Below are 479472 nucleotides of genomic sequence, written 5' to 3' on the forward strand. Positions count from 1 at the left end.
AGCACACAGTCAAAAGAAATACTCTTAGCATTGGGGACATAATGCAAACCTCGAGCAAAGCCAAAAACGTTCAGATCAGAAACCTGCAGAGATGCCCCAGCTTCAGATCTGAATTTCTACTAAACAGCTGTTGGTCCTGAGTATGAAGCAGAGGACTGGAGAAGAGAAAGGATGCGTTTTAATAATCAGTCTGTCTGTCTTGCAGTTGGCCAGAAGGGCCCACAGGGACTTGATGCTGTGCTGATCTCTTGTCAGACCAGGCATGGACATTTGTAAAACCTGTATGCAAAGTGTCCATGACATGATATTTAACCTTCAAAGTTGTCCCTTTGCAACTTAACCACGATGTGCTTTCACCCTCAACTTCAAATAAAATGTTTAAACAAGTATTAGTCATTCTTACAGAACATCATGGGTTTCTGTGGTTAGTGAAACTGAAGTGCTAAAAAAAAAAGACAGTTTCAATGTCAAAAGTTCAGATGTCATCATGATCAAGCCACAGCCTTAATGACTGGGGAAACTTCGTATAGACCTGAAAGCATAACATTGTTACAAACAATGCATTTCATGAGCAGGCTCAACTCTTATCAGGTCTTCAGTGTTTCATTACATCATTGGGCTAGCGAGGGTTTAGCAGGGGTGAAGAACCTCATGACATTGGCATGCTCTGTGTAATCGACGACCAGCATTAACCCTTACCTGTCTCTGTCCTGCACACTGCCTCAGAACATTTCCTTCACCTTCAGCCTGACCCTGCAAGGCACTGATGCAGAACTGCTCAAATGCTACCCTGTACCTGTACAGTAGCATCCATGCACACTTCCAGGTATCTCTAACACACTGACAGTGGGTGACATTACGCTAAGCTGACTATGACTACAGAATTAGGGGACCCGGTGACTGCTCCAAATATAAAATGGTGAATTTGGGTGGCACCAGTGTCCATGAAGTGAAGAGGTACTTGAGTTACCTCTTGGATATTGACACAGAGGCTTAAATGTCTGCACACTGTGGGGGCTGGCCAGTTTAAAGTCACATTTTTTTTGTTGCCAGAATGTGAAAAGCCAATGAAAGAGACAGAGGGGAAAATGCAGTAGCCAGCCTGTGCCACTGCCATCAGGGCAGGCGGCGCACTGCGCCACCAGGGTGGGTGGGGGTGGGGGCGCTAATCTCCAGTCTAAATGAGGAAACAGAACATGGCAGAGTACAGCAGGCCTTTCATGACCTCCGACTGCCACGGCGATACTTATCTCCCGGCAACTACCATGACAGGGCATTCAAAGGACACACACAACTACGCTGGCCTTTTTCACGGGCCGGCTTATGTGAAGTTAGCTGCATGTGTGTTTGTGAGTGTGTGTAAATTCTGCTGTATGACAACATCTCCTGGTGAAAATCTAAAAAGGTCACCCCTCTGCGTTTCTCTTCTCCCTGTCAAAGGTGAGAGTATGAACAGTAATGAGCTCTAGAACCATCTCTCGGATGACTGCTTCGCAGTCCACAGGAAGTGGGTCACTACAGTGGTACTCTGCCTCTCGAGAGACAGTCAATGCGAGGTCTGGCTGCAGCTCCACATTCTAAAATCCCAGGCAGGCATGGGGGTGAAGTGGGGACTCGTATTCACTTGACAGCAAGAAAACTGAACACAAAGAAGAAATGAGGAGCTGCACAGCAGTGTGTAAAAAAGGAAGGAACCTCAGTTTATTTAAAAAGCCCGTGGCAGAGATCTGAGATGCTCAATAGGTTGGGACCATGCCCTTTGCTATGGCAGTTACAGTGCACTTTCGTGTGACTACAGAGAAGAGAGAGAGAAGAAAGAAAAGAAAGTCAAACGACTACCTACCGCGGCCTTCTGCTGGCCGCAATAAGAAATTGTACATAATTCACAGATATTGCCTTTTTCCACCCATGCTTCCTCCTTTAACCCAATCCAGCCTGCTTTCACGTTGTAAATAGATGCACGATATTCTGGTCTCTCATGCCATTTCCCATATTTTAATGTAAATTCTACCAACAAGATGCACAAAGACAAAAAAAAACAAAGGAAAGCCGTCTTTATGTCCGTTACACGCACGCTATTTTTGGCTCTTTGTGCGTGTTTTTTTTTTCTGTTCACTGACCAATGAACTGTCTGTGACTGCAGGTCACCCCCTGCTGTCATTGGTTGGTAGTGTCCTCTGGGCCCTGTTTTGCTTTCAGATCAGTTTGCCATAAAAAAACAACAGCGATTTTGATTTGTGGAAAATACATGTGCAAAGACAACTGGTTTCGTAGAAAGGATTAAGGCTTCTGAGGTCGACAGTGGCATGTGGAGTCCTGAATTGTCCCTTACCTTCCCAATGTGTGCTCTGGCATCCAAAATCCATTCAGTTGAGGTAAAACTTGCGCCAGAATAGAAAAAAAAACGGAGGTGTGAAGAGTTACTGTGACCGGCTTTCCCTTTCTGAAAAGGTACCTCGACCGTTGGTGATGGCTTCCCATTTTTCTCTTAACTTAGTCCATTCCTTCCAGTGAATGGGGCAGGGTGGGGTTTGAGGAACACCGCGTTATCTCCGTACGAGCATTCTACTCTCTGCAAAAAAAAAAATAGATAAATATATAAATGAATGAATAAATCAACTCACCTTTTCCAGCAGGGCTGAGAAACTGCACAAAGTTCACATGTACGCGCACAGAGAATGCAAATGCTTTTTGGAGGAGTGTAATTAACTCCAAAATTACTCCATTTAGCCAGGTTCTCTTCTGTATGAGTCTTGCAAGCATTTTCGTTATCAGTGGCACACTGCAGCCACATTAAATTACTCCAATTAATTACCATAAATATGTTCCCTGTAGCATCGTTTTAAGTATGTACTTAAACATGGCTGTGAGTCACAGTCTTGCTCATTAGCATTGTTTTAGCAGGGTGAGTGCCTCAATTAGAAACCTTGCCTGACACAACGCATTAAGATCTGCATTGAGCCTTGACCAAAGATGGAAATTTCTAGAAATTAAGGAGAGTGGATTTTCAGGCCAAGCGAGGTCAGAAAGTCATCTTTTTAATTCATAAATTGTAACTGTAGGACTCATTAATCACTTCTATTGCCCTGTAACATGCCAATCACGGAAGTTGGATAGAACACATATTGAGAGAACTTGAATGGGATGTTGTTTTGAAGTTCAGTCATCACTTTACTGTTTGAAATGATGGCGGTGATCTGATGGGCAGACTTACTCTTGTTCGGGGGAGCTATCGCCTTCCTCCAGCTGCTCCACCTCCTGCTCCACGATCTGGTCCTCCTCCTGGGTCTGCGCTTCCTGCACCTCGGGGGCTACGGGAGCCTCAATCTCCTGCTCTGCTACCTCCTCTGAGTCTGCATGGTCCTCCTCACTCAAACCCACCTCCTCCTCCAGTGGAGCTGCCTGCTCCTCAATGACAGCTGCTGCTGCCGCCTCCTCCTCCTCAATGGGAGCTGCCTCCTCCTCGGCTGGAGCTACCTCCTCTTCTGCGACGGCTTCTGCAGGCTCCTGCTCGTTTAGAGGGATATCCTCTGCTTCAGCGGCCGCTGGCTCCTCCTCCTCTACCACCTGTTCCGACGGCACCTCCTCAGGGACAGGAGCCGCCGCCACCTCCTCCACTGCTACTGGCTCATCTGCTGCCACCTCCTCCACTGCTACTGGCTCATCTGCTGCCACCTCCTCAAAAACGGGGGCAGCTGGCTCCTCCTCCGCCGCCTGATCCAAGGGCACCTCCTCCGCTTCCTCGACGGGCAGATCCGATGCCGCTTCCTCTACGGCAGGGGCGGGCTGCTCCTCCTGCTGCTCGGCAGGGACCTCATCCAGGATGGAACCCTCCAGCTGGAAAACACAACGCCACCCAGGTGAGCCTGGCCACACATCACTCTGATAACACAAACACACACACACACACACACACACACACACACAATAACAGGGTCAACCGAACCCAGAGTGTAACCATGTCTGACTCCTGCCATGTCACGGCTTTTCACTAACAGCATCCGTGATATTGAAAAGAACAGTGTATTTATCACGTAAAATGTTATCCTCTTCAACCGGACTACCCCGCTACCTTGTCAGTTGACATTCTCGGATGGTATAGTTGGTCTATACCAATAAAGTTTGAGAAATACTCTCACCAACAAATGCCAATTCTAAATGCTGAACAGGAAACAATGGCTACAAATGGTGGACAATTACAGACTATGTGTGGGACATACACCTCACAAACTATAGGCAATGTTTAGCCATCGATTTTTGACCAACCATAATGTGTGTGCATCACCAGTTTAAGGTCCCTTGCATTTCTTGGATGTTGTCCTGCTAGAGGACTAACTGCGGTTTCTGCATCAGTCATGCAGTCCTCTGTCTTATAACACGTTCGATGCTGCATGAGTGTAATGTCATATTACTGCAAGGCAGGCAGTAATATGAATAAAGGCAGCATCAGCAAAAACCAGCTGCACTTTGCCCTACCACAGACACAATCCCACCTTCAGAATCAATTTCTGTCCACAAATTCCAGAAAGTCCACGGCACCCCCTCTGTCCCCTTACCTCCTAATGGTGTGACCTTTAGACTACATGCTCTTTCAGTCTCGCTGGTCGTGAAACTGAGCGTTTGTATGTGAAGTTACCAATTATCAAAAGCTCACCATTTTCACTCATTCCTCTGTCCCATTAACTCTGTTGCATGGTGCTTCTGTCAATGTGACTTGGCTTGAGTGGCACTGAGGATTGGTGTTAGGAGGTAATAAAAAGCCAGGGTAAGGGTTTGTTTGCATGTACTAAGCATGGCACAGCCAGCCAAGCTTACTCTGTGGTTCATATTCAAACACGTATGGATTTTTACAGAACACTCGCTGCCATTTTAAAGCTCCAGTCACAAGCATGTGTTTATGTTCAGCAAATATTTCAAGGTGAACTACAAATGATTTCAGAGGTCAGCTCTGGATGGCGCTAAAATGGAATCCCTCATTTCGACAAAGGGAAAAGACAAGCCAGTTTCCACATGCCTTCTCTGTCACACCAGGCTTTGCAAGCTTTGCAAGAGCCGATTACTTAGCTATGAAGCTACAAATGATGGGTAGTTGTCTTATGTGTCAGGGCATAACATACAACAATGGCTGCAGTTTAACTGCTCAGTTCACACTGTAACAATGGAGGCTGTTACTAGAACAAAAGCTCCAAGACTCAGGTTTGTCTTCATTAGTTTTTAAAAGAGCTGGTGGCTCATTTTTAGTGCATGGCATTAATGATTTGAGAGGAAAATGTTCCCCTATAGACTCTTTTGCAGCTGTCTCTCATCCACCATGCAGCCAGTTAGCTGACTTGCCTGCAAAAATAAGCCTGAGTCATACACTTTCCAAGACCTGATTACATTACATTATTGTCATTTACCAGATGCGCTTATCCTGAGCAATTTACAATGTGCACCAGATAAAGTGGCATGAAAAGCTGCATCCGTGTCAAACATTGTGCTGAGGGTGCAAGTGTATTCCTAGATCAACATGTACGTGCAACACAGTATACACAAAAGACTGTCCCATTCTAAACACAATGCTAACGTACCCTGAAGTAAATCCCCACATATATCATTACATATAACCCTGACGTACTCTTCCTAATATATAATTGTACATAAGGGGAACAAAAGATCACGTTTAGGTGAGGGGAATGAGATGTAGCCTTAAGAGGTGGGTCTTCAGTCTGTGACAGAAGATGACCAGTGCCTCCGCTGTTCTGACTGAAACAAGAAGCCTGTCCACCACACAAGGTACCAAGACAGACACAGAGTGAACACAGAGGGAACACCAGCGTTGTGAAAGGGGATGCAAGACACCACTGGTAAACAGAGAAGGGAGATCAGGATAGATGAGACATGAGATAATTTGAGGACACTGTGAACCAACCGAACCGCAGCATTCTGAATAAGCTGCAGGGCTTTGATTTCACACGCACCAAGAACAGCAAGGATGGAGCTGAATTAGTCTAGACAGTAGAGAACCAGGGCTTGAAGCAGGACTTAGAGTAGGTGGTAGAATAGGTGCTGAGGAAGGGGCAGATTATAAGGATGTTCTACAGAAAGAACCTGCAGGTCCTACTGACTGTCGCTATGTGGTCCACCTATGTCAGATCGCTGCCAAGCATCACCTCGAGGATCTTGACAGTCTGGGTGTCTGACATCATAGCATTTTTCAGGGTGATGAATAAGCATTTGAATAAAGAAAACATGGCTGGAAAACACAGAAGCTCAGTCTTTGCCAAATTATGCATAACACTGAATTTGTTATTTGTTTAAGTTTTAATTTTTAAAATTACAAGCACACACAAGTCTGCATAAAATCAACTTGAATTCAAATGTTACAACTGCAAGTACCTACTCTGTCTCACATCTTGTCATTCCATTCTCTTCTAACTTTTAAGTGACAATAAACTGACTAAATCCAGTGAGCAGAGATTAATAATATCCACTCCAAGGTAATAATCCCAGAGCAATTTTTAATAAGCATTTAAAAAGTGATATTTGCCCTTTATCATGCACAGTAAGTCGTAAAACCATTTCAGTTCCTGTTTAGGCTCCTTTCACAACCCAACAGCTGAAAGTCAAGTTCTGAGTGAACACTGCTGTATTACTCCTGGGCACAGTACTTAACCTACATTTTTTTAGGAAGTCCCCAGCTGTATACATGGGTGATACGCAAACTATGTGATTCACCCAGGATAAACATACTGGAAAAACAATAATTCAGTAGGTATACATTTTAGTAGATTAAGAGGCATGGAAGTGAATGAAGGTATAGGGGTACAATTCTTTGGCTTGGAGTCAAAGTAAGGAGTTGTGCCTTGCCAAGGTTGTTGACACCCCCCCCCCACCATATCACATATAGGAACAGAAATAAGGAGGAAATAGGGTGGAGGAGGGATGCCATGAACAACTGATATGCAAAGTAGTGAGTGGATTTTTTATACTTGTGGAAGGGTTGGGTTCGTCAATTGTGAAGGGACTGTCTGAAAACCACCCCCCCCCCCCCCACAAATCTTGATTTGGAACTTCAATACTCTTACTACAGCTACAAACAAAATAGTAATAGCAATAATAACCCTAATCCTGCTGTTGCCAATAAAAACAATAATGATAGTTTTTACAGGTACAAGAAGAAGGATTCCAGGAGTGTCTCTTTAAATGGTAATTTGGGTGTACTCCCACTGCTCCAGGTGAGGCCTCAAGGTGGGGTGCTTACCTGGCTGACCTGGCTCTGGATGGCCTTCAGCTGGGCCTTCAGCTCAGAGTGCAGGGTCTGAGCCACCGTGCTCTGCTCCTCCAGATTGTGCCGGACCGAGCTCAGCTGCTCCTCAACGGTCACCAGCTGGGCCTTCTGGGCCTCCTCCGCCTCCAGGAGCTCCCTGAAGGGCAAAGAGTAAGAATCAGGGTCAAAGGACAGCGGTCATATCCCAGCCACCACATGACTCAACAAGCAAAGCGTCTTCCGCATTGCCATGCAAATCAAGAACACATGGAGAAATGCCACGTACTCTCCCCGCTTTGGAATTCTATTCAGACATTCTGCACAGCAGCATTACTACTGTACTACTACAAAAAGGGGACATTCCTGCTACTTACTGGATATTCCCTAGTGAATTTACTGGAGACTTGAAGTTTGTGAATATTTTCACTGTTCCTCTGTATTCTGTATTAATACAGAATAATTAACACAACAGTACAAATTAACACAGCAGTATGTGAGGAACTGACATGTTAAAGTAGTAGTAAAAGTTTTTTTTTTTTAATCAATTGTTCACGTGGCCTAACTGTAGGCACTTTCATACCTTTTCTTTGTAAGAGGTTCTGGAGAAGTGCCTGCCTGACGAAGTGTAAAAGTAATACAGAGTGAAGGAATTACGGCCATTTTCTTTTTTGTTGCAGACACTTACTTTATGCTTGCAATGTCCTGTGTGCTGCTCTCAAGCTGAGCTTTGTGGACAGCCAAGGACTCCTTCAGCGCCAGGAGCTCGGTGACCTGTTCCTCCAGCTGTGAGGTCAGGGCCCCCACCCGGCTGGCCTGCTCCTCCAAACTGGACTGCGCCGTGGCCAGGCCCCCCGTCAGGCCCTCCACGGTCACAGTCAGATCGGCCTTGGCGCCCACCAGCGCGGCTACCTCCGCCTTGACCACCTCGAACTCCTCGCTCCTGCTCCTCAGCACCCCCTGGAGGAGAGCCAGCTGCTCGGTGGAGACGGCGGCCTGCTGCACCTCCGCCAGCCGCATCTTCATCTCCGTGTGGAGCGACAGCACCTGAGCGGGCAGGTCGGAGGTCTTCAGCTGCTCCGCCGTGGCCAGCGCCACACCCACCTGCTTCTGCGCCTGCACGTACGCCTCTTCCAGAGCGTGGAGCCGGTGTTCCAGGCCCTCTGAGCTGTGGAGCTGCACCAACACATGGCACAACACTTACACTACACTACTGACATTTAGCAAATGTTCTTATCCAAAATAACTTACATAGGCTACATTTTTTTTTACATATTATCCATTTATACAGCTGGATATTTACTGAGGCAATTCTGGGTAAAGTACCTTGCCCAAGGGTACAACAGCAGTACCCCAGTGGGGAATCAAACCAGCAAAATTTTGGTTATGAGTCCTACTACTTACCACTATGCTAGACTGCCCCCCAGTCTTAGAGCATGCAACTACCACTACCAGGTATTCAGTTCCTGTCCCTCCATACTTCCTTATCACGTAGGTGTTGGTGCCGTCTGCATTACTGAGCTAGTTATGGGTGTTCTGTTTTAGACCACATCCCTTCAAGAATGTTCATAATGAGCCAGTAAATCAGAATGCTTGCAGCTTTAACAATGGCCTAAACAGAATGTCTGTGGTATGGCCAAAATAGCCACACCGCTTTGCCAGGAGAAATAAAGCCTCAAACTAGTACAGCTACAATTTTAATGTTGCTATTCTAAAGTTTGAGGTTTTAGAGGAACAAGAGAATCCACATCGAATGTCATTCAAAACCACTCTGCTTTATCCTATTCATATCTTCAAAGCTGATCAGAGCCTACAGATACCTCCTTTGCAAAATGGTAAGTATATGATCTGTGTTATTTCTTTTCAGATGCTGTAGTACACTGTTATTAGACAATGTTTGGTGGTTTCAAATGGGTGGCCTAAACAAACAAAGCCACTTCCTGTCCTGTCAGGACCATAGCTTCTATCTCCACTGGGTGAACTAACACTGGGCCAGGTATCTCTAACCTTCTAAAAAATCTACACACTACAGAGAAAAGTACAAAAATTGTTATGAATACACCCATACATTATTCACTGTATTTCGATTTTTTTTTTTTGAAGAACTATGCTGAGGTCTATAGACTTTGTGAACTACACGGTGTTCCTTCACTGCCAGGCCCAAACCACTTAAGGAGGAGTTAAAATCCTGAAAAAGAGTGTTTTTTAGGTGGCTTACTACACAAACGTGAAATATACACACAGTATTTTCTGACTGGCAGATCTCATTTATACATCATAGCTGTATTCAACTAACAAATTTACACGTTTACAGAATCACAGCTGTGTGTTTGTATCATAATCAGCAATTGTTCTCTCTACCTTGCTTTGTCTTGGGACTCAGCTGTGATTTTCTTTTGTACACACTAAGCGTTTGGAAAGCAAATTCAGTGTCCCTATTTAAAACTCAAATGTCAACTCATTGAAAACATTTGGAAAACACTGTGGTCGCACTTGCAAACAACAAACTATCAAACTGGAAGGACTCACTGAAGAGGATAATTGCAAAGGCAACACGGTTTATATTGAACAACGAGACAACTGTGTTCAGTTCTAGTTTATATAGTTCTGGAACACATAATCCTCTGAATAACCTCGAGCTTGAACTGTCTGTCACAAACCGCAATTATGCAGCAAGAAAGATATGTTATTGTCTTGCTACAACCAACTGTACTTCATACATTGAGTATTGGATGCAAACGAATTAAAAAGTTGAGTGTACACTAAGTGTTGTATTATTGTTGTTCAGAACGTGCTGCCAGGTTTGAAACCAAATGTAATGGTGTGCGAGTGCAATCCTTCTGTGCAACAAAAATAATATGAGACCCAACAGCTGCGTGCCACTTCACCTTAACAAGTGGTTTAGAAATAGCATCATTTTGGACTCACTTCACTGTAGTGCGCGGCGGTTGGAAATGTGATATTGGTGTGCGACTGTCAGGCACAGTATGTACTTGCTACTACTGGCTACTGTGAATGTATGGGAAAGAAGCTTAAAAAACAGACATGAAAAGGGGTCCATCTGATTGATGCACAAACCATGTCATGACTGGAGAACAGAGGTATCAATGTTATCTGTCGTACTTTGTTTATATCAATCGGTCTTTTTTATCAATTTCATCTGTAGACTTCTGGTATTCTGGTAAAGACTGTATTGCCATCCAGTCCGGTTTGTTCTGGTAAACGTGGCAGGAGTTAAAATTGTAGGAACTAACTTTTGGTAACTAGAACATTGGAAAATGGCGGTAATAAGCCAGTTTGGATAGCTCTGTTCGCTCTGGCCTACGTGTGAACAGGAGTTCGTTTGCTATGTACTATACGTACGGTTTGGTTTGGTAACTAAATGGGTCGGCATGGTTACCTTTTCGTTTGTCTTTCGCATTTCCTCTTGGAACGTCTGAAGCTTCACCATTTTCATCTGAACCCCCATGAGGTTGTCGGCCAAGTAGGTTATGGTCTGGTGCTGCTGAAGACAGAACCAGGCGATAGTGGCCCCTCCGATCACAATCATGAGGAATAAAATAAACAACAAAGCATACTGATTTCCTCCCCGCGACTCTGCTTCCAAAGCTTCGTGTTTGAAAGAGTTCTCCTCGTGTCTATGGTTGCTTTTTCCTTTCCGATGCCGTGCTGTCATGTTTTTTTTTCTTTTTTTTTGTTTTAGTCGTGTAATCTGAAGGAAAAAAAACGGCTCAACGGAGCAGTGGGCTAAAAATATTAGCAAGGGCGCATATGGTATTTATTTAGCAACCTTTCTTTGATTACGCTACGCTCCTACGTTACTAAAGGTGTTCATTCATAGGGCACGAAAAGTATCGAAAAGAAGGTGCTTGAGTGGCGAGGGGGTGGTCTACGGGCAAATAAGGAAAAAGGCGTGGTGGCGAGACCCCGTTGCAGGAAGAGAAGCGAGCATGGAGGGGCGTTCCAAGACTGTGACTGGCCAGTCGCGCTGCACCATGTGTGCAGTTATCTAATGAAAAAGTCACACGTGCGCTTCTGAGGTACATCATGCAGAACACCCCGTAGGTTTTTTCTCCCCCTCACCCAGCTGAGAATATGCCACGCTCTCTCTTATTCCGGTTTGGAGTGATTTTCGATGAGGCTCCTCAAAAACAAACACGAAAAAAAAAAAAACTTTGCAACTAAATTTTGAAATCAGCTCGATTGGATGTGGATACAACGTGTACTATCTAAATTTTAATGTATTGTAAGAAATGCATTCGTGATAATAATCGCAACAAGATAAGAGCAGTGTTGATAGTACAATACAGGTAGGTTGTTGGCATCTGTCCAGCACTAATGAATGTACAAACCTGATTGTAGGTACGTGTATGCCGAAAGACAGAGCTAAGTCTGTCAGGTACCACTATTGTAGTATAAAGTACTACATGTTTTCTTCTGGAGTCATTTGATCTCTTACTTTAGTCATACCGACAGTTCTACTCATTCACTAATACCAATACAACATCTATTGTAATCTGCTGTAATATGTACTTCATAATTATAGTACAGTATGTAATAAAATTCAGTGTTTGTATAACTGTGGTTAACATGTGCCTACACCTCTTTGAGACAGGGCATGTGCTACCTTAACATGTATTGTGTATTGTATCAAATCACATTTGTCCTATGTATAAAGTAAACTTATACTCTGGATTTCACCATTGTTTTTCTGAGTCATATGTTTGTAGAAACAGGATTTCTGCGTGGTTAGGGATTTAATTCCTTGCCTTGCATGTTGGAGCAGGTATTTTGTGGGTAGGTGGATGTGTTTTACTTTGTTTAATTTGTTGTGCCTTTGTTACGTTTTTCATAGACTGTGGTCGTAATGAAGCATTTGAACTGTCATTACTATGAGTTTCATTGAAGTCATTTTTCAGTTTATTACTTTTTGTTGATCAGATACACTCAGATTCCAGCTTTCGTTTCAGATTAATTGCTCTGACCAAAGCCACCTCTGTGAAGTTTACATTTGGTGTCATTCAACCCAGACCATTCATGCTAATACAATTTCAGAATTAGCACAGGTAGAACAAGCACATTTCACTAGTTTATTGAAGCCATTTATGCTTTCCCATTCATTCAGGGTAAATACTGTGAGCGTGCTGCATTGACTGGCCCTAAACTTGGATACATAGCAGCTATGATTGTCTATATTCAGAAGGAGAACTGCTGAATTGCATCCATTCCATTAGGAGTAATCTTAGTTTAATTGGTACTTTGTTGTAATGCATCTCCTTTCAAAGCAAAACTTAAAAGAGCTCCCTCACTAGAGGGGTTTGCCCCAGACAAGTCATAAATCAGGTAACTATAGGAGGTCCCAGAAGTCTCTCTGCCCCAGGGTGCTGTAAACTGGCATGGAACTCTGTGGGGAGTCATGAAATAGCAAGTCTTTAAACAAAAACATGAACCAATACAGCAATTGGAAGATGCTTTTGTAGTGTCTTAAATGCAGTCACAAAGCTAACACGGTGTCACATTTCCTGTACAATAGAAAATACAGTGACAGCTACTCATGGTCTTGATTTTCATGGAAAAGGGTAATGATTATTAAAAACCAGCATATATTTCTATGACCATTTATTTGTGCTGCTCAGTATTAATGCGTATGAGTGTATGCAAATATGGGACACCCTGTACTTCCTTGTTAAGTTCAAACCCATGCAAGAGACTATCCAGTCCTTTTTTGCAATAGTTGTGCATCAGGCCTACCTTGCTCAGCCAGTCTAATCACATACCAGGCCTAACGTCTTCCAGTTTGTGATTTTCTTTTTCTGACACAATTCAAGCAAGTTTTATTTTTCATTACTCACAGAATATTTCTAGCTCAGTTTCCACCAAGATCTACAAATGTGTTATGTAAAGAACAAAACATTTGTGTAACATTTGTTTAAATATGTTAGTAAAAGTTACTAAGAGCAGGGAGTGTTTCCAGATATTTCCTAGACCCTTCATTTTTATTTTCTAAACACAGATCAAGCATAATTTTTTCATCATTTTGGCTGCTCGGCTATCCAGGTGCATGGATTAGGCTTTCTTATGAACACGTTATGTTTTATTAAACAATAACTAATCAATTCTCCTTAAAAAAATATACACAATAAGTTACTGCATAAGTCCACGTAAAAATATAGCGTGACAGAAATTCTGGGAAATTTTCGGTCCCAAGACTGATGTCATCCTGTCCTTGATTTTCTTTTATTCTGGAAAGAAAAAAAAATAAAGACAGAGAAAATTATAAACTCACTCATGCTCATGCCTTCATCTTACCAGACAGAAAGTGTGTCTTTGGCTGCATACATACTTGGACGCTGAATGTCAGAATTATTGAAATGGTTGCCTATTCACTTTCATTCAGTGTTCACACTCCTGGAGACATTGGATGTTAGACGCTGGATGTTAGATGTTGGGATAAGAGCATCTGCTAAATGGCAATAATGTAACGTAATGTATGTGGAAGAGATACACTGCCTCAGCTGATGCTCTTCAGTGAGGATCCAGCAGCATACTGAATACATAAAATGTAAGTGATATAAGCGTCTCTGAAAAGGGCCATCTGCTAGGCAAACAATTCAAGGCAGATAACATACACAGGACCACAGTGGCATTCCAGTTTAGGCACCGTTTTTTTTTTAAACAAAGGGGTGTTTTCGGGATACCTCGGACAGTGAGACTGGTGGAGCACTCGGCTCTGCCCAGCGTGTTCTCTGCCATGACCGTGTACTCCCCATGGTCCTTGGGCCCGACCCTGAGGATGAGCATGGAGCAGACCCCGCACGTATTGGAGATGTAGTAGTTGGTGTTGGTGTTGAGGCTGATGTTGTTGCGGTACCATGTGACGTGGGGCTTGGGGTTCCCCGAGACCGCGCAGCTCATGTAGCACTCGTACCCCGGGGGGGCCATGTGCAGCTTCAGTGGCACCAGGAACTTGGGCGCGCTCTGGAAGTTGAAGGGCCTGTACCGGGGCATGTTCACCGTGAATTTGTCTGCGGAGAGATTAAGCAAAGTCCTTGCTCAGTACGGCCTGGTTAAAACTCCATGTGTGAATTAGTCAGAAATCCTCAAGACTTAGAATATAAAATATGCTTAATCACTCTGGATCAGGCATGTGTTTGTTTGTTAACCAATATCATGAATCACAAGAAGTGAAACAATTTACTCTAAATACTGATCCTCAGCACTGGAGGTTATTTATTCATAATCTAATTATCAAGGGTCCATGCTGGTGATTGACTTCTGCAGTGTGATATCTGAATGGATAAAAATCTCCCCAAATCAACCTCACATGGTTTGATTTAGCACATGGGTGTCTGCCTCTCTAGTGTTTAGTTTTATTCCAGAGTGACGCTCCGCTTTCATTCTTTGTGATGCTAACGAGATTCACACTCAGTGGAAACAGATACCCAAAGGGGGCTGGGGCTGAGAACCACTCTCTATGCAGTGTTGATAAGGAGGGTGATTAACAGGGCATGGGGGGGGTGGGGTGGGGTGGGGTGGGGGGGGGGGGGGTGGTGACAAATAGTGCAAAGAAAAGGGACCAGTGAATGAATGGGACTGAGGAACAGGGGTTGTCAGACATTTATTTAAGCACACTAAGCCAATTGAAGAGAAAGTGATTTATTTCACTGTTTTAAAAGGATGCCATTCACACATTAAATGTATAGCTGTATATAAGCTGTGTGTGTGTGCGTGCGTGTGTGTGTGTGTGTGTATGTGTGTGCTTGTGTATGGCTTGCAATTTGTCCATCTATTTCCTAGTAGAAGCCAATTTGTTCATGAAATGCAGCTGAAATCAGATGCATTTAGCCAGGACAATGCATTATGGGCTACATATGACATGGTGTATTGGTGTATTGTAGTTTTTAAAGCTCTGATATTTGGATGTGGAGGGCAGGCTGTTATACCTTTAAGTAGGTTATCCAAATTGGTCCAGTAAAAGTATATTTAGAGAAACAAACTACAGCAGATATAAGTAATGCAGGGGTTGTAATTTTCCTGGAAGTGTGTTTAGTAATCACAAGCAATGCCACAATATAATGATTTTTGCCTTCTGTCTGTGAATGAATTTATGACATTGTGGGAGCATTCAAATAAAATATTTTATAGTCTATATTACAAAAGACAAAATAATTATGAGATCTAGGACGTTTTGTCACCTGTGTTTGTTTGTAGATTGTAAAAGTAGCCTTTTTTAAAAGACGTTGCTGTAGTATTTTGTTGTGGTTAATTTAGCACAATAAAGCCAGTAAACCTTGCCATTGTAAATCATGTAGACAATAAACTTGAGATAGACATTAGGTGTTAAGTTTGCATGCTGTAATTAGTACCCCACCCACTTAGTCATTCTTGAGTTATCTTACTTTATTTGGCCTTCAGGGCAAAACAACATTTACCAATGCCTGGATTCCTCCCACCCCAGCATTTGGCTGCATTGACTGTGGGACGGATTAACATGGAACAGGCACAGAGGAAGCCAAGCACAACTCCATAATGCTGAAAGCATGCTCAAGTAATCTGGCACCCAGTTTTAAGCATTAGAAGTTGAAGCCTAAAACTCCCAAGGGCACATCTTGCAGGTCTTTTTTTTCTCACTCAATTAAAGTTTTGTTCAAAGCCCTTGGCAGAAGTGTGTCCATATTCATACTAGAGATTTCGTGCCTCTATAATGTCGATGTACAAACTAGTCAGCACCTGAACTCACGTGACAGGATTTTTGGCAGCCACAGTGAGTAACATTGCTTGCAACTTTAACCACGGAGAGTGGCAGGGGTGCCTCTGGTGTCCTGGCCAAACCCACAGTGTGGCTCAGTTAATCACCCAGTTTTATTGGCTCAGCTGATTGCATGGAGGTGTCTGTGGGCCAAATGTCTGCTGTGCATCACCCAGATAGGCGCTACACATCTGTGGTGGATGAAATGAGTCAACCCCGACCACTACCATGCCCTGCTTCACTCCAGGTTTCAGTACCCTTAAAAATGCTATATAATTGCACGATGTTGCATTCATGATACTCCTTCACTTTTGTAAACTTATATAATGTCTATTTATGTACTGGGCAGCAGTGTAGCATAGTGGTAAGGAGCAGGACTTGTAACCAAGCAGTTTCTGTTTCGACTCCCCACTGGGGCACTGCTGTTCTCCCCCGGGCAAGGTACCAATCCAGAAATGCCTCAGTAAATATCTTTAAGAGCATCTGCTAGATGACAAAAATGTAATGTAATATGTTACATTTTTTCTGCAATGTAGGTGATAATTGCATCAGAACACACTGCAACAGAATGGCATTGTACCTCTCTTCCTGGTGGTTCCCCAGGTCGGCGACTCGGAGGGCTCGGAGAGGCCCATGTCGTTCTTGGCATAGACGCGGAAGTGGTACTCGCAACCAGGCATGATGTTGCAGGCAGTGAACTTATTGTTGAAGAGCCGGTCGGCCACCGTCTGCCAAGTCTGCTTGCTGGAGTCCCGCTTGGACACCATGTAGTGCAGGCGGTCGTCTCGTTTCTCGTCCGGCGACGGCTCCCAGACAACCGTCACTGTGCCGGGGACATTTTCCTCCAGCTCCACTGGACCTGGTGGCTTGGGATCGTCTAGAACCAGGTTGGAGACACGCTCAATTACATATATAAATAGGCTGACACAGCTACATCTGTTCATTTTTTTAAGTCTCACACCTACCTTGCCGTTCTGTGTTAAGCTAATACATATCGGTTTCAAAAATTACATTTAGTGTCTCTGGCTTTTGAATTGTTAGAATTGTCTGCAATAAGTAGTTTGCAGAAGCATACGTTGCTGGAAATGAGTTTGTGCTCATGTAAATAAAATGTGAAGGTTATTGTGTAGCTTACTTTGATAAATGATGTCCCTTTAACAAATTAGATGTACTGCTTGGAGCTCATCTCATCTCATAAATAGGAAACATTAAAGGTGAGAGTCCCTTATTTGACAAACACTGCCTGAAATTGCATATTCCTCCTCCTTCATTTGTAACACAACTTTTGCTTGGGGCAGGATCCGTCACTCTGGGAACCTCTGTTTGAACAGTGCCCCCTATTGCTTTACACCCCACTGTTAAACAGCTGTGTTTGAGACCTGCAGGGAACTTGGCATTCCGGTACCTGTGACTCTGATCTCAATGCTGAAAGTTTCCTGGCCGACCAGGTTCTTGACTATGATGGTATAAACCCCAGTGTCAGAGCGCTCCGAGGAGGGAATCAGGAGCTGTGACGTCCCCTCAGCGTTGGTAATGGTGACCCGCTTAGAGACAGGCATGTTGTCTTTCAGCCAGACCACATCTGGCCACGGGGAGGCCTTGAGACATTGGGAAATCATTGTCAACACACATTGGGAAATCACTGTCAACACACACAGAAATTAATGTAAAGAGCATCTCTTATTGCCTTTTAGATGATATGTATCTTAATCTCATTTGTTTATGGCCATAACCCACTTCTGAGTAGACTGCAGAACAGCAGCTAAATAATTTAGACAGACATTCATGATCAGATCAAAAGATCAAAAATGTATTTTTTTTTGAGTAATAAGTAAGTAAGTAATAAGTACATGTACATTACCTCATAGTTTACATTGACCCGTACTGAATTTCCTGCTCGCACAACCATGAAAGTCTTCATTTTGGTGTCTGTGAACTTTGGCCTCACTGTAAGGGAGAAATAGTTCATTTTGCAGCACACCAAGTACAGCTTCAGTACACTCTCATAACAGCTATTGAATCATGGACTATGCTGGTATTATTATTGTTTTCGATGCTGCTTCGCCTTAACCACAGTAAATGTTTCTGTGCTAAAATCAATACATTTTTTTCCCACAGCTATGGTGTTTAGTTCTTAAAGTATATTATCCATTTATGCTTATGGTGTCCCTTTGAGAGAGAAAAAACAAGGGAAAGTGTATGGTTGAACATGAAAACAAGATGAGATTTCAGTATATCAAATCAAACGCTTTCACTGGGGTTTATTTCCAGATACTTCAAGAGTTTTCACAGAAAAAAGTAATGAAGTTGAAAATAGATATTCATATTTAATGAGAATTTCAAGGTGCAAAATGTATCTCCCTGGTGGTGCCTTTTACATTATATGATGTGATTATGTTTAATATGGAATATGTCCGGCATACTTATATGACACACATGGAATGAGAGATGTGGACAGAAATACTTATTTTTTGCTCACCAGGAGGGGGCATGGCGATGATGTAATTGTCCAGATCTTGGGGCTCCCCCTCCCCGCCCTCATTGGTGGCAATCACCCTCACCCAGTACATGCCCATGGACTTCAGGCCCTTCACCATAAAGGAGGTCATGATGACAGGCATCGCATTGCAGCGGATCCAGTCCGTGCTCTCCGCTGGCCTGATCTCCACAAAGTACCCCTTGGCCTCATCTTGGACCCCTTCTTGCTCAGTTGGTTTAGTCCAAGACAGTGACAAGGTAGTGTAGGTGGAGTCTACCACCTTCAGGTCTATGACTTTTCCGGGGGCCTCTGGAATGACATAGCTGGAGTTAGGAAGCCTCCATCTGAGACTGCATTTGACTCTATCAGAAGAAGTCATGAGTGTCTTCATATGCCTTGTGACTTACAAAAATGCATTGCATTTCATGAACTGTTCCATCCCACCAAAGGACTTCGACATGCCGCCAATGTAACTTTGGACACCACATTTTCAAGGATCTCCAAAGATCATGCGTTGTAAACTCATAGAATTAAGGGTAAAAGTTTGTCTTTTCCTATTTCCTGTTTCCAACATCCAGGTTTAATCATATGGATGTCTGTGCTTTTGTCTGGACGGTACTTACTCTTGGGGTCTCTGGCAATCACAAAATCGGACGGTACACTTGGCTCGCCTGCACCAGAAATGTTTACTGCTGCCACACGGAATTCATATGACATCCCTGTTACAACATCTTTCACTGCATATTTCTTATCTGGGGGCACAAAGAGTAGAGAAGGATGAATCACTTTGGTGGTCAGTTGTATTGCAGCAATCATGTTAGAGTTAAGAATACGGCTACTTTTTTCAATGTGTAGTTTCAGAAGCAACTTCAACTAAAATCACAAACTTGAAGGTTTTCACTATGACACAGTGAGGAATCCCACACAGTCAACCAGTTAGAATGACAACAAAACATGAAGTTCTTCTTTGTGTTCAATGAATTCTAATTCAGTCTTGTTGACCGCTTTGATCTACTGTAAGGAAGAATTAGCTAAAGTAATCCCTGAAAGATATTATGTATATAGGAAGAGTGCAGTTCCCTGAGAGGCAGTGAAGTAGCACTGGTGCCCTTATGCTGCTGTTGGATGGTCCTGCTGTTTCCCCACAGCCTGGGAGACTTTCAGCACCATGGACAGCAACAAACTCCCAAACAGGCAGATACACCTGAAGTTCACCGGTAATCAGTTTATGTGTGCTTTACTGAATTAATCAGTTCTTGTATATAGTCGCTGCCCATGTGCCTTTGTTAGAGAGGCCAGAATGGACACAGCCACTGTGTGGGCTGCTTGATAAATCCCTCCATACAGTTGCCAGGTCATCCTCCCAGCTACTGAGGTAACACTCCCTTTAGTATGCCCGACCTGGGACATTCTTTTTAATCTATTAGCTAAAGACTTATTGTTGTTGTTCTTTTGTTTGGATCTGATATTTGTGTTACCCTCTCAAGGAAAATAAAAGAGCCACTGGCTAATTCACTCTTCTTTTGGCTCTTGCCCAATATCCACCCAACGCACTGCCACAGGAGGTTTACTTTTATCTCCCAACATCCCTGATTTTATTTTTTGTCTCACTGAGGAAATAATGTACATTTATGTAACCCGCAGTATGCACTAATAATTTTAGTTAGGTATTGGATCTGCTTAGTTCCCCTTAGTTTCCCTAATTTTACTGATATGGGATCAGTGTGTGAAGCACAGACCTTGAATGGGCTCGTTCACTGGGTTCACCGGACTCCAGAGGTTGCTGCCTTTCTTGCGTTTCTCCAGATGGTAGCCTAAAATACGCGAGCCTCCAGTGTTGGTGGGGGGAGTCCAGCTCAGATTGATGCAGTCCATGAAAGCGCTAACTATTTTGGGTGCAGCAGGTGGACCAGGGTATACTATGGCACAAGGAACATCATTCATTTTTTTAGTAACTTCCTCTCATATTTTTCAGACCCATATTTATATCTGATAAAAAGGAAAGTTAGAAACTATAAGGTGTTTTTGCTTGATCTCTGATACGTCCGGATAGCCACTTAAGGATAAAGGTTATATTGTAAAAGGAAGTATTGTAAATTATAATAAGAAGAATATAGTCTAAATAAAAATGGTGATTGATTTGTCATTACAAGGGCTAAAACACTCCAACTAACTGTTTGAAGACAGCCTTCTGTTGACCGTCACAACCATAATCAAAACTGAAAACAGTTCAAAATTTCCCTGTGGATTTAATGGGAAACCACTAACTCAATTTGAGGGGAAATAAAGTGGTATTTTAGCAAAAGCAAACCTTCTATCTTAATCAGATGCGGTGTTTTGACTAGCAGTGACTACTGTCCCTTAAGACCTGGCCATTTCAATTGAATACGAGGGTACCTATATTGTAGGATGGTCCTGATTTAATCCAAGCACAGTGCGGATTGGCTTACCCTTAGTGCCCGCCATGATGTCGTTGGTTTCCATCATCTCGCTAACTCCCTCCTCGGACACTGCCCTGATGCGGTAGCAGTACTTCCTGCCGTGGTCCACGTCGGTGTCCCTGTAGGCAGTGACGCTCGCTATCTCGCCCAGCTTGGTCCAGGTGTTACGTCCTGTCTGCTGGCGCTCCAGCGAGTAGCCCTTCACCGGGGAGCCCCCATCGTCCTTTGGGGGCCTCCACTTGATCTCGATGCACGAGGCCGAGCTCTCCGCCACCTCCACTGGGCCTTGGGGTGGGGTGGGCTTGTCTGCCAGGACACAGAAACCATAAGTCCTTAGCTTAGAGGAACCAACTTAAACGTGTTACATTTTTGTAAAAATATTCCTTTTGTGGGGACTACTAAACTAAATGTGTACCAAATAAAAAGGACAGTCACTAAAATGATTATTTTGCAATTAAAATTTAAGAACTATCTGGTCACTCCATCTGCAGTCCATAATTATGTTGGAAAGGCCTACTGTGAAACTGTAGAGCTAGATCTCAAATATTCTTTATGGTCTACAATGCTGGAAGATGCTTTAGATGTCACCACTGTTATTCTGAAAGATACACACATTAAATGTATTTGTATTGGTGTTTTGTTCATCACTCTCCACAACTCCCAGCCAATATGTATGCACTTAACATGATATAACTATTCACCTGTATTTCTTTACAGTATGTCAAAACAATAAAAATGTTCATAAAATTAAATAAATGAAGGACTGGTCTCACTGCAGTCTGAACAGGCTGACAGATTGAATAGATTGTTATGTTTCTCTGTGGCTGTGGCCCAGCACTCACCGAGGACAATGAGTCTGGAGAGGGCCTCGATGGTGCCGAAGTCGTTCTTGAGCTTGATCTTGATTTCCCCAGTGTCTTTGCGCTGGCAGCGGCTGAGGAGAAGCCGGCTGTGAGCGGGCGCCTTCTCCACCACCACGTTGGTGTCGTCCACCAGCTCCTCCCCTTCTTTGTACCACTGCACCTTCACTGGCTCCCGTCCAACAAATGGCATCTTGAAGGAAGCGTTTTGCCCCGCCTTCACGATGACGGGCTGGGAGAACTTGGCAAGGTCGTCGGGGTCAAGCCGCGGTGGGTCTGGAGAGAAAAAAAAGATTTCTGTTTGCATTTACGAAGCACTTTAGGGAGCTGCAGTCTTCTTTTACAATAAAGTAAAATGAGTGACAGCACTACAGAACAGCCTACCTACATGTAACACATGTTACGTGTATTTATACTGTATGTACTGTATGTTACATCTACATGTAACCCATATGTAAATGCACATTGTTCTGGCCTTCAGAAACCTTGTTTATTTTCTCAGTTTGTGCACCTGCATATGCTTAAAGAAAGATACTGGCTCAAATGAAAGCATTTTTGATACTATTGTCTTAAAGAACAATCAGGAAAAATAAAAGAATATCTGTATAAATTAATACATCAATAAATATTTATGTAAAGGGTATGAATGATAATGACCTTAAGACATGCAGGGTTGTTTTCTGGAAATGAATAATCAATAAATGATCTCATTATTACCATTTATCTTCTATGGGATATTGAAATGTAATGCTTATTTTAGGCCATCCATGAAAAGGATTTTTATTAAACCTAGGAAGGTGTTGCAGCATACCTCAACAGATTTAATAACTCTCGGGTTAGAATGTCTCGGGTGACAGACCAAACTCTTTCTCTCTGTTTGATAGAGACATTCAAGGAGCCCTTAAATGTTTAAATCAACATTCTCAGAGCACCTCCCTGCAGCTTGCTGAATCAGGGTATGAAAGAAACATAATGTGTTTTTTCTGTGGTGTGAAAATAATTGTGTTAAGCCTCTGCTGCAGTACACCCTCATTCATGTTATCAGTGCTGACCTTCTACAATGATCACTGCTTCTGTTTTACGTCCATCGGCCTCAAAACGGTATTTTCCTGTGTCCTCTTCTTGGCATTTTTTAATTATCAGCTTGTGGCATGGTCCATCTTTAGCAACGGTGACTCCATCTGTGGATGACAACTAACACATGAACAGCAGAGAGTTTAGCAAGGGAAGCCACTGCATCAAAGCAAATATCACTTAATCCACGCTGATACTCTCATCCATCATGAGTTGAGTGCTTGTCACAAGAGAAAATGAATCTCTCTCATATGGAATGTAGACAATAGAAGTATTATACCCCCTCCCCCTCAAAAAATAGATAATATGTAAAAGAAAAAATAAATGTCCTGAATTTAAGTTAATATATCAAAATCAATCAATCAATCTACAGGAAACTAATCAGATTTTCCGTGCTGCAGGATTTGGTTATCCCTTTCACATGAAGCTGCAAAACATTCTCACAGATATCTCTGTAACAGCTGGATGTCAAACTCACATGAACACTTGGAAAAAAAAAAAAAAAACACAAAGTCATATCATTCTCTGGGTGACCCTCATGCATCCGGCCTGGAAGCAGATCAGTATCAGAAACACCTTCAGGATTAAATAGAGATAAGAAGAATGAAGCATCACCAGTAGTCATCAAACAGAAAGGTAAAAAACGGTCACCTGCTTCCCGTCTTTGAACCAGGCTCCCTCGCACGACTCGCTGCTCAGCTTGCACATCAGCTCAGCTGGCTGGCCCACCACAGCATTCACGTCTGACAGCCCGCTGATGAACTGAACTCCGGGGTCTGGATTGCATATTAGGAGCAAGGTCAGCTCCATGTCTTGGTTTTTTGTACCTCAAAACAGCTCCTTGGTAAAGCATTCAGTTTTGTTGGTACTAAGTATCAGATGTATCTACCTATAGTCCTTACTTATTTATTTTTCAAAAAATAGATATGTATAGTGTAATGTGTTCAATAACAAAAGTTAAAATACATTTGAGATAAATTACAAAACTGAGGTAAATTACAATAACTTGTTGCTTGTTAATTATTAAATGTTTTGCTTGAAATCAGTTGCAATAAGGCTGTTTGCATACTGTGTCAAATATAACCATTCATCTTTATTTCCTACTTAGGTCAGTGTATGGCTGTTCTTGTATCCATAGTTGTTCAAAATTCTCCTTTGCCATCCTTCTCTCTCCTTTTGTGATTTCTTCCTCTTCATCTTCATCTTCTGCTTCATCAGTCCTTTTATCCATGTTTTAATTTCTCTGTGCACTGTGCTTTCTGGTGTTCAATTGTGCTCCACATTTGTTCAACTTGGCTATGCATCCCTAAATCTAAGTCCTCCACCAAAACAATTCCATTGAATGATTTTCTTCCCTTTATTATCTTTATTACCTTATTATTCTGTCATAAGGTTGTGTCATTTTATTGCTACTCTCTTTTATTGTAACTATTGTTATCACTTATAATAGGTTATTATATTTTTAATGTTCAATACTACTCACACTTACAACTTGGCAGTTATGGGTCTTCAGGCAATGTTCTCTGAAAATTAATTTGCAGTATGATGTCCACTGATTTCAGCATGGTGTTCTGTATCAGAATCACTTACAGGTTAATTGAGGATCATCCTCCATCTTCCAAACTTGGGTCTTCTGGCTTCACGGTGTGCTGAATACTCTTACTTGGAAAGTGCATCTTGTTTTATTTACATATTTATTTTAAGGAGGATCACAATTTTCATTTGCATTTGTTGGCAATGATTTTAGTGATGACACACATGATTTTAGTGAACACAAAGCACAACATAGATACATTATACACTTTTCATATACTTACAAACTGTTGTAGGTCTCCTTTCACCAATTCAACAATAAGGAATTAGAAACTGACCCTTTTTTGGCTCTGCACCAAGATAACAAATTGAGTTCTTCCATCATGACACTGAAGATAAACTAATCTCATTTTAGAATTTGTATTAAAAGCAATTATGATCTACAGCAGAATGGGTATGTAAAACAATGATAGTTTAATAAAAACCTGTCTTTAAATAAGATTACATAGGAAGATGGAAAAAAAAGTTAATAAAGGTTATATATTTCCAAGGTTATCATTGTAATAGGCCAGTTAATTTAGATGCCCTGTGGGAGTACATTTTCATGTCTGTGCCAGTATTACTGCAGGAGTGTGTCATTTTTGAAAAGATTGAATTACTTTCTAATTGCATTGCTCTCATGCAGTCAGTCTCTTACCAATGACCTTGTCCGAAAGCAGCGGGCCTTGTCTTGTGCGCTTGGTAGACCTTCCAGCTTCTCCAGAGCCTTCCTGGCCGTTTTCTTGTCTGTTTTCTCCCCCATCTTCTTGCCCCTTATCTCTTCCATTTCCTTGCACACTTTCTTTTCCCATCTGTTTCCCCTGTTCTTTCCCCTCTCCTTGCCCGCTTCCTTGCCCGTTTGCTTGCTGGTTTCCTTGCCCCTTCCCTTGCCGGTTTTCTTGCCCCTTTTGCAGGTTTGAATCTGTGGCTGCGCCTTCATTATTTGTTTCTCCTATCAGCAATTACCATAAGGACTGTCATTCGTTTGAAGAAGTGCTAACGGATAACACCGTTAGCCTAGGAACAGAAGTGACAATGGTAACAATGGAAATGACAACAAATTCAACATCAATGAACAATAAACACACCACAGTTTACAAAGAGATGAGTAATGGGCACATAATAAAACAGAAATTTACACAGAATGAACACAGACACACCTTGTATACAAAGACAAAAATATTAAATAGTATTTCTATGTGTTTTATCTAGTTAGTATATGCAGATACATGCTGAAACATGTATGTGCAGGTTATTCATTTTAATATTAAAATGATGTATCATTTAAAGACTATATTTGGAAGAGATTAATCTGAAATGTGGAAGTGAGTTTGTTGAGTGTTATTCAGTAATGCTGTTCAGTTAAGCCTAAAGGAAGGATGTGAAAGCTCAGACCACTGCTCTCATGATAGATGGACACATGGACGTTTCTACAGATTAGACAACACAAAATACAGCACACCCCTTGACACATTGCGCACATAAACACACAATTGGCTTACAAACAAAAAGGACATATTATTTGTGATTAGTATGATGAAGTAAACAGATATGAGCGTATATTTGTAGCAATAGCGAGTGGCATTCTGTTTCTGTTTCTTGAAGTCAGCACTGTTTATGCTTTGAAAGGCTATCAGGTAAAATACTACTTTTATTATTTTAAAATCTATTGTTTTTTATATTTTATATTTATCATAGCTATATTATATTTTTCTCCTCTTTTTGCATTTTTACACCCTTTTCACTCAACTTCTTGTAATTGCCAGTTGAACAATAGGCTTGTGTCACGCAAACAATTTCTGCACTCACACGGGAGTGCAGGGCATAGTGAATGCAGTCCCCCTATATGCACCTGAATGACAGGGTGCAAAGGAGGGAATCCAGGCCCACATACCCACCCCTACCCAGCAGAACACAGGCAATTTGTTCCATTGCTATGAACAGTAGGTCACTGTCGACAGGTGGTATGGTTGGAAACAAACCCAGTCTGTAGAGTTCAGCCTGCTGTTGGAGCGGATGCCTTTGCTACCTGAGCCAGGATTTATGAAAATGCGTGTTAAAATGGTTTTATTTTACAGAATCATGACAATTTGAAGACCTATGGTGTCATATGGTTGTGGGGAGTGGACAAGTTTAATTTTTTTTTTTAACTTTTTAACTGTAATGTTAGCACAGACCTGAGTCCATCAATAAACATAGTTTTCAGCCTCCTTGATACCAGCTCAAAATATTAATGATCTCCCTCAGAATGTATTATATCTCTATCAGCCTCTGTCTCAATCCTAATGTCACACCATTAAAGATGACTTTTCAACTACTCTCTCCCACAGAAATATCCTTGTGGACACCTTAAAATCTTATGTGATTCTTTTCAGGATAACTGTAATCGCCTTTCATTTTGTTTGCATGTATTTGTAAGTCCAAGCTTCTTCTGTACTTCTGTTGTTTTGGAATGAAGCAGCATTGTGAATGTGAGCAATTAAATCTGGCGGAGATACGCAGTTTCTCATGACTTTCGCCTATGCAGTGGTTAAAACGGCCTTACTCTCTTACCCATGGCCCTGTCTGGGTCCAGGGGGTCGTGTCATTTACGGTCTGCAAGCCCTCCGTCCCCAGCTTGCCCGTTTTGTACACTTGGATCTGTACCATCACAACTTTAATGTCACAAATGCCACCAAAGTCATTGAGGGTCTCATGACTTTCTGCCCATGCAGAAGTTAAAGCGGCCCTCCTCTCTTACCCACAGCCCTGTCTGGGTCCAGGGGATCATGCCTTTTATGGTCTGCAAGCCCTCTGTCCCCAGCTTGCCCGTTTTGTACACCTGGATCCGTACCATCACAATTTTAGTGTTATGAATGCCACCGAAGTCATTGAATTTCTCATGACTTTGTGCTCATGCAGCAGTTAAAACAGCCTTCCTCTCTTACCCATGGCCCTGTCTGGGTCCAGGGGGTCGTGTCGTTTACGGTCTGCAAGCCCTCCGTCCCCAGCTTGCCCGTTTTGTACACTTGGATCTGTACCATCACAATTTTAGTGTCACAAATGCCACCAAAGTCATTGAGGGTCTCATGACTTTCTGCCCATGTAGAAGTTAAAGCGGCCTTCCTCTCTTACCCACGACCCTGTCTGGGTCCAGGGGATCATGCCTTTTATGGTCTGCAAGCCCTCTGTCCCCAGCTTTCCCACTTTGTATATTTGGATCTGTACCATAAAGAATTTAATGTCATGAATGCCACCAAAGTCATTGAATTTCTCATGACTTTCTGCTCATGCAGCAGTTAAAACAGCCTTCCTCTCTTACCCATGGCCCTGTCTGGGTCCAGGGGGTCATGTCGTTTATGGTCTGCAAGCCCTCCGTCCCCAGCTTGCCCGTTTTGTACACTTGGATCTGTACCATCACAATTTTATTGTTCTATCAGCACCATGGTTACTCTTTTTTTCAAGTGCCATGTGATATCTTTTTATACATTTTTTAAGCACCAAGGATAAATATTTCCAAAAGGCTGCATTTGTATTTTACTAGTACCAACAGCTACTGTTGAGACATTGAAATGTGTAAAGATCAGATAATATAGTAATTGGTCACATTTGGGATGTGAGCAGACAGTAGATTATTCATTTGTTTGAGGACATTCGCATTCTAGCAAGCCTACTTTAAAAGGAGCAATTGCTGAGGAAAACAGCTTAGTGCAGTTCAAAAACAATTGAACAAATTTTCCTCATAAATGATTTGCTTACCTAGTATATACACATTATATATTGTACCAATATATTTAAAGTCCAACTTTTTGAACAACAAATTTAACAGTATGAATGTTCTCCAATTTACAATCTATGTGGAGATCAATGGCCTTTATTAAATTTGGACTTCGAAAAAAATGGTAATATGGTGTTAATTAATACAGCATATTGAGTACCAACATGCCCTGCAACAACGACAACAGGAAAAACCACAGTAGTTACTGCAGGCACAATGATGGCCATGGTTGTGAAGATAACAAAGACAATAATGATAATGACGATTATAACAAAGACATTTTGGATGATGTGATTGTGTTCTCTTCATTGAAAATTCAAGTGAGGGTTGTACTGCCTTACCTATGACTGTGTCTGGAACCAGTGGGCCTGTTCTGGTCCGCTTCTTGGTCTGGTCTTCTGCTCCATCATCTTGATCAACCACAGGGGGTGTTTTTGCTGGCACCTCCTTAACAGGCCCACTGTCTCTCACATCATCTGCAGGTATTTTCTGTACAGGACGATCCTCTTTTACAATGACTGGGGGTGGATGGCTTTCCAGCTTTGGGGGTGGACGGCTTTCTAGCTTTGGCCTGCTGTCTAATGCAGCTCCGTTTGACCCATTGACTAACCTGAGCCCATCATCCAGCTTGGGCTCATTGTCCAGGCCAGACCCCTCACCCAGCCCATCCCCACCATCCACCACGGGCTCCACGGGGGCCTCTGCTGCCTTGGCCACCTCCTTCTCCTCCTGGGCCTTTCTCACCACCTCCAGTTTCTCCTCCCTCTCCTTCTGCAGCTTCACCTGCTGCTCCTGGGCTACCTTCTCCAGGTTCACTGTAGCTCCGCCTGCCTGGGTTGTTTTGCGGGCCTTCTTCTTGCCGGGTGGAGCAGGGTCACTGTCCGCTGAATCAGAGAAGGAACACAGAGAGAACACAGGGAGAGACAGAAGAACACAGACCATGAATGCAGCCATCATTGGGAAAAAAGGATTCATGGTCCATGTCTGAACCAGGGTTATTCATCAATACACTGATAGAACTATGGTCCACATTTGTTCAATGAAAGCCATACAGGTCATTCAGAAATAGGAATCTGCATCATATAACTATGAGTATGAATTCAATTTTTTTTTGATTATAAGTATAAATGTCATTGTTGTTGCATTGATGTTTTTGTCTAGCAGACCTGTTGTTTTTTATTTAAATCTCAATATTACATCAGTCACTTTTTCAAGTAAATATCTTTCTTGTTGACAATTGGATTGTTGACAACTTGGTTTCAGATTCACTTAATCTGGCGTTTACCATCAAGCATGACACACATGAAAACAGGTGTGTTTTCAGCTCAGTCAATGGATTTGCCTACAGAGGAAATCATGCTGCTTTGATCCTTAGTTCAGCTTTTACATCGATCCCTTTGGGAAAAGAAAATTAGAGTAGATGTGATAGCCTCACCCTCGACTATAAGCCAGGCACTGCAAGTTTTGATGCCGGCCACAGCCGAATAGATGCCCTTATCCAGCTGCATGCAGTCTCGAACCCGAAGCCTGTGGATCAGCTTGTCCTCAGACACTGTGATCTGGTACTTTTCGCCATCTTCCAGCTGGGCGTTCTTGCCCATCCACAGTATTCTGGCAAAGGGATGGGACAGGACACACTCGAAAATGGCATCCTCCCTCTCCTTGGCTTTCACCTCCTGGATTTTGACAATGAAGTCGATGTTTGGAACTGAAAGGCAGAGAAAGGCTGAGTTAAGAAGCAAAGAATGAGATGCGTTCTCATTTACCAAGTGTCCTGAAGAAGATAACTGGGGCTAATGTATATGAAAATGTAGCCCAGGGAAAGTGAGTGGTTGGTGGAAAGTATTTGTAGCTATATTTATAGCATTCATTAGCCTCAAAACGATTACACTTGAAAGATGACTTGGACATGATGTGTTCATATATAGTACGTAATAGTACTCTGGGTATTTTTTTTTCCAAAAAATTGTTTTATTAATATTGTGGAGAGCAATTTGAATCATGATGTTTCTTTTTTGCTCACTCTTGAACTCAGTGGAGAAGACGTTGACCTCCTCAACGTCCACTTGGTACAGTCCTGCATCCTCAGGTAGAAGGTCCTTGATGGTAAAGACCAGCTTCTTGCCCACCTGTCTCAGGTTGTGCTTCATCTCCATGTCTTTGCTGTATGGAATCATTACACCATCCTGCAAGACACAGACAAAGCTCAACAGCAGCACTGACAAAAGGCTGCAGGTTCAAATCCACAGTGGGACACTGCTGTTGCAGTAGAGTATTGAATGGCCATGCTGTAAAAAAGTACATGAAATATCATGATTTATACAGACATTTTCCCCATCTGTGAAGTAATATCACAGTAAAATCATTTCATGAAAATCATCACAATTTATTTCTAATTTAATTTATTCATTTTCCTGTGCTTATGCCAACCAACATGACCTGTCATATGGTTTGCTATGTCACCATTCTTATCAATGTCAAAGTGAGATAACTAATGTCATTTTTGACATGGATTGTGATATGCACAGTCTGTCAGTGAATTTTTATTTAGTGATTACTTATGCCGAAGATCCTATACATTCATTTTTTACCTGACATAATTTTCTTTATTTACAGTAAAACAATTATTTACTTGGAAAAAAAATCCATTCAGTGAGCAAGAAGCAGACCACAACACCTCCTTACACAATGCAGTACACTCTAGTCGGACACCTCTCCTACGACCCTGAGGTCTGATCTGAGATCAGCGGCTTACTAAGTCGAATCTGTCTCACCTTGTAGAGGAAAATCCTGCTGCTTGGGTCTTTGAGCTCCAGGTCAAGTTCAAATGATGCAGAACCATCTGCCTTCACTTCAATATGTTTCAGATTACTGATTGCATCAATGTACTGAGGAGGCCAAAGAAGAGGCAGATGGAGGGATGGAGAGAGGGCGAGAAAGACATGAATTGGAGAAAAATGAATGGTTAGAAACCAAGATGGTGAGAATGCAGGGAAGGGGGGACACAGCTCGGGTTAAAGCAATGACTCATCATTACATGTGCCATTCTGTGTCAGTTTGTCATCTGTGGAGTTCAGACAAATAGAAAGCGTACCACTACGCAAGCACTTCTTTTCTTTTTCAACCATGTTATTTCCAGTTCAACAAACATACTTTGTCTGTTGAGCTTGTGAGGGAGTACCCATAACCTGGGATTATCTTCAGCAGCGTATATTACAGTGTTTGTTGCTTGTCTGAACTTGCCTAGATGGCACATAGTAATCGGTTGAGGGGTGGGGGCTGGGACAAGCTCAAATGATGTCGTACATTGAGGTCACAGGTCTAGTTGTCATACAGTGAAGAGGAAGTATGAGCAAATGTAGAATGAAATGGCAAAGCTAGTTTGGAAAATAAATTGCAACTACTATAGTTTTTTCTGTAACTTTGCCACATTAGTGTCTATTGAATATCTGACACTTTTATACTTTTATACTGCATATGTGTGTGTGTGTGTTTGTGTAATTATGTATATATATATATATATATATATATATATATATATATATATATATATATATATAGGTATGTATGTATATATACACACACATATATACACACACTGAAGAGCTGCCTTCTTACCATAGCTTGCTCCTCCTCTCTCTCCCTTTTCAACTCATTCAGCTTCTTGAGCATCCAGCGGAAGTCAGTGACACCAAACTCCTTGCAGATGCGTTCGTAGTCCTTCTTTTCGGCGCTGAGCAGAATTTCCCAGAACTTTTCATCGATCTCTCCATCCTTCTTCTCTTCCACTTTGCGTCCAGCACTATAAAAACAGCAGACATTCAAACTTCATCCAGGAGGAGGCCTCTTCCATGTCATCCCACCTGCCTTACCTTGTTGTTTCAGGACTCTGAATGATTTGCATTTGATATGTAAATAAGTGTGTATGTATTTTGCATTTGCATTTGATATGTAAATAATGTTTTTTTTTTCAATACATTGCTAATAATGGGCCTTTACCTTTTTCTAAGCAGTTTTCTGAACTCTGCTGGATCAGTTGTTGGACCTGAAAGGGGACAGATATTTAGATGGTTTACATATAGCTTTATGAGTGTATATATTCATTAAATAAAAATCAAGGTCTTCATACTCATCGTTAAACACACCTGGTTCTTCCATTGCTTTATTTTTCTTGAACCCAACTGAAAGAGGTAGAGAGAGTGAAATTATCAGGCACATACAAACAGTGTTCACTGGAGCATGAAAATGCAGTTACATTTGATGCCAAAGTCTACTGAATGTAATTGCCTGATTATCCACCGCAAGCTTACATCAGCACATTGCTGCTTTCTAGTGCCTCCTCTGACAACTGCCGATGGCTCATGCTAGTTTAGCAGTAGCCTGTACCTTTGTTGCAAACTAAGGGCTGTGGGCAGTCATGTGTCCGATTGGAAGGTGGGGGGGTGTACTCAGAGTCAGAAGAAGAATCCAGCCTACTCCCTCTCACAGGGCCTACAGTTTAGAGGCTGGAAACCTTACAGAGGTTGGGAAAGCTCCAGTCCTCAAAAACAGAAGTACTTGCACATATTTTTTTTTTTCCATCCATGCCCTAAATTGGCTGATTTCACTAATTAGTTCCCCTTCTGGAGATTATGCAACCCAGGGATTACCGTGTCTGTATACATTGTAAACTGCTTTGCAATCAAGCTCCAAACATAAAACTCACTTATGACTTTATGTGTGTTGACAGGATCAGTATCAAACCATATCAAATGTATCGGCTTTGTTTTTCTCTTTGGATTATTGGCTGAGAATGCAGATAGGCGGTCACTAACACTTGGGATAGCCGCTATCTACTTTAACCCAAATATACATGGCATGGCAAGTGGTTTTATCAGTAAGGTCAATTCAGCCTGTGATTCCCCTTCTTTCTTAGGGGAGTGGACAGCTGAGGAATAACGCTTCCGTTATCTGTTTTAGAGAAATAATGTTATGATTTATCACAATACCTTCATGTTCAGCCAAGCAAAAATAAGTTTTACCTCTTTGTGAATAGTCTGGTTGTTAATTTGGCCTCACACACAAGCTCTCCAAATGGAGTTCTATATCACATCAAATAATTAGCAATTTAAACTCTCAAGTATCCAATTCTTGTAATCTGATACCTACAATTTATAGCAAGCCACAATATTTAAAGAAACCACATTTTATGCAAAGGTAATTTAGAGATGAGAAAGAACTGTCTAGCCAGGGAGATGAATGAACATTTTGATACATCTATTAAGAAGGGAACAAGTAGTGAGCAACAGTGTTTTATGTAGCAGTAGGTACATTAATGGATTTATCTCCCTCATTGGATCTTACCTTCAATAACATTCAGAGTGGCAGTGCAGACTGCCTTCCCATACTCATTAATGGCAAAGCATTTGTAGGTATCCGCCTCTTCTCCAGACACTTTAGGGATCTATTAAATTGATATTGCATTGTAGTCATAATCCAAAGGAACGCAGTGTATGAAGAAATAGCATTACCTTCAGACTGTGTCTAAGCCTGACACCTGCATAAATGTGCTAATTTGTAAATAAAAAGATTCATTAAGGAATCAGAGGCTAATACAAATTATGAGCAGCTTACACTATTAAACACTGCAAAATGCTTACAAATATAATGAAGTAATATATAAAAAAAGAAGTTGATAAAATATGCAATAAGAGGTACATTAGGTAATTGGATGCTGTACTATTAATCTTGCATGCTAATTGTAACAAATGTTTTACATCATAGCAGATTGAATCAAATAGATGCATATAAAATAAAATAAAACATAGAGACAAGAGTAATGAAAATTATTAAAATGAAAATTATTGAATGAAATCTTTATGACCATCAATCATGTAATTGCATGATTTAGCAGCACAGATAAGCTCTTTTTAAGGGTAAACCTGTAATATAGCATGCCACAAGTGCAACACGACACTCATCATTGGTATTTTACAATAAGTGAGCTGTTTTCCACTTTGCAGGACAGTGCATTTTGCAATTGTGTTTTGTCATCTGGCAGATGCTGTTATCCAGAGTGACTTCCATTGTGCAAATACAAATGTTGTTAAAAAACGAAGATATGGACATGATTCAACACGTTAAGTGCAATATACTATCTCAAATATTATGAAAATTAAACAAATAAAAAAACACAAAACACAACCAGCAACAAATCTGAAACATATAAACATTACATAAAAGCAGAACAAGATCACACTATGGTAGGGGAAGCGGGCCACAGTTTGAAAAGTTTGAAGTGTCTCACAAGGATATACTTCAGAAAGCAGCCAAGGAGTCTGTACAAACTGTCTCTGGAGGTGCAAAACATGTTGACATTTACTGAAAAAACACAAGCTCAACAATCTCTACTGATGTATGTATGGGAAGACAAGTCCTTTGAACATGACATTACTGCCCTTTGTTGTTTCAATCTAATACGTCACACAGAATGCACTTGACAAACCTAAGCGGCCAAAGAAATGAAAATATGCACATACAGATATCAAGTATGTGCAGCGAAATGGACCTCCATGACCTAAATATAACCTTTCACTTGTAGGTGCACAGTGAAGGACAGCAGTAGCAAACACAATGAGTGAAGATGGCTGAGCCTCCCAGAGCCAGGTGGAGAATAGGTGGAGGTACAAGCCCTGCTGGAATAAACACCTTATATGCCCTCTATGCTGACTGACTCAGGAGCAGCTCAAAAAAAATCAAGACCCTACATATTGTTTTTCACTATCTACTACATTGTGTAAATGGAATAGATAAAATTAGCAGCCTTCTCCTGCCGGATAACTATTCATTAGTACTATGGTAGCTGAGAGGAAGAGCTTATTGTAGGCCAGCTTAGCTTCAGAGCAGTCGACTCACCTGCAGGGTGTATTCACCGGAGGATTCATCGTATTTAACCTGGAATTTCATCTGGTCAGCCATGTCTCCCTTGGCTCTTTTCCATGTTACCTCTGGCTTTGGAATCCCACTCACAACTGCTTTAAAAATGGCTAATTTACCTGTACGTGATGACACCAAACTGTGATGTTAAAGTAATCCAGATTTTGTAGTTTTCATGTCAGTGTTGAGAATGTTTGACTTAACCCTCATCAAAATGGCTAGCGGTACTGATTGGATTGTGGTCAGCTGGACATTTCTCCACCAGTTAACCAATGGATGTGAATGAAATAAAACATTACATTATAGTCATTTAGCAGGCACTCTTACTCAGAGCAACTTACATAGGTTACAATTTTTACATGTTATCCATTTATAAAGCTGGATATTTTACTGAGGCAATTTTTGGTTAAGTACCATGCAATAAAATGCAACAAACAGAAAATTAGAAACATAATAATTGCTGCTATCTGTACATATTATAAACCAGTTGTTTGCAGAAAACTGAATGCACGCACAGGAAACCAGAAGGGAGATGATATTACCCAGGTAGCATTAGCATTATATTTAGTTTTTATTGGAGGGATGCCTGTTCAAATTCCAGGTCTGGCATTGCTGTTTTGCCCTTAATGAGGACAGTTGACCTTAATTTCATCCTGTAGTTGGATGAAGGATCCATATTTACAATATAAGCTACTGTGTGTGTTCTGTTGAGGAGAAGGGTGCCTGCTGACCATAGGAGTAATACATGACCAGGCTTACCTTCCTGAATAGTTAAAGCGATGGGTTTGCGGAGAAAGTCGGGTGTGGTCTTTCCTTCAGGAAGCTCCTCCACATACTGTGTAATCATGACCCCTGGGACCTTGGATCGCTTTTTTATCCCTACTGAATATGTAAAAAAAAAGTTACATTAGCCAGTATTTCCTGATATGAATAGTGCATACAGAATAGCTGCACACCCATACATCAGTCAGTATTTGTCTTTACATTTGGCCTTGTGATACATGTAAGCGATAATTTTATTCTTCATAAATAGAGTTGATCCCCTGAGCGAATTGAATAAAAAGAACTGTACTAACAACAAATAATGTTTCCATTTAGTTTTGAGTCAAAGTCGAAAACAAAAGTGAATTGAATCCAGGCCAGTGTTCCTGACATTTGCTGAGTAACCATGTTTTATGCATAGAAATCCAAGGTGATGTTTAATATGCATATTCATACATCAAAATTCAAAATTCATATTTAATGTGAGGCTATTCCATTTTTTCCTCTGTTGTATTGCGATTTAATCAACTCAGAACAGTGGACAGCTTTTACAGCAGTGGGTTTTATCTGGTCTTCATAGTCTAGCTAATATTATTTCTACTGTAATTCCTAAATAGCTCTGCATGATTTTTCTTTTTGTATTTTTGTATTGATTTTTTTGTATTTTTGTATTGATTTTGTATCTGACCATAAACACAAAAAGAGCTTCACAACCACAAGTTGTGACCAGGCAGACCCAGGCGATGAGGCTTTATGAATGGCTTTCCCTGACCCCCCTCACAAATGACTGCCACCTGCTGGCTGTCATCTGACAGTATTGCTAATAATCCAAAAGTCACATGGTGGAAATAAGTGATTTGTGCCTTGTGGCGATGTGATAGTGCACATATGAATGCAACTGCTCACATTAGCCTTTCAGTTGATGTTTCCAGGAAATATTTAAAGAATAAACAGAGGTAATTTAAAAATGAAATAGTAATAATGATCACAATGATGAGGCTGTTTAGACTTATTGCTGTTTGCAAATGCCTCCTCTTAACCTCTTAATATACTCAGGTATATCCTGTAAGGTTCCATGGATTTTGCTATGCATCTATAGCAGTGCAGAGCGATAAGATTATCTGTTTAATAATATTACTGCCAGAAGGTGCCAATATTGAAAGGAGTCACTCAGGGGACTGGCTTTTGTCAGATCTCATTGTTGCTCATCTGAGGTCACCTACAGAGGAAGTGAATTTGAACTAATGCAATATTCAGTTTCATGATTCCAGCCACACAAAATCAAATCTGATGTCTTAATTTAATTTGGTAAATGATTACGTTGTTATCAATGGAGTGGATATGCGTAATAGAGTGGTGGTAATTACAGTTGTGAATTAATGTTAAATATTTGATTCCAATGATTAAATGAGCCCTTGACTGAAACTAATTTACAGAGCATTTGGTGGTACAGATAGATGCTGCAAAATTCCCTGTCCTGCTGGGTCCCAATTATACCATGTAGAGTCCTGGTGTAAGGATATTAATATCTTAACACATCTCTACAATTGCAAATCCAAAAAAAAACAAAACGATTTCATATATATACACACATTGGTATGATATATATATGAATTGTTGCATTCAAACTTATTCAGAACTTCTACAACATCACACACCGGTAATGCATGCATTTACATTCTAGTAGACACATCAGAATTAAAATGTGAAATGGCCCAACTCTAAACTGTAAACTGAAACCCATCATGCCTTGCTTAAAAGACATTTATGGGTGCTTCTGTGGCCATTTCACATTTCACATTCCTCTGCCTACCTTTTCTCTTGTAGTGTTTTCCTTGTTCAGGGCCTGGGAGTGTAAAAGCATGTAATCACATGGAAGAAAGTAGGACAGGAGAACATTAATCCTAACCAAAGCAGGGCTGAGACTGAACACTTGGCTGGGATTAAGGAAACTTACATGGGAACACACAGAACTGTACAAACATAAAGACAGGGAGATCCACACAAACAAAACCACTTGGATAGTACAAGACATGTATAAAAGCATAGGCTCAGACAATTGACAAAGAACAAATGCTGCCATAAATTGTGTGTGTGTGTGTGTGTGTGTGTGTGTGTGTGTGTGTGTGTGTGTGCGTGTGCGTGCTTGTGTACTTGTGTACTTGCAATGAAATGCAAATAGGAAATTATAATCTTCCTTCTTCATATCTAATGTGCAAATATTTCTGTCTTTGCTAAAAATTGCAATTAGAGCTGAATCCTACGCCACACCTACACTGTAGTCCTACAGTACAGTACTCCTGTTCAGATGCTGGCTGCTTTGTCCTCAACAGAAGGGGACTGAGGAAAGTACATTAGTGTAAAGAGTTGCAAGTTTCTTTGCTTGCTTTTCCTTTCCATGTCAGCTGAAGAAGATGCTGATGGTTCAGAATCCAGATATTCTTCAAGGTAACCTCCACTGATTCTGGTATCTTTGATGTAAAGTTCACTTAATGTATATTTTGGTATGTTTCTTTCAGTTGTTTTGTTGATGTTAACCATCTAAATTTCAGTCTGCCCATCCCATACTATTACCTGGTTGATGAAGCTTGAGCTTTTTCAAAGTTTTATTGTAGTTATTTCCATTTAAATGTTCTTTCACAAATGTCACACACAATCACTATATATGTAGGCTTGATTTGACTGAAAAAAGGTACTGTACTTTTTGTGGATATGAAGTGCACATCTAGTGAGATATTCTCTTTCCTTTAGTTGTGAGACCTAAGAAGAAGGATTACTGTTCTCTGTCTTTATATATCCCTGCTCTTTTCATACTTAAGGTTTTCTTTACCAGGAAGCCATTATATGTTTTTTACACACAAAAGCACTTATTTCTTCCTCTTTTTCTTCTTCGTCTTTGTTATGTATTCTTCAGATCTGCACTTAAGGCCTGTTCCATGTGCCCAATGTGCTGAGGTTCCTTTGGGACCCTTATTAGAAAAGAACTGTTGAACTTGATGAGCGGCTGCCATATAAACAAAATTGTAATCCCTGTTCTCCTGTTGAGCAAAACATGTCTCCCATTTGCCTGGCTAATACATAACGTGCCCAAAGAGATGTGTTTTGCCAGCTGCCCCTGAACCACTTCCTGTTCATTCTTCTGTATCTTCCCCATCTCTTCATACTTGTAGTATACAGCGCTTGCTTTGAATCCATGAGATGAAGGTCCGTTGTTAAAAGTGTTCAACACCATGCTCCTGTCTGATCTGAATTGTCCATGGGCTTGTGTTTTCCATGCTCAAATTTCTTTCAGTGTCATCCACAGAAAATTCAATGTTGTTGATTGGAGTCCATGCCTTTTTTCTCTGTTTCTTGGTCAGTATAAGTTTTGTGAAACCCTTTTTGGCTTCTGTGGTCACAGGTATTGTCCCAGGTGCTGCTGTAGCCCATCATTTTGGGGAGTGTCCCTGGTAGTGCTGGTAATTTCAGGTATGTGACTTCGGTCTTGTTGACTTATCACTTGAGAGGATATATCCTGTTTTTCCAAATTGCATCCCATGAAACACATTGCATAAGGTCAAGTCCATTCAGATTTTGGCAAGACTCACACAAAGTAGAGACGTTTACTAGTAACAGATGTGCTCCTTTGTCCATTTCTATGAGCGCATTCAGTTTACAACCACCACAGATAGGAGGAGGTGTTAGCAAACAGTAACATATAATTAAGGAAAGCTCCTAGAAGTTACTGAAGCTGGACACGCTTGCCCTTCATCAGAGGTATGGGAGACACGTCAGCTTTCTGTCTTCACATGCCCCTGCTGAAAAAGAAGAGATGTGGGGGGTCGGGGGAGTGTGCTTACCCTGCCCAGAGGCTGTCTGGTCTGTGATTTTAGCCCTCTTCCACATCTTGCTGTCGTTTGGTGCCTTCTAGAATCTGAAAGCTCTCTATAGTGGGGACAATGAAATAGAGAGTGTTAAGCGTGTAGGGCTGTGTCTATTTTGGAAGTAAGCTGCGTCAAAAGGCAGCATTTTAAGGCAACATGAGCCTGTCAGCCATTTTAAGTCAGGCCAGATTTTGGGGGTGTCTTAAAATGATGCCTCCAAAGGTGTCTTCTTCTTGGCAAATTTGAAGGACACAACCAAAGGCTCCTTGAAATAGATGGAACAATCCCAGAAGGCACTGCGACTCATGCAACATTCCAAAATATTTAAAAAAGGTGGCTGAGGTGATACCTGAGAGAGACAGGTGATACCTGAGAGAGACAGACCAACAGTGTGGGAAGCGATTTTGCGTTTTTTTCTTTTTTTTAATGTAGGTATGTTTTGAGAGCAATAATAAAAATTAATCTGATCATTATACTATTTAAATTTACTGTTTTTTCATCAAATCTGATCATACTGAATATGCAGACCAAGAACATAAAACATTGTGTTTGTGATGAAAATGAAATTTTGAATATTTCTGTTACCATTGCTGTGATCTTAGAAACGTCCACCATGAATGAGTCCAGTTTTTAGATGTCAGCTAATGTCATTTGGAAGGTTCTCTAATGCCACAAGTCTTTGATTTCTCTTGTATTCTGTGTAAAAGGACACTAAGAGCTTTCCTCTATAAAACTGTCACTGACTGTCAAATGGTTACTGTACAGTTTAACTGGAGCTTGAGGCTGATGATAAATCTTCTGGAAAAAGGTCAGTAAGTATTTGAAAATGGCAAGTACTTAGTTGGACTCACAAAACATGCATCAAATCTGTAGGCCTCACAAGTACGATTCATAAATGCTTGGCACATCCAGCCAAACACTATCCCTGTGATGTACGGTCTCAGAGAACCCATTTAAAGCACCTTCTGGTTCTGTGTAATGCACAATGCTTTACCGAATACTGTCTGTAGATGTCACTAAACACACACTTCAAGCTGAGACTGCAGTTTGGTACAATGAATCACATAAAATTTGAACATTTTTTTACCCTTTGATTCAAAGGTTTTAGGTATTTTGTAACTTTAGAAAGTGCATAAATTACACTGAAATTATAGTAGAAATTATAGTTTGACGGTGTCTCAGCTAATGAAGAGAATTGATCTGAGATCATGCATTAGAGTGAAAGTCATGAGAGATTAAAGGAAGGAAAAGATCAAATAACCACTCCAATTATTCCCATAAAAAATGTCTTTAAAATAAGATATTCATTCTCCATTTAAAAATATTCTTGTATGCAACTTAGCAGGTGTTAATAATTTACATTTATATGATTTATGAAATCAAATTAAAGAGTAAGTAAAATTTAATCTATCTGAGTATACCTCAGCAAAAGCAGATGCTTTAAGGACAAGATACAGGACCTTATGGGTAGACCATTGGTGTGAATGGATTACTATGAATTGGTCGAGTGGCACTGGACACACTGTATAATGAAAGCAAACCCCATGTGGCAGTAGAGTACTTTTAATAACACTGCTGGGCACTCCATATTCCTCAGCTGACCAGAACCAAGGATCTGTTATCTGCTGGCTCTTACCCCAACCTCTGGGTTTAGGCTACATATCCGACCATAGAATCTCAGGTTGATGTGTTCAGAGGTAAACGCTTGCTAAATTCTCCATTAGGAGTCAGGCAGTGTGGGAACCTAGCCACAAGTAGTGCTAAGATCAGATGCCATTTTCTAGGGTAAATCACCCTGCCCTGCTCACAGCTATACTTGACATCAACTATCCTTTATGCATCCAATAATTTTCCCTACACTATCTCAGGAACTATAGCAACTTGAATGAGGGGTGAATCCTAGAAAAGGCCACAAAGCTGAAGGATCTTGCAAGTTTCAAGGTTATAAAATAATCTGTGTTTTTTGTTCATTTATGTTTATTGTCAGAAAGGGACTCTAGTTGCACTTTGAGCTTGGTGTAGATATTAAGAGTGGGAAACTGCTGAAGGGATGATACATTTTGACAGGAGAAGTGCCTGTTAACCCATTCATGGCCAGTTATTTGATTAGTAAATCAACAGTATAATTTGAGTCGCTGAGAATTTGTGCTGTCTGGCTATAGGTACACCCTCCACTCTGCACTTTTTAATCAGAAAGCACTTCTCTCCTGCGATCAATATCTTTGTCTTGACATCCATTCTCTGCTAACCCAAAGTGTTCCTTTTTTGCAGGGAAAAGGAAGTGAGAGGAAGAAAGGTGAAAGTGAGAAGGTCGACTAATGTGTGTGTGTGTGTTGTATCTGAGAGGGACATACAAACATACATACAAACAAACCTCTGCAGAAATTAAATGTGTGGATTCACTGATGTGGTGGGTATAGCAGATAGGATAAGTCATGCAGATGGTGTAAAAGGAAGTGAACGAGGCTCTCAAATATAGCAGTAGGCACGCAAAGCATTAATGTTGCATGGTCCCCACGGACATGCGGGGACCCGGTGGACAAACAGGCTTTAAGTCTCTAAGTCTATTAAGTAGTTTAAATTTGTCCCTATAATGGAACGTTATTTTTGCAAGTAGGCTTGCCTGGAGTAGTATGTCCTCTACAGTGCACAGTACAATGCAGACATCATTAGCAGTAGCAGCCAGACAATGACAAACAAAACCTTGGAGACGACTTTTGCATCTGTGGACAAAACTGAAAGGCTGAAAGGTTTTGTTTGCTGGATCTGAAATCACGATTAGTAAGAAAGCTGCTATAAAAGAATCACAACAAACATCAGAAAATCAAATTAAATGAGGCATAAATACAAATACAGGGGGGAGAAAATGTGTGAGCACTGTTTAAAGAGATGTACCATCACACTGGCAAGATATCATTGTGTAACTATACACATCCTGTCCCCGTACTGTCGCTATACTTACTGTATGCACTTTTGTAAGTCGCTTTGGATAAAAGCATCTGCTAAATAAATAAATAAATGTAAATGTAAATGTCAGAGAAGAGAAGATAAAGATTGACATCTAGACATCAGAAGCACAAAAAAAAAAAAAATAGGGAAACTGATGGGAAAGTGATGAGAGACGATAAGACATTTATTAAAACTATTAACTACAGTGACGTTATAATTTTTAAGTCTTATATTATAGTTATATTAAATCATACCAGCCCCGCCCCCACACCACAAGTTTGATACAAGCTTTGATCACATCAAACATAAACAATAAACTGAATTCAAGAAAAGCAATGTAACTGGGAAAAGCCAATGTAACTTCATATCATATCATTTTATCCTAACACAGCTGTGCTGTCCATAAAACATGATGCGGCACGCATTTGAAAAGAGTCACGAGGACACACCCACTAAGCAGGTGTCCGGCCTATCAGAGAGATTGGGAGTTTTGTCATTGTTCCTATCTGATACAGCGAAGCTGTTCTCTCCTGAGATTGATTACGTGAGTTTGCCAGCTTTCCTTTAAACTCCTGCTGAAGCTTTTGACAAATTGGCATGCACGGTGACAAAGAGACAATCCACAGGCTCTCATTAGTCTCTTGATCTGTCCGCAACCCAGCTTTGGATCTTTGTTCCGGTATGTTATCATCTACGCCATCTTCTTCCAAATTAAAAAGAGTTGAACTTGAAGGTCACCCGGTAGACTGGAGGCACTTTCACTTCTCATGAACGGTGCTACTTCGATCTTTGTTTCAGGACAGGAGCTTTTTTTGATGGGAGAAAAATTATTAGTGATGGTCTATATTCTCCATTTATAAATATACAGACATATCTTTTCTTATGACTTCCCATTTTTTTCCAGAAAACAGTATCCCTTTTTCATTTAACTGACCGCTGATGTATGGAAGGTTCTTTTTCTGTTTTGAAACTGCAGCTGTTCTTAATGAAAACACAGATACCTGCCACAAGCAATCACAAGGGGAGAGGACAACACAAGACTTCAAAATAATTCAAACGTTAACTCAATAAATTCATAAAGAATGCGAGCTGTACCAAAGGCAACTGTTCGTGAAGCTTCAAAGCCACCCGGGTTTTTTAAAATTCCCTTCCCTTGGTTAAAGTTTACCTTCCTGCTCTAGTTTACCTCTGAGACAAAACTACCGCCATTAGGGAAACTATGGAGGCTGACCGCATCTGACACAGACACCTGAAAATGTGCATAAAAACAACCGGGCAAACAACCGAAAAAACAAACCACAATGACAGTAATGATCATTGGCTAACCTGCTCTGATGGCTGTTTAAAATTCAAATGATAGATGATATTCTTAGATCAGGAGGATAGTTGATTGCATTAGGTATATCACTGAAATGATGGCATAATGGCTACAAAATGATAAAATGGAAATACACTGTCCCACATTGGTAGATATGAAGACCCATATCTATGTGCTAATCTAAAAAAATGCCTTGATCCTCACTATATGGATCTGTATATTTGACCCTTGAATTATTTCAACCCCCTCACCACAAATCTATGTTAACCTACAGGTTGACATTATAGTGCATTGTAGTACACGTGCTAATTCCAAACAGTTATGAAAGGCACAGATATAGGGGATTTGGGAGATTTACAGCAAGGCCTCCTCCAGCCAAGGTATGCCACCTTTACTGTCTTTCCATGTTTCTTTTTGACATTTGAATCTTTGTTGTGTTCATGTTACAGTACAGTTGATATTTACATTTTAATCATTGAAGCATTTGAATGAGTATCCAGAACTTACGGATTGTCATGCATGTGGTCAGAAGGTCCTCTTTATACTACTGAACATCTGAATTCACCAGCACTAAAAGCAACTTTCCCAGAATGCAGTGTGAGATGTGTGTCCCACTTAAGCATTACCCTGATGTAAAGAAATGATAAAATATGATTTTATCATAAGCGATAAAATGGCCACTCTAACACCCAAGCAGACCAAAAATAAGAGAGCTGACAGGTCAATAAACATATTAATTGCAAGGAAGACAGGGCAATCTGTCACACACACAGATATCCTGAAAATTGAGAATAAATTGATTTGCTTCTTGTGGGTAAATTGATTTGCTCTTTTTGTTTTATTATTACTGAATATAAAGGAAATTCATAAATGAAATAAAAAAAATAATGGAAAGTGTCTTTGAAGTCTCATCAACCTGACAATGACAGTGAATTATGCTGAATGATGTCTAATGTATTATTTTAGCTGCATTTACAGTTTCAGAATATTTTTCTACTTAGTGAATCCACTGTTGTTTTGCACAAAAATAAGTAAGCAGCTGAACGTGGTGGATTTCAGATGCTTTTGGAGTTTGTATTTATTGATTTATTGATTTGCATGTGAACTTTTTATTACCATCAAATTCAAGGGTCTCGTCACTTGTCTTCTAACACTGTTTTGTATCACATATAAGTCTTGAAAATAATGCAGTGTAATTCAACAATGCTTTATGTCAGGATATATTCATAGCAAACATTTGCACAATTAAAAATTCATCTCCATCCCTTAGTTAGAATGGCCACAGAGGCTACTATTAAACAAGTTAAAACAAACAAAATAAATCACTGCTGACTAGATACATACTGTACAGGGGAAAAAAATGATTAGCATAGCCACTTTACGACTTTATGTATTCCTGCTGCATGCAATGCGGTGTTGTCTCTTGTGGCCCTCGTAAAATGCCTGATAGGCGTGGAGTGCATTCTGATCAGACGCTGTTTTCTATAGTTAGCCGTGACCCTGACACTCTATGGGATGACTTCATATCCCGTGATCTCTGCAGCCATGACATTCCAAGACCTGAAATTCAGATAAAAACTCACAGAAACCCCCCCCCCCCCCCCCCCCCCCCCCCCCGCCCCCGCGGTGATTTCATGCTGGGACCACAATATCACGGAAACCAGTTTGTGGAGTGCCATCAACATTTTGGCTACAGTATGAATCCATTACCCAATCGGAATATAAGGAATGAAGCAGGAATCATATAAGCAAAAAAGCTAATTAAGTTTATTGATAAAGGCATTTATTAGCTAATTGATTAATTAATATACTTAATTATTGTTAATTGCTGTCCAGTAAACTCATCTGGCAACACAATGTACAAAGAGGGCACATTCAAGATACCTGTTTGTGCATTAAGACTTGTGCTGAAGCTGAATTGTGCTGGTACCCAGATTCATTTTGCACAATTGTATAATCTTGTAATAAGCGGGGGATAATATGATCCACGTGGACATTATGAGTACAACATCCCTTTCCTTACTGCAACAAGTGCAGGGGATTAAGGATTACCGCTGGTAATTTGACTTTCTTCAACACATCTGGCATAATTCACTGTACTGCTCCCTTGCCACTCCACAGCCAGGACCAGGTTGGCTCATTTAGTTCAGTTTTTGGGTGTTTTTTCTTTTTTTTTCTTTTCTCATGTTGACCCAAGAGATCTAAACCCACTAGCTTTACTCTGGATGTATTGGGCAAGCTTCATAACTGCTCTGCATGTATTACTTTGGTGTCAGTGCTATAAATGAATACAGTAATTAAACTCAGACAGGAGAAAGGAGCCTGCTGCTATCATTGATCACAGCAAACAACCAGGAGTAGACAGAAGTAATACAGAGTCAATTTATCTATTTATTTTTAAATAAGAAAACTGGGACTGCAAGCAAAGTCTGGTAATTTGATCTGGGCAGATGCCGCTATTCAGCATGCCATGGTGCGCTCCTGCTCTGAATGCATGTAATGCAATGGACAAGCAGTCACACTGCACCAGGGCAGCTGAAATTTACGCTTGCCTGATTCCAGCTCAACAATGGGAATGAGAAACCTATGGTCTTTAGTGAAATGCATTCTACATTCCCAGCTCCACAACTGAAAAAATAACTATGGCCACCTGACAATGTAAGCCAGTATAAACAACTCCTTACCTGAGAACAGATAAACATACCGCTTAGTTACTGTTTAAAAGTAAGACAGTTTTATTATTTGACCATTACTAGCTTTACCACTTTCCAATAAAACTGAATAAGATTTTATCACTGGCTGTATAATTGTTTGAAGCAGCAAAGAAGTTGCAGACTTTTTTTTTTACTCACTTTCTCTTTTAGAAGATAAGAATATAAAAAGATATTAATTGCGGTTTAAATAAAGCAATAAATAAAATTCATTTCCAGAAGGTAACTGACAACAATTTGATAATACATTGGTTCATTGGTTCAATTTCAAAGGAAGCAATTGTGCAATTTGACCATTTCTAACGTGATGTAATTTTCGCAGCCCTTTTTCTACTTCCCTTTCAGAATGGCAGTCAATTCATCAGTCAGCAACAACCTCACAAAACTGCCAATGCACTCTACAACAAAAAAGGTTGCAGACTTTTATGGCTGCACTTACTGTTGATCAAAAAATGAAGGTACAGTCATGGCTTGTGGGTGAATACCTGTATTTGAACTCTATTTGAACTGTTATCATTAATATAATTACTTGGTAGGTGCTCTTTTCCATGGTGATTTCCATTACTTACATGGTACATTTTATGCATCTACACACTGGGATGTTTTTAGCAAAGCAACTCAGGCTTATTCAAGAGTACTATGGCAGTGCCCCAGCTGGGAATCAAGCCTGCAGCCTTATGGCTACCACACCAGTAATGTAACCACTACATCACAGGGAGGACAAGCACATCTCTTACCTGCTCACAGCTCAGCTCCTCTCAGGCAACGCTGGGTGATATGTCTTCTTTCTGAGCGCTGCCTTTGAAGTTCACTAGGTAATAAATTGTGGGAGGAACTTGTGTAATCCCTGCTGCGAGCCCACCGCGTGCTCAGACCTCAGACCCTCAAAATGCCAAACAGAGGGGCGTCCGTTTGTTTTTGGTGAGCCAGTCCCCCTGGGAGAGGGGTTTGAAGGAGCCAGATGGGAGACAGCTTCTAGCACCAGCACGTGACTTTATTTGGTTTTCTTGCAATGTCTAGTAGCTGGTGACAGCCTGGTCATTTTTTATCCTAGGACGTTGGCAGACTGGCACATGATCGTGGTGATCTTTATTTAAACTAAGGATGTGTGTGAGCAGGGTGGATCAGAGTTTGCTCACAGCAGTGGCTAGAGAGTGACACCTGCCAGAAGGTTTGTGTTTCTGTCTCTACTCCTTTTCACCAGCTATAAATGAGGAAATCACGTTTTACAATGTAGGTGAATGTTTACAGTATCGTCACAGGGCACCAGTTCTAAATTGTAACTTCTAGCATTAGGGGAAGGAGGGGAACCAAAAGATTCCCTGAGTGACAAAATGAAGAGCAATAAAACTGAAAATTTTCAAATGTACCTCTCATTATAAAATTAGTTTATTTGTATTGTGAGTATTATCTTTACATGTTTTAATCAGAGATGTATAATCAGAGATTATATTGAAGTTAAGTCTTGTGTCATACTGCAGACATACAAAAAATGTGACAGTCTAGCAGAAGAACAAATATCAACTGTTTATATCTTGTTGCATCAAAATTACAAGGAATTCATTTCAATTAATATTACCCATAAGAGATCCAAAGATAATGGCACAGAAACTATATTGCTGCAGTCGGGTTAACTCATCTATAACAGTGCCAAGCTTGCCACATTCACTGAAAGCCATATGTAGCACAGAAGGAACAAACCTTTACCCTACACACTGATACAATCAGAACCAGTACTGATTGTTTGAGAAGGTATAGTTACAAACTGTTTCCTGTCCAGTAAACCTCAGAAGTCAAGGTCCTCGAGTCAAGAGGCACTGCTGTCTCTGAGACTGCAGAGTTATGTAACGGGGGTTATGTAACAGAAGACAAAAGAATTGTTTGGAGAAGGGATGTACTCATCTTCATAGTGAGGCAGTTGTGCCCGCAGCTTTGTGGATCTTAGGTAACACGATAGCTTCTGCGAAAGGTCAAAAGGTTAATTGGATAGCAGGCTTAAAACATGCAGCTCAAGCACGGGATGTCAGAAGTTGAAGAATTTGATTTGAGCTCTGAGAACTCAATTCAATTCTCTCAGCTTTGATGGGCTGTTATCTCCTGGGCTGGATTCTCAGACAGTAACCTTCATGCTGCGCAGTGCCAGAAATGTCGCCTGTGCAAACAGACAGCATGAATAAAGCATGAATCCACGAGGCAAATCAAATGATATTCCTAAACTTTACATCTGTCCTTGAAGTTTCTGCATAATAGAGAAATTATATATGATCTACAAAAAAAAAGTCTTAGTTGTGACAATGGTCCCACTGCATGACAACATCACTGTCCCTCATCTACTCCTGGGTGGCTGCCACCAGCATCTTAAGGACGTTGTTATTGCAGTTGTCTGGGCTTTTCCATTGCAGATGCGGTAACTGAGGTAACCGTGGGAGTGGTCCGCAGTCCTCCCATTTCCTCTTCCTCCTCGCAGCTTAACCTTTCATGCTCAGAGAGCCCTTGAAGCCCATGTCCATCCAGATACAGCACCAGGGCTCTGACGCAATGCAAGGGATCTATTAAGCGCAGGAGATCAGAGTGCATGTGACAGTACTCATTGATAATGATGTCATCACATGGAGTTGGATGGGCTTGCTTATTCCTCATGTTCCAGGACAGGATCTTAGGCATTTTTCACTGGACTCATGGAAACATGCCAGTTAACTGATATGAATCACACTGAATGTGCACGTCCACAAAATAACATTGACTATAATGAGGATAACAATTTTGTAGAAACTGCTTTATTTTCTCATAAAGCACTAAAACACTCCTAACATTGTAGATGAGGGAGTAAAACACTAACATTGAGAACACGTAACACAATATTTCCAGATTTAATATTTTCTATCTTTATTTCCCTTGGTGAATGGGTTTTAATTTTAGCTGCGGATCTGAGATATGATAATCTTTTTGCCTAATCTCAGATGTTCAGTAGTATATCCATTGCTGTTTAATCACCAAGATTTACTTAATTTTATACAAATATTCTCGGTCCAATTCCTCCAAAATGAAAACATCTCTCTTTTTTTTGTTCATTTCAACAAGCAATTAATTTACGCTTATCATCTGTTTTGTCTAGGAACATGAAAGGAATGAAAAATTCATTTCCACAAAGACCACTTGGCGTGCTCAATATCTCGGGAAGAAGAAAACAACAACCGCATAACACTGATGCGTACAATGGCCCTGACACAAACGCAGTCTTTGCAAGAGTGATTGATTGAACGGCTGAGCAGATATTTTAGGCAATGTAATAAAAAGTAGACGTCTGACACCTTCTACCCCCGAGGCAGCGAAGGGAAGAGGCGAGCAGCGGTGTGTGGCGTAACCAGTGTTGTGTGTGACAAAGGTCCTCAGGGTCACTCTGTCACGTCCAACACAGTCAAAAAATGTTATAACACTGTCAGAGCAGCCTGTCACGCCGCTATGTCAAACTCCACCTGCCTTGTGCGAAGCGCTCAGGGTGGAGGAAGCAAAGTCACACCCCTCACGCGTACACACAAGCTACGCTTCTCCAGGTTTATAGCTATGTACACACAAGCTACGCTTCTCCAGGTTTATAGCTATGTACACACAAGCTATGATTCTCCAGATTACAACTGCGGTTAACACAAAAGAGGGGAATGTACTTGTTTGTGCTAACATCTGCAAAGCATGAATAGCAGGTCATGGCATGACAGTCTCATAAAACAAAGGTAAATTTAGCCTCCTCAACAATATATGTCATCCGACAAGTGTATATCACAGTTTAACAGACCCAGCATGTATACTTGACAGATTATGTGTATGAGATGGTAGTATGATGATAATGGGGATGGTGATGATGATGATTATGATGATGATACCCAACCAAAGATAAACACTAGAATAATGTTAACTTAGGCAAGAGAAGAGAACATACTTTTGATTCATGGCAAATTGCCTGTTCATACCAGTTCCATCAGGCCTAATTTTACTGTGACCTTTAAAACTTGCCATGGAGAAAAGAGTCAGGGGCAGGGCAGAGTGTTGCCCATGCAAAAATAAAATATATTGAGGAATATTTTCAGTCTGAGAACATATTGCAAATACAATAAAAATGCATTAAATATATTAACACAGAAAGTTAGAAAGTGTAGCGTAGCATAGTGGTTAAGGTTAAGGAGCAGGACTCGTAACCAAAAGGTTGCCGGTTAGATCCCCGCTGGGACACTGCTGCTGTTCCCTTGGGCTCGGTACTTAACCCACAATTGCCTCAGTAAATATCCAGCTGTATACATGGGTAACATTGTAAAGAACTGTAACCTATGTAAGTCGCTTTGGATAAAAGCGTCTGCTAAATAAATAAATGTAAATGTTAACCAAAACAGTGATCATTTATATAGTTTCAATATATTGATTGAGCTAAAACCTGTGTTATCCAGAAGGGTTTTTTTTTGTATATTTTATTATATATTTTTCATTAGTCCAAATGATTCTCCTGTAGTTTCTTAAAGGGTATTATCAAGAAAAAAGGGGCAAACTTGAACATGTTGTTCTTCAGCTTAAAGCTTAGTGGTTGCACATATTTCAAAGTAAGGAATTTATTTTATAGCAGGGGAATCTCCTTCTCTCCCCAAAAGTGTCACATATAGATGTCAGTGCATGTGATACATAAAGTAGTCTCTAACATCTATTCTGCATTGGGCATTTTAAATATTGGTTTGATTCTTTCACAACATGGCTTGGGTGGTCATGGAAAGAAACCAAAATGCACAAAAGCATTTTAACCACAGACTTACATCAAGGCAAAAGCACAAGGTGAAACATGTGATCCTTAACCTTGGTCAGAGGAGATCATCTTTATTTGGGTAGTATCAAACATTTAAAAAAGAGTGATGTAGCTGTATGTTTTAATGGGATGTTCATTTATCTTATGTACCAGCATCTACATATTAGAAGCAATGCAACAGTCAATCGAGCAAGCAAGCTGATAAATTGTCGACATCCAGACTGGTTTTCGGTTGACTGGTTTTCCCAGCCAACCACCTGGGATTTGGCCTGGCTTGTGACCTTCCCTCTGTTTTTACCCAACAGTTTCTTTTGAAACGGCAACGAATCCCTGCAGCTCAGTGTCACAACGTGTGTGACGGTTGACAAATAGGAGGCAAAACCCTTCGGGTCGCCGTTGGCGTCCGCGTGGCAGGCCGCGTGTCAGAGCCGGGAGAACGGCGCTGGACTCTAAGTGGTGCCAATCTCCCCCGCCGCCAATCGTCCTTCCTGCTCCGGCTCTATTACCGCCAAGCTGGGTCACGGGGCGGCAGAGCCAACATAAACCTGATGGATTATGGAGCAAAGCCCCTTCGCCTATCGTTTTCCATTTTCATAAAATGTCACCGCGCATAGCGATCATGCCCGCCGCCTGCTCGCGGAGTGAGGCCCTCCGCGCACTAACTAGACAGCCCGCCGGCTCCCTTCCCCGCTGTCTGCCGAGGAGTGGGGAGCAACAGAAGGAGAAAAACAGAGGCCAAACCTCTCTTGGTCGAATGACATTCATAGTGCCAGAGGCAAACCGGCTGCACCCGCTTCCAAGGACACAGGAGAAGACACATAAGCAGGAAGAGTTTAGAGAAGCTGTTTTTAAACTTTAATGATGGCTCTTGCCCCATATTACGTCATGATGTCTCATTGTTTTGGAAAAAAAACCTGTCTGAAATGTGATTTATTTTCACCCATTTGAGGTCATGCATTGTTGGACTATTTGGAATATTAAAACTACAACAACAAAAAAAAATCAATAGTGAAAAAAAGAACTAGTATCACTTTATTATGGTGAATATACCAGAGCCTATGGCTTCAAGGAGAAGCATACCAAGGAGTGAGCCTGAGGGACCATCTCTCAGTGAGCCCTGAAATAATGAAAATGAGGGAGGGTCTGAAATAAAAGCAATATTCTGATGGGCAAAGCGATTCCATGGAGCAAGGAATGGCCTTTAGGACTCACAGCGGCACAAAATATGCCGAACCTATGGTTCCTCCTGCTGTAGGGGTGCCTAGCTGAAATACACGCTTTTAGGACACGCTTCACTTCCAAAATTGCTCAAGTCTAAATCCAGATATGAAAGATTTTCTTAAAGTTAAGAGCAATGCAACGGATTACTTTTTTGTGCACTGACCTGCAAAATATCATACATAAAAAGCTTGCATCTTGATGGGACTCACTATGGCATTTGTGACCTTTCTATTGAATCTTGAATGGTTTCTTATGTATTTATATGTAGACATTTGAGCAAAACATACATTAATCACAGAGGCCTAAGAAGACATCTTACCTGGGCATGTAGTCACAATGTTCATAGGGCTGTGTTTGTGTTTTCAGTAAGAGAATTTAGCACAAAACACGACCTTGTGATAAGAGAGTGAAGAGTAAAAGAGTATAAACAGTTAAAATATCTTCTCTAAAATCAGGCATTGAGGAGGAAAACAGTAAACACAGTTGTTTTCGCCACTGGCATTGCCATCACCTCCACCAGGTTTTCCTACCTATGAGATGATAGGGCCATGGGTTAGCCTGTGAGGCTACCGAGTGGATTTCTCCTCTGCTAGGGCAGAAATCAACAAATGAAAATTTCACCAAGCTGGGTAATTGCTCAGAAGGGAAAAAAAGCCTTGTGGCTACAGAGGTGGTGGGCTAAAAGAAAACATTGACTGAAATGCAGTGTTATCACTTCAGGCTCCAAAGAGGGTGAACCCTACAGGGAAGGAAGTGACCAGTGAGAACGGGCAGCCGCTCATTGTGACAGCTCGCACATAGCCCGAGGCCGAATGGCTGGAAAAACGTGATGTGCTCCGCAGTGTCACCAGACACTAATGGCATGCAGGGCCTGACTCCCCTCTGCTCCTGCAAACGCTTGTAAAAGAGCGGAATCAGTCTGGCTTCAATAAATAATGTCACAGCAGGCAGGCCTGCGTGGCGGTTTATTGAGTCGTTGGGTAAACAGGTCCTCCTGTTCCTCTTTAGCGCTATGTAGATCATGAGATCCCCCCCCACCCCCACCCCACTCATGGAGAAATCTGATTTATCACTTTTTCAGGGTCAGCTATGCTGAGACTGCCACCTCAGAACACAGAGCAGGACAGGGGAGTAAATCTGCTGCTATTTTGGAACAGGAGGGGTCATTAAATAATTGGCTGCAGAGAGGTTACTGGAAGGTGAGAAGATGACGATTGCTTTGTGGCAGGTGTGAATAGATCGGCGGTCCATGTGATCTTTAATCTTTGTATTAATTAACTTAACTCAACGTATATATACAGGTATACAGTGCTAAGCGGCCTGTGATATATATATATATATATATATTCTCTACAGCCAGCAGTTTCTTTCTGTTTACTAATATGTGCCATGGCAATCCCATTACGGACCATCCCCAAGGCCACTGATCTTTTGTGTCACATGCAATGTTATTGACATGAATGCCATTGAAAATCCATTTATTATCCATCATTGTTTGGAAATGGTTACCATAGTACTGAGGTGAGTTATGAGATGTGTAATCAAGGCACTTATAAAGAGAAAGTAAATGCAATTCCAACACTTTGTGTAGGAGAAAAATATCTCAGAAACTAAATCCGACACATGCAATAATCCAGAAATACCTTTTGATATTCTCCTGAATTTTCCACATAATTGCGTAAATAATTGCTGATAAAAAGATTCCCTCCAACGAGAGCTCGTTTGATTTTGCAGTCACAGAAATCTCATTTTTCCCCCACCTGTTCTTTTCTTAACGAGCCCTGACTCACTCCACAGTCTTCTGAGACAAACTGGCGGGGCCCTAAATATCTTTCACGTGTGACAAATCTTTACAGGCCCACAAGTGGCAGTAAATCAGGTGAAAGCCGCAGAGAGCACTATAAGGCACATGATAGCCGTGCCTGCCGTAATTGTAATGTTATAACTATTATTATCACTCTTACTCAAATCCGCCTCATGGCGTCTCTTCCCTTCTTTGGTCGTTACTTGAGGGGAAAATCAAATTCGACATCTCTTCCTCCAGTTGAGGCAGAAGTGGATGCATCTCCCTAAGTCTAGCTTATTATCGGCTTTTATATTTGTAAACTGTTATTGCAGCAAAGATGCACTTGTGTTTTCACTGGAGGGAGTTGAAATACCATTTTGGAAAGTTATTATCTTCCAATTAGTCATTTAAAATGTGAAGACTAGTGTGGGTTTATATTATTCATCTAAGTTGCCTGTGGAATCCTAACAACCTGACACCGTCTAGATCTCAGCTAATAAATAGACTGGATAATAGTTTGTCCAAAGCTTCAAGGCCAATGACACGCAAGTTTAAACTCACTCAGTTTGTACATGTGAATATGCTATATTGTAATACATAGCAACCAAAACTCCTAATAATAGCATAGCATTTAACCTGATTTGAAAAAATAAACAGTTCATTCATTCACTAAGGAATGCCACCCAGCCACATCCAGCTCCATAACAGCATTTTGTAACCAATGAAAACCTTATTTTTTGCCATTTGTTTTGATGGCATTATTTTTAGTGGTGATGGGCAGCAGTTTGTGGGTATTAGGGAGAGAATTCTTTCTCAGTTAAATGTAACACAAGCCCCTGATGGACGCAGGCCGAACAATGACTGTCATTTTCAGACAGCCACAGGAGGTGATGAAATCACCTATCAGCCATTATAAAGCAGCACACAGGACCTGAATCTCATGTGGACCTTTTGCATCGTTATTATTCCATGAAAATACAGAATACCATTTTGCAAACAGACCCTCAGACAGGCTTGTGTCTCCCCTATACACCAGCAATCCATTACTCATGCAAACATGATAGAGAAGTGCGAACTCATGTTGGCCCCCACCTTTAGCTAATTGTCAGACAGCTGAAGCGCAGTTTCACCACCAGATGTAAGTTGTGCTAAGTGCTATTCATAGTGGCTAAAAATAAAGCCTTTCAGAGGCAACAGCTAGATTGTTTGTTGTGTTGTTTTATTTTCCTGACAATTCCAGATTTATCAGTATGTTTTATCAGCTGTGCACATTTACAAACACCTGTTTAGTGTGTGATTTCGCTGTGCCGCAGCGCAGATGATTGAATGGAAGCATGAGTCATACAAAGGGACACGGTATTCAGGCTACATTAACTATAGCATATTATCCTACCCCCATGCTAATAGATGTCAGCTTATAGCTGCTTATTTTAATGCTTACTTCAGTTACATGTTTGCTTTGCATAATAGAACATTAACGTCATACCACCAAGCAAGAGACTGATGAATAATAACTATTTACACATTCTTCATTTGAAAGAAGTTCAGTTACTCAAATCTTCCCTCCACATATATTTGTACACCAGCCTGGTGATAGAAAGGTTGTCTTACCTTTTAGATTTCATTTAAATTCAAAATTAAATTGTAAACTTTCATATCTGTATCTTGTACCTGTGAAATTATGGAATTCAGATACATATTGTTCATTGTGAATTTTTAAAAATAGCAACAGCAGAGCAATGCTAGTACTGACCTTAAGCATTACCATATTCATTACTCTAAACACAGAGAACAGCATTTTATTGTGACATCATAATGGATTTGACATTTCTTTTTGGCAGTGTTTAATGAAACAAGAAATACCATAATTCAAAGCTTTTTATGGTCTGTCACAAACATGTGAAGCAGCATTGATTCAAAGTCATCTTTTTTTTTTCAAAATAAGTCATGGTGGGAGGTTTATAGGCTCATTTCACAAGATCTAATTGGCTGTATAAATCCACGGGTTGTGCAACTGTGATAAGCTATTCGGTGAATTATAACAATTTTGCTGTATAGCACCAATGTTCAAGATTACTGTAATTTACGGCCCTAAAATCCAAATGATCTTGCCTGTTGAAGTGTCAGGCTCAATTTGTTTACATGGGGATCTACATTTGTACATTTTTTAAGGTACAGTTTTATTTGACTATTTTGTTTTTGAACTCATTCATGCCATTGAGGATACATGGTGAGTCTTAAATAAAATCCTATAACAATTTACCAAAAACATTTGTATATTAAATTTTATTCACAGGGTGAGACAAACAAACACCTCAAAAGGTATTCTTCTAAACTTTACATAGTCAGCTGAAGAACAAAAGTCTGTCAGTCCCTGCATGTGAGTTATGTGATCTCAAAATTAATCAAGAAATGAACAGATGGGAAGCTCTTATCAAGACACTTGATTTTAAAATGCACTGTCTCAAAGATAATAATTGCAGAAGTTGATAAAACAGTTTCGGAAGGCACAAGAAATTAATCACTGGATACAAAGGTATATCCAGCTCTGTACGTGCTGTCAATGATGTCTCGGGTTTGTGGGCAGTACAGTCGGAAAAGAGCCTGTGATGAAGATTCCTTTGTTGTGGTTTAGCTCAGAGTTTTGAGAGGTCCTCTATCAAGCTAGAAGTGAGATGAGAGGAGCAGGGAGTCTGGGTGGCCTCCCTGGTATTTTAATAACATTGTGTGTTCTGGCAGCAGGGCGAAAGAGAGATTGGAGATGATCTGGGATATCTCTATTTACAGACCACAACAAGAGAAGGCAGTACTCTTCCACAGTGTTACAGCTGTGTCCAGAAAACTTTCTCGCTTTCCCTTATTGCTAACATTTCTTCAGAGCGACTATGCAAGGTCCCCTGCTTACTGATATTTATCCTTTGAGCCACCATCTCTCACTCCCACAGTCCTCCGGACTGTTTACCACAGTAAACCCAAAAGCGCTTGTCCCACAGCTCAGAGAGCAGCCCGAGGTGGACAGCTGTCACTTGTAAATGCCTGGTCGCTTAAACCTGGATACCAGAAACAGGCCACTCCTTTGTGGCTTGACCTTTCTAATATGCATTTACTGGTGACATGTGTCCAATTAATGCCACTCATTGCTGCACTAACACAGGAATAACCACGCTGTAAAAGGTGAAACATTGCCAGGCGTGGCATGGCTGCTTTTCAGGATGGGATCAACACGGCGTCAAAGGAGCCCCTTGCGTCCTTAAAACCCCCAACACTCTCAACGATGTCCCTATTTTACCCACTACAGCACACACTAGTCATCTGCCCCCAACACTGATCATCTTCAAATGCATACACACCTGGGTGCCAGCAATCCATTACCTCTTGCTAAAGAACGACAATGATCCAGTGTTTTCCCTGGTGTCCTATTACTATGTAGGTGCCATGCCATATATATAGGCAGGCTGTGGCTTCATAAAAAGTGTGGCTTAGGCATATTTCTAATTCTGGAAAGATTAAATTATGTTCTTCCATTAGGCAATGGAATGGGATGAGCTGCCCTTTGTAGGAAGAAAACTGTCAACATGCCCAGCATAGGGTTCACCAGATCATCTAGGGTGACAGGGAACCCCAAGATTGCTTTACAAGCATGCCACCCGTCTTTCTAAACTTTTTTACTGGCTGACCCCAAGTGCATTGCTTGCAGCTGGTGTGAACGAGATGATTAGCACCGGGTTCCTTGGGGCGGTGGGGGGGGGGGGGGGGGGGGGGGTGAACAAGGCAATGTCGCACAAGGCAGGGAACAACAGAGTGTTCAAGGGCAGTAAAGGCAGACCAATGGAAGAATTAAGAAAACTTTGTGTGAATTGCGCAACAGCATTGCGATGTTTGGTAAGGGGCGTCTCTGGATGTACAGGTCCCTCATTCATAGATGTTTAGATCATGGTCTTGTACTTGCATGGGTGTTGAAGTGGTAGAGTGCTGGGAAGCAAGGTGCTTGAGGTGATTAAGATAAACATGTTCATTAACTGTAAATATGCATCTGAATAAATGGTGACCAGCTGGTGGTGTCCTGCACCGCGTTAATGAATACTCTTCTACCCTTTGTATATCTGCCATAGCTGACCTTTACCGAAGATTGGCAGGGAAGTTGACGAAAAATGATTGTAGCTCATAAGTAAACTAATGGCGTCACTAATGGCTTATAAAGTAGTAACTTATAGTAACAACCATGCAAACCTAGAGCATCTTCATGCTGATCTGTGCATCAGCTCCATTGACTGTAAATGCATTCTGACAATACCAATTAACCTTTACGTTTGTATGAATGAATTCATTACAGGAATGAATCCACATTTACATCAATACTCATCAGGGGTAACTTGTAGTATTGAATTTTTTTTTTTTTTTTTAGAATATGGGTTTGTTGTTTGTAATCAACAGGTGATGTAATGCATACGGAATTAGTGCATTAACATGCCTGCACTCCTCAATCTAGCAATGTATGAAAAGATAAGAGGGGTCTTTAAGTTCTGGGGGTACGGAATGGGATAGATGTAGGTTCACGGAGGTGTAGTGCTGGGCTGACATGGAGAGGTCATCACAATGTCCTATGGAGTGTACAGTATATACAGATCCAGGAGTCCATTTACAGCAGTGCTGGCTGGTCCTCGGCTCAGCCAATCATACCATTTCATTGCAATCAGGCCAGCTTCTCTCCTGATGCAGTCCTCCTGTTTCACCAATTCATTATTCCTGTTGACTCACCGCGCTCTCCTGTGATTGCTGATGCCTCCCTGCTGAGCATTTTGGGTCAATATCATTCGCTGTGACTCAGAACCACCAGGGTGTCTGGCAAGTAAAAAAAAAAGAATAAAACACAGAAAACAACCCTCTTCTAATAATGCTGTCTGTCGATTCACAAAGAAATACTGCTTTCTAACTCAGCAGAACAATGATATTGCATCTCTAGTACATGGCAGTGAGAAATGAATTCAAATCCTCAAATGTGAGAAACAACAGAATAGCATTTTGGCCAAGCAGCGGGACATGCCAGGGACTTCAGGCTACGCTGTCAGGCTCCAAAGACATGAGCATAATTTTTGTTTTCTCTACGAATGTCGCTAGAAGCAAAGATTAATGGTGCAGATGAACTACCGAGTTCAGCTCATATACCGACCGCAGTCCAGAAGTCTATGACACCATGGAACAGGGCTGATTTAAACTAATCTCACTCCAGCACAGTCTCCCTGTCCAGGGCCTGAGAAAGAGAAGGCCATAACTAATGTAAACTTTGTGTTTCTGCCTGGATCCTCAGGATGACCTAAATTATCAATGGCCTAATTATATCAAGAGATATTATTTGTGGCTCTCTTTGTCCTCACCACTGCTTAAGCTTATTATAAAGGGTTTCTCGTTAGATGGTCTTCATCTTCCTCATGCCATTTCATTGGCTTTAGCTCCATATGAAAAGAAACGCTCTGGCGCTAGATTACAATGCCACCAATGACATGGTTCCCTAAGAATGGTAAAACAAATGAAAATATTATATGGATGAACTCATAGCCCCACGTCCAGTTATGTACCTACACTACATCTCATTCACATTTTCACATTTGCAATTGGCACTAAAAGGGCTGGGTGGGCATCATTATCATCTCTGCAGTAACACATTGCTTTGTTTCACTCAAAAAAGCACAAAAATATCCTTTCAGATTAACGGGCGGCTCAGCCGGGGAGGCAGGGAGCGTGTCTGAATCCGGAAAACGCTCCTGTAATGTTCCCAGCAAAGCAGAATGACAGCTGCTTGGATTGGGTGTCGGAGGAGTCAACAAACCCACATTCGCATTTTGACATGTCCCGTCAGGCGTCTTCCTCTTCTCTGTGCTTTCAGACCCCGCGTTCCGCGGCGAAAAAAACACAAATAGCTCCTGCTGCGTAAGGCCATTACATGGTGTGAGGTAATTACACGGCCCATGCAGAGAGCCGAAGCCTTGCCCAAGGTCTGATGACAAGTCCCCTGGTCTGGGGAAAGTGCTGACGAGTCGAAGTGGAATATAATTCCAGATATTTCACTGACAACCAGGCAACAGGATTTTAATCAGAGGTGCTGTCGCTGACTGGCAATCAATCAGACAGATTAACAGCTCGGTTATTCTGCTTAGCGCACCAGCCTGGGACCTGAGGAGACCCAGGGACCGCTTTGATCTTACCAGCCATCCAGTAGAAAAGACCCCACTCAGAAACCTTGCTAGGTGAGCCTTTAAGGATCTATGTCTTTCTTTTTAGATCCTTCAAGGGTGTGTCCAGTCCAGGAATGCCAATGTCAATAACACCTGAGATCAGGTAAAGATAATAGTCTGCAGATTATTTCTGGTGAGCATGCAGCGCAAATGTTGTAATGCAATATGTTGTAGGTGTAAAAGCAAAAAGAATGTAATATTGGTTGGTGCACAATACAGTCTGCATATGGGCATATCATTGAAGTTCTCAGGAATCTTTGGTGTTCAGAGAGAATAGCTGCTGCTATTTTGATAAAGGACATACTCTGGAAAACAGATGACACATTTCAGCGTGGTTCTGTGAAATACTGTTTTGTCTTTCAAACAGGGTAATGAGTTTATGCCTGGGAAGCTAATGGTGTTGACCTATCTCCTGTTAATTACACATGCCTCCTCCTGCCCTTACAGTCATCTACATTGCAGTACCGTGAATAGGGGATGAGCTGCATGTGCGCTTTGGCTATCTCTGTCATTTCCAGCTCTCAGAATAATGACGAACCCGCCTTGGAGCACTTCGCATCCTCTTCTCAATAGTGGAATTCGTCATCTATTTTTGCCATTCCGGTGGGGGAAAAAAGCCTAGAACAAAGGTAACATACGCACATCGCAGGTGCTGGTCAGAAACGGGAATAACTGTGATGTCATTCGTTCAAGCGCCCTTTGAGGTGCAAAAGGGTTCACTTCCCCTCCCCTGCCATCCCCTAGACACCTCACTGGGTCCACTCACCCTTGGTGGAATAAAAGGTCACAAGATAACATGTTGGTCACATGCACAAAGGCGTATAGGTCTGACAGCCTTTTCAGTCAAGTGTGAATCCTAATGTCATGGCTTTTACATGTAAAATTGCCAGTGCTCAGAGGATAAAACAACATCAGCCCTTCCAGAGGCTACCCCACCATCTCTGTCCACAGTTATGGACACCTATCTGTCACATTTGAAATCATATATTTTTTTGCCTCCACTCACAAAATAGTGTCTTAGCTCTGTTTCTGTTTGTATGTGGAAAGCTGCAGTGGTATTATCTTGCAAAATTCCACGTTTTCAGGAGCCGCTGAAACAAAAGAGGAGCAAGATTTGCTATTTACAACAGATAGAGGAAGCCATGAAAAGACCAAGGTCCATAGCAACAGTAACTATTTACTTTCGGACAACGTCACATTGAAGCCGCACTACTTTTTCCCCTGAGTACCTTGAAAACTCAGGCAGTTCAGCGTATCGGTGCAAAGTGCTGCACTGTCTGTCTGCACACTATGAGACCATCCTTAAGATGGAGGACATCGTGTCACCTGATACCTGACCTCAGTGTAACCCGACACCGCTGAACAGGATCGGGAAAGGAAGGTTCCTCATCACAGAAGAGGTTGCTGATTTCCTTTAAGCATACGCCCTCTCCCCCATCCAGGCCCCATTTGAAGCGGAACAAATTTAAATGACAACAACATTTTTCAATTTGCACGCATTTTTCAGCCATTTCAGCTACTGTTGGACTCACGATGACGCATAAGTATGGGAAAGGAAAAAAAAAGCTTCCTTCAATTTCTCACTCAAAGAGGAGAAAGCACATTACGAGTAGCCTGAGTGATGCTTTACTGCAGAATAGTTACACGCACCAATAAACAGGTACCTCTGTCAGCTCCTAACTCAAATTCTGTGATTTTTTCAAATCTTTATACATCACATCACATCCACATTATGTTTGCAACCCTTTGTCCACAAACAAGAACTGACACAGACACCACCAGAACTTACAGACTGCATGGTTTATGTTAATCACGGCTATATAGTTGAACTGAAATAATTATTTCCATAAGTCCTTCTACTCTCTAAGTCCTGCTGATTTAGTGTTCCAGGTGTGTGTGAGTTACTAACTGAAAGGTAACTTAAAAAAATTCAGTACCCTCTAGAGTAAGCCTTGGAGAGCTGTTGGACATCAAGCTGGGGTAGTAAGGACACTGTTGGTCAATGTAATTGGTAGTTGTGTAGTAGGTAGATAACAGGTACATGTATTTCAATGATATTGCATCATTGTATTCTTGTCCAACATTCTTGAATCATTTCACAGGGGTCGTGAGGGTCATGTATGGGACATATATGTATATGTGTTGAGTGGGGAAGTGAGGTTTACTTGTGAAGGGGTTTACAATTCAAGAGGCAAAAAACACAAGTGTTGTAGTTAGGCTTAGTACTGTTTTGTGAGTAACACAAGACAGACATTCAGACTGCTGATAAGGAAAATGTCTGAAACCACAGGGTGACACGTCAGTGTTATGCAACATTATGTAAAAACAGTGGAACCTGTGGCGTATTTGACTACTTCTGTGTTTGTGCATATCCCTTACCACAAGGTGGTGCTGTGATACTTTGGTATTTGGGAGACAGCTTAGCTGAAAAGGACATGATGGCATTCAATTTGAGATCACAGATTTATTCCCAACTGGGTACCACTGGCTTTCCCCCAGCAGTCCTTACTCACCTCAACCACTAATGATGTTCTAAAAACTGATCAGGGATCAGTGTTTCTGAGGAGACACTGTAACACTGAATCAGGTGTTATTATCATGTGAAACTGTCATTGTCCCCTGATTATACTTATTAAGGAGTCCGGGCTGATTACTGTAAAATTACAGGCACACCATGTTCCAATGAATGTAGATTTGAAATTTGCATTTGAAGCCTTCGTTTGAATTTAGTTGCATAGGCATCCAACCCTCAACTTTGGCTGTGTATTTGCAAAAAAACATTCTTGCACAGTGGAAACCTGCAAAATCTATTTGCACTTTATTGCGCCTCTTTTTCCCCAAGCACCACACAGTCGCATTCTGGTTTCCGGTTGAACCGCACCTGTAGAAATGAGATGGTCTGCTCACTGATGCAGGCGCCGTCTTGACACAGTCAGCAGGTACCCAGTTATGTGGGGTTTTTTTTTGTCTGTTAGGGGGGCTGTGCTATAGACTGTGGTGATGGGTTTGTCGTGCAAGAATTCCGAAACACATGCACACGAGGCAGCCTCCACCAGTTTCAGCACTGATAAACACAGCAGCTTTGAAAGCGCAGGTATTTCGATACATACTGTATACTTTTTTTTCCCTCTTTTTTCGTCCCCCGAACAGGGCTTTGTTAAGGTGATAAAGAAACACCACAGATTGCAGAGGCCTCAGACAGTCCTCATCTTTCAATGCCTGAGAACGCTAATCTAAAGCCTCAACGGCATGACAGCATACTTGCAGTATGCAGCATTGTGTTTCACTCCCACATCCGTTGCTCAGGACTCCATTTTGGCTCAGTGTTTGACACTGTTTGATACTTTTCACTATGACGTGTATGTATGCTAAAATAGTGATTACTTAAATGCTAGAAAATACCTATATATCATGGTTTTGCATTCAGCACGCTTGGATATTGTCTCAGAAAAGGCATAAAGGTGGTTTTAAGGAGAAGGGCGATAACATTATGTTTGGATTCTGCAAAAATCTGTGCTTTGTTTCTGATCTTCTGCCTCAGCATCTGCTGGGAGCCCTCTATGACAGCTTGTGTGTGGAACTCCTGGGAGTAGCACAGTGCACCTGAGACCTCTCCGGAACATGTAGCTGGTGTTGTAATGCATTTCCAGCAAGTGTTTGTCCAGAGATCAAAGAGTTTTTTTGATGAGTACATAGAGAATCGCTTAAAGGATTCATTCGGGGAACACTGCAGTTTGTGGCTGGCCAGGTTGCTCCTTCGATTATGATTCTGCAGCTGCTGTATTTTGAATAAGTTAAGACCGCAGCAGTCTTCCGAGCAGGAAACCAGGGATGTACCTGCATTGCACGTCTGGGTACACTTTTTACCAGAGGCAGGTTGAGTGTTTGCACTAGCAGCAGTGCTATGACCTGGATCAATAAGATCAATCTTTTTCATCTGATACAGCTGGCGCAGGGAAACTTTAGGGGGGGGAGTTCTGAAGACATTATTCATTTTTTGGCCCATGGCCATTACCTGAAAAGAACAATGAGCCGCTTACAACTACCATTCAATTACCATGTGTATCTTCTTTGAGACTGACTTCATTTTCTTTACTTTTATTTATTTTTTTTTACATCAATAAGTACTTGAAAATGGACCCCAGAGAAAGTGATTAGTTGGACAAAGCATCAGCCAATCAATGGCAGTTAGAGGGTTGATTTATGAAAGCTCTGTACTTCAAACACTTTTTCCAAGCTTTAATCTGTCACAGGACCACCATCAGTGCCTTTTGACAGCTGTAATGAAAAAAGCAGGTGGCACACAACAGCAAAATATTGCGCGCAAACACTACTGTTTGGCCGCCAGGTAAAACAAACTGAAAAGGTACACTGTTAAGCACGGGGCAGATTAATCTCTTTTTTCCCAGAATGCCTCCGTTGATGAGTCCTCAGCCCGACGCCTCCCTGGAGACGCACAAACACAAACAGGCATGGCAATCGGATTGAAAGGAAGCAGAGAACATGAGCTTCCTCCAAAAATACTGGAGCCCGCTGATCAGCCACGACCGGACAGTGTCACGCGCTGGAATGGAGCTCTACTATTGCATGGAGTGTGTGGACTGAGAAAACTTGAACCCTTTTCACATTCTCATTTCCATTTTTGTGGGGTACAACAATGATTGATCCTGTTACTTCTTTTCAGCTTCCTGTCAAACAACACACTGGGAAAGAGCTAGTAACTGACTATGAATATCTCTCTTTCCAGCCCCCTCCCACAGCAAACCAAAACGTTGACCTTTCCTCCTAAGCAGTCAACACGTATGTATTGTGTCCATGTCAGTTCATACAGGTGCCTCCAGAGTTGGGAAATGATGTTGTGAATTAAGCAAAGCAATGGGATACCCTTTACTATTTAGACATTTGCTGATCTTTGAAGGAATGCATCCATAATATTATTCTTCTGTCATATGTGATTATCTCATCAGTCACCAATCCCCCGATGCAAACTCTGACCTTCAGCTACTGCAGCGTACCATTGGCGGTGTTATGCTGCAGTTTGAGCCTGAACACTGCCTCGTTACTGAGCAACTCCCAGTACAGTTCAGCTGAGTTCATCGCTCATGTCTGCTTTAGCATTCTCCAAGTCGTGCACATCTGGCAGCTTAACAGGCCAGTCTCCGCATCGATCTGCGGGCCTCTGTATTAACCCATTAATCAGTTAATGGCCTCATTAAATCTGTAGCTTGTAATCAGGATCACTTACTTAGCAAGCCAGCTCACAACAGACCTTTGCAATCTATGAATACTCTTGTGAGAGCAGGTGGCGCTGACCAGACTCGTCACCTTTGAATGGTGACACTTTAATGGTGACTACAGTCTGCGATGTCTGAGAATGGATGCAATACCAGCTGCAGGGCAAGTGCCCCTCAAAATGTAAGTTATCCTTCCCTAGCCTCCTTTTTAAGACATGCTTAAGCAGCCTCTGAAGCTTGCCATGTCAAAATAAAATGAGATACCCAAGAGAAAGCTGGTTATGGTTATCCTGTCACTGCTCTCCTGAGGGGAGAAGGTGTGGCTTCTCTGCTTCCATACTATGGCTTAGTGAATGCTTTTACCCAGAGAGATTTACATAGCTTTCAAATTTTACACTTTGGGTTAAGTACCTTTACCATGGATACAACAGCGGTGGCCTACCTGGGAATTGAACAAGCAAACTTGGTGCTGTTAACTTTTCCCCTTACCCCAACACCACACTGCCGATCTGCAAAAAGACATGCAAGAATCATGGAGACAGAGTCATGGGGCCTGGGATTGTATTTAGTCATTTATTTTTTCAAATAGTTAGTTAGCAATGCATAGCATTCTGGACTTTTGTTGCAATGTGGCAGCATTGTTTAGTAGCTTGTGCAGGCCGCCACTTTGGCTGGGTTTCATTTCACTTTTGTGTGAATGAACCTGGCAGCAGGCCTGGCTCAGCCTCTGGGCCTTGGTTTGGACACAAACCCACAGAGGGGCCTGCAGCTTGCTTTTAGAGCTATGATCCTCACACCCACACTCACTTCCTTTCTCTCACCTTCTCTGTCCTATCGCCATTTGACTCTTGTCAGGAAATAGAACTTTATTCTTAATTCTTTTTTGTTATCTTTTAACTCTTACTCTTTTACTTGCTTTGTGTTGTAGAGGTGTCCAGACTGTACTACATTCTATGCATTTCAGGTATAAGCCTTTTTTATCTCCAGCAGTTTTGATTTGATTTTTGTGTGGGGGGGAATTGAGTAATTCCTTGTTTCAGGCTGACCTGGCTGAGGTATAGAAAGCACTATCCACCTTTGTCAAAACTATCCACAATGTAGTATATAGACTTTTATCAGCACTTTCCCCTGAGCTGCCAATATTGCCATTCAGGGCTATTTCATTGGTCGGATTGAAGAACAGCACTTAGTGAGAGAAAAGGCAAGGCTATCTCTTTGGGAGAAAATGAAAAGCTCCTGTGGAGATATATGCCTGTCATTCGTTGATTGTCACCAAGCAACAGCAGCCTAAGCAAGAGCAGGAGCACCATCCCTGGCTTATTATCCTCGGCTGCAGGAGCGCTTGAATTGCGCGCTAAGTCTTTTCTCCATCACGGTGGCTTTTTCTCAGTCTCCTCAGCTTCAGCACAATCCTAATGGCATTTTCTGCTGCCGATTTCCTGTCTCCGGGAGCCCAGAGAGCATTTGGACGCATGTGAGTTGTCCGCCCCCCCCACCCCCCCCCCCCGCCCCCAGCTGGAGCCCACTGAAAACAATGGGAAGGACGAGGCTAAAAGATAAAGACAGGGTTGATTGTGATTAGCGACAGGCATATGTTTTCGAAGAAACTGTTCTCGTCATTACCGAGAACGCAACAGGAAGTATGCACATCAAAGTGTCTGACCTCCCCGGAGAATGCCGCCATCAAATCAGCACGCCGGCTAGCGCAGAGACAGGGGTTTAACGCGAAGTGAGGAGAATGAGCTCCATGCTCTCGACATGATGGCTGACACCGTTACCCAGACGCAAAAACATCTGGCTAGAGAGGAGGGGAAAAGTTTTCCTGCGAACGTGACGGAGCCCGAGGCAATTATGCTCTACTTCAGAGCAGATGGCTGCTGAGGAGGACACGCTAAGTGTTCCCCAATTAAGAATTTGGCAGAAAAAGTTACTTGGTATCAGAACGGCAGCATTCCTATCCTTATTTGGGAATGCATGGAGCTTTGGTCTGTGCCACTGCAGCCAAAACAAGCTCAGGCACGCTGTTAATTTGCCCATGTCAGTTTTGTGAACCACGTGTCTGTCGTTCCATCGTTCACACTTGGGTCACACTGCCGCAGTATGTTTGGGATCCGACCCCTTACGGTTTAGCCCGCACAGATTAAATGAAGACTGAACACAGAAAGCTATTGCTGCTTTTGGGTTGGATGGAGCTGCCCTCTCGGTGATCCGCCTGTGACATAATGTCTCAGCGAGGGCCACGCCACTGGCGGTGACGCATCGCGTCTGCTGGCCGGCGCGGCCAGACTGTTCTGGCACTGTGGAGTCAGAGCACGTTCCCGCCTCTGCCGGCATTCCACTCAGGCCCCTCCCACCAGGCCCATCCATCACTTTCACTGGCGAGGCGTTGAAGCCTGCACCCCCCAGGGATCTGCAGGGACTCTGAACAAGGCTCTGTTATGATGGAAAAGACGGGGGAGACTCTCTGAGCAAATGTCATCAACACAGGGGCGTCGCTGTGTGCGTCTGAGAAAGCCACACAACACAGACTCTGCACAGACTGGAGAGGAGTGCTATTCTTCTTTGACTATCCCTCTTACAATGTTTCTATAAAACTTTCATAACATACAGAGCTGATAAAATTCCCAAAAGCCCTTCATCAGTTTAACTGCATTTAATTTCCATATTACAATTTCTATGGTTACCTTCCTTTTGTGACGGAGGGAGGAAAAGGACAAGAATAAGGGATGGCTGGTATACATGTAGATACTTCCCTCCTTAAACGGATGGTTGTGGTGTAAGTTTTACAAGTCACTTATCATAGTAATGTATTACTTTCATATAAATGGCTAAATATGAAAAAAAACACGTTTGCTAGCATTTGCAAATTCTAGCATTTGCTAATTCTATATCTATATTTTGCTAAATCATTCAAATACATTATTTCTTGTACCTCGAAGCAATGTTTTAAATATTAAATATAAATCTAAATTATGCTGATATTGCCCAAAAATTATTAAACAGAAATGCATTAATACAGAAGTTCTGAAATTTCTTATATCAACATAAAATATTGCGTATATGACAGTGTATAATTAGACTCCACAGTACAGCATTGGCATGGCTGCACACACAGGAGAACTGTGGCCCATGTATTCTTCTTCTCGGATGTCTCTGTATCACATTCGGTCGGGCAGGCAGAGTGGGTGCCTGTGCTCAGAGCACGTGCGCTGTAGGTAGAAAGCCTCTGCTGACAGATTGGCCCACAAATCTACCTGATAAATCAGCGGATTGCTGTCTGGCCAAGCTCAGTCCCTTTCGGCAAAACTCAATCTTGTGCCCCTCTCACGCGGAGGGAGCCAAAAAAAAAAAAGTTGGAAAAAAAGGAAAACAATACGGACAGAGCCTGTTTTCGCCCTGCGCTGGGGACGGCCCAAATGAAAAGCATGTCACCTTTATGTCCTGTGCAATTAGTTTCCTCCGAGGGGGGACTGGTGGCTTTAAGCAGCTGCCTGCCTTGTCAGCAGACCTTTGGATCCCTACCTAGGGAAATAAGATGGATTTGTTTCTGCGGTGTTGCCTGCCCAGTGTGTGGGCTGTTAAAAATACTCTTGGATTGAGACACTGTGACTCACTTTATACGGGGGGGGGGGATCTGCTTTAATTCAGTAGTAATGTGTTATCTGTCAATAACAGCAGCTCTCCATTCTGTATTTGGCCTATGTCTTTGGACTACCCTGCAGGTGTTGACCTTTGACCTTTTGACTCGATATGTCTCTCTCCCAGGTACCTCATAAATAGATGTACAATTTTGCTAATAACCAGTATGTGAAATACCCTTTGGGTATTTAGGTAATCGGGGGGTCCCCCCTACCCATACCTGCCAACATTTAGGTTTCAAAATACGGGAGGTTTTTTCGGTGGGGTTGGGGGGGGGGTTGGGTATGGATAGTAAATAAATAATTAAATAAATGATTGTATGTAGTGTGTGGATTGTGTGTGTAGATTGTGTTTCATCGACGATCTGGCAACTTGGGTAACATCAGACAAACATACAAAACTTATGGATCCATGTATGACGATTATTCATAATAAAGTTTGCCATGCAAATTAAAAACCTGTGCACGTCTTTTGACTACAACTTTTGAATCATTGCAATGAAAAGCAAATACATTATTGTGTGTTTATTTTTCATACAAAGTGGGATGTAATGTCAGCCCTATGTTGGAGACAATGTAGAAATTTGCTGTGAATTCAAAACCGGATTACTTGACAATGCTTTGTTGCACAGAGAAACAAGTATCATCGGAAAGGGTAAGTTCTGCTGTTTATTTTGATATGCAGTATGTTGTGAAGCAATAGGGACTTTGTGACTTATTCAACCGAGAAGCAGGAGTGTGAAAAGTGGTGAAGAAATTAGTAAAGATATTACTTTGCAGATGTTTTATCTGTCTTCATAACGTGATTACTTCAGTATTCACAAATATATGACTATCATCATTACAAAGCTCCGGTTCCACTCTTCTTGTGATATGTGTTCCATATCTATGCAATGCCGAGTTCATGAGTAATTCAAACAAGAGTAATGGGTGTGGAGATGGACACAGAGCTGTATGCAGATTGTAACTATGATTAAATGTGATGTAAATTCAAAATTATTTTTCTCGCCAACACCTCATTGCATAGACAAGCAACTAGCATCGTTAGTGATGAATACTTTGTGAGCAATCCAGCGGAGAAGAAGGGATGTGAATTTGGATGCAGGCTGTGTCTGTCGGGCTTTAAGGATTAAAAGACATTTTTACTGACAAATAATTTTTTAAAGATTTTTCCAGAGGACCTAAAAATTTTGCTGTTGAGGCTTTCGGGGGGTCCGAAGTGTCAATCAAGGGGTTGAGACCCCCCGTATTTCGCACCCTGCTAATAACTGTTGAGGGAAACTAAAATTAAGGTGGGTACTTTTTAGAAATAGTCATAATGGTCTGGCCAAAAGTAGAGAGACAAAGTCATGGCCTGAAGATGTTTAAGATTTCTATGTTATAATTTGGGTCATAGATTTTTATGTTAGAACTTGGGCCAAATTACCTGGACTGGTGAACTAGAAAAAGCAGAGATTTGTTTAGGCTTACATAGCTTTCACAGAAATGCAAAAATAAATCACCATTTTTATTTTTTTTTTTTTTAAGATCTGCAATATTTTGTATATAATCAGTAACATGATAGGCACATGCTGGTGTAGACATTTTCATGGGGAAATGGTAACAGTATGAATACAGGGCAACATAGGAATTTAAAGAAGTCATGGGTTTATCTTTCAGGCTTGTTGTCAAATAGTATAGCTATGTTGATGATTTTCACTTTTATCTGAGCTACTGTTTGTGAAATTCCCCTGTCATTTCTCTGGAGCTCTAAGACAAGTTTGACAGAATAATTAAGTCCCCCACTCCTATCTTGCGTTTATTGTTTAAACATGGACAAAGTCTCATCTCTTTTGCCTTCTGCCAGAGCCATTTGTGTATGTTTAAGCATGCAATGGTGTTCCTAACCACGCCAGTACTCTCTTCATTTTTGCAGTCTGCACCATTCAAAAAGGAGTGACGTGCCTTCAGTTTGACAATTTACTGTTTCATTTCATTGTTCCACAGATGCAAACACATTTTTTTAATAACAAAAAATGTGCCTTAAGTGGAATTTAACACAGAGGGGTGGTGGCTCACCTCCAACTGCCTGTATCACTTGAATGCACATCTAGCATTTGCAATTAAAACAGGCTGATGGTAGCTTGGGCATCCAGAGAGAAGGAGAGGGTGGGGGTGGGGTGGCAGGGGGGTAGCTTGGATACCAAAGGATCCCCTGTGCCAGCCTGCCATGGCCCATGTTGTGCTTCCTCTGTCTACTGTCAACCTTCATTGTGCTCAGCTGGAGTATTTGCAGAGCTAAGACTCATGGTATGGCTCTTTTTCAGCGACAAGCTCCCATGTACCTATGTAGTACAAGATTTGAACTCCCTAGAGGAGATGGGAAGAAAAGGGTTTTTGTGTTATTTTTTTGGAGGGGGAGCAGGGTTAGAGGATGAAACAAATTGTGTACTGTGGGAGTCAAGAAGGAATTGTTTGTCAGTCCATTTAATGTCATGTTTGTGATGAGAGCAGAGTGTGGGAGAAATTGTGTTCAATAAGACCCACATAAAGTGCTGTCCGCATCACCTGTTCTTTGTGCTAAGGCCCGGATTGCAGGTATAAACCTTAAAAGCTCCATGATGCCCAGAGATATAGCAGTGGTGGACCTTTCAAGCCCTGGGGTTTCCAGGATATTTAGAAGTCCTGTCCTGGTTCTATCAGGGGAGGTTCAATAATTTTGCGATCCTTTTAAGTGCTTTACCTACACGGACATGAGCAGTCATCTCTTTCAGATCAAAATGACTTGACGTGCATTAGCCACAAGCTAATTTGTCTATCCTGTAATGCCCTTGTTTAAATGTTAGCAATGTTGCTCTTGCATTCTCCAGGATAGGGACCATTACAGGATATCTTCCTTTTGAAACACCATCTGCTCAGCACTGCCTCTGACAGAAAAATAATGGTGCTACCCAGCAACTAGATAATTGTTGAACTTCATCCATGTAATTGAGTGCATCATGTTTAAATCCCTTCCGGAAATTGATGCAGATGCATCTACTTCGCAGCGTTTTGGTAACTCATAGTATGAAATGCCATGAATAGCCCTGTAAATGTTTTATTATTACAATAAAGCAAAATCTTGACTGGAAAATTTTGAAGAGAAAGGAGAAAAGATGTTACACGCTTCTTACTGCACACTGAGATCATGAATGTGTTGATATGCAATTATATATATATATATCTATATATATATATATATATATATATATATATATATATATATATATATATATATATACACACACACACACATAATGTGTAGTACATACATGTGCAATGCAATATGTATTACCACATATATATGTATATAGACATATATAACATACATAGACACAACTTTTGCATATTGGGTTGTGGTGTCCTTAGTTTAAGTTAAATTTCACAGCAGAGTACACCAGTTTTGTCAATTAAATTTTTTTAAATTAAATAAAGTACATCTAGAAATGCAGGGGTCATGTTGCTACATTCCTTTTTCTGGGTTATTCTGGTCATGTGAGCAAATGGAATAGCGGTGTAAATAGCAAGTGTAATATACCGTGGGATATAGGAGGATATCACCTAGCTACTTCATCATCATCTAGCTACTTCGATTACGTGATGGGAACTCCCTTGCTGCACATCGATTATTGACAGCTCAGTGGGAAGTGAAAAAAACTGAGTTAGATGGAAATAAATTTTTTACTTAATCATTTCATGTCTTACTCATATGAACACTATATAGCTTTGTTAACTGGAAATTGCTATTCTGTGTTACATCATTTATTTACAGCTATGCCATTCATATAATCCATTCTATGGATGGGCTACCGAAAACAGCAATTGTCCCCTCATTTCAGTCTGTCTTCTATCCTTGACAAGAGGTGAGATATATATCACTAGACAAATTGCTGTTTAACAATTTGATGACAAATTATTTAGATGGCCAGATACTGACTGTTTCTTTGCATAAATCACAATACACCAGCATATTAGGTTGTTACTTCATGCTTTCAGTTCATATACAAAATATATTGCCTGCATGGATGATTTGTTGAACATTTAAAAGGCTGAATTAATCTAGTAGGGATTGCCATTTTATATGTGCAAGAATAATGCATCAATGTCACTTGTTAATGCATTTTGGCCCTTACTGACACAACATGGAGCTGGAAAATGAACAAATTACAAGACTGTCAGACGTAAAAACAAAACATGAATAACTTCTTTGGCGATCCAGGGAGATATGTCATCTTTAGCAAATGATGAGCAAATAATTTGTTTTGCCCCTCCACTTGCAGAGGTTTCATGTAACACTCACCAGTTGTGCAATAATGGGAGATATTGAACATCAGAGGGAAATGGAAATGGAACCTTGCGAATATCCGAGAGGCTGAACAAGCTGCTTCTGGGTGTGTACCAATGCTGATGTTTGTTTTTGCCAAAGATCCAGAAGGCAGACAGAGAGGGAGACATTACCAGAGAAATAAACTGGAAGAAACAGGCAAGGGGAAAAAAGTACTGTTTAGTTCCACATGATGCCATCCTACTGATGTGGCACTTAAAGATGCCATCAATTTGAATCATTTGGCTGCTGTTTGATGTCTAATTTTAATGGATATTAGTCAGACCAGTCAGATGTCTAAAGGTTCAGAAATGGAATTTCAAAGGTAGAGAGGCCTTTGTGTGGTGGAAATTCCTTCTGCTGCTGCAGCTCTTCCAGGTAAAGTGGCTCAGTCTCAAAAGCCTGTCTGCACCTAGGCTTGAAGAGCCTGGCTCTCGGACATCAGTGCATCTTCTCTGGGTTCATTAAGCTGGCCACACTGATTTACCAACACATTGTCCCACTCAATGGGGGAAGGCACGAATACCAGAAGACATATAACCAGTGGCTCTTTTCGGAAGGCCCAAATAACCAGCAATGACTTTCGGAGACCAGATGGGACTCTAAGTGATGCTCTGACTTTGTCCCCAAGAGACCAATTTGCAATAAAGACCATCGCTGTTATTCAAACCTGTTGATTTGCAGGTCCAAGAGACATACCACGGCCATCTATATTCATGCAAATTTAAAACAAATGTAGCGATGACATTAAGCACACTCAGTCACCTTGAGTACATGCAATTATTGGATTATTGGTTTTAATGAGCTATATATCTTTCAAATGGCTTTGTCTGTGTGCATACCATCTCTATGGTCATTTGTCTGTTTAGAAAGGCTCCTTTCAGTTCATGTAATATTCATTTCTGGACTGGGGGTGGGGTGGGGGTCTTCCATTCTAATAAAATGTGTGCTCGTGTGTACGTATGTGCAAAGTGTGCTAATGTGAATGTGGCTATATTGTAAGCCATTCAGCCTACCCAAACACGTATTAGAAGATGCCATTATGAAAACTAATGGAAACCAATTTCTAGTTTATCTTAGTGTCTGTGGAATGGAGTGGTTTGATATAAAACTACACACCCCAGGCAGGATGCCTAGGAACCAGAAACCGCAGTGGGAATAAATCAGTGTTGCCTTCCTGAGAAATCCATGTAATATGTCATATAGTTATAGTGGGGATGACCAACTAAGACACGGAAATTAAGAATGACACTTTAAGGCAATTAGCATATTCTCTCAAATGGATAAGTTCTTTTGAAATACTTTGGAAGTTTTAGGTTCAGCATTTGGTGCTAAGGCTTTAAGGACAGCATTATGCCCTTCCTAAAACTTCAATTAAATACTCTGGAAATGACTTTTTTTTTTCTTCTTTTCTTTATTTCCAATACTTCCTCAGTAGACTTGAAAGAGTCCAATTTTACCAGCTTCTTTGTCTTGGTTAAATAATTAGAAAGGGATTTGCTTTTCTGGGTAGTCATTTCCAGCGTGAAGGAAAAAAGCGCTCGGACACATTTTGAAAGCAGATTTCTTCCCCAGCGGGTGACAAGGGCATTAGGAGGCCCACGCTCCAGAAACACCACTTGCTGTTTGGCCTGCTCAAAGCGATCTCCCAATGAAAAAACACATTACAAAGAGGCAGGCAAGCTTGGATTTACCCCATAAAGCTGTATAGTAAAGACAGTGGGCGTATTATATTAAAGTCACTTGGCCAGAGGAAGAGGCTTCTGTCATCTGTAAAGAACACAGCTGCAGGAGAAAGGGAACGCGGATGTTATGACAACAGATAAATGAAGATTTATTCCCTCACTCTTTTATGACATTTTTGTCCTTAACAGCTTTCAACATCCCTGTGAAGGAAGAAGAAAATTGAGCAAAACAGTGTTTGTATGCATGGCAAGAATGAAAAGAAATGAAAAAAAAAATCCTGCTAGATGCCCTTTTGTGCAATTCCTTTTAAACGCTCATTCACTATACAAAATAGTGGGCTGTGCAAGTTATGACTGCTGGGCTCCTGCTGGACTAATTGCTGAGAGCAGTTCGGAGACCTTGCCATTCCCCCAACATCTAATAGAACTTTCCTCTTCAAGTTCAGTCAGTTCAATTTACAACCATAACTGAGGCTCTTTGGCAACTACTGAGCTGTTTGAGCCAAATATCAAAATGCACTTCGGGAGTGTGATGAATTCACTTGTAGGGTACTCGTGCAGTGGTATAGCCTGCTCAGCTCCGAGAGGGGATTACTTGTGAAATAACCTAGCTATAGGATTTATACTCTATATGGTCCCTGATACGTAATGCGCCGATGTGATCTTTTTTGTTGACACATGGCTGAGCTGCTCCTTTAAACCTTGGCTGCGGTTCTGTTGCTTTGCATGGAGTTTAAATTACAGCACCATGTTTTATACTTTCCACAGGAAAAGCTAATTTTGATGTGCATTCAGGTTTGCATAAATATTCAGGTGCAGGCGGTGCATGCGCTCCGTGTGACGGTTCGGCACTGACAGGGCATGGAGAACAGCCACATGCAAATCACAGGCTTTGGACAGGTGTTTATTACGGTGCGAGGGAGAAAGTGCACATGCTCGGAGGATAAAATAAATGAGTCTTCCTCAGCTCCCCCCTCACAAGTTTACTGAATGAGAACAAACAACAACAGGATGGAAGGATGAATGGAACCTTGATACATAAATCCTTTCTTTATAAAATAGAAAAACTGACTGAATCAGGCTATTTGATTTAACAAATTAATGGGCCAAATTAATCCATGTATAAATAGGAATTTCTACGCAATTAGTCTGATTCATGAATGATCTTCTCAGCTTTCAGTCACAGCAGAATTTTAAACTAACAATACAGTTGTGTGTGATGAATTTACAACACAAATTTGTATAATATTTAAAAGTATTTTTGATTTCTCTTGTGTACATTGCTACGGCATTTGGATGCAATTTCTGAAATGGGGGGCAAGGACAAGGTCTAACTAAGGAGAGGGAATTATAATGAGAGATGTGAGATGCTGCGTTAAATTTTTATAGAAGACTTTAATAAGAAAATAAATAAAACTTCAGGTTTCCCTGTCAGCAGAGCCACATCAAAGAGCTGTTAAAGTCAATGGGTTTTGCAGAATGGCATAATTTTTCATCAGCACTGTTTCTGTGAAGGATCATACCCCAGCCTCATTTTCAAGAGAGAGAAAAAAATCAGTTGATCTTATAGCTGTGATTAGCTGTGATGTTTATGTGCCTTCACTATAAATTCTTGATAGGCTTTGGCAATGGTATCCATGAATATTATATACAATGGAAAAATAACAGGAAGTATAGGTCTGTCTGGTCTCTGACACAATATACAAAAAAGCCCCTGAGATAAATTCAAAAACAAATATTCATGGGTTTTGTTTTGTCTATTTGATTCTTTCAGTCTTGCAGGCTGATGAGTTTCTTGAAGGTTAAAAGCAAACCTGGATCCCCACCAAATGCATAGCTTTGGTCTCGAAAGGAAATGAGACATTTGAAATAGTACACTTCCACATGATCACATTAGTCTTGTTTCTGAACTGAAAGGAAAGGAATCAGGAAAAAAATAAATACCACTGTGAGTCTGCTAATGTTTCAGAAGATGCCTTGTGCTAAGCAAGTCACACTAATGACATCTTTGTCCAATGACCCCTGTCGTCCTTACATCATGGCATTTTGCTAATTCTGTATGTCATATTAGGTTTAGAATTCGGGCAGTAGAATTGAGAATTGTTTCCCTTTATCACTGAATAATATAGTATGTGATTTTTGCTGATGTTAAATGCTAATTTAGAGATAGCATGAAATCAGAAAGAGAAGAAAAGGTAAGCATGTTCAGTTTCCCCTCCTTTATCTGAAATATGCATATTGTAAATGGAGAGGAAGATAATTTTCTTACCCATGTATGTATGCATTTATTTCTTTTAAACTAAATTCAGTCTTACTCTGAAGACATTAAGACATTTGCAGACTCAATGATGAATGCATTTATGTCATGCCTAATGCCATTTCTGAGCCAATAACATTATCAGCACAGGAACTGCATTCTGGCTGATTAGCCCTACAGGAGTTTGGTGTGGTGGTGTCGAGTAGGATTTGAAACCCAAAAGCTGCTTGTTTGATTCCCAGGTAGGGCATTTGCTGTTTTCCCCTCGGGCAAGGTAATTAACCCAAATTGCTTCAGTGAATATTCAGCAGTATGAAATCGATAGTATGTAATAAAACTGTAAGCTATGAAAGTCACTCTAGATCGGAGCAACTGCAGAGCAAATGTAATGTTGTTGAGCCAAATATTTCAAGACACCGGGATGAAAATACCATTATATGTGTTGCCGCGTCCTCACAAAACCTATTGAGTGCCTGAAACACTGAAGAAAAAGGGAGGCCCCACAAAGTTAAAGGAAACTGCAGAAATCCTTATCGTTCCCATCAGAACGTTGGCGCTTACAGTAGATGTGTAATTACTGCCCAGAGGCGCTTGAGCGAATCAGCCGGAGTAATAACAGCCTGCGGAGGGTCAGGGATAAGAACAGGGCAGTCACAGGCATGTGGGCTCCTGCAGCGAATTCTCATAATTAGCTATTTAGCTTATTGTTTGAATACTAACTCCAGCGGTGGCCTTTCCTGTAATTAACGTTGTTCAAATTAAATGCCAGTGAGTCCATTGTGGGGGAGTGTGCGGAGAGGTCGATAGGCCACTGTGGTGCTGGAAAGGGGAGGTGGATGGATATTCTCAAATGCTTTTCAAGACAATAGTGGGAAAGATGGTACCACGGGGACAAAAGATATATAGCTGTCTTGGTTTCCCCGGACTTATTTGTATTCGATATTGTATGATTTCACTGAATCAATTTGGATTTACAGTCCTGTTAGGAGTCTCTTTCTTGTTAAAATGTTTGAAAGGCACCCTGGGTGGTTCCATGAGGAAATAAAAGGCTGGCAAAAATGCTCAGTGGGGCATACAAAGAATGTATCAATCAGCCTTTTAATGGCCATTGACTCTGTCTGTGATTGGGACGTCACACTAAACACTCCCTGGGACCTTTTCAAATTGTCTCAGATATTTTGTTGGTTTTTTTTTTTGTTTTGCCTTCTGCAAAACTTAAAATTTATGTTATCATTAGACATTCCTCTCTAAAACATCAGGCTTACATGTGCACACAGATGTCTCAACCAGTACATGCTGACAGAACAGGCATTAGCCTCAAAGACAACACATTAGTGTGCGATCAACATGTTTCATCTAAAAGATTTGGATTCAATATTTCCCACTCGCTGATTATTCACCTCTGTGTTCAGTAAAAACTATGTCAGCCTTCTTGATAGGAGAATTTTTTTCCACACAGAATTAGTCCATGATTAGTTTAGCTTGCGATTAAGGTGGTTCTACTTTACCTTAAGTGTGTTGGGAACCCAACCGAATGTGCTTAACTCTCATAAAACGAGGAGTCTCCAGACAGTGCTGCAGTGGCAGTCTGTATGTTTGCATTGTGTGGAATTAAGACCCATTGTCTGTGAGCCGTTGTAATCTTCCTGCTGCATATTTGCATTTAGAAAATGCCTCCTGACCTTTACTTTATTCATGACCCATGGTATTGACATCATCTGAGCTCATGAGGAAGAGTGAAAACGTGGGTGGCCTGATGAGTTTTATAACATGATAACTGCATGGTGGAACCTGCTCACTGACACTAATGAGATTAGTCCGTCCTCCGTCTGTCTCCTTCCTAAGATGGCCTGACAAATGTGGCAGTTTCTTTCTTTAACTGTCAAACATTTAAGTGCAACTCGCTCATTCAGAGGAGTGTTGTCAGCAACACAGAGGCCACGCTCTTCTGAAAAGGTTTCCTTATATAATCACTCCCTCACTCCTAATGAACAAAAAATGCCAACTGACGTGTGAGCATGTGCAGACAACATGCAATTTTCCGTGTAATGAATTTGGCAGTGTGGCATTACTTTCAAGATGGATTTAAGCAAGTAGGTCCTAATTGCAAATACACTAAGGTAACACCTCGAGATCTGAATAAACAGGCTCAACTGAAAAGTTGAGAAATAATAGCCCTGTGCTATTGTGCCATGGCATCTGTCTACTTGTGTATGTGTGTGTGTGTGTGTGTGTGTGTGTCTGTGTGTCTGTGTGCATGTGTGTACATAAATAAAGGTTTGATTCTCAAGTTAACACAGATGAATGGAAATAATCATTTTTCTAGGTAGAGTGAAGAAATTATTATTTTTTAATTAATTATTTATCTTTAAGTAACAAAAATTAAATAATAGCTAAATGAATAGACTTGTGTGGCTGCATAAAATAAATACATCCTTTCTACTATCATATTGCATATTCTTATAGGTACGGATTCCTTTTTTTACCAGTATGCACCATTTATAGTTCCCAGAAAAGTGTGTGAAATTACTATTATTTTTGTATTATTATATGCTCACCAATCAAAGACCTCATTTCCATAGCAACCAGCCAAGTTCCTGATAAACTGATAAATAACATCCACCAGGACTATTGGAAAAACTGAGGACTTTTTTTAATAACAAAAAAGTGCCAATGGGAATATCTACTGTATGCTGTTAATTCTGTTAATTTAACTTTAATTTTTTCTGGTCTTTCATACAGTTGTGTTTGATTCATACTGGCCCTTGATCAAAAGAAGCTTCTCTTCCATCTGGAGTTTTGAAATGATGAACTGGATTTTTTTAGCATTTGGTACACAGCAAATATCCTGACTCATGTAGGTAAAGTCAGATATGAAACTCTTCACATAGAAATGTAGTCCTGCTACAATGTAGCTTGGGCAGGTTAGGCAGGTAGCCCTGCACCAAAGAGCTGGAAGGTCCAAATCTTGGCGAGTGCCCAGCTTTTGAACCCATGAGCAATTTGCTTATCTTTCAGCACTTTTGTTAACATCCCGATGTATTAATAGATGACATTTATGTTTCCCTCAGTATGGTCATCCGCTGAACATGCAGATAATGCATTTTGAAATCAAAAAGGCTGCTGCACTCTCAAGTGGCTTCATACTCCTGTTCATAGCTGGCTCCCGGGCCTTAACTTTCCTTTGCATAACAGCTGCTTGTGTGACATTCCCATGACCCCTTCCGGTGTCACTGATGTGCCATACTGCGTGAGATGAGTGTTGACTCCTCTGTTCATGACAAGTATGAACCTCAGGTACCCTGAGAGGTTGGTGAATATGCATTACTGGGAAACTTCTGTGCCTGCAGCTGGAGTCCTATGAACTTTGCACTAGACAGCTCAAGCCAGACACAGACATACGCATGCCATCCCTTTCATCCTGTCCCTTTCATTTAAGACACAATCATGACAGCCACACGTGAGAACAGAAAAGTAGTTTTTAATGCCCTGGCAGTATCTGAACCCAGCCTTTAGTTGGGTAAGAATTCAGATTGCATTTCTCTTTCTATCTCTCAGGTCTCACTACTTGACAGAAAAAGGTCAAGGATGTTTCCCTGGCAAAGTTCTTCTCGATCCGGTGCAATTAATCAGGTGCAATGATCAGAGGCAAATAAGGTAAAAGCAGATTATTTGATCCTCTGTAAAATAAGGCATGTGTTATGATTTACTAAATGCTCCACTTTTTGGTACCGGATTTGCTGTCTCCTTTTAAATTATCTGTATTGCTGTGTAATTTCATTATTTCAGACCACATTAACCATAATTATACTATGAGGATGTCATAAGAGGTTTTTTCCTTGTGAATGTGCAAACATTTTTGTTTCTGACATGTTTTTACTCTGTTAAAACATTAAATGTAAATCTAGGAAACAAATTGTTTTCCTAGCTGTTGAATGCAACTGACTATCAAGTGGGCGGCATTAATTGACCTAAAATTACAGAAATGTCAACATATCAGTTTCATTCAATGTTGGGTAGGACCCTTAACATTCAAAACATATTTTTTCTGCAAATTAAACATTCCTTACAGTATAGGCAGAAGTTAATTCTGTGAAGCAAAAAAAAAAATGTAACTTTCTCACTCATGTTGACTTTATTTCCCCTCAAGCCAACATCTTTGTGTATCCTTTACAGAATCTGTCAGTCTAATTAAAAATTTTCTGGATCACAGTTTTTTGTATCTCTAAAAGGGAAACCTCAGGTTAAAGTCAGCATTTTGGTACAGTAATCTGACGATTTGGCCGCTGGACTTCTTTGCAAAGCTCTGTCAGATGAGGCTAAACAGCTTTTTCTACTGACACAGCTTCATTTGTGAAACTGCAAATATCATACCAGCCAAATTTCACTGATTTAGAGATAGCATGGTGGCACGTTGGAGAGACTGCTGTTCTGTGTCTTACACAAATCAGCTATTTCCTTTTTAATCACTTCTGATTAAAGGTGATTTATTCAATGCATTGAAGACAATGTAACCACTAGTTAATGACTGTTGCTGTCACTGTAACTTAGAGGTTGGCCCAGGGGTTTTCAGGCCACCAAGACTCAAAGACTAGCTATGAATTGCAATCACTGCCTACAATCCCTGCAATTCGTCTTCATTATGACGTTCTTGTCCATGGATATAATGAATTACCTTTCATAACTGATATATGAATTTGAATTATTAATCCAAGAGAAGATAAATTTTTTGTCCCTTGATCATTTGCAAACATGACATTAACTTGTGAAATGTCTTGTGAAATGTCTTGTGAGATCTTACAAATAAACCAAGCCTTTCCCCTCCCCTTTTTCTGATGGCGAAATAGGAGGTTTCCAATTTTCCCAAGCACCCAAATTTTTAGAGACCTCCATTTCGGTCCCACCACAAGCAGGTACACCTCTGAGGGCTGATTCACATGCACGCTTATGCTCTGTAGTCCCCCGTAACGTCTGCATCGTGGCATCTGTGACAAATTAATCTTCGGCACAGCCGATCCACGGCAATCATGGAGAGTGCAAGCATATGCAAATTGCACTTAACGCTAATCGCCTACCCAGATCTGTGATTGGGTCGCCCCTGTTTGTCTGAACACCGGCGGCTGGCCGAAAGTGTTTGTTTTCCTCAGCCTCTCTCGCTCGGGGCTCCCGGGGTTGATTAACGAGCGGGAAAAGCATCGCTTCCCCGACCTCACACTGACGAGGTCTTGGATGCCATCCAGGCATCTGCCTCTTAGGAGTTCCTCCCGCAATACAGCTCCAGTTGTGCTGGAAGGTCCATAAGCAGCATCCACTTGTGTTCATTTTCTTTTATTCCATTCATCTGCTTTAGGGTGTGACCTGACAGTATATTATCTAAATAGTACTTGAAATGATATTATGTAAATAACACTTAATTCCACGAAACCCTGCATAGTCAGTGGGCTGTGGGGTGGAGTTATTAATTTTCCTACCACAAACTTACATCTCTGCCAGTGATCAGGGCACCACTGCTAACACCAGGGATCAAAATTAACTCCTGTTTCCTTCTCTTTTTTTCACATCATCAAAAAGGAGGAAACTGATGAGACAATAAAGCAAGCACAACAGAAGAGCTCTGAAATTCAAAGGGCTCCCTTTGAGGCTGAGTGGAAAACTCCCTTTGGATAATTCACTCACATGTTTCCATTCAACACTTGCTTTCAGAGGTCATTCCAGCTCAGTCACTAATCAGGACACTGCCAAATCCATGACCCTGTTTCATACCTGATTTTGAAAAACCACCAGCTCCTGTGTACATGTCATGGCTTTCCCAGGGAAAGCAATGGAATCACAGACACATTACTAGAACACCTGAATTCAACACTGATAAATATTCAAACAAGCACGTGCACACATTGCTTGAAAAAGGGCATAGCTCACTCTAAGACACCCAGCCCCTGTTTACATGTGCAGAGCAGTATTGGCTTGCACGTATCCCTGGGAAGGAAAGTGGGAATCATGGGTAACTATTGATTAATTTCTAGCAAAAGGCCTGGCTCTTTCCGGGTCACTCTTGGTGGTTGAGGGCCACGCATTGCAAATGTCTCTGGTTGGCCACCTGTGGCAGAATCCCACAGAGCACTGTAAATAAGCACTGCTTTCACATGTCTGAATGCAGCCTTGAAAATCAATGCTATGGACCATGAAAAGAGACATGCGCCCTGTTTTGAGTGTGCATATTAGTATGCTGGTTTCATTCCTGAGCTAAAATAGGACCACTGTGTCAGAGGATTGCCATGCTCTTTGTTAGCCTGTGTAACATGGTATGTGTCCTTATGAGGCAATGCGTCAATGTGTTTTTATCGTAGTCTGGTGATATAAAATATCTTCACATGAAGAAGCAACCTGCTTTAAATGGTCACATGAGTGTCAGAGGGGCACTTGGATAGATTCCATTTAAGGGGGTTTTAAAAAAAAATGTCAGATATTACCACCCCAGAGACTCAACGTAGATACAGTATGTTACTTACATATAACAGGTAAGGGCATGTCCTCGTATGCAGTTTACTGAAAGCACCAGGATTTTTAGAACAAAACCAAATCAACAGAATCTTGTTTCCATTTTCAATACCTGTATAAGAGTGTGTGGCAGATGAATAAATATAAATGTATTTTTTTTTGATTTTCGTGAAATCAAGCAAAGCAAAGCATGTTGACAAATATTACGCTATTAAACATTTTGACTTACAGACAACACAGCACTAAAACAAGCAGCATTATGATGAATACAGGGAGGCATATGCAGTCCAAAGTGTGGCTTCAGTTTTGGAATTATGCATTGATTGCAGACCATGTTACAGTTTTAATATCATAGTATGTTCTCAGAATGAATAAACCATCAAACTGTAAAAAAATGGAGATCAAAGGGTCACTCATGTTGCAGAATCCATTAAGGGTTCACACACTCCGGGCCAGCCTACCTTTTTAGGTTATTGTATATAAAACTTGTAGAGCATCTAACTGATATTCTAATCTCTGCCGCAACAGTTGACATAGTTTTGTGTTTACCTATAAATAAATATGTATCAATTTCATTGCATGTTTTCTGCTCAAATGATATAAATCAATTGTTCATGTCAAAGATTTTTTGCCTGTGAATTACCTTGTGGTAAATCTCTAATACATTTCACATCATAGTTCATTTTGAAGAACATTTAAGTCTTTACATTTAAATTCAGCCTTTTTTTACAAAACAACTTTGCTTTTTTCATGTTGAATAAAACATAGAACTGGATGCTGCTGAAGGTTTTTTTTTCCCTCCACAAGCCATTTGCTGTGTTGTGTGTTTCTGTGAGGTGTGGGGTCTTCTCTTTACTAGGCATCCCTAGTCTTCCATAACAAGACCTGTTTCAGCCAAGTGGAATGCAGATCAAATGCACACAGAGGTATCCCACTAGTCCCATGAAAACTAAAACTGCAAGACCTTTAACAGTATGTTTAATACATATTGCCTGACAACAGGAAACCTGATAAAAAACTTGACACCACTTCAGAAAACAGCACAGAGGGAGTGAAGAATCACAGAGTGTATGCTTGGCTGCATTGTTAAAATGTGCATTTTTAGTGTATTATTCAAAAAATACACGGTCATGTCCATCACCTGCATAGAAATCAACTATGCTATCAAAGGCACAATATGCAAAGTTGACCCCAACTGCGCTATGCATGCATGGCTTGGTTTCACAAACAGCTTCAATATTCATAAGATTTGATCCCACCAAGACAAAAACCTTTCTACTTTTGCTATGATTTAAAAAAAGCCTAAAATAAATAAATAATGCTGTCAGCGCGTGGCCATTGTAAAAGCTTGTCCCCTTTTATCCTCAAATTAACATTTCTTTTCTTTTTACCCTGCGCTGGAAAGTAATTATGGACGCTTTTGAAAAATTGCAGACTTGCTGACCACATGATCATTGCACTTAGTAAAAACATTCAAAGCTGTCTTCCAATTAATGTTGCTTTCATTACTATTATTTTTTTAATTAAAGGTTGGAACCACTGGGAAAAAAGCCATTTTGTCTTACAAAAAAAGAATGATCAAACTGGGGGTTTGCAGTCAGCTGTAACGGAAAAGGTAAAGAGGTTCCAGTTCACATTGAAGTGACAAACCTTACAGACACATAAACTACATTATATATGAGATCCAAGACCTGGATACACATTTAGAGTGATACTTTTTTGTGTTATTTTATTACACAGGTTCATATCCTGAGCATTTCATTTCTCTCTGTCTGTCTGAATTTGGCTCACAGACATTATTCCATATGGAAAAAATGAAAAGATGGTTACAGTTGTGGGGCTTATATGCCCATTGTTAATGGTGGCAGAAGCCTTTCAGTAGAAAACATGCCACATATAATTATGTTTATGCAAACAAGTGCATATGATTTCATGACTTGTAATAAGGAGGTACAGCAAGTCATGCTGTCATTATCTCAGTATGTGTAGCCAGGATATGGTGTACAGAGAGGCGTAAACAACAGAACAACACATAACTCTAAGAGGTTAATGTTTACTGGCTTGGCACATGCCACAATTTGTGGCATTTAAGTTGTCTGCCAGCTGTTTATGACAACATCAAACAAATTTTTCTACTCATTTTTCTCTGGTCGATGACTTCTGAAGTTGAAAGAAACAGTTGTATGGTATCCTCCCTCACTTATCTCATTGTAAATGTAGTTCTCCCTGTGGAGCCTCTGGCAAAGTGCTATCTTCAATTCACTTTGTACAGTAAGCCAAATTGATATGACACACTTCCTAAGGCAGATATCAGATGTTCGCTTCTTTGAACTGCACTGCAATTAGAAGATAGCATGAGTGCACTGCTAAAAAAGTGTGGGGAAAAGAATAAAAAAACAGACACATTCAGGTGAAATTATTTGCAGCAATTTAGATGGCAGTGTCTCCCGGTCTATCAAAAAAAAACCCATCACATTACATATGAGATCAAAGTGAAGAAACTCCCTACTGATGCTAAAATGGAAGGTTATCATGTAATGATGATGCTAAAAAAAAAAATAAAAAACAAGAGTGTGCAAAAAATAGAGCCCTGGAGAAGTGCATCCACCTTTAAAGACACCTAGAAAATGATGTACATGTGAGAAGCAAGCCTGGGGTGAGCAGTCTCTCAGTGCAACAAGAGTTCGCACGTTCCTGAGTCCCGTGAGATTCTTGAGATGCAAGGAACTGCCAAAATGGCCTAAAACTGAGAGGCATTTTGAAGAGGCCTCTGATGTCCAGCAGAACCCGGGAATGCACGGCCCTACCTGCAGGTTCAGACGAATACAACCCAAAGGAAACAGAGCAGCCTTTTTGCTGAAAAATTGACAAGGAAAAGGGGAAGTTTGAGACAAATATGCTATTTTTATCCTTGTCCCGATGTGCACTGGTGGCATGGGCTGCACTTTGAGTCAGGATCTGTCACTTCCATCACATTGGGGGCGTTATTGATGTCTGCCAGAAAGCAGAGAGGAAGAGAAGTATATTGAATATTAATTTCCTGATGCTGCTGTATTTCCAGTCAGTCAGGCATAACACTGTTCTTTTATCAGTATACTATAATGATACTATTATCCAATGTGATTTGACTGTTTTATTTATTTATTTATGATTTTTATTTTGATTGTGTTTTGTTTTGGTACCGGAATCATAAGCATTTGATACTAGTCTGTGCTGGTGTGTCCCAAAATACTTCTGATGAATATTAAATATGAATATTAAAATATTTTATCAGTATAATATTGGTGGGGTTCATGGACCTCTTGAAATGATTTTGATTTTTGTCTGAGCAGTGATCTAAAACTGAAGTCCATTTCTGACCAGAAAAGCCTCATTGTGGGAAGTGTGACATTAATCACAACTCTGGTGTAATTACCACACAGCGGAGCCACTCTGGACTGTCTACCCTACCGAGAACAAGTGACACTGGGAAATTTCCTGGCAATTTCATTAGAGAGCCAGACACTGTAATTAGTCACTTCTTTAATGGTACCACACAGCAGCTCCCCTCGCTGTAATGGTCCCTGAGCCAAAAGCAGCGGTCACTGGCAAGCCAACAAATTTTTCCCCATTTTTTCTGCACTGCCGTGGGTCATGTTGATAGTTTTAAATGATCTGTAGGCCTTAATCAGGTCCCACTAATGACCAGATAAAAAAAAATAAAAGTGAGTATAAATCAAGGTTTAGAACCAGACAGGTGTAACTGACATTTTCATATAAAAATACATATAAAAAACATTTTTACATGCAGAGTCTTGTAGAAGTCCCCGTGTGGTTGGTTTTCCTATTTGTGCAAAGTGAAAGTAAATCCCTCTTCTTCTCTGCAGTTCTGTCCCTTTAGCACAAAGGTTTGAGTCTTTTTATCTTCCTGTTATTCAAAACAGTTAAAGATTTCAGATCTCCTTTTACCAGCAGATAGATCTCAGAGCATTGATTTGATATACAATACTTGTTTTAGCCCAAATTGCCATTTACCCCCCCCCCATGAAATGCATATTCAGGTGTGGATGGTCTTCCAAGCATCATACATGCATGACAGCTCTGTGCAGTGTGGAGATGTAGGTGAATTTTAATAATCCTGCCGTTTAAAACGTGCGGGGGTGACAGGATTCGGAGAGCTTAATGTAAATGTTCAAATAAAACACATGTACAAATGTAAGCTTTCAAAACCATTTTTTTCTGTTCACAGCATGCTTTTTCGCAGCATACTAACTATTGCTGGGGCAATTACTGTTGACTCAGTGATGCAACATTGAAATTTTAATACATAATATAATATTTCCTTTGAAGAGGCAAGGGGGGGACCTCTAATTTTTCATCCCGGCTTTTCAAAACAAAGCAGGCTGCCAGTAGCCATTATTTAAATGGCATGGTTGTCCAAAGAGTACCTTTACTATTTTTTTTTCTTTGAGATGAGGGCATTGTTCTGTATTGAACAAAGGCAGCTTTGAGTCACAGTTTGGGTTTAGTGGGAATGCTCACAAGGCACCCTCCATATCGCGAACACATCCAAAACATTACAGAGTAGAAGGAGAACACCACACAAAAGAGAGGAGCAAAAAAAAAAACACACATCCAGGCTGCTTGTTGCTAACAATGAGAACAGAGGGAGAGAGAGTCATTCATCAGCCAGTATAGAGGCATCAGTGAATGTATGTGAGCTTTCGAGCAATAATTAAACAATGTACCACAAGTGAATTACCGCGTTGTTTGTTTCCGTGTAGAAGAGGCTGGTCCTGCATTATTTGCCTGTGACAACAAAAGATTTACTCCACACACAGCCGTAATTGCTTCTCTCATGCCTCCATTTATCCCGCATGTAACGAGAATTCACATGAGCCTCTCCTCAGTACAGCAGTCAACATTAACTGCAGTTTTCCTCAGTGTGAAGAGCCATGGACATTTGTAGACCGGACACTTGTTGTGTGGATTCCTGTCCATATTTGCTTTGAGTTGTGTTCATTTTTTTTTTTTTTTGCCTTTACCCATTTTGCTTTTTTGGCCTCTGAGCCTCAGGTTTGGTGATGTGGAACAGGGATTTGTGCACTGTGTGTTTGTTCATACATTAGTGTATGGCTGGATTGGGCAGAGGGATACCAGCAGGAGAAATGTATGCTCTTCTGCATTCCAATTGGCCCTCTGCGGAGGGGCACAGCCTATAAGATTAGGACAGCTTGTTCACCATTTGGTTTCAGCTCTAACAGACTGGAAGGTGTGGTTGCGCAGACCAGTAGGCCTTTCACTTTCATAACAAATGTAATTGACATATTATAATAACACAAATAGAACAGGTGCCTGAGACACTAATGTCCTTAATATTCTCTCTCAGTTCAATCCACAGAATAATCATACGAGGAAGCAAACACATAGATTGGTTTAATTTCTGTTTCTGTCAACCTCATTGAGAAGCACTTGGTTTTCTAATTATATGAATTTGAATACAAATGTGTACATAATGCCTTTCGAGGGCTCTCTGCAAGTTAATTTTTCATCAAGCTGCAAGCTGGCAGAGCATAACTGCTGCCTTAGGTCAAATCTGAATATACTAAGCAAAGGTCTCCCTCAGAACGCACAATGGTCTCTTTAAATTCTGATTGCAGCCTATGAATAATTGTCATGCTAATGATGAAAGATCTACCTCACACTTTATCTTTGAGGATTGTATTACATCCCCATAGTGGTCCACCTTCTGGCCTTCATCTTAATATACAGCTAAAAGGTTCTTAAAAATACATAAGCTACCGTAGTAATATATATTATTCAAATCTACTCTTCTCTGTGAGTCCTCACAAAATCACTCATGTCTGAAAATGTATAAGTGGATTGAGAGCAGACAGTTGCTATCTGAGCGATAGCCCCATGATCAATGTTTTGGGAGTTTCAATTGCATGACTCAGGCGGCAGGCCGAAATGGACGAGATTGTTAAAACACCAGTTGGTCGCAGGCAGACAGCACGTTCTAAGGTCGTGTCCCTGGCAGCATGATCCACTGGCAGCCCAAGGCACAGCCTGGCTTGGAACTCGTGCGCTCCAGTGTACAGTTCTGATGCTGCTGCCAAACGCAGGCTCATTACAGATAATCTACTCGGAGGAGCATCAACAGTGCCTTCTGTCATTCCTGGAAAAATTTTCATTCATGCTGTCGGATTTCAGGGGTGGCTCTTGAATTAGCATCCCGTCACCATCAAAAAGTAGAGCCCTTAAAAAGCCGGCTGACTTAGAATGCGAGAATACTTATCTGTGGCTCAGAATCTCTGTGAATCTTTGGGATGTTTAAATGAAGGGGTTGATATTCCTCAGCTTTGAAATGATCTTGTGTAATAGCTCTCTCCTAAGAGGCACAGCTCAGTGTTCACGGCACAGTGTCTCCAGTCAGTTCAATGGAAAACATCTTGAGCTGTAGGGACTGAAGCTGCTCAATAAACCAGCTGTTCTAAAAAGTGCTCACAACGTGGTGTGATGTAATTGCCGCCACAGGGATGGTGGTTGTACAACGTTTCTGTACAGCTTATTCTGAGCGGGAACCACAGCAGGCCAAGTTTGCCATATGCAACACTGCAGTATGAGTAGAGAGGGCTTTGGGTACTGCGGTTCTCTTCATACAGGATGCTGAGATGGCTGCTTATGGGCCTGGTGCAAGGCATTCCTCAGATACAATGAACCAATGATCTGAATCACTACGGGGAGAGGGTTGCTGAACAAATCATCCCTAGATGGTGCCAGTACAACAATGCTCTGATAAGTGTGCGGTTTAAAGTGTGACATGAACATATTACATACAGACATTACACACGGGCGTCTGAGCACTACATCTAGCAAACACAGATGTCTCTCCGTTGCCTGGGGGTTGGGGTGGGGGAGGGGGGTGTCTGATGGTAAACAATGTATACTAAAATGTTACATTCTGTTACACAATTGAGCAGTGAGAGACTGTTGTTGTCCTCTGCTGCTGATCCCTTTGCTGGGGCGGGAAGAAGGAGAGATAATGGTGTATATCTACATCAAGTGCTAGTCTGCTTCATCCTCTTCCCTCAGATGGGACCATCAAGCAGCTGTGCGTGTCAGCGCACCTCAAGCGCGTCTCTCTCTCCTCACTTTGAGCTCGTTTACAGTTTGCTCCAGCAAATTACCGCCACTAATTTATGTCCCTCTAACTTCAGACACGGACTGATTAATGCATAGATTTTTGCATTAAATGCATGTATAGTCAAGATGAGATAAAGCAGGACAGGGGCCCAGTGTTATTGATCCATGCCTTGATTTTTTCCCTCTTTTTCCTAACAAGGAAATCAACACAGAGTGCCCCAAAAAGAAACCAAAATTGTATTCTAATTAGCAATTAGCGATTGCCAGTCAGCCGGTTAATGCAGGCCCTTTTCTTCAAATCTACATTTCTTGCCCAAGCAACACAATGGTGCCACGTCACAAAAACTTCAGAGATCTGCATTATATACAGACTTGCATTCACTCTGGTTTCACAGTATCCAAACCTTTGACAGCCAAATGAGGAGTTGCCTCTTTGTGCCTTTGTGTCTTTTTCATGAACTGTAACTTGCTGGCGCAGGAATGATCCCTCCTCCTCCTCGATGGCTGTCTCTAAGCCCCTGATTTGCTCGTTGCTCTTCTGCACCTGGTCGGTTAACCACATCCAAGATAAGGTTGTGGAATGGTGAGGCAGCAGGGCTGGGGGCTTCCAGGTGGCGCTCTCTGATCTGAGATCAGTGGTGTTGGTGGGGGGAGTCATCCAGATTAATGGAACCTTGTCAGAGAGTCCCTATCTCAGTACAGCACCACGGTCATCCTGTCATGGCCCCATGACCAGTCCCCTCAGATTAGCCCCGATGGTGCACACAGATTACCTCCCTTGCTTCACCATGGAGATAAGGCAGTATATTGCAAAGCGGGTGTAAAAGCACCTAGCCAGTGTGTGCATCCCTCTCTGAACTGCACAACCTTCTGAGAAAAACCCCCCCAATCCGGTCCAAACTGGTTTGGTCCATTGTTGAGTTTCATTCGCAAGACGCCCCACAAACCCCTAATATGGCCTTAAGGAAACAGAAAATGAATTCATGAGCAGTGTTGAGATCCCTTCATACCTCTGTAATTCAGCTCGTCTGCCTCTGGATACATTTGATTCTGTGTCAACATAGAAGTATTTAGTAAACATGGTGACTAATGCGGGCCCTCAGACCTCACTATGATTAAAACTGTTCTCCTGTTGGAAAAACTGTAAGGTTGTCAAAAGTAAATTTCTCTTGAATTAAATAGTTCCTTGGGCTGTAGCCCCCTCCCTTAACCTCCCCAACGCGTAACATTAATTCATTGTAAATAATAATCATATTGATTATGCGCTGCATTCATTTAAAGACTGCTGAACAAAAAAAGTGGGGCTGAGGATAATTAAAAAGTAGTCCTCGCAGAAATGTAAAAGCTTTTTCTCTGAAATGTTACATATTCGTTTTAATCAGCAATGTGAACTGGGCTATGCACTTTATGAACATGAAATGGACCAGAGAAGGTTGCATAAAATTAATGAAGTTGATTTTGAATTGATTTGACTGGTTCCTGGACCTGGGGGGGGTGTTTGGGGGCACATTATTTGAAATTTCTCCCTAATTTCCACATTTTTTTCTCAACCCTCTCTGCCACAGCCTCCTCTTTGTCAGGTGTATGTCATTTGGGTCCCTAATGAATCTCGTGATGCTACACCATGCTTGATCCTATTGATTCAGCTTATGTAAAGACCCAAGAAGGAATTGATCGAAACAAATTACTCCTAGGTGGATGTGAAAGCGGCCAACATGGTGCATAAACAAATCCTCCGGCCCTGTCGACCTTCCCCCACCTGTCCCTCTTGGTCTGATTCCTGTGCTCTTTGGATTGATCTCCAGCTTTATGAGAGGGACGGCACACAACTGGAGACTGGAACGGCTCTCTATTAGAAGTACTCTGGCTCTCCAAAAGCTTCTGGAGCTTTTTAACTCTGCAAGACAATGGCAATGGTTCAGTTTTGTTTTGCTTTGTTAATGCTATAGTAGTATGACTATACGACTACAGTTCATCAGTAATTTGAGTATTATGTTTCCATTCTTATGTTGGCCCAAGCAATCGTCAAGCAAGGGCATATTTTTCTTTAAGAAAGATAGATGGAATTTACCAAGATACATATATATATATTTTTTTTTCCCCTTTGTATGCAAAGGTCGAGCATTTTTTGAGATATAGGGGGTAGGATCGCTCTTCATCCACAAGCTATCAAATACTATAGAAACATGGGATGTAGGGGACACATTTGACCTATGCCAGCACAGCAATATCAGCATTACAGGAGAAATCTGCTGCAGACAAAAAGTAAAACAGCTGTAGATATTTATACATATATATACTTTTGTTATACTAAATGTTTCATGCATGCTACAGCAAATATATATACGTATACGTATGTATAAAGGAGAAGGAGAATGATATTTTTGCTGTAGCATGCATGAAACATTTGGTATAACAAAAGTGTTACATATACAAATACACAAATCACAAACAATAGAAAAATAATTATTTTGAAAAAATGCATGTGGATGAAGGAGAGGTAGTGTTTATTCGGTGCTTGTGTGGGGCATTTATGTACAGACTACATAGGAGTTTGGGACAGTTAGAACAATAGGGTTAGGGTTGGAGATGGTGAGAGACACCAGGTGTTACAGCAATGATGTGACAGTAACGGATATGTGAGGTATTTATTCCAAAGGAATGTAAGAGGAAACTCCCAGCCATTTTCATAGAGATTTGGGGGGTTTTTTGCCAGCTGGGCTGAAAAATTATTAAAGGCAATGTATTCCAGATTAGACATTGAGCCACAATGTTAACAAATGGTTATTGAGCTTACTGTTGTTCCTGTTTCATCCTCTTATTCTATACAATTTTCTGCAACTCCTATAGCTTTTCAGCTAAATTTAGAAACTTGACCAATACCTTCAGCTAGTATGGTATTGTGTTGTTTGTGCTTTCTGTGTCAATGCACAAAATAATATATGTTTATATATACTACAACACCAAAAATATATACAGCGCCTCAGAAAAATATATGTTTTCTTTTGATATTTCAAATTTTAGGTAAATAAATTATCTATTGAATCATATGGATAGAATATTCAGAATATCAACATTCTAACGTGCAGCTGAAGTCACAGTAAGCTTTCTACATTGGCCACAGATTCAGCCCATCTCTTGAGAAAAGATTGCAGCTTTTGACAAGCTTGTCCTCGATCTTTCCTGTCTACTTTTTTCCTCCCTTTTTTCCAGCTCAGTAATAGGTTCTTTTTAAGTGTGAGGCACACAGAAAGGTTGCAGTGTTTGGGAGATCTTGGGGGAGGCTAAAATGTTGATAATGCATAATGCAGAAGAGAAGATTGCAAAGGTACAACTCAAGATTATGGATAATTAAAATGTTCTTTGTGCCGTGAACAGGTAGAGTGGAGGGCATTGCTGAGGTGCATAAGTGAAGTTACTTATTGTGTAGTGTCTACACTGATCACAGATATCTGTTTGCATTGGTCAGTTTTTATTGTAAATAATAATGTCTGCTGTACAGTTTGGTACAGTTTTAGGATTCCTGGATGAGGTCTGACGGGTGAGGTCTCAGGTCTACTTGTCATAAACATGACAAGTTTGTGTTTGAGGAAAGGAATTTTATCTGTGATAATTGAGAGTTTATAGATGTTAAAATATAGGAGTGAGATGTGGACAAGCTGATTGGATTTTTATTTTGTTATTGTTCAAAGCTTCTTGTGTTTGGATGTATTGTAGACAGGAGTCAGTACTTATCCTGACTTTCATTGCTGAATTTGTAAGTGGAAAGGTTCTTTCCATCATAAATATTTAAGCTTATGGATATCCTTGTCCTGCCAGTTTGAGATTAAAAATGGTTTGTTTTCCATTTACTGTGTCAAGGTTGTTCCACACTGAGGATAAAGTGTACATTTAGTAAAAGTAATTTGCTTTTTTCACTTGCCAACTACAAAAAAGAACACACCATACAGAATAAGTATAAAATTCAAGAGTTTGTGCATCACCTGCAATGAGGCCTCATGTGTATGTGACAAATGGTAAACTTTCCTGCCATATAAAACTTTAACCTCTCTGACATAGCACTGTATTTTACTGCATTGCCATTATACCAAACTGTTGGTATAACAGTGCCACAGTACCACACTCATGAAGTGAAGGAGTCAAGTCATGAAAGTTATTTCTGTGTTTTGGATGCTGTTATACAGCTGACAGGACCATGAACTAATGACATATCAGAAATGAGGCATTGTACTGGGAAATATTTTTGTCTCCCTGTTTCCTGATTGGCGTTCCTTTCATCCAATCATCACTCTAGGCTGTTTCTGGAGGCTGATCCAGTTTCTGACTTGACAGGCAAGCTTTTTTTTGTAAGTCAAGTTTGGAACTCACTTGAAGGAGTCCCACATTTTCTGAGCTCCCATCATTCAGGTAGTCTGTCAATGGCTGTCTGAAATGATTATAATGCTGGGCACTCCCAGACAATCCCTGGCCCCCTGCTAGGTTTGGTCATGTTTACATTTCTCCCTGAGAAACACTTTCAGCTGTATTACTCTAAATCCTTTTACCGGGTGAAGTTATGACCGCACAGCACAACCTGAAGGTTCTGATGAGCCAGCGGTCATGCATGAACTGAAATCTGAGCAGCTCAGTGGAGCTGAACATATTTTCATAATCTACAGTGACTTCGTCTTTGTTTTAGTCAGACAATAATGTTGCTTTAGAGAAACAGAAGATAAGGGTGCTTATCATTCCATGGTGGAGGAGTTTTCCTATGCCTGTTATTGTCGAGAGGAAACATAAAGGTTTTTTTAAGTTGTCTTGGTACTCTGCGTCTGTTTTTTATTTTCGTTTTCAGAGGTCAGCTAAGGCTTCTCCATGGAAAACAATTAACTTTTTTTTTTTTTTTTTTACCTTACAGTTGTCATTTAACATGTATTTCTAAATTAATTTGAAGTTTAATTTCAAATTTATTTGAAATTGCAGAGAAAGTATTGATATGTATATGTATACAAAAATATATACCTATATATGTTCCTCAGGGAAAATGCCATGCCATGGTTTATATGTTCAACAAAACATTTCCAAGAGTTTCACTCTATTCCTACAGACCAACTCTTTTTTTTGTTCAAATGCACCTTTTCCAGCATTTTATGTCATCATCGTTATGCATTGTGGGAAGACCTCCCTGGTGTCACGTAAATGATGACAGCAGTAATCAAAGTGTGAAACATTTACTAGCGTGTCAAAATAGCACCTGAATTTTCCAACAAGGTCAATATGCGCAGGTATTACATCACTGTAGAGAGGCAGAGTCACGTACCGACCTCAGCCTCCCAACCCTGCCTCTCAAACCCCACCCTCTTAAGCTCCCTGCACACCTGAGCAGCCCCTCTGTTCTTTTCCCCTCTATGTCCTGAGCCGTGAACAAACACTCCAGCTCTATATCCAATCATGCAGGTGCCCGCCGTCCCTCATTTATTCTTTGACTGCTTTAAGTAGCCATAAATAAGCGGCGGGCCGGGCGCCCGTTTGTCATGCGATGGCCCGGCCGCCATGTATCTCCCCTTTTAGGGCCCATAGCTTTTCTTTATGGCCCCTGTCCCGGGCGCAGCGGTGTGCAGAATGATGGCAACAAATAACTCTGGGATAATAACGGGCCCTCGCGCGCCCGCCAGTGATGATGGAGGAGCCCCTCTCGCGAAAATACCCTTTTTAAGCTTTCATTTTATTAAACAACAGCCTCTCCATTAGCCGTATGGAATCTACTCAGTAGCAGACCCCCCCGGAGGAATGCTGAAGTTAAAAAATGAAAGAAGAAAAAGGTAATTACATTTTAACCATCACGTAGATCCCTGGCGCCTGACCATAGACAGAAGAGGGGCACCATAATTCAGTGTTTTTTTTTTTTTTTTTTTTAAGCCACTCATTAATGATTCACTGAAGCTCCGCAGTGGGCATCAGGAGAGTGCGCCAGAGCAGCCATCTGCAGGCCTCTTCCCTTTCTCTTTGCCAGGTGGCCTCCGCCTCAGTGCCAGTCGACCCCCCGGAAAACCAAATTATCGCACGATCAGATGAATGGGCCTAGTGTCACAGAAGGAGAACACCCTCCGAGGGTATACTTCATATTTCATTCTCCTGGCCATTAAGAGGCATCTTCGATGTCTTTTATCTTGTATCATCTTATCTTATGGAATTCATCAATCTGAGCCATTATGAAGCATCTCTTAAGAACTCAGTGAGCAAGGTTGGTATCCCTCCCGGCTTTATTTGTGAGGTTGCTGCTCCTAAGCCTTGGGCTCCATTCGTGCGTGGTACCCAAGCGTCTGTCCCGCACTCTTGGCTGATCGCTGTTGCAAATCGCTCTCTTACTCATCTGTCGGTGAAAGTCATTGCTCTCCATTTTCTGACAAGTCCTGAATGATGTATGGCGAGCCGCGCGACGGCAAATCCCTGTCCCTTTCTTCATAACCATTTCCTCTTTCAAACGATCAGCCATCGCTCTCAGAAATGATCACCCATGGCCCAGGAAAATGACGGTCATTACTTAGGAGAATGCTCACACGAGCCGCACATCCCGAGCTTTAGCTGGGGCGGCGCCGAGGGTCATAAATCTCCTAGGGCCCTGATGAAGTGTCTCACTTGCCCTACGTTAATAGGCTTTTAGCCACTTCTCCCCCCTCGCGCAGATGGAAGGCACGGTAGGCGAATGCGGTTTGAATGCAGAGGGGAATTTCAGTGGACACTTGACGTGTGACCTCGTTAATCTGTTGAGACAACATGGTAAGGCTAAGATGGATCGTGAATGTGGACATGGCTCTTCCACTTGTTGCCTTGGTAAGGCCTCTCGGAAGAAAAGCCCACAGTGATTGATTGCTAGGGGGTTAACAGCCTAGCACTGAAGCACGGCCCCCTCCCCGGTAAGACTCCGCCTTAACAGTAACGGTTTCCTTGAACTGTCCATGAGCCTTGGCCTGCTGCTTTCACAGCTGTGGAAAACAAAAAACAAAGGTTTCAGTGTCAGTGACTGTGCTTTCAGACCATTTTTGCTGTATATCCAGTAAAGCTATAGGGCCAATGAGAGCATATTCTAGTATACAATATTGCAGTAGCTCTTTAAGGTGGAACAATTCATTTTCAGTCAGAAGTCTTCACAACTCACATATCAGCCATTCTCACTAAACACTTTTATGAATTTTAAATGTTGATTAATTAAAAGCTTGAAAGTTGGCGGACAAGCTATTAATTTGTATAGCTAGCAATTCTTAATATTAAACCGATTAGAAACAGGGCACTCAAAGGCAAATAACATCTCAAAAAAAACCTTGAAATGGCAGCCATTAGCCAACCAGTAGCTTGAAAAGCAGCAGTACAAGCCAGTCCAAATGTATGTTCCTTGTCGGTAAAATTTAACCAGCAGGCTAAGCAAACATGTATAGAATTGTTGCCGACCTTTTGCATCAATGATTTTTAATTAGAATTTCATGGAAATGACTTTCATTTGAAATAAACTATAGCTGTGTTAACCAAGTGTCATCCTGAAAGAATGGCTATGGAATTTATAGAGGGAACAGAAAAATGTCTCGTGTGATGTGTCAATTAACACCCACAGCCTTACAAGGGCATTTATTTTTCAGATACCTTTCAATTTTAAGGTTATTTCATATTGGCTATTATTCATATTCAGTGTGTTCGCTGAAGGTAAAATCTCCCAATTATTATTTTTTGGACTGCTTCCCAGCATTACCTGTCTCTTCTCTGCTTAAAAATGAAATTTCACACTGCAAAATGCAATCTTTTGGCAGAAATATTATATTTGTAATGTGTGCTCCGTAGCAAACCCAGTCATAAGCAAACCCTTGCTTGTAAATAAAGAAGTTTGGTAGAAAACTATGCTGACTCGCTCTCTCATCGATCCTACTTAAAGAGCCTTATGCTTTCAAAGCAATGGCCAAGCCTGAAATATCACTGAACCATAATGGAATAGGGTTTCTTCCCATATCATATCAGATAAATGAAGCAGAATTCATCTCAGTTAAATCCCATTTTTGTAATATTTAGTATTGATGGGACGAGAGCCATCCACTTTTTTCTTCTAATCACTCCCTTGTGGTTGTTTTGGCCTGTATGCCACAAGATAGGGCAGGGAAAAGGAGTCCCTTTTGACTGCCAACTCGCTTCAAAACAAGCAAGCGCGCCGGGGGGGGGGGGGGGGGGGGGGTTAAAAGCAGAGAGAACCACTGTTCACCTCCTTAAAAAGCAATTTATTTGTACAGGGAGTGCGCACAAATCTGACTCGAAGGTGTCGGCTGAGAGACAGAGACTGCAGAAGGGAGTGTCTCAGAGAGGGGAATTAGGCGCTAAACCGGTCGGCATCGGGAGTCTTAAGAGGACTGTCAGCGTTGAGGGGGGGAGGCGCAACCAGCCAAAGAGCCTTTTTAATTGAATTGAAGGAAGAGAAAGCGCCCTCCTGCTCACAGCCTGTCACTGCGGCCATCACAGCCGTCTGGGGAAATCTAGGGTTGACACCAGGGGCAGAGGCATGCAGGTGAGTTTCCAAATTGCTGCCAACCTGAAAAAAAATCATTCACTTTCTCCTTTTTTTGCTCATCGGGAACATGTTAAAATATCACGTTCAATTTTTAAGTTCCATAAATCCTGTAGTGCCAGCTGTCTAATAGATAAGGTTGTCCAGTAAAGAATGTGGGGAGAAACAGCTAGATTCCCGTATCTCCATCAGAATAAAAGGGGGGATTAGAAGGCTCATGTGGCTTTGACAGTCTCCCCTTTGGAGGCAAAACCCGGTAGCATTCGTAATGGGACGGAAAGGAACCTCTCGCACCCCTTTTGATGGGGCAGTCCGGACTACCCTGGAAACACAATCCATCAAAGGAGGATTTACATCAGTGCGGCACTCAATCTCAGCGAAGGCCCAGTGTCATTACTGCCTCCTGCTACTTTAATCGCCTTCAGGTCAGGGGAGCTCTCTTGGCCTAGTTTGCCACACTCCAGCGTGGGATTACTGAGCAATGATCAGCTCTTGCTGAGAACCTCTGTCAGCTCGTGTTGCCTCTCAGAGCCGAAGACGAACTGCCATTGATTTCTCATTCATCTCCTGATCAAAGCTCATTGGCGAAGACCCCAATACGTCAGGCTGGCTTGATGAAGGCCGCTGTAATTTGGGCTTCTGTCACAAACTCGAGACCGTTACTCAAAAGGGTGTGCTTTTCACTGGCTTAAACGACATTCAACTGTGAGAAGTGCTCAAGGCACAAGTGTGTCTGTGTTTGTGTGCACATGTGCACATGTGCACACATGCACGTGTTTTTGTGTAGATGTGTGTATGTGAGTGTGTGTGAGCATCGGCGTGTGTATGTGTGTGTGTGCATGTGTGTCTGCATGTATATGTGTGTGGGTGTGTGAGTGTGTGTTTGCGTGTATATCTGTCTATGTGTGAGTGTGCGTGTGCATGCGTATGAGTGTGTATGTGTATGTGTATGTGTGCATACATGCATGCCTGTGTGCATGTGTATGTTTGTGTGTGTGTGTGTGTTTCTTTATAAAAGCCATGACTATGACTGTCAATTGTACTCATCACACATGACACAAAAATTCTGAAAAAATAATGACATGTAATCATGGCATAAAAATATTGTATCTCTGCTTTCGCAAGGCATATGGATGTATGGGCATACAGGCTGTACCCCTCTTATTGTGTCCTCCTGATATAGTTCAAGAATGTATATAAGAAAAAAGCATATTCTGGCACAGAATGAACACAGGATCAGTCCATCAAAAGACCTCAAACGAGCTCCAAATATGACACAGATATCATTCCAGACATCATACTGAGAGAGGTGCTTCCGTAGGACTCCCAGGATGAGCCGACAGGAAGGGGAGGGCTGGATTTACTGCCGCTGTCTGCATTTCACGCATCGTCCAACAACCGCCAGTGTTTCAGAGACCCATCAGGAGGTTTAGGTGTCTTCATCTGAGAGCGGTGCTGTAAAACGTGCTGGGCTGATGAAAGATGCTGCTTTTCACTCTGTTTACAACTCCCATAATGCCCCTGCTCCCTCAGCCCCTCCTCCTGCATATCCGCACATCTCGTCTCTTGTGTTTCTGAATGCTTTTGGCAGTTAAAAGATTCTGCGATGTCACACATACACACACACACACACACACACACACACATGCAATACATATATGTATGTATAAGATTAATTATTCATCAAACCTATTCACTGAACACAACACAGAACAACTATAAAAAGAGCTCCAGTTAGCTAAAAAGTACAGTAGTCACCCATTAACAACACAGAATCTCACTACAATGACTATAATCCAGTCATCTCTTAACTCAAGCAAGCATAAATTATTACAAATTTGAATAAACACTATTGGAGGGGTCTTGATAATCTCTGGTTAACTGCATTCTTTCCTTCTGTAGAAAAGAAAGTAATTTTGAGTTCAGAAAAGGATCTAACTCTGTGGTAAGAAATTGGCTTTGCGGGTGAAAGAACAATGATTTTATAAAACTAAGAGACAGATATCTCAAAGTAGGAGCCTTTATGTAGGTTCAAAACAGCATCAATGAATTCTTCCTATCCTTATTGTACTGTACTCTTTACAACTTTTGTCATCGCCACTAAACCACTGCTTGCTGGGTCAGCATATTATGTCAATGGTGACACATTCTCAGGTGTGTTACAGCAAAATTGTGCAAAAATCTAAAAGATGGCAACCAGTTTTGAGCACAGAAATGGTCAGTGCTGGTTTGCTGTAGGAGTGAGAACAGTGTCCATTAATGTGGGTGGCTGGAAAATTGTGAGTGCTGGGAAAGGTTAGCATAGTGCGTTCCAACACCATCATTGAGATGTAATGGGGTCAGCGGTACAGTGTGTTTGCTTCGATGCAGTGGGTGAGAATTCTTTCAATTGCTGGCAAAGATCAGGGACAGAGGGGGCTAAACAATGGGTCGGCTGATGGGAAAAAATAACAGAGTGTGGGTGAGGCTGACCACCTCCTCAGCATTTTTTGACAGAGACGAACCACCACAGGGATTCTGGGAGAGAACTCAACAACACAAAGATGAATATATTTTGCAGATTTTTGCTTCATGGATTGAAATATTTTCTGAAACCTCCATCACAGAAACATTTTTAGGCGCGGTTTTCCCTCATTGCTGCCCCTCCATGTCTCTGTTTGCCAAAATAATGACTGTTGAAATTGATCGTACCCAAAAGCTGATCGCCCTTTGCACTTTGACCCCAAACTCCAATGAATCCTGAGCTATTGATGAGAGAGGGAGGGAAGCAATTACCAGTCTTTATTATTAATGATGGCTTCACTCTGTTCCGCACCAATAGTTTACAGCCGTCTCCTGAGGCCTGGTGTGATTTTCTACCTGAGATCTCAGGAACTCCCCAGAGGGCTCTGCCTCTATAATTAGCGAGTGCTCTTCTCTCTGCTTTTTAACGGGAATGCCATCATTTTACTTGTCACTGCGAATGCCATTTGGTTTAGCCGCAGCGAACAATCAATAGCCCTTAGAAAGACAGAGAGAGAGAGAGAGCGAGAGAGGGGGGGAAAGATATCCATATATTGTTGTCTCTTTGGGTTGAGCAGGAAAATGAAGGTATATTTCCTACTGTAAGACTTCCTTTGCATGTGCATGTGTGGTTGTGTGTGTGTGTGTGTGTGTGTGGGTGGGTGCATGGGTGTATGAGGGGTAATTAGTTAGGTCTAAGAATAATAACCTTCCATTTGTTCAAAGCTGCCACATATTTCAGAGGTGCAAGTATCTCTGGCTTCCTCCCCCCAACCCAGCATCCCCTATCAGCCCAAGTGTTTTTGGGGTGAATGTGTCAGACTCGCTTGAAGTATCTAGGTGATTTTCTACCTCTAGTCAGAAGAAGAAGCTCTTTTTTCTGAGACAAATAAGTCTCAGGGTTCTATCTGCAGCAATCTCCTGCCTCCTCAAGCTGAAGGAGTCTGTGTTCTGTAACCCTCTCGAGAGGGTTACGAGGAGCCAGCAAAGATGGAGAGGTGGCTCTGTGACTCAGCCCCATCCTCACCTACATTCAGTTTGTTCAATACAGTCTCACTCAAAGACATTTTATTCTCCCACAGAAAGCTTTCCATCTCAATTTCATTCTCAACTGATCTTTAATAAGATGGTGGTATATCACACAAAACTATGTGTCATTGTGATCTTTTTTTTTTTATAATAGAGATAAATATGACGCGGAATTGTGTCAAGACAATCCAGGGATTTAATGCCACAGAACATTGTGCTATTCTGAATTCACTGTGGACTTTTTTTTCAATTTTGTAATAAATTATAATTTATTGGCCAAGACTATTAGATAGTTTTGGTGCTCAAGTGTGCGTTTTTCCATTATAGTACATTGCAGAGCAAAATATCTCGACTGTTACAGAGCTCATGAGAACATTGTTGCAGCTTAAATGCTGAAAAATTATTAACATCCACTGAGGCTTCCACTCAATCTTTCCAAACATAGCAGATTGTTTTAGTTTTAAGTGTTCTAACTGTGCATTCAGCTCATATGGAACATTTTGCCTATGACTATAAGATCAGGCACTCAGAATCAGGGAGGACTGAGTCCTCATTGCCTAAACATAAAACCAGCTCCTCATCCACCATAACTGATATTCAGAATAGAACCAAATTGCACCTGCACCCGATGCCTGTAACTTACATTCACGGATGCGAAGGCTCAGTCAAGTGTTGTATCTAAACTATGCCCCTTGCTTTTTCAAGGGGTAGAAGTTACTCTTTTACAACTACAACCGGGAATCAAATGTTGACTGCACATATCAAGAGTGATGCTACATAATGTTATGCAAAAGGCCAGCAGGTGGGGAAGGAGGGGGACTTTAGAATGCCAAGGATAAAAGAAGAGGATTCATAAGTAGGATGGCAAACATACACATAAATATCAGCCCTTACATACAATTTGCATTTTGCATATACACTATATGGACAAAAGTATTTGGCCACACCTGTTTTTCAGGGATTGGGCTAGGCCCCTTATCTCCAGTGAAGGGCAATCTTAATGCTTCAGCATACCAAGACATTTTCGACAATGCTATGCTTCCAACTTTGTGGCAACAGTTTGGGGAAGGCCCTTTTCTATTCCAACATGACTGTGCCCCAGTGCACAAAGCAAGGACTATAAAGACATGGTTTGATGAGTTTGGTGTGGAAGAACTTGACTGGCCCGTACAGAGCCCTGACCTCAACCCAATCGAGCACCTTTGGGATGAACTGAACGGAGATTGCGAGCCAGGCCTTCTCGTCCAACCTCGTAAATGCTGTACTGAATGAATGGGCACAAATTCCCACAGAAACACTCCAAAATCTTGTGGAAAGCCTTCCAAGAAGAGTGGAAGCTGTTATAGCTGCAAAACTCCATATTAAAGTATATGTATTTGAATACGCCATTACAATGTAATGGTCAGGCGTCCGAATACTTTTGTCCATATAGTGTAGTTATCTGTAGCATATGGATCCAAATGTTTCATGATGAAAGGGATTTTTGTAGTTCTAACCAAGCGACCAATGTGAATAATTACCAGTCATTTCCCACAATTCATATGTTACTTTCCCTTTTCTATACATTAAAATATGCATAATATTAAATAGTCTTCAGAACCTGAACCACACTGTATCCTCATCTTAAGCCTTGCTGATGAGTAAATCTAGTTAAAATCGGTTTTCCTGAATCCCCTGACAGGGCTGGCACCTGTAGGATTAGCGTCTGTAATACTGCTGAGTATTCACCCTTTAGAGAAATGCTATCTTTTGCATAATGGTCATGTCATTTCAGTGCTGCAGTAGATACAGTACTAGCCTTGTCTGGCAACATTTCAGCTTCCTGCAACCTAAAATAGCCTGACTAATAAACTAGTGCATATGCTACGCTGAGCAAAATCAGGCACCATTACACATATAAAGATTTTAATGTGTCCTCATCTTCCTGCTTCATCACTGTGTCCTTAAAATTGCATTGTCATTAATGGTTATGCATTTGGTGCATCATCACAATGATCACAATGATCACAATGATGCGAGCACTGGAGCTTTTCCCAGTGGTTTCCAGATTACCAATCATTATTACTGTCCAGCCAAGAGCTGTCAGTCCTGTCAAATGTGTTTTTTAAAAACTTCTGTCACATAACCTCTTCTCACCAGCTGGAACAGTGCTCAAAGAAGGTGAACTTGAGTTAGTGACGTAATTGGATTAGCGGTCTGCACATGGCAAAACATTGTTGATTGCTCAACTATTCTGTGAACACATGTTGTAGAAGCAATATGTATTCACATGTCAGGTAACAGAAGAGACACCACGGTCACTTCACTTTCGTGCACTCAAGGAGTACATGATTTCAATTTGTAACAGATGAGTGAAATAGCCAATTCAAAATTGTGAGTATTCAAATTGTACATTAAATTATGCCCATTCAAACAGCAGATGTAGAAGAGGGAGCTCTGGGTAATGACTGCAATCCTTATTCCAAGGTATTCATTAAACCTAATGAAATTCTTTCTCAGGCCCCACATCTTGTAATTTTTTCCGACCCAGACAGAATAACAATGAGGAACTGTTTGTTTCTGAATTGTCAAATTTGGGGAAAAGTCAAGCACTCTCATTAATTCATAATAATGTATCTCGTCTACATTTACATAATGGCATTTGTATAGATATTAGATGGCTGCCTGTGGCAGTCTCTGGGCTTGGCGTCAGTTCACAGTAAAAGCAAGAGGTGAAACAGCCTCACAGAGATGACAGGTTGTAGAGCTACCTGATGAATGGCAATCGGAGGATAATTTGAAAAATGCCCCAGCAATCTCAGTCTTGTCAGAATCTAATCGGGACCTCCTGAAACATCCCACTGCCCTGATGGTTTCCCACCTCAGAAAGGGTAATAAAATGAGAAAACTAAATAAATGTGTCATACCTCATGTCCCATCATAAAGCTCACCTTTTAGCCCAAGCAATTCTTCACTTTTTCCCCTTTATAACATTGCTTTAAGCTCCAGAACTTGGAGGATTCAAAGTGTTAACATACCAAATGATTACAACAGTTGCATTTCTAAATGAGGCTATAATTTTGCCAATACATAAAAAAAACTAATGCAACAGAAAAAGGCCTTGTAAGCAACTTTATTCAACCTCAATGTTCATTTGAAAAACTCACGGCATGGGTCAATTTTGGTGGCTTTCCTCTGAGCAATGAAATGCACTGCAAACCAGAAACATTTTCCTCTGGCCCTTGGAAGCAGTAGGCTAAGAGATAATGATGATTGAACTGTAATTATCAAGGGAGTTTTTCCTCACCACTGTTGCCATGGGCTAGCTCATGGGGGTTCAGGCCTGGTATCTCGGTAAAGCTGCTTTGTGACAAATTGTCTTTGTAAAATGTACTATAGGCACAAAATTGGAATTGAATTAATTACCTGGTGGCGAGTTTTATTCAGAGTGTATTATCTGTTGTTTATTATGCTGTATGACCATAGCGCTCGAAGCAGTGTCGTCCATGTGGAAGGTGTGGCCGTAGGCCTGGAGTGGGACCCCATGTCATGCTAGGCTTGTGTGTCTCGGCATCGGCGGATGTGCACTTTGGAAACTGATGGCATGAGCTCAGCAGCCCCCCGCCTCGCACCGCCCAGGGGGAAAGGGGCCGACGAAATATCCCTCCCTGGGCACTCTCCCTGCAGAAGCTGCTGCGGCGCGATAAGTGAACACTCGCAAAGTGTTGACATAGCTCCCTGTGATAGCCGTCGTAATGATGTTTTCCCAGCCTTCAATGCCGGCTTTCAGGCCTTTAACATGATTTCAGTAAGACCGGCCCGGCCCACAATTTCTCGAGAGCGATAATTCACTCCGCTCATTTGAAACCGAAGACACGGTTTCCCTCTGCGCATCGGCCGGCGGAGCGGGAGAACGTTCTGGAGCGTAGTTAATGTGTTTAGCCTCATTGCAGCTTTTCTATTTGCCCATTGATGGTTTTCTACCATTGTGTCTGAGCCACCCCCTCCAAACGTATCAGGAGGACACAATAAAAGGGGTACAGCCTGTATACCCATACATCCATATGCCTTGCAAAAGCAGAGATGCATATTTTTCTGCCATGATTACATGTCATTATTTTTTCAGACCTTTTGTGTCATGTGTCATGAGTACAAGTGACAGTCATAATCATGGCTGCTATAAAGAAGCACACATACACGCATATGCACGTGCACACAGGCATGCATTCACACACACACACACACACACACACACACACACACACACACACACACACACACACACACACATATTTTCAGTGACAGAGAAACACAAACTTAGTAAGAGACGTGGACAGCAGGGAGAAAATGCAGGGTCTCTAATGATCGCAGGAAAGCATATTGGATTTTCTTTTATGAGGGGCTAATGGCTTCTTGACCTGTGTCTCTGGCTTGTGATTGTGCCTCTTTTGGCAAATTGAAGTCATAAAGGCAACAAAGTGTTCTGTTTAGTTTCCATGACCCATTAAAAATAGTGGCCCCACTTTATGCATTAATGCTTGACTAGTTACAGTCTACCTGCACAGTAACTCTCATGTATATATACGTTGTGCATTTTGCATAAGTGTAATTGCACAAGCCACATTGCACTTAGCAGTTACACTGTGCGGTGCAAATACACAGGTATTAGGGTCTTTCCATAATATGTGTCTGACAGCGCAGGTTTAAGGTTGGGGTGCTTTCAGTATTCCATCCATATTAATATTAGCTTCAAAAACCATGTTCAGGTTCTGTGCACAAAAAAAAAACAAACTGAAACACCAAAGACAAAATAAGAAATCAAACTAATGTTCTACAGTGGGGAAATGCTTTAATAGGGTGTCAGTTTTCTTTTAATCAAAATTGTTGCTTGCTGTTCATGCAACAAAAACTCCATCATAATGAAACTGTATTTTATATTTATGTAAATGCAATATAATTCTGTCCCTGCTTATTTATTATCTGAATCATCCAGATCGATATGAATGCAACTCTAAGAGATTAGATTATCCCTTTTTTCTTAAGTTATTTTAAATAAGCAAATGCAAATAAGTAAACCCATCTGTTGAACTTGAACTGCACCAAACTGTGCTTGTTATACAAAATCAATATAGTAGCATTACTTTTAAAAGTTAAGAGTTAATCCAGTTTGTCTGGGAAAAGTGAAGACCTCAGGTTGGATTCAGTGTCATTTTCATCTAAAGCCAGGTGACTTTAAGAAATGCAAGAAACTGCAAGAAAATAGATAAATTGGCTTGGCTAATAAAGCTGACATTCATTGAATATGACAGAATTAGCACAATGACACTGTTTTTCGTAATGATTGTTAACACAGAGGATATGTATTATAATTTTGGCTTGAATCCTCTTAAGGTGTGTCATGTTTTTTAGCACATGTTGATCCGGCGCACTCACTGGTACAGGCTGTCACTGGGGGAACGTGCAGAGGCTGTCCTTGATGGAGGAGAGGAGCGGAAACTGTTGCGATGGAGGGTGGGCAGGATTTCTGTGCTCCAGAGTGTAATTACTTCTTCAAAGTGAATCTTAACGGGCTTTACCGCCCATAGACACAAGGTCGGCTCAGCTAGGCACAAGGTCACTCCGCGGGATGCCTCTAATTCAAATGTTAATAATTCACTGGGGAAGAAAGGTCACGGCTGAACCTCTATAACCATGTGTTAATTGAGCATGCTTGCAGTGCACTGGATTCAGGAAATTCAGTTTATGACTGCTGCTGCTGCTGCTGTGTGTGTGTGTGTGTGTGTGAGTGTGTGTGTGTGTGTGTGTGTATGCGTGTATGCGTGTGGGCACAGGCATGTGTGTGTGCATGTGCTTATGTGCATTCAAGTAAGGTATTCAAGCATGTGAGTATGTTTTTTAATGTTATATTATAATGTAATATAATATAATATTACACTACAGTGTTTTCTCTGAAACACCATGAATGAAAAATATTTTTAAGTTATGTTTCTGTAAAGATTTCACATAAATTTGGCAATAGTGCTGACTCACAGAGACAGACATGGGGAGGACAGTTGTACAGGAAAAGACTGCATAATCCACTGATGGAATGAAATGCTGTTTTTTCGTGTTCTCCTCTACTGTAAATGGCAGTGCGGGTTGAACACACTTCTTTTATGTTGTGTCATTTGAAAAGTGTAGATTTAACCACCTCCAGGACGAATTCAAATCGCTGCCCACAGAACTCTCTCTTAAACAGAAAAAGAGAGCTCCACTCCACCCCTTTGCCCAAAAAAAATTACTTTTATCAGCTTATAGCCCAACCGGAGAAAATGGAACAATTCAACAAGCAAATTGGATTTCTGATGGTTTTCAACAGTTAGACCGTGAGTCATGTTTTTTTTTTTCCCCCCTACGATTCCTCAGCAACAATAACAACAGTAATGAACGCGTCGGCTTATTTTGTAGCTTTGGCGATATGCTGAAAAAAATAAAAAATAAAAACAGCATCCTTGGGCAACACTTAACTGGTGAATATGTGTGGTGGAGATCGCAAAATCCACGACAAGTGAACATAAATTGATGAAGATGAAAAAAGCAATGAGGACCAATCGACTAATCAATGTTCAAACTTGTGCTTGCACTCAAATACGTGACCAAGTAGATACCACATTTGTAAATGTTTTCATCACTATATAGTCCACCAGACTCTATGGAGGTGTTAATGGGACAAGCAAATTAGGCATGCTACCACACTGGTTGGGCAGTAAATTGTCTTTATCCTTTGCAGAAAAGTGTGTTCATTTTAGGGACTCCTAATGTCAAGTTGGCTTTGATTAAGGCAGAAACAATCCACTTGAGCCCAAAGCAGTCAAGAATGCAGTTTGTACAACAGCAATGAAGTGTACTGCTTCAGCAAATGACAGTAAAGAACTCTGATTCTTTTCTCTCTCTGAATAATAATATTCTCAGAATTGCATTTGCAAATAGAATTTTCCCAAGAACTGAAATTATAAGTTGGGGAACAGCTTATGGCCTCCTCAGTGATTTGATCAATTGTTGCATTTCTGAAGAAGCCGAATGTCACAGTATCACAGTCCTCTAAGAAGGACTATTTATACCTAGACCTTTCAAGCATTGCAGGTACCAAAAGGCATATACTGGAGGAAAAATAAATTGAGTTATTTTTCTCTATATAGCAATCCCAAGCCCAGCAGTGAAACACTTTAACTTGCATTGCACTTAATTCCTCTTTGCCACAAAAGGCATGACGTTTCAATCCTGAGTGTTTCTGGAACAGCAGACAGTTAAATCTGCAGGGATAATTTTGACTATTCAATCACGGAGGTTTGAATTGTTTGTTCCCTAACACTCACTTGCACTTTGCACGTGTATATCACTGCAGTCTTTTGCATTCCATCAATCTATACAGCATGGCTGTATGTAAATGTATGGAATGTACAGAAGGTAAAGATATATTATTTTGTGCTTGTTTGTAAAGCACAAACTCTGGACTATAGGGTGGAAAAACCTCAAGCAGGCAGATTTTTCCAGTTTCAAAGTCCATATGCAGTCAAGGTACAGTATATTGTTGTGCCAAACACAGCCAGTAATAGATTTCCAAATATACCATTAATGTCAAAGACACTAATGCACCCCAGACAAATCGGTCAAAACTTTTCCAGATTGGGTTCCTACTTTCTCTCTTCACGTCTAGGAAGTGGGAAAAGGTTTTTCCATGTTTAGAATGAAAAAAAGCACATCTGGGTATGCTCTATTTTAGAGATGTGTTAGAGTGTTATATTTTTAGTTTGCCACATCTTTCTCTGCCAGTGATGATACAGAGCAATCTCTATCATACTTTGAAAGCAACAAGAGAAAGGATATCATATTGCATAATTGCACAAGCAGGACTAATAGGAAAATACCATTAAGAACCTGGACACAAATGTCCTATACTGCTTTTGCCAAATTGGTTTAACTTCTTAAAAGAATATATGCAACCACACTGTGAGAACTAATCAGTCTGATAAGATGTCTGAATACGAGGTGCGTTCTGTATAACAGCTAACCTTTTCTCACATAGGTCATAGAGCTCCACTAAGCACCATGTTAAATGGGCCAGGGTTGCAGTACCGTGTGATTGACAGAAGTTGAGATGGTCATTAAGGGCGTCCGCTCCCGGGGGCAGCTTTATACGGGCCATTACCTGCTTGTAAAGCACTGGCTAATTAATTCAGAGAGATATGCGCTGTCCGCGTGCTCCCTCGCGCGTCAGTGCGGATGTGTGCGTTCTCATCTTTCCTTTGGAAGGAAGAGTTGCATTCAGACATACGGCTGAAGGACAGGCGGGTGACAGGTTGAGGGATCGGGCCACACCAGCGAGTAGGGCGATTGGTAGAAGATGGCGAAGCTGACGCACCATTTCAGATGCTTCTGATGCACGCGGTCCGGCATGCGATCAAGGTGACGTCTGTCGTAAATCCCATGCTGCCTCATTTCACAGACCAATATCGAGCTCCCGTGATTTAAGACCACCCCCCCCCGCTCTCTGGCGATTTGTCCTGCATCCAATCACCTTCCTCCTTTATCTTACCGCTTAATTCCCCACAATTCCCTTCATGGCTATGAACGGCAAAACACAGGTTTATCATTTGCAGGCCGCACTGGGCATAACGCTTGCATTTATGAATGCACATAACCATTTTTTTTTTTTAAGAAGACTGTTATGACTGTCTGTTATCGCCTCCATTATCACCTCAACGGTGGGCACATGAATGTCCTCAGATATAAGGGAGAGTAGCAGAGGACCCATTGGCAGTCTGGACCAGTGCTGCACCATGGTTACCGGAGATGGGTGAACAGATGCAGACGAGGCCGCCGCCATCTGTCCCCTCCGCACCTGCCATGTGCCTGGCCCTGCTCTGCTCCCTGTTCAGAAAGTTTGCCTGCACACACCAGTGGCGTGTGGGCCTGCAGGTCAACACACAGATCACATGATCCCATGTCATCCATTCTCTTTCTCATTGACAGCCTGGGAGCAAATCCATACAGCACATAGATGAGTTTTTTTTTTCATAGTATTTTTTGGGCGCTCAGCAATCAATTAACCAATCAGTCAATCATCAGCATCAATCCATCGCATTTAATTTAGTATTCTAGAATTGTACCTAATTGTACCTAATATTCTCTAAAATGCTTGGTATAATTGTTGCAGAGAACAATCATCCCAGAGAGGTCTTTTTTTCAAATCCTGTCCTTCCTTGTTTGTTGTATAACAGTTTGAATTGTAAATTGTTAAAATGAAGCCTTGCACTGGAAATGTCAGAGGATTAGAGTGTGTGTTAGGTAACACCTGCAAATGTGATGTCAGTGTTATTTTTATATGATAGCTTTTTAACTAGATTTATGACTGGCTCACCTTGCCCTACAGCCATAACATAAACAATAATTGAGCTTCCATAAAAAATTTTTATGATGTATCAAAAAAGTGAGGACCTAACTCATAAAAATGCATTTAATTTGCATGTAAAATGACTTATTAGATTTGTGTTCCTTATATTAATCAGAATTTGATTATTAGGTATGGGTGGCACCTTTCAAATTATCCTTATAACGGTATGTAAATATTTTGTTTGTTCATCAAAATTAATTTTGATTCAATGAAAGAAAAACAACTTAACTGTGGTGTCAAACTCTGCATGACTCATAAATGGTTCATGATATACCATCATATTCACTTTCAAATATTCATGAGGCTGATGTACTCATTTATTTTCATAAAAGGATTAAAAGTGGCTTTTACACATGGCGCTGGTGAGGATTTAATAATTCATAAGGCTGTTATAGTACTTTTAAGCTCTGAGAAGCAATAACATTAAATTCAGCATTGCAGAAAATTAACTAAAATGCACGCTTACACAAACAATCATTTCATAGAAACATTGCTTTAGAATAGAATAATGGATAGCAGCAGACCTGGTGGATTTTTTAAAAAGGAGTGTGTGCCCTACATGCAGAGTTTCTGGTACTTCAAATATTATTTCCTCACACAGTGATTCCTGAAATGTCAAAACCTATTTGGGGCCCCTGGCCAAGGCAGGGGTTTGCATGCTAAAGACGCAAAAGAAGGATACAGTGGCTTAAAAACCAGGGAAGATGTGAAACCGTGCTGAGCATAAGTGCACTATAATCCAAAACTACAAACCACACCAATCATTAACGGACTCATCAGCTCTTTCCCATCGATGAGGGCATTAATTACCTAATGAGAACTTAAGTCAATGAATGTGCAGCGAGACATGAAGATATGATAATCTATTCTTTGACCAACTTCTTGTTTTGATTATTAAACACTACTGAACACTAACAGGGTGGGGAGGTTCTCCAACATATCCCGTACCTTTCTCCTCTCCCTTCATCCACCTGTTGTCCAGCATGACACAATACCTGAGCACACTCCTCTACACCTGAGTGCCTGTGTTTTCTGTCAGTGAAATGTAATTATGCCATCAGGCCTGGCAACTCCTGCTTGAGTGGCAGACGGACCCAGTCCTGCTCTACTCAGTCTGGAGACCAATGCTTCATTTACACTGATTTCTTTTTTAATGAACCTACACGGCCTTGTGATTTGTGATTTAAATGGTGGCTGCTTCACTGCAGTGTGTCTTCTGTGGGTGCGTGTGTGTGTGTGTGTGTGTGTGTGTTTCTCTCAGATGAGAAATGAATATTCAGCTGCTCAAATATTGATGGCTGACAGTGTTGGTCAGTTCAAATTTAAATCACCTGCACTTTGCTTGTGTCTTGACTCTGTCTAGAGGAATATGTCATCCCAGAGCAGAAACCAGAACAGAAGTACATCTTGATCTTCTGAATCAAACTTGTTTACTCTTTTACACTGTCATCAGGCCATTTCTGGGAAACATTTTAATCCAGCAAACCCATGTCCTACACAGAAGGTGTGTATAGTGTCAGTGATTGATTAACTGCTTATGTTAAATGAAATGCCCCAGTTATTTTCATAAACAGTGTGTATCCAGAGCATGAAAAAGCTTGTTCGCACATAAAACTACATAATGGCAAGACAATCTATAAAATCTATGGTGGGCTGACTTGAAAAAAATGACATTGTGTGACCTTTCTGCATCAATCAGCTGTAACAATAATAATAATAATAATAATAATAATAATAATAACAAAACAAACATAGTCATGTATTTCCAAGACTGTAAAAATAAAAGAATGATACATACAAAAGCATGGTGCCTTGAGCTGTGAGACAAATTAACAGTGAAGGGCGTTGATTTGTCAGGACAGGTTAAGCAGTTCCCCTGGTAGAGGCAACAAGCCTCTTAACCTGCAGAAGACAAGGAACCACCATGGGTCCTCTTTAAATATGCATTACTCCTGTTCAGCCTTGGCCAGGGTCAGCAAGGTTCCCATACATAAACCACACTCTGGCACAGTCACAAATACACACAGCAACCGGGAAAAAAACTTTTTGTCAGAAAGGGTTGATTTAGAGGGGCTCACTCAGTAGGGTAGAGGCCATTTCATTTGATCTATTAACAGTTTTCCTTGCGGTTGTGGCGGTGCTGTACGAAAGTGAACAACAACAGCCCAAAGGTAGCACAGCTTTATTTTTGAGTTTGAAATTACAATGCGTTTCGGTTCCTTCTATTGTTTCGCTCTTCAGTATGGAACAGTGCTTTTCTCTTAATGTATAAGGGGAATGTTCAGAAAAAAAATTTAGGGACGTGTATATATATAAATTCATATTCCAATATGATATCTGCACACATATAATCAGGTCTAAAACTTTTTCCTTGTTTTCCTCTACTTTACATTCAATGGATCAGTCTCTCCATAGATTAGCATTTTGTGCCAGGTCCATATTTTATCTTGTGTGTGGCGTGTGAGTTCATCAATAACTCCGTGGCTGACGAGCAGGTAATGGGAATATAAATGGTGCTTACCTGATGGTGCCCCCCGCCACCAGCCTCTCGGGATTCGATCAGCCGGTCCCCCCTTTTTTTTGTCAGGGCCTCTGCCAACGTCTCGGCGTTATGAATGAGGTCTGGCCGACATCCGTCCGTGTCTGCGTCTTTGCATTTCACCCCCGGAGAGATCAATCTGCCAGCAACACTAACGGCAGGAAGCGGATTCCACCGCAATGATGAATGCGGGGAGGGGAAAATTCACCGAGCGCGGCTTGGCTCTAATTCACAGGGCCTTCCCACACTCCTGCTCCGCATTTAGAATCCTAATGGTGTGTTTGCTTTCCTTAAAAGGTGCCGGGACGGCCATTAGACACGTAATTTATCACTGGGCTTACGTTATGAGCGACTCGCTCCGGTTGAAAGCGACCTGAAGAAGTTATGCTACAGGTGATTTGAGCCAAAGCAAAATAAGAGAAGCAGTGAGGGAAGTGAGGCTTCATGCACTCTGAAATGGGTAGAGCCATCAGAGGGCCTCATGGATTTGAGCCTATTGAAGCATTTGTATGAAGAGTAAAGTATTTTACCTGGTTCGGGGAATGACAGCGCAGAACAGTACCGTATTATGAGGTTTGTGAAACTTAGCATTACAAAATTGCAACGTCATACATATAAATAATTATTACAATAATCCCTTATGTCTGTATATTATTTGTGAAAATGGGTGTTGCATTTGATTGTGCATCGGAAGGAAGCATTTTTAGCTAAAAATGTTTTATTGGTGCATACGAGATTTTGTAAAACTCTCCTGCCAAAGAGTTCAGTCAACACAGAAGGAAATGTACCAAATTTGAGTGTAATGCAGGATCCGGATTCTGGCCGGCTCCCCTGAAATTTCCTTGTCTGACTTGCAGGTGAGGCAGTCTCTACTCATTACCCCAGAAGCAGCTTGTAAAATCGACACCTTGGGCTCAGTCACAGTCTAAAGACATGTAACTTTAGGCAAGGCAGCAAGTAAGCCATCCCTCGTGCACACTGCAGAGAAAGTTGCACTGCACACTGAATCACTCTGCTGGCCAGAACACAATGACATCAATGCATCCCAGCCAACTATGTGCTCACCTTCATTGTCTCTTTATATACGCTGGTATAAATTCACAAAGGTAAATCCATTTTTGGGTATGCCTATGTGGAACTTCACCAGAGCGCCGTTGTTCAATGCTTTAGTCAGATCTCACTTCGAATATTGTGTGCAGTTCTGGGCACCGCACTATAAGAAAGATATTGAGGCTCTTGAAAAAGTTCAAAGAAGGGCAACTAAATTAGTTCCTGGCATGAAATATAAAAGCTACGAGGAAAGACTCAAGTTACTTAACCTATTTAGACTTAGCAAGAGGAGACTTAGGGGTGATCTAATAGAGGTTTTTAAATTTATAAAAGGACTCAATATGGTTAACTATAATAGATTTTTTTAGGGTGAGTTCAGTGTGTAGAACAAGGGGACATAAATGGAAACTAGTGAAGAGTAAGTTCCGCATTGATATAAGGAAGTACTATTTTACACAAAGAGTTATCAATACATGGAATACGTTGCCAGGTCATGTAATTGATGCAGAGACCCTTGCTGTGTTCAAGTCCAGACTTGATGCAGTTTTGGATTGTCTTTAATGTAATGGTGAGCTTAGTTGGGCCGAATGGCCTGTTCTCGTCATAATATGTTCTTATGTTCTTATGTTCCATCTGACAATAATGAAAAAAATGAGACCCTGTTTCAACTAATTTGCTTTTTTCAAGAATTTAACTCATATTTAGGTCTCAGTACAAGCTCATTACAGAATAACATTCACCTTGAAACACATACAAATCAAGGCAATTCACAAAAACAAAGCACTTTTCTAAAGTAAAAATCCTCAGTGAATACATAAATGAACAATGCTCAACAACAATTTCTTTTCAAGCGCATTCCTCTGTATTTTCACGCTTCTGAGCAGGAGTGAGTTTAGCGTTCCATCTGTTCTTATTGATCACGTCAAGTACCTCTGGCCAGATGACAACAGAACATTTTCACAGGTGAGACTGTGGGTACAATCGTTTCCTGTCCCTCTTACTGGAAATAAGGTTTGCCTCTCACACGTATCCTATGCCTGCTCAGCTTGCCTGAGCAGATCGATAGAATGCAGTTGGCACCCATCCAAGTCTCCCTGTGTGGCTTCCACCATGTGCGAGGTACCCTCTGTCTCTGTCTCTCTCGCTCTCTGTCTCACCAGCAAGTCAACTCCCACAGCTCCATCGCGGCATGACGCAGGAGAGACATTGAGGCTGTTAGACTCGGACCAGGGAGTGCTGCAGGGTTCCATGTTGTTGGTTACCTAACAGCTCACATCTGTGAAGAAACAGCTGGCTGGTCCTCTCCTTCGTGTGGTGTCTCGGCTCAGGTGGTTAAGGCAGGGCAATGGGGAAGCTAGGCTGGGGGGCGGGGGGAGGGGGGGGCACTGCTGTGGCATTCTTGAGCAAGGCACTTAACCTGAATTGCTTCAGTAAACAGCCAGCTGTAAGAATGGATAACAGGCAGAGTGTGTGCTACGTGAGTTGCCTTGCTAAGAGAGACTGAAAGACCAATAAATAACAGAATGAAGTCATTAAGGACCTAGCAGAATTTCTTTTCAGTCCTAGCTGATACCTCTCCTCCACACTGTAGCCTGGATATCCGGAAAGTACATCGAGAGGCAGTCTCTGCTGCAGTGTCCTGGCTTACTCTCTCTCTCTCACCTTCACAGGCACCAGGAAGCATCGAGTTTGCTTTATGGTCCTCACTGAGTCACTCTGAAATGCATTTTTTACTGCATGGGGATCCCGGCAGGTGATGGGATTCTCCATACAACGTCTGCTTTAATGCCCCACTTTAGCCTGACATGGAGAGCTGTCTTCAGAAGAAGAGGCGGAGATCTCTCCGAGGCGTATTAATGCACCGTGCGTGGCTGCAGGGCTGTTGAATTCTCCCGAAGATTCATTCATAATACAAGAAGAAATGACTGGAATGTTTACTTATTTATTCAAGGCTCCGCTTGGACTCGTATTCGCAGGGCCTGGTATCTGTCTCTCCTCCTGAGTGGCCTGGACTCCTTCTTATTTGTTTGTTTCAAAATGGCAACCTCCTCATGCACATTTTCTCATTGCCACGATTGAAACAAGACATCGAGTACTGGCTGGCTCACTTGTATATCAGCGTGCAGTTCCCTGCTCGAATACCCTCTCAGCTGGATGGGCCGGTTATCCACGCGTGGGTTGTGTTCAGTGAACACCGGGTGGCATTTGCACACAGTCATTATTTGTTACTGTAAAAGGGTATAATCTCCGCTTTGTTTCATCAGCGCTCCCTGAAAGGTTGCTAAGTCAAGTTAATTTCAACATAAATGTTTGCCGTCGAATGCATTTGGGAGCTTAATTTTCCGCTCCTCTGACATGTTTGTTCATTTTTCTGAGCTTAAGCGCTCCTCTGTGACAAAGTATTTCCCTTCAATGACAAAACGCTGTGACTGAGGATATTGAGTGATCCAGGGAAAAAAAAAAAAACAACTCATTTCCCTATGAAGTGCAACTGTTTCTCAACTGAGAACCAAGTAATATGATGATGATATGTATTCATTTGTGTAGATGGAATTAATTTTGTGTAATATCTGTTGGGTATTTCCAAGCTTTTAACAATGGTGCAAAGGAGCAGCCTATTTTTCTGTGCCTGGCTGCACTGATGCCGAGGAGTCTAATGGAAACAGATGTTTATTCTGTGTCTTGTCTATATTGTAATGCGGCAGGCTAATGCAGTAATTTTGTGTAATTAGGAATGCGCTTACGTTGCAGAATAGACCATGTTGCTTAAACCAGCATTTCCAAACCTGCCTCTCAGGGGCACGATGTGTGCACTTGTTTGTGTTATTGGTGTCGTTCAATTGCTTTTAATTAATTAATTTTGATCGAGCTGTTAGCTGAATGCTGACCTGTAGTTGACATCACTTGGTAGCTAATCTGCTGTAAGTCGCATGCGAAAAAATGTATTGATGTTGATGTGTTAGTGCTTAAAAAATACAGAGCAAGTACTGTAATGGATGTTCATTTTTTGTTGTCATGATATCTGCAGTGGATGCAGATCTGGGGCACCTATCACAACTAAGCTTAATTATCTGTTCACTAATTGCTCTGGGCGCCAAAAGAGTTAACCGAAACAAATGTAATTAACTTGATAATTGCTCATTTTTAAAACTAAATTGTTGTAGGGACACGATGAATAGAAACTAGAAAATATTATGTTGATCTATATCTTTCTGTTTGCACAAATGGACCCCAAACAACGCTTCAAAGCAAAAGAATGGACTTTGCAGATAATTGAGCAATATTCAATTAGCAACTTTGATCAAAACAAATTAATTAAGAGTTTGGCAGGAATTAAAGATGGTGTACGCATTTAACTGCCATGACCAGGGAGAAGAAACAGAAGCTTAAACCACAGATGTTCTGTTATGACCAGATGTTCAGCTCCTGCACTCCTTCCATACTTCACCCAGGTAACAGAGGTTCTGACGCGGTCTGCATTCCTATGCTGACTATGCATGTGTTGTTTTAGACCACACCCCTTCAGAAATGTTCATAACAAGCAAACAAATCAGAACACTTGTAGCTTCAACAATAGCAGAAATAGAGTTTTGAATGTGATACACCTCATTCCAACTATCTTGTCCGTTTATTAAAAAACTAAAAATGTACTTTAATGGTCCAGCTGTGCATTTGTGGCATGCTATTTCTACCACTGTTGACATTTACTGCACATCACAGTACACCTAAGGTACTTTCTTCCCTTTAAGGCTTTCCTCACGCAACAACCCCACAGTAGCCTGATCCTTGAATAGCTGGGCTTTATCATCACAGCATTATCTTTGCACTCATAGCCACTTCAAAGGGATCAGAAAAAATGTAAATACCAGCCTTAGAAGGATATAACTAATAATTCATCAAATTACTGGCTCCATACACTAAATGACTCTGTGATTTTGAAGCTGCTTTGAGTTGAGCGGCAGTGAGATTACGCGCAGAAAGGATTAGCGCATTAGCCATTGATCGTGTCATACCTTTTCACTGAGTGAGGCTTCCCGATGGCGGCCTGAGCAGCGAGGGATTAGCAGAGCCTTTCTCCTGGCTGTCGTCTCTCCGCTGTGTTTTTTGTCTTGTTTGATTCCCTCTCCTTTCAACGCATCTCCCCCACAGTTTCTCTGTAAGTGGGCACTGCGAAACAGAACGCCTGCCAAGATCACGGATTTGGAGTCCCTCAAATGCTGTGCCCGGTTCTCTGTGCGCACATGCATGTGTGTGTCCCTACCCACGTGTGACTGCGTGTGATTGTGTACGCAGGCGTGCACACATGCGTGTTTTAGCGTATGTTCACACGGTGGCTACAGATCAATTTGGGGCACCTTCAAACCGAGCACTGCAGAGGTGAGCTGTGGCGGCCTTGTTCACACAGAGGGTGAAGTGACAGCCTCGGCAATGGGCAGAGCTTCAAGTGACGGATGCCAACCAGCTACCCTCCCAGGAATGAATTTTTGTACATTCTTCTAGCTTGATCCCCGGCTTAGGTGATTCGTAGGGATAGATTCAGAGCGGAAGCAAGGATCAAGGCCTGCTTCAACACTGTGGCCATGTAGGGGGGCTATTTTAAAAGCCGTTGCAGCATCAAGGCAAAACCACATCGACAAGGGGCGAAATTCCACACAAGCTGCAGCCCCCCCACACTATTCAAATTATGCAACGAACAGACATTTTTCCTCTGTGACTACATTCTAAATTGGATTAACCTTTCATTTAAGGGGATGTGACTTTGATGGTTTTCAAGGGTATCTGAGGAGACAACTGGTGTACTGCTTCCACAAATCGCCGCCGTATGACTTAAAATTATCATTAGGCAAGTAATTAAGCATGCCCTTTGTTATTACAGCTCTAATTGATTTCCAGTAATTCAAATACATTGTTTAAAAACTGCTCTTCCATAAAAGATACGTAATGTGTGGCGATATGGGGGATGTCATTCTGAAATCAAAGGTATATGACATTTCCTAGTCTGAGCCCACAAGAGCAAGCGACATCAAGGCATACAAATCTCCAAATGCTTTTTTTGCAGTCTGGCATTAAAAGGTATGCTCTTTTTTTCTCCCCTCCATTCAAGACATCTAATTTCTCTTCAGCCCCAGGCATATTTAATCCTCAGCAGCAAATAGCATTCATCATTTCATAGAGAACATTTAACAAGAACAAAAATAACTATGAAGCACGGCACAGAGAAATTGCCAAAGGGCAACTGGAGATTCATATTGTGGTGTGAGATGGAATGCACAATAACATAATGCTTGGGTAAAATCCATAAGCATTATGGAATTTATATGGGCCAGCTTATGTGATCATTATCACATTTCTCATACAGTCCATGTACTCATTTTTTCATGTACCTTTTTTCTTAATCTCAGAGAAAACACTACAACACTCATCTTTACAACAGTATTGACCATTATTCCATTGACCTCATATTCTCTCCATGCTTTCCTGTAGTACTACACAGAAGTGTGATCGCCCCTCTTGGAGTGAGATTGGTGCATGGTGTGTAAACCCGCTCTGCTTCCATACTCATGTCATCAGTTATAGCGCAAACTTAAAATCCAGCATTGCCTTTCCACTACTGCATTCCCCAGTATGAAACCACAGCTAAATTTAAGGTTTAAGTTTCACTATATGCCCAAGACCACTATATATATAGTTTGTTTCAATATATGGACCCAAACAAACAATTTGGGTGGTTTACAGTATCAAATCCTTACTCCACTGTTGGAGTAAATCTCCCATAGTCTCATTCTCCCAGTCTTGAATTCAGCATTTAGAACATGGTTGTATGGTTTTGTTAGCCAGTGGAGATGTTAGGATCTCCAAAACCTCCAAAAATTACTCCACATCTCTCATTCCCTCCAATTCCAACCGAAAGACTGACCCATCGTATTTCAAGCACAACCTATTAGCGGGGATTGATCCCCATGAAGATTTACTTCAGTGGAAGGAAAATCCTTTGAATGCAAAAGCAGTCCCAAGAGAGCTGTATGGCTCCTTATTGTGGAACTGAAATGTTGAGATAGACACGCTTTTTGTCCATTTCATTGTGAATTTCACTCAGTCTCTAGAGTAATGATATATAATGCTATAAACCCTAAAGTTTCGTAAATCATAACATGCATGATCATATGCATTTACCCACCCAGTAGAAAACATGTTTGGGGGGGACAGTTTTAAACTCAGCACCTCAATCCAGGTGCAACATTCAGATTGTGCACATGGTCATTTTAATCTTCTGCTCTCACGCTTCCAAAACTCACCTTAGAGGATGCTCATTTTTCAAGCATATCTCACACCCATCAAAGGTGAGATGAGTGAGTAAATCAGAAGCAGAGTGAGGTTTAGGCTAATGCTCACCTAAAGGCTCATATTGACAGATTGCCCTCACAATCCACCAATAGCAGTGGGTTGTGGATAATAACATTCTTAGTCAAGGGATGGCAAGGAATGGCACCAAGCTACCAAATCATTTTAGCTGAGGATCATCGATCCAAAACTTATCATAGTTTTCTGTGGCTTATTTTTGAGTGAGTGACTCCGTAAATCTGTGCAGGGGAGTGTGTCAGAGACCGTAGGATCATGAGGTCACAGCTGAGCCACAACAGAACAGGACTGTTTAATTTCACTCTCTGTAAGTCAGCAGGCAGTGAGTATTTTGCAGTCTTTTCTTGGAACAAAAAGCAAAGGTACAAACATTGTCTGAGGGGGGGCTTTAAGAGAGAGAAGAAAGTGTCTCTGTATTTTGGATGTTTTTTTCATTAATAACTAAAGGATCCAGTTTGGTATTAAAGAGTTTTGAAGGAATATCTGTTAGGAAGCTCAGTGTGAGCTGTATATCCCCTGCAGATGAACCCATTACTCTCAGGAATCAGAGTTTAAGATCAAGTAGTATGCGGGTCTAAGCTTCGCTATAGTGTTCTTAATTTACTTTTAACCCATCTGGGTAGTGCAATTATTAATCTCTCTATGACTGTTTATTTTATTTTATTTATTTTATATTTATGTTTACCCAGCTGTGTTGGTTTATAGAATTTCCAATATTGGCTGGCAAATTAATTGTATTTGTAGCAGTCATTGTTTGCGTGATTGAAAACAGGCCACTCTGATTGGTTAATTCAATTGTTCCACACCTGATCTGGATATAATTAGTAACCACATAAAGCCCTTTGTGTAGTTTGAGAGTGCTCCCTGCCCACTGAGGAACATTACAGGGTACCAGGGTAGAGTGGTATAGCTATGGGTAGAGATTTGGCAAGCATTCTTTGCATGTCACATGAAACTCTGTGAGCCAGCTGACTAAAGCTAGTTTTTAGTTTATTTTTTCAGTGAAGCCCCTTTTTAATATTCTGAGTCTCAGGAAGTTTTGAAAAAAATGTTTCTGAGGAGCATGAGCTAGCTTTATCAAAGGAGTCCCTGGGTGTTTTGAGCAATGATGTAATCATGTTTCTTATTACTTAAGCTGTGCCATATCATAACAAAGACTATGAGGTCACTACCCGCTCTGAGTATATGGGAATGCATTTCTTGTCATCCGTTTTACCTTAGAAAGATCAGTCCAAAATATGCTAGATGTGGAGGCCATGCAAAGAACTCACCTAACTCCCAAATGTGTGTCTGTCACCTTTCCCTTTGCCCAGGCTTGCTCTGTCTTTCTTGTACCATTGCACTCATATCTCATGCCATCTGTAAATATGCAGTATGAAACTATTGTTTTTGAAACAATACACATGCACAGGAAATGTTTCTACATTTTGGAGCCATGTTGTCTTACATGGTATCTACATTCCTCACATTGTTAACGCTCCCATTTTTGAGTAAAATTTAAGGTGTGGTAGATAGGATATGCTAAGTTGGTAGCATGTATTTTGGACAGGACTCAGCACGGGGAATCGGTTTAGCACAGAGGCGTGATATAATGCATTACAGCCAATGGTGGAGCCGTTTCTCCAGGCCCTTTCCCTCTGTCTCAATGATTGATCGCTCATTTTCCTCTGAGCCAACCACCAGCTCCTCCAGCTGAATAAAAACCTACACGCCTCTAAACGGTGTCATTTAAACCAATGATTGCCCCTAGCCCCAGTTTTCCGCACATATTTGTAAACCAAGGCCATCTTGTCAGCCTAACCCTTAGGAATGGAGCCCTACTGTAACTGCCTGACCTTGTCATTGGCAAATGGCGCCTGCCTTTCGAGTCAAGGGTGTCCCAGCTGCTAAAGTAGGACCGAGGTCCCAGATACCTCAAGGCACGCTCCAGGCGGTTTTCGCTGCTTCATTAGGACCCTGAACCCGCAAAGGGGTTCCAGTGCCTCCCCTGGAGGCTCTGCGTCCGTTGATGGAAAGCTGATTGCACACTAATTTATTTCCGGTTCCTCTGGCCTCTGCCTAGCCACAGCCGCGGGCAAAATCTGCAGATGAAGATAATGGCTTTCATCTTGCACAGAGAAATCATGAAATAAAGCTGGGAAATGAAGTGAGAAATCAGTGGACCGGCACTCATTTCAGCTGTCAGTCAACAGGCTTCAGCGAATCCATGATCGGTATAACAAGCGGAGCCTGTTAAGCTGAGCTTGACGGAGAACTGGGACAGACCAAGAAACAGACACTGTGTGATGAGATCACCGACACAGAAACTACCTGCAGAGAGGTGAAATGACCGCCACAAACCCCATCCATGTCCCCAATTACAGCGCAGGGTCTTCTGAAAACGCAGGCTCCTTATACCGGAACAGCCCAGCTGTACTCGGTATTGAAGGCCCATCAAATTGAGTTGTCAAACTGAGCTGAATTGTCATAGCCGCAGACCTTGCATCCAAGTATTCCAGAAATGTTTGTGGAAGCCAGAAAAAAAAGGAATCAGGCAGACAGTGATGTCTCCAGCACTGTCTTTGGACTTTCATAGCTGTATTGTGATTAAATTTTTACACATCTTTTAATGTTTTGTTTTTTTCTCCACCACTCTTTATCAAATATTAACATGCCATTTCTCACTCCACTCTGTAGATTATATTGGTACAGTATGTTTTCAATTGCACCCCCTGGATCGTTTGTGTATTTGCATGCCTTTGACAGGTTGACATGACATTCATGGTGGGGTGTGGTCAGCTTGTGTCATTATGATGACTCCTAAAGGATTAGAAAAGTACTTCTCAGAACTCGTTAACTTCTGTTGTCCAACATGAGACCATTCTACATTGAATGCTTCTGATTTTTTTTTTTTTTGCTCTTGAGGGAGAACTTGCTCAAATCTCATTGTGCTCTAATAAAAGACACATAAAAGTTTCCCTGAAATCTCATTTTATCTCAGCAGCAGTGATTCAAAATGAGATCATTCAGATACCTTTGAATCAATGAAAATATCAATTAAGTTTCAATTTGAACACATAAGTGAATTTTTGTGGAATTATCGACCTGATTTCAGAGCAGGTCCTTTTGTTGAGATGTGACTGTATCTGAAGGCAAAGTACTGCAATATCCATAGTAAGTAATATCAATAATACAACCATATTACATTTTATTGAAAATGGGTTTTTGTCAATGTAATATTTGTACCTAAATATGGCAGATTTGTTGTTCCTGCACCCACCCATGGGCAGTGGTTGAATCACCCATTCACATTTAGGGCATGGGGATGGCTCAGTAAGAATACCAGAATTGATCATGGAAATGTTTGTGAATGCAAACTGATACTTTCAATAAAAAGCAATATCACATTGGGGGATAGACTTTTTTCTGTGGTATTACCATACCGTGTTACCATATTACCATACCGTTCCACTGATGCTGCAAGTCATCAGTGGAACGGTATGGTAATATGGTAACACTTCATAGAAAGTCATAGAAACTATTTTTAATTACATTTTGTCTGGTGATGTCTTGACTGAAGTCTGAAGACATACATCGTTTTATATTAATTTGATTATGATAGTTTGATTGTGCATAGAAAACCAGTATCTACAAAGCAGTACCAATACCCTCAGAAAATGGATCCACAAATTCCTTTCTACAGATGACTTTTATTGGTGCTTTGCTAGAGAATGCTCAAATACAAATTATATGTTTAAGTTTTCGATGTCAGACCTACTGACAGGATATTTGTTGTGTCCTTACATTTCCTGCTGGTTCTCGCCTCTACAACATGATCCACCTTAGAGAAAAGCTTTGCTGGTGTCCATTAATGGCCCATTTTGTAGAGCTGTACACAATAAATTCTCAGGAGGTCACTTCTCACAAACGACTAAAGTTTTTTGGGCTGCACTTCAATTACATTCCTGGAAGCAGCCCAGCAACCAGCTCTCATTTGGTGTGACTGTATAAGTCTGCTCTTCTGTAGCGGTTGCCAGGAAGCCTGGCAAACACCCCGGCTGTCTAATTAAAGACACAGTCCCGTCCCCCCCACCCCCTCCCAGCGAGAACACGCCACTCATAATGTAGAGCGCTAGATAAGAAGGTAGGACACAGACTGGCCACACCCTGATAAATTAGATGGCGGTATTTTCCTAGTAACATGCTGCCTCTGGGCAGGAGCCCGCCTGCCAGGTAAGGACCACACAGACCTGGCATGCCCATTCTCCACTGCCAGCGGTGATGTTAAGCCTATGTGGCAGGTTGCGTGTGCTCGTGAGGTAGGCCAGGCTTTTGAACACCCAGGAACGCGGCCAGGACCATCAAATCGGATGGTAGCCGCTTTATTGCTTTTCTGCCTCGTTACTTCCAGACAACCAGACTCTTCTACATGCTGTTTGTGGGGTAGCCCCATCTGCTGCAAAGGCACTCTTTGTTTGATCAGGATATTTAATAGATTAACATGATTAGGTAACTTTCAACATGTTCCAACCCAGGCGATCAATACACAGAGGTGGCATGCAACTTGTTGTCGTGAGGTTTCAATGTGTCGTTCCACTAGGAGATGTATATAGCACCATCTGCATGTTCTTACATTGCCTAGTGAGCTTGGCAGTAAATTATGGGAATACATTTCAAAAAATGACTGCTAATATTTAATATAAAGTCTGTTAAGCCACTACATCTGCAATATGGTTAGTTTAATAAAAACAACAGTTAAGTCCGTTTTACTTTTCCTGTCAAGGAACTTGACATGACATGAACAGCCATTACTGAAATGAACAAATAAAGTACAGATCCCTTCAGTTTGGTTTACAAGGATAGAATTAAATCTGACCCGTGTCTGGCCTGTCTTTGGATTTTTATTTTTTGAATGTGGACTTTCACCTACAGTCTGCAAAAGAATCTTTTAAGCTGTGATCTCGTGCTAAGCTGCTTTGCCCCAGCACTCCATGACGGATGTGTTGAGCCGGGCCCTGGCCTCGTTAGGACCGCGGGACACTGATAAACAATGGTTCTGCCTCGCCTCACGGCAACTCTGGTACATCCTAGACAGCACCAGCGCTTCACCCCCAGTCTGACATGTGCCAGAGGTTTGCACTCAGAAATACACCAAGAAGAGCCAATCCCTCCAGCTCTGCTATCGCCCTCCGCGTTGGGAGCTGCACTGATCCATCAGTGTCACTCAGCCGTGGTAAGCCAGGTCAAGAGATGTCAACCAAGCCCAGTGTTTTGGGACTTATCAGATTCTGTAAGCCTAAGCAGGCCTCTGCTGAGCATCAGCTGAGGGTTTAATATACACTAAAATGCATTTAAAAGCATAGAGGTCAATACCCCTCAAACTCTGCGGCTCAGCTGACATCGACTCCTGCCGTTTTAATTTCGGAGCAACGCAGCACTGCACAACAACTGTGGTCAAGCCTTTTTTCGCGCGCTAAATAAAATCGATGATCTCGGCTTTGTCAGGGGCATTCAGTTTTTTTCTCTCAGACTGAGGTTTAACGTGCCCTGCATGGCTGTCTGTGTCTCTTAATACCACAGATTTGAGAAGTTGTCGAAGTATGACAGGTCCAAAAACAGCGGTGGCTGTTGCCCCACTGGATGCAAAAAAAGAAAGCCTTCCTCTAGCGCTGTCCTTTCCTCGAGGTAGGTAAAACTATTTTTGCATTAATATTTGACTTACTGTTCTGGTTTAATAGACTCTCCTCCTGATAAGATTTTGAAATGATAATCACAATTTTCTCTCCATTACTCGACCACCCTGTCTGGATGTGTATCTGTTAGCAGTCTGGATTTATGACTAATGTACTAATACCGAATAAACAGCCTTGCAACCAGCATCTGCTGGGGAATTCTGAGAAAAAACTGATGCTATACAGAACAGAGCAGCCTATAGCATCTAAAAATCATGGACAACAGCAGGTAACAAGGGAAATGTAATAAGATGTCTGACAAGACATGGAAAGTGGAAATGTTAACAAACAGCATACAAAACGCATACAAATTTTGATAAGGTTATGAATGATTTTATTACATAAAATCTCTCTAAATCTAAATAACTTTCAAAATAGCTTGGTAATTGTATGGAAATTTATGTGTGAATGCAAAATAGTTTATTCTAACCAATGAGCACTCTTTTGTTTGATATGTTTATTAGCGTTGAACGTGAAACTAATAAAACTTTGCAGCAAGTGGTCTAACAAACATGCTAAAATTGGAAATTAATTCAAGGTTGATTGAACTGCAAATGAATTCAGATTTGAGTGAATTGATTGCTGTGAAACAAAGCAAACCTAGACTGAACAAAAAACTCAAACTCTTCTGAATGCACACCAAGGTGTAACTTACTTGCAGGTGAGCTTGGTGTGAAAAAGCTTTTTTGTTTATGTCATGTGGTTTCCACCTTCACATCCTTTAAATTTCACACCTTAAGCTTGAACACTCAGAGCATGCTAAATGACGGACCAATGAATTGTATACTGCTTACTCTGAGAGTTATATAAAGTGGATAGCTTATATCATAGGCATCATTTACACTGGGAACACTGAGGACATGTCCCCACCACTTGTATGTATGTTGGCTAGAATGAGCTGCTTTCAACCTCAGTTATGTTTGACTTTATATTAGATTAGAATATTTCTAAAACATTTAGTTTGATTCTGGTAATTTGTCTTTAACTTGAAATTAATTATATTTTATAACTTCTCTCAAGAAAGACTAAGGAATTATTATGACAAACAATGTATCCACATGCACATGATTCCATTTGCAAAAAAAAAATATATATGAGGCTTTATTTTGGAGACCTTTTACACACTCACTTGCTAATCCCAAATGACAGTTCAAATTGTGCATTCATTTGGGAATAAAACATACCAATTAGACAAGCATGCAAAGGATTGTATCAGTCGTGTAATTTGATGTTGATGTGAAGTTGATTTCATCTTTCTCTGAGCATTGCATTTTATCTCATTTGTCACTGTCAGAGGTTGTGTTCACCATGTAATCATTTTATACTATGTTATATACAACTACAAACACTACAAACACATTTTTAATATGCAGATATAGCTTCAGTTTTGAATTTGATTTGCATTTTTGGGTCAAAACATTCTTGTTTTGCAAGTTCCAATACATTTAGCCTTAAGTGATAAGCAAGATAAAAATAGCATTTACTTATCTTACACAGTGTCAACAACCATAACTCCTCCCAAGAGAGGAAAAACATGCCAGCTTGTGAGACTGCACACTCCACATCCCCTCAGACCCAGAGAAATGGAAAGATGAGTGTTTCCTATCAGAACGGATAAAAATCACCAGCAGAGAATGCAGAACACTCCAGGACTCATCACATCACATGGCAAGAGGGAGATTATAAGGACTTATTACCTATGTCTGCAGGCTGCAGGCCCAGAGGAGGTGCCAGAGCCAGCTATGTGCATCATGGGAGTCTGAGTGTTTGTGTATGAGATATATGCACAATACAGGTGGTCCCTGACTTACGATGGGGTTACGTCCCGATAAACCCATCGTAAGTTGAAAATATCGTAAATTGGAAACGCATTTAATACATATAACCTACCGAACATCATAGCTTAGCCTAGCTTACCTTAAACGTGCTCAGAACATTTACATTAGCCTACAGTTGGGCAAAACCATCTAACACAAAGCCTATTTTATAATAAAATGTTGAATATCCCATGTAATTTACTGAATACTCCACTGAAAGTGAAAAACAGAAACACAAAATTCAAAAAAACGCTGGCAACATAGTACACTGTAGTATCGGTCGTTTACCCTCGTGATTGTGTGGGATCTGCCCAGCATCGCAAGAGAGTATTGTACCGCATATCGCTGGCCTGATAAAAGATCAAAATTCAAAATTCAAAGTATGGTTTCTACTGAATGCGTATTGCTTTCACACCATCGTAAAGTAAAAAAAAATCATAACTCAAACCATTGTAAGTCGGGGACCACCTGTATATACTACTATGAGATACTCACTTGATGTTAACTGATACCATGGTGGAACCATAGCTATAGAATGCTGAAACATAACTATTATATATCTATGCATGTGCAGGAATTCATGTGCAGTGTGTCACATGGCTGAATGTCCTGTCTACTGCTGAAATGTGTCTCGGCTTCATTCCTGACGTCAGCTCACCTCATGGGCTGCCAGCATTAGTCATCTCCTTCAGAGCCATCCTATTGGCAATCTTGTGTTTGTTTGCAAAGTTTAAATCATTGAAACGAACTGCACTGTAGGGCAGCCATATCTCACCCCGAGGTAAGATCTCTATAGTCCACAGAGAATAATTTCACTACCTCCACACATTGATTGCCTATAGTTTAGCTTGAATGATAATCATTACAGGGAAAGTGGGTTTTTACTCCTAAATATCAAGAGCAAAATAAAGCTTAAATATATGAGCTGAAATCTCACATTTTCCATGTCAGTTATAGGTTTCATAATGATATAATGTGTTGGCTCTAAAATACTACTAATCTGCATTTCACTAAATACAGACAATTACATCAATAAACTCAGTTGCAAGTGCTTACCCAGATAGAACTGAGATTTTTCAGAAGTTATATGTAAAATAAGCAGCATATACAAAATGAACATTATTTCAGTAAAAGTATTTCAAGATGAAAGCTCTGAATTTGTTGCCACTCTGAAGCAGGGATTTAGCTTTGTTCTGCTAACTAAATGAAATGCAACAAAATGCCTTTAAACTCCTTCAAATATTAAAAAATATCCTTATGTCATAACAATATATTATATAATACACATTAGCTTTATATAATAGAATAGTATCTCAAATGTGCTTTTCTGTAGAATGTCCACTTACAAGCTGTTAATACCATAATGGTGCCAGACAAAAGTATCCTTTTAGATGTCAGGTTGTGATTCATCCCAAGAGAATCTTTTAAGAAAAAAAAGACAGGTTGAAATAGTTAGGTATAGTTGCTATTTTTAATTGGTTACATATTTTTAGGCATAAAAATGAGATGGGGAATGCTTAAATTCCAGACATGCTGTAATGAACACACTGCCCACCTGACTAATGGGATGCCATATTGAAAGCATTTTTCCTTGCCCTTTGTATCTACAAAAATGTGTCTTACGGCCATGAGAGGGCAGATACTACATTTTGTTACGGAGGGCCACACTCATTGCAGAGGCAATGTCTCGAACACGTCACGTGCCCTTTGAGGTGATGTGGCCCCTGGCGAGCTGTTCCACAGCAAGGCGCGCAGGGGACAGGGTTATTAATGACGGGAGTCCGAGACAAAGGTGCACAGCTGTTAGGAGGAGCATCCTGCTGATTCTGTGTTAAAAACAATGATGTCAACAGGCCCATTAGCTTGATCACTTGCAGCTTATTCAGCATTGCTGTGCTGGGCTATTAAATATCCCGAGGCAGGGAGATGTTATCAAAAATCTCCTTTAGGACTTGTCTTCCATTCAGCTCATTGTGGGCATGGTTTTGTGAGTGCATCTGAGGAGAAGAGAAGGCATCTGAATGAAGAGGATTTCACCTTCACTGTGAACAAGATGGACATTCTCCACGTTAAATGCACAGGGTGAATATAATGTGACCTGCTCTCCTCCTACAAAATCAGACATGTAATATGCTGATCGAGAATGTCATGTTAGAATGCACATCCTCTCAGAAAATACCAAAATATGCCACAATATATTTACAAAAACCGCAAAGAACTACTTTGCAAAAATGTATTAAAAGTTTAACAGTGAAGAACATGTATATACAGTTTCTTTTTGATCAGGGCTATCTACCGTTTTTGTTCAGATGAATTTTTAGTGCTGCAGAACTTGTCGCTCTGAGCAGTTGGTGTTTAAGTGGTTAATTGTTTGTGTTTTACTGTTTATTTCCCCTTAAATTTCATCATTTAAGACCCCTGGAAAGTAAGGTCTTGACTTCTCATCACAGACCACTGAGATGTGACCACGGAGTTACTTCTGGCACGTATCTCTGCATCGAGAAGGCATTACTGCTGGTCAAGAGGACTTTTGAATCATGTGATCTTATCAGTAGAAAAGCGGTGTTCATTTCCACAAAGACTAGGCCAGGCCCATCAGCTCTGTGGCAGCAAAGGTGATAGGTTTTGATTGTTAGCAGTGCTTTACAAAGGGGGTGAAAATGACTGCCAGTCAAAAGATGATTAAATCGTTTGCTATGCCCATTCACACCAAACAGACTGCTTCTGTTCACAATGCATTTAAGATGTGACACAGGCATTCACATGATATTTTGTTCATGCAGCATCAAGGTAGCAGATCACCACATTTGACCTTTTGGATGCACAAGATGTTCCATTTACAAGCTGCTTTGCCTTTAAGAAAACACACTATCAACACACTGGACCAAGATGGAGAGGGCTATGGACAATGCACAAAATCCAAACAACAGTGAACCATCAGATCCCTTAGAGCAAAGGTGCTGCCCTGCATCCACAACACGTCACATTGTTACAATTGCATGTTCATGCACTTTACCCTGCATGAAGGCATTGTGCAGACCTTGCCAAATGTCATGGCCTCAGCTTTGTATTTTTGCCACAAAGAAGGATTATAAAATGGTAGAATTCTGATCACTTTTTTAAGAGATAGAACTTTCTGGCATGACAAGTGCACCCAGCATCCAGGAAACCAACTTGTAAAAATGTGCATTATGTCATCAGAACACAGACCTTGCTCAGCAAATTGGTTCTTATCTCTGCTTATTCTGATGAAACAAAACAGTATGTTGGTGCTCATCTTCTAATTTAAGTAGACATAGATTTAACACCAACTTACATTAACACATGATTTGTGTAGCATTTTATGCCATTCAATCCTGTCCAAAAAGGTACATGATTTTTCTAATTCAATTTTCTAATTGCTGTAGATCCATGCAATATACTTTTTTCCATCTATAGCATCTACACATGCAGGCACCTGAACATCCACCTGCACACCGATTTATCCTTTGCAGAATAGGTTGTTTGTTTGAAAGTGCCACTGCACCCACCTCAGTCTGTTTGTGCTGGCAGTTCAGGCACTGAATAATTTTGTGCCTAAATCTTATGATAGATCAAGATTTGTAAAAGGCCTATACTTATTCATAACAGTAGCACATTCTTTTGATTGTTAATTAGACAACATCATTCAATTGCAGGATAGGCAACTAGTTCTTAAGTTTTGGGATAAAATTGCAAAAAAAGAGACAATTATGAAACTTAAATGGCTCATTCTTGAGTGACCGCTAACTAAAAATGGAGGTAACAAATGACACGATTCCTGCACCTATCATGACATCTTCAGCCTCCTGTCCCTCGAGAACTCAATCGAACATGACATTCCATTTGCTCGCTTGCAGGTGCAGGAAAACCTTTGGTTTTTTCCAGCTCTTTCTCCATCTCTTCTTCATTGTCACTGAGGCAGGTTAATGATTTTTCCACCACCTTCGGGATGCGGCGTACCTGCTAAGGCAGGAATGTTGTCACATTCTCCCTCACAGTGCTTTCACTTTTCTGCCACAGTGAATGAGATGGTTGTCTGGAGAAATCGATATCCCCCAGTTTCATCATCAGAGGAATACGTTTGCTAAATTTCTAAATTTGTCATAAAATATCCCATGACAGGAAGCCACTGCCACATACCTGCTGCAGATGGTAGATTTACATCCTTGAGAGAATTTAAGGCCTTGGCTACATCCTTCTCCTGATTTCATGTAGCAGTTATTGATTGTTTTAACTGATCAATTGGTAATCTGAACACCTGGCCAAATACGAATCTCAGAAGCATGGGACAATCATTTAGCATGGCTACCTAGCAACGTAAGTGGTCAGTTCACAATGTCATTGGTCTCTAATTGAACACTGAAGTCTTTTCTCTTCAAACCAGGATTCTGAAAGACATATTCTGCATGTACAAACTTGTGTGTTGCTTTCCTGTGAATTAAAATTCTTTAGACATAGGACTTTCAATGGTTGTCTTTGATGTTGTGAAGTTTGAATTTAACACATTGCATAGACTGTAATAAAGTGTCAGAAACAAAGAAAAACCACACGTGTAAGATCCAGGAGGTGCAGGTAATTTCAGTTAAGTGTGATTCAAATGCAAGAACAATGTGATGTGCATCCATGCAGTTACATTTACAAGTAGGTTCCTTCTTGTGTGTCAGAGATAATTGTGTTTGGTCCTTTTGAAACTCAAAGGCACAAATCAAATTTTAGGGGCTAGCTGGCATTGCATATCCTATATAGAAACACCTGTGCAAAGTACAGTACATCACTGTGACTGATGGTTATTTTGCCTGATTGCAATATATTAAAATTGTGATTATTAACATTCAGGGCAGGTTTGTGAAGGTGTTGGATAGCCATAGAGGGACCAGTTTCTTCTATATGTATTCGATTAGTACAGGGTTCAATGATTTTTGATCAGGGTTAGCATTACTCACACTGAATAAATCAGCTTTGCTAAAGGTGTTGTTGCCATGTGTTCTTCACTTTCCTTGGGTGTGATGCATAGGGCAAATATACAGCACAGTAAATCAATAGTGCTGAAAAATAATTTTTATATCATACTATCATACAACCAGAATAGGTAATAATCAACCACAAAACTATTTACAAAGCTGATGTAGTGATTTGTATACAGGTATAAAATCATTAAGTTACAATTAACCAGTAATCACATGTGATGTCAACTAAATCCGGCTTATTTTGGGTAGACGATGTCAGTAGCATATAAAAGTGCATATATATATATATATATATATAGCAAATGAAAATATGTTCTTTTCATGTATGAGATGGCATTCACAAAAGTACTTAGAGACTATCTGCATATTAGCTTGTTGGGGGGGATGGGGGGTGTCTTCTAATCAGCATTGGTGTCCACTGGCCCACAAGCACAAGGCAAGAGGGTGAGGCTGAAGGGTATCAATGGATCATCCCAAAAGCAGCCAAATGAGAGCTGCTGAGCGGGTCATGCCTTGCATTTAGACGTGGCCTCAATCAACAGATGAACCTGGACAAGGGCGAGAGAGAGGGGCCAGAGCAGACAGCGCGTGAGGAGACCCGGGGGACGTCACCCCTTTGGACGGAGCTGGCAGCCGAGCGCGATCCGCCCTGCGGTGATATAATTAGTCTTGCGCCTTCACGAGCAGCAGACGGCGAGGTCGTTCCGTCGATGTGAAGAGGTGCGAAGGGTTTCAGGTTAAAATAGGAAGTGATAAAAGTTTGTCAAACGGGAACTCACACTTCATTAAACAAATGGTGGTAATCGGCGGGCCTTTAGGCAAATGAAGATGTGAAATATCTTTTTTATTATTGTTAATATTCTTCAGGGAGAACCGGGAGAACAGGGAAGGGCTGAGAGTGTTTAATGCCCTGTGTCGAGTCGGAAGCACGGAAGGAATGCAATGATCTTCGCGCTTCGGCGGGCTTAGGTGACTGGCTTTTAAATAAATCAACTGCGTGACCTCTGTGGGTAAGGAGCACAGCTGTGGAATGATGACTTAACCCTTTAGACACCTTGAACTACTATACATAAACATAAGGGCTTTTTACCAAACAAGGAGTAAACACCCTGTGTTCCTGCTGCTCATTGAGTACAGCGGTGAACATAAGGAGTCATTAACAGCCAGCTGTATGAATTAATAACATGTCAAAACACTACAAATTTTTATGCAATGTGCACAGTGTATATGTAAAATGTATATGGTTGCTTGGATATACAGATCTGTCTAATAAACTCTATAAGCACATTATAGCTGGTGGTTATAGGAGTTAGAATGAGCAGTTCACGGATTTTCTGCTCTATATTTGGTTTTACAGTTGATGAATTGGTGGTGTGGAGGGTGCTGACGCGGTGTCAACATGCTCATTATTCTTAATGTGAAAGTTTAGGGAAAGTGTTGAAGTGGTCAATAAGCTAGCCGAGCATTTCATTGTAGCGAGGCAGCCGCCCATGGAGCTGTTTTGCTGTTTCCCTCCTGGACGTTCCTGTCTGTGAGGCTGCCGATCTCAGAGGAAACAGCAGTCTCCCGCTGGGCTCAGGGAGCCTGTGTCCATAGCTGTGTTGTAAATCATGCAGCCTGGACTTGTTGCCTGTTTATGCCACACTGTTGGCTGAGCAATGAAACACAGGTGAGCAGCATCCGCAAGGAAAAATGGCCGTGTTGCATTCTGTTATGGTGGACCTTGAGAGAGAGCATGAGATCGCCCCGCGGTGCAGAATGTGTCTCTGACAAACTCTTGTTTGTTTTCAGTACAGTATGACACTGATCAATCAGTAGAGCTGAAATCTCTATCTCTACTTAAACCGAGGAGGTTCTGTTCATGAGAGCACTCAGGTCACTTTGAAAGCAATCCACTGGCAGTCCAACAACAGCTGTGGCAAAGGAATGTGGGGACGTAAAGCAGAAGGATTTCTGAATGCTCAGTCATCTGCTCCAATAAACTGCACAATGCACTTAGTGTTGCTCACACATATTAGTAGCACCTCAGTAGAAAGAGGGAATTGAGCTTATATCCAGCAGTTTGTGAGGTAGAATGTTTTTATTTTTTTCTTCCCTTCTATAAAATGTTTTTTTTTTCCTTTTTTGATATTAAGTATTACAAATGGGTGACATTTAAAAGTTTCTGTAGATAAAGGGGTGTCACCTAGGTAATAGTATTCGTGACAACAACAATCAGATGATTCCTCGTATGTTTAATGGGGGAACAATGCACCTGGATCTTCTGTTTGCTTTTCTGTTTATTCTCTCCTGTCTGTTCAGTGTTCAGCTTTGAGGCATTACCGGAATGATCCACTGTGTGGTGTCGGAGCACAGACATTGGGCCGTCTAAGCGAACGCCTGCAGCGATCGCTACGTGAACTGGAAAGTGAACAGGTAGAGAGCATCTAAATGAGCGCTCCCCTCCCATCGGGGCATCATGAAATCTGTATCTGTGCTCTAACTATGCCAAGGTCTCAGAGATTTCCCATTGATAATTCACCCCGTATCGATCGCATTTTAAAATACCCAGTGAAACAGGAGGAGCTGTTCCGCTAAATGAAGACCTGGCTCACGTGGCCTGGTGAAGCCGGGCCTCATTGACTTTAAAGTGTATGACACACAGAGTTAATGGGCTAAGCTGCTAATCTTTTGTTCCCAAAAAAATCCTGATTAAACAATGGACCCCAGATACCTTTTCATTGGTAATGAACGCACCGCTGTGCAGGAGATTCAGCAGTAAGCACAGCACAGCATCTAGCGGTGCACTCCCGCTCCAACACACGCAGCACCGGCTGCTACTTTCTGGAGACGGAGGATTCCCACTGGGTCTGCAGAACGTCCAGTCTCCTGTCCTTATTGCACAGGACTTGATCTATTCTCCTGGCTGCACATGCTCTACTATGGCTAGAAAAGTAAAAAAAAACAAACAAGAAAAGAAATAAAAAAGAAACAAAAAGAAATAAATAATTGGCTGGATTTTCATTACTGTTTTTTTTTTTTTTTTTTGAGCATCCTACTCCACCTCGTTAGGAAGCAGCCTGTTTTTTCATCGTGCCTTGCTGCATGGGGAACCCTGGCGAGCTCGTAGTCGCTCAGCTTAATGAGGGCCATGATATACCTCGTCCAGTTTATTGGCAGGGCCGGACGCCTGGCCCGCTCACGAGGTCGTTTGTCACTCGGTAAGAGGGGCCCGTCCCCTCACAGATGCCGGGGCTGCGCCGTCTTCAGGGAGGGAGGAACACAAGGGTCTGGTAATATAGCTCATGTAGAAAACAGGTGTAAATTGTCCCTCCTTTGTCACCGGTAATGACTGGGTTACATGTCGGCGAGGTCCCAACTCACAAGCTGCTCATTTTATTCCAGATATGTTCTTCCCCCTCAGCACAGGTCAGGAACTGGCTATTCATGGTTATATTTATGCTGATTAATTAAATGCATGACTAGGGGCATTATAAATTAATGTATCTCCATGCTTTTCAGGCCAGAGGAAGAACCGCCATAGTCAAAATATGGAGTTTTCATTTCTATTGCGTGTTATTTTTTATTCCTTGGCACCTGTGGAAATTCATGTGCGTATCTTTTCATTTTATTCAGAGCAGTTTATGGCAGGTGTGTCGTACAGGATTGCATACTTTTTCCCTTTTGTTTAAAACTTTGTTGTAAGGGATATAAATGACCTTAATTTGCAAGCATGAAGCATATCCTGCTGGTTCTTTCATAGTGAATAAGCGTTTAGGAGTAGAGATTGATTTATGTGTTTGTTCACACCACAGTTCACAGTGCCAGGAGTACAATAAAGTCTCAACATGATGGCATGATTGATTTTTTATAACCTTTAAATGAAGTATTATATTCAAAGGATCAGGTAAATTATGCCTGCATCCTGGTAGCATAGCCCAAAAAAGCCGAAGAAGATCTAAGCTTGCAATCAGAGACTGAACTGGAATAATGTTGTTGCATCCAATCTGATGTTGTTCTTGGTATTTTTTTTAACACCAATTTAGGTTTGAGTAGTTCCAGTATGGCTTTTAGGGACTTGCTCTCACCAACTATTGAGATATGAGACCGGTGACTACAGATCCAGCCCATTGCAGAAACCTAACATTGAAAAATAAGCCAGTGTTCTCTGGACATTGATTAGCTAGTGAGGGAAAAGACAACCTTAACCATAACTAATAGAAGAAGTCCTACTATACTTGCTCTTACCAGTCAGAAAGGTGATTGCATGGGGCTCAGATACAACTGGAATAACTTGCAGGTTAGAAGTTGCAAGCAAATGTGGTAACAAGATTGCTCTCTAGCACAATGCTACACTAGCAGTCCAAGGTTTTCACTGTGTGAAAAACTGTAGCCTGACAAACAGGTTTGTGGGGGGGGTGGGGGGGAGTGGAGTTCTTGCAGTGGAAAGTCAGGACAGAACACTAGCCATAGCATCCTTTACCACAATTCTAATAGGGCTTTAGCACCACAACAGGACAGAATCTTGTGCAAACTTTCTACTGTCTCTTTGGACCAGTCTGTGGTTTCAGCATCATTGTTAACAAAAAACAGGTAACAATACAGGTGAAATGCAGAAATCCAACAGTGCTGTGGACGTTAAATGTTATTGTAATATGAGCCTTCTCAATGTACCAGCAATACAGTGTGACATAAGATTGTTAGACTCTAAATGAAAATAGTAAAGTAAAACACTCCACCCAGCTCTGTTCAGCATGTTATAGAACGAGTGGATTGGATGGTTGTGAGCTGCGTGAAGTATGCTTTGGCCTTGGAATACAGTTTTTAGGAATTTGCCAGCTGGCTGGCCAGAAATCGACTCTGCACGAAACGTGACTCCTCTCCCTGGAGTAATGGTTGAACCAGTTTCTGATGGCCGATTTTGAAATGTGCCTTTTTAAATTTTGCACTGCAGTGATTCTGCACAGCAGAATTTTAGCACAGTATTATGGAACAGTAGTAATGGGGAGGTAGAATTGGGTGGTTGGGGACTCGCCAGTCAGTCATTTACAGCTTGTTGTGGTGCTTGCTAGCTGCCTGTTTTTGTTTTTTACATTGGCAAGTACCACTGGAGCTTACATTGAAATGATAACAAATTTTAAAAAATTATGATCTGTGAACTAAAATTGTGAAGGGTTTTAAATCTGAAGACTTCACAAATCACAAATGTCACAATCATATTAACACTATGGTACTTGTCAGTACATGTTGACAATAAGGCAAAGACATATTCATTGTTCATTCAGAATATTCAACTTAATTCCTGTAAGAAATGCAGGATTATTACTAGCTAACTTGCTAACTTACTGAAATCACTTGGTCCTAGCTGTTAGCAATCTAGCTCTTGTGCTTCATATCATACTCACAGGATGTTTTCATTAAGCTCTGCAGAACATTCATTTACTGAGGTTACTGAAACATTATAACATGACCAACAACCCCCCAACAACACATGCACGCACACACACACATACACACATGTACACATGTGTTTCAGTTCCTTACAGAGTAATGAACGACTCAAAACAAACTTGATGTTATTATCACAGTTAAATATCCAGACTGGAAACAAATGATCCTGACTACAGTATATAACTGTGTTCTGTCTTTTTCATTAGCCAGTGAATATGCTCTGTGCTTTGCTCTGTGCTTTGAGAAGTAAGGGAAATGTGGGTTGATTGGGCCCACTAGCAGCCTGTGGCAGTGCTGACATCCACCTTCAGGACTTTCACACCTAGATTGATGATCATGATGTGTCTCCTGCTGTTGACAATGTCACCTTGTCAACCACTGAGTATATTCTTAAGAGACACAGTGCTCGAGTGAAACAGACCTACCTGTCACCTCCTGAAATGATCCATGGACGATGCTACAGTCACTGTTCATGCACCACGACTCACCCGATAGTAATGATGGGATGGATTGCAGCCAGTTCCATGAAAGTGGTGTGAAATATGCAGTTATTCCCTTTTCAAAACACCATGCTGGGTGTGTTGGGATTTTAATTATGTGAAATCTGTTCCACTTGTCTCAGGGTTCCTCCTAACTGCCACACTTGAACGAATTATCCATATTAAAGAAAATGACTGTGATTGTCGTAATTATGTCTCGACAATTTCCAAAAACATCCATCTGTCCTGGACTTTTTTCAGTAAAACAAAGTTTGTATTCTGAACACCCTGCTTATTTTAGTAATGAACAATTGTTCATCATGAGAAGAGTTATTACCGTAATATTGGCCCTTTATTAATCCTGCATAACTACAGTTTAAATTATAAGTCAAATAACTTGCTTTATTCTGTTTTTGACTATATTAGTTTTCCAGAACCATAGGCTTATATGTGTCCTATAACTTATAAATGACAGCCTATCTCTAGTCTTTATACTGACAGCTAATGAAGGAACACAGAAATGAAATAAGAAAATAGGAGTCATTAAACAGCATGCCTCAGTGAGGTGAGGCTCCCCTGTGCTGGTCTCTGTGGCAGATAGGGAATGTTATTCAGAATGTGCCGCTCTCAGCTCCCAGCAGTGCCAGCGTGTTGCCTTCTTGTGTTTGACGCTCGGTGTGAACTCCACTGGAAACCCACAACATAGATTGTCACCTGCTGTGCCCTTGTAACATTGTGAACCTTCACCTCTAAACAGGTAAAGATATGGAGCTCATACTTTCCCCTCAGAGGCTGGCTGCTGGACACCAGAGAGGTTGAGATGCAAAGGCTATGAAAGCCACACGAGCAGAGGCTGTCAATAATGACTCATCTGAGATAATGCGACCAAGTGCACGTTCAACATGGGATCACATACACTACACCCTTGGCTGTGTGCTGACCACAGCGGTTTGCCCGTGGCTCGAACACACATCTTCCGATCCATCTATCTTCATAAAGCTGGACTAATGGAGTTTTACAACAACATCTTGGGCTTCATTTATCCGGTATAATTGTGACTCTGTGGACAATGATTATTAGATCTCTGGAATGAACTTTGTCGTAGATTAATTAAGTGGTTTGCACCTGGGGCTAGTTTATAGGCCTTCCAGCATTGTTTGTTTTTTATCCCTCATTATAATTTTCGCATTGTTCAAATCAAGAGGTTATTTTGTATTGAGCATTAGGGACGCTTGGGAATGCAGGTTAATTGCATTCCCTTCTCATGTCCTGGTTTCCAGTGCAACGCAAAACCCTAATAAGGCATTTCATTTCCTTGCTCAGCCACATGCACAGAGCATGTATTGTTAATAAATCACTAGGATTTTCTAAGCAGCGAGTGTGGATCCCAAGAGGAGGCAGAGATTTTAACTGTGAGATGGAGCTGGTTGATACAGTGAGAGCTCATCAGAAGCATTACTGTTCACAAACCAAAGAGCAAAAAGATTGCACTTCTCCTGCCTCTGTATTTCTCTCTTCTCTGTGTTTCTCTTTCTATACTTGTCTCTCTATCTCTGTCTGTATCTGCCTCCATGCATCCACAGATTAATGTGCCTACACACATACACACACACACACACACACACACAGGCCTAACAACAGCTTCTCTCAGCCCGGTTTTTGCAATACGCTGACGTTTGTTCTCTGACATTAGCCTGAAATTTCTCTCATTTTCCGTATTTTTTCCAAAGCAACAAATTGGCCATCCGCAGATGAATGTTTGTACCGAAATTAAGCCAAAGTGGACTGCCCATCCCTAAATATAAACCCCTCATAGGGTACACAGGCTAATTGAGTCATTCTTGTACATTTGGTCTTTCGGCACTCTGTTGTTATTTTAAATACTCAGGGGAGTTCTGTTGCTGATGCTATTGCTAAATGTCAGGTGGAGAGAAATTCATTATGTGAGCCAAGCCAGACATTCAACCAAAAAAGCCCTGTTAGATATAATTGAGCGTTTTTTCACAGTAAACGGTCATGCTCCAGCATAAGAATTCATAATGACGATTGAGGTTAACCGAGGATACTGTTCTAACTCCTGGGGCAAAGATTTTGGCCGACCCTTTGAAAATTTGCATTACAAATGAAGTAAACCGGCTCAGATTTGACGACTTAGTGCGTAAACACCATTGCCTACATCAGCCTGTCCAATCACTTGTGGGAAAATGGACCTGACTTGGTTTCCATGGCAACACAGCTGTCCACAAACAAGGCTTTTTTGGTTTGTGACCTGCTGGGGTCCTGCTCCTCAACCCCTGTCATTCAGAGGCATATATTTCTGAGGGCAGCATCTCGGCCAATCAAACCCAAACTTTACCGCAATTCCACCATAAGACATATTAACCCCAGTCATGGAACTTGCTGATTAGCTGGACTCTGGCCACAGGGATAACAACGGGAAAACGGGTCTTTGGTCCCCATCTCAACTGTCTTGTTATTTGTTATAGCTTATACATACTACTATCTTCTTCCTACATTATTTTATTTAACAGCAATCAATGAAATCACTTTTATTTATTTATTTAATCATTTATTTTTATTATTCTTCAAATCTTGGAAGACAAAGAAGCAGTGGTACATAAAATTATAGGAAAAAGGAAATCAATTTCACTGAAGCAACTTCCCACCAAAAAGTTTTATACTTGCAAGGATTTTTTTTGCCAATTTGTGTTAACTATTTTAAATGTATGTACATTTTTTTCCATTATTGAGTTACTTATTTGCCATACTCAATAAAAGTGTGGTGAGGTGAATCACATTTTAATATAACAGCAATTCTAATTTATTCAAATTCATTTTATTGATGTTTTTATTTTTTTTAATTCCCATTTCCTCAAACAAAAAAACTGACTAAATGCTGCCAATAACAGGTATGTTCCAAAGCACTTTTTGAAAACAATATAGTCAATAGATATGCATGAAACATAAGTTGTAAAAGAAGGTTTTGAATAGCACATTTAAAACAATTATTTTAACAGTATTATGGAGAGCTGTTCGAGTAAAATACTACCAGTTGAAGAAATGTTTTCTTGTGTAACACATACAGTAGAGTTGGGAGAATGTTAGTGCACATTTTCAAGTGAAATTTGATTTTGAAGCTGCATTTATCCACCCTGTCTCAGCCTTTTAGGCTCTGTTTTGAGTTACTTGATACACCACTGCTCTGTTTGAAATGGATTGCTAGTGACAAGCTCATTATAAAATCTGTGTACACCTGATGTTGTTTAAAAATTGAAATGAGACCCGCAAACAGCCTGTAAAAGAGAAAGTGGCAGCACCTCTATGAAATACTTGTCACAGCACTCCTCAGTGTTTTTTTATGAATAAATAGTCAATCAAGCATTGGATTTGTGTATTACTGATAGCTCGTGCTGGATGGATCCCCTGCTGCGTAACCGCCATGTGTGTCTCTGGAACCTCACTGGTGGGAGAGATCATTTTCACTCTACACTTCCACATTCTATTACTGCAGGTAACATGACACCTCACCCACGAATGAAGTCAGACTGTTTAATGAATGCATTCGGATGCAGGGTTGCTGTTGGAAATTGTATTTGACTGCACATACGGAGCACACATATGGAAACACATCAGGGAAGACATAAACCCAAAACACTTCCTAGCGGATCTCATCCATAGTGAAATGCTTCTGTATTGTTGCAGGCTGGTGTGATGCTGTGAACACTCCCCTTGAAGCCGCAGAACACCGCAGCACCTCCGTAAAAAAAGAGTGCCTTTTCCGGAGCAGAAGGAGTCTGGGTAATTTACCTCAGAGCATGGAGCAGAGTCTGGATTTTCCCCGTAAGCGTGATAACCCCGCCGCACGCTCCTCTGTGCTTTGTGTCCGCAGTGGAGGCAGGTGAGATCTCCAGAAATGAAGGATCCCGGCTGCGGCAAATTGAAAACACCATCAAAAAAGCCCGCAGTGGAGATGAGAGATGGCAAACGCAATGTGACACGCAGAGCAATCACAGGAATGCATTCGACAGAAGAAAGGAGAAGAGCAGTGTGTGGTCGGACAGGGCTGGGGGATGAAGGGAGCCCATGCACAGAGCATCAGTGAGAGCTGTATATATCACCTACTCATTCCCTTACTGAGTAAGAAGTAAATGTTCAGATATGAAATACAAAGCTAAAACAAAATGTTCTGATTATGTTTTGTTTTGAAAATATCTTTGTTTCAACCCTGTTAGAGAAGGTATCTATCAATATCACTATCAAATACTGCCATTGTATTCATTCCTTGTAGAATGTTTGAATAAGTATACAAGTAGATAAGTACTGTGTAAAGTACTGTGTTATGTACTGTACTCTAGAGTATATGCAAAATTGCACACATAGCAATTAAGTTACTTAATGTATTCCATGTGTATTGATTAAATTGCATTAATCAAAGACAGAATTATTGCATGTATATATTTAAAAAATATACATGTAGCAAAAAAAAATCATATTTATACAATGCAATAAAATTAAAATTGTTTATAATTTATATTCAATTAATTGAATATAAAATTATTTCTTATTTTTTAACATAAAAAATAGCATATTATAAACATTATAAAGCACTGAGGCAGAAGAAAAACACTTCTTATTAGATGTAATATAGGTCTGTTTTTATATGGACTTCACAGAGCCATTCTAACACCTTTGGAAGTGATCCCATATCTGATAGCACCACTCTGTGTGCATATGAGTGAGAACATACAGATAGTGCTCTTATCTTTTTCTTTCATTTGTTTGCATTGCTTGAATCACAGAGGCTATGGAGGTGTCTCGGCTCTGAGGCTGCCCACAGACAGTTATTGCATTTCATCAAAAGGGCAAATATTCTCTTTTGATAGAATTCCTATTCACTCTGAGGGATTACACACACACAGATATCATGCACAGTGCTGGTGTTATCTCCAGACCTTAAAGAGTTTATTGAATTTAACATTCCATTGTGTAAAAACCATGTGATCAGACACAATCCCTCTTATGTGCACTGTGCTAGGATATTATTACCAGGTTCTTACTCAGAGGCTACAGGTCAGCAATCAACACGATTTGGGCCATCCTTCCAATGTGCTGTGCCGATTTAAAAGAGGGACAGTCGGGTTGCATTTTGGCAAGCTCAGCAACTCACAGTTGACCGAAAGCTCTTTTCTTCAGAGCAGCGCCGTCTTTTGAAATGAAATTGAAAGTATAGACTAATCTTTTCAAAATGCTGTGTCTTAATGACTTGGGATCTCGGCACAAAGCTCTGTTGCGCATAATAACGCAGACCGTGCCACTGGACATGCGCGAGCAGTGGATATTGTTCAGAGTTCCAAGGTTTCGAGGAAATTTTCAGGCGTCGTGATGAGTTGCTCATTGCGGGCAAAACGTGACAGAAAGTGCCAGTACTCAAACAGGAAAGTGTCCCGCACCTGAATGTGCTGGCTAGCACTTTTCCATGCTGGAGACTTTGTTTTTAGAGTGCTCACTGCACCTGGGGCTTACTTAATGTTTGTTGAACCAGGAAGGTCAACTGAGAACTCAATTCCCTTTTACAGCAATGACCTGGGGAATAAGCGTGCATTGAAAATGTGATGGTCGCACATAGCCAATCGGCCGTATTGACATGGCAAGGTATCGAAAGCTAGTCTGGGAATTTGACTCCAGGGTTAACATCCCAACTCTTTCGTTAAGTACCATGGGCCTAACACAAAACAAAGGAAATCTTTCTAATTGATTAGATTTGTTTTAGTTTTTTCTACTTGTACAGAAAATCATTAGCCATTTTAACTAACAAATTTTTGTTGCACCAGTTTAGGTGCAGAGTTAGAAACTGCTTTTAGCGTGTTTGGATTAGTTATCTTTGGAACAACATGCACGTACATAGATGTGTTCTTGAAGATTTTGTATGTACAATGTGTTGGTTATTTTAAAATAGTTTGACACATAAATGTCATACATCTTTCTGTGTGGTTTAAAGTCTATACTGCTTTGATTGTGTGGATGCTCGAGGATTGGACAGTTCAGGCCTCAAGAGACTATCTGTCTGTTCCCAGGTAGCCTGATCATAATATTTCATTAGTGTAAAGTACACTTTCTCAGACTGTGTTTGAGTGGGTGGTGGAGACCGAGCATTATTATCCAGGAGATCCAATGGGCAATGCAGTTAGATCAAACAGATCTGCACAGGATCCTTGTTCTCCAAATCACATCCCAAAATGCCTCAGCAAACAAGCCCTAGTTTGCACATTCAGTTGTATCAAGATTGTGCTAGCAGTAGCTTGTTCATGCATCTTGTCTTCATTTCGGCATATCTCCTTGTACAAATAAAGCTGGCTGGTGAGTGTGTATGGAATGTGTGTAGACGGAATGAAGCTTTAAACAAATAGTGGGAGACAGGTTGCATTAGTTAGAGCAGACAGGAGTGGAGGTGGGGAAGGGAAGTGCTCCACACTTTATTTCCTTGGGGCCAAACTGACAGTGCACGTACTTTTTGAAAAATCAAAGTCAATTTACCAAACACAGCCAAGAGCAGGAAAATACACACACACACACACACACACACATTATATATATTTGTTCCCTAAACATAAAAAAATTCTCTGACAAGCTGTTCATCCTAGTCTCTTGATAATACAGATGAATAATATTCTTTCAAATATAAAATAAATAATTAAGTAAAAGCAGAGGCAGTGAGTGAACTTTTGCACTTCTTATTTACTCATCCGTAGTTTCATTTGTAACGGACAATAGCCTCTTGGAACAAATGGAACTTTCCTTTCAGCTGGATTGGTGGTAAGTGCAAATGCAGTGGATGGCCATATGCTGAACCCATAGCACACATGCAGGTCATAGAAGGGATGGCATGATGTGTGTAAGCTCTGGGATAGACTGGGAGAGACTGAGAAGGAGAGATATCCATAGACAGGATTTACATGCTTTGCCCTGGTCTCTTCTGATATTCAAAGTGACTCTAAAATGACAGCCCATGGATAAGCACGGAGTCTGAGAATACGAATTTGCAGCATGTAAGTGCGTGGTGTTTGAACCGTATTTGAACCGTTTCAGTGAACATGTACCGTACGTATGGCAATCAATGAAATCCACACGGTGAACATTAAATTCTGTGGGTTGCTGAGAAGCATCCAAACTAGTAAAATAATCCCAAACAGACTGTGGAGTTTTCCCAGATCCTTAGAACTGCCTTTTAGCAAGTAGCCAAAAAAGAGTTTGAGTGACATCTCACAGGTTTCTGCATAGATAGAACAGTAACATGGTAAAATTTCATCCTGTCTCACTTTGCCATCAGCTGATTGGCTCTGATTAGCTCTGCTTCCGGTCTGGGACAGTGTCACTCACTGGCGTTTACCCTGCTTGAACTAAATTTTAACCTTTTTCTGGATACACAGCCCTTCTTAAAAACCATAAATCAGTCAAAAACAATTCTACGAAAAGCAGGGCTGCGGTCCGTCATGTTTGTCTCTGACCTCGGATCAACGTCATACCTCCCCTCTTCTATCCACCCTCCAGGCCCAAAAAACCCCATGTGGGCCGGGTCGGACTCGACCCCAAAGCAAGCCGCGAACCTTCACAGCTCCCCCTTCCACGAATCGGCATATCTCCCAAGGCTGTCATCGCCTTCTGCTGCTTTTGCAATCTATTACGCACCAGCTAGGAGCACCTCCTTTTGTATCCCGTCTCTGTCGGGAGTCCTTCATTCATTCACCACAATTCCTTTTCCCCGTGCCAACATTGCCCCGAGGGGTTCGCAGCAGGGAGGGGAGACGTGACAGCGCATCAGCGCTTTAATTTTGATGGATTTTACAGGGGCCACAATGCGGAATGGGGCGAAGACAGCTGGAGGTATTGTTCCCGTGACTTAATCCATCCATGATATAGACACCGCCGCCCTGCGCCGTAATCCTGGTGGTGTTTCGTTTCATACTCCGTGGAGCCTCACGGGCAGACAGTGACAAATTCAGTTTACACCTCAGTATCAATAATAAATTAAATACTGCCAAGCAACCCTGTTGCATTGTGGGTAGGACAGATTGATGTCTTTTGCAATGCAGTAATAAAAATGCACTCTGATGAAAATGTAAACCTTTTAGAGGTTTGAGGAAGATGCTTTAAAAGCACTGTAAGTAAGCATTTTTTGGGGGGTGGCATTCCTTTTTACAGCCATAAAAGACCTTGCTGATGTGGAAAAATGCCACGCTCATAATGTAACAGATTGATTCATTTAGGGCCTGTTTTATCAATGCCGCTCTTGTTTCATTTGAAGGCATCAAAATGTCATTGTGTGTCCTCTTTCACAGTCATTACCGCTGAAGTGTATTCCCACTTCTAAATGCTGTTTCTCTTTTAAGTCTTAATGTATTATTCAAGAACACTGCAAACCCCACAGTAACAATTCATTTGGTACAACGACTGAGGATATAGTTTCACTTAAATAGCCTGTTCATAAAAGGACTCCCTAAATCTGCAGCGATTGAGAATGGACTAAGGGTCAGCATCTGCTTCATTTGAAGGATTTATTTCATTGGATTGAATGGTCACTTACAATTTAGGAACTGGAACATAAATTGGATGCCTGACTGAGGCTGAGATTTAAGGGAGGGGGGGGGAATTTTGCCCAGGGAGGGACAACCACATTCATACATAGCTGAGCAGCTGAACAAACGGGCGGATTGTAAACCTGACAGAATGGACGTCCAAGCCCAGACACATGCATGAAGGTGGCAAACGGTGAGACAGGGCGGAATTCAGCAAACAATTAAGCTCTTTTTTCAAGGCTTGGATATTACTGCCACCTCACGTTTCTGACTCATACAGATTTCCAATCAGTTCCCTCCTGACAGCCTGTCCCCTGCGGTTTTCGGAAAGCACCGGAAGATTGTTATATCTCTTTCCCTGCTGGTGGAGCTTCGCCTAAGGACCGGGCCTGCCATTTGTGGATCTCTTTAATAAACAGGCAGATGATTGTTCAGGATGCAGTCCTGTCGAGTTCATCACGTGTGAGGGAACCTTAAGCGTAGGTTTTTGGCTGAGATTGGCAGCCGCGCCAATCCCTGGCAACCCCCGCCCTGTGGTGATAATTGTCCTTTTTGCCCAACTTTTGATGCTGCTCCAGATAGACATAATTGAATAGCGAATTCCATCCCGAGGCCAGCAGAGATGTTTGTTCATTTCCAAGGAGCCAGAAGTAGCAATTAATCCCCATCTGCTGCAGAAGAGTGGCTCCGTAGACCGTGACCATTACGAGAGAGGTGACAGGATGCACCAGCAAAGCGCTGAATGGCTCATAGGTGAACAGTGTGGAAGGGAGGGTAAATTATTGCATATAAACAAGTACCACCCAGTTGGCACATTTGCTCAGCACCCATCTTGACTTGCTAATATGGTACAGCTGTTGTTACTGGCCCGAGGTATAGCATGTGCCTATGTACAAACAAACCATTCGATTTCAGAGAAATAACCCATAAGTGCAGTGATTTTTTCTGCAACTACATTTCACAAACCTACTTACTTATAGCTTTTTTTGCTAGAAGGGGTGTATGTATAAGAATCTAAGAATGGCAAAGCAGCATACAATCCTCTATGGTTTCACTTAAAAGTTTGCATTGTTTCCAGGGTGAATATTCTGTATTAGATGTGCAACACATCCACTGTATTAGCGCTCTACAATCACAACCCCACAGAAATACAGTGTCCCCCTGACAGACAAAGCAGGGGCAGGAAATGGATGTATAGACAACATAAAAAGTAGATTAAAGGTTGCAAGTCTACATGGAGAGGAGTTAACATCATCAGCATCTGCATTAACTTTTGATGGACAGCCACTATTGAAAACCTTTACTCCGGTGTCAGTACCTTTCCAGTTAAGACTTGTTTTATGGTCAGTTTCCTTCGCCCTCTTCAGCTGAATTACCTATCTGTTCTGAGGATGGCTCCCCGCAAACTTCATGGAATAATTGCCAATGAGGTACTGTCTAGCAGACATGGCACTGTGACAGGCTGTGGTATTGGATATTAAGAGCTTCTGCATATTAATGCAGTCAAAACCGTCTCGGTGCGCTCTTCCCTTTTCCCTCACAGCCCCACTGACAGACTCCAGAGAGCTCAGGCTCTTATCTCCTGCAACTTCAGTAGCACAGCGTTTCCTCACTCAATGACTTGCTGCGGTCCATATCACCTTCAGTCTATAATCAGACCACAGCCTATCAAGACACTTGTAACGGTGGTAAACACCATTTTCCTTTGATGGTCATATTGATAGCATGTCCACCACCCGCTTTTGAGGGTTCGGATGAGTAGGCCGACCAGGTACTTTGAGGATTGTCAATGGGCCGCTCTTTCACGCCTGTTCCAATCAATACTAATCAGTGGCCAAGAGCTGAAGAAAATCAGTGGAACCATGATTGGACAGTTAGTATCTCTCAATTAAGACATACGTTATCTGATAATTAATGGCCTGACTTGAGAAGAGGTGGATGTTAACAGCTGTTTGCTGTTGATACATGGACAATATTGACTAAACCCTGTCCCAATCAATGGAACGAAGAGGCATTTCAAACACATGTTTGTGATTATGGACCATTCATCACCATGAGATTCTATGTTTAAACCCTAATGATGTTGATGTTGAATGAGGATTCATAAAACACATCTTACCTTATTGATTAAATCAATGAAACCTATCCCTGCTACTGACCATGTTTCTACATGTTTGGATCTTTCAGGATCAAATCAAGATAATGGTATCTCAAGGTACACAGGAAAGCCAGGCTAGTTTTCAATCCATTTTTAAAGATCCTGCATGTCTCTGCTTTAAGTGTCTTTTTTTATTATTAGTGATATGGTGATGGATAAAACAGCAGTGTATAAGCCCACCCTGAGAAGACTACAAATTACATTTCACGTATCTGTGACATCTTGTTGTTTACCATCTGGGAATTGGAAGGTGATGGCACAGTGTTGGCGAAGTCAGCTGGCAGGCAATCACAGCTGGGGTGGCAGAGTCTCATAAACCACCAGGACACATGTTAAATTCACTTTACCTTTCAGCGTTTGTAGGTGGCTGGGGGTGGGGGGGGGGCAACCTGTCATTCACTACACAGTGAACACCGGTGGCAGCTAATTTAATTACATTCTACGCTGGATGCCTCTCCACGTAATGTAGAACAGACATAAATTCATCTCAACTGAAACTACTTCAGCCCGGCGTTATCTCCCATGCTCAAGCCTCTGTGGCATTATCTGGCGAGCACCTCGCGTCTGATCGGAGGGCCTCTCCGTCTCAATGCTGCATTGTTCCAGGAGAAGCGTGTTTCCGGAGGGCATGTCATTATTCTCCAGCCGGCCGTTTTCTTCCCAGCCAGGCCTTCGCGACACGAGGCTTTTCAGAGAGAAAGCCGAGATAGTTTTGATCCGAAATTCCGCCCTCCAAGCCTTTGGAAACAAAAAAATAAACAACAACAACAACAACAAAAAAAAACTTCAGCCAGCTTCTGTGTGCTTTGAGCCTGCTGCTTGTTTTCAGAGGGTGTTGCGGGTAAGATCTCTGTGCTGTCACTTTCGCAAAGTGATGCCACTGGAGAGTACTCTCAGAGAACAGATTGATGCCAGCATGAGGTTAGCTCAAAACGCTGCTGCACTCCATTTTCTCTGTTTTAAGTATGTAGTAAGTGTATACACACACACACATCACACATATACACACACACACACACACACACACACATATATATATATATATATATATATATATATATATATATATATATAATGGGAAACATGCATTCAATCATTTGATAGGCATTTTGATCTAAACACTTATGCTTAAATGCTTAAATACAAATAGTACAAAAGTCGATGCCTACCTATGTGACTATATATCTATTTCTTTCCAAAAAAAAATATACTTTAAATTATTTAATTATTTAAAATATAAGATTTTAGCTTTTATTTAACACTTTTTTTGGTCACTGAATAATTCAAATAATAATTGTGTTATTTCATAGTTTTGATGGCTTTACTATTATTCTGAAATGTGGAAAATGGTAAAACTGAAGAGTAAAAGTTGTGTCCAAACCTTTGACTATATATACAGACTATAAGTTTTTTGCTCCCTTACATCTCCATATCCTACAGTACCCTATATAACCTACAATACCTATGACTATGAGAACACACAACACTGTAAATGCAAGACTCGCCTCTGATCACGGTGACTTTATTGGGAGAGACGTGGTGAAAAAGTGAGGTGCTTTCCTAAATTCCCCTGGCGGTGCGGTTGCAGAAAGACTCCTGCAGCCATCATCTGCCATTCCCCTGATGCTAATATGCCGTGACAACTGCACACAAAGTATTAATAACGAAACGGCGGTTCCCTAAGATTACATGCTGTGCGCAACTCTGAGGTTTGGAGAAGAAGCACAACCCTTCGGGCTGGACAAGTGACTTATCGCTGTCGATTTCATGAAAACACAAACCCTCTTGGCCAGAATCATACACTCTCCAGTACACTCTATCACTACATGTCAAAACTAAAAAAAAAACCTTAAAAAAGCTCAACTGTAATCACACCCATAAGATGCGCTTAAAACATGAGAAAGCTAATATGTTTGACATTCAAGTGAATTTAAATTTCTTGTGCATCCTGAAAGTCAATATATAATGTTAAGCTTTGTATTGTCAAAGATGCACCATAGCACATTTGCTGTAAAAATAGATTCCCATCTTTTCACCTGAAGTACTGCAGCACACTTGTGTACACCATATCAGATATAATTCTTATAACATTCTCTCTTTCTCACTAGAAAGAAAGCAGTCATTTATGGTACTCATCCATAAATTGCATAGACAATCATGTCTCATTTACTGTTTACTGTTTACACTTTAGCAGCTTTCGGTGGTTTCCAGTGGTGTGTGTTCTGATGCAGCTCAGGTTTTCACCAATAACAATGTCAGCTTTGGGCTCCCTGGAGGAATCGCTCATCTGTCAGTCCTGCCCAAGCTTCATGGACATGTGGCCTTTTCTGTCTCCTTGCTGTTTGCTTTTAGCATCAAGAACAAGCTGCATCGTATAACTAACTATGAAGCATACACAGAAGGTAGAACATTATTAGTATTTTCAGTTTAAACAGCATTTTCACCTTTTAGCATAAATCAACATTACACAGAAAGGGAATCATTTACAAGCATAATTAGCATGACGGCTTGATCTACTATAAGGAGACTCCCTGGTTACACAGGTGCTGCCCTCTTCATTCTCAATAGCATACGCAGTGCAAGATCCAGACCTTTGGGTTCAAGTCAAGAGTTGTGCTTTCTCTTTTTATATTCAGACACTATGTTTTTACTTTGTCTACCACTGAATTCACAACTTTGTGTGAGTATGGGTGAATGCTCAAGCTGTTTCTCTGAAGAAGATTCTTCCTTCTATTCCCTCCTTCTCTTCTTCTGCTTTCTCACATGGCAGCAGAATAGCAATTAGTGCCACGTTCAGTTTGCCCTGACAAATTAAGCAATAATAGATTTGTCTTGTTCCTTCATTAAATTTCCCATGCAGGTCACATCAGTGATAATAAGGCGAAGGCTTGGTAAGGCACCTCACTCATCTCCTCCATGCTGTTTGATGAATGGCACAGGTGCCATACAAACTCTTATCTCCCGCTCATTAAAATAGCAGCCGTCTCTCTCCTCCCTCTCGTTACAGCGGACTAAAAAGCTGAGTGCGGCTGCTTTGTTAATTAAAAAGGAAATTAGCATTCTGTTTCACTGAAATTTAATTTTCATTAAAACAAGCTCTCGTTTAATCCTCATGTTATAGAACCGAAATTCTGCTTTCCGCTCTTAAGCAAATTGTTGAACATTTAGAGAGTTGGGTTGGGGCAATAAAAATACAGATGAAACTGTATGAATTGCCAAAGCACTGTATGTAAGTGTCTCCGTGATATGAACTGGTGATTATTCCTGTAAGGCACCATTCTTCTATTGTAGAACCGTTTTCCTTCTGTTCTCTAGCTCTCTGGTGGAAGGATGAACTGTCTGACATTAGGACTGCACAATCTCTTATTATCATATATTTGTCCTGTAAAGAAACACCTCTTCAAACATGAATCCCACTTTTCTCTCTCACTGTTTAGTTTCTATCACTTGCACATTCAATTCTTTGTTTAACTTTACACCTCATTTATCTTTACACCTGCAGACCAATCTCTTGTAGTCTAAACTGTATTTAAAATGTATATTAATTTGTGTTTTCATGTGTGTGATGTTGTCTTCTGTATTCAGATGAGTTTAATTCGTGACTTTGTTCAACAGTGCATTCTGTTTGATTTATTAATTGTGCAGCTGTGAGTCACCTTGATAGGCTGACTCATATAATGCACAAAAAATATTGATTTTGTGGAATAAACAAAGGTGGAAGCAAAGTGTGATATGATTGCTTGTCAATGACAAAAATGATTAACATTCATGGTTCCTCCTCTCATGGATTTTTCTATACCAGTATGATGTCTGTATTGCATACATAATAAATGTAATTCAATATTGAACATACTGTACTTAACGTCAATCTAGAGCAAGACAACATAATAAGGCACCCAGTACAGCTTAGTATTCTCAAAATATCTATTAAACATATTGGGGTAATGAGGCCGGTGCTAGTTATGTGTTCTGATCAACATCTTGATCATGCAGGAATTTATCCCCATAACTCTTGTCTCTGACTTTGAAATTCAATATTTCTGTCCAAATGATCAAGATGACTGTAAAACAGGGTCTCCCTTAACGTAAACACAAAACCAGCAGGCTGTCATAGGATTCAGTCCTTTCCAAAGTTGGATTTTTCTGGGGACATAAACCTGATCATTGCTGGTGATGATGTTTGCATGATGGGTGGAGTGAGTTGAATACCATACGCTCTTGTGGAGTGGAAGATGTTTCTAAGCCAGTAGCGCTCCCTCAATGCCAATGCTAGGGGACCAATTGCAGACGTCCTGTGAGGCCTCCTAATTGCCGAAGCGGGGAGCGCAATCTGTTGTCTCTCCCCGCGCCCCCTCTTTCTCATTCGTGTCACGGTTCTTTTTTTTTTCCAAATCGCAGTTTGAGCACATGCTTCCCGCCTGTCTTTAATGAGAAACCATAGCAACCCCTGGGGTCTGTTTGGTTCTCTACCTTTCGCAGGTAGCCGTGTTTGGTACCACTGAACCACTTGAGAGCCATCTGGGAGTGTAGACTCTGAGCACTGTGATGTGAACATCAGAGTTAGACATTATCTAGCGCTTTCTGCAGATGTAAATTATATATCCTCATATGTATAATATCATTATATAAAATGTATTATTTGCAAATGTATGCATGCTGAACATACATAGATATTATATAATTACATGTAACTTAAATATTTGAACACTATACATGTGTAAATATGAATACATAAACATACTGTCATACTGAGAGAATGTGCCACTTACTATTCTATTTTACAGTTGATGGTAATAAACCTGAGACCTGAGGTTGAGGCTGTTGATGTCTAAAGTGCTGTTTCTCATTAAACTAATCCTTAATGTTTCATGTAAGTAAAATAAAATAAGTATGTAGTCTTAACCAGGCAGAAAAAAAAACAACAATAAAACTTTCCCCTCAGAGTGGTAGTGCATAATGTCGGTTCCTTTAAATAGTAGAAATTTGGCCCTGGGTAAACTTCCACTCGATAACTTATGCTGTGGCTGAATCCACATAAGTGCAGACTTTGCTAACTCTAGGTGTTGTGTTGCATTCCTAAAATCTTTGGAAGTGCTACATAATGTGTCATGACTGTTATAAAAAACCTTGTTATAGCCAGCTTAGTACCAAAAGTACCATTTGTCATGCTATCTTTACATCTGATCTTATGTCACTTGTGTTATTATGTCTCTCACTACACTGTCATAACATTAACATAACATTATGTCCGTTGTTATTAGCTGGTCATAATGTGCATGTATGCCTTTGACAAGGGTTTTGACCCTCTTCAAGTCAAGCGTTACCAAACAAGCTGTTGAAAACTGTATCTTGTTGTTTTCTGCTCTGACACTATGTTGAGCCAAAATCACATGCATCAAAATCATTATCTTGCAGTCACATTCTTTCAAATTCACTTTTTCACGACTCTGACACTTCTTGGTGTTTACAAGCTTTATCTTCAAGCCAGTCACACACGCTTCAGAATGATTTCTATGCCTCTGATTACTTGTCAACCTCGACTGTTTACTGTACTGTGAATACATCTTTTTCCAGGTTTTTTGAGTGAAACTGTCATTTGGGGATGTAACATGGAGAAATATATGGGAAATTGAAATGCTTCTGTCATGTATTTTATTGTAATACATCACAAACTAGACAGCCCAAGGAAGCTGATGTTTTCTAAGCTCCCACACAGAGAACAGAGCATTCACCCCACATGACAGTGTAAAAGTTAAATTACCACACCAACCTCTCCAAAAACCTGATAGCACTCATTCTTTAAACATAAGACATCTATTTCCCACACATAATCGATGATAAATTACATCAATCAATGAATGGTGATCATACATTTCATAGTACAATCCTGGTATAAAAATATTTATGGTTAGTTAGAGATTCTTGACTTAGCAAGAGTTATATTATGGACAGTTGATTAAAGGTCATAGAAGTTCCTTAAAGGCACTCTGAATCAGTGTAAGATTCAATGCATTGTGCAGATACAAAATGGATGAATTTCGATCAGTCTTCCACTTTGTATTCCTGTTGTCTGGCATAGTCCTCAAATTAGTTACTGATTGAACACCCTGTAAATTCATAGAGATTACAAAGAAAATTAATTCAAGTGCCTGGCAGCATTAAATTAAGAATTGAAAAGGTTCACCAAATGGTTGGCATTGCTGGGCAGCCACTCAAAAGATACAACAACAGTTACCATTAACCAATTACCCATTCATCTGTGCCACACTCAGACTATTGTAAAGGTCTGCCATTTCTTTAGAAAGTTTGAATGTTAATCGAAACGTAATGGTTTAAAATGGATTAAAATGATATTTGAATTACTCATTATAAAAAATCCCCAGAGTTTCTCTGGAAACTGTTGTTGCTGCATGTTACGCTTGCCACTGAAACTTCCAATGAAAGTTGTTTTATTACCTTGTAGCTGTCATTTTACATGTTTAGATATATTTATCTTGCCTACCGTTTGCTGTCCAAAATTCAGCCATCCTCACATTTACAGGTATATGCTTCCTTCCATAATTAAGAAAAAGTGAGTATTTACCTTAAAGACGAGGATTATACATTTGCTAATTTCAAAAAATTGCTGAACCTGTATATTATAACCTAATGGACTGAGAAACTAAGCTGTTGGCTGAAAACCAATTAAAAATCTGTCTTTGATACTTTTTAAAGTTAATATTTACAGGAGTTTGTGAAGAGTATTCATGGAAGTGTTTTAGATAAACCAAACATCAAAACAAAACTAATCAACAACATTCAGGATAACTGGTCTTTTAACAAGTTTCACTAGTGAGCATAATATAAACAGTTTTAACTCTTACAACAGCTGTGAGTGTTAGATGAAGACCCTCAATATAATGAAGCGATGAATGCATACAAGTGATGATTGGCCTTTTGTTGTAATATAAAGTATGATCAGTTTTGATCCCCAGTTTCATAACTGTTCACCTCCATCCATTGGGTATTATTGTTATTATATATATATATATATATATATATATATATATATATATATATATATATATATATACCCTAATTTTATTCATTCATTCATTCATTTATTCATTCATTTATTACACTGAACTGCACAGAAAGTAAAGGAGAAGAGAAGAGGAAGAATGATCTTTGGAGCACAGCGATTTTTCAAGGTCCCCACAGCCTAATGGTTATAAATTCTGATGGCACTGTTGTTTTCAGGTCAGTGTAATGGTTTGTCTCCAACCAAGTGGTTCCGCTTCAGCCTCATATTGATGCCTCTGCAGATTTGCAGAAACATCGGGACTTCCACAGTCTTGTAATTCACTTTTGTCTGTCGTGATGAAGAAAAACTAGGCAAGCTACAAGCGGGGTCTGGCAACCATTGCCAAGCAGCAGCTTGTTACAGATGGTCCGTGTTGAATTCTGTAGGCACCATTCAATTATTTTTTTTCTCTCTGCTTCTCTCAGTTTCTCTCTTTTTCTCTGTCACATTCATGCACACTCCCCTCCCCCAAGCACATTATACAAGGCTTTAAATCAATAGGAAATGTTCTTCACAGCCACGTGAACTAAATCTGGCACTCAGTAATCACCGTAGTTGGACCCACGGAGCTTTTCTGATATGGACATTGATGTGGCCTGTCTCATGCAGAGTGGAGTTTTCCACTAGTCTTTCTGTTGACAGGAGGCAGTACTTTTTACACTTATTGGACAAAGGTCAGACATGTCAGAGAATGATATTTGGGAACATTGTTCAAGGAGCTTTAGGGGCAGAACAAGTCCCCTGCGCCAGTTTTTTTTTTTTTTTTTTGGATGGGGGGGTGAAGGTCAAACTTTGGAGTGATAAGGTGCTTTGCGCTACAGAAACATGTCTGTGTCTCTGTGGCCTCGTCCTCATGTGTGGCTTTGTACTTGACCAAAGTCCTGTGTCCTTTTTCCTCCCTTTCTCTCACTGTCAGCGTTCAAGTGTGGGCCTGTCATTCGCTCAACATCTTTATTCAGGAGGCCCAATGAATTACAATGGCGTTTTGACAGGTGTTCCTCCATACCATTAGGAGAGACATCTGGTGGGACGGTTTGTGTTCTGGAGCCTTGGATCACTGGTAGCTAAAACAACAAAAACCTTCTGTTAGCCCTGTGCCTCCCCCTGCATACAGATTTCTTGAGATTAAATTAACACTATCATATATTCATATTTCGACAAACGTGTTTCATCCTTACGATGAACTTCTTAGTAGTTACAGCTTTGCCTTTGTACTTTTCAGAGATGTGACGCTTCCACACTCCTTCCTGTGACAACATTGCCATCAGATCGTTTATTAATGATTTCCAGCTTTGAGAGGATTGAGCAATCCTCTTGCTTTGCACTTGCTTATTTTCTCCTTTGAAGTAAAATCTTTATGATGCCTGGTCCAGGAAATATGGTCAAATCTAATAATTTAGCTATTCATTACATGTATCTTGCCATAAATGCTTAAAGTGACTCAGAACAGTTTTCTGCCACAACACAATACTACTACTAATACTCCTACTACTACTAATAATAATAATGACAATAATGCACAGTAATTTCCTGTAAGATTCAATAAAAAGATTAATCTGTTCCAGTGTAGGAGACAGCAAGATGTGCCTGCTCCAAATGAAGATGGATGCATGTGTTCGGAGAAACAGATGCTGTGGTCCTCCAGGGATGCGCGTCCTTGTAAAACGCATCAAAGACAGAGAAGACCAAAGCTTTCACGCTCTGTCTGGATGGGACCCGCTGGTGGCGGCAGCAGGCGGTGGGTGGGGGTGGGGGGGTTGAAACTGCAGTCGCTTCGTGACCGTGTTTCACGGGAGGCATTTCCTGGGCGGGCTCATATTCCCCTAATGGAGATGTCAGATTGACGGAGCTGGGATGGGGAGGAGGCGGGGAAGCAGAACGCCGGGCGCGTTACCTAGACAGAGGCTATGAGTCATGGGGATTCAGCCAGTGACACCACAGTACGAAAAACAGAACTTGGGGCGCGGAACAGGTGAAGAAAAAAGCTTCTGCGGAGTCCTTTTTAGCAGGGCCAGGGAGTTTTTAAATCAAAGTGCAAATTTCGCTGATGAAATCTCAGGCACACCCCCGGTTTGCTGGTAAGTAAATTACGATCCATAAAGACAAATGGCAAGCCTTCCGCAGCAGATGTTAAGCCTTGGACCTGCTCAATTCGCTGTTTATTGGAACACAAGAAAGAGGCAGTTCAGAGGGCTCTGAGCCTGGGAGCAGGTTTCTCATTTAATCTTCATTTAAAGGCAGTTCCCCTGGCCCCCAATGATCAATACCAAATTTTCTCTCCACAAACAGCTTCATACCGGACCACTGTTTAAAGAGCGCAACATCATAAAGCCATCAATGGTGGAATCCATTGATCCCGCAACACCTCTTCATGGAGGGAATAAATTGTATTTAATGCCGCCGTTAAGATAAAAGAGTTATACCTGGGAGAGGGAAAAATCCTGCTGGTCACGCTGCACCATGCACACAACCTGGAGTGAAGTTAATTACAAATGAAGACGAGCGGAAGACCATCACATTGGAAGGCAGGCTAGCACAATGGAATACCATGCAAGGAGTACTTTCAACAATCACATTAAAGACTCAAAATGCGTCTATTGCCATAAAGGATGTTTGATCCGGTATCTATGTTACAGGATCACACTTGAATGCCTGTTTTTGTGACATTTCGATTTTGATCATGTTAGCATGTGTGAACAATGCAAAAGCATTTTCCCTATCAACATGCACAGTGACAAAGACAAATGGCTGTTTTGTCTGGTAGATAAGGAGAGAACCGATTCTACTCCAAACCTTTTCCTTTAGCTTGAAATATTTTCAGCACATTCATCTGCTGACAAATATATCCAATTTCCTGGGTGGATAAAGCATGACAGCTAATTCAGACATGAGCTGACATAAATAAAACTACATGAATGGGTTTTTTTACAGAGGCAGTTAGACAGTTTAATCAATGAGAGATTGCCATTTTACCATTTTGTCCCGCACAAAAGGTCTAAAAAACCCCTTCCTCTTTCTGCTAATTCTTTTTTTTAATGCCACAGAAATGTATGCAGGGAAGAGGCAAGCATTTTTGAATGACAGTTCTGGATCAGGGCAGAACCCTCTTGTGGATCTGAATAAAATTCACATTTAAAATGTAGCACAAGTTCAGATCACTGAGTCTTCTTCTGCAGCCTACACGACTTAAATACATTCACGTAACTTAACCTAGATAACTTCAAAGTTAAGCAGAAACTGGATTGTGACCTGCATTACAATGGCAAAAAATATGCATCTATATATCAGGATATACAGTCAGTCACACTGTCACACATCTGGAAAACCCCATCTGAGCTTGTAATCAACATTGTGAAAATCACAATTTTTCATGCAAATCATTTGAATAACATGTTTTGAACAATAATTTTGCTTATTTGGTCACGGTATTATTTAAAATCATCTCCAAAGCTAGCCTTAATTATTTTCTAATCAGAGTCCCTTATAGAAGTCTACATAGCTTACATATATTTTTCATATATTCATTCACACAGTTGAGCATTTATTGAAGCAATACATATTAAAAACCTTGCTGCTGGGTACAGTGTGAGTACTCATACATTGGATTCACACCAGCAGTTCTCTAAACTCTATGCTAGACGGTAAAAACAAAAGGCCATGCCTCTGAGGGATTCTGCTGAGTTTGAAGTGAGCTGAAAGAACATGCTATTGATTTGTCATCATGATGCACACAGAGCAAAAGTCAATTTCCTCTGCCTTGTCTCTCACCTTTCCTATCTGCCGCTCAACCTTGCGGGCCCATCGCCCGTTAATTAATGTGCAGAGGAGCTGTGGAAGGAGGGGGTGGCTGGGAGGTGCAGAAAGAGGCAGAAAAGGGGCCCCCCATCCAGGAACTCCAGCTCTCCAGGGCTCATTAATATAAATGGAGGGGTTTTATAGGAGAGGCTGCTCGAGATGAATTATTCAGGGAGTACAGAGACACAGACCGGCGGATCGAGAAACCCTGTAAATATTTGGCATCAGCGTGGCGTGATAACGCAGCCCAGAGCGTGAGAGCGCCCCGCCACACACGCTGAGCGATGACACAGCCCGATGGCCCTCAATCACCGTGCTAAATCCCCCCCCCCCCCCCCCCCGGGGCTCAGGAAGAAAGGCAGACGGATGAGCTGTGCGTCCCAAAAAGACGTGCTTTATTGGCGGGATTGACTGCAGTTAAAAAAAGCTATCCTAAAGGGTTGAGTAGAACCTGGGATTTCATTGGCATATGCTTGGGCACACTATTATTTAGATATATGCATTTTGGAAAAGTCCACAGTAAGGTTACACCAAGCCAATGTGAACACATTAACTGTATGGTCTGATATCATATATTGTATCAGGAACCTTTTACGAAGATGCTCTTCATTATGACATTGCCATAGTTTCTCTGCTTTGCAGTGATCATATGTTATAATTATGTATTATTTATTTTGTATATCGTGTCATTGTCTTTTTTGATGTGATGATCCCCCCCCAAGCTAATGTGCTCATATGAAAATATGGAAAATTTGAATAAAAAGATGTTAACAAAAAAAAAAAAGATGAGCCGTGTGTCATTATGGAGTGCCATGCATCACATCTTTGTCTGTGCTGGAACGCAGCTGATGTTGCCGTGTGGCTGAGAGTCGAGAGGTTTCTAGCTCCTCTGTCCATACTGCCATTAATTTACACACACTGACATGCTTGTAAACCGTACCGTTTCAATAACGATTTCCAGGCAGATGGGAGCATGTGGCTTTGTCTACAGACCTGCCGTCCTTTAATCAATGCAGACAATAATTACTTGTTTCCAGTGGTGCTGTTAGTGATTCAGAGTGAAAAAGGCCTAAAGCCCACCCCTACTCCCCATCCTCCCACCACCTCCACACATTAACAAAAAACAGCAGCATTCTGCCTTTGCACTATATCATAGTACAAATCTACATTATCTAAAATACAATACAAATGATTGAATCAGAGTAAATTGTAGTACATGAAGCAGAGAGCAGGAAAATGCTACATGAACAATGAGCAAGTTCTGTGTGTCAGCCAGTTGTGAGATGCAGTGGGAGTGAGTGAGTGTGAGCGGCAGGGTGGTGCATCAATCAAGACCGAGGAAAAAAAGAGAGATAGGAATTCCATATGAGAAATGGATGTGTTGTCTTACCCCCTGGCTCCAGTCCTCACGTAACAGCCAAAAAAACGCAAAATGTTACGCTCTGCAGATAATACACTGGCAGGAAAACAAGGCAAATTAATTTCAGCTACATGTACAGAGACGACGCAGTGAATTCAGTAATGTGAGAGGCTGGGTAATTGTTTTTAAAGCCTCTGATCACTGTCTATTCTTGGGTGACTGTGTTTGGGCAATCAAAGTTGCTGCCAAGTACATGAACAACAAGCTACATTATTAATACTAAGCAAAGATACAAGGAAGTTCAGCTTGTGTATCCGAGGAGCATGTAGAATATAAGTTCTAACCTTGAAGCTGCAGAAAGTTCTGTCACTACAACATGTGTGGCCCTCCAGACGTTAGCAGCTATGTGTATGATGTCATTTTGAATGTGTTCATTCTTCACAGATGCACAGGTCCTGTTTTCCCTCTTTGGTCGTTCAGTTTGAACCAATGGACTAAAAACTAAGTGTGTTATAGTCTCCTGAAAAACAAAACCAAAAAGAGGCTGCCCGCATTTTCAATTCCTGAAGGGGCTCCAGAGGCAACGAGGGGGAGGGGGGGGGTAGGGGTTGATAGTAAAACCGATTACTGTTATCCTCTCCTTTCCACAATGGTCTGTGCTTCGGAATCCCTGCTGAGGAGCCCTGCTTGAGTGGTTAGACATATTACTTTCATGGTTAGCTGTTACATGCTTATGTGGTTTGCTGTTAGTTAACCTGATGTGAAAACAAAATGACAAATGTAAGAAAGGAAGAAGAAAGATCACTTGCCTTCTTACTAAATTTCATTATGACCTACATTTGTTAAAAAAAAACAAAAAAAAGAGATATTGCCAGGGAAATACATGACGGCCAAAAAAAAAAGTTTCAATAGCAAGCAATTTAACCGGCAGAAACTAAAGCACTACAGGGCAAAAATGGGGAGTGACAGGAGAATGTATTGTATGGTGGAATGGTACAAGGTTAAGTCACTAGATTTCTTCTGTGAAATTGTCTAAAATAAATTATCCATATTGTCCATTTCCCCCTGGGTCAGAAGTTGATTCATGGTGTGGGTTTCCAGGGATGACCACTCCAAATTCATCTTGACTACAAATGTCACAGTGTGGCCTGTAATGCTTCAAGCAGTTGCATCCTATAACAAATTTCCAACATCAAAAACACTAGCACTAAGGTCGTGAGTTGCCCATGTTTCAAAAAATTTTTAGATATGAAATAAGGTGGTACTATTGATTTCAGATTCTGATTTTGTTGTTGTTACTTCCTTGTTTTAAGTTGCCAGAAATGGAATAAATTATATTATATTTTCCTGTTTAGTTTCCCACTTGATATATAGTATTTGCTCTTGATTGACGTGTGAACCACGAACAAACCATAATGTCCTGTGTGTCTCTGTGCTCGAAGAAGAGACTGCCAGGGGGTGAGGAGATGTTTATACAATGTATACATAAGGTCACATTATTCTCCCAATCGGAGGTCAGATATAGAGGCTTTTATAATCTATAATGAACCTCAGCCCTTGCATTGCTTGTGGCATCAGTGGTTTTCACTCATTAAATTGCATGTTCAGGGGAATCTATCTTGCTCATTTCGACCATCTGATGGAGTGCTTATTTGAGAAAACAGTGTTAGCCAGACATTAACGAGGCAGATAGAGACGGTCACGCAATACACACACGCAGCGCTGCAAACCCACATCCTCGTGCACTAGGGATGGTAAGATTCTCCGATTCGCGTCGGCGCACTGGCTTAAAAGTTCACGATGCGATTGTCCTGATTAAAAAAGTGTGCACCGGACACAATCTGGGATGAACTCGGGATGCATCCTTTCTAACATCTTTGCATTGGTGAAATCCGATTTATTTATTTATATATCCGATTTATTAGTAGAGGCCATATGCCTTTATTATTTAGAAATGTGACCAATAATTTGTGACCCATAATTTTATATTTAGATTGATGCCTCCTGTATAAAGTGCGCTCTCTCATCTCCACTGCTGTCAGTGGCCAATTCTCAACAAGTCCCTTGGCCAAGTCTCGCGCGAGGCGTGTCCAGACGAGTCACAGATTATCATGGAGGAGGAAGAGCTACACATTCCACTGAATTGCTACAAATATTTGAAGTAAAAATGGCACTTTTTTAGTTAATTTATGATTTGTTGTCTGGTTAAGAAGAACCAAAGAAATAAAATCAAACTATCTGTACCATCTTGAATTGCTTAACATCATATGTTTTTGCATCACATCGTATAGCGTTGAAGCGCATTGTGTTGAATCAAATCGTGTCGAATCGGACCGCATCGCAATAGGGGTGAATCGTGTCATATTGCATTAGTAGTTGCTTCATATGTGTCTTTAATGTATCGGTTCGTTGGCAGTGCATAGAGATGTGTATCACATCAGCCTCAGTGATGGAGATGCACATCCCTATTGTGCACAGGTCCACGTGAGATGTGAAAAGAAGCTAATACTCATATTTCAACTCAATATTATGTAAAATTGATTACTTTCAGTTGAAAACCTATGTTTCTGTAACTGTTACATTTACATAAGCAGTGCTAGACATAAATGCTGTATAATTACTTTATAATCACTGCATTAGAGGGAAGATATTCAGTGGGAGCCTTTGACCATGACCATTTTGGGACCCCTAGCTTAAGTGATAGCATAATCACTTGATAATTCTGTATCTTGTTACAATTTTAAAGATGGGTGCAAAATATGAGTACCTGTACGCAGTAAGTGCATTAAAGTTCCATTGTCAGCAATTTCTGTGACACACTGATGAAGCAAGATTTTCTCCTCTCTTTGCAGAGACAAAGCAGCCTGGGTGCAAAACAAACCCAGGTCCCTAACGGAGGTTGCCAGTTGCCCCACCGACACGATGATGTTTTTTTTCTACATACCCGGCCTTGATAATCCCTTCCCTTCTGTTCCTCTCTCCCTCGATCATCTTCCTTGCTGAAACTGTATGATGGAGCCGCACTTCATTAATTAGTTGTGCTTGGTCTCTCGGTAACTCCAGGAGAGGATCGCTAAGTGCCCTGACATTTCATTGGCAGGCCAAAAATGGGTCTCAACATCATGGAGTTGAAGCTGATAAGGTCAGTTTCTTCTGTGAATAATGAATTCTGTGCATGTTCCTCACTGGCTGTAAATGGGAAGACAGTAAAGCAGATCTGTGACATATTCTGGGGGGGCTTGCTAATTTTGGCGTTGGAAGAGTAAAATCTACCCTTAAGCAGCTTAGGATTTCACATTGTGTGTATTGTTGATGTAGAGCTAGAATTTTGGGAATTATGCAACATGCTGCTGTTCACATTCTAAGAAGGTATTACCATTGTTCTGATTTTTAATAATGTTATGCTATTTTAATAGAATAATGATTTATGCTGATGAGAGATGCATAATTTTGATGATTGTTGAACTCATTGAGTTTGAGTTTAATTGTTATCCTAAAATAGATAATGATCAATAAATTCTCTTTTTATACACAACTTGAATGACTCTTAGCATTTCTGCCCCTTGTGACAGCTTGCGTTGAATTGCCAATCCTACCGCACAAGTTAGGCTTGGGTTTATATTGGACAAATCAACTTAAGGGGTAGCATCTGGAATTTATTAATGCGTAGTTAAAGTGTCATATAAACCTCCAACTCTGACCACTTTATGGGGTAGTGATTGATGAGCAAATAGCGCAGGAGGCAGCGCTGAATTACATAACGGAGGCCTCTTAGAATTCAAATCACCGCCTTGTTTATTTCCAAATCTACCTCACAACATTCATGTCTCCATGTGTTTTATACTGCACTCAATTCCCTTAACGGTCCTCAGGGCACGCGTGCCGCATTGAGAGGGTTGTGGGAATGTCTGCCAGATATTGCCTGATTGAGCAGTACGGTTTTTCTGCACGGTGTTGACGAATGGGAAAAGACCTGCCTCCCCGGCCCGGGCTCATCGTCGTCCTGCCGAGCACAGCGCCAATGAGAAATCTAATCTAAATAACAGTAAATAGCAGCCAGTCCCTTCCATCGTGGGAAGATGTCTGTAGTGTGTAAAGGCCTTAAGTGTAATTCTGTGTGGAGTAGAGGATTGAAGGGCGCAAAGCGTTCTTTATTAATTCAATAAAAGCCACACCAGAAACGTATTTACCAACAGGTGCAAATTTATCCCCAAAAGGCTCAACAGAAGAGCAGAAAAGTGCAGGTAAAGTGTTAAATCAACATAACTTTAAAGCGATGAAAACTTGGAAAAGTTGGAATATAATAAGCAGTTAGGGTGTATATGCCCCCCTCCCCCAGTGCAAACTTGGTTCCAAAATGATTTTTTTTTTCATCCTTTATGAGTATACTACCCTTCCCCACCCCACCTCCCTCCCAGATAAAAACAGACAAATGTGCCAATATAAAACATCATAAAAGCGAACCCCCTGGAGACAACTGTCCCATCAAAGCTAAAGAATACTTTTCTGTGATTGAAAAGCAATCTGCATTTTTAGAGGGGGATTTGCATTGGATTTTCCCCACCCTCATGGATGTTGTGAATGAATGTTTTTTTTTTTTTTTTTTTTGCCAGACTGAGCAATCGCCAACCTCAGTATTTATAGTCTACTGTAATTTTATGACGTGCGTGGTGCATTGCTGGAAGGCAGGTGAGTACTGTATTTCGAGTCCCAGCTGGTTGGCTTTGACTCATTTTCTTTCATCCAGCACTTGGAAGACACTCGTAAAAGGTCTATAAAGGAAACAGTGCATTAACGTCTACCCCTACCAATTTGGGAGGAGATAAAATGTATTCCACCTCCCGTTGTCATAGAAAGGGCAAGCTCTCACGGGCCGGCACCCATAATAAAATAGAGGACTGCCACTTACAATATCCACTACAATGAAAACGTGTTTGATGTTACCCCACACAGAGAACATGAGCTCTATTTCACCATACAGGTGCTTTTTGGAAAAAAGTAAATGGCTTTAAATGTGACATGCCTGTAATTCCATTTTGAGAATTGAATTATTTGAAAAGCAATCCTTGGGAAATTTTTTTGAGTGTCAATTTTGTGAGTGCTTTTAAATCTGTCTCTGGGTAGTTTTGGACTGCCAGGAACACTAATGTGGCTCCAAAATGAATGTAAGATACCTTTTCTAAAGAAAGGTCCCTTTTTTCAGAAGTCTTAAATCGAGTTAAGTTTAGTTATTCTGGTGGCATGCACACAAGTTGTACAAAAATCTAACACTTCATCTGTTACTGCTGTGTTTTACACTGTTGATGCATACAGAGGAACAAACACTGGATACTAGAGTAAAGGTAGGTACTCTGGCCACTTTCAACTTTATAGTAAACGTGATTCTGTTTCCACCCTGGTCACATCCACTATAAGTCAGATAACAGTTACCTCTGGCTCCAAGTCCCTCACATTTCAGTTTGATGTGGAAACCTGAATCCCACTTTCTCCATTGCAGTTGGTCTTGTAACTGAAGCACCCACAAGCCCCTTCATTAGCAATGTCAATGTGAGTAATTCATGTCAAAATACCAAAAGCGTAAAACAGATTTAATCAATGCATTGGGCAGAACTTACTTTTTACATTCATGTTTTGGATATTCTAGAATACGATACAAAAACGCCGTCAATGGGATCTATGTACTCCGTATTTACATTTTATTTACGACATAATCATAAACTGTCAACATATGGAACATCATATACCATGACAGAGTAATACTGTTTTTCTTTTTCAACAGAGAGTTCTTCTAGCAGTTTCTTCTTAAGACTTGTGTCTTGGTTTGTGCTTGATCAGGCTGACTGCAGTTTCCTCTCGGCATCTCTTTAAGCAAACGTCACGTCTGTTTACTCTGGAAGTGCCTTTCCGTGTCATTCACTGGAAGTTGCCCTAATGGGGTTCTGCTATATTTTCAGTCTCAGTTTACCTTAAGTCGTGTTAGTTCCTGTCAAACTTTAAATGCGCTTATTAAAAGGGCTAGCTAGAAAACGAAGCTTTTCCAGCACCCGAGGCAGTTTTGATGTTTCTGTACACTTTCTGCAGGCAACAGCAATCAATCATCATCAGCCCCACACATTAATTGTGCTATAAAGGTAAGTTATGCCCTGGCATTTTTTTTGTACCCGGAGTAATTCCGCAGCTTCCTCCTACGCCCAACCTTTAATCATTCTAACTTCAATTTCCTGCCGACGTCTCGACAGAAGTTACCGCCTCGGCTCCTGTTTACTCCGGAGGTTAGAGGCGGCATTGACCTTAAATTGAACAACTCAATTATGTCTGGTTCGAACAATGCCAGCTCTCAAAGGAGCCCTTTTATCACTTCACAAAAGGGAGATGAGACAGGTCTGGCCATGGATCTCTGGTGCCGAGTGTTTGTTTCTGCTGCGTGGCCAGCTCCAAGCTCGGCGTGACCGGGTCTTGAAGTGGCCCAGGACATGTTGAGAGGTCGGACATTAATGATATGCTGGGACTTCAGAGAATCTAATGAAGTTCCTTTTTTTGAATGTCACCTGCTTTGATGACCAGAGACACAGCCTGAAAGATGGAGACAGCTGCATGCTAATGAACACTCAGGGGACTCTTCAAACCCTTTTAGAAAAATGACACAGATCCCGCAGTTAGATCTTTAAATATACATTGATATTCTGCAATACTTCTCTTCCCTGCAGATTCTCTCTCTTACTGTACCTGATTTTCAAAGGCCGTGCTAGACCCCTGGGACCGCTGCATTCCTCAGATTGGGAATGAAAGGGGAACATTGCCCTGTGATATGACCCCCTCCCCCAAAAACAGCCCAGTGGCTTACAGTAGAGGCTGAACAGCTTGGGCTGGAGGCAGCAAAAGCAACACAGCTGTCAAATCCAGGCTGAGCTGAAAGTATCTTCTTTTTCCTTTCTCCCTTAGTGTATCAGTGAAATCACATGGGAGATTGTGGCAGTACATGGTATGAGCCTTCCGTAATGGTTATTTGTTAACAAATGCTAATTCTTGTCATTTATGCTATTGTGGAAAATTCACAAATGTTTGTAGTTACCATCTGGCATGTGAACCACATTTTGCTGGTCCATTGGCCTCATGTTACGTGGTATCCTTTCTGAGCTCTGTCAGAGGGATTATGGTAATGTTGTATGAAACATGCATATTTGCAACATGGGGTGTCGCAGGGTTAAATTCTACTCTCTTGATGTACCACTACACACAAATGGAGCCGTTAAAAGTGGAACAACTGCTTGTATGAAGAGGAGGTCAAAACAGCATCTCTTTATGGGATTGAGCGCCTTTTAGAGAGTGATTTCACTTGCAAAGACATATGCAAAGTGTTATCAGTGTGCTAACACTGCGATTCCTGTCTGCAGTATCTCATTAACAACATAAAAATAAAACATTAAAATAAAAGCTTGAGTTGCTTGAGCAACACAGGATTTTATTTTAAAAAGAGCTATGCAGTTTTATGATGTCAGTCAAACTATTAACAGTGGCTTAGTTTATATCTGTCCTAAATGATTTCCTTATACTTACAGTTCACAAAAATAAAGACAAAATTACATTCCATGCCTTTTTCAAAGGCTTTCTGACTTACATGTCTATTCATATTTTAAAAAGATGTTGTTCTAATATGTTCTAAGATGATGTGGCATGAATGATTTGCCACAAGCATTACCTTCCTCTACAGTAGCCTACAAACTGATACCAATAACAAGACATATTCTCGCAGAAAGAAATGAGAAACTGTAAACTGAGAAATGTAGCTCCAGAACTAAAATAACTTCCCTCTCAAGTGGCTTAAAACAGTACAAAATAAAAATATTTGATGAATGTTTCACATGCAACCCATGATTCAGTAATACCATACTACATTGTGCATGGCTGAGCACTGACTCCATTCATAGTGATGCTGTAAGTGTTCAGTGGGCTTTCTGCGCTACCTCTGCGCTGTACCATAACCCTCGGGAAAAGGGCTCCCGTGTACCGTGCCAACCGGCGGCAGAAGCAGGTAATGCAGCGGAGAGCATCTACAGACCGGGAATAAAGCCAAGGTGGTGAGACATGTCGCCGCGGCGCCCGGCCTGTCATCCTGCCCTAATTCTGTGATAAACTCCAGCCCCGCACCTCAACGCCGTGTTCCTTCCCGTCCCGGACTCTCCCAGGACGGCAGCACGCCCTCTCCGTGTTCCTGCGTGCTTCCGATGCCGGCCCCCATCTCCCCAAGGTGCAATTACGGAGCCCGGCTGCCACAGCGACGCTGACGCGGCACGCTCCCCTGCATTACCTGGTGGATCTATGCACTCTCAAATCGCTGAACAGTAGTTCCTGGAACAGCACTTATAAATAGCTCTTTTTAGGAAGCCAGGCTCAATTTTCGGTAAAAAGGGGTACAACTGAATGGTTCAGTATGTGGAGATACTTTATTTTCTGAAACCCGTGAAATTGAGACTCAATCAAAATCATTGGCCGAGGAAGGTCTAAGGATGGGATTAGTGGAGTTTGACCATTTGGAAACGATCTATGTTGCCATACTTGTAATTGAAAGTGCCATCACAACCAATGGGTGAACATCTTTAACCTACAAAGGAAGCTGTAGTGACCTTAAATAGATGAATGCACATCTAGCAATGCATGTAGCACTGCTATACAAAAAAACCCATGACTCTGTCTCACTTAATAAAAGGATTGCTCTTAAATGTGAAATCTGCAAAACACTATGGTATCCTGACTCTTTCATTTTCCTATCTCTGTTAAAAATGGTAAAATATAAAAAATATGTAATGGAAGTCATAACCATGCTTTATTCTCCATATTAAGATGTGACCATATGATATAGGAAAAGCCTGCCATATATGTTTTACTGCTGCTTTATACTATTTTATAAACTGCTATAAATGTGTAATAAAGTAATTGGGTCTTATAAATGGTGTAGCCCTGTAAAGCGTATGCTTACATCACTGCAGTTTATTCGGTTGATTAAGTGCATTCCCTTTTACACACTGTTGAAACATATCACAAAAATAATGTACTGTAAAAGAAAGACCAAACAGCTGCCCTGTACTCATCATGGCCCTCAGCCAGGCTACATTCCACCGGGGCAAACACCAATCAAATCATACAGAAGGCACGCTATCGGGACAACCAATAAGAATGAAGAGAACAATTCCCCCCAGTGAATGAAGAGTCACTGACTGGATCAAACTAGCAAGATCACTGACCTGAGGAACATTTTTAATTGAAACAATATGGCCAAATTTCTGCCACTGCTGACTGCCAAGACAAGTCCACCGCCGCACCCTTGACTGACTGCACTGATGTCTGCAGCCAAAAACTGTGGGAGGAAATTAAAGCAGAACACCCCTGACTGGGCAGCAAGAGTGGAAAACTAGGTAAGTCCTGTCACAGAAGTAATGTCCCCAGAACCAGCTAACTGCCACATTGAGCGATCAGCAGCTTACTGTGTACTGACTACAGCACGGAGGAAAAGCTCCCCGCCGTTTTTTCCACTTATTTTTATGGGAAGTGCTCAACAAGACTTAAATAGTGTGACCTGCAGTTCATTGAAAATTGCATGAAAATTAATTGAATTCACATTACTACGTAATATTTATTGCTATGAAATTATTGCTATCTAATTATTATCTAAAACTACTGTTAAGATTTGTGATTGCGTTAGTTTTTTGTTTTTTTTCCCCAATAGACAGTTTAATATCTAATTGAAATAAAATGCATTTCATTATTTCAAGAGAGGAAAAGTCAACCAAGTGTGGGTGTGTATGTGTGTGTCATTTGAGTATAGGTATGTTTAACAGCAACATATGATTTTAATTGGATTTTTTTCAAAACAGTTACTTTTGGAAGATAAATTCATGAAGACAGGTTTATTTCCCCAATGAGCATAGGGGCATTTGATTGTTCACTAAGAGTGAATTAGTGTTAGTGGCTTCTGTGTACGACTCAATGTGGGCACAGACAGGAGTGAGGTGAAAAAGTCAAGCGCAGAGAATAAACAAAAAAATGTGTAATCCCAGGGATTGCCTCCCATAGTCATCTATACACTGGGGAGTACAACCAGTGTATTGCATTAGTCATACAGTAGTGCTCCTACGCTGTGTGTGTGTGTGTGAGTCACTAGGTTTGCGTCACTGTGGCCCCCGGGGGAACTTTCAGGGGGAATCTCCTCTTTTTATCTATTTCAGACTTCTGCTTGCAGTTCCGAAACGCTGGCGCACAAACACGTCTCCTCGTTGCCTCAGATGGCAAGCGCATGGGTTCCTTACATGCTCAGGCTGTTATCAAATGCCTTCAGTTTGCTGATGGTGACAGCTGCAGTGTTGTGTTTACTTTATTCAAGCCCTTGTATAGATGTCCACTGAGTTCCCTCGGGTGAATTTAATGATAAGAAATTACTTCATTGATTTATCCGAGTAAGTCTAATCTATGAAATAAGGATGTATGCCCTGTAAACAGTACTATATCCTTATATAACCGGCTAATGTCTGGCAGTATGGAGGTATTTTTTCTGGGTCCATATGTTGCCACTGGAAATTATCTAGTAAATTATCAGCAAATTTGGCATTTAAATAAAAATTGCACAATTCAAACACATAATGAGCTTTATGAAATGAATGAAAATTGAATGAAATGAAATTTACTGTTCCATCATGCCACTCCAGATGAATTCTCTCACATTCTTATAATAAGATACACAAAACATTTAAATGTCATAATACAAAAAAAATGTGTGTGCATTCTTTACAGCATACTAAGACAAATAATTATAATACTGTATTATACAACAATATCGCTGTAAAAATATAGAGGACCTGTATTCTCCAATTGATGTATGAGACATTTCAGGGGCAATTACAAATACTGTTGATCCAAAGGAGCAAGGCTGTGTGTTTGAACCTTGCATGTTTTTTTTTTTCCTTTGAAGAATTGACTTTATTGACATATAAAGCAACTCCAAACCACATTGCCATTAAACACAACCTGGAAAAAGTGTCTCCTCTTCAGGCTGGAAAGAGTCCATCTGCTTAGCAATTAATGAAATGAAGTCAGAAATACATTTGAACATGAGCAAGAAAAGGTGTTTCCATCTTACTGACAAATACAACATTTTTTCAATAGCAGTCAAAACCTAGCCCCTCATCATTTTCACTCTATATGAAGAAAGAGTTAAATAATGTTACCAGTCAATCCCAAGTTTTCCTTCCACAATATCATGGTGACATCACCATGCCTCTCATCTGCACACAGAACTGGCAGCCGTTATAAGTTTAGCACGGATTCAGCACTTTGCAGGTACTAGGACAAATATGCCCATTATGTGGGATCCAGGGCGGCCTGGCTTGGAAGCGTTTCTCACCTGGGTTGGCATCTGCTCTCTCTATGAGCTTTAATGTGCTGTGGAGTTGCCCTGGGGGACATGGATATAAATCTAACAGTCGAGCGTTAATGCAGTACTGCAGGAGTCTGGCACTGCGCTCACACTGTGTGGCTCTGACGGAGAGCGCATGTCTCAGGCCTTTTTAGAGAATCCCCTCATGAAACGAGGGGTAATCACTGTCAGCATGTTTTCGTGTTCCACTAAGGGAAACGCTATCCAAACCTACATGTAGTTTCTCTTCATATTGATGCTGATGACGTGCAATGCAGCTTTTCTTTCTGTTTGCTATCATGTTGAAACTAAGAGTTTTTTTTTTTCCTTTTCAGTGCATGACAGCGCTCGTGGGATGATCTCTAAATTGGATAACAGTCCAACATGATTAGCAAGTGATCAGGGCCATTATGAAAAGGTATGTTTTACTCAGTAGGCCTGCCATTAGCTCCTATATTGCATTTGTTTTTAAGCAAGCACTTAGCTGTGGAGACTTTTGCAGCTTCGACTGTTTCTGTGCGACCTCCTACTGGAGAGCACTCAGATAGCACTCCTGAATCAGCCAGTGTTTCCTAGCAACATCTGAAATTTGCACTCTGTGTTCCTTTCCAGCACAAAGCAATGAGGGCCACATCAGTTAACTTCTCATACAGGGGAGAAGTTTTGTGACAGTAATGAATTCTGCACGATATTTAAAATTGGATGAAAAGAGGACGGAAGCAGTGGCAATTTTGACACTGCACATTTTATTTGGCTGCTTTGTAATTGAAACAGTTATAAGTATTACTTTAATTTGTTATTATTTATTTCTTTTATGGTGTGTGTGTGTGTGTGTGTGTGTGTGTGTGTGTGTGTGTGTGTGTGTGTTTCCTAAGGATGTACAACACAAGAAACTTCTGATATTTACTGATAACATGACGTTTCTTGAGCTAAGGAGTTGATATGACTCATGCTCAATTTAAATACGGATCTAGTATGATGGTAATTAAATGTTTATCTAGTTGTAAAAAAACTGAATCGCATGCCTGATTTCCATTGTGGCAACACAATACAAAAGGCCTTGTTTCCGTGGGTACCCTTCCCTAGTTAAGATCTGAATAGAAATGCAAAAGGAATTGCAGTTTATGAAAAAAGGAAATATCCCAAAGTCCAAAAAATCACAAATATCTTAAAATATTCACATTATTCTATGCAATTCATAAGTGCCAAATGATGACGAATGACTAACCCTTTTGCACGTAGATTGTAAAATATTTCCAGCTGCCCCCCAGGGTGACTTATTTCAGCTCCTGCACACCTGCTGCTCCAGAATTTGGTTATGACATCATAAAAATATTTTGAAATATAATTTTAAGAATACAAAATATGATATAAATTGAATATAGCAAGTATTTATATACTTTATTTTTGCTAACATTAGGTAGAATTTTTCCGATTTGGGAGTCAGAACTGTGTTATGCTGCTTATGTTGCAACTTATGTGAATCTTCATTCAAAAATAAATAATCATATTGCATTTGTGGAATGTTTTTATGTGAAAAAGTAGTGGGTTTAGAATGAATGTTGCTTTGTTGCGTTACTTGTAAATAGCCATTCTAGTCTACTGTTCTACTCACACCGGTTTGATCGTACGCTGTAGGGACCACTCTAGAATGATCACACCCGTCCCACCATACCTGCGAAGGGGCTAAAGTTACTTTCATCATTGACCCCTCAATGATGGGAAGACCCATCAACATCCAATCAGAATCACCAAAATATCCAGCTCCTCACATTGCGCTTGAGGTCATGATCTGTCCTGATGGATGAGGCGTTGTATTTTGAAAGCAACAAGCCTGCATATCAGCCAGGGGTCCCATGCACAGGTATCATAGTATTTTATTTACTGTAAATGTGAGAAGTAATGTGTTTTGCTTCTTACTTCATCTCCTCACTTTGTTCCTGTCATCCCCAACTCTCTGCCCCCTGGAAGCGGGAGCAGGCCGGTGCCGTCTGCAGTGCCGGTGACTGCCTCTAATGAAGACAAAGCCGCATGATCAGCCCCAGTTGAGCTGCACAGAGGTCAGTAAGCAGTACGGAGCAGGCAGCGAAATGGAGGACCTTTTTCAGAAACGTATTTGTGTTGTGAGGGAGGACTGAAAAGAGGAGGGGGAGGCCAGAGACCTGTACGTCCTCCTTCAAGAGGACAGTGGTTGCACTGGCAGTATGCTTCGTCCCTTTCTTTTCCAGCAAACACTTTGAACAGATGGCTCCAGGACACAGACAGGTCCAGGTGAGAAGTAGTGCTGGCAGAGTCCTGCGGGCAGGTGTTGCCTGCTAATCAGTGCAGCAGTCTTGGCGGTTTTCCAGGATCACTCATCCTTCAGCTGCTCTCCATATCATGTGGATAGACTAAGGTCCTGTGGGCCATGTCTTGGATAAAAGCCATAGTGTTACATGCAATAGTGTTACATACACTTATGTTCTATTTCTGTGGCCTATCAGATGCAGATCACAGAGAACTGCAGCTACCCACCCTTGGTGCATCTGTGTAGACAATTGATGGACAATTTACAGTTCTAGCCCTGTTTAATGCAGTGGACAACCTCCTTGTCTGGATTAGGCAGTTTACAATATCACAGCACATCAACTGCTCCTCCCCCAAAGACATTACAGTACAGCACACGCAAGAGTGCCTTGCAGTCCCCATCCCTGTCATCATTCACAATGTTATTATTCTTCCATATTAGACCATTTATTTCATGTAAGAGCCATTGAGCAAGTTAGCTCATACAAGTGAAAAGATACCTCTAAAAAGACAGACAACAGGAAGTAACAGCTTTCCTTTTTATTTAAAATCCTCATGTACTGAGGGAAGGAGAGTCTGGCAACAGATGTATGTATTGACCAGATATTGAGCATGATTTGCTTTACACTAAAAGCTCTGGCTCGTGCCATTGTTGAAGCTAAAAGCACTCTGATTTGCTTTCTCACTATTTCAACATTCTCAAAAGGGCATGGACTACAACACAATAACAACATGGGTATGCAGACAGCATTGGAAACTCCTGTTACCAACTGGAACATCCTATACGGAGGATGGATGGAATGCTGGAGCTAAATATCTGGTAATAATAAAATATCAGTGCTGTGTTGGTTGGAGACACAATAAGAGAAAATCAACATCCTGGTAACATCTGCCATGTTGCACCGCAGACTCCCACAATGCAGACTCCCTTGTCCTTTATTATTTACGAAGTAGAATCAAGAGAAGGACTAAGAGGGTCCATTATAAATATGCTGTCCTATAGATCCAGTGCAGCAACTCCTTATCCTCTTTTTCTCTCCTCTATATGCCACACCGGGCAGACAGAAATAACCCACCAACACCTGCCCACAATTACCAATATGCGGTGCACAGCAAGTAAACACAAGAGCCTGCACTTTGACCCAGTTACACTTCAACGCTTCACATTGCTACCCATACTCGTTTTGTTAAAAATCCTCTGTCGAAAAAAAAAAAAAAAACACAAAATTTATGTACATGTGTTTTGTGGGTCTGTCATAAGGTGGCATTAATGAGTTAGCCAGCTATGATAACCTCTGTAAAAATGACAAAGTTGTTATTATTTTTGTTTCAAAAAGCACGCTAAAATCTAACCAGGCTCATTCCCATGGTAACATGCCAAGGATTGATGAGCCTTGTCCAAAATATGCAAGCAAGCCTGACTCTGGGTCCAAGTTTACGTCTCACCAACCAATCAGAGAGAGGGTTCCCATATTGGAAGAAATGCCATCACTGGTTGTAAGACACTTGTGTTGCCACTGACATTGTAATTACAGCAAGGGAGAAGGGCCTTAAAAGGGCACTAATGGATATCTTGGCAAAACGTGGCTGTTCCCAGTTAAAGATGACTGGAATGTTTTAAAGTGCTTGGTCATCTACTTGGCTCACCTTAAGGTTACATTATTTTGAAACTGGTAGAGTGACACAGTTAACCAGCTAACCTGAGTCGGCCTGTGCCAAGCCAGAAAACTTAACCTCATCTTGATTTAATGAAGGCTGCTTTTTGAAATTCCACCCTGGTTTTGTGGAAGTAGGAGCTAATCTACAGGAAATAACCTGCCGTCTTTTCAGACACAAGGAAACTGAGCAAGAAAAGTACTGAGCAAAAGAAGAAGAATCTGATTTCTGAGAGGTGACTCTTTGCTGCATACCATCTCAGAGGCGATCGATAAAGCTGTGTACTGTATGATGTGGATGTTGGAATCTGTGCCTTTCTCAGAATGCAGTTAGAACTAGGTTACCAGCTTCCTGTCAAGAACGCGTTTTTGAACTACGAATCTCTTCAGATCTCGTGAAGCCGCCTGCTGCAAAGTCGAGCAAATACTCAGGATCTGTGACGGCTTCTCGCTGTTACTGCAAGCAAGTACATTCAAGCTCTTTCTGCAAAATGGGGGCGAGCCAGTCATATAAAAGACTCCTATCGCCCTCATCCGTATCTATTCATCAGCCTGTGAGCTCTGGCTGATGATGCTTTCATTCAGTTAAACTAGCTACATTTTCATTTCGCTGCACGTGAGGCACGGGTGTCTTATCCCAAAGGCTGCAGAGTACGTGTTTGTGAAGAGCACAGAGTCTTGTCAGTTTTGGCAGATTTGCACAAGCTATTAAAGCCGTAACGTGCCCTCAGACAGGCTATTACTGACTGTCACGCATCTGACAGAAGGGAAGACTGAGTGCCGCTGCCTTCCAATTAAATCAAGCAAAGCAGCCCTGATGTGCTATTGAAGGTTTGATATCTTGAGAGGGGTCATGCCGGAGGTAGACTGCATTCAGCACTGATAAAAGGGACATCTTTGTATGTAAGCTCTTTGAAAACACGTGCAATATCCACATGTAGAGCGGCTGAGCACAAACATGTGGTGTGTGGCGAAGGCAGTAACTGCCATTGTCCATTTAATTAATAGTTAAGAGTCAAAGGTATAATAAGCATTCAGGCTCATTCTTCTAAGACACACCCTTAGTGCAAAGTTGAGCTGAGGTTATTGTAGTGTTGCTCTCTTAAACATTGTTCACACACGCTAGGCCTTCTCTGTGGTGAGACATGAATTGGAACATGCATTGACATTTCCCTCTGGGGATTACACGCCATGACAGATGCTGAAGAGAGGTTGTTCGCTAACCCCTCTTAGACAAAATCCTATTGTAAGTAACTTCATTAGTCTTTCAAGGTTAATACACTGAGTTTTGTCTTCTTGCACTGATTAATAGTTAGAAGGTACTCGCAGAATGATAAGAGGATTTAGTTGTCATGGAGTGGATCCTACATGGTGAGTTGGTGATGAAGGAAAGTAAATTTAATAGTGCTAATAGCATCCAACATATTTATATGTTACTCATTTGGATAGGAGTATGATGTGTTTATGGATGTGCTTCTGTAATTAGCATGTGGCTAAGTAAAGAAACAGGATGTTAAGTAAAGAAAGTGGACATTAATTGCTGGCTGATAAAAGGATGGAGCTCTTTCTTGATATTAACATCTTTCAAAGCTGAATAGGCCACACAAGCTGGTATGTATTTTAGGCACAGCACTGTACAAAAATGGCTCTGACTTGAATCTTCTTCTTGATCTAGGATATTAACTTAGATTGTATTGTAAATGTATTGTTTATTTCAATACATACACACACACACACACACACACACACACACACACACACACACACACACACATACACACACACACCCAATACATCCTGTTTTCATATTAACACATAAGATCGGCATGTGAGCAAAATTTAAGCACACTAGGCTTTATGTTATGTTGAGTATTTCTGAGAGCAGACACACACACACCCACAGCAGACAAACACTACCGGTACAGCGTGTTACAGGACTGTTATATTACACACATCTCTTTAAGGAAATTGATTATCAATAAAAAAAATGATACAGTCAATCGTACTCTCTAATTCAGTCTCTCTTTCTCTCTCTCTCTCTCTCTCACACACACACACACACACACACACATTTGTATGCACACAGATACAGATGCACTACACTCTCATGTAGCCCCTCCTGGAGTCAGTCAGAAACTCTGAGGAAATTCAGTCGATTCCAGCCATCATAATAGGAATGGTGCCTTTCATTTGATTAGCATGACAGTATGTGTCAGATTGTGTCAGAACTAGACATTCTTAAAGGATGAGTCAGCATTTTGTACCGGCTGGATGACTCAGTCCATGTCATGATACACTCCAACAGAACCTAGCCAGCGATGGGACGACTCAGCTCAATTTGTATGAAGCAAATAAGCACACATGAGTACATGACCCGGTCAAGTCCCTCTCGCAGATGTGTTTACACGGAGCAGGTAAGAGATTATGCCCTTAGAAACTGATTCTGGTGTGATCTCATTTTCTACTGATTGTTTTCTACATATTTTTTCTTTTCATAAGAATCATTTAAAATTGCAGATGCAGAAGCAGCGACTTTGAAAGATAAACCAGATAAACCGTCTATGGACCTCTAGTACAGAATGAGCAGTTGTACACAGACTGCGCTTCCCTTGGCATGTGGACATTCTCAAAGCAGGAACTGAAGTTCGCTTTCACACAGCACCAAGGCCTCGTCTGGTTAATCCAACCTGTTTATCCACCACCCCCTGCCCCGCCCCCCACTTCCTTTTCGCTCAGAGATTAGACATCTGATGGTCTGTGCTGGCTGTGCAGGTTCCTTAGAGAAGGAGACCCAAACTGCCGGGATGCAGATTTTTGCCAGGGCAGAGACAGAGATAAGCATGAAAAGCTGGGGGGGCGCACAAAGTTGTGCGCGCGCTGGCAGCTCCGGCTCCGTCGGCCTGGCTGGATTTCTGAGTGCTCAGCATTTCTGTAGCACAAAGGAGAGTTTTCTCCACCATCAGGCCGTTGCTCTCATCACTAACAGGATTCCTGAGCTAATTCATCACTGCAAGGCAGATAAGTGCTGGGAACAAGCGGCAGACTTTCCCGAGTGTCACTGAAGATTCAGAAAGGGGGAATGCCTTGAATTGTTCTGTTTTCCTGCTTCTTCCTTCATCGACCCTGAAGGAGAATGAGTTTGACTGGTGCACATTTGTGAATGCATAAATCACTCCTTAGTTTAGCTGCTTTTGTTGGCTCTGGACCCTATTCGCAGACACATCAACAAATGGCCGAAAATGAGAGGAAAACAGCGTATAGCCAGCAATATTGAAAATTTATCCCATGGGATTTCTCATTGAGATTTGCTGTTCATGTCTGTTCAGGTCTTTCTCTGTCATTGTGTGTGTGTGTGTGTGTGTGTGTGTGTGCGTGTATGTGCGTGTGTGTGTGTGTGCGTGTGTGTGCGTGTGTGTGTGCGTGAGTGTGTGTGCGTGTGTGTGTGTGTGTGTGTGCGCTCTCCCAATTTATATTCAGTTTTCAGATTTAACTAGAGCAGACTCACTCCACTGGCTCTCCAATATATTTAACTCAGCAATAAAACTAGTGTGCCGCCAGACCAGCTTAAATGCAAAATTCCACTCAAACACAGAAAGAATAGATCTTCGAGATATTACACTGTGTCAGTTTATGAAAAAACAGAGGGTTTGCGGAGCAGATAAGACCCCAGAGAGCGAGCTGGGAAGTCACAGCTGAGACTGTAAACCGATTTTCTGGCTTGCCAGATTTTCTGGTGCATTGCCAGATTTTCCTACAGATGGAATAAATCACGGAAAAACAGAAAAAATGGAGATAAATGGAATGCATGGAAATTGTGTGGCCTTTGCAGATCAATATGCACAAGGAGCAGATGAGAGCACAGGGAAAGGGGGTAACCCCCTGCCTTCGTTCCCCACCCTCCTCTCCGGCTCTCCTCTCTGTCGTTCCTCCACCTGCCGACAGCTCCACGCTTATCTGACTCAGCAATCACATCCCTCACAGGGCCAAGATCAATTTTGAATCAGGTTTTCAAGAGCGAGGTCAGTTCCAATTTGAATGTGATCGAGTGTGGAGCTGGCACTTCAGACCAAAGTGACTAGCTTCCACTAACTTTTAAGCCTTCTAGTGAAGCAATTGCTTAGACACAGATTTTGTATTTTAGCGTATTTTTTGTATTATTTTTAAATGCTTATTGATACATTTATTGTTGATGATATTTTTGGAGTCACAGTGGATTGTTTGAAATACTATGATACTCCACAATTATGTGCATGCACATGATGCACTATAGTGCATCATATATGTATATTTATCACCATCATATATGTATATTGCATCATACATGTGCAACATTTCATTTGCTGAATGTCAAATATTTCAATGTGATGTAGTATGGCAGTGCAGGATGATCTGTAGGAATGTGATGATGTGTAGGAAAACAGAAGATTGTTGGTTAAATCTCAGGTAGGACACTGTTGTTGAAGCCTTGAGCAATATACTGTCCCTCACTAGGTACAGTACATATTCAGCTGTGTAAAAGGATAACATGGGAGGGGGCTCATTTATTAAACCTAAACCCTAAACCCCTGAAGCTGACATTGTTCACCTTACCCATGGCTGTCCTGTTCTGGTAACTGTGAGACACTATATGTGCAATAGACCCAATTCATCCTCTCTTTTTGTATTAACACACAAGTTAGGCCTGTGAGCAAAATTTATGCACCAAGCAGGCTCTCTCTCTCTCACACACACACACACACACACACACACACACACGTCATGAAAAAAGCAATAATATGCAACAACTCGATGAAAGGACTCCCCGCAGTGCTATCTGACAAACTTGATTTTAAAAGAAAGATGATATTTTAGGCACTTGAGATGTCCCAGCGTGATTGCTGAGATAGCGGTTAAAATCAGAATTTAGTGTTCCAAAATGACTTGCCTTTGACAAGCAAGAGTGTTGGAGTGAAGCCCCTGGCATCACGGATGACGGGCCGACTGTCGTTAGCAGGGGAGAGCTTCAACAAGGCCATGCTCACAGCCGAGATGTTTTAGTCTCCTTCCCAATGCTTCAGCTGCAGAAGTGAATCGTCATGTACAAGAGCACTCTCAGTGGCAGAATTGACAGGAGAGGAAAACATATCTGCTTGCAATGACCTGGGTATTTCTGGTTGGCAAATATATTTGTCGGCATAATTGATATTATAATGTTCCAGACAGCTCATCTCACAATCTATTTATGTATAAAATATTACTGTCATTTTTGCTTGCATTCTGTTTACGAGCAGTTCTCTGGCGCATGCTTTTGAGGTTGATTCAATAGAGTGTACTGTTTGTGATTAATGCAACTGTCATGAATCTGTTTAGAGTAAAATCTTCATTTGTTCTGGATTTCCATTTAACGTCATCAGTGCAGTACTTCCCTTTGGAGGAGCTGTAAAGGACTGCATGGAACAACCCGCCGGTGTTCACAGTTTAACCCGTTCTATTGGGAGATGACTGAGTTAATCAGCTACTGTTGTGCAAAAGCTTTTCAAGTCACATTTTAATCTTTGAAGATGTAATTTATCACAATGCAAACAGTCTCTCATTAGTCACTGTCTTCAGTACAACTGAACTGCTGCTTTTGTTTGTGCCTATGGAGTCTGCATAACTACCTGTTTAATCCGTGCTCTTTTTAAATCCATGGCTTTCCTGGGGACATTTCAGCTCTGAGAGTGGAACAGACTCCACACATTAACTGCTGTGAACATAAAGACACAGCGTTAGATAAGACACCTCTGATAGCTAAGATAAAACTACACAAGCAGGTACATGCCAGTCATGGCAAGACTCATCAACAGAGCACTCCAGAGGTCAGCCTCCATTCCACTGTCTGGGAAATCAATTAGATGACCTCGCTTTGAAGTGGGGGCAAATTGTGAAGCATGGGCATACAAGAGCAGCTCTCCATCATCCAGATCACACTAGTTAACCTGTAGGGGTTGGAACATACTCTGGCAGAATCCAGATCATTACTCTAACAACAATAAAACACGCAACCTGTTGTTTACCACATCTTGACCTGTATGTCGGCTTAGCAGAAAATGACCTGATCGGCTCTCAAAACACTCTTACAGAATATACAAGGTTGAGTCAAAACACAACCAGACTTCATAACCACTCTCAGACCAGATCTGGAGATGTTAGATTATGCATCACTGACTCTTTGTGTCCAGATTGTATATATAAGATTTTTATGAACTGGTAGAGGGTATTTTAAGGATAGTATTTCCAGTACATAATAGTATGCAGCACTCTGATCATAGGTTTTCTATTGTGTAATGTTGCATTCTGCTTGTGATACACTGGTGCTCAAGATCACCATAAGAGCCTTTTGTCCCATGTATGTAGAAACCATAACTGGGTCCATTTCCATTTATACTTATAGCAGCTGAATGTGCAAATGGTTATGCATGTGTGCTTTGAGGCCTGCTTTGATCCAGAACCTAGCATCATTTATCTGTTATCAGTTGGGTAAGTGTAATTGTTGGATGAAAGCATGATGAGCAGAAATGGCAGGAATCAGTTTTTCTGTATGATGACACATTATTTCTGTGCCTCTGATGTATTTTAGAAAATATGATCTCACACCCTGGACCAAGAGGGCACCAGAAACTCTCCTTAGCCAATGGTGCAAAGGCCTTCCCTTTCTAATAAGTCAGCTATGGACAGAAGGCTCCCAGTGGGGCTTCACACCTCAGAGCCAAAGTTAGGGGGGATGTCAAAGAGTTTAATATTGCAGATGTGAAAGATCAGACAGTTGGCGGCACCACACTGTTCGAGTTGTCACTATAGTTAGTGGCACCACGGTCACAGCTCCCGTTGTCCCTCAGAGGCAGGGGAATGTGATTTTAATTAGTCACGTAGATGTCATCGCACGTAAGCCAAGCCGGCTTTTTACAACCAGACTGTCAAATCACGTTTCATTCGTTGGCCAGCACAGGCCCACATCTCCTCCCCGCCTCCCAAAAAATGCTCCATTATGCCTTCAATTAGCCACTCCCACCAGATTTAATTCTTTTTTTCCTTCTTTCAAAACATCCACTGTATTAACTCGAACTGACATGCCTGCGTGCTGAAATTCCTCCAGAAACCCTTCCAAGAAAGTCACCGTACAAGCGCTGCTTGTAATATTCATATTTAATGCCCACTAATGCCATAATTCAAAGTGCTGCACAGAAAAATCCACTACATTTCCATTTCTTTCCTTGACTCTGAAGCAAGCAGGAGGCCCTTTTATTGTTCCCTGCTCTGGGATTCTGTGAGCGAGTCCGAGAACGCCCCCCAGACCCCCCCCCCCCCGCCCCCGGCTTTCTACCACTGCTCTCAGAGGTACCGCTGCTGTTGTTCTGGAAAGCCACACATGTCTGTTCCCCTGTGGCGTGGCGACGCTGCAGCGTGGTTGTTAAGCAGGGTCTCTCTGTTACAGCTCGTAGGGAAGGAGTCAAGCCAGTTCCCTCGAGCAGCATCAGTGTGTCGGGTTGCACCAACCTGCGTCCCCAATTCCCTTCCAAGTTTGGCACGCTGGAGGTGATATTGTTCCCATTTAGCGCTCTCGGCGGAGGACTTCCCACGGGAGCCTATGCCAGAAACTTCATTACAGTTGCTTGTTGGAGTATTCCGCTGTCTGCATATTAACCGTGCTCTCCACCAGGGCTCAGGGAGCCCTCGGTAATCAAACCATTCACTTGGCTTCACCAAGCCACTCTCGATGCTCGACACCGACAACTTCTTTGTGAGGGAGGTATTTAATGAATCACAGTACCCCCTCAACACCCTTATCCCCCCACTCTCTCCCCCCTCACCACCATTCACAAGCAATTATTCAAAAGTCACATTTCAGCTCAATTTCCTCTGAGGAACCTGAGGAACGGACCACTCAACATGGAGACCCACAGGGACGGCTGCACAATAAAACAACTTGAAGTCACGGGTCTGGAAATGGAGATTGAAAATTGAACCAGAAAACATAATCTGACTGCTAACAAATAATACATAAATGGGTCGTGCAAGCCCAGGCAAGGAGTATTAGCAGAGGCTTCAGTCCAGGTTAGAGTGGGGCATTAAGGGGAACACAGTGACTGTAATTGCTGGATTCAATTTTTCAAAGTAATTGTAACGTCGGTTAGGGTAAATTGATGCAAGAAATATGTTGTTGAACAAAGCACCGTGCTGTGCTGATTCAGGCTTTCCAGTCTGAGAAAAGCTGTTAATGGAACAACTGCTGAACTGAAGCAAAAACAACTGTTTATTATCCTTATTAATCACTGTGTTTAGACTTGTTTTGGCACGCTTGAAAATGGACGTGTTCTGGAGACTGTTTGGAGTACGTGTACTTTACAAACCTAATCAACCTGTCATAATAGGGACCACATTTCCACTCGAACCACACAAAGAAAGGCATTACACCCTTTTATAAAGCATTCTGGCCATGACAATAAACCGTGATAACTGTACTGTATAAAGGATCTGCTTCATCTTGTCTGGTTGTGTGTACTGTCAAAAGACATAACCAGAACAGGTTACAATACATGTCGCAAAATGGAGGATTCTCCAATTACATTTCATCTATTTGGCTCAATGGCTTTTAATGAATGGGTGGACAAAGATCCGCCTGGCAAAGCCCACAAGAGGAGGCAGCTACATAGGGGTACATGACAAATAAATTGACTCTCTGGATGAAAGCCATAATGAGGCAAACACAACCGAACAAACAGACTGTGGATTGTCTTAATGACTGGCTAGCGGAGAAAGAACTATCATTTGATTTTAAAAGAGCCACCCACATTCATCCGAGCAAAAAATCCTGAAGGAGTTTTAATGTCATCTTTGAAATGAGAAATGAAATAAGGAAAAGGGATATGATTGGTTGCTGTGCTGGGCTTTGTGCTGGTCTGAACAGATACATTAGCAAGCCTCCTGCTGCTAGGTCTGAACTGGCCTGGGCCTGCTGGGCGGTTTGATGAAGAACGTACAATTTGTGAAATGAAAATATGTGTTTGTGAGAAACGCTACACAGTTTACAAAAGAAAGCCTTGATGCAACCTGACATCATCTGGAGAAATAGGGGGAGGGAAAAGATCAGGAACACAAATTGCTCTAACACGCAAGTCAAGCCGTAAACACAGGTTTAATATAATGGTTGCATGGTAGGGAGAATGCATCTGAGAACAAATATGTTTGTAAGAGGAGGTTGTGAAAACAAGGGAAAAAACACAAAAGTTTCGTTCAATATGGAATTGGAAAACCACACAGATCCATATGAGAAAAAGAAGCTAGGTTGTCATAGCTCCATTTTTCACACTATGCAGGGATCGCTTGTACCCTGGGACATCTTGTGAGAAGCGCCTGACTCTTCTGCACACAAATCCACCTGCCTTCCTTCCCTACTCCCAAAATGATCCCCAATAAAGAAAACAGCAGGCTTTAGGGTTCATGGTGGAACCAGTAGGAATGCACCTCCTCATAACAATGTTGTTTTACAAAGCTTTCAGCCTATAGCTACAGAAAACTCATTCCTCTGCATTCTGTTTCAAAAACTGGCAAATGCCAGTCTGGTCTAAACAGATCTCTTAATGACCACAAACAGACTGGGAACCGAAAGTAGGAAACACTGTAGTGTTCTGACAATAGAGCAGAGCATGCCTCACATGAAGCGAACTAGGCGTAAAAACAGCTCCAGCTTCTAATGAAGTCAGATTATGGTTCAGACGTTCCACAGAAATAGAATAAACGAATGCTGTTGTTCAGATAAACAACATTTAGGGCCATAGGAAGCATGCTGTTGTCCAAAAGACATCCTACTGTCCCCCCAATAAGTTCATTACAGCAGTCACTTCATGTAGTGGAAATCTGTTGAATCAATGCATTCAAGATGTTTGTCAGCGTGCACAGATGTATGTAGTCCTGTTGTACCTAGTTCATTTGACGTGCATGTATAATCTGGGGATTTTATTCAAGAATCTCTAGAGTTTATCTAGTTTTTATTGATCATTGTGAAGTCCAATGTAAGAATAAGAATGTAGTAAGAATGATTTCTTTTTACAACATCTACAATATCTCTGGATAGGTCAGATCTTTAATGGTTTTGATATTGTTAATATTATTCCTAATACCACAATCATGGTCAGACCTTGAATGATTTTGATATTGTTAACATTTTTCCTTATCCCACAATCATGCAGTGGTGATTGTTCAGGAAAAAAAAAATGTCTTCAATGTATTAACTACACAATACAAATTTGCCACATTTACATTTATATCAACAGTTAGATAAGAAAAATAATGAAATAAAATAAATAATGAAATATGAACTTTAGTGCTATGTTTACAAATATGCACAGGTTTGGGTGACTTGTCTGGTTTGAGTAACCCCACTCCAGTCAGAGACGCGTTCTTTTTTACATTTGATTGCAATCTAAGGTCTTAAACCTGTGAAGCATATGGATTCAAAATATTAGGAAAATATACCGAGCAGACAGCATTCCCATTAAACTATTAACCATCCTGAACCTCAACTTGATCATTTTGTATGATTAAAAAGTATAAATTTAAATAGGTGTACCCAGCAGCTGATTTACATGCTTATTTGATTACACAGTATCTAATCTAATGCTTAAACTTTGTGTGCTTCAAATTAAATACATTAATAAAAAGAAAGCAGTTCAGTTACATAAATTTTTATCATAACACAGGGATCAGAGATCTTCTCAAAAAACAGCGGTTTCAGTTCTGTCTGGATATCTGAGAACTTTACTCAAATCTTTGAGTTTATAATGAAGATGTTCATATGAATTGCACAAAGGTTAGAAAATTAAAGCCACCACATTTCTATTGAAATAAAGGAATCAGCTACCAAAAAGTGGTCATTATTCAAACATTTTGTTCACAAGCTTCCATTTTTATGTTTCAGAACATACCAGACATGTTTGAAATGGTACTTCAGCACTCAAAATGTCTTTGTTCTGCAGTTGGCAGGTCAGTTTTGCACTTGCATTTCTAGGATTATGTTCTACAGATCTACAGCGAAAATCTCCTTTGTGTCCGTTCTCTGAAAGGTTAACGTCAAAGGTGACCTCCTTTTGACCATCTTGGCAGTGGAGAAATCATGACCATAAACAATTGCTCCCAACCGCCCCCCACCCCAACATCAGACTTTTCCCATTGCATGCTGGGAAGGGCAGATGCATTTCAGATTGATTGGTTGTTCCCTGAGCACTGTGATAAACAGGTTAGGATAGACACATTCAGCCATGATTGCACGTGGTAAATTATTCTGCATTGAAAGGAGTGGTTGAGTGCAATATTTTTCCTATGAGTGATTAAGCCCACAGCCAAGATTCTCCAAATGGTTCGCCAAGATCCCCAAACAGGATCTACAGACTGCCCTCTATTACTATGGGTAAGCCAGAACCAAAGTACATTTTCAAAGTGTTTAAATCATGTAAAGACAAAGACTACGCAGGATTTTTACTTTTTTGTTGGTATTACATTCTCTGGGCTGAGTGCAGACACAGGGAATGAGCCACCTACTTAATTTTCAGATCAGTGAATCTAGGCAGTTTTGTCTCCAGGTGACATAGGATGAGCTTGTTTTAGGATGTGAATAAGGTGTGCTTTATTTACAGAATATAGTCTGAAGAAGAAGTACTAAGAAGTAACTAAGAAGTTACTAAGTTACTAAGAACTAAAGGAAGGAGAACACTGGCTGCCTTAAAGGTAAGAACAAATTCAGTTGCTCTTTTTAACCAACCTTCCTATTTAATTAGGATAAGTAAAGAAGAAGAATCATTGTATGATATTAAAAAAAAATACTTGTAAAGCTGTATGCAAACGATATATGGAACAAATTCCCAGACAGCTAGACACATGGGAGGAAGGCCATTTTGAAATGGCTCTTCTCTGAGCTGTGCTCTGCATCATGTTTGATTCCAGTGCTGTAGTCAGGGAGCTGAAGTCATCCAATGAAAACTTTACAGTCCTGCAGCAGCTTTTCCCAATCTGTAACTGGAATAGAGACCTACAGGAGATTTCCGCTAATGGAGGATACCCATCGATCTGGGGGTAGCATCTGGTTCTGGGAGATGAAGGGAGATTTGTAGTGGACAGATGCTTTGCCAAATGCTGCATCTGAGGAGCCATGTGAACCTGAGACATCAAATAAATCTGACAGCTTTTGATGGGCGGAATTCAGCCTTTTTTTCCCTAGCCTGTAAAGACATGGAACATATTGATTGAGGCCTGCCTGATCTGAACAAAGGGGCTTAAGTCAGTGTTCTTTCTGTGTGTGTTCTACATCCCCTTCCGTCTTCTTCAGACTCTGACGCGCTTTGTTATTTTCTTAGATTGGTATTCATGCTTTACTGTTTTTGTCAGTCGGCGGTCAGAGTGCAACTCCGTGTGTGCTGCCTATTACAACAAAGCCTTGACCTTGTCTCTCTGTGAACGTCAGGGGGGATTTGCCGTGCAGCAAGCCCAGCAAAGCTCCAGTGTTATCCGAGACAGCCACTTTAGCCCACGCCTCTCTCCCTGAACCCGTGCACCCGTGAATAAAAACTCATTTGCTTTTTTCTCATTTGTATCACTGAATAGCGAAGGCCAAACTAACCTCGATGGCCTGTCCCGACCCAGATTAAGGGTAGGATAAAAAGCAAATAGCATCCCCCATTCCAAATGGGGCAGGGGCGCTAACCCAAAACATAAACTGTCAAATGTGTTAGCTTTGTGATTTTTATAACGCCAAAAGGTCTGGAAATTTGAATATGACAACTATGTTAGATATGTGCATGCATTGATCAAGAATTAAGATGTTAAAAAAGCAAATGAAAGATTAAAGATATTAAAATGGAATATTAAAGATTGTTTTCTTTCTTATTATACTGTTGGATTTGCTAACAAGCAGCTAAACATTTAGGATATAAAACAAATGAGAAGTGTTACGTTAGAGGAACACTCAGCATGGGACATGTGGATTTTAGGATGCAAAGGGTGTCCTTCAGGTAAACAGGATGTGAGAGATGCTACAATGTTGTCTGTCAGTTCCATCCGACTGTGTACTTCCATATTTTTTAAGATGTGCAGCATATCAGTAGGGGCTTCTCCCAACACACACACCATAAGAAAATCCTCTCAGTCAATACTGTACCAATAAATGACAGTTTATCTGTGCTGCTCTTAACTGGCTCTTGGGATTTTGACAGGTTTTTTTATCCTTATCTTTTATGAAGTTTTTTTTTTCATTTTGGTGCAGTGGAAAGTCGGCAAGAATGCACTGGAGAATGATGTTTACAGCACCGCGACAGAACGGGAGGTGCTGATTGGCAGAAGGGTAAACTAGTGGAAAACAAGCTTCTTTGAAAAATTCATAATGTGTGCACACTACCAGGACACTACCAGTATGTACATTACTATGAAAAGCATATGCTTTTATGTGTATCAAGTCTGTCATGACTTGGATGAATGGACATTCACAAGTTGTTGCTTCTATGTAGAAAGACTTTTTATTAATGGATAATTAGCTAAATGGCTTTTGTTATTTTTTATTGGTTATTGTTATTTTTTTAAAAACTTAACGAGAACCGTATAGGGAGGACCATAAACTATGACTCTCAGCAGATTGATATTTTCTTTATGGATATTATCTTTAATCGCTTATCTGTTTTCCATCTCTGTAGCAATATGCTCCTGCAATTAATGTCTGCTATTTTCTTAATTGTCTTAATTTTATCGTTGACTCAGATTGGTGTCCATGAAAAATTAGCAGGATGGGCTTCTTATCATATGTATATCATCTTAATTGACTTTTAATTCTTGTTTTGGATGTCTTCCACCAACTCAAGAAGAACAAGTCGTGAGTTTAATGTTGCTCACACTATGTCTGGATAATGTTTTGTTTTTACACAAAAAAAGAAAAAAAGGGGTTAGAGATAAGGGGCAATTTGGGAGGTGAAGCAATTTCTTTGCCATGTATAATTTCAGTGTGAAAATGGAAGGCTGTCTTTAGCTAAATGGAAGCTTTATTTGCCTGCACATTTGATCGAGAACCTTCCCCAGACACGAACATACACTTAGCCTCTGTGGACTTAGGCTGTTATTTCCCATGCCTTTACGCTCCAAATTAAGGGCTATCAACCCGTTCTGGGGTCTTTGAATGCAAAGTACTATTTAAGGTTGGATCAAGTCACAGCGGGGGAAGAGGGAATGAAGGATCACCCATTCTGTATATACTAATTTAAGATAATCTCACGCTTGCCAGACCTCATTCTTTCTGTCTCACATGCAATTATCAGGGACAATTACACAAGTATTACAATGTGAAACACAGAATTGGTGATCTATTAGTCAGACAGATAGTGCTACTTGCGTATTTATTTATTTATTTGTCTTTGTTATTCTCGTATGATTAATTAACTTCCCAGCTTGAACAAGAATCTGTATGAAAAGAGTGCATGCTGGAAAATAACTTTCTCTGCAACAGGTCACTGGATCTTGTTTCATTTTCTCTGTGTTGTAATCAAGATACTGGAAAAGTTGGTCATCGGAGCACACAGACTGATTGTGTTGTAAACCACTTGTGAGCCATTTATTGTTGTGATTGATTCCCGGTAGCACATTTACTTTCAGTTCAAGTTTTATGAATATTAACATTTGTGAATATTAACTTTCCCCCAGGTGGAGTGGAGCTGAACCAATTTCCACTGCTGTGCAGGATGAACAGGAAGGGTTCCCAATGATCCGTGTTATGAAGAATATGAATGCCCCACCCCACAAACACACACACACACACACACACACACACACACACACACACACGCACACAAACTCACACACAGGTAAAATGTATAACTGAAAAGAGGATGTAGCAACCCCAGGAACTAGGTTCAGGCATCCATTAAGGCCAAAAATACTAAACATATGGCTACAGGAGCATTTCAGTCACAGGTCTGGCCCTGTTTCAGGATGCCACAATCACTTGCCATTGAAAAGAAAGAAAAAACAAATCCATTTGCCTGAGCTATCTGCTTTGTCGTTTTCTGCCCTGTGGCTCAGCCAGGGTTTGTGTCAATCGCAGTGGGGGGTGTTTGTGTTCTGCAGTGCTCCAGGATGCTGCAGCCACATGGAGCTCTATCTGTCCCTTCCCAGGGGCCTCAGGTCCCTTAAACAGTGGTGGCTAAGCCCAACTGTTTACAAAAATCTGCTTTTTTTTTCATCTGCATTCATCCGTGCAGGAATGCATTGATCAATGCATGCATCGAGCCACTAGGATGGCAGTCACAGAGAATGGGTTAACAAAGAATCCTTCCAAAGCAATTAAACATATTATTTTTCTCTCTCTCAACCCATTTTCTTTTTTCCCACTCACTGTCAGAAAGATAAAGAGAGGGTTGAATGCCAATAGCCCCGGGGCCAGGGCATAGGCTGCTCGCTATCATGAAGCGTGCACACGATTCTTCGACATTTGTGGGCTGTGAATGACTTTCAGCAGGATCGGACCGCTCTCCTGTGCCCTGTGTGTTGTTGTCTTCCAGTTAGATAGCTTTTTGAGCACTGGGTTATGATGACAATCGCCATGGTTTCACCGGTTTTGTGTGTGTGTTTGTGAGGGGACGTGGGGGTGGCTGTCACCTGGGTCTGACAATAGGGTAAAAAAAGGAAAAAGAAAAACATATTTTTTTATTCATTTATTTCTTTGTACACAAAGTAAAAGAAAGACATGGCTCTTATTCAACAGGCAGTCAAACACATTTTACTGAATATCCACAGAGAATGCAGGAGCGCAGAGTAGAGAACAAAGCATATGGCGCTTTTGTGACATGTGACATTGTACAACACTATACAAGCCCTCATAATTATATATTAGAAAAATCATTTTAGAGTACTACAGAAACAATCTATAATATGTAATCTGTAGATAACAAGTTCCCTCTAAGTCTTGAAATATTTCATGTTTCATAACCAAACTGTATCATAACAACAGTTCATTTGTCATGTGGACTACTGATTACTAGGGCCAATGAAACCCACACTACCCTGGTGGAGGGAAACCAGTTGTGTTCTGATGCTACAAATGTCCGGTCATATTTGGGTAAGACTTGCATCCAGGAAAGAGTGTCTTCAATGACTGATCCAATGAGTTACAGTTTTTTCCTTTAATCACAAAGCAGTGATATTTGTAATATATTGTTATGACAGTATATGGCATGCCCACCAGTAAACATTATGTGTGCTGTGGATTTTGTGATATACTGTATAGTGACAATTTTCTAATTACTTAGAATGTTGGCTTGACTGCATATACTTCCAGCTGGGGATTTCCTTCTTTGAGTTTCTTTGTGTTTATTGATTTAATTGAATGTCTTTGCAAATAGCATTGGGTTGGGTTACCAGGGAAGCATCCAATGAATCATCTCATGCCTTTGACATCTCTTCCCAACACAGTGGTAAGTGCTGTTACAGAGAAGGTAGAAAGCTCTCACTGTATTTGTCAAATGGCGGGAATACCTTAAGTTCCAGTTTTACTGTGTCACATACATAATATGGTGAATAATGTTATGGCATAACTGAGTCTCGGCCTGTAGTTACATTTTGAAAAACACACAAAAAAGTTACATTTCAAAGCTGGCAGTTACTGATGCCAATGTCATTTGTCAAAAACTAGCATAAGCTGTCATGCATGGTTTTAATGGGTTTTCTGCCATTCTTATGACAGAATTATGTAGGCTTGTGGCATACAGTTGCAGCAAAATGTTACTAAAGTAATTTAAGGCCAAACCATATTGCATTAAATTCAGGCTTTAGTCAACAGTTGTTGTTTTTTTAGATTTGAATGAACAATGAAAAAGGTGATAGTATATTTTTTTCTTTGGCAAACAGGGTTTTTTAATAAATATTTTTGACTTTGCCGCCAGCTGGGGTGCTTTGATAAGCTCAACAGCTATAGTTTGTGTAACTCAAAAACGGTGAATGGTACTGAGAAACCATTAAAGAAACGCCAGGCCCTTGGGTTTTCACACATTTTCTTATATATGACACCCAAATTAATTTGTGAAAATTATTAAGATTAAGGAATATTTAATGAATACACTGCCTTAATCAAGAGTTTAGTTTTGGACACCATCCAAAGTTTAGTTTTGGTCACCATCCAAATTTTGGGAACAAATTTCAGTGAAAATGTATCAACTGGGTCATTTCTTTCCTGTAGCTGTGCGGTAAAAAGTGCACACTGTTATTTTTGTGTCTGATGAAACCCCTAGAAATGTATCTGAATAATATGTTGCTTTTCACACTAATGCATCTTCAGTCCAAGAGGATAGTTTTCTTTTATGTCTAGTTGAAAGAGGTGTATGCGCATAAAAAATAATGAATTCATAAGCAACCTATATTCTCTTACCTTTTTTTATTTTCTAAGACAAGGCAAAAAGGTTCAAACGTTTCAATTGTTTTAATCTTTTGGCCTCATTGTTATAGACAAAAAAGATCTGTCATGAATTACTAGATGCACAAGCACCAAAAGAATAAAACCAGGTCCTGTAAGTCTATTCTGAAACAGTTTTGATTATATATTTTGAATGTAACATAATTACGGTGAACTCCTTATAATTATATGATGAGTAATTGCATATTTCTTTTCATTGTTTAGCATGCAGCTGGTCCTGTGATAAAATGCATCATTTGCTATGGCAACATACTTTCATGAAACCGATATAATTTATATGCCTGATATGGTCTGTGTGCCATTTGGTCCAAGTCAGTTTTATAGAGTTTTACATGACATAATTGTCAAAATGTAATATGTATTTGCTAAGAATATCAGAATTGTATTCATTCAGAACTGTCATCATTTTTTCTGTCATCTGCTTCTTGCATCATATGAATCTTAAACTCATTATAATACCATTCAGGTTATTATTTTTTTTCCCACTGCCTTTACTGTTCTATAGATTGTTCCTTTTACTTCTGCATACAGGACATTGTTCTCGGTTCACCTTTAAACCAGGTAACCCTTGCCTGTGCAATATGACAGTCTCCAACCTGAAAAATAGCAATAACTGTGCACAAGTTTAGGTGTTGTCATTGATGTATACTGTGATGTTATGCAAGAGAAGTGTCCAAACACATTTTTAATTAAGGCTATTATTTTGTCTAGTTTATGTCCTGAATGTGAGTAAAAGTAGATTTTTAAGACAGTGTGTCATACTGAAGACTTGTGTATGATCTTAAGCATTTGTGAATAGACATTGTAAGACATTGTTACATCTCATATATTTTCATTAGGCTTAGATAGCTGTTGGTCACACATAGCTAAATTAGTGATGAGAGGTTTGGGTAGGAGAGAATGTCTTATGTTTCCTTTGAACTCTTCATTTGAGCCATTTCTTTGGTTTTTTTAATCATCAATTGGCTCATTTCACTGTGACAACCCCTGCACTCCTTCAGCAGCTGTGAAATCCTCCCATACACATACATGCTGACTGCAACTATTTTTCACAGTACAATTCCCACAGTGCGTCAGAGAGCAGGTGCCAAATGGCCCATCTCCCTGAAATCATCTGAGCAACTGTAGGTGCCCGATCATAATTGCAGTGTGCTGAGAGAAGTGTAACAACAGAACCCTGGCCAATGTGCACTCCCTGTCTCCAGCAGAAAGAAGACAATTTGCCACAGCACCTTAGGTCCTGATTATGATAGGTAGAATTTTCATAGGTGAATCATTCCTCATTTAAGTGCATGATGCTAGACCAAGCTCAAGTCTAGTCGGTTAGAAAATTCTGTTTTTTTCTGGTATTACAGGGCAGCATTTTGTTCTTTAACCACCCATTATGTGTGCGTAACTATAAAACACTGTCGTCACTTTCCAAGTATCTGTAGAGGAGAGGTGACTTTCCAATGTTATTTAACTGCACAAACAGTGGTAATGTAACCATTTCTGCAGAGAACATTGATATTGAGTTGGTGTATTGCTACCTTCAATCAAAGTGTTGTCCCACCACTAACGGAATATGCCTTTCACAGTTGCCACTTGAAAACACCACTTTAAAAAATTGCCTGTCATACATCTGCTTACAACCTCAAAAATGCGCGATGCGCTTTGATTGGCAATTCATAAACATCCGATCGGAGTCGGCGTTACCTTCTCTGCTTATCGGTGCCTTTGAAAGAAGTTGATTCAACCCCGTCAGTGTCCTTGTGTCTTAGGCGTCCTGCTGCGAGACCCTTTCAGTAACAGTCGGAAACATTTCGGTTTTTTTTTTTCCCCCCTCCTCTCTCCTTTCAGATGAACCCCTTTGAATGTGAGTCATTCCAGAGTTCAATAGATTACTCAGAGCTCTGGCTGGATAAAGAGGCGCAGATTTGCTGCAGCGTGCACCTCCGCAGCGCAACCGCCGCCTCGCTCCACGCTCCCCTCCCGGCGGATCGTATGTCTCTATTAGATCCTGACTGACATCACACACGGAACACAGCGACGTGGTGATGTGTCACGGCAGGAAGCGGAGCCTGAAAGGACGCGCGTTGCGTTTTAAATAGACTTTAAAGGCGCTTACACTTGCAGAGAGGCCATGCCGGAAAAAAATATTCTACAATATTGCAATTACTTGAATAGGTCTCTCAACTTGGTCAGAATGAGCACTTAAGCATTCTCACCCTTGGGTATGTAGCTGTGCCACACTGTGGGTCACTTCGTAGTTGGCTGTTTGAAACTGAGAGATGTGTCCATGTTTGTAGCTGCTGAGACCAGGTTAGAGTGGAGCTGGCCTATTTGTTTCAGTTGTCTTTGGTGTAGGCAACCAGGCTCTGCTCTAACACCTTCCGGAGTCATGGCTCTGATTGAGATTACCCTCATCCATCGATGTGTGGGAGCTTTAGAGGGAGCCAGCGGTGTGTGGCCTCTGCAGCTACCTAGCAGGCCCATCCTGCGGTCACAAAGAGGCAGAAATCTCACTTTGCTGGCTTTGGGCCCAGCTGATCTGTGTGATCAAACGGCAGTACCTCTATCCCATTGACACTAGTGTTCTCACAAGTTTAATCACAGCAGTGGAACCATTCTTGGGGAGGCTTAGGCTGAAGTGTGTTGGTGTTTTTAACCAGAAAAGATTGTTTCATCCAACAAGAGGTCCCTGAGCACTGCTGAATTTTATGGTGAGCTACAGATTGTGTTTGTTAGTTTGTGTACCTCAGTGAGCCAGTGAGGTTGCACCCAAACTGTTTCCAGAATGTGTCAGACTTCGAAGCGAGCAATGCAGATTACACCTCTGTACTGTAACAGTACGGGTTCAATATGACATGTCTCTTTTTTTGATAACTAAGTCCTTTCTCAATCACCTCTTTCTGGAATATGGCGCAATATTTTTGGCCTGAACACCATGACTGATCTCTACACACAACCACACCCCATGGGGGGAGAGTGAAAAACTGGGGACTGGTGTGGGCAAGCAGTTATGGAGCACACCAGCTACTTCTAATATGACTAACAGAGGGGCCTATAAGGTGATTCTCACTGAAGTGGCCCATCTTTTGGTTTCTCTATAAAACCTTGCTCAGTCAACCTAATGTATTAGAGACAGCTGTGTGTTTATATGAGATAAGTATGCACATGCTGCAGGGAGGATCATTTCTTGTTACCCATGTGACGTGTCCCTTTTGTTTTGAGAAACTTGAATGCTGATTGAGCAGGAGGCAGACCCGGTGTCAGGCTACCTAACGCTGGTGCACCAAGCTCTAAAGACGAGCTGAGGAAATGGGGATGAACGGATCAGAACCAGGCTTTTCACACAGGGCATATGGTTTCCACACGGTCCTTCTGCTCCCTCAGGACGAGAGCCGGGGACTGTGACAGCACAGCGCTGGGGACCCGATGAGGGAACAGTAGCCGCGTGTGACGTCGCTGCCATGACCTGCTGAGCGTCAATAGAACTCGGGCTCTGACGAGGGGCCAGCCTGCGGTGTCTAAATGCAAATCCGAACTGATGAGAACCGGGGGCCAAATTATTTCTGAATATGCTCGGCGCAAGGATATGGGAGCCAAAGGTGTGACATTTCTCTCTTCTGTTGACATGCTGCATGGCTGGGAGTGATTGAACTGGATAGCAAGTTCCTGCCCTCAGACAAATAACGCAATTACCGCAGATATGAGATATGGGCCACCGCTCTTTTATGTGAAATAATACCCCCTGCTGATAAAATCATATGCAGGTCATTCCCTCAAGATTTATATCCTTTAAAGAAAAATATTCTTTAAAAAAATGAGCAGTCCCTAAATTCTTAGTCGGCGCTGACGGCTGAAAGGCAGACAGACAGATAAAACAATTGCTGATCTCATAGACTGTATGAAATAAAGGATCAATTATATCGACTGTGCGCTGCTGGTGGCTACCATTCAAAGCGAGTAGGCTCTATATTTAATGACAGTGGTTTTCTGTGCTCACTAAAGAGTGAAATTAAAGAAGATTGGATACAGACATTGCTCAAATAAACAAAGTACAATCTGAGGAAAGCAGAGTAGTGATTGTTGTTGTCGAAGGATGTTGAGTTATACATTCAATTAGCGTGGCAGCGCACGCTGCACTGATTTGCAGCGAATGGCTCCTTCACATTGTGTTACATCTTGTACTTTTTTTTATTCGTTCTCAGCTATTCACTGTTTAAGGGGTAGCCACAGGGGAATAAAAAAAAAAACCAAGCCTGCTACTCATTATCTTAAACTGTCTGGATATCTGTCTTCCTGTTTCTGGCCACAGTGATATTTGATAGGTGTCCAATGTGTAACAAAGCAAGATAAAAGGACTGAGAAATCTGGTCGGGACATAAAACTATGAGATGCCCTTTGTCACAGATTGCTGATGAAGACCTTGTTTGAAATGGTGAAGTGCTCAAGGATGATGAGTGATGCACCTTTAAGAGTAACTTCCTCCCAGTCATCCTCTTGGCCGAACCATCTGGGAAATAAAGTATTACTCAGAGATGACAGCAGCCTGACAATCACCTGTGAATTGATGTCTCGAGAATTCCCATTCGAGACCATGAGGAGCTACTGTCTCATCTAGCCATAAAAGACAATGGATAACTCAGCAGCTGAAGGGTGGATGTGGAAGCATTTATATTTGTTTGTTTTAACGTTGACGTACTGATATTGCTGAGGGAATTTATGTGCCGTGTCTGTTACGCTTCCACGCCATGAATCAAGAAACAAAATCCGGTGACATAAATGCAGCTTGTAACTGTGTCAGTATCCAGATATTTAAGACAACATTCCCGAGAAGAATAATGACCAGCCCACAACCTTCTCTGCTTTTCCCAGCATGCAATGCTTGATGCAAATTCAAGGGAATTCACACAGGACTGCTCCACAGTTGCCAAAATAAGCAAGCTTCTGCCTCTCAGTTCTCCTTCACTTCTGTGACAACATAGTTACCAAGATGTCCCCATGAAAGCCATACCCTGATGATATCTTTGAGTGAAATTTGTGACTCTTTGCAGGCACCCCCTCAACTGACTGGCAAGCTGTCATTCCCCCACATCCTCTCACTAACCGCAGTGCTCTCCGAAGGCCTCTGCAGTGAAAGTCTGCTCCCGGGTCACCGTGTTTGGCTGTCCCTTATCAGGGCTCAGCGGGGTGCTTCCCTCAGCACAATCTGAGATACAGCACCCTGCTGGGACAGTCGGCCTCCACAGGGGATGGAGATGGGGGGGTCAGGCTCAGTGCATGAATAGGGGGAGGCTCGCCCTGCTAAAACATGGTAGTGGTGGCTAAGCAGGCAAAGTTCAGTTCTGTGTCTGCTGCTGTGCCTTTCAGTCTGCACTTGACGAGAAGTGCATAACCCTTTTCCCTGTGTACATTAAGTCAGCTTGACAAAATGCAATCAATACTAAGCATTCAAAAAACATCTATTGCTTAAGATACACAAATGTTTTTCATTATCTGCTCTGGGTAATGTACTATCTTCTACTGAGTTAGACTTAGACAAACAAGCCAAAAAAAAACAAATAATTGCAGGTTTGAGGAAAGTTCGGCTCACAGTAATGTTTTCCTTCCATTATCTGCATACCTGCTCAGCAGCTCATATTTGAAGTGCTGTTCAAATCTACCATGACCTTTTCTCAGAAAGCTGCAAATTATTGTTTTGGAGAGGAACAGAACTTAATGTCTATTCTGTAATAAAGGAAACACTGCTGTCAGGACAAGGGTACCTTTCTAGTGGGAGTTAAGCTGCGACAGCATCTCAGTGAACTTTTTTTTTTTTTACCAAAAATATGGGGGGGATAGGGGGGGACCACTGCTCCAGTAAGCGTGAGTCTCTAATGTAATCAGGTCTTTGGTTTCCTTCGGATGATTAATGACCAGACTTCCCTCTGCAGACCTGATTTACAGCTTGGAAGAGGGGTTCCGTGTATGACCCGCTGCACAGACCTCTCTGAATTATGCATTAGGTGTGTTGCTGATGAATTATTAACTTCAGCATCATCCTAAGGAAAGGAAGCACTCGAAGAGGGTGCTTAATCCTGGAGGAGGATTGTGTAGAGGGAGCCCACTGCTTCCATTCCCGAGGGCTCCTCCAGTCTCTCGGGCCCCCTAGAACTGTCCTCGTTCAGAGGAGCCTGAAGTATCTCCTCACTTCTCTCCAAAGTCCTCGAATCGCAAACAAATCACAGATTGAAAGCCTTGCCCGGCTCTGGCCTTGCTCTCACTCTGAATTTAATCATTGAAAATGTATAGGAAAGGGGCGACTGAGGCTCTTACAGTTGAAGGTGCTCAGACATCCACAGAGTGATGTCCCATTGTGTCAAAGCTGCACTGTCAGGTTATCACTGATTTCATTATCATTTTGGGTTGACACAGGTTGGGGGTGATTTTCGCAGACAGATAAAAAAACAGATGAGATTGTTTGACATTCCTGTTATTTTATATTCCTGTTAAATCCGCAGACATGCCAAACAGCGCAGCTGATCTTGTCATCTTTAGCGCGATAATGCTATTTTTGATGCTCGCCTGGGAAACCGTGTTTAAGGAGAGCAATACAAGATGACTGGCTTTCTGTCATTTTGGATATGCTCTGTTCTCCTCTGCTACAGTATACAGAGAGGATTTATTATTAATCTTGGCTCTGAGACACTTTTTTACATCCTTTGTCACATATCAGTTGCATGTCTTTTTTTTTTTTTGGCTTTTCATTGCTGGCATTGGTTATTGTTTGTTACAGGGGGCAGTGGGCATTTATTTGAACATATCTGGGTCCATTACAGAAGACCTGACCAAGACAAGATGGCTCCTTAGAGGGTCACAGACCCCAGCTGAATCCCGGATGTGTTGTGATGAGTGTATAACCAGCACTAACACGTTCCTATTCCCCCCAGCAGACATTTCACTGCACATGGCTTCTGAGAGCATGAAACGGCTGTCTCAGTGTTTCCTTAACAGAGAGTGTCTATAAGACAAGGAGCAGCACCAAACAACTGCAAACTAGATATCCTCGTCAGTTCAGTGTCTTTTCTGCCCCCTCCGTGGCTCCCACAAGCCCTCTCCCTCACTTATCGGCGGCTAGCTGTGCCAGAGCTTCACACAGAGCGTCACGGTGGACAAGCCAGGGGCACCTCACTCTCCTCTGTCGCTGTCTGAAGGTTTCCCCCGCTAATGACCAAAAACGCACTCCCCTATTGTATGCACATGCTCCCTCTATACATTCTTTTCCGGCTCTACGAGGAGACCGAGAATCCCTCGAAGGCAGCTGAATTACCCGGTTATTCCACACCCTCCTCTCCACTGGTTTTAATAAAAATGTCTGCCTCCGGCCTGTGCCTCCACACAGGATCATGCAGGGAGCTAAGATGAATTATTAGAATAGCGGGGTACATGTTATTTAGGAGGCTCTTCCAGGGAGACGAGATGAGGGACGCACGCATCTAATTTGAAGGTCACAGCCAGATTCGGTGCGAGTTTATTGGTTGGTTACAGCCAGTTCAAAGAGTTCATTAAAACAAATAAATAAATAATCGACTCTGTGCACGACACTACACTGTGCCTGGCAGCGCCTTCAGTTTTCTTAATCACACTGATGGAAATGCATGTCAGGCTCAGCGTGCCTGTGAGAGAAAGTCAGCTTCTCTTAAGATTTAAGATGAATGATAAAGATGAAGGAAAAAAGGTGAACGCTGACACGCTTCCCTTTTTCCCCCATTATTTGCTGTGGTTAAAATTCTTGACCATGCCCATTTCTCTCTCGCGTCTGCTTTTTGATATCGCTGTGATTACGGCTGTGTTTTTCCCCCTTTGGTCCTGTTGCGGTCCTGACGCAAGACTCTGCAAGCCTTCAATCTCTTCACCCCATCTGGCAATACTGTACTCTCACTCATTACCGCTGTCCCCTCCTCGGCATCAATGATTCATTCATTTCACCGCCTTTCCACGAAAACCTCCCATTGATCTTCCGCTCTACCTCCATTCTCACTGAAAACACACACCAACAGTGTACTTTTATTAAAGAAAGACAAAAACTTTGTATTTGCAAAACAGTATTTTATTAGAAATATCTTTTTTTTTTGTATAAAAATGAACATGCTCTACACCTTTCCATACGTTTTCTATAGATAAGTCATAAATATCCAGGCACTGTATTTTTCTTTTTTGTTTTCTTTTTTTTTAATAGGTCAGTACATAAAGCAGACATGATCAATCCATTTTTTTAAATAACATACATTAACTTGCCATTTAATTTGGTCAGCACTTACATACTCTATTTTGCAACACAGACAACGTGTTGAAAAAAATCAGGTGGGGGTGGGGTGGAGGAGAGGAACGAAAAGCAGAAACTCATTGTATACACAATCACAAACAATCCCACAATATTTCATCAACGAAAGAGAAACGACGGCTCTGTTTTCCTGGAGCCTCTGTGCTTTTGGCAAAGCGAGGACCTCAGGATTGTAAAATAAAAGGAAAAGTAGATTTGTCCTTCATGGTGGTTTTTTATTTATAAACCACCTCTTCAGCAAGTTTTCCTTCTGGAGCTTATAAAAAACCACTGGCCCAGATGGTTTCCAGTGATTTTACCTAACATTGCATTAACGTCTGAATAACATTTTTTCTTTTTTTTCCTTGTTTTTTGCAAAGCCAACCTTAAAGATAGAGCATCACCACTTGGTCAGGAAAGTTTATGAATGACACATGAGTGCTAACTCATGGCTGGTTCTCCTTGAGTTCCTCTAGTCCTGGAACCCTGTGGAAATGCCGTGAAGAGGTCAGCTATCGGTTTTGTCGTTAACTGTACACAGCTGGTGGTTCCTCCAATCAGACTGGAGGGCCAGGGTTAGCCCTAAAGATACTGTAGTCACCTCGACACACAGAACAGAACCCAAATGAAAAAGCACCTGGAGAAAGCGTTAATATACAGCCGTGACTGCGGGTCTTTCACATTCGCATGCAGAAAAACGACTTGATCTTAAAACCCTTCAAAGTTGTAAACTTCCCTCTGGTCTGGTTTTGTATGTTTGATTTTTGTGCAATACCCCCCCTTGCCCATGTCCCCCATTCTTCAATAAATATACGTACCTGTAAGAAAAAAAAAAAAATCAAAAAACAAGAATGCTTCGGCTCAACTGAAAAACAATGGTGCACTGGACTGTATCTCCCCACATCCCATAATATGTTAGCCAGTGACATGTGCTAGGGTGGAACCCTGGTGGCAGTGAGCCAGCCTTACTATCAATGACATCTGGTTTGTGGGCTTGCCTGACACCTGAATTAGGTAGTAGGATGATGGACTACCACAGTGATGCAGATTCTCTGCAGATTGTAGTTTCATCACAAAGCTATTTCTTTCTGTAGGGTTCATACTGGTAATATATAGAAATATAAGCACACACAAATAAAAGGGTAATCACTAGACCTTGACAGGTTTGGGTTCCCCGACGTAGTGTGAACCCCAAACAGTGACACCACTGTAACAGAATTTTTTACCACAGTCCTCACAAGTTTGCATTCCAACTTTGACAACACAGTATACACAGTATGTTCCTACAGGCATGCTTTATATCTGAACACAAGGACCACTCAGACAGTGTCAAATGGCTTCGTCATCTTTCCATCTTACAGGGATGGGGGAGCAGCCCGTGTGCTGCAATAGCTTAGGTTTGCGGATCTGTGCGCAAATGTGTATGTTATGACCAGAAGCTGTCATATATGTTTCCGATATGTTTTCTTAACGATTAGTTTTTGCATAAAAAACTGAAAACAGTACTTTCTTTTGAACAGCAGCTTAAATAGAAATGATTAAAAGTAAATGTAACACAGGCTGAATGGCTCCTACATTCTGTGAATGCATCAACCAATACTGAGTAATTCTTTTTTTTTTTGTTCAAAGTGAAAACTTTCAAATCACAGCATTTAAGCTGCGCTTCAGAATTGAGAATGACAAACAAAAGTGACAGAAACTCATATCGGCCCGTTGGCAAATTAGCTGTTCTCCTCTCCAAGAACAGAGAACAGTGCTAGTTACTTCACACGACTGGCAAAAATACAACACGGCACATGAAAAAAAAACAAAACATTTTTTTTTTTTTTAATTTCACAAGTTGGTCTTATAGAGTAGCTCGAGTCAACTTCAGAAAACAGACATCTTGAAAATGAAAGCAAGCCGTGATATAAACTCCAGAAGGAAAACCCCCGCCCTGGTCCTGAAGCCATCCACTCTCCGGTTACCATGGAAATGTGACAGCCTGTTGCCTCTGACAGTCACCGGGATGTCAATGTTGCATCCACCACGGCCCCCAAGGAACCTTCCCAGCAGCCTTTGCTTTGCCATTTGTTTGCCTGTTCCTCAGAAAAGACCCTTTCTGTTTTTAAATGATGTGTTTGTTGTTGTTGTTGTTATTGTAGTTGTGGTTGTCACGGTTATATGTGTCATCATTTCCATGTTTTCAACCGGTTCCTCGTGATGGTGTTCTAGTATCTGCCCGGCGTGAGGTCACATCCAGGCATTGGAGGGCCACGTCTCTTCTTAGATTGCATGGTTACTGTAGCTGATGTAGGTTTGCTTGGAAGCCAATGCTACGGAGATGGAAGATAAGAAGAAGAGTGAGATACAAAATACTTCAAAAAGCTGAAAAACTGATTTCAGTTGGCCGCCATTCCCGCCACTCACCGGTTTATGGCCGAAAGCAGCGTACCTTTTATTTATGCATGAGATCATTTCATCAAAACGTCACATCTCTCATGTGCACAGATAGAGCAGATGGCAGTAAAAAGGTTATTGATATAAATAGCTGGGAAGGAAAAGCATTTTTTCACGTTTTGCCATTCCTATTGCAAGAATAATCTGTCTTGCTGGAAAATATATTGCGCTGTCTCATCTGCATCCAAATGCAAATACTGTTGTTCAGACAGGTGTAACAAGTGGAGAGAAATGTGGGCCAATCTGACAGTAAAATAAGTGCTTTTCACACCGTTTTTTTTTTTTCCTCAATGGACATCAAGGCCCCTTTCATTCTACCTGCAGTACATTTTGTCCTTAACTTTGAGAAACAAACACAAGTGATGCAAGTCATTTATTTTGTTTCGCTTTTATGAGCGGCAGTGGGCCCATATTCATCATGGTCTGTAAAAACTGAACAAAGGAACATAAAGTTTAAGACAAAAGCAAGTCGCACTGAATGGTGCCATTGATGTTACCTTGAATTCTCCCCAGACTCCACCTTCAATAGGTTGGATTTTAGCAATAGATCTGTACATATGCATGAGATCAGAACGTTTCTATTCATTATTTACAAAAGCCTTGCTTAATGTGTGCCCGCTTCACACTTTGACGTGAAGCTGTGTGCTGTGCGCTGGCAGACGTGCAGATCAGTGTGAGGTCAATGACTTCCTTATTCACAACACTGAAAACTCAGCATGCAGACCTGGGGATCTTTGAAAGGACTCTCCTCCTCTATTTACCATGCAACTCATGCACCAGTATTTCCACTGTGGACAAGAACACATACTGTATGTGTAAGTCAGGCCTTTCCAGACCCTCTCCAACAGGATATTCATAGTGTAAACTGAAACGTGCCAAATGTATACTATTTTTCCACAAATTAATTTTCAGTATGTTTGGAATCTAACCCAATTTGGCAAGCATAGGAATTTTAATTGTTAAATTCAATCAAACAAATAAACACAACACTATTTCTCATTGTCTAAATATTAAGCAAGGAGAACAGTTGTGCATATTTAGTGTACTTTTCCTTTATAGTCTGTAAATGGATCTTTTATAAAATACATATTAAAATAATTTCAACCAGCTACATCCTGTATGCTGCTGTTGCTGCACTATATTCTCCAAATGTATCTGTATTGTTTAAGGTAGGAGACAGATAGGAGGGTCATTCACTTTTTATAAGTGAGTCATCCGTTTTTTTTTAATGTGTGTCAGTATGAGTGCAGTAAGCAACATTCGCCACGGCAATTTCAAAATAGAACTGTGAAAAGCTTTTGTGAGGCGTTGTTCAGTTTGCATTCCCAAAAAAAAAAAAGTCTCCGTATATGAAAGTATTGAATGCTTCATAAATATGGCAAATGCACTTTGGACATTGTTGTTATACTTCCATGTCCTGTTCCAGACTTCATGCCTCTTGTTTGCATGCACAACACATAGACACCTCAGATGTTCTTCAGATGTTTTTCCTGAGGGGATTCACTTCACCTCAGCCCCATGACTCACTCTTTGGCTGAATATATTGCCATGGTCCTGCTATGACCAGAGAATGCAAAGAAACACCCACTTATTTGTTAACATTCGTCATTAATGTCTGCTGCAGAAAGTTGAGGAAGTGTGATACTTCTGATATAATGGTATCTGTTTTGAGCCTCATTAAAAGTGCACAGGGAAAAACAGCAACTCTTCCATTTTGATTTCCGTGTCGCCTCAACAACAAGGTGGAGTAAAGTAAAGCCAGTTTGGCATGATGATAAATACAGGACATATGACATATGGCAGGTGTGTCAGGTGTGTCAGACTTTGAAATATGATGCAACTTTGTCAGGTTGACTGGACTTTTTATTTGGTCATTCTTCATGAATAAAAAAGAAACCCCATCTCCATTTTTAAACACGTCTAGCTTGTGTCGTTTAATAAACACAGATCTCCTGGAATAGCCAAATGAGTGCGAGAAAATTTGAAGGAATCATTGCCCATAAGCATTTTGCTCAGTCATAAATCTCCAAAAATGCACAAATTCTATAATATGCCTAACTACAGAGCGCTGCAGCAAGACTCTGTCCGAAAAGCATGGAAACTTTTATTTTTATGTCAGGTTCATTCCATGAAACGAAAAATTAATTTAGCTAAACAACTCATACGTTCTCCGGCAGTGTGCCCCCCTTTAACAGCATATTTCATATTTGTGTTAAAAAATGTAGTGAAGTTCTATCTGGCTTTACAAGGCAGAGAAAAGAGGCTTTTGAAAAAGGTAACTACATGTCATTCAAAATCATTTTATCAATAAATAGAGACGACTCTCTGGTATCATACCAGCCTGGTTGGAGTCAATTCGAATATTGATACCACAATTAAAATGTCAACAATTAACATTATGAGGAGCATCTCCATGTGGTAATGTTGTAGGTGTCGATTTTCTTTGCCTAGAAACAGAAGGATCCCGTTCAGAGCTTTAGGTGCCACGTCACACTGATCAGAATGGCAAAGCCCTCTTTTCATCCTGCTGGCTTCACCCTTTTCAGAGCATGACCGAAAACAGGAGCTATGTGGGTACAAGAAGGAGCCCTTGCATGGGTTAAACGCAGTGGCCCAGTTGTGAGTTAAACGGCACAGCGGGCACTAATTCAGGACATATGGGAGCGTTTACAGTGAGTGAGTGGGGGCTCTTTTGTTTTAGGAGGGCACTGGCATGATGGAGTGTCCTGGGGCAGACCCAGCAGGGGGATAGAGGGCTTGCTAATGAGAGGCCGAGGGGAGCGGCTCTGGGCTGGCACGGGGTCAGCTGATCCCAGAGCAGCTCAGATTGAGCCCATGGTGTCGGTGCGGTGCACCACTGCGAGGAAAAACGCTTTATGAAGCCGGAGCCGAGCACGCTCAGGGTGGGTGGGGACGGTGGGCCGCGTTTGTGTGTTCTCTTTCAATAAAACCGTCATCAGCTCATCTGCTCTTCTGTGTAATCACTGCAAAACTCCGCCAATCTTGTCCAGACCTGTGTTTGCTGATTGGCCAAGTCAGAGTGGATAAATCTGATCGGGAGGCTGCTGACAGCTGAGAGAGGATGGTGTGTGTGTGTGTGTGTATGTGTTTGTGTGTGTGTGTGTGTGTGTGTGTGTGTGTGTTGGGGTGGGTGGGTGGGGGGGTAACCCCCCCCCCCCCCCCACCCCCCAAGCGGCAGTGATAAATGAACCTTATTTAAATATTTATGCGCTGCGAGCTCCAGATAAAAAATAGATGGTCCAGAAAGAATTGGAGCTGGCAGTCCCATCTGTCTTCCCTTCTCCCCTCTCATTGTTGTTGTGTGCCCTATTACAGCAAATTCCTCAGTTTGTCAATGCGGGGAAACAAATTATGGGGGAAGCACGGTTATCGGTTGCCCCCCCACCCCCTCCCCCCCCCACCGCCAGATTAATGTCATCACCCCCCATCAGCGCCCACCCCGCAAGAGTGTAGATGCCACCACAGCCCCCAAATCAAACCCATCCCAAGTGACATGGACAGGGGTGCACGTAGGTGACCTGGAGTCATGGTGCCATTCCTGTGCAGTGGTGTGGCCTGTGAGGCAGCTCGTGGGGGCGCTTGCGGGGACCGTGACAAGCAAGCCAGCATGTTTTAACCCTCCAGCTACATAAGGTGACCACGACACACAGGTGGACCTGAATTCATGGAAGGTGTGAAGTGCTCAAAGAGTAGGCAGCCAAGGCCCTCTCTTTCCTCCATTACCTGGGTCTCTACAGTCCCTCACTGTCCTCCCCTCCCTCCTCGTACGCTGTCACAGGCACAGAAGGGGGCGGTTAGTCACAGGTGGCCCGGGTCTCCCCCGGGTGAGGGCAGGGCTCAGAGATGGAGGAGGTCGTGCACACAACCCCTCCCTGCAGACAGCAGTCACTTCCCGTTTCCCCACTTGTCCTGAGACCCCCTCACACGTGACCAGTCACGCCTCGCCCCGCGGAGGGGAAGAGTTTACTCTGGAGCTCAGCAAACTGACATGTGATTGCAGTAATCCTCCCCGAGCGCTCAGCCGAAGTGGGCCGGATCTCCACTAACTCCGTTAACCCAATCAAGGGGGGGGGGGGGGTCGAGCTTCACTTTGTTTGCAGACGTGCCACGACAAGCTACGCGCCCGCTCCCGATAAAGGGGAAACGGCACGGCCGCCTGAGGACCACCTCGCGAGCAACTTTCTGCTGAGTAAAAAGATCCTGAAGCTCTTATTTATCACCGGGGCTCAGAATGCCCAGGCCGCCCTAGCTGCAGGCAGGCATGCTTTATTGGTGCTGGAAAACGGAGGCGAAGCGCGCTCCGGAATATGTCCGGCTGTTTCAAAGGTAATTACACAGCACACTGTAAATAACCGAGGGGGAGGCCTTCAATGTCACTGATTATATATTGTACAGTGAATGATGCATCTGCTGCGAGCGGGGGCACGTACAGGAAATGGCAGTGTTGGAGGTTCCTGCTGTTTGGTTTGGCTCTAATTGTACTGAGAATGAAGAAATCTCCAGGGAATTTTATCACACAATGTATGATTACCCTGAAATGGAGATGAAGCAAAAAGGTAGGATGCCACTTTCTTGCAGCTGGGAGGTCAAGGCACATGGATTTGCCTTGAAAAGCATGTTAAGTAAAATATGACTACTAGCTGATTCAATGTACATGGTAGTTCATAGCCCTGCATGCAACTACTGGGTATCAGCTACAGAGTTCCACAGAAACAAATGTGTGGTCTAGTCAATTACTGGTTGTAGAACCTTGAGAGTAGATTGAGTGGACTGAGCAGTGGGTAGGATGATACTCCTATCTGTTTATGTGCATCTCACACCATAGAAGATGTTGACTGAGGAGCGGGAGCCATTGCATAGGGGACAACAGAGGCTGGTGTCCACAGGGCGGTTGAGGGCCTCAGAGTAAATCAGCATAGCTGCACATAACGGCCATCTGAAATCCAGCCCATCGATCCCCTTCCATACTCACGGAAGTAATCTATGGCCTGCCTTCTGTGGCGCATTTTAAAGTATCAGGTGATGTTTAATTCTCTCCAGTTGGCTCTTAAAATATCTCATCAGCTCATTTCCCAGAGCCGTTGTAGTGTAAAATAACAATGGCGTTAATTTCGCTTACATAATAGCAGGGGTTATTGTATTTAATTATTTATTTTAGTCATTTACCATTTACCACAGTGACTGCGAGACAGGAAGTAGAAATTGGGGAAGTGACTGCGGTGCTGCCTCTCGGCCCGAAAAAACTGTCAGCCCACATTTTGCCCGACCTTGCCCTCCAACCCCACATTCCACTCCATTCCACCACATCCTGGCCCACTCCAGCCCTGCCCCTCCCCGACCCCGCCCCTGACCCCACCCCCGAAACCTCCCCCAGTCCCCAGGCTCACCTTGCGTCTCCAGACTCTCGCACAGCTCGGACTTGGCCTCCCCATTGGGCCGCAGGCTGCCCTTGGGGGTGAACTTGTTGGACATGGTGGCAGCGGTGACCACGGCCTTCAGGCTGCGCTTGCGCTTGGGCACGTTCTGCTCCGGATGGAAGAGAACGATGTACACCTTGGGCATGTAGAGCATCCCCAGCGACACAGACGCGCTCAGACTCACCGAGATGGTCAGGGTGGTCGTCTGAATGTACATCTGGAGGAGATGGAGAGAGAGAGAGAGAGAGAGAGAGAGAAAGATGGAGGGTCAGAGAGAGACAGAGACAGAGAGGTAGATAGAAACAGAGAAAGGTTGCAGAAAGAGGGAGAAAGAGAGAGGTATGGAAACAGAAAACAGAAAAAGTGAGAGGGAGACAGAGAGATTGAGAAAGGGACAGAAACAGAGAAAGACAGAGAGAGGGGCAGAAACAGAGAGAGAGAAAGAGAGGAACGAAGGGGGAGAAAGAAAGGAAGACAGACCACTCATTACTATGAGATTCACAGGCCTCTGTGGGACCAATCTCTATGGGATTGAGAAAGCCAGGGGTCAAGCACTCAGATAGCTCTGTGTGATGTTCCTGCAGAGATACGGCCATGTAATGACAGCATGCAGCACAGACTCAGGCTGTGCCTAACGGAGTCGCAGACGATTAAGCCGGTGAATGCGTTGCTAAAAAGGTCATCCTTGTTTTATCGTGGGTGTTTGTTAGTCCACAGGCGTGGCTGACACACCACGCGATGATGTGAGAGGCACAAGCTGTACACAACATCTCTGTGCTCTGTGACCCACGGGCAGAATGTCTCTCTCTCAAATAGTTTGAGGTCTGAGCACCCCATTTTCACTGGCCAGGGCAAAGGCGGGACGTCGAGTTCTGAGTTTCATAGAATTCTGAGTTTTGAGTTTGAGAGCATTCTGAGGTCTGAGTTTAACAGAATTATGAGTTCTGAGTTGTTGAGCATTCTGAGTTTTGAGTTTGAGAGCATTCTGCCGCAAGGGCATGAGGACAGGAGTCTGATCCACCTACGGTTTGGCTTTTAATTCCTGTTAAACCGGACTGCATCAGCACCGTATAATCAGCCCGGCATTTCCCTCCTCCTGCCTCCTCCATCAGCTGTGTAGCCGGACCGCTGTGCCCACCTCTTGTTTGTTAATTTTCTGCAAAGCTGCCTTTAATATCGCTGCTTTATCAACCTTAAACCACTTTCCTTGTGTCAGTCGATTATCCCCTCCCTCGCTCCAGACTCACGCACTGTGTCGCGCCGACCAGCCCCCTGTTCCGCCCCCCCTCAGGAAACAAATAACCTTACAAAAGTTCCATGTGTTACAAGAACATTTGGAGGCTCGGGGGGCCATAGAGAGAGTTCCGGCATGGCACTGAGCGACTGTCCCCTTCGTCCCGTTGATGGCGTTCACACCACAAAGACACATTAATTAGACACTTTATGAGGACAGGCCGAGAGGAGCCGAGGTGGGGAGGGGTTAGAGCGTGACATGCGTTGGCAGCCTGTCCCGCTGTCGAGGCTGACCGACGCTCTCCGTGCTCAGACGTCGGAAAAGGGTAGCGCGGCGTTCAGAGACCTGTCACACGCCAACACCACCCCATGTCCTTCAGTCTTACCTCCCCTCCGTGCTTATTGCTCAGGTGGGGAAAGCCTTCTGTAATTGTGTGATGGGCTGAGAGAATAGCATTGTATGATGATGGCAGCTTTCCAAGCGTGGGTCTTGGCATCCTTATCAAGGGGGTACTCAACATTGCAAAGAGATACAAAGCGTTTTAAAGATAAATGCAATGCAGCTTTTCCACTCTCACTTAGGCCTGGATTTAATCCTAATCATACTGCCATTTGTGTTCAATTCAAAACAACTTGCTTAATCATAAGGACTTTTTAAGATATATATATAAATATATATATTTATATATATAAACTTTCAGATACCCAGATACCCTGAAATATTCTTTCAGGAACATAAAAAACAGACTTACTTAAATACGCTGTTCAAAGTTCATTCAAAGACAAAGTACAACACAGTTAGCCTGAATTAAAAGTTTGTGAAAGTCAAAACCAAAAGTCAGACAACCACCAGAAAAGGGGATCAGCTGTAGCTGGCAGTAAAGCCTAGACCACCATCTCAAATCAAGCTATTTGTATTCTCCCCCATTGAGCCCAGGCATTGATGAACTGGTAAGCTGTCACTTGTTAAAGAGACATGTGATGCTGTATTGACATTGATGTGATTCCTCTGAACCAGGAGGGAAAGTCAGCGCCGGGGTCAATGCCTTTCTCCAGTTTGATTCTCATCAAATTCACCGGTCAGCTGTAATAACCGTCCAACAGGAGCTCACCTGCCTAACCCACCGCTGAAGCTGAGGAGAAACGGATGGCCCTGCTGAAACCCATCCGATCAATCTGGAAGTGGGGTGTGAAGGAAAGCATGTCTACGCTTACACCAGGGCACCTAATTTCAGAGTGGAGTGGAAGCGTTATGCCACACAAGTACACCTTTCCACAACTGTCAGATGCCATTAGAAGAGAACTCTGACCCCAGTGCTGAGAGTGTGGGCGTCGCCCCCCACCGCCATCCAGATCATTTCCTGAGCGCTCTGTTAAGCTTTCAGGTTGTGAATGTTGGTGTGTTCGCCTGTGTGATGTGTAGCTAACTCTGCACCTGTGCAGTGCTGGGGATTCAAGGAGCTGCATCTTATAGCGGCTGAGAGAAGCTTCAGGCTGTGAGAATGCAGTAGCACATGGAAATATTAATATTGAAGTTATCGATTTGATAAATCTACTAAAAATAAAAGATAGTAGGTGATGCCAACCGTGAATTTAAAGGCAAACTCCCAGGGCACAATTGCTCAAACTACTGAAAAGTTGTTGCCAAAAAAAAAAAACATCAATAAACCAAGGCCCGAATTTGACAGTGCATGATTTCATTTGTTTGGCGTTGTAGAAATCATGTAGGATAATGCTGCTCTCATGCATACAATATTTCAGGTGGGATTAAAGAGGTAAATCTCCCCTGAATTTTTCAACAACAGCATATGACACACACAAACATGCCCTCACAGTAAGGGAACTGTACTGGGTTCAGTCATGTTCACTTTCAGTGAGCCTCCCCTGACAAGTAAACACGCTCCTCAACCTGCCAGTAAGACTGCGTGTCAGCACAGGAACTGATCCCAGTACAGCATCCCAGGCTGTTAACAGTGCTCTCAACTCATTACGCAAACCCAAATCTCAGCTCCCAGCATTGAATGGCACTGTTGTGCTGTTCTGAATGGTAAATGAGGCCAGGTAGGTACACCTCTCTCCTCTGCCTCATCGACAGCAGCACCAGGGGCGACCATGGAGCCTGCACTGGCTCCACCTTTCTCAAGCCTAATGAGCCAATGAGCGGCATGGATAGGGTAGGGATTATACAATCAGAGAGGAGTGCGGGGGATAATGTCGCAAGTACCTCTGTATGCCCTGAGAGGTAACTCGTGTCAGCAGTTGTGACATCTGTTTAATGTAAGTTTATGCAACAATTATGTTTGTTTGCTTGCTTCACAGATGGCTGATATTTCCAGACAGCTGTTTTAGACTGACCCTGGCGAAGTTAATTAAATGTGTGCTGCTGCGTTCAAGTCTGTGCAATAAAAGCATTTTCAGTTAACTTCCTTAATGCTGGGCATTACGGGGTTTGTGTAGGGGTGTGTGTATACTCAACTTTAGCAGATGAATATTTGAAATGTAGCATTCAAATATATACTTTCAAAAAGCTCCAATTTTTCTTTTTTTGACATTTTATCAATATCTTTGAGGGAAAAGACCTGGTTGATCTAATTATTTCTCCATTTCCCCACTTTCACTTGATACCAATACCAAAACCAAACATCTGCGTTCCACATGTTCAAGGTAATCACTGTAATTGACAGGAAGTGGGAAAGTGATGAGAGTTGTGAGCCACAGCTAATCACCTGGGAGACGGACACAAGCGGTGCGATTGAGCATTCAAAAGCTTGAAAGGAGATGAAAGTCACTTTGGGGAAACAAGAAGCCAGCTGGGAGTGCGTGATCGCTCTGCGAACGTGATCGCACTGATAGACAAGCTCCCTGGGACACGGGAGAGTGTGTAATCTACAGAGAAGATTATGCAGCAGCCCCGGGGGCTGCGTCTGCCACAATATTGCTCTCCTTGTGGAGTGCGAGAGTGTAGGCAGTCAGCGGGAGGTCGGGACCCTCGATGGGCACTGAGGGTCCTCGCTGCTGCTATTGTGTGGTCTTGCCTGCAGATAAACCCTCTGTGAAAGGCTGATATGATCGGCTATCGGACTCATCAGCCTGGCTGAATCACTCTCGGGAGAAACTGGGGCGGCAAACCCATCATTACCTCCCACTGAAGGAGCAGGGGGACCCTCCCTCTGGCACGATTGTGCCTCCAGTCCGTGTTTGAGACATTCACCGTTTCCGTCAGCCCCCACCTGAATTCGACGGCCTCTACCCGAGAGTCAGCTTTACTGCAAAGCCCGAGGCCTGATTATGGTATCCGCTCGAAATTACAGTCATCTGCTAAATTTACGCTGCATTTTGCTTCTTTTATCCAAGCTTCTGTTATTCAAAGAGGCCACTTGGTGGCTTCTGATGCATAGCCAATCGGATGCCTTGGTATATATTCTAGTTTTATACAGCATAAAATGTGCATTAATTCTCACACAGTATAACTAATCTGTTTTAAAGCTGGGTGTCAATAGTCTCATCTTGTCACTAACTGCCTTGGACCACAGGCCAAAACCATTTTTTTAATGATAATGTTAATCATTCCTGCCACCTGCTCCTGTATCTACCTCTTTTTCACAACATTTGTTAACGAATACAGTCGCAGAACCATTAACTGGAAATGTCTGGAAATTTCTTCCCACTGAATCGTTATGAGTCGTGTCACGTGACATTATTATGATCCATATTTTCGCAACATCAGCCCCTGCTCCTGCATACTAATGTTTCAGTGGGGCTGCCTTGTCCAACACTTTAGAGACACTGAACCCTACTGCTGAGCTTCCAAACCAGCTTTGCTCAATGCTCTACATCAACTAAGCCCTGGATAATGGATTTTTGCCCTTAACTTACACATTAGGAATAAAAGAAAGCCCTCTAACACAGTTTGGCAAATTCAGCGTTCATCTTAACAAATTAAAAAACATCAGTATTTGTAATGAATAAATAAAACTTAAATCAAAAACTTACTTTGAACCTCAAAGTTAACAACGAATGCTGACTGGCAGATTAGTGGACTGGATGAAACATAACTGCTCTGTGCACAGTCCCTGCTCCACTGGGGGAGGACTGGGTTTGAACGGGGTCCAAAGAAGAGGAGGTACGACCGTGGCCATAGCCTTATTATTAAATCCATCTCCTCCTACCTATCAACCACGGCTATATAACTGTCTGATCTATATCATCTCTCTGGGTGGGTACGTGTCAGATGGACTGAGGGCTGAACTATTAAACCATGCGATTATACACTGAAGATGGGCTGAATGTCCCTGTGTAAGTGATATAGAAAGCGTGTGCGATCATCCATCACAACTATCCTCGCATCGGCTGACGCATAAATAACCGCATGCGTGTGCTGAACCCGTGGTTTACAGCATACCAGAGAAGAACATGCAGGAACAGCAGGAGAGCACAGAATGCAGTCAGGTTTATTGGGACTGCAGAATGAATCTGGCTGTGTTAATGCAGCTCTGTCTTTCAATGCCCCTTTCAATTAGTTCAATTACGTTAGGCTTTATATATGTATAAGTATATACAGTACCAGTGAAAACTTTCCTTTATTTTACTGTTTTCCTCATTTTGGAATAACAGTAAGGACATCAAAACTATGAAATAACACAAACTAAATTATGCAGTGACCAGAAAAGTGTTATATAAGTATATATAAGTATACATATATATTTTTTTTTTCTCTCTTTAGAAAACGTGCCGCTCTACCTGATAAAATATCTCAACTTACTGAAATCCACATTGCCATTTCGCACAGAAATAGTCTTATTACTTATCCAGCCTACAGTCTGACATTTATTCCATCGAGAAAGACTAATATTGATCAACACGGTGACCTTGAGGCTTGGCATCAAACTTTGCAGAAGTTTCCACCAGAGATACAGCAGTTCATGGCAGTGCCAGCTGCAGAGAGGCTAATTTATTCTTCAATTTCTCATCCGCTCGGTCTTTGAATTTTCTACATACTCAATGGCAGCCGTCGTAAAACATTTACCGCCACATCAATTTTCAATTTTCATTTCGTAGATGAAATCGATCGGGAAGAGGAATGAGACGGGGCAAGGCGGTCAAACGTCGTGCAGGTCTCACGGGAGCCTGGTCCACTGCGTACGCGCAGGCGCTTACAGGGTGTCAAAACAGGTCCCCAGTAGTCCGTCTGGACCTCCGGGAGACAGAAGACGCCAGACATGCGCTGGTGAGTGATGTGGGGCTGTCACCAGCACGGATCAGTTGGAGCAGCCTGGGGATTTGGTGAGTCATCTGGCCGACTTCCGCATGGCAGGTGGATTAGGTGTACCTGTCCTCTCTCTGCTGTCACGTTCGGGACCATCCGCCACATGTCCCACCCAGCTTCTCCTACCCACGTGGATGGGCCTTTAAAGCAGACAGCCGCTGCCTCCGCCAGTCATGAGCAAGATGGCGGGGTGTCGATGCCTCACGCCGTAACCCCTTATCTCCGAGCCACTCCAATTACACACCTGTCAATCCCAGCCCTTGGCTCTGATGAGACCCTGCCAAAGGCCCCGAAGGCATCTGTGACAGCTTTCACCAAGACATAATATCACACTGATGCACCAGGTGAGGAGACCGCAGGGCGAGCCTAGCGGCTTCGCGGAAAGATAACACCAAAATATTAATGCAATTATAAGATTAGCTTCTCTCAGCCCGAGTACCGCCCCCCCCCCCCCCCCCATTTGTATGTATTTTAAATCCTGAGTACACCCGTCTGTTTTATGATGGCTTTCATTCTTCAGCAATATCAAAGGAGCTGCAGTCGTGATCGGATTACCTGCCGCTAGCATTGGTGGTGTTTTTTGTTTTGTTAGCGCTGAAGATGTCCATGGTTACTCATACTCTGTTCTGATTTGCGTGTTTGTGAATACACGTAAGCTTCCCTTTGAAGTACGGCTGATAAGGGATGTGCATTAAGACCGCTATGTATGAGACGCTGGTGTATCACACTCTATTGTACCTACCTGCTTGGTGGCTTATTCGGCAATAATGCGGAAATTAACAGACAAAAATGAGGGTGAAAAACAGCAATTACATCAAAATGAGACTGGCAGAGACACAGAGTTTCAGAGAAACTTCCTCTATCTCTTTTAATTAGAACTTTTCTGAGCAGCTGCTCTTTGAGTTATCTTAACCACAAGGGAGGGACGTCTTGATACACATGATGCTATATCTCAGATCAAAAGAGATTTGTGTGAAAACAGTATTTGAAAACCAAAAAAGAACACCAATCACTGGAAACAGAAACCTACTCTAAAAAGGTATGTGTGTTTGTGTGTGTGCGTGTGTGTGTGTGTATGCCTTTCTGTGCATACGTAATGGTCTCATTCAGAAATAATTCAGGTAAGACGCTGTTTTCCATTGCTTGAGAGAAGGATATATTTTCACTTCATTTTGCATTCTTGACACGATTGTCAGAACAGAATGAAATGTTTAACTGTAATTGATGATATATGTGCATGGCACATGTTTACAGAGTGAAACTGCAATATCATGAATACATTTATTATTTGTTTGTTAAGCATTGGTAGATGGCTCGTAAATATGGAATAACCATCATGGTGCACAATGAAGCTGTCATCAACAGTAAAACCCAAGTTGGTTTCCAAGAGTATGTTAACAGTCATATTCTGAGCCCGAAATCCACTGAGCAACACAGTGCTCATAGCACCTCGCATGCAGAATTCAAATGAGGGAGATTGCTTTATGAGCAATTACACATCCTACATGAGACAGAAATGAAAACAGTCTATCAGATACTGCTGCTATTACGCTAATGTTCAGATTAGCAATTAAGACAAAATCAAGTCATAAATGAGAGGATGCATTATGCTGTCTTCATCTGTACTGTCTATGCATTCACGTCTGTGTGTGTATTTGTGTGTGTGTGTGTGTGTGTGTGTGTGTGTGTGGGTGGGTAGATGTGTGTGGGGGGGGGGGGGGGGGGGGGTATGAAGAGAAGGTATAAGGGAAGTATAAGGGAAGTAAGGGAAGTATTCCTCAAAACACATTTCTTCAGTGTCTCTTCAAACCATTCCTGTCAATTGTAAGGAGCTGGAATTAAACCTTGTTGTGACTCAGTTTAAAATCCGGACAATAATATTTTTCTCTCTGGTTGCTGCTGCCTTTGTGGCTCGATGTTTGTGTGGTGGCTGGCACCTGCAGACAACACTTATTTTTCTCCTTGTCCCTGACACCAAGAATGCGGACCACCTGGTCCCTTATTACTTTCCCCGCCACAGCAGGAAGTGGTACAATTAAAGTAGGAAGTGGCACAACTGAAGGAGCAAATGGAACAGTTAAACAAGTAAATTGTGCAAATAAAAATTAAAGAGGAAATGGTGGAATTAGGGCTGGGCGATACAGCTTCTTGCGGCAAATATTGATATATGCAATCAATTTAGATTAATTAATCACAAAACATGTAATTAATTACATTATCTACTCTTTATCTTTGTAGCCATGTGTTTCTATCTACCACATGGAAGCAGCATAGTGCTGTTGCTGTGATATCAACATTGAATAGATACGAGTAGCGTTTTTTTTTCCCCGGAAGCATTTCACATGGCCTCGGAAAACTGGAGGTGTGCTCCCACATCAGGTATGACTAACGGGAAAAAAATACGGGGAAAAAAGAAACCAACGCCACATACCAGGTATAGCTGTTATTGCGCTAAAAATAGCTATTCGATATATCGCGACCGCCAAATCACCCAGCCCTAGGTGGAATTAATGGAGGAAATGGAGCAATTAAAGGAGAAAACGGCACTAATCTGCACTGCACTGGCACCCATTGAGCCCACTGTCTCTGGTACAGATCAGTGCTGGATGTCAAGCTTCCCAATAACACCACTCAGGGTACGTCCTGGTCCCCTCAGTCACAGCACTTTGGTCCCTGGCACAGCATCGGCCCCTGGCAAAGCGCTCAAGCGTGAGGAATGGAGTGGGGGAGAGCTGTCGGACAGTGTGGGTGTTCCCAGACCCCGCTTATGTTCACCCAAGTCATTGTCATTCTGCGCACTGCAGCCTAGCACAGGGTATTTGGAAGGCACCGGAACTCTCAAAAACATACAGCAGGGAAGACAGGTCATTTGGGAGATGTGTATCGATCCAATGCCTCAACGTGAATAGATCTGAATCCATTCCATAAAAAAAGAGTTACCCTATCACCATCCACTATGCAAATGTGGTATACTGATACAAGAGCTATGCAGTACATCTATATTGATTGCTTGGAGCAGGCCGTTGCCAATAGTGAAGACGCCGTCGTATTGCAACTTGTATTATAAATAAATCCTGAGATCCTAAACAGATCAAAGTGAAGGATTCTCACGCGTCTAATTTTAAGTTTCGAATTGCAGACGGTGGTGTCTGTCTTGTTTAATTAACACTCACGCGGAGCAGGATATTGGTGCGATTTACCTGTTTGCACCACAGCACTGGAGGGGGCTGCATCCCGGATCCACCTCGCAGGAACAACAGAACAAGGCGAGACAAACGCTCCCCGTAAAAGAGTTTGCTGGGAGAATTAGGCCTTCATCCTGGCCCCGCAGGTGTCCCCTTGTTTAACGGACGAGGCCGCTCCCGGGAAGGACGTGCGGAATGGGGGTGAGCTGAAAAATGAGAGCTCACGGGGCTGATTAATAAAGAGGAAGCAGGTGCTGCTGAGTCCCATTAAGCGCTCTTAAATTCAAATGAGGGATGACACAAATGCTTGCGGCGGCCGCCGCCGCCGGCGCGGGCCCACTCCACCGCCGCTGACCAGAGAGTCTCGCATCCTCAGTGCTCCGCAGGCAAACACTGCCTGTTTGTGCCACACTGTACATGTGAATGCATGTATTTGCATTTATTAAAACTGTATAATGATAATGAATTACAGCTTCTTCCCATTGGCGACATGGTCCAGCTGTTGGGATAAGCGCTGCCAGAATATTCAGTAGCTCACGGGAATACCTTGCGGCATTTTGAACAATGACGATCATGCCGATTTCCTTCCTGGTACTGACATTCAGTGTGGGCTTTCGGGGTAGTTCTGGGCTCCAGCTCTAGGTTTCCATAGTGCTTGAAGAATCCATAGGGCCGAATCTTATGGCATGTGCTTTGATGCATGGTTTCCTATCCTTTGAGCTCAGTCATAGTAAAGACGATGGCTTCATACTCACTAGTAAAGCACATAACTGTTAATTATTCCTACCCATGTAAATATTACATTCAGAATCCTTAGCTAATCAACGTTCAAGTATCTGACAAGCAAAGGTGATGGATGAAACCTAACAACTTTTATAAAGACAGCAACACATAAAATGAATGCTCCTGAATGCATATATGGTATCAATTGTTGTTAAAGACATGGTGTAAGACATGGGATTGATATACTTACAATATGACTGATATTTGGGGGGAAAAAGTAGATTGATTTGTATGATTTGTTCAAGCCATTACTTCTTCCAAGAGTGTGAGACTTGAAAATACCTATCTGCTTGTGAGTTTTTATGTAATAAAAAGTGGGAATTTAAACAACATATTTGCTATACATATTCTGAATATACATATGCAGAACTCTCAAATGTTCAGATTATTTCCTACAAGTAAAAGTGGGGATAGCAGGTATTGGACCACTGTTAATTAACCACAATAGGTTAATTGTCTAATACTTGTTTACACAATTAATAGCACTTAAATAAAGATGTGCTTAGAGTCAGCAGGGGAACTCTAATCTGTGTTTATACTTTAATTATAAATTGGATTTAAAGAACGTTTGTCCAAAAGTTTGCCTACTTATACATCCATACATCTGTACATACATACATATATTTTACCAGCAATTGTTGTTGTCCTTTGTTTTCTTCCATTATATATTTTTAATGATTTTTTAAATATATGTTCTTGTTTCAAAGAGGCATTTTAAAACCCCTTTAAAGTGGAAAATGCCACATTCTGCACAAGCCCTGATGAGTTTGTTTAGACAAATGAATGGTGGGCGATGCTCTGTGCTAGTGACACCCCCTACCCAGACAGCAGTCCAATGATGACTATACACAGTGTGAAAAAAGTAATTTGACAATGACTTTTTTGGCTATGATTCAAAATGCCTTTTGCTCAACTTGCTCAATTAAGGATAAAATAGTCTCTAATGGCATTTGGACAGTCTTCAGCAGTTATGCTTAATGTTAGATCATTACAAAGTCATGAGGTCAAGGCTGAAGCCTGAAGTTTTTTGAAGTACGGAGAAAATCTAGGGGCCTCCAAAGTGGTTCCATCTGGCGGTTTTGCCAAATGTCTCCAGAAAATGAATCCACTGCATAATCATTACAAAAACAGTGTGAGGAAATTTCAATGAGGCTGCTTAACAAAGTAATGAACTCTGAAGCAAGTCTTTAAATCCTCTGAACTCCAACAAGAACACAAATGATGCCCTTTGAAAGAAGCCCAAAGGTAACATTAAATGAAATGAAAAATTAAATGATAATCACTGGAACTGTTTTTCAGTTAAAATGTTTAGGCCTCCATGGCTGCACGGCTCTCAGCATGCATGCTTGCACACACACACACACACAAACACACTATACTGTCCAGCTATTTAAAGGATTCACAAGAAAGTTCAATAGTCTTCAGGAACACGCATGAGTTCCACTTCGATTACAAACAGAAGACTTAGAACTGTAGAGAATTTCCCACATCAACGGATGTGTTGCCAAATTTGGCACTTTTGCTGAAAAGTCATTGGATTGCATACGCTTTTCAGACTGACTCACATGCCAGTATGTGTGCGTTCTTCACCAAGAGCTCTCTTTCACTCAAACTGAATCAAACAGAAGTTGGCATTGGATGCAATTATGGAAAACAAGCAACCAAACTCGAGCGTGGTTGAACGCTGAGAGGAAGTGAACTCTTGACGCCTGGCAATTCAGCGAGTGGAACAGGAAACACAGCTCTCTGATAATGAATAGACAAGGCATCCATGAACATAAGAGACTGATGTTGTACAACAAGAAAAATTTGAGTGGACCATTTTTCGTTTAATGAACTGAGCTACACGCACAAATTCAAATGCAGAAACTGTCAGTGAATTGTCTGTAATCAGAGGAGCGTTTAATTAGCTTGTTCGAATGTCTCAGACCCCTTAGGTAGCAGTTAACGGATTCTCTTTGTGTCCTCAATTAGCAATCTTTGAAAAATTCCCCTCTACAAGTAAGATCATGATTAATGTGTCTCAAGAATAACAAAACAACCTCTCAAGTGATGGCTGGGCTATTCTCAAGATTTAATTTCCTGAAAGACATCATTAAAAAAAGATCCTTTAAATTCCCGCTTTAGCGGTAGCAGCACATGAAGAGGTCTCTATAAAGTGTTTTAAACTAAATTGAAAATTCAGGCTTTCCACCACCCTAAAAATGATAATGTCAAGCTTAGTCAAATTTAATTGTTTTCAAGTTAATGAATCAGAGGCCTATGCAAATATGAATTGTTTTTGCAGTCCATAGGGATGGAATAAATCCAGGATACATACATACAGCATACAGAATGGAGGTGGCAGATCTGGTGGCTTGGTGTGAAGATAACAACATAACCCCGAAAGCCGAGAAGACCAAAGAGCTGATCATCGACCCAAGGAGAAGGGGAGAGGCACACACACCACTACACATTCGTGAGACAGAGGTGGAGAGGGTGAAAACCTTCAAATTCCTCGGCACCTACATCAACGAGGATTTGACCTGGACCCACAACACGCAACAAATCATCAGGAAGTCCCAACAGCGACTGTACTTCCTAAGAAGGCTGAAGAAATTTGGCATGGCGTCAACAATCCTCAGCAGCTTCTACAGGAGTGCAATAGAGAGTGTCCTCACCAGTTCCATCATAGTGTGGTATGGTAGCTGCACTGCTCAAGAAAGGAAGGCCCTGCGGCGTGTGATAAAGACAGCACAACGTATCTTGGGAGTGGGCTTTCCCTCACTCCAGGACATTTATCACACCAGGATCATCAGAAGGGCATGCAGCATCATCAAGGACAGCACGCACCCCCCAACACAGTCTCTTTACACTCCTGCCATCAGGCAGACACTACAAAAGTGTGAAGTCTAGGACTACAAGACTAACAAACAGCTTCTTTCCACAGGCGAACAGGCTTGTGAACGCACACTGCATTTTCCAATCAACCTAACTCTGAACACCGGTGAACTCCCTTACAGCGATAGTTGCAATATCATATAAAACACATATGCACAATGCACTCTATGTCCACTTTGCACAATAGTGCACAACTATATGTTTACATATTTATAACACACTGGTGTACATATTTTTTTTACATTCTAGTGTTCTTTGTGTGTGTAGATCTTTTTATATTTTATTTTCTACTAAAAAAAAAAATCTTTATGGTAGTGTGCCAAAGGAGGACCAGCAAAGTAAGAATTTCATTGTATGGTGTAACAACACGTTGCACACTGTGCATATGACAATAAAAAGACTCTTGACTTTTGACTCTTGATACATTTCCAGATTGAGGATATTATCTGTCATTATTTGATGGATCATATTTGGTTGAATACTCAGGTTATGGTCAGCGGAGCTAAAATCTTACACCTCTGCACTGAAGCATGCAGACTGACATGTTGAAAAGTGTAATGGATGTTTAATAATGCCTATTTTCTGATCTGTCTAAAACAGTGAACATAGTCATCATTGTGGAACAAGAAAAAAATGGATAAAACAAGTCCAGCGAGCACATAGATCTCAAAGAACGAGACTGATTCAGGAGTAATCTCAGGGTAGTGAAAAGGAGAAATGGTACAAAACATCGTTGGAGCAATCTCTGAGGTATAACATTTGTAATTCTGGGGGAAGGCCTGCTAAAATGATCGATAGTACAGGCAATAATTTTGCTGACCTTGCCACATAAATGCCACAGCAGTCTCAGACACAAAAATGAAACGGAACTCAAAACAACTGTGTTGGACTTATTGCAGCCTCAAAGCAGCGGCACTTTTCAGACATCCCTCAGGCCAAACAGACTCACACAGCTATTGGCTATAAAGCAGTTATGCTGCTAATGGATATGCAGTCTCACTCAGTTGTGTGGGATGCCTGATTAAACACAGCTGCTTGAACTAAAGAACTAAATCCTGTCACAAAAAATGACTGCATTTTTTAAAAAAACTTGATACTATATATATATATATATATATATATATATATATATATATAGTATCTATATATGTTTTTTTTCCATACATATTCCAGTGTTCCAGATGGCAATGACAATGATGCTTAAGTACACTGCATGTCATGGCTATCTAGAGGAGATATATGTATGGAAAGCGTGAAGCATATGGAGGTGGAGGTGTCATTTTTTTGCAAATGTGTCTTAGATAAACCTTTTTTGGAACCAAAATATATTGCACAGTCCCTTTGTAGGACACAGAATATAAACAGATCTGGTTTTATCCTTGAATTGGGGAAGACTTCAGGACAGGTCCTCCGCACCAGAAACACAGACAATTTGTACTCTGAGCTTGTGAGAATATGCGATAAGCACGCATCATGAAAAACTGTTCAGTACAGAGGAGGCACTGGCCATACGCTGATATATTTCCTCAGAGGGGTGCAGCTTGAGTCAGTTTCAGACAGACAGCCAGTCATGAAAACTGGGAGGCTTACGGGTGCTTAAGGCATGTGAGTGAGAGTAAGACAAGTGGAGCAAAAGTATGGCATCACAAAGATTAGCTTACCCAGGAACTTTACAAATTCAGGACTGTTTTGGTTAGGTATGAATAAACAAAATTAAACTTTTAAAAACATACCATTACAGATGTTTTTAATCAAGACCTTATTTTAGTCTGATCTTCTCAAATGAGGATGCTAAAAGATAATTCACATGATAAACCTTCAGTAAACCAATGAAATACTCGGTATCTCTGTATCTGAGTAGTTAATATGCACTTCAGTGATTCAGAACTTCACTGAATTTAAATATTTCCATTTCAATCAGTTTTAGACCACACTGTTCTACCACTACAGCACTAGTAAACACCAAATTATTTGATTCCTCAGTGTATCAGAGCAAAATCAAAGCTGCAGTTCTTATTGATCTGACAAAAGCGTTTGACCTAGTTGGTTGGACTCTTTTTCCGATATAAAAAGCTTCTTTGTTGTGTTCTTTTGTTTTCAGAATGCATTGATATGGTTAAAGTATTACTATTGGAGGGGAAAACAGTGTCTTATGATAGGAAGTGAGGGTTTAAACCACTCATTTGTATATCTTGTGAGGGCTCTCCCGAGCAGCCAGTGCTTACCTTTTCCGTTGACTGCGAGGTCCCGAAGAAGATGGGGATGAAGGCCAGCCAGACGATGCAGGTGGTGTACATGGTGAAGCCGATGGGCTTGGCCTCGTTGAAGGTCTCGGGGACACCGCGCGTCTTGATAGCGTAGACGGTGCACGTCACCATCAGCAGCATGCTGTAGCCCAGCAGACAGATGAGCGACAGGTCCGAGATGTCGCACTTGAGCACGCCGCGGGCGAAGTCCGGGTTGGACGTGCGCTGGTCCTCGTAGTCGATGATGGCCTGCGAGGGGTCCACGCCGAACCAGACGCACACGCCCAGCAGCTGCACGGAGATGAGGCTGAAGGTGATGACCAGCTGGGAGGCGGGGCTGATGAAGCGCGGGGCGCTGACCGACTTCTTGCCCTGCTCGAAGATGCGGTAGATGCGGTTGGTCTTGGTCAGAAGGGCGGCATAGCTGATGCTCATGCCCAGGCCCAGGAAGATGCGCCGCAGCGAGCAGATGCCCACGTCGGGCGTGGAGATCATCAGGAAGGTGGTGGCGTAGCACAGGAAGATGCCCGTGAGCAGCACGTAGCTCAGCTCGCGGCCCGACGCCTTGACGATGGGCGTGTCGTTGTAGCGGATGAAGGTGACCACCACGAACAGGGTGGCCAGGATGCCCACCACGGCAATGAAGACGGGGATGACGGCCCAGGGCGAGCTCCACTCCAGCTTGACGATGGGGATGGGCTGGCAGCCCGTGTGGTTCTCGTTGGGCCGCAGGTCGAAGCGGCACATCTTGCAGTTGTAGGTGTCGGCCTGGTACTGGTAGCCGTCGCAGCGCTCGCAGTGCCAGCAGCAGGGCATGCCCTTCACCGTCTTCTTGCGCTCGCCCGGGCGGCACGGCTGGCTGCAGATAGAGGCGGGCACCTGGCGGACCCCGCCGGGCCACTGCATCGCTTTAATCTGGAGAGCAGGAGAGACAGAGAGAGCAGAGAGACGAGAGACGTGAGCCCTTAGTGAGCAGGAGCTGCCATGGTGACATGGTTATGATTATTTTCATCGTACGCGTTCACAGCCTGGAAGCTGGCGAATCTGAATTTCATCACGTTAACACGAAAGTGAAAGTCCTGATGAGCGAAATTCATTTGGTCTCTAAAAATATTCCGCAAACGTGCGTTCTATAACGCAGAGGCCATGTTAATTCTCAGTCAACATCAAAAGTACACCCACTCCCACCGTACCTCACTGTTTACACAAAACACACCTGAGGGGATTTCCTAATCAAAAGAGGATTACAGACCATATTTACAAAGTTGGCTTCCGCCATGTAACTAGAGCTGATCTGCTTCTGCTGCGATTTTTCTGTGTGCTGAGCAGCCATTTACATTCTCCCTGAATGTGACCTAAATACGTCACATTGGTTAATTAAAAAGCCGTCTTTGTGCAGCGTTAGATACTGCCATCAGGTTCATCGTGTAAGCCAGATAACTGATGGCTTGGCCTGTAAACGGAGTGCTGCATATTGTCATATTATGAAGCCAAGATGCGGATTAATTTCCATCGGCGGGATGCACCTAATCCCGGAGTATCTCGTTGACTAGGGAGATCCCACACATTTAAAACTGTTCCATTTGTGGACATTGTGAGCACCGTGAATGAAGTGGAATTTACTGCTGGGGAAAGTGTAAAATGCTCTCATTTATTACTCACTAAGGACCATCCTAGGAAGAGTGGTTTCATTATTCATTCATTTCATTCAGCTTATCACCCATGAAAACTTCCTCAGTTGAACTTTGCATATATCTATATGCAAAAAAAAACTACCATAAAACTACCACGACCATATGGCATATAAATGAATTCAAACACTGACTGATACAATTTGGATAAGCACAATATACTCTGAATTTACTTTCAATTCAGTTTGAAAGTTGTATCTTCATTGCATATATAAAACAATGAATCGCAACGTCTGGCCCCTCCAAGAATCGTGTTTGAAGAGTTGCATAATAGAAGAACATTGCATATGCATGAGGGCACAATTCAATTAACTTTTAGTGGATTCAAATAAATTCAAACAGTCTCAAAAGCAAACAAAAGAGACAAAGTACCAGAATCAAAGGCAATATCTGTGTAGAAGACTCACAGTACACCATTTGTCAAGAATATACATATTTTTTAATTCCACTTTGAAGTAGAAAAAAGTTATCTCGGAACTTGAAATTACTGTAATTGAATTCACAATACCACTTGGAGGTGAATCGGCTTTGTTGTGAGGTTTTGTTCCCTCTCCGCACAATGGTGTTATGAAAGCTATGTTGACAAAGTTTTCATCTAGTTAAACTATCATTTATTTCCAGGGCAAATGAGGATTAAATATGAGCAGTGAAAAGCGGGACAAAACAATAGAAGAATACTTTGCCGCAGTAAAGTACTTGTGCCGCCATCCCACTGGCTCAGGTGATTTGAGGTTAACGACAGCAGCCCCAGCAAAACAGCGTCTCCAGCCAAGCAAACAGTCATTACAGCTCCACCGTGGTCTCTTTGTCCTGGATATTGCTTCCCCAAACCTGTATGCCTGCCCCGATCTTGCAGTGCACCTTCCCAGGCTTGGGGTAACTCCATATAAAAAGGTTAAATGGATCCAGTTGGCTGGCGTAACTCACAGCAAGCTTTTGAAACCTAGCCACCTCATTGTGTGTCAGATAAAAACCGAATCTATCGAGGCTCCAGCTCCACCAAGGTGGCCTCTGAATAATACAAGACCCAATCTGTCAGAATGCAGACACCACACCACACAATTTACTTTTTTTAAGTTGCTTTGGAACTTCAAAGAGCAATTAGGGACAAGTGCTGAAATGCACTTCTGGGAGCTATATAAATGAATACCCACATTGTGACGCTGAGGGTACTTAGCAAGCATTGCGTCACTAACAGCCTGAAAGGTAGCTACAAAACAGCCATTATGGTACATGAGATTTAAGGGAAAGCCTTACGTCTAAATGGAGCTGATCAGTCCAGTGTCCGATGACCTTGTACTCTGCAGTGTTGTTCTTGATCTGGTATTGAAAAATCTCATAGCGACCAGGGGCATCTCCATTCACGTTGAAAAGCACTGGGTTCCCGGCAATGCCTGCAAGGAAAAGGTTCAGAGAATGCATGGCTATTGGATAAAATGTCTGGTTTCGAAGCAGATATGTTCAAACATATTTCTCCAACAACATTATCAGACAGAAACACAGGATGAAACCCTTAATATCTGCCATCAACATGACCACTCTTATACTCTATACAATCCAACTGAAAAAAAGGAATATTTAATGATGCCTGGTATTGTCTTGGCCTCAGGTCCTTCATTTTTAGTCTTGGTCCAAGAAGCAGAAAATAATTTTGGCCTGGATATCATATGCAGTGCTTTGTGCACATACATGGTACATTGGCCATAATAGGTACGTAGGTGTTAGCCTTAGCCTGTGTGATGTTCTAACACCTCCTGTTCCCGATTCTGACCTTAAAACCATCTGGGCTCTGCTACATCAATAGTATTATCCTTCAGCCTTGACAATACAGCAGTTATATTCCTATCAATGAAATCCTCCATCCTGCAAGGTAGTCTCCCATTGTCCTTGAGCTTAATGCTGTTGGAGGCAAGCCTTGGTTGATACAATGTATCCATCAATTTCCATGTGTTATCCCCAAGCCTATTAACGAAAGCCTTGACTGTGGTACTTTTCTCATCATTCAGGGCTTATAATTAAGTCCTGTGATTCACAAGAGGCTCTCATATGGAAAAAAGCAAATACGGAGCCTGAATGATCAGCGCCCGTTGATTCTGATAGGGAAAGATCCAGCTGCAGACCCTAATCTCCCCTCTCTGTGAGTCAGCACCTCTGTTCCAATCCACAGAGCCATCCCTCACCAGGAAAGCAGCCCACATCTCAAAGCGCAAACAAATGAAGGGGATTAGCAACTGCTATTTTATGAAGAAGCTGCCTGTGTTTATCCAAAGACCCTTGCATGTGGCGGATGCACATCTGTTATAATTGTAATCTCTGTCTTATATTCCAGTGGCGTTTTTACTAGTGTTTACAGTAACTCCGTGAAACCGTTCAGCACGGTACCTGGCCTCACGTGTTGAATGAGGCTACGTGAACGGCTGAGGTCCATGGGATTAGCAGGGTGCTAAGCTGGTAATGAGAGGATCGAGGGGAATCTGACATCAAGGTGGGCTGCGCTTCCTTGCCGAAGCCAGCGGTGCTGTCAGCCATGGCTCTGATTTAATTTCACAGCCGTTAGCTCTGCTTGTTGTTCTAATACAGGTCGCCCCATGGAAGTCCTCTTCCTGGGAGCCAGATAACAAGAGCATGCTGCATAATTACAGGAGGCAGGCCTCCCCCGGCAGTGCCGGCTGGCTTTGTTCCACCTCCTCTACCTCCTCAACGCACATCTCCAATATGTTGGATGGAAAAGGGAGGGGGGGAGCGGTTGAGAGTTAGGCGTCTGACTGGAATATGGGAGAAGAATAGCGGTTCTCTGAGCGCGTCTCCCTCACTTCATTGCCAGATGCCTCCCCTGAGCCTTATGATAAATGACAAAGGTTTGCTTTGGCGGTGCTTGACATGAAACATCCTGGCAAATGTCAAAGCCCTGTGCACAGGCGCGTCTGTGGGCATGCGCTCACATCTTCCCCAATCAGGATGCACGGGAACTGAAGCCGCCACCCCCACCTAAACGCCCCCACGTAATAAATAAATTAATAAATAAAATTGCTAAACTTTTTTTGGAGGCAGATAGATAGAATCTATCAGAGACATCTGGGTATGGTAATTAGACCTTTTTAAACTTGTGATCCATTTCAGTGGCTGTGACCAAGCCCATACGGGCTTCTGTGCCGTTGTTACTACATCTTACAGTTCTGAGAATGAAGCTCTAAAATATGCTCCATTTCAACATTCCCTTCTGTGCCATGGAGAGATCAAGATAATTTGTTTTAAATTAAGGGATCTGTTATCTCATTCAGTGTGAAAACTGTTCAACCTTCTAGCTCAGTGTATATACATATATTTTTAACCACTTGCTCTTTGGGGCAAAAAAATGTCTTCAGTTGAAAGCAAAACCGCATCAGAGCTGGAAAGTATAAAGGCAGATGAAAGGAAAGACTACAGAAATCGATATTTCAGTTAACAAATTTATGTTATTATCTGTCATGAGATATGTGAACGCCTTCCAGCCCCCAGTGTGCATTTCACATGAATATAAAATCGGTCATACCACCCTTATATGCGCAACCTTCCATATCATTTTGATAAAGTACTGTATAAGTAATTGAAAAGATATGACAGTGAATTATAAGAAGTTTCTCACTCCCAAAGAGAAATAACAACCTTTAGATATCATTCATTAAAGACAACGATGGAAATATACCTAGCGCTGGCTGTCTGTGCTTCTTCAAGAGCTACACAGAGGTATTTGATGAATCAAAGGATTGGTATACCTTCTGTATCAACACGCTTCATCATTTTGTGAAAACTCTAAACGTCTTCAAAGGCAGATGGAATGGGATGGTATTGTTTGCCTGCGAGTATTAGACTAGCTTATTTTCACACAATTGTTCATAGCGCATTGGTAAACTGGTGGCTTTTGTTTGCATGTTTGGGTGTGTTTGTTTGGGTGCTTGAGAAAGATTTATTTTTCTGATTTGATGACTATGCAGGTGTTACTCAACCAGGAAGTACTAGGAAATAAAGGATACTATTGGTTCCCCCCATGTCAGTCGTTGGCCAACAGTCTCCAATGAACAGCAGTGGTGCAGATTACCAGGGTATAAACCGGGAGGGAAATCTGTCAAATGCACCCCAAAACATGCTGTTCTGTCAGCTCTGCTGCAAAGGGAAGAGTAAAGTGCGTCTTGGCATTTTTTTCTCCATTTTTTTTATTTTATTATTTTTACCAAATGAAGAGGGGGGCAGGGGGATGTGCGGCACAGTGTTTGATGTGACCCATTTTTCAAATTCCAGCCTGCTTAATAGTTTTTCATACAGAAGCAAACTCTTTATGAATAATTCTGTATGATTGGCACAGCATTTTTTTCCCTGATTTAGGGCCTGATAATTTTCAGACTAAATTTGACCAGCAAATGCTACACTATGTACAACCCTAATGATAAAATAAATATGTAGACAAATATATAAATATAGTACACATATAAAACATACCATACCAATTTCCAAATAAATCTTCGTAATCATCACCATTATTCATCATTGATCATTATCATCATAACTGACTTCATGTGTTATTTTTTCGCTGAGGACTACATATCATTTCCTTACCATACGGATTAAAATATTTAAATAATAGAATGTTGCACCATTAAAGTAAATATATTACTTCATCATGGGGCACGTGTTATGGTACATGTGACTTATGAAAGAATTTTCTCATTCAACATGTGTGTTTGTGTGTGTGTGACTTATGGTATTAATCAACCATGAACCGCAGCATTTAATCTTGGGCAACAGGATTGAAGGTAATCGCAGCAGGCACAACAGCGTATATATATATATAACTCCAGGGCCTGAAGTCTGCTGAACATAAGACATTAAATCCGCAATCGTGTCAGGGATTCAATCAGCCATTCACAGAATGTGGCCAGGATGGAGCCATTTGTTAAACTGCTAATCAGCTGGAATCCAGCAAGACTTTTCCATTTGTCTTGAAGGCTTCCTTTGAGAGCACCTGTCGACCAGGTGCTGCTTGGTGCAGCTCTCTCGTGCGCACACGTACCCGTGAACGTTCACGCCAAGATACTACCGAGTTCGCTCCACAAAAAGAAGGTGTATGGCCCCGCTCACTGATGCACCATTACACACACACAGGTGAATAGTGATGCCAATAGCACAGCTATGTTACTAACCACTTCTACCTCTACATCTGCTACTGTTACAATGCTTTCTGCTGTGATGGAAGCATTCCCAGCACTGACAAGTGGATGCAATCTTCCCAATCCCATAAATTAGACCATGGGTTGTGATTATAGGATTTAAACAGCTGCACACTATAATTTTAAAAAAGTGTTTCTGAATGGATGCACAGCCTCCATCATATTAGTCATCCTGTTTAATAGCCTGAAGGAGGGCACGTTCGCACTGTCATCTGATCCCTGTAGTTTCCTGCTGTCGAATCGCCCTCAAAGGCCACTCCATTGTAAACTCCCGAACCGTGTTCCTGTTCTGTTGTCATGGCACATAATTTTGTTAGCTATTTGGCAGCAAGGAAGGCACTTAGCATTTCCACCCCCCCCCCCCCCCCCCCCGCAGTCATTAAACTTTCACAGGCAGACAGGTGCAACAATTTACAAGCTTTACAAATCGGTGCGTTTTGCTGTCGGATCATCCTGTGAATCTCAAGGAGGGAGCTGTGCAAGTCTCGGGGTGTGCGCGTGAATCTCTACCAGCTCACAGAGGTGCCATCACCTCTGCCTGGTCTATTTATCCAGCATTCACATTCAAAGACTAAGCAGGATAAAGCAATGACACCAGTACACATTACAGGACCTGCGTGCATCTAGGCTATTCTCAGTAACAATAAGAGTCAGTTTCCACAAGGAATAAGGCTCTTACTATTTGTTGCATGAATTTTAAATGCTCTACCCTTCACAAGCACACCCCGCTAGCTCTGCCTCTATTTAAACTATTGTTTTGGTTAAATAGGGTTTCAACGGCGTTTATCCAACACACATGTATAAATCTGGATAAATTAGAGAAGCAGTTCAGATTAAGTACTTTGATCAACAGCATTGCCCCACCCAGAATTCAAAACCATAACCTTCTGAACACTAGGCCAGTACATTAACCTCCCACACTGTGATTCTTCCATAGAGAGAGAAGAAAAGTTTGAAGCCAAACCTTGGCTGAGGCAGGTCTAGTTCATGCACTGTTTGAACCTGGAACCCGATATTATTTGGATACATAGCAGTCCTATAAAAATCAAACAGTCTGAGTGGGTTTGAATAGCTCTTACTCTACACAGGGGTAAATAAAGTAACAGTTCCCAGAATACCAGCGATTTTATTACAGTATTATATTGTTTTCCTAAAACTTCCAAAAAAAAATCCATCCATCCCATATACTGGGGAATATTGATCTCAGTGCATCTTAACTGTAACTGTAATACTCTCCAAGTTCCTTCATGAGTTGCCTTCCAGTAATGTAGTTCAAAAGTAAAGGAAATCCATGGGATTGAAGCCATTCTTGGGGAGATGGAGTTGTTTTGCTAGGGTAAAATGGGGGGGGGGGGGGGGGGGCTAATAGGGTGTTAAAATTTGGTGCTGACAGACTGGGGAGGAAATTGAACCGCTCCACTGAGTTCCTGCTGTCTCCTGTCAAGAGCGCAGAGGTGCCACCACCAGAGGGTGTCCTCAGAGAGCTGGAATTCCAGCCACTCTCATCAACCACCACACCGCGGCTCGTCCACTCTGAGCAAACAACTGGAGCATGTAAAGTCAAATAAAAATAAATAATTTAATAAAAACACACTCTGTATGAACTCATCATCCAATTTGTTGACTGCTAGGAGGCGCTTTTCATCAGACAACAAGGCCAATGTTGTTTTGTTTGTTGATTTTTTTCCAAAGTAAACTGATTTTTTTGTGGTTTGGCAGACTACATATTTCATTTCTATGCACAAGAGGAGACAGGAAATGGATCACACTAATATACAGTGATAGTACAGATATGAGGCAGTCTACACGTAATTCAATTCAAACTTAATTATATGTGTTGTACATGTGTAATTTATTCTCGCTGTCTATTAATTCTGACATTTGAACAAATATAAATTGATTGCACAATAATGCTGAGAGGATAACAGGCTGCCACCCATTGGAATAATTGATTAAAATGTACTCAGTTTAAATGAATGTGTAACAGGGCTTTCTGAAAGGGCAAATTAATTTAATTGCATTTAAAGCCTTCAAATGAAGAGCTGCTGCTTCCTCAAAGCGACTGTTTATGAAACAACCAGGAGGCTGAAATGTGTTGCTGGCAAAAATATAAAGCACAGGCCTGGGGAGGACTCCGCTCACCTGAGTTATTCCAGAGAACAGGAATGGATCCCTGCCAGGAACCACCTCTTTCATTCTAATAAACATGCATGGTGGTGCATCGGACGCCTCACTTTGGAACAGGATCCAGCTTTATCTCACTTGGGAATGAAGTGGTTCAGTCAATTCCAAGCCCATATTCTGGGAAATGGGTATTAAAATGGAGGAACAGATTACAGTGGCTGCAATCTGAGTCGATTGTTCAGGGTGAAGCCACTGCCCGATTAAATCTGATTATGTGGGATTGGATATGGAAGTCTGTTACTGCGTACCTGTGAAATGCACAGCTATGCACCTCAGTTTTGTGTGTTGGTGATTTTTTTTTTTCTGAATTGAATATGGCATAATATAGGAATATAGGAGCGCTACAACTAATTTTTGTATTCATCTGCCTACTGCATTTTTCTCTAGTATTCATTCCAATTACACATGTATCCTATACAGGTAACATAAGGTATAAATTTAATGTAAAATGAACAAAGCCGATTACTGAACACTGCAAAGATTAAGTAGGTAATTATTTTATTTTGTGTTCTGCGTAAGATAAATTTTGCAAACTTGTCACAAAGTCTTGTTGGCATGCTCATTTTCTACAATCATCATATTTCCAAGTTAATTGAAAAATCAGGCACTATGAGTACCAGTTAACATTACATATCATTGAATTTTAAACTGAATTAGAATGGATCTGTTAGTATGTATCCAGCCAGAAACTGAGCAAGAACTGCTTTTAGAGAAAAAATACGGACTTCTTACTTGCATGTTTTGTACATATTAACATAATATAAAAAGAAAATGTGCACCAAAACACTAAGCTACTCACATATAGAAATCATATATTCACCGTATTTTCAGCATGTGCACATTCGTGAAGATAGGTTTGCCACTCAAAAGTACTGAAATGTCTATAATGCCAATTTACAATTTAGGCCAGAGGTGAGATGTGGTCTTAGGGGTGCCGGAGTATTTGCAATGATATAAGAAGCAGGGAACCAAAGTAAGAAGATAAGGAAGAAAGTGCAGAAGCATTGAAGTATTATGTGGCTTTATTAAGAGGCCCCTCACTTCTGTGTGTTTTAATGAGGTTAGATGGTACAGATGTAAATGCTTGCATGAGCTCCAACCTCAGGGTCACTGTGGTTATTACTGCAAGCCTACCTCTTGCTGCTGTCTAGGCATGTCCTTCCTACCTGTAACTTTGCAGTTGGCATATTTGCATTTCCAATACCTCCAGCACAGGAATGGATGTGATCAAACTACATATAGCAACATACAGAAGAGCTTAGCATTTTGAGCACATGCACTTTGAAAACATCTAACTAAATACAATTCAAAAGTTCCCCCCGCATGCACACACATACACACAAACACACACACACACACACAAATATTCCTTCCATAAGACTTCTGGTTTATTAATCAAATTTGCCTGAACTGATACATGTTTGAAGGATATGGTGAATTACAGTAATGGTATTAAAAAAACTCAAGGTAAGCTTTAAGCTGACAGCATGTGGTTTTGTCAGCACTGACACCATCTCTCTGCTAGACCCTCTCTAGTATATAAATCAACCCAATCTTGCGCCAAGCTGTGCTCTCAAATTAGAAACCTCCAGCAATCATTCACAAATTACCATAAGCAATTACAACTGTGGCTTCAAATAGATCTGTGCTCCTTGATGCAGTTAAACTTTTTTAATGTGTGCAAACAAACACAAATGAGGCTATGTTGACCCGGATACATGATAATCATTATTTGGGGAAATATATAAATTAATGCCTTGACTTTGAACTCCTCTGTACGGTTATTTCTGTATGCCAATGGCTGCCCACCCTTCCTTCTATTTAAGAACATATCCAATGGGGCATCCATTATCATTTTCCCTCTCCGCTTTGACAAGTTCCATGGTATAATCAGGCAAGCCTGTTTATAACTTTATTACGGAATCAGCAAGCGTAATGAGGAGCTTTCCCAAATGCCTCAAAAGTAATTGAGAGTTGGCGGCACCACAAACGCAACCAGATGTGGCACTTGCAAAAGTATGGAGAAAGGTAACTTTAAACAACTAAAAAAACTTTGACTGACGGAGTGACCTATTTCTACTCTCATGTTGTTCCCCAATTTCCTGGGGTTTTGAGTGCTCTCAATTCAGCACCTGTTCTAGGAATAACAGGAGCGTGGTAATGTACTACCCGTACTTCTGAAACTTATTACAAGCTTCACTTTCTGTCTCTCACTGCACGCTTTCATTTTTGCATTCAGTTTGCACAAATTATGTATTTAAATATAAAATAATGTATTTGCACGCCCCTAAAACCATTCTGAGCCTCTCTCCAGTCATTAAAGAGTCAGCATCATTTGTATTAGCTCTGGCCAAGGTGACATTAGTGGTTTATGCAGAGGTAATGATGGAAATTAGAGTGAGCATACATTATTGTAGGAACGTGGTGGGAAAATTAACGGTAATGGTTAAGATTAGGTGTTGAATTATGTATACGTAATTGTTGCCATAATGTGTCCGCGCTGTTTCTGAATACCAAATTGGATAGGCTTTCAAATGGCAAACAAATTAACTCTCATTGTTCACTCATGGAAATTAACTCGGCGAATGTTCCCATCAGAATTTGACTGGAAATCTCAAGGATTAAACAGAAAGGATACACGTCTCAACATCAAAACCAAAACTGTGAGCCTGCACTCGCTGGAAGTACTGGATCTCTGGTAAGGGATGGCAAAAAAAAAAAAAAAATGAAAGGAGGCTGTTATCTGAAATGTAAAGTTTTCCCTTGCTGAAACAGCTCAGACAGTCCATCTATTATGTTTTATTCCCTTGAATAAAAGAATTGGAGGACAAGATGTACCGTACGAATCAGGCAACTGACTCACAAGTTTGCTAAATTGCTTAGTAATACAATGTGACAAGCTGTGGAGGATGAGAGGGGGGTCGCTTTGAGGAAAACATGTCTCATTTAGCGCTGCACAATTAAAGACAACATATCCCCATTTGGCATAACAGCGAGAGCACGTTACTCATGCTGGCAATGGTGAGGGCTAGCATGTGTTTCCTGTCAGCAGATTTAAGCATGTCCAGTGCTGGTGGGTGATGTCAAACCCGGGTGACCTGCGGGCGGGGATACCGTGCTGGACTTTTTGGACCGTGCTCATTTCCTGCTGTGCGCTGGGCCTCGCTGGCTCAGCCAGGCTAGTCAATGACTGCCCCATGAGATTAAGGATCGAGCTGTCAGCTGGCATGCTTCCCCTCTCTGCCTGACAGCCCTCGCTTCATCTGCTGTGCAATGAGTGCACTCCTGACTGTTTAGCCCTGACAAAGGACGGGCAGCAGAGTGCCGATTATGGTCTCCCAGTGCGAGCTGCAGGGGCCCTGCAATGCCCTGCTCTGTGCTGTCCCCTGGCAGGTTAATACTATAAGAGTAAGTGCGATTAGGTGGCCCCATGCTCAGAAGATAGGCTTCCCGCTCTCCTGGCTGGCTCGCCAGAGAGGCCCTGACGGAAACTGGCACAGGGCCCCCGCCACCCACTCTTCATGCTCGTTAGTGCGTAATTAGCTCAGGCAGGAGGGGCTGGGCCGGGCCGGGCGTGGGGGTGAGACACGCTGCTAACTCACCCAGTGTTCTCTGCTGTTACTAATTCCGTAAACTAACCAGCAAGGACCCCTTCTTCCTTCCCGAGACCTCTCAAGCAGGGTATAATTAGTCAGTCTTTTCAAAACAGAGGCGGCCAGCATATGAGCAGAAGACCCCTTCTAATAGCACTAAGCCACCGTAAACCCACGATGACACTTGCCTGATGGCTGGTATAATGAGTCACACGATGCATGGTTTAAGCATTATAGTGCAGTGAACACACTGTACCGTACTGGAAAAAATCGAAACATTTCACATAGCCTCATAATATTTTACCACAGAGGGTTTTCTTTCAAATGGGACACACAGATCCTTGTCTCTTCAAAAGATCCAATTAGGGTCCATATTTGGAGAAAAAGAAAATGCACCTAATCAAGTAAGAATACCATTATCAAGGAGTAGTTTTGCTTTCTCGTTTGCTATACAAAATATGCAAATGAGATTATTAAGTTCCTAAGTAATGGCTCCCTCTTACAATCGCAGCTGATTAAAACCAATAACCATCACCATTTGATGCAATCAGAGCTAAAAGACTGAGAAAATGAACAATGAGCTACACATTAACCCACTCCTCATTCCTAGCGAAGGGTCTTTAACAGCACAGCTGAAGAGAGAAAGCTCCTCTCTATTCACTATTGAACTGCTTGTAATCAGGGTGTAAATGGCAGCTGTGCAAGCCAGCTGAGGTATCAGGGGGACACTCTAATCCTTGTCACCTCTGTCCTGTTTCCGTCATGCCAGCCTCCATCTCACCCTGACCTGCAATCCAATTAACCGGGTGGAGCTGGAGTAGCCTGAGTGGCCCACACAGATCTCAGCTGGAAATTTTGTGGCTGCACTGTGAGCCAGAAATCAAATGGAAATTAATCCACAATAATAGTAATAATAATAATAATAATGATCATCATCATCAGCAGCAGCAGTAGCAGCAGCAAACAATCATCATCACCATCATATTTACCGTCATCATCATCATCATAAAAGTACAGCTGGGCTCGAACACTAGGCAAAACACCAATTCTCTAATCAAAGAGCTGCTTCAAGGTCCAATGAGTAACTCTTTGGACCTTGAAGAGGTATCCAGAAGAAGGGAGATGTTTATCAGATTTGCAGAGGGGGTTCATAGTTTGGCCTCTGAAGTGTTTACCATCATCTTTACTACCTTTCCTTCTTTGCTGCATTGCATTCCATGCTTTGAAGATGAAAGCTTTCACGGTTCCCACGGTTCACATATATATACTCTCCATGCCATATCTCACTGAAGCTATTCTGCGCTTAGCCACATAGGTGTTCCTTTGGTGTGAGTGGTGAATGAGAATGGTGTGTAATTCATAAACCTGTCCAGCTTTTCTCCAGAATTTGGTCATTTTCATACACTGCCGCTAACAGGAGCCCTAGCTTAAAGCACGCTCAGAGCAAAAGAAGACTAAAACAAAGCAAAAGAAAAAACGCTGCATTGCTTTTCTCTGAGCTCCTCCAGCCAGCGGAGCAGCAGGCGAGATTGACATTTTAAAGGCCATAGCGCTCCTCGTGATCTGAAGCAAAGCGCACATTTTCCAGCAGCGACGGGGAGCGGAGATGGGAAAACTGATGGGGCACTGAATTCCATCTCAGCCCATTGAAGTCTCTTAACTGACCTCAACTGCATCGGGATCAAAAGGAGGCCCAGCGAGGTGGGGGGCTGGGGGGGGGGTCTCAGAATTACCTGAGGGTATAGATCAACGACTTTAAGATTGCTTCACATCATTCTCTACACAGATGTACACACTTTTGGTCCATCTCAAAAAATATGAGAGAGTTAAGGGGAAAAGAAAAAAGCCACTTTCAGTAGGGTTTCAGAGTCTCCAGACTATTTAACACTTTTAAATCCTTGAAAAAAATCACAACTCCCATTATAAAATAGTATCGAACGGTAAAATTTCTATTTAAGGCCTGTTTATGCAATGATGGCTTTGCAACTGTGTATGCAGTAAATGCTTTTAATCAGAAGAGATACTGTTTTTCTATTAAGATTTCTCTTGTAGATAATGTTTATGGTACTGAAAATGACCTTCAAAGTATCATCATTGTTTTTTTTCTTCAGCACCAGACATTCAGAACATTAGATCTAATATTTCAGATAAAACACAGTACACCGCTTTCCTGTGCAGGGTCTATGTTTTACTTCCTGTAAACAATTCCAGTATACTTCCAAAAAGAGACCTGGCACAAATATATGTTCACATTTTCATTTAACAGTACATGAACTATTTAGTTCAACAAGTTGAAGGAAAATTGAATTTAGAAAGTAGTATTTTTAAAGAGAACAGTTTATCAATGATTCGATGCAATTTCCACTGTGGGCTGACTTACAGAACTGTAGCTAGATAAATATGCGAAGGCAAATTTCTCCACTCAGTTGCTGCTCAGACACTGTGCCAAAATAGTAAGAGGGAGAGAGAACTTTCTTAAAGGTGGCGCATTAATGTATTTTTAAATGGGGGGAAAAACACACACATACCATGGTTTTCCCAGGTAGCTTTGATGAATTGTACAGGGTTGGTAAGAAACAGAACATGGGTATTCCCGAGATCTCTGCCCCTAGGCCTTTAAGCCATTCCCGCAGCAGCTGAGGATTGACGTGCAGAGGGGTCTGACTTCATAAAGATGATGTTTGCCTTGTGTAAGGCACTTTTTCCTATCATGCTTAACATCTCTGGAGGAGAGAAGGCAACCAGATCTGTATTAAATTCTGTCTTCAGGGCAGGAGAAGGTGAAGGTCATCCTTCCATCACATTGGTTTCCATGACTGACAGGAACATTGCATCCTGTTTACTCTCACCTCTGTACTCTTGCCCTGGAAAACAGCCATGAAGCTGACGGTGTCACCAAGGCAAGTTCAGAGACTTACACAGCAGCAATGAAATTAAGGTAAAAAAAAACTTGCCTGTGAAATATCCCCTCAGCTAAGATGTGATTAAACATATTTTATGTTTGTCATGTATTAACACCTCAGAGGTTTCCAGATATGAAAACCCAAAGAGACGGTGGCTGCCCAGTCAGATCTGGTGAATAACGATGCCGGCAGAGGGAAAAAGCTCGGAAGAAAAACCACCAGTCAGAACCACTGCCCTCGTCTGGACACAGATGGCATTGCACCCCTCTCTCTGAGAGAACGGGTGGGTTTAATGCCGCATGTTGTTTCATTCAGCCCCTCATGTCAGACCTATGGACGCGTGAAACGGCTGGTGGAGTCCCTGGGAAAGCCTCTCGAGCATGGCGCGCGTGTCTGTGGGCAGGGAGGCCGAGCCGCCCAGTGCACCAGCAGCAGCTGGAGCTCAGCTCCACTGTGACCTGACGGAGCTGCAGGAGACTGCAGCTGCTTAGCAAGGCATCCAAATGTAGGCCAGTGTGATAACAGCCCTGCTTCTGCGCACTCACACACACACACGCACACGCGCACACACAGACACACACAGGCAGTTAACACCACAACCACACACATACACAGACAGACAGACACATACACACACACACACACACACACATTCAGCATCACACACACAAACACACACAACCACACACTCTTTCCTCATGCTTGATCTGAAACGCTGAATGCATGGAATGACCAACTGAAGTTTGGGGGCGTTCTCATTGCAACCTCAGTGTTGGGCCATTCTGACTGGTGATCAGGACACCTTCCAGCCAGAGTGCGGGCTTTTTAATGAATCCCGTGCGGAGGATCTAACCCGACAGCTGCACTCGCCATCCAGCACACAACCGCACAAACATGGCCGCTTGCTTGAACAACAGAGACAGTGTGAGACCACATCACTCCTCGCACAGCAGCTCGACTCAAAATGCTGCCGTCAAGAAACAAAGACGCAGAACTGAATCACAGCGGGCCCTAATTCCTCCAGTGCACGTTTCATGTGAAAGGATTCATTTGAATGTCTCCCCCCTCCCCCCCAAAACTTTGATGCATTAATACAGGTCTTAGCTGTGCTTGTTTAGTGTGCCACAACTTCAAATACTCCCTTGGCAACATGACTCCCCATTCAAATGCAGATGAGTTTTTTGGGCCCGAGGAACCGTGAGTTTGTGGCATTTGTTTGCGTGTGAGCGGAGCTGTCTGTCTCAGCTTTAATGCTTTTTGGCACCTTGTGTGGGAAGTCATTTCTGTTGTTGTTCTCTGTAAAATTAATGGATCTTTCTTTTTACTGGTTAAGCCCGTGTTTCTTATAGTACAATGTATGTATTTATTTATTTATTTTAATAATGCCTTTATTTTACAGCTTAAAGACTGTGGCTTTGCTTGATGGTTGTAATGCAGGGCTTCGGTTTTTACTTTCTAGCCTCTTTGCTGGTGGAAACCATTTTAATCCTGTGTGTAACAGCATTATTTTACTCTGCAGGAGAGTGGCTGCTCACTATTATTCATTTTGGGGTTTAGGCCTGAAGCTGCTGTATGTAGGCTTATAATTGAGTGCGAGAGTGTACATGTGCAAGTACGCATTTGTATACACTGTAGATGCCTTCGAATGAACACAGTGGGAGTGCGTCTGCACACATGTGAGTGTGTGTGTGTGTGTGTGTGTGTGTGTGTGTGTGTGTGTGTGCAAGTGTGTGTGCAGGTGTGTTTAAGAGTGTTTTGGTGTATGTATTTGACTGTGTGTTTGTGTCGTATGTGTGTGTGTGTGCCTGCCTGCCTACATGTATCTCTGTGTGTTTGTGTATCTGTGTGTGCGTGTGTGTGTGTGTGTGCGTGTGTGTATGTATGCATGTGTGTGTGTGCGTGTGTGTGTGTGTGTGTGTGTGTGTGTGTGTGTGTGTGTGTGTGTGTGTGTGTGTGCACGCATGCCTTCATCCCCGGAGGACTCACCTGTGAAGTTGACGTTGCGGATGAACTTGAGCAGCATGGTGCCGTTGATGGGGTCCATCCTGGAGCAGAGGCCCACCTTGCCCGGGCACAGCTCCTTGTGCATGTTGTGCAGGGCATGCGCCATGGCGTAGACGGCGTCGATGACAAACTGCACCTTCCCCTCCTGCTCGTAGGACGAGTCCTTCCCGATCCGCTCATGATCTGCGGGGTGCAAGCAGACAACGCTCACGTCAGCCCCCTCCTCACATGACAGGAGTGACACTATCATGACGGGTCTGACAGCGACAAGGGCAGATAGACGGCCCTCGCTGCTATTACATCACTATCAGCAGTGGTGTCTGTCAACCGCTCGCCATTGTGCATGTCTGTATAGTAGTGTAACATAGCAGGAAGAAGCAGGACTCGTAACTGTAAGGTTGCCGGTTCGATTCCCCGCTGGGGCACTGCTGCTGTACCCTTGGGCAAGGTACTTAACCAAGACTTGCCTCAGTACATATCCAGCTGTACAAATAGATAACATGTAAAAACTGTAACCTATGAAAGTTGCTCTGCATAAAAGCATCTGCTAAATGCCAATAATGTAATGTAATGTCAGGATATTTATGCAGCAGTAATGCTGTCATCCTCTTTGGAGCGCGCGCGTATGGCACTTGTGACATCGTGAGGCAAATGTACCAAAATGCGCTGCACCAATTTCATATGCGCTCGTCCAAGCGACGCTGCACACCAGCTTTCCGTCGGCGCACAGACCGGAGCGCTGCCGTTGTCAACAACTTCACGAGCCGTTCATGAACTGAGTCACGAGAAACCACGTCACCCGCGCAAATGACGCTGAGGCGGCAGGTCTGAGCTTTGGTGCTTTCCTTCCCAGAGAGGCTGGGGGAAGAGGACAGACTGCGGGCCTCCACCATCTGAAGGACCAGATGCTGCGGCGTGATTGCACGACACACAGAATCAAGCAACTGACAACCCACGCCGGCCTGCAAGGTGCTCCATTGTCAGCCACGTTTATGAATTACCCCAAGTTTTTGCACAAATGAGAATCACCAATTAAGGCGTATCTGATTAAACTCCATTCAGGGAACCTGTTTTTTTTTATTAAAATCACATTGAATTCATCTATTTTTTTTCCATTTTGAAGTGTCATTGAAACCCTCATCATGGCTCCAATGGGTCCCTGATTGGGGACGAGGGTCCTTGTTGGTCATCATTACCTGTCACTCTCTCTGGAGAGGGGCCTGGAGGTAGAGGGCCATCTTATATGGTGCTAATCAGATCTTCCTTAGTATTCATTCTCTGTACTTCCCAGCTTTAGTGAAGGCAGCTCCATTTCTGGATGCATGGTCGGACTGACGCTGCACTAGAACTGTCATAAACAGACTTTGTTTTCTATTGGTTGCTAACAGGCACGTTTAGCCTGCCAAGTTATTCACCTCCCACCTCCTTTTCTCTTGCCTCAATCTGTAAAAAACATCCTGCTGCTTCCTGCCACCTGATCCTGATCCAAAAGCTATTTGAGGTGCAGTGGACAGGTAGCAGCAGCCAGGTGGTTAATGCTGTATGTTCCTCTGTTGTACACAGATGAACAGAAGGAGCTTCAAGCATGCAATCACCTCACCAAGCTGAACCAGATGTGTGTGGATACATTACTTTCTTCTATTGACTAGTCATGCACATAATGATGCACTTGAATACATTTGAACCCACCAATATGGAATCCCGCTAATCCATTATATGCGTATTCTTTTACATAGTATCTTCCTGGAAAGGTTAGACATCCTTTCGAAAATGAGGTTAATGCAACATTCTTATATTCTCCACCTTCCTTCCATTAGAGATAGTATGACTGCATTATTATCATTGCACAATCTCTCTCACACACACATACACACATACACACATACATGGCCACATTTACACACATGGGTGCAGGTACGCACACACGCACACAGATATTTGTATTCACACCAGTGCCGGGTGGAGAGTGAAGAGCATTAAGGCAGAGGAGAGTGATAGAGTGGCGGTGGGGGACGGAAGACAGGAGTAATCATTCCTCGGTATTAATATAATTTGTTATGACAGGTGTATATTAATCATGGCAGAGGTTGTTCTAATGCTTTTAAAACATGTTAATTACCAAGCGAGGTTTCAATTAACACCCCGCTCCGGCGATTAAGCCATGCCTTGTCAAGCCAGCCCTGGGGGAGAGTGACAGAGGGCTGTTCCGGGCCCTGTTTTTCCCTCCTCGGGCCTCTGAGGTCCCGGTGCCGTTCGTGGATCAGCGCGTGCGGTTGGTCGGCGGGAGCAGGATCGTTTCATACGGAAAGCACCGGCGCAGGTTTGAAATTCTGCGCGACGCGTTGCCCTGCCATTAGCATGCCGACCCGAGACCAGGGGGAGAAAGCAGCCGTTGGGACCGGCCTGATGAGAAAGATACCCAGATTAGGGCTGCTTCACCACTTGAATTATGTATGTTTTTTAAACACCTGACGGTTTGATTTAAACAGCAGGATCCGAATCCCGCAAAACCCCAGCTCTCGCCAGCAAGGCCGGTGAGTCAGACCGAGAGGGTGGGAAGATTTTTACACCCAGGTTCAGTTGGCTGCCTGAACATTTTAACAAATGTAGGGCACTTCTTGGCTTGGAAATGGCCTTTACACAGAGGCCTTAGGAGGAATCCCTGCTCCTGAACAGTGATGGTGGTTTAAATTCCTGTCACGCTTAAATGCAGAGCTAACACCACACACACTCCACAGGTTGAGTAAATTTGCCTGCCTAATTTTAAAGCAGAACTGCTGCCTCACCTATACACCTATACGTGCCTCAGACAGGCGGATGAGCACAGATACCTTGTTTTACCCCACACACAGGAGCAGACAGTGGGCGGACAGAAAAGGAACAGTGCTGGAGGGCGCTGGTGGCTGATCCGCGCCGGTCTCTAAAGTAACAGATATCAGCTGCCGCAGTCTTATTGGCTGTGACACCACCTCTGCTCGCTTTGAGCGTTAAAATCAACATGATAGATGTGCTCTGAGAGGCAGCGCAAACACTCGGACTCAATGAAAAGCCCCTCTCTGCCGGAGGGTCTCTTGGCCTAACCGACGGTCACGCTTATCGATTTAAATGACACCGGGTGCAGTTTAACACCGGGTGCAGGTAAAATTTACATTTGCATTATGTTACATTACATTGCAATTACTGTTTAACATGTATATCTAATTATATCTTGAAACTTATTTCAAGTTTTTTGATAAAAGTCTCGAACTGTCTCAAATATGAAAAGATTTCACTGGACAGACCTTGCACACAGTCAATGGATGTTACAAGAATGTATAAACACTGGGTACGTCCAGTCAAACATTCTTCCTGGGTTTTATTTTCTACTAGTTTGACCAAAGGCCTTTTAAAAGAACATACTGAAGACGATTTAACACACAAGGAACAACACAAGTACTGGGAGAGAAAATAGCATTTTGCAATTAATTAATATTTCAAGTTAACAAAGTTAATAAAAAGTTTCTCCCCCTTTCACTGCACTAGAAGACAAAGCACTGGCCACAGAGATGCATAAAACTAATTACCTAATAAAACTAGACTCACACTGGACTCATACTCTTACACAATAGCATCAGTATTTAAGGACATTTTGACCAGTCCTCTGATAGATGAGGACTAGCTATATATAGTCATGAAGGGCAGCCTATCTAGAAACAGATGGCAGAAATGACTGATCTCTTCCTTCACTATTTTAGTGAACAGGTTCCAAGGCATAATATCCATTCACCTGTATTCATCATAGTGATTCAGAATCCTCTATTTATGTATTTCCTATCCATGCATTTCTGTCTTGGCAGTAAATACATGAGTTGACACAAACTGACATGAATGTGAAAGCATCTAACATGTGTGGTTTTCTTTAGTTTCTGTGACCTTCAAAAGAGAGACTTTATATATTGATTTGTCATTAGATGACATTAGATGTCATTAAGAGACACATGAATGAGTCACTCACTTAGAAGAGATATGTACTGTGCGCACAGTCGGGCCCTAGTCATTAAATGTTCCGACCTTGAGCAGACAAATTGACTTAGCCTCAGATTTGATATACAGACTGCATTTTGTGACCTTTTCAATGTAATAAGCATCAAAGGTTTTCTTCCTACAACAATTGTTCTGGGCAATGTACAATTCTAAAATAAATGGGGCTAGTGCTTTACAGCCCCACAGTAAATTCACTTGATTGAATTTACTGAATTTACTGAATGAAACTTTTACATAGCAGCTGTCCTTCATTAAAGAATGCCCTTTCGTTCGTTTGTGGGTAGAATCCAGTGCTTTATATTTGCTCAGCAAATGCTCTTATCCAAAACAACTGATGTGTCTTGCGTTTTCACAAGTTACACATTTCACAGCTGGATATTTACTGAGGCGATTCAGGTTGAGCGCCTTGCCCGAGGGTAGAGCCGTGGCGATGCAACTGGGAATCAAACTTGCAATCTCTTGGTTACGAGCCCTGCTCATTACCACAACGCCTTACTGCTGCGTGTGCAGTGTTGCTTGTATGAAACACATTTAGGTTAGAAAAGCCAACTGGCAGTGCCATCTAGGGGACTCTCAGTACAACTAGGCCTATCTCTCTAGCTTGCCAGTTTTCTTTGAGAACCCTGATGCCCATAGGCCAGAGGGACCTGTGGCATTGCTTCACAGCATTCTACCTTCCATCCACGACCTCTTCTTCCCTGGATACGCCATTTTTCCAAATGTAAACAATATAGGGGATTTACATGAAAAGACAGAGGAGGATGGGGATGTGCTCTGGTTTGTCCACGCAGCTGCTTTTGTGAGATGTCTATGAGGATATTCCTTATCAAAATGGAGCCGCTTAAGGTTAACAGATGTCGAATGGATGGCATTTGTTTGTCTTTGTCATCCCGCCTTTATCTACAGTGTATAACAGTATTTGTCCTGGGAGAGGAGACACAAGCTCCCAGTGCATGTGGGAAGCTGTGGTCCTGTAATTACACGCTACAGGCACAAAGAAGCACAAATGCTGTCGCTGTGGGGCGGATGGAGCCAGGACTGCAGGGCTGCTGGATGGGAGGACTGGGAGCAAGAAAGACATCTCCCTTTTCAGCCCACACACTGCTCTGCACCACCATGCACATTCATGCACACACATGCGCGCATGCACACACACACACACACATACAAACGCTCACACACATACACACACACACACATGCACGCACACACGCACACACAGACACACACACACTCATGCACATACACACTCACACAGAAGCGCGCGCACGCACATACACACATACAATCGCTCACACACACACACAGATGCTCAAATACGCATACACACACACACAAACACACACGCACACACACATAAACGCACACATACACATACACATACACACATATACACATGCGTGCGCTCACTCCCAGATTAGAACCAGCCCACACACTCCAGTGTCTTTAGAGAAACCCATTCAGACTAAGCACATTTGGGAGGAGACCTCGCACGTTCAAGGCAGCAGAAAACACATAGGGTGTGACCGAGTGCAGTAAATCTGATCCCTTTAACATCTCATTCCCCATTGGCTGCCGAGAAACCAAAGTTCCCGCCTCCCCTGAAGGTCAGAGGCTGAAATGTCAGAGCCTTCAGCCTCTGACATTTGCCGGGATTACTTGCTTTCTGTTTCTGTGGTTAAAGGAGGGGAAAAAAAAGAAAAAAACCCTGGAAATAACAGCGTACAGTAGCACTCCAGAAAAATGCAGACAAAGCACAAACAGGGCACTGTCTTAGAGCTTTTCAAATTACAGGAGGACCGTCAGACCTCCATGGAGATGAATAAATGAAGCTTATGGAAATGTCTGGCAGGAAGTAGCTTACGCGCAGAACTGTCTGCGGTGTTCCCGGAGCAGAGAGAAACCCATTACAAAGTTCTGAACGGAGAACAGCCCCTGAAAGTAATATAGAAGTCCGTATGAGGAGAGCTTGTAATAGGCTTGTCTGTTTAACCCGCCATGGCTTGAAGACGGCTTGACTGCAAAAGCGACTTTCGCATGCAACACAGGCCTTTCAGCAAACGGGAGGCCACTTAACCAAGCGAGACATGGCGCACATTAATAACCTCATTGACAACTGAATTTTAATCCTCAATAATTTATCAATTTAATAATGTATTTCATTAATCTTTAATTGAACAAATTTTCAATCCTTGATAAATTTTGATTTTTATACTTTTTTTGTCACGGCGACTCATGAGAGTCATATTGGTAGGGAAATGAGTGGGATGTTTCTAGGTTCCTGGGACCCTCGACCTGATGGTGTCAGACACATTTTCTTTCTTGCCATGCATCAGTGTAGCTTGGTGGTTGAAGAGCTGGGCATTCGATCAGATGGTTAGAGGTTAAACTCTTGGACACAGCATTGCATCAGCGAGTATGTTTAAATAGATAATATGTAGAAATCAGAGCGGTGAGTGTCATTCCGGATAAGGCCGTGGAGCAGATAAATAATGCATCGGAATGGTTGACTGGAACACAGCCAAGAGGCTTGGGTAATACGCTGCATTTGTGTTCCGTTGCTTGCCGAGAACTGTCAGTGCTAATCTTCCCCCGAAAGATCGCCTGCTCCTGATTTTATTTATATTATTCAAAGCCCGGGTGCGTTTTTCCCGCTCCCGCGTTACCAAAATGGCAGCTCCGATACGTGTGAGGAAGACTCGCACCGCAGGGCTCCTGTCGTCCTTCCATCAAAGACACCCACGTGCCAGGCTTCGGAGCAACATTCACACACCCTGCTTACACACAATTAGCATTTCCGCACAGTTGGCCGGCAACGGCGTCAGGTTCTGTGGCACGTTCAGGGGTCTGACTCCCCTGAACCCCCCCCACCACCTATGCCCACCTATGCCCACCTATGCTGACTGTCAAAGGAACTGTGGGCAAAGTTTCAGTACAATTTAGAGTTTGACAAAGAGGTCGTCTTCACAAGCCAGATTGAGCATTTATTCGTTTTTGTATTTTTCCCGTGAATAATGGGCAGGCATTCAGGGAAGATGCCTCAGGGCAGTGTTCAGGGACATGCCGCTTGCACTGCCAGACGCTAATAGATTTTGTCTTTTTTGTCCAACGGATAACAACCGACAGAGGATAGCGGTTCTTTCTCACTGCAGTCCCGATGACTCGCATCTCAATTGTGGCTTGTCAAGGTCTTTTTTTTCCATGGGCTCATCATTGATTTTCACCCTACCTCTTAAGACTAGGAACTCAACTAGGAATCAAGTGCTGCACCTTTTCATTTTCTGACAGAAATGTTTTTTTGTTTTTTTTTAGCAAAATAGCAAAATTGTTCTCGATCTTGTGTTTTGAAATGTCATCAAAATAAAACCCTGCCCCTAAGGACTTAAACGGATAATTTCACCTGCGTCATACAATGTCCGAGCTCAGAACTGATGGCCCTCATTCAAGAAGGCTTCTGACGACAGGTATAAAATCTTTCATCTATTTCACTTCTTTTTTTTCTGAAATAACTTTGCCATTATCTCCAGTGACGCAAGTAGATTTCTTCCTGGTTCTTTTCTTCCTTGCCCCTGCCTCCACAGGACCTGGCACTTAAAATGCTGTTCACCACAGTGTTTGCACTGTAAATTACACATGTAAAGATTTCAGAGGAAGTAGACATTATTATATGCTAACGCTAGATGAGCAACATACAACAATGTCTAACAATGGTAGACGTATGTTGCCCGTCATCTCAACACATTGAACACGGAGGAATGAAAGCAACACAAAAGCATGAAATAAAAGAATGAAAGAAGAATAAATCTCTACTGTACAGTACACAACTGACCTATACACTGGGGTTTACTTAATAAATGTATTTTAAAACAAATACACATGTGCAAACAAAGGGTACATGCTTGTCTGAGTAATACCTCCTTGCATTAATTATGCCATAAGTAAAAAAAATATTGTGCAGACATGCACATACAGATCATTTCAGTTGATCTAATATACCCTGTGGGCATGCTAGCCTATCTGAAGGATTCAATGAGCAGTCTTATAGGCATGCTTTCGAGGGCAGAGGAGCTGAAATGAGATGTGAAAGAACACAAAATGAGCCAATCTCACAGTTTCGTGTCACTTTAACTTTGACATGGTAGTGTTCCCGTCTTCGGCTCTCCACAATTCTATTTTCTGTTGTAAGGATCCCAGCACTGGTTTCTTGGTACACAAGTAATATGTCAGCTTGCCGCCCCCCAAAAAAAAAGCTTAACATCTTTAAGTCCACGTCTTTTAAAGTCACCTGCATTGCAATCAAATACTGTGTGTCCTTTACTGCAGTCTCCTTGTACATTACCTCGCTCATCCCCAGTAATCTCTTCACTCATCTCTGATGATTTTTATACATTAAATTGAAGAAGAATGAATTATCTGCTTTTCCCTTATTGAGATCCTCTTACTGACCTTAAATTCTGTCTGTAATGCTCAAATGGCTTCACTGCCTAATCCACTCTCCATTTGTCTCACGCAGCTGTGTCCTGCCCATAGCTTCAACTGCATACATTTATGTCTTACAACTTTGTACTACTGCTCCTTAGATGAGCTGAAGTGAGTTAGTCTAAAATGAGTGCTTCAATATTCCTCAGACAAAACAGACACCGACTTCCTCCCCGTTTCACTCAAGCTTTCCACAGTACGTGCTCCTGTTTGGATTGCACATGTCTAAGGGGGATAAAAGACTCCATGATCTGTTTGATTTGTAGCCTGAATTAGCACCCTGTTGCAAAATACATGTTACAGATAGATATGAAGTCATTCAATCCACTTGGGTTCAGTGGATGCTCTGCACCTATTGATCACAAGGCAGGCCCAGCTGGCTTAAATAAGAAAAGGAAGACAGTCTGAGGTGTCTGGGCTGTGTATTCTGACACCTACAGAATCACTGTGAGTGAATAGTAGCTTCTGATTTCACCTGTTGCTGTAAAACCCCTTCTTTTCCCCTTCAATTTACCATTGATCTGAGGGGCATTCTTCTCAACGTCTGTCTCTGCTACTCTCAGTTCTTTTGCAGTACAATTTTACTACGTTACACTAGATATACATCACGCCTCATAATGGTGGGTAGCGAAAGGGTATTCTAAACGGGAGCTAAGAAAGTGTTTCAGGCTGTGATTCCTGAGGGTACTATTCATGGACGCTTCTGCTTGCTCGGCATGTGGCCCTGTGTGAACAACTGCGGTTATTCCGCAAGTAAACTGCTGTTGTTGTAGGTTTCCATTAAATAACCAGTCAAAGAGTCAAAGATAATGACACCACACACAGGCTAATGTACGTAAGTCCATACAGAAGCACAGAAGCTTGCATAGACACACGCGCACAGGCACACACACACTCACACATACACACACACACACACACACACACACACACACACATACACACATACACACATTGCAGCATCAGCCATCTAGCCTGTCCAAGTTTGAAGTCCTATTAAATTAGATTTTAAGATATGAATATATTAAGATAAATTCCATCATTAAACATACAGTTTCAAAGAGAGTACACTGACAACATGGAAAGCTGAGGGATCAAATGTCTGTTGTGTCATCTGCTAATCAATTCCCCATCTCTGAGTGATCAACCAATCAATGGCATCAGTGTAGCCCTGCAATGACTGCACTGTAAACTCACAAAGTATGTGTGAGTGGATCAATGCAGTGTCACAGCTTTGGAGTGGTAGTGTGCCTGAGACACAAGGTAAGATCGATGTTTTCAATATTGTACTGTACAAAAATGCTTCACTCTTTTAATAGCTTCATGGAATATGTATTAGCTGGAATGAACCATTGTTGACATTGTTCTTGATAGCACCCTTTAGCTCCATGTACCATCACTTATTATTGCCATTTATGTGAACCATGAGGGAGTCCCTTCTCCCTGTGTCCAGAATGGTTTGCAATGTAAATTGGTGTCTATCTGAACGACCGACTTGACACTTGACCCATCTAGACTTGTGCTTGACCCAGAACATTGATACTAAGTAACAACATGCCACAGCAGTGGCGCAAATGCTCATTTAAAGGTAATGTGGCAGGCATCCTGACTGCTCAGTGAGGTCACGCCTTCGTCACACCTACATCCTGGTTCAATCCCAGGCTGTGCCACAGCTGAGAATGCCAAGGAGTCTGCAGCAGCAGAATCTACAGTAATTAAATCCTTACTGGGGTAGGGCAGGTTAAGCTGGTCAGAGCCCCCATGTAATGCCTAATTAGCTCCCTCAGTAACTCCTCAGCCATGTTGCTCAGGTGATGTTAAGGATTTGCTCCTATACTCCATTCAGCATTTGCTGTTCTGGTGCACCGTGGGACTTGTAGTGAGAAAACTAACTATTGGGTGCATGTGTGCAGTACAGAAGACTGCATTCGTTGAGCTTTTAGTACTGCTGTATGGGTGAGGAGGAAGCTACAGTGAGGACAGCTCAATGTACAGTTGGCATTTCCAAAGTTATAGGTGATAAAGGATTAAAATGCATAGACAGTAAGTAAAATAAATTATTCAAAAATGGGATCAGCTCTGGTGTGTCTGTATGTGGCAACTGTGTGTGTCCACGATGTAGATAGGACCCAATGTGTACTTGCATAGGACTGACATGTGTTTACCATGGTACAGGACCACTGTAATTTAACAGTTCTTAACAATAGTCAAATTTCTTTTGTAAATTTGATGGGGCAGGGTACCCGTGTTCACACAGACAAGGAATGATTAGCTCACTGAGCTAGATAGCAAGGCTACCAGGAAAAGGAACAGACTTGCTATGGTGTGCAGGGGTGATATCACCAGCAGAACACATCTATGCATTCACCCATAACCACATAAACAGCATTTTACATCTTTTAAGAGTCATGAGAATAAGAAAACCTGCCTGTGTTGCCACTTAACCAGCCAAGACATTGATGTCAGTTCAGAAATGGTGTCTATGCTGGAAAATGCCCTGAAGGGTTAAGGTATGGTGTACAACGCAAGCAGGAGAAAAATTGTAGCTTAAAAAAAACCTGGCCACCTCATTACTGATTAAATCCACACCCCCACTCTGCGCCTCTACCCCCACCGACGTACCACCCATTAATTTCTCTGAGGTCACAGTGAGGACACGGGGACCTGCCCTTTAGCTCGACTGTAAAATGACGCAAAACAAATCTTCCATTGTGTCCAATCAGGAAGGCCCCGTGGGCTCGTAAAAGGCCGAGCAGTTTTACATTGTTTTTGGGTGCTCAGCAGAGGGTCGCATTGACCGCTGAAGAGGTGCTTTAAGTGAAGGGAGGGGTCATAAATATTCGGAACAGACAGCCCCGTGTGAAGTCACTCAGTGCGCCGGGCAGCTCCAATAAGCCCCCGCTGGACATTAAAGGCAGTTTCAAAGAGGCAATGCTATTTGGCAGCTCCTGTAAAGAACAGCGAGGATTTAGGACTGCACTAAACTGCCACACACAAACTATGCAATTCCAAGGCTGTCAGTCAGATTTGATGAGTGCTGAATATGCCAGTGCAGGGGAGAAGGAGAGAGAGAGAGAAAGAGAGAGAGAGAGAGAGAGAGAGAGAGAGAGAGAGAGTAAAAATTCAAAATCATTTGAAGTTTTACCTCTGTGGCCAAAAGCTAATGGAATTGCTTAATAAAGTGGATTTATCTGTTTGTCAGTAATCACTAATGGCAGAAGACTGGTACATTGAAAGCAAAGAAAAATGTAAGCCACACTCCTCTGTGCCCCCCTTTGCCATTTCAGTCTTATAATGAGGCAGGACTTTTGTCCCAGCAGGGGAGGGGAAAAGCACCCCCACCAGAAATCAGACGCTGTCTGATAAAATAGTTTTCTTTATGGATCATAAATAAGCGTGTGTTTCACCAGCTGGGGGAATTGACTTTCAAATGGATGGGTCACCGGTGTTCGCAGCCATGTGGCAGGTGGAGGTATATATCACATTAAAAGGACATTTCTCAAAAAGCAAGGGGAAACCTGGTCTCCCGCCGTCTTTGGCAATGTGACCGCGGCGGGTGGATTTGCGGCGGTGCCCGCCGTGCACCTACACCGCGTCGCCAGGCTGGCCGGCGGAGAGGACATGAAAAGCCGTCACGTCTGAGCAGGTCCGCCGGGTGACCCGCCGCTGCCACAGTGATGGCTTTGATCAGGGACTCCACTGGATGGGACTCTCCTCTCTGGGAAGTAATTAAAACAGATGTGCCCCCCCCCCCCCAACTCCCACCCACCCGCCCACCAGCCCCCAAACAGAGGATCATGCATGACCCTCTTCCGCTCCTCCCTTTTATGAATCAATATCAATTACGCCTCCCTTTCATTCCCTGTCAGGCCCCGCCTGTCTCTGTCCTGCTCGAGTTGAACACTGCAGACACGCAGAGGCCACCCCCCCCCTCCCCAGCACCTGCTCCTCTGCTTCTCTCCAGCCTGCCGAATCAATGGCGGCTGCGCTCTGGCGTGGAGGGAGGCTGAGACGTGGGGAGGGTCTCTGAATAGCGCGCGTGGCGGCAGTGGCGGCTCGGCTTTGAACAGAGAGCAGCGGGGTCTGCCGCCGGCCTCCCGGGGCTCCTTTTCTCTCGGCCCGCGAGCGCTCGCCGGTGACTCAGGTCTGCCGGGGCGGGTGAATGAGTCAGCCACGCTCTCCCCGACTCCTCGCTCGGGAGGAGGGCTTGCGTCAGAGGCTGTCGCGCCCGCCGAATCCCCGCGCCGCTTCCGTGTCATCCCCGCTAAAGCCGTCGCGCGAGAAAGAGGGCGCTTTATCAGCGGAGAGAGGAAGGCGAGCGGAGGCCGAAATGATCCAACACCAACTCTGTCGCTTTGTTGCTGAGCCATTGAAAATAATGAAAAAAAATTTAATCGACCCTGACAAATAAATGCCGCCGCGTAGTTCCGCATTCTTAAGGTTGAGGTTTTATTTCTGTCATAGACTCACTGACAAGAGCCCAAATCAAGCTGTGTGAATTGCTGTATTCAGAAATAAGTACTGGCTGTTTGAGGAACTATAGATAATGATGCGCAGTGTGTCTTGAGGCCGATAATTTGAGCTGGACAGAAAAAAAAGAATCCCACATAAATTCAAAGAACTGCCTAGCGCCCCCTAAGTAGCTCTATTCCCTACGAAAATGACAAAATTTTTCCGGGGGCCAACGGAATGATCACACTGTGGTCTTGGGGCAACAAGCCCAGCTTCATAGAGCTGTCCGATCCGTGGGAAAGCACACCGACAGCCGAGAAATGTTCATTAGCAGCCATGCAGAAATGGTCTGAGTGAAACCGCATGGCAGGTTCCTTAGCCTGATTTATCTTCCTTCCAACATATGTCTGCGGCTTTCACTCGTCTGTGTCGGCTGTCCGCAACATGTACAGTCACCTTCACACTCGACCTCGCTGTCCATGTGCCTGTTTCTCAGTGGCCGTGCTTGCTGCCCTCGGGAGCTCGGTCACCTACAGACCGAGGAGCTCAGTAGAGGAGCTGACGGAGGGCCGCACTGCCATATTAATGCTCCTGAGTCCGTGGCTGCCACTGTGCGGAATCTGCCTGTTCTCTCTGTGTCCATATGGGCTTCCTCCAGGGGCTCCAGTTTCACCACACAGTTCTTGGACGCACTGGCTAGGCTAAGCAGAATCTCTGAACAGTTTGATTGCACCCTGCAGTGGACTGTCATCTAATTCAGGGAATGCTTTTGCCCTGCGATCCTGCATCTGCCAGATTAGTTTCAGATTGCGGCAATCTTCTAAAGAGTGATGTTATTACTGCCAATGGGGGAAATGGACTGTTTAAATGGGACTTCCGTTGTTGTTATATAAGGAGTGGTACTTCCTAAATAAGAATATATCTTGTTTACAGTGTGAAATTTGAACAATATATTTAAATTTCAGTCTGTACAATTTTAAAAAGTGAACAGTGGTTCAGTGATCCTATTTCTAGAGGTATAGTATCGCTGCCTTTGACTACCAGGTGATGTAGTGAACTTCAAAGCTGTTCAACTCACTGGGTGTGACAATCAAAACCGGCCTCAAACCGGACAAACAGCAGTGGCTATGTGTTTTTCTTTAAATGGTTTTGGAGCTCAGATTGATATCCTGGGTTTATCTGTACATCAGCCATTTCTGTTCTCTAAGGCCTTTCTCCCTTCCTTGAGGCCTTTAACAGGTCTGCCGGTCTGCTTCGTCAGAAAAACCCTCGGTTCCCTCTCATGTGGTTACTCAACAATGGTGGCCTGATCCCTTATGCAAGTATTATTTCCTAATCAACCAATCAATCCACAAATAAATCAGTCAATCAATCAACCAATCAATCAATCAATCAACTCGTTAGTCAAACAAATTTTACATCCTATACAGCCTTTTCTGTCTAAATCCCCATGGATCACTTTACAGAGAGAGAATGAAAATTGCAACTGCAACTATACAATATGATACATTAATGGAAAAAGGGGAAACGTAGAATGTAGAATGACTGAAGAGATGGACACACCCAGGATAATTTTCATACTGAGGTCAATTGCAAGAGATAACAGATAACAACTATACACCGAAGTCCTAGTACCTTTTCACAATGGTCATTCACAAGGCCATTAAAACATAGACCTAAATTTGAGGTGAAACAAGTATCTGGATTTTTGTAATGAATAATTTCATCCCTTAATTGCTTGTTTCCCCCATTTCATTACAGTGGAGACAATGGCAGCATGCAGCGTCTTCTTAAGGTGCCATGGGTTCCTAATTACTGGCCCAGTACTGGAATGTAATTGCCTGTGATTTCTTTAATCAACATAATGAACAGAGAGCAATTTCCCCTAATCTACTGTAATGACACGAGTTAGTGGTCCCGGTCAGATGGGAGTGGCTCAGTGAGAGTCAGTCCTGGTGGTGCATTTTCCTCCATAATTAATGCACAGGATTAAATAAGCTTAGTGGCTAAGGACCTGTCTGTTGCTCCATTGATTGGACTCAGCTAAGAGCTGGACTTGAAGATTTGGAAACAAAAAGCTTAGCGATCTAGAACTTAGGTTGTCCCTCGATACTGCAAACTGAGACCCTTGGCCAAAAGCCACAAGCCGTCATTATATTTGGAATGAGTCACCCTGCTTCAGCAAGATGGACCACATTTCTCAGTTCAGACTTATGAAACACAGGTAATGGAAGATCTCAATGAATCAAAATTGTGATTTACTATTTTGTGTCTTGAACTAAAATACACAGCCCGTGTGTACTATTCAGACAATGAAAAAATATAGACCCAATAAGTATGCAGGGTCACATTTTCAAATGTTTTTTTTTTACTCTTGGTGTTGCACTGTAGTCAGGCTGTTGAGTTTAGAAAGGTATTGACATCGCAATTCTTTCCTAGGACGACTTACACAGTGGAAATGTCCACACAAGCTTTCTTCAGTTTAACTGTAAAAAGGAGCTCTGTGCTCTGCTGTGTGTTTTTAATTAATTAATTAATAATTTTTAATTTAAGATCAACAGAACAAAGCATGCTGAAGCTCATCTATGCCAGACAGTGATCAAGTCCAAACAGATGCGGACCTTTCCCCTTTTGTGAGCTTTCCAGGTTTCAAACCTTATCAAAAAACACAACTCTGCTTTCCCACAGTCACTGGGGCCAGCTCTGGCCTGGCAGTTGTGGTGCATGCACTAGGGCAGTCATTTACAACCAATATCTATTGTTGAACACTCTTGAGTCCCTTTACTGAGAAGAGCATGCAATTAAAAAGCAATCTGGGATGAGTTACATGGGAGCAGCGAAACTCCCACTGCTTTTTTCCCATTTTTCCCTCTCATTTTGAAATTAGATGAGTGCATTACACCCCAGCCTTCGGAGTTAAGTGTTTACAACAGCAGTTAGCCAATATCATAGCAGGAGGCAGGTCTATGAAGATTTCTACCATGAAGATCACAAGAGAATACTTGTCTCTCTCTCTTAATGTGGTTGATGGTTGATGCGAAAGCAGGCATTTGAGATGTTCATTTGAATTACTCTTGTTATCAATGCTGGTCTCACACTTGTTTAAAGAGTTTAGGTTCATGTCACTGACAGATGCCAAGATGAGTACGAGCCTTTTCAGTTTTCCTTACAAGAGTATACAGCTCCAGAGGCCTTCATCTATGAGCCAAAACATCCCGTGTCCACTTACCTCAAGAGCAACTGCCCTGACAACCAGGGGGAAATGTGCTTGCAAGGGGTCATCACCTGCTGTGTTATTGGGACAGTTCATTACATTACATTACGTTATTGCCATTTATCAGAGTGACTTACAGAGGATACAATTTTACCTATTTATACAGCTGGATATTTACTGAGGCAATTCTGGGTTAAGTAGCTTGCCCAAGGGTACAGCAGCAATGCCCCAGCAGGGAACCGAACCAGCAACCTTTCGGTTACAAGCCTTGCTCCTTACCACTATACTACACTGCTGCCCCAGTGTGTGATGACGTGTGTGATGCATCACTTTGCCAAACTTTGTCAAGGAGGGCTTTATTTTCCTAAAACACAGTCAATGCTTTGGGTGCTGGAGAGCTTGTCAGTGCCCCTTTCCATTAACTGACTGTCACTGCGTTAGCCGAAGCAAAGTCCCCAAAACTATGTTGCTCCGCGAATCAGATAATGAATTGCAATGCCTTTCGGTGTTAACTGCTACTTTCATTAGACCACATTACACACTTTGGTGGAGTTAAAGTGCCCGGTGTACTCAGAGTGACAAATGCTGTCAAGACATGGAGCCATTGTGCTGTGCTGCTATGTCTTAAAGTAAATGGGGTGCAGGATAGCACCTTTTTCATCAATACGAGAAAAGTAATCAGCATTGATTTGAATTGTAAATTAAATCCACTGGCTTTAAGGTGCAGCGGGTGTGCCTGAGTTTTGGGTGTTTGGGTGTTTCTGTGTGTTGGGGATTGGGGGTGTTTGTGTTTGCTGGGGGTCGGGGGTGTTTGTGTATGTTGAGAGTCAGAGCTGTTTGTCCGGGATATTTGTGTGTGTTGGGAGTCAGGGGTGTGGGTGTGCATACAGTGGGTCGGGGGTCTTTGTGTGTTGGGGATAGAGGTTGTTTGTGTGTGTTGGGGCTGAACCCAATATGTCTTCCAATGATGATGAAGGCTTCTGCCAAGGGCAGGGGGGGGGGGGGTTCTTATCCGAGATTAGACGTGGCTATGCCTTCCAGAATACCGCACACACTGCCTCAGTGGCCTGACCTGTAGTGATGTTGGGCAGCTTCTTGACATGGACACCATGTGCCACAGCCTATCTCACTGCACCACTCCAAAGCCCACACACAGATTCTCATCCCAGACAATCCTGCAAATTGCACTCAGCATGTCACATATCCAGCGCTATCATTTGCAGGTGCCTCCTCAAGGTTATCTGCAAACTGCAAGTCTTAGATAATGCCCCTGTACTGTACTACGAAGGTGTCAGTGTGTACAAATATCTGATGCCTACTTCTGTGTACTCTCCAGGAAGTCTCCAGGTCTGGAAGCAGCTGCAATAATAAGAGAACATTAAGGTTCAGAGACTAAAACCTGAATACAGTGCCTGATGGTGCATTTCTGGTCCTCTCTTTCATCTTGTGTAACCCGAAGGAGACCACCCAGAAACAAAATTGAAATAATTACACACTGTGCTTTGTTTAGGGGAAATAAGGCATTCCTTTTAAGATACAGTTTCATTGAACCTTGGCGGCAAAAAGGAAAACTAAAGTGAAGGTGCATTAAAGGAAATAGCTCTAAAAAGCCTCTTGATTTAGCCTGAAATAATTCCAAAGAACATATTACACAGTAGGCACATATTCCTTGAAAATCATTCTTAAAACGTCTCTTGCTGCTCGGCTCCTGTACCTGGTGAACCACCATTCTTTTAACGTCTTTTAAAAATGCTTGGAGTGGAATATAATAAGGCAGACAGACATTTCTACTTAAATTATGAAAATTTCGCTTGACAGTTCATTATTATTATTATTATTATTATTATAATTATTATAACATCACAGCATTTTATTGGGCTACAACACTGTAAAATGAGCAGCGATCTCTCAAATAGTTTTTTAATCACTGATTATCAAATGGATGTTGCAGTACGGTCCAGAAATGGAAAGGCATAAACAGAATGGCACAACAGCTTTTTTAAGCTACTAACAGATACTAAAAGTCTATGTGTTCAATCATATCGCCTGGAGCAAGTAGCTCAGATCAATGCCTTTCCTTTCATTGTTTGCTGTTTATTGTACATGGCTGTTTCTCTCAAGATAGGGTCAAGCGACAACTGCCATTCCATAATGAGAAAACATTTCACACAAAAAAGTATTCTGAAAGGTATGACAATTAACAATGGCATTGTTATACATGTTGTACATGTGGATGAGGGCAAGCAGGACCACTGAGAAATAAAGTATACCTAATAAAGTAGACTTTCCTCTTGCAATTGGTGTACCTCCTTCCAAATGTCTGTGCTCTATACTGAAAATGTCACATAAATTGTTTGCCATCTCTTGTTCTTCTATCAGGCACGCTGGCTGAGCATTTCGCCCTAATGTGTGTGTGTGTGTGTGTGTGTGTTTGTGTGTGGAGCGGCTGACTCTGGAGGCCTTCTGCTAGTGTGATATCAGCCAAATTTCCCTGCTTGCTTGGCATGTTGAGGGCTGGTCAGGACACAGACACCTTGGGCATAGCCCCCAGGCACTCTGTCGCTCGAGTTACATTTCACTTGGTTTGGGAGAGATGCTGGCGGCAGGAGGCCCATGACTACAGCATGAGTCAAAACCTCACTGTCTAACACAACAAATGCATTTTTAGTGTCAGTATCACAAACTGTGTTATTCCTGTCCGGAATACACAAATGCATTTCAGTTTCGACTTTTCTCTTCTTGACAGATTACTCACATTACGATACTGAAGTCATCTCTGACCCTCACAATCATGTGGGACTTCACTGCTGCAGCCGGGATCTGCCATTGGATGGCTTCCCCCTGCTGCCTCTTGGTGAGGCGAGCGGGAGGCAGATTTCCCAGAATTCCTCAGCCCCTTGGTCAATGGCAAATTAAAGATTTACTTGGGGATCGGGTCTGAGGTGAGTGGCTGTTGAGCAGAATTGCCCCAAACATTTGCTGGCGAAGAGCACTGATGTGATTCTGGAGTAGTTGTGCAGCTTTACCACGACCGAACCGCACAGCTGGGGACGGGGCACTTAACCTCTTCCATCAAGGCGCATTAAACCCTGCAGACAAACGCCCTGATAAGACATCTGCTTCTGAGCTGAGTTCCTGTATTTCTTTTTATTTTTTCTTCCTCTCCCCTCAATAAATTAGGCAAATTATAGGTGATATTTTCATGGCTTCTAACATCTCTGTTCCAGCGTGAGTCATACACACAGTGGGCTGCCATCTTATAATGGGTGCAAATTCAGGAACCACACCTAGCTAAGTTATTTTTTGTTTTGCCGGAAAAAGAAGAGAAGTTTACAAGTAAAAATCACAGCACTGTTCTCCTAATCTAACCGTCACAAGACAAGCACTGTAAAATCTGACGCTGATTGCACAAGGGCCTCATAATCGACCGAGTGCACATGAGTGAGGGGAGCACAACAGCCCGGGCTTCGACACTCTTGTTTTACATAATAAACCAGAGGGTATGAAATTCATACCAACAATCAATCGCCCTTGTCAAGGCAGTGCGTTGCGTCTCATCTCCGAGCTGGGAAATAAAAGACAAGCGGGCTGGGAGTGCCTATTGATTTTAATGGCTGCGAAGCTTGTCTCTAACGCACTGATTGGATTTGCTGTTAATTATGTTTTCGGCGGGGCTAATGGCTGTGCGGGGCTGATTGCCATTGTGAGGGAGACACGGGCCGAACTCTGGGAGGTCGGCGGGAAGGACTTGCGTGGACACTTAATCACGTTTGAAGGAGCTGCTGGAAATTGTCATCTCAAGAAATAATTAAAAAAAAAGGCTTCTGGCTCACGGGCAGAATATCTGCTTCTCCGTATGTGGATAACTAAATAACTTATGTGACCAGGCTGTTGGTTGCAGTATTGTCTAGAGGCCCATCTGTGTTTGCTTTTATAATGAAACCAATTCATTTTGCTCGTCATTCCTTGCTGGAATGTGTGCTCCAGCTCATTCGGTCGAGTGGTGCCTCGTAATGCTTCTCCGCGACGCTGAAACGTACGACTGTATTCACAATGAAATTCAAACAGAGGGAGCTGCTCATTTTGAGCACGGATGCCTTGCAGGCTGTGAAAAAGCCTGAGTTAATAGACAACAGTTTGGTACAACGGTGACTGTACTGGAAGACTCAAGTTTGGAGTGTTTAGTCCTATCGTCGTTTCCACAGGCAGGGAGTAATGCTCAATCCCCCCCTGCACTGAGAGGAAAATAGCCTCTGAGTGAGCAGAACCAAATATAGAGAGAACTATCTAGGATTATAAATCACCCTCTAAGTTTACAAGGGGTTCTCGCTTTCACATAGCATCCCTCAACCACAAATTACACTGTTAGATGCATCTTACTGTTTTCTGGTGCAATTCAAAACCTTTGCTTCAAGTTAATAATATAATAGTTATAAACTTCACTGTTGCAGCGCATTTTATGCAAGGTGCTCCAAGTCCTTGCCAACGGAGGACAATAAAAAGAATTGTTAAAAAATAATTTAAAAAAAAATACTAAAAAAATCAAAGCAAGCACTGTACATGCACTGCATGAAGGTGCAAGACAGAAAGTAATATAATAAGAAAGGAAAGAAGAAGAAATAAAATATATTTTAAAAGAGTTAAAAGCAATTTTGTAGGGACGTTTTTTAGGGTCTGTGCAGCCCTGGTGTTCTCTGGCAAACAGGGCTGGACTGACAGGGTGAGGTCACCCTTTGTTTTTAGGTGGGTTTTAGGCACATAGAGAAAACTCTTATCTAATCATCTGAGAACGTGTTTAGGGACATAGGGGTACAATAACTTTAAAATGTAACCAGGCACTAGACCATTTGAAGCCTTAAAAGTAATCAATAAAATCTTAAAATCAAGGCCTGGCCATTTAGAATCACAGCATTACAGCAATGAAAGGATATGAATGTGTGGTTGATTTTCTCAGTGCCCTTAACAGATAAGAAAGCTCTTATTCTGTATTGAATATTTCTTAACTGATAATAGCATGCCAGGGACATGTTGTTCAAAGCTCAAAGTTGAGTCAAAAGTAACATCTATGTTCTTTGCCTCAGATTTTAAATTGGAGATTAAATTACCCATTTTAGAATTAAGTAGATCTGACCTGGGACCTAGTCACAGAACATCTGTTTTGTGAAATACATGTATCTGATTCTTTTCCCTTATGCAATTCAAACAGTTGCTTCAAGTTAAGAGCCCTTCTTCCGAAGCACAGAAAGGCTGTGTGTGAGGAGCATCAGCAGGACTCTTACTTGTGCACTTTTTGATGCCCGATCCTTTCTTGAGGGCATGCCGGCTGAGCTTGCAGTGGAAGTTGTCCTCCCAGAACTCGGCGAACCAGATATTCCTCCTGTTGTTGTCCAGGGTACGGCTGATGAAGTAGCGGTCGAACCCTGCGGAGAGCGATGACAGGTACTCATCGGATCGTGAACCACCCACTGCAAAGCCTGCTATTAAACACAGGGGCAGACTTATGGCTTTTTTCCAAGAGGAAATTTCCAGTAAAGCTGCCAAACATTAACCATTCCGCTGTGTAACCAGACCTGTAGTCCACAGCTTTGTGAGAGAACACAGGTGTTTCAATCACGTACCAATGCGTGCAATAACAGCCTCCATGAGAGATCATTCTGAGTGTGTTTAGATGGTGGTGTTCATTTATTAACTACCATAACTTGTATCTTATAAATTCACACACTCACATACAAAGTCACTGGATTATGTCACGGTCAGTCATAAAAAATCAACCTGACAGCAAAACTATAATTACTCTGTAAAGTCTAAATACTGTTAAATTACTATTAACTCTTGAAATCTGTGTATTTTATTTTAAAAGAAATCATATATGTTATTTGTTTCTTGACACTTAATGTTGAGAATATCTACAATCGCAAATAGAAGTAAATAAGAAAAAGTTGTCAGTCATCTGACATACCTCTGACTGACATGCGCTTTGGCAGGATGGTGACCGCCCCTTCTGCCATCTCCTCTTGATGCAAAACAGGAGCAATCTTGGACCCCCAGCTGTCTGACCCCACCCACAGGAAGTGACCAGTCTGGTTGGCCTTTTTAGCTGCTTGTAAAAGCCGTCTGCAAGAGGAAGGGAAGAAACAGTGGCGATGAGGTGAGGTATAAAAAGCCTGTTCGATGACATATGGGTGGAATGGATGCAGAAAGTTTCCACAATACTAAATGCAGCAGTGAAATTGAATTGTTATGTACTTCTACTCTGTCCCAATGTTAACATAGCAGGTAATTTAACACAGAGATAGATAGTGTGTCTTCTTTGGGTACAGTCTATCCTGGACCCCACTGTGAGAAGTTGGTCTGATCTGTCTCAAAGTTCTCCCTGGCTGGGCTCTACCACCTGTTGCCCATGTGGGGGGCTCACCCAGGCTCGGAGCTGCTCTGACAGGTGTGCGGCTGCATTAGCATGAGGCCCGTCCCTCCCAGGTAATTGCGCTAATTAAGGAACGACGGGGGGAGACTGATGAGCCAGCCGGCCTCCCTGCTGTTTTCCCAGGCCCTGCGCCTAATTACTCCTCCTGCTCCCGCCGCCACTCTGACCAGACACTGGCTCCAGTGCAGAGCACAGGAAATCGGGCGCCTCTCCCTCTGCTGGTTACTGTGGCAATTCACCACCTCCTTTAAAAACGCAGACGAGACCCAGTCATTTCAGTCATCCTGTTTACTCCTCTCTCTGTGGTATAAGCTTGGAATGTATTTGAGCGGAAGCCTCGGGAGTTTCATGGCCCCATTTTGTATTTAAAGGACAGTAATTTGGGCAAACTGACTGACTAACCGAGCCACTGCAGCTCTTTTTACCCCAATCCATCATCTGAGCATAACGTCGAAATACATCTTGCATTTATACAGCTCCATACTGCCTCCCCAGGCGAGCATACAAAAGCGTATGCCAGTCTTCAAAATAGAATAAATCAAAATCACATTCCTGGAGCCGGCCTGATGTACTGCGCCGGTGTTTTGTGTTGTAACCTTCTCTCTACTCTCAATGGGAGTTTTCTTTGTTGACAGTCAATTCCAATTCTCCCTCAAAGCCATTTTACAAGGTAATTTGTGCTGGAAATTTTCACTGGACACCGGTGCCTGTAAGGTTGCACTGCATGTTTAATGAGAATTTTGGTTGAAGGTTACGAAGCGATAAGTTAATACAGAAATAGATTCTCTGAGAGAACTGCTTTTCGGTAAACTTACAGAAAAGTGTTCCATGACATTAGGAAATATGACAGTGTGACAATGACAATGTGATAAAAAAATTAAATATGAAGGTCAGAAGCAAAGTTGTCTGGAAGTCTGCTTTACAAGAAAATCTGCCTGGGCAGATCAAATTGTAGAGTAAATAAAGGACATCCATGGTACTTACAATTTGACAGAGAGAGACAAGTTTTAAATAAAAGGAAATATGTTTAATGAAGGAGGGGTTATTCATACTAGGTACACTTTACAAACCCAATCCAATACAAAAAAAAATTTAATAAATCTCATTATTATTAATACATTATCTACTCCTAACTAATGCATATGCATGGCATCAAAAGCAAATACCATTTCATTTGACCTAAATTAAGACTGAGCCATATGATGTATATATTTTTTTTCTCTATAATTGGTGCCAGTCACGGATGGCGTGTAGAAACAGCAGTAGTGTGGAGCTGTGGAACTCTGGGTAAATTGTGCATTGTGGAAGGTGACATCCGAGAGTGGAGTGACTTTTGGTGACTAATAGGTGCCCGGCAGTACAGCGGGTGCTCAGTGCCAGAGGGGAGGAGGAGGATGCCTTGTAGACATGTCCTGTAGCTCCTAGTAATTGCACTACACCGCCACCTATTACTCCTTATTTAAAAGGAATGTCAAACTCCATTGTACCCATCATGCTATATCCAGGTGGTCTCTTGAAGTCCACTGAGATAAATTTGTGCTTTGAAAAACACATTAAATCCCAACAAATTGGGATTTAACATTATCCGTGAGTCTGTGTGTGTGTGTATATGTGAATGTGTATTTGTGTGTAACTATGTGTACTGTATGTGTATGTGTGTGCATGGATGTGTGTGTGCACACATGTAAGTGTGTATGTACACATGTGGGTATAGGTGTGCCTGTGCATATATGTGTGCTCGTGTGTATGTGTACATGATCTTATGCGTGAGTGTGTGCATGTGTGTGTGTGTGTGTGTGTGTGTGTGTGTGTGTGTGTATGTGTGAACGTGCTTCTGTGTGTTGTTTTCCCTTCTTGTTATTTTGAAGGCAATGTAAGCAGTGTATTGACTTGATGGCTCTGATTTATTCATGAATGCACTGAGGCAGCAGTTCCTGGGTGTTGTTTTTTTTTAAAAATAGCACACTCTGGCTGGATGGGGGTCTGCTGCTCCTGGTACTGCTGGGGAAAGGGGCAGTGCAGGGGGGTGCGATGGGGGTCCCTGCCCCAAAAAACAATTTGTCAGCCACTGATAAAGAAGGCTGCCTTCACACCACCAGGAAGGCCTGGCTGGTAGAGAGGATTAGCTTATCTCTCTGGGTGAAGCCACGCACTGATTTTACACAGGATTCTGGAGTGTCCTCTTTGCATGAGACTGTAGAGAAGCTGGCCGACACTTCTCTCATAAATGAGTAGAAAAGAGCAAAAGCTTAAAAGAAACCGATAATTTATTTTAAAGTACAAACCAAAGACGAAGAAACCAGCCTATGCACAGCACCAGCAAGTGAGCCTTCCCTGCGCCCCAGCCACACCTGCATTTAATCACCTTTCAATTAGTCAGGTGTGACACGTTACTTAATAGGCTGGCTCCCCAAACAAATTGCAACATGTGCACATAATTACAAATGATTGACACACAATTGACAATTTGCAATTAGTTTTAGTCCAAGGAAGAGGTGGTGAAGGGTCTCCTTCACAGAGAAGGACCACTGATCCGACACAAACATTGGGACAGATTCCCAAAGGCCGTGGGATAGGGGGGTGGTGGTGGTGGTGGTGGTGGTGGCGGTGGTGGGGGTAACACAACAACCTGAAAATAATACCCCCAACAGTAGGGAAATGTTACCCCATTACTCAATTTGTGTTTTTCGACTTCGCAAACACGTTTTGTATTCTAATCGCATTACCAGGCACCACTACTCTGAGACTTAAAGTACCAGCAATGCGGCGCCTTTTGGGTTGCAGACACATTAATCTGCTTTCCTGAGTCACTGCATTAAGTTTTGCACGCAACTTTAAGATGACTTACAGTATTGGAACAGGGCAGTGCGAGTTTGGCGTGCTCATAACCAGTGAGTTATCAGTTCTGAATATTAAAAGTTGGAACTCGTCGCTTGTAACATACAGTGCAAAGAGGAGATGGCATTTTGGAGACGGAACTTAGATTAACAGTGGTTCTCCTTGCTCTCAACTCCTGCCCCCCCCCCATATTGCGGTGAGTGTTGCAGTTTTGCACACTCACACTTGTGCTGTTTATAATGCTGCAGGCGACGTGCGACAGATGCAGCCGGGGCCTGCAGCACCCGAAATCATCCAGTGGAGTACAGTGTTTGGGAACCTGTCCCTGTAATCGTTACAAGATGAGCAAATATCCATACATCATGTTCCCGGCGCCGTTCCCCCCTCCTCCACGCGTTCTAGCAATCCAGGCTGTTTGAATACATAATGAAACTTCCTGATTTGTGGGTCTTGGCAGCCCGCACGGGAACAGGCGTACAGGGGACAGAGAGGGGCAGGCGATGGGACAACGAAAGGTGCGAAAGTTTTAAGGGACACTGGAGAAGTTAAACAAACAAACAAGAAAGCAAACAGAAGACTGCTAATGCAATAGCCTGAGACTGGTTTATTATCATTGGTTGGTTTATTTATTCCCTGTAGGAAGATGATATTCAGTTGGGGATTTGTAATTATGCACCATGCTGTAGGTTTGGCATGGACTCCAAGGCCACATCCTCTGAAACTCTGCGTGAATCTCCCTAAGCTAGCGGTGCAGTGTACATCTCGGCCTCCTTAATTCACCGTGAATGGAGGTTTTCTAGCTGTGTTCTTCCACGCAGGAGAGCTATTGAGGTTAGCATTAGTCATGCAAAGCCGGCTACATAGCGACGCGTGGCTTTGAATACTCTCACGAAACACGGGGGTACATGATAAAGATTAGCCTCAAATTAATCCTGTTAGCACAGGCAAATGAACAGGATGGAGCAGCGGAGAGGGGGAAGCACACATGGAGCTAAGACAATACGGGACACGTTCAGGTTGCTGGGGAGGGCAGTTTCTCACCAGCAGTCAAATGACCTCACTGTGACAGAGGCAGTTGATTAAAATTACAGCGGACCTTAAAAGTGACGCAGCATAGTAATTACATCGCCCTGAATGACACGGAGCACTACAGTCAATGTCTCTGTCAATGGCAAGGCTAAGAGGGAGACCGCAGATGAAATAAAGTGCTTGAGGCTGTGGCAACACTGAGTGGGAGTGCGAAGCCTCAGCAATTTCAAGTTTCAAGGTCTCTTGAAATTGAAATATCAAAATCTATTATCTGCAAAATTTTCAAGGGAGAGACGATTTCTGCAGCTGTTGTGTGTGTGTGTGTGTGTGTGTGTGTGTGTGTGTGTGTGTTTTTTGGTGGCCAGTCCCTGCCCTCATCCCCAGGGAGGATCCACTCGCCTGATGTCGTCCTCGTTGGCGAATAGGATGACCACCCGGGCATTGGGGTTGTCCCTAAGCCGGCGGATGATCTTGTCGAACTCCCCGGGCTTGGGCTCGCGGGGAATCTTCACAGACTGGGCGATGCACACACCCCCTGAGAGAGAGAGAGAGAAAGGGGAAAAGAGGGAGAGAGAAGGGGAGAGAGGGGGGGAGGGAGAGAGAGAGCTCATGTGAGCATTCTGACACATGGGGGAGAAGTTTGCTGATAGAGTGAAAAGAAAGACATTGGGCCAACAAATAACAGAGAGGAGACCTGCAAAACCAGTGATACAAGGAGGTGGAAGAGATGGGGCCTGCAAATGTCCTGATATATGGAGGAAACAGAGGTTTGGACCTACAAGCCTGTCAATATAGACAGGAGGTAAAAACTTCTGATAAAGGGAGGAGGATGGGCTGGGGCCAGCAGCCCGGCGGATCATTATCAGAAAAAGAGAAGGGACATGGAAAATGGGGATAGAAGGATTTGAAAGAGGTGGGAGCCGTAAGCGTGTTGACTCTGTGAAGGGAAAGAGAAGCCTCCTGCAGCCATAAACCTCAGTTTGAACTCCAGACATCCCAAAGCAAGGCTTGCCGTTACATCCCTGCAATCAGCCAATCTCACCAGCACCAGAGGAGAAGAAGCCTGAGAAGAAGGGAGGTTATTTTCCCTAAACCAACACTAATCCCACCCTATCTCTCCTTTTTTTTATAGCAGTCTGGATGTAAGATTAAAATTGTGCAGGTGTAGTATTTCGCAGTGCAGGAAATGCAAGGTGCTTAGAAAATGTCCAGAGTCCACAGGGAGAAGATTTGAGACTCACGGGCCCATACAGGAATTGTGTGGCAATTTGAAGCGTGCTGAACTGGTAATTGGAAACGTAAGGGTTAGCACAGGTTGGTAGAGGAAACGTGCCATTTTTTTGTCACTCAGCTCATTTTTTCCTTCCACATGTGTATTTAGCAGATCCACGAATTTCTGCAAACTTCAATGTGTTTTTACAAACTCTGCCTTTTCAGCTTTCCCATATTTTTCTCTTAGTGTGTAAATAATTTTACTGCTTTTTTTGTGAAATCGGTCCCCTCGTTAGATTAAAAGAGGTGTTTTTTCCACCCAGTCCACAGTCATTTGTAAACTATAAACCAAACAAAAAATAACTGAAGGTGTGGAACAGTCTGGCAACAAGTACTGTACCACAGGAATGGACTGTACAAATGGGACAGAGGTGGAGGTGTGGAGGAGGAAGCATCTGCATTAATTCAACTCCATTCATTACTTTAGGCGCTGGAGTTTAATGTGTTTGTGTGTCGCATCTGCATATAATCAGTGCCAGTGTGAGCTGCAAATCAAATTGAAATGAAGCCATATAAGTGCACACCTAAAAAGAAATCTTAAATTCTCTGTCAAGAACATCTGCTGCCACCTCCCTGATGTAATCTCTCAGAAGAATCTAGAACTATGGTAATATGATGTAGTCCATTATTTTGGCTGTCACTGCCACACAATGTGACTACCAAATACAAAAGCCAAGGATGTACCTGGGATTTCAGACCAGCAGGCTGTGTACAACACACTGTAGATAGATGAACAAGCGAGGGATTCAAACCCACAACCCACTGGTCACAGTCCCTAGCAACAAGCCTTGCTTCAGGTCCATGCCGGGCTGCAGCTGTAAAATGTGAGCCACCTGTATCTATGAGGCACGTTGTTATCGATTTTTCAACAATGCATGACGTCAGCGCAGGTCTTTTGGGCCTAATAAAAGACAGCTGCATTCAGTGGAACGACACTTTGGATCGTAATAATTCTGAGTACCATTAAAAGACGATGGGGGTGTTTAGAGGGTCATCCATTAACCTCTGTAAGATGGTGATTATGAGGAGAATGCTGTCAAAGATGCACCCCTGGGGATCCAGGTGCATGCTGGGAAGGTTTTGTGAATGTCCACAAGAAACTGGGCATACATATTTTACCAATGGGTCCTGGATACTTTATTGTGCTGCCTCTGTTGTAGCTATGAAACGCATTTGTCTGAAACATTGTTTGCCTGAGTTATGTGTGTTTACTGAGAGCCGCATAAAGAGGTTTGAAAGCCCATATATTGTGGAATCGTTATTTATTCAGGCAAATGACGTCTGGTGAGAAACTACAAACAGCGCAATGAGATGAGGTGCAAAAGACTGATTTGATTTGCTGGCAAGCATGTCTGCCAGTTTGGGAGGGTGTTCAAGGCAATGAGATTTCTTGATTGCACTCCAGAGGAGAACTGAGATTTTGTCTCATTGACCATTTGCAATCATCAGCCTTTTAGCAACAAAGAGAGATGCATGCATATATGTATGTCCTGTGATTGAGGCTATGCATAAAAGGAAATTGCCTCACATCGCCATGGTATTACCATTAAGAAAGGGCTACTCTGATCTTAAGCAGGTGGAGAATAGTAGCAATGAAAGATAATCTGGCACATTTAAATGCAAAATGTTTATACTGATTGTAGATTTTCAAGATTTGTCACTTGAAATAATAATGCTACTGCTGTGTATTCTCAAGGTAACAGTGACCATTGCCACTGTAGTAAACCAAAGAGCATGTGGATGTTAGAGAATGGAGCATTGAGTCTTCATGTAGCCCCAGTGGCTGTTTGAACAAAAACATGGGCCTCCTTTGACTATCATTCATTAATTTATGGATTCATTAACTGATTGATTGATTGATTCATTGATTCATTCATTCATTCATTCATTCAATCAATCATTCAGTCATTATCAGTTTTTTTACTGGTTTTCTGAACAGACTAGCGAGATCTGCTGATCCGACCACACCGGTCTGGTCCCTGCTGTACATTTATATACTTTGCTCAGTTAAGTGGGAGTAGGTAAGGGTTAAGACAGTGGCTAGATAGCAGACAGTTCCACACACCTCCCCACTGTGTACTCCCTCGAGCATGGCTACAGATTGTACTTTCCCCTGCAGTGAAGCATAGCCTGGCCCAGAGGGTTTATGGGTACTTCAGGGACACTGAGAGGATGCACAGCGAGCATGCAAACAAACAGCGCGCAAAGAGCCAGAGACCCACGGGCATGAAACACCTGCCAGCAGCCCTTCACAGGGGCCCCACACCGCACCTGAGGCGTCCCATCCAACACCAACTGCCTGCAAAAATCTTTCCCATTGAATCATTACAGGGTGATTGTTTTTCCTTCTTCTTCTCCTTTTTTTCTTCCTCCCCACCCACCTTCTTGCTAAAATGTCACTGAGCTTATGTGCATGCTGATGAACTCGTTCTCCCTTTCCTATGCCAGCACAGAGCCAGCCTTCCGCGCGATCGCTGCTAAAATAATACCTGGCAGAGTAGTTCACGTCCCTCTCTCTGGATCCAGCAGCAACACACCGACGCGGCTCTCAAATGATTAGGCCGGGGAGCGAGCCCAGCTTTTACCTTCTTCCTTTAAATGCTTGCTGATATCGTAAGGTGAAAAAAAAATCAATCTGATGAAGGACTCCAGGGCTCCGTGAGCTCTTCAAGGGCTCGCAGTAACGGCAAGCACACGCACAGAGCGGAGCCCGCAGACATCCACCTACATGCAAGCACCCGGAGCCCTGAGGGGTTTCCAGTCTGGTCAGGTGAGCTGTAGGCTGCTCCACTGTTCCGTGTAAGAGGACGTTACTCATATCAGACAGGGGGTTACAGACACAGGTAGGAGGAGGATGACATGGCTGGCCTGAGATAAGTGATTAGAGATATGTCAGACCGTAATAATGCACCTGTTTCCCCCCCTGCAGCACCTTCTTTCCAAATCAAAGTGGGCAGCCATTTTGTCAAGAGGAAAAGGACTGGGATGAGGGCACAAAAGAGTTTCCTTCTGGCAGCATAGTGTGTGTGTCATCACAATGTAGGTTTTTATCAAAAGGCGGCTTTTTCCATCCAGGCTGTCCGGAGGAGGACAGCGCGGCGGTATCTCTGTCATGTTGCGGAAGCGTGCTGTGGCTCAGGCACCCTCATCGGGTCTGAGCGCCTTTCATCAGATGCGTTAATTATCCCGTCAGCCCTCGTCACCTCGCGACAGACTTGTCAAATCCGATCTCGTACGATGAGGGAGAGTCTCTCGCAGCGCATGAGAGTTGTCAGCGAGCTAACTTGTTGCGGCCATTAAGCAAGGGATTAATGACTCGCAGCGAGGCATCGGGACAGTGACAAAAGGGAATCGTCAGCGCGTTCACCAGCTGAGGGACATGGGACTGGCGCATCAGTCTGAAGCGTTGGAATGTGCAACGCCATGTACCTCGCTTGTTTCTTTTTTTTTGTTTTTTTTTCCATGGGAAGGCTGCAGCTGACAGAGTGGACAGCAGCTAATGAGAACTGATATTCTTCGGTGACAGGGTTGCGTTAACCTTCACTGTTTCTGTCAGTTGTGTTTCCTGTGGCTGAAAGAAGAACTGAACGGCACCGCATCGAGCAGCGAGAGAGGGAGAGAGAGAGAGAGAGAGAGAGGATGGGAGAAGCACCCAGGACAATGGCCCGTCATGGGGAATAATCTTAGTCTGAGGCTCTGGCCACGGACAGGGGAGCACTGTGTGACGGCCGGCTACATTGTTAGCCGACGTTCTTTGGAAGATACAGAAGTTTTACTTTGCAGGAACGAGACAACACTTCATGCGGAGGGACTCCCTGAGGAAATGACTTGCCAGGGATGAAAGCAATCTCTTTACATTTCTCACGGAGAGCTCAGAGAGCTAACCGAGAGGCAGACTTTCCAGAACTCACTTAAGCGTGCCAAAGCACTATACCGCATTCTATACACTGCTGCTGAGTGAGGGACTGTACATGCCGTACCTCTCAGGTGGGGGGCATTGATCATGTGTGACATCTCCAGAATTCCTCCTGTGTCAAGGCTTACTGAGGAGATCATGACACAGCTCTGAAAGACCAAAGAGCCTACCCATAATGCATAGCTTTCACCTGCACTTTTTTCCCCCTAATGGGAAATATCAATGCCAAGCATTGCAGGAGTCTCCTGGGAGGCCCATATGACAAACCGACAGTGGAGACAGTGTGTTCGTCTTTGGAGGATGTGGAGACTCAAGCAGTTTTGGCCTTACTTTCAGCATTGTACTCAATCGCATGTGAAACGTTTTAGCCATCTGTAGATTGGTAGATGATAGGCAGATGGCAGGAGAACACTTCAGAAAGAAAATATTGTTCCATATGATCACAGACAACAGTGGTGGTTTGTTTGTTCCGTGGTATAAGGCAGTAATGACTTCAAGAGGCAACAGACATACACTCAAAAATAGTGTGCAATGACCTGTTTTTTTGATTATTTTTTACCATGCCCTAAAAAGAGCTCTGTTAAAAAATATGCATTTTGATTAACAATGTCTTTAGTTTTATTGTGAAGTTTATTGTGGAGTGAAAACTAGTTTAATAGTTTTATAAAAGAAATTTTACTTAGGAAGGACCTTGTGGAAATTTTATTAAACAGCAGCTGAGCAGTTCACAGTACCTCATATTACTATCTAATCTAATGGGAGTTTCAGATTAAATGTACATTTTTCAGTATTACACAATAAGCGTTTCAAAATGAACTCCAGGGAAATTGTCTAATTAGATGTATCAGGAACAGCCCTTACAAGACAACCTTTTAAATGCCTGATTCATTCTACCAAAAATGTGGATTTTCTTTATAAGCACCAGAGGTACCCGTTAATGGATCTGTTGCATTAATGACATGATCTTGTACACAATTGTAGGGCTCCCAATAGGTCCATTGAGTCTATATTCTATAGGTACTCTGTGTTCCCAACAGAAACTCATTTAACACAGATGATATAAGAACCCTTTGTGAGTAACAGTTTGTACTGGCATTATGCTGCTCACAATAATTTAGCATGTAAAGAGCCAGTAATATCTAGCAGAATTCCATATATATATATATATATATATGTATATATATATACATATATATATGTACACACACACACACACATAGGCACAGACTTGACTTTTCAGGCTTGATCTCTACTGGATCCCACAGCATTCAGCATTTTGCAGAATTGCAATATGATGATTGGATCTAGACCAATACGGTTAACTCCCCACAACCCCAGTGACACAGGTCTTTGGAGGGGAGGGAGCTAGTGATGTGAGTATCCATGGAAACAGTCTCATCATGTATTAGGAGCAGAGAAAGCGTTCCCTTTCCAGCCAAATAGACAATATTGTCCATAAAATATGGATGATGTTAGACTTAAGAGCTCTATAGGGTTGAGTTTTTTTTTTTTTTTTTGTAATTTGTGAAAGCTCCAGAGCGCACTTTGTCTCTGAAGCCCAAGCTGTCTCCTCAGCATTTTGCTGCCGTGGCCCCTGAGGCTGCAACCAATTCAAGCTAAGAACACTAAACAATATCTTGGATTAAGTGTCATATTCAGCCGAGCTAAAACCGTTCACTCGAGTGGCAGGATAGTGAGGACTGATTTTTTTTTTTTTTTTTTGCTCACTGTTCAGTGATTCAGAATTTAGAACTTCTTTCTCCAAAACAATTTTCTTGAATGCTGTCAGCGCCTCTGTCATTCTCTTTCAGATGGCACTGTGTCGGGAGTTTTCGACTGCCTGCTCACACCATTGTGTGAATAAACACAACATTCACATCATTCGCGCCAAAGCCTCTGTTCTGCAGGGTATTGTTCCTGATAAATGGGAAAACGCATAATGAAGACCTTAAATGACTTTTGCCTCCTAAGGAGCATCAGGTTTTTATTTCCACAATACAACAGTGTAAGCAAAGTACTGCATCACTATTCTCTATATGATACATCCTGCATGTTAGAGTGCATGCCACATTGTATGACCATTCTTGAAAGGAAAAGTGTAAAGATGTGCATGATTATTACTGTGCAGGGCTTGAGATGTTTATCCACTGTGTGTTGAACATAAAAGAGAAAACCTACTTGGAATGATTTATATGCCCCCACAATGACTACAGATGTTACATCCAGCAGGTGATGGAAGTTTTTCCTCATTAAAGGCCCTGTTCAATTCAGAACCACTCTCCAGAACAGAGTCCTGCTGGTGTTCACTTCCAGGGATGGGATTAAACAGCAACAGTAACACTGCCCTCTGCCTCCTGATTCGGAATAAGAGATCGACCACGATGTGCCTGCACAACAAAGCCCTCCCTTCCCTCTGCTTGACAACTCTGTATCTCTCCACCTCACAATCTGTCTCCATCGCAAGTGCTTTTACTGATTTATTCAAAAAAAAAAAATTTTTTTGACACTTTGTTGAAATCTGTATGTTTCCAAAATATATTTTTAGGTTTCATATAGCATTTTTGTCGGTGCCACGTTTCTTGCTTCTAATCTTCAGTCATAAAGACCACCGTGTGGCACCATATGGTGTTGTCACTTCACCCTGCTGCTGACTGCATTTTTTACCGCTGTTTTTCCTCAGTCCAAATGCAGCATCACACAGGCTCCGTGCAGTGGAATGCAGCAGTAAGCAGCCTGTGGAGCTGTAAGACGCCCGGTTGGCCCGCCCCGCTCCCAGAGCCGGGAGCTGGCTGAGGCGCTGATTAGCCTGGAGAGAGAGAGACGGCCATCGTAGAGTGCACCCTACTGCCACGCTCCTCCGGCAGGTCAATCACGCTCTTACTCAGCTCCTGGCAAATGCCACTTAACTTCACTCATCAAGCCTCTTTCGCCGCGCGGCAGGAGCCTCCCGTGGCGGCGCCGCTCGAGTGCCTGCCCCGGCTTTCAACAGGGACCTGCCCCTCGCGGGCAATCATGGCTGCTTATTCCTCCCGGCCCTCGAAGCGCCTGTCGGAACACTGCGCTTCCCCTGTCTCCGCGGGACTTCATTACCGGGACATTGTGGCACGCGCGCGAGTGTGTGGTGGTGTTGTTGTTCTCTCAAACAGCCGCTGAGCTGAGCTGAGCTGAGCAGAGCAGAGTGTGTGTTTCTGCCTCGCTGCCGACCCCCGGGACGAGCGGGGAGAACGGGTTCTGTTCCGTGACCGGACGCACTCGGTGCAAATGAGCGGCCCATTGTTATTTGCATGAACACCCAATTTGCGGTCTTCCTGCACCGCTAAATTTCCCATTTTTGTTTCCCTTGTCCCCCCTGCTGCTGCGACCGTGCGTGACAAAGAGGACATGGCTGTACTTATTCCACGCTGCCACTGGGGCAGTTAATTGGTTTTTCAGCTGCAAAAATGGGGGCCCCAGTCCATTTAGAGGCTTTTTTCCGTTCTGAGGCCCATTCCGATCTCCCTATTGGCACCATCAGGGACCTGCCCACTTGGCTCCTAAATCTGACCCTGCTCCCTTGATGCTGTTTTGGCTCACACCTCAAGGCCCATGTATTTAACAAGCTGATTGCTAAGCAGCAGGACACAGCATCCAAAGGCCTGCTTCTCACTGCCTGTGTGCGTGTAGGATGAAGAAGATGATCAAGTGTGCATGTTCACTGCAGTTTGTTAAAATGCAAGCGCAAAAACCCAAACAGTAAATACTACAAAGGAGGAATCTTTATTTGACAGAAAGGCATTATGAAGAAGAATGTCTTGGCTATTTGGAGTGTGCCATTATTTTTCTTCTTCTTTGTGTATTTCACCATTTTCAAGTGCGAGGTAAACTGCTACTGATTTTTCATTAAACTTTGAGGCAACAGCACTGGAGTATTCCTGCACTAAAATGAAATCCAATTGAACAAAAAAAAGAAATGAAACGATCACAGACTCATTTTGCCCCCCAGGATCCGATCAGATCTAACATGTAACTATAGACATAACAGTGTTGCTATGGGGCTTTGCTCTCCACAGCAGGAGTCTAGAGGCTGAGGGAACCCAACCAGAAAGAAATGCCACATGACAGTGATACATGGAGGAAGCTCCATTTGGGCATTGGCTGACAATGACCACTGCACTGTTCTCAGATCAGAGAACCCCAGAAGAAAAAAGGAAGAGAAAGAGATTTATTTTATCAGCAAGAATTATAATTTACTTATTTATAAATCTGCTGAATGTATAAAAAGGTTGTATTTTTGTGTTAAAACACATCTGAGAGTGGTGAATATTTAGCAGTTGAGAGGTGCTTCAGGAATCCCATGATTGTTAATATCTTAAGTACCAGAAAAAGTTGGCCATGGGCATAATGAGGAGATTCTCCAGTCATAATCCAGAGCTTCCAGACGACACTAAACTAAATTCAACAGAAGATCATGAATAGGGCATGGTGAATCAAGTATTGTTTTACATAATTCTTCATAACACTGAATTACCTCTCAAGACACTACTGAAATACACATAAATTGTTTTATATTACCGAGACAAATGCAGCATTGTTTAAATTCCTTGGAGTATATGCACTCATTTTGAAACTTGTGCTGAGACAAGAGTTCTTCAGTAACATATGAAAGAGCATATTGGTAAACCATTTTAAACAACGTGTTCATTATTAAGTCTTGTGAGGAATTTGAAAAGCATGTACAGATACATCTATTATGACATCATACTGAATACATTGTGATAAAGTATTAATTAACACCACTGATAAAGAGCATGACAACGCACACCTTCTGCTGCACCATTAACTGAGCATGTACTGCTCATTTGTATGCAGTAATGTGCTAATAAAGCACATATTGCAGGGAAGCTGTAATAAAAAAAGTTTCCTCTGTGCCCTCCTACCCCCACCTTTATTCTGGCTGAGTTAGAAGCTGTGCGAAAACTGTGTGCCTTTTATCAGCTGACATTTCACAGGCGTATCAGTGGCTCTGCCACCAAGCCCACATCCATCTTCTGGTGTCAGGAGCACACGCCTCGCTCGGCTCCCTCTCCCTCGATCCCCCGGCATCTGCTCCTGAGAGGAGAGGGGCGGCTCTCCGTCACCCTGGTGACGAGGCGGCGGCGGCCGTCGCCGTGACCCACGGCGCTGACCCGTGGCGGCTGAAACCGTTATTTACTGGGTCACGGGCTGAGTGTTCCCCGGCCAGACCGAGACGGAAAACTTCCTCTCCGAAGCTTTACAGGCAGAACTTTTTTTATCCATCCTGGCAGCCCCATCAGTCCTCTGGATATGAGAGTGTGCTTGCCGTGTCCAGACTCTGACTCAACTCTTTATCTCCCTGCAGCCACTCAGCTTTGATAGCTACAAACACGAAGCCCTGTGTGATATTCTACCTGGCTCTTTCTTTCTAAATGATCCAGTTTTTGCCCCTCTTAAATATGCATGTATTTGTAGGTTACTGTGTGGTGGTAATCCACCACTAACGAAGGCCTTCCAGGAATGTGTTTTCTGCGAAAGCCATGTCTAGATTACACTTAGCTGCGGGATGGGTTTTAATTGGGCAGAACAGCAGGAGATAACGTGATGCCTTGTTGTCTGCTCACCCTCACATGGAATCCTCCTCGCTTTGAACACCAGAAGTTCTGATCTACAGACGGCTACATGCAGACGAGCCGTCCATCATTGATCAAGATAAACACGACGACATCAAACGGTCAACGCAGAGAGAGACACGGCCCTTTCAGCTCACAGGAGAAAATTCTATTTGTGGAAGATAATAATTAGCCATCTAGCGCTTAATCACAGCATTACCTCTGCAATACGGCGGTGAAATTCTCAGACTCCTGGGAAGGCCCAGGGTTTACACACATAAAGACATGCACATACTTCAACCTACATATGAAAGTGTGTGTGTGTATGCATATGTGTGCATACGTGTGAGAGAGAGAGAATGCGTATGCATGTTTTTGTGTGTTTCAGAGAGAGAGACAGCAAGAGAGAAAGGGGGGGGGGGGGGGTTTAAGAACGAAAACTCTTCACAGGATCCACTGCTGTCACCCTGGTACTGGATGCTGTCTTTCAGAACCCATTACATTCCTCCATCCTCTTTACCAGATCCTCTCCTTTCAAACAGGGCTAAATGCACATCACGGACACTGATACCGTGACGCTTCCTTCTGCTGAAATCTGTCTCCGCTTGACCCGGGGTCGGACATGTTGCATGCACGCTTTCAGAGGCGACGGGTACGTGAGCACACGAGGCCGGCACCTGCACACGCAAGGCAGCGCTGCACCTCAGTTTCACAGGAGTGACATATGTTCGGCCCTTCAGCGAAAACACCTGGGCTCTCCATCAAGTGCTCAGAAGGCCTACTGAAAGGTCACCGGCTCTCTTTAACGCTCTCCTCCAGTCAGTTCACACAATACACAGATGCGTGCTGGTTTATCGACTCACGTCTCAGTACGGGTGCTCTGGTAAACGCGCACCGGCGGCCATGTTGGAGTGTCTGCCTTTGTTGTGCCGGGACGGAATGACATTTCACCACGGGAGGTTAATTGTGGTGAGGAACAGAAACGGCAGCTGTGAAGGGGGATCAAATCGCGGGCGTATGCACACCGCGCCCGCGTCCGATTAAAAACATCCTCAGGTCTGCCGAGCAGGGAAACGGATAAATCAGATGTCCTCGTGAGATACTGTCGGCACACTCAGGCCTGATAACAGATGAGATCAAATGAACTCCACCGGACCCCCCCCAAGGTGTAACATTCTCCAGAAATAGCCCTCTGTGCAGAGACTGGAGCTGATCTTCTCCCACAGTCCCATGCACAAGCAGTGCACAGAGTGAATGCCTGTACCAGCCTAGAGCATGCTGCAGTGGGACTTTTCAATAACAGGCAGTTCCCAAAGGATCATGGGAAGGAATAGTACATTACATTACATTATTGGCATTTAGCAGACACTCTTATCCAGAGTGACTTAGATAGGTTAATTTTTTTTTTAACATGTTACCCATTTATACGGCAGGGTTTTTACTGAGGCAATTATGAGTTAAGTACCTTGCCCAAGGGCACAACAGCTGTGCCTCAGTTGGGAACTACGGACACTATGAGTCCCGTTCCTTACAACTATACCACACTGCCACCCCGTAATGTCACAAAGATATAGATATGCTTTACTCAAAATGGCTAACTTCTGTCTGGCATTACAGTGCACAATTAAAGGGCTTTGATATCAATTTACAGCAAAACTGGAAGCAAAGGCAACGAGCAATGTTTGGTTATGACATGGCAACAGCTCAAACGCAGACCTCAGGTCTAATTTTCCCAGCAAAGAAGTCCAGGAAAAGCACAGCAGCATCAGCAGAGAGCGGCTCGGCAGGTATTCACGTTGCTCTGCCTCATTTATTTGCGTGGACGTCACTAAACAAGCCACCGTGAATATGGCAAAAAGGGCTGGAATTATAATAGCCTGATCAGAGGCATAGCAGAGGAGAGCAGGAGGCTCTGGAAGGAAACAGATTACCCGAACCTAAAAGCGGAGTGTATTCCAATCACAGAAGTGTCTCTGTGGAGATGAGATTACATTTGTAAGCGCAAATACAGGGCCCATGGGCTGAGGCCTTTCATTGTCTCGCAAACTACTGAGGAAAATGAAGAGGCACGGTGTGTATTATACACTGAAGTAATTAATGTCGCCCGCAGTGTCTCAGCTGCTGGCATTTCAGGAATCTTCGCGGCTCAGAACACTGCTAACCTGCCCACTGACTCCATATACATGTAGGTTTTGGCAGCGATTGTGCATCATTTTTAATTATCCCCCCAATCACAAATGACAGTTCAATCCTGTCGCCAATAAAAGCTTTGTAACACGGCAGGGAGGGCACTGGCTTTGGCCCTCACAAACTGGCATTAGCCTCGGATTAGTGATATGAGATGGGAGATCTTGAGTGTCTGGATCTTCATTAATCTGGCACTGCCTGCACATCTGCAGTGCTACGTGTGCCACCACAGGCAAAGGATTTGAGGTGAACCTGGGACTGGCTCTGTGTGTTTGCTCTGTCTATACACACCATTTCTGACTCGTTTTTCCTAACCTGAGGATTTACACACAATGCCTCATTGTGTGTGCGTGCGCACCTGTGAGTATGTGTGTGTGTGTGTGTGTGTGTGTGTGTGTATGGGGAGTATCAGGTATGACTAAAGGGAAAAAAAATACGGGAAGAAACCTAACGCCACATACCAGGGATAGCTGTTATTGCACTAAAAATAGCTATTTGATATATCGCGACGGGTATACCGCCCAGTCCTACTGGGGAGTGTCTACATGCTGTGTTTTACAGGGCCAGCAGCATGCTGTTCTCTCCATGCCTATCTGTCAGGTGTGACTTCAGGGTCTGCTTTGCATGAGAGTCCTCTGCGTTATGCATGACTGAGACTGATCACCACGCCCACCTGTCTGTGCTGGTAGCCCTGGGTCCTCTCTCACACTGTCACCTTTCAGGCATAAACAATCTCAAAAAGCAGCACTAGAAAAGGGTACACTCCGTCCCAAGTGAGAACGCTGTGGTTGACGTGCCGGGGCGAGTGTTTCTGTGGGTGGAGTCTGAGCTGACACGGGCCCGTTCCTCCGCCCGCGGCTTCCTGTTCCCCCGCTCCTGCTGTTCGTCCCATTACTCCGTCCCCGGTGGGCCCCGCGGTCCGTCACAAAACGTTACACTTTGGCGACGAAATGGCTCCCGTCCTGATGTTGCGAGGTTCCGCCTCTGCGTTCTGGTTCAGCCGGATGGCTGTGGCGGTGTTATGTGAAAGCGGGGCGCGAAGCCGAAACGAGCCAGGCTCCCGAGGGGACCGCGCTTTAGCAGCGGGGGGCCGGGTACAAACGACAGGGGGACGCCGCAAATGGCAGATGTTTCATAAAAACAAGGGAAGGAGTAGTACAGAGGGGGGCAGAGGAGTGTAGTGAAAGACGGAGAAAGAGAGAGATACTGATAGATACAGACAGTGAGAAAGATCATAAGACAGGGAGGGAAAGAGAGAGGAAGAGTGAGAAACAGAGGAATATGGAAAGAAAGAGAGAAAGATAATGATAGAGATGAACCGATAGCGAGAAAGGTAGAGGTAGAGATAGAGAAAGAAGGGTGAGTGACAGACGTAGAGAGAGAGAGAGGTAAAGAGAGAGGGAGAGACAGAGAGAGGCAGAGAAAGAGAGTGAGAGAAAAAGAAATAAAGAGAGAGGCAGAGAAAGAGAGTGAGAGAGAGGAAGGGAGAGAGGCAGTGATGTGAATGCGGGGGATGTGGTGCATGGCGAGGTGATGTGTTTTCCCTCTGGGGTACAGAGAGCTCTGCTGCAGCTCCACAGAGACAGATCTGTACCATGCCTCAGAGCCTTACGCACACAAACACACACACACACACACACACACACACACACACACACACACACACACACACACTCAAAGACATAAATACACACACACGCACATGCATACACTCACACACACAGACATAAACACACATACACACACACATGCACACACTGACACATAAACACAGACTCACACATGCGGGCTCACACACACCTGCTTACACAGGCATGCACACGCAGACTCACACACATATGCACATGAACACAAATCTGAGCTAACATCTGAGCATCAGACACATGTGGGAAAACACATACCTCAGCGCAACCAGCACAATAATTATATTTGTTGGCTTTCTGAAGTATAGGCTATATCAATGTTATAATAGGTAATGACACTGGAGTATGTGTTCAGGCAAAATAAATGGGCATTGCATTAATTACTTCCCAGCAGAGGCCTTTACTCAGGTCAAATTACTACGCCAATTAGGCTGCATCCTACATATTCAACAACCTGTTAATTCGGGTTTGCACTTGACTGATTTCAGTGGCATAATCGTTTCCCGAGTTCCAAAACTGCTCCTGCTTCCGCTAATTGTGGCAGGCTATGCATATGCTCTGATCAGTAGGAATATTTGTCCATCAGATGTTAACTGCGACAAACAAGGCAACGAATCCTAATTTGCGATACCATCCATTTATATTTTAAGTGCTTCTGATTTACCCTGAGGGTCAAGCCTTCCTTAGCGCTGCTCACTAATTGAACTCATTACACAGAAAAAATAAAACGAATAAAAAAAATATGTGAAGCAACGTCAAAATGTAGCAATGAGCGAATGGAAAATCCAAATTAATATCCCGTGCAATCTGGTAACGGCTAGCTAATATTCTTCATAATTAAATATTACAAAATGCAATTATAGAACAGATCTCAAATGACTTCAGAACTATTCTGAACAAAAGTGTGGCCAGATGTCTGTGAGGGTAATTAGCTGTGTCACTCTGTGTTCTCTGTAGTATGACAGAGAGCAATGGCCCCTCCCTCAAGAGTACCCATTGACATTGTTCACTTTCCTGTATTCGTAGCTGTGCAAGGGATTTCCTTCAGGCTTATCTCACGATACCTCAGCCATTAATAGCCTGCTCCTCTGAGCTACCTGTGTAAGCTTGGATACATACTGCTACAACAGTGCATTTACATTTTGATCCCATGGTCTCTTTGAAGTGCCCCTGTTCCGCTGGGTCCGCTGAGAAGTTTTTTGAAGGCTAAGCTTCAAAACCAGCCTTGTCCTGGTTTGTGAGGGTTGTACTTTCCTTTGTTTCACAAGCTCCACTGAAGAGAGGATACAGGCGTGTATTTCAAAAAAAAAAAAAAACAGCCACCTATCATCATGAGTAGTCCCTGTCCTGCACTATCACCAGCCTGTGCCACAGCACAACCATATCATAAACAGATGCCCACCTGTGATAAAAATGGTCTCCTAGTACAGGTAGTAATAGACCACTTGTATTACGTTTGTATTAAAGTATATGCACTGCACATGCACTGGATACTGTCTAGAACAGGTGGTGTTCATATTTGTCAGTAGATAACACTATACAATATACCTGCAGCTACTAGTACCAACTGTGTTACTATTGCACAACCATTTCAATGTAATACCCACTTTATCCTTGGAGGCCTTCCAACTACACATTCCTATTGAATTAATATTTTCCTTTCAGTGTACTGAAGACCAAAGCAGTGATTGTCATCTGTAAGAACTCACATGAGAGGGAGAAATTCCATTGTTCCATCATAAATTTCCAACTTTGCAGGTCTTTGTTGGGTTGTGTATTAGACACGCGCCAGCGTTTAAAAAGACTACCAGCAGAATTTAAACGGGATTTCATCATTTGTCAGTAGGGCAGTCATTGTAATGATGCACTGCTTTGCTTCAGTGGCAGAGAGAGAAATATCAGTCATGGGAATCAGACTGACAAATAAACATAAAAATGGTTTTGTGTTTGTTCAGTCTGCAGAGGGATTTCAGTTAATGAGAAAGCCTTGTGATGTGACTCCAGTCACAACTTACAGACCAGCTATGAAATGCCTGTTTGAAGCGAGTGAGCCCAAAGTGATGAGACATGTAGTCAACCCAACTTCCTCTATACATATTTTTTATAAACAGTACCGGTCAAAAGTTTGGACATACCTGATTAAGATAATGGGAAACATGCATTCAAACACATTTTCATCTTAAGACATGCATAAATGCTCTAAATTTGTGTCTTGGACAAATGTAAATAGTGATGCCTATGTATTTAATTTTAGAAAGTATTTTTTACTATTGTGAAGAATCTAAAATGTAAGGTAGTTATTTGTGTTATATTATTTGTGTTTTGACATCTTTACTATTATTCTAAATAAAAATAGTAAAAAAATATACTGTTAACACAGCAAGGGGGGAAAGCCTGCAGTTAGTTATGCACACACAGAATGCACAGCAGAAGTAAATTCAGATTCCATGGGAGATGCATATTTAACACAGAGGAAGAGGGTGAAGAGAGTGGCCTCTCTGGCTCAGAGCGCCGCTGGGAGACTTTGACATTTGTAACATGCAAACTGTTGGACCTGTTTGTGAAATGAGTGTGCCGTGCAGCATAGAGCAGGATCGTGGGGTGACCGCCGTGGCCCATTTCAACACAGTGAGCAGTGGGTGACGCACTGAGCCAGCCGGGATGACAGCAGTAATCTCGTAGACATGTTTGCTCCTACTTAACATGGGCATGTGTCCAGCGAGCTGTGGAAGCCTGGGGACAAGGGGGGTGACACCCCAATTGCTGAGGGCAACGCGACGGGCGCGCTGGAGAGATGTTTTGGGCTGGGTCCAAGTTGGCGCTGTGGGCCTCCCTATGGCAGTACACAGAGGCAGAGAGGAGGAGAACACTGTCCGCTGTGTGTGACTGTGCTGTGGGGGACGGGCGAGCCGCAGCTGAGTGACCCCTGGGTGACCATTAGCAGTGCAGGCAGGGGGGGGGAGGGGTTTGTGGGTGCGGAGTGCTGTAGGATCACCTCCGGCGAAGGGACAGTGGGCGGGATGAGCACGCCGCGGGCCTCACTGCTGTCAGAAGGAAGAACGTAGCGTGAAGCTATCCCATTATTCAACAGGACACAGACTTCTCAGAGCTCAGCAGAGTAAAGATGGAGAAAGGGCAGGGACGACACAGCATGATGATGTCTGATTGTAGAGACAGCTGTAATTGGTGGGTTTGTGAGATTTATAACTGTGTTCCAACAGAAAGAGCCTGTGAGGAGACTGGGACTCGTCAGGCTGGTTTAAGTCGATCCCTCCCAAAGCGAACGCTTTTCACAGATTTGACCTTCCCTCTGCTGACGGAGGATGCTGCTCCCCTTTCAAAAGGTGTTAATTAAAAAGAGCGGAGAAATCCGAAAAACACCATATGGCAGAGCCGGGGAGACTCCGGGACGGGAACCGCGTCCGCTCAGCATTTCCTGGCAAGCGCGCGTCGCCACGGCGAGCGGGGGTCATCCGGAATGACCGGACGCCTCCGGTCGGGCGGCGATCTCCGGCAGTCGGCCGGCCGCAACGGCCCTGTCAGCGCTCCGGCTCATCTCTCTCTCCAGGCGCGAGGCCCCGACACGCTCCCCTAACGCAAACAAACTAAAGATGCTCTATTTGTATTAATCAAATATTTAAGCTGGCTTCCCTCTTCGCCACTGTGCATTTGGATCGTCCGCCGCTGCCTCCTTCATTTCCTGCACAGGGTTTGAGGGTGAATTTTGAAGGAAAAATTGCAAGAGACGTGAGAACCGGAGCCCAGATTTTAGGCCGCATTTGCAATTCTTACAGCAGAGGCGAGGAATCGTGTAAACATATTGGGATATTATGACTATATAAACACAGCAGACGTGATGACAGGGAAATATAAAAGATTAATAGAACAGCAGGAGGCCCAGCTGATATTTGTCAGTCACTGCGTGCTCAGCCAACTGTCTGTTTGCGTAGCCATTCTCTGAGGCCTCTCCTACACCACCTGCCCCGGCCCGCGCCTCTCCCCTTCACTTGAAGTGCTACTGATACCATCGCTCACCGATGGCATTATCCTGTCTATTACAGCCACAGCCTCGAAAACGCTCTGTGCCAACTTCAGGATCTCTGTTATGCGGGGTTTCTTCTTTCTGAAAAGCCCACCTGCTCCTCCTCCTGTTTGGATCATGTTCGCAGGTGTATAATCACACAGGGCTATATAAAGTGGGAGAACTTGCTATTTGCGGAAGAAAGGATAGAGAGAAAATAATATAAATTCTATGTATAATATGTACCTTGTATATTCACTCAGCCTATCACTGCTGCAGATATGCTAATGGCCGACATGTAAAGAATGCAAAGGTTTAGTCACTGGTCTGAACGCATCTGCTTAATTAGATATCACCTCTGTTCTCAGCCTAACCTTTTTGTACGCACTTTCGCAAGTTGACTAAAATGTATATGAATGTATATGGCTTGAACACTGTTTGGAAGGTGTCTTCTGGCCATAAGTAAAGTGGAGACGCATCTGTGAAAATGACAGCATCAATACTTAAAGGAGTTGTGATTTTAGACCTCTGTATTTAATTGTGTGAGGATGTACGTGATCTGTACCATTGGGATGAGGAGGTCACAGTGGCCAGAGTTGTTCTAACTAGCCCCATAAGGACTTTCAGGCGGGGAAGGGTCGAGGGTCACTTGTCCCAACCGTAGGAGTTCAAGTGCCAGTTCAATTATAAAACCTTCCCCGACTGCTACAGGATGTCTCGCTGCTTCCAGCCTGTCAGCACATTCACGGTGCGCGTTTCCTCCAGCATTACAGATCTAACCACCAGGAGTCACACGGCGGATATAAAAAAGCCCCTCGTCTGTTCCTTAATTAGCACAACATGCGTGAGCCGTTCCCAGCTCTGATGCGCGAAGGGACATGCTGACGGCTGGCAGAGGGCGGGCGCCCGGTAACGCTGAATCCGCGTGAACGCATGTCAGAGCGGAGAATGGAAAAGTTTGCAAAACAACAGCAGAAGGACGGAAAACGGTGCATTTAATTGTGGATACGGCAAGGCCGTGGTAATCTAGCTGTAGGCTGTTCTGTGCCTTTCACTGTGTGTCTGCAGGAAGCCAAGCCTGAAAAGATGTGCTACGGGGATGGGAACGCTCTGCTGGCAGATGTGGCGTGTGTGTGTGGGCACTCCCGCTGAAGCAGCAGGAGGCAGAGCGCTGCCGTCAGGAGCGAAAGGTTTCTGTGTCCGTGCGTCGTGCCGACGCAGAGGAGAGGGGTATCAGCTGTGCGCTGTCCCAACAGCGGGGCCCCCAGCGTCGCTGCTCCGGGGATAAACACGTTGCACGCGAGGAGACACGTCCCAGGACGTGATTCACGGCCCGACGTCCGGGGCGGCCTGCCGGAGAAGGTCGCGTAAAAAGGGCATCGCAGGGCCCCTGCTCTGATTCAGCAGGGAGGGGCGTCCCTGAACCCCCCCCCCAACCCCCTCCCCGGAACGAAACACTTTTCAGGGCGAAACCGAATCAGCTGTCAGTCGTCGATGGAGACAGTCTTTTTTAACTCCCAATCCACACTGTGCGTGTCGCTTCCTGGAATTAGCTGAGCTAGTTCCCAGGAAAACCGACGACATCACCAAGTGAAAAACACATATTAATGCTGCGTATGGCTCATAGTAGAGACATGGAGGCACATGTGAGCTGATGGAAATTACTGTTTAATTACTGCAACAGGACAAAAGTCACGCATGATCAGAACAGGGCGGTGAAGATGCAAATCCAGGATTCAGTGACCTGTAATGGATTTCTGGTGGTCAACGAGAAACACATAACACAAGGTTAAACTAAAATGATCAATGTTAAAATGAGCATAAGAAATTTGTTCCGGTATGTTCTAAGAAATTGTTCTTTTAAGCATGTTTCTATGACACTGAAAACAATTCCCAAAAGCTGGCCCCTCATGCTGTTATTTAAGTAATTAAAAAAGTAGATTTTATGTATTTCCTTTGCATTATTACATTTACTGTTTTGATTCAGATAAATAAATGCACCCAGGTCATACCTTCTTTATTCAGCTGCTGATATTCTTGGTCTTCCATTTATCATGTGCAGCAGCAATTTTCTGTGCTTTGCCACTGGCCTATAAACACCACAAACTCTGCTTTCCTCACTGCTATTGGCATTTTAAAAAACTATCCAGAAAACACAGTGCACAGTCCAGAAGGCTGATCCAGGGCCGGGCATCTTCACCAGTCAAACTCAAATCTCTGTCGGTAAAACAACAAAATAAGGCAGGCATCTCAAAATTGTCTCACCCTGCCCTGACACACTTTGCATGAATTTGCTTTATGGGAGCAAAAAAGCACAGGGACACAGGGAGTATCTGTGCACCACTTCTGCAGTACATCCCAGCATTGTGAATTCAGAGGGATTTCTCAGCAGGAAACTTTTGAGGGTGATACGTGACCATGCCAGCTTATCCCAAAGCTGCTCAGCTTCTAGCTCCTCAGAAGGGCTTAAAACCACAGCCTGGTCCATCCAGTCCCCTTCTGCACCCCCCTGAGAGAGGCCGATAAAGAGGAACTGGAGTCTGGACCCTTACAACTCTTCATGGGCCTGTTCTCGGCCAGGAGGTGTACATGGTGCCTGCGCCGGTTTAAGGGGACATCTTGTGTCCTAAGCCATCAAACACTTAAAACACTTCACAAACAGAGCCAAACAAGGCCATTGTCATTTATTTACAGTCTAGCTTCCCATGCCCAAGACCTGGAATTCAAGTGGTGAGCAAAGAGATGTATCACAATCCAAAGCTGTTAAACGAAGCACTGGGGCACGATCCATTCAGTATCAAAGAGCAGTGTGATTAAAAGAAATCAAAGGCAACAACTTCATGGCTCCTTCTGCTGCTTTTTGCAACCAGTTTCAATCTACCTAAATGCTGAGTGAGCCTCACGGCGTTCGGGTTCTCAGTAGTGAGAACCTGAGACTAGGCCATTATCATCTTGACCTGTACGTGATCACATCTTTAAAAGAATACTTCAGTATTGTGACTGTAGTAATTTGGCTTTGAGTTGGATGTTCACATTTATAATAAATTTAATCTGAATGGATATATTTTTCAGCAGTGTCAAAGGCACTATTTTCAGTTTCAGAAAAGATGGTGCTTTATCTATACCCTAACTCACACAGCTAAAAGATGGAATAAAGTACTACATATCTTGGGTCCTCCTGTGTGTGCTCCATTTTAACAGAATTAATAGCAATTGAAAACTTGGAAGGATCTGAGATCTAGAGATTGAATTGTGGGCAACTGTGAACACAGTGTACAAAATAATGTAGAATATATGTACAGGCTATATGAGGACAAAAACACTTTTTAGCATTTGTCTCACCACAACGGTTGTGAAATTATTGTTTATTTACTCCCTGAATTATTAATGAAAGTACAAACAGCTGCAAAATTCATCACCCGCATAAAAAAGCTACTTTGCTTTGTATTTCTAGAGAATATTATTCATTCACTAGTATTCATTTATTATACAGCATTATTATTCATTTATGATGTCATTTGTTTATGGTGCCTTTTTGTGATGACCCACGGTGCTGCCACTGTCCCTCCTGTGTCAGTGTCGTGCATGTGAGCTGTGCTGTGCAGAAGAACCGTAACCTGCCTATGTTTTATCCTGAGGGGAGGGGTAAGGAATAGATAAGTACTTCCGTCAATTTAGCTCCTGTTTCATTTTAAGTTGAATCCTAGTCACAAGGTGGAACATTTATTATGTGTGAAATTTTCTGGTGAGGCACCAAGGATAGATGATGATAGAGATACTGTACACTGGCCAGCTCAGCCGATGCCTATGGAAGAGCATGGAATTCTCTTCCACAGTATAGTCAAGGTTGGAAATAAATGACAGCTGTTCTTCGTGTGATATACCGAGCTCCGAAGCGAATAACCATCCAAACGCATCATTGCAGCGAACAAGTCCATTGCATTAAGACACAAGTGTTAATCAAAAGAGTGCTGTTCCAGGGATTTTACAGTAATGGTGACAGCATCAAATTACATACCACTGCTTCCTACTGTCACTGGCTGAGCACTGCTATCAGGCAACACAGTGCATAATGAACTGATTTTCATTACGCCTTTACATTAAAGCAGTCATGCCTTAAATACCATGTTGCTATATACTGCTCCATGCTCTAGATGTTTATTTCAGCAGGAGACTTCTTGTATGCCTAATCTGCCCATCTTCATTGTTTACCATAAACAATGAAGATGGGCTTTCACCATCTATACAGCCTATTACAGTTCTATGCTATATGGATATGATACACTGTAGGCTATTGAATTGTCCCAAAGTCAAAAGTCACGTCATCATTCATAATTGCAACACATGCATTTGCAGGTGCTTGAAAGCTTTTGATGGCTTACCGTGTATGCTACTTCATCCCGTTGGTAAACATGCATCAAAAGCAGCAGTATGCATTAAAATATCAGTGAGGAATAAATAAATATACAGCTATCTAAGACAGCCTTTGTGTGTGTGAAAATAGTTGGTAACTTTAACAGCCCTCTGGAAGCAGTAATGGAACACTGAATACAGGAGAGAAAAATGCTAAAACTTGGACCAATGAACCAAAAGACAAAGAATAACATTACCAAAACAAGTAAAGTAATGAGTGGAAATGTTTCACTTCATCTGAATGGCTGTTCCACTTAAAATGGTCGTATCATAAAACGTGAGAAGGAGCAATACTCCTTCAGAGACCCACGACTGAACAAGTCTTTATTTATTGATTTTTTTTTTCTTTTTTTTTTTTCCCTCAGCAAAAGAACATGGGCAAATGATTGACATGACACCAGTGATGATGTCACTGCAGTAACGTGAGCCACACCGTGCAACAGGAATGCATCACACAGCACCCACAGGAGCATTACCATCCAATCCTAAATTAGCTGGATCGCTTGTTTACCCAAACATGAGCACGGTGCATTGTGCCCTTTTCCGAGGAAGGCCCTCAATTAAGGTACATTTTTGAAAGCAAACCTATTGTCTCACAGTCATCAAAGGAGAAGCAGGAAAACAAATATATTTAATTGTCTGTCTGTTTTTAATTGTCTCTCTGGTTTTAGTCATTCTCTTTTAAGGCCTGGCCAAATTTTGGTGCATTCATCAGGAAAAAAGAAAGCAACAACACTTTCCCGAGAGGGAAATGGGAGCCAGTTCTACATGTCCTCACAGTTTCCTCACACCTAATGAGCATTTGCCTGCATTTGTTTGTAGTGTAACAATAATTAGTTTTGGAGGTGTTTAAATGAACTTTTTTTTCGGTGAATTACAGTATTCAAAATGTGATTGGCAATAAGTGCAGCTCTGGAATAATATTATTTAAAAAACATTCTACTCTGTGCTTATAATAGCCTGTTTCTGTTGTCTTTAGAAATAGGGAATCTAAATGAGAAACATCACTACCAATAGGAGAATGTGCTAAATGAGAATAACATGCAAAATTCTCAAAATGGCATTAGCTGGAAAATGATGGTTAGAACTCCATGATATGAATGATGCTTAATATGAATTTGGCCAAATGTTTAACAATACTGAAATGTTCACTATCACGATTCCATCATAGAGGGTGAGCCAACATGATTGTTAATGGGTGGTTTCGGAAGCACAGCTTGTGTCTGAGACGCACTACCACCTTGTCGTGTTTGTGCATTGAGATTCTTAGGATGATCCTAACCATCCTCCAGCCGCAACAGGCCAGCACAGGCCTTCCTCAAGCACCATCAGTGACCGCTCGGCTGAGAGCGCCCTTTAAATCGCAGGGGGGGGGGGAGAGAAGCTGATGTTCTGTTTTCCCCCCCGAGCGCATGACGAGCGTCTCTGGAACCCGGGATGACAGGGCGTGTTATTTACCCGTGGTAATTTCGCCCGGTTCTCCGCCCCAGAGGAGCGAGCCAGACACCGCTGATCCGCGCTGATGAAATTACACGAGCGCGGAAGAACGGGGATGCGCCGCGGTGACATTTAAAGATGGCAGCCGCAGAGAGGGCCGAGGCGGGAGGGGGGCGGGGGGAGCAGGGGCGGTGACCAGGGACCGGAGGAAAAACGCAGGCTGAATTGACAGAGGCGACGCTCGTTCGTTTGGAAAAGAGAAGGGTGGCACGTGAAACACGACCCCGTTCTCGAAGCTGGAGTTTTGGGCCCCAAGGGAGGGGGAGTAATGGTCCAAACATAACTACTGACCGTATGGCAAACCCCACATGAGTGGGTGTGACACATGCGTCAGGAGGTGCGGCGAGAACAGACGGCGGGGGTTCCGCGTCCCGGACACGTTAGTGCCCCATCTGAGCCGAATTCATCTTAAAAGGACTCGGGTAAAGCTGCCCGAGCCCTTGTGAGGATGTCAAGACCCACAGCGTGCATTACGCAACAGCCACAGAGTTACTTCATGAAAGCATCAAAAAAAGGAAGCGCCTTTATAATTTGCCTCTCCCCGCAGGCCAAAACACAGCGGAGAGCCTCGCTTAATAGGCAGTCGTGTGACTCACTGACCTCGGACGACTGCTGGTGGCGGGTCGAAATTCAAGGGGAGAGGACTTTGCTGACTTCTTCTCCTGGGCTAAGTCCAGCCAGAGCTCGCTTTGTCTGTACACTCTCACTGGCTTAATGGCAGGAAGAAGTGCTGCCAGTTCATGAGCATGAAAGCGGCAGACACAATGGTCCACGGGAGAGTTTTTTGGCAGCACCGGGAAGCGATTGCAGTCATTTGTGCTGATGCTTCCCTAGTATTTTAATCGTGCTGAAGGATTCATTATAATTGCCTCTGTTTTCATGCCTACAGTTCCATATATGGATCTTGTTAAAACAGTAGGAAAAAAACAGTTTGGCTGTTTATGTCCAGTGACTAACAGGCAAAGCTGATAACCACTTAAATTTTGATTGCATTTGGTTGGATAGCATTTTGTCAGCAGGGCTAGCAAGGAAGCCTTAACTAAATGGCTTAGTTTACTTTTCACATGGGTCCACAAGTTAGTCCAGATAAGTCTTTTTTGTTATTGAAAATTTCTAACCCGAGCTGACACTGGCATAAGAAACTGAACTCCGCCAAATCACATTATTCCATTTGACTAGTTTTATACGGCTCTGAGACATATGGAAGCATGGTGACATTCGACACATTGAAGCGGTCTTTATACATCTCTCAGTTTTGTCTGCAGTAAAGTAGTGACTTTCCCCGAGTCCCGGCAGATGACGGCTTCTTGGGGGAATTCACTGTCTCTCCAGCTCGCGAGCCTTAAATAAATAAAAAGTACATGACAGCAGAGTCCAGGGCCACCATAAATTAGATAAAAAATGACTAAATGACAATTTTTTTGCTATGGCTGAATGATTTATAAGCAGTACGGCCAGCCTCTGCACATTGTGAAATGAGCTGGCCAGCCCGGCGTTGTAATGACTTGCCTGACAGCTATTTGGGTTTTGTTGTTCCCTGGGAACGTTGGTACAAGGCTAGACCTTCTTGGGATAGAGAACAAAAAGCTCTGCTTAGAAGATAAGTCTACCCCCTTCGCCTTCTTTCGCTGGGCAATCCGAAACGTTACATTATTGTCCAAGGATTTGGTTAAATCAGGAGGCCCTGAGGTGGTACAAGTGTGCATGAAAAGGCTTGGCTGTGCTACACGCTTGCTGCGGCTGGCTGTGGAGGTTTCTCTTTTTTTCTTTTTTTCCTCCCTCTGTTGTCTTGCTTTTCCAAAAGTGACAGAGCAGGGCTTAGGACAGAGCGCGGGGGGGGTTGAGGGGGTGCTGTTTGTGACACTCGTCACGTCCGGTTCCTCTGTTAGTCCGGAGCAAACGGAAGAAAACACAATAAAGCGAGGATCATTGGAGCGGGCTGCAGACAGCGGCTCAGGCCGGGCTGGGCGTGTATGTGTCTCTCTCGGGAGATTGAGGGGAGAGGGACAGATCAAGGAGACAGGAACATGTGGAGGGGCTAGGCGAGGGGTCGTGTGCTGTTTAAAAAGATACTGCATGATCCACCCCCTTCAGCCAGCCTTATTACCCCTATGCTGACCAAAGATCTCCCATGACAGGAGGCTGGTAGGTCCCTTAAGGTCTGCGACAGTTAAGCCTCTGTCATGCCTTGGGAAACACACCTGCCCACATGTACACTGCCAAACACACACACACACATACATACAAGCATTCACACACTCTGTCACACATACACACACCATCTACTGTAAGATTTTCAGAGTGAATAAATCGGACACAGATATGCGGATAGAAAGGGATCTGAGACAGTATGAAGCATCAATCAGGAAACATGGCTCCCGTTCTCCCTTTCTACTGCAACACAGCACCTCACAGAGTGACGGATTTGCCGGAAACACACCAGCCCTAATCAAGCTGCAGCGTTACATTGATCTGTACCCAGGGAGGAGTTTGGTGAGCAATCATCAGCTGCCACACTAATTGGCAGCAGTAACTCAGAGCTGCAGAACCCCACCACAGAATATATATTTACATTTCCTCCGCCATGCAAATCGAACACTAAGCCTTGTTGGGGAAAAAAAATAGTATTGGTCCTTCACTGGAGGGAACATTATTTGTCCTGGATTGATTTTCGCTACAGATCATTCACTAAAGAGTGAGCAGTGTTACAGTGTTGCAAGTATAGTATTGCAAATTGGGTCACAAGTCTAAAACTTTGGTTTTCTGTGAATGCAAAAAATACAGCAGGCCACTATAAACACATCACTTGCACTCACATTATTCCAAGGGTGATGTTTGCAAACATTCAGTGCCGCATAAGAATTTTAAATGAATTCATTCTTCATTTTAAATATCGTTGATTCCCTGAAATGGGCTCTTACGCAGAAGAAACTGCATTAAGTTCAAGCAAATGGAAAATCGTTGCAATTTTACAAAAGTCATCTTGTTTGCATTTCTAATGCTGTGCTTTGTATAACACTGGTGTACAGTCTGCACTGTTATCCTTATCCCAGTGATGGTGCTTCTTATACAAGTGAATTCCAAATTAATTTCAAGTCTGTCTGTTTGAATAATGTTTTAAGAGCTGTTTAAGGAGACAAACCATAAGACCACAGCAAAGTATTTTTGGTCCTGGAGTACGTTTCATGGTTAACTGAATCCATGAAGATCAGAGTATGCAAAGGTTTAGTGGGATTAGCTTGGAAACGGATACATGCCACCCAAAAAACTGAGATTTTTAGGTTTTTCAGATTGTCCATGACTTTTCACGGGCAATGGGATATTTCCCCATCATACGCAAAAAGTAAATATCACCTGCCCACTTGATGTCACAACAAATGACATTCCATTGACTGTATCATTGACATTTCTCTTGAATCAAGAATGGCTTCTTGTCAATCTGGAGTGAGTAAGAGGAATTTGAGGAGAGAAGATTCTTCATATTAAAAATAGATGGACAGCATTGACACAACACATAATAGTGGTGGAAATGGGGTAGATTATACGAGCTGAAAGACTCTGAGACGAGAGTGGCCATTAGTTGGTCGCATTGCCTGTGGCACTACTGTGGCCTTTATTGATACCAGAGGCACTGAAAGCTTTAATAATTACATCCAAAGACTGGCACATCTCAGATGATTTGCTTTCTAAAGAGATTCAGCTCATGCAATAAGTCAGGTAGGAATGGATGTTACTTCCAATTCTCTAAGTCTCACTTCCCCATGGCTGGGAAAGTGAAGAACTGCAGTCAGGCCCATAATGCATTCTGTCGATCTCAGGGTTTCCGTTGAGACTCCACCATTTAAGCTGCTCTGCCTCGGCAATGCCTGCTTACCCCGTGGCAGTTTTTTTGCAATATTTGATCTATAACCCCTTAGTCCTGCGCCAGCCACTTTGCAATTATACAGGCCTATCGACATAAGAGGTGAGATGGAATGTGTGTTCGCTTTAACTCCTGGCCCCGCCCGGGCCAAGAGTTTGACCCGAAGTGGATCATTTGTATTTTCTGGCAGGCTTGACACCCGGTTGATTTCATTCATTAATTGATTGGATTTTTGTTTGTTTGTTTGATATCAATCATTGCTAAAAATTTATAGAGACCCTTTCCTGAGTAATCAATAGACCCGTGTCCCAGCTGAGCAGCAGAGTTGTCTAAATACAAGCCAATATTATTCCCCCTACAAGCTTGGGGCCAAGTCATTAATAAACCCCGCAAATGATAATGGTTCTTATATTGATTCTAGCATTGGGCACCCTGGCTGACTGACAATGGCTCCAATGTTTTGTTTTGCCTTGCTAAAACTCCACAGCTGAAATTGCAGACCTCCTAATCGTTTCAACCAACAGATGTTCAGACGTGTTAATGGAGTTCAACTTTCCCACAGATCAACTTGGGCTCCTGAGCTTGTTTACAACTGAACTGGGAAATTTGACAATTCCTCTTTTTTCAAATAATTTCAGCCCTGGACATGAAGGACAATAATTGAATGAATGAGTAATCTCTACAAAACAATACAATAAGCAAAATCCATGTGACAATTGTGCTTTGACGATATACAGCATTGCGAAAAAATATATACACATTTAAAAAAATTGATCTGTAAGCCCACGATTGAATCAATTTTATAAGGTTTGTTACATATGAAAGAAGTTTTCCACATCTGTCTGAATGCAAAGATGTTGCAAGATATTGATATGAACAATACAGACATTTAACTGTAAAATGTTCAGACAATGTACTGTATGATCAAAGTGAGATATCAGTATCAAAGTCCTTACTTACAACAGGGCCTGCAACCAGTCAGTGGCGATGCAAAGTGATACACAATGCTCCTTGACAGACAGTACTCTGGTCTGTAATGTCAGAAGCTCAAATAAATTGTCTACATGATCACAGAACAAGCCATGAATAGATCTGATGAATGAAAGAAGTTCCTCATTCATCTAAACATCTACCCCTCACATATTTATACACGTATAAATTTGCTCGCTTACCAGACTACCATCTTAGACAGCATTTCTTTTTTATTATCTGCAGTTGTCTTTTTCTGGAAGAACTACCAGGAACTGGGGAAATACACCGGTTGCCTTACAGCAGAAATGGCTCTCGCTTTGAAGTTTTACCCCCTTTATCACAGTAACTATATGTACCAGCCAATATTTCAATAGTATGGATCATTATACAAACCCTCTGCTGAGTACAAATCCAGTGGGCGGTGCTTTCAACTTATATCACACCATCGCAACTGGGATGCTGAGGCAAAACCAGCATGCAGTCCTGACATACCACACCCAGAGTGCATGGAAGGACACGTCTTGCCTGGTTGAATTAATTGCAGCATATCAAATATTAAAGGACAACTCAGATCAAAAAATGTATCATATGTATCAAGCACTTACATAATTGATTGAGCAAACCAACCAACTTAGATCAAGGCCCTCCACCTACAGTATGAAACCAGCCGGGTACCAGCTACTTAGCTTTTCATGATGTTAAGATTGGGTCTGAGGTTCTCAGCAGAATGGTCAAACTCTTGCAGAAGAAACAAATTATTTTTCAGTGAACAGCCATAAGACCAATCAAAGCCACAATGGATCATGCAGAAAAACTTCCCATATGTATACGAGCATGCAGTTTGTACATGTCAAAAGTTTCATTGTACAAAAACCGCTCAAACATGCGAACTAGAGATAGCACTTTCCACTTCCTTAAATGGAGGATGACTTGCTGAAAGAGCAAGTTTTGCTGTTCACTGAACGTTTAAATAATGATACTGAGCCTCCTCTGAATCCAAACTTCAGGAGCCGTCAGCATTGCTGATTTCAAACAGAATGACCAGAGAGGAATTAAACCAGCCCAGTTTTTCTGCATGCATATTTTATTTTATCAGTGCAGTGCTTCTCTGGTATTAAATACTTGCAAACACTAGCTACCACAGGTCATAATAACCACAGTTTTGAAACTGCGGAACGAATCATCAACCCAAGAGTGGGGGGTTATCTTCTTTAATTTGAAGAAAAAAAGTTTGAAATCTACTCAGGTCAGTCACATAAAACCGAATGTCATTAAGTCTGTATTTAAAAAGAATTTTTCAATCTACAGCACAAAAGAGAATGACTCAATACAGTTAAGAGGACTACAAGTGTCCTATCATTAAACCACAAAGCAGGTCTATGGAGTAGCAAGAAAAAAAAGAGTTATTAGATGGCCTGACTAAGGACCGTGTTACTGTTAATGGAAACGATGCACTCTGAGCCAAAGTGACACAATGTCAGACATTTTCTTGTGATTTCTGTCACAGTCAATTATACTTCCCAGACACCCTTGTGAAAGAAAATAAAATTGTTATAGGCTGTCTATAAATTCAAGCGGTTCATCAAAATGTCCTCAACGACACTGAGTATTTTGAAGTTAGTCACTTAAGAGATACGTGGAAATATGAGTCAACGCAGGCGGGTACATTCAGATGAGCGATGTCTTGACCTTCTGGAGTATTACTTCACTTTAATGTGTGAGGACAATGAAACCAAAGTGCTCGGCATCAAGCAAACAAATTAGAGACCTTTGTTATTCACAGCCAAGTTATTTATTTTGTCAGGTTGTGCAGAATCACGGCCTCGGCAAAGCAATGACCTAGATTAAAAGATTTTTCTGGACCACAGTAGGTACTCTCCGAGCCATTTTTCTAAAGCAAACATGGCTGTCAAAAACAATAAGGCCTTGGTGAAAGCAGCCCACATACCGTAGGTGCATGTAGATATTGCAGTTGATAAGCATTATTGTATACACACTGGAGTTACTCACGCATTACAAGCACTCCTTCTTTTCCTCAGATCCCTCCAGCCCACCTGCAGCCACCTAGCACTAGCAGGCCTATCCATGAATAATGCAAGGAAACAGCAGGCCTGGTGCTGGAAAACAGCTGAAGTGGCAGGGCACAGAGAGTCATTTCATCTGACATAGCTCCTAACCCATAATGCCCCCCCCCCCCCCCCCCCCCCCCAACGCCTTTGCGCCTCTCTTCTTTCCCTGCTATTAAGATGGCCAGGCTTTATTTCATACGTGCAGGAAGGGCAACTCTCCCCACACACTCAAATACACACATGTACGCATGCACACGCACACACACACCTGCAACCACACACACACACACACACACACACACACACACCTGTACCCGCAGGCACACACACACACACGCACACATAGACATCAGAAATGCAAGAAGTGCAACTCTTTGCACTGTGTGTGTGTGTGTGTGTGTGTGTGTGTGTGTGTGTGTGTGTTTGTGTGTATGTTTGTGTGTGTCTGGGGTGGGGGGCATACTCAATGCTTTCATGTGAAAGAAAAAACCACTGTGGATCTAACAGGGTGAGCAACTACAAGACCAACACACAAAAGATAAAAGAGAAGCACCACAGGAGCCAACCATACTAAGGGAAAGCATGAGGTGCTGTAAGACCAACAAACAGCAGATAGCACCAGCCATGCTAAGACAGAGGTAGGCCGGGGGAAGCCACATTCTCTGCTCTGATATAATGGTAAAAAGCTCTTTATGCCACAAAGTGAGATGGGTCTGAAAGGGACTAGGACTAGAGCAGGTTATTTGTAATTACAGTGGCTCTATCTGCCATTTGCGGTGCAGGGGGCGAAAGGCTGTGTGTGTTCTCCTCCCTCACCCCTGTACCATCCTCCTCCTTCTCACGGCCCGCACCTTTATCTCCCGTGTTTGCACAGTAAAATTCTGGATTATTCTCTGTCCTCTGCAGTTGGCCCTGGCAATGACCCGTCTGTCAGTCAGAGAATAATTCCCGTTAATTCTGGCACTCTAAATTACCTTCCTCCCTCCGGGGCATTGCTGTCTTATAACGCAGTCTATTAGACAATTACATTAGAACATTCATCAGGAGATCCAGGTACTCAAAATGAACTCTGAAATATTGATGCGGATCAATCCTGTGGGCGAAAGTGTCTGTTTATCATGCGTCGCACACAGAAGAGTTGCTGAGACTCTCCACAAGTGACAATTAAAAAATATGAAATATGAATCTGGACAGGACTCATTCATGGACAGAGGCTCCATCTGGAATGCTGATCTGGAGTCCTAGTGAATGTGGTGGCTGTGTCACATGATCAACCAGCTTCTCTTTGAGCCTATTAAAGACAAATGATCCTGAAATTAAATCAAAGGTAGCAAGTTTGAAGGAAAAAAACAAACAAACACACCTAAGGCACAGCAACCCCTGGATTCAATCAATACAACTTAGATTTCTTAAGGGACCAAGCCCTTTGCAATAATGAGATGATCATTGATATATGTGATATCATATAACATAAGACAGTAATAATACTGTGATGAAGTCTAGATGAGCTAGGGGTTGGCATGAAACAAAAACCATGAGCAAAAACCCTAGATGCATCACCACACCTCATCGAAGACCTCCCAAAAGCATCCCAATCTGACAGCCCCAATGCAATCTTGTTTCTCCTGCCTATTAATTTAGAGACTTTATCCATAAATTAACATTACATGCCAAACATGGAGAGGAGGTATTTGCTGCCATTGCATTCACAGTGTTATGAGGTCACCTCCCTTGCTCCACGTGCTAGGAACCGGTGGAGGACGAGGGCTGGTCGGCTGCTGCTTCCAAAGTGCCAAACCAAAGCCAAACGCACCTGTATTAAACACTGTGGATCCTTTAATAAAGACCCTCAGGACAGTGAAAATGCTGCTGCTCACAGAAAGCTCGAACAATCCCTCACAGCACATCCCCAATAATAGAATTACTAAACGAGTTAGCGGAGAGGTCAGTTTTCACTGCTCCGGAGAGCCTCTAATAAGACCCGAGAACAGGGTAGCTCCTGACAGTAACGGTCATTTGCACCGGAAATTAATTCCCACTCAGGGAAGGCCGTAATCTACACATTCAGGCCGGGCCTTTCTCTGGGGGCATGTGCGCACTGTAACAGCAAATCCATCCTGTGTTGCAGTCTGCAAGAGCACACCTTATTGAACGGGTGCCTCTTCTGACACCTTGCGACACTGCACGCGCATATAACCAGAGCTGGAGTCAGCTGTGCAGCGCAGTCATATGAAAACCATGGCTTACTGTGTGCAGCATGTGAGTAAGGCCTGGAGCGACATCCCACCAGCTGAGATAAGGAAAGCATCAGAAGCGAGGTGAAGACTATGGTTGGTGCCGCGTTCCCTTACCGTCATTAGGCTTTCATGTCACACGTGCCGGTACAGATGGTTGAGACTGCGCCTCTGTGCCCGCCTCGCATGACGAGTTGTGTCGCTTCACCCACTGAGCGGCCCTGCCTCGGCCCGTCAGACGGGGGGGTGGGGGGGTGGTTGTGGAGCTGGTACCCTGGCGCTCAGCGAAGCCATGAGGTAATTAATAATTATTCATAGCAGCAGCATTCAGCTCTGCAACCTGCTGTCTCACCAGCGGTGAGGATGGGAGGAAGCTGACACACCAGGGCTAAATTTAGACCTCTGCTTCACAGGTGAAAAACTGGCAAATTCTTCCTTTATTTATTTATTTTTTAAAGTTACCACCCAGAGAACTTTCACTGTATCCACAGTAATGTTTGTGTTCTGTGCGTTAATATGTTCATTATTTTAAAAAGGTTTAACTTAGTCACCTAAAATGGGGTCAGGGGAACCATTTGCCTGTTTTTTCTCATATTGTTATTATTACAATCCACAGATGTTTAATGCCACTTGACTAAATGAAATCTGATTTATGGAAATGCAGTGTGAACTGGAATGGTAGACTAGAATGTTACCGTGGTCCATTGCAGAATTTTAGTACCTGTATCCTGGCCAGAATCCAGTACTCCCCTGGCACTACAGGTGTGAGTTAAATAGCCGCCAATTGAATGCTACATGGACCAAGATTGTGGGGGTGCTCTGTGCCTGACTATAATGGTTTCAACTGAAACACAGCAGTCAAATAGCATATTTTGGGTGGGGGAGGGGCAGTTTCAAGTGGCTGTGGGGAAAAGGAGATAATTTTCCTCTCAACCAAAATGGAGCTAAATGGCTGTCGTGAAAGATAGATATCTGTAGGAATGACGATAAGAGGTTTTTTCATATCAGAGACTGGAGGGCCGTTATTATTTACGGGCATTCTGAGATACCTGTTGTTAGCAGTCCCTTGCTGAACATAAATGTATGAATTACAGTCCACAGCTTCACATTAGCAAGGGTCTGAATTCCAGTTTAGTGGAAGAATATACTTATATTTGGCTGACATTTCCTAAATTGAATAACTGGTGTTTTAATTCAAAGCATGTATGCGTGAATGTGTTGACACTCTATTTCCATTTCCTAACTCCTGACCGTAAAATGATTGCTGTATTATCTTTCCACGCTGCAGGTAAGATGTACTGAGTACATGTAGATACCATTACAATGTCACCGAATTAAAAAAGGAGGCATCATTATTCACCATCCCAGGGCGGCTTTGTTAAAGAGGACTTAAATAGCCCCCTGAGCTCAGTAATTCTCACACTTGACACAGCATGGCAATTAAGAGTTAGCAAAGGTCCCTTGCTTGTGCTAAACTGCCATAGTGCTAGGTTAGACCATTCGAGGCTTGCCACTCACTCTAGACACAGCAGGAGTAAAATCACATGTTGAGAGCTTGTGGTACAGCAGTGGTTTCCAACCGATTCCTCTGAGACCCATTGGAACCTTTGACTAACATGGCAGCAGTCCTCAGAAGAAGAAAAATAATGATAAACTGTGATGTGATTAAAACAAAATTTTTCAATAATACAAAATTGTCAGCCATGTCTATGACTGCTTTGCATGTTGATATTTACACAAATAATGGCAGAAATGGCATGTTGTGCATCCCCACAATTCAGTGCTCCCTTCCATTAACAGTTAACATTGCATTCAACACAACAGCGAGAGCACCATTTCACTGCATGTCTTGAATGGTGCGAAGAGGTCATGAAAACACTGAAATCTCTCACAGTGGCTAATGCAAAAATCAGTGCGGACGACGGGAGTAGCTAAGGAATTCTCACCGGTACACCACTCCCACTCCATTAGTTCCCCTTTATACATTCAAACAAACTGTATCATCCCATGGTTCCTTTCTGATGGTAATCTCTGACTCTCATACAAATCAGTTCATCCTACTCATCCTACCCCAGCCAGGTAAATCAGACTGACTGCAGGTGAGTACCAAGAGCAGTTCGACAGTATCAATATGCAAAGATACAATAATTCCTGAATTTAGAAACAGAATCCATACACTTGTTAACAGACCTAAAAAGAAATGATGGTATGTACTGTAAAAAAACTACAAAATATTCACATTCAGACATCACTTCTTTAGCCATTTTCTAAATTCAATATTAAGCACAATGTGTGCATTTACATAGCACTAAGCAATAGCACTAAGTAAAAGATCATTTTTTCATCTTCTTCAAAGTGAGTCAACAGTATTAGCGTGCTTCATCTTCTGAGTACAGAGAAAGAGTCACCTTTCAAGATGTTTTCATCTATATTCCCCCCACCCCTCAACCCATATGACCCTCTTCTATACAAAGATAACAGCGACAGTATTACCACAGGTAAGACAGATCTCTCCCCGCCGCTGAAACATTCATGTTCACTCAAATGGGTTTTAAGTGACCTTGATGCCTCTCTACAATACCCAACATGATGAGGGCATAAGAGAAGGTATGTCGGAGATAAAAAGTCATGTATTCCATGATGCTACACTTCACATTACACTTCCTCCTGGTCACAGGGTGAGGAAAGGATCATTTTTTTAACCCAATCATTGCAAGAGAAGCATTCAGGGCGAATAAAGCAGCCAGGCTGGACTATGAGAGGGGCTGTATTTACTTAATCTGCAGGGATTAATTTAGAAGGTTTTGAACCCTAGTAATTAGCATCAAGGCAGTACAGGACAGAAGATGAATTAACCTGGACCAAGGCACTGCTCTCTCCTCTTAGTTGATCTGTCCTCTTCCCCTTCCAACTCTCACCCCTCCAAAAAAAAAAAAAAAAAAATCTGTGAATCTGTGCTTCAAATCCCCCCCTCCATCCAGGACAGATCGACTGCCAGATAGTGCCCCAGTCCTGTGAGAGGCACAGGGAGGGGCGCAGAAGGAAGAAGCATCCCTAGTGCTGAAATAGGTCCCAAACAGACTGCATTAAAGGGGCAATTATCATAATCTTCTTATGATGTCACTTCAAGAGGAGGAAATCTTTTTCCTTCGATGGGCTGCGTTTGCTGTCTCAGATGTTGCAATCAAAAGGCTGTGGTTTATCTTGACATTATTATTTTTTTCTTATCCTTCTTCTTTTTTTTCGTATTTGCTTTCAAGGCAGAAGGACCAATAGCACTCCAGTAGTGTCTCTCCCTATCAAACAAAGGCCATCAATAGCGGGCATTAAACTCACCGACCTGTCAGAACTTGCCGAACGTCAGGATTTGTGTCCTTAAAAATCCCATTAGGAGGAGAGAGTAATGAGTGAATTATGTGGGTGCAAATCAACTGCAGGCCGCATCTGCAATGCGGGCTAATTTATATGATCAAGTGACAAATCACGGCGAGTACCAGTTCCTCAAACGGCAATCTCTGAGAGTGCTGCACAAAACTAAGCAAGAATGATGTCGAAGAGCTCCTGTGATTTAAAGGAGGCCAGACATAATGGCTGATGGTTTGGCCACTTTGTCTTACATAGTAGCAGTAAACAATGTGCTTCCCATTTCTCAAAGAATGGAGACATTAAGGTATATTACCCACACATCAACGGGTATAACTCTTCCCTCTTCAGGTGTGGTTTGTCAGTTATTTTGCACACTGCCATAGCCTGAGTGCACGAACCGAGTTCATTCACACTGCAAATAATCAAAGGTTTCTCCCATCGACTAAACCCATGCTCACAAACCCTTTCAGAACACACGAATTGGAATGCGTGGAAAATCTTTGCTTCTTTAGAAAACATCTGGTTAATTTTAAGATTTATTGTGAATAGCTGCTGCACTTATCAAACTAACGTTTAACGCAATTCAAGTGCCAGACCTGGGAAGGGAAGAGGGTGCTTTGAGGTCGCCAGTCCAATTTTCAAACAAATACTCCCATATTTTAACACATTATCAGTTTATGTAATAGGATATGCCTGAAGAGGCAATTCAGGTCATCAACCCTGCTCAAGATTCACAAAAAATACAACACCCAAGATCTTACATTGCCAGTTCCTACTATCATGCTGCATTTACATATGCAGAGAGATATTACACATACATATTATCACTGCTACAGCTGGTTATTCACCGAGATATCATTTCCTGAACATTAATGATTAACGCCAATCTTCTGGTTGACAAGTCACTGTCACATTTCCTGCGTGACCATAAACGGGAACATACAGTGCCATATACAGGAGGTCAAGCAGAAGTGCCTCATAGCCTATTTATAACGCGGATTTCACGGCTGTCGCCAGTGCTGGCTGCAGAGCATGTGAGCTCTGATATCTCCTCCGTCCTCTAAGGCAAGGCAGTCACCATGCCCGATTCCATTCCTCTGTGCCATCATTAGCGATCTCTCCCAACAAACGAGTTCATGCACTGGAAAACATAGCAAGGGCCACGCACAGCTAAATTTAACTTGCCCAGTCTCCCTGCCTCTCTGTCTTGGGGAGTTAAACGGGAATTTCGTATTATCTTGTTCAAAGAGAAAAGCAGGATCACATTGAACTATGCCTGATCCATAAGGAAACCTGTGACAATCACTCAGCACACTCACATAACTACAGACCTCCAAACACAAGGCTGAAAAACAAAACAAAAAGAAATGAGCGTTACACTACTGAGGACACACAGAGCCACAGGTAGCACACAAGATCTTGTGAACGTTCTAGTCTTGTCTTCATATAGCCAGTTCTTCAGCATCAATATGTATTTGTTTTTTCGTTTGTTTTTCTTCTTGGCAAATTAAAATTGGATGCATCCTTTGCTTTTAAATCGTCACAATGTTGTATGAAAATATCTTCCTTTGATTGTAGCTCTGTACATCTGAGAGAGGGAATTATCTAAAGACACATCAGAAATGCACGGAAAGGAGAAGCATTATGCATATGATTACCCACGTTTGATCTGAGTTTACACTGCAATCCTGTGCTGAAACGAATGTTTCTCAGCATAATAGAGTATGAGGAATATAATTCACACAGCACCAACCAGAGCCGCATATCAGTTCATAAACATGCTGCATCTTCATCCTGCAGCCTGTTTATTATACACCTGTTCATTATTTTATTCATGAGAAATTCAAGGTTTACTTCAAGGTTTGCTTTGCTTAAGGATCCAGCAGCAGCAGCATCTTTCCTTGGACTTGATCCATAAACTGGTGGGGCGATAACACTCTTAATATGATAAGGTACATTTCTGTATGTCCCTCTTTCCTGTCTCTGTCTCCAACACCTTACCTAATTTCTCACCACCATTTTTAACCTATTTCAGGTCAACCCAATTCAGGTCAGCTCATATCATTCCCAAGTCATGTCCCTCAGAAGAGACCAGATGAAGTTTCCATGCCTGAATTTGGAAAGTTCCTGGAAACAGATTCAGGACTGACCCCATCTGGAATAGGAACACTTGATCTGCTCTACATGCTCCGGTATGACTACGATTGGACAGAGACATGTTGAAATCAAATTACTAAGGTCTTTTTAAAGCATCTTCTTCGAAAATATATCTTTTGGGTTTCAAATAACCAGAAATGAAGAAAAAAATGAGAAAGAGTTCAGAGTTCTTTGTTGTAAGGTTTTCTAGGTCAGTGATGTTGGACATAGACCAAAGAAAACAATGAAACAGTTTCTTTCTCCTGGACGTGTGCATGCAGTATATATTAATATATGCAACTCTACATGTTTTCCCACATGACTCATATTTAAAGGGATTAAATACTAATAATAGGATATTTCTTTCTCCTGTAAATGTAGGTAATATTTAGTGCATCTGCTTTAATTTCATGCATTCCTTGTGACTCAATGCATTCTTTTCAGTTAAAAACCATAATGTTATACTTCTAATATGATATACATGTGATACCATATAAATAAATGATGATCTTCAGCTATACTAGTATTAAAATGCAGACCCCAAAGATTTTTCTTGTTTCTTTTTTTGCTTTAAACTATGAATGCAATAACAAGACCACTGAATAAATTACATTTTCTCTCTCTCTCTCTCTCTCTCTCTCTCTCTCTCTCACACACACACACACACACACACACACATACGTGCACATGCAGACAAACACAATGACATATGCAGTGCAGTGGATGCTGTGGATTGAAATATTGTGTTGATTACACTCGGAGTATGGTGCAGTTATTAATATGTTTAGTTTTGGAAGTGGATTAAGCGTTTCCAATCAGTGTTTGGTACACCATGGAAAGCAAACGGCTGTGCAGTCAAGGCTAGAGATGTTCCCATTAGGTAAAGTGATTATATTTTCATTATGCAGCCAGTGTTTTCACACTGCCAGTGATGACGAGGGATTAGAGCGAAGCATGGCTATACATCCTCTTAAAACCAATGTTTTCTTTCCATTTATCGACTCGTTTCTCATAATATAGTTTATCATTGTGCAAATCCAGTAACTTCATTCCAGCTTCTTTTTAATCACTTTGTGAAGTGGAAACATCTCAGCTGTGTTGGAGCAGGAATCACTTTTCTAGTCTTACAATAACATCCGGCATACATTCTGTTGGACCTTTAACCCATGATAAAGACTTGCCAGAAAACCTAGTGCATATCTCCAAGTCATATTCCTGGAGCCAAGAATATTACATCTTACTTTACCGTGTGTGACATGGATTAACGTATAGCTGTGTCGTTTTTTCAGATATTATTTCCTAATGTTTTATGGGGGGCATAAGGGAGAGTAAATGTCCAGCACCCTATCTTTTCCTCCAGAGCTGTGACATGAAAGAAAAATGCAGCTACCGGGAGCACCTTAATAAAGTATTTATTAAATGCATTGTATAACGTAAAACTGGAATTGAATAATTCAATTACGAGGTTCATATGAAGGTCACAGAACGAAAGTGAAAACATTTCCATGGCTGGTAAATTTTAGAGTTTGGTTATACTCAGGGGGGACAAAAAAAATGACTGGGTGGGATGAAAAGCCTTTCAAGCTCAATCATATTTTACAGAGGCAACTTTATTGCCACCGGAGATATAAAATATGATGATGCCATCAAGCCTTAGCAAAACACAGTAAATATCTCCAGATCAAACAGAAGTTAGCCTATGTAGACCGCGTGTCATGAATTATTCCCACTCTCATTCATTCTTTTTCCTTCAGCATTTTCTGCCAGCAAGTGACTCCCTGAGAGATAACCTTGTCCCTTGTCCCGGATCTTCCTTGTCGTTTTCACATTTCATTTGAAAAAAAAAAAAAGTTGGCTGCGTATTTTGCTGGGAGCGGTACCTCACTCTGGCAGGACCCAGTTCCTCTAGATGAAGCCGCAGTGGCAGGAAAGATCCATTCTATACACCAGGGTTAGCCTGAAATGAAGCAGCTTTCTCAAATACGGCAGGAAATAAGTTTGCTTCGGGCTCCTGTGGAAATCCTCACACTGTAGCCTGACCAATACACCCCCGGGGTCTCGCAGGAAAGGCTGTAATTGCAAACAGCAATGGAAAACAATGGGCTTCTGGTCTTTAGTGGAGACATGATCCACACTGCAGTTGCTGTGACAGGGAAGATTAGTTCACCAAAGAAAAAGGGGAAAAAAATCAGCCCAAGTCAGCAACATAAGGTCTGGAGAGATGGATTGACCGAAACACAAGAGGCAAAATGATTCCATTTTTTTTTTTGTTTAGTTTCCTTTTTACAGTGAATGATGTTAATCAAAGCTGAACATTCATCCTACAGCTGTTTTTTTTTTTCTTTTCAACATGATTATATCATCTGGCGCTAATACTTGTAAATGCAGTCAGCATAGTTAATGAGATGATTTAAATAGGAACAGAACCGAGCAGATAAATGGGCAACACTCAATCAGAATCGTGTTTGCCTTCAACACTCTCCGTTTCTCTTCCTGTGATTATGCAAAAGAAATGACAATGTTTTAAGTTTTTTATCTGATTTTGGAAAGGGCCAAAAATAACCATTTTAAATTGCTTCTATGTTGTCTCTGCTGTTTGGAACACAGCAGGGCTTTCTTCAAGATTTGTTCCTTGTGCAGCTGCCAATTTTATCTGTTGTGTATAACAGGATGTTACCCTGAGATGATAAAACCACACGCATTAGTTTTACTTGTCTTGAGCTGGCTTGTTTATTCTCCAGTGCGATCCATCCTTATCTGAATGAGCTTTTGATTGGAGGAGGCACTGAAGCAGGGAGCCCTTTTCCTGTGCTGAACCTTCGCGTTGGTCATCATCCAATCGAAATGTCCTTCAGGACCTCTCAGAAGACAACAGGCTGGACACGCTTCGCCAAAACTGTTGCGGCCTGCCAGATAGACCTGAACCCTCGTCCCAGCTCGGAGGCCGGTGTCACCGATGGTACCAAAAATTTGGCCGAAGCACATATCCGACAACACAGCTTCTGTGATCGCCAGCCCTGAGATTAAACGATAAAAACTTCAGCGATCAAGAGCTTGATTTCCCTCCCATCCCCGCTGCAGACTAATTAAGCTGCAAAATTGAATTACATAAACAAATCGCTACAAGATAGGTTGAATCATTCAGCGGGATGTTTGAGTGATCCGGGATAATTAATAAAGCGCCATAAATAAATGATGGGCTGGGTGAGTGGCTGCAGTTAAAAGGCCATATGGAACATGTAATGCGGAGCCGCAGAACACGCCACGCTGGCTGGTGCAGGAACTGGGACACGGTTACGGAGCCGAGCCGGTACGCCCGACAGAAGATGTCACACAAATGAGTGCACGTGGATTCTGCTCCCTGGAATGATTCTGAAATGAAACTCTTCCATGTGACAGATCCCTCGCCCGTGTGTCTGAATGTGCCGCATACCGCATTCTAAATATGCATGGAATGCATATGCACTGAGGAGCCTGACATACATCAAGCTGTGTTGTCTGTTATCTATTAAGCATGTGGTCCCCTGAGTATATAGGATCCAGTCACCTGCTGTTTAATAACTCTTTCACACTCTTTCCTATTTTATGATGCTGCTGCTGGTACTGACGATGATGATGATGATGATGATGATTGTAATAACAATAATGATTATGATAATAATAACTGATTTGTTATTTTTATTACTATTAATAGCAGTTGTAGGAATAGTACTAGTAGTTCTAGCAGAAGCAGTAGTAGTAGTAGTATTGCTATTGTTAATGCAATAATTTAAGCATAATAATAACACTGGTTACTTACTTACTCATATCACATTCTCAGGACGACAGCATAAATGAATCCCACAACACTGATATCTCTAAGACAGGGAAATAGAAAAAGTGATATTTAATCAGGAGAGCAAACAGCAGCGTATGTGTGTGGGTGAGAGGACGACAGCGCTGGCTGTCCATCAGTGGGGGGGGGAGGCTCTCTCCTGCTTGGGGCTGAATCCGATTCTTGTGGACATTTTGAGGAATGAAATGTGAATTGGGATAATTAAGACACCGGATATGGGTGCTCGCCCAAAGTAAAGGTTAATGTCGCCTGCTCCTGGCTGTACCGTGACCGGGCCTCCTTCAAGCTCCATCTGATTAGGTCACGTCGTTTTGGGCCGGGGCGAACCTGACGTCCAACTGGCGGGCAGAGCTGGGCAAGAAGGCTATTCCTCCACTGGACAATCTCTCAGGCTGGCCGGACAGGAAGTTAACCTGGTGGCCTGGCTCAGAATGAATACACAGACTGAAGCCGCAGTGCCATTTAAATATGTTGATGCTGGACACGGTGACAAGGCAACGCCCCTGTTGAGGGTTCCTTTCGATGAATCTGAACCTGAGTACCTCTGTTGGGGAAACACTGATGTTATCCATAACAATTCTCACGTCTTAATCTTTGAAGAACGGGGGTAAGTGAGCAAATATTATCTTATGCTAACTGCATCCTTCCTGCAGACTTCTACATCAAAGGGAAACCTGAGAGTTCAGAGCAAATACATCAAAGATAAAGAAACAGAAACCATGCAAGTATTTCAGTTGATATGTTTTAAGGTTCATGTTTGGTGATCTCATTAATGTGTAACAACTATATTATAGATATGTTTAAGTAAAATATGACAGAGATACTAAAGCCTTGGAAGGAGTATTTTTTGACCAACAAGAAGCTGCCAAGGTCAAAGAAAAGCAGACTTAACTGGAAGGTGCACTTTTTGGGGCTAAGGGATTTGAGGATATAGAGATCATCTAATATAATGTAAAGCATAAGCTCCCTGTTCTTATTTGCACCTTACTGATCCCAGCTTATATGTACTATACAGACAAGGACATCAGAAACCTCTACATTAAGGAGCTCCATAAAACTGTGTCTGCCAGAATCTCTGCATTTACTTCTTATCCTTGGAAAGGTTACTGTCCAACAGACTTTTTGCCGAGGGGAAAAATCCTTTTCGAACAGTAAGTTACAGAGCTCCCGCAATTGAACTAATCCAAAGGGACAGAAACCTTCCACTCTAAAAATATTACCGCCACACTTATAATCCAAAAATACTCAAATGAGCATGCACTACTCCTTTGAATACCTTTTCATATCCTTTTGTGTTCTTATTCTACAGCCAAGCAAAACATTCATAGAAATAAACTATTTTGGACAAAACAGTTCAGATTCAGCACTCCTTAACGAGCAGTAATTTCACTTCCTTTTGAAGGAGGGCAAGCTATTCTGGAAGTGAGGCCAATCACAGACAGCTAGACGAGACCTCATTATCATTGTTATTGAGAACGCATTCATCACACTGATAAATGGGTGGTCACTATGGCATGCACCATTGTGATTTTCAGCTTCATTATACCTGCGTCTCCCCAGACAGAAAGAATATGAGGGATGGTATAGTGATCTTTGCTGTTGAGGTCACACACAACACAGTTCAGTACTGTCTTCCTGACATCATGGCCACCTCCTACCCTCTTCTTATCCCTTTGTGTCTCATACTTCATGCTTTTGTTATTGTGTGCATATGTGTGTGCATACATGTACATTGATGTGTGTGTGTGTGTCTGTGTGTGTGTGTGTGTGTGTGTATGTGTGTGAGTGTGCCTGCATTCATGTGTGTGAGTGTGCGTTTGCATGTGTGTGTGCATGTGTCAGTATTATGAAAATGGGATCTCTCCAAACCGTGGAGCAATTCATTGCAGATGATTTGAATTCAATGCAGTTTCATTTAGCAAATGGAATGAGTGGTGCTGGGAGGGGGCAGTGCTGGTTGCAGAGAGAGCTGCTTCTGGCCGCTGTCAGATGTTTCTGCAATTTCCTGAAGCCTGTGGGGCTTCCAGAACCTTGGACAGAGGCAGCCTCCCATAGAGGCGCAGGCGCAGCTGAGTTTGATCGGTTATCAGCCCAGGTGCTGCTCGTCACCGGGGCGTTCTGTGGAGGCCCCGGCCCGCTGTGGGAGAGACCGTCGTGGGCACAGCTGCTGTGTGGGCGGTCGCCCCAAAAACCCCTCCGCTTACGCCTGTCATGGAGAGACTCGTCCTCCTAGCCCCTGTGGGAGAACCACCTCGGGACAGGGGGACATTGTTCCATTCTGTTCTGTTTTGGACTTCCTTTTGTTTTGCTTTTTGTTTTATTCCTTTGAGAGAAAATGGCTGGATGGTTCTTTTATTATAGAGCTCTATTCTGTGCCTCACACAGGATGGCACAGCAGCCGCTCCCAGTATTGTGACACAACATGCTACTGATAGAAACACAGATATATGGATAGACATACAGACAGACAGACTGACAGACAGATGCATAGATAGATAGATAGATAGATAGAATATGATGCATACACATATACATAAGTTTCCCATTCCTTGCTTAAAGAAGTGGATGAACTTCTTTAGAAGAATGTTTTTATCTATTATGGAATTAACATCAAATGTTCCTTAGAAATGAAATGCACACATGTTTACCAGATGCATATTGAACATGCATTAATTATTCGGATTAACACTGACATTTCACACAGACTACTGTAATTGCAGCTGCCTTAAGCTTGATCTGTCAACTGTCTGTGACTGACTGAAGCTGGCATGCTCCACCAAAGGTTTCACCTCTTCTGCTTGATCTAAAATGGGTTTCAATGTTGACCTTACTAACTCAGACAAACCCCTCACTTTCCATTTCTTCCCCTTCTACCCTGCTAATGATCTGTGTATCAGTACCTAGAGAGGATGCATCCAGGAGGGTCATTCTCTGTTGCCTTTAGGATATAATAGTAGTTACTTAGTCATTGCCATTTCTCAGCACAATAAAATAGTCAAAAATAAAAAAGCGAGACAGGTTAAAAGGTTTAACAGATTTAACAGACAAACTCACAAACCACTTGGCCTTTGGCAATGCAAACAAATCACATTAGGTTAGGACTGTGCTGGAGACAACAAGGGTCTTTGCTATTTTGTTTTGTCGTCGTTGTTGATTTCCTCTGTTCCATGCACTCCAGCTCACTGATACTTACTGAATACTGAGTAGTTTGCTCGGCAGTAATTTTTCAGTAACCTTTTTCTTACGGAGGGCAATTAAATCCATTACACTGCATCAAAAGTATGAATCAACATAGGTACAGTAGATAACTGTTAATGAGCGCAACGGGCTAGGAGGCCACACTCAGTTCCTCATTCATTCGGATGATTAGTGTTGCAAAGGGAAGAGCCGGTGCGATACTTGCATATGAGGCTCGGCCTGCGTGGCCCCTCGTTGACTGCCGATTGAGTTGCATTGTTTACAGGCGTTTTTATCCACAGGTTGCACTTGAGCCCAGTGAATAATTGTTCCCCCTCAAATGCCGCACAGGAGCTTCAACAACCGTTTCGATGAGCAGTGAGCTGGGACAAAATGGCAGATTCAGCACAGTGTATGATTACAATTTGTTTTCAATTTCTCAGCTTTGCTCGGTTTACATTCTCATTGAGATATAATACTTCTTCAGCTCTACACCTATGAAATTATGTATTTGTTTGTAATTGTAGCTATTTTACGGAAGGCTGAATACTGGGCTCTTTTTTTTTTTTTTTTTTAGAAAGAGTTGCTATGTAAAGCCCTACTCAGAGCCACATAGTTATAAAAAGATTATTACACATATTCTGAATAGGAGCTCAATAAGAATGCACAGGGGTCAGTGAATCCTGCCATCTCAGTTTGGCCTCATTAAAATACACTGTATAACAGCTTACCAGCTGGCTTCTGGAATGCACAGACCTTTCGGAAATTTAGCTCACAAATGGAAAAGTCAGCACTTGTGGTCGGGTGAGCAGGACTCTAATTGGACATGTCATGCTTTATTGGATATTAACGGAAGTGTTGGATTGCTTCCGCCCTCTGTGCTGAACGTTACGCAAAAGCAGTAATAGACATTTAAGTTCCTTTTGTTTTTTGTGGTCTTTCTAAATGCCACAATGTCGCCGCATTGCTCTCCGTAAAAGTATTTTGCTGAACTGACGGGCATACTAATTGTATCTCGAAAAGGGGCTTCCAACGATGGCGATAAGTCAATATTGTGTATTTTGCTCAGTGTGCTTGGCCAGGAACAGAGTCTTCAAGCTCTACCGAGTAAATTTAGCATTCCGTTCCACCAGCCACCAGACTACAAAAACTATGAAATTTGTTTGAACTTTTCTGCCATTGAGGGGCAGCCTGAGGGCCTGACCCACAACAAAGAGGTTTAACTTCTAAACTCCCCTCATGCGGAGACCACAGCTCTGTTCCCTGGGTGTGGGTCCTCTCTGCTCCTTGCTTGGCGGATGTGTGAGCAGGTGCTGGGGAAGGGCTCAGTGTAGGAACAGTCAGTCACAACAAAAACGTGGCTGGACTATGGCTTCTACAGATTATCACAATGTAAAAGAATGTGTATAGCTTGGCAGATGTTTATGCTTGACAGGAGCTGATGAAGGAACAAATCCCTCACTGGCATTGTTGGGACTGCTCTCTGTAGCACCTGTGTGCCCATGTATGCCTGTATGTCCATATTCCTTTTCCGTGTGTGTGTCCGTGTGCGTGTGTGCGCGTGTGTTCATCTACCCATGTCTGCATGTTCATCAGTGTGTCTGCTTCTCTCTCTTTCCTTGGCATTCCTCGTCCCTCTCCCCTTTCTTCCCTCTGTCTATCTTTGGCATTCCTCATCTCTCTCCCCTTCCTTCTCTCTCTCTTTCTCTATGCCATTCTCCTTCTGACTCTGTCTGTCCTTATCTCTCCTCTTCCAGCTTTAAGCCATTGAGCCCCCCTCGTCAACTCCTCCAATTTGCAACGTGTATTTACTTTCCCTGTGCTGACCGGCAAACTCTCCGCTAAAACAAACAGTGCCTGCAATCTGCCTGGGTTTCCAAAGCTGGCCCCTTGATTTAATAGAGTGTGCCACTTCCTGGAGCAGCAATGTCATTTCTGCCATGAGTGCAATTGGATTTCCCCCTTCAGCCTGGCTGCTGCCCATCTGCTGCGTGGGAGCTCCACTCCCGGTTCTGGTTATTAACCCAGCTGGGCAGTGGGAAAGGGGGACTGACCCATGACCTGTGTCCATGTGCTCGCTGGCCGCCGCTCCGCTGCCGCTCTCTAATCGGCAAAGTCGAGCAGCACGCCGCCTGCCTTACCTGCGAGAGCTCAGAGACACACTGTACCCAGAGCCTGGAGACAGCTACCCTCTCAGAATAGCGATATTCTGATTCTTTTTATGTGAACTGAGCTGCAGTATTAAAAAGGCATAGATATAGTTATGAAAAACATATGACCCCTCAATATATCTGCGAGAGAGTGAGATTGATATAGTCTTTCCATACAAATGATTAAAATAGGTGTCATCAACATTACCTTTCCGACAGACACTGTGCAACGTGTGAAGGGCTCAGGAGAATGACAAGCATCTGATGTATGGCAGCAACTTCCTGCTTCTTTTTTAAATTTGGGGTAGCACCCTGCTTGGTTATAGCCCCCTGGTTATTTTCTACTTTACATAACATTCGATGGTCCTGGATGAAAAGGTGAATTTGGCAACAAAGGTTTCCAAGCTAACGGTATTGGCCAAGCAAGGGAAGATAGGTGAGCTGTCTGGCTGTGATTGGTCACACACAGAACAATGCCACAGCAGCGAGGGAGGAGGGAAGGCCACGGAGGTTCAAGGAGACAGATGTCTTTCTTCAACAAAAAAAGACTGCAGAATAAAGGCTCTGAATAGCTATGATTCACTGGCACACACATACCACCATCACCAGCTCCCACTGTAATTAATAACAAATCAAGAGCTTGACAGCTCTACAGCAGCGCTTACAATACAGACACTAAAACAAGCACTAATGCAAGTGTGCACACACGCACACACACACACAAACACACCTACATGCACACACACGCACGCACACACACACAAACACACCTACATGCACACACACGCAGGCACACACACACAAACACACATACATGCACACACACGCACGCACGCACACACAAACACACATACATGCACACAACCGCACGCACGCACGCACGCACGCACACACGCACGCACACAGGCACAAAGATACAGACATACACACAGACACACACAAAACTAGCCATAGTCCTCTCAACCACACATGCGCAGACACACACTCACACTCACACATGCATGTACTCAAGCAAACAGTATCACAACAGTGACATGTACCAGGTGTGCGCTGCCTTCAAATGATTCTCTTCTTGTCACAGATAAAATATGAATATTAATTCATTCATGCATTACTCCCATCAATACATTATTCAATAAAAGAAGTTTTTTTTTGTAATTAATTTATTTTTCCCCTACGGTGTAGACCAATATCCACTTGTTTCTCAGCTGACGTTGCCAAAATGATTTCAGCTCGTCAATCTAAACCACGTTTGAGGCGAGAGGTGACAGAGATAAATAGCCCTGAGGGCTTCGCCAGCAAACAACAAGGAACCAAATCAATCATTTTCCACAATATCCTTGTAACGGGCGCCACAACGCAAAAGCATTTTTGAACGGGAAAACAAGAAATATGTTCATACGCCACAGAAATGTGGTCGCTATTAATTCCCATAGCCATTTAGAGGGGGGGGGGATTTTTGGCTTCAAATAGGTTCATTTTCCCCAGCCATTCTGGCAGCTTTGATTGTCTGTTTAAGTGGGCTGAATTGCACCAGCGGGTTTCTGTTTAGCTCGCTATAGCAAGGAGAAGGGATCATTCGGATTTGCAAATGGCCTCCCGCCAAGGAACCGAGATGGGTGGACCGCCGTGTTTGTTTGCGAGATCTAGCAGAGTGTAATAAAACACCCATGCTTCCCTTTTTTGGGCTTTTTTGGGCTTTTTGTGACAATGACTGCAGCAGGAGCAGAGTTTCACCACAATTAGAGACGGAGGCCGCAGGATCAGTTTGAATAGGCCGCACAGGACCCTTCTATCAGACTGGCGGCTTCTAATCCCCGCTGTCACTTCCCTTTGGTGGCTTGGCAAGCACAATGGAGCCACATTAGCTGCCCTTTCCATCGTGTTTTACAGCATGTTAGGGGCGACCAGGGATGCCAGGATCTCCCCGCTCCCTCGCTGCGGCAGGGCGCCCCAGCTTCTGTGCGCAAACGGACACATTGTGTCCAATAGGAAGAAAGATCATACCCCTGCTCTCCAATAGGAATAGAGACCTTGTCTCACCACTCCAAAAGGAAGAAAGATCATGTCTGCATTCTCCAAGAAGAAGAGACATCTCTCTACTCAGATAGGAAGCAAGACCATGCTTCCCCACTGTATTAGGAAGACCGACACACCTCACACCCTGTAACTTCACAAAAAACTATCTGCCACCTCAAGCAACAGCCTTTTTGATAACAGTTGATGACAAAGAGCAGTTTTACTGGACAGTTCACACATTATTCCACACCAGCATGCCTTTTTAAGTTTAGCTTTGGAATCCTTCTCTAGAACTAAAACCTGGTGAGGCAAAATGTCATTTATGCTAAAAGAGGTTTTGGGTATGCCCTCAGAATTGAAGTATTCCCTGAGCACATAGCACCTGTTAAATTAGATTAAAAAATCTTGGATCTCTGATAGCTCAGACCACAGGAATGCTATGTGAACTATTCCAGGTTCAAACACAGCCTATCTAATGCAGAAAAAGCGCACACCAGAGAAAATTACTACATACAGCGGAATTATGGGACCGCGGTTCATACAAAGGCGAGGGCGAGGCTTTCAAAGACTGCTATTCTTATCCGCCAATTTTTCCTTGGGCCACGAACAATCCAAATCAACAGTGAAAGGGCCCGTTATATTTCAAGGGCCCTTTCATGAGTGGTATGAAAGGATAAGAGGCGTACTTCATCACATGGTATCTGCATCTCTGGAGCCTGGCATATTGAGGGCTCCCCATCGGGAGAGCACACGGCTCCTCTGCTGCTATGACAAGTTCTGTCTTCCCATGAAACGCTTGACAGGGACTCATTCATGCAGCTCAACATCCCAGCACGCTTTAATATTGATTGAGAAATTGACTTTGAGCGGGTGCGTATTTGTGTTTGGACGGATGGAAAGCGCCAAGAAAAATGCATGGGTCGAAATGTGGGGCGGGGAGCGACGGATTCTCACGGATCTCCTGTTCAAAAGCGCAACTTGGCTCTCCTGGAAGTCTTTCCGCTGCCCCGCCCCTCACACAAAGTGCCGCATGAAGCAAAGGTGGACAGTTTGGACTCACCATCCTCCCGGGACTTCTGGATGAAGGCGTCCACGCCGCTCTCGCCGTAGTTGCCCTCAGAGGCCACCGTGGAGACGTAGTTCCAGCGCATGGCCTTGACAATGTCCACCATGGCCTGGGCCTGGTAGGTGTCGGGCGGCACCACGCGGGAGAAGAAGTCGTAGCGGGTGTTGTCACTCAGCTCGGGGGCTGTGGAGGCGTAGCTCACCTGCGGGATCTGCGGGGAGTTAGAGAGAGAGAGGGTGAGGGAAGGAGTGAGAGACAGAGAGGGGGGCGGTCCGGTTCTCAGGTATCGGTATTAATAGCAGCCAGAGTCTCTGCAGCGCTGCTCATGACCGACGGGCCTCTACCACCAGCTGGGTTCTCGCTCGCTTCTCTCTGCGTGCAGTCCCATTCATACCGCGGGGGACAGACAGACCCATCCACAGACACGACATGCGACTCTAACGGTGACACAACCACTGTGAAACCAGGCTCCATTCCCCCAGAAAAAAGAAGAAAACTCTTACAGAGCAGTGAGTAGGATTTCACGGAGAGAAGTTACAGCTAAAGAGTTTCTGAAGGCTTTCAATGTCCCTCAATGACAGGGATGACCCATGGAGGCGACATATGAGTCTAACAGTGACACAGCCAATGAGAAACCGGGCTCCATTCTCCCCTGCAAAAACAGCGTGAAGAAACCCATCTGGCAGAGCAGTGAGCAGAATTACACCAAGGGAAGACAGAGCTAGATAGAGTCAGAGAGTTTAGTTAGGAGTCTGAAGTCTCACAATGTCCCTTAATAATGGGGGGGCTCAGAACGAGGCAAGAAAAAACAGTTAATTTAAAACTCTTTACTTAACAAATTAGTTTGCAAAATATAAAATGCTATGATATACCAAACGCACAGAGATGTGTAATGTTAGCTTGCTCTTCTCTGTGAGGCCCCAACAGGGAAAAATAAGTGTTAAGCATGTGATGCTTTGCAAAGCATGGTGCCTTCCCTTCACTCGCACTTTATGCTTTTCCAATGTCATGGCGCTAAGCCAAGCCAAGCCAAGCCAAGCTTTCACTGTAATGCTTTCAGTTACTAAATTCTCTAAGGTGTTGGATCAACTTCGATCAATTAGATCAATAACCAAAAAATAATGGATTTGCCTTTTTCATGATGATGCTGTCGCAATATTCCTATATATATATATCCATATACAGGAAGACAGAGAAAGAGACAGAGACATACACAATGGGACAGACATGTATTTCATATAATGTTAAGCAAGTATACCTCCAGAGTTAGCATATGTTTCAGACCCTGAGAAACTGTCTCTAGGAAAGTGATTTTGATTTGTTATAGCAGTGACAAATTGTATGTGAAATTTCTTTATTTCCCACTCTCCTCTGGGACAGGCATGTAGAGGAGTGTTGAAGTACTTTATTTTTAGAGATCCAGAAACCAGAAATTCCAGAGAGTATTAAATTGTGCACTTTACAGTAGTCTCTTAATGTGATTGCATGTGTATTTGCTAGCAGAGAGAATTTCAGCAAATGTCACAGTTGGCTTTGATACACTTAACTGTTACTTATGACAAGTGTCACATAATATTGCTTATTTACAGGACCAGCTGAGACACACCATGGAAGAAGCGTTCCATTTCTGCAGCTGGGCTCATTCTAACGAAGCCAGAAACAGAGCTGAAAGTTGAAGTTAAAATGTATTTTAGATGACAGAACACAGTTAGATTACTGTGGAATTATATTACGAAATAACCCCAATAAATGGAGTATGCAAGTGCTATTTCTGAATGAAAACTGTGATGTTGTACATGATTTATAGAGATTTATAACTGGCTTTTCACAGCTTAACACAATTCATCTGGGGCAGAAATGTGTTTATAGGTAGCAGTCTGATGACAGTGGGGACTTGCTTCAAGTAGTCTGACAGGGTCTTTGTATGTGGCCAACGCTATTTGAGTATTAAGGCACCGAGAATGGCACAGAAAGTATTCTGTTTAGAATAAACACGACTATTCAGTTATGGTTATATCAAGTGCTCTCTCCTTGTGTCCTTATGCTTTAGGAGTGAGAGATCATGTTTACCTTTTTCATGCTTTCCGGTAGAAACTGTGTGTGTATGCGTGTGTGCATGCATGCGTGTGTGTGCACGCACAGCAACACAATGGCAATAACAGGCAGCGGGTAACTGTCAAAATAGCATAGGAGTACAGTGAGGAGGTAATCCATCCCGAGTCTTGAAACAGGTTTCATCCCAAATTGTTTTTCATATCTCAGGAGAATTGAAAACCTTTATCATTCATTTCAGTTCTTGCTTGCACAAGTTATTTTGGATTTATGCAGGCCAATGCACTTGCTGAGAGTCACCTGCAGTATCTCTTCCGTCACGCACATTAGAGTTAGCTGAGTAGATTTTATGATGTTCAATAATGTGTTTCATGCTAAAATATAAAATATGAAGAGCCTTTTTTATGCTGATGCATATTTTATTGGCATCAGTCTCCCACGGATCATAAGTCAAACTTGTGGACATGTAAAGGACAGAACGTCAGACCTGGTCTTAACAGAGATCGCTCCAGAGACTTCAATGAATCACCTATGGGGCATGCGAGTTTAAGTTTGAAAAAAGCGTAATTGTACATTATGACTTAGATGCATGATGCAGGCTCAGATTCCTTATACGATGCATTAATACGTCAAGAGGACACATTATGTTGCATTAGATACTGTTAGGTCTCAGCAAAGTAGGAGGTTGCGTGGAGGTGTGGTACAGAAAGTGAATAAATACAATATCAGCTAATGTCTATATACAGGACAAGGCATATTTTTACCCAACAGTAAACATGCTTACACAGTTGATTATCTGCAGCTAGCTACTGTGATTAGTATGTGAATTGCTACACATTAGTAATTTGCGTTAAAAATGGTTTTAACTGTGCCGTGTTGCCTTGGGTTTTTTCAGTACTTGTTTATTGGGCTATCGGTTATATTTGCGCTTACTAATTTGCTGTTTGTATTCTGTGCTTGCATTGTCTAATGGTCTGTTAGTCGCCCTGGATAAGTAATGAATAAATAATATCACAGATAGTATAAATTGTCTGTGAAGGACCTAGAGGAAATACAGGCTCAAAAAAATCCTGTAAAACAACAGTAAGCCTCAGAACAAAAAAATCCATTGGCACATAGTTTTAATTTGAAATAATACTTTCAAGTCTGATGGAAACAGACTGCAGTGTGTGAAATGCCGTTCGAGCAAACTGAAGTAGCCAGAATTTTTCAAACAATGTTATGCAGTTCGCAGCTGTGTGGTGAAATGAGGCTAACCGCTGAATAATGAGGCTGTGAGATCAGAGGCTCTCTGTACTCGATGCCAAGCCTCAGTGACCACAGCCATTCATGCTGCATGCGCACAGTGCTGCCTTTAAATGGGGAAACCGGAGTTCAGGTGAAGAAATATTTCAGCAAAGATACTAGTCAGAATCAAGATAGTACAATACCTCTGGTTTTAGAGATGCCAAGGGAGGTTTTTTAGCCTCTATTCACATGGTGGTTGTGGTTGCATGGGAACAGTCACCTGCTGTCAGGCTGCTCACTGAAAAGCAGCTCCATATCTGTAAGATGCATGAATGTAGTTCTCTAGAAATAGAAGTCTATGGAGGCCCATTAATGTCTAGACCATAAATACAGCGAGAGGGATGCAGTGCCATCAAGGCCCTCCACATTATTTGGTCTGTGACCTGCGGAGCAGCTGAGGGCCTCTCCATTGTCCAATGGGCTTTTAAAATAATCAATGGCCCTTCAAGAATCCACAAACCGGGGGTTTTGCTAAAAGGAGGGTCAGAGGGGTGACCCCTGCCAGAAGGTGAGGTTTAATGACACCGACACGCACATAACCCCCTGACGCTGCACCCACCCACACCTAACCCACACACAACCCATGCCCCCAACAACTGATCTGAGATCTGCTTAATCACAACTAAGTCTAATCCAAGCCACGTAAGATGGACGCTGATCTGGGATCGGTGCTTTGGGGCAGACACCCTCATTTTGCAGTCTTTCCCTCGTTTGAGGTACAGAGCATCTTCCCATCAATTGTCCTGTGGGTCCTGTGGGCCCACTTCAGTCACCATCCACTCACACATCAGATAAATTATGGACACAGGCAGCGAGCATAACTCTAATTTCAAAATACTGGCACCATGTTAAGACTGTATGTTAATGCCGCTCATTGACTTAAAAATAATGTTAAAGGAAACTGACATCTTGCATGGACAATGCATATCCCCATCCTAAACATTCCCAGCATACACAGGTTTTAAGCTGGAAGGAACAGGAGAGATGCCACTGACCTGTGTTTAACCTGTGTTTATTTTTTCATTAACTATGGATACCACACATTATTTACTAAAAAGAATAGCAGTATGACAATCTTACAAAACTCCAACCAAGGATTTTAGCAACAGTAATCATGGCCCCCTTACAGATAAGCCACTATGCATATAAAAGTAGGCCGAGGTATGACTGCTAATCCTTGTTTTCCAGTTATGTCATCATTATTATTACTATTTTTAATGAACATTCAAAGCTGGAGATGGGAAAAAGGGGCTGTCAGTCAAAGTGCACAATGAGCTCTTTGAACAAAATGGGCTGTTACATGACTGGAATGCAACATTTCCAATTCCATATGCTTGTAAGGCTGCAATTTATCGTGCATCTTTATGGAACAACATATCCACAGTACATCTATAAAATCCAATTGATCTAAACCTGGGAAGGTTCGCTGAACCTCTGAAACTATTGTGTTTTGTAGCGTAATGTATTTCGAAGGGCTTTATTTAATAATACACTCAAGGCCACACACTGTGTGCTACAGAACTGGGTGCGCATTGTGAAGCAGAAAAGGAGCAGGCTATCTAAAATGGCCACAGAATAACATGTACAATTCGCAACTAAGAACCATTCTTTGGGGGATAATGTCGCCATGGGCCATTGCCCTTGATATATGTGCAATTTTTACATGAAAAAATGTATCACTGGCATGAACATGGCATGAACACAAATCTGGGAGGGAATTAGGTAAATTGGATCATGTTTGCATGGAAATATTCTGACCTCTGAAAGGCTGGCGTCGTGCATTTTGAGTACAACATATACATCCTTGTATAAATGGAGGACCACTAAGAGGTTCAATAAAACTTCAGTTTGCAATTGATACATTGCTGTTGTGTGCAACAACTGAAAATGCATTTTAGATCAATTCATACACAGTCAGACAGACAGACATGCATAGACTGATTTCATTGCTCTTATATACAGTATATATGAGTGCTCATGATTCATGCCAGACAACATGCTGTTCATCTTGTTTTCTGGTGTGTGTGTGTGTGTGTGTGTGTGTGTGTGTGTGTGTGTGTGCATGCCTGTGTGTGAAATAATATTTGTGTCTAGAGTGATTGTATAATTACCTGCTTTCCATAGCTAGTCTTAGTAAATTGGTCATTTGACTCCACGTTGACTGTGACCACATTGAACCCGCAAATTTAGAATTGCACCTGTCGCCTTAGAGAATCTGGCCTTCGGTGCCCTGCGTCTGTTTCTGTGACACAGTACAGACAAACTGTAAAGATGTTAATCAGTGTGCCATGGCAACCAGCTCCTACTGCACATAACACCACTTCACAGATGCTGCCAACCTTATTAACATTACCATCAAAAGAATATGTAAGCAATACAATGTAAGAAATGCCATCAAAAGAATATGTAAGCAATCAAGGCACATGGAATCCACAATGCCATACATTTATAGCACGTAACCTTGAAGGCCCTTCCTGTATCTGCACCCCAACATGCGTTTCTCAGAAGCTCAGAGCAATGCGTGTCATGACTGTAGATACGGCAGAGGGCCTGATTGAGGCCACGCTCTTTAAGAGTGGCCCCTGTATGCTTTGTCCCCTATAGTTGTTGGGCCCCTTGGAACTGTTTGGCCCCTCCTCAGGTCCCAGCACTTCCTCTGTGGGCATAATAAGCCGGCTACTCATCAGGACGAAGCTCTGGAGATCGCCAGAATGTGGCGCGTGTTTCCTGGACGCTCCCTCGGGGTAGCGGTGGCAGTTGGCGGAGCCGGCAGAGTCATTCATTAAACATGAGGCTGCGGCGAGGAGCGCGGACAGCCCAGGAGCACTCTGGGAGACGGGGTGCTGGGCCCCGCGCTCTAGTTTCTCCCGCTTCCAGGTTAAACAAAACTCTGCTTTCTTCAGCGGTCTGCGGAGGCCTGTTGGCAGGCCCTCTTTGAAGTCACAGGAAGCAATCTATCTGCATGCAGCCTCTTTACAAGAGTTAATTAAAAGGCTACTTGTTATCATTATCATTATCATTTATTTATTTGGAACATGCCCTTGCTCTGAAGAACAGATTTGCAAATATGAATTGCGAGTGCAAAACAGCTCATGGCATGCAACTACCTCAAGGGGAGCAAACAGCCATCTTATCCAATTAAAACTCAAATCCCTAGGTGTGACTCCAGTACAAAGCATAATCATAATTACCAGGTGCTGGCTGTCAGTAAAACTGTGCTTATCTGTATGAATTGTGCCCCACATTTTAGGCATCTTTGTAGAAGTGATGCCGAAAACTGTATGCGAGGTGACTTTCCCCAAAAAAGAATTTTTTTTTTGAATTTGCTTTTCCATTTGTATTGGTTCTGTTGACATTGGCTTTTACCACAGCTGCTTTTACTTGATGTGCTGTGTTAAATACAGAAATCCTGGACGAGGGGAGAAAAATGAACCGACAAGTATCCAGAGCCATTGTGGCCAGCCCCTTTCCCGTTTCACCTGCAACGACCAATCAGACTCTGCTTTCAGGAAAGCTTGTCTGGACAAGTCTTTCCGAGGGGAGACAATCAGTCGACACCCAGAGCGTTTGCTGTGGCGTCACATGGTGTGACTTGATTCCATGTTCACCATCTCACGATCATCAGCTGGACAGTTCCATCTGTCCCAACAGGAACCTGACGATTCCCACAATGCAACACAGCATGGAAGGGCCCACTGCAGCATGGGAGGGCCCAGTGCAGTTTATTTTGGGCGACATAACTGACCCAGTGCAGCTCCCTTTGCGCCTGGTCTTGGAAATGGCCTCATGAATCAGTGACAGATGGGAGGCTGAATTGCAAATGAAAATCAATATTAATAAGTTTAGCAGACAGAGGGCACAAGACGGGCTGAAACTTGTTCATAAACTTGATTGACGTTTGGATGCCCTGCTCCAGAAAATCAAAAGACAAATTCCCACAGTCCTCACTGAATGAAGCACTTTTTGTAAAATCCCAATTTGAGATGGTTTCGAAATTATGGATTCCTATATTTCCTGAAGCAAGAAAACAAATATCAAAAAGGTCACATGGGCTGTAGGTTGAGACACTGAAAGTTATTCATATTTGACTAAATATCCATATCTTATTTCATCACACTTTGCTTCTTAAAAAGGTTTTATGAGAAAATCAAACCCAAGGAACAGGTTTAGCTAGGTGTACCAAGCATTTATTAGTTTGCCTTCTAGGTGTGTTCCAGTGCTGTAGGTTTCTGCTTGGTAGTGTGTTCATAAATAAAGTAGACTTTAAAAAACAGCGCGAAACAAAATGACATTGTGAGATGAACATTCATACTAGCTCTATAATGTTTTACAGTGTTTATCCTAAGGCCTTTCAAAGTTTTCATTACACCCACAGAATTTCACTGTCGTGACAGCCTGAGTGTCGGGACCAGGGAGCTTATCTGAGTTTTCCGTTTGTATTACTTCCCCCCTCGGGGAAGTGAGATTGTGCTGAGCAGCGGAGCTCTGTGACAGGACACAGTCACGTCTCCTTTGGCTGCGAAAACCTAATATCCCCCCAGTCGAGCACGGTTTTGGCCTGAGCAAGATCCGAAAGAGCACCCGCGGGGTGGGGGTCGGAGACGGCGCGGCTCATATCGGCCATTCTACGGCGGCTGTTTTGAGCCAGGTAAACACCTGGCAGAACAAAGCCAGGACCCGCTCTACTGAGGAGAGATGAGCGATTTAGTAATGACCAATCTCCAAGGTCCAGAGTCCTGCAGGTTCTGCATTTAAATTCAAATTAGCGACTGGCTTGTTCTCGGAGCACTACGAGACTCGCCTCCCCATCCAGATAAATGCTTCAATTAAGCACTTCAAGCCAACAAAACACCAGCTATGACAGCCTCCATTGACTGGAAGCACATCATTTAAGTGAAATGAGATTGGCAAGGCTGTTGGTGGAGGGGTGCATTTCAACGGCCAAATCAATTAAAATGTCTATGTCCCTGATTAACGACTATTAGAAGGCAGATTGCATTGATATGTTCAGTTTGGTGTAGAACCAGCTGTTTTCTGACAAGAGTGTGACTAGGTCCATTTTTTAATTCAGTTCCAGGCCTTGGTTTTATTGGAATCTGCTGCCATGTCGAGCCTGGCGAATCACTGGATGCTCTAGCAGTGGAAGCATGGTAGGATATTTCAGCACTCGCGCATGCTGAGATAAGATTAAAATCAAACATGTTTCCCACCTGCAGATCGATCATTACAAAACCCAAGACTATTATATGCAGGTCATTGATGCAGTGTGGTGTTTATAGCACTATGCCTCCCTACAGGAGCTGTCATTCCTCATCAGACAGCACAAAACAGGAGAAATGAGGGGAAATATGAAAAGAATTAGAGCGATTGGGGATTCTTTTAGGAAGGTAATGGGGTTTCATAAATCCAGCCCAAGTTTATTTAAGTGCGTTTGATTTCTAATGGGTTTGAAAGTTATGCTTAATTACAGCTGCGGAATTTCAAGCAGATTTTTTATGCAGATTTAATTTTCACACCGGTGGCTTTAAATAACTGCAGCTTTTTAAAAATGCACTGAGTTCATTTGGCACAACATCAATGCAGAATTAATGATACTCATTAGAAGTGTACAGAAATACTATGCATCTGCACTGCAAGTTGGGAAAAAAAATCTTTGGCTGTTGAGCGTATCTTTGGGTAATAAATATTTCAGTCAAGTTTACACATTTCCAGAGTGATAAGGGAGAAGGGCAGAGATGGGTGTTTTTCAGCGTGTGATGGATTGTAAACACGCTGAACGCCTTTGGTGATCGGTTCGATTGAGGGACTGTCAGGCAGAGCAGTGATGTTGGCCACTTGTTGTGCTATGGTAGACTGTGGCTTCCTCTTTCCCTTAGCCTGTCCCACCTGCCAACATGAGAAGAATGGGAGCCCACCACTTGTACTAAAAGCCAGCGGGCATATGTCAGCCCGCCACCTACTCTGTGTACACGGGGGCTCTGCCAACTGCCTACGAGATGTAATGCGTCAATCCCAATCTGTTCTGCGGACCTAAGCAAATTGCAGTCACCGCATACTGTAGATCACGAAAGGTCCCACACCTGTCTGTCAGCTCCTGTTATTGGCAAACAGCATTAGAGTGGCCAGCCCCCAAACCCTCCCCCGCCATCCAAGGAATCCCCGCAGTGCTGAGTGGAGCTCTTTGGAGGTGCACAGCTCAGCCACGTCGGAGGTTGGAAGGTCTGAGTGGTAACATTAAACCTAGAGCTTGGCATGCTCGAGAGTTCATCGGCTCCGGATAAAAGCATGTAAGGAGGCAGGAGACAGGCTGGATGCGCCTGTCTGACGGATGGCTTGCCAAGGTGAACCTCTGGACATTTTTGCTTAGTTCCTAATCAAGGTTTCTGTTCTCCCTAACAGCTCTTGGTTGGCATGTTTTAGCGCTAGGCAGCACTGCTCAGGGTGATAACATCAATGTTTAAAGTCCCTGTGGGCTGTGTGCACTGAGATGATCTCACTCCTGGACAGTAGAGGCTTGCCTTCATTAGCTCATGCACAGGTTACATACAAAGACTCAGCCATACCCCACCATTAGACAGATTCACTGTCTGGAACAGACTATTAGCAGGCATATTAATGCACTAATGCGTCCTCCAGCTCCCATTGAAAAGCACTCCTCTGCCTGAATTAAGTTACATTGCAGAGTGTTTTGCCTGGGATAGAAGGGAAGCAAGATGTGATTTATAAACACCACACCCCTTTCTGTGAGCTTTACGTCCTGTCATCTGCGGTGCTAGAACTTGACAGCATTCGATAGGCAGAGAGCCACAAATCGCTTCACGGAGTGCATGACGGGGACTGAAGGTCGGAGCTTGTTTGAGCAGCTCTGGACACCACTTCCCATCAGCCACTTTGCGAAACATTCAACCGCACTCAGCCAATTGAATTCTATTCTGTATTGCCACAGTCAGCTGGGTTGATGAGGTGGCCTTTTCTGATCTGTGACACCTTACGGGGTGGGAACTAGACCCACCTCCTGTAAAATGAAGCCATCAAACTTTGTACAGGTCATTAAAGGGTCAGTCCTGAGCTGAGTGACAAGCAAGAGAGGCTGATGTGGCATGACGGAGCAAAGGTGACATCAGTCAAAGACAAAGATGGTTCCTCAGATCTAACCTATGATCAATCAAAGAAGGACTACAGAGGAAGATAAACACCACCAAGAATACATCCCCCAGACACAGGAGTGGGGACTGCTGGGATATTGAAGTCCCGACCAAATGATTGTTTATTATTACACTCACACGAACCATTCACAGACTATTGATTGATTCTGCATACCTGTACTCTATAAGAAGCAGAGTGACACACCGCCAGTCAGACTTCTGACCTGACCCGATCAGGCAGGGTCCCCTGAGGACTGTAATTGCTGGTACAAATTGATGAATAAAGATTCTGAACCTGCGTAAAAGCATTCCGCCCTTCCTTCCCATCAGGGTTCCCGGGCCATCCCACAACAAGGCTCCCTGTTTTTAAAAAGGCCGTTGGTATGACTCAGGTGTGGTGCCAGCCTGTGACCTTCTTGGTGACACAGGCGCGCTCTGTGACCGCGGGGCCCCGGGAGCCGGCCGTGTCACCGGAAACAGTGTGGGCCCCTGGCATTCGATCTGGAGGGAGAATTGTCTTTAACCGTGGTGAATGAGAAGCAGAGAGGAACAATGAGCGCTGCACAGCGGACAGGGCTTTTTCACAGAATCGTTTGCGACTTTAATTTGCCACTTTAATTAATAGGCACTCCACAGAGAGAGAGAGAGAGAGAGAGAAAGAGAAAGAAAGGAGACAGGCACCGTGGCGATGCATAAAAAAGGGACATTTTATGAACCCTCCCATTACACTTATTAGGCTGCGAAAATGTCAGAGGCTCGGGCGCGCTGGGAGTTTCCGGTTCTCCAAGTTGGCGCGGGGCACTTTTAATGCTGCCGCCTGTCCAGTAGCGCTATGATCGAGAGCGCGAATTCTGGGTGGCCACAAGGCCAGAGCAGAGAGGGCTGACCGGGGGTCGAGCGCCGACATCCCTCTGCGTGAGCTCATGAAACAGGGTTATGGGGTTACCATGGTTACAGCTATGTGTGCCGTGTTTGCATTCAAGCTGAATGTGAAAAGTGAAGAGCTGTCGATAATTTTACATTTTTGCCGCTGCTTCTTTGCGAGATTAAAAGAAGAAGGAGCGGGGTATTACCTAAAGCATAAGGTACTGTAGCACGAGATAACGAATGCTGAATTTGGATGTTGGGGAGAGTGTCCTTGGAAGGCGAAATAGACCGTTTATGAGATACAGTCTGTTTGGGTTTGAACAACTTTATGTATTCATAGTGCAATCTGTAGAACATGTGCTGTGGGTATGCCAGATCCAATTTAAAGTGCACTTGACAGCAGTTAATAATTATATTTTATACCATTGGTGATGCATAGAAATGGAAATTTGTGCCCACACTGATTATTTTGAAGATGAGAACACTCAAGTTATGGAAATCACAGCTACCATTGGCAGTGGCTAAATAGCCCAAGCTGGATGTCTGCTCTGAACTCGCCAAATGATATTTTCCAGCGTGGGGAGAGCAAACACATTTGCACTCGACAGCACGTAATTACACATCCTGTGCCAAACAGTGTGTTTGTGTGATCACGTCATCACACAAGTGTGTGTCAAAGATAATGAGATATGTTTAAAAAAAAAAAAAGTCTGTTTCCTCATCAAAGTTGGCTCACTGACACCAACAGCGCTCTGCTTCAAGGAAGTAACAGTGATGTTCCCTGAATATAGGAAATGACAGATGTTAAAGCATCTGCTAGCAAAGAGGCTTTTCACCTGCTGCTCATGCTCAAGTGTAGCTGTTCAACTGCATCTAGCACTTTCGCTTAGATTGCACAGACTTTAACCAAGCATACGGCTTTGGGTCATCAGTTTCAAGTGATATCAAGGAATGCCTGCGAAACCTGAAAAAAAGTCCTGAAAATGAGCATAAACAGTGAGCAGGGAAAGCGGAGATTGCTGGTTTCATTGAAAATGGACAGTTTAAAAGAAAAGGAAAAAAAAACAGGCCTTTTTTGTATGTGTTGGGAAGTCTACTGTGAGCGGCATGCTTTGAGCTGCTGGAGTTAAAAAATGCAGGCACTTAGTGGCTAACAGTACTGAGAGGCGCGCTTGCCAAAAAACTCAAAGGGAACATTTCATGAAAGTGGCAGGTTGATGTTTTATACAGCATGTAATGTCCCTACGGATTACAAGCTAAAAGTAAGCTGCAAAAATACACAGAAAGTGCTTTTTGGAGATGCCTTGCATGAATTAGGACAATGTGACTTTTTTTTTTAATCCCAATGATGACTCGATAACAGACAGACATACGCTGTGAGGTTGTCAGATTACACTGAGCAACAAGGGGATTACGAGCAATACAAATCCTACAGAGCGCATCGACTAACCCTCAAAATTAGCAGAGAGAATGGCTGGAGACACAGATCAATCCCATTTGTGCAATCACAGGGAGTGAAAGCCATGGCACTCCTTTTATTCCCTGCCATGAAAGCCGGTCTCTACAAAAGTTTCATTTCACTGACAGAATGTAGACGTTTCCTCTTTTTTTTTTTCCCTTCTCAAAACTAATGATATCATCCAGGATCGATTGCTGTGTACCCAAAGACTATCTTGAAACAGTCAACCTTTACTATTTTTCATGTCTAGTGCTTCTAAATATTGATTTAGAACTAAAAGACGAAAGACAGCGTAAACAAAAGGAAAGGGGGGTATGCACAGTATCGATTGTCTAAAAAGGCAGTGTTCCATTTGCAGGGGGACTCGGGAGAATTTTTTTTTTTTTTTTTTTTTTTCTAAATGGATGTTGGATTTGCTCCAGCATGTCACGCTCGTGATGTCAGCACACAAAGAGGCAGCTGGGAATAGCGAGCAGGAACAAAGTGTGATGGGATGACACCTTTTTGATGATATCCGCGGAACGCTCCGCCGGCGGAGGCCCCGGACATGCCTCCCTCTCCCTTTCCTCTGCTCCGACACGTCCGCTTTGCGGCCGCTGTCCCTGCTCGGCGGTCGTGTTTCGCACCCAGAGGGCGATCGACCTGTTGAAAGTGGCCAGAGACTGTCCAGAGAGCGGAAGGCCCAGCGGCATGAACGCTTCGTGAATTCCGCAGCAGCTAAATTCACGAAGGTATGCTGCAACTGTCACAGGCACGAGTAGGCAGCAACTCATGAAAATATTTCACAGTTAATGTTATAAGTCAGCGAAATTACATTTGACAGCAATGCAAAGTTATACTTGTTGTACTTGTTTTGTTTCTTTTTGTTGTTGTTGTTTTTTGGATTAGCCACAAAACTCCTTACAGCATAAACAGTACTATTGACATTATTGTATGAGTTATTCATTTTAAATGTCGTGTTCCAACCGAGCCATTCACTAAAACAGACCTGTTGAGAGGAACTGAAAACATTACATGTTCAGTGGAGGACGTGACTACTTGGGGCATATTGCTGTGATACAGAAAACAGCATTTTGTTTGAACCTACATGTCATCAATGGTCACATATGCACAGCAACGAAAGAAATTAACCTCCCGGAGACAACCTTACCACAAACCACAACCCTAGCTGCATAACTATTAGACTCCCTACTAGCCTACTTCAACATTCCAGTCCATATGCAGTTAATGTGCAGATAGGTGCTGACATTACACACAGAACCTTCTCTAGGGTTCTGTCTCAGGCCCAGATTCAGTTTGACCTAACACACAGAAAGCGTTACATTTTCCCCTTCATTCAAAAATGGCAGACCCCTTGTCATGTTAAAAATGGAAAAAAAAAAAAAAAACTTACTGGTTGAATGTTGTATCTCAGAGTTAAGAACAGGCTGGTGCAGAAGGATTGGATCAGGGTCCCACTCTCTCGGTCTGTGTGTGCGGCCATCACCCAAGCATGTGGACAGACCATACTGTAGCTGGCAGTGTGAGGCGCCGGTTTAAGCAGCTTGGCTTACAGCACAAAGGTTGCTGGTTTGATTCCTAGCCAGGACACTGCTGTTGTACCCAGTAAGGTTATCCTGAATTGCTACCATCAATATCCAGCTGTATAGATGGAAGATACATAATTTTCTCTCGATAAGGGCATCTGTTGAATACATAAATAATGACTAACAAACAATAAATAACATTACGGTCTGTGCTGAGGACTTTTTAGTTTAGCTCATGTTCAATTTTTCACACAATGGCAAAGATATATAGACTGAGATATAAAGAGATTTCCTTGCCATTTGTGCAATTCCTGTATGCGAAGCAGGCTCCTCCTCATGCCCACACAGTCCCGTTCTGCATTTATTAGGGAACAGCAATCATTAATTTGAGCACTGTCAACTGTGATTAATTATCTCATTACAGATTGAATTATTACTTGTGTTACACATGCAAATTATCACAAATAATGGTTGAAGACATTCTGAGATTCAGACAAATGTCACTTGTGATTAATGTATCACTCTTGAAACAATGATACACTTGTTTATTGCAAAAGTATAATAGGAGGCATATAAAAGTGCAATTAGTGTTAAAAAATGAGTTCACCTCCTGCCCTTGGCAATTCTAAATTAGAGTCCCTAATTAAATTATGATCAGGACACTTCCTTTGAGTTGATTCTTCTGCATAATGGTCATGCAGCAGCAACCTGGATTTGAGTCTGACTCCAATTAAGTCTTTGGAGAATGATACACTCCATAATCGTCAGTGTAATTCCAATGGGGCTCGCCACATAATCCTGGTCTGAAAGCAATTCCGGTTTCAAATGTTTTAATTTGCCATTCAAATCTCCTCGTACTGCATAATGTCCTTTAATCTGTGTTTGAATTATAGCATATGATTGAATCTAAAGCCAAATGAAGTTCTGAAACACTGGCGCTGGCGTAAATAAGAATGGCTTCTTTTGTATTCCGTAGGCCCCTCTGGTTTCTTCTTCTCCTGTTACTCCCAAGGCAATAGACATTTTCTACCAGGCCGCTTCAAAAACAGCCCTTCAGGGAGCGAACACCATTCAGAAACCATGTTTTGAAACGTGAAAGTGTTTCAAATTCACAGGTAAGCAAAAATATTTCTCTTGCTCATGTTAGTGTTTATGCATCCAAAGGTAGGCGCACTTCATGACATCATACCTGCAGCCGCAGGCTGGCCTGTTGAAAGGACAGTCTGCTCATTGCTCACACATCGAGGGGAGCTGCCTGTATGCATTTCTCCCTGGTAATTGCTAATCCAACATGTGGTAAAAGTCAAGGTTGCAAGATGATGGCAGCTTCAATATCTACAGCATGCATGTTTTGGCTGAGGGTGAAGGTCTGGGCGTGCATATGTTTGCATAAGTGTGCGCGCTTAATGAGATACAGAGTGCTGGGTAATCCCAATGCCTCATGTTGAGTATGGTCATCCTTTATAACTTGTTCGCTGCCCTGTCTCACTGTGAAACAGGCACTGCACTGGATAAACTACCTGCACTCATGTCACAAACTGCATGCTGTATAATACCAAACAGCCATTTTGTTTAGTGCTCAGCTCTCAGTGTCTCTTGGTTATGCTCTCGTTAAATGCTATTATTCCAATCCTAAATCGTGCTTTATTAAATTGTGCTTTATAAAGTGCTTTATTCAGATCAGCAGTATACCCACGCACACCCACACATACGCTCACCCACACACACACACGCATACACACAGACTCGCATATGCGTGCATACGCACACACACACACGCATACACGCGCATGCAAATACACATACCCGCACCCACGTTCACACACGCTCACACATACACAAAACACTCACACGTTGACACACACAAACATACACATGGTCACCCACACCCACACTCTCAGACACTCTCATACACACACACACACACACACGTGTCAGAGCAACCCTTGCATGCAAGGTCCAGGTATCCCCGAGGAACGTGCGAGTACATGATGCAGTTTCAGCAGACCCCAGGCTGGCGCTGACACTCTTTCTCTACCAAAGCAGCATTGTAAACGTCAGAAGCGAGACATATAGTATCTCCAAAAAGCCTGAATTGAACTCAGTGAAAGGGAAGAAGCAGCTTGCTCTTTATCTGGTCACAACAATGGCTTGTCTCAGCTTGTACCACAGACATACGATGATGGCCACGTATTCAGCACCATCATTCCTTGCATCCTCCGTGTAGGATGTTTTGGTTGCTAACAGGAAGTTCTTGTGCTGCCAGTGTTGAGCATTCTTCTGTTATTTTTCTATATTCTGTTTAAGACCATGTCCTTTAAGAGTGCTCATAATGAGCCAGCCAATCAGAGCAACGGCAGCTTCAGCAAAGGCATGGACAGAATTTTGAATGGGGAATGTATCAAGCTGATTAAGAAGTCCATATAGAGAAAATATGTGCTCCTAATGCAACTTTAATTTTTACAGTGGAAGAGTGTTTCTTATTCCACTTGGCCAGCTAATTCTAATTAACAGGGGGTCCAAGGAGGAGAAATGATAATACTAAAAAACATTTAATTTCTTAAAATGTGTGGCTGCCCAACCTTATTTACACGAAAAAATGAGATGGTGAATTAGTTTGTAACTACTTTAAGTTAATGAGGTACAGCAGCTTAATGAGATTTACCCTCAGCCGTAGTTATACCAGGCCGTCTGGCCCTCCCGCCAAACAATAAACCTCTTAAAATAGCACATTTATATAGTTTATGCCTTTAACAAATGACTTAATAAATTCTAATGCAAGTTCTTAACAGGTAATGAATTGAAATATTTTAAATTAATCAATCACTTTAATATTCAAAACAATTCAATTGGCCAGGTTTATCTTAAACATAATTTAATAGTTTAAATATACAGTATAATAACTATAATCATAATAATACAATATTTTAAAATTCTATTAACTTTTAATATAATAATGTAAAAATACTAAAATGTTCAATTAATGTGTAATTATTTGTATATTATCTACAATGAGCCAATATTATGACTGATTATATCTGACTCTGTAACAGCTGCAAAGATAGAGGGAATAATAAAGATTCTACCTTTAATGTAGCATGTGTTATATACTAAGGGTCCAGGTGACTGCAACATGTTTCAGCCTTAGTCATGAATTGATTACTAGAGCTAATCCAGCTGGGATCTTAACACTGTTTGGAAGCACGTTTCCAATTACCATCCATTTAGACCCATCGAGATGCACTCCTAAATACATGGCAGAGGTATTAAAGTACATGATCCATACAATTTGGGAGTGAGGAAGCGCTTTACGAGCTTCCTAATTGAACTTGTGAGAGTCATCGTAGTAACATTTATTGCCTTGATAAACAGAGTACAGAGGTATGACTGTTCACAGCGTCAGAATATTCGCCATGCCGGATGTTACAGGCGTAAAGTTGCAGATGTGTCTTTGTTCTGTGGGAGAGCAGTGAGCAGGGGGAGGGAAAGAGAACTAGGCCAGGGACACCACCTCAACATTAGTACTGTATGCATCGTGCAACAATGTCCACAGGAAGCAGCACCTACAGCCAAGAATGTGCTCTGTACAAAAAGTCTGCATCCAAAGTACACAGATTTCATTAGCCATGCCAGGATAAACACATTCTAAAAAGGATGTCTCATAGTCTGCCCTGTGTCTTCAATGAATAATTCTCAGGAGCAGTGAAACACTTCACAGCTTATTACAGTGAGAAACACATATTGAAAAAAAAAATTGTACACTGACAAAGACAAGATGTATATGCAAAACAGGGGCCTGGGAGCTAAAATGGAGTCTCCTTCAGAGTTTCCTTTTCTTCCATCTCTCCTTAAATTCTGTGGGGTGTTCTTCAATTCAGGGAGAAGGGAAGCACAACACAAAGAGAGGGCTATCGGATGATGTTGGTTTTGGGACTGATGAGGTTGCCTCACCCCAGCCTCCCATAGTGAACTTTTGATCCATGTTCTGTGGAGGGATCACAGGGATATTAACAAGCTAACAGCTGTACAAATCGTTAAATTAAAACAAAAAACAGTAGCAGATCCGAAGACCCTCCGAGGAAAATTTAAATAATCCACACAGAGGGAAGCGTACGCAGAGAAGACATTAGGGGAACAATGTAATGCAAAGTGTATTGATCCATCCCAAAAATAATGTCTTATTTACAGTTCTCACCACAGCTACTAGGTTTCTTCTCCCATCATCCTCCGCTCTCACTAGAGACGCCAATCAGGTACATATGTGCGAAGGGAAACGTGCTCTGGAAAAAAAACATCACTCGTTCACTCTGTCTCACACATGGTTAACAGTAAACAGAGCGGAGTTTCGTCTGCTGTCCATCTTCTGAAGGAGAGTTCACAAGGTGAACATTCTACTAAACCAAGCTATTTGATCAAAACCATCTTTATTCTGGCCCCACTCCGTTCTTGACAGCAACATGATGCAATTACTGTTGAACACAGACTTAGATAGCAGGCGTCAAGGGAAAGTATGTGTGAAACTGCTTTTCAGATTCAGAGGACTAGCTGGGGAGATTAAAAACTGCAAGCAGATGCATCAAAAGATGAGAGAAATATCCGCGACTGAATTGGTTTTGTCTGTGGATCGACCTCCCTCCTGAAGAAATGACTGCGAGTACCACTCAAAGCAAAGGCCACGCTCCAGGAAGGGCTGGAAAAAAAGCATTCCTTCCGCTCTGAACAAAATCTTCCACACCCCCCAAAAAAAAGAGAATATATTCAATATATCACCCCAGAGAGATGACAGGCTGCTCCCACCAAACTGAGACTGGTGTTTTATTGAACCGCTCAAAAAAAAATTTAAAGCAAAGCGTACAAGTGTTGACAAAATAGTGCACTGAGGACAAAGCCATTTGTCTGTGTTACCGTTAGTCTACATTGTCTCCATCCTCATACAACATTAACTTGGAACACATTTGTTCCTTGCAGAGGCTGAAATCCAATCGTGTATAAAATAATCACTGTGTTGGCTTTGACGTCAGTGCTATTTTTAAAGCGTCACTGTATGTTGCTGAGTGTTTTCTTAACTGTTGCGACCGACAAACTGCAAACGGAAGCAACACAGACATAACCGTGGAGTGTTGGGCCCTCAAGAAATGAGGACGAACATTATAAATTTATGCTGTTGTTCATTGGTGCTTCTTATTCACTTGTTTACAAATGCAAGTATTCTCCTGAGGCAAGGTAGGATTTTGTAAATACCTCTTGAAAATTGGGCAAAAAGAAGCTCAGAAATGTCCCACCACTGTTGCAGAAGCCTCTGTCTGGAAGGATTTTGAGAAAAGAGGTATTCAACACTTTCGAAAAACCTGGAGTCTTTGACTCAAAATGACTATTAATCTTGCTCTCCATTTCCAAGGAAATTTAGAGCATAAACGTTTTTCATTTTAAACCTATTGGTATTATCTAAAACAAAGTAGGTATTAGTGTTTTAAGGGGCTGCACAGAAACAGTACACTAACACAGTCCACAAAGGCATAACAGCAGACTGTGATGCAAACCTAACTGCCCTCACACTTCATTATACTGATCAAAGACCTGAAAAATGTTTATTCCCCATATAATCATTATGCCAAATTCTTACTGTGGGTTTTCCCAGAATGGTTTCCTTTTTTTAACCGCCCTTTCCCGCCTTTACTGTTTTTTTTTGCATACGCTACCCTTGCCAGGACGAGAGTGCTCGAGCACTGGGAATCACATTCCTCCAAGCTCAAATGCATCCAAACCTCAGTGCAGCTGACACTTAGTGAACGCGAGAGCTTCGCACCCTCCTTGGATGCTACAGTCTGAGAAAATCGCAGCTGCTAACTGCTGGCTCACCAGAACAGCAACGCTGAAACGCTGCATAGTAATCGTGCGACAGAATGGGCCGTTATTGCCTCTGATCTGGGAGGCGACAGAAACTGAGTGATTGTTGCTATCGGGGAGATGAGCAGATAAGCAACAGAGCATTTGTAATCTCCGTCACGCATCCGACACAATGCTTGCGGAGCCATTTTCATAAAACATGCCCCCGCGTCCAAAAAGGGGCACAATTTGTTCAAGTCCAAACAAAGCAATTAAATAGCATGGGAGTTTTGAGGACAACTCTTGAGGAGGGTATTTTTTTACAGTTATCTTCTTGTAGAGGAGAGAGCTCTTAGAAGGGCATTTTTTACAGTTATCTCCTTGTGGAGAGGGTATCCTTTACAGTTATCTCCTTGTGGAGCAGATCACAGCTAGTTTGTTATTACAGAGGAGGTCCACGGAGCCACAAGCTTGATGTTTGTACTAATCTGTGAGGAAAAGCAATTTTAGGTAAGTATGAGTGAATATTCCATCCATCACAAGGGGATATGGCCTGTGGTGAGGAATGAGAACCACATTCACAGCTAGCCCTAATGTAAATAATTACCGACAGTTGTTTTCTAACAACATATAATCCCCACAGATGACAATATCTCTTGCTCCTTGTAACTCCCCTAACACTCACCGTGTTTCAAAGTAAATCGTTTTCACATATTACCGTGATGTTCTTTCCCAACGAGGCAAAACACGCTTATGATACAGCGACGTGACAACGGCTTTTAATAGTCTATCTTGAAAACGCGCTGGTGTATGATGAAGACAGATTGAGGAATACATAATTGATCCAAATGACTGTACGCCGGCCTAGAGGAAGCATGACATTGACGCGCAAATTCCTCTCTGTTTTGCTGACATTATTCTAATGGAAGATGATCGCGCAGCTTGTTACTGTTAAGGTTTTTGTGATGTATGAGTCGCAGATGAGATTAAGATGTATGTGTGGTGGGGGGGGAGGGGGGGGGGGGGTGTAGCTGTTGTGGGAAACAACCCAAGAGATGAGACGGCGAGCGTGGGGGGAGGGGGGGAATGGGGGGTGGGGTGCAGTGCATCTCTGCCACGGAGTAATTGATGGCTGTGTAATCCCGGATTACCTGTCACTCTCCACCGCTGAAGAGGGATTATCATCTGCATGATAAATGCCCTAATAAACCGGCGGAAGCGCTCAGCCGGTAAACAAACCAGAACAGCACCATGCATTCACATATTGAGGTGATCCATTAAGTCTGAGTGACACCCGACGCGAAGCAGCCAGGGCAAACCAGAAATTCCCGCCAGCGGAGTGAGTCACAGCGGGATGCCACAGTGTGCAAAGCTGGAAACCCTGCAGGCAGAGAAGGGGACTGCAGCAGTACAGATAGGGCTGGTAGGCCCGATGTAACACCCTGACAGAGACCACAGCAAAACAGCCGCAGACAGAAGACCGCGTCCGACTGCATCCACTTCCACTCGGTCTTGGGTATTTCTGTTGAGTATTATTGCACCTGCTGTTGAAATTTATTACAGCACTTCTGTATTCAAGATGGCACCAGTTACAGCGGCGCCGCGAGACGGATTGACACGCTTTCCAATGCGGTGTGTCATTTCCTGTACGTGCCGCTGCTCTTGAGATTTTATTAGATGCACCTTGGTACCCTCGCTTTGGAAGCCGTTCTGGATAACAGCGTCTGCCATGTGACTACATTTAATGTATAACATTGGCTTGTGGTCCAGACTGACAGCAGCTCTTGACAGACCGTGACAATCCAATTCTTCCTCGGCGCATCTTGAACCTCCCTGTTCACACCTTTGAGGAGGACCTCAGCCATTACAAAGAGGGACTGTGAAAAGCAGTACATGCAGCAGGGGGCTGTTTTAGTTTACAAAGAAAAGGCACATAGTGCATTTAGTAGGGCCACATGAGCAACTGTACCATATCCAAACGTGTGAATAGTTGTGCAGTGCTATCATAACCACTGCCATACTAAACACAGACAGACTACAGGCATGTACGTGATGGAGAAGTGCCCTCATACAAATCACTTCAGGAGGAGCAGTTCCCGCCTCTGCCAGAACACGCACAGGAAAGCTGCTTGAAGTGCAGGGCCATGCGGACAAGAAGCCCATCAGGTGGCAAATTGAGATGAAAATAAATAAGTTCTCTCCGTAATGTCTGGAATTAGAGCTTATTAAAATACAAAAAAAGCCAATTTACGGGTCTCCCGTGTGAAAGGAATTTAAAGCAGGATGTGTGTGGAGTTTGTCATTGCGAGTGCCGCTTCTTTAACACGGCGGTGAGAGAGTCATCAGCCACGGGAGGACTTAATAAGCCCCTGCCACAAATGAGAGTGGGCTCCCATTCCCCTCAGCCCTGAGCCCGAGCACACAGGCAGAGAGAGCTCCAGCACCAAGAACAGGCTCCCCAGATCTGTCTATAAAGGCAAGCTTAATTTGCTCGTTTTTCTCGAGGAACGTGTTTGTCATTTGTAAGCACTTTGTACAGCGCCGGCCCTATCTGCGTGCGGGCAGAGATCCCACGTTCTGCACTCTTTCTTTGGGGTTGCCAAAGCAACTCAGCCCCCCGCCCCACCAAAACAAAGGAAAAAAAGGAAAAGAAACCTCCCACTATTATTTGGACACACACGGGATGTGGGGTTGTGTCAAACACAATCAAGAATAGAGAATATACAGGGTCCATCCATCCCAATCACTTTCAGCATTTCAGCATGCTGCTGCTCCCAAAAACTCCACCTTATAGAAAACATAGAATCATTTTAGCTCCACCTTCGAGTTAAAAGAAGTCACTTCCTCCAAGATATCAATCACTCTGTCTATCTCACAGGCACAACTGGCCCTGGGTCTCTCTGAGCTTTCTAATCACAGAACAAACAGCCGTACAAGGTGTTTCTACCACTGGCTCTGAGGTTTAAAAAGCTGCATTTGTGAATATCTGAGCTACAAGGTAGAAAGTGAAAGGTAGCATCGTCTAACAGTTTTAAATTGACATCAAAAAGAAAAGGTGAGAAGATTCTGAGAGAAGTCATTGTTTTTTCGTTTTGTAATCAGAGGTGATGCCAGAGGGCAGATGTAATCCATGTTCCTACAGCATCAAGGAAGAAAAAGAATGCTTCTCACACAGCTGTGAAGATCCCAGGAAGAGATTTATCAGCTGGTTCTCAAACAGAAAACATTCTTACCATTCACGAGGTCCTGACAAAAACCCAAGTGGCTAAAAGGGATGACTATTTGTCTGCTCACTAATAACTGACTTATAAAGCGCTAATAACTTCTAAGAACTCTATGTATGTGATTGTTTTATTTCAGTGTTTCTTGACTGCATTATAGTTTTTAAAAAAACAACCTGGATCTATAAATGATGTGGATATATGCATTTCTGAACTTCAGCTATGTGAGCTATAAGAAACACACCTTTTTTAGTGTAAGGTTGCTAACACGTCTGACCGGATTGCTGGATGCATATACAGGAGGCTCTAACAGTCAGGTGTAATATTAAAGATATTAAAGTGTCGTATATTCAGTATATACAATCAAGGTATATTCAGCTTTGGCCCGGTCAGCCTTCATCAGTAAAGAAGCAGCACAGAAATAAAAATAGAGGTGATGGAACACCTAATGTTTAAGAAGAGCGCTGCTTCTGAGTGCTTTGCAAGCACAATATTGTAATGCATTATGAAACCTGTTTAACAAGGATATTTCACAGGGATTGTGTGATATACAGTAGCTGCATTCAGGAGAGCATTGTGTGGTTTTATGCACCTAAAAATCCATAATAATTTAACAATTAAATTTATTTGCTTTACAGTGCTGGCCTTCCCACTTCTTCACAGCTTTTGTGGGGCAATAAGGTGATACATGAATGCTAAATCACATTATTAAAAAGAATAACCTTTTCTGCAGGAAAAATGACCAGTTTCAAAGAAATGAACTTGCTTGGCTCACTGCATATTGAAACTGCACAGCACTCTGATCTCTTGTGAAAAGAAGAGAGGAAGCCTTGATGGAGATTTAATAAGTACTGCACTTAGCGGTGTCCATTTGTGACACACATAATGCAATTGTCAAAATACTTGCTTCAAGGGATACACATATCACAGGTAGCTGGCACTAATGTGCCTTCTTCCCATCACAGTAATTTATTCTGGGTAAGGCAAACACGTGTGAGAGTGTAGGCTCACTCACTTACACACACACACACACACGCACGCACAGAAGAGAATGGGCATAGAGAGGCGGGTCTCTTTGGGAGGCTTTCTGAAAAACTATGTATCAAAAAAGACTCTTTTCAGGCCCGCAAATGGCCCCTGCTCTGACACTTCATTGGCACTTCCTGTCTGCGGGCAACAGCTGAGACCTCAATCAAACATCTTCATGTTTTCCGGTTTCTGTGACCCCTTGCAAGGGAGCCAAGCTTAATATATCCGAAAGTGGAAGCCTGTAAGGTCAACTCCAGCGCTATCCCCAGAGTTAAACACTGCGTTTCAGAAGCGGGGGGAACGTGTGTGAGCAGGTTTGCAGTTTTATACGTTAGTGCACACTAAGCTCCAGAAGTGAGGGAAATTATTTGGGGGAAGGCTGCCGCTGCAAGACAGGGGGGGCTGACAGTGCTGTGCAAATGCCAAGACACCGCCACCGCCGCCACAGATGAATTATAAAATCTGCATCAGACCTTTTTTATATTTCTTCATTCAAAGTTGACCTTTAAAGTTTTAGTACTCCATTCTCCTAGTGGAAATAGTCACGTCAATAATATTTAATTTATTGTTCTCTCAAGCTGATGTCAGACTTCTTCTCTAGACAAAGAATTGCAGCCAGATAAGTCGGGCATTCTTAAAATGAGAGAGGGAAATCGCTGCTGTTGACTTCCGCCTTACCTGCACGGGATGACGTTGGGGTACAGTTTTATTGGTTGGGCAATGAGAGCAATTTGATTGGTGTTGATAAAGATGAAGCACAATTCAATTGGTGGATACCATGTGAGGGACCAAGCTCTATCTCAGAGTTCAACTCAGCAGTAAAATGAGTGCGTCTTGAGAGACAAACCAGCAAAGATATCCATTTTGTCATACCGGCTACTTGGGTATGTCGCATGCAGCCCATCCCAGCTCTCAGGTAAAGGCCACCGGATCAGCTCTCCCAACAGGTGCACTGATACGGATCAACAAGAGAAGGAGGGTCTGGACATCTGCCTGAGCGCGACGTGCCTGTTAAATACGCGTCCCCGAGCTCAAGAGAGGTTTCATCTCATCTCGCGGAAATATAGCCCATCTCAGCAGGAATAGGAATAAGAAGCAGGGCCGAAACGGCCATAAATAAGAGCGGTCTGCGGCGGACGGGCCGGGGCAGGGAGAGATAGGGAGGGTGATGGCCATCTGAGTGTCAGTTCATTAACCGCGGCCCACAAAGGGGTCGCGGCGCAGCCAGAATCCAGATCAAAGGCGTAATCTGATGGGGGTCAGGGTTCAAACCGGGGGTCCGATGATAAACTCGGAGACGAGTGAACCGAGAAAACGGGCAGGGCATGAACGCGTGCAAGGGGTCATCGAGAGAATATTGATTGAAATATGAAATATTGAATATTGATAGAAGATTGTATTATTATTATCAGCAGGTTTTTTATTATTATTTCATCTCTATTTTCAGGTCGCATCGGCGGCCTTTTGTAGTGCATTCGAGCCGTATTTCAAAGTGTTTCTTAAAGGCTGATCGGGGAACATAAAAGCCTTTGAAGACTTCTGCATGGAGCTTGACTTGTGCCATTGTAATTCTCCTTTGTCCAATTAATGTCCCTCAAACGCATACAGCCAGAAAGATGGAGCGTGCACAGAGATCGAGTGTTATTGATCCTCAGAAGTGGAGTGAGTGAAGGGTTTGGAGAGCAGACCCAAAAAGTGATTTCATGAAAAAAGGGATGCGCCTGAAATTAGCATTAGCATTGGCACTGGAGGAGGAGCAGAGAGTGTCTCCAAACTAGCGGACTGCCGGTGCTGACACTGTGTCTCCATTGAGCATACTGCAGAGACAAATGTAAATGAGTGGTCTCCCTCGTGGATTCGGATAGAGTGCAGGGAGGTCCAAGAATAGAGCTGTGGAAGGAGGAATGGGAACCTGGAGACTGTGGGATGTCAACCTGCTCCTCTCTGGTCAGAACACGCCTTGCATGTACCAACTCACCATGAATGACAAGGCAGAACATATGGCTTTGTGGACCTTTGCTTTACCTCCAACCCCCAGGTGACCAGTAGTCACCTGATCACACACGCCCTTCTGACACAACGGTAAAGGTCATCACTCTTAGAATTTGCACTTTACCTTTTAGATTCTCTGTCTGGGTCACTTTGCTCCTCAAAGAACAGAATTCATTGGGCGTGGCTCCAACGAGGAAGATATGCCAGTTTTCACTGTCAGATGTGTTTTTCATAATCAAGGCTTTATGTGTGACACCTACAGCTTTATTCAAACTCCCTCTGGCAACATTATGCACATGTCAATCTGACATGTTTAGTGCCCTTTCCAGCATATTGCATACATAGAAAGTGCTATGCAAGATCCCAAACAGAGCTCGTGAAAGAGTTTTGTGTCAACAGTTATGTCACTGCAACTCTTGTCTTCTTAAAGCTTAAATGACCTGACTCAGGTTTGCCTCAGCCAACGGCTGTTCCACTTCAAAAAAAGTAATGATGAACTCATGATTAATTCAACACTTTGTAATTTATTTATGTACTGTAAGTGACAATATCTGGCACATTATCCTGGACGTATTCCACAGGAGGGCTTGGTCTTTATTCCCTATAGTAATCATTATATTCCATATGACCTATTGTATCTGTGATCACTAGTGAGTACAGCCACATCAGTGAACCACTGGCCCAATTATCCTCTTATCTGCTAGCTGGAAATGTGACGAAACAGTAGGAATTTATTAGGAGAGCAGGTGATATAGCTATTCATTTAATACTACAACCTGTGCAACAGCTAAAAATACAAATGGATGTTAAAAAGCCTACATCTGTTCCTAGTCTGATTTTTTTTTTTCTTTTCTTCCTCAGGAAAAAAATTATATTCTGAAAAAGAAAGATACAGACCATGCAATATCCAGTGGCTGAAAAAGAAGGTTTTACAAAAAGCAGCTGTTGTGGGTAGACTTCAGGGTAGATGTGGTTAATGGAAAACAGAAAGGAATAGCCTCTGTACCACTCTGAAACCAAGCGGGCAAGAAGAGGCTCGAGTGTCCCTGAAGTAAGGTTATCCTCTCTGTCTTTTCATTCCCCCCTTTGAATTAGTGATCTTCCGATGCTCTGAGAGCCTCTTCACCAAACACAACGACGCAGTGTTTCTCCTGGTGAGTCACCGAATGCTTTCTCTCCCTAAAATGTTAATTAAACGGTGGTCTTTGGGGACCAATTAAGCTAAGTAACAGATGAAGGTGGGATACAGCCTTAATCAGATATTATAGCACTCTGAGGCAAAAGGCCTGGCTGCAGTCATTGTAGTCTTTAGAGAAATACATTTTACCTTCATTCCAATTTGTAATGAATGTATGTGTGTGTGTCTGTGTGTGTGTGTGTGTGTGTGTGTGTGTGTGTGTGTGTGTGTGTGTGTGTGTGTGTGTGTGTGTGTGAGCATGTGTGTGTGTGTGTACATCCATGCATGTTAATTTGCTTGTTTGTCTGTGTATTTGAGGCTGCTGCCAGACACTACAGAGGTAGGGCCAGAGGTACCCGCACATGCTAGAGTTGCCTTTACAAATATACAATAATATGGAAATTCATTGTCTACAAATTCTTTGTGCTGTAAATATAATTGTATGACTGTCACAAAATCAGCTGGGGACTCTGAAATGCTAAGTAGCTGACAGAGAGAGAAGAAAGCTTCATCAAGCTTCAAGTTGGCTTCATCCTGGCAGATGCTCATGTACTGATATACAGTTATCCCTTTACCTTGAAAGTTACGAATGAAACACCTGATGCAATTTAGCTTTCCACTAAAAAGATTCCCCTACACAAACTGATGGCACCCTCCCAATCGGTGAGGGAAGACCACCGCAATGCACCCAAACAAATATGTAACAGACTGGCAAACACCACTGCAAAAAGAAATTGCACCTCAAAAGTCGATTTGTTAACTCTGCTACTAGTCTCTCACTTTCATCATTTGATGGATTAAACCTGTGAATAATTAGTGCTGGGCCTCGTCACAATGTGCGTTCTGTGGTCAAAGGCAATGTGGTAGCTGAGGGTGGTGATTTGCTAGAATTATCACCTTCCTCATTATGGTGCCATGGCTATTGCAACTCTTGTACTCTGGAGCCTCATGTGTTGTTGCACAGATATTCTATAACAGGACCAGATATTCAACTCCTGCATTCTTTTCATCTGCCTTACTTCTTTATATAGGATGTTCTGGGTTGGTATCAAGGGGTTCTGGTGCTGTCTGTGTTGCTATGTCGGCTGTGGATGTTCTGTTCTTGACCAAGTCCTCTCCCAGACAATCAGACAATGTATAGATTTAGCAATGGAGGCAACAGAACTTTTAGTGTGAAGCACAGGGATGGGAATATCTGGGCCATATATAGAACGTCTGTGGCTTATCAGGGAAATATGGGTCAGCATGACAAGGCCTCTCTGGTCTCCTCAATTTAAGAGATGGCCCCAATAAATGTATTTTACCAGAGGACCCCATGGCGCAGTGCTTCAGGCAATTTATCTGTAAATGAGTGTCAGTCCGACCTGGGTCCCGCTGCAGGTAGCACAGTGGAGTACAAGTCAAGAAGTCAATGGGGACACACTCAGGCCGAATAGCGCGCATAGCGATTGTAATTGCCTCGCCAGCACAAATAAACGCCATAATGGAGTCAGTTAGAGAGGAGAGAGCCAGTGATTGATTGTAAGCATTAGCTGTCATTTAGCTCACTTCTTGCCGTTTACAGACTAAATGGGACTTTTTTTTTCTAGGGGGATGAAGCTATTCATTATTTCATCACATTATTTGTGGCTCGGTAATTGCGTTGTAAGAGTACAATTTATTGCCTTTTTTGTCATGGATAACTATCTCAGAGTATTCTGAAATAAACAGAAGGCAGACAATGAAGGAGCTTTGAGGAGGCCCTGGGATTCTTTGTGCCCTCGCGCCCTGAGCGAGAGCCAACGGTGTCTGTGGAATAAACAACTGGATATGTTTTTTGTGTTTTGGGGGGTATCATTCACAGTTTCATGCCTCTCCATCAGGGTTGAATGAAATGGTGGTCAAGACTCCTGATTTTTTTTTTTCCCCCTTGGACAGCAAAGGGGGCTGGGTAAGGGGGAGGGGGGTCATTTCTGCCATTCAACCCTTATACGTGATACTTCTTGAACATACTTTAAATACATTCTTCTCCACAGAAAATGGACTTTGGAGAAGTATGGATGTAATGTTCTACAACTGTAACCTACTGCTGCGATGAAAAACAGCCTTTGCATTTTGAGAGGATTTGTCTTAACTTTAAATTGAGCGGCGCTGGCATGAAGTACTTGTAAGTGATTAAACGTGACCTTTCTTTCAAATTGAAATCAATCCCCCTCAAAGTCTATGAAGACGCAGCTCCTGAAGATGGAGCAGCTGTCAGTGTAAGAACTGGGCCGGGACTGTGCCTGCGGGCTCCCTTGAGTCAGGACCCAGCTGCCCCAGAAGGGGGCAAGTGTACCCGGAGGCAGGAAAGAGGTCTCGTCTTCTCAGGGACATCCAGAGGTCACTACTACCCCCATCCTGGAACCTACAGCTGCAGCTACACCATATGAGATCATGAACCTGGTACATTTCACTGAGCAGAAGTCCCTCACATAAGCATGGCTGTTTGTAATTGTGAGGTGCAGTGCAGTAGTGCTTGGGGAAGCTGTAACCAGTTAGTTGTGAGTTCACATCTCAGGTTTGACAATGCTGTTGTACCTGTGAGAAAGGTATCTGAACTGTACTCCACTTCAGCAGCATCCAGCCATATAACTGGATGATATGTCAAATTTAATCCACTTTATGTTATCCCGGATAAGCATATACTAAGCATATACATGACATATTCAGTGTCAGTCCTGCATTTACAGCAAAATGTAACTCTGGCTTGCCTGATGTTTAATATCATTTTTACTTACTGGAAGTGTGGAACATACTGTTTTCTCTTGGGGCTAATAAAACTTATTTAAAAAAGCCTGGAAACAATGCCTAACCATGATGGACTTTAAGATCAGCGGGTGAACATTTTCTGCATAGCTAAGACAGACTGGTCCGAAAATACTGCTAGGTTTAAATAATGTCCTTTTGTGATACAATCAGTCAAAATATGTTTCTTTATTAAAAGCTGATGACGCAGCATTGGTCACTGCATTGGGAATGCCCCGTGGACACAAGCCAGGCTGTCTGACTCGGTGGACTCCGAAATCCAATATGGACAACACGTACAAATGCAGTCCCAGTCAAATTTATGACAGCCAGTTATAAATGCTCCGTATTGTCAGAGAGCAACCAGCCCAAAAGGGCACTTGCAAAGAGCAATGTTTCAAAAGTTTCGAGAAACTCCTTTTGCAATGAAAAACTCTGCAGACTGTTTATTACCGCCGGTTTCGGGGGAGAGAATTATTACTGCAGCCAACCCCTGGAACCCTCGGAAATCGACACTAATAATCCAGCCTTGCCTTTATTGCTCATTGCAGCGCCGTGCATATTAGAAACGCCAACCTTTCAGTGAACTTCCGCGATTTCACTTCCATTCACCGTCAGAAACTGCGTTCCAACCGGGTAAGACTCCCTCACATATGGTAATTGACCATCGGCAAACATTAGCTATCAACAGCCGCACGCGGAAATTGTGGCTTATCGTTAACGCTCTCGTTTGGTAATGACGTGTCACATTTGCATGACAATGAGGGTAAACTCAAGTTTACGGTGAAGTGCGTTCCCAGGTCCCCGAGGAGCCGTTTACGGAAGAACAAAGGCCTCCTCCACATGTTCCTCTCCTCTACAGTAGTTGCGATGCCGTTTTTCCTCAAACCCCCTCTGACAGATTCAGGAGACTTTGATTTCTCATGAATAAGTAAAACAAATCTTGATTTTTAAAACCGCGCTGGAAGTCTGAATGAGAACTCCCCTCCCCAAGCAGGTAAGATGAAGACAGGTAAGCCCATGTGAGCAAAGAGGAGCCATCGGTGGTGTTTTTGTGCTGCCGGGTTTGTGATGTTCTCCCTACAGCTTCCATGGCCAGAAGCACACAGAAATAAAAAGGGGATCTGAGAGGCAGAGGCAAACAAACAGACGGCGATTCCACCAAATAGAAAAGGCAGAAAAAAAGAAGAGCATTTGAATCCAGGCTCATTAATAACAGAAATAATTAAAAAGGCAAGTTTGAAAATTCTGTACTGTGCAAGAAACATCGCAGATCATTTAAAATTGTTTCTGATGCAAACACGTCCTCTTTTTTGCTCTCTGTGGCAGACATTTTCACTAGCCAGTGAAGTCAAAATCAGGTCCCAAGCAGGACGCACTCCAGTTGCGAAAACCCTTGTTGTCTCCCCACACTGTGGTTTGCTTTAAGTTCAAACGGGTCAAGGTCTGGAGGTTGCGTTTTGTGCATGGTGGTCATTTATCTGTGTCAGCAGCGCGCTTGCAGGGGGCAGAGGTTGAGGTCAGACCGGAAAGCGCAAGGCCGACGAGGTAACCCCGCGGAGGAGGGCGTCACGTGGCCACAGGAGCCGAGTCTCATTGTGAGATTTCCATTCTAATGAGGGAGAGGCATTACCGCAACACATGGACCGTGCCAAGCAGCGAAAGACAATTAAATACCAGGTCCGGCTCAGTCACAATCATATTCTTATGCACGTCTATGCACAAGATTACGGGGGCCCTAATTAAAAGATGGGGTCAGCCAGTCTTTCATCCGGCAACACTCTCTCTCACCACTCCATTAATTTCATTTCTTTTTTTCTCCCCCCCCTCCTCCCCCTTCCTATGAATTTGTACATTTCACCTCCCCCCATTTAAACCTCTCGCACGGCTCTTACGCAGCCAGAGGGCATTCAGTTCTCATCAGCGAGCCAGCCCCTCATCGCTGGCGCTCGGCCCAATAATAAAACAAAAGGGCCCGATCGATGGGTCGACCCACAGAGTCGATAGCTCTCTCTCCTAGGGGGGACGGGAGATGGGGGGGAGCGTCGGCCTGCCGAAACGGGGGGCTCTCCACAGTGCACTCGTCCACGTCAACTCGCCTCTGTTCCCCCTGTGGAGCTGTACCGTGCCCCGTCCCACTCCCACGCTCGGAGCAGCGTGCGGACAGTGGCCGGGCTCGGGGTTTCCTCTCGGAAAATCTATACTTGTTCAGGCCCACAGATGAAAGAAGAGAGAGAATCGGGGATGACCTCTGCAAGGCAGAGGCAGGGATGGCGGGAGGAATCGATCAGGCCGATATGAAGAGTATAAGTTAGGTCCGGAGAGAGGGAGCGAGCGAGAGAGACAGAGAGGGACAGAGACAGAGAGAGGGCAGATAAAATACTGTATCTCGAATGACAGACAGTTGGACAGAGTGGTTTTAGCATTTCTGTTTAGCATTTATGTTTTCTGTGTATGAATATTTTGTACTGCTATGGCCACAGAAACATATATTTGTCATGCCAATAAAGCTAACTGAATTGAACTGAATTGAGTTTAACTGAACTTAATTGAACTGAAATAGAGTGAACACTGGCTGGAGAGAAATGCAGACACAGGGAGGCTAACATCTCTGCACTTGGCACCCCCTCAGCTGCGCTACAAGAATCTGTAAGAATCTGGTTACCTCAGAGGCCTCTGACTTCATTAATAACCCTGTCTGTGCTTGTACTGTTCCTGCCCCTGTCACTGTCTTTGTTGCCAATATTGTCAAACCTTTGCCCAAGGCCACGCACAAAGCAAGGCACAACAATTACAGTATGTAATCACAAGCAAAATCTAAAACAGAAAAAACACACATAGAATATTAGCATATATACGTTCCTACACCTATAGATTGACAAGACCAAACTAAATTACTGGAGAGTATACTGTAACTGAGGGATGGCTTCCTTAAGCCATTTACGGTAACTGACTACAGTTTAAAGTTGTCCATTTAGGTGCTGATTATGGGTATATGTCAAATTTTGCAAGCCTCAAAAGAAAATTGCCTATTTGTTTTGGTCTGCATCCTTATGACATTAGTGGCGCAGGTTGGGATTAGGAGGAATAATGAATTTAGTCAGATGAAAATCTTGGCTGCACTGACTTGTGTCATATAACGGCTTTATAATTATCTAGTTTTTTGCACAACCAACACAATTTTGCTAATTCAGTTTACCACTCTAGATGTGGTGTATTATTTATCATATCCAACTCCTCTGTTAAGGATGATATCTGAAATTACAGAGGCTTTTATCAGGTCTTCCTGCAAGAGCTCTGCATCCGGCCATCGATCCTTGTGGATTCATTACTTAATGATCCTATTAAGAGTTGTAAATTATCCAACGAAATTTATAAACCTCCTATAAAACCAATATGTTGTACTGCCATGTTACAAATAGGGGATTTTCAGTTCTACCGGGGATTAAAAGACAGTACATAGCACAGAAGTGGCTCTGTTGAATAACACTTAAGAACACCAGCATGAATACATAGCTAATTTACTTATGAAAATGAACGCATTGGCTGAAAAGATTTCCTCATATGGGTCTTTCCCATACTCATTACAGCAATTCTGTAACTACTCTGAGATTCTGAATGAAAGTGCAGAACTGTGTTCAAGAAAAATGTGCTCATCAGCTAAAATACTAACTCAAGAGTAGTGCAGCTAGCTTCGGGTTTATTGCATAATGGTGAACAACACAACTCAAGCATCCCACCTCTGGTAATGTAGCAGCGGGCCTATACATTATTCTGATTGGAACCCTGAGGGCTTCCTTTCGCAAGGCACAGCATTTTCTCCATTCTGGAAAGTTTTGCATGGTTGAAATGTTCGCTACATTTGAACATATTGCCTTTTCATGTACAGGGCTCCGAGCTCCAATTAAAAAGTATTAGAGGGACTGTGCTCTCAAGCTGGTAGAGGAAGGGAGTTGGAAAGAGGCCGGATGACAAAAGCTTCATTCATCTTCATCAATTAATAAGGCCTTTACCACTTCAATACATTTCTCTCTGTGTGGTATGCACAGTCATGTAGAAAATCAGTTTTTAATGTGCTCTCTCGTTTTCTCTCCCTCTCCCCCTCTCCCTCTCTCTCTCCCTCTCCCCCTGCCTCTCTCTCTTCTCCTCTTCCTCCTTTCCTCTCTGTCCTTCTCTCTCTTTCAACACGTTAGTCCTGGACACACTTATCCCGTGATCCTCCTTAGCTCTGCTGCATTCACTGAGTATGGCATGAATAGGAAGGGCTCTCTATTTCTCTCATTACCTTTGCCTCCTTTTTACTCTCTCTCTCCCTCACCTCTCCCATCAGTGTCACAGCCCATTGGTCAAACATTGTTATTGACAGGTGGCGATATGAACACTTCATGACCACATAGCCCCCCCCCCCCCCCCCCCCCCCCCACCACCACCAACCCATACCTCTTCATACGGGCCCCTCCATCATCTAACACAAACAGCGTAGTTGTGTGCATGTGTTTGTGTGTAATTGTAAATATATATATCTGCTCCATAGAGGGGATCCAGATCCACACACACACACACACAACCACACAGACACAGACACACACACATACACACACACACACACACACACACACACACACACACACACAGTACAGTTTGGATGTGGGAGGCAGCAGCCTGCTCTAGATTAACTCTATTAGAGCCCTGGACCATAACACCAGAGATAGGCATCCCAAAGTGCTATGAAAAAGCAATGACTTGTTTGATTACATTTTGTTTTATTGGATTTTAGGGCCCCTCAGCAAGCATAGAGAAAATGAGATTCCTCAAAAACTGTTTCCCCAGTCCACCCATCCAGGGCTTGTACCTCCAGTTTGACTGACTACAGTTTCAGGACGTCCATTAGACGCCAGTGCAACGATGCGTTTTTCCTCACCTCATTTTACACACTGCCTGCCTTCTGACAAACCCGACAGTCAATGGAGTCAGCATCCACAGGAACACTGCAAAAGAATAGCCCAAAGTAGTGTGACATGGTGGTTTAGGAGCAGGGCCTGTAACCCAAAGGTTTGATACTCTGGTGAGGCATTGCAGTATTCCCCTTGGACAAGGCACTTAACCTGAATTGCCAGCTGTGTTAATGGAAAACGTGTTGAAATTGTAAGCAGTGTAAGTCACTCTGGATAAGAGTGTCTGCCAAGAAAAAGGTAAGGTAATGTAAGGGAACTGTGAATGGCATTACCTGATAGTACAAGTAAACCCGACGGACTCGGCACAAAACAAAAACATCCGCTTTTGAATCTAAGCCCACTAAGCAGCGTGTCAAAGCGCGGCGTGTCACCCGCTCTGCGCGGCGTTCCTCCTTTGCTTCATCTGTGAGGAGCAGAAATTGCATCCGCCGCACAGCCGCCGTTATGAATACAATGCGATGATGTTGCGTGACAATATATCACAGTTGATATGCAGCCGGCTATACCTGGCAAATGGCACCAAATGTCATACGCCACACGTTTAACTGTCAGCCATTTGCTACGAGCAGTCGGGGGGGAAAAACCAAGAAAGAGCAAGAAAACAAAACAAAAAATCCCCCTGAACTTTCCATCTGTCACATTGTTTATGGCGATATCTGACATGGCTCTCCGGAGTTGGGTGGGGGAAAAAAAAAACGCCTTTGCTTTGATTGCATCAGCCTTTATGGTGTGTGTACTCTCAATCTGTCAATCTCGACACCTCTGTCTGGGAGACGCTTTGCCATCTCTATTTCCACCCCTATTTATCTTCACGGAACACCAGATCGGGATTTTATGAGGCCAGGGAAGACGGCCGCACCACGTCCAGAATCCAGAAAACGAATGGTGGCGAGCACAGGAAGGGGAGCTGACGTAGAGGAGGCTCATATCTGCTGGACAGCATGCTCCAGGTTCAGCTGCCTCTCTCTCTCTCTCTCTCTCGCTCTCTCTCTCTCTCTCTCTCTCTCTCTCTCTCTCTCTCTCCCTCCCATAAAAAGTGTTCTTGTTTGCCTTCACATGAAGGACATGATATGAAAAAAATGCAGACTGTTTGTCTTGTGCTGTACCAGTCCTTTCAGACAATGCTGTAAGGTAGGTTCTCTCTTGCTACATTAAACAGGACACGACTCCAGAGGAGAAAAACACACTGTGATATAGAACCTGTACTGTGATAACAGAAGCTATCTGGTAGGTTCTGTTGCTGAATCCCAGGACCCTGTGTGAGTTTGAGAGCACAACCTTGTGTTGAATCCATGATGAGGCTTATTAAAACACAGATCATAAACTCATAGACTCATTGTTTCTAGTTATGACCATTTTAAGGTAAAGGATTTACCCCAATTCATATCATCACCACAGTTCTTACCAAAATAAATGTACTATGAAGGATGGTGAGTGCAGGCTGGACACGTTTTAAAAAGTAACGCATTCCCCTACTTCAATGGGTGTGTTACAGAAATGTACCACAGACACCATTACATTGATAGCAACATCCTTACTGCTGTTCTCAGCATTGTCCTCTTAGAAATCATTCCACTAAATCTACAACATGTATGAAGCAATATCATCCAAATGACATCAGTGTGATTAATCCATGTCAAAAATAAAATGGAGGCAAAGAAGACAGATGGCAGTGGTAGGGGAGAACCTGAGGAGGGAAAGCAGGAGGTATGTTACAGGGAGATAAGGTGAAATTCAATAAGCAGCAGACAGCCAAGAGCCCTAGTAATCCAATCTCAAACCTTTGCACTCTCTCACGGGCAAGACGCACCTTATTGGCCTGTTGGTAAACAGACTTCCCACCCTTTCCAATTGGTTCACCTTCCAGGTTCTGCTGTAGGTTCACCAGGCAAATTTCTGCTCAATGATCTGGACCAGTGCTGATGGGAGATGAAGTGCAGTGTGTTTCAGTTAGCTGTGAACTGCATTTCCCATCAGCCTCTCTGTGAAATGTTGTATAATAGTTTATCTGCGGAGCTCTCAACTTTTTCTTGAGCATTTTTAATTCGCCATGTCACACATTACAATGACAATTACAATTACAGTTGTAACAGAGTGTTTTACAGACCAACGTTTACAGGAAAAGAAGCAAAAAAAAGGGAGACCGAACTGGTAAACCTGGAAAAAAAAAATCACTGACCCTTGCGAAATGTGATCAAGATAAACTCCTGGAAGTATGTGAGAACAGATAATGAGTGACGGTCCACCTGAGTGACAGGATCAGATGCAGGGACTCCATCTGTATCCTCACAACCATGAGCGGAAGGTGGAAGGCAATAGGGCCAGATAGCAGACTGGAATCCAGGTCCCCTTTGCTGCTTGTTGGCATCGGTTAGGTGTGATCCTTGGCGCTGTGTGCACCGCCTGCTCATAGGGACCAGGCAAACAAATGAGCAGACTGAAAGAGATTTATCAGCAGGGGGGGACGCTTCCCCTCCAATGCATTTACAAAGGCCTGGTCTCCCAGGTGTGCCTGTTAACTGCGGCGCTCAGCTGTGTCAAAACCTGCCACAGGTGTCGCTAAGTAGTGCCCCTGGGCTCTGTCCTTGGATCAGTTTGAGATTAAGATCAGGGTAGGCTTAGCTGATCCTGGAACATTTCCTCTGGGCACTATCTTCCCACAGCTCTCCCTTATCGCAGAGCCTCAAAAAATAATAATAAATAGGACAATCATCCTTGCGCAAATTTTCTCCTTGAGAGTGTCTTTTCTTTTTCTGTTTCTGGGCCAGGTATCTGTAATGTAGACCTCATCTCAGCAACATCAATAGCTGTCAGGTTTCAATTACTGACAGGGCTCGACTTTGCCAGGTCCCTGAGCAGCACTTTTAAAACTTTGATCACGTCTCTATGGAAGCTCCTCCGCTCACAGCGAGGGGAGCTCGCAGCTCTCGGGCCTGTCAGTTAAAGCCCCCTATAAACCCCAGGGCCGGGATTAGCCTCGTTGCTCTTGCGTGTCAAACTTCCGTGTGTGACATGAAGATGGCAAGAGGGACATCAGAGGGTACGAGCCCCGGTTGCCCCAGAAAAGGTCCCTCCCCCAGAAACACTCCCATCCCCACTCTAATCTCTCCAAAGGCCAGGCATCACCAAAAGCCCCATCTAAACTGTCTATTAATCACTGCTCCCATGGGCTTTGGATGTCATGGATACCCCAGTTCTCCAGTGGACCTTGACCAGCTTATGAAGATGATATCAGCAGTTTGCCGTATCAGGTAATGTGTCCAAGTGGAGCATGAAATTCGTTTTTCACTCTCCTATAATACATATATGTTGTCTGAATGTCTTCACAATTGAAAACCCAGAGAAAGTGTCTGGTTTGCAGAATAGGCCCAGCCTCAGTGCCAGACAGCTCTCCGTGAGAGGTTGTCTTAATGAATAATTTTCCCAACCAAAGATCTAACAGAGCTTAATTTGCAAGTAGTCATAATATTCCTACACATATTTGTGTTTATGATCTGTTAAATTACTAACCGTCAAGTTATTTTCAATAACTTTTATGGCGTACCGTGTTTCAGCTGAAGTTTCACTTTCAGCTGAAGTGACACACGGGGGGGGGGGTATGGCGGGCACCTTAAGCCCCCCACGAGGCACCGCGCGACCAGGTAAACAAAAGAGTGGACTGGATGTGATTAATCGGACAGGGGGTACCTCCCAAACTCCCAAGCTGTCGGGCCCAAATGACAGCTATTAATCAGGCAAAGATCACATTAAAGGAAGGCCCCTCGCAGAACGGAGGGAGCGCAGCAGTGTCTATATGGCCTCTATTAATTACAGCGAGCTCACAGGGCGCTGGCACGGCACGCCACCGCCTGAGTGCTTTTACGACACACCGGTGGAAATTAGATAAAGGTGTGTTTGGCAAAGCTCGCAAAACAGGGACAGCTGGCTACATTAAAGCCCAACGCAATGAAAGTTATGCGGAATGATGACGGGCATTATCATAATTATTATTTATAGGCTTGACAGACGTCCTTGTCCGGGGCAACGTATGTTACAATTATTACTCCTTTATGCAGTCAGATGTTTACCGGAGTCATTTTGCTCAAGGATGCAACAGCCTACTTGTATCTGGGAATCAAACCTGCAACGTTGTGGCGATTGGCCTAAGCCCTGTTACTTCCCTAAGCACTGCACCACATTACTGTCATGGACTGTCTATCATGAATCTGTTGACGGATAGACAGGCAGGTAGATGGATTCATGCCGAAATTATTTATCGATCTGTTTCAGATGTACAGCTGTCTTGTTTGTATTTCTCTCAGCTGTGAGTTGTAATCAAAGAATGCTCCAGCACTCAAAAGTGAAGGAGACAAAGTGTAATGTCTTCACATTAGAGTTGTTGCAAAGCAGTACACTGCAGCTGAGTAACAGTAGCTGGAATGATGTTATTATATAACTTGAGGCATGCCATCACGGCACATCAAAGTGAGAGGGAGTTCTCCTCATTGCATTTCTGGGTTTCATACTGCGCAGTGAGGTCAATTTGTTCTATAAGGAGTCTATTAGGAGCCATAATACAAAACTGGCATCATACTGAACTCAATGGATATACAAATACTGCATGTTAAATGGAAACATCACTTGTGTTGCATGAAAATTTAGATCATAAGCACTTCTAAATGGTTTCCATCAATCAAATTTGCCTCTTGCAACAAGCCACCACAGAGCACGCTCGCATGTTTCCTGTTATCCCAGTCGCAATAGTTTTCCCCCCTGTGGCCCCCACCCAGCCAGGGGCACTGACTGAATCTTTCTTTACATTACATCACATTCCATTCCATTCCATTACATTACATTAAATCCCATGCATTTAGAAGGTGCTGACTTCCAGCACAACAGGACATAAGTGTATCCATTCAAGTTAAATGAGCAACAGTGTCAAACCAGGCTAGCAACACTCCCATACCAGTGAGTGTGGGCGTAACACCATAGGAGCCCTACCACAACTTGTGCGACCTGACTCGGCAACGGAAGCACTACGATACATCAGTCTCTAGAACACAGAATCCAAAATACTTCACAACACTAAACATAAAATAAACATCAAATCCTAGAGGGAGCAGGTGTTAGTGGACGGGGGTTGAGGCGGACCTGAGGTGGGTCTTCAGTCTGTGTTGGAAGATGGCCAGTGATTCCGCTGTCCTAACCTCCGTGGGGAGTTCATTCCACCAGAGGGACCAGTATAGAGAGCGACTGTGTCTGAGAGGAGCTTTCTTGACTGTTTACATCATGAATTATCGCCTCAATTACGGGGATGAGCCAGAGACAGTCCTGGTGCTGCCGCTGTTTTGGGGGATCGGAGACCGTCCCAATGCCTCTACCATTTCGGGGAAAGACTTTTTCCACAGTCTGCAGAAAGTTTGCAGCCTTTCGCACGACCCACTTTCTTCCCAGCTCACCCTCGCAAAGTGTTCTCCCGAAGCTCTGCGGTTCATTAACATGTTCTCATCAGGAGTAGGATCGCATTTCTGAGGTGCAAAACAGATGCAGAAAATAACCTCCCCGTCATTAGCCAGGCTGTCACCTCGTGGACAGGCGACAGAAATATCGAACGGGTGTCACTGTCAAGCAGCATTCAGTTTAAATTTTATTTTATCTTAAGGCGCGTTTTTCGTGCCTCTCTCTTTTTATTTTTTCATTTAGATCATTTGGTTTAATTATGGTATCTATATTTGTCATGTCTGCTCTTTTTGTGAAACACACTCACTTAAGGAAGTGGCTGTTTAAAGTAGGGCAGCTCTCATTACAAGCAATAGAGAAACTTCATGCCAATTTTGCACCTTATTAATCTTTTTTTTCCTCCTCATTCACACATAACTTGATGGCTTTCCACCCTGAGCTTCAAATACACCAATGAATCTAACCACGGGTTTTTCATAGTTCATTTATCCCTTTTTTTGTTAATACTGCTGTGAAGCACATTAGGACTTGTGGAATCCACACTAGCGTCAACACCATGTGTGGGTATGAATCACAATTTATATTTTACATCTGACCTGATTAAATGAAGCCTAGCGTGTTGACAGGTTATGAATGAAGCTTAATGATAGATCATTAGAAATACGTTGTCTGAAGTTGGTGGTTAGTTATTGCCTGGTGTCCTTAAATGAGTAGACACAAGGCTCACCCATATTCAGCACTGTGAGAAAACAGCTACAGTTTTGGACATTTGTTACACTTAGTGAATAAAACCATAATGTAATGGAGCAGCTTTGCGGTCAAGGATAAAACAGAGCAAAAAAAGAGGGAAGAGGAGTGGGGGTGGAAATGAAGCAGGAGAGATGGAGGGAAAGAGAGAGAGACAGAGAGAGAGAAGGAGAGAGAGAATGTGAGGGAGAAAGAGAGAGATGTAGGGGAGAGAGAATGAGAGAGAGAGAGAAAGAGAGAGAGAGGAACTGGTACTCCACTTTGAACAGACTGACGAGGGGCCTCTCGTCGTAGCGTGGGAGTGACAGTTTGCAGGCTTGCCGCAGGGGTAAGTGCAGGAGCTAAGCGGCCTCTTTTACACAGCCTCTGATTGGACAGGAGATACAACTCCCCGCGGAACACCCAATCAACTCACAGTACATGGCGCAAAGGAGCTAATGGGCAGCTCCAGTCAGAGCGTGGTGGCAGAAAATCGCCACTCTGCCTCATTGACCCGACATCTCAGACCTACCACAGTTATCAGCGAAATCTTGACTGCACAGCCAATCATGAACAAGAGGCACCACTGACAGGGCCTTCATATGCTTATCTGAACTCTGGTAATCCACACAGACCAAGCCAAAAGCACTAAATGCATCATCGTTTCCGTCATCATACATTATAAATGCCCCCACAGCAGATTTTTGGATAGGGAAATCTCAAAGATACTGTGAAGAGAGAAATGGGTGTTTTCTTTTGATATCATATCAGTATTGCTTACAAAAAGTGCACAACAAAACCACTCCTTTGTGCTTTTGGAGGCCGAATACTCCTAACTGGGACTTTGTACAATGGCGTACTGCGTATATCATGTACATATCACAACAAGATTTCAGCTGAGATAAAATGCATGAAAAGATATCAGCTACCGTGTGCCCTTATTTGACAATAAATTTTTTTTCCACATAGAGAGGATTAATGGAAACCCGGACTGATTGGTCAAGGATTCAGCCTTTATGATATATATATAACGGAATGGAAGAAAGATGCAGTTTGCCCCTGGCACTCGCAGTTCGACAACAAGCTACAAGAGTGAAGGCACAAACCTGGCCATTCTGGTCCAGTGTCCAGGCATGGTTGGCAATGAAATTATTCTCTGTTTCGCCTGAGGTAAATGATATCAGATTAGATTACATTAGACTAGACTACATTAAATTACATTGATGTCTTCACATAAGGAGTCTCCCTCCACAGCCCAGAGAGAAAGACAGTAAATGTAAAGAGGTTATAAACAGGTTGTGACATAGAGGAGGTGTGTGACCCGTTAGCAGAGTCAATTGCACAGTGTTTACAAACAACCCATTTACACTAAACCACGTAGAGATGAGGAAGACGCGGGAGGTTTCCGTGATAAATTTAAGGGCTGCTTTGCCGGTAAACCATCTGATATTTAAAAAGGCCAGAGCTGAATTTTAAATGCAGGTGAATTAATGGAGTGTGGAGAAGTAAGACGGGTATGAAGAGAGCTATGTCAGAGTCGGTTATGGGCTATAGCATAGACTTGTTTGCGCTACACCACCGCTGCCCCAGACATGATCAAACTCCCATAATGGAACCCGACACCCTGTGGGTGTGAATCATAACAGGTGCGAAGCAGCCGATTAGGACTGCCGTGCAGGTGCTTCTGGGACTCTGCTGTGACTTGGTCTTTCTAACCCTCCAGGAACAGCAGCTTCCTGCCTGTGAGAGGATCTTGGCTGTTGGCAGACATGATTTTAAATCCCTCCATGTGATCACTGTCAGGTCAGATACAAACACCTTGCACATGACTCGTCTCAGGATTTTCCAGACCCACCAAATCCTCCCAGTCTACAATGCAAGTGGGATGCTTTAGGTAACTCAGAGTATTCTACCCCATTCTACTCTAGAATGTAGAATCTGATGTATGGTAGTGTACTCGCCTTACACTGCCTAGTCAGATTACCCAAGTTAACCTGTGGTAGAGCTTAAATAGTGTTATGCTCACACTCACTGGTATGGGAGTGTTGTTAGCCGGGTCTGGCGCTGTTGTTTATTCAATTTGAATGGATTCTATTGTGCTGTAAGTTACTCTAGATAAGAGCAACTTCTAAATGATTGTAGTGTAATGCAATGCAACGTTATCTTTGATGAATGTCAAAGAAACACCCTCTAACTGTTGAGCCAATCAGAGTGCAGGTGGGGTGCCACTAGTGGACTATTTTTGCTTATTAAAAATGAAAGTTTCAGGGATTTAAATTCAGCACTGTTTGCTGTTCCACTTAAAGCCTTTTAAACGGACGGAAACCTCCCTCGTAAACACTGTCCGCCGGACGGATAAATTCGAGCGACCTCCACCCCTTCGGTTATTTCCTCCCCACCGAAAACACTTAGAATGCGATTATGACCGTTTGCCACGCCGCGCCGCGGCAGCTGATTAATTGAGTTTGTTCGGGGAGGTTTACCTCGCTTTGCGACGGTAAAAATGGCGCACGGGGGAGAGAGGGGGGAAAGGAAGACAAACCTGGGCTCGCCTGACATTTCCTGCGGAAGGAGCGAGAATAAATTAATCCTCCGATCCAGGATGCATGACTGCGCATTTATTCCAGATCATAATTTAACACTGCTTACATTTGTAAAATGCTGGCGATACTTTCATCACCGGCGCTCGGAGCAACGTTAGCTTATGAAAATGTACAGATGATTGGTGTGCGTGAAAGCAATTACTGTACAGAAAAGTCAGATAACGGAAATTGATGCGGCTTTACGCATCCCTCCTCCTTAATTAAAGAGGAAGTAGAGGAGGGCCACCAGTACGAGAGTCAAGCTCCCGTAGACAATCTAATTACTTTGTTTGTTTTCGCGTGATAATAAGAAAAAAAAACTATTCATATTCATGAGTAATAACATTGTACTTAGCCAAGTCTCAAAGTATCCTTTCCAAGAAATTATGAATAAATCATATTAACAGCATTCATGCTTGCTACTGTCTGCATCCAAATAGATGCTAAAGGGATACCAGGGGTTATTTCTGTGTTTATTTTTCACCATAGGGCAGCAGTGTCTGAATAGTTGGGCACACTGTATGCTGAGGAACAAAGTATTAAAATCTCCACCTTCAAGGTGTCATTATCTTTTGACACAACCTGTGTTCCCAGAGGCCAGTATGTGTTCAATTAAATCGGCTAACACAGCCACCTTTGGTGTTGCACACAAACTATCAATTTCACAGCATCTACCAGCCATGGGTTTCCACACTGCAGTGCTGTTGATCTGTCAGAACAGTAAACGATTCCAGTTTTATTCAAGCACTTAAAACCCTGCCAGTATCTCTTACCTCTATACTGAAGGTGTGAGGAAGAGATAGCCTTCCAGCCCTTAGCAATATTACCATGACTCACAGTCTACCCTTGTTGTGTGAATACGTGTTTGGGTTTCTGTCTTGAAAATATGATACAGAATATATTGGATTCTATGCCAAGTCATTCATTTTTCATTGTCACACGTTTGATAAGTTTTATTTTAAACGTCTTTGCGGGGGACACGCAGCATTAGAACCCCCAGGTCTTTTTCATTGAGGCAGACACCTGTTTGTACCTCTGGGACTGCCTGGGCGGGTTGAGAAGGTGTGCAGACTGATTCTGTCATGCCCCGGAGGCAAGGCTCAGTGTAATTGCTCCTTCAGCCGAGGTACTCCTCTCCCACAACGGCAGCACCACCATAGACCCACAGGGGGATCCACTTCCTGCAGCTGAACGTGAAGTGCCACAAAGCTCACTAAGCTGTTCTCAGATAAGGGGGATCCAGAGAGAGTCCCAGCACAGGTAATACCCTCACCTATGTGTCATGGTGCACAGTGAATCTCACTACTACCCCCTGGCCCTCACAGACACACACACACACGCGCACGAGCACACACACCCATCCAGCATCTCACGTCCGTTTGCCACAGACAGCCATTTTGACAGATATCAGTGGAGAGCAGAGAGTGGGTGGACGTAATCAATCACCTTCCAGCTTTTCCCCCCTGTCCCCCATTGGTTACGCTTCCCAGAGCACAAGCGTACGCCCCAAACCCACTCATGGAGGCATCTATCAGCATCCGCACGTTCCCACCTAACACCCGGGTCTGGCCAGTGCATCCATCTCTTTCACAAGCAGGCCCAGCATTACCCACAGGCTTCTCCAATCCCGTCTCCACCCGCCATACCCCCCCCCATTCCCACCCCGACCTGCCACTCTCCACCTCTCCCCTCTCACCGGCTGAAATCTAATTAAGTGCTTCAGAGACGTGAAGCTCTCAAGGTGAAGCCCACAGAGAGCACGACTCTCCCTCTGATTTTCGCAAGACCGCTGTAATAAGCCCGCGTTCCTTCTCATTACTGTCATTAAGAGTGTCTCCAGCTCATAGCCGCGCACTGCTTTTCACCATTCGCGCCAATCCCAACCCGTTCGCCAGTTGACAAGCTCCTCCGAGGTGCCCTTTTCCCGTAATGATGTCCTAAAGGACATGTGCGATGGAGAGATACACATAGATGCGGGGAATGAATGAAGCCAACTTTTCCAGCATCCTCATGATTATTGCCCTCCAATCAGGTCGCACAATTACTCCGTAAAGCCAACAGTTGTATTATCGCCCAGTCATCAATATACCTACAGGCAAAAATGATTATGAAGCTGGAAATTTAACTTAATGAGCTGCCAATTATCACTTGCAGACTTCATTGCCACCTGACATTATTATCTGCCGTGAAGTTTATGAAGAGGGAATTATTCCTGGATATTTCATAAGCCGCCCAAATTGCGTTTCCTGAGACACTGCCCAGCATCAATGTCCAACCAGTTAGGGAAACAGGCACTATCGTGTCGCAGTCTGTCAGTCACATGGTGGAGCGAGCAGTAAACTTGGAGCTTCCCTCGCTAAAAGGGCAACACAGTGGAATTTCTATTCCACAGGTTTACACATTTGAGCCTGGCTGACACAACGGAAGCAGGTGTAAAGACAAAACATGCTTGTTTGTCTGGCTACAGCAACCACAGTCCATAGGCTCAGATGGATCTCAAAGCCTACAACTAGCTAGCAAGATAACCTTAGCTAAATCTCAATTACTCTAAGTTTTATAAAAGGTAAAATTGACTTTGGAAATTGAATTTAGAAAACTGCAAAACAAATAGTTTCCTCTTGTCTACATTTGTGTGTTATTTAGTACAACTTAGGTTGTGGAAGGTAATGCATAATTTTTTCAGGTTTTTTTGCAGTTTTAATGTGATAACATATTACACAGTTCATGTATTACACAAACTGATTTAAAAATATTTAAAAAATCACTACACATTTCTCAAGCATTGCTAATATGTTTTACGCCATGATAATTTGACAGACAGCTGGTATCACAAAATTGCTAATGCAATCTGACAGAGCTAGTTGCATCTCTGCACATAACAGGTGTTTTTCTTTTGACAGGGTGGTGTAAGGTTAGTGTGGTCTGGGTATCATTTTTAAATTATTCACAAAACTCAGAGAAGCCTTAAAAAGGCATCAAGTGCCAGATTCATGCAGTGGGTGTCATTTTACAGCTTTCTGTGAGCTGTGTGAGTGTTTTAGTGAGTGTTTTAATGAACCATCCATAACATGAACTGAATCCTTCATGAACAGCGGCCTGCAAGCCATATCCTGTTGGTTCTTCTGTCTCTCTGCTTCCACCACCACTTTGTGGAAACTGGATACCTTAATGCAGGACCTTTTTTCCAGTAAATCCTTGTAAAGACTGTTAAGAATAGCAAGGTATTAACTTTTTGCTTAGACCTCCATTGGTCTCTGTCCTCTACGCCCCAACCCCACACCCCGCTAAGCCCATGTGTGCCGCTCACCCCCAACCCGCTCCTCTTGTGTGAACCAATCTCGGTCTGCGGCTCAGCCTTAATTGAATCATTTGTTTTGTTTCCTGCGAGGGGCTCAGATTGCCCCTACAGCGAGACGCCCCCACAAATGCCGTAAAGGGCACTGGCCGTGCTGTCCCGGGATCCCATCAATCTGAGCTGAGGAAGCATAGGAACCTCACTGCATAAAAAAACACCCCCCTTCCCCGCCCCAGTCCTCCACTGAGAGGAGCTGTCAGGGCTCCGCCCTCCTAGCTGTGGTGTTTTTGTTTTTCCCTGTCCATGTGCTTTTTGTTTTTCCTTGTGTTCCAGCCCCGCCCCGCTCCCCCGCCTGGTCCCCGCCCACCTGATTGCCCCATTACCTTCACCTGCCTGCCTGCCCACCTGCATCCCATCTCCTCATCAGCCCAGCCCTATTTCTACCCTGCTTGTTCCTGTCTTGTTTGCCAGTTCGTCTCAGCGTTGTCATACCTGTTTCGTTCCCGCAGTTTTTTGGATGTCTGATATCTCCGTGTTTGACTCTGCCTGCACTTCGTCTTCGTTTTCTGCCTGCCGATTTGTCCCGTTGCCTGATTGTTTGCCTGCCCGGTTCCTGACCCTGCCTGCTTCTGTTACCAACCCCGCTTTTGTCCACGGACTGCCTTCCGGTTTTCGACTTTGCCTGCTTTTGTTTCGTTACTTGCCCGCCTTCATAAATAAGCCCGCCTGGAACCTGAAGCTCTCTTGGTCTGCAACTGAGTCCTTGCCTGAGCCCTTACAGGAGCGTATAACCCAAAGGTTCAACCCCTAGGTGGGACACAGCAGATTGCACTCCAGCAAGGTCTGCGACCATAATCATTTTGGTAAATATCCAGCTGTACACAGTAAATGGATAACATAAAAATGCAAGCTGCGTAATTTGCTCTTGACAAGAGCGTCTTCTAAGGAAGACTGTATAACGTAATGAGTCCTAAGTCACAAGTGACTTGTCTCGCCTGCTGTCCTTTTTGTTTCTGTTGTTTCACGCATACATATTTTGTTGTTTTGGTTCGCTCTGAAGTTTTGAGAAGGAAGAAAAATGGAAAGTGTTGACAGTGCTTCCGAGATAACTGTGGGTACCCCCTGCAGGGGAGACCTAATTGAATTCAGAACTTGAAAATGACTAAATCCCAGTGGGTGAGATTTACTCTGATGCTAACACATGATAAAGTACGACCAGCATTGATCTGCTGGTGCGTTGTGTGAAAGTATTCACTTCACAGAAATGAAGAGACGAATTGAGAACAAATTCTCTTCACGCAGAACATGGAGCCTTTTGGTTTATAAAAGTTCAACGGAGTTCAGTACTGAGGGTTTTTGTGAATGAAAAAAATGAAAAGTCATGTAAGCATCCTTAATTTCTCCTTAAGGAGAAATTTAAGATCAGAGTTTACTGTCAAAAATGTTGTTTATGAGACTAAATTGCAAGTATGAGTAGATCAAAGGAGATATATAGATAATAAATTCAAATATTATACCGAAATAAAACATGACATATTTATTTATGCATATTTAGGATGGCGTTTGGATGGAGTTTTCATCATTTCTGTATTATTATAAATCAGACTTTGGCTCAAGCCCCAGGTTTGAGGTGCATTTGGTATGTGTACCTCAACTCTTTCCCTCGGGCTCACTTTGTAATACTTATCTCCTTTATTTCCAGAGAACTTTCAAAATTAAAGCTCCAGCAAGATAACTATTTTAAAATTATAATTGAAGGTAAATTGCTGATAATGCTGCCGAAAACGCCCCCAGGTGACCTTTAAATTGTGTGGTCTCCAAGATAAGATGTTTCCAGTTGGGTCTGGCTGGTTTTACGGCTCTTGTGGAGCGCACAACAGAGCCTGCGGAGGGAGAGACAGCCACAAGGTTGTCTTTGTCTTTATCTGCTGTTGGATCGAGGCTCCACGCGTGGCAGGGTTCCCGGATTATCAAGTGAAAGCCATTTGTTTTTTCTTCTGCCACTGCAGAAAAGGTACAGCCTCCCATAATACCACTGCCCGTTTTCTCACCCCAGGCGCTGTAATTTGATGGTGTCCGTTTTTCAAAAAAACAAAAAAGAGCAAATTTGAGAAACACAAATTTCGCAGATTTAACACTTCAAGAGGTATATTTCTGTACAGTAAGCATAGGAGAGCTTCGAATCCATTAACTTCTCAGGTTGATAAAAACTCATTTCCAAAAATTCTCAACTCATGCAGTAAACAAAGTATGCTTCGTTTTGATTGGATGCAATCATTTTACATTTTGATTGCCGACAATGCAAGTCAAACCCTCCCTGTTTTGTTCTCAGACTGTACCAATGCATCTGAGGATTCAAAGTCATCTCTTGTTTAAAATCATTCATTTCAGAGGTTCATATTTTATTAACTCTAAATTGAGCGTGCCGCAATTGATTTTTTTGACATACAAAAGAGCGAATAGAAAAAAATAAATATTTTGATGCTCAGCAAAAATGCACTTGCAGCCCACGCTGTGTTCACAGAGATGATGTTGACTATCAATTATTCGCCCTTTAGCCAGCTCGTGCAACTCATGTTTCATTGAGGATTTAACCTATGTAAACCCAACCCCCTGGTAGCAATTTCTCATTAGATTACACTTACTATTGCTCAAGGGCAAATGCATCACTTCTGGCATGAACCTTGGAAAAGAGAGGAGGAGGATCAATCCGCAGCGTGAGATTATCAGAGAGCTGCGAAACCTAATAATTACACCGGAGCCTGAATGGGAAACCACCGCAGACTGTGAAAGTCAAGCTCTTTCACCCTAATGCGTCTGGGCTCAGTATCGGGTGTCGTCATAAGGAACCAAATGTCGGTTTCCACACAACAGCGGCCCGGCTGTCTGACACAGACGGTCGCCCCGCGGGCCCCAGCTCTGTCGCCCCTCCGTAACGGGCAGCCGCGTTCCGCGACAAAACTTTTGCTGCAGCCTCCCGAAACCCGCATCGCCCACCACGGTCTCCCCATTAAGGAGCCTATATTGAGCTGCGAAAAGGGCCATTGAATTTATGCAGCTTCTGAAACACTCCATAAAGGAGGCAGAGAATAGCGGGGCGACGGCCGCATGGAAATCCCCGTTTAATGTGCCTCTAATGCTTCCAGAGGAAAGTGATGAGTCACAGGCAGGGCCACTCAAATTCCATTATCCCACAGGCTTCGGCTGTTAAATGGAAAAGGTGACAGTCACCGCCAAACAGAATCTCATCACTATTAGTTTCATTTACTCCACACACACACCCATGCGCACACACACACACACACACGCACACACACACAAAAAAAACACACAACGACTGCTCTCTAAAAATACAGCCAGTTACATTACAGTGGGCTGCAGAAACGCAAAATAAAACAAACGTGAAAAAGCATTGCTTCAGTGTTTGGTTTAAAAACGGAGGGGTGGGAGTCAGGGTCAGGAGGCATTAGACCCAGAATGAGAGAAAATAGAATTAAAAATGCTAACACTGGGGAAGTGGCAGCCATGTGCATGAGCTACCATCTCTGTCTGAGCCGCAAAACGGTTCTAATACCTGATGACGCCGCGTGCGCCGTCTCATGCTCCCAGCTCACATTCTAACATTTAAGCCTCACTCGAACGATGAGATGTCTTGTTGGCTCGAAAACAGAGCGCTGACTGACAGACAAAAGCTGATTGCGCAGGTATGGAGTCATCTGGGGCTTAATACACAGAAACAGTGATGAAAGCCCCCCCCCGCCAATGTTTCGATAAGAAGTGTGGAGGCCACTATAGATAACAATGTTTATGGTAATGCCGAGACCGAGGGGAAACCGTGCTCATTCACCTGTGCAGGCATCAGGGAGCGCGCAGGGATAAACTCTGACTGCCGAGGTGAATAACAGGCTCCTTCCACGCTGCTTCCAGCCCCGCAGGCACAGCTGTAATCACTGTCAGCCCAAAAGCACTCGGCAGCCGACTCCGCGGCCGGCGGGCAAAACGGAGCGTGTCAATTGGCTCTGGGCAAAACTGGCCAACATGAGGCCGTGACGCGGTTCCCAGGCCCCCTGTCGGGCCACGACAGCGCTGGGTCCTCTGCCCGGCCGAACGTCGGCCAGCGCGCTTCTGCTGTGATTGATGAACGCCGTGCTGTAAACATCACGGGCAAACACGGATCCATTTTGTATTCATTAAACTAATGAGTAGGTGCTTGGTTTGTGAAGGTGCACGCTCGGGAATCCTATGGAAGAACAGGATTAATACACTGCGTAATTCCAGTATGATACTGGCTAATTACTGCAGACTGGCTCATTCTTCAGGAGGCTGGGGTTCTGTAGACTGACTGCTGAGAAACGTCTAGTTCCAACGGCTCCATCTCTGTGAAAGAATTATGAAAAGACTTGGTCTAGTTTATGAAGGTTGAATGCATTACGGTAAAAACAACCTCCGCGGACGGAACTATAAATATGTTTATAAGTGCATTTTAGTGAGACACAAAGTAAATATGCATGTCGAGCACAGGGGACTGCAGCCTATACATCAATGGTTATGTACGGCTTCATGAACCTATAAAACGTGTTACATTTTGCTGATTAACATTGTACCAGACCTGTCTTTTCAAACACAGGGAGCGAAAGGAAAGCGGCGGCCGTGTTTTTACATTTTGTTTCATGTTACCCTTGCAAGATTAAAACCCTGTTCGTTTCACGTTAGCGTCTGCTGACACGGCCCGTGGGTCACATGACACGAGATGCACAGCCGCAGCTTTAAAGTGCCTGCTACCGGATGGCTGTAAAAGTCAGCTCTAATTCGGAGCACAGGGGCCTCTCTGGGGCTTTCGCTTCGCTTTAGCCTGACACACGATCAGACGCCGATGCCCACGCACTTAGGGGAACACTCGGGCAAATCCCCGGCACGCGCCCGTGGCATGAGGACACGGCACCCCCGGCAGCATTGCGCCCCACCGTCACTTCCTGCCAAATAAGTATTCATGAGGAGTGAGACTACCTCCCTCCCCCACCCCACCGCTCCGCGTCTCACCAGCCGCGCTCACGATCTGGAATCTTCTGAGCCGGCCGGGCCCCCACCGTGCCAAGCCGCTCCCAAGGATACGCGGGGGAGGAGGTTCTCTGAAGGATTTCCAGCCGCCCGCCCGCCCCATTGGGCGCACCCCGCGCTGCGTTCCCGAGGTCTCTCTGCTTGCCAGCGGATAAAAGCGCGGCTGGCCCCTTGTCAGAGCACCACGAGATGAATGGCCGCGCACGATAACAGAGGGGCCTGTTAAAGTAGGCCAGATTCATTAAAGAGGCACATAAACCACACACTCCCCTTTGCAAACAGTAGTCGGAGGGGTCTGATGGATTGTGTGTAATGAGCATCTCCCATGAGTCAGAGATCAGACTCCTCCCCCCGGAGGGCTCGCCTGAGCACTCTTTGTTGTTTTTGTTGTTTGGATGTAGGTACTGTCCTTCAGAGGACGAGGCTTCAAAAAAAAAAAACATTTTTGACCAAATTCACCATCAAGCCGCGTCTGAGTAAAAAAAAATAACTGCTTCTAAATGTACTTTGTGGAATGCATCAAAGCAACAAAAAGCCATTACTCCAGTAGGTTTCCTGCACACCTGTCCACTTTCCGAAATAAAAGAAAGAGCAAGACAGAGCAGATGGTCTCCCCCTCTCCTGTATGAGAGCTCAGTGCCTGAACATCCTGTGTGGGTTATTTAAGTGCCTGATAAGACGGATCGAAGCCACGACGACAGGGCGCAGCGGGCGTTACGTTATCCACAGTCCGCGAGCGCAGCCTGGGCTTGCTGCAGGCCCATCGATCCCCGCCAGCGTGGAGGTAGCGATGGGATCCTGGCTCCTCCCCCTCCAGCCCCCACCCCCCCCTCACCCCAGAGCGCAGCTCTGAGACACGGGGGTGACGGAGATAACGACTCTCCTCTCCATTATCTTGCCCCGCCGAAGACAAAGACAAATAAGAGGGCCCTGATATCAACGAGCAAACGCGGGCCCGGGGGGACAGGATGTGAGGCATTTCCAATCTCTGCATTTCCTTAAAGTGCACACCTGTTGCCTGCGTGACAAAAGATTTAGGGCACTGAATGCAGAAAAGACACTTGCGGCAAAACCCATATGGAAATATCTCTGCCAGGCATGTTTTTTTTTTCACGGTCTAATTAATCAATCTCAAATGGGGAGTAAGACTCCACTTAATGGTGGCAACAGTTGGCAAGCACAAATTGGTCAGATTAGATGAATGGGACCAAATGCCTTGGTTATCTAATGTAATTCCATAGGTCAATGTTTACTCTTATCGGCTAGCTTGTTAATCACGCAGCATTTTATTCCTATTTGCCGCTTGTTAATCATGATTTCTGCTGATAAACTGTTGGATATATTACATGATAGTGTGGACAATGTTGCACAAACAGGTTTGGATTTTACATAAGTCAGTCATTAATAGTGTAAATTCAAAGGCCCTGTGTAACACCTGTATTGTCAGAGAAATTCCCCATTGCTCAGAATCTACAAACTGCTCTAATCCTAGCCTCCTAACACTGACATTAGCTTCATTCTCCGCATGTAAACTATCATCAGGCATATTTACCTAGCTCTGCACAACAGGTACTGTATTATGGAATAGCAATTTTCAGTATTGCAGAAAGCCATCTCATGACAAACAACTTGCTCATTAGTCTTGTCCCCATGTGTAAACTGCATATAAATGGGACTAGAGACAGCTGATAGATAGCTGCTTTTTTTCTTCAAAAATCTGAAATTTCCTCCAAAATCAAACATGTTGTAGAATCTTACCTATACCATCACCTAAGAGGAGGTAACCCAAAACAACAAAATGTAGAGATGTTCTTTCAGAAGAGAACATTTTACAGTCAGTGGAAAAAGTACAGCACATCACTGACAACTCTCAGCTCACTGAAAAGTAAAAATCTTAATTGCTGTCTTTTTTTCTGCAATTTCTCACACCCCAGAAGAAAACATGGCACGGATGTATAATTGGTGCCGCAGATCATGTCACGAGTGCAGTTTCATTAGTGATTTTGGATCTCGCTGACCCGCCATGGAATGCGCGCGCCTCTGTGAACCCCCCCTTTCCTCGGCTCCGCGGCTCTGCTTTCGGAGCCTTGAGAGCCTGAGTGTGACAGATAGCTCGCCCACACCGGATCATCCACGCTAATGGGAATGTCAGTGGGCACGCTACGCTAGGCCTCGGAACAGGGGCCAGCGGACCCCAGAAAAACCCGATGCTCTTTTCCGACTGTGATATTACTGCGTCTGCAGTTCAGACACCAGCGTCAAGGGAATCTGTGAGGGATGATAAACACGCCTGGGAAACAAAGCCCCCACCCCCCCGCCCGATGTTTGGCCAGCGTTCCTACTTTCCTTTGCACCCTGAGTTTCGGGAGGATGTGGCTCTGAGTGGCGTTGTGTGGCCGCATCCATGTCAGGCGCTCTCTCTTGTCCAACCCCGTCGATACCACAGAGGTCCACAGAGCCACCCTCAATCAAGATTCCTCTTCAGTTTCCGAGGAGACGGCCGCTACTCCTCTCTTCGGCTGGCGCTACTGCACTCTGCCAGAAATCAAAGCACTGTACAGCTCCCTCAAGGGCTCCCTCCACTGCAAACAATTATTCGCCCCTCTCGTTGCCTAAGCAACTCGCTATATCATCGGCGCTCAATTGGTCAAGAGGCATTGTCCCAAAATCCAATCAAAATGGGAAGTTGATGATAAATTTCACTTCCCAGCTTTGCGCTCCCAGCTCGCGTTCTGTGCAGGCAGGTATTCACGTTCAAATATTCAGCAGGAACAGCAGTCTGAGTGGGCATCAGGCCGACAAGCACAGTGTGTAAAAACTAATTAGATTTAGCTTCTTTTCAGTTTCATTAAAAGCCCCCGTTTGACTGATTGTTTTGACAATCACATCCAGTGGAAAAATGAGAGGAGACGCTGGTGACTGTAGGACATAACGTGGCGTCATTCTTGCTTCACTTAATGCACTCTTAACCTACTTTTTCTGGCTGTTTGTCAGCCGCGACTGCAGCGCTTGTGTTCGCGCTACTGCGGACCTCGACAGTCTGGTGGAAGAACAGCGGGCTGCATGATTCCTGCAGTCCTTTAAGAGCATGCCATGCCATCGTTTCGTGTTATTTCTGGCCCACCGCAGTTCGTCCAGCCACTCTCTGTGTGGCGTTTCTTTGAAAAGGCACTGGCGCGATGGAGAGTTACATACGTTGTGATTAAAACACTGAAAAGAACAGAAAGCCCCTATGCTGCTTCAATGCTTCCTGACAACGGGAGTAAAAGTAGGAGGGGTGCAGCACGACAGCGGAACAAACTCGTACAAATGAAAGGAGAACAAGTGCACCTTCATTAATCTTCACAGGTGTCAGGCAGAACACGTAATTGGGAATAGAAAAGACTATACACCTGCACACTGGGACCATTTCAGCAGTTTAATACCCATTGTACTTTCATACAGAGCAATTCAGTAGCAGGTTCCTTTTCTTTTCTGCATCACATTGTTGGTGTTTGTTGGTGCTTATGAATATTAATAGATGTTTCGAATATTTTGGTTTTGCTAAAAATGGTGTACATGCAATGAGGGTTTTACAACTGACTTCACTGTTGACCATCTCACTAACCGTCCATCCCATCCTTTCTTTTCCCTGTTTACAATGTCCACATGTGAGGATGAACCACCTCAACCTCGACCATGTGGCCAAGTGCAATCCCTTCATCAGACTCAAAACCAGATACAGGTCCTCCTGTCTCCACATCAATAGCAACCTTCACACTTCCACACTTGGCCGCATTGCAAAGATACATTGCAAAAATACATTGGACACGTTTGATTTCAAGTCGGCAGCAGAGGACTTCACCGCAATGAAAAAAAGGAGAAAATAAAATGTCACCTGGTAGCCTATAGGCTACATTTGATGCAATGTAGGCCTAGCCATTTTTTTAAACAGGCTACAGATGTTACAGGTTACAGGTGTTTCATAATAGCCTACATTTTAGCAGCTAATGTTGAGGTTTTGCTCAATGGTTACTGTTCTTTTTTCTTAATCGTTACTATTCATTAAATAGTCAAACTGATTTGAGGTCGCTGTCATTCTTTCATCAACCTAGGTGTACATTATATTTGCGTTTGTAACATAGACTGTTATTGAAACGTGACCGGTAAATTTCACATTTGTCCAGTAAAATAAATTCTTTCTGGACACCGGACCGGCAAGAAAAAATCTTGGCAGAAACCCTGATCTATAGATATGACTGTCCTACTGTACTACTAACTGTACCATGATGTGATGCAATGCAAATGGAAATGGAAAATGCCATGCCTTTCGCATCATGAACTCTCAAACACAGATCCTTTTTTAGTGTTAGCAGTTAAAACAGATAAACTCCACTATTGTCAGACTAAATAAACTGCTTGCAGAAATGCAGCATACACCTATGCACTACAGACTTATTCATTCCCAATGCCTTTGTGAGTGCAATTGAGAATAATTAGGTAATAAAAGGTACACAGTGACTTTTTACTTACCATTCACTATTTCTGGGACAGACCTGGGCAGAGGCCCTCTAAAGGGGAACATTCTGACTGACATCACACAGACAGGGCTCATCTCCAAACCTACAAGCTTCAACAAAGCTGCAAACAGGAGCCACACTGCGCGGTTCTGCAGCACCTCTCATGTACGGTCATTAAAAGGAAGCAGAGCGTACATCCTTGACATTTCAGATTGCCATGTCCCTGATAACAGTCAGATGTGTCAAGAAGCTCCTTTCCTTTGAAAAGAAGTGCTATGTGAAATCACACAAGCTATGTGAAATCCCTGTTCTAGCACTTCCTGTGAGGTTTGATGTTCTTCAATATTCATGCAAGTGCAAAAATTGTATTATACCATTTGCTAACACTGATAATTGTGAAAACTCATAATATGCTCTTGCTATGATACCTTTAGCATGCTATTTAGATCACAGATATTCATTTGTTCATGTTCATGTTCCAATTTGTAGGTACGTATTGAGTCAAGTGTGGCAACCTATATGCGATGAAGGATGTGCAAAAGGCTTTGACTTATGATACACTCACAACAGGCAGCTGACGCTGAAACGTTTGCGTTCCTGCAAAACAAAGCATAGTGGCTTATGTTGTTGTTTTGCAACAGAGTACGCACATTTTTCCTGCTTGCTATTTATTAATCAGCTCAAAACACCTGTGGCACATTGAACTTTGAGCCACAGTGTCATTGTTGAGCCCCATCATCTGTAAAGTGAGAACACAAAAGGAAGAACATGAAAAAAAAGCATTAAACTGAACATGACCAATTGCACTTCCACAATTCAAGTGCAGCCATGCAATAGAGAGCTGTACATCTCCCACCCATTAGAGTGTGTGGAGAGTGCCGAGGTGAATTAATGTTGTTTGATTCTAGGTTTTGAGTTATATCTGCTTAGAGAGGCAATGCAGGGCCTGCTGGAGGGAGGTTCAGGAGTGGTCTTTGAGAGTGTATTCATCACCTAGAAAGCACTCTGTGAGTATGTGTGTGTGTGTGTGTGTGTGTGTGTGTGTGTGTGTGTGTGTGTGTGGCTGTGTGTGTGCATGCATATGTGTGCATGTCTATGTGTATGTGTGTGTGTGTACGTGTATGTTTATACATGTATAACCGTGAACGTGTGTGTCTAAATGTTTATGTCTATATGTAGTGTGTGTGTGTGTGTGTGTGTCTTTGTGTGCATGTGTGTATATCTACGTGTAAGTGTGTGTTTGTGTGTGGAAATGTGTGTATACGTCTGTGAGTGTGTCCGTGTGAATGTCTGTGTGTGTAACTATGAATGTCTATGTGTAAGAAGGTGTGGGTGTGTTTATGTTTGTATATGTCTGTATATGTCTATGTGTGCCTAAGTGTGAATGTGTGTGTGTGTGTGTGTGTGTGTGTGTGTGTGTGTGTGTGTGTATGCGTGTGTGTGTGTGTGTGTGTGTGTGTGTGTGTGTGTGTGTGTGTGTGTGTGTGAGAGAGAGAGAGAGAGAGAGAGAGAGAGACTTTTTCTGTTCATACTCCTTAATTTACATACATTTGCTTGTTTTAGGTCTTCTTTTAACACTTTTTAAGGGTGACAAATATTAACAGTATCTATCCGCTAAATTCTGAATATCAGCATATTTTCCCTAGTTTTCCTCTCCACAATGGTGTGGCCATGATGAAAAGCAACTGGAAACTTGCAGATGTACCTCCTTACAGAGACTAATCACTGCATGCTGTTGAGAAAATGTGAACTGAGTGCAAACAATCTGCCACTCTGAATGCCCTGTTCAAGCATTTATTCTTTGCACACTAAGGTAAGTGTGAAGATGTGATCTACTGTACATTTTAAAACTGTTTGTTTAATGTGTTAAAATGACTAGAATGACACAGGTACAGCACTGTTTACAGTAAACTAGTGGTGACATACAGTATAATGTGCTGCATGCAAATGAGAGATTTATCACCATTTACATGCAAATTTATAAGGTAGTTTATGATCATTATATCCATCATCTTTTAAGTGATATTCTGAGCACATTCACACAGTAACAAAGTTCAATAATGCTATACTTTCTCACACATCTACGTTAGCACAATGAACACTCAATAGCTGGGACTGTATACAACGGTTTGCTTACATCTCCAGACATAATCATAAATTAAAATGACTCTCTGAAAAGTGCAAATCAAAGACACAAAATCAATTGTCTGTGCACAAGGCTCCTGAAGAAAATTGTAACAATAATTAGACATTTCATTTCAACAACGGGCATCACGTTTCTTTGAATGAACTGTGGCATGACAGATATACTTGAAGCCTGAAAGAAGTTTAGGTCGTATGTGAAGGAACAGATTGTTAATAGGCCTGTGATAGACTGACAGGCTGTATAATTTAATTACATTGCATCTGTTGGCAATGTAATTAGCTGCGGCTTAAATACAGGTGCGTATGTGTATGCCCCCCCCCCCGACCCACACACACACACTGCAGAGAAAAACAGTTGTAGAGAGAGTCTGCTTTACAAATGGGAATTCTGTTATTTAGCTCTTTTACTGTTATTATATTCAGATTTTTATTTATCTGTGAGCTTGTGTGCATTTATTTCATTTTATGTTTATATTGTATCACATAGTTTATTAGTTATATAAATGCTGTGTAAATCCTTTTGTTCCTAATGGCTTTCAGAGCTTTTAGCACACACACCAATAGCAGTCACAAAAGAGGGTGCTGAACTGTCTATTCCCTTTGCTTTCCCTTGACATATACTGTACATCAGATCCAAAAAAAAGGCCCAGGACAGTAATTATGAGTGAGCTGGAACAGATTTCTCATATCATCTATAGAGAGGCCACTTTGAAACTGTGCTTCGGGTTAAGCTGCAGCGTGGAAATGTCAAAGCATTTGCCGTGAAGGCTGTCTGGACTGTGATGTGCAGGCTGCCTTGTTGTCCTCTGCTGATTTCAGATCAGTGCAGGGCAGGGAAGGGGGGGTTGAGGATTGCTGAGGAATGCACTGTAACATTAGATAATTCCATGCACTTTCTCAGGCTACTCAGTTGCTCCACTTTAAAAGCTTCTGACTATGTTATTGATCTGTGTGCTTTGGCTGGCCCGAACGAGATACATTTAGAATCCCCTGGAAGAGACAATTGAATTGGAGAGAGAGCCGGATACAGGTCTGCTGTTATTATTTCCATCCCTTTGACATATATTGCATACTCTGTTCCTTTCATCCACTCTTTCTTATTTGTGTCCAGGGGACGGTTCCGTAATTCAGCTTGGTCTGAAATCTGTGATTTTCTGTGATATGAAACTGGAATGGTCCTATGAATCAAAGCAGTCTCGTTTGAAAACGGGGAGACTACAGAAAAAAAAGTCATGTAACGAATCTGCACGTTTAAATTTATGTCCTTTAGGGTTGTGAACTGCCTGTTCACACCATTGAGCACAAACCACTTTTTCAATGATGTTCAGGCATCAGTTGCCATATAGGTGTTATTATTTTTAAACACTGTATGGATTGTAATTTGCTTCAGGATGACTGATTGCCATCCTTTAATTATCTATTGAAAAACTATTGGATGGCTTTTTGGTGGAATACACACGATTTTTAAATGAGCGAATGCAAGGATGAGTCATTGCAAGTAAAAAATGTGTTGCTACAAAGACACATTAACCCTGCTGCCATCTCACATCAGTTTAGCAAAACGCAAAACAGCCCATGACTGAAGATAACTGCACACAAATATTCCAAATAAGAATATTCCACCCAAACAGAGCCATTTCAACCAGACCAATCATTGCAAAATATACAATTCTTTTTTTCAAATAAGGTGAAAACCATAAAATCGTTGCAGCTTCCAACCCCATCGATCACAGTCATCAATCTGGTTTAACTAACCAATGATTCATCTGAAGCCATTGTAATATGCTGTAATCACTGGATGACTGTAACAACTGTGAAGAGGTTTAAAAGTCCGATCGTTTCTCAGCCACATGAAACCGAAAGCTGCAACACAGACATTACCGGCTGACTGCGGATGGGATCGATACATTCAGGGAGCACAAATTGGTAGCACTTAAAGATGCATCCGGACAGTTTAACATGACTTCAGAGGCTGCAGGCATGAGGGGGTATTATGACAATTCATTTCTGAGGTTATGCACGTTTACACCACTATCCCACGCACAGTCAAATTATGCAGGCGACAGCTGAATGGAGCTCTGGCACGTAACAAAAAGGCATACGCAAACGCACGAACAAGCTTCTGCTGAACAAATAAACAGAGTTTTATGGGGCAATATGTAATCTTCTTTCCCCAGAATGAATGGATATTTAATGTGAAGGTGAACTGACCGCTGATTTAAGTACTGCCCCTCAAGTCCTTTCCCAAAGGTTTTACCCACAAACACCCATCAAACAAGCATCTGTTCTCACAATTGGACTGGGCCAAATTACATTCTCTTTCTGGTTCTGAAAGGCCTATGGAGCGTAGGCCCACGTCCCTCCAGGGTAAAATTTTGAAGAACAGCACCAAGCTAGGGAAAAATCCATCACAACAGGAATTTGCGGGCCCCTGGACTGGAGGAAAATGGGGAATGGGGAAGGCTCCCAAAAAGATCCGGGGCCTGCAAGGTCAGAGCGGCAAAGACGCAAACTCGCCGGCCGCACGCACGCATGTCCTTACATCAAACACGGCAAGCCTCCATCCAGAGTCAAGCTGCCTGGGCCGCTCACCCCTGGCGAAGGCGAGACGGGGGAGGCAGGAAGGCACTCTGACAAACTCCCCCGCGGGCGATGGTTTAATATTTCATACTCTTTTCAGCTTAACTTGCAGAAACAAGGAACGGCTACAGAGGGAGACGTTAACGGCACGTCGCCGGGTTTGACATTTGAGGGCCGAGAGCGGCTGACAGGGGAAGTCTCTCAGTCTCTGCAACACCTCCCCCCCACCCCTACCTCCACCCCCCCCCCACCATCACACTGAGCAAGCTAACGTTTCAAAGCCAAACAGGCAAATTGCTTCTTTCTTTTCCTCCATGCGCATTTCATGCCGACGTATACGCAGACTGCTTACTCCACAGTCTTTAAGTAACCAGTTGGCGTTAAGGTGGAAGGATCTTTGAAGTTGAAAAGCTGTTTATCAGAACAGGAGTTGGAAAAGTACAGACAGGGTTCCTCATCCTTACAGCCTTTCATCACTATTCTCATTTATAATAGATACACACACTTTTGCAGACCTCATCCAATGGCAAAATGTAACATTCCCTATCTGCTTAAGCTACGCTAAAAACCTGAGAGTTCTGTATCACATGAGGAGACAAAGATATTTTTCTTTTGTAATAACTCCCCAACATTTCTGAATATCAGCATATTTTGCAAAATCAAGGCAAAACTCTCCAGAAAGTTTGTGACAGGCATTGCAGTACAGAAACTGGTAATGCCGGTTTTTTTTATTATTTTGTTTTGCCTTGTTTTTTTCCAAATGACCAAACTGACAAATGAAAATGCAACACGCTAAAGTGGTTAAGGGTAAGTACAGAGACGTGTTTAGAATAGATATCACACAGAATAATTTGCACTCCCGGTTTCATACAGTACATTTTCAGTTTTTTACCACTGTCATGGCACTCTCTGATTCATCTCTTACCAGAATTTGGAGAATTTTCCCTTCAAGCAAACTACACTGACAATGGTAACAAAATACATCCCTGATTTAAAAAAAAACGCCCAAATTTGGATTTTCTGTACGCAGAGAAATACAATGTTTATCGGAGAAGCACGACCCGTGTTTGGATACATTCTGCAGTAACATCTCAAAACAGTCTGTAATGCCAATGAAACAAAAGCACATTTAAAAGACGTCCATTACTGCTGCTTTAAGGACGGCTTATCAAGTGAGTGCCCCGAAGAGCAGTGACACGTGTCACATTGCATTAGCGCTCCTTGTGCTGTATATTCCACAAAGAAAGAAGCACATGACATCGCTCAGTCAAATTAATTTCGGCAGGACACCATTTTTACATATTTCTGTCTTATTTGTGATTGGTCTTGAACCGATGCGCACAAGCTATATACATACATAAGTGGATACCTTTCGACCTTTGGGATTTGAGTTCATAAGCTCATACATACAAAAACTAGGTCCTTTGGAGCCATGGGAATATCTAATGCATGACATCTGTGTCTATTTTAATCCCATACACATATAAATAAAACAATCACACTCTTTCAGAGGAGTGACATACTGGCATTTGTTGTGTGGCACTTTCAGTCAAAGAATAAGAGTATATCTTTGCCAGCCTTGTTGGCTAAACCCATTTGCTACATTGTAGAAGTACTTATAGTTCCCCAGTGCTCCCAGAACACACAGTGAAATCTACCCCAGCTCAGCTGACATTGACTCAATATGGTCAGCTGTTCGTAGCGGGCTCAGTCCGGTACAACCCCAGTAATCCGATGTGTTGCCAAGCAAAAGAGCACTCAATACACACTAAAACCTAATTAGGCTGACATATAGCAGGTCTGATGACCAATCAATCAATCAGACTGCATTGAGTGACTATGGCGACAGCGCTCGCAAATCCAACTGCCACATGTCAGCAAAGCAAGACAGCATCTATCCAGGAAGTAACTAGCAGTGAAGACTTGTGATCAAAAGTGAGGAGGTTTGACCAGCAGTTGTAACACCACAACATTAGACAATTTATTTGGTGTGGAGAAGACAATTTATTTGGTGTGGAAAAGACAACCAACTTTTGAAGCATTGGAGCTATTCAAAGATGTTAAAAGGTGTTTCTTCCACCCTAGAGGATGTATGACCATCTATATAAACAGCTAAAAAAACACAGAGGTCTAAGTTTGCTCAGGGGTAACCAGCACATGCAATGAGTTAAAATGAAAAAAAAGGCAAATTAAGGAATACACAGTGAAGACCTGTTCTAATGTTCTTTCCGGTTTCTCCATTGTGTGGCATGGTGAAGCAACATAACTAAACAGCTCTTCTGTCTCACTATGAAAACAAAAAGAAATCAACAACCTAATCAACAGCACCATCCAGCTGACAATCTCCATCTCTAAGATTACATTCAGTCATTTTTAATCAGACAAATCACTCAACCAACAAAGAAGGGCCATGCACCGACACCCACAGAATGGAGAAAGAGCTATCAATCTGTCAATCCTTTCTGTATCGAGGTGAGGCTTCCCGAGCTGAGTCAAGCTAAATTCAACTAAATGAGACCCAAATGCTGCAAAAATGCTCTTTCTGATGCATGGGATGTGCATGGCATACAGCAAGAACCTGAAACAATTTGTTCTCCTATTGGCATGGAGTTCAGGACCAGAGATTACGGTTGTCAACCATGAAAAACGTTCTGTATGATTTTCAATAATTGGCTCAAGGCGAGAGGGGCACTGATGACGAATCGGTCTGGATTCATCCTTTTGTGTTTTGTAAATCCAATACACAGCATGTCCTTTGTACAGGTAAACTGCATTAACAATCATTATCAACTGACAATTGGGAAATAGAGACAGCTCATCTGTTCCTGTTTTGCACAACGAGAAAAAAAAAACAGGTACATTCTTTCCCTTGAAATGAGGTGACAGAAATTGCTAAAATTGCTATAACCTTGTTTTGCAGGTGGCAAAGTCCTGAGCAAGAAAGGTGCACTGTTTCAGCTCCCACCTGTTCTCCTGTTCTGACACAATAAAGCAGAAAAAAAAGAAGAGTTTTCCTCTCCGCTGGCAGAGGAAAAGTTGAAGGATGTGTACACATCATTATAGCTCTGGATGGATCTGAGCTGTCAAAATAATTTAATAACATTTTAAATTAAGACTTATGCACTTATTATTTGTAATCAGGTCCATTGTTTTACTCGTACACCCAATATTCCAAGACTTTATGACTGAATATAGTGCACATCAGTCTATTTGCTGAAATTAGACGGGAGTATTTATTGAGGCTTTCATTTAAGAACCGTATGAAATATAGTTACAATGTGACAGCTCCGAAAATGGATATTGGATCTGAGATCAGACACAAATCAATTCAGAATAACATTTTTGGAGGGGCCAATAAAAGGCAAAGGGATAGCCTCACGGAAGACCACATGCAGGGGTTGAAATGACCTCTGAAGCGACCTCACCCCCCAGACATGCTGAGACTTCATCTTCCCCAGTGCCTCTTCCAAAGACCCATGGTTCAGGCATATTGTGTCTGATATTAATTTGCTGAAGGGTTGAAGTCTGAATCGATGGAGATGTCAGAGGACTTGGCTGTGGATGAGGGTTGGGGATGGGGAGAGCTGCAGGGAGGGGGACCGCCCCGCCCCGAGCTCACGCAGGGGTTTTGTATTCACTCCGTCTGCCCGCCATGTTGAAGGCATCATTGTCAGCATCTGATGGCTCCACTTAGACTCAGTAATTGATTAGCTGTGAAGACAGTACACAGGCAGGTAATGTATTCAGTGAGTCAATACCAGTGCCCCTTGCACAGGCAAACTCTGATTGTAATTAGTTTTAGAAGGGCATGGGCTGATGATCTCAAACAAGCGGCGGGCAGTTGTTAAGATCTGTCTTGTTAAGAGAGGCGTCTGGGTGACGCAGCAAGGCAAAAGATGCCAATCCAATTTATAAACACACAGCTTCTGCCAAGAACTTTGCATATTTCACTGGGTTTCACTAAGACTTTTAATGTAATTCCATATTCTGCTTTTTTTTGTCCACAACCAAGGTAGCAACATCTCAAACACAGCAGAAACTTTGGCAGTTTTACAGCAAGTCCACAAGAAAGGAAGTGCGGGCAACAGCAAGGGGTCACAGCCTCATGACCTTAATAATGCTGTGCATTAACTTTCAATGTGTAATTAATGACTTTACTGCCCCCATAAAACTGTTTACTTTGCAACGGATTATACCTTAACTTTAATGTGTTCAACATTCAAGCATAAATGCATTCAGTACTTTCAGACCTGCATGCCAGAGTAATTCCCTTTCTTGTTTCAGGTACAAAATTAAATACATTAGACATATTCATTGGAAAACTTTTTCACTGCAAGTGGAGTGGGGGTTACAATGTGACAAGATAAAAATAAGGAGCCACTACAGTACTAAAACCGTGTGCCAGCAACCGGCATATCTTGTAGCAGTATCCTGCTGAAGGCTACTGTGGAGATGGCCTTAAGGAAATGAGAAGGACCTTGGTAGTTCAATTTACTTCTTGTACTTGAAGAAAAGGAAATGTGTTGTCGACTCCATTTTGTGTCTATGCCTTGCACAAAGGCTGTGCAACGTGCCCAAGAAAAAAGCAACAAAACTGGCTTGGCTTTGTTTGCAGAATTCCAGGGGTACATCTCTCTTCAGAGGGGAGAAAAGAAAGAAATGCAAGACCAGCGCAACAGTAAGAGGCTTTTGAGAAGACAGAGGTACAGAACAGGCAGAGAGAAGCTGACAGTCTCTGGACATACAGTCCCTGGAACAAATAGGACGCCATTAATGAGAGTGACTCCACGAGAGAAAATGGAACAGGAGAGGACTCTTCAACTTCAACATAAAAAATTCAAGATTCATTTGATAAATATTTATTCTTTGTGCAAGCAGATTTTGTAGCATTGCTGAGCACATTGCTCAGTGATTTACAGATGACCTCAAAAACAGAGAAAAGAGGATTCATCCCGAAAAGAACCATTTATTAATTATTTGTTTTGCGTTTTGGAACAATTTTAGATTTACATGTCCTTATTTGAATGTCAAATCCACATTTTTTTCCTCAAGCACACATTTATCAACTGAATTAGCTATATGATCTGCCTCACTGTTTAAACTGGTCATTAACCATGATTGCAAACTTGGGTAAAGGACTGGGATTTAATCCAACACCCTATGTCAAGTTTGTTACCGTAAATTATAGTTTTGTAGGCATTTTGTAGATTGAGCTCTCAAGATGGTTTGCTGCTAGTTTGCAGTTCACATAACCATTTTTTTTTTTTTAAATATGCAGCAATATGATCAAAATCTGTTTCCTTCATAGCTGGGCTATAAGGGCACTTCTGACTGCCACAAATTGGATCATATGCCTCGCTCTCACACTGGCCCCATTATCACAATCGCCGCCAGATGTTTCTCGTTCACCTACACGTGCAGGAAAAAAACAACACTGGGACCGGAGAAATTCCACTCAATGCAGTACCAGTCAAAAGTTTGGACACACGTGATAGTGGGAAACATTCAGAGACATGCTGATCTAAAGACTTATGCTTAAATGCTTGAAATTTGTTTCTTAGACAAATATAAATAATTACATCAATGCCTATGCATGCATTTCTCCACGAAAACGTTTTTAAAAATTTTTGCTACTTTAAAGAATCTAAAATACAAGATGGCTTTGATTTGTTTAACACTTTTTTGGTCTCTGCCTAATTCCATTTGTCTTGTTTCATGGTTTCATGTCTTTACTATTATTTTAAAATGTGGAAAATCGTAAAAATATAGAAAAAAAGTCTTGCATCAGTAGGTGTGTCCAAACTTTTGACTGGTACTGTATACACACAGGGCCAGCGTGCATCGAGACAGTAACGGACTATTGTGGAGGCAAACTGCTGAGTGCCTCTACTGTGGACGTGGTCCAGAGGATTTCACAATCCATGTGCAGATGTCCCCAGCACAGGCTGTGGCCCTTTCTCGCTCACACACTGGTTTTGGCTCTCCTTAGCGGTCCATTCCAGCCTCATCTACCTTCAGCTACTCATGCGCTTCCTTTGTAGCATACACAAAGAAACCCAAAGAGAAATCTACATCAGACGAGTCAGTACAGCAGGACCCGGCGCAGTGAAATGGTGAGGAGTAGAGCTTGTGACCCAAAGATTCTCAGTTCAATTCCCAAATGGGGCACCGCCACCACACCCTGGAGCAAGAGCACTAATCTCAAGTGCATCAGTAAATATTTATCTGTATATATGCAAGGCATGTATTACATGATTATCATTTAGCAGATACTGTTACCCAGAGTAACTTACAAAGGTTACAATATTTACATGTTATCCACTTGTACAGCTGGATATTTACTGAGGCAATTACGGGTTAGGAACAACATCAGCGCCGCAGTGGGGAATCAAACTAGCAACCTTTATCTTACAAGCCCTGCACCATACCACTATACTACACTGCCGCCCCCATAACACACATACGTTATGTAACAGTATCTATAGATAAAAGTATCTACTAAGCAAATATTAGAATGGAACCCCACTCTAAATTGGACTCACTTTTGCTCCATCTCTCTTTAAAGCGAAGCCAGAACGCTGAGCTATGCCACTGACTGGCTGTACAATTCACTGGCACAGCATCAAAGAACTCCATCTGATTCTTGAGAGAACGTCAATTCTGTGTGAATATGAATGCAAACCGAGGGAAGAACTTAAACTGAGATGTTAAGACTACTACAGAGTTCTTCCTGACCATCTGATAGCAAAGTGATCCGATCAAAGAGCAGAGAGATTTTTTCTGTTGTTCCTCTTCTCATCTAGTTCCTGTTGGAACATTGTTTTTATCTACAGAAAATTAGTCATGCAAAATTAATGCCTACTCCGGCAACAACAATAAAATAGGTTGACAGTCAGCAATGAATGATACAGAGCACAGAGTATTACTCACCCTCTCACCCTATGCCAACGGGCTAGGGTGTATCACACAGAGACCTTTAAAAAACTGCCTTCGCCTTTAGCATAAACTCAAGGGGTTTGGATAAGCTGTTTAAAGGCCAATCTGGTTGAGTGTAATGTGCTATAAAAAGTGCTTTCGTTTGACTTTGAAAGCAATGTAGGGTGTAATAAAAGCGTGATCCCATTAAAGGTGTCTTCAGTGTTCTTCACTCCTGGGCATACAAGGACTAAATTTATGGGTCATAACCTGACGGAGGTCAACGTGGGCAGGTGGCTTGGTCCACAATGCAACGGACTATATGGCATGCGTTATGAGCAGGTGAGTAAATATGGGGTCTGGAAATTGTCGAGTGAAAGGTCTGTTACAGCAACCAAAAGCTCAATCTTGAAAACAATTTCAGAAATCTTTGCTGAAAACAATCATTTGACCCATGTCTCTGTAATTTAACAGATCTTTACGTGACATTTCAATTTTAACGCGCAGGCTTTTGTCGGGGCCCGCTGCCAAAATACACAAAAAAAAAAAAAACAAACAAGCATGCATTGTGTACCGGAGCCTTTGAAGCATGCTTAAGCTATTTTAGGGAGAGACAAGAGTTGGAGGGATATCGAAAAAAAGCCCTTAAGCGTATGCAACAGTGAGCCACTGAATCTCTAAAAGCAGACCTGAGTGTCCTTGAATTGAAACCCAGGACTCCAGGGCTGAGGCGTTCAGTGAACCACACTACACTTTCTGTGGCTTTGTGGAGATACTGGACCCTTTAAAAGAGGGTCTCGGGGTGGACCCAAGGGTGAAAGCATCCAAATAAGGATGAAATCCATCTCTTGCGAGGCAGGACTACTTAGTTTGCCTTTCAGAAGGAAAGTGCTGCCTTTCCTTTGAAGCTCCTCTTTAATGCTCAGGTGACAGCAAGGCTGAAAGTAGGGACAGTAGAGGCAAGCGGGGTGTCCAGGGAGGTAGAGCGCCCTCTTTAGGTTGATGTCAAACAGAAACACTCCAACTCCCCTACATTGGGAAGCGGGGCGATAAGGATGAGTCATCCTCCAAAATTACAGGTGTTGCTAGGCAGATCCTCAGCACCCAGAAAGATTAGTATTCCCATGACATGACACACTGCGAGTCCAAAAGTCAGAAGAGCAGCAGGAAGGAAACGAGGGAGATCTTCAACCGTGACCTGGTTTTGCGGCCATATTTTTTAATGCCGGCCATTTCAAGTCCAGCGGAACAGGCAATAATGCGGTCGAACACGGTTCCCCCAAGCAGAACCGGGGGCATCTTGCCATTGTGCCTGTGTAATGACCATAGCCGGCCTCCCAGCAGGATGTCAAAGTGATCGCTTTGTTCAGACGCGATGAAGGGAGCCGCACTTCCTGGCTGCTGGCAACTGACCACGTCACGATGCTCAGTCCAGAGGAGCTTGTGTCACCCTGGGTAACACTGTGGCGCTAACATTCAGCCCTGCAGCTCAGAGCCCCAGGTCAGAAAGATGGGATTGTTTTAATGTAAGCCACAGCAAGGCCATATTTGTGCACCCGCCACAGAAACAGAGAGCCCTGCTCCCACTTGTTCTTTGTGAAAGTAAATGGCTGCAAAAATAATACAGACAGCGCAAGCCGGAGTGTCAACAGCGTGCTGCCTTGGAATTTGTCCATTTTCCATATTTGATAAAGTAAAGAGATTTGCCATCCTATTCAGCTACTGCCTCGGAGTAACAGGATTTGAAGAGAAATAGGCGTCCGGGCACCATAAGCAGATATTGCGTAGGAGTGTTTATCTTGATTCAGCTGTCACTTCCTCAATGATGTGTTAAATCAATACAAATATGGCTCGCCATCCCATCTTGTAATTTACAAGAGTGCCTCTCGGGCTGGGGAAGAGAAAAGGAATCAGGCAGAATGGGAAAAAAGCCCATCGAGCTGTGTTTGTAGTCGCAATGTCGACGAGCATTCGGGGTCAATAACAGAGCCCCCTGGCCCGTGAGGCGGCGGCCTTCTAACCTTGATTGTTTAATGATTGCCAGCAGGGCAGAGAGAGACAGAGGAGCGTGAGACGGGTGCGCCATCCGCACACGCTCCCAGTATTTACTCACATGTTAGCGGCCGCTGCTGCGTGGCTAACTGAAAAAGACCTGGAGAAGGTAATTAACAGAAAAATGAGAATTGATCTTCCTCCGTCTGCTGGAGTTAAGGTTTCTTTTTGTGTGTGGGGGACTTCGTTCATTTTTCTGTGTCATTTCGTGGGTTTTTTGTTGTTTGTTTGTTGTTTGTTTTTTCTTCTCCTTTTTTCTTTTTCCTTTATTCTTTTTTCTTTTTCATCTCTTCACATGGAGGTAAGTATTAATAACAATTGAATATGAAATATTCAATAGCTGAGCACTGTTATGAATGTGCAGTAAAAATGCCCATGGATTAATAGAATTCAATCATTCATATTACTGTTCATTTCATTTTGTTTTCTGTCTCTGTACTGTATTATACATGCCCGATTTCCATTTCGAATGATCAAGTATTTTGATCATTTGACACTATTTTATGCTACACCTGTCACAGAGCAGTATCTGAGAACCCAGAATGAAATGCCTCAATGTATTCCAAGAGAATGGCAGGTGGTGGCCATGACCACCACTGAAAACAGGAAGTGAACCTCGCTTCCCATTCAGCCCTGAACAATTCTAATTTGCTGCCTGCTACATTGGAATTGAAGGTGAAGGTTTGAAGGAACTCTCAGATATGAGATCTTAGATATGAACACCGCCTCTACTATTATAATCAAGTTGCAAGACATTTATCTATTAACGTAATATTTGACATCAAAGTAGTTTCAGCTGCAAGCATACAGTATATGGTTATGGAAAATCAAAGACATATACAACAGCCAATTTGTCATATCAGTCATGCACTTTTGGGAGAGGGGGATGTACTTAAAATATTGAAATTCATAATTCACCCATAAATCACCTGCTAGCCCCAGCTCAATATGTTTGCCTTCAAAGATCTGAACTAAGTAGTATATATGATTTCAAGAAGACCTGGAAAATAGCTGGCAGGTAGTGCCTCTCCACTAGTCATTCTTTGTACTTAAAAGCATGTGTGTATAGAATACAAATTCCTGAAAGTGAAATTCTTTGGTGAAAAAGATGCGCACCCCAGGGATCCGTAGGAGAGTTCGTTTTCACAAGATTGTTAGCGAACCACGGCAGGTCAATATTATCTGAAGAAACTCTGGCAGGTTCGAAGACAGGAGGGCTACAGACTTGACCTAGACAAACAGATATACACACACACAGGCACGCATGAGCAAGAGCAAAAACTCTGATGTGGAACAATATGACATTATATGACTATTATTACAATTGTTCCTGTCAGGTCAAGGTCCACAAGCTGATCAACACTGCTAACCTGCTGCTGTTCATCCAAATGGGCAACTGTGCCCACATTGCTGCCACAAGACAGAGCAGCTCCTCTAAAATTTCTGCTTCAACAAATATGACCAAAATCCCGGCACTACCTCCAAATCAAATCAACAGAGATATGAACATGACTCATCTTATTGAGTGTTGAACTGTTGAAAAAAAAAACATTGATGGTTTTATTAAAAAATAAGAAAGAGCTCCTTTTTAATTACCTCAAGTAACATTTTAACAAATGAAAGAAATCTATTTGAGTCTATTAAACTGAGATACGGCCAAAAAATAATGAAATAAAGAACATCAGAAAGTTGTAATTATTAAAGCAGAGAAAGCGGAGAACCTGCCTCCCCCCCCCCGGAGGCTGCTGGTGAGATTTTCTAGGTACTCCTTCTGAACAAATATCTTCTGGGATTAATAAAAATAAACTGCAGCAGCAGTGGTGCAGACATTAAAAGTGCGTGCACAGAATACCAATCACAACAACAAACTTCATAACGATGATGACGGCAGTAATTCTGCCATCATTCGCAGGTACGGTACGTTGGCGTTTACTCCAAAACGATTCTCTTGTCACTTAGTGAGGCTCATGAAGGAAAATGAGACACATTATTGTACATTATTAATTTTGTCTGCAGAGGAGTCTGCGGAATTTTACTTGAGGGGGCTTGTGAGGGGAAAACGTGATCAAATTAAACACAGTGACAACCGCGGCATTAGTGAAGCTTCCGCAGAAAGGACCACAGCGGCAGTGTGGTCGCTACAGCTGGCGGCGTATTGCATGAGCGTTTCTGTTCACTGGGCAAAGCCATGCGGATGGTATTTAATCTCATATGAGTGCTCCTGGAGCACTTTGATCACATCCCCATAAAGCAATACACCCGGCGAGATTTCATGTCCAGGTTTTTTTTTTTTTTATATATCTTGCTCCACCCCTCCAGCAGGCCTGCGGGCAAGCATTAATTATTGGAGGGGTTTCGTTTGACCGGACCCTCGCGGCTCCGCGGGTTAAGCCCCACACGCGTTGGGCGAGCGCAGCCTCCCAGCTAGACAGCACAGCGGAGGACGCTTATGAACAGGTGCCGGGCGTGTCCTGTGGCGGGATTTGCGCATAACATGGGGAGAAGCAAGTCTGTTTCCCGCTCCCCCTCTCCCTCGGCTGCGTGAGGGATCGGCCGCGGCGGTCGAGGGTCGGTGGAGCGGCGCGAGTCGGAACTAATCCCAGCCTACAGAACGATGGGCGCCACGTCGAGTGGAGCCGCGCCAGAGCGCAAAGACTAGAGAGTGACTCAGCCACAGCAGAGAGCCAGGAAAAGGCCAGAGTGAGGGCTGGGCACACTGTCCTACCCGAGTGATGATTTCAAAGAGCTCCACAGAGCAACAGCAACAGGCTGAATAAAGAGTAGGCAGTTTGTTTTATTGCTTTTTTTTCCCCCGTGTGGCCTTTGAGAACCAAAGGCACATCAACATCTCTATGAGAGTAGACTGATACATACTGTACCAAGATGCCAGTGAGGTGCTAGTTCAAGGAGAGGGTATTCATGGCTTCACGCGGCACAGCTTAGCATTGGCGGTAGCAAACTCAGAGTGCCCATTCCCTCAACTCATAGCAGAGGACCCACGGAAGTGACAAAGCACACCTTCAGAAGCCATTTGACTGCAGGCGATAGTCTGCACATAGGGTGCATAACTGGAGACCTTTCAGACCTTTCCCAGAACAGTCACACGCTAGTCATCTAATCCCACTTTAACCTCCCCAATGGGGTTTCAACATCCTCAGTATGTCCATTGCACCGAAACACTGTACAGCCAACTGCTTTGTCTACTGGGACAGGCTGTAATTAATCACATTCTTGAAGACAGCGTGCTCTGATGGCGTTCAGCAAAGCAAGGGCTCAGAAGGACCCAAATGTCGCCTCTGTCTTTTTTTCCCCTCATCGCAGTGTGCTGATATCCGCAGAGATCGATTGGAGGAGAAAAACGGTGGTGAGATCAAAGCGTCATCGGGCTGCCAAGCGAGAGCTGCTGTCACATTGATGGGTTGATGGAGTAACCCCAGCGCTTTCCAATGTCTCCAGTACTTTCATTAAGCCGGGCAGCACAGCAGCCATGAGGCTGACTGCTGGGAGACGATTGCCAGGGAGGGATTACATTGTAATAAAAATCACGACAACCACATGCGCAAATATCTGCTGCCTGTGAACGCGAGAGATGTTTTTTTTTGCAACAGACAAGGCTAACAGCTCATTCAATGCTACTACATATTTTTGTAATTGTACTGAAAGAGGCAAAAACTCATTCATGACATACTTTCCCACAGGCACACAGTGGGAGTGATCTCAGGCATTTATTCAAATTAAAAAAGGCACTGCATTGAAATAAAAAATAAAAAAAACACAATGAAGATGACATGATCAGCAACATCCATGCAAGCTACGCACATGACAGGGAAAAGCAGTCTGTTCAAAGATCTGCCTCCTTTTAAACAAGGGAAAGGAAGGACATGTTTGATCACTACCGGAAGCACAAGAAACGCAGAGCCAGGATCCAGTCATTTTAGCTAGAGACGGCCATGTACCTGCCCTGGAGATAAAGCTTCTGCTGGGTGATGTGAAGAAAGGAGTGTCTGAGCGTCTGCCAGGCAGACTGCAGCAGAACCGAGTTTCCTCATTGTTAATGAGGGGACAGGGAGGAGACTGCAGGCTCTCTGGGTTTTGTGAGGAGCGCTGCAGAGAGCTTGTTAACCTAACTCCCACCTCCATGTTCTGCCCCTGCCTGTACCCAATTTGCCCGCACCGCCCCAGGAATCTGTCCCAGGAACCTGCCAAAGGAACCTTAAAAACATGCATTGTGAAGGAGCGGAATTCGTCCTCCTCCAAGATCCTCATGCATCTGCGTTAGAAACTCCGGGAAAAGCTTACGTCATCTCTCAAAAACTCTCTCGCGGGGGGGCGCTTTGGCAAAAGTGGCACCCGCTGCTCGATCCCAGGTGAGCGCCGCCCCTGGGGTGTACAAAAAGAAAAGGAGCATGGGGGCAAGAGCACCCCCACCAGTGTCGCGTTTTAACTACAAGCAGGGCTCCGCCCAGCAGGTAATCAGAGCAGCAGCGGGCTGGCGTCACAGCCTTCAAGGCTAATTAGCCTTTGTGCTCCTGCCGTTTGCGAGCGGCGAGCCCTGGCAGGGGATTCGCGGCATGAGAGCGGGGCAGTGGGGCTTTAGCTGGAGCGTTTCAAGTCTAAACCCCCAGCCACCGTTGCATAATTCCTCCGTAAAATATTCATCAGGCCGACTGGGACCGGATTCCGCATGCAGGGGAGTGCTGAGCAGACAGTTTTCCTTTAGCCATCTACGGCTGCGAGTGTGGGAAGCACCCGAGGGGAGAGAGAAGCGGGGGGGGAGTGAGTGAGGGCGGGGGGGGGTTGTCCACGGTCTCCTGGATGGGGCCATTCTCAGCGGGCATCCCCTCTGGAGAAACCCCCATTATCTCCTGACGGGCTGACTCCCTGCCAACGGTGATGCCAGCATCTGGTGACATGGCACCTTGTGTGGCCTTGACCGTCCAGTGCTGAGTGCGTTAAATCCCTCTGACCCACTGGTGACCCCTCAGCTTGCAGCCACTTTTCACCTCATATGTCAAAACACCGCCATCTTCTCTATAATTCCCATGCGGTACATCACACATATTCCGTCAAACTGCTTCTACAGCATATATACTGTGCAGCAGTAAGAAGTGTCTTCCTCTTGCTGGGCAGCATGGAGAGGAAAAGGCAGGTAAAAGAGGGCGGCTTAAGGATCAGCAGAAACCCAGCAGATCATTATGTGGAAATGGAAAAATCCACAGGAGCCCTGCCTTTAAGCTGCGGTAAAGAGGAGATCAGCACGGCGCTAACGAAGGGGGGAAACCCAGAGGCCGGGCAGCGCGGTGTGAAGGATCCTCATTACAGGCCACTCTCCGGATCCCGCGCTCCACAGGAGACGCCCACGCAGTCACGGGAAACTTCAAAGTTCCTCGCGTCTCCTCGCCATTATTCAGATTTTATTTGCGGAGGGCTTAAGGCTCACTTATCGTGGCTGCGTCGGTCTTACCGCTGTCACCTCCTCGGCTATCTCCGCGGCCGGGCTCTCTCTTTGATGATGGTCCTGCTTTCCCGGTTGAATGGTGTTACAATCGCAGCGCTTTGTGCGGTAAGAGATTACATTTACATGAAAGGGCTGACCCGACCGCCACGAATTTCAGGCCCAGAACCGCGCGACGGCTTAAAGCCACCGGCGTATGCGGCGTGGGATCGATGTTCGGGCCCCGTCGCCCGCTGCAAACGGAGGAGTGGAACGCCGTCACGGCCAGAGGACAGCACAAACGTACAAACATACTCAACTTCTCAATCCATAATGCACTATTTCTATAACTGTTGTTACCCTCCAATGCCAAGTTCCTCAAATATTTGTCAAACATTTGAGGGTTTTTATGGTCTATCAAAGGCCATATAAACAATTGATATTCTGAAATTAATATTCTAAAAATAAGACTTTTTAAAAAGCACTCATAAATATCTCCAGTAAGAAGTTTATTTATGGTGTAATAATAAGGTCGTATTACACTTCTATCTATTATCTTGACAGTGGCATCTTGAACATTTTAACTGAAAGGTTTCAATGCACCAATGTTATCAATGCATTATTTATATAAGATATATTGGGTTCAGCATGTTCTGAGCATTAATTTAAATTTAACACCACAGCTGTTAATCAGAACCCAGTATTAATCCAAGCCCTCTATACGAAACTCACAGATTGAGACCATTAAAAATGGTTGAGAATAACTGCCTATGATTTTTCAGATAACTGCTGAGCGAGTCCACATGGCTGTCCCAGCAGGGACACACACTGCATGACTTCCTAATTTTAATTGCAAGGGGTGTACACCGAATTAAACGCCATTAGTCTGAGAAGCCTATAATGATGAGACTGGGCTCACTGACCTGACACTGAGCTGATAAAGGAAAAACCGTGTCCTTAAAAAATGCTCAGAAGACAGAGACAAAACCTATACGGAGAGAAAAAGACTGAATATACGTTTCTAAAAAATCATGTCCTTTACGACCTGGAGGACCTGGAAAACAAAACCGCATGGGGGTCAAGACAGATGATATTCGTGCTGTATCATAAATCATAGTACCTGTTTGGACGAGCAAATATATGTGCAAATTTTTGTGCTTCAATCTGCAGCTCAACCACACACACTTAAGAAGGCTACACCACAGCTATGCTGCCAGATGGCTAGCACCTGATAGCTTCTTGAGACAACAGGAAGATAACATAATATATATGAACTCACACGTTTGGAAAACGTGGTGTGTCCACACACCTTTCTTCAAGTGAAAAGAAGGAGATATTTATTAGGCTCAGAGTGCTCTCCACCTGAAGCTGGAGCAAGTACACATTGGGAAGCCAATGAGGTTGTCTGTGCAGTAAGGGACACAATGTGGCTGTTTTTTGCACCCGCGTGGTGCAGAATTTAAAACGTTGCCGAATGTCCTCCTCATGAAGCATTGTTGCAGTACTCTGGGGAAATCCGAAAACGCTAATGCAGCTCCGAGGGAAAAATAAAAGATCCACGATATAAATGAGTTTGAAGGCTTTCGCACACAAGGTGCAGAATTTAAAATGTTGCACGGAGACTATTTCACAATGCACTGCTTAAGTGTTCTGGGGAAATCGGAGGGACTAATTGTGTTCGGAGAAAAAGATGCATGGTATAAATGAATTTAAAGTCCTTTTTGTGCTGGAATCCTTCCCATCAGAGCTGCAGGGACGGATAAAATACACCAACAGCCTATTAATAGCCCCTCACAACAGAGGGTCCGTAGAGGGTATACATAATTTACATGCAGAGAAAATGCAGAAACAAAGCCAATGGCACACAATGGCAGTACACAGTCCAATCACTCTAAACCAATAGCACAACAGAGGTCAATCCGCCTCAGACAGCAGCCCAATCACTCTTACCCAATGGCAAAGCAGAACGCAGCGCAACTCGCCCACTCGGAGGAAAAGAGGAAGGAGGGAGGGAGGCGCGTACCTTGAAGAGGCGGAGGATGTTGGCCACCATGATGGAGACGGAGCTGGCCGAGGCGCCGATGACCCCCACCACCCTCTCGGGCTTGGTGATGATGGGCGGCCCGCCGCTGAGGCACTTGACGTCGGTGCCGTCCTTCTCGATGAGCGCCTGCACGAAGGTGAGCGACTGCTCCAGGGCGTGGGTGTCCCGCGAGCAGGTGTCCAGGATGCGCGCGCCCAGCGTGATGTTGGGCAGCAGCTCGTTGTCGTTGTTGATGCGGTCCAGGGCGAAGAGCATGGCCTCCAGCCGGTGGATGCCCTTCTCCTTTTTCAGCTCCCCGCAGGCCTTGCCGTCGTTCCCCCGCGCGTGCACGGGGAAGAGGCCGCCCAGGGAGATGTCCCCGTCGATGCGGATGGAGTTCAGGTGCGTGTGGCCCGGGGGGCGGGGCCTGGCCGCCAGCACGGCCAGGAAGCAGCAGAAGAGAACCAGCGCCGAGCCGTGGCCGCCTCTCCGGCAGCCAATCAAATCCCTCCAGGAGCCTGTGGAAGGAGTCATGGTGGCAGGCCAAACCCACATCCAAGCGCGTATCCCCTTTGCAACAAAAAAAAATAAAAAATTAAGAGGACTGGAAGGTTAATTTAAATATCCCTTTGGAGCAATGGCTCTTCAAAAGTCTCTTCTCATGTCTCTCTGCTCTTATATATTCTCAAAAAGATTAATTGTTTTTTTTCTTTTTCTTTTTTTTTTTTGCTTAGATTTTTTGGTCGGGCCTATCGGTGCGTAGAATTCTTTCCCCTCTGTCAGAAGGAATCATGGGTATTTATTAAACAGTCTGGCAGGAAGCGGCGGCCAGCCCATGGAGATCCCTCTCATGAGGCATTAAGAAGAACAAAGGTAAATGATAAGCTCCTCTCCTCTTCTTCTCTGGCCCCTGGCAGGGGTGTTTAATCTCTCCTCTCCCGAAAGGAAGGAGGCGATCCCTGTCAGTCTGCGAGGCCCCTCAGGTGCACAGACATTTCCTCCCAAGGCCACTGAGCAAATTCCTGAAAGATAAAAGAATAAACAAGTGAGTCACATGGAAAAAGTGTATGTGTGTGTGTGTGTGTGTGTGTGTGTGTGAGAGAGAGACTGGATTCTTCCCTTTGTCTGCACTGCTTCTGTGCAGACACTCCGTGTGTTTTGCATTCGTACAGTTGCTAAGGACTCCCAGGGTCGAGCGGAATTAAAGTCAACTCCCACACAGCGCTTTTCAATGTAATGAATGTGGAGTCCGCTTTCCAGGTGTTCGGAACCTCACAAAGGGGTATGTCTCAGCCCTGACGCTTTCCTTCCAACCTAGCACTTCAGCTTCGACACAGTGCTCACATCAAAGCGTCTGAGTCACGATCAGACGGCCACTCGAGGCACCAAAGCAGCAGAATGTGGCCACATATGCGTCGCTCCAAAACAGAGAGACCTGGACCAGCGCACCGTAGGCCCCTCCTTTAAACCGACCCCTCCACCGCTGATGCTTTCATGGGACGGTAATGAACTATTCCACAGACATTGATAATTACTGATTCAGGGCTACACAGCATGACTGGCGTATAACGGCGGCTCGTTCCCTTCATGTGAGTCTCCCCGGGGTCTTTTACTACGGGATTACAAAACCGTCGTCTCCCAATTAGGAGCATAAGGTAAATCATCAGAGATTCGCGGGATTAATGAAACCGTCTGCTCTGTGTCCACACACCCGTCAGGCGGAGCGGCAGCGGTCTTCATCTTGGACTGGGGGGGGGGGGGGCTTGCAGCAGCGGTAAAGGGGGTGATGGGTCGGCGTGATCCCACACAGCGGGTGCTCCCCCTTAGGCTCGCCGGGGTAATGGCAGCATGGATGTGTGACCGGTGCCCCATGCTCCCGCCCCCTGCCCAGTCCCGTGCCTCCGTACCCTCACACTACCTTAATGCCCCCCCCCAATGTCAACGGAGAGGTCCCCCCTTTCCCTTCTCTGCGCTGTCGGCGCTGGGCAGGAGGTGTCTGCGGCGGCGCGCAAGCACCTTTGTGAAAGTAGGGCAAGATCAAAGCCGATGAGGGAGGAACCCCGGGGGTGGGGCGTCCCGCCTGGCTTTGATGCAGCTGATTAGAGGAACCCAAGAAACAGGGGGAGAGGAGCGAGAGAGACTGGAGGAGGTGGGGAACAAGCGGCGGACATCTCTTTGTGGGAAACGAGGTTCCTCCTCTACCCCTCTTTCTCTGCTCTCCTCTTCTGTAATCGACCGTCTGCCTGTATTCCACCCCTCTACCTCCCTATCAGTACTGCACACCTTCCTCCCAGCTCTGACAGAGTCACACAGCAGGGCATTGTGGGAAGAGCAGAGAGCGCTCGCAGGTGCCATCAGTGACTATGATGGGGTAAATGCGTGGGGACAGAGGAACATTTTCTCGTATCAGAAAAGGGGGGCCAGCCTAGCCCCAGGTCTTTTGGAAAGCCCTGTCAGACCTTACAGTGGTCCGCTAACCTCGACAGGGTTTGGAACTTCGCAACATGTACCCGTAGCTGTTTAAGGGGGGACCAGCTGGCGGACACAATGAACACACTCCCCCTCACCATGGCAGCATCACCGCTGCTTATTTATTCATCTAAATGATGTAACGGGTCGAAACATCATGGCAGAAATAAGAGCGGATGACTGCCTTTCCATGGAAGGCTTTCTGCCGCGGGTGAAGCCTTGTTGGTGGGCCATGTGCCTGGATCCTTTGAGCGAGCTGCTTTGAGCCATGGCTTTTTAACTATTCTAACTGCACTACTCGACAAAATATTCACACACATTTGGTTTTGCTCAAATGAAAAAAAGCCTTCCATGACACCAACATTTATGGAATCGTTTGGTCCTAAACCAGTTGGTGGCATGTGCAAATACAATGTAACTACATAAATGTGACTATATCAAAATCCACTGGTGACAAGGGCTGCTTTTGGATATAGATTTGCAGATATCTCTTGCTGAAGATGTCCCCAGCTGTGTAACCATGCTCATGAATAATACACAGCACTTCAGGCAGATATACAGCTGAGCTTTTTTATTTATTAATTTATTTTTTTCTACTTTCGTTCCCTCCACCAAGTCAAATAATGAAGAACCCCAGTGCTGGTAACTTTATGGAGCCTTGTTTCATGCTGTAGTCTCATGTTCCTCTGGGTAAAGGGGAAAAAAAGAAAGATATTTATATCACCACGCTCAGATCGTCCCCCCTAAAATACATCGTCAATAATAGATGAAGGCTTCCCAGCTGAAATACTGCATGGCTCTGGACGCGGGCTGGGAATCTCTCCACGGCCGGGTGGGCGAGTGAACGGGGGAGGCACGGCTGAATTGCCTCTGGGTCTGGGAGGCAAAGAGAGAGAGAGACGGACAGGATCCACTGAGGATGAGTGGGGCCTGGCAGAACGTGCCAGGGGGTCACTTCTCCTCACAGACGTATTGGGCCGTTTATCTCCTGCTCAAATCGAATCAGACGGGGGGCTCGCGTGAGCTCCAGTTTTGTTTCCATACGACATGTTCTGGTCTTCCGATTCAGTGTTCAGCAGTATTGTGATCTCTGCCACAGAGTATATTCTGTTACTGGTTAACATTTAAAAAGCTCATTGCACACAGCGCACCGCATGTATCTTGTACAATACGTTTTCCCTCGGAAAGAAAAGCTTCCCCCTTCTACAATTTCTTTAATTTTCTACCTACAAGAATCCTTTCTGTAGATATGATTGTTGAGATTCAATATGATATCTATGCTTATTGATTTGAATAATACATGTGGCAGTGTGCATGTTGTTATCGGCTTTATATTTCAAATCCCTTTCCCCCCGTGTTCTTTCTGATTACAGTGCTAATAAAGTAACAATGATGGTAATTACAGCTCCATGCCTTACAGAATCGGCAAATAAATTGCCTCAGCATCTGACAGCTCTCTAGTGGAACAACAGGAAACTGGCTGAGTGCAAGCAATGATGAATCCCGGTGTTCCTGTGTAAATGAATGCAAAGCAGTCAGGTATACTCTGCGTGAGTTTCCCCACCCTCGGTCTATGACTTGGGAATACCAAGCAATGGGAATACACAGTATCTCAGGCCGTCCCTGGCTAGGCTCAGTGCAGGACCTAGAGACTGGAGATTTCTCCACCAGATGTGTATGTACAGAAGCCAGATGGGCGAGAGATAAACATCAGATGTTTTAAAGGGGGTGGGGAGGGAATATCAAATGGAGATTACCGACTCTATACCGCACCGCCCGCCAAATGTGTCCCTCAGGCTGGAGGAGCTGCAACACGGAGGAACTTCCCCCTGTGGTGCTCCACCTTTTTGAGCTTCTCATTCGCCCGCCCCGGCACAGCAGGGGTTATCTCCGCCACATTGATGTGAGGCGGGATTGACTCTTGAAGGAATAATCTCGCTCCCTGTTTCTCCCGAACACCGATGGGAGTCATGAATACAAAAGAAGGGTGTGCGCTTGTCAGGGCGACGGAGGAGGAAGCAACTGGAGGGGTTGAGATTCATTGTGCATGTAGTAGATGTGACAAGGTCTCGGAACAGACTCCCCTTTCCCCATCTCTCTGAATGGGAATCACTCCCTACAGTTCAATAATGATGCAACAGTAATTATGAGGGGTGGTGACCCTTCCAAGAGAGTGCCCCCCCCCCCCCCCAACCCCCAAAAAAAATGCATTTCTGTGGAAGTGTTCCACTGTTCATACATATAGGATAACAGATAACAGACCAGAGACGGAAAAGTCTGTCACTGTCTGTGCCATTAAGGCAGTGCTAAAACTGACTGCGTGCAGGTGTAGAAATGGAACAAGCAAGTCGCAAATAGAGAGAGGATGGATGGAATAGTTAGCTCAGCTCTACGTAGGATCAACCAAACGCCATGTTTCCATGTATGACGGCCTCTGCTAAGGCAAAAGTCAGAGTGAGCAAGGTCATCCAGGGTTCCTGCAGCGGTGCAAACAATCACAGAGGGGGCTATCGACCACTGGCGGTTCTTCATCAACAGCCCATCAGCTCCACCAAACCACTGACAGGACCATAATGGAGAGACGAATTCAGCTCTTACTCTGCATGCTGAAATAAAACTGTCACCATCAGCGTTTCTCTTCACCTCAAATATACTGCCTGCATAACCCTACATGGCATATCCATTTTATGAAATGCCTTCATACAGGCCTGGTCCATAATACACCCGGTGACAAATACAGAGGTGAGCCTTATTCCAGTAGACGCTGAGGGAGTACTCTTACACTGTCACTCTCAATTCATAATTCTTCTAAAGATGCGCAGAGGTGGCGCATTTCCTTGCAAGACTAGCCACCAAGTTTGTATTTATTCCACCCATATACAACGTCATGACAACCCCTCAATCCCCTGGAAATCTCTGGAAGACATCTCCGACCCTTAATACACAGCTCTGTGGATGTCCAATAACATGATCCCCTCCCCTGTAATAACCTTCCTCTGGATCAGTCAAGAGCAGAGAAGAATCCTTGGTGGCCGCAAAAGACCTTCATTATAAATCCCCTCTTGTAAAAAAAAAAAAAGGAAAAAAAAAAACAAGAAACAGCAAAGGGAACAAAAGCAACTAACCGCCATTATAAAAAGACATGAATGACAAGAGTGGCAATGGGAGGCTGACAGAAAGGGGGGGGGGGGGGGGTGGTTTAATGCAGGAGTTCCCTATCAAAGCCAAGCCCTGCAGATTGTTAGCTTTAGTGCCCCTGGGACAGTGAATAAAGTGAGATTGCAGCAGTTGTAGTCAGATTCCTGTTACCTAACAGCTGATCTATTATGAATGAAGTATTCTTTCGGGGACAGGGGTTAGCCGAAGGGGAGGTGCTCAAATCTGAAAAGACCTTTTGTTTTTTGTTTTAATATTACTGGACTAATTTCTAAGTGGACGTAAGGGTACATCTGCTCAAAGCTACGACGCATCTGTAACCTCCTTGGCTTTCCATAAATGTTTTTTTTTTTTCTTTGTGGGAATACGTAGCAGACAAAACAGGATCCTGAAGTACAGGATGCTGGAGAGGATAAAAAACAACAAACAAAAAAAAACAAAAAAAAACAGAGGAACCCCATTGTGCCAGCACACAGGCAAAGTACAGTTAGAGGCAAGAGAACAAAGGAAGAAAACTGCAGTCAGAGAGAGCCCAAGAGAGGGAGAGAGAGACTCTGTGGGTCCACATGCAGACACGCACAGATCTTACTGCGCCTCCATATCCTTTTTGGCTATTACTGAGACAAGAGTGTCCTGAATTTATAGGAACCCCCAAGCAGAGAGGGTGCAGTGTATGCCCTTGTCTTGAACGAGGTGTACTGTAGAGTGGAGGGTGCTTGTGTTTGCACAGTGCTCCACCATCCCTTTGTTGTCCTGTGACACCTGGGCCTCAAACTTCTTCCTCACGTCAGACACTCCACCCCAAACCTGGTCCTCACTTAAACCCCTCCCCAACCAACTTCTTCTTCACTTCAGTGCCACCCACCCCCCCCCCCCATAGATTCTCACAGTAGAAGCATTTCATAAAGACTGCATACAAGAGACGGGGAAACCGCTGACTGAGTCATTAGGGGTTTGTTAATGTAAAAACGCTATTTTCATTAGCAAACAAAGGCCAGCTCTCCACCTCAGGCTAAACAAGATGAAACAACCGGTTGCAGATGGACGAAAAACGCTGTTCTGACGTTGCCACCACTGTTTCTGTCATTGCCACCTTCTCTTGGCATGTCTATGACAAATCTTCCACCCTAGCACATTACTATGATTATGGTTATGATTTGGACTATGGCAGACATGAGTAAGCATTAATAATGTCCATGTAGCTGATTTCTTTTTTGTCTGCAAAAGTGTGTGGTGATGTCACAAGTACTGGGTACATGTAAGCGTACACAGTTATGATATAAACTCTTTTTCTGCAGTGGCTTTGTTAATTTGATTAGGCAATGAAATTAAGTGGATTTTACAAAAACACAAAATGACAACTGTAAACAGTTACTTCAGTATGATTTAATGCACAGAAAAATAGGTCAGATATTCTGTGGGGGATTAATGCTGCCATTTTGCCATGTACTCATATACAAGCATTTACCATACATATGACTTACACTACAGGGAACTTCTAGTGGGTGCTGGACCGGCTAATGTAAAGAGCATAATTTAATACTGAGTTCATGCTAACCTTAAGGCATGTTTGCACATATACTTGCTGTTCATATTACTACATAACTCAAGGCAAAGTGTTCATGACCATTCTGCCACGACTGTATGTCTTTTGCCTCTAGCTACCTCCAAAATCTCTCATTATGAAGATCAATGCAAAGTCTGTGTCATTCCTGGCATGGCTCAAACCTGAAATAAGATGTATGATATACTCCTAAGGTTTATACAAAAATAGGTTACATGACACACAGCAGTAAAGGAAATGGCTACATGTAAATAAGACCATTGTCTGCAAGTTCTGAAGAAGTCAATGTAAAAGAAAAGCAGAGAACCTACTGCTGTGCGCCATTTTCCAGGCCTCCGAATCCCTTGACGGATCCGTTCCATTGTGTCTCCGCGCAACACATCTATTATTCGCTGCATAATTACACCCTGCACATGACGGGAACAGTGCGGCGTCAGACATTAATTAAAAGCCTGTTTATACCCCCTCCCAAACAGGCCAGTAACACTTACCCTGTCGGCTTTTAATATCTGCTCAATATTGCTCCTGTCTTCTCCAACCGCCGTAGATGTAAAGTGAATTATTTATTGCGCAACTTTAAAGGGAGACGTCGGCGATGCGTGCACACAGCACATAGGTAGTCAGAGCGGGAGGAGACCTCAATCTTAGCAGAGTAAATTGCTATGTAGGTTACTTTTATCGCTGAGGCTTTTCCCAGGACTTGAGGGAGAAAGGGGAGAAAAAAGGGATGAGCTCTCGGGTTCTTTGAGTAGACTCTTTATCTGTGGCCCACTTTGCGGACAGCAGGGATAATTTTTCATGTCGGCGTGCAGTTTACAACATCAACGCGGAAAAAACGCTCTCTAGGCCAGACTGCTATACCCATGCATTGCGATTTCTTAAGTGCTTGAGGAAATGCATACAGAAAATGCTGCAGGGAGGAGTGGGCGTACAGAGCCAGTATTTGGCCATCTCTCTGCTGATACACGTCGCCATTAACGATTAACGATGGCTTCAAATTCTCCGGGCCTAAGCAATATGTATCCTTTGATGAAACTACAAAGGATACTTCCTGGACATCAAACGGCCTACGCCAAGTAACACCTAACAAGCTGTCATCTTAACAAAGTCTGATGTGTTGTTGCTGTAATGTAAACAGATTGACATTGAGAGGGCAAAAAATACACAAAAGACAGTGTGGGATGAGAACACACACGAAGAGCGGCAGTGTCTTGACACACGTTTTTGTGTTTGCCAGGCAGAGCTTCTCCGCTGCTGAGAACAAAAAAGCACCCGGCTTGCATTTTTCAAATGGGTGTCACGCCGACAGACGGGTGGATTGTTCCGACTCATGCGCCAGCCAGACGGAGGCGCATGTCGCGGCTAGCGAGGCGCTCCTGCAGATCAATACACGGCGAAAACATGCCCCCCACGGCTCACAGGGAGGGCCATGGCGAAACAGGAGGCGTACAAAGAGCCGGTGTGCCTCTATAGCCGGCCCGTGAGCTCAGTGGCTCTTTCTTCTCTCTCAGGGTGCACGCTCCACTGCGTTCATATGTCATAATATTCGGCACGTAATTTCCCCACTTATGTAAGACGGCCCCGCATGGGAACAACCGTTTCTGTTTACTATGCACCGCCGGTCCTCCTATTAGCAATCTGTTATCCAATCTGACACAGCAATAATAGGAGAATCCCGCTTTCCCTCCTGAGTCAGTCTGAGGACCTTGGCAGTATTGAAAAAATTGAGCGCAAAACTAATGATGTTTGGAAAAGAAGCTACAGCGTCCCACAGAGACAGGTGTCCACACAACAGAAACACACGTGTGCGCTGGTTACTAAAAGACCAAAATGAAATCGGAGCCGGGGGGTGGGAAAGTTTCTCCATCAGTGATTAAATTAAAAGGAGACTGGTATTCACAACTGAGGGGTTGTTGTGGCTGCAGAAAGAGAATTGGGACTGATGAGTGATGGCAGTGGCCATCCTGAGGCTATTACCTGAGATGCACCTACCAGACAGGGTTTTTTTTCCCCCCACAATTCCTCAGTGCAGCTGAGAACCAGTAGCACACCCATTATGAAACGGCAGCTGGGCTGTGAGCTAGAAGACACAGGCCTGGCGGAGGGGACGCTGGCAAAGACGACACTCGCGGTGGGGGGGGTTGCTGGTGAAGGGGGAGCCTGTGAGGGAGGCACTGAAGGAGGGCCGGTGGAGGGGGGGCGAGGGTGGCCCCAGTTAATGACATCTGCCCTTCCGAGCGCAATCTAGCAACGTCGCGGACCACAGCGCAGCTAATCCTCGCCACTGAGCACGTGCCGCCACAGGGTCCTCCTTCCTGCCAGGGATTCCGGGGGGAATCTGTGAGGATTGCACGGGGTCCCGGACTCGCACGGCAGGCGCTCCAAATATAGCAGCGTTTTATTTACGGCCCTGAAAACAGAGGCCATGAATATTGTATCCCTCCGCTGCTCAACAGCCATCTTAGAGGGGTTTTTAGCAGCGCAGCATGCCTGAGTGAACGAGGTGTTCAGAGCAAGGGCCAGCAAGCTGTAGGAGAAGAGGGGTTATTCATGAGGGCTCCATCAAAATCTTGTGGATATGTTGAATGTGGAAGCCTCACATGGATTTAGTCTGACCCAGACAGATATGTCAAAGCAGTGGTCTTTCTAAACTAAGGAGTAGCCCCTCTGCTAAAGGTACTTTCCTGGAGCATAGGATAAGCCCTATGACCTTGGCAAACACAAGTTTGAGCCTGGACTATGTCATTAGCTGAGTATGACGGGAGTCCACAGCAGCAGAGCACAACTATCTCCATCCTGCCGGGGTAGAGTCATCTTAAATTAGCCCATGTTCTTTGGGTCACTGCTGTACCAGAGCTGCCTAGCAACTAAGCAGGCACCTACAGGTTACTGGGCATCGTTAGCGAGAGGTGTGTTGCACCTCCAATCAAGTTCTGCTGTAGCACACTGGCCGGCTCGTGGTGTGAGAAATAGCCACTGGTGTCGTAGGTGAGTGTGAGAGGACTGAGAATGAGCCTTGCTCAGTGCTGCCTGTGCATGGGGCAAAGGAGCATGGAGGCATCTCAGCAGGACTTTCAGGCAATTCCTCAAAAATTTTTATAATAAAAAAGGGCAACAGGGGGCAAGGAGATGGGGGTGTATAAAGCAATCCTAAAAATGGAACCACTTCCGACATTAGAAGGAGAATGCCTTAGCAAATGTAAATTTGACATGTTGATGTTTACCTTTTAACACAATTGTCATTCATATTCCCGCCTTCTCCTACGTCTCAGACCGAAATCCCATGCCGACACATACTCAATGAGACTGTGTCAATGGGAGACAAAGCTGCTCAGATTCACTGACCTTTAAATCATCCGGATGGCTCATTTCATGCTCCATGCCTGCTCTCCGCCCGTGGAGATAACATAAGGATCAGTAGATGTGCACTGTTCCCTGCACAGGCTTTGTCTCTGAGTGACAAATACCCAGAACTTCCCTGCTGAAAGGTTCAATCCAGGACGAAATAAGGAGCCTGCCAACCATTTCAAAGCCGTACAGATATAGCAAATACACCAAATATAAAACAATGCGGCAAAGCAATTGTGACGAAGCGGTGCTGATCTGACGTTAAGGGTTAGCTTTGATGGCGAAGCTCGCGATCGCAGGGCGTCTGAGCCGTCGTTATGAAAGCACGGGGCGCATTGAATTAGGCAGCAGGCTGAGCAAGCTCCAGCAATCTGCCAACGCTAGTGTAACCCTCCCTCTCCTATTTATCTCCTCTCTTTGAAGGATCTACCCGGCTTCAAAGTGAACTCTGCCAGCTTTTGGTAGTATGACACGGAATTTAAGCCCTGTCTGGGGGGTGTGCTGGTGAAGTTTGCTGAGCTGAAACATACGAGACGTACTGTGAGAGCACCACTTGACCCAGAGTCATGGCAGCACATACGCTGGTCATTAAACAGTCCTCTCAGGTCCTCGGCTGTAATCACCGCAATAATTAAGGGACAAGCAGGAAAATATGTTCTGTCACAATAACCTTTTACAAAACAAACCTCTTGGAACATCTGAACAAGTGAATACATCTTTTTTATGCAGCCATTTGCATCCTGGTGCAATGAAAATGTATCATGTTTGATGAATGGGAAAACTTGCGATAACATAATCGTTGGCTATGACAATCCCCAGGATAAATCATTTTAAATTTTAAGTATCTACGTAGAAATAGAAAGAAATGTGAAAGGGGTGAAAGGGGGTGAAAGGGGAGTGAGGTTTCACTCAGGCACTCAGGCATTATTATCAGCCAACATAAGTTTCAAGTTAAAGGTATTTATAGACAGCATTATTTTTTGATACTGTGTCTCGGAGGAAGGCACATGCTTGTCCACGCTCTCCCGGATTGACAGTGGGGGTTGTGCAATGGGACCGAACATCGATAATGACAAATTGGACATTGCAGAATTCGGGGAATTGGCCATTCCAAATTGGGGAGAAAATGGAAAAAGGAAAAAAAAAGACTGCATGGATAATGAAAAGCACTCTGGTCATGATTTCGGCGAATGTTTACTACACCCTGCCACATTACTACAATGATGGAGCATTAGGCACATAGGACAATAGCTCTACACTTGTAAATATTGCCAATGACCTCCCTGTCCACCAGCACTGCTCATGACACATGGTCATTATGAAGTCTGGATTTAGCACATTACGTAGGCGTTTTTCCAAAAAGGCCGTATGCACAGAGTTACTTACCCCAGAGAACATACGGGAAAAAACACTCTCTGCAATGTCAGCAACTGTGGGTGCTCAAACTGTCCCTCCAGATGGAAACTTTTGCACATCTTTCCTCTGTCTGGCATAGCATGATTTTATTGTGGTTGTCAGCAGATAGCAGGGAATGGAGGGGCGACGTTTAGGCAGGTAGACAAGCAAGCGTCCATCCAGCTGTCCCCCGATAACCGCTGACAGCTAACATGAAATCGTAAGCCAGAGAAGTAACTTTGTCAGCTGCAAGAAAAGTTTCCATCAGGTGGTACTGTATCAACTAATTGAGTCCTCCTGCATGCGCATAAAACATATAAAATAATACCTTTAGATTCTACATTACATTTTAAATTACAAAAATTTCAGTATATACTCATGCTCAGTCTGTACAGTATGTGCAATTATGACGTAGGCTACTGCACATATAAGTATGTTTCAACCCACAGGACCCCAGTGGAGAGAATAAAGCTAAACACACACACACACACAGATACAGCATGGACCTTCTCGCTTCAGGTGATGTCTGAAAACCAGTGGTAACCACACGCTACCAACAGTGTACAGGTGCTATTTATTTTACCCTTTTTTTCTACCAGGCACCTGTGACTCCTGAGTATGTGCACATTTAGCCCTGTTCGGTTGCTAAAATCTGGAATATAAACTGCTCAGCAGTTCAGATGCGGCGGGAATGTCATCAGGTGCTTCTGCTGCAGTGATATCAGAGGGCTCACGGCTGGGGGGCCCTCCGCAGGGTACGATGTCATTGATCTAACCGTAACAGGAAGTTTCACAGCAGAAACACAACTCTGCATCCCAGAATCAAGAAAGGCAGAAATCCACTGGCAGAGGGGAACACAGTTTCAAACAGTCTCCCAAAAATGACCGGCACAGCAAAACAGAAGCAGTTTGAAGTTAACCACTCTGCAGGCCCAGAAGCAGTTAGCCCGCCGCCCAACACCCACGAAACACAAAGCGGCCAGGTCCTTCCGTTATGCGCCTCTTTCTAGTGCTAGAACAGCATTTTATCTTCACCTGTCTCAGGGATCCTCCGTGTTTGTTTCCCACTTTGAATCAGTAATTCAGAGAGCAGGGGAATTCGCGCACCGAAAGGCAAGAGGCCCGGGCAAATCTACCTCGTGTTCGTCTCAACCTGGTCACGCTTGCCTGGTTTCCGACAAGAAACAAAGCATTTTTTGAAAAAAAAAAAGAAGGGGAAAAAAAAATAAATAAATAAATAAAATCCTCCTGCTGTCCCGTGGAGAGCAATTCTATTAGGGGTTCTGCCCAAGCCCTGACAGGAAGCCGGGTGTCCAGCCTCACAACCTCTTATCTGTTCTTCATGCTGTCCTGACTCTCTGACAGCTCATCATCGAATGGGAGAGCGTGCGGCGGGCTCTCACGCAGGCTTTAGGAGGCCTCCCGCCTTCCCACTGCGCAGAAACGGATACACCTGGAGGAGTGCCGGGGCGATGATGGATCCCCAGGAATGGTCTCTTGACCCGCCCCCCCACCCCTCGTCTTCCAGGAACATTATCCGGAGGCTTTTGTGCAGCGGCATGTTTTCTGCTGTGTGCAAGTTCACAACAAATTGCAACCTATTAATTATTCAGTAGGCTCTCTGTCTCTCCGTTTATCTCTCTTTCTCTCTCTCTCTCTCTCTCTCTCTCTCATTTTCAATTCAATATGCTGTATTGGCTTGACAAATATACATTTTTGTTGTCAAAGCAAAACAAATATTCATTTTTTGAATACATAAATGCTGTACAGAAATTATGAAATGTTTAACTCCCTATTACCCACTAAACCACAATCCATCTCTCTTGTTCTTTAACCTCCTTTGTCATTTGGTCCCTAGCACAGATGATAATACAAAGAACACACTGCAAAAGAAAAGACTACAAAAAAAGGACAGTTCTGATAAGCTGAACTATTCTCACATCCTCCCCCCATGCAACACACTCTCTTTCCTTTCTGAAAATCCCTCTCTCTCTCTCCTCCCCTTTCTCTCCTTCCCTCTCCGTCTCCCTGTCCCACCATCACCCTCTCTCCTTCCCTCTCCTTGTCTCCTTCTCTCTTTATCCCTCTTTCCCTCTCTTCCTTCCGCCGTCTGTTTCTCTCCTGCTCTCCTCCCTCCTTTTCTCTCTCTCGCTCTCTCTCTCCCCTTCATCTATCTTTCCCTTCATCTTTAGTTCCTGAACTCTGTCCACAGGGCTGGTTGTTTTGATGTGGTGTCAGCAATGCAGTTACAGTTAATGCATGAGAATTGCTTTACATGCATCCTCCAGGATGAATCTAGGATCAAACAGAAGGAGGTAAAACATGAATGGGATTCTGTAATGTGCAGCAGCTAATAGCTAAACATTTTAGTAATTCCACTTGCCATCTGTCCAACGTATACCCTGAGCAGTCACAAACCGGGGAATCTTCATTAGTGCGATACCTGGTGCGGCTGTGTGGGTGTGCATGTACATAACTCCTCAAAAATATGAAGATTAATATGAGGCATTCACATTTGTTATGATAGTCAATAAAAGAAAACTGTCTTCATCAAGCAGGTTTTTTTCTACAGTTTCACAGCTGCTCAGAAGATGGAATGTGAAGGAATGTGAAGGAATACTTCACAAATGATGTCTTCTTTTTAAAAGATTTCATACATTTTATATTTTTTATTTATTTATAGTTGATGTTGAACAAGAAATAAACTTTGGTACACAAAATTTCTTTCAACATCATGGTAAATATGAAATACAAATATTTAATTCATCGTACTGAATTAATTAAAACATTAATACAAATCATATATTAAATATGTACTATATAACCTTACATCCACTTTTTCACAGCACGCTGTTAGCCACAGGGCTTACGAGAGGGACATCTCCCACAAAAAAACACAAGCAACAGGCACTGTAATTGATAGTCATGAATATTGTACAGTGTCACAATAGTAATCACGCATCAATAAATTCTCCTCAAAGAGCAGAAAACAACAAACAGGTCTTTTCACGGTGAATGCTTGTTTTAGAGCCTTTTTGGGTTTGGGTGCACCCTTACAATGAATGTAAGTGTGGATGTCTATGTTCCGTGTGGATATAGTTCTACCACACCACTGTATGAATGGCAGATTCAGCAGATTCCCTCCAGCAGATGATGCTTCTGCTTTCTGCATGCAATTCTTTATGAATGAATGAATTCTTTAACACTGGACTCTTCCAATCATCACAATCTCAGGATTACAAACTCTGGGTTTCCAAAAGACCTGACCTGTATTATAGAACAGGCTTACAGTGTTCTGTAGTGTTAAACTGGTGCAATAACATTAAAGGCCCTTCATCTGTTATACCATAAATCTATAATCTGTTTCAATAATCTCAAGTATCAACTCAATGAAATATCAGTTTTATGTGTACAGTATAGAATTCAACTATTAAATGAATTAGCGATTCATTTTACCAACTACGATAAACTTAATTCAATTATAGCATATTTGGCGATAATAAGTGCTTCACATCAAGTTTCACTGACTTAGATGTTAGTTACCAACATTAAACATGTATATAGTTCAGCAGAATAAATGCTGTGCCATCCCTTTTTACAGTGCAGCGTTCACTTAGTATAGTTATCAAAACCCAGTGAAAATTAACATGGATATGCTAGTATCAGTATATCTTAAAATCGTCACAAAACTATGAATAGCTCTGTTAATTCACCCAGAATGAACAACTTGTAAACAACACATGTTCCACTGAATGAACTGAATTTATGCTGCTGTAGCTCATTACTTTTATTGATGCATTCCATGAATTTAACATGAATTTATCTTAACAGAGCTAATTAGGGCTAGCCCTCGCTCACTCACCAATGGGTTTGCATGCGGATTAAAAATCAATTAGACGCAGGACCTCCCTATTTTTGCACTTCTGATAGGCTCACAGAGTTAAAAAATTTTCTCTTCAAAATATATATATTTCCTATTAGGTCACATGTGGATACAACAGTTAGGCCGCACTGTAATTACTACGCATTACTCCAGCCTGCAGTTCCAGCTCTACATAGCACATTTGAAATATTCTGTTCTGAACACTGTCTTCAATAATATATGCAACTTATTAAAATACAATCTCCTACTTGTATTCATCACACTCTGACAGGCCATTCAGAAGATAAAGTGTTCAGGTCTCCCAGCCCAAAAAAAGGAAGGAGTCAAACCCAAAATAAGGTCATTTACTTCTGCACCTCCCTAAACTGTCAATCCCATGAACTGCATGCTTTAAATAACTATCCAAACATACAGAGCCCCATATAAATGCGGTTGCTACATTCCCCATCTGCCCTAGGGAGTACATACGGCACAAACACAGCAACGGCAGCTCCAAATGAAGAAGAATGGCTGGGAGACTTCATTCTGCTATTAGCCTTAACCCAAATTTTTCAGAATGCCCAGTGGTCTGATTAGATAATAATCTGAACAGGTCTGTGAGTAAGCTTTGACGCACGAGAGGCATGGGTTGAGTGGGAGGCATTTTGTTCGCAGGGAAGAGAAAATGAGCTCCTGTTTCTGGCTCCATTTCTGCTGGCCTCTTGACCCCCCCTCTTTCCTCCAGTCGGCTCTGGCCCTTCATGTGGCCCAGGGGCTCATGGGTACCAGGGAGGCAGGGGACGGCCAAGGCGCCTGATGAAAGATGACCCCGAGATGACCAATGGCAGCGCAGGAGCCAGGAGATAAGGGAGGAAAAAGGCCTCTGCAGAGAGCTCCTCACACAGCTTCACGTGGCAGTTATAACTGCCTGCTTCTCCTACCGCACCTCAAAGTTCAGAGCACCACCAACAGAGTATGGAGCAGTACTGAGACAGACTCACACTGCTGCGTCTTGGAAAAACCAACACATATGAGCTGATGGAAATATGCAATATCAAAGAACACATCATTAATGCATGTCAGAATGCACTGCCAGTACTGCACAATGCATCAATCATTGTCACTGTTCATGAATGTAATTGTATGCATATATTTTAAAATACACTTCAATGTATTTTAAAATGTGTACGCTTGAAATGCAATGAATGTAATTTTATAATGTCGCCCCACCATATATGCATAAACTGACATATATGAAAGTGACACTAATTTATACATTTTGTAAAGTGTGCTGTACAGTTTGATACACATTCCCTCAATCTTACACATACATATTAGCCCATTTTCCATTTCCTAAGAGACTGCCTGCTTCTGCCTTTTAAACGGAGGCACTGACTCATTGCGGTCATTAGAGATCCCATGGCACTTATCACATAGAGTAGGTGGCTCCCTGGTGTCCTGTTTGAATTCCCATTCAATCACTTTCAATCTGGCCATCTAGCAATCTCTGAGTTTAACTGGTTAAATAACTCCCTTCTTCTCTACCTCATTTTAAGTGTTGCAAGTTTTCTGGTGTAAAATGGCTGCAGCGCTTCACCCAGCTGGCTTCTGCTCATTGTTGTTAGCTGAGGCGAGTTACCCTCCATTCAACGTACAGCACTTGGGGATCCTTGAATAGCGCGATATGACTGCAATTCATCATCACCATCATCATTGCCTTCAGCTGCATTTCACCGACAGCAGCTATATCTGCTCGTATGGCCTTCAAGCTTTGTTCACTACATTTTCCACACCATTGCTGTCCATGGAGAGCATTGGCATTGGCAAGATACCAGACAGTACTCCAGAATTCTGAAACTGCATGATTCAAGCACTGTGTTTGGGCCAGTGAAGGACAATACAGACAATGTAGCTAGCAGGATAAAAGAATTTACATTGCAGCATCAAATAATTAACCTCCAAGCACTTCTGTCTTTGTTTGTAAGTGAAACTATTAATCCAGATACTCAAGACTACATCAACCTCATGAAAGCGTTCTACTATCACCTGTGCTTAAGTGTTTAATAATGAAGTGAAGTTGTAGCTTAAAGCACTAAAATGACATTAGTGGCACAGAGATTTCAGGTTCTCGCTCAGCCTAAGTCTCCATGTCTTATATCTTATTATCTCCAGTTTCCTTTAAAAGGAGGACAGCCCCTAGATTTCTATCACCTTTTCCAGTTATGTCACCTTTATCGCAGTCAATTTTGCGGTGGTATCAGAGGGAGGCTGCGTTCAGCGCTCCCCTCTGAGTGTTGAGACTGAGCCCGCGGGTGGCCAGCGCTAGTGCCGCCCCTGTGCTGGAGCGGACTGGAGGGCGCCACGAGCTCGCGCGAATCGCGCCTGCCCCGCCCCCGCCGTCCGCCCGCACCCGCGGGGGGGTAACAGGCCTCACCGGGGGAAGGCATCGCGTAGGGTTAGACGCAGTCGATACCCACACCGCTAATCGCGCCGGGATGTGCCAGGATCGGGCGCATTTACCTTCAGTTTAGCTGCCCAGGGGGGCGAGTCAGACACGGGCTCTCCTTTGGGCGGAGGGGGGGCTGGAGGAAAATGTCAGGCTTGTAAGGCTTGAAAGGTTTTTACTCCCTGCATGGTACTCTGCTGGGAGGATGAAAAAGCATGTGCATTGATTGCAGCTCAGCAAAGCAGGAAGCAAGGTGGTGGGGGAGGGCTTCAGAGTAGCAGTCCAGTCCCAGCTGGGTGAAATTTAGGCAAAATAAACTACTTGAAGAAGTTCTGAGCCCACTCCACCCCTCATGGGGAAAGCCGGGTGTCTGGACGTTCAGTGCACAGGGAATCGCTTAACTTTTTTCCCTTACTTAATCAAAATCATTATTTGCTGCCTTTGCACATGTATCCAAGGTGATTTACATTTTACTAATAAACCATTCATACCACAAGATGTTTCAGAGCGATTCACATTAAATATACAGGTTACAAAACAAGGGTACAGATCATATACAACAGTACAAGGGTGTGTAACCGTGATAGGGATTAGAGTCTGAAACCTTCTGGTAACAAATTCCTTACCACTACAACAGGGATAATCATACTGCCACCTATATGTGACATTGATTATTTCACACACCAAGGGTCACAAGAAAAGTCAGACTTGGTCATGCAATGCCTGTGTGTAAAACATTTGCTTATATTTGGTAACCAAACCATATTGCATATATCCTCAGGTTGTACAGGAAAGAAAATGTTTACAGATGTTTTTGTTAGGAAAATTTAAATTTGAAGCCCCTGATGGTATACACATACTGCAATGAAGCTGAAAAACAACATATTAAAATGTGACTGACGCTGCAAGAATCTACGGGAAAAGGCATCAATCAAATCTATTACACTGAGTGCTTAGTTTCAAGGCATCACACAATGAATGGCTTTAAGATCCCTTGCCCGCCCTCATTGAATGTTAACTGGTTTGCCATGCCAGCTTAATTTGCAAATCAGACAAACATTAGACACAAAAACCTCTTTCTCCTCTCAGTCTTCCTTGAACACACACACACATACTCATCTCTCCCTCTCTCTCTTACGCACACACACACACAGACCCATCTCTCTCAAACTCAAATACGCTTTATTGTTATGACTGCTCAGAACACATTCTCCCTCACTCTATCTCTGTCTCAGTTTCTCACAAGCACACACTCACACCCATCACTCTTTCCCTCCTTTTACCCCTCTGTCTCTCTCTCACACACATGCACCCATACCCATACACACATTCTCATTTTTCTCTTTCCCTGTCTCCACCCCCCCCCCCTTACTCCCTCCCTAACTCTCTCTCTCGCTCTCTCACACACACACACGCACGCACACACACACTCTCACTTCTGTCTCTCTCTCCCTCTGTGGCCTCCTAGCCCCCCCTCAATCTCTCCCCCCGTCTCTCCTTCACACACACACAGCCATCTCCCCCAGCTGCAACTGCAAATGAGGAGCAGGACCTGCTGGAGATTTTGGCTGTGGTCTGGCCCCATGGCTGTTTTCCTAACCTGTTTGATTAATGGTGCATTAAAGAGTCGGCAGGTCGGGCAGTACCTCACTGTTTTTCTCTCCCCCCCCCCCACCCCCAACTCCACATTATAGACGCTGAAGTGAAGGGCCCGGTTAATGAGCCAGGACGTATTGAGTAGAAGTGGGTCACGCGTGTGGGTTTTACTCTCTCCCCTTTCTGTCCTTCCCGCGCTCGCCTGAGCCATGCAGTCACACCGGGATCCGCTCCTTAAGGTCGCTCGTGCGACGCCTTGTGAGGAGCCTACCTGGAAATGCCTGCTGCGTGGAGCGAGATGCCTGCTAATGACAGAGCACCGCGTAAGGGCCTTCTGGGATAACAGCCCACCGTGGATGTTCCACCACATGCCCATGTGGTGCTATTTAGAGACCCATTGACGCAACGCTGAAACATGCTTGCTAATAGCGCCGTCTTTGAAAGCCTGTGCGTTATTCACCGTAATTAGCTTTGGTACATAAGCGCAGAACCGCATTGCACGTTTTGCTCTTTCTCCTTTTTTTTTTTTTTATAAAGCAGAAGCAGTGCTGAAATGGATGAGTTATATCAGCTTGTTTCAGGTTAACACAACACAATCACAGCGGGACAGATAATGCGTGCTCTTTCATTATTGGCGCTGGAGCTAGCAGTTACAGCACCGGGTGTTCTGACTCAGATGGTAATCACCGCCATTGACCAACACATCGATTTCCCCTGAGACCCGGGACTCTGCAGCCTGTCAGAATTAAAGACAGCATGGCACAGTGAAGACGCCTGCCGAAGGCGTCTCCTATGGCAACCGCGTGCCCGCGTAGACAAGGCGGCGACCTGGTACTTAACAAAGCTGGTGACTTCGGGGCAGTTTCAGCGAACCGCGTTTTAAAAGGGGGCCTTTTTTCGCAAGCTTCCTGCTCTTAGTGCCCGGCATCATCCATCTCACGTATCCTCACCACTGGTTTCCCCCAAAACTGGGTTACGGCCGAAGGGAGAACGGAGTACCCTGCGCCCTCCCGTGCACCTCTTTAACGTGAGACACCTCCCTGCCTCGCAAACTGGCCACAAACATCCCATGGCTGCTGAGCTCCAAGAAGCAGTGACTAACCCCTTCCTCTGCCCTTCACAGAGACAGCATCCTACATTCAGCCTGCTCATACAGTGTCTCCAGCATGCCCAGGGAGAAGGGGCTGCTCGTCAGGTTAATCAGGTCCTTTCCTTACAAGGCTCCTCATTAAGGCAAGCAATATACATCTTTTACACATAACTAAATGTGTACAAAATAACTATACTATATATTTACTATATTTAGTTAAATTAACTAAATTACAATATAGTAATGACTCAAGCTGTATATGTAAGTTAAACCTTACCTACAACCCAGATCATGAAATATTCATTGTACATGTCATACATATACTACTATATATACACTATATTGCCAAAAGTATGTGGACACCTGACCATCACACCTATATGAGCTTATTGGATATCCCATTCCAAAATCATGGGCATTAATATGGAGCCCCCCCCCCCCCCCCACTTTGCAGCTATAACAGCCTCCACTCTTCTGGGAAGGCTTTCCACAAGATTTTGGAGGGTATCTGTAGGAATTTGTGCCCATTCATCCAAAAGAGCATTTGTCAGGTCAGGCACTGATATTGGATGAGAAGTCCTGGCTCGCAATTGGCGTTCTAATTCATCCCAAAGGTGTTCAATTGGGTTGAGGTCAGGGCTCTGTGCAGGCCACTGGAGTTCCTCCACACCAAACTCGTCAAACCATGTATTTATGGACGTTGCTTTGTGCACAGGGGCACAGTCATGCTGGAACAGGAAAGGGCCTTCCCCAAACTGTTGCCACAAAGTTGGAAGCATACAATTGTCTAAAATGTCATTGTATGCTGTAGCATTAATGTTACCCTTCACTGGAGATAAGGGGCCTACCCAAACCCTGAAAAACAGCCCCTGACCATTATCCACCAAACATTACAGTAGGCACTGTGCATTCCAGTAGGTAGCGCTCTCCTGGCATCTGCCAAACCCAGATTTGTCCATCAGACTGCCAGATAGTGAAGCATGATTCATCACTCCAGAGAACGTGTTTCCACTGCTCCAGTGCAGTGGCGGCGTGCTTTGCACCACTCCAGCCGTCACTTGGCATTGCACATAGTGATATTGGACTTGTGTGCAGCTGCTCGGCCATGGAAACCCATTTCATGAAGCTCCCAATGCACAGTTCTTGTGCTGATGTTGCAGCCAGAGACAGTTTGGAAGTCTGTAGTGAGTGATTCAACAGAGGATAGGTGGTTTTTACGTGCTACGTGCTTCAGCACTCAGCGGTCCCACTCTGTAAGTTTGCATGGTCTACCACTTCGTGGCTGAGCTGTTGTTACTCCTAGACGCTTCCACTTGACAATACTAGCACTTACAGTTGACCGGGGAAGATCTAGCAGGCAGAAATTCCGCAAATTGATTTGTAGCAAAGATGGCAACCTATGACAGTGCCACGTTTAAAGTCACTAAGCTCTCCAGTACGACCCATTCTACTTCCAGGGTTTGTCTATGGAGATTGCATGGCTACGTGCTTGATTTAATACACAATCTGTGTGGCTGAAACAGCTGAACTCAATAATTAGGAGGGGTGTCCACATACTCTTGTATATACATACATACACACACACACAGTATATATTATATATGGGTGGCATAGCAGTCTTGTTTCTAAAATCATACCACTCTTTGTAGTTTTCCTGTAACACTTTCCAATCTGTCTTGTACAAATGCAAAGACTGTATTACCAATTTGTTAGCTTTGAACAAAGCGCATTACAACGAGAGACACTTGACATGTTGCTGTAAATGAAATCACAATGCAACAATTAATTTCATCAGCTGCAATTATCCCTTCAGACTAACATCATGACAAAGGTGCCAATTACGACTTTGTTAGCCCTGGATTTCCGCACGGATGGCTCTTTACAGATCCCGCCAGCAGAACTACTCTTACTATGATCAACTCATTAAAGTTTTGTGTTCTCTGCACTCTAAAACACAATAAAGAAACATGTTTGCCGCCAAGTAATTTATGCAAATTTCACGGTTAATAAAAAGTCTCAAAATTAATGTGCAGTAAAATACATAGTTCATTATCAGCTACCAATTATTATCTGTACCCAGACTGTGCTGGCTCAAAAATACACATTGATTGGATTTAGCTAAATTAAGCAGCTTTACATCAGTGCTGTGGCCTTCTCTACATATTATGTAACAAGTCAAACAGGCATTGATGAAGAAGAGATATTTTAAGATACCACACAGAAATCAAGTACAGTACAAGGTGACTCAAGTTTGCAGACAATATAGGTTTACAGTCACAGAAAGAGATAAGGATATACGCGCCAGCCAGGTTGTGCTCTAGAATATCCGATCCACTGGAGTGTCACAAATAAGCTTGAATCAATAACCAACAAGTTGCAAGAGGGGAATTATAGGTAAAAAGATTTCTTCCACAGAAATATTTTCAGTGGTGGATCCCAGCCTCTGGCCCCAAAAAATCTCATACTTCCTTTATCCCCTTCACCTTCACCTCATTTGATCTATTTACCTTATTAGAAATCACAATTTTCCACTTAATCAGCTGCTAATTAAAAGATAACTACAAAACCTGCTGGGTTGATTACCTCAACGAATCCTGGAGGACTTGTGTATTATGTCTAATGAAGGCCCAATCAGCCCTTTTAATTGCCAGATAAACTGCTTCTGTCAAAATTTTGGGTCTCAAGTGTCCTCTTCATCTAGAAAGACTGTGACCGGGGGGAAATTTGAGGAAGTTACGACTGTGTGTCCAGTTCAACTCTACGTTATATCTTAGAAGAAATGAAGAAGTAAAGTGAAGAAATAAAGGAAAATATCTCATTTCTATCGCAACAGACATACATCAGACAAGATTAATAATTTAATCTTTGCCCTTTTATGTAATCACTGTACTCTGCAGACAGCCTGCCAAAGGAGATGACAACTTGTTGAAAGCATTACTCTGATTACCCAGAGCGTATTTTTTTGGGGATAAAAACTAAATTCACATTTAGCGTTGGTTTTTAATATTTTTACATTAATGTTTAATATGTAATTTTTTTACTGAATCCAGGATTTGCTTAAGCCATCCTTACAGTACATTGTTAGAGTGTTTTTAAAGGAGAGGTGGTAGTGATTGAACAATTAGCAGCTATGAAAATCAGAAACCTGCGTTGGAGATGTTACTAATGAAGCATAATGACCTGTTCTTCCGATGATGCATAATGCAGTGCATACACAGAATGGAAATGGTGACTGCCACAAGAGCAACTGGCAATAACAGCTATAACAGACATATAGGGTTACCTCATAATTAATTCATGAACGTGAATTCTTTTTTAAATTAATAGTGAAAGCATAATAACTGTATACTCTGCACTGGTGGCTGTCAGAAAAATAAATGTTGGTTTATCGTGTTGGTATAAAAGGCATTCAGATCACCTTATTAAGCTGCATGTTACTGTCTGTCAGACTGAGTTCAAACAATTTCATCCTCTTCAAAGCATACAGTTCTAAAAATTTAAGTATGCATAATCTTCCTTCCATACACCTACAGAACATGCAAATATGTATTTGTAGTATGGTTACAGTGTGTATATTTATGGAAATTAAGTATATATGAATAAACAGCAAGATATGAATTCCAATACATTTCCATTCAAATGCAAATGACCCCTTAGATGTCACGTGATTGTGCTTAGATTTCTAGATTTGACAGATATAATTAATTTGATTAATACTATGTAGTGATTCTGGCTTCCTCCCTTCCTCCAAGTTATGAATAAATATGAAACAGCAACAAAACAGCAATAGTTTGCCCATTTTTTCATGTCAATGAAATATAAAATATTTATACACTCGTAGGTTAACGGTCAATACAAATTCAAATGCATTTTTATAGACCAGAACTAGAAAATATCAAATGAAATTAAAATACATGCTGATAAGAATGTCCAAATGCAAATCAAATGTGTTTAATTCAGGAGGGGCATATACAAAATACATAAAGGCCTAATTTTGAACAACAGGTTCATTAAAACATGTCCCTAAATTTAGGGTAGATCATTTACCTTAATGCAGCATTGCCTTGCATTACCCTGGTTGAATTATCACAGCTAATTTACGTCTGAAAACGTAATCTGTGAATAACTGTTTTCATTTTAAATAAAATGCCTGTTATTTATTTATTTAACGTAATAATTGTAAATGGCGTGACAGAAAGCTTGTCAAGCAGCCAGAGCATTTGGAAATAAATGGAAATAAATCCTGTCCAAGTTGTACCTTTTGCCTCATCACTCATTTAAATCTAGCACACTCCCCCCATTACAGCAGCTTCCAGTCTACCAATCACGGTACCAATCACACTGAGTGACACTCAGTTATGACCTCAAGAAAGTATGATTTTTACACATCACAGGTTTGGTGGTCACTGAAAATAACAATTATTATTTACATATCATATTGGAAATCTGTAGATATCATAGTCATAAACTCGTTAAGAAATCAGACTAAATGGTCCCCTTACTCTCAATATTTCTTCAAATGGCTTCAGCGAACATATAGCACATTTGTCATTTTCTCCCAACTGACCTGTCCCATCTCATGGCATTCAGCATTTTCAAAAATGTTATTCCTTCACTCAGCATATGGGCCACAACTATGCTTTCCCTCCAACTGGCCATCTCTGGTGTGCATAGCCTCACATGGCGTCCTAGTCATTAGTCTAACTCAGTGGACCAGATGGCCAACGATCCCAATTCGCAACACATCGGAACCAATGCTGCCACAGATGCCGCACGGATTCACTGATCATTCATTCATCTGGATGGCCCCTTCCTCTTCACTGAGCCCGTAACAACAGGTGATCCACGTGATGTAAAGATCAGCAAGTCTGTCCAAAAACAAAAACAGACCATTTATAGCACCTGGACAGCCCACGAGCCAGTTACTCTGTAGGAAGCTAATGATTCACTGATGGACCACACCCTTGTAGAATAACCTGTGCAGGTGACCATGGCTATGGTGCAGGTCGCTGATGTCTCCATTTATGTAGCACTGCATGGATAACCTCTCCCTGCCCAAGACAGCAAACACCAGGATTATGGTGTCACTAGACTTGAACCAGATCCCTGCAACTGACTAGTCAGCCCAGCAGACAGATAGTCCAGTATCAGACTCCCTGGTGTCACATGCTGAATTATAGTATACTTACTTCTCAGTATGGAAAGTATCACACTATTTCAGTTTGGCCCATAAAATCATAATGGGTCAGCCTTTGGACATCGATTACATGTGATTGGACTATGATATAGCAATGTCATCCTATGACAAGAGCTAAATTTCACCCTTTTCTGGCTATCCCTACCCTTGCCCAGAGACATGTGTGGCTGACAGGACAGTAACCAATCAGAAACTTCGAGTCAGATATGAGCACAGAGCATTCAAGGCTAAAGAGCCACACAGTACGACCCTCTGCAGGCAGGTGTGACATCAGCGGTGAAGGCCAATAACATACAGCAGTCTGGTGTAGATGTAGTTTACAGTAGTTTACAGTGCAGAGCACCACTGTGCCTTCCCGTATTCCCAGGAGTTTATTCTGCTCTTCTAACACCCAACAGCCACCTCCTCATTATTCAAGCTGGGTTACTCTCGGGAGAACACAAATGCATGCATAACGTTTGCATCCCATACATATTGAGTTTGGCAGGATGCTGTTTATATCAAACCGGAAATGCACAATTCGTCACACAGGGCAGGCATAACCTTTTCAGTGCAAGCATTTAACTATTAAGGTCATAGATCAATGTTTTATGTAGTAGCAGCATTTGTGTGTGTGTCTGTCTGTCTTTGTGTGTATTTAACATTCAGTGATTAGTCACCTGTCGAATGTACTGAACCCATTATGACACATATACATTTCATATTATGCATATTTTGATATGCCTGTCACTTACTTTGAAACACACTAATTTTAAATATGCCAGACGTGTTTCATTGTGTGGAATATATTTTCTCACTCTTTTTTTCTTCCTACAGGTGCTGTAGGCATTAATATTTGATTATATCTGCTCTCCGGTGCATGCCGCAGAGGAACTCGTGCATGTGACAGATAACATGTAAATGTACAGTAAACAAATTTGTGAGACGAAGCACGCGAGCATGATCTTTGCCTGCCTAGGAAACCCTGTTCATGTGCCAGAGCCTAGAGATGGTGATTAGAGGGGCTGACCTTTCATCCCATGCGGACTGGGGCCTGCCCAGGAGTGGAATGCTAACTAACGTTTCCCGGGAATATGGGGGCTGGCTGTTAAATCTAGCGTTTCCCAAGCATGCACGGGTCACAGCATCTCTGTGTCACTCACTCATGTGTTCAGCATGTCACTGCCTCCCAGGAGCTGTTTAATGAATGGAATGAAAGGGGAATGGCACACTCAAGCTCGTCTTCGCTGTCAGTAACTCCAGAGAAAACAGACATGTAATGTCTCTGTCGCTGACAGTAACTCCAGAGAAAACAGACATGTAATGTCTCTGTCGCTGACAGTAACGCCAGCACCAGTGAAGTGTTTCAGATCCCAAATCTGGAGGTGATGCACATGCCTTGTGTCTCACTGAGTGCAGAAGGTTAATTGACTGGTGCTTGTATGTGTGAGAGGCATGAACTGTTTACAGAAAGGCTCTGCTGGAGACAGGGGACAGAGCATGCCCCTCATACCAACTCTGTGTACGTGCTCTTGTATCCTACTGTAACAGCGAAACATGCAGTATGATGTAAGGAAACAGAAGTCATCAGCAGCAATAATGTTTACACCACACGCCATGTAAATGAATCTATATCTGTGCGTAATGAGTTTCTGCAATAAAACATGCCAAATTACCACTCAACCCTGGCCTAGCGGTTCTGTATCTGTCATGGCAACCTAGCAGCTTGATGGCTTAATTGCTGCTGAAGTGCACAGCAGCTGATACTCGTCTCGGTCATGCATGAGGGTTCAAGGCGCTGCTTTGACTGTCTATACAAGCACCCATATCTGTGACAGCATCCACCGCACTGATGAAAATCCCAAATGAAGTAAGCTCACGTAATGGAACATGACTAGGGTGGACAAAATGGACAAATTTTTGAGCGTTCAAAGACTGGGCGTCAGCCCTAAAACACATCAAATCACATTCTCTACTGGTGTGGCTCCACAAGTTATTACCATGATCCCTACCTGGCCACTGCCTTGCTAAGGGAGGTCAAAGGTCAAGGGCCCTTGAAAATGGTTTTCTCTCAGAGAGACGCGTTTGCCTTCCAGTTGGGCTGAGCCTCCATGGGGAGAAAGTGATTCATTACACCGGATACCTGGCTGACACATCATTTAAATGCAGAGGTATTTTTGTTTCTCGGGCTGTGCTGAAAGCTGTTAGAGAACACATGATGTTAATTGTCTTTTACTTCGCCATTTTGAGTTGGATTCAAGCTAGTGGTGTGCCTGTCCTGCAATCTTTTCGCTTGCAAAAAAAAGCGGGAAAAAAGGCTTTAACACTGATTGGATGAGAATTCTGACACACATGAGGCTCCTGACTGTCTGGAGTAGACCTGAGAGATCTGAGTATCAGATGAAAATATGATGAGTTTTGGAGCAACACATGGTCTCGGAGGCCATACGAAATTCTTCTGCGGTTGACCTTTTTGCCTCATTCCACACATAGTTAATCAAGCCCTATTGTAATTTTACATTGAGAGAGCACTATCTTAGAATGCAGTTGTAACACAATATTGTTCAGAGAGATTTAAAAAAACACCATGACTAATATATTTGTGTTTCACAGTGTGTATTTTGTTCTCCATAAGCTTTTTGTTGTACATAAGATAATTATTTTCATTTCAGTACACATCCTTGTTTCCAGAATCAGGAGTTTTGCATTCTGTAATGTATAATGTGTTGTTTTGTACTCCTGTTCAGTCTGTCAGCAGTGGAATTGTGCAATATCGCACCTGTTCCGACATGCCAGAGGGGCGGAGAGCAGGAGAAAGAGAATAGTCTCACAGGCACCTTGATCCAGCACAACGGCACATGAAAGCCTTGGCTTGCTCTGGTGAAGTGTCAGCTCAGGGAGTTGTTCAAGGCCAGGGAGACGCCCTACTGCTCAAAGCCGGCTCTGATTGCACCCCTTGATCTAGGAGGTGGCCGTTTACCTGGGGAGATCCGGGACAGTGGTGGAGATACGGGCACAATCGTGGACTAAATCCTCCCCTGGGCTACAGCAGTTAACACTGCATGAGGAAAGAAGTCCCTGCAAGCAGCAAAAAGAAGCAGCTTTGGTGAATGGGGGTGACTGGTAGAATGAAGGTGAGCTTTCATTACATTACATTCATTCAGCAGATTCTCTTATCCAGAGCAACATATATAGGCTACAGTTTCTACATGTTGTCCATTTATACAACTGGACATTTACTGAGGCAATTGTGGGTTAAGTACCTGGCCCAAGGGTACAACAGCTTCACCCTAGCAAGGAATCGGACCAGCAACCTTTCAGTTATGAGCCCTGCTCCTTACCACTATGCTAGCGTGTCACCCTACTCAACACTGCAACCCACCGCAGCGAGCACTGCATTGACCTGACACTGACAAAACATGACAGAGCCACAACGCAAACATTACACACTGGCACCAAGCCTAAAGCAGTGAAACAAATGGAGCTGAGGGATTTCTTTTACCCCGTGACATTTTTTAATTCCTCCTCACCACTTCGCACAGAACGTGTCACTCAGCCAAAGCCGATGGCCTCCAGTAAGCCCTGTAATTCAAGATGTTATCACCTTGTCAGCAGTGGAGAAATGGTGACAAGACGAGGCCAGTGTCTCCAGAAGGTCCCGTCAGGGCGAAAAAAATCACGGCCATGTCATTTCGATTTCTGCAGGACACCGGGGTGCATGCCCAACCTCCACAGCTTTGCCAGGACTCTCCTTCCCATATGGATCAGATAACAGGAATCTTTCATGTCCCTGTTATGGAGCTACATGTCCCACGAATGCATTTTGCATGAATCGGGACATGACAGCTGATCGCTGATAGTGCGCAGCTGACTTGGTACAGCCCTGAGTTTCAACAGTCTCCATTTAAAGAGCCTGTAGAGAGCTGTTCTCACTGTTCAGCTCCAGATGTGATGGGGTTGTAGTAAAACAAGCCGATACCCCCGATATGGCTCCGCAAGGCCCAGCACCACACAGGTGCCGTGCTGGGGGGTTAATAATGGCTCTTAACAAGCCTTTTAAAAGCTCAGAGGGGGTACAGCATGGAGTATACCCCCTACAGTGCGAAGGGCCAGTACTCCCAGGCCAAAAGCAATCGCCCACAGCCAAATCCAATTCCTGGAACACCACAGTGAGTTCATGGTGTAAAGTGTACAAATCGCTGCTGTGCCACGACTCCCTGCTGGCCTGACATGTTTCAATGTAATTACTGTGCTTTTCGCAAAATCAATACTGCACCATGAGATGGTGGGGGCGCGGGTGTGGGGGGGGGGGGGGAGTGGGGGGGGGGAGTGGGGGCTTGAGTACGGAGGCCCTAGCTTAATGCACACAGCAACACCCCGGCTTTACACTCAGGAGTTACTTTAAAACCAGCGTGGTTCCCCAGGACAGGGAGAGCCATAAACAGCAGCCCAGGTAAGGTGTTATGTCATTTGAAGGCAGGAAATGAAACAGGCATTATACTGAAAGCACATTACGTTGCGCTTTCTGAGAAGAGGCTACTCTGATAATGCCGGTTTTAGCGGGCTGGAAAACAAGAGGTTACGGTCAAAAATAATCTTGCATCCTGGGTTATTTCCTCCCGGTAGCCAAGCAGCAGAGATACGATTCCGAATCCTGACGAGACTCCACATCCTCCACGGCAGGGTCAGCTCTCCCCTCACACCGCCGCTCTCCACCTGCCCGTCTCTGATGGAATACGCCACCGTCCTCTGCTATCTCCCCGATGGCCAGCCCGTGCAGAACGATAACTACCCCATGACTCATTGCGTGTGTTTTTTTTTTCCTGCTCTCAAACAGTTTAGCTGGGAGAGATTTTTCTTTTTTTTCCATAAATGGAGAGCCGATAAGCTGGCAGACCCGGAGCTGCTGCTTGTGTGTGGGTATCTGTGAACCCTCTCTCCCAGGCGCGCAAGCTGTTTGTTGAACAATTATCGTCCCGCCCTCTGAAAGCGAGAAGGAAATATTTGGCCAATGATTCCTTAATTACTGCATCAGCCACCCAAGGCTGGGGCCATTAATCACGCTAATTACCTGCAAGTCCCCAATGAAGGGGAAGGTGGAGGGGGGGGGGGGACTGGGCTGTGCCCTGGGGGGAGGCATCCAGCCTGGTGCAGATTAACAGCTGGCCTGACTGATCCTCCCGGTACCACTGTGCACCGTCATCCGGGACACCACCCCATCACCCGAGCTGCTCCGCCACACCACACCATGCTCCAGTCTCTATTCCAATCACCAGAGCAAGAGTCTGTTCCTGAAGATCTAGCCACTCCAATGCTGCCAATGCAAGCAAGTGTCTTCGGGGGGGGTACAGAGGGACAGAATTCCAATTTGGTGGACACACTTTCCCCTTCAACCTCATTAAGAGTGAGGACACCCAGAAAGAAGGTCACTCATTAACTGGTGGATCAATTTAGGAAATCACAAGACAGGGGCTGAGTCATCTGGCCGCACATGTCTTACATGGCTTGCTTAATGAAGCTTGCTGTATGTTAACTTGGGGAAAATGCATTGTTACACATCAGTTATAATTTAGAACTAACATATATTCTCTAATAAGACATTCTATGTTCTGTGTATGTAGATGGAGTTATACCACAGATGTTGTACTGTGGGAAACAGAGGGATCAACAGATGGTAAGACTACAAGACTAAAACAGTCAAAGAAAGCAGCTATTTCCTTCGAATCCTTCATCACAGACTCATACGAAACTAGAAGGGATGTGCCTTTCTCCTTCATAGTACTCTCATTTCAAATGTAATGATTAATTGTCGTTGTTCTTTGCACTTATAGACACGCTAACCTTGTAAAATTCCACAGGGAGCCCATGGCAATATCCCTCGCTTAAAAAAATGCATGAATAGCGCATACACTATATTAAATGTCACCACTGCCAAAACGCTACCTGGATCTGGGGACATAGTCTGACCCTAAAAAAAATGAGCACTCCGCCGCCTCCCAAGCGTGTGTCAGAGAGCTCAAAATAAAGCGCTGATGCCTTTATCATGTGAGAGACCGCGGAACAATGTCACCGGCGGTCCCCAGACTTTGATTAAGACTTCCCGTGTCATTGGCGCAGCTTAGGGGACGCCGTTCCTTTGTCTGGTGACATGCGTAATTTCCCGTTCTCAATCATCCCCCATCTTGATGGGGAGCTAATGGGAGCCTCCCCCGGATCCACTATTAATGAAGACGGATCCTCGGACGGCGACGGAATCTCATTTGCAGTGCCGCTCCGTCGTGTTGTTTTAAGGCGATTAGACTCCCTCCACAAAGGCACGAGAAAAAGGGCACGAGTGCTGCAATAATTACGCAGGGGGGTTTGCAGGGGCCGGGGTGCCCTCTTCTCTACTCCCTGTAGAGCGGAGGGTACTTTTCCCTGTGAAAGCATGCTCGCGCTGACCCCTGTGTTACATGCCGAGATTGATGGGAGCGGGGAGCGTTCCCCCAGCATCCTCTCTAATGGCTTAATGACATTTGCATTGAGCGTTACGGGTTGACTGACTCACGTGTCGATATCGTTTGTACGCATTGATCGGACGGGGTTGATATGTATATCAAAAGCAGGGAGGATCCATTCACGATTGCAACGCACCCCCCAAGTTGCCACAAACACTTCATTTCTGAGTAGGTTATTCCTGGTGAACACGAATGAAACCTATCAATGTACTTCACTGATGCTTATTTGTTGGACGGACACCTTCAGGTTGACATCATTTACCGCTCTTCATCAAGGCAACGGCAGCACTCTTACACCTGACACTTTAACCACTTACCCTCTGGTTATAAGTCCAGTACCCCGACCACTATGCAAGACAGCTAGTCAATTATTATAATTATTAAGATCGCATTGCTCTAAGCTATTAGCCCATCAAAATCAGGCTATCCAATCACCTAGACACCCCCTTTGGGGTGGGGTGTAAATAACTAACTTGCTGTTGGCATCAGCACTTTATAACACAGAATAATTGAATTTGATGACGAAGGTAACTTTAGATGGTATAATATCAGCCTCAAGCCAAAGCAGTCACACATCTGTTTAATTTAAATCAAGGGGGGTCAATGAACCACTTCGACCTCTGATGCAGAGTCCAGAATCTCTGCCAGGAATGCAAAATCTCTCTTTTAACTGTGACCTCTGATTCATTCAGATGCTACCAACTTTATTTAATCATTACCTTGATACTGGCCTGCCTTCCACCTTAACATTTCCTTGACTACTGTTCACTGTAGTTCACGGGGAAACCCCAGGCTTTCTATTTACAGTAAGTAAAAACTCTAATACAGGCCTGAATACACATGACGCTGATTTTTTAATAATTCAGAGACATTCCAAAAGAAGTTGGTAAATATTTGTGCTTCACAGTTCTCAACATTCCCCCATTTGTAAATGTTTAATACGTATTGATCCTGGGCATGTTTTGTTTTCCCTTTCTTCACAGAGAGCTCTCTTGTTATTTTCCCCTCAAAAAAGGGAGAAATCCATGTCTTTTGAAATATTAACTTGGGTTCGTTTCCTACAAATCACTCAGAGTGTGCCTGTTACCAGGGGACATCTTCCTCGCCCCTGACTCACCTTCGCTTGGTCTGCTTTTTGGGTCAGGGTTTTCCCTTCAGAGTTGTCTGCTTCTGTCTTTCATTCCTGTCAGACGCACACTTTGGTGAACGCTTTGCCACTGTGCACCCTTGCCTTTTTTGACACCCAAAGTCTGAGCAGGAAAGTTTTGTGTGCTGTGAGCACAAGTATAGTATACTGTGCACAACAGCGATGCAGGTTAAGAAGTCTTATTTCTGCCTTGGGCTCGAAGGCATTGTTTCAACGTCTCATTTCTCATCCTGGCCTCTGTGACACAGTGCAGCATGGAGCAGGGCTGGATCCATTTCCCCAAAATTACATGTGGGGGGAGGAGGCATCTGCCAGATAGGGAGGGCCCCACTGCCATTCTGAAGCAGTCAATCAGAGGCTGTCATCATGGACGGTAAAGGTTATTATGACCAGGTGGAAGTTTACGTGGGTCCGTAAAAGGCCTCTCCCGTAGAGTCAGTCTTGGCACTGGCAGCACGCAGACCACGGCTCGCCCTTCTCTCTTGCGCTGCCGTGATCAGACCACGGACTTTCCGCTCGCACTGCAGGACCTTGGAGAGCATCTGCCTTGCGCCTGCATGACCGTCCAACCCGTCTGTACATAACAAACAATCAAGAGCTCCTGCAGGTGGCTGCTCGTTAGACAGGAACAGAGGGCTCTCGGGGCTCATGCCTGCTGCGATCCCTGAGAGCCAATGCACTGGCAGGGCTTGTTTGCCAGCCCTGTCCTTGTTAAAATGGAGCTTCTTCAGACAACAACAAGAAGAGCTGCATTTGCTTTCTGTGGCACCAACTGGTGATGAAAGGAGTATTTCTTTCATAATAAAAAATTATAAATATCTTTAACATTTGATTAAATATGCGAGTAGCTGCTTGGCCTCGGACCGGCCTCTGCCTCTTCCCAGCCTCTACGCGCATGATCTTTCTGAGTGTCGCCTCCACAGCCCCGGGTGTACCAAAGACACATTTTCCAATGACGTGAATTCTGGATCTAAATCTAAAAAAAAACCACAAAGCAGAGGACAGCCCTTTTTGAAACCATGTCACCTCCAATCAACAAAGTGACAGCGGGTAACTGCAGAATTGATTGCTCAATAAGGCCAGATCAAATCAGAGCCCCTGGACAAGCCTTAAACTCCTACACTGCCATGACGTACAGTGCAAAAGGCACCTTCATCTCTCACCTGCACTGACACATGGCTCAGGTGCTCTGCTTTGAGGTGTCATTGATTTACAAGACAAAATAATGGATGCCCACCGTTTGAGAGGAACAAAACTACATTTTAAAATGCGGGCTTCTCCTTTTAAACCAAGCTAATCATCCATTCAACTTTTCAGTCAAACAATCACTGTTTGGAGGAGAGGGTGTCGGTGACGCAGTTCAGATTCACAGGTTCACCCCATTTTAATTAGCAGTTTCTTAATTTAGTCCTCTAAGTGTGAGCTTGTTGCTCCTTCCCTCGGTCTCTCGAAGTTTAACAGATGCTACAAGGCATATTCCTTCAAACTTTAACACTCAAAATAGATAGTCTTGCTTGTGAGTTCATGGTGTGAAGTGACACGACAACTTTCATCTTTTATAATCAGGGTGCCAGCACTCTGGCATGTGCTTGATAAATGTGATCATTTAAAAGTAAGATAAGCTCGCTTTATGAGAGACAGACTGCAGACAGCATTAAATGCACCAAGCACAGCTTTTTACTTTTTATCCTCCCATGCTATGTCAATCATGCACCACTTTACTTACTTAAAAATGACCCTTCTACCCCTGCACTGTGTAAAATGAGTCCTTTGCTGTATTCTTAAGTGAGCCAATTATATTCAAATATACATAGACAGACAGACAGATAGATAAAGAGAGAGATACATAATATAGACAGATAAATAGATAGGTAGGTAGACAGAGATAGACAGCGAGACAGATAGATAAATAGATAGATAGATAGATAGATAGATAGATAGATAGGGAGACAGACACAGACAGATAAAAAGAAACAGATAGATAGACAGACATACATAGGTAGACAGAGATAGACAAATAGATAGATAGACACTGAACATACTAACAGACCAGTCTTTATTTGCAGATCTAGGAATGGCACTGCAGACGGTCATGAGTCAGTCACTCATAATGTATATGGCTGCTATGCACAAAGCCTTACAGATGAACAGGCTTGTCATTAACAAATACTGCATCCCTGCTGGGGAAGGCTAGCTGTAAAAAATGAGCGCACACACGCGTCATCAGGAGAGATTGGCTGTGGGCTTGAAGCATCCGACACTCACCGCCTCATATCTCCTCATATAGACAGATGACTGTCTCCTCTGACAAATCGCAGCTGAAGGTCAACCATTTTAATACTTAAACCCTTTCATATGATTCTTGAACCGGCTTCCAGCTCTGTGCTTATGCTAATGAATACAGATATGCAGGGAAATTATGCTCGGTTTCTCCGTGGGCCAAACATGGCCCCAGGAGGCACAGAGATGTGTGAACAACATGAGCAAGGCGAGCACGAGAACCAGCGTTTACACAAAAAAGTGCGTCCGCATTTGCGCAATCTCTTCTTAATGCAGTTGTCCGTTGCCTAGTGCCAACATAAGATTTGTCAATAAATCATATGCGTAATTACACACTCTGTTCTTTACCGCCGCATTACAGAGGGAGGCGAGGGCTGTGGGCTGAGGACAGGCTTTTAAAGCCATGCCACGGGCTGGCAGGAGACTGCAAAGCGCCCGCTGCCCTTGTTCTGCCGCGTTTGATATAAACGCAGTTGCAGCGCATTGACATGCGGTGAGGAATTCAAAGGAGGCACCAAATGAGTGGCGGCCCCCTGGCATCCGTTAGGCCCGTGGAAAAACGACACCCGCGGGCAGACTTGAATGGAAGGAAGAAACCAGCTGCGCTGATGCAGTGTGTGTGTGTGTGTGTGTGTGTGTGCGTGTGCATTTGCATTTGTGTGTGTATATGTGCAATTAATGTGTGTCTGTGTGTGTGTGTGTGTGTGTGTGTGTGTGTGTGTGTGTGTGTGTGTGTGTGTGTGCATTTGCATTTGTGTGTGTATATGTGCAATTAATGTGTGTCTGTGTGTGTGTGTGTGTGTACGCACGTGCATTTTTGTGTATATGTGCATGTATGTGTATGTGGGCATATGTGTGTGTATGTGTGTGTGTGTGTGTGTGTGTGTGTGTGTGTGTGTGTGTGTGCGCACATTTTTATGTATTTTTGTGTATACATGCATGTATGTGTGTGTATGTGTGTGTTTATACATGTGCATGTGCATTTTTGTGTATATGTTCATGTATGCGTGTGCGTGTGGGTGTGTTTTACAGACTAAATAAAAGAGCCTTGCACTCCACGCTCCAGAGCCTGTGTTAAAAGCCAGTGAAGGAATCGCATCTAATGAGAGTGATGCCAGGCTGTGAATAATCAGAGGTGCCTAGCAGGAGCGTATCTGCGTTCAGCATCCCTCCCTCCTGCACCGAGACGAAGTTTCCATACACCTCCAGTGCCTTCACCACAGAAAACCCCAGGGGAGGTCTGCAGGGCTGGGGAGGTGGGGGATTTAAAGACACAGGAGCCCAATAATTTAAAGCATGGATGCAAACGATCATTCCTCCCCAGGCTGGCAGGGTACAGGGGAGGGGCATGAAAAGCAGCCCTCAAATCCTCAGCCCCCTGCCCCAGCGCCACCTCATTATTGGTGAACCGAGGTTAGCCGGAGAAGGGCGCGTGACCGTTTCAGCGTAATGGGCTCTTTCAGATTCCGTTTTGCTCCATTACGGAGGTCTTCGCAGAGTCTCTCCTCTTACAGAAACTGGAACAGAAAAGCAATCTCCAGCTGTCTTAATGTATCCCTTTCTACATTTAATGGGGTTTTATTAATTAATGGGGGAAAAGAGGCTTTACTGGCAGGCTGGGACTTTATTTTAAACTGGAGGTATATTACATTTGCCTATCAGACACCCTTCTCCAGAGCAACTCACATAGCTGACGCATCAACCATTTATATACCCGGATATTCACTGAGGCAATTCAGGTCAAGTACCTTGTTCAAGGGTACAGCAGCAATGCCCCATGTGGGAATCGAACTGGTAACCCTACATCCCCTGTTCCTTATTACTATACTCCACTAGGTTATGTTGTCCTAATGGTGCTAACATTTGAGAGGTGGAATGTGATGTTGTCCATTATGGGCAATAGGGGGGTTCCCCCTCAGATCTGAAAGGATGTATCTGACGCAAACTTTGAATAGACTGGCAGGTCCCAATGTTCATCTCCATGGGGAACACATTAACCCTGCTGTTAGCAATCACAGGAAATACAAAGCAGTGAAACAGTGAAACAAACAGACAGCCGGTGATTATATCATCACCGTGGCAACTCCGGATATTTATTTTTGTGGTGTCACTTGTGACAAAACTGCATTAAGATCATATTTTTGGATTGGAGCAACAGACCAGTGGGTGAGCTCACCTATGGAGAGGCACACTGCAATAACCAGTGTCCCTGTAGTGCTCACCTGGCTCCACAGACATTGTTCCCTCTGAATCTCAGCACAGGGGTGATAGCATAGTTGTGCCCTCCCTACAAATCATTCCCAGCTAACACTGACACTGAAATCTCTATGGGCTTGCCCTCTTCAGGCATGCCTATAGGAGGTGTACTATAGCCCAGTGATTTCATTTGGCAGCAGCCAGAATCCTCTAAAGGAAATTGTGACGGAGTGCCGTCACTATGGTTGAGTATGCGCTCTGACTGCCATACCAACGAGCCTGGATCTTTGGGGTCGCAGTCAAAGTTGCATGGTTTGTACCCCGTAGACCCGGGTTCAAGGCCAGGTGGGGTGACTGCTCTTGCCCTTCGCTACAGAGATGCTCCCTGGTTTTGGTGAATCTCCTTGTGCTGTAAGGGAAACAATCACAAAAGGTGACACAAATTCCCGATATGGCTCCCTATAGGTTTTTCAATCACAGCCAAATTCCACATGCAAAACATAAAATGGGATGGCCACTCTGTGGGACTCCTACGCAGGATTGTAAAGCACAAAGCACCAATACTGAAAAGCTGCAGCACCACACAATTAGAAATTTCAAAGGAGATTCCAGAGGAGAATTTTCAGACAATCCCTGCTAAAAAGGGGATTGTCTGAAAAAAACCCATGCCTTTCACAAGTATAAAACTCCCACTCACCACTTCTTTTTCCTTCAGCTGTTCATGGTATCCCTCTCCATCTCCTCCTTTTATTTGTATTCCTGTTTATGATGACTAAAAGGGGGGGGGGGGGCAACAACCGGCCCAAGGCCAGGCACGATCCTTTCACTGCACTCTAAGCCAAAGACCCTACACCCTCATCGACAGCATGCTTACATTTCTCATTTTATTAAAATTTATATCTACTGAATCACCCAACAGCATCATGTTAATTATATGCACCAGAATTAGAATATAGGCATGCCGACGCTGTGAAGTATTAATGGAAATCAGATCTATGGCAGCCAGGGAGCTCGGAGGAAGAGCAGTTATTTCTCATCCCGAGACTGGGAGCTTGTTTAACACTCAGCAGCCGTGTATTAAAGGCTCCGGCTACAAATGAACGTGCACTCTCCACTTTAATCACTCGGTAAGAGCCACATCGCCCTGGATGTGTTTGCTCACCTCCCAGCAGGCACCAGCCACGCCATTGGATACAGTCACTTAACTCTAATTGGTCCCACCCACCCAAGCAGGTCGTGCCTCCACCACTCAGCCGAGCACAGCTACTCTTTTCCTTTTTTTTTCTCCTGCCAATGACTGAGTTTAGCATCGTGTCAAGCACAGGTAAAAAGTACTGGCTGGGAGGATGTTGCTACAGAGTTTGCAGAGGTGCCATAATGAGGACCCAAACAGAGTTGCTGACAGAGAATCCTTGTTTTTTTTTTCCCCAACAAGCTAACAGAATGCAGGAATGGGGGGGTTCTGTGAGGTGAATGAGGTGGCCTCATTCGAGCATACGGTTATCATCGAATAAGCTTGTAAAAATACGATGACTGCTGTAGATATAGGAAAGACTGCTTGCTATAGTTATAGCTATTTGCTGTCCCCTGCCATACCATTGGGCACAATAATTGCAATCATTAGCTCCTTTCGCGCTGGGTTCCCCCGTTCAGTAAATATCACAAAATGCCTCAGCTATCTCCTTGAAGCAGCTTGAAGGTTCGCCAGAGACCAGGGGCCTCCCACCAAAGCAGCCGCGCGGCTCCGTAATGCGACTGATGCCTTGTCAACCCATTTGTTAGACAGGCAAAGTGAGGCGGGAGAACTGATTACGAGGAGTAGTCCTTCTTTTGTTCCCTCAAATGCAGTTTGCGCTTCACAGAGAGAAGCAAGCCCCGAGGAAAAGCATGGTGAGCGTAATCTCTTTTGGCCGAGAGAACATCTATCTGACTCGGATCCCGTTACTTCTCAGGCTTGCGTATGTGTCAGTGGGTATTGATATCTTGGCTCGCATTTGGCAATGCCCCCTAGGCTTGCTGAATATTTGCATTAAACATCCATGACAGTCTTATGTGTATGGGCATTTTTTATGTGTCACGAACCGCATGAATTATGTATTAAAATGAACCCACAAAAGTATCTTTACCAAAGAAACTGCACAGGAGGTGACCACCCTTATAACCTGTTCAATGTGCATTGTGGCCCCCATCTCCCCCACCCAAAAAACAATCTAGAATGCTTTGTCAAAAGACAAAAACTGGCAGTGTTCCAAAATCAAGCTATCTACTCTTTACCTGATGAATCTCAGACACACGCCTCCGACCAATCAGAAGTCAGCCTCACTCAGATTTCACTGCCAGGACTTTAACTGAAGCAGTTCAAAGAACGGTCCCACAGGGTGACCACTTGTGTGATCAGCCACCTGGTCACTGGCAAATGGCAGCTGAGACCACGGTCACAGTCAAAACAAAAGGGCAGAAGGGCCTTGGGGAAAAAACCCATTCATTTTGGTTTCAAAGTGCCAAAAGGAACAACGGCTGACTTTACACAGAGCATCACATTCAGCTTCCTCTGTCTCACGGCCTTGCAACGCGTGAATTGTGACTGCCTTGAATGAGCTGTCCCTCTCCTGCCTGTCCCGCAGCCATGGCTGCAACCTGTGGATCTCAGCGAAGGACCCAGGCTGGGGGGACGGGGGCCCTGCTTGCCTTTACAAGGAAAAAAGCGTCCCAGCTTTTCTAAATCAACAGCCGAAAACCACCCCGGCAGGGCCTCCCGGCCTTTTGGAAGGGCCCTTTCTCTGTTTTGGGTTGTTTAGGGGCTGTGGGGAAGAATCGGCAGACTGTAAGAGACTGGAGCAGAGCTTTGTAGACTTGCCCCCCTGTGAGCAGATGGCCGCTGCCAGGAGGCCGGCGAGGGAGATGAACTGGAATGTGGGTACTCAATATGCTACATGGCCGCGAGGGCCACACACGAGGGGAATTTAGACGTTCAAAAGTCACGCCGTAGGGTGGCGGTGGGGGGTCGAGGGTGACATCATCAGTAACTCTCTGCATCCACTGATCTGTTTTCCCAGCGTGCTCCTGACCACAAGCTAGGATAATGCAAATGACACGGGCACCGACTGTTTTAGCGACGGCTGTCGTACAGAGCACGCAGAAACAGCCAGGAATAATCAACATAATCCTCTGAATCTAAGCTTGATCCTCATAGCTTATATTTTATGGTAATAAAGCAGAAGAACACAACACTGAGAAGCCAAGAAAGTCTCATTTTTTTTATCTGAGACCTCTGATTGGCCATGGCATTGAAAAAGGTATGTGTCCTTGCCTTACACGTGTCTGCACAGCTCAGACACCCTCTGCCCCCCTGGGACTCAATTAATAACAAAAGTCCTGCGTGCAGCGCTAAACACGCGCGCGGGAGCGTGTTCGACATCCTTCTGTCGCAAAGCTGATTGGAATTGCAAAGTCAAGACCGGGAAAGTAAACCGTTCCTCCCACGCCGGGGTGCAGAATTAGTGCGCGGGAAGGGAGCGGAGAAGGGGGGGAGAAAGGTACGGTGCATGCCTGTCTAAGGGAGTTTGATTAAGCCCGGCGTTTCTCTCCAATGTGCGGCGCTGATACGGCGCGCTAAGTCGTCTCCCGAGGCCGCTTGGCGTGCGCCCTCGCCCGCCGCCCGCACGTGCGGAGCGGGAGGTGCTCACCGAGACACAACACACTTTAGAAAAAGCGCTCGAGCCCGTCCTCGGGGAACCTCTTGGGCTCTGGGATATCAAGTCTAAAAATTTCATGCGTGTGTGTGCTTACTCTGCATTTTTAAAGATAATTAACCCTGTGATATGCAGAGCGGTTCCCCTCGTGGCAAAGTTTTTTTTTCTTCTGCGGAGAGCGGGCTCGGGTGGCAGAGGATGTGTAGTCAACTTTGGAGCTGCAGGGAAGGTGTGCCAGGCCATGCAGACTGCCACAGACTGCTATGCCGCATGCTGCTACCATACAACCGACAGAACCATCACTGCTGTTACCATGAAAAGCATCAGTACCTAGCCTATGTATCTGAACATGCATCCCTTCCGTGCATCTAAATCTACATTTTCATTTTCCAGGAATTGTACATGAGTGTCCATAATATTAAAGAGAGGACTGATTTCTTTTGAATGTACAGCACTCTCACTCCTTAGCAGGATGAGTCTTCTCCTGCTTGTTTAATCCCACCACACACCAGTGCTGGGTTTACTTTCCCATCACAAAGCAACACTCTCGGCTGAAAAGTAATATTGTTCTCTCTTCAGCTGAGAGAAGACAGAAAAATGGGGACTGGTAGAAGGAGAGTGAGGGTGGGAGAGAGGCAGGTAGAAAAAAAAGAGGGCAGAGTCCACACGGCAGCAGTGCAGCATTGTGGTTAGTGAATTTGACTGATTTTGCTACCGAAAGCTTGCTGGTTCAAAACCTAGGCAGGACAACATTGTTGTGCCCTCGAGCAAGGTCTTTCATCTGACCTGCTTCATTAAGACAACTAGCTGTAGAAAAGTATAAGATAATTTTATACTCATGGTTGGCATTCAAATCACCTTGGAAAAGGGGGTCTCCTAAGCAAATTACGACAGACAATATTAGATACAACAAGCAGGTATAATAAAAACTCATCAGAGATGCTCAAAGGCCAAGCAGAGCATTCCAACCCAAATGTCATTATCACTGCATTGAGAATTCATGGGAAAGTTCTGGTGTGGTTTCATTGCCTTTCACCTCTGGAGACACGCTCTCAAAGTCCCTGTGATTGGAGGCCCTGCCAGACTGCCGTTTACGGAGGCTGGTGCCGACACGTTCATTCTGTTGACCTTTTTGCTTCGCTACTTTGTATTTGAGAGTTACATTTCTCCCTGCTGTGCGCAGGCAAATGTTTCGTGACAAATCTTGTAAAATTTATCTCCCTCCGATTTTGTAAAGCAGCTGGGTGGAAAACCAATTGAGATGTAGCAGGGAATTGAACCAGGGCAGTTGGAAGCAAAACAGAGAGGAGAGGCCTGTATGAACCACTCAAGTCCATATGCATGTGTGTGTGCGTGGCCGTGTGTGCATGTATGCATGGTCGTGTGTGTGTATGTGTGTGTGTGTGCGCGCGCATATACGTGTGTGTGCATACACGTGTGTGTGTGCGCTTGCTTGTGTGTGTGTGTGTGTGTGTGTGTGTGTGTGTGTGTGTGTGTGTGTGTGTGTGTGTATACGTGTGTGTGTGTCTTTGTGTCTTTCACCACTCCTAGGATGCTCCTAGTTGGGCTGAGAGAGGGATGATTCCCAGCTCAGGTCATGAGATACCACATGTCCAGCTGACCAATAGCCAGTGCATTTCCAACATCCATATTAAAACATCCTTACTGATGGGAAGCAACACAAAATGACTTGTTGTCCAGATTTTCATATCAAAATTGACTAAAATGCAGTGCATGGCAATCTTGAGTGTACTTTGCAGGAATCTAAAAAATCCCCCCCCCCTCCCCCAGAATTAAGAGAGCAATAATATCATACTGCCAATGATGTCAACAACAGAGAAGGTATAATTTTAAGCCTGTTTGAAAGGACTGCCCTTGGGTTATATAAAGCCATTGCATTAACTGAACATACATTAAGTGGATATCGTGTTTTATCTGTGCAAGCTTAATGAAATATGTGTATCACACTTCATTAATTTGGGTTTAATTTGCATTTCCTCTGTGAGTTTAGGATGTACGTAAGCAGAAAATGCAAGCATTGTACTCATATTCTTATGTTGCACTGTTTGCCTCGGGCCTCTGGTCCATTTTTAATCACATCTAAATTCTGTTTGTTATTCACCCTTTGATAACACACCATCAGTGTATTAGTCTGTACACATGCCTCTGAGCAAAAAAAAAAAAAACTTCATCTTTGTGCTTTGTGACCACAACAACACCCCCCTCCCCCCACAAAAAAACAACTATGTGGATATCAACCTCTGTGACTTTCATGCTTTAATGCGCACTGTAAGGAGCTGAAGGTTGAAAGCTGGTAAAAATGAACAATATTATTGAGTTTCTAAAGTCTGTTTTGGGGTATAAAGTGCATATTTAATATTTATATTCTGGCAATGAAATATATATGAGTATAGTTTGCATCTTTTAATATTTCTCAGATACAGCACTATGAGTCACAGCAGTGTGACTAAATTTCACTTATGCCTCTCAGCCACCCAAAATTCTGTCCTTCGAAATCCAATTCTACTGTATATCAGAAATAATATATAAGCCAGATGGTTTTGAAATCTTTGTTCCCAATGGTATAAATCCCATCCAAAAGTACATACGATCCAAGTGAATGGCCTAGTAATCTTGGTCGAGCAGTATAGACTAAATGATTTTAAGCACTTGAGTTCCTAAATGTATGCATTAAGCTTCAACGAGGGCCATTGAAGTGACTGGTGTTCAAACGAGTGTATGTTGTATCACTTCATGAAGAGCTCATGGGAGAAGAGTGCCAGAACAAAGGCTTTGAGAAAGTGCCTGTACAATATGCAAAAGCCCTTTTTAATTCATCACACTGAAACCCTGGGAGGAGAAGTCTGCACAGGCCCAGGTCTGAGGAATGATGCCTTTGGTTCCACCAAAGCTAGCAGGACATTTTCCAGAATGTTATTGGCTGTCACCAGTGAGTACCACCACTCCACTGGCCTTGAGCCCTTGCAGATAATGGATAACTGTGACATCACAATCTGGCCTGCTTATACCAAAGACTGAATACAAGCTGCCTCTCTCCATTAACAGTCCTGCAAGTGACCAGCTTCCTGTACAGGGTTGTGCCTTTACATATACTTCCACAGTATACAGCCCTAGTTATCCTGTACACTGCTTCATCACTCAACACCTGGCCATTGCAAATGAATCAATGCACAGATTAGCCTGATCAATGAATGCGATGCCAGAGGCCACTGCATAGCTGCATGGCTTTGTCAACCTGCATCATTACACAGAAACTGAGACTGCCTCAATCCTACACCCAAAGGCTCCAGCATCACTGCAAGTCTGCAAACCAGCTGGAACTAACACCAACTGCATTCAACACCCCTGTGTATTTCCTCTTCAGCATACATTCTGAAATTACATTCTTTAAAAAATGCCAATCAAAAGTACAGGACAAGCACAAACATACAAAGAGAAGAAACAGCAGTTAAAAACTTCACATGAAGGCTCTGGAAAAGCAATTATCCTCAGCTCAGTAAACATCTGAGCTTAGCCAATCATCACAGCACATGAAGTACTCAACAGTGAGACATGGTCAATTTTTATGATCCGACCAGCAGTGGGTAAGTGCCTTGATCTTTGCTAAACCAACTCAGACTCACATTATGGATGCAACACTTAAGAGTTCTTATTCACTAGAATGTACTGGGCATTTGACTGAAGACCAGTAATCCATGCTGAGTTACAGTGGCCATTTAAATTTAGAAAACACTGATCTGTGACTGAAACAAATTTGACTGACAGACAACTGGTAATTACTGTTAGTGATCTGATTTCATATCTGCATTGCTTTGAAGACTGATGGGGTAACTTAAAGCATTGCTATATTTTAACCAAGGTGTCAATTCCATAAAAAAACATGCATGTTGCCATAGCCTTTATATACATCTCCCCTATAATCTTGCATTAAATGGCACTACATTAAAAGGTATTTTCTGGTGCTGTAGAGGAAGGCAGACTTCTGTCTTAGGGCAACACATCAATGTGCACCTTGCTCCTAGTAAGATTACATAACGTGTTTAATAATGCATTACATCTCTGTGCATGAAGGCAAATCGCAACCTTGATTACACCCGAAATAGTCTGCACTCTATCGAGAATATGTCAGAATTCAGCGGCTTGGAACACGCCAAGGGTTCTCCCTCGTCATCACCACACCCCCAATAAATAAAACGGGATTATTACGCATAACTACTTAGCTTTAAAGTACAGGTGCCAAATGCACATCTTTTTATGTGGGCATTCGGAATGGGGTAGGTTAGCGATGGTGTTGCAGATAGTGGGGGTCCATTGTTTACGGTGCACTGCTCTCGCAATTGCTTTCTCAACTCAAGCATCCCATATGCTACAGAGCGCCTCGAGCTCGAGCATCTGCAAAATATCTCGAGGACAATGGGAAGACGTTGAAAAACTGCTATAGTCCTCTGATACGATTTCTCCCCCTGTTTCCCAGGTGTTAAGGGATGAATGTGTTAGTTTAGATGAGGGTTGTATCATCGTTTTAAAAAAGCTAGAGGGCGAGGAGGGGGAGATATAGAGCAGAGTGAAGAGGGAACATAAATGGATCTCATCTCGGCTTCGTCGTCACTTGCAGTTCTGAACAAATTGCGCAAATCAATTCGCCGTAAATAGACTGTCTGAATTACTACCAGCGAGTAAGACCTACAAGAGAAAACATTTCTTAAAGAAACAGTCTCGTTTGGTTTTTCTACTTTCATTTACCGTGTCCATTTTTTCTGGTGCAGGACGGACTGAAACACTCCCATAGAAAATACCGACTCGATTTATTCATAGGTGTGTTTCTCTAAATCGGTGATAAAGAAAATATAGAAATTAAAGTTATATATTTATATGACCCACTGGATAACTGCTGCTATCTGTTTTTAAAGTTTCCAGATTATGTCTTCTCTCTCGTGTGCATTTTAATGTGGTGTGGCGTTTCCTATGGATGCTATACGTTCATCACATTCTCCGAACACACATTCTTTGCACATTCATACATTTCATCCTAAAACCCAAATCGTGATACCAAATTTAGCTTCGTTGGCTAAATTTTGCGATAAACCATAGTTTTATCCGTGTCATGGAAACTAAGAGGGCAATGTCGAATTTATAAACATATATTATGATAAATACTGTTTGTGTTATTAAATATTGCATTTCCATATCGTATCAGACACAGTGCTGCGGGCTATTGATGATCCTGGAGAAAGAATGCAAAGAATAGTTTTATGAGACTTTCCTTGCCGTCCTATAATATAATTCCTATACATGTAGAGAAAGGAAAGTAATAAGCAAAGATGTCATACCTTTGAAAGAACCTCCAGGAAACGAATTTCAAAATAGAAGTGTAGTGTAGGTATCTACGATAGCGAAAAACCAGTTCTACGTTGAAAGTATGGCATCGCCTGTCCCAGCATCACTTAATTAAACATTTCAGCCTTTCACCATGTATAGGCTCTCCTTTTGCCCCTTGCGTTCTCCGGCGATTTTCTCAATGCGGTTTGATGCTTACCCCAAACACTCAATTCATTGTCACGATGCACAGAGCCGCGTTCCAGTCGGTGATGTGTTCGCTAAAGAATGAATAATGTCAAGATGACGCCGTTCAATCGGTGCTCACAAATTTCCAACGCTTCAAAAATCCCAAAGAAATCCCGGCAGTCTTCAATTCCGAAACACGGTCGTCGACTGTTTCTAATGAAACGCTGTCCGCTTTTTGACTCTGTGGCTCTTTAAAGCCAGTAGCCTACCGTGCTGCAAATTAGTATTTTACGTTTATCAGATGAAACCCTCGCTGAATCCTCCGTACATTATATTTTAATACTGAGACTGTGTGGCAATGAAAATGACTGCTATTAGCATAGCGCGCTCCCCCGCTGGAAACGGACTGCACTATTGAGGCGATGCAGGAAATTCAACACATCAATGAGACGATTTCCAACTAACTTAAATGCGCCCAAAGCCAACGCATAAAACACAGTATCAACCAAAACTATAATTAAGACGACTTCTTGTTCCGGGACACGAATTCACATATAATGGTGTAATTGCTGGCTATGGAAAATCAGAATGGGTGCGCAGAAATGTGTTACACTTTTCTGATAGGCTGCTATGAAGTCCGATGCGACCACCTGCAACATACCCTTAGCTATAGGGTCACTTTTCGGATCAACAAAATTGCATTGCGTTTCTTTTACCAAAGTCTCATTTTAATGCTTTCCTTTCAAATGAAACGAACAAATTGCCACAGGTGTCCCTTCAAAGGGTTGCACTGGTACCTTTCCAAAATCGGCATTCCACTGAAAGCTCTAGAATGTATTTTCTTGATAAAAGAAAAACACTATCTTCCCAACCCAGTATATAAAACACTCGTTCTCGCAATAGCCAAGCGTTTTCTTTTTCGTACAATTACCGATACAAGTCGAGGGTCTTCCTTGAGAATGGGCGAGACTGTTCTTCGCCTTGAACTGGGCGACGGGAAAAACGCGATAAATGTGCTCCAGAAGAAGCCAATCCTGTAGAAACAAAAATGCTGTAATCTCTCTCAAAACCGGGGCAAGACACGATGTCCTTTCAAAAAATATGAAGTGTATAAAAATACTGTTTCGTCAGCTTCGACTTTTGCTTTACTGGGTACTCTCAACACACTCCTCGCGTATGGAAGCGCTGCTGAACTGATGCCGATACTGCCACTGCCGCTACCACTACACTGGCTATCATAGCGCTGAAATAATGCAGCTGCTGTCGGGGCAGTGAAATACTGCGCGCTGCTGGGTGATCCAAGCCCACATGTTCCCTGGAAAGAATCCACTGAGGAGAATCGGCTTCTCTGGTCGCAACTACAGGAAACAAAAATGGGATACAGGCATTTCAGCGTCAACGTCTTTCAATGTAATTAATAACATTTCACATGCCTCCAAACGTCCCGTGTGTACTGGTCGCCCAATTTAACTCAGCGGGGTTTGGAAATAGTGCACATCACCGTTTCAAAGTCTTCGTAAAGTGACTGCAGGGTCGGTCCCAGTGGTATTTTTACCAGTTGTAGGGTGGAAACTGCATGGTGTGTGATACATGGTGGCGCGTTGCGCCCGCAATAACTGTAATCGTGTGACTTCGGTTTTTCCCCCTTTGAATCCCTGCTACGTTCCCAGAACAAAAAGCTGGGCTTCAAGCCAATATCTTATTATTTCAATTAAGGAATGTGCGCTACAAAAGAGCTTAAAATATTAACTGATTGGCAAGAGAACAGACTGCGCAAGAGAAAAATGAGCAACTCAAAAAAGCAATAAAGGTACAGTGATAAATACGGGGGGGGGGGGGGGGGGGGGCAACTGGCTGAGACAAATGAAAGGGGGACTATTGAGTGTTCGCGCGCCTTATCTCAAAATAAGACACACAGTTTAAGAAAAATGTGCCAATAAGACAGAAAGAAAGAACGATCCGTTTGCTTCGGTGAATAGCAGTTCTTTCACAACGAGAAAATGAATAGAGCGCGCATTATCAGTCAATGCTAGTGCCGTTTGATTCTTTTGTGAGACATTTATCAAGCGGTCACTGGTCCTTTTGTCCAAAACCAGTACGGTATTGGGAAGGTGAAAAGGGTGGATGAAGTGGGGGGGGGGGGGGGGGGGGTCACGACGTCGAGCCTGTCTGTCTGACTGTTTATAGATTAGCCTGAGCAAATGTGCTGGGTGGCTCCTATTATCTGCGCGCAGTTCGCTGTACACAGCATGTAATGCAATATTCATCATGTACATAAATCACAAATCAATACGGTTTCGCAAGCATGAAGCTAACGGTTAACCCTCCGTGGTCCTTCGCAGGTGGAAGGTGAGGCATCTTATGGCATTTTGTATGCGGTGCATGTCGTTGAACTTAATATAGTGGCAAAGGGCGTGACTGCTTAGTTCTGATTACGGGATATTCCTAAGAAGGTAGTGCTGGACAGCATAACATCATCAATTCTCCGCTTTCCTTTCCACCACGCATTTACAAGTCTCTCTCTCACACACACACACACACACACATACATATACATATATAGATTTCATACACATACACACACATATGTACATATTTATTTATTTTATACATACACGTATATAACACACTATAATGTACACATACACTATAATATACACATTCGCGTGTGTGCGCGCGCGTTATAATATTTACTTTCATGTATTCAAAATACACGATGAGTTGATTACATAAGTGCATGAATTCTTGCATTTTGTTTATGCATGTCAGTCATTCAACGACATTTGTATCAAGATATCTGCGTAATCGGTTTGCATCCAGTAGCAGAATGAGATAATGGTATCATGGCCACGTGTTTCCCCTGGTCTCAGAACTCGTGTCTCGTGTTTTGTTCTGAAGCGCAAACATTGTTTCCAGGTTAGAACTGGGAAACGTAGAAGGGTGGACAGCGCAGTTATTTCAATTCTGCCGTTTCCCTCCCGACTCAATGAATCGCGTTTTGTTACGAAGGTTTAAGGCGCCGACTAGTGCCACGATTTTCCTTCGTCTGCTGTTGGTCCTTACGCCTGGAATTACACAGAGCAACCTCCAGGGAGAATTAAACTGCTAGAAAAGACACAAGAATGGAGCGCTGTTTTGTTTGTATTTGTAATTGTACTCATTCTTTAAAATAAGATAATGCAACACAAGATATTGAAATGATTGTCAGTTGTGAAGTAATGGGTTATTGTGAAGTGCTCGCTGGTAAACCGATGCTGACATCATTATGTTTTTTCCTGACTTTAAAGAATACCAAATCAACTCTGACAGCGACTACCGACGCCTTTCAGCAAGAAGTGCTTCTATTGGAGCGTTAATTGCAATCCACAGGTTAGAAAAGAGATCGGAGACCTCCATTTCTAATGAATTACACATACACGCCTCAATGCAAATTTACATTATCTCAAAAATCTCTTCCAAGTAGTGCCTGAACGTCTTAAGTGAGTACACGAAGCGTTATATCTTCGGTGTCATCGATGTCAAAGGAACCTGTAGAAAATACTAATCACACATCTATTTTTGAAGAACATGCCTTTATTTGCGAAACACTATTGCTCGCGGTCAACGTTTTACATATTTTCATTTCTGCGTGCAAAAATATGGACAGATTAGTTTTTATTCCATTTTATGGTGGCTCTTGTTTTTTTTTTCGTGACACACTTGATCAGGACACAGGGATAATTACCCAAGGCACACAGCCAAATCTACAAGGAAATATTTAAGTCAACACAAAATCTACATTCTGATCATGTCATCTTAATGCCCAGACCTCTAGAACATTTGTGCTTAAAACTCGAGAGAAAACTAAGTGAAAACTAAAAATAAGAAAACTGAAGGAGCTGGAGAAATTATGCTGGGAGGAGAGGTCAAAATCTCTCATGAGAAGTGTCTGCCTCTCTTAAAAGACTACCGAATGCCTCCTGTCAATGTCACCAAACACCGAGGACAATGCAGAAAATACTGATTATGGCGATATGAATGCATCTGAAGACCACATACACAGTGATACACACACATACACACAAACATACACTCACACTCACTCACACTCTCTCTCTCTCTCTCACACACACACACACACACACGCGCACACACACATACAGTGGAATCTGAATATGTTTACATATAAGATACATCTATGAAAGGAATATAAATTGGTTTTTCACTGCTTTATTTTGGGTAACTGGGGAAATTGTGCACATAGTGGAGTTGGTACCTGTGAGTCAGCACCAAATAAAGTAGAACATTAATTGTGTTTTCAGCAGGGAAATTAAATTTGGTCACACAGCCATGTGAAGCAATCATCCCCCTTTTTGAGCTAAAGGTTATGTTATTCAAGGTGAAGTATAAACAACATGCCAAGCACCAAAATCCATCGGTGACATTTTAAAAGACATTTAAAGTGACACTGATAACATTCTCGAGTAATCAAACTGCATTTTACCAGGATCCCATTGCTATGGCAGATCATGCCGCTTTGTAACTATCTTCCAAATTGAGATTCCACAAAAAAACAGCCACTGTTCACATCCTTTAATTCACCTTTGCAAATGACTTGATACAAGTGGGTAGACTGGCTGCTCCCCTTCGGCTGTTTATATGAATAGGGACATACCCCCAAGTAACTTCATGCCAGCTGTTTGTTAGTCTGTGGTACTGGCAAACTGACATCTGCAAGCTATTCCGGATGACAAGAGGAATCACCACTGTTAAAGACATAATGAAGAGTACCTCCATAACTGATGGAGCTTGTTTGCTCTAATCACTCCCAGCAAACTATCTGATTTGTCTTTAACGGTGTTCTATATTGCTTGTGATCACCTGTGTGCACAGTAACCCGGGATGGTTGTGGGTTCAATCCTTGGCCAGTTTGCTCGTGCAATCCCTCACAGCCCCTACCTACTGTAAATGGAAAAAATTCTCAGATGACCTTCCAGGTCAAATAAAGGTTGCACATCCAAATATACTGACAAAATCGCTCTGCTTTCTCCTTACCTTCTACAGGAGATTTACCATTGGGTGACTTAAGTGTAACACACTGGGCATTTCTGTTCAATGTGTTGTTTGTCTTATTGTGTATGAGCACCATGGAACCCTATCCCACTTACTCTGTGGTATTTGTACAAATCCTATTTCAAGCACGTCAATTAAAACACAAGGAGTGAATTCAGTATTTGATCAGCAGCAGCTCTGCCATTCATGCCGCGCTGAAATTGTTTTCCTGATAACGTTGCATGATAGCACATGCAATTCCCCTTGTAAACCGAGCTGAAATCCAAAACTACGGTAATATGATTAGAATCGATCCAAGTAATACAAAGCCTTGTGTATCCACAGCTAAACAGGCTCAAAGCACAGTGCACCCAGAGCAGCCTCCAATGATGCAGGCCACTGCCTTGAACGCCGCTTTTAAAGTCAGCACTGCATAAATGCCATTAAAGTAAACCATAAATCTTACCTTGGATGTGGTACTATTATTTCTGATGGGGAGGTAAGAGCAGCAGAATAGCACAATAGTGCAGCATTACAGACGCTGCTGATGCTCTTCAGCTAGGTGTATTAGCTCAGTGGCACCTGGTTAAACTCAGCTTTATAAATGGGTTAACACAATGCGTTAGGAGTAAAATGCACATTCTGCTGTGAAGTATATGTGAAATTTTAATTGCTGCATGTGGCCCTGAATAAGGGTGCATCATAAGCAAGTAAATAATGCAGTTTAAAAGCTTATCATCATCCTGTCTGTCTCCTCCTCCGCAACCTCCAGCTGGCAGAAGCGTTCAAACACTCATTCTGACAACTGGAGCTGCATCCCTGCAAACATCTACGCCATAAAAACCCCTGGAAGCAATACAGATCACAGTTGCAAACACAATTATCCAGAGGGAAGTAATTTTTTGCAGCGACAGGGATTTCGGGATGAAACAGATAGTAGTCCTTCCCTGGCACACACTTCCTGTTCTCCAAATGGTGCGCCTCCTCTGATAAAAACAGGGAAAAAAAAGTAGTCCTGAACAAAGGTTCTGGGTATTGCTGTTGTTCCAAATGTGAGGGAAGGGAACGTGAGCTCATGCCACTGTTAACATGTGCGTAACTGCACTTCCCTTTGCCATGTCGGGAAGGACAGCAGTTCAGACGACGTTGCTTATCGGGGAGATAAAAGCGCTGATGAGTCAGCGGAGGGAAGGAGGGCTTTAATGTTTCAGAGAAAGCAGGAATGCATCGGTGGCTATTAGTGGTTCAGTTTTGCTTTGCGGGTCAAGACAGGAACACCCATGTGCGCCTGCGTTGTCTGCGTTCGCTGTGCCATTATGTGGCAGTGCGCTGGCATAGGAACCCAAGTGAACACAGAGGTCTTCTTCGCTACGTCCAGTCAAAGTCAGCCAGTTGCACCGGAGAGGCCTTCAGGTACAGGCTGGCAGGAAGCTAAGAGCACAAAGGTGGATGTGAAGGATGCATCGGGTGAAGGAGCCGCATGAAACATAAGCACCTTGGCACCGGGTGCTTTACATTTGCTAAGGAGGCAAAGGAGATTGCAGTGCAGTCATCTTTTGGGCCTTCAGCCAACAAAGCTCAAATTGTTAATTGCCAATACTCGCAAATGGAATCCGTTTTCTCCCTCCTGGTTGTGAGCAGGTTCCCATATGCAACACAATTTTGTTCTGCAGATGCAGGTCATACACGATTCGTTTTTTAAGAATGGTACTTAACACACAGCTGAGAACAAACACCTAAAACTAATATTATCAGGCACAGAAAATTCACAGGAATTGTTGTAATGTTGTAAACTATGCAATGTTTCATCTGTATTTAACTTTTTTCAAAAGCTCATATTGAAAGTCATCCACCCAGCACCTCGCCAGGTTTCCTCTTCAAAGAAAATTAGCTTGTAAAAAATATTATTGAGTCGTTTTGGCAACATAAATTGCTTTATATGCCATATATAGGCTATTGTACAAGTAAGAGTTCTGTGCATTTTTATTTTGGCACACTATGTCCTAAGCCCTCATCTTTGCACAGGTTAAATGTTCAAGTTCAGGTTAAATGTTCTGCTCACAGTTACAGCAACAGTGCTCCACCCAACATGTCAACCTACAGCTTGGGGACACAAGTATCCTAATCTTTATAGCCCATTCACACCTCTGGAAATCTAGAGGAGACACCTCAGTTCTCCCACTGGGCAATTAAAATCTCTGCATCTTTGTTCATGCAGATGAAACTGCTTATCTTTGTCATTATATTCTTGATTGGGAATATTGATTTCATCACTCCCACTAGTTCATCAGTCAGCGTAGTGAATCTTTGTCGTGACAGGTTAATAGTCCAAACACCAATCATGCTAATGAGACACATTCTGCTACCAGCCCAACAAAAACCAATACCACCGATAAGCTTGTGAGCTTGTTTCACTATACTGCCTAGTACGTGCCATTTTCACTTTTAAAGCCAAAGATTGCTTATATTGAACTGCATCAGGGGTTTGCTAATGGACTAGTTTAGATATCCTCATGCTGAAAGGAACCCATTGCAGCATGCTGATTTGCGGAGTTTGTTCATATTACACAAGCCCGGTCAATCACACTATGGCCAGATCAGTGTTTGCTCAGGACTAACACAGATCAAATCCCTTATCATGCCTTGCAGAGCAGTGAGGAATCAGGTGAGATATTCAGACGGCTGTACTGTTAATGGACTGACGACCAAATTCAGTCTGGCAAGCATTCTTCTGTCTACCTTCACTGCCATTCCATTAAACTTACAATCTAAGCGGTATGTATTGTGTTAAACAAAGAGGTTCCCATAATCTGAAAATATGGTAAAAATCAGTCACCAGTCCTAACTTGAGGTATTCACCTCCTGAACTTGCTTGATTTACTATAAGTTTGTTTGGGTTTCTCTGTAATGGTGAGCGGCAAAAACCCAGCTCAAACAGACATACACACAATGCACACAGATGCCACATTGATTAAATCATTGACAGAGTCGAAAGAAGGCATGCGGCACCATCAATGCACTCTGAATTAAAAGACAGAGGTCCTATCATCATCATACATCATCTAAACTGCCAGGTCCAAGAAAAGACTTCAAACTCATTTTCGGTATGAAAGCCTTTCCCTCTGAACTGACGACACCTTAATTTCCTTAAGTACATTTTCATGGAAAAATCGAAAAACGTCCAAAAACTCTTTTGAGATATTTTTGTCTGAATCGTGCTGCTATTGTGTTCTGTAACCACCACCGCCCCCGCCCCCCCTCCCTCTCTCTGGCTGAAAAGTAGCAACAGATTATACAGATGTGAAAAGCCATGAGAGTCGTCTCGCTAATTCTGCCGGGAAGAAGGGGAGCAATTTTTATCAATCACCGGCTCAGACGTCTCGTGTGATAAAGCGGCGAGCCCGGAGTGACTGATGTTGTTTATCTGGGCGCGATGCGCTGCATAGCAATAACGCGGGCGCCGGACTCCCCGCGGCTCTGGCCGTCGAGTGGAGGCCTTCCGTGCGCTCTGCATCTTAACTCCGGTCATTTATCTGTCCCCGGAAGACGCTTTATCGATAGGCCTGTCCCGTGGAACAAACAGCTGGGACGTTGACATTTTCCGGCAGGTCCAATTATCCCGGCCTGCTAAGGCGTGACACCGACACCCTCACTGTGGGCTGTGACGACACGCCCACCTTTCTGCCGCGTCACGTAAACGTCGCAGGGACGTCCCGTACTGGCCAGGTGCGGCTGTCATTCCAGAAGACGCCACAAGCACAGCCGTGCGTTTTCTGACCAGCGGGATACAGCACACCGGTTTTTACGACATCATCGCCGGGGGGGATGACGTCCTGTGTCCGGTCAATCTCTGTACAGACTGGCCTACAGCTGCATCTTAGCCATTCACTAACAGAGGCTGACACAGAAGCAGCTCTCGGTATTCCAGTCCACCGCAGTGCCACAGAGCCACTATCACTCCGGCTTGTTTAATTACCATATCATCTACAATGTCACAGCTTAGGGTGGTAGCCAAAATAAACTGTGAAAACCCCGAGCCATTTGTGTTTAGTAACTGTTTTTTTTTTTCCAACCTGAAAAGCAAGCAACATGTTCTTAGATTGCAAACCATGATGAACATCACACCTTTGAGGCGCAATTAAAAGTGCCAATGAACTTTAAACGGGTGAGACAAAACCCTCCTTCTTTCTGTGGATTGTGAGAAATCAACAAGTGCAAATCATATTGCTCTTCACCATCTTTCCAAAATCCCCTCTGTCATCCCAGGCTTTATACTCACCAGTTGTATATTAGGCTTATCTCACTGTGATACTTCACAGTGAATGCAGTCCTACTATACACTTGCCAGCATGGATATATACATGCCAGCGATGACTATTTTCAAAACACCAAAGGTCCCACAGTGCACCAGAAGAGCAAATGCTGAATACAGGATATGTGAATCACCTTTAAGTCATCCAAGTGACTCAGAGGTGCCAGCCAATGAAGCTACCTTACCTGGGCTTAGCAAAGCCAATTGCATTGCACTGCTATATACATCCAAGTCTGAGCTAAAGCACTCAGAACAACCACCTTAGCTGACTGAACCACTGAATATGGTCCACAACACACTCTTCCATTTACACCACATAACAAACTTCTCAGATATTCAGATTTGTCTTCACAGGATGGCTAGTCTGACCATTTGTTTTCAAAGGATGGCTGCTCTGATCTGACAAAATCCTCCATGGTCACAATTCTGATTTGGTCACTATTCAGCAGAGTTTTGACATGGGAGTACAGCAATCATGTAGGTGCAGTCACTTCTGTTGCATTGTTTTCAGATGGGAGGCACGGATAGCGAGAGAGCAGCCACATCCTGCATAGCCTTGATGATGATACAGTTGCTGCTGTAATGAAGGGGGCAGTGCTCTAAAGGTTAAGGAAGCAAAAGGTTACAGATCCAATTCCCTAGTGGGGCGCTGCTGCTGTACCCCATTATAAGTATTGATGTAGATGATGGTCATTTATATGGTGCATTTATAATTACTGACAGCAAAAGAGCTCCCTATGATTAATCATACCACAGATGCAATTCAATCCTTCTAAATTATGTTTGACCTTATCTTTGAACAGCAAATTTAAGCAAGTGCTACTTTTTTAGTTTCATTCACAACACTTTCACTCGAATTCACTGACCACCAAACTCAAAATGCTTGCTTAAACATTTTAATAAAAAAGTTTCTTAAAATCACTGTGCAGATGAAGGACAGATGGCAATGAGGCAAGACTGAATCAGAACTTAACTGAATACTCGGCGTGTAAGAATGCAACAGTGGGGCTTAACCAACACTGTGGCAGATGTAAGCCATGAGTGTCACCAAAATGACAGAATGTTCTTTACCCCAGAGCAAAGGAAGTGCATACCAGCTGAGGCAAAAAAGGCTTGCAATAGTGCAGATGCAAAGTCTATTATAAGCAAGAGTACCCTCTTTTGGGTTCCACTATTTATTAATTTGGGATGTACTGTTACTTTTTTTCTCTTCAAGTTAGCTCACTGACATATTCAGTGAGAACAGCGGAAGAGTAAGAGCTCGGTACTCCTTTCTTCATCAGTCTACATGATTGCCAAGGTATCAGTAAATGAAAAATGCCTCCACTGAAAAGAACTAACTGAAAAGCTGTTGACATGAAGCGGCCTTGGGTTTTCAATCTGTTGTGAAAACACAGGTTCATACTGAACAAACTCTAAAAGTGTACAGAAACCCACCCAGTGAACACATCCTGTAAACAGGGGAAAAGAACAGAAACTGGACAGCTTTTGACATCATTCCCTGGTGCTGGGAACCCCTGAAACTTCATTGGGACTTGCTCAGAGTGGAAGATCTGTTTATGAAGAATTGCAGCTTTTCACAAGATTAAATGAGAGCGTAAGATGTTTGATGATGAGAAGGGGCCATTTGGTCCAACTCAGCTCATCATTCACAGCCCAGAATGTATCTAGCACTGTGTCCAGCCTAGTCTTCAGCCTTCTTAGGGCTTCTACTTCCACTGCACAGCCAGGTAAGGCATTCCATGCATTAATCTCTCCCTTACTGAAAAAACACTAACTTGGGTCAGTGTGAAATTTACCTTTAAATAATTTCCACCTATGTCCTCTTATTCCACTGACGGAAGCCATCTTCAAGTGGCTTCTGTGGTCCAATTTATTAATCCCTTTTGAAAATGTTAAAACCTCCATCAGAACCACCCCCGCATCTCAATCAAATCTTCCCCTGCAGAGACCAAAAAGAGTTTAAATATCTGGAGTCTCTTGGCAAAACTTTGATACCAGGAAACAGCCAAACCAATCAATTATCTTGTACAGGCTCTACAAGTGAATGGCACAAGCATTACAGAGGATTGAGTCACTTTCAGATGTGTAGCTCCTCTGTTGTTGTAGAGAGGATAAAGGCCTCTTCTCCTCTCTGCATCATTAGCTGCGGTGCCAAGGGTACTGTATGTCAAATGAGCACAGTCACTGCCATGCAGAGGCTCCCCCATGGCCAGCGCTGCCACCACCGTCGCCTATAGACCCATTCAGCCCGGCCAGGATCTTTAGAGTTTTAGCTTCTTACACGCCGAGTTCTGAGCGCAAATTAATTTCCGAGCCCCACGAGACGAACCAGAGGGAACAATCCCCACGGTGTCTGTTGAATGGTGCTGACTCCTGAGATTATTCATGTTTCAATTAGCGGAGAGGGGAACTGAAGACGTTTGGGCTCCGCTAATGCCGATCCCAAATGAAAGTTCCGCTGAATAGGCCTAAGCAGTGGAGCGTAATCATCTGTGCCTGCCAGCACTGATGCCCGCATTACAGGGGAGAGGAAAAAAAGCCATGCGGTCGCCGAGGCCGGCCTATCAACTGCCAGCAGTACAGAACGTCTTAACCTGGCTCTCTCAGATACATTCTGAGCAGCTGAGTAGAGGGCTGGGCCTTGTGGTTTGCAGGTGATAAATACCATTGTGTTGCTCCAGTAAAGACCAATCCAGGTTGTATAAGCAGGCTCTGGACAAGGACAGAGCAACAAAAAAAGAAGTGAAGCAAGTCGGTTAGAAAAGACAAAATAACAAACACATACCACATGCATTACATTACTGTATAATTATTATATTGAATTGAATTCCTTTATTACCATTGTACATAAAGCACAACAAAATTTTTGGAGCACTCTCCGTGAATGAAAAAATTACATTAATTAATTAATTAAATATATCAATTACAGATGCTTTCAAATATTCAGTTTTTACACATACTATAGGTAATGCAGGACATTCCAAGGCAATCTGTTTGTCATGTTAAAATTAAAACCATATGCATTCACAATAAATAAAAAATGAGAATAATCTACTCATCATTCTCACACTGCTGTGTCAAGAAGGACACCACAATGTACAACCATAATGGGTATGGGTCACCATGCAGCTTCTTGAATACTGATGAGAACTTGTGTTCAAATCTGTGTGCAGTATGGACTGTCAATAATCACCCCAGCTATACTCCGATCAAGTTACTGCATCTTTCCACCAAGCACATTAACAGCTTTTAAAAAGCCATATGTGTACCATAATACTTAAAAATGAAATATTCACCAACCATTTTGTAACCGAAGGTACAGTTCTACATTCCTAACAGGTGTTGAGAGAGGAAATGGCATTTAATGAGAAACTCTATGGTAATTCTGTTGGCTCTCTGTGAGGGCGTGTTTTGACAAACAATTCATTTTATTCAGCGCATGCAGTGGTGGAATACCCCCTCCGGAGCTAGGTGCGACTCTCGAGCGTGCATGCGCATATATAGAAAAGGGTATAAATCCCACATATCCAAGCATGCATAAAATACCTCTGAGTGTGTGTGTGTGTGTGTGTGTATGTGTGAGAGAAAGAATCTCACACTATATTGACCTACACACCTACACTGAAAATAAATGCCTTCAGGTTTACTTTTATATATTAACACTTCATACTTTTTCTCAATGAAACATTGAAAGAGAACAACGGGATCATTGAGGATTATGCCAATTTACAGATTACACCAATATGTGTCCTAATTTGTTTGCACTGAATTGCTGAAACCCTTTCTACAATCAGCCCACAAAAGTCGATGCACTGTTGAATTTTCTTCATCCTCTGCTGTTTGTAGGTACCAGGCCCAGCTGGGCACAGGCCAGACCTTGGAAATAGGGACAGAGCCTTCCAGAAGCATAGCATAGAATACAAGAGTTAACGCACAGGAAGATGGGGGAGCAGGGGCCAAAGAGGCAGGGAGAATTGATTTTGAAAAGGCAGCCAAGATGGAGATAGGCGGGCCACCAGTAGCACCCCCCAATCCCAATACGCCCGTCTCAGTGCCAGGATCTCTTCTACAACCCGACCTTTAATTATTTAATTGATCACTGCTTTGGCCAGATGAATAATTAACACGGTGGTTGTAACAAAGTCCTGCTGTGCGTGCACTTAACGGCCATGGTCTGGGGGACAGCCATGAATTATTTTGCATGGTAACTTTACTCAACGGCGGCAGTTCAACCACGGCAGGGCCCTTCACTTTAATTAATCCCTTCAGACGATCATTAGACACGCATGCAAAGCAACGGCAGGCAGGAAATAAAATGAGGGGACAATGCCCCCCGGCTATCAAACCTCCCGCCACACATCTTTACCCAAAGCGTCACCTGCTGCTCTGGAGTGTGGCACTGGCTCCCAGCTGGCCCAGCTTATCTTCCACGGTGACATTTCGTGCAAGTGTTTCCGCACGTGCGCAAATTCGTCATGTATGACAATGCGCGGCGAGTGTTACACGCTGATAAAAAGAAAACAGAGGCTCATTTCGCCCTGGATCAAAACAAAAGAATTCAGAACACATCCTCGGCGGGAGATAGTGTCAATCGGTTTCGAATGCAGATCAATTCATAAGTATTCAGCGGCGGGCCTTTTAATGCAAATGGCCCAAAAGCCAAAGCAAAGCATACATGACAGGGGTTAAGTGTCTGGGTGGTCTTCAGGAACTGTGCAGGTCAAGCCCTTGTTGATTACAATTCATCACTGGAGCTCCTGCAAAAGATTTTCTTTCATGCTGTTTTTTTTAGCAACAGCTTGCCTTCATGGATCCTCACCTCAGATGGAGGGTAAAAAAACACAATGCAGAAATATAAAAACTGGCACAGTGGGGCATATGCTGTGAAAGCAGCTTCTGTTCATTAACTGGACTCATTACCGAGCATTCCGCTGAACAGAACATTCCAGACGCCATGACAAAGCTGTAATATGCCCGACGCCTGCCGTCACATTCACACTAACAGAATTATACTATAAAAATCATGTCAGATCCCTCAGCTCTCCCTTCTTTAGAATTGTTTTTTTAATGCTTCTCCATCTCCTCCACCAGGCTGAGGGAAAGGGACTGAGGCTTTCCCTGCAAACACATAACGTTGCCACAATAAGTAAGCAACGTTGAGAGAACACTGTGTTTTCTGGGGGGGTCACTGGGGTCATATCCCGTGCACTCCTGGGTCAACGCAAGGGAGAGTCAGAAAAATCCCACTGAAAACAACATCCTCATAAGCAGCCCTCCATTATTCATGATCCAGGAACTGCCATTCATTATTGATGGCCTCAACGTCGAGAACAAAAGGCATTTTTTTAATTGTTGCTGCCCGTGCCCGGCTTCGTCAGACATCACAAATATGGCAGAGGCTCTCACTGGCACTGAGAGGAGGCAAATGAATCAAACCGTCCCTTCTTCCAATGCAACCTCAGAAACAATGTCTGGCAGAGGCTGTGATTAAAGTGTTTGTGAAGTTAGGCCAAAGCGAGCGGTTTGCCCAAAAGAAAATTATTCTGATCGAATACGGGCCGAGAGCAGTGCCAGCGCTGTCATTTAATCCAACAACATTTCACTTCATTTACTCCTACTGATAAACATACTATCAAAGAGGAGTAGGAGAAATGCACAGAGAAATACGCAGAGACACATGGCTCAAAGCTAGTGTGGCTGAAGAACATAGGGGTTATTATTGAGCATCAGCATGTGCTTTCAGTTGTTATCATACAAAGCCAAGAATGGTGGCTTTCCACTGGTGACCAGCTAGTCGTGAAATGCATTACAATTGCTGTGTATGCAGTTCCCTCTTCCACCCCAGTCTACCACCAGCCCTTTTTTTTGGCTTGGCGTGATAGGGGAGTGGCAGCCATACTGCCCCCTGCCTTTGGGCCCCTGCCAGTGAGGCATGCTGGGATTGGTGTGTTTCCTTTTGAGTGCGGACACACTCCAAGGGGTGGAGCCAGAGGCCAAGAGTACATGTTCCGTTATTATAATACCAAGCATGTTCCTTTCAACTGACAATGAAGCTGTGCATTCTGAATTTTAAGAAAGCTCCTGACTGAACGGCAGCTTTTGTCAGACGGATTTTGTCTTTCCTCTGGGATATCTGAATGCGGCGCATCTTTTGTTTTGTTCTTTTCGGCTCTCTTTCTCTCTCACTCCTCTCTCTCCTTTCTCCACATCCTAAAAGCCCTGCTTTCTAAGGCCCCCTCAGAAGCAGTGCTCAAACAGCACCATCTTAGCCGATTGCTACACAGACACCTTATTCAAGCGGGACAGACCGCATGTTCAGTGGAAACCTGTGTGCTTCTGACTCCTGCTCACCACAGATATTCTGATGTTTTTTTTCCCTGCTCTGCCTTTTTTTTTAAAAAAAAAGAGAAGATAAGACAGACATTTTTTTCATTGACTGCTGTGCAGAGATACTGCAAGCGTTCACTCCTAGATTTGGATGTATTTGACATTCAATATGTTGTTCTCTGCATATTAAACATCCTCTTGGGTGGGAGAAAAGTACGGTTCACAGCCCATTTCCATAAAACATGCACATTCTGATAGCGAATTCGCTGTCTCTTCCTCAATTCCCCAAAGACAAGAAGTTATTGTTATGCATGTAATTACACTTTTTACATGCTTCAAATACATATTTTATGTTTATACAATGTTTCAGACAAATCAAATCATTTATGTTCCTGTAGAGATCACCCTGTCAGACCTTCACTGGTGTGAAGCCCGTAATTTGGACTTAAATAAATACATACATAGTAAGACAGGTATCCATCTGCTCACATGTTATATTGATGTGCAGTTCATATTTATTTAACTAAATAAAGAATATCCTTCCAAAGAGAAATTTTTACCTTTAATGGTGTAACAGAGGCATGGAAAATGTGACACCAAATTCACAATCAGAGTCTAAAGCTTCCTTCCGCCACAGACTTCCTCCAAACTGTCAATACAGTGATCACAGGACATACCCTAATCTAAAGAGAGACAATGCCACAGAGCCCCAAGGGCTCAGAGCGGAACATCTCCTTCAAATCTCTGTCCAGAGACCTCCAAACAATCAGCCTCTCACAGCCCACCTAGTCTCTGCCTTCCGCTCAAAAGTGCTGCATCAAAACTTTGGACAAGGAGGGCAAAGTCGTGCCCTTGAGCCGGTGGACGGTATCCAAGCGCCTGTCCGGGGTGAGTCGGAGCGAGCCAGTGGGCAACGGGCCACGACCGGGCCGGACCGTCAGGACACCCGAGGTCCTTTCCTTGGCAGGACAGACGGCTTGCGCGGGCCTGGTGGTCTGATGGTACGCCAGCCAGGAGAGCTTTGTCACTGACACCAGCCTTGACACTTTCACCCAGCTGGGAGCCGTGTATCTTCACACGACACCAACCTTTTGTATGCTTGAGCGTTAGCCCTACTCTTCTTTCACTTTGCTGATGTTTTGTCTGTTGTCAAGTGTTTTAATATAAAATCATCCCATACAGATTTACATGTGTATGGATCATGTATGTCAGGCACAGTAATGACTACAGTCATTTGGCTACTAAAAGGTCCAGAGAATGAGGCACACAAAGCTTCAACTACTAATGCCTTCAGCAGTTTAATCAAAGCTTTTAATGCTACAGATGTGAGCCTCAGAGAGTTAAATGGAGAAGCCAGCCCGGAGTGTGGACTGCTCAGCCGACCAATTTAATGCAGAGGAGCATTCAGCACGGCCCAGAAATATGAAAGCAAGCATTATTAATAAAAGGAACTCTGTACCCCGATCACACAGTCGATGAGTTTTAATACAGAGGACCCAGCTGCTGATCCTCCAGCTTGCAAATTCAATAACGAGAACTCTCGGCGAGCACCTCGTTGTCACAAATTCAATAGACGCCCTCATTTCTCCCGCTTCAAGCCCCATTCCAGGCACACGCCAGACCCATAATGGAGCTTAAGGGCACCGACGAGATGGAGACAGGCGTGTCCTCTGAGCGGGAGCTGAATTACACGTTTCTTTTATCAAAGTCCAATTTGGGGTAATCCGATCCAATTGCATTTCAAAGTCAAGCGCCCTGGATTAGCGGAGTAACCTTCAGGTCCAGGGCTGGTGATGTGCAGGCAGTCGCGGAGCACCCCATCATGACTGCATGGCGGTGCGGTACCCTGTGCAAATGACCTTCTGCACGCTCCACGGGTGCAGAGTCTGTGGATTCCTGCTGCTGGGGAGGGGATCAATATTCTGGCATCCACATGCATATTTTAATGCGTTAAAACACCCATCAAAGGGTGTGTACCTCACAGATTTGTGAGAAAGACTGTAGGATGTCCAACATACATCAATATGACTAGCAATTCCCATTAGGATTGTATTTTCTAATATATCAGCCCAAGACTGCACACCTTCCATTTCATAACCTTGAGGGAAACACGTCAAACTGAGACACTACAGTAATCTACATGCTCTTTTTCAGAGATAATATAGCTATTGCTAACAGGAAAACACCAGGGAGGAACTGGGAAACTATTCAATGGCACTGGTGAGGTCAATGAAAGCCATGAGGCTTTAGGACGAAAAAGCCACAAATCCCATCCCTCTTTAAGAATCTTATGGCTTTGAGATCTTTGGCCTTTGAGATTAGAATCAGACTTTTCATCAGGCAGGAGGTCAATATGTTCTTGTTTTAATAGTTCCCCATTGATAAGTGATTTATGGCATCATGAGGTGTAGGTCAGGGGATGAAAAGGGCAACAATCGCATTCATCATAATTTTCCATTGAAAAAGCCCAAATATGTATTATTTGAACTTACAGGTTGATGTTTCTATGGCAGTTACAAAGACAAATGCAATTAAAAGGGCCATGACAAACCCAACGGTTTACACATATTTCTCTGAAGTGAATGAGGACTGTGAAATTACAGAGGCAACAGGCAGGGTTATATCACAACATGAACAACTATTTATAGTGTATGTTCATAAAAATTTAAACTGGCACCAAGGGGAAAATGTACTTCTGCTGTATAATATATTCCTAAATATTTTATGTATATTACAGGACTCTTCAGAGTTAGTTTTTAGCACTCAATTACACTCAACAGTTATGTTGATCTAAACGTTTTTTTAGCCAACTAGTGTCAGCACACATCTGCCTGATTCAGTAAGACACAACTGAACACTGAACAACAAAACACTGATGATAAACATGTTTCCATTTTTTATCAATTTCACGGTTCAAATGGTGGAAGGGAAAGCCACCGTGCTTTCATAGAGGAAACGTAACAGCACCCTCTACTGGTTCATACGTGTATTCTTCCAAAGGCTTTAAGGAGAAAAACAGCTGTGAAATAGGCATGGTGTCTGTCAAGATACAGGCATGATTAAACCCATTGGACACAGACCCCTAACTGCTTATAATAACTGAAGAAAGCATTTATTAAGATAAATACACAGAGGAAAAATAAAATGGCATGCTATAAAGCAGATGAGTTAGGAAACATTAAGATTACTGTAATCAAACATTAGACAATTAACCATCACATTAGCTTCAAAGCAAGAAAAGGCAATACTGATCATGAAGGACAGCAGCGGCTAGGGTTCTCTGCTGCCTCAGTCTTTAAGCAGGGATGGAGTCAGAGTCTGAAATTAACACCCAGCAGCTCACAGCTTTTACTGTAAGTAAATTGCAGGACCCCCCTGTCATTTTTACAGGTGTGAAATCTTATGTAAGTCATCTCTGCACAATCTCTGTTTGTCCAATCACAATTTACATATGACAGCACAACACAAGTTCATTTACCACAGGTATATTCACCTTGGTTTGTTCCAGATGGTACATGCAATGAGAAAAAGAGGAAGACCTCTCTTCGACTTTGACTGGCTGTATAAGACAGCTGAGCTGTCAGCTTTACCTGTAACATCTCAATGGCTAGCTGTTTTAGCTAATATACAATGTGGCTACAACACAGATGTGTGCCTCACAGCATCTAGTTAAAATTTAGCTTGATTCGCTCTAATTTTGGCTGGCGAACACTCAGACTGGCTGGTGGACCAAAAAGTTCCTTTCAGCCCATGTGGAGCAATTATGTGTGCAGGAAATCAACTCACCGGTTCCTAGGAGAAAGCTGTCAATCCAATGGTTACTGTAAAAACTGCTGGACTCTGGCCTTCTGGGAATGTCTCTGCCAGTAATAGCTACACCTCAGAGTGGTGGTGTGGAGGACTGCAGCGAGTGATGAAGAGACTAAAAGCTCTTGAGGCGACGTGCCATTTTTCACCGCTTTCATACGCCGTGTTCTTTCTAGCCGCGGGTTTTGTAAGCAGTGGGACCTCAGCGTCACACTTCAGCGTGTGCCCACTTCTGGCTCAGACTCGAGCCCCAACAAAAAAAGATCCTCTACAAGCCTGCTGACCGGAGGGCCTCTGCGGCCGGCCTTCTGTACTTGCAACTTTTAAAGGGAGAACCGCTCCCCACTGGTAAATGATAGGGCTCTTTAAAAGCAAATGGGTCACTTAGGAACAAGTGACTCTATCACTCCCAGTTCACTGACGGTTTATCACAGAGCTGGCTGACACACAACACGTAAAGGCAGGAGTAGGAGAATGTTTAAAGAACAACAGAATATATTGTTCACGCAGTCATTTCTATACTTATTTAAAAAAAAAAAAAAAAAAAACTCACACCAGCTAGAAACCAGCACATGCATAGAGTTTCAGCACAAAACTGGTTTCTGTTCAGCAGCTACAAACCTGTTTAAACAATACTGACTGTTGTTTACATGTTAGTTTTACATTTAAAGTATGCTACAAATACTGTATGTACACATATATTCAGTTCTCATTTTAAAACATACATCTTTTTTCAGAAAGCAGATGAAGAGAACCTTCAACAGAATGATCTGTTTCAGCAAATGCATTAGCACAATGCTGCACTCAATCACGAGTGTATTATGGCCAAGGACAAAGGATGTGGGCCAGTAATTTTTGTCTGATAATAATGAAGACTTTGAAGGCAGATGAATAAACCCTCTTAAGTTTGACATCTGCCGAGTGTCTGGGTACATAATTAACACAGACAACTTACAGTGATGTCTGTCTCAGAAGTCAGACATGCTGTACAAACTAATGGAGCATGTAAACTGATTGAAGGGACGAACCTTTTTCATCCGCTGTCAGGCTTAAACATGCCGTTTCATGCATAATTCGCTTAATTTAATTCCAAAAGTTTAGCATTTGTTGCAAGCGCTTGGATACTATTGGTTCGTGGTAACAAAGCCTTTTCAGTATACTTAATAACAACAGACATTACCTCCAACAGAACTGTCTTTTCGTTGTATGTCACAAATCTCGAGCAGTATCCTACCAGCATATTGAAAAGTCCAGGATCATGGGGATTTCGAATACGGCTGATGTAAGTGTTCCATTGACAATTTGGTTAAATGTGTTACTGCTGCAATCATTGTGGTTTAATTAACTCAATTTCCGCAATCCTGCTGTTATTGCTGCCCGCGTACCCACTGCTAGGCGTGGAATTTACGCTTACTGACAGAGACTACTACGAATAGGAGTTTTGTTTGTCAAATCTCTCCTGTGAAGAATTCTGCAGGGTTAGAAAATTACACAAGAAAATGCGCATATTAAGAGTTTCGATATCATTTAATTCACAGACAGGGCTGCAAATGCACATTACGGTATTCCCAGGAGCATACTTTCTAATGAGGACCGTTTGGCATACATTACTGCAATACATTTGGAAGACGCAGTATACTGTCACACTTGGCACAGGAAATGCTCTGTCTTTTTTCAACATTTTATCACCAACATTTTATTAAATGAAATATGCTTTAAATAAGCAACCTGTATCAGTACGCGTAACACACAAACACGGAGTAAACATATTAGGGTCTCAAAGAAAAGAAATCCTCAGTTTTTTACAACTGAAACGTGAAATTAAAATTTTTAAATATTTAGGAACTGTGCAACAAGTGGTAAAGTCAGAAAATGTTCTTAACTCTCTTAATGTCCTGATTAAATCTTACGTTTCCTTATGTAGGCCCTTACAAAAATAGCAAAATGTTTGTTTACTTACATTACACAACTCTTCGTAATTGCTTATCCAAGCTGTTGTTAAAAACGTAAATATTTTAGACTAGCTGTTTCAAATTGGTTTTCAGCATTGAAATTTAAGAGTCCCGCCGTTGCTATCACGACACATCCAGAAAAAATCCCGACATTCAAAAAGGAAATCAGGTGGCTGGGACGTAATCGTATGGTACGTAAGGTGTGACAGGTAGGGCATTGCTTATCTTACGATAAGAGCAGCTGCTTAGGAGATGCAATGTCATTAGGATTAGGTACAGTTTCCATTAGTGGACCTTCCTGAAGACTGCAACTACAGTGTGAAGAAGCTGCAGGTACCCACTGTCCTGTGATTCTCACTTCATGGTCAACTACATGAGAGTTTTCTTGGGCAATGAGTGGACCAAATGGAACAGTTGTTTTCCATAGAGGCTGGAAGACTATACAGGACTTGTCCATATGCCAAGACACAAATTCTGTCAGGGTCATAGGATGCAGATGGATCAGCCAATGCAGTGGAATACACCCACATTATCTGGCCGAACTCTGCCTCCTTAGGCTTTTCCTGGCTTCATGCATGTTCTTCATATTATTGATGGTACAATGGCACAGTATAACCTGCTCCTTTTGCACCATTATTTTACACTAGCTCCCATTCTGGCATGCCACACTTCCAAGCACCACATCACATAACATATTTCCAAAACTGATGGCGGTATTCTCTGTCAGAGCAGCCATCCGTCTCAGCACAGTGACATCAGGAGTGGTGTGGAAGATACCATTGACCATAATGGGAAGCGACCATTTCTCTTTTAAACCCGAGGAAAGTTGCCCACTGTTGTGGCAGGCACGTCTTTGATTCCCACCTGTGGTCCGCTGGCGAGCTTACCGTAATTGTTACAGAGCCCGAAACAATCCAAAGGCCATCAAGCAAAGCATCCATCAAGGCGAGCCTGTTTCCTCAAGGACCTGGCCTGGACACTCCACCTCAGATATGCACACTTGTCAGGATTCAACGAGAGATACATTTCATCATTTTATGTACTGACAGACACACAGGAGAAACTCACAATTTGCCATTTGCGGTTTGAATATACTCACCAGGAGGCCCTTCCTGATCCATTACATTATGTTATTGTAATTTAGCAGATGCTCTTATCCAGAGCGGCTGACATAAGCTACAGTTTTTTATACAAATGGATTTTTACTGAAGCAATTCTGGGTTAAGTACCTTACCCAAGGGTACAACATCAGTGCCCCAATGGGGAATTGAACCAGCACCCTTTAGGTTATGAGTTGGCTAACCACTATGCTACACTTCCTGTTCCCAGCTTCATTCTCCGTTCTGAGGAGACACCAGCACCTACACTTGTATTTATGTCACATATTACACACGTTTATTGCATCGTTATAGAGGGACCTGTAATAATCATTTGTCTACTGCATTATTAGATTAAATGAAATGTGGTGTTTTGTGTTGGGAAAAAATTTCCCCTTTGCATTTTTGTCTTATCTGCACAGTGCAGCAGTCATGGATCTCTCCATTTGCAAGGATCTCAGGAATGTATCCCCCAGCGAATGAAGGTTTTCTCTCAGGGGGCCACAGCAGATTTTTTGAAAAAAAACATCAAACCATTTCCAAAGCACAATGTAACATGTTTCGTTTCCTCAGCCCTCATCTTCCTTGAGAACCTGAAAGCTTCAATCTAAATGGGAATCTTTGTCACCCATCTTGTCATGTGACCTGGCAGAGGTAAGGCCCTGAGCTAGGTGTCAGACAGGCCTTGTTACAGAGGGTGTACAGTGGATAATACACCATTTCAGCTTGCCGGCATTAGAGCATGTACTTCCAAAACAACAATCTAACCCCACTCTGATGCATCGCAGTAATTGCTTACTGGGCACAGCTTAGTACAAGGCAAGTCTTGTAGCCCAAAGGTTGTCAGTTTGATTCTCAGATGGGAGACTACAAGGTATTTAAACTGAATTGCTTTGGTAAATAACCAGCTATATAGATGGATGATATGTAAGCTATGCAAGTCACAGTGAAAATTTGAGGTAATGCTCTCTGTCTTAAAACATTTGAACGCTCACCATGTGAGCAGCAATGCACAGAGTTCTTGTTTAATAACACTTTAAGCTGGTCCTTAAAATAAAGTGAGTCCCCTTGGTGCTTTTCTTATTATGCCAATGTAAGTTAACAGTGAGTATTTTTCCTCTTCACCCCCATTTGCAGTCTCCACATTACTGGTGACCTTTTTACCAGCCAATCAGGCTGTGTAACTTTTCCCGGCCCAGAGCCCGGTATCGATAGTAAGATTGGGTCATTAAAAAGTACAAGCTCTAAAAGGTCTGTAAGCTCAACAGAAAACAAACCTCCGATGTTACACTGAGTGGTTGTTTAATTAGAGTCTTGGCTTAATTGCCTTCTCGCTGGCCAGAACCTGATGTTTGCCGGTATGTGACACTTAATACCACCCTTCCCTGCAGTCTGCCCTTTGTGTCACTCCTATTAACCTTTCTCTCTGACTTTATGCCTGGCTTTTTGTGTTCAATTAAGGACACAATATGAGGCAGAGGGGTGACGAGGGACAGTTACTTTTTTCCGGAAATATTTGACCTCCGGTCCCCACCTGTCACATCATATATGTTCTGCCTCGGAGATGGACTTGTTCAATTTGGGGATCTCTGTGATTAATTCACAGCGAATTAGCTCCACTAAGCCCACCTGCTCCACCCCCCTCCTCCTATCGGCCTAATCACACTGCTGGCGATGGCGAGAGGAAATTCATTTCATGAGGTGATGCTAGATTTGCCGATACCATGCCTGCACCCATACTGTACACGCATGCATTCATTTCCCCTCTCCATTGTAATTTCAGCATGTATTTCTTCGCATTTTGATTTGTGTGTGATAGAGAGAGAAAGAGAGGATGAGTCCTGCATTGTAGTCATATATCACTGACATTTGATCTTCCTGCCCTTGTCTGCAATGTGATATTGGTTATAGGAGCTCTGATTGTTACTGATAGGTGGAAGAAGGGCCTTAGTTTTGGGAAAAACATTGGATGATTCAGGATTCCACATATATTGATTCAACAAAGAGAATACTTGTATTCTGTGTCCTGTGGCCATAGTGTTGCATGTATTATAGATATATTTTTCTTTTTTTCAGTGAAATCAGCCACTATATCAAATATAAACTGGAATGGAAAATCAAAACCCTGTACATAATATGAATATCCTTTGCTTTTACTAGACAGATATGAACACCCAGTGACTCCCAGAGTAAAGTTACATCTATTCTCATGTAACATTAAATTGTGTTTCCCATCAATATGTTAATACCAAATGCAATACAGAGTAACAGAGATAAGAAAGAGGTAAACACATGAATAAATATAGCTTTATTTTCCTTTCTTGTATTTTTTTTCCTATTTTCTCTCCTGTTTGACCAGAGGTTGTCACAGACCTTGCCCAGGTAACTGTATGGAAAATTTGTATGTACATAATACATAACAATCCAGGTTTCAGAACTGTGGTATATATTATCCACACACCACATATGGTAACTATGGTATATGTGGTATGTGGATAATACATAACAATCCAGGTTTCAGAACTGTGGTATAGATGTAAGTCTTAGTTATAATGACATCATTTGCAATGGGTTTGGAAGGTTCAAAAAATAATAAAAATAATGAGCGAATTAACACCCAGGTCACCATCCTGGCCATCACCCTTGATCTGACCGCTGTGACAATGTATATTTGGTGCCCACTTTAAAAGTGGTGCCCTCACAATTCCCCCTCCACCTTAGAAATAATGACCTCAAAAAGCCCCCCTTCTCCTTATAACTAATGACCTCAAATAGCCCCTCTCCCACTCAGAACAATTAACCTCACAATGGCCCCCTCCTCCTTAGCTCTCATCATGCCCCTGAGTGCCCCCTCATCTGTTTATGAATTCTGTGCGCCATCAGCAGGACAAGGCGTACTATGTGTGTGAGTGAGTGTGTACCCTGTGGGAGTCTGTGTTGCCTTGCCTTGTTGTCAATACGTTGTAATGAATCATGTGGCTCCCATACTCATCATTTCTCTTCTCCCATTGTTAATTTGAATGCAGCTGCAGGCTGGATTAAAGGAGTGATTAATTCAGCAGGTAGCCCCCAGGTACAGGGCTGAATTCGTACCTCCTGTGCATCTCCCCCTGCTTCCGTCTCTGGGCCATGCACAGAAAGGTCACAGCTTAGATGAGCATCTCCGGAAAAAGTTGTGGTTACTGAGAGAGTGTGAGACCTCGCTGCTGTGCAAAGGACATGATTTAACCTGTGGTCAGGTGTATGAAGCAAGAGGGAAGCCACACAGTTGTGTACAGTGTTTCAACAGGGTTGTGGTTGAACCTGTGTATAGTAATTGTGGTGTGGTATGTTAAACCTGCCCTCAGTAAGATGTTCTTTCATCCATGTTACATGAAAATGGGTGGGCTTTAGGGCTTTAACCTGGCCTCCGGTCAAAACACACACCACCACATTAATGATATATAGTGTTTGTAATTTGGAGGATTAAGGTTCAACGAGGAAATGCTATGCCATCGAAGTCTACAGACTCTTACATTATAGTAAAACAAGTCAGAATGACTTGTCATTTAATAATTGTGCCTTATAGGAGGAAAAGCTAATTATGAGAGAGTTCACTATGTTCGACCTGTCCATTTTCCAGGAAATGATGACCACAGGGGCATTCAACATTTAGCATTTGGCAACAGTAGATTTGCTTAATTGCCTTTAATGTAGGTGAGATGAGATGCCGGGTTTTATGAAAAGCCATTACAAAAACAGACAAATTAAAATTCAATAAAGAGGAAGCATTTAGATGCAACACAGAAAGACAACATATCCTAAAACTAAAATGGAGGATTAAACAGGATTCCATATTGTCCAAAAGTGCATATAATGCCTAAAGTACAGTATACTCTGTGCTAGTATGCTAATTTTGCCAGCTATTAGCTGTGGAGTGCCATTACCCACAGATAACCACACTTTAATAGTTAATGCTGCCAGAGGGCTTCTGAATTACTGCTTTAACAATCTGTCTAGCTTGCAGCCCCAGAGGCAAGGATACCTCGATCTGTCTTCAGCAACCCTAAACATTCATCAATAGGTTGCCATCTGACACTGTGTGTCTCAGTGACGCTTTGTGCAAATGTTAAGCCTCAGCGGGTGCCATGTTCCCCAGTTTCAGACAGTGGGCCAAGGCAAGACACCCACAGAGACCTTTTCATAAACCCAGTGCATCCACGTTCCCAGTTAAACATTTAATTTATGCAACATAATCCAATGTGTGTTGGCCTGATATTTCCATGTTGATTGATTGGATGGTATCGTTTCAAAGTATAGTTATAAAATGTTATATTTGTTTCATATCCAGACACATTGCTCTTGGTGAATATCAGTGTATGTTGTTGATATTGTTATTGGTGTGAAGGAGAAGAATGTGGCAAAGTTGCTGCATTTGTGACATTAGTCATTTTTATTGTGACTTGCCTACAGCAAGTGAAATAGCACCACACTATTACATTTGCTATTACTGTTGGCAAATTATACTGCTGTTACCATTGCAAAAGTTGGTGGTTGTGCTAAAGAGGGTCTGCATATTTTATTAAAATGTCCTATTTTTGTATACCCTAAGACATTACCCTACACACTATTACATACCCTAATTCCCCTGGTTATATATTGCTATATTTGTCAAAGGTAAGCTATTTGATAAAACATTCATTCATTTGGAAATAATTCCTCATCATTCTGGGACTTTTTCCTCCTCTGCTCTATTTTGTGGGTGAATAGGGTCCAGAGTTTCATCGTTGCGCGAGTCATATCTGCCCCTGAATATCAGCTTTACCGCAGGCTTGAAGAAATGTTTCACCGTGGACCCAAACTCTTTCCTGACATTTTTTTTCAACATCAGTTTCGTTGGGAACATTCTGTCTGCTTCGCCACAATCAGAGCCAAAGTTGGTTATGAATGCATTGAAAACAGCACCTCTGAGCCGGCGCCCTGGTTTGTTTAAGGGTCTCTCTCATCAGGACGCTGTCAAGGCCCATAGCCGTTCATTGTTGCCATCTTATCAAAGCCTTCTCGTGAGACGGTCCGAGCCGTTGCGGGATGCTGTTCCCGCCGTCCGAGCGGGGGAAATAAATTGTGTTTTTTTTTCTCGGCGGAGGACGCAGGGCCAATCTGCGGCGGTGAATACCTCGCAGGGGCCGGCGGAGCGAGGTGACGCGCCGGCGGACCCCGGAGACTGCAGCTGCCACACGGCGGGGAAGGTGACAGCACAGCATTAAGCAAAGCAGCGGCGCGGCCGGCGCGCTGGCTCTTCAGTCTGTCGAGAGTTGGAGGGGGAGGGGACAGCTAGAGGACCCGAATTCCAAACATGGCCCGATGGCCTGCGGTCATCCATCAGGCGAGATACGCTCTCTCAAGGACGCAAAGGGTCACGCTCGCTCGTGGCATTGGGCAGCGGCGTACTGCGTGTCACACAACAGACTGCGAAACAAGAGAGGATGTTCAGTGTGTCACAGTGCATTCCCCCTCTCGGAAGGTCTCTGGAACCAAGCTGATGCTTATTTACCTGTTACAGCTGAATTCATAAGTTTTACATGCATGTGAACTCGTTAGTAAAGTTTCCTTAAACTTACATTGCTTTGTCTACTCATCCGTAAAACTTTACACAAGCATTGCTAGAAAATGAGAAGGAATGACAACAACAGGTAAATTATTTTTTGCATTTCTCTTCCCAGACAGCACACACTTGTCTATGATTAGCCAAGGTGTGTCACATGGCGAATTTGAACCAATCAGGGCAATGTGTACCTTGTGTGCAAAGAGAAAAGTAACACTGTAAATTTCAGGTAATGTTTTTTGGTTCAGTGACTGAGGAAACATTGTAATCAAGAAGTAGAATGGTTATTGGAGGTTACAGATTCATCATATGGGTGCTTAAGATACTGTTTCTGTTACTGTGCTTATAACTGTGTACAGATATGTTTTAAAGTGGTAGGGATTTCTCTTTGAAAATATAAGGTCCAAGAAAACGACCCTCTCTTACCAAATGTGTGTGCGTCTGCTCTGCTTTGCTCAGGCAGTGTTATTATATATTTGCCTCTGCAGGTAGAGATACTCGGCTGATAAGCCAGGCTCCTGCAAGGGCCAATCTAGGCTTCTTCCACATTTCTCAGCCCCAGCTCCCAGGTAACAATACCATCCTATGAATTACAGTCCACACGCTGTCGGAAACAGTGCTTGGGGAGACATGTGCTGGAATGGGCAATCAGATATCTGACCTCCGTGCCACACACTATCACCCATAAGTCACCTCTGAGGGCTGCAGGCAGCAAACCTGCTTGGGAGGGACTCATCAGTCACACCGAGATGTTTAATAATGCAGCTCCATATACATGGGAGGATCCCCCCTCCAGCAGAACTGCTTTGCCTTTACCTTCCGTAAGTTTGCAAGGGTTGCACAGAGGCTACAACATTATGCGCCTTGTGTTGCCATTCAATCTCACCCACTGAGCTCTCCACGCAAGCTGGAATGTCCATGCAACCATTGAGCGCCCTCTGCTGGAAACAATTAGAATCACACTGTGCTGGTCTTGAGCAGTTGCTGAGAGGTAGCACTCAGAAAGAGAATAGGTTTCCCTGGCAACGACAGCTTGTGAGAGCATCGCCTCTTCATTTGGATTGCACAGATTTCCCGCGGGGATTTATCAAGGGATATATAGATATATAGAGTGACATAAATCAAGCAATGCTTCATCTCGTGATGCTCCACTTAAATGGTGCAGGGCTGCGTGCTCAGCGATGCATCAGCATCACAGTGCTTCATCAGCTTTATTTGCATGTGCAAAAGCAGTCATTTCTGTGCACATCACATAAAAGGCTTGATTTGTATGTGATGTGTACAACTAGCTTTTTTAAGTCCTAATTGCACATTTGGATGCTGGTAGTGATTGTGATGATGGTGACAGGGAGCGTAGTTTGTTAGTCCTGGGCGAAAGTGATGCACTGCTCCCAGATCTGTCCAACTGACACTTTCATGTGTGGTTACAACCTGGACTGAGCTCATAAACCATAACCATAAAATGATTTGCAAATGGGCTTATGGCCCGTCCCTCAGTGAAAATGTTCCACCACCTCTGAGTCTGCAGTTCTGATT

The 479472-nt window shown here is 43.1% G+C and overlaps 3 protein-coding genes across 3 annotated transcripts; all 3 read right to left on the reverse strand.

Moving 5' to 3' along the window:
* Positions 1-1720: 1720 nt before the first annotated feature.
* On the reverse strand, positions 1721-11171 carry LOC118780406 (fibrous sheath CABYR-binding protein-like). Its single transcript, XM_036532867.1, has 5 exons — positions 10647-11171; positions 7935-8422; positions 7244-7406; positions 3215-3837; positions 1721-2572 (listed from the first exon to the last, which is right to left on the reverse strand). The coding sequence occupies exons 1-5, from the start codon at positions 10920-10922 to the stop codon at positions 2566-2568; spliced, it is 1557 nt and encodes a 518-aa protein (XP_036388760.1). The 5' UTR covers positions 10923-11171; the 3' UTR covers positions 1721-2565.
* Positions 11172-13483: 2312 nt separating this feature from the next.
* LOC118780410 (immunoglobulin-like and fibronectin type III domain-containing protein 1) lies at positions 13484-36096 on the reverse strand. Its single transcript, XM_036532874.1, has 29 exons — positions 36078-36096; positions 35853-35975; positions 35073-35212; positions 33522-33621; positions 32178-32223; positions 31797-31980; positions 30953-31066; positions 30202-30364; positions 29614-29886; positions 28520-29062; positions 28343-28347; positions 27723-27809; positions 27536-27622; positions 27349-27435; positions 27162-27242; positions 26975-27061; positions 25080-25326; positions 23501-23625; positions 22828-22969; positions 21758-22051; positions 20925-21221; positions 20214-20393; positions 19098-19226; positions 18475-18783; positions 17857-17942; positions 17401-17593; positions 16576-16872; positions 13945-14271; positions 13484-13488 (listed from the first exon to the last, which is right to left on the reverse strand). The coding sequence occupies exons 1-29, from the start codon at positions 36094-36096 to the stop codon at positions 13484-13486; spliced, it is 4770 nt and encodes a 1589-aa protein (XP_036388767.1).
* A 171001-nt stretch (positions 36097-207097) lies between these two features.
* LOC118780550 (metabotropic glutamate receptor 4-like) lies at positions 207098-450644 on the reverse strand. The gene is made up of 11 exons (XM_036533113.1): positions 449855-450644; positions 402384-403405; positions 324328-324544; positions 273292-273427; positions 268561-268715; positions 267881-268021; positions 246416-246616; positions 231803-231939; positions 228834-229769; positions 213232-213478; positions 207098-207699 (listed from the first exon to the last, which is right to left on the reverse strand). The coding sequence occupies exons 2-11, from the start codon at positions 402936-402938 to the stop codon at positions 207650-207652; spliced, it is 2775 nt and encodes a 924-aa protein (XP_036389006.1). The 5' UTR covers positions 402939-403405; positions 449855-450644; the 3' UTR covers positions 207098-207649.
* Positions 450645-479472: the final 28828 nt, after the last annotated feature.

Source organism: Megalops cyprinoides, chromosome 7, assembly GCF_013368585.1.
Source record: "Megalops cyprinoides isolate fMegCyp1 chromosome 7, fMegCyp1.pri, whole genome shotgun sequence".
NCBI lineage: Eukaryota > Metazoa > Chordata > Actinopteri > Elopiformes > Megalopidae > Megalops > Megalops cyprinoides.

Coding starts and splice junctions, on each gene's coding strand:
- LOC118780406 (XM_036532867.1), bottom strand. CDS start 10,922: ATGACAGCACGGCATCGGAAAGGAAAAAGCAACCATAGACACGAGGAG. Junction 8,423..10,646: donor TGCGAAAGACAAACGAAAAG/GTAACCATGCCG, acceptor GTGTTGGTGCAG/CTCCACAGCTCAGAGGGCCT. Junction 3,838..7,243: donor TCCAGAGCCAGGTCAGCCAG/GTAAGCACCCCA, acceptor TGTGTTTTCCAG/CTGGAGGGTTCCATCCTGGA.
- LOC118780550 (XM_036533113.1), bottom strand. CDS start 402,938: ATGTGGGTTTGGCCTGCCACCATGACTCCTTCCACAGGCTCCTGGAGG. Junction 273,428..324,327: donor CCAGAAGTCCCGGGAGGATG/GTGAGTCCAAAC, acceptor TCTCTCTCTCAG/GGGGTGTGTGCATCGCCCAG. Junction 207,700..213,231: donor CGAGAGTCTGGAGACGCAAG/GTGAGCCTGGGG, acceptor CCATCTCCGTAG/CATTGGCTTCCAAGCAAACC.
- LOC118780410 (XM_036532874.1), bottom strand. Junction 30,365..30,952: donor GCAGGATTTTCCTCTACAAG/GTGAGACAGATT, acceptor TGTGTCTTGCAG/GATGGTGTAATGATTCCATA. Junction 27,623..27,722: donor GGACCCAGACAGGGCCATGG/GTAAGAGAGGAA, acceptor TTTATGGTACAG/ATCCAAATATACAAAGTGGG.